The sequence below is a fragment of the Cyanistes caeruleus genome, chromosome 3 (assembly GCF_971803275.1).
Source record: "Cyanistes caeruleus chromosome 3, bCyaCae1.hap1.1, whole genome shotgun sequence".
Taxonomy (NCBI): domain Eukaryota; kingdom Metazoa; phylum Chordata; class Aves; order Passeriformes; family Paridae; genus Cyanistes; species Cyanistes caeruleus.
Window position 1 is genome coordinate 26,606,714 of NC_141703.1, and position 529,466 is coordinate 27,136,179.

The 529,466-nt window shown below is 41.2% G+C and overlaps 8 protein-coding genes and 5 long non-coding RNA genes across 29 annotated transcripts; 7 read left to right on the forward strand and 6 right to left on the reverse strand.

The window, feature by feature from the left end:
• Nucleotides 1-7,284: 7,284 nt before the first annotated feature.
• LOC147654026 (uncharacterized) lies at nt 7,285-14,713 on the reverse strand. The gene is made up of 2 exons (XM_086880278.1): nt 12,522-14,713; nt 7,285-8,291 (listed from the first exon to the last, which is right to left on the reverse strand). The coding sequence occupies exons 1-2, from the start codon at nt 13,218-13,220 to the stop codon at nt 7,998-8,000; spliced, it is 993 nt and encodes a 330-aa protein (XP_086736404.1). The 5' UTR covers nt 13,221-14,713; the 3' UTR covers nt 7,285-7,997.
• Nucleotides 14,714-14,936: 223 nt separating this feature from the next.
• Nucleotides 14,937-37,004, forward strand: CDC16 (cell division cycle 16). Its single transcript, XM_023918244.2, has 18 exons — nt 14,937-15,036; nt 17,944-17,998; nt 18,860-18,957; nt 19,450-19,488; nt 20,299-20,439; nt 21,815-21,974; nt 22,601-22,695; nt 23,308-23,441; nt 24,470-24,549; nt 26,121-26,170; nt 26,849-26,922; nt 28,841-28,966; nt 29,699-29,851; nt 30,462-30,525; nt 30,986-31,047; nt 33,120-33,255; nt 33,814-33,904; nt 34,987-37,004. The coding sequence occupies exons 1-18, from the start codon at nt 14,989-14,991 to the stop codon at nt 35,250-35,252; spliced, it is 1,872 nt and encodes a 623-aa protein (XP_023774012.1). The 5' UTR covers nt 14,937-14,988; the 3' UTR covers nt 35,253-37,004.
• A 2,049-nt stretch (nt 37,005-39,053) lies between these two features.
• UPF3A (UPF3A regulator of nonsense mediated mRNA decay) lies at nt 39,054-65,169 on the forward strand. 5 transcript variants are annotated; one of them, XM_086880280.1, is made up of 11 exons: nt 39,054-39,285; nt 39,426-39,546; nt 41,549-41,655; nt 49,859-49,965; nt 51,864-51,962; nt 52,049-52,159; nt 55,545-55,600; nt 55,693-55,851; nt 57,718-57,878; nt 60,953-61,247; nt 64,205-65,169. In XM_086880280.1, the coding sequence occupies exons 2-11, from the start codon at nt 39,427-39,429 to the stop codon at nt 64,376-64,378; spliced, it is 1,389 nt and encodes a 462-aa protein (XP_086736406.1). In that variant the 5' UTR covers nt 39,054-39,285; nt 39,426; the 3' UTR covers nt 64,379-65,169. The 5 variants fall into 5 exon arrangements, with proteins under 5 accessions (XP_086736406.1, XP_086736410.1, XP_086736405.1 ...); XM_086880284.1 differs by having other exon boundaries at nt 39,105-39,285; nt 60,953-61,027; XM_086880279.1 differs by lacking the exon at nt 39,426-39,546 and having other exon boundaries at nt 39,118-39,285.
• On the reverse strand, nt 63,951-70,784 carry LOC147654027 (uncharacterized). The gene is made up of 4 exons (XR_015284276.1): nt 70,419-70,784; nt 69,956-70,091; nt 69,165-69,346; nt 63,951-67,893 (listed from the first exon to the last, which is right to left on the reverse strand). It is a non-coding gene; the product is annotated as an uncharacterized LOC147654027 (long non-coding RNA).
• Nucleotides 70,785-70,824: 40 nt separating this feature from the next.
• CHAMP1 (chromosome alignment maintaining phosphoprotein 1) lies at nt 70,825-82,033 on the forward strand. 6 transcript variants are annotated; one of them, XM_086880289.1, is made up of 4 exons: nt 70,963-71,069; nt 71,279-71,418; nt 75,622-75,731; nt 78,337-82,033. In XM_086880289.1, exon 4 carries the CDS (start codon nt 78,397-78,399, stop codon nt 81,232-81,234), a length of 2,838 nt encoding a protein of 945 aa, XP_086736415.1. In that variant the 5' UTR covers nt 70,963-71,069; nt 71,279-71,418; nt 75,622-75,731; nt 78,337-78,396; the 3' UTR covers nt 81,235-82,033. The 6 variants fall into 6 exon arrangements, with proteins under 6 accessions (XP_086736411.1, XP_086736412.1, XP_086736415.1 ...); XM_086880288.1 differs by lacking the exon at nt 70,963-71,069 and adding an exon at nt 73,504-73,617 and having other exon boundaries at nt 71,279-71,447; XM_086880286.1 differs by lacking the exon at nt 75,622-75,731 and having other exon boundaries at nt 70,932-71,069; nt 71,279-71,447.
• Nucleotides 82,034-121,695: 39,662 nt separating this feature from the next.
• SOWAHC (sosondowah ankyrin repeat domain family member C) lies at nt 121,696-126,718 on the reverse strand. The gene has a single exon (XM_023947412.2). The coding sequence runs from the start codon at nt 126,598-126,600 to the stop codon at nt 125,095-125,097; it is 1,506 nt and encodes a 501-aa protein (XP_023803180.2). The 5' UTR covers nt 126,601-126,718; the 3' UTR covers nt 121,696-125,094.
• SEPTIN10 (septin 10) lies at nt 126,056-149,741 on the forward strand. The gene is given in 11 exon segments (XM_086880295.1): nt 126,056-126,970; nt 130,389-130,506; nt 131,200-131,395; nt 132,850-133,036; nt 136,970-137,131; nt 138,613-138,709; nt 139,292-139,454; nt 146,445-146,577; nt 148,998-149,186; nt 149,413-149,511; nt 149,514-149,741. Coding segments are annotated over 11 exon segments (1,620 nt in total). The 5' UTR covers nt 126,056-126,730; the 3' UTR covers nt 149,550-149,741.
• On the reverse strand, nt 139,461-415,216 carry SH3RF3 (SH3 domain containing ring finger 3). Of its 3 annotated transcripts, none has more exons than XM_086880293.1 (10): nt 414,778-415,216; nt 262,699-262,974; nt 255,913-256,008; nt 233,087-233,455; nt 218,241-218,341; nt 213,990-214,160; nt 210,544-210,794; nt 206,145-206,449; nt 183,781-184,118; nt 139,461-139,546 (listed from the first exon to the last, which is right to left on the reverse strand). In XM_086880293.1, exons 1-10 carry the CDS (start codon nt 415,171-415,173, stop codon nt 139,471-139,473), a joined length of 2,379 nt encoding a protein of 792 aa, XP_086736419.1. In that variant the 5' UTR covers nt 415,174-415,216; the 3' UTR covers nt 139,461-139,470. The 3 variants fall into 3 exon arrangements, with proteins under 3 accessions (XP_086736419.1, XP_086736420.1, XP_086736417.1); XM_086880294.1 differs by lacking the exon at nt 139,461-139,546 and adding an exon at nt 170,805-175,005; XM_086880291.1 differs by lacking the exon at nt 139,461-139,546 and adding an exon at nt 170,805-174,060 and having other exon boundaries at nt 414,778-415,212.
• LOC111922698 (uncharacterized) lies at nt 188,301-194,909 on the reverse strand. Its single transcript, XR_015284280.1, has 4 exons — nt 194,701-194,909; nt 193,527-193,613; nt 191,880-192,049; nt 188,301-188,398 (listed from the first exon to the last, which is right to left on the reverse strand). It is a non-coding gene; the product is annotated as an uncharacterized LOC111922698 (long non-coding RNA).
• LOC111922697 (uncharacterized) lies at nt 194,983-212,946 on the forward strand. Of its 3 annotated transcripts, XR_015284278.1 has the most exons (8): nt 194,983-195,281; nt 195,406-195,471; nt 196,723-196,790; nt 201,167-201,247; nt 201,983-202,187; nt 206,180-206,277; nt 206,887-209,623; nt 212,259-212,946. It is a non-coding gene; the product is annotated as an uncharacterized LOC111922697 (long non-coding RNA). The 3 variants fall into 3 exon arrangements; XR_015284277.1 differs by lacking the exon at nt 212,259-212,946 and having other exon boundaries at nt 206,887-210,371; XR_015284279.1 differs by lacking the exons at nt 196,723-196,790; nt 212,259-212,946 and having other exon boundaries at nt 194,993-195,281; nt 206,887-210,371.
• Nucleotides 229,466-230,372, forward strand: LOC147654029 (uncharacterized). The gene is made up of 2 exons (XR_015284281.1): nt 229,466-229,571; nt 229,912-230,372. It is a non-coding gene; the product is annotated as an uncharacterized LOC147654029 (long non-coding RNA).
• A 35,582-nt stretch (nt 415,217-450,798) lies between the features above and the next one.
• Nucleotides 450,799-524,064, forward strand: EDAR (ectodysplasin A receptor). Of its 4 annotated transcripts, none has more exons than XM_086880303.1 (13): nt 450,818-451,418; nt 452,822-452,997; nt 497,139-497,207; nt 497,900-498,022; nt 499,120-499,301; nt 504,139-504,224; nt 514,534-514,620; nt 515,743-515,871; nt 515,960-516,034; nt 516,339-516,411; nt 517,137-517,296; nt 520,038-520,098; nt 521,495-524,064. In XM_086880303.1, exons 3-13 carry the CDS (start codon nt 497,157-497,159, stop codon nt 521,812-521,814), a joined length of 1,347 nt encoding a protein of 448 aa, XP_086736429.1. In that variant the 5' UTR covers nt 450,818-451,418; nt 452,822-452,997; nt 497,139-497,156; the 3' UTR covers nt 521,815-524,064. The 4 variants fall into 4 exon arrangements, with proteins under 4 accessions (XP_086736430.1, XP_086736429.1, XP_086736428.1 ...); XM_086880305.1 differs by having other exon boundaries at nt 450,886-451,418; nt 515,746-515,871; XM_086880304.1 differs by lacking the exon at nt 452,822-452,997 and having other exon boundaries at nt 450,799-451,418; nt 515,746-515,871.
• Nucleotides 451,668-456,826, reverse strand: LOC147654030 (uncharacterized). The gene is made up of 2 exons (XR_015284282.1): nt 456,671-456,826; nt 451,668-455,763 (listed from the first exon to the last, which is right to left on the reverse strand). It is a non-coding gene; the product is annotated as an uncharacterized LOC147654030 (long non-coding RNA).
• Nucleotides 524,065-529,466: the final 5,402 nt, after the last annotated feature.

A 529,466-nucleotide genomic window follows, 5' to 3' on the forward strand; every position in this document is an offset into this window, starting at 1 on the left:
CTCTTGGGAAAAACAAAGGTAAATGTGATCTTGGTTATTTTGATACAATCAATGGGATTCACTCACCACTGAAATGAATAAAAACCTGCTGCAGAGAACAAATACTAAGATTCTTTGCTTTACAGCAATAGGTTTGCATCACCTAAATAACTGCAGGACAAAGAACGTTCTATGAGCAGCAAACCCACAAAGGCTAGTTCCTTTATCAACTACTTATCATGTGGCCCCCAAATTATTTGCCAAGCTCCAGCTTCTCTTTCTCCATATTAACTCTAGTCCCTGTCCTCCCATGTCCTTGAAACCTTCTGACACAATATCCATTTGCAATCCTGAGCCATACACATCCTCACTGGACTGCCAAAAGGAGAAGGTAACTTCTTAGCTGGAGCTCTGGCCTTCCTTGAGGGAAAGGGGGCACTAGTCTGTCCACATCTCTCTAATCTTGACACCAACTTCCACAAAACTTGCAGAAACTAACTCTGCTTTTGGAGACCTGTCAAACTTGCCTGACAGTGACTAATAGGATGAAAGATGTTTGGAAGAGGCAGGCTTGATTTACAGCAGTTGTGTAAGCCAAGATAAAATAAGAAGGAGGAAATTTAAATACAGGCCTCACTTTAATTGCAGATTGTGTTTTTGACAGCTCACATAGTTCATCATGAGCAATCAAATAATAGAAAATCAGGTACAGAAATGTCACACTAATAAGCCTAGAAGTAGAAGAGATGACACAATTTCTGTATGAAAAGGCACGAATTCTGTAAGATAATTAAAGAACACTGGTAGGAGACAAGATAAATCCAACTGCTTTCCTTTCCATTCTTCTCCCCTTCCATGCATGCCACAGGTGTCCTCAGTTTATCAAGTTCAGTCCATTTCCCAAATCACCTTTTTTAGACACATTGAAAATCAAAATAAAACCTTTTTCCAAATTTAGCCATGCTGCAGGCAGCTGAGGGAGAGTCACACCCCATAGGAGCAATTCAGATATTCTGCCTCTGTAAAGTGGGGATTGCCAAGGGCTGCCCCTTGGTTGGTCTGCAGTACTTATACACAACATTGGGAACAGGAGCCCACATGGGTTTGGGGTTGCAGGGATGAAGAAGAAAATCTTCAGAATGAGGATAGTAGAAGGTCATGCACTTTTTCCACTTACCTGAGCAAAACTGCTGAATTAGAGGCCACCTCTGAAACCTTCCCAGAAAGACTGACACCTGCTTCTGAGCTTCAGAGAGAACTTCTACCTCAATACACCTCCATTTCAGAGGCCTCACTTCAGTTACAATACTCAAGCAAGAAAGAAGGACACTTTAAAATATCAAAGAAGACTTTTCCATGTACAAATTGAAAGCGAACACGCTCACTTTTACTGGATCAAGTGTACCTGGTCTGGTAGAAGGTGACCCTGCCTATGGCAGGGAGGTTGAAACGAGATGATCTTGAAAGTATTCTCCAATCTGAATTGTTCTGTGATTCTATGAAATGTGCAAGCACCAAACTGACTCAGAAGCAGTAATTTAAAAGCAGCAGAAAGAAGCTATGTGATAGCACCAGCACATATCATGTCTATAGGTGTTTTTAGAAAAAAAGAAAGAAGATATCTAAAATTAGATAAAAATAAAGGAACTTCCACAAAATGAGAAAGTCTTACTATGACTTGCACTGGAGCCCTTCACTTCCTCTCAAGATTTAAGATACTTGAGTGCAAATTTGGAAATCAATTTAACTGACTCTCCATACCCACTGTTAAAAGTATTATTAAGCAAAGCAGTAGGTATATCAACACCTCTTAACCATTACAGTACTTTTGCTGTCTACTGGCTTTGAATCTGAATGACAAACTTACATATTATTTGAAACTACGTAACATTCAAAATTTCCCCTGTTCACACCTAAAATAATTTTTAAGCCTCAAACACCAGTTCACAAAGATCTTGCTGTTCACATGATGTGTCAGCCAGATCTATTTGCCCACATGCCTGTGTAACTCCTAGTGAAAGAGCAAAACTATGGAGTCTGTCCATGTGGGTGCTTTCTTTGAATGACCAGCTACTTCATGACAGCTGATGTCAGACCTGCTTCCTGTTGAAGAAACAGGACTGGAGCCCACCTGAGCAGAGCCCCTGGAGCCACACTGCTTTAGCCCCCCAGCATAGCTTAAGCAACCATTCCTCTGAGCTCTAGCCCCAGAAACATCTCACTGAGATGAGCTAAATTTTCAGGAAAACATGAAAAAGCAGCACATAACACATGTTAAGGAGCAACATGAGATGATGTACTCTGCTTTGACAATGTTAGAACCAGATAGATGCTAACAGAGATATAACACTCTCTGTGTGCATTTCTGTACCTGTTTCCCCACGTTCATAGAGCGTTCCCTGGACCACTCCAAGATCCTACAGATGAGAGGTCTTCTCTGTGCTTCAGAGCAGCTCCTGGTGACCACGGCTGTTCTTAACTGTCACCCATCCCCAACAAGAGCATTTTCATCTCTTCCAACCCCCACACTTCCTGTGCATCTTTTTTTTCTTCCCCAGCCAAGATTTCTATCTTAGTGGTTAGCACCAACTCCTAATTTTCATATTTTATTTCATTTTTTTGTTCTGCATTTCATGAAGTTTCAAACTCAGTTTCTCTACTGAGATATTTAAACTAAAAGAGGGTAGATTCGGACTAGATACAAGGAAGAAACATTTTATGATGAGGGTGTGAAGCACTGGAATGGGTTGCCCAGAGAAACTGTGAATGCTCTGTTCCTGGAGACATTCAAGCTCAGGTTGGATGGGGCTTTGAGAAACCTGGTCTAGTGGAAAGTACCCCTGCCCTTCACAGGGGGATTAAAACTTGACAATTTTTGGAGGTCCTTTCCAACCCAAACCATTCTATGATTCTATGATTTTTAAATTTATCTTGTTCTCTCTGAATTATTGCAGTTTGCTACCCTGATGTCTCACACTGAACAGAATCCACTGATCTCTGGGGATTTATTGTTACACCTAGTCTAAGAGGGAAACGTGCCACATAGGACAAATCACGGGCTCCACCACTCAGCAGTTTCTAAATGTTATCAAAATCCCACTCAAACATCTTTTTTTGTACACAGAAAGGCCAACAAGCTGATGAATACATATGCTGTTATTTCTGTACTGATTTTGAAGAGCATTTTAAACAAACAAATGCAATGAGTGGAATGGTAGTACTTGTTACAAGCCACGAGTTTCTGAGAATTGTAGGTACAAAAGCTTGATTGTATCCTGCCATGGAAGCGATTTGGACACCCAGAAGTTGTCTTTAGGGAAGTTGAACATGATAACCCTCACTAGATAGGACTGTTGGATCCAAAGAAACTATCACAGGGATTAGTTTCTTCATAATGTGATCTAATGGAAAGATGAACAAGGATTTTGCTTTCCCCAGGATGTTGGTTTCCAAAATATGAAAAAGTAGCAGACCTACAAATGCAGTTGAGTGAAAAAAAAAAACCAAAAACCAAACCCAGAATAAATTTATGCTTTACAGCAGGCACAAGTATCTGCCGTCTGCAGCACACACATTCAATGGCACCAGAGAAGATTTGGCCCCCAAAAGATGACACAGCGTGAGGTGAAAAGCTGGCCTAACTAATAAATGGAGCAAATCACTGAAATCAAACAGTTTTACATCAAAGTGCAGCTATTGCAAATAATTCAAGAGAGGGCATATGAATCCATTTTCCTCAAATGGAGACTATTTACTTGTGACCACCTGCCACCTTTGTGGCTTTCTCCACACTGTAACCCTGACACAAGTCTTCTTTCTCCATTGAAGCAAACACAGGCCATTCTTCTTCTTGTTCCATACATACCTGCTCCGAGATGTATTGGCCAAATTACTTCAAATCAGACATTTTAATGGTTCACACTACTTGGGTTTCAGTAGTAAAAGCTGACATGTTTCAGCAGTGTCCTAGTAAATGATTCCCCAATCTGTGCGACACCAAAAATGCCTGGGAGATTCAAGACTCATAGAAAAACTCCTCATAGACACACCATCCACCATCCCAGCAAAGTCCTGAGGGAACATTTTCACCACAAGGCTGCAGCAGCCGAAGGGAGCTCTCAGGGCAGATCTCCATAGGAATCACGGAATCACAGAATGCTGAGCCAGAGGGGACCCACAAGGATCACCCAAGGAGCCCAACCCCCGGCCCTGCACAGCACCATCCCCAAAAGTCACACCATGTGCCTCAGAGTGCTGTCCTAAAGCTTCTGTAACTCAGTCAGGCTTGGTGCCGTGACCACTTCCCTGGGGAGCCTGTTCCAGTGCCCAGCCACCCTCTGGGGGAAGAACCTCTCCCTGATATCCAACTGAAACCTCTCCTGGCACAGCTTCAGGCCATTCCCTCGGGCCAAATCCTACGGACAGTCTTTCACTTCGAAACGGTTGTCATAAACGCAAAGGCAAATTTATGATAGAAATGAGAAATAGATTTATTAATAAACAACAAAGAGAGAAACAACGATAAAAATCCACAATAAAAAGATCAGCGCAGCGCTGGGTGGACAGGGTCTACACCAAAAGGTATAGGTTTCCCAAATCCACGTCTGAGGGTCCCCAAGCCTCGGTTTTTATAGAGGTTTTGTGTCCTTAGGCTAAAATTCCAGGCCGGTTTCATTCACTAAGTGTCTCTGATTGTTCAGTGAATGAATTTCCTGCCGTAGAATGATGACATTAACTTGTGTCCGGCCAGAATCTCCTCATATGTAAAGGAGATTCTGTATGTATTTCAATTTGTGTTGTCCTGGCAGGGCGGGGGAATTCGGGCTGGTGCCGATGGATATCTTGACTGCGCCTTCCTCTTTGTTCCTCCTGATCGCTTTCTCAACACCAGGAACAGCCCTGGTCTGGCAAGGCTCAGTTTTTCGGAGCCTGTCTTTTCACTATTGATCAGATTGTTTCCACAGAAGTCTGCAGGGCGTTGCTCAGGTCCGGAGGCCGACGATCTCCCTGAGCCAGCTCCATTGTAGGTTTGACGAGCCTCGTCCTGCTTTTTGTTCGTGTTGATGGGCCTTGCCAAAGTTCGTTATCAAGGTGTCGTTTTGCAATCAGTTTCTCCCCAAAGGAGATTTCGGCCAGCCCCAAGAAGGGGTTTTTCTGTACATTTTATATTTTATATCCTTGCAAACACATTTGTCACATTTATACAATTTTCGAATTTTTAATACATATGGTAATTTATTACAGTCCCCCACCTAATAATTTATCACATTAAAAATTCGTGCAAACTGAAATAGTTTAACCTTTTGAAAAGAGGAATATTTGTATTCCTTTTTACCTTTTTTCTTTTAGTGTCTTTCTCTATCTGTTTCTAAATCATCATTTTCAATTGACAACATGTGTTTGCTCTCAAAGTCTTTTAAAGCTTGTACTGCTTCTTCACTTTCTTTCTCTTCTTCTAATAATAATAATTTTGAGAGAAGAGCTGTTTTATTTTGTGCTTTTTCTGGTTCTACTGGGAGGGCGGCAATCTGCATCCCTTGAACCACGGAGTGAATTAATCTAATCAGGCATGGAATTAAACAGGGCAGGAAGATGACTCCGGCCGCGGAACACCCTATAAAGAATACTAGCTTTTTCCACCAAGCCCCTTGTCCAAAAATTTGGTCCCACCATGAGGCTTGCAAGATAGAATTCCATTTTTGGACAGGGACATGCGCTACCTTTTTAATTTCCGCAGCTAGACCCTTTATAGTTTCCCCGTAGTCATCTATCTCCATGCAACACTCGGATTCGTTATACCTTCCACACACTCCTCCCTCCTCGGCTAGCAAATAATCGAGAGCTAGTCTGTTCTGGTACACAAAAGCTCTCATCTGCGAATGTTGTTTTGCTAGGAGTTCCAGGGCTTCTGAAGTGTGGTTTGAGACTACTTCTACCACTGCCTGCAGTCTGATGAGTCGATTGAGGAGGTAGATGGGGGTTCTATAACCCCAACTGCCATCATTAGCCCAGGTGGCCGGACCATAATATTGTATGATCCTTTCCGCGGGCCATTCCTCCTCCTTCCACTTTTGACTGCCTCCTGCCATTGGTAGTCCCTTTTTTAAATCCCTTTTTTGTCGGGCCAGAGTTTCAAAGAGGGGAGCACCTAAAGACTTACTTTCATCTTTAGGTAGAGTAAAGAAAAATGGTCGAATGATTCCGAGTGTGCATGACCCTTTCCATTTCCGTGGTAATTCACTGTATGCTTTTTTCCCGCATACCCAGTAAATCCCATCGGGTGCTTCCCAATTTCTGCTAATTCTTGCCGGATCCTCCCAGTAGTCCCTCAGGCCTATGAATGAATGAAAGGGATTGGCCCCCAGCTTTTTGTTCCAGCAAAGCCCAATATCTTCTATCCATTCACAGTCATTTTCCCGATAGGAGTTCCAATATCCTTCGGGTGGCTCTGGTTGCCAGATTTTTGTCTTTTTGTCTGAATTTACTGCGAGAGTATTTACACAAGGGGTATACCCTACTAGGTCAGTAAATTCTTTTCCTTCCCGGCTGATACAAAATGTTCCGATTATTCTCTTGTCAATCACCCACCCTTCTGGTCTCTGGGTTGTTTTGGATAATATTAAACCTGTCCATTTTAATAATTGTTCTGGGGTCAATGCCTCTCCCTTCCAAGGCCACCTTTCGGCTGATTTCAAACCACCACATATCCAACAATTGGATAAACTCAATTCGGTGGCTATCTCTTGCATTAGATCTGCGAATAGATTTTGATTTGGATTTGGCAATTTCCAATTGTCATATTGTTTTTCCAATTGTTCATAATGTTCACTGAGAGAGTTTAACCTCTCTTGTTCTAACCTCTTTCTTTTGTTTTCCATTTCTCGTCGTTTTATTTCTAATGTTAGCTGTTTTATTTTATTTTCCGGATCTAACCCTTCCCCGTCCTTCGAAAAACAAAACACCGGGTCAAACTGGAGACATACCCTTTCATCATTTGGTTCCAATAGGTCTAAAACTATTGGTTCGTTATTGAATGCCATTTTCTTTTCATGTTTCAAATTTTTCCCTTCCCAGTACAATTTATCACCCATTAAACACGGTTTTAAGTTTGCTTTGTTGTAGCAAACAGGGTTAACTCGGTGGTATGCTAAAAAGGTTGATTGTTCTCTCCCTCCGATCCAGACAGTTTTGTTACACTGTCCGCAGACCGAGATCGGGGGAATCCCCTTTATCTCTCTTTTACTCCGTAAGTGGGTCATCATAACCCCTAGTTCTTCCGAGGTCCGAATTGGTCTTTTTCTAATACTCGCTCCAGGGTTAGAACACCAGATTTTTTCTTCCAATTTGCACATTTTGAATTGCGTGTCGTTTAACCAGCATTCTCCCGAGTGTAATTCAGGTGGGCAGACAGTCAGTCCTTCGATTCTCGTGGCAATTTTACATTGCTCACACTTCCCCAGGGGACCCTCCCCTGGGGACACCTCGGACCCCATTCCTTTGGTCGAGTACGTGGCTAGGCTCAGGAGCATCAGGATTCCCCACAATTGCATCCCTCTGCCATTCCCTCCGCCCGTATAATAGCATACGGCGGGGATAACCATCTTCTCGGCAGCAAGGACTGTCTTCAGGGGCCCTTGATGTCCTGATGGCGAACCTTCGCTTGAAGGTCGCCCACCGAGAAGCCTTGACTGTATCAAACCGGCACGGTACTTGCACGGTTCTACGACACTCTATTTTCAGGGGCTCTGCCTTACAATCAAGTTGACCCCTTATTCCTTTTCGGTAAAACAGGAACCACTCCGGAGAGTCGAGTTCCAAAAGGCCCGCCCGGGTAGCGAGTATTAGAAACTTATTGGTCTGTTCTAATTCCCTTTCGTAGCACCTAGTGCACAGTCCCCTTGGCCTATACCCCCTTAAGCAATGAGTTACCCAAGTCTGCTTACAATAAGCACACTTAAAATGTACAAAGGGAAAACAATAGCAATCGCGGATTTCGCAACTTATCCTTTCGTTATTGTTCATTTGCGATGTCTCCGTAGTTTGATCTTCAGCTCTCCCGGCGGGGTGGTGACTTTCCACTCAGTGGCGCTGCAGTCCGGAACTTTCTTTGCTCGAGAGTGATGTGTCCACCCTTTCTCGGCTGTCCGTACTGCAGTATCGGTTGTCAGAAGAACGAGATAAGGGCCTTCCCAATGTGGGCCGAGGGGTAGCTCTTTCCAGACCTTGATTAATACTTTATCTCCCGGTTGAATTTTGTGGATTGGAAATCCCAAGGTGACACTTTGGGGAATCAATCCTCTCTTCCTGAGCTCCTGTAAATTTTTATTTACAGAGATGAGATATGGTTGTAATTGTGCATCCTCTGCTTGAGGATGTGACACGGGCATCCCGTGCTGATATGGCATTCCATACAGCATCTCAAAAGGGGACAAACCCGTTTCTGAATGGGGCATGGTCCGAATGTTTAACAACGCCAGAGGGAGACACCGAACCCAGGTTAATTTTGTCTCTATTATTAATTTAGATAATTGTGATTTTAGTGTTTGGTTCATCCTTTCCACTTGCCCAGAGCTTTGAGGGTGCCAAGGGGTGTGATATTGCCACCGGATTCCTAATGCTTCTGATAATTGTTTGATGATTTTCGATGTGAAGTGCGTGCCTTGATCTGAATCGATATGGTCCACTATCCCATATCTCGGAATTATCTCCTCTAACAGAATTTTGGATACGGTCTGGGCTGTGGCTTTTGCTCTAGGAAAAGCCTCCACCCAATGTGTTAATTTGTCTACTATTACTAGCAGATACTTGTTTCTTCCAATTTTTGGTAGTTCAGTGAAATCTACCTGAATTCTTTCGAAAGGTCGATATGAAAGTGGCCGACCCCCCAATTTTGTTTGTTTCGAATTTGATCGGTTGACTTTCTGGCATACCACGCACCCTTGTACCTCTTGCTTGGCAAGTTCGAAGATTCCCTTACACCCAAAAAATTTCAAAAATTGTTCTGCCAATGCTCTGGTTCCCCAATGTGTTTGTTCATGCAGTCTCCGGAGTATTCCCCTTGCTATGCTTTTGGGAACTAGTTCCCTCCCATCAGGTAACCACCATTTTTTGTCTTTAAATTGCCCCCCTACCTTTTTGAAGTCTTCCAGCTCCTTCTCCGATGGGAGCGCGGACACCTCTGGTGATTCCTTGTGACTAACTTCGGGAATACTTACCGTTAACAATGCCGCTCGTTTTGCCTCCTTGTCTGCCCAATTGTTTCCTCTGGTTTGAAATTGCCACCCAGTTTGGTGTCCCCTTACATGGACAACCGACACCTCCAGTGGCTCCCTGACTGCTTCTAAAATTTGCTTAATGATCTCTCCGTGTATTAATCCTTTTCCTTTCGTATTTATTAGTCCTCGTTCTTCCCATATTTTTCCGAAAGTATGCACTACCCCAAATGCGTACTTTGAGTCTGTGTAAATGGTTCCCCTTTTTCCTTTCAAGCCTTTGAGGGCTTTTAGGAGAGCAAATAGCTCACAGGCCTGGGCCGACCAGTTTGCTTGCAGGGGACCTGATTCTATGATTTGTCCCGTCATACCATTTATGATGGCATAACCCGATTTTCTTTTACCTTCTACCATTTTCGATGATCCATCAATGAACCATTTTTCTCCACCTTCTAACTCCTGGTCTTCCAAGTCCGGTCTTATCTTAGTTTGCAGCTCTACTGCTTCGATGCAATTATGGAGTAGCTCGCCTGTTGGTTCCCCGAATAAAAACTGCGCTGGATTTTGGGCAGTGGTTGTTCTCAGCTCGAGACCCGGCGAACTGATTAACATCGCTTCATATTTCAGAAGCCTCGAATCAGTCAGCCATTTCTCGGCTTTTTGTTGTAAGACATTTCTTACATCATGTGGGGTATATACTGTTAAAGGGGCTCCAAAGGTTATCCTTTTTGCTTCCCCGACCAACAGAGCTACCGCAACAATTGCCTGCAAGCAAGTAGGCCAACCTCGGCTGACCGGATCTAGGATTTTCGATAGAAATCCTATTGGTTTTTTCTTTTCTGCCCACTCCTGGGTCAGAACTCCTTGGGCTGTTTGTCCACTGACGTCGACAAACAATTGGAACTCTTTATTCGTGTCAGGTAAAGTTAGAACCGGAGCAGTAATAAGTGCATTTTTCAGCTCCTGGAACTTACTTTCATCCTGCGCTGTCCATTTTAGTCGGTCCGTGTTTAATCTTTCATACAAAAATTTTACCTTTTCGCTAAATCCTTCAATCCACTGCCGGCAGTATCCCAAAAGTCCTAAAAACTGTCTTATTTGTCTTTTCGTTTTTGGGGCAGGAAGTATGAGAATTCCTGCTACCCTGTCAGGATCTAACTTCTTTTTACCCTGTGATATCCAATGCCCTAGATACTTTACCTCGGGCTCTGTGAACTGCAGCTTAGATTTGGACACCTTCAAGCCCTTCTGTCCTAGGAAATTTAACAACGAAATTGTGCTCCTTTTAACTTGTTCCTCAGTCGTCCCAGCAATTAATAAATCATCTACGTATTGTAATAGTTTTGTCCCTTCCTCCGGATGAAATTGTGTGAGTAGTTGTTCCAATGCTTGTCCGAACAAGTTTGGTGATTCCACGAAGCCTTGTGGGAGGACAGTCCACCTTAACTGTTGATTTCTGTTCGTGTCAGGATCCTCCCATTGAAATGCAAAGAAATTTCTACTCCCTTCATCCAAAGGACAGGTCCAGAATGCATCCTTTAAGTCAATCACACTGTACCAAACATCCTCAGGCGAGAGTCTGTTTAGTAAAGTATAGGGGTTGGCTACGACTGGGAACCTGGTTCGGGTCCGAGCATTTACTGCTCTCAGATCCTGAACCAGTCGGAAACTCCCATCTGCTTTCTTTACGGCCAGGATGGGGGTGTTATGTTGGGACATGCACGGCTCGAGAGTTCCTCCTTTGAGGAGGTCGTCAATTACTAGTTTTAAACCCCTTCTCCCTTCTATAGGGATGGGATATTGCTTGATCCTGATTGGATCATCCGGGTTTTCTATCTCAATTTTGATGGGGGGAATATTCAATTTCCCCACCTCTCCCTTGGAATGCCACACCTGAGGATCAATTTCTTTCTCATCTTTTGGCGTTAAATGGAATATTTTTATTACTAATTCGGAATCTTTCACCACAATGTTTATCCCTAATGCAATAATCATATCTCTCCCTAATAAATTATAATCCGCTTCCTCTACTAACAACAAATTTCCTAAACAAACTTTATTTTCAGATTCAATTTTTACATCTTTTATTACAGAGACCTTAAAAGGGTCTCCCTTTGCGCCAATTACAACCACCTTTTCTTTGCTTGTGAGGCATCCCTTGGGTAATTTCTGTAGGGTGCTTCTTTCAGCTCCCGTGTCGACTAAAAATTCAATTTCCTGGCGATGGGGACCTACTTTAAGTTTTATCAAGGGCTCCGTTGCTGTTAATGTCCCCATCTGAAAGAGCCCAAGACCTCCCTAGTCTTCTTGAAATATTTTCTCATCTTTTTGTTTCTGCCGGCAATCCCGTTGGAAGTGCCCTACCTTTTTGCAATAAAAACATTCTGGAGGATTTTTTCGGGGAGCCGGGTTGTCCTTTTGCGACCCCTGTGGCTTTTTCGGTAATGTCTTACCTTGTTTCTGTTCTTGTTTTTGAACTTCTTTTACTGCGGCCACTAGGATTTTGGCCTGCAGTTTCTGTTTTTCGTCTTCCCTTCGCATATATACTTTTTGAGCTTCTCTTAGAAGCTCTTGTAAACTTTTCTCTTGCCACCCATCAACCTTCTCTAATTTCCTTCTTATGTCCTCCCATGATTTTGCTACGAACTGTGTTTTTAGCAAAACCTCTCCCACTGGAGAGCTGGGGTCCGTTCCAGAATATATCTGTAAACTTCGCCTCAGTCTTTCTAACCACTCTGTGGGAGATTCTTCCTTTCCTTGGCATTCCCCGAATACTTTACTGATATTTTGTCCTCGGGGAACCGCTTCCCTTATTCCTTGTACAATCATGTTTCTTAAATCAATCATGTTCCTTCTTCCTTCTTCTGTTTGGGCACTCCAACTCGGGTTTACGCCGGGCCATTTTTGGCTTCCTGGCGTCCCCTGCGGGTTTCGCCGCTCCCAGTCTCTGATACCTGCCTGTTTGATCATTTCCCTTTCCTCCTGGCTGAACAACGATCTCAATATAGACATGAGATCCTCATAAGTGTAAATACTACTTCCTAGAAATTCGTCTAACTTCTCCGCCACCCCAAACGGGTCGTCTAACAATCGCCCCATCTCCTTTTTGAATGCCCGCACGTCCCCTGAATTAAGGGGTACATTTACAAATCCAATAACTCCTGGGGCGGTAGGCACTTCTCTGAGGGGAAACATTCGATGCCTACTTTCGTTTTCTCCCCAATCCTCATGCATCGATCTCGCTTTGTAGCGAGTTCGACTTGAGGGAGGGGAACTAAGATTCTCAAACATTGGTTCTCTTATTGTTTGCGGATATTCCGCTGTACCCACCTTATCAAATGGGGTACTTTCTGTTGTTTTTGAGGGTCCCGGCAGTGGTGGTTGGACTGGCAACGGGGGATAAGGTGTTTTCCAGCCTTGCATTCCCCTGGCCCCTGAGAGGGCTGTGGTTGCCGTGGTTTCAGTTGGCGGGGACATCGGGGGAGCCGCCGGAGCCGTTACCGGCGCCGTTTCCCTTATCTGTGGGGTGTGTCCACCAGCCGGTTGTCCAGGGGAACCCGTGGGTGCTGATGGCACCACTTGATCTGCCGCAGGAAGCCCCGCTGGCCCGTTGTATGGTGGGGGCAGGTGATCCAGGGGTTCCCAACTTTCTGTTTTTATTTCATTTTTCTGTTTCACTGGGAACAGCCCGACCTTGGGAGCTAACCAAAGTCGGGCGTATTCTTTTTCCTCGGAGTCCGAGGAGGCTTTACGCTCCACGTGAGAGATTAACTCGTTACATGTCCACTTCTCAAATGTACCTAGTACTGGCCAGATGAGGTAATTTCGCAACTCTTGCCCACCCCAAACCTCAGCACAGTAATAGATCATCTTTGCCTTGGACTTCCTTTTTCTTTCGGGACACTTTTCCCAATTTCTCAACATCCACCCCAAAGGACTTTCTGGGGGAATGTCTAACAATTCCTTCGTTCTTTCAGAAGGGTCCTTTTCCTTAATTTCTTTTTGTACCTTACTTTTTCTCTGCCCCATAGTGAAGAGAGAAAATTCTTACCTGTTCTCTGCGTTGTGTTCTTTCGGTTATACTTGGGAAGTCAAAAAGACTGCCAATACTCACCTTCGCGGTTTGCTGCACCGGGGTTTTTCTTGGCGCTCTGACCTTTCCCTCGGAACCCTCCCTGGGTTCTCTTTTGGGTTGAAAGAGTTTACTAATTCCCGAGCTCGATGGGACGTCCTCTTCCCCTTTCAACCCCCTTTGCGATCGGTCCTCCGGGACTCCCTTTAGCCCCGGGATTGACAAATGTGGCAGAGAGTCTCACACGGAATCGCTTCCTTCGCGGCCGGCCAATTCCCTCGCGGGAGGATGGAAACGCGGCCTTGAAGTCCACACTCGCTCCGTGATCAGATCACGTCTCACACACACTTGCCCAATCGCCCGCTCAACCTCACAATACTTACAGCAACTTTTCTTGCAAGGATGTCTTTGTGCACTTCAGACTTTTTACAAGCTACCAAGCCTCGGCTTTTCTTGAAGGCCCCGTGCCTTCCCGAGCTCTCTGGATCCGTTTCTTTTTATTGTGGTTTTTACCTTTCCCAAATTTGGTTCGGATGTTGGGGTGGGCTGCGGAGGTTCTCGACTTCCCAGGCCGCCGAAATCGGCGGGGGTACCCCCCTGGACAGCGAGATTCTCCCACAGCTGTTCCCAATCCGAGTCACGGCACCAATCTGTTATAAACGCAAAGGCAAATTTATGATAGAAATGAGAAATAGATTTATTAATAAACAACAAAGAGAGAAACAACGATAAAAATCCACAATAAAAAGATCAGCGCAGCGCTGGGTGGACAGGGTCTACACCAAAAGGTATAGGTTTCCCAAATCCACGTCTGAGGGTCCCCAAGCCTCGGTTTTTATAGAGGTTTTGTGTCCTTAGGCTAAAATTCCAGGCCGGTTTCATTCACTAAGTGTCTCTGATTGTTCAGTGAATGAATTTCCTGCCGTAGAATGATGACATTAACTTGTGTCCGGCCAGAATCTCCTCATATGTAAAGGAGATTCTGTATGTATTTCAATTTGTGTTGTCCTGGCAGGGCGGGGGAATTCGGGCTGGTGCCGATGGATATCTTGACTGCGCCTTCCTCTTTGTTCCTCCTGATCGCTTTCTCAACACCAGGAACAGCCCTGGTCTGGCAAGGCTCAGTTTTTCGGAGCCTGTCTTTTCACTATTGATCAGATTGTTTCCACAGAAGTCTGCAGGGCGTTGCTCAGGTCCGGAGGCCGACGATCTCCCTGAGCCAGCTCCATTGTAGGTTTGACGAGCCTCGTCCTGCTTTTTGTTCGTGTTGATGGGCCTTGCCAAAGTTCGTTATCAAGGTGTCGTTTTGCAATCAGTTTCTCCCCAAAGGAGATTTCGGCCAGCCCCAAGAAGGGGTTTTTCTGTACATTTTATATTTTATATCCTTGCAAACACATTTGTCACATTTATACAATTTTCGAATTTTTAATACATATGGTAATTTATTACACGGTGAAGAACCACTTCACCACAAATTTCTCTTTCTCTACAGTATGGACTGTAGCGAAAAGTCCCAGGACATGTTTATTTAGGGGTGTGTGGGGGCGCGGGCCCGCGGAGGGGGATGTCCCCGGCGGCCCAAGCGCTCCCGGAACGCCGCGCTCGGGGCGCTGTTTCCGGGAGGGAGGGAGAGAAGGCGGGGGGCGGGTTTGGGCGCTGCACCGGCGGGCGGCCCGTGGTCCCTCGGCGGCTCCGGCATCCAGGGCGGCGCGGGAGGGAGGGAGGATGAACCTGGAGCGGCTCAGGAAGCGAGTGCGCCACTACATCGACCAGGTGAGCGCCCAGCGGGGGCCGCTGAGGAAGGGTCGGCAGCCCCCCGGCTTTTCCCCGAGGAAAAGCCGCTCTCGGAGTGGCTCCCGCAGAGAAGGAGGCCGGGGCGGGGCGGGAAGCGGTGCCGGCCTCTGCAACGGCGGAGAGGGCGTAATTTTGTAATTATGTCCCGTTTTCCCTGGAAGGGGAAGGAGCGGCGGTCAGAGAGGGGTGCGGCGGGCCGGAAGCGCCGCCTGTGCGGTCTCCAGCGGGAGCCGGGGCCTCCCGGAGGGTTTTCCTGGTTTCTCCCTCGTGCGGAGATGGAGGGGAGCCGCCGTGGGGCTGCTGTGTAGCGAAGGCGTATTTGCAGGATCCCGCCCTCGCGGGTTGCGCAAGCTGGGCCGTACTTACCTGAGGCAGGGGGAAATGACCTCTGTGGCACCAGGGCAGGTTCAGGTTGGACATCAGAAAAAAAAAAATCTTCTTGGTGAAATGGTGGTTAGGCATTGGAACTGACTTCCCAGGGCAGTGGCGGAGTCACCCTTCTTGGAAGTGGACATGGTGCTGGGTGACGTGGTTTAATGAATATGGTGGGTTCTGGCAAAGGTTGGACTTCCTTATCTTGGATGTCTTTTCCAACCTTAATGATTCTATGATTGTTTCAAGGGGGAATGGATTCAAACTTAGAGAAGTTAGGTTTAGATTAGATATTAGGGAGAAATTCTTTGAAGGTGGCGAAGGTGGAACTTGAAACAGGACGCCCAGAGAAGCTGTGGATGCCCCATCCTTGGAAGTGTTCAAGGCCTGGTTGGATGAGGTTTTGAGCAGCCTGGTCTGGTGGAAGGTGTAGCTGCCCATGGCAGGTTGGAACTAGACAATCTTTAAGGTCTCTTCTGACCCAGACCATTCTGTGATTCTCTACCTGGTGATTAAGCTGCCCATTACACTCTTGAAATGCCGCAGACGGCTCTTACAAGGGCAGGGTTGTTTTCATTTGCTGATGGATTCAGGATTCAGCAATTATGTTGCTGCAGGGCAAAAAAGAAAAAAAAATACACAAGAGGGAAAATGCATATATAAATTAAGTTAAATGTAGCATCAAACTGTTCTGCTCTCCTTCCAGTTCAGACTTGGTGCGGGCATCACTGCGGAGAAAAGCACAACCCTTAAATTCAGCAAAGGCGTTTCTCTGTGTGGCCAGCAAGTCTGACTGAAAGGCTGATTAGGGACTTAAGCTAATTTGGTGGGTTTGATTGGTTTAGTTTGTTGTTTGTTGTTCACATTTGTGTTGAAATGTTTCACCAAGCTGCTTTGCCACACGGCTGTAAAGGCAGCTGTGTACTTCTGAAGAAGGAGCATCAGGAGGAACAAGAAGTTGCTTTTTTGTGTAATAATGTGTCATCCTTTAATGCTGTAAAACTGCTCAACAGAGCATTGCCTTGTAAGCCTGGATTATACCTTTATTTTGTGGTGTTGAGATAATACTTTAAATGTCTTTTCTTGTAGACAGCTATTAAATGTGTGTGGGGTTGGTTTGTGTGTTTTTGTGGATTTTTTTTCCCCTTGGGAGTGCAGATTGAAAACAAACTATTCTTTTGACAAATTTGCTGGGTATTATTAACCCCTATCAAGTAGGAAATGTCAGAACACATGATAAAAGAGACCACTTCGGTGATGGAGTGTAGTGCTTTATGAGGACTGGGGTACCATCAGTGTGTGCATTTCAGAGGAGACTGCCAGACCTGTACTCCAGAAGCATAAAACAGTCCCTAAGGTTCTGAACAAACTCCACAACTGCAATGGTGCAGGAGAGGAGAGATGCAATCAAGGCTTTCTTAGTCTTCAGAGAATCAGAGTGGTTTGGGTTGAAAGGGACCATAAAGATCATCTAGTTCCAACCCCTTTCCAGGGGCAGGGACCAGGCTGCTCATAGGCTCATCCAACCTGGCCTTGAACACTTCCAGGGATGGGACATCCACAGTTTATCTGGGCAACCTGTGCCAGTGTCTCACCACCCTCACAGCAAAGAACTTCCTCCTAACATCTAATCTAAACCTACTATCTTTTTCAGTTTTAATCCATTCCCCCTTGTCCTCTTGCTGCACTCTCTTGTAAAGTCTTACCCTGCCATTGCAAGGATGTGTATCTGTTAAGTGTCCAGCATATCCTGGGGATCACATTAGACTTCTTTGCGTGGAGAGGGATAAAAAGGAACAGCAAGAGTGTCTGGTGATCTTCGCAGGAGATAATCCCAGCCAGTTCTGTGAGATTTTGCCTGGCACCCCAAATCTGGTGGCAACTTTAGCTGGGTTAGTGGGATATACCTTCAAATTCTGCTTCTGTCTGATCTCTGGTTGCCACCACTCTTACCTGTTTCACTCCTGCCAAGCTGGAGTCTCAGGAGTGAAAATGTGTATCCATGAATAAGGGGAAGTGCATGCAGGCACTATGGATTTATGTGAAGCTGAAGCACCTTGACTGGAGAATGAACATTTCTTGATTAGAGATGGTGCTGCTGAAGTTACCTGAAGTAATTTTGGTGCCCTTTTTTTATATTTTGTATTCTCTTTCTTCTAAAAAGTAGTATTTTTTTTTGTCTGGAGATGGGGATTCTTGCCACTTTTTCAGTGATGACAATTCAACTAACAACCTATTGCCATACTTACACAGCACATAACTTTTGGTCAAACATACCTGGATTTTATTGAAGATAAATGAACAAGTCCAAATTACTTTTGGATATTCCTTAGAGGTTACAGTATTGGCCCTTTTAAACTATTTTTTTAAGTTACAAAGACCTGAAATATGAATCACCATTCATTAAAGACTATATGCAAGATACTAAATCTGACTGATGTACAGTGTATTTCAAAATTGTCCAGAAAAGCTAACCCCAAAGGAATACTAATTATTTCTATCATGCTTTTACAGCAACAGTATCAAAGTGCCCTGTTTTGGGCTGACAAAGTAGCTTCACTCTCTCATGGTAAGTGGTTGGTTTTTACATTGTATTTTATGAACTTCTTTCTGATACTGTTCTGTTTTGCTGGGGTTTTAGTGCTGTTTGGCCAAATGCTGATGTTTTGAGTTTGGTTTAAGTGCATTTTTGTGATCTTTGGAATGCCGTTCTCTTAAACAGAGCAGAGCTTATTTTCCTTCCCTTTTGAACTTTGTGTTAAAATTCATGTAAAAACAAAAACCTAAGAGATCATGGTGGTTTCCCAGAGGACTCAGGGCTGCCCTGGGTGACAAGTACAACATGGGTTTACATTGGGAAGGTGTTGATGCTGTCCAAAGCCACAAGCACTTACACTCCTTAAAGTCATTCCAGGGATTTGATCCCACAAAGGATTTTGTTGGGATCAAACCAAACCAGTAAGGAAGGAGGGTACCAAGCTGCACTTCTGAAATTGCAACTCCAAGCTATGCAAGTCTAGTGCTTTCACTGTTGTTAGGTTCCCACTGGTCTTTTAATTGAGAGACATTTATGGGTTGTTCTTTTCTGCCCTATGTCCAAGAGTTACCTGCAATTCCTGCTGTTTTTTAGTCTGTATCATTGTTGTCTCCTTCTTATGACACATCTCTGTTATGACATTCTTTGTATTCACTGTCCCATGCAATATCTGAGGTCTTTATAGTTAAAATCTGATTATCTTTTCATTTTACTCTCTCACTGATAGATACTGTAATTACTTTATACATATTTATAAATAAAATTTTGTAACTCTGTAGGATGTTAGAGTAGTGGGAAGATACTTCTCTAGTGAAGCAAAAATGAACATTCTGTATTAAAATGTTTGAAGCTATATTTTAAAGCAGTGGATAATAATTTGTTCTTTCACTTTAGAGGAGCCACAGGATATCTACTGGTTGGCCCAGTGTCTTTACCTAACAGCTCAGTATCACAGGGCAGCACACGCCCTTCGATCACGGAAGTTGGATAAGGTAAGTCATTTTAGTCAAAGGCATGCCACTGTTACCCCTCTTTTAACGCTCTGCTGCTCACCACAGTGACTTCTCCACCATCACAGACTTATGTTTATACGAAAAGTAATTAAGAAAGCTGTATTTCGTTTTTAAGGCCTTGTGTTCAATTGGTCAGGTTTAAAACATTGTTCTCAGATAGGGTCACAGAAAAGAGAAGGGGTCCGGGAATGTAACTGCAGCAGGTATGGGAAGGTGGATTGTCACTTCAGATGTAGATGTTTCAATTTTCCTTCCACTCTGATAATGAGTGGTAAACACAAGAGTCAAGCAAGTGTCCTTTGAGAATTTAGTAGAAGGGAAAGTGTTACAGGCTTGGTCAGGAAGGACTTTTGGTGGTGAAAGGGGTGAGGAAGCCATATAACTGAAAAAGGAGAGAGCAAAAGGGACTCCGGGAGTGTAAGCAAACACATTCTCTCTTTATAACTGATGTGTGTGAAACTTCTCTTTCAGTTGTATGAGGCATGTCGCTACCTTGCAGCTAGATGTCATGTGAGTACACATTTTAACCCCTACTGGAAACAAAAAAAACTAAATAAAAGATACATCTTGGGAAGATTAGGTACCTGATCAGCAGTGTGGATAGATGTATTCAGGTTTAAATTTTCTGACAGTTGATTTTATTCTTTAACTTTCAGTTGGGTCACTGGAGTATCCATTGTGGCACTTACCTGAAGAAATTCAACTGACCTTTTTTGCCAGGAAATAGTCCCTTAATATTTTGTGGGCAAAGAATGTGAACCATTTTGGTCTCACATCTTATGTTTACACTTTTATTTGGCTGGTTGTAATCTGAGCAGAGGAGATGTGACTTATGGTTGTATGACTATAGTTAGCAGCTTTATACTTCTTTATAAAGTGTCATACATAAAAGGTAAAGTGCAGTGCTTTCAGAAACACAACTGAATCAATTGATAGATTAAATACAAAAATTTGAAATAGAATAATGTGCTGCTTATAGAATAAGATGATGGTATTTTATTAAAAGTTGTGTTAACTATTTTTAGAACTATACCCGTCTCTCTGACTGCACAATGCTGAATAATATATTTTTCTGTACGTACTTTAGTTTATGATTTTTGCATATTATTTTATCATTTTGCATATTATAGATGACCAGTAAAAGAGATGACTGGAATTATAAAATGACAACTAGCCAAATAAGAAAATGCATGCATGAAAAACCTGCTGGTAAACACTAGTTGATAAAACCTATGCCTTTGAAACATGATGCTGTGTTTATTGATGCTTTATGTACAAATTTTTCAAAACCTTGTTTTTTACATGCATGTGTTTGGTTAGTATGCTGCAAAAGAGCATCAACAGGCCTTGGATATTCTTGATATGGAGGAGCCAATCAACAAACGACTTTTTGAAAAGTACTTGAAGGATGAAAGTGGGTTGAAAGATTCTGCCACAGACTGGGAGATGTCACAGTCCTCAGTAAGTGACATTATTTTAAGAAATATTTTTGTAGGAAGAAAATCTGTGAAGTCAGAAAGTGATTTCACAGCTCTATGAATCTGAAACTGCATTAAGCTTTCTTTTTCAGATAACATAATTTTCAGAAATGCTGAATCGTTTTTCTTTCACTCACATGTTTTGTGGTAGCTGTATGAAAATAACTCTGTATGCAAAAATAAACAGTGTTTTTCAACAGCTTCTTATAAATTATTTGCAGACACTTTACAGGAACTTCATGATCTAGCATTGGTTTTTACAGTCTTTTAGCTCTTTCTTGATAATATATTCTAACATTGCTTTCAATTTGGCTGCAGGTTCTGGGATAACAAAGCAAATTTTTCTTCTTCTCCAGTTATTTTTAATGAAATACTTCATAATCACTCAAGTGTTCTTCTCAGTGGGATATTCTTTGATCACATTTGTGAAAATTATGTGAGGTGAAGGTGAAAGTTTTGAAGCTCAGTGAAAAATTTCTGTGTAGACACACAGTTTAAAGAGATTGGTATAATGTGTATGCTGAAGGGCCTGTGAAGAGCTGTTAGTTTCAAAGGTACCAATTAAAATTTATTAGCTGAAATTACAGTGTAGGTGATTGACAGACAGCATTTTCCCTTTAAGACTGAAGTAGCAAAATGGTTTACACAGCTGATGTGAACTGATTTTGAAAGCTGGTATAATGGGATTAAAGGACTGTTATGTCTGATGATAGAGTTGGGTAATGTGTTAACTTTCTCTTTTCCTGACACTTTTGTGGCCTTCTGACTGAACTGAATACCTATCAAGGAAATTTGGAAAACATGTTAGTTAATAAACATTGTAGAACAACTGGTAATTATGGGTTTTCGCTGTTTTCTTTTCTGGAATTTCTCTGTTTTGGATTGAAAACAAGGATATATTTTCCTGTTCCACACAACTGAGTCCACTGATTTGGCCCTTTTTTCTCTCTACTGTGGTCATTCTTGTTCTGCATGAAATATGTGGCTTAATGGTCAGCAAAGTGTATTGCCTTTGGAAGTGACAATTTCTCTGTGTTGGATATGAAGGGAATTTAGTATAATTAAGTTACAACTCAGTTTCAGAGAGCTGGATGCCAGCATTAGGAAAGATGAACTCTGTCCTCCTGTTTTTATTTTGAGCATCTGTTTGTTCTGCAGTAGGTAACCTGACAGAGCATTCTTTGGATTTTTCTTTGAGATAGTAGAGACAACTTTTTATTTAAAGACAGCACTAGAAAATCAGGTTCTATCATACATGAAATACTTTTTACTTTCCAGGGAGCATATTTGATTTGTGCTGAAAACTAAATTGCAAACACTGATTCAGTCTTTGACCTCCAGTCCTGCTTTTCCACCAGATCAAGAGCTCTATATGCCTTTTACGAGGGAAGATCTATGATGCTTTGGATAATAGAACACTGGCAACTTACAGCTACAAAGAGGCCTTGAAGCTTGATGTTTACTGCTTTGAAGCATTCGATCTTTTAACATCACACCATATGCTGACAGCACAAGAAGGTCTGGAGAGAAGTATTTCTCAAATACAAGTAAAAATTACCTGCTTTCTCATGATGTGTTTTCCTAGAAAAAAATTAAGGCAATACAAAAAGTAGCAAACTTCAAAATTATAAGAATAGAAGATGTATGAAATGAGTGACTATTATGATTTGCACAAATTTGCATTTGAAATTTTATTTTTCAGTCCTGCAGTGCTAAGAGTTGAAAGAAACATGGTAAGACAACTGTCCTGCTTGTTAGCTCCTGAAGCTCGTCTGCTCTGCCCAGCCCAAACAAAGTTTTGTCCTGTATTCTCAATTTCACAGGCTTTGAACCAATGAAACCCTCCTGGGGTTTGTTTAGATATTAGTTAATAGAGCATTCTAAGTGATAACATTTGACGTGTGGAGTAGATAAAAAAAAAAGTCATCCTTATTACATTTTATTTTAAAGTGTAGAAGGAATAACTAATCAATCCTTAATTTCCAAAATTAGTAGTACTATCTATTTCAGTGTATCTGTGCTGTTACAGTCCTTGCAGTTGGGATGACCATCATAAAATCCTTTATATCTCTAAGTTCTTGAAAAGTTGGATCTTGGTGTTTCTTCTGTAATATGACCACTTCAATGTCTTTTAATTCATATAGAAAAAGAACTCCTTGAATCTCTTCCTCTTAATAGACAGTGTACGGAAGAAGAACAGGAATTGCTTCACTTTTTATTTGAGAATAAATTGAAAAAGGTAAGTCCCAAAAATCTGGAGAATTGATTGGAAGTCTTGACTTTGGGTGTAAATTTTCTTGGATCCTATTTATTCTGAACAATGAAATAAATATGGACTTTGTAATTTTCAAAATTTTTTATGCAGTACATCTCACTTTATGCAGTAATGTAACAGTTTTGGGTTGTTTTCTGCTATGGTGACAACTTGAAATTCTGATTATGTTTTTGAAAATGTATTTATTGAGAAACTTCTAGGTGGGGAAAAGAAGTGTTAATAATGTAGACAGAACATCATTTACCTGAAAATATTAGGCATCATTCCAGACTATTCTTATCCAAAGATAAAGTGATAAGGAGCCAAAAAAATATATATTGTTCAGTTTTAATTTCTACAGCCTACACAAAACGTATTGACCATGGAAAGCATCTTTCATGTTCTAAATGAGCTTTTAAATACATTTTAAAGAAGCATTTTACCAAATACAGGTTTTATGGACTTTCAGTTTAAAAATAAAAATTTTAAGAACTTTAAAGCTTCTTAAATAACCTTTTAGGACTAAAAATATTAATACTTATACCATCTGATTTTAGTTTAGTTTTTGTTTCAAATGTTGTTTCTTTTGTCTTTCAGTATAATAAACCCAGTGAAACACTGATTCCTGAATCAGTAGATGGTCTTCAGGAAAACCTGGATGTGGTAGTATCCTTAGCTGAAAGGCATTATTACAACTGTGACTTCAAAATGTGTTACAAGCTTACTTCAGTGTAAGTGTACAAAGCAACTTTCAGATTTTTTTCTCATATGGTGAAGTGTAATAATTATGCCTGGACTTACAGCAAATATTGTTGTTCAATGGGAAAACATACATAACAATTTGATGTGTATTGTAATATACATGTCATGTATTAAAATGTGTAGTTTGTGTCTGACAAGACATGGTATTTTTATAATACATATCAGAAGTATCCAAGGTAAAACTCAATCAGCGCTGTGCTGAACTTCCCTTCATCCATCCTCTTCCTTATTCTGATACCTTCAATTTCATGTGCTCTCTACCTACTTCTTGTTTGGCCTTCAGAATGAACTGGTTTGAATCAGATGGTTAGTTAGGAAGTTTGATTTCTCTGGCCAATTAACAGTTACAATCTTATTGATAATGATCAAAAGATATTATTAATTTTAAAGCTAGTTTGAAAGCATGTTATTTCTAATTTTGATGGCCAAGTATTGTGTATGGGTTGTTACACACTCCGAATATGCACTGCTGCTCTGCTCAGAGGGGTCAGAACACTACCATGGTTTGCTTCTCAGCTGCTGTAGGTCTGGACTCATGGATGTGTTTCTGAATACCACAGGAAACAAAATTTTACAACTGAGCTAAATGTGACTCTGAAGGCATACTGCCTGTTGTTAACCTCAGGAAGTTGAGGACTATTGTTTGAAAGTTACTGTCAAATGTATGGAAATGAACAGAAATGTTTTTGTTTTCTGTCTGCTGGTTAAATATGAAGTGACCTGCAAAACAAAAGAGCGTTTTATTATGATTTTCTAATTGTATATTCAGCTTGAAAAATTTTGTTATTCCCTTTTGTTAAGCTAAATTAACTGTTATATTTCTGGTCTGAAGAGAGCCTTTATTATGCTGTTAATAGTTGTCTTTAAGTCACAAATAGTTTTCTAATGCCTAAAGTGGTAATTTACTCAAACATTACATGCTATACAAGCAGTTTTCTTTTACACATTAAAGTTTTTGAAATGTGCATTACAGTTTTTTTAAATTTTTTTTTTTTAGAGTGATGGAAAAAGATCCCTTCCATGCAAATTGTTTACCTGTACATATAGGGACACTTGTGGAGCTTAACAAAGCAAATGGTAAGGAACACAGCGTTTTATACAACACAACAGAAGGCTGTAAAGTCCCAATTTTAGTAAAGAATTAAAGATGCCAGGAAACCCCCTTATATACCGTTTGAAAAATTACATATATTTTTCCTCCTACCTGCCACTTCAAGAAAACAGTGGTAACTGGTAAAGAAGGGAATTTCAGAGCTGACAGCCGGATTGAAGGTTAGGGGAAAGTAGATATGCAAAGAGTTCATGGTCATTAGTGTTGATATCTTTTGACCACTGGATTGTGTAGCCAGGAGGCCCATGAGCTACACTGCTTCATCCCTGTCATTGTGATTTCTGTTTCTGGGTGATCTTTGTACAGTATCTGGCTTACTTTTTCTGGTCAACAATAAACATAATAAATTAAACTAGACAGAACTGTTCAGCACTTGTGTACGCTTAGGTAGACATGTTTATTCTGTGACAGAAAAAATTCTAGACTTTTCTTGCCTTTGCTGTTGTGGAGGCCTCTGGTCAGTTCAAGCAAATTAATAATCATGCAACACCTTCATTGGAATTACAGGAATAGCTTACTATAGCTGGGGTGGCGTTATCTCATTCCAAACTGCATATAAATCAAGTGAACAGCTTGAGTGTCGTTAAAATCAATTGGAAAATAGAACAAGGATCATATATTGCAGTCCCTTGGGAACGGTGCATTGTATGTACGCAGATAGATCGTTAGGTGTATTGGAACTTCTTGGTGATTAGTGATGGTACCTCCTAGTTATTTTACGGCTAAGTACATCTGAAAATGGGGCCAGTACTCTGATTCTTCTAAAGCTGCCTTGACAAGCATTATGTACATAAGTTAATATTTTGTAAGCCAGTTGTATGATTTTTTTTCTGGAGCTGAGAGTTGATACAAAAGTGCTCCAGGACAATCTCTTTGGTTGAAGAGCACTGTGGTCTGAAGAAATAGAAACTTTATGTGCCATAATGCTATTTCCTTTGAAATTACATGGGCAATAGAATGGTTATCCTGTAGCTCATTACTGCTGCTATTATTAGAAAATCTGTAGTAAGTTATTCCAGTAACTAGAATTATTATTTTTACTAAAGAAGTAATCACTTGGAATTATTCCAAATAATATAATAATTTATTTGCTTTTGTCCTATTTTCAGCATATTAATGCACAGGACTCTACTTTGAAATGGATCTAGCCAGTATGTTATACCTTTTAGATGTAGGAAGTTGAATAGTGTTTTACCTTGACAAGGTACATTCAAGTGTAATACTACTGGCATTTATTTTAATCTATGTTAATGACCTAAGTTGTTGCAGAATTCTTAAAGGGTGGGAAGTAGAGCTGCTTATTTGTGTTCTGTGAAGACTTGTGGGTTGTTTTGGTTGGGTTTTCTTTAGCTAATTGCAAAACTGAATCTATTTTGAGGCAGCTTGAAGCATTACCATTAAAAGAAAATTTTTTTTTTTAATTTATGGATTAATAATCTTAGATGTTCTGTATATTTATGGAAAGCTAAAAGACTTGAAACATCTAAATGTTTTAGCATGTTTTAATTTTCTTTTCTTGTTTCTTCCCACTATGTAGAGCTTTTCTATCTTTCTCACAAACTGGTGGATTTGTACCCAAATAATCCTGTAAGTTGTTCTAAGTTTCTGTTGTCAGGTAGTTTCTTTTTTAGGTGAAAGCACATAAAAGTTGTAATGTATTAGTTTGAGCTACAGAATTTAAAATCTGTTTCTGGATGAAGCTTGTAGAAACAGATTGCTCTTTATTTTCTCTGCATTGTAATTTCCTTATGCCAAAGTTCTTTTTATAAAATTAAGTACCTGTGAAAGGTACTCAGTGTGAGTTATTTACTTTGATTAATAATTTAAAACAAATGCTACAGTAATAAATGTCTACATGTCCCTGAGCAACCTTTTCCAGTGTTTGATCACCTTCACAGTAAAAATTGTTTTTCTTTGAGTTGATCTTAATTTTCTGCGTTGCACCTTGTACCCATTGCTTCCTGTGATGTCAATGCACCACTGAAAAGAATCTGGCTCTGCCTTGTATTCTCTACCATTAAATAATTTAGGACAGCAATAAGCTTTCCACTTACCTCTCTTCATGAGGCTGAGTAAGCCCCAGTTAGAAAGGGACATGCCAGCAGCTCTGGCTTGTCTGTAGCACCAAATAATTTGAAGAGCTGACTGTGATTTCAGTGAAAATGTTCCTAACTTCTGTAATTATTATGTCTCCCTCTCTTTTGGTGCTTCACTAAAATGAGCGTGATGCATCTAATAATATTCTATTTTGACTTTAATGTGTAGGTGTCATGGTTTGCAGTAGGATGCTATTATCTCATGGTTGGCCACAAAAATGAACACGCTAGAAGATATCTCAGGTAATTTTTTTTTTTCTGTTTTCTTTAGTGAATCTGTTGCTCACTTGCTAAATAAACATTTAATGTTCACGATTGTTCGTAAGCTCATAAAGAGAAGCCTCAATAAACTGGGTACTACTTAAATACATTTGTTGCCACCCTTTTTTTTTTGTATAGCAATTTAGACCTGGTCCATAGAGATACTTTAAAAATGAGGAAGACTTATGTTGTATCTCTCTAGGCAGTCCCCTTTCCTGTTCTGGGCAGGCGTAGTCCTGCAGTCACTCATGCTGCTGAGCTAACTACAGGTGTAGGTGATCAGGCCTCAGTTCTCAGCTGAGGGACCCTCAGACATTCTCCCCGGTTCAGGTTTCATATCCGAAAGGGAAGAATTATATGGAAAATTCTGACATGTGGCTGTCAAGTTCTTTCTGTGCACAAGCAGTGGTAGGCTTTTCAGGTTTGTTTAATGCTGTTTCCTGTAGGTCTTCTGTATGTGTAGTGAATATCAGCACAGGGACCTTTGTGAAGTAGGACATTTGTTCTGGTGCTGTAAGCTTAAACTGAGAAGGTATAAATCAACCTGTAAGACTGATTTTTCCTGAGACCTTTACAGGCAATATATGTAAAGATGGGTTAGTCATTTAGATTTTTCAAATGCCTGGTTATTATGAGTAAAATATTTACATTCCTTATAAGCAGCATGGTGAATTTCTTCAACTAGCTGTCCTAAATGATATATTTGGTTTGGTGCTGAATTGAAAACCATCTTGAAGTGTACAAGCATCTCTAGACAGCAAGAAAGGATCTGTAGATATATTGAAAAGAAAAACAAACCAAAAAACAACAAACATCAAAATTCAGAGTAGTTCTGGCAAAAGGGAAAAGAGGTCTGCCAGAAGTGAAATAGTAACAAGATGCTTAAATTTCTTGGAGAAGAATGATATTATAAAGCTAACAAGGCTGGGGACTACTATGGGCTACACAGTGGTTTCCAAAAAAGAAACTTGAAAACACAGTCAAATACCCACATACCTTTCACTGCTGTCACGGGTAGCAAGATAGAAATGTTTGAATATGTAAAGTTTTGTCTCAGAAGACAGAGAACAAACTGTTCTCTATGATCTGTGATGAGAAATAATGAGTTTAACTGTGACAGATAAAATTTAGATTTTATGTTAGAAAAAAAGTAAGTTTTTAAGGATAGTTAAGCAATATGCTAGAATTCTTATGGAACATGTATTCATGTCAGAAGCTTTTAAGAAAAGACTGGGCACACTTGTTATGAGCTGTTTAGTTATGAAAGCCTTTGCCTTCAGGTTCAGAAAATAATCTACATAGCTTCCTAATGTTCCTGTCAAGTCCTCCTTTCTGTAAAGTCTCGACATTGATGACTTGATGATCAGGTTGCAGTTCTCAGCTCAAGACTTGAGTGATATTTTGTATACTTCTGTGATGCACAGCCTATGAAGTGACAAATGCTCATCTTCTTCAAGGCTAGTGCAATTAGATGGAAAAATTTCAACCTAAGTGTTCATTTGGTATTTTCATATCCCACTTCTTAAGCTTGGATTTGATAGAATATATTTATTTTAAAATGTATAGCTAGGATTTTGCAATGAGTTTTGAGTCACTAGTAATGTTTTTGATATTTTACTCAATTCACCTACTAAATAATTATGCTCAGTAATGTAAAATAATTCCTCCTGTCTGTTAACGATAGCAGAAATAATAAAACCAATTCACAAGAATGTGTGCTGCTTCTAAGTGCTAAATAATTTGAACTTTTAAAATGAACTTTGTTTTCCACTAGTTGTTACAGACAATTGTCTTAATAGATACCTAACCATGTGGCATAGCATTGCTATGTAAGTAGTCATCTGAAGCAGGTGAAATTTAATTTCAGATGTGTTTGCTTGTGACTTGCCCTTGTTTTTAGCAAAGCTACTACACTGGAGCGAACCTATGGCCCTGCATGGATAGCATATGGACATTCATTCGCAGTGGAGAGTGAGCATGACCAAGCAATGGCTGCGTACTTCACAGCTGCACAGCTCATGAAAGGGTGTGTACAAACATCATATTCAGAGAAATTCAAAGGAATCCATAAGTGTAGAATATTGACTTACATCCCTTTAAGCAGTAGCAATGCATTTGCAACAATTACCTGGTAGAGAACAAGGGAGAAAAAAAACCCCGAATAATTTAACTGTCTGCATTTAACTGCATTATTTGTGATTATTATTCTGATTTTATAAGTTCTAAAGACAAGTTTTATATATAGGTAATCAAAATTCTACCTGAACATCTTCTGAAATTTGTGAATCATGGCTGTCATACTAGCTCATCAACTGCTGTATAATAATAGCTCGAACAGCTCTTTCATGTGGGAGGGGATTGTAAATGAGTCGTGAACTAATTGTGTCATATTGCATATAAAACTATTGTATTTGATTGTGGTTACTGGTAAATGTAATTCTTTTATTGATTACTTCTTCTATATTCTATTTGTAAATTAAATGTATGAATGAAATTAAGGGAAAAATCATCAGAACTAAACTTGAGTGCTGAGAAAATACATGTTATTGCAGAGCAAGTTACAATTACCTTTTGGAGTTCAGTCTCTTGTTAAACAGAGATGGAAAGTCTTTTAAACTTCCCCTTAGGTTGGCAGTCCATTCAAATCAGCTTTTACTTGGATGTACATAAACATATGCAAAGAGTTGGCATGTCTTTATAGTTTGTGACTCCATTCTTGACAACCACACAAACATGCACTTTGTTTTACGGTTTTTAGGTGTCATTTGCCGATGCTCTATATTGGACTGGAATATGGTTTGACCAACAATTCCAAGTTGGCTGAACGGTTTTTCAGCCAAGCTTTAAGCATTGCGCCTGAAGATCCTTTTGTTATGCATGAAGTTGGAGTGGTAGCATTTCAAAATGGAGAGTAAGCTTGTAAAATACAATCAAATACTATCTTAAATGTGGATTACTCTGAATTGTAATGTGCCAGTATCTCCCCTAAAGTACTTATATTGGACTGTAGTGTCTTTTGGTTATAGTTTAGATGGTGTTCACCTTAAATCCTTGCTTTCTACATTGTTCTTCCTTATTTAAGATTGAACAAGAACAGAATTTAATGCTTGAGGAACATCCAGAGATTGATGCTATCTTCCATGTGCCTGTCATTGTGTAGTTGAATGCATGAAAAGGCATCTGCACACATACTATAAAATTTTGTACAGCAAAACATTTTGTCAGCTCAGGAGTTCCAAATACATTCTAGGGAAAAAACCTAACCTATATAAGAAGTGTTTAGTCAATATTTTTAGTTTGATTCGGATTTTTTTTGTTTGTTTGTTTGTTTTTAGTTTTGTCTTGGTAGCTCTTAGGACCACAATGCAAAATATAGCCAAGTGTAAATTACTGGGTTTTATATCTAATTTCACTCATATGATGAAATAATGTCATAGAAATCTTTTTTGAATACAGTTTTCTCATACTGCTAATGAAAACTCTTCATTAATTTACTTCCCCTGCCCCCCTTCAATCCTTAGCTGGAAAACTGCAGAAAAGTGGTTCCTTGATGCACTGGAAAAAATCAAAGCTATTGGAAATGAGGTATTTATTCTAATAATGTGCAAGGTCCTAAATCCATAAAACTCCTGCGAATTCTGTAATTCACTTGTGACAAAACATGTCGTGGTTATTTTAAGATAAAAGTAATACAGTATAAATTATATTTTAAAGCTGTGTCTTCGGTGCTCCTAGGTGGAGACTTGACTTTTTCTAGTTAAGCGGAAAACAAGTTTTGTTTGGTTTGCATCAAGTTTTAATATCACAGACTCTTTAAAGAAATACTATTATCTTTGGGGAATGTGAAAAATAGAAAAATGAGTTATTGAATACATGTTTTGAGCTTGTGTGTTTTGTTAGGAGTTTAAAATGCTTGTGATATTTTTCTTGTTCATAAACAAAATTCTCTATTTATTTGTATGTTGGTTTTGTTTTCTTAAAGTAGACAAAATTTAGTTAAAGTCTAGGAAGCTGCAGTTATTTGAATTGTTGCATTATTTTGCAGGTAACAGTTGATAAGTGGGAGCCTTTATTGAACAACTTGGGACATGTCTGCAGAAAACTCAAGTAAGCAGAGAGTAATGGAGCTCCATTTCTCTGTAATGCTGCACAAATGTGTTTTCTCTCTCCTTTATGTCAAGACTGTGTACCACATGAGAGCAGTGTAGACTGAACCTGTAAGAACTAGATTCTCTAAATCAGCTTGTGAACATAGCTACATTAATCACCCTTATATTGTGTTTATTACACAGAAGTTAAAGTACTTAATATAAAAGCCTTTCTTTAACTATTGATTCTTATTAGGGAATTAGTTGTAGCCTTTTAGATGCTTGTATGAGTGTGAATTTTAACTCTCCACTGTCCCAGTCCTCACATACTGAAATATGTGCACTGATTTAATTAGCATAAAGGTGAGTTTGTGCCAATTAATTGCTTGGATTAGCACTTGCTTTTCTTTACTGAAGTGAAATATTCACTGGCATTATAACACAGCAAGAGTGTCTTAATCTATGTTTTTCAGAAGAAAACTAATATTTCATTTCATGTTTCCATTCCATGAATAGGAAAAGTGCAAAGTACATATACAAGCTTTAACAGTTTTAACATAGAAACGTTTTCTCGTTAATTACCTTAATCTGACTTTAGCCAGTGTTTTCTTTTGTTCAATCAATGCATTTTTTAAAAAATATTTTTAGTGGTTTTAATTGCTCAATTGGTGTACACTGTAATTTTTGTTTCAAAGCTGCTAATGAGAATGTGATTATGGTAGATGAAAGCTGTACTTCTGCTTTGGCTTTGGTAGTAATTGCTTTGTGCTTGAATTTCCAATTAGTCTTTATTTTCATTATGAAATAAGGACGTATAACAGTTACTCCTTGTGCCAAGATCTAACAAAAGGCATGCTTCTGAAATCTGTTCATGAGTATAATTGCAGGGTTTTTTCAAATACTTGTTTTGTTTATAATTACTTTTGTCTTTTTTTTAATTTCTACAGTAAGTTACTAACTGCTTTGTACAACTTCTAATATTTGCTCAGGTTCAGAAATCAAAGCTAAAATATTTTTACATACTTGTAAACCATCTTCCAAGAAAATCAATTTGAGAATTTAGGCAGCTGTACATAAGCTTTGACATTCTAAAAAACTCTGTAATAACTAATTTAGTAGTGTCTGTAATACATAATATGGCTATTATGAATTTATTGGATAGATATCTACTCACTAGTATTATGTGGTTGAAATGAAAGCAACATATTCAAATACAGTAGTAGTCAATTGGACGTGTAAATACTATGAGTGGAAATGAAATTGAAATCATGTGAAAGGTTTGTGCAGCAATCAAATAATTGCATAATTTTTCTTCCTCAATTACTTGATGCCCTCTAACAACTTCATGTCTGGCTCATTGCATAATTTCATTATCACTTTGGATGTTAAAATTTCTTGTGAACATGTGATATCTATCTTTATTTTTAACAATGTGGAACTAGGATGTCAAATGTGACAATTTAATTTCTCAGAGTAAAGTTGCAGTGTACATTTAATCCTTATTTTATAAAATAACAAATGCAATAATCAGTGTAATTAATAGGTAATTTTTAAAGACAGGTTGGTATTTGATAGATATCATGGATATGTGTAAACCTCCTCTTCTCATAGAGTGTCATAAAATGATGAAGGTACCAGTGTACACAACACTTAAGGGTTATGAGATTTCTACCCAGAGAGCTTTTCTCAGTTTGAATCATGTGTGATTTAGTCTTGTATTGCTCCTTCTCTCCCTCAGGAAGACAAATGAAAGCTACAGAAAGAAAGCCTGTGCTACAATGAACAGCATTAAACATCTAAAGCAATTTACCATATCAAATAGCTAAGATCTCTAAATGGGACCTAGCTGTAGGCTGGGCTGTTTTGCTACATAAGGAGAACAGTGATTTCTCAATTATACTGAGGAAGAAAATTGTTGATATTCATGAGTCTTTTGTAAATTCTATTATTATGTTCAGAGTGTGAAGCAATAATTTTAAAGTTCTGGTGCAATTGTGTTCCACTTTGCTAAGGAAAATACCCACAGGGTATTGTAAAAACACCTTTCACCATGAAACTTACTAATAGATCTCCTGCACTTAACCCTAACAGGAAGTATGAAGAAGCACTGGAATACCATCGCCAGGCTTTGGTATTAATCCCTCAGAATGCTTCTACTTACTCTGCCATTGGCTACATACACAGCCTCATGGGCAATTTTGAAAGCGCCATTGACTATTTCCACACGGTATGTAACTGGCTTCAGCTGAAGGGCTAGTCATAGATTCTGTTGTTTACTGTTTCACTCTGGTTTGGGTTTAGAGCAGCCTTTTTTCCAGCCTCCAAGCAAGTGCTTATTTTATAATCCATTTTTTTTTTTTTTTTCCTTAAATCTTCTATACTTCATTGATTAGGTAAAAAATGGCCTCTTTGGCTAACTTTGAATTGTAATTTACATTTTATGTACATAAGCTTCTCATGCATGAAATAATTTTAACTACTTCCAACCTAGACATTTTACAGTAAGTAAACAGCAGAACATGTTATATCTCATGATATGTAAATTATTTCCTGTCTGTATATATGTTCTTTTATGGTTTGGTTTTCATACTTTCCTTGCTTACTACTTCAGCCAGTTCATATGATGGTGTTATTTTGGTTGTGCAATGTTTTGCAGTGAAGACTATGCTCAGATAATATTGTGGACAACATACCAATAAACTAAACCATTGCAGACTTAAGATGTAAATGTTTTTATTTGCTGCTAAATACTTTCTACTGTTTGTTGGTTTTTTTTTTTTAATAGGCCCTTGGTCTCAGACGGGATGACACATTTTCGGTCACAATGCTTGGACACTGCATAGAAATGTACATTGGTGATTCTGAAGCCTATATTGGTAAATATCTAACTTATGTGTCTCTTAAGTCATTGAATCCTTTGAGAGGAGTGTTATTCTTATGTCAAAAAGGACTGCCTACCACTACCTAATTAACTCACAAAGTAGAGGATGTTTTTGTTTGGTTTTTTTAATGTCTGTGTAAGAACTTAGCAGCAATTGCAGATGACCACTGGTTTTTGTGAGCATCATGACAGTAAACTCTCATTAGCATAAAGAAAGGAAACACTTTCTCATTAAAGGTGTTAATGGTTTATTTTATAGAAAATACTGATTTGTGGCATATTAGATTGCAAAGGGAATGGGGAAAAAAATAAACAGGGGTATGGAGTTAGGAAATCAGAGCTAATGCTAATGCTGTTGTAGAGTAAGGTATTTTCACCTTGTCAGAAGTTGTCTCTGTGGAGACAGGATAGGTTCTTCTGACTCCAAAAACACAGCATTATATATGGTAAAAAAGGTGCTTCATAACAGTAATACATTATATTGCCATAGGTTTAAATTTTCTATGAAAGTTTTTTCTCTGAAAAAAACCTATATTTTTTATAAATATATGCTTCATTGAACTTAACGATTTATCTGTAAGGAACACAGTTGATGTACTGTCAAAGATGTTAAGAAGGCTGAAGCATTAAAAGTAAAAGTCATCTGTGTGCTTTAGAGCTTTTCCTGCAGATTTTTCACACAATTGAAACAGATGTTTCTTCTCAATATTGTCTTGCTCCATATGTAGTCATTTAACACATCTGGAAGAACTGTGCAGCCATGTGATATGCATTAATGCAAACCAAGCTGTGTGTAACTTAAACAAGAAAAAAAGCCCCTTGGAGAATTGGGAAGGGAATTGGCAATTACTTCTCAAAACAGACTTTTGAGTCTGAATTGTGCTTCTTGTATTGTGCTTTTTTGAGAAAGGAGGCTGCTGGATTTTTTCAGAACTTATTCAGCTTCAGTCATTAAGCAGCAGCAGCTCCTTGATGGTCTGAAAGCAGAGAATTACAGTAGTTGCTGAATGATAGTTTGAGATTACAGTTTAGAGAGTATTAATTTGAAATGAATGAATTGTTTGTCTGTTTTCCTAGGAACAGAGATCAAAGACAAATTAAGATGTTATGACTTCGATGTACACACAGTGAAGACTTTAAAGAACATAATTTCACCTCCCTGGGATTTCAGAGAATTCGACATAGAAAGACAAACTCTGGATGAAAGTGGCATAGTAACATTAGAGACATCAAATCAAAGGAAAAGTACAGATACCAGTCGCCCATTGGAAGAAACATTTGAAATTGAAATGAATGAAAGTGATATGATGTTAGAAACATCAATGTCAGACCACAGTACGTGACCATAAATACTGGTAGAGAGCTCATTTTGTCTAAGTGTAGTATGTTTGTTTTAGCATTTTTGTTATGGTGTTGTACTTTCATGAATTTGCTATTTTTTATATGAATTCAAACTACTATGTACTTAACACCAGGAGTTTTGTAGTTCCTACTTTATAAATATTCCTTTCCTGATAGCACTCTCATGAATCCCCATCTGAATCAAGAAGACCTTATTGCATTGATGCAGGCCATATACATAGCTTGACTCCAGAGTATTCTGAACATGTCTGTGCATTACTGAACATCAATTCAAGTTTTAGACACAACTGCACTTTGGAATTCAAGGGTATCAAGAGAGGAAAAGCTTGGGGAGGAGTCTGTATTTTATCAGCAATTGCACACACTCTCACTGTGGAAATCTGTTGGGTCAAGGTGATCCTATTGCTTTCTTGTGAGGACCAGCACAGTAATGAAGTCTGGTTCTGTCACAGTGACAATGGGAATTGTGCTGTGGCTCCACAAAGGGAACTGGAGATGCCCAAATTTCCCTTCCATATGTTAGAAAATATGGATTGGACTTTGCGTTGAGTGCAGAATTAAAGATCAATCCCATATATTTTTAAACATGAAAAAATAAGAGGAATAAAAATGTTTTACTTCCTAGTCCTAAAACAATTCACCCAAAGTTACACATTCTCCTGAAAAACATAGTATGAGCCATGAGTCTTAAATGAAAAAGTATCCAAGCAGAGTGTTGGAAAAATTAATCATTTAGGAAGCATATGCATCTCCTGGGCAGAGTCAGGTCTCTCTTCTTCAGCATGGCTTGCAAAAACAGTCCATAAAAAGGGCTTTCTTTTCTTTTGGAAACTGGTAACTGGGGCGTGGACCAGGTGACTTCTTTGAAGTAAACTGGGGATTTTTCCTGGGCACTATGGAAGAATCTATAATGAGTGTCTCAACAGCTACTCTATTAGGCAGGTCTCTTCCTTTAAAGGATCTTCTGATAGTTATTTTTACATCTGTGCTTATGTATCTGGAATGATTGTAACCAAGACTATCTCATGGATAATATGACAGCAAAGGCTTGTTGCTGCACACAGGATATTGCAAATAGATTCTCAAAGATTCTCAAGGAACCAAGCTCCTTTTTCTTCATATCATTAATTTTTAATCCAGCATATGTAAATCTAGTTTTCTAGTAAGACATCATGTTTCTAAATGGAAGGTGGCAAAACAGTCTTCTAGAGAATCAGGCCTTTTGACTACTGACAGATGGATATAAATCTTGCATTGTTTTCCTCTGTTACTGATTTTTTTTCATTGGCAAAATGGTTTTAAATATTGATAAAAGTTCATCTTTCTTCCTGCACTCCCCAGTTACAATCTGATGCTGTGTCGGCTGTGATGGCAACATTGGTTTATGTTATTCCTGCCTGTAGCAATCTACTGTTCTACTTTCTCAGCCATGATATTACAAATCCTTATGTGGTTACAGTGTAAACAAAAGCAAGGAACTGGAACAGCATTTTAAAATAGTTTCTAGATCTGATCAATTCTCAGGTTCAAGGAGAGCAAGCCACTGCTGTGTTACTTGTCATCAGTGGGGCAAGATGGTTGGAGTGGGAGGAAACAGATGGAATAGCAAGAATGGGCACTGCTGTAATGGCAGCCTATCGTGATACTGTGCCTTGGCAAGTATCTGTTGGAGGTTTTTTGACTGGCTATTGCTAACCTTCATTTATTGGTATTAAAAATTTCCTAGAAAGAAATGTATGCAAAGTGTCCTAAATTGTGAAGGACTCTTTTGGATTTCAGAGGAATTCCTAATATGGCTTGGCTTGGCTCCAAGCCTTTTAGGCAGCTACAGTTGGGTTAGAACTTGTGAACTGGTTCATGATGTATGTCTCAGGCAGGACTTTAGGAAAAGCTTTTCTCTCCTCATTTATCTTCTGTAAAATGTTTTGACCGGCTCTTGTTCTGTCTTAATCCTTGCCTTTGTACAGACAGCACCTCCTTGCCCTGGTCTTCTGCACCTCCCATCACCTGTCCTGCTCCAGTCCTGCTCTTCCTAGAGAGTGCTTGGTGCCCTTCTGGGTTATGATGACATTCATCCTGGCTCTAGTTAAACTGAGTATTTTCCTTGTCCTCATGAGGACTTTGATTATTAGTTCCAGCCTGACTTGACCTCAGATTCTTGATTCCTGCTGCAAGCCATTGCCATTGCCTCGCTTGGCTTTGGTAGCTGGGTACAAGGGTCCAGGACTGTCAGGTTGGTTGACTTATAAATATGCCCCCAAAAGAGACATTTTTACTCTGTCTCATAACTTCATCTTACTCTTCCAAAGATTAGTTTTGTCCCAGAGGCAGATTTTGTCGTTCTTCCCCCCAGAGTGGGGAGATCTGACTGTTATCTTAAGGGTTCTCATAACAGATATGAAAACCCACAAGATAATTGTACTGCGAATGGCTCCAAAAGTTTCATCATTGGTGCTGCTGCCTAAAAGATTTGAAAATTAGTAACATGTTAGCTCAACTCATCAGAGCCTGGTGCTAATAAATGTCAGTGTTACAAGCTTATACCCCATGCAGGCCATTCACTTAAGAGTTGACTTGATGGTCCTTGTGGGTGCCTTCCAACTCAGAATATTCTGTGATTTCAGTTTTCTCAGCCAATGCCACCTACTTTTATTATTCCACATCAGATCATGTATTTCCTTCATGCTGTGGACAGCTGTTTGAGGACTATCAGTGCAGCAGGATCTGAAGATTTGCAATGACCTCATGTATTCTGATTAAATGGCAGGTACTTCTGCTCCTTCTGTCTAGTTTTCATAGCTCCAGTCAAGTCTGTCCTTAAATGTGTGACATGTCCTTGCTTTGGAGCTTGCTGTACCTCTGCCACCAGTTCTAGATGTAGTCCAAGATATTTCAACTCACACAAGAATTTTAAAAAACTTTTTGGATCTAGGTATTGCAAAATTTGTTGATTGCAATCTAGGACTAAAAAGGTCTGATTGATGGGTCAGTACTTGGAATAATCAATCATGAAATCATAGAATGGTGTGGGTTGGAAAGGACCTTAAAGATCCTGTAGTCCCAACCCTGCTGCCATGGGCAGGGACACCTTCCTGCCAGGTTCCTTCAGGCCCTGTCCAACACGGCTTTGACCAGGGCCAGCGATGGGCATCCACAATCTCCCTGGGCAACCCATTCCAGTGCCTCAGCATCCTCACAGTAAGCTTCTTGCTAACATCTAGCCTAAATTTCCCCTCTCTCAGTTTGTACCCACTCTCCCTTGGCCTATCACCACAGTTCCTGACGAAGCCAGGCAGAAAGGCCCGGAGGCATCGTTTGGAAGAGCTCTTGCCTGCTGCGTGGCCTCAGGGGCTGGGGCGCATTGCCGAAGTGCAGGCACTGCTTCTTAATTATCACAGAACCTCCCTGCAGGCATAAAAGTCCTGGCCTCACCCAAGTAACGACTAATGGCCTTTTTTCTTTTTGCTCACTACATTCTTCCCAGAATACTCTTCAGACCCTGCATCCGAAGACTGTAAATAACACAACCCCCGCGCTGTCTGTGCCCTTCCCGCCCTACGAGCCGCTCTGAGGCCGGGGTGCCAAGGCACCCGCGAGCTTATGGCGAGGCCGTGAGAGGAGGGAAATGGGCACTTTTCAGTGTCTTCTCCTCGCACCGGCACGGTGGGAGCCCTGCGCAGTTCCACGAGGGACGAGGACCGGGACGGAGCCGCCGCTCCTCGGCAGGGCTGGCGCGCGGAGCCTCGCGAGATCCCGCCGGCCCTGCGGCCGTTCTCGCGAGGTTTCCGCCCGGCTGCGGGGGCGGCGGCTGCATGCGCTCGGAGCGGGAGGCAGGGCCGGGGCCGGGCCGGGCCGGGGCCCATGGACGCCCCGCTGCCGCAGGAGTCGCCGCGCCGCGACACGGACGCTCCGCCGAAACAGCCGCCGCCGCCTTCCCCGCCTTCCCCGCTGCCGCCGCCGCTTCACCCGGCGCCGGGGAAACAGCGGGAGGAGAAGAAAACGGCGCTGAGCAAAGTGAGGGGGCGCGGGGATCGGGGCGGGGGCGGCTCCGGTGGGAGATGGGAGAGGATGGGAGGGAGGCTGCAGTGAGGAGACAGACCGAGCCTGATCTCGGGAGCTTCGTGTGTTTATAACGGGTATTTCTTCATCTGCAGAATGAGGGTGTTCATTCCCTGGAGTATTGGGAGACCCCCAGCGTCAGCGCTGGAAGTCATTTCACCTTTAATTGTGAAGTCGAGGATGGCTATTGCTGTGGCTGAGCACCTTCTGTCAAGGGCAAGAGCACATCTCTCTCTAATCCGTCTTTATTCGAGCACTTTTCAAATAATACTTGCCGACTATAACAGGTTGTGCAGGGATTTCACGGTGTCTGCCTGGCTGGAGATGTTCAGAACCCACCTGGACATGTCCCTGTGGCACCTGCTCTAGGTGACACTGCCTTGGCAGGGGGGTTGGACCAGAGATCTCTTCCAACCCTGACAATGCTGTGAGTCCTTGAGTACTGTGAGATTTTATTTATTCCCGGGGTTTTTTTACTTGGAAAGCTGAATCACTGAAAATTACTGTAACTCAGAGCTCAGTGAAGTTAAATTCAGATATTAGACTATTCAGAAATTAAAACAGATTGCCTAAAGCTTGATGGCCATTTTACTGCTTTGTGTGCTGGCATCATTCAGCCAGAGGTGTTTCTACAGCTTCCTGGCCTTTATTATTGGGTAGTTTAGCTGGGTGTGGTGGGTTGACTCCGGGTAGCCGACCTCCAGCCATGCACACATGCTCATGCACTCCTCCCTCAGCAAGACCCAGGAATAAGGTATGATGGAAAAAACAAAGTGTCATCACAGGAAAAGCTGACACAGCTGAGGAAGGACTTCATAGCAGCTTCTTACAGCTTTCTCACAAAGGAAGATGGAGTGGCAGGCACTGATGCTTTCTCTCTGGTGGCCAGTGACAGGATGTAAAGGAATGTCATGAAAATGCATCTGGGGAGGTTTAGGTTGCATATAGAAAAAGGTTCTTCACCCAGAGGGCAGTTCAGCACTGGAACAGCTTCCCTGGGAAAATGGTCAGCACTAAGCCTGGCACTAATCATTTGGCCAATGCTCTCAGGCACAGGGTGTGATTCTTGGGGCAGGGCCAGGAGCAGGACTTAAATGCTCCTTGTTGGGTCCCTTCTAACTCAGGATACAGTACGGTTCTAACATGGATAGAATTTACTTACTTCATGGCTAATTAAAAATTTGAGAAGACTGTTGAGAAAAAAAGATTGCAACTAAAAAACCTTTCCACCTCCCCTCTTCCTTCCCAGGCTCAACCTCCTCTACCTGGAAGCACTGCAGAAGGGTGAGGAATGGGAGTTGCAGACAGGATGTAACAGCTCCTCTCTGCTGCTCCTTCTTCCTCACACTCCTTCTCCTCTCTGGCATGGGGGACCTGACAAGAGACACAACGGGATAGAGTCCTTCATGAAGTGCTGCAGAAGTGTCCTTCCCACGTGCTCTAGTTGTTCATGACCTGCTTCAGCATGAGTCTCCTTCATGGGCTGCAGGCCTTCAGGATAAGCCTGACCCAGTGTGGACTCCTCTGCACAGGCTGTAGGAGCTATCAGGGCATCTCCACTTGCTGTGTCATGGGGTCCCCCATTATCTGCAGGTTGATGTCTGCTCCACTGTAGTCCTTCATGGCATATGGGGGAGCAGTGTGCCCCTCACCATGATCTCTTTCAAGGGACTCTGCTTTGGCACTTGGAGGACTTCCTCCCCTCCTTCTCCTTTCTTTTTTGTCTGTAGGTCGGTGTCTTTGACATTTTTTTGCCACCCTTACTCCTCTGTCTCACCCACTGCTGTGCTGCCTTTCCTGTCCATTCTAAAGTACCTGAGCTTAAAGGGCTCAGCTGTGCCCTGGGGTGGATCCACTGGAATTTGCTGTACTTAACACTGGGCAGCCCCAGCATCCTCTCAGAAGCTACCCTGAAACCCCTGGCAGGAGCAACTGGACACAGAGACCTGTTACACTAAAATACTGCTGAAACAAGACTTAAAAGCTAGTTTAAATCAGTTTTCAGACATACTTTAAAATTTTTGTGTAATCAATATCTATTTTTTATGTTTTTGATGATGAAATTGCAATGGTTCTCAGGCTGTTCATCAGAATATGTCACTTATCCTACAATTTTAAAACAATTGCAGAAACTGAATCTGGGAATTTATGCCATCTGTTTCTACAGTATTTAGATCAATTGTAAATCTCCATTTTTTTTTTTTTTTAATATATGCAGGTGGTTATTCGAAGGCTTCCTCCTTGTCTAACCAAGGAGCAACTGGAGGAGCAGCTGCATCCTCTACCTGCCCATGATTATTTTGAGTTTTGCACTGCTGATCCCAGGTGAGGATGAACTGTTTCTGTAGGTTTTCAAGTGCTGAAAACCTAAACAAGGTATTTGGGACATTCCAAATCACATGTTTTTCCTCTTCTTATTATTTTTGTTGAGTTACTGTTATGGCCTGCCTCAGAAAGTGGGTATAATCCAGGTTCTTGTTACTAAATCCCTGGGAGCACATTAGTGTGAAACAATGCTGAATGATCACTATTTGTAAATAAACAATGTAGGGTTTATTATAGAACAATGTGGCTGCAAAGGAAAGCAGGTATGGAGCTGTTTTGGTGGTTATTACCTATAGAAGTACAACATGAAAGCGTTGCAGTGTAAAAGTGCAACAACATTACACAGGGACACACAAGGGGAAAGGAAAGGAAAAAGGAAAGGAAAGAGAAAAGAAAGAAAAACAGAGTACAAGAGTGTGAGGGATCTCACCACCCATAGGTTCTGCAATAAAACTTGGTTGCTGTGCAGTCTTGGATTCAGATCTGGCACGAGGAGTGGGGAGGAAGTCCTGAATAAGTGGTGGGGAGAAGACGGAACATACCATCTCTTTGGTCTATATTCACTCAGGCTCAGGCGAATATAAATCAGGTATCTCCTCACGAGCAGGGAACTCAATGTAAAAATGTGGATCAGAGGTGCCTTCAGGTGAACACTGCTGCCCATCCTAGCAGCCCGTTTGAGTCAGTTGTGCCTCATTATGTCCATCAGCAGAGATGAACATGCTCAGGTCACACATGAATTCCTTGGCATTTCTCAGGAGAAGGGGGAAGAATAGGGAGCCCCACAACCCAGGGGTTTGTGTAAGGAGGCACAAAGTAGCATGACAAAGAGCACAATCCCCTCCACAAGATCCAGCTCCTATCTCACTCACAGCCTGAACTCGTCATTCACCCGGTGCCTTACCATATCTGAAGTTCAGCCATTACACACCTGAAAGTTCACCTGCTCCATCTCAACCAAGCACCCTGGCATCTCCACAAAGGAGGAATGTTTTGAGTCATTGTCCCTTAAAAGTTCAGTCTACTTCAAAAATATTTCTGAAGGATGGCTGTATATGCAGAGACAATGGCATTCCTGCCCTTTTCCTTTACACCTGAGATTTTAAAACAGATTTATTTTTTTTTATATGAGTAGGGCATAATGTAGTTTGAAACCCTGATGTTTCTTTTACCGTCATTGGTAAGTTTTAACAGCCTGCTTAATTTGCTGTGAGGAAGATTCAGTCTGGGATAAACAATCACAGAATGTTTTCAGAAGTTCCATTTGAGTTACTTTCTTTACCTGCATGAGTTTTTTTGTGTTTCAAAGAAATCTTTTTAAAATTTTCTTTTATTTATTTTTGTCTCATGCAAAAGTGAAAAAGAAGAAATACTGCTTGATTTAAATTAAATCAGAATTGCTGGTGTAGTTATATAATTTCCTCAGTATCACAGTTGTAAAATGCAATCCCCTTTTGAATGAATCAGTTTCCAGAAGAGAAACAAAACACCATGTATGCTCAATCTTCATGTGTTCTGAAAAACTGAAGTATGAGATCCATCTTGTCATATCTTAGTGTGTGATGAATCACCCCTCCACTGACTCAAGATTCTTTCCACTGGCTACAGAAGGATCCTGGCTCTTTACTGTGCGCCAAATTTTGAAGTTAGGGCTTCTCTCAGAGTCAGTTTCACAGTCAAGAAGAAATATGATGATGAGAAAGAGAAATGATGACAGTTTCTGACTTAGTGGCATATAAGTGCAGCAACTGAATAGTAGGTGCTTCAGCTTTTTTGTTAAAACCACAAAGGATATTAAGGGAGGAAAGATGAGAACATACTCTGATTGGAAGTGTTTGTAGTACCTTACATTGCTCTTCTGAACTCTCTCACATCTGTTTCCAAATGGGCTTCTTCAAGGTTTCTGTCCCAGCTGTTCATTTGGTAAGGGGAAAATACCAAAGGCAAACCAAAAATTCCCTGAAGAACAGTGTCAGTTCTCACTGTGCTTAGATGCACAAATGCCAATTAACAGCTTAAAAAATTCCAACTTTAATTTTCCAGAAAAGTTTGCATAAGAATTTAGGGAGTTTGCCTCTTTAGAAAAGAGAAATCACTGTCAACAGTTGCATATATCAAGTTCCATTTTCTCTTCTATGTGATGAAATTTGGATTACCCAAAAATCTTGCTTTTCATTCATTTAATTGCGTCTGTGACATGTTCCCAGTGAAAGATACTGTTTTTTCTCTCACACAGTTAGTTGTCATGCTATTCTCTTCTGCTTTCACAAATCTAAACTCAGTTAAAAAAAATTCATTTAAGTTTGAATTTTTCAGCATGAAATGTTTTGTACTCGCTCCTTTTTTCTTTATCCTGCTTTTCAAAAAATGTGTTTTCAGACAAGAGATGTTCAAAGTGGGTTTATCTTTAACAGGTTTGTATGGCTACACCTTCTTCCAGCAAACTACACAGTGTACATGGGCATTTCACTGCCATTCTGCAGTGTTGGCTTGGCTGATAATTTGTCTTTTGACTGGCTCAAGATCACCTTGCCTCTTTCGTCCCCTTTGTTCAAATGCTTACCCATGTATATCTTTTTATGAGTCATCTCTTTATATTACCCACTCAGGAATATACAATAAACTTTCAGAAAGTAAAAGTTATCAAGTTAATCAAGGTTAATCTCAGTCTTCACTTACCCAGCAGAGAGCACTTTTTGAGTATAAAGCATTATATCGCCATAGTCTGTCATGTTATGGACAGTTCACGAGATTTCAGCAAACTCTGTGCATGTGTCTTCGTGTCATTCCAGCTACAGGACAAGGTGGGCATGTTTTCTCTGTCTTTCACTGAATAGATTTTTTCTAGATCCTGTACCATGTGCATAGGGGCAAGCAGTCCAGAGAATTTAGTGAAACAAAAACATGTGAAGATGAAAAGGAATGTCACATCACCCAATGAGAAGGAGTTGAAGCTACTCAGTGAAGAGGATCTGTTTGTTGGAAAGGGAAAGAGGCATAGAGATGCTTTGATGGAGAAGCAGACAAGTTTCCTTAAGAGCTGTAACATCTCAGTTTAACCACATCCTGTGTAACTTCACAGAAGTTTAAGCTCATTCAGATTTTAGAATTTACTAGAAATTCCTGTCACGATTGATGGATGTTGGAATGGGTGAGGAACAGTTAGACAAATACTTATTTAGACAAATATTTATCTATGAAAACCTATTGAACACAACACGTTTGGTATTATGAAGTTCCTAGGCTGCAGATACTGCAATTAAGAACTGGGTTAAGTATTTGTACATTTTCCTCTTTTTAATAAACTTTATCTTGGCATTCTCTGTTAGCTGTTGTTGGTAAGGGCACTAGAGAGGTCTAACTAGCTGTTTCTACATTTTTATTTCCAAGATAATTCATTCTAGAGGACAAAACAAAAAAAGATGCATATCAACTCCAGTTTCTCTTTTTTTGTAATCTTTATAATATTCTTGTGTTATCTTTAAGTCTACAATGTCCTATTATAGGCAAGCTGTGAAACTTTTTCAAATTTCATGTAATTAATGTCATTCTCAGTTTTTCAGTTACATCCATTTCAGTAAAATAATTTCAGAAAGTGACTTGTGTTTTGTTCATTTTTCAGATTCATCTGATTCACTGCATTATATTTATTTTCTCTTGAATATTGACATCAAAATGCAAACCAAACACTTTATAGATGATAATAAAAACTCTGCCTTATTGACAGACTGTTGTGTACTCAGACTTCAAATATTAACTATTTTTTCCAGATACTGTTTCTTTTTTGTCTGCTTGTAAAGGTTTCTGAGCCTATTCTAAAGATGTGACTAATGACTAGTCAAGTGATTGATCTGTGGCCTTTCAGGGTTTGGGTCATCTCTCTGGACTGGTGCTGAGTGCCAGGAATTGTTGATAGTGTTGTGAAGTTATGAAAGGAATGTGAACACAAGCTTTGCTCACATGAAAACAGTTTAGTCAGTGCCATGCCATGTATCACAGACAGTGATAAAGCTCTTCCAGAGAGCACTCCTCTTCCCTCCATAACTTCTTCCCAATGTTGTGCTCAGGATTATTGTAGGTAAACATCATTTTATAGGATATAGGATTGCACCCAGGAGCTGCAGCCCTGAAAGGGCAGCACCTTTAGTGCTTCAAGGGAACCACTACTGTGTTCTGGATGAAATCATTGATAGGCTTTGATTGACACAACTCTAGTGTTTCTGCTTTCTCTGCCAGGCAAACTGCTCATTTATAGCTGTAAAAAGGAAAGACTTAATTTATTTGAAATTGTGCCAGTTCCACCCATTATGTGAATGACCACAGAAGATGACCAGGATGAAGGCCAGGGGATTTTAGCTTGACATGACAATGTCAATGATGAGTTATCAATTACTGTATGAATGGGTGGAGGAGTTATTTGACTCCAAAATTTAGTTGTAGAGCTCTGTATACCTGTAAGTACATATTTTATAAATTCCCACCATGATTCATTAGTTGATAAGTATTTTACTAAGATGAGATTGCTGTTTTTATAGCTTATATGTTCCTGTTTAGACTGTGAATAGTTATTCAAAATTGCATTCCTGTATATCAATCTTTTTGCACAGTTTTGTTAAAAGATACTTTGTAGGAGAAGTAAACATTTAGAATGTGTTTGTTATTTAAGTTGCTAGAAAAATAAGAACTTAAAGAGATGATAGACTACAGGAATAAATGCACCCTGGAAGATTGAATACCCTTGAATGCAGAGCAGAAAAAAAACAAAAGAAACAGTGTGTTGGAATGAATAAATGTGTATACTCAGACTCGTCTGGGTTTTTTCCATAGAGATTGCTCCAAGTGTCGACATGTGCAGTGCATCTGTCCAAAACACTGTATGTGTGGAAAAGCAGCATTATAGACAGCAAACATATGGCAAAATGGAACCAGCTCTGATGATAAAACTGAATTTCAGATCCTGAATGAAATCTGTGGTGGTAGATACTCGAAAAAGAGAGACACAGAGTTCACTGGCCCTTCTGTAAGACTCAGCTGGAAGACAAAATCCTGAGGAGTAAAGTATTTTAGCCAGTAACTGCTAAATACTAAGTACAAAAGTCAAGCAAGAGTGCTTCTTCCTAGGAGGGGTTGTTGGCCTCAGAGTGCCTTTAGCCCAGTGAAGCCCTGTGCATTCTTTCCTGCATGACCATGCTGTTGAGTTCTGAACGGATAGGTCAAGACATAATCCAGGGTAGGGAGTATCTGCTGGAAGTCAGGTGTCTGAAACCTAGAATAAAAGTGATACATATGCAGGCCAGTGCTAGTATTTCAAATTTGCTAGGTTTAGTTTGCTTCCCACCTAGAATGTTAATCTTACGCGCTTTTTTAGGCACACTGCACACTTTGCTGGGTGAGAAGCCTAAGACAAGGGTTTGAAACACTTGGGTGAGCTTTGTGCACTAAGCACACTGATAGTTAACTCAGGCATATGAGAACCAACTCTTCTGTAGTGGTGGCTCCATTGGAGAAGGAACTTGCAATGGCTAAGCATTGTCACAGCTCTGTTTGTGCAGCCTTCTACCCTGACACATAGCAACAGTAATGGACAGACAGTGCTATGTCATTGTGCCATCATCATTTTGACATCATCATTGTGACATCATTTATTGTGTCATCAATAGCCTGCTGTGCTCAACCATGCTTCTATATTGTTGTATATTTCTGCTGATGCATGTGAAGTTCTTAATTAAAAGTTGAAGATGTTAATAATGTATAGCAGCAACACTAGATCCCTTACTTGTAAGGTGAATTCTAAATTTGTTTTCCTGAGTCCTGTTTATACAGACTCAGTTCTTTCTTACTTATAAGTGTTTAATAACCATATGAAATGTTCCTCAGTTTGAAAGATACTCTGTTTAAGCTGAAAAAACTAGAGAAATATTATGTTGTGTACTAGGAAAAGATTATGTTGCCAAAGCAGGTGAAAGAGATGGCATTGATATACCAGCTAAAGGAAATAAGGAAGGAGCAAGCCTTTGCATTTTCAGTTCTTTCACATTATGTCCGACCATAAGGTTCTAAGTTCCTACAGGAAAAATAAAATCCAACTGTATGATGAACTGCTTGCTGTGCACTGAGGCAGCCACAGCAATGTTGGAATGGACCCTTGTCGAATTAGCAGTCTTTAATCTACAGAAAGTTTTAATATTTTACAAAAGCTGAAGATGGAAAGAACAGTGAGGTAGCTGTTTAGACTTGGGACTAAAACTCAGTTCTTCAATCTTAGGGAATAATAACTGGAATAAAAAACAGTGCCCCCTCAAGATTCCTGGTTTTGTTTGATGAATGTTTAGCACTTCAAATGTACAATCATATCAGTCTAATGTCAGGCCTCATTTAATTTAAACCTCAAAGCACATGAAACATAAGAATAGTGCTGTTGATAATGAAAGAGAAGGCAGTTTCCTTCTTCATGGGAGCCTCAGTTATCTGAGACTTTTTTTACTGCTGTAGCCATTAGGCAGCATAGAGACATTGGTTCCAGTGCAGCTTTAGATTGCAAAAATAAAATTCCCTCCTTTACTTACACATTTAAAATACATCTGTTAACTCTGTATAATTATGAAAAGTGTTTAATTTTGTCTTCTTTGAAATGAATGAGTAGAATATGTCTTTTTATATCTGCTTTGCATCCTGGTGGTAGCTACAACCATGCTATAGCATCTTTCTGCCCTGGCCATGCCCTAGCAGGCATTTTTGCACTTGCCCACTTAGAGTTCATGTAATGCTCTTCCCATCTTAGAATGTCAAAATATACTGGGTATATATGGGTATAAAATGTGTCTTCCTCTCTTCCTTGGATATAGTTTATCCTCTTCAAGCTGTAGAAACACTTCATAGGTGGTATTTGCAAAGCATCTAAGTGACAAAAGCCCTCTAGGTTGTTTTGGTTTTGTTTTTTCTTCTGGCTAACTGATCAAACACAAAATTGGTGGGTGCATAAAACCATTGGTGATTGACAGCACTGCTCTTTATGGTCTAACAATGAAAGTGGAATCCATATGGATGCATATTTTAAACAGAAAAAGTTACTTGGGAGTAGTGTTGCTTTGAGCTGCCACGTGCATGGATCCTGTGATCCAATCCATATTTTTGCTTTTTCTCACTCATTGTGAAATCTGATTTTGAAGGAGCTATGGGATTGAAATACAATTGTAGCTGTGTGTATTTATTGTCTCCTGATGCCAGTGGTGAGTTGGTCTGAAGACAGGCCATTGGTGACAATGAAATTATGAACATAAGTATTTTAAAGATATGGGCATGTGTTAAAATTTGTTCTAAAACTTGATGTAATATGTAGTCCTCATTAAGTTAGTTTAAGACAAATTGACTTATATATTAACAGTTGCAGGAGTTTAAAGCATGTACATACCATGGCTCAGAATAACTTAGTTGATGGGTTGCAATTCATTAAATTACCTCAGTTTCATCATGGTTGTGGTGTGCCAGCCCTGAGGTTTTTATCAGGCACATTAAACATTTACCCATTGAGTGGGATCTATGCCAAAGAATTCTTGAAGAATCAGAATTTTTTTAAGTACCTGTTTCTTTTGCTAGAAATCCTTTAGATTTTCACAGCAACTGTTGGTCACAACTAGACATTGCATGTACATTGATAACACATGAATGTCCAATGGAGTTTATTTATTTGTGTATAATTCAATGGATTATATTGTCAACTATTAGGTTTTTTATTCTTTCTTAAAGATAGAAATCTATTTAAATACAGTGACAATCTGGAAACTTCCCTTCACTGCAGTCTTTTACTTAACCTTTTCTGTTTCAGTGGCACAAGACTTTTCATAGTACGCCTGAGAAGTTCCTCTAAAGCACTGCTGTTACTCATATCTCTTGAATTGGGAAATATTAAAGTTTTGATCCTGCACAACTGGAAATGTATGCTCTGCAATTTAGGGGGACAAAATAAGCTGGAAATATTTGTGTCAGTTCAGAATAAATTTCACAGTTGCATAGAGAACTCTGATGTTCTGTTACTTTTTGTCATATATATAATTAGATATGTAAATGTCTAAAATAAAAAAGACTGCTTAAGGTAGCAGTTTCTCAGATATGAGGATTACAATATGATCCTTCTGGTTTTATGTTTTCCCAAGCCCTGAAAAGAATAATAAGTAACAGAAAATGAAATTGTTTCTTGTTGCAGCCTTTATCCTCATCTCTACTCAAGAGCATACATTAACTTTAGAAATCCCGAGGACATCCTTCTTTTTAGAGATCGCTTTGATGGCTATGTCTTCATTGATAATAAAGGTTGGATTACTTGTAAGATATTAAGTGTGTATGTGGACATATACCATTTTAGAGCATCAACTTGCTTCCTTTTTGCTAGTTATGCCATTGTTTCCTCACCGTGCAGTAATTACATAAAAATATGTTAACATTTATCGCTTAAAACATAATAAAGTGCAAAATATATTTGTCCATGCAGTTGTGCTTCTCTGTGGTGTGCATGTTTTATGTGCTTTAGGCAATGCACTGTCAAGATCATACTAAGAAAATTACCTTATGCAGGCTTCAATTCATTACAGTAGTAACTGAACACATTGTGAGCATGTGTTTCTTCAGTGTTTCTGAGATAAAATTCTGCAAGAATTTTAAAAAGCAAGAGGAAGCCTTCAACATTTTGCTTGCCCACATTTAAGACATGTAGAGATTGAATTTTTAGGGCCTTTGCAGACATCTTGAGTTGAGTTCTGAGAACAAGAATGGCAAAATTGATTTCCAGTTTTAAAATGTTCAGTCCGCAAATGTTTGCCCAAGAGTGAAGAAAAAGTCTGTAATGTTGGTGTGGATAAATCCAGGTTTCCTGCAGGAGTATGAAGCTGCCATCAATACAAGTGGTTTAGCGGAACTTTAGCAGTTCCTTGCCTCGTTCAGGCATACCTTCTGTAAACAATTCCACAGGTTATGTAAAATAAACATAGATTTGTGGCTCTCTTGTACAGACATTTTTTTATTCTGTACACTCAGTGTTGCAGAGGTCCTGTGAAAAGTAGTCCTGCCTACTCTTACTAGAAACTGATCTCTAAAGAAGCTGTCAAATTAATGAATTCCTCTTCAGCATTTCCTACCTAAGATATTTTATTTGCTTCTAATATCCCTCAGATTTGGATGATTTTTGTAGAGATGAAGAACAACACATTCCTAGCAGTGTGCATTTCCCAGATTTAAAATTCCGATTAAAAGCTAGAAAGAAGTTATTTTTATGATTCAGCTAAGATTTTACTTTGGCTAAATTCAGAACATTCTTCAATATTATGCTGGACTGAAGCCAGAATACACTGCAAGACTGAGCTTGGACACAGTTGGCTAGTTTGACATGATTGCTTGTACAATTAAAGAGCACAGGGTGCAATCAGAAGTGCTCTCTGGTGAGGCTTGTGGCAGCATTGCATTATGAGGCCAAAACTGAAACAAGGATTAGCAAGTTCAGTAAGGTTAACAAATGTTCTAGCAGACTGAAGACAAGTTTTCTGTGAACTTGAGCAAAGTGTAATCTTGAACCTGCTGCAAGTGAAAACCCAGTGAAATTCAAAATCCACATGGTTCTGGCTTCAGTCCAAAGAAGAAGCCAGCATTTAAGGCACAACTCAAAGCAAAGAATCACTCCAGTAAACACAGGCAGGAGTTGCACAGTCCATCGTAAACAGAGGAGTTTCACACAATTCTACATGTTGTGTTTTACAGTTGTGGTTCTGAAAGGAGATGCTTTGTTGTTTTACAGCATATTACCTGACATTTATTTATTTTTTAGGCAACAAAACCTTAGAAAAGCAACTCAACAGTTTCAGATTAATTTCCCGATAGTACTTAATCACTTGTCAGATTGAGATTTGGTGATATATTTTTCTAATCAATGTCTGTGAATAATTAAAAGGGAACTATAAATAATAATGCAAGAATTATTTTGCAACAGTAGTCATCCTCGTTTTCACAGTCTTATCAGCATATCCAAATAAAAGATAATTTTATTTTTTTTTTAAATACCTCTACACGTAACTTTTAATTTGAAGTTTAGGAGTGAATTGTAGAAACATTTAGTTTTGTTTTCATATAAGACTTCCCAACATGTGTTCAAGAGTTTTGAAAATCTTGAAGATAGGGAATGTTTCTCCCCCTCAAAAAATTAAGGATTGATTTCTTTTAAGGTTTGGAATATCCTGCAGTGGTTGAGTTTGCTCCATTCCAGAAGATTTCAAAAAAAAAGCTGAAGAAGAAAGATGCCAAAGCTGGGAGCATTGAAGATGGTAAACATCTTTTCTTGACATCAAAGTGGAAAATTTCTGTTATGCATTGCAAAGTGTTAACCTAATTCAAAATTTTTTCTTTACAGATCCAGAATATAGGAAATTTTTAGACAATTATTGTGCTGATGAAGAGAAGATCTGTGCCAATCCTGAGATTCTTTTGGGAGAGATTGAGGCCAAAACAAGGGAACTCATTGGTCTGTTTTCTTGATTTTTCTTATTATTGAGAATATTCAATATCTTACTTTTATGTTTTTATGATATTGCCTGCAAGAGCTGACCTGTTCAGTCTAACAGATTTATATTACCACAGTTAAATATTTGCTTTCAAGGCAAGTAGTAGCAGTAAATCTAAGTCTCTATGCATGAAATCACTTGGCTTCACTTGAACTTTTGCATGTACACGCACTGGCTACAGAAATAGGCCCTTAGTAATTCTGAATACTTTCAGATGTATTAGTAGATGGAAGATTTATTTTTAAAATACAAAAGAGCTGAATATTTAACCACTGATCCGTGATATTAGCTGTTTTTATTAAGAAACATGAAATGATCTCTCTCTGTTCTCATGGTCAAGATTCTGGAAAAGCTCTGAAAGTAAGGCAACACCTTGTTTTCTGTATGCATGAAGCATGACTTCCACAGTCCTGGGGGGAATTTTAAATAAGGTGAGCACTGAAATCTTCAGTGCTAGTATGCGGTTTTCAGGATGACATAGAATTTTGATGTATCTTCAAGTGGTAACATGCAGAACATTTAGTGTTTCCCTAGGTGTGACATTTGAGTAGGAAAAAAAAATTGACCTTTGCTGTTAATTTCTTTACAGTGAAAAACTGGCCACCTCTTTTGATTAGAATCGCAGAACCATTTAGGTTGGAAACTTGCTGTTCAAGGACATCAAGTACAACCATTAGCTCTAACCATTAACTCCAGCAGTGCCAAGTCCACCTCTAAACCATGCCCCCAGATGCTACGACTACATGTCTTTTAAATACCTCCAGGGACAGCGACTCCACCATTTCCCTGGGCAGCCAGTTCCAGTGCTTGACAGTCTTTTGTGCAGAAATTTTTCTTAGTATTCAATATAAACCTGTTCAGTTGCATCTTGAGGCTATTTCCCCTTTCCTGTCACTTGTTACTGCTGTTTTAGAGTTGACTGGAGAGATTTGTAACTAATAATTTAGAGGAAATGGAAATGGACATTTCAATAATTTTGTTATTAATAAAACTTGTTTGTTGCTGTTTTAGATGGGGAAGTCACCCAATAATTTTTATTTACCCCAAATCTTCCATGGTATCTGACAGTAAAGACAGTAAAAAAAAATTTAATAAGATTGCAATTTACAAATAGCTTACAATTTCAAGAAGATTTATTAACTTAAAAATATTCTATACGTGAAGATGATTAATCTTGAGAGTTGCAGATTTCTGAATAACAATATTAACTGAAGGCAGCTTTACATTAAGACTTTGAGTGTTTCATTCTGTTAAATCAGAGGAAAGCAAAATAGTTGCTTTATTTATCCTGTCATTCAAAGCTGTACCCATTGCTATCAATACAAAACCAAAGATTTCTTCAGCAGGTAGCATGTTTATAGCAAAATTATGTAAGGGTTTAGCTGTGTGTCCGGTTTCAAAGGTGTTACTCCTACTGATGTCAATGAAGGATGTGCCCAAGACTTTGCTGGCAGAATTGAGCCTTACATGCTCAGCATTTCTCCATGTAAAGTTGCTGCAAACCAACATGTTTTATGCATCATGCCGGATGCATTGGCTGATCAGTTTCTGTGTGACAGAGACATATGAAAGAGATAAGCTGTTTTTTCTGGTTTGTGTGTAGACAGCAAGATGAAATGTAAAGTTTTGCTGACACAGCTCTTCATTTAGTAATTTATTTTCTTTTAAAGATTCTTAAACATTTTAAGAAAATGCTCTTAGGTTTGTATTTGTAGTAAGGCCCATAAAGAAGATGGGTAAGATTCAAGTTTGATAACACTGTTTTTTTCTCCCTCTTTTGCTGGTATTCATCAGTCTGCCTCTCTCCCTTGAACTTCAAGTTATAATTTCTCATTAAACCTCTTGCACTATAGTCTTAGTCATGACTAGGTTCTGAACTCTCAGTGCAGCTTATCTTTTCCCCAGACCTTCTAGTTACAATTTGTGATCTCTTTCAGCACGTAAAGGTGCCCAGAGACAGCCACTGCTCAGGCAGGGGAACTTAGAGAGGAGGACAGAGAGGCAAAACTCACATCAGAGGGACTGGAAGGGGGCTCTGAGGACCTAAAATTTGTCAAAAATGATGGCCAGGTGGGGAGGATGGGGAGGCATGGAAAATCTAGGGATAGAAGGAAGAAAATATCAAAGCAAGCTTCATTGGTTGTTGATTCCTACCACTGATATTTGCTAAAAAGAAACAGTGAATCCTATCAGCCATCCTATTTGTAACTGTGTAATAAAGTTTTGTTATTAATGAATGGGTTGCCCCCAGCATAATCTGACTTTCAATGCAAAAAGATGTAAATGTTTTGGGGATATGAATTGTGTCTAGATTTTTGGGCATGACATTTAAAATTTGTGGATTTTTTTTTAAATTCAGTTCTTTTTTTTCTTTCAAATTTTGTCATGCATTTCAATAGGGAAATTTTTTCTATGATTTGTGGGTGAATCCCAATACATAACTGGAAAGCAATTTCAAGTAGTAAACATTTTCTATTCTGGGACATCTAAAACTGACAATTTGTTGTAACTACTCACACCTGTAAGTATAGGCTGAATTGAAGTCTGAGTTCAATACTGACAGTCATGAATAAAGAATTTGATAAGGAACATGTTAAAGAATTTGATGGTGTTCTCCAAGTTTTTGTAGAATTTGGGGATGGTTCAAGCAGGTGACTTGATTTCAGAGCATGGAGACAGCTCTGTAATAGAAGAATGGCTGTGTGATCCAGTAGATGAGACCTTTAATCAGCAGTTTGGGAAGCCAGAGTTTTTTATAAGATCTGCTGATAACTTTGCTGCATAACCTGGGACAAACTGCTTATCTCTTATTCCTCCTGTTTTCCCATGGAAAGGTATTAGTATTCACTAAATGTCAGGTAAATGAAAATGTTACATGAGATTGAAAATGCTTCCTTCATGATGTACTTTGAAAACTGGGATTGAAAAGTGCTATGTGAGATTACAGTAATGTGGGCTGTATATGAAAAACAATATAGCTAGGTTTTCATGTACAAAAGTAAAAAGTAGGATTATGAGCACATTTCTTTATTTTTTTTGTGAAATAACCATTCAATGAGCAAGAGAGAAAAGCCATTCTCTTGATCTGAGAGGATATGATCTTTAATTAAACATCAAGTAATCGTGCAATGTCCTTCTGTTGCTTCTAATGCTAATAGCAAAAAAGCAATGAAGTGTTTCTAAAGCAGAGTGATGGGAATGCCTTCAAAAATACATGAAGCAAATAGGTTTATCAATGATTAACTCCCTTTCAGATAAAGCTAGAAAAAGGGGGTTAATACTAAAGTAAAAAAATGAGTACATTTTAGGAGTTGAACACTATATCACAAATTTTTTGTGTTTTAGCTAGAAGAACAACACCCCTTTTGGAATATATTAAAAATAGAAAATTAGAAAAGCAGGTACGTTCAGACTTTTGCCTGAAGTTCCACATTTATGTTTCATATGGTTTTCTGTTGGACAATTTACAATTAATCATTATTGAACTCTTCAGAGAATACGAGAAGAGAAAAGAGAAGAACGAAGGCGGAGAGAATTGGAGAAGAAGCGTTTGCGGGAGGAAGAGAAAAGGAAGCGCAGAGAAGAAGAAAGACGTAAAAGAAAAGAAGTGGAGAAGCAAAAGAAGATTTCTGAAAAAGAAATAAGGATCAAGGTAACTGAGATCAATGAAAAAAAAATTATTCTTCTTTTGAAGTTATCCAGAAGTTCTTTGGTATCTCAATATTTATTTAGTGTACAGCAACACAGTGTGGAGACACTAAATCAGTTTTGACTGGAAGGGAGAGCTGTGTAGGGCTTTGACCAAGTGTTGTTTGAAAGTGTGACTGATGGCCTTACCTTACTGTGATGTCCTGGTGCAATTACAGCAAGGAGCTCAGATATCTTCATACAACTCTGCTGCATTGCATGCTAGCATTATCTGACAGAACCAAATTGTTCTGTGCCAGCCTGTTGGAAGATTATTGTGGGTTTGATCCCCATATGGTCCATTCACTTAAGAGCTGGACTTAATGATCCTTATGGGTCTCTTCTAACTCAGAACATTCTGTGATTCTGTGTTTCTGTGAAACACTTTCTATAATGCAAATCTTCATTTGGCCATTGTGCAGAAATACATATTTACATTTATGCTCAGAACTGATGTATTTTAGTTGCATGCTTTATCCAAATTATAGCAAAGTCTTGCTGATTTCAGGTTGCACTGCCTTTCAACAATCTGAACGTATTTTAATGACATCACTTAGGAGGGTGTATCTTGTGCTATGAAGTCAGACCACATAAAACCATCTTATGACATAGATAAAACTGTTCATCTAAACAAAATTTCCTGTTACTGGAAAGGCTTTATAGGCTGTTTTGAAGAGGGAATTTGGTATAAGAATCTGTAGCATAAAGCAAGAACACACAAACTTGACTCAGATTTAGTGGTGGTGAGAAGACACAGAATTGTGGACATCATTCCTCATTTCTTCTTGAAAAATAGTTTCCTTCACCTTAAAGTATAAAAATAGTAAATTCTAAAGCTGAATTACATGTTTTTTATATTTGGGCATAAAAAAATACTCTAGAAGTTCATAAGAAAAGGGACTTAATCTTTAAAACATAATACCTAAAATTGCTTGCCCAAAAAGCCCTAGTATTTATGACATATCTGTGGTGATATGACCCTGAAAGCTATTTCTGTCTCTGAAAGAAAATGAAAATGCTACATGAGAGAAACATTATAGAAGTTTTAAATATTGAAAAAGAATAACCTGTGCTCATTTCAGAAATGAAATGCTGGAATGGAGACTGAAATGTTCTTCCTAGAATTCATATGTTAGGGTAATAATTTGAGACAGTTGGTCCTTTTATGAAGATTATGCCTGTAATACTGTACACTGCTGAAACCCTGTGTAGGTTGCTATGAAAGGAGCAGACTTCTTGAAAATTCTAATCTTCAAGGTGAAAATGTAATGACTTCTCTTCTGCTAATATCACATTTTTCCTCATCTGTATTTGTGTCAGGATTTACTAAGCACCTACTTCTACATGCCATGTCTATCCTAAGTGATTCATGTGACACCCATTTTATATATAATATTTCAAGGAGTAAAGTATTAATCCTGCTCTCTTTGTAGTATTGTAGCGGTTCTGCTTCTTATTTTATGGGCAATGACATTGAGCTCTGTTACATGATTTCTAAGAAACCATAGACCATAATAATGTCTTTATATTTAAAACTCAGGAGAGAAGAGTAGGTAAGTGCTTGCAGAAGAATAGGTAAGTGCTTTCTTCAGTATTTTCAACATATTTGAAAGTGTACAGTTGAATGCCTGTTAATGACTGTCACTCCTTAACAAATGTAAACCACCCTTTTAAAATTACTTTGCATTTCATACTTTGTAAAATACATTCCTAGCATGTAAATAAAGTATCTCCAATCTTAGCAGGTTACTGATATATTTAGTACTTGTTAAAATGTCTGTACAATAGAGGAGAATAATTTTGCATCATAATATAAACAAATATCTCTTAGCTTCTCAAGAAGCCTGAAAAAGGAGATGAACTGGCCAGTGAAAAGCACAAAGAAAAAGGTGAAGAAGCTGACACTGAGGAAAACAAATGGGATAAGTCACCTGGATCTGGGAGTATAAAATGCAAATCTTTGGAGAGTTCACTAAAAGAACTTAAGGAAAAGTAAGTAAAATTTATCTTTTAGTCTTTAATTTAGATGTTAAATGCTTTCATTGCAAGGCTTAAATGTAAGTGGTGTTTTGATGAGATATTCTGTCACCAAAGAACCAATTTCATTCTGTGTGTGAGTAAATCTCTTCCGGTTGTTTTGGTAGAAGGTGTTTCGTAACAATTTACAAACCTGGTGGCAATATTAGTGGATGCAATTTGTTATTAGTGAAATGCTATGAAATCCCAGATTTAAAGGATTTCTGCATGAAAATTCAAGTCATCCAAGTAATTTTGTTGTTGTTTTACCTGTTCTCCATCAAAAGCTCGAGTAAGGCTCTCCTTCCATTACTCATGTCAAAGACTAAATTGCCATACTTTTCCTTCACACATGGGCTGGCTGCAATAAACATAAAAATGTATTAGGTAAGTGGGACAATGGCAAAAAAAATGAGTAAAAGCCTTATGATAGATACATGCAGTAGGCTGTCTCTGTCTGCCACTACCTTTTTTGTGTTACATTTGCAGTGGTAGGAGCAAGAGGCATAGCTCAGTTCTATTACTGCTGTAGCCTAGAAATGACTCATCTTAGAAGTGTTTTCAGCAGTTGTTTCTCTTTCTTGTCCTTTGGCATGTAAGTCTCATCACTAGCAGGATTTACTCCTAAGATATGTAAGATAAATAACTAAGAAAAATATGTATGTTCTGAATGTTCCTGAAAACTTCCATGTCCCATTGAAACTGAAAATATTCAGCAACTTCTTTGTTGATGTCTTCAAGAAAGGAAACAGAACAGGCTCAACAGAAACACTTGCAGGGGCAAAATCAGTTGTTTGCTACTCATAGAATCTTTCAGGTTGGAATGGACCTTTAAGATCATCGAGTCCTAACCCAGCACTGCCAAACTGCCCTTATAAACTATGTCCTTAATTGCCATGTCTACATGTCTTTTAAATACTTCTGGGGATGCTGAACCCACTGCTTCCCTGGCTTTCTATGGATTAAACTTTTGGTGCTGCCATGTAACATTGTTTGCTATTGATCCTGTAAGTTTAATAAGGTATTATTGTAGATTCTGCTCATGTAAAACAGAATCCATTTGGCTGCAAACAGTACAGTAAGCATTACCTTGTGTTTCCATGTGCTGATTTCATCTTGATTTTTGGTTGGTAGAGATAGCAAGCTATGAGCTATTTCAGCTGGATTGAGATTTAAAGTTGAAACTACTTTGTCACTGACTCAGAAATGGGTAATTAGCTGGAGCTGCAAAGTCTACCTGCAGGAGACTGAATTGCCTGTTTGAAACTATGTCAAAGGTTTGGTAGCAGTAGCTTTCTACCACAAATCAAAATCTCAGTAGGTGCGTAAGTTACCTGGTCAAATGCAGGTTTGAAACTATACCAAAGAGAAGTGTGCTCCCATTCCCTTTACTTCCATTCATTTCTGGTTTCTCTGACTGTGTAACTTTGTCTTCTACTTATACACTGAAATTGCTTACCCTGCCATTTGCACTCTTGTCTGCCTGTTCACTGTGGCAGAATCTTAGGAATCTACTTTAACCACTCTTTGAACAGGAGTTTGTATCCCTGTCACCTGCCTGCCTTCAGACACAGCACTTCCTCCGCAGCAGTAGCAGACAAGGGAAGAGACAAGTACCAGGCAATACTACAGCAACAAATTGAGGGAGTCTTCTTGGCTCTTTGGAAGGTCATGCCCCAAGCCTTGCTAGGACTTGGAATTAGGTTCTGGAATAGCATATTAAACATGATCCCTGCATGATCCAAGCAACTTACAGCCACATACTCCTTGGGAGATAACATAGTATTTTATATAGATGTATCCATGCTACAGGTACAGGATCTGTGTAATTGTGGTTGGTTCAGGTGTCTGTGACAGCTGGGATGTTGCTTCCACTTGGTGAATGTGTTGTGCTGACACAACTTTAGTCTGGCAAAATGCTAAATAACTTACGTCTTATTCAAGTTCTGCTCTGACTTTCAGCTCTTCCTGAGATGGGGCCTCTTTGGCAGCCCCACTAATACCCAAGTTCATAACAGATATTAACAATTTTCCCATTTTGTATGAAAAAAAAAGTTATATATATAGATACACTTTTATTTGTATGAAATAATTCTAAATGAGAATCATATCACTATTTGATCACTACACCATTAAAAAGTCTCCATCCTCTCTGATTCTATCTGCAGTTTCCCAGAATATGAGGAGACTGTCAAAAGTAACTTGCTGTTTCAATTTTAAGTATTTATACATATGTAATAAAAAACACCCTGCCTGTATTTGTTCCTTTCGAAGTTCAATATATTTTGTAATCTTTCTTCATTATTTGCAGTTTGGCCATATGAGAGAAACACCTATTTACTGAACTGGAACAATGAAGTGAATAAGAGAGCTGAGTATTTTATCAGGCAGGCAGCAAAATATTGCCAATAGTCTTTATAATATAAACCATTTACAGCATAGCAGAAATTAAGTATCAGGTTGTGGTAAAGTAGTGGTCTTTGCCAAAATAAAATATGCAAAGGCAGGCTAGATTACTTTGAGACACAATAAACAAAATCCTGGAACGTAAGAATTTATTTTCACAAATGTCTTCTGCAAGTTATGATGTCAGTAAATAATTTTTGTTATACAGAGACATAAAATTGATAGATGATACCTGCACAGTCCCTTCAGATCCTGAATGTTCCTGTTTCAGGGAATACTTACTTGCATGACTCATCTCAACACCAGGCTACAAGATCTAATAATGCAGCTTGTGTTAATGTGGGGAACTATTGATAGGATTTCAGAGAGGGATGGAAGGTGAAGAATGGGTCTTCCACAACAGTCACACAAAATCTTGGTAAAGCTTTGTCTGCTATTCTGAACTGAATGCATGGTCAATGGCTGGACATGCATGGGTGACACATTCAGCACATAAACCCTTCGTAATGAGAAGAAAACCTTGCCATATGGCTTACCTACACACTACTGAAGTCAAAGGAAGGGTTCAACTTGTATCTTTTTTGTATCTGCTCCATTTTACTGTTAATTGCTTGGATTTTCTTTCTTTTTATACATACTCATAGGTCACAAAATGATAGTGACAAAGAGCAAAGAGATTTGGAGAGAAGATTTCGAGAAAAAGAACCTGAAAGACAAAGGTATCGATTGGATGATGGCAGAAAGCATAGAACTCACTATGAGTTTGACAAGTTTATGAGGAGGAGTGAAGAAGAGCTGAAATGGGGGAAAGGATACAACCAAGACAAAGGAAAGAAAGGGAACTACAACTACAGCTTCACTGTGGAGGCAGTAGACAAACTGGGTAAAGAGGACAAGTGTGATGACATGGCATCCAAAAAGGAGCGCATAAGAAATAAGGTTCTTTTATTCATTTAGGATAATCTTTCATTAGCTAAATATGGTTCAAGATCACAGGTTTTAGCTTCTGCAAATTCAGCATAAAGAGACTTTATCTCTTTTTCTTTGAATATCTTTTTCAAAATAATTCTTTATCTCATTTTCAGTAAAACCCAGATTTTTTCTGGGTTGTTGTCAAATGACAATAGCAGTTAAAATAAGTTAAAGTTACAGGTTCATTTATATTCACAATGTATAGAAGACTTTCTGTCGTCATTTCAACCCTGTCATTTTGAGTATACTATTCTTGGAAGCCTTACATTTTGTAAGTGTATTAAAAAATTGTTACACTTCTGATCTGTAATGAAATTTAAAAACTGTGGTGTGTTAGTCTTTTAAAAATGTACTTCCATTACTCTTATAAAATAATTATATTATGGATTTGCCAGGCATTGCTTGGTAGAGCAACAATAAGGACTTCAATAAATAGCTAATTCAGAGAGCATGAATGTATGGATTCTTCAGTATTGCGTACCTGCCAGTATGAAAGTGCCATCATTTCATCAGGATAAATCTATCCTCATAGCTGTTGTCAGGGGAAGAGCAGATGCAAAACCAGTGTGAGCAGGGCCTGTATCAGGGTGTGTAGTAGAGCTGTCCCTTATTGTCTTCCAGAGATATGGGTATCGTTTTTCTCAGGCTGGCTGATTTCACGGATGTGCCAGAGTCTTTTCAGGATGTGGCTCTCTTTGTCAGCCCCATTCTCTCTCTCTCTCTCGTGATCCTAGATTTTCCACAAAAGATGACCAAAACACTGTTAGCATAGAAATTTATGCTGCATGTGAAACTCTTCTTTTCAAAGCAAGTGACTAATCTGTACTATGGGCTAGGGCTGACAAGAGTAAACTGGTCCCATGCAGCATGAGTCTGCATGGAGTGTGTAGGTAGCAAGTTCTGGTGGACTCACTGTGCACGTCAAGGAAGTCATCTTGAGCAAACACAGAAAGCTTGGTGTGCTCTGGGGTTTATTTTATGCAGAGGTCAGCTGGGCAGGATGGCTAAGATTTATCTGCATTTACACATTAGCCACTTTCCTCATCAGTGGCTCTACATTCTTCTGCAGAACAGTCAGAAAAATGGCTAGTTCAGAAATGGGAAGATGGAAAAAATATTTTTTGATTCTTGCTGTGCTCTTCTTGAAATCTGTCAAATCGATCTCCAACCTTGGAACTGCATGGTGGGTCTTGGGGGACTTTTGGCAAGTGTTAAGAAGCTGCCTGCTTTTTATTTTTTTGCATCACGCTTCTGGTAGCTTGCTGAGTCTCTGGATTAGACCACATTTAGGACTAAAATGCTAGATTTGTTCCCTAAAACAATAAGCACCATCAGTAAGGTATTTTGCAGTGTGGTGACTTTTTTCTTTAGAGTACTTATCACATAGGTGAGATTAGGGGCTGAGTTTTACAACTTAGGTATAGCACTGACAATGGCAACACAAATTTTTAGTCAGAGATGGAATCCTTTTCTGAAGTTTATAGGAATTAATTAGAAAATGGGAAAATTTCAGTGTAAGTAACGTGATAGTTTTTATGCAAACTGCAGGCTACAGGGATGTGGTAGGGAAAAGTCATTTGGACCTTTTGTTGTAAACTTTCTAATGGGCACTGCTTTTCAGAGGATCTGCTTTTATGCAGCTGTTTGGAATATACAAGTGTTTTAAATGCATTTCTTACCACATCGCAAAGCACTAACTAGAATAATCTTGTTGTAAGGCTCAGTAGTGAATCTTGACATCTGGTCTAAAGAGAAGGAGAAAAAAGGTGAATGTAAATAAGACAAGTGGGTCAAAAAAGATGAAAGAAAAAAAAAGAGGAGATGCATATTTGGAATAAGAAAAAAGAATGAAAGAACAAAAATCCAGAATTACTTCACATTATGAAGGCAATTGAAAATTGGTCTAGTTTCATGTAGGACAATTTCAGTGCCCTGTCACTGTCTTTAAGTAGGCTGCTGTCTGTTAGCTAAACTTAACACAGGACTGATCAGAAAGCTCAGGTACTGGTGAGCTTTTGTTGCTTCATAGCATTGTGTGCAAGTAAAATATCCTTTCCAGGAAAAGGCTTCTTAAGCAGGGTTTCTAACTGGTGTGTTTTACTAATGACATTTAAAAAATAAAGAGTGCTCTGAAGAGCTACAGAGCGTCACCATTTACAGGTTTGAGGTCCCTTTTGCATGTAAACTGGCTCCTTCTTCCATTTTCTCAGGATCAGAGCAGCATGTGTATGATTGGGTCACTCACAGAGCCTGCACATGCTCAAATTGTACTTTGTTTATTATCAGTGCATAAATTCCCCTGCTCTCATACCCAGTATGGAAGGCAAGATGAAGTGGAGCAATAACTGCAATTTTATTTTGATATATATAATTCAAATGTGCATTGCATGTTTAAATTCTGGTAATGATTGGGTAATGATTGATGATCAGTTGAGGATAATTTTCTAGCTGCTACCTGCTGAGCTGTTCTCTGGTCTGTCTTGGATTTTTATGCTTTTATGTAATATTTGACATTCATCTGCAGAGTTGCAAATGTACAGGCTATTGTTCTTCTCAGTTGATGTTAGTGAATGTAGCAAGATTTCTCTTTTTTTACTTGTAAATATCATGTTTGATAATTGTCTACAGTATTTCTCCTTGTTTATGTCAAAAGTATCACAGGATCTTTAATCTTTACAGCATTTTTCATTTATTCAAAATGTTTGGCTCCCAAGAATAGTGTTATGAACAACAGATAGTGAATGCTAGATATTGAATACCCAGTCAACTTTCATTACATTCCATTTTTTGTCCTGGTTCTTGTGAAATGTAAAGTAATTTAACACAAAATCTACTTTCTTCATAAAAATTCAAATCCTCAAAATTCCACATATCTGTCCCACACGGGTTTCTCAGAGTATTAACCATTATCTTCTTCCTTCTAGGATCGTCCAGCCATGCAGTTGTACCAGCCAGGAGCTCGCATCCGAACACATGTGGGACCTACAAGTAAAACCTATGACTGCAGTGGGAAATCCTTTGAAGATGCTTTTGATAAAAAGTGTGAGGCAGATAATTCAGCCGGAGGTAGTTCTGAAAAGGTTGAAGAAGCAGAATAAAACAGTCTGGGGGAAAAGGCTTGTGAAAAGGAATGAATTTAAGATTCAGCATCATTACAAAAAATCCATTGGGCTGTTTCAGAACTCCACAGGCAATTGAAACAACAAAATAATAATAGCTCTGCCTCTTACTTTCTGTAAAATAAAGGGAAGAGTGACTGGAGATATATAAAATATCTTACAGCAAAGGAATATTGCTGCTTTTTTACAAAAAGCAGCTCAAGTACTCTCTGCCTAATTTAAGAGCAGTTCAAGTATTTTACTAGATTTACATTGAAATAGAAGACTCGAACAATTTTAAGGGAGTATTTATATAAGACTTTACAGAAGCTATATCATCTTTTTGAGTCTAAAGGAATGAAATGTAAAATTGCATCAGTTGGAAATCTGAGGCACTTTACACATACTGGTGCATGACATAAGGGCCCACAGGACCCCTTCCTGCAAATGGCAGGGGTGGGGGTTGCTGCAGGGTGTTGCAGTCAGACTCGGTGGGACCTGCCCTGCCCTGGGACGAAGCTCTGGAGGCAGTGGTGTTTGCAGGATGAGGCCCACAGTTTGCACAGTCGTGAGGAGTGTCCAGTGGTATCTGTGCCTCATGGTGTTTACGTTGGTTTTCAATTAACCATAGTGTCAGATAAGTGTTAGTAAAGCTACAAGTATGTTGTTGGGGAGTTTGTCATTTTCTGAGCCACTTTTGCCTTTTATGTTTTAATAGATTCCTTGTGCTTAAAACAGAAGACAACTAATGCAAACATCAGCACATTAATAATAAATCTGGTTTTAATTAATTACCTGGTTTTTGTTGTTCTGACACTGACTTTTGGACAAAAAAAACAGTGGTTGTACAGTGATGACTTTTTATATGCTAATGTTTCATATAAGTTGCAGTAACGGGATTTGGAAAATGTAAGATACATGAAAATTCTGCAGTTTTATTTGTTAAAAAATTAAACTCACATGAATGTCAATTGCAAACTACCATTTTGTAAGATCTAGGCCAAATTCTGCCCTCTAAGGCAGGCGTGTGTGTGTGTGTGTGTGTGTGTGTGTGTGTGTGTGTGTGTGTCTTCTGTTGGTTTCAATGATAGATGTGTGTTTGTGAAAGGGCAGGATATGTTCATTTATCTTTCATGGCTGAAAATTTCTCAGTTGTCTAGAACTGAGACCTGCTTTGTCACTGAAGCTAAATAATAGGATATTAATTTATTTTTACATCCTCTCTGAACATTTTATTATTAACATAACATCTAATTGTCCTAAACTGAAAATTATTTATTGTATTTTACCAGATATTAAGCATTAAATAGAAAAAATGCAAAAAAGATTTTGACTATGATTTTGAGATGTGATACTGTGCTATTTTTTCATCTATTACTCCAGAAAAAAATAAGTAAGATGCTACTATGCTGCTTTGCATGCTTCAGAAGCAGATAAAAATACAGTTGAGAAGAATTTTAGTATCAGGCTATATAACTCAGCTGCCAACTAAAATTATTTCAAGATTAACTGCTGCTAGAGAATCATCTGGGTTTAGCTCCATCTAAAGTTTATCTCATTTGCCAATTTTATCCTGACTGCGGGAGAAAGGATTTTGTTTTGGTGTCCTGGCTGAGCACTGGGAGGGAAGGCTTTCCTCTCAATGAAAAATCCTGGCTTGATCCAAGGAAACTAGTCAGGGAAATTCTGCAGGAGAGCTGGGCAGAGCTGGGATCTTCACCAGATGAGGGTCTGCTCAGAAGCATTTCCCACCTTTTTGGATGTCCTGTGGTGCCTGGGGCAGGGGGTGTGTTTCACCTGTGAGAGGGACCAGCAGGACACAGAGGAGCTGTGGTCTTGTACATTCTCACAACTTGAGTTTGGTATCTTGTGGCTTTTGGGCTTCTCCTCCACCTGCACCCAAGTTCCTTGGTTGTGAGCACCTCTTAATAGTATTATAGAGAACTAACTAAACACAGTGATTTTGCAGTATTTTTCCATTTGGGACTCCTCATTCAAACCTCATCTCAGTAAAAACTGTCACAGCTTAAACACTTGTGTCCATCAGATCAAGCTGGAGATTCAGGTCAAGACAGAAATTTCTGCAGCCTTTTGACAAATTGTTGTGTTCTTGTAAATGCAGTCCACCTGCCCAGAGGGGCAGAGAGCCTGTCCTTTGACTTAGGTATTCATATGGAAGGAATATTCAGGACATTCAAATTTGGATGTGGAGAGTGCAGTAGTCAGCATCTGTGTACGCAGCTGCAGGCTGAGCTGCATCCCAAGGAGCCCCAGCTGCCTGATGTCTTGGAAGTGCCACTCAAGGAACCCTTAGGACAGCTTCTCTTATGCAGCAGGTACTGACACCTATTCTTCCCACATCTGAGAGGGACATTAGGAAGTACCAGCCACCACCAGCAGGATCTGAGCTTTGCTACACCTGCCACAAGTAGCTCAGGAGAGACAGGAGCAGCAAGGCAGCCCCAGGAATACCAGGAATACCAGGGTGCATGGGAGTGCTGCCTGCAGGCTCTCTGCTACAGTGTGACCCCTGTTCAACAGAGAAAACACCACTGCTGAGCTTCCCCTCTCTGCTCTCATGGTCATCTTGGGCAGTGCCAGCAGGACAGCCTGTGCCTGTGGAAACAGGAATCAGGTTTGGGATGGGAGCTTGTGCAGCCATATCTGCAGGGAAGACTGCCCGCTGGAATGGAGCATGTACCTCATGGGAATGCTGCAAAGTACAGTGGCTAAAGCAGCAGAATACATTTTCAAGTCCGTGCTCCAATGTCTCCTGCACAGGAGTGCAGCAGGGCCTGAGCTTGCTTCCCTTGCTGGGGCAGCCAGGCAGGAGGAGCTGCCACCTGCTCTGTGCTCACTTGTTCTTTTATGCTTCTCCCGATGACATCAAATAAATGCAGGCTTGCTGCCTGCCTTTGTGCAAACTCATCGTGGCGTGAGAGCTTCATTGCCACAATAGTAACTTTGTTTTGCAAATTCAGCTTAGCTGAAAGTAGAGACAGCACCCCACGGAATGGGAATTGTGTCTGGTTACATCACAGCTGACTTCAGTACCATCTGTTTTCTTGCTTTTAAAATATAATGTTCTACATTTAATAAAAAGCCTTCACCCACTTGATAGCTTCACCAAATTTCTGTTGCCCTGCTTCTTATTGAATTCCAAGGTCATTGACATTTAGGAAGATGGAAATCACTCTGTCTGTCAAATGGAGATTGGAGATCTGTTGTGAGCTACTGTGTTACAGGAAACTGATGTGGAATTTAAATATTCAGTAAAAAATCCCTGCATTTGTGCTCGTTGCAGCTTTAAAGAGAAGCTTATTCAGATCCAAACATTGTACTGGCAATTTCACATTCAGTTTTTAAATATATTCAGTTCCTTCTTTTAATTTCAAACCAAATGGTTGAAAGTTGTTTTTGGAGAGTCTTTGGAGGTCCATCTGTGGTTAAGCCAACACTATTGCTCTTCATGCTGAAGGCAGTTTCTTTGCTGGCATTTATTTGCAGTATTAGTCCTGAACAGACCAAACAAAAGCCTGAAGTACAAACATGACAAAACCCACTCATTGGGCACAAAATAATATTGAACATCAGAATAAAATATGCCTAAAAAAGAAAATTGAGTAGTACTTCCCTCCCCAAACCTGATGGAATGTTGAAAATCAGGGGAAAATCACTTGTGAGTTGGTGGTGCTGTTAGAGTCTTATATGATGAGAGGAGTGACTTGAAATTCTCTAGTTACTTATTTATAACTGTTTCATTAGAAAGAAAAAATATCTCAAACAAGTGGGAAACCAGAATGGTATCTGATAATTTCAAAGTGACTTAAAGGCATTCACTCTGTCTTCTGTGCCTCCACTTGAGCTTTTCACTGAAGTTCGTGAAGACTGAAAATGTCATCTTACCAAGTGCTGGTTTCCTCTTAGCAGTTAATCCCTCTCCCAAACTTCTTCATTGTTGCATAATTAAAAATAAGTATATTCCAGATATATTTGTGATTTGCACTTCTTTTGGCCACACCTGATCTCCTGAATATGCCCCATTTGCATATCCCATCTAGAATTACATAAATACTATCAGGTGCTCATACTGTCACATAAATATTACAGTATTTTGATTCAAATTGACACAAACACACAAGACATTGGACTGCAGTGTTCTTTGCTCAATTCTAGTTAACAGCCTGGATTGTTTAAAAAAAAAATTAATTCTCTAACACGCTCCAAAAGGGTAAAGATAAGCAAAAAATGCCAAATAGACTTATGGTGCATGCAAGATCCATAAATGGCTCCCAGAATGTGCTGAAGGCAGGAGATACAAAACCATGCAAAAAAGGAGATTCTTTTTTCCCCCCTTCTCTTTAAAAATGTTGATATAGTCTAAAATAAAACATGAAGATTCTGCATAAAAATTCATTGGGGGGAGGGGGGGGGGGGGGGGAGAGGCTGTGGGGAGGGGAAGGGGGGCTGGGTCTTCTAGGGTATAGGTGTTTTGGGTTTTTTCTTCCTCCAGGATCTCAGTTGCCAACTCTTGTGAACAGATTGAAAAGTAATTGTGGAAGGCTCCAGCTGGCAAGACAGGGGGTTTGGCTTTAGATTGTCCACAGCATGGAGGGCTTGGTCTGTAACTACTGATCTGTGCCCAGGTATGTGTGTGTGGTGCTGCTCCCTATATCTGGCTATGCAGAACTGCAGATGGTTCTGCTGGATCAACCTGAAGGGAAGTTCTACCTCACCTTCTTTCTTAACAATGAACTTGAATATGGGCACCAATATATGACATTACCTGCTGGAAGTTCTTGCATAGTTTTGACAGCTGTTGAAGATCATCAGCATCCAGAAACAACAGTATGTGTACAGTTATGTTCTCAGGCATTCAGTCAAGAAAATGGGGATATCAAAGCAAAAATGGAAATACTTCCAGGGCTGAATAGGCTCAGTCTTGCTTCCTTAACGTTTAACAACATCCTGAAATACAAAGATTAAAGTTGATTCTGTATTGGCAACTTTTAAGTTTTTTTAATTAAGGATCAAACAGCAAGGAGGAAAACACTTGGTAATATGTTACATAAGGTTAAAATTGTATTCAGGGGTATTTAAAAGTATCTCCAACGAATTGTGAGCTCTCCGTAGCTACAGTGTTAGGTAACAGATTTGTTGCTAGTTACTACAAGATAATAAGAAGGAAAAGGCCATTTCAGAAAGTAATTTTGAGGCCTAAGCCTCAAAGGAATTTAACGAAGAAAAATAGCTGTCTTGGTTGATTAAACTCGATGCTTTCAAAAGTCTGCAGGCATTTTTACTGAGAGGCTTCACAGATGAGTATGGTAATTTTTACATTTGGCTTATGAATAAAAAAAGAAAAAGGTTATCTAGAACTGCAAACTATCTTCAAGTGTTTTTCACAATAATATTAACTGAAAGGGGGAGACTTATGAAATTTTGGCATGATTTAATAAATCAAGTGAAATTCCTAGGTGTAAAAGAAAAAAGTTCTTAAGTTAGAAAATTTAACCATACAGTAAAAAAAGTCTATTAAAAAAAAGTTATTCACTGCAGTTGAGATGTGTTCTTTACCTATTCTCTTTTCTAGTGCAATTCTTTCTCTGAAATTGCTAGTCCAGCAAAAAAAATCTCTGTGGGATTTCTTTACCTCCTTTGAGAAAACTTCTTGGCTAGGTTGACAGGAAATCCTCCAAGTACTCCAAATCACCTGCAGATAACAATAGCATGGAAAAAGAAGTTTGCTTAGTCCAAGAAGAAACCTAATAAATGGGGTACACCTCATTTATCTGTAATTTAATTGATTGATTCCATCCTCAATGGAAATTATTCTACTAACTACAGAAGCTAGAATTTAATTCAAAACCTGTAAGATGAGTGAAAGCACTGGCAAACCAGAAAGAGATGAAAAGCTCAGGATCAAGTGAGAGCAACAGGATATTAGCTGGCCTTGGGTTGACTTTACATCCTATTTCCATGAATGAACAAAGCAGGAGTCAGCATTTTGAGTAATAAAAACCAGATAAAATGCAAGTACCAGGGGACACAGTCTTAAAGTGCATCAAGAGATTTTTAGGTTAGATATTAGGAAGAATTTCTTCATTCAGAGAGTGACTGGTTACTGGAAGGGGCTGCCCAGGGAGGTGGTGGAGTCACAGTCCCTGGAGGTGCTTAAGGAAGACTAGACATGGCACCGAGGGCCATGGTCTTGTTGGCACAGCGGTATTTGGTCATAGTCGAGGTTCTCAGAGGTCTTTTGCAGCCTAGTTTGTGGCCCTGCGACGCTGTGTTTCTGGGACTCTGGAATCCTCTCCGCCCTGGACAAGCACTCTGTGGGCTCCCAGACAAGGCCGGGCCCCCCTGTGCGGCAGCGCCCCCTGCCGGCGCGCGCCAAGGGCGCCGCGCCGCGGCCCCGCCCCCGTCCCCGCCGCCGCGGCCGCGGCACGTGACCCGGCCCCGCCTCCCGCCGCCGCCGCCGCCGCCATTGGCGGGGGGAGCCCGGCCCGGCCCCCCCGGCCCCGCGCCCGCCGTCCCGGAGGTGCCGAACGGTGAGTGTGGGCACCGCGTCCCGCTCGCCCCCCGCTCCCGCCGGCCGGGCCCGGCGCGCTCCCCTCACTCCCTCTGGGCATCGGGCCTGGGCCTTCCCCTTGTCCAGCCCCCGCCGCGCGGGGGGCGGCGGCGCCTGCCGGTGCCGACGCGGGGGGAACAAAACCGGCGGGGCCGCGCACGGGAAGGGAGAGGGAGAGGGGAGGCGGCGAGGGAGAGCGCCAGGAGGGGAGGGATGAATGGGCGGGCGGCGTGGCCCCCCGGCCCCGGGGGTGCGGCCCCGGGAGGGCCGGGCAGCGGGGAGCCGGCGGCCCCGGGAAAGCCGAGCCCGCAGGCACCCCCTCCCCGCAGGAAAGTTCAAGTGATGCCGGCGGAGCGAGGAGCAGGAGGACGCTGCCCGTCTGCTGTCCTGGGATAGCGACTTCGGCACGGGACGTGTCCCCGCCGGGACCGGGCCCTTCCCCGGTGACAGAAATAGCTGCCGGGAGCGGGTGCGTCGCACGTGGGAGCAGAGAAGCAGGTGCAGAACAAGGCTCAGAACAGTTCTGGAGAGCATGTCCTGTGAGGAGCGGCTGAGGGAGCTGGGCTTGTTTAGCCTGGAGGACAGAAGGCTCGGGGGGACTTTACCACTCTCTAGAACCACCTGAAAGGAGGCTGTAGCCAGGTGGGGGTCGGCCTCTCCTCCCAGGCAACAAGTGACAAGATGAGAGGGCATAATCTTAAATTGCGGACGTTAAACCAACGGACATTTAGATTGCACATTAGGAAGAATTTCTTCACTGTGAAAGTGATTAGACATTGGAATGGACTGTCCAGGGTGGTGTTGGAGTCACTGTCCCTGGGGATGTTTTAAGGAAGGGCTGGATGTGGCACTTAGTGCCATGGTCTACTTGACAAGGTGGTGTTCAGTCATAGGCTGGTGCCTGATGATCTCAGAGGTCTTTTTTGACCTTAATGATTCTATGAATTTTTTGCAAGTAAGGAATATAGAAACTTTGTGTTTCATATTTCTCTTCCATAATCTTCCCTTGAACCCCATGTTCTTTCAGAGTAGTGTAAATGGAATTCTTAGCCTGTTAACACCAAGTTTTACAACCATAATTCAGTTCTTGACTAAATTGTAATGCTCTAGTGGGTCTAGTGGCACTTCATTAGCTTAGGTATAGCACTGCAGCAGTAAGGTTTTTGGGGCTGTTTTCGGAAGCCAACTAAATGGAATTGTCAACTTGGAGTTAGAAAGCTGTGTCAGAAGTACATAGAATTAATTTCTTCTATCTTGAATCTGTCAAAGGTACATTGATTTTACTCTGCAATTTAGACTGTTGTTATTTCTTGTATTGAGAACTGATGTTGTGTAGACTTCTCGTAACAAAGATTGAAATATTGCAAAATTGCTGCAGTTCTGGATGCTCTGTGTTTCTTAAGTCATATGCATGTGCATGAAGTATTGTCACTTTGTAGACCTCCCCTGACTTGATCCTTTCCTGGAAACATGGAACTTCATAATACAGCATTTCCTGCCTGGATCTGGTGCCTCCCATGTTCCTAGCATATCTTACTGCTTCTGTGGCTGGTTGGGTCAGAGTGTTTGCGCCTTGTGTAGCTGTGTAATTTTAAAGACATAGTTCAGCAATTGTTGCAGATGGCACTTAGCCTGAATAGACGGGCTGGTAGCTGTGAGTTAAGATGTGAGGTTGTAGTCAGATCCTGTGGACACTTCTGGACTAGCAGGAGCATAGGGCTTCCTGTCTTGTTCATGGTGCCTTAGAAGTGATGCCCTTACCTGCTTAGTGCATTGTGAAGTGCCTGCTCTGCCCCACTGTGGGGTGTTTGTGTTCAGCTTCCTCTGGGAGCTGAACTTCTCTTTGTCAGTCACAACATAGGGATGTAGCTTCAAGAGAAGCATCATGCTGCCACCAGACTGCCATTTACTTTTTGGCACTGCAAGAACAGCAAAAACCCAGCAAAAGTCTGGATCTGTTCCTGCTAACAAAGGCAATGATGCTGCTGTATCTCGCTTACCTAGCTTTCTTTTGCTGGGAACAAATTTACCATTGACCCTCCTCACTGGCAGAGGTTATGACTGAACTGTTGGCCTGCAAGAAACTTCCAAGGCTTATGAAAATAAACAGTGATCCTTCCTGTGCAGTGACTGGTATAGGGAATTCTATGTGTGCTTGTAGGACATTGGAGAAAATCACAGGGCTTTCTTCTAGATCATTTTCCCATCTGTGTTGGTGTCATTAAAGTAGGTTGCATGTCCTCTATCTGCTTGTGTTTTGCCAGGCTTGATTGTTTATTGAGAGGAAAAGAGTTATGAATTCTTCTGCCACTGAGAACCAAGACAGTCTGATTTAGAACAGTGATGTGGCAGACTACTTGTTACTGTGCTCTGTATTTCTTCATGTAATGTTAAAAGAAATCTTAATTTTCTGTGCTCACAGACAGTCTAGATTTTTCTCTCTGAGCCCTTTGTTGCTTCCCTCAGACAGTCACAGCTTATCTAGAGGAAAAATGCAGTTATATATTAAATGTCGCAATGCTAAGTGTAGAATGTGTTTATTAAAAATTACCAGGAATGATTGGAAGACTTGTAGCGATGAAATTGGAATGGAGTTAAGAAGTAGAGACATCTTGTTTGCTGCCAGAGTCAGGTTGTGCCACCCCCATGCATGGATTCCTTCTTATATGTAGGTATCTCCTCTGCATTTTTCCACTTTTCTTCCACTAGGAAGTTTTTGACAGGCTGTAGGAAGTATGGCTCAATCTTAAGTGGGATCCCCATGGAAGATGGGATGCAGAATTCAGGAACCATCTCTGACATGGCTGGATGTGTTGGCTGGGAAGACATCAGGAGGTCTCTCCTCTCTGTGCATTAGATTAGGATGTTCCTATTGCTCAGTTTAACATGAGCTTAACAGAAACTTCTGATGTTTGACTCCACTCTGTGGCTGCCTTGCAATACTCATAACCAAGTTTTGGTTGAATTTGCCTCTCACTGGCTCTGACTTCCTGGATACTTCTTTCTGCAAAAGCATGACTTTAGCCTCTTAGCTGCTAAGAACAAATCAAGAAAAGATGCAATGGTTGTTTCTCAGATAGATACATGCCCTTTTTACCAATCTTTTTCCTATGCTGGTTTTCTGTTCTTCCTCTGGTGGAGGAGATTATGGCAAATCTGCATTGTAGGGGACAGGAGGTGGTGTAAGGATCTTCAACATCTCAGTGGAGAGAGGAGAGAGTTGGTGGTAGGAACCTCTGTATGTAGGTTCTAAACATTCATGAAAGAAGAGGGGTTGGGAGAGGTGGCTGATGGAGCAGCAGTAGGGACTGGGTGGTTCCACTGCAGAGGTTTGTGTCTCTTCAGGCAGCTTTAAAACTGAGTGATGGACATTGATCTGTGTCACTTCAAGTCAGCTAAGAGCTGAGTTAGTGCTGATGCTGTTACTGTGCTTGATATCTGAGGATATAGTGAGCTTTTAGCCAGAAGCGCTTACCTGTTCAGGTAGATTTCAGTGGGAAATGTCATGTCTTAGGAAGACTCTGAATTAATCTTGGCTGCCTTAAGTTAAAATTTAGTATTGAAAGCTTCAGAATCTTAGCTGTATCATAGTATTTTGTCTTGAAAGCAGGATGTGGATGCAGGACAGGCATAAATTCTGGGCTTCAGGCTTCTGATTCAGTTGTAGTGTGTTCTCAGAACAGATAATTAGTTCTATTTGGCTGCATCTGTATTTGTTTTCTCAGGTTGCAGCCATGGAAAGTGAGAAAAGTAGGAGGGAATTCAGAAAGAGCAATTAAGGAATGTGTTGTGCTTTGTAGTGTTACAGTGGCATGAAGCACAGCCTCAGTTATAGCCACTGTTGCACTGCACATTCTGTTAACTGAGAGTTCAAATAGGGGAATGCTCAGGTGTCTTTTTTACAAAACACTTATGGCCTGGCAGAGTGTTCAATAAAGTGGCCTGGGGCCTGCACAGAAGTTATTTGTACTTGCAGAGGTGGCAGCTTCTTTGTCCTCGTAGAAGTATTCAAGAAGTCTTGAGAGACACTCCAGTGACCATCTGTCTTCTGCTTTGTTTCATGGAGAAGCTGTTGCTCATGACAGTGCTCTTCCTTGCACTTTCACCCAGCTAGGCAAGGCAGGATCCAGTGTAGAACAAGTTCTGATGCTGGAGGTGATGGCAAAGAACAGGGTGAAGCAGAGTCATCTGTGTGATAAACTTGAAAACAGAGGAGGGCAGCAACAAAAACCATGTAGAGACATTGGACCTTAATATTGAGAAGGAGTCTGGAGGGCTTGACAGGAAAATCTTTCAGACTAGTTATTTAGAGCTGTGCTAAATGAACCAGCAACATCTGAGAGTTTATTCTTTCAGAACTGTTTCAACAAATTTAAATTGACATGAGTTAGTAGGGGCTCAGCACTGTTTGTTACTGATCTCAGTAACCATTTTAAAACTAGATTTGCTATTCATTGGACTTGCAGCCTAAGGTTTAACCAAGAGTTGCCTTGATCAGTAGGATGCCTCAATTAAGTAGATATTTCAGCAGAAGAGGCAGTTACTTCAGTGACTGCCAGATACAGTGGGTTGAGTTACAAAACTAGAAAATGGTGAGTGATGGCAATCACATTAAAAAAAACAAAAACATTAAAGTGCCCTCAGCTCTATAATGTTATTTCTTATGCAAAAGGCTCGACTGTCAAGACTTCTGGATGTCTGGAGTGTGCCTGTAACTTCTTTGGCTCCAAAATAATTTCATGGTGAAAAAAGCTTAGCAGCAATTTGGACAATTTGTGGAAGGTAATCCCTGACTTCTTCTAACAGTTGTATTTGGAAAGAAAGTGGGGATTTTCATAATAAAGTAAAGTAGAACTGAATAAAAGAAGAGGTTGGGAGGTGTGGTGAAGTGTATTTCAGTGAATAACAAAAAACTGCAGCAAGGGCAACAGGTGACCTGTGAAGTGCAGGGAAATTTTGAAGAGAGCAGAAAATATTGTCTAGTAAACTTTGTTATAAACTGTGATAAATTCAAATTGCAAAAGCCCTTTTTTGGTTTTCTAGTAAAAATGGTTAATTTTCACTTAATTAATAATCTTAATTCAGGATTGCAACCAATTTTGGAATTGACAAATTTTCTTTCAAGTCTAAAAATGTGATTACCACATATGTCTTTATTGTCCTAATTATGTTCTGCTGTGATTTGATTAAAAACACCCAAAACCTTTTTATTTAGCTCATATCAGAAATTGTTGCTTTCAAATTTAAATCTTCCTTTCCTCCCATTGTCCTGAGTTCTGCAAACAAAACATAAACTGTAATTCATAATGACTTGAAGGTCTTTTGGAGTACTAAGACATGATGTGCTGTGGATTTTTAATTGGCAAGTTATTTTCTGTTGCAGAGATACAGCCCACTGAGCACTGCTGTCAAGTTTCTGTTTTGCTTTCATCTTTTACAGACATAAAAAATTGTTATAAGATGTTGGGAAGTGTTTTGGGTCCACACTGAATGTGGTGTAGGCTACAATTTGGGGTGTCTTTTGTATGGCTGCCAGCAGTGCTGGGAAACTCCGCCTTATACCCCAAAGGTCCTTCCACTTCAGTGTTTGCAGAGCAGAGTAATTACTTCTCATTTGTAGCTAGGCTGTGGTTGGATGCTGTTCATTTGTCTCATGGTTGTAAAGCAGGATCCTTCTTAAAGCTCCATTTGTGGTTCCACCATGCTTCACAGGAAATCTACCTGTTCCTGTGACTTAATGTGAAGTGTGTACACACAGTGCACGCAAAGGAGTTGTTCCATAAGCAGCTGAGCTAGTGAACCTCTATTTCTTAAGGATTTGTGCTCTCTTGTTCCTCAGCCAATCCTTCTTTCCTGTTTTTTTGCTGTATCCATCTCATCCTTTAGCAGCACTGCTAATTTGCTTTTATTCTGTCTGTGCCCCAAGCCCAAAGCAGCTCACTGCTGTAGTATTTTTAATTTCTTCCCTTTTTCCTTAATTACAAGCTGAATCAGACACTGCTTGCTCTGAATGTTTCAAGACTATTTGTGTAGAGGCTAAACAGAAGAAGTCGCTGCTAAGTGACATATTCTGCCTCAGTGGAGGCATTGCTTGCATTCTCTAGTTCCCGATTTTCATGAAAGGTGTAGAAATGCAAAGTAAGGCTGGATTGCTTTGTCCAGTTTGATTGGCATTGACTGTAGGGCAATGTGTTTGTGTAAGCCTCATTTCCATAAGAAACCAGGGGAAAAATGCTTTAGGAATAAATTAAGAAAACTTGCTTTGAATGCATATTTTTAGACTTCTTAGTCTAATATATATTTAGACAGGTAAATTAATGTTAAAATACAACAACAATTTTGAGTGTTTTGAAGCAGTGTGTTTTATATGACTCCCCAAAATTAGATTCATAGCTTAGCATGATTAATCAAGTAATAAGTGTTTAATTTCAAACTAGAAGAAGAAAGTGTGTGCATTTCACTTAAATGTCCTTTTTACCTTCCACTTTTATGTTGATGTAACTTACAGAATATGGCTAGACTTGGTTTTCTGTTTATTGTAGTAGCTAATCTGGTTAAATTCTGTTGGAAACAGAGGAATCTAGCAAAATCATTAAAAGCTATTTGTGCTTGGGGGTTTTTTGTTTGGGTTTTGGGGTTTTTTTTTGTTTGTTTGTTTTGTTTTTATATTGAGCTTTTTAATGTCTTGCAAAAACCATTAATTTTGAGAAATTTCCATCTTTGGGAAAAGTTGTTTTCATAATACATGAAGTCTTTATGATCAGCATTATTTTTTTTCATGTAGTTAGTTAAAGGAAGTCAGTATTTGACAGATGAAAAGAGCTTAGGCTTTAGGCTGCTGTTTTCTTGAATTTTGTTTGGTCTTTGTCAAAAACTGCTGATTTGTTTGGAGATTTAATGATGGAGATGCATTTTTTAAATGGCCTTATCTCGGTGGCAGTGTTTCAAGTACTTTCCAAAGTACTTTTTGTTTTCAGTTTACATGTATAATGTAAATAATACAATGTCAATAAGAGCACATCAAATATGGGAAGAGAAGAAAATGGAGAAAACAAGTCACATTTACCAAATGAAATTCAAACTTTGCTCTTCATCACCTGGGTTCTTTTTTTATCAATTGCTTCCAGTTTTTTTTTACATAGGTAGGAAGGCCCATTGCTAAGTATAAGCTTTGTTTTTTCAAGTTTTACTGATGCAAAATGTCTTTCAGGAGTTGGTGACACCTATGTTTGGACTTCTTTATGTAGTAGTCAGTATCTCTGCAAAATTTATGCTTTCTAAAAAGGGAGGGGACTGATTAGGGAAAAGCTCATGTGGTTATTTAGGAGTGACAGAGTTGAAATTAACATGGACAGAAAACTATACAGATATTTTTCCTTTCTTGCAGGAACAGAAAATTCCTCTTTAAAAGGTGCAGTGCTGTGGAAACGTTGCTGCCTACAGAAAAATGGACATGTTGCAGATACTACGGAAAACCACAGAGCGCTTGGAGTGTGACTACTGCAATTTCAGAGGAACTGACTATGAAAACATACAAATTCATATGGGTACCGTTCACCCAGAGTATTGTGATGAAATGGATGCTGCTGGTTTAGGTAAACTTATATTTTATCAAAAAAGTGCAAAACTGTTTCACTGCCATAAATGTTTCTTTACCAGCAAGATGTATTGCAACGTATATTATCACATCAAAGCACAGCATGGACCACCTGAGAAGTGGAACAAGGAGCAGAAAGAGCAACAGGTAGAAGGAGATTCAGATTCATCCAAAAAAAGTGTCACGTTGGAGCCACAGAAACCTTCCCTTTCTCCCGAGTTACGCAAACCTGCTCTTTCTCCTGAACTCCCCAAATCTGAACCTGTTGTTTCTCCCAAGCTTCAGAAATCTTCTGTGTCTCCAGAGCCCCAGAAGTCTGCTCAGGTGACTTCCTCAGAGCCAGAGAAGTCAGTCCAGACTGTGTCTCCAGATCCAGAAAAGTCAGCCCAGGCCACATCTCCTGATCCAGAGAAGTTAGCCTCATCTGTGTCCCCTGACCCACAGAAGCCATCTCCTGCTGTGTCTCCTGACCCACAGAAGCCATCTCCTGTCATGTCTCCTGACCCACAGAAGCCATCTCCTGCCGTGTCCCCCGACCCACAGAAGCCGGCCCCAGCCGTGTCTCCGGAGCCCCGTCGGCACTCCCCAGCGACGTCTCCAGAGCCCCGCCGGCATTCCCCTGCCATATCACCAGAGCCCCGGCGCCATTCTCCTGCTGTGTCTCCAGAACCCCGCAGATATTCCCCAGCTGTGTCACCAGAGCCAAAGAAACCTCCTCCAGCCGTGTCCCCTGAACCACGGAGGTATGCCCCAGCTGGGTCTCCTGAACCACGGAGGCATCCCTCTCAAATGCGTAGGCCCACTTCCGCTTCTTCTCCTGAAACCCGGAGGCCTGCTTCTGCAGTTTCGCCAGAGTCATGGAGACCTGGTCCAACTGTTTCCCCTGAGCCCTGGAGGTCTGCACCTCATGAAGTGCAGAAGTCTCCCACAGTTTCTCCCTGGGCTTCAAAGCCTGCCATGTCAGTGTCCGTAGAATCCCGGAGGTCTGCCCCTGAGTCCCGAAGGCCTGGTTCGGTTGTGTTGCCAGAACCTAGGAGGCTTGTTTCTGATTCATGTAAGTCTACGTCCTTTTCTGAATCCCAGAAGTCTACTCTTGTCTCTTCTGAGCCCTGGAAACCCATCTCATCTGTTTACCCTGAAGGCTGGAAACCTGTTCTGTCCCCTGACACATGGAAGCATTCTCCCCCTGTTTCTCCTGAGATTCGAAAGTCTAGTCACACTGTTTCCTCTGACTCCTGGAAGCCTTCTTTCTTTCCTGAGGTCCGTAAGCCTGGTGTTTCAGTATCTCCCGAATCTTGGAAACTCTCTGAGTCACGGAAATCTATGTATTTTCCTGAAACTCAGAAATCCACCTCTGCTGCTTCATCTGAGATTCAGAAACGGGCTCATTTCCCTGAACCTCGGAAAAGAGTGTTGTTCCCAGACACTCGTAAATCTAATCCTACTGCTTCTACTGATGTCCAGAAACGTGCTGTCTTTTCTGAGCCCCAGAATCAGACATCTACTTCTGCTGTTTCTACTGAAGGTCAAAAACAAGCTCTGTGTTCTGAAGCCCAAAAATCTGCTCTTCTTTCTTCTGAAGTCCAGAAGCATGCCCTGTTTTCTGAAGCCCAAAAACTCACTTCCATTTCCTCTGAAGTTCAGGAGTCTACTTCCTTTCTAGAGTCTCAGAAATCCACATCTCCTGAAGTTCAGAAACATGGCCTCTTTACTGAGTCCCAGAAACCTACTCCTGTTTCTCCTGAGGCACTCAAGCAAGCTGTTTTCACAGACTGCCAGAAATCTGCTGTTTCTCCTGATGTTCAAAAGCATGCTGTATTTTCTGAGATGCAGAAGCCTGCTGCTGCTCTATCCTCTGATGTCCAGAGACATGCTGAAACTACTGTACCTTCTGAAATCCAGAAGAACATCCTGTTTTCCGAGCCTCACAAGTCTGCTTCGGGCTTTTTCTCCGAGCCCCAAACACCTAGTGAGTCTGGTGAGAGTGACTTTCTCGCTCACAGTTTAGATGATCAAAAACCACTGGATGATTTATTCTCACAGGATGAACAATCAATATTAGCCAAAGAATCACCTGAACACATGTTATATTCATGCCCAGCAAAGAAGCCCAAGAAGGAAAACCAGGAGAACTCAGATTCTGAACTAAATAGCAGTGAGTGTGGAAAGACAGCAGTGGACTCGATGGAGATAAAGGAACAAGAATCCAACAGTGACCAAGAGCAGTATGATATGGAGTCATCAGATTACAGCAAAGAGAGCAAAATGGATGTGACTACTCCTACGCAGCCACAGTGTGTGCTTCAGTTTACTGAAGAGAAAGAGGCTTTCATCTCTGAGGAAGAAATAGCAAAATACATGAAGCGTGGCAAGGGAAAGTATTACTGCAAAATTTGTTGCTGTCGTGCAATGAAAAAAGGTGCTGTCTTGCACCATTTAGTTAACAAGCATAACGTTCAAAGCCCATACAAATGTAAAATATGTGGTAAAGCTTTTCTCTTGGAGTCTCTTCTTAAAAATCATGTTGCTGCTCATGGTCAAAGTTTGTTGAAGTGTCCCCGTTGTAATTTTGAATCAAATTTTCCCCGAGGCTTTAAGAAACATTTAACCCATTGCCAAAGCCGTCATAGTGATGATACACCTAAAAAACACTTGGACAGCCTTGAACCACTTGAAGAACAAATTTAATCTGTTTTTTTTTTTTTTTCCTTGTGCTAGAAAAGATGAATTTACAAAGTGTTCAAAAGTGTTACTGTATGTTAACCGAGTAGTTTAGCTGATCTGACAAGTCAGAAGATGCATGGTTTATTGTACTATGTTTAACTTGTCTTATAGCTGTATTACTGAAAAGATTTACTTTTTAAAGTAATTTTAAATGCGTGTTCATGTCTTTGTATTACCCATCAGTAGAGTCATATTTTATTTTTCAGATGTACTATGTTTTTGAAACCAAAATGGATACAAATTAGTTTTGTAAAGATTTGTAAAACATATAGGCAATTAAGGACTGGAGTGGCAAGCAATCCATATTTTCCTGTGAAGACAACTTCTTTTTTCACATTTGTTAAACGTTGTATTTTTAAAAATGTTTTTATCAAGTTCTCAAATCAAAATTCTCACTAAATTGAATGTGAATGAGCCAGAATGAGATGAACTACCAATATTCCTGGAATGATTCTGCCCTGAGGTTGTAATTGAGTGTATAGACATTTGCTGGAAATTTATTGCACTCAGTTCTCTGACTTGTCTCAGATTTAGAAGCATCAAGGTACTTATTTTGTGGTTCTGTATTTCGGCCATGTTTTAATCATGTACTAATAAACTTTAAATTGATAGATTAACGTCAGACTATGTATAGCTCAACATTTTCTCTTGATGATCCCAATATTTGTAATGTCAGACAACCCCTGAATTTCCTGTATTTGGTGAAATGTTATGCTTTAATGTTTTAACAATAAAAAGAGACCCAACCTGGTGTTGGCCATAATTTGTTTGGTTTTTTTTTTTTTTTTGTTCAAGTCAACAATTAAACCTTTGTGTTCAATGTAGTATCTTTGGCAACAAGAGGTACATAATTACCCAGGAGGTCTGCTTTCAAAACTTCCACTTCCCAGTCATCACTAAGCAAGGTTAGTCTAAATTTCCCATCTCTTTCAGAAGAACATGTCAGATGTAATAGAAGGAAAACAAGAATTTTTGCATTGTTATTTAGGATGCTGGCCTCTGTGTGATTTGTGTATTATTTGTTAAAAACACGTAAATACTTTATAATTCAGCAGGAATGTAGATTTTAAGTGGAGGCAGCACAAAGAAGAAGGAATTCCTCTCCAGCTGAATTATGCCTGGACAAGCTGTTTTAAATATAGGTTTAGGATATGAAGGTGTTAGTGTTAAAATAATAATATAAAAGTCTCCAAATACAAGGTCCAACCAAAGAGCTTCAGATTGGTTTGACTGAAGCTTGTACTTTTACCTGTTGTCATTCAAGAGGATTTCTGTATGGAAAGGCAAAGGTATTTAAAGTTCTACACTCAGGTGACTCCTCAGTGTTGTTTATTTAACATGGAAGAGTTGCCTTCCTACCATGTCTATATGAATAATTCAAATGCATTCTGTGACTTACCATGTATGTCGTGTGGCTGCAGTTCAGTGTACAAAGAGTGGTAACTAAAAGCCAGTAAAAGTGACTCATTCAGGACAGCACAGACTCATACAGTCATTCTTTACTTCCCAAGTGTTAGAAAATATTATTTCTTGCAGTGACAGATATTATTTAATAATGAAAGCATAGTGAAATAATTTCTTGACTTTGCAGCATGTCTTCAATATATACTTGGGTGTAACTCACAATATTCAGCTTTCATGTTCTCTAACTTTTTAAAGCTTGTTACATTAATAGATCATATATATGATTGAGAAAAAGCTTCTGTATGAGCTTTTAGGCAGTTCCTTTCACATGATCCCTATCCTTGGAGAGAAATCTCTTCTGTGTGCTCTTGGAAGGACGCTGGTTTCAATCCTTTTCCTGAAGAATGCTCAAAGGAAAGTACAAAATGGAAACAGTAATGAAACATCAGAGGACATTGTTATAGAAGGATGTTAGCTGTGACCGTATGAGCAATACAAACTTACCTTCGTCTTTTTATGGCAAAAAGTGGTTAGTTGTATGGAATGCTCTGTTTCAAAAGTGCATTTTCACCACCATACATTCAATCAAACTAAAAGTAGTCTTCTCAGATAACTTGGAGGTGTTTGTCAGAAAAGGCCATTTTTGTCTCAGGTTGCAACTTCATTCCATTTGATATTTGGGGATCAATTCTTGCAAGAATTATTAGTTTCAGTAATATTTTATCTTCAGCATAGCTAAGAGTGTCTAAGTAGCTGTCTTGGTATATCAGAATGTTGCTTATTGTTTGATCAGAGAAATCATGTGGAATGTAACCATAAGAATATGAACACATATAACATTACTGATTGGTCTTACATTAATGTGAGTAAATTATTTGTGTTGAAAAACCCCTGAAGACCATTTAGGATTCAGTGTTTTAAAGTAAGAATTCCATGCTTCACAATTGTCTATTCTAAGAAAGATTCTATAAAAAAAGTATTAAATTTTAGTTCATTTAGAATTCAAGTCAAAGGAATTCTTGCTAATTTGTATTGTCTGGCATACTTGACCATGTATTTCTTTTGAGCTGTACAATCAAATGAGTAGGCATTCTGTCTGTCTGTCTGTCTGCCTTTCTGACAGTGAGTTCAGATGGGCTTACGGTAACTGGAACTGCACCCTCACTCACAGACATGCTGGCTAAGTTGCTTATCGATGATGTCTTGACAACTGTTTTATTATTTCCTCACATCTGTCTCTTATCTGTCAGATATGCTGGGTTGGCTTTTTCTTGCACTGCCTCTCTACCTTTTTAGTCTGTCTTTGCTCAGGCAAGATTTTTCTTGTGCCTCATGAAAGAGTGCCCAAGCCACAGGTGCTAACCCCCATCGAAATGGATAAACTGTTTGTGTGCTTAGTGTTTCATTAGCTGAGCTAAGCCTTGGGGTTATAGTTGAGGCTTGCTATTCTGTTGAAGCTGCAGGGTAGCCCTCATTGTACCTAGACACTCCATGACTGCAACAGAGGTTTGTGCAGGTATTAAAACCAGATGTTCTGATTCTCTGTCTCAAATGCTTATACTAATATTGACTCATCAAAGTGTACAACCTTCTGAAACCCAAAACCGCAAACTCCAAAGTTTAAGTGAAACTCAGTGGAAAAACAGGCATTTATTCCCAGAGGCTTCCTCCAGTGCTGCAAGAGAAAAAAATTAAAAACAGTTGTTCTGCTTTTTGTACACTCAGTGTTTAGTTTTATTTCATATTCTTCCTCCATGCACAGCCCTAAAACTTGAAACATATTGAGGAAAAACAATTTTTAAGTAACTCCCAAACCTCCTTATTTTTATAAAAATAAAAATAAAAATAAATCTTTAAACCTAATGGGGAAAATTAAATGCTTTCATTAAGAAAAAGGTCCCTAGCATAGGTATATGTCATCCTGACTTTGCAGAAGACTAAAAGTTTTATCAGTTAAGTTTAGCATCCATGCTATGTACTTCTCATTAGGAGCAGTCAGATGATCACAGACACAAGAGGGTGAAGTTTCTGGCAGCTTCTCACAGAAGACCCCCCACTACCCAAGCCTGGCCATGCAAAGCCAATACTTACTGCTGAATTAGTGGAAAAAACCTGAGCAAGGAAAACGCAGGACTTGTAACCAAGTGGGGTGGGGTGGCTTGGTGGCTGCAGGCACACGGAAATCTGATGTATCCAGTGCCACCTTTGTCTTTTCCTCACTAGCAAGGTTTCCCATGCCTCTCTGTTTAGTCAAAGGGTGGAAGTAGTGGAAGAGCCACCATCAGAGAGGGTTGGGTCAGGAGTGACTCGAGAACTCCACTCATGCACATCCGTGGTGCTCTAGGGGTGGTGTCCAGGGTGCTGTGAGAATTGGCTGATGTCCACTGCTATTGTATATCATCTTTGATGGAGTTTGGGAAAAGTTTCCTTTCACTGGGGAAGAACAAATGCTGGACCCATGTTCAAAAAAATACAGGAAGATGGTCCAGATTTCTCTCCTGGCAAATATTTAATTTCTATAGTTCTGATAAAAAATGATGAAAACATGTTAAAGGTGCATACTTTGATTATTACTGGTGTTCAAACCCTTAAACAAATGTTAATATTAATAGACTGACTCTAAGGACAGAATCTTTCTGAAAATTAAAGGAAAGTGGGGGACATGCATTGAAGAAATCTTTGGTACTTCTGTTTTCCTTCATTCTGCAGTTTGCAAATATGTAACATTATAAGGACTCATCAATGCAATTGCTACAGACCTGAAAACGGCTCAGTGATACCCTGTGCTGTTTTATTTTGGAGAAGTGGGGAGCTGGTAATGACCAAATAAAGAGTTTGGAGAAAAACATCTATGCAGTTGAAATGATGTCGCAGCATGTCATTAACAGATACTGGTAGAGCAACCTCACAGATGGGACAGAAGGTTTTTACATGAGGACCATATGTGCACTAAAGAGATAATGTAATCACCTTTCTGCTGTGGCTTTGGCTTAAGGGGTTACTGCTCTCAGCTGCCTGACTCCTTTTGTCTGTGCTCTGTTCCTTAGCCCCTTTTGGTTGAACTGTTCACCTGTGTGATTTCTAAAGCAGAAATTAGTCTCTTAAAATGTCTTGACTATAAATACTTTTTTGTTGTTGTTGTTTTTTTGTTTCAAAACCAGAATGATTTCTAACTGACTACATTTATGGTTAAATGAAGCATCCCACTATGGTGCAAATGGGGTGTTAACATCCAAAAGGGGCAAAAAAAGTCATGTGAGGGTGAATGGTAGGTAGTAACTACATATTTTTTAGAAAAAGACCATGCACAGTAGGAAAAATTTCTTTACCAAAAGGACTGTCAAGCCAGACAGGCTAGAGCAGGCAGCTCTGGGAGTCACCAGAGGTCTGGAGGTATCTGAAGACACATAGATGTGGCATTTGGGGACGTGGTTTAGTGGTAGAGCTTGCAGTGCTACTTTAACAGTTGGACTTGATGAATTAAGAGATCTTTCCAACCCAAAGAGTTCTATGATTTTGTGATTCTACATGAAGCCTATGTGGACCAAAATATTCCTATTTGAATGATTCCTTTGCTACATGTCACTTCAGGTTCCTTTCAAGGCCCTGCCACTCTGGGACTTGTATCAGCTGAGCCACAGACCTCCCTGCTAAATGAAATACTTTCTACCTCACTGTGAGGCAAATCAATGTGTATTAGAATGTTAAACGGTTTTCTTAACGTATTTTGCTGCATAAATCAATCATTTATGTGGGAATCACACAATGAACTGTGAAATATTGTTTTCTTCTAGTTTACAGATGCTGCTCTGTAACCAACCTATTGTCCATTAAGACTCTTCCTCTGTACTCTGAAACAAATGTCTTTGTTTCAAAGTCAGCATTAAAGTAAATGACAGTATGGAGTATTAATTTCTCCTAAAATAAAATAAAAATTGCTGTAGCTAAAGGCAGGTTGGAGTTGACTCAAACAAGCCCTTAAACAAACTAAATGTTCCTGATATGCACATGGCAGAAGGGTTGTAACTAGAAGATTTTTAAAGCCTCTTCCAACCCAAACCATCCAGTATGATTCTGTGCTACATCAAGAGCACAGGAGTTTTATTGTTCTCTGCCTCCCGGAGCCCAGTTTTGGTAAAGTTGTCGTTAGAGGGAGCTGCAGAGCAATTTATGAGCAGATCAGCTTTAAAGATGCTGAATACACACTCTATTGTGTATATTAATATTATTAATAATAATAATATACCAACGATTGGCTCAGAAGTGGCTCTGAGCTTTTGTCCTTGCTCTGGAGAATTAATTTTGGCCCTCCTATGAGGGATTTCCTTGCCACTGTATCCCGAGTCTTTTGTTTTAAAGCAGTTGTTTGTTTTCTTTGACACCCCTCCCTGCTGTGCAGTATTCCCATTCCTTCAGCACATACATTATTTACAAAGGTGCTCAAAATATTTATGTACTCACCAAAGAAATGACCTCTCTTTTGTTCTTTAGGCCACTACTCCTCTCATCTTGGCAAGAAAAGTCTCCAAGGGAGTTTCAGAGGAGGTCTGCCCATCTCATGGGGGCATTGGGGTGCTGGGCTGTGCTCGAGGCCCCCGGTGCCAGTCTCCTGTGCCGAGGACCCGTGCTGGGCATAAGCTCTGGATGTGCAAAGAGGATTTCAGTACAGTCCACAGCAGCTGGTGCACACAGGAGAGAGACAGCCTGTGGCTGACAAGGGGGTTTCAAAATATCAGACCTGTTGACTTCCAGAGGACAAGGGGATGAAGCATGGCCACAAGCACTCCCAAGTCTTGCTCACAGCAGTTGCAGCTCTCACTGCTTTTGTGGAAGACCCCAGCACAGTTTCTCACCCAAAGCTTACACTGACAAGGACGCAAATCCCACAGTGATTCAGTCACACAGAAATGCACTGGAGGGAACTAGTGAGATAGAAAAGAGAAGAAATGTGAGAAATCACATTTAGATCCAGGTTAAACTCAGGTTTGAGCAGAGAGAGGACAATCTCCAAGTAAGAAATCTGAACATACAAGTCCCAGTGCAGCTGGTGGTGTCATAGGAAGTTTGCCTGCAAGGCACTCTCTGGGTTTAGCATGTTTCCACTTCCAGCACTGACAGCACTTATTTGTTACTGATGCACAGCAACACAGTGACTGTCTTGCTGTCACTATGTTGGAGATATATTTATTTATTTTTCTATATCTTACCTAATATTAAATTAGATATTAAAAAGAAGTACTTTACTATGAGGTTGCCCAGAAAATTTCTGGATGCCTCATCCCTGGAATTGTTCCAGGCCAGGTTGGATGGATCTTTGAGCAGCCTGGTCTAATGGAAGGTGTCCATGGCAGGGGGGGTGGTACAAGATCATCTTTGAGGTCCTTTACAACCCAAACCATTCTATGATTCTCTGTTACATCTGTGCTCTGAGACATTGCCTTCAGATGCAGCCTGCCCATCTGCAGTCATATTTCTCCTTAAAATCTAGGGAATTTTGCCCAAGTGAAGCTGTGCACAACTTGACTTACAGAGGCAAAAGCAGTTCGTGGATACAAAATACAAACAAGCCCTGAAATGTCTGTCCTTCACCATTTTGCATTGACTTGCTGTAGTCTGGGCCATCTCCAGCATTTTTCTCTCTGCTCTCATTACTCCAGGCAATAATGAAACTGAATAAGTGAAATGATGAACTTGGCCTTGACATGGTCAAAATGTTGTTGAAATGGAGGAAAATATAAATATACTGCCTTGGCCATGGGAGCCTTCCCGTCTCATTTACAGTAAAAAAAGTATCAGAAATCCTTAATTCCTTCATTTTCATAGTCAATTCCAGACCTCTCTGGCACACATGCACTCTCAGGTGTTGAAAAAAGCATCAGAGACAAAACAAATCAGAAGACTTCAATAATTTGATCTTTCCATCAAATTATAGTAAGAAATGTTTTGAGTTTTAACTTCCTACTAAAGCAACAAAAGTAAAGTTGTAGCGATGTCTTAATTGTGTTGAAATTATCACCAGGAATGGTCATATCACTTGGAAGCAAATGCTCCTTTTTAATAATGTTCTCCTGCTGCAAGATGAACAGACAAGATAAATGGTCTTAGGCAGGATTGCTGGCATAGTCTTCACTGTGGTTTTGAAGCAGCAAGGAAAGATTCAAATACCTATGTGTTTACAACAGAATCAGAGCTATTTATCTAAACTGGTTTATGTCGGCACATTTATGTGTGAATAGCTGAAGATTCCAGTTTTGCTGATAAATAACAGAAAATTAACCCACCGCCCCTGGCTTGCACAGCATAGTTCACATTGTTTTGCAGCAGCTGCAGGATGGGTTTTTACATTTTGTGTAAACAAACAGATATGATCCCAGCACAGGGCAGGGCTCCTGCCAGGCTCTGGTGCAGCAGCTCCGTGACCTCCCAGCCAAGAGAAAGCAGGCACTGGAGCCTTTGATGGCTGCTGGCCTGGGCTGTGTCCTATCCAGATTCCTTAAAACTGGCTCTTTTATTGTTTGGCTATAAACTCATTGCTGATTAGATGGAAGTGGGTTTGTTTAATTAAAAAAAAGAAAAAAAAGGACAACTAATTGAGTTAAAACTATGTGGTTTACAGCAGAAAATGCCAAAGTTAATTATGGTTGCCATCTGTTTCATCAGAACTCCTATTTGCTTTGGATACCTACCTCTATTTTCAGGTCAGGGCTGGTTTTAATATCTTTCTCAGATTTATTCCAGTGACGAGGCACTTTAAAATTAAATTACCTTATTCTCCATAACCCTGAGCAGAGTGGTGATGTCTGCAGTGACCTTATGGTGCTATTTCTTGTAAAGAAAATATTGCTGTGGCTTTAATCACTGCAAGCTCAGCTCTGCAAGCAGGGAACTTGCATGGCTTTTTCCAGGGATTTATTAAAGGAGATCTGTGTGAGGCATAGTGGAAACATGAATGGCATTCTTTTCCCCAATATCTCCTTTCCACTACCTGACCATGATTTAATTTCTGATACATCATTTCTCAAAAAACCCACAAGGAATTCACCTCTCCCCACGGTACTTCTGCGCACACCTCGTTGCTAAGAGCTGTGCCACAATATATGAGTCAGCTACCTCGGGAGTCTTGCAATACACTTGCATGGCAGAGTCTGGAGGAGCTGAGTGACTGGACATTGCATGAGCTTCTCCCCCATGAACTTGATTGCAACACAAGGCCATTTATAGCAGGCTCCTGCTGTTCTGCTGTGCTGCCTGCATTCCCTAGGGGATGCTAGCATGTACACCACTTCTTGCCAGGTTTCCAGGAAGCTCGTGAGGTGTTTGAAATGGATGTTATGTATTACTATCAGCAAATAGGAGAGCCCAGACTATTGCTTAGGTGATAGAAGGAAGGTGCCCGTGAAGCTGGCATCAGAAAAATGGCAAAGTACAATAACTTCTTTTAACAGCACATCTGTCTTATATACACATTCCCCAGAACATTAATTTCTCTGACAAAGGTATCACTGACCAAATGTTTGTCATTTCCAAGGCTCTAAGAAACACATGGACTCATGTGCACTAAATCCTATGAATTCAAGGAAAATTCAATGGAGATTTGATCTGCTTCTGGAAGGAAAAATTCTTTACCCTGCTTCCTTCAAAGAGAAACAAAAACATCCTTTATTATTCTTAGTGAGAGGACTGTGCTGCTGCTACCACTCTACATAGTAGTGAAATGACAACTCCTTGAAAATCTTGCTGCTCTTACGTCTTAAATAAATACTAACCTAATGGGAGTGATAGAGAATTAGGCAATAAGATTAGAAAGAGAGATTGTTCCTGAATCAGTCTATTAGGATTAACCAGGCTTTGTTCCATGGCAACTTAGCTAAGAATAATCATGATTGCAAATAGTGCTGTTCCAGTTTCTTGGGTGGAGCGCAGAGTAAAATTGCTGGTCTCCATGCAATTGTTCATGTGTTTGGCGGTTCTTAAATGTCACTTCAGCAATTCAGTTGGAATTGGTTTTGCCATCACATGTGATGCATAAGGAATTCAACCCCCTGCAGGCAAGCTGGGTTCATAAGGTCCTTGTATTTTCAGATTATTTCTGGTGGGACATGATTTCTGGCATTAACAGTTGAGGTTGACAGCATTCACTCTGCCAAGAGTCACTGGTTGTACATGAGGTAAGAAAGGAGTGGGTGAGAGATGTGGGTTGGGGCAGTCAGGCTGGCACATTGGTGGGTCCTGATGATAAACCAGTTCTCAAGAATGTGGATCTCAGGTGGAGGAGAAATTCAAAACACCTCTGTTCATCCATGCTGCAGGACACACATAAGCCAAGCCCTGTTGTGGGAGCAGCAGAGCTGAACCCAAGGAAAGGCAGTGTCACCAGTGAGCAGTTTGATTACACTGATTGTTTTCAGGAAGAATCTTGAGAATCTTTTAAGAATTGTAATTATTGAATTTCTTTTTATTACTTGTTTTTATTTTTGCCTACCTCACATTGCAACATATTTTTATTTTAAATGCATCTACCTGTCTCTTTTGTGCTTGGAAACTATGGTGCTTTCTTAATACACCAATTTAAATTGGCATGAATCATTGCTACACATTTGATTATGGTGTCACAATCATTTAAACAAAGATGATGAGAGTGAATTTAATCACTTCACTGCAGGCAACACCAAACTTACTCAGGGTTCAGGTAGCATTTATTTGTGTACTCGAAACCACTGCAAAATACCCTGGTAGGAAAAAAACCACCATATTGGCTTGTGCTTTAATGTGCTTGTGGTTTAATGTAACAGACACTTATTTCTCCTAAAACCAGCCAAGGCCCTAGAAGAAGGTGTATCCAGGGATATGCCTGCTTCACAAGTGCATCTCTTTAGGGGTACTCCCTGGGGTAAATCTGTGCCTTTGGGGCACTCTCCAGCCTCTCCTGCCCACAGCCATTACCAGGTCTGTTAATCCAACAGTCTCAGCTCTTCTGGGCACCCTACAGCCTCTGTCTACAGCAAGTCTGGCTGATGCCAAGAGCAGATGACATCTCATTTAGCTTTAATTGTCTGGCCTGAGCCTGCTGTCCAGGTTCCTCCACAGGCTGGTGGCATGTGGTAGGTACCACCAGAGAATGGCTCAGGGGCTCTTGTGCAGCCTTGGGGATGGAGGAGCTGCCTCCCACCACAGACTCTAACTCCCCTCCCCTGGCTGCAGACAGGACACAGGTGTTCAGCCAAGTCCTGACACAAATGTGCAAGAAAGAGAGGGAGATGATTGACAGTCAAGTAATGCAAACACAAATTCACTGAAATAAAACACTGTTTATTCCTCTGAAGGGAAAGCGAAGGCCATGCATACATTTCCCCATTAACTGTAGGTTTTGGTTTGGCTACTCTCATTCTTGAGTTCAAAGTTGCCCTTTTTTATGTGTGTTTCACCCAGGTGGTGTTGCAGTTCCCTTTGCACACATACACACACACACACACACACACACACACACACACACACAAATAGATGCACACACCCTCCTCTACCCAGCTTCTTTATCAGATTAGTACCTTTCAACTTTTGGTGTTGTCTTTTGTCCTAGCTCCAGATCTCAGCCACACACTCATCAGGGCATTCCCCATCTCAATGCTGTTTTGTAATGGGCTTATGGTATTGGCTGAACCCCACCTTGCCTTGCCATCATTGCCTTTCCCAATTTTACCCCCTCCAATTACCTACTTCTGATTTAACTCCTTACAACAAAGTGAATAATGGCAAACTCATAAAAATTACAGCATCTTTACAATATGATATTCATCTCTGTCACATTTATCACATGATGCTCAAACTCTTCATCATATTGTTTAATTGAAGGTACTTCTGGAGTCTGCTTACTTTTAAAATAGACACAAGAAATGTGCATATGATTTTGTGGTTATGTACAGTCCTGCGTGCCTTTGGTAGAAAATACCTGCAAATCTTGTGGAGACACGACAGATAGACTTTCTGGGATATATAATTTAGAAACTCATACACAAGATTGCAGAAAACCCATCCCAGTGATGGCAGACTTCAGACTACAGGAAATTATCCATGCAATGCATCGGGCACAGTTTAAAACAAAGGGCCCATCCCATGTGAGCCATGTCATGGGCAGTGTGGTTTGCTAAAAGAGTTGTGCGTGTGTGGTCACAATACTAAAATTCCCATCTGCCATCCAGTTTTGTCCTGGTAGAAGCCTCGTTGTGTGCCATACTTCTGCCATGAGGAGGAGTACACATTGCTTACCAGCTGTGTTTTGATTCCACTTTTTGCCCCTACTCAGTGCCCTTGGGTATGTACACCTCTTAGTTTGTCTGCCAAATCACTCAGTTGAGGCCGAAATACTCTTCAAGATACTGGGTTAGGAAATATTTATGCAGGAACAACAAACAAGAAAATGTGGCCTCAGTGTTGTCCTTTGGCTTGGAGCTAAAATTAAGTCTGTCAGCAGGAGAAGGGAGCAGATGCTCTGCAGGCCAGGGCTGGTGCACAGGCTTCAGGGTCAGCTGAAGCCAGGGGAGGGCTGTGCCTCCAACACACAGCCCTGGGCAGCTCACACTCACACACCAGGGTAAAGGTGCAGTGTGCGTGACAAGGGACCCTCCATGCCCTTCATCTCCCCTGAGCAGGAGGTAGGACAGGCCTTGTGCCACTTACCGAGTGAGTTTTCTGATCTTCAATTTCATTTAAAAAGAGAAAAAACTAGGGAAAAATAACATCCCCCCTTTCCCTAAACTACAAGAGTTTATTCAATGCTTTGTGCTTTCTTGCCAAGTTCATAGAGAGCACCTACTTTTTAACACTTTGCAGGAAAATGCTAATCTGCTTTCCAGAACTGATTTCATAAATTACATATTGTTGTTTAATGTCCTGTGGATGTTTGGCTAAATTCTAGTAAAGCAGCCAGAGTGTGCCATCATGGGAATTCTATTAAAATCCTCCCAAGGAAAATCATATTCATCCCAAGGGATGTGTCATAGGTCAAACAAAAGCTTTCATACCTCCTCCTTATTTTCAAAGCGCCCATCCTCTCAACTTTTATTTGCAACCAGTATAAAAAAGCTTTTGGTCAGCAATTTGTCTTTTTATTTATATGCTGGTGTGCTAACTAATTATTACAATTCCATACTGTGCTAATCCTGCCATAATGGTATTTCTAGTATGACAACTTTCATCTGCTGACTAAGCAAGCACAGTCTTGCCTTTTCTCAGCATGGTCATGAGTCAAAAACAAGTCATTGGGAGCTGAGGATCTTAGGGCTCGCCTGCACATGGTTTTTCCATGTGTGCAATTAGACAAGTTCAAGTCAAAACAATGCATTCCCCCAAGTATGGGTGAAACTGCATTTCTGTTAAATTCAGCACAGCTTATTTGAATCAGTTCAGTGTAAAAAAGCAGTCCATGTTAGAATAACTGCTCTGGGGTACATGACTGACTATCCTGGCTGAGACATTACAGTGCCAGTATTCCCAGAAAGTTTTTTTCTGACAATATAAGCATGAAATTTTGGAAAGAGTTCTTAGGATAAGAAATTGGACATTCATGCTGTTCACCAAAAGCATGAGATTTTTTCCCTCTGCCTCCTTTCAGATCTGGGAATTAAGAGCCTGGACTCTGAAGATGCAAATTGCTATAGGGAACAACATAACACAGGGAACTTCTGTTAATTTCACACCAAATGACTGGGTGCAGGAAAAACACCCTTTGCCACTTACCCCAGGGCATCAAAATGTTCTTCAGACACAGAAGCTCATGCAGAGGGCTTACAGTGCAGAAACCTTACCACAGGACCAAACTGAGGGTAGTTGTCCTTTACCACATGTTGCACTGTGCATGACACATCTTCTGTATCATGAGAGATTTCTTTGTTCCTTTTTTATTTTTTTCTTTTCTTTCTTATTTTAAAGCCTGACTACCATGTGCTGATGGTGCAGGTACACAATGTGTTTGCTTTGGCAGTGAAAGCAGCTGAATAATCTCCCACTTCTTCCCCCAGCCCAGCTGTTCACCCTGTTCCTCTTGGTTGTGCTGACTGTTTGCATAGGGGTAGGACAAGCCAGGACAGAGAAATAACAGTGTTAAAAAGTAACTTTCAAAAAAAACCCCCAGCATTCACAGTTGCAAGGAGGACTGGCTTGTGATTGAGACAGGAGTGCACTGCAGAGGACAAACAATTTAAATACAGCATTACAAAAGTAGCTGGTACAGGAGTCTGCTAAAGAAGTAGGAAGCAGCTTGTGTTAGGGACAAGGATGTTAAAGCTACAAAACATGTGAAAAACAAGTGTTGAAATAAATAGACTAAACAACTAAGATGACATTTAGAATTACACAAGTCTGTTGTCATCTACTGTGAGCATCACGTGTACTTCTTCAATCTGTCTAATCTAATATAAACATAGAACAGCAGGTATATCTAAAAAAAGCCTCTTTGAAAACACCACAGATACCCATCTTGCCTGGGGAGATGATAAGGAAGACAGCAAACCAGGTATGACAGCACCTGGAGGCATCATTTAACGTGTGGTTAGAAGGCATTCACATTCCACTCTGATGAGAGGAGCAAACATGAGGAGAGGAGAGGAGAGGAGAAGAGAGGAGAGGAGAGGAGAGGAGAGGAGAGGAGAGGAGAGGAGAGGAGAGGAGAGGAGAGGAGAGGAGAGGAGAGGAGAGGAGAGGAGAGGAGAGGAGAGGAGAGGAGAGGAGAGGAGAGGAGAGGAGAGGAGAGGAGAGGAGAGGAGAGGAGAGGAGAGGAGAGGAGAGGAGAGGAGAGGAGAGGAGAGGAGAGGAGAGGAGAGGAGAGGAGAGGAGAGGAGAGGAGAGGAGAGGAGAGGAGAGGAGAGGAGAGGAGAGGAGAGGAGAGGAGAGGAGAGGAGAGGAGAGGAGAGGAGAGGAGAGGAGAGGAGAGGAGAGGAGAGGAGAGGAGAGGAGAGGAGAGGAGAGGAGAGGAGAGGAGAGGAGAGGAGAGGAGAAGGACTATGCAAGTTCAGCATAAAAAAAAAAAAAAGATAGCCTTAAAGATTCTTTTTTTGGATGCTAAATTTACTGGAGCAAATGGAATGTTTTTATTGCCAGTGACATATTCAAAACCAAGTTTTCCCTCAATATGGTTTTTTTCTTTTTTGTCTTAGAGCAAACTGCTATGATTAAAAAAAACCCACCTGTTTCCAAACACACAGCACTGGGACAAAAGAGTCCGTTCATGAATTCTGTCTTGTAGGAGTAACTTTGACTCAAATTGAACATCTTTTGGGACACTCCTAGAGCTTGTGTTTTGTAGAACTTCTTCTGAACTTCACTGATTACAGAATTTTTTCTTGACTGGTAATTGATGAACCTACATGGGTTTGTCCTTCCACCCTAATGTATTATTGGCAAGTAAAGTGAATTGTCAAGATTTGATTTTGCAGTAAGGATAGGAATGAAACTGCCATTTGATTTTAATGGTGACTTTCTGGGCCCTGTTTTGCCCACAGATGACCTTGCTCAAGAAAGAGGAGAGAACTTCAGTTTCTGCAGATGAGAAAACTTCCTTCTGAGAGTAGAAACAACACTGCCTGATATGTGACCCTTGAATGTCTTTTCACTCTGATTTTAAATTAAGCTAACAGATATTTATTAAAACTTCTGCCATATTTTGAGTGTTGTTTGGATGTAATCTGTACAGTAACAACTTCAAAAATGTCCTCACTCTAAACAGGAGAGGATTTAATATGCATTTTTATCTCATGCTAAGAAAAGGTTTCAGAGCAGGATTAGTCGAGGAGACAGTGTTTGCATTTGAATCACTTTTCTCTCTTAAATTTAAATTTTTCTATAATAACACTGTCTTTCCAAAAAATCTTTTTGGTGTAATTTTCCCCGACAATGCTGGAAATCCCATTAAATCACTGGTGATCATATTTCATTGGTTTGTGGGTGAAAATTTGAAGGAGTTCCTGAGATTTTTTGGTTGTGCATAGTCAGAATTGGAAAATTGTTCCTTCTTTCTTTGGTTTTGATGCAGAACAACTCCTACCTTAGTGATACAGTGTTTGTTCCTGTCCATGGTGTTCTGGCAGGAACACCTGCACCAGCTGTTTCCTTCTCTTGCTGCTCTTCCCCCTCACTGTTGCACTGCTCAGATTCTCTTCCACCTGCAGAGCTGGGCTTTTAGTGCCCAACACGCTGTTCCCTTAAAATGTTCTCTGTCGATGCTTCAATCTGTCTTAGCAACTTTTGTCTGTGGCCTGGAGGGAAATGCTTTAAAACCCAACAAAGAACAGATTTCAGCTGTTGACCTCAGCATTTCTTGCAGCTACATCATTTCCCTGATGCTTGCGATCCGGTAACTGGAGAGGACGCAAGCTGGTTGGCTTTTGGCCAGGGAGCCGGTTGCTCTGCACATTTCTGCCATCACTCCAGTCCATTGCCACAAACAACACAGGGAGTTTAAAAAAAAAAAGAAACCCAAAGATGTGTTACAGATGCCTCAGTCTTTGCAACTGTATATGAAAGAGAAGCCAACAGCCTGTCGCTGCTTTGGGGATTTACAGTACTGGGATGTGAACAAGACCATTCTCTTGTATTCATTTCTGCACGGGCATTGTTGAAAACAGTGGTAAAGCAGTGATTTTTTTCTTGAACTTCAGATCAAGCCCATATTCCTGGGAGGGCCCCATTCTTCCCCCGTCAAGCAGGTTGGAACTTACCTCAAGTGATGGTCACAGAGAGGGAAAATTTCGGTAGAATGAGATACCAGCTTGCCTAGGCAGGAGACCAGCTTGCCCTGGCCATTTGAATGATGGGTATTTTTGTGGATCCTTTGTTCTCTTCTTCTTGTGTGTTTACTCACAGAACAAACAATATATTTGCTCATATTTCAACCACGTATACGCCAACACCTTTCTTTTACAATGCATCTCCCCAGTACATTTCAGATAGATCTTTACACTGAATTCCAGCTATTGCAGCACAATTAGTACTAAATAGCTAGTCTTGTTGCTTCTGATGTTTTGGGGGTTAGTTTGGGTGCTTTCTCTTTGTTCTGTTTTGTTTTGGGACAAGCAGTAATAAATTCAGGCTCCTTCCCCACTGCAGTGGTAGGCACTGGAATCATTTGGGATCTGTCATGGCTGTAAGACAGGAGTATATCCAAGGGAATGTCATCTCTGCAAGGTGCCTGATTGTCTTGTAACCATCACTCTCAAAGGTCACCCCTGGGACAGTCAGACCAGCTCCTGCTGCAGAGAAGGCAGAAACAGGTAAGGGGGCACACCCAGGCATGGTGCACAAGAGGCTGACACTTCCTAAGGCTGTAACTTAAAACTACCAAAGCAAATGGTACTTAGACCCTTTGAAAATTTTATCACCACTTCCTAGTCCAATATTTTGGATACTGGGCTTGGATTACTTGGATTTTTTTTTTTTTTTTTGGTGTTGTTCGGTACTTTCTCAAATCAAAAGCCAGTAACCCAAGGCAAACCCAATGGAAAGGGTTCCTTCTCAAATTCCCTCTGGGACTGAATACACAGAAGAGAAAGGATTCCTGTTTTTTATATATATTTTCTAAAAATTTTAATTTTTTTTTTACAGAAAGAGTGATAAAGTATTGGAATTTTCTGCCCAGGGAGGTGGTGGAGTCACCATCCCTGGATGTGTTTAAAAAAAGATAGGATGTGGCACTCAGTGCTGTGGTTTAGTTGAGGTGTTAGGGCATGGGTTGGACTCGATGATCTTGAAGGTCTCTTCCAACCTTGTGATTCTGTGATTCTGTGACTCCCAGTCTCAGCTCCTCTGTCTAGCCCCAGAACAGTCAAGAGAGTAGAGAAACTGCATAAAAAGAGAAGGCCTATGCAACTCTAAACTTGACCATGCTTTCAGAAAATAAATGTAAAAGTTGTTACCTTGTCTCTACTGATCATACTAATTTTTTTTTTGACATCTGTAACCTAGAAATAGGAAAAAGCACATTTCATGCCAAACTGCAATTTTTTCCTTACAAGGATGGTGATATTGCAACCTTTACATGATTTTCTGTGTGAAAAAACCCACTTTGGTGTTATTCTGCAGTGCCTTATCTCCCTCAGCTGACATGGAAAGAAACAAGCTTCCCCCTGCCCAAAGCCCTTGATTAAATCAAACTGAAGTCAGAGAATGGAAACTTTCAGACCATATGTTCAAAGTTATAAACAATTGTAATCAAGGTAATTTTCAAGCCAGAACTATCAACCATGTCTACAATGATTAGTTCTAATTATGTTTCTTTAAACCATGTTCCTTTTTATCCCCATACAAATACATTTGTGATCTAGAGCTCCAAACACACTGGAAAAAGAAAAACAAACAAACACAGAAATCCTCTTCCTGAGAAGATGAACAGAAACAAAATATAATTCAAGTCAGAAACAAGGATACTGCTCACAGAGAAAAAAATTAAAGAAGCCATGTCTTCATGTGCTTACAGAAATGGCTTACACTCAGATGGTGTGTGGGTTTGTTGCCACCCTTGGCAGCAAATACTTTCATCCCCTATCCATAGCTCTTTGACATGACCATCCACGGCTTTATCATGGTTTCAGATGAGTTAACAGCACACAGTCTCCAAACTTTCCTAAGGGGAAAAAGAGTTAGCATTTTTAATCTTTTGCATTTTTCACATTTTTGACATATTTGTGGCTACTGCTGCATAGCAGGTAACCTGCAGAGGAGTATGTACATTTAAATGCTTCTGTCACTATCTACTGGCAGCTTCACCCTCAGCAGTCAGCAACCTCAAAACCCATTTCCATTTGAGAAAATCTGCCAGGGTGAGGATGATTCCCTAATTAGCCACATCCTCTGTGTTACACCATTAGATAACACAAGGAAATGTGTTCACGGCTTGCTGCTTCATCAAGCTGCTGTAGTGATTCATTCCACATCAACTGGCACTGGGATAGCAGAAAAGCCCAGGCTGACAGGGATGTGAAGGAGAGCACCATTCCTGCTCATGACTTCAGACAGTATCTCTCCCATTGTTTTTTCACAGATGAAATTTTGCCCTGTGCTGCCCCAAGGGCCTTGCCCTCCATTTACCTCCCAGAGTAGATGTTTTTGGTTGGGTCAGTTCAAAACATGTGTGTCAAAATGTGTGTTTTTTGAATGTGTTTTTTATAGGGATATCAGCTGATTGCCAGTATCTCTCCAGAGCAGTAAAATACTCAGTTCCCATGAAATCCTGCTCCTGGAGACAGGACATCTCTTGATGACATTCACAGGACTATTTGCCTACAAGAAGAAAAGGGGCATGATGCCCTGCTCTGGGCACTGCACACACAACACAATTAATCATCCTGTGTGGGATCCCCCATTCAGCTGTGCCTGGCTGAGCACTGGTGCATCCTTCCAGAGCAGGGCCTGGACTCCTTCTGTGGCCAGGGAACAACAGCCACATGAATGCATCTCCAGCAGGTGTGTCATCTGCCTTGGTTCAGACACTCAGGAAACCTAAGCAACCATTTTTTAGATCAAGCTCTTAGAATGCTGTACTTCAGCAAGATGCACGCAGCCCTCTATCTGTAGTAATAGGGCATGTCTACATTTTCACTTGATTCCATCTGTCCCAGCAGCATTCCTTGTCACCCACATGTAACCTGCCTATGCCTATGATTCCATACTCTGTGTATGTGTAGTCTCAGGGTCTGTCATCAGCCTGCTAAGAAATGTGATGTGTGCAGGAATTACTGAATGTACAGCCTGGTGCTCTGAGTTATTCCAGGGCCTCAGAGTTATTTTTGAAGGATGCACTGTATTTTATATTACATGTCTACAACACTGTTACTTACAACTGCAGAAAGTCATCAGCTTTTATTGCAAAGAATAGTCTCTTCCAGGCATCTCCACTGGGCCTGTCATGTCTGCAAGCACAAACCCAAAAGGGTTGAACACTCAAATGTATCATGAACTTGATGACTACCCTCACAGGACTTAGGCCAGTCTGAAGGACTAGACTCAGTTCATGGAATAGTGCTGGGAGTTTCCCTCAGGAAGAAAGTCTGGTTCAATGAAGGTTAGCATTCATCCCAGCAAGAAATACGGTTTCATGGTTTAGCCCTGGTAGCAGTACACCAGTTAAGTCCTTATTAAAACATGGCTCAAGTGTACTTTGTCAGTGCTTGTGGCCAAAGGGCAAAGCCCTATGCTGACCTGCATCAAGGGAAATACCGTGCTTTGATCTCCAGACGGGCTAGCCCACGCTCCTCCCAAGCTTTTCACCCCCAGCCTCTTTATCTACCATTGAGCAGACTGATCAGCTGGGCATTTGAATTCTCAGTCCTGCTTTGTCTGTCCTCATTTACCTTGCTGAAAGGCTTCCTTTCCCTCCAAGAGGTGACTCCTCTCATGCATTGGCATTGCAGCCCAATCTGCTCCAGAAACCTGCCTGAAGATGATTGATACCTTTTAAGCAAACAAAATGTTTAATGAAATTCTAAGTGCTTTGATACCATGTGCACAATGTAGGGAAGGAGGGTTTTGGTTTTTTTGGTCCTTCCTGTTTGCCTGTGGGCTCATGGTGAAAAGACTAATGGTTGGGTTTCAATTTTTGTACGTGGAAGTGAGAGGAATTAAAGCAAGAACTTGAGTCTCTGTCCTGCAGCCATGTCCAAAGTAAAATGCCCAGGTGTTTCTGCATATGAAGCTTTTCATATGTCAGTGCTGGAATCTCTAAAACGTGCACATATCTTAAAAAAGGAGAGACATATTTTTTCATCATGTCTGGTTAGTAATTTCATTATTTTTGTAGCTTCGAAATATTGTGGAAGTTCCTTACTTTACATCAGCTTCTCAAGCAGGGCATTTGTCTAGTGTCAAAGTAGTCTGGCATGCCAGCCTGACTTTTAAGAGGACAATGTCCTCATTATTAGTTGTATCTCTCTTGGGGTGCCTTTTTTTTATTTACTTAAGAATAAGATAAGTCAGTTAAATAATGTTTGTGATCAAACTTTCCATTCTTAGGAAAGGAGGGGCCCTTTTCCTCTTTAAGGGTGTTTGTTCTACTTCTGCTTCTTAGGATTACTCATTTCCAGTACACTGGCAGGTAGCATAGAGAGCGGCGTTTAGCAACAGATTTTCTATACCTGAGTCACAGGATGTACTATGGAAAGAATATAATGTTATTTAGAAGGAATTACAGTCTCCAATGTAGGGCATATACAATGTAAAAACTAGCAAAGTAATGAAGTAGTGATGTCTCATCATTTTCTTCCCAAAGAAAATGTGGCCAAACCCACATCAATCTTATAAGAAAACATATGAAGCCACTAACATATTTCATTACATCTCCTTTTCACACTGATAGCGATCTGTTTTGAAACAGTACCCCCTAATTTCTTAATCCTATTCTTTTTAATGCAAAGCAGTAAATAACCTGAGATGTAGTTCCTTGCTGCACAATTACTTGGAACAGAAAACTACCATGAGCAGGGATTCGTTGGAACTATCACTGCCTAAACATCTTTCTGTGTAAAAAGCCTGTCTTTACAAAGATTTCTGTCTTGGCCTGCTGCTGTGCCAGTTGCTTATGGAGGTTCTCACCCCTTGGCTGCCATCAGATCAAGCAGAACTCCTCAGAACATGTCACCTTCCTGCTCTTCACCATCCCCATGCTCTGTTCCTGTTGGCAGCAGCCCAGGCTGGCTGCCAGCTGCTCATGCTCTTGCTTGGGTAACAGGTCAACAACTATTTGAAGTACAATTGATTTGAAGTACAGTTGGCCACACTTTCAGCAACAAATTAGGTAAAATCAGTGTTCTGCAGTCCGTGATTGCTCCATGAAACATGGCAATGTGATCCAGGAAAAGACTGCAAAATGGTATTTGTAAATAATTTCCCACACAGTCACTCACTGATTTGACTGAAGAACAACAAAAAGAAGTAGTGGTGAGAGACAAAGCTTCAAACTTGGGCCCTTTTTCATGGTTGTAAGTGCAGATCTCTGTGACACTGCTGTACAAATAGTCTCATGTCCTTCTTCAACAAAAGATGTTGAGGAACACTGGAATTGATATCTCTCAGCTTCTACGATTTTCTCCTATGCAAAGGGTAACTTAAATACCTTTTCAAAAAGGCAGTCATGTCTCTTGCACTGCAAATGTGACCCCCTTTAGCAGCAAAAATGTAGTGAACAAGACAGGTTGCTTGAAGCCCCTGCCTGAGTAGCCCTGTTCATGAAGCAACTTTAAGAGGAGCACTGAGACTTTTCCCATTTCAGTGAAATACCCATTCCCCACAGGCACTGTTGAAGTGATCATCTGATCCTCCTTACAACCCCTCCTCAAAATCCTTCTTTGACGTTCCACCAAACCTCACAGATACCCACCAGCAAGCAGTGGGCCAACTATTACAAATCGCATGGCCTTGCTTTGCCTCAGTGCTTGATTACTCTCTTGTCTTGTACTGCAATCAAACTGTAAAATCTGGGGTGATGACTATCTCCTCCTTTTCTCTGGACCTCTTAGCCCAACAGGATCAGGTCCATGATAAGGATATCGAGAAGCTAAAGCAAAAGTAGTAAAAAAAATATTGCAAATTGTTAAAATAATGAAGAGTTAAACAAATTAAGTAATAAGTACACGTATTTAGCACATTGTACATATTTTTAAACGGTTAGTAATGGAAAAGATCACCATAGGAATAATAATTGTTACTATTTTTGTCTTGTGTAGATCTTTTAATCTGTGACTCTCTGAGCGTACTAATTAAAGACTGCACATATCCAAGTACAAATAATTCCCATCTGGAAGGGATGGGATGTGAGAGTGAAGCAATTTAATGCCAATAATATCCTCATATGACATGATCATTGTAGATCTGTGGTTGAGCTTCCATTTTTAATTAGCTAGCAATCTAAATGTGGCATAGATGGAATAAGTACATCCTCACCTACTGTTTGGTACATGGGCCAGTAGTCACCATCAGATTATGGATGTTTGCAATGGGCAGGTAGCAGCAAATCTCTGACCTCTGAAGTGAATCTGATATTGGCCAGAAACACTTGTGTGCAGCTGTAAAACTGGGACACAGCTTCAGACCTGAAGGTGGCAACTTCCTTTTCATTTCACCACTCATTATGTGTGGTAAAATAATTCCTTCCTCCCATTTCTTACTGATGGCACTAAAAATTCAGCTTTTCCTTTGTGGGATGGCAACCACCTCTTTTCTGCAGTAAACAGCTGAGGTAGGTGTCAGTATCAGCCACAGACTTTTTACTTGCCAGGCAGCTACAGCCCCAGAAGACAGTCTGCTCAGTAGAAAGCAGAGAGTTTTTAAACCTTCAGCATACCCCTATTTATTAAAACTTCTGCAGGTGGTTACACAACTTTTCACTTTGCTCTGTGCCCACGGGGAGGGATAAAGGAAATCAAGGAAATCACTTTCTCCCCTAGCTTCCCTGTTTGACACCAAGGTGATTCCCATCTCTGTTTTAGAGGTCAGCTACCCATTTGCAAAACTTGCGGGGTCCAACTCTCTTTGCCTTTCACAAACTAACAAATGCCCAGTATTTCTCGGAGCAGCTCTGAGTCAGGTTTGGGTAGGTGCCACAAACCCGTCACAAGGCAGCCAAGTAGGCAAAAGGCACTGCAGTCACATTTAACAGTATCCTTCAGTAGCTGTTTCAGCTGTAATTCCTCTGTTGTTCAGCCTGGAGCAGATGGTGAATCAAAGCACATTTGGGCAGGTGGAAAATCTTCCAGCAGCAATGTCTGGAGCTCTGAACTCGACTCCTTGCTTGTCCCCCCCGACTGCCTGCCTTGCTGGTCCATGGTGCTGTGTCTGCTCAGATGGCTCCAGACAGAGAAGTGGGCTGGGGAGGAAAAGTGGCAGATGGCAGCTGAAGCTGGATTAAAGCAGGAGGCCTCACCTCCATAAAAGCACTGATAGCTGGAAATTTTTTCCAGCTGTGTTTCAGGCGGCTATATTTAAAAAAAAAAAAAAAAAGTGCCCTTTACAGAGAATTTTGGTTTTCAAAGTTCACAACCTTTTGCTGTTTTCCCCATCTCACCCTGCCTGTGGGCATGAAGGGACAGATACAGACCTAAATTGAAGTAAGTGTGAAGCTCAGGTGGAAGGACCTCATGGCTCTGTGCTGACCAGATGTAATGCTTCAGCTGCAGGGAATTTTTTTCAAGGGGTGATCCATCTTTATTGCCATGATTGCTCTGTGAACATGTCTGTGCAAGATGTGTAATAGAAGTGAGGTAGCTTTTCCTATGGCCTTCCTGAGTTAACAGAAAGCTGGCAAAGCTTTCATAGCCCTTCCCAGGTGCCTTTCTTGTGACCATGCCAACATGTTTTGCAAACACTGAATTGGCCAAAATTACTGCTTTCACATAACCTAAAATTTGTCCACATAAAGTGCTGGGAGGGGATGAGTAAGAGTGGTGAGCAGGCCTGTAGGAACTGGTATGTGCCCCTGCAGTGCTTTTCTCTGTGCAGCTCAGGATACAATAATGCTCTTGTGCAAGTCCGGCAGGATTTAGCAGAGGTGCTTGGTACCTGCTGCTCTTTCTTTTCACTCCTTCTGCTTTGACAAAAAAAGGGATGGATTCTGATAGCAGAATGATGCCAAGTCCTTGAATAAAGCAAGTATCACATATTTATAATTTTGCAACCTCACGATATGGAAAATCTAAAGAGAGACCAACACATGATAGGAAAACTTGCTAGCAGGACAAGAAAATGTGCCAGAGTGCTCTAAGACTTAGGTCTTCACTACTCACATTGATTAGGCAGCACTGCTGAGATCCATAAGCCTGTGTTTGCTGCTCCACCAGAAGTGCTGATGCCAGTAACTGTAGTCTTGCCATAGGACAGAAGTGTCCCAACTACTCTGTCATGACATCCCTGAAGAAAAAGAGATCTAGCTATGAAGTTGGTCAGTCTGGGGGAACTGAAACCCAAGCTAATCTGAATTACAGAATCACAGAACAATTTAGACTGGAAAAGACCCTTGAAGTTGAGTCCAACCATTAGCCCAGCTCTGCCAAGTCCACCACTAAACCAGGTCCTTCAAGTGCCACATCTACATGTCTTTTAAATACCTCCAGGCATGGTGACCCACCACTTCCCTGGGCAGCCTGATCCAATGCTTGACAACACTTCAGCGAAGAAATGTTTCCTAGAATCCAATCTAAACCTCCCCTGGCATAACTTGAGGCCATTAATTATGTTAATAGTAGACATGGGACAATCTGTTTTTCCTGGCTTTCATCCTGATGATTAGGACCACTTCAAGCATTTCCTATCTTGTCAATCTATTTTTATCTGGAGGAGGTCTCACAGAACATGCAGTATCTCAAAGAGAACAATACTCCAGTAAATTGAACTGTGTGACTTATTCCAAGCAGGAAGTGGTCTTGACAAGCTTTCCTAGTTCTCTGTTTACAGCTTCAGAAGCAAATTGCCAACCTAGGAGTCACCTTGTTAGATGACCTAGGAGAAGATGTGCTGGCAAGGGTCCCTAGTCCATCAGCAGGAGGCTAGGCTGGAGCAAATGGGCTCTACTTGCAAATTGTAAGCAGCATTGTACTGCAGCATTGCATGGTTTGTAAAGGGTTATCCTCTGTGTCTTTCTTTTGAGCTGGAGCTCCATCCCATCATCACCTGTAGATGGAAGAAGTTACAGGGAATCCCCTGCCTGATTGCATGAGATGTGACCTGCTTCCATGGAGGTAACTCTGCATTGCATCAGGTACCCTTTAAAATAATCTCAAAGAAAGGTGCTTTGGTCTATTTTAATATCTGAACTAACTGCTTTTGTAATTTCATGAGGTGAAATGACAAAGATTCTAGCAGAAATTGTGGGACATTGTCATACCTGTAAATGAGAAGGAAAACATCTGGATTTCTCAATGCAGTTTTGCAGGAAAAAGCCATGGATCTGCCAAAAGTTTGCTAAAATTTAAAATATTAACTAAGACTCAGAAAAATGTTTAAGGTGGTACTTCCACAACCGCAGTTTTGAGTGAAGACCAAGGAGGACAGCAACACCCCCTCAAGACAGATTCCTTGCAGAGGGGAAAAGTGGGCAGGGGAAGGGGACCCCAAACAAGCCCTATAGATTGGCAGGGGGTCAGCTTGCAGCACCCAGCTCTGGTGTGTTGGTGAAGGAGTCCATGGGCTGCATGGCTGCCCATGTACTCTTTAGAGTACTAAAGAGGGATAACACCCTTTAAAAGTGCTTCTGGAAAACCTAGCAGTGCCCAGTGGATTTGCTGTAGTTCTGAAAGGCAGTTGTGTTAGTTCCCTTTTTGTCGGGGTATCAAACTGGCTGCCAGATTCTCCACCTTATTTGCAGAAATGGAAAAGCCAGAAATAATCTCCAAAAAAAGCTGTCTTCCAGCATGTAGATCTACTGTATAGGCTCTTGCATCACCATGGAAATTAAGAAATCTCTGACAGCTTAAATCTCACTGAGAAGGAAATAAAATAGTAAAATGTCACAACATGGCAGGATGAAATCTGTCCTTCCTGGATACCTAGTGAAATAAATAGTTCTGGACCAGGGTCAGACAGAGCAACTGAACTGTTATAGGCTCCTGTCAGAGGGCTCCACTGTCAGAGAGGAGTATTGTTTTGAGTAGTTAAAGTGCATTGAAAATTTCTACCCTGCCCCTTGGAAAAACACATTAGTTAAACATTAATGGGGTTCCTTTGCCAGTAGCACAGGTCACAGAACGGGGACAAGCACAGACAAATGACCACAAACTTGTTTCTCTCACCTTTCACAGATCCAGTGTTATATCCTGGTTTTAGGCTTCATAGGTCATATTTACTTTATAAATGACATAGTGACTTTAGGAAATAGTGTTGCTGATTAGCCAGCATAGACTGAAGCCTGCTGAAGAAAGTGCTGCTGTGCCAGTGCCACCACTGCCTTCTTTCTCAGTCTCTCAAATATTTCCTACTGCCATGTCATCTGGCTGGACACTGGTGCTCCTCTGACCCTTCTCTGAGTCAAGTTATTCCATTAAGAAGGCAAATAACTAAGGAAAACTGAATCCCTGCTGGGTCTTTAGTAGGGAACTAGATCCATTCACTAAAGGGTCAGATAGCTGGCAAGGAAGGAGTTATATATTGGGGAAGAGCAGGGTTTGGGAAGGCAAGGGGCAGGCCTCCCTCCTTGGGAATCAAGGAGCTGAGGGAGCAGGGAGGTTGTCTTGTCTAATTGCATCCATATTGCTCACGATGCAATAGTACCCTGGCAGCAGGGCTGGCCTTGGCCCCTGTTCCATCCTCCAGCGAGGAGGGCAATGACACAGGCTGCAGGAGCCACTGCAAGATGGATTTCACTGGAGCTCTGACCTGGGGGAAGCTATGTGGCAGTCTAGCACAGGGAAGATATGAAATATATGGCCAAGGGAAGGGAAAACAGAGAAGGAGGCTTTTCCTGGCTCCAGCTGCAGTAGTCCCACATCCTGTTTTGGTTACTGCATTCCCTCACCTATGCTGATTTGCTCCAAAACCTTCCAGGGAAGTGAAAGAATAACCAGAACAACACATTTGCTACTGAAAGGTGCTCAGCCTTGAGCTGTACACGTGCAGCAGAAAACAGGGTGTCAGAACCTGGCGCTGAAGGTGACAGGCCAGAGATAACATGGATCAGGCAAAGACACAAGGTCCCAGCCCCACGGGGTCAGGAAGTGTGTGACACAGGACTAGTGCCATCCCTAGGCTGGCCCCAGGAGATGATGGGCGATCCAGCATAAAGCTCGAGCAGCACAAACAGATGATACTAAAGCTCCTATTAAAACCCCAACCCTGCCAGCACAACAGATTAATGGTGAATACTTGACTCAGCAGCAAGGGTTTGGTGTAAGTCAGCACTTTGTGTGGCTGCAGTGATTTTGACCTCAGATCCCTAATGCTGGATTTATTGCACTGTGAAATCATGGGCACAGTAAGGGCAAATCAACAAGTGAGGCCAAAGCACCCAGCACCCCAGGGATAGCAGCTGGTAGGACTAAGCCTGCAAAAAAACTAGATCTGCTAGGTCTGGCAGTGTTCAGAGCTCTCAGCTCTACTGTAAGCACTCATCAGAGCAGATAAAGAACTTGCCAAGTCCAGTGTCTATATGAAAAGTTGGGAAGAAGGAATACGATAAATTATCTTCCCATATCCTGATTGCATCTAATTTGGTAACTGACCATCTGTCTACTTTTTTTTAGCCTCTTTTTACATCTGTGACGTGTGCTTGTTTTCAAAATAACTTCCAGATATAAAATTCTTTTAGGTAGCAATTCCTTTTTAATTTTCACATTAGATATTTGGGTGTAATGGGTATTGGTGAAATGATGTTTTTACCATTGCCTTGTTCATAAACTCTGCTTTTTAAAGTGTGCCATATTCCAGAATAAGAATGCTCTGCCAGTCCTCTCATGCAAGTATCCCCAGTGCCTACAATATACACACTGACATCCAAAGTTGCAGTTCTACAAACTCCTCTGCACAAAATAAAGGTCCTTTAAACTAGCAGAGAACCAACTCAGCTCCTGGGGAAGTGTGCTTGAAGTGAAGTCTGTAGAAAGGAACTTCATGAGAGAAAGGAACCATGTGAGAAGGAGATTGGTAGTGTCTCTGATTAACAGATTTTTGTTTAATAGCTGGAAGGACTGGAGTATCAGACGTGCACAGTGACAAGAACTGAGTTCATAGAAAAATTAAATAACCTAAACATTAAATCCGCATGGAATGCCATGAATTTTAATGCCTAAAAATTTGTCTCCTAAGGATTTCTGAAAGACAAATTCCAATACTCTTTAACAGACAGTGAAAATGCTCTGAAGCCAGGTCTGAAATGAATGCATTTCTCAAGATGCATCATCTCCTCTCATGTCCTTTTACTTTCTGCCTCAGCTTCAGATAACATGTAGGAGGAGGCATAGTTTCTACAGAACTTATCACAGGTAGTATATTCTGGCTATTATTAAGAATGAGGGATCTTAAATATTTTCATTTCTTTTACTAGAAAGTTAAGAATTTCTACAAAAAATTATCAATAAGGAAAATATCTTTCTCTGAAAACAGATCCTCGTTATTCATGTTAACTGGAAATAGGATAATGAAGATAATGGATATTTTGAATCACAGGTAGTTCAGAAAAGTGACAGGGAAAAATAACTTTGAGTTGCATAAAAATGGAAACCTTTCAGAAATGGCTGTTGAAATTAAAAGGTTTGAGAAAAATAACTTCAGGATAAATGAAGTACTTGATTTGACTAAAATGCATTATTCTTTCTCCTTTGAGCATTGCCATACATAAGAAACATAGTAGAAGTAAATTTCAAGGAACTACCAAGTCAGAAAGGTCAAAAGAAATCCATTTCATTTTGAAAAAAAGCAGAAGTGAAACAAACAATTTTCTTAAAAGTAATTTTATTTTTTTCTCTTAATAGAAAATTATAGCCCAGCATCAAATCACAAAAGCTCACAGCGTTACTGAAATTTCTCTGAGAAATAATCCCACACTTGTGCATGTAAATTGCTTTCCAGGTGAGAAGAGGAGAGAAGAGGAGGGGGATGCAAACAGCCATAGGGAGACAGGACTTGCAGGCCCTGCTGCCCATCTCCTCTGGTGAATGTCCTGAGGGGCCCCAGTCCTGGTTTGCTGGCAGGACTCAGAGCAAATGAATCCACCTGGGACTCCCAGCCTACACTGTGCACAGATGGAGATGTCTTGAGCCAATGGAAGAAAATCAAAACCTCTTGCTGTGAAATGACTTTAATCTGTTGAGAGAGAGACCTCCATATGGATGCTAAAATAAGCAGAAATTCTTACTGACAGCGTAACCCATTTAGATTTCCTGTATATATGGATTTAAGGAAGACACTGGAACACTGATTTTTGTGACCCCCTTCCCTGTCTGTGCATGGCACCTGAGATGCCACCCTGACTCAAAGGAAATTCTAGAGGGAGGAGCCCTCCCTTCTTTCTCCCTCCGGGTCAGCTGTTGATGCACCAGCCTCTTGCTTCTAAGAGCAAAGGGGCTGAGCACCTTGAGTTCATGCTTTGAGTGATTTTGCTGGGAAAAACATGAGTGTTGCCTTGGTATTGGTAGCTCAGGTGCAGCTCTGTTCTTTACCTTTCAATTTCACCCCAAATTTTCAAATCACTTTCTGTTTGATTTTCAATTTATGCTTCAGGTTACATCTTCTTTTTGATCTTCCGAAAAGTTGTATTTGCTGTATTTGCAAAGCCATTATCAATCAGCTGCTAATACAGAGAAGGGAAAAAACATTTCTGGCAAAAACCATGAGATTCCTACTCCTAAGGGCAGCATGTCTCAGTTCTAAAACCTTATCTGCACATGAACTGTACTGCCTTGTAATGGCTTAACCATCTTGAGGTGGAAGTGCTTATTTCTAGGAAGAAGAATCCATCTGCAGAGGCATATTTATGTTAATCTGATGGAAGATGGGACTGTAAGGTGTGTGAGGCATAAGTGAACCCGTAAGGATAAAGCCTCATCTTCATATATAACTGAGTGGAAACTTTCCAATTGGAATATTTTGGCAGTGTGTCATTATTTGAAATGACAAATTATTATTTGAAAGGACGTATTGCTGCAATGCATTGTTTGCTTGCTTTCTGCATACACTATGTACTCCATGGATTAAAAAAAAAAGAAAAAAAAAAAGTATTTTGGCATAGGACAAAGCAAAGCCACGAAAACTATAAAACACAGCACAGAAACTCTGATGGCAATCACCCTGCACAGCAGGGGGCTCCTATTCAGCTAAACCAGTCTTCTGGTACAGCAGGTTCTGGCTAGTCAGACTCCATTGTCATTTACAAGCAAACATATTTAAGTGGTTAGGATATCTTCATTCCATTTTGTTCTGATTTGGCTGGTCTCCTTGTACTCATTCTCTCTGAGCGCACTAAAGGGACCAACCCCTTCATTTGCATATTCAGTTGCACAATAATTTTTTCATCAGGTCACTCTTCTGTGAGTTGCCATTTGCCAAGTACTGCATTTGGAAGCATTTGCTGGTCTCAGGAGAGGTGATGCTTCAATTTTCTTGGAAAGAAGACGGAAGTCCTCACAGGCAAGAAAAGCTGGGCTAGATGAAAAATCCATTAGCATAAGATAAAAATTTAAGGCGCAGAAATTGTAATTGCAAAATACATCTGTATGAATTCTGGCATTAAGGGAACCCTGGAAACCACAAAGAAAATAACTGCCATTAGCCTGGGAATGACAGTAAAACAGGTTTAAACTAAACTACATTATGTGGTGTTCAGGATGCACTGAGGACATGTGCAGTCATTGGGGTGTACAGTACAGCAGATCTGAGGGGTGCCAGCAGTTTGCCACTGCCAGAAGGGGCAGCCTGGCCATTCTCCACTGGACTTAGCTTTACCCCATCTCTGTCCCTCAGATGAGAACCTGTGAACCAATTCTCACCTGGCTCACCTTTTATTTTTGGTAGGTTTATTTTTGGTCAAGACAAGCAGCTTCGGTTGGTGCTTCATTCCAGTACTTGCAAGAGATCAAGGTCTCTCACCCAGTGTGAGCAGGACAGAGCTCAGTTTGCAGCACCTGGGAGCTCATGTACTTTAACTGTACTCTGGTCGTATAATTTTAAGGAGTCTGTTCCTGGGCTATAAGAGGCCATCACTTTCCTCCAGGATTCATAATGCTGCAATATCTTTTTCTCTGTGTAGAGCTTCTGAGTTTAGATAAAAAACTGGCTTGTTTGGGGACATGGAGTATGTACCCATTACATGAAGAAGCAGAGGCTTTGAGTAGTTGGTAGACAACAGTGCCAGAGAAAGCTGTGGCTTTGGACTGAGGATTGCTTGAAGTTTGTCTTTTTTTCTCCCCTCCCAGTTCCTGTGAATTTATAGCTCATTGCTTCTCTTCAGATCAACAAACCAGCTTCAAATACCCAGGGTTTGTCCCTACCAAGAAAGTCCAAAAAGATAAATGATGTGAAGACAGCTGAAAGTGTCATTCAGATGCAGCCATGTCAGTACAGGTTACTGCTGGCATAATTCCTTTTGTGCTGTGTAAGTCTGCTGGTTTTGAGTTGGTTTCAGTACACAGCCTATTCCTAAGAACACTACAACACCAGCTGCAGTTCCTGCCTCTTGTGCTGCTATCCCAACTTGACAGTCACTGCTGCTAAACGGCAGCAGAACTGAAATGCTGAGGAATGTGGATGGGAAGGGACTTTCTGGAGTTCAAGCAAAGCTTGTAAGGAGAACAGCTTAAGCTGCAAATGTATTTGGGAGGTCAAGATTCTGTAGAACAGATTGAAACTTTCAGAACAGGAAAGGATATTTAGCTACATATCTTTCATTAAACAGTATGAGGAAATCCCCATGTCCAGCTTGGAAAATTTTGATATAGATTATTTAATTGCAGAATGACTGTCTTCCTGAGCAGTACTAGCTCCAGCTCTGACTCTTCCTAAGTACCAAACTTATAGAATATGACACAGAACAAACACAGAAAAAACTGTTACACATATAAAAGTGCTGAAAAATTGAATACTTTGATTAAAATAAATAATAAAAACAATCAAGTTCTTAAACTTAAGTTGGCATTTAGGGGCTACAGCAATCTAGAAAACTTGGCAGGAAAAGGAGCATTGACCTAAGGTTATTGTTATTATTCTTTTTCTGGTAAAGCAGGAGCCAGTTGTGCTACAGTTTATCCCACTTATTTTAAAGGGAGCTGTTATTATGTTGTTCTCTTAAACTTCTGACAACTTCTGGTTTCATTTGTTTTTTGTCAAACCCACAAAAATTTGTTAAGGAGGACTTGGTTAATTCAGTGCAAATTTCCATTGCTTGCCTTCTGGCCACTGTTTCTTTTAAATCTTACATGAGCAGAGGTAGCTTGATGGGTTTGGAGCTTAAGTTCCCATTCTTTGACAATCCAAGCATGGGAGAACTGTAGTTTTATATGCTCAGAGTGAAAACTAGGGAGATGTTAGGTTTCTTAAGTCATCTCTTCTGTTTGTCAATGTTCCTTTCCCCACCCCCATCAATGACTGCTGAAGAGTTTGCAAAGAATGCTGCAGATGACCAGTCTTGTGTACTGCAAAGTGCTATATTCCTCTGTCCCTGGAAGCTCCCTGGTGTGAGCACCTTTACCTGCTTGTACAGAGAGCCTAACAGGTTGAACTCTAAGGTGAGGAAACAAATCTGTAGAACTCTCAGAAGAGCAAAAAGGAATAGAACTGAAAAGAGATCCAATGAGAATTATTGCAGAAAATTAATTTAGCTAGTGAAACAAGATATATCAGCCTGTTGCCCCCCATGAAAGAACAGACTTTTATCCTTGCCTGAGACCTTCCCAATATCTTTTGAGGAAAAGACTACGAACCAAGTCCCTTTGAGAAAACAAGTAAGAACCAACTCCCTTTGTAGCTTCTGGGTTTGAAATATTTCCCACTGTCCAAATAAAAAAGTCCTTTCACAGAATCCTTGTTCAGCTGGTTTTGACCCTGAGCAGGAACTAAATTCCCCAATCACCACAGTCCTCAGGGAGACCATAATTCATTCCAAGGGCAATGGCAGCTCAGCTTTCAGTTGTGGTAGCAGGCTAAAGGACTTCCCCCTCCACGGTCCCTTGTCAGAGGCTGTGTGTGCATATATCTGGGAGTGGGATGGGGATGGAACAGGGCAATCAATGTCTTTCCTGTGTAAGCCCAGGTGGCCCTACATAGGCATAACATCAAACCACAGGATAGGATCAAGGATTGCGCATAAAGTCACCTCCAGGTGCTGGTTTGCTACTTCAGAACTTTTCTGATGGCCAGGATTTCAAAACACCCAACTTGCTTGTTGACTATTTTAGTGTTTCCAAAACAAGGAAACACTTTCTACTCAGGACCAGTTTTTAAGCTTTGAGGCACAGAGCATTCTGTGGCAGAGCTCGGAGAAGTAGCTGGTTATTCACGCAGTGGTACAGGGCTTGTACACTAATGTGGCTCTTTTGAAGCTAATTACCAGAACATAATGAAAGAAATAAAAGTTGGATGGAGTAACTTCTTGAATTTACTCTCTAATCTGTGGACTAACAATTGGTCTACAATGCCATAATTTGCTGTGACATAGTTTGTGGTATGCAAATCATGGAGAACTCCGTCTCTCTATTGCATAATTACCATAACAATTTATGCTGGTTTAAAAGTACTTATCCTCAGAAAGCCTTGTTCCCTCCTTTAGCTTTAGAAAGATTAAAAAGAGTAACTGACACAGTAATTTAACTTCTTGATGACCATATCAGTTCTGTAGATCCTGCTCAATCAAGATGCTGATACTGCTGCTGATAAAATACAAGTTTTCTGATAGACACCTGCCCAAAATTTATTCCTGCAGTTGATATGAGGTCAAACATAAAGACTGGAAATTCTAGTTAATCATAGTTCTGGAGTGAAGTAGAAGCAATGCACGTAAGTTAGTGTAATACAGAGTGATTCTCAGGAAAAAAAAACACCCTAAAATTTTATTATTATCTCCCAGTGAGACTGCAGTTTGCACTATAATTCCATCAGCTGTCTTTTCTGCTTCTGTGCATAATCAGATATAACATCACATGTCATTAAAGAAACAATTATTCTAACAACAGACTAATAAATGCCTTCTGTTAGATGCCGGATTTAGCCAGCAAACATAAATAGACCTTTTGCATCAATACCAGTGAGGATTAACAGTGACATTTTTATGTCACCCACTCATTTGTGAATTGCCACATTGTCACTACAAGCCACAGGGTGGAGGGGAAAAAAAGGAGAAAACCAGCAAATGCAAAGTTATCATTTGTGGGAGTGAAGAAACTGTGACTATTCAAAGATGTAAGTCAAAAACTCTAAAATTAGGAAATATTTCAATCCCACATAAATTCCATATTTAAGATTGTAGGATTGAACATTTAATGAAAATTTGACAAAATAGATATTTTTTTTTGGGTACAGTACTTCTTATTCATAGTCTTCCTGTGATAACTTGGACAACTCATACAGTATTTGTATGCCACATATTTCTTCAGGCTTTTAATTTTTGGGTTATATTTTAGTCTGTATTTCCCATTCTTACTGGAAGCAGTTTAGTAGTGTCTGCACAGAATCTACAGATGCTCTGTGTGGGTACAGAAATTCTGCTGTTCTGATGAAGCATAGGAACCTGAAGATCCTGTAATAACAATTGGCTTCTTTTCCTTCACACTCCACAAATCAAAAAAAACCAAACAGATTACAGGGAGCAGCAGGGTTAATTTGATTCTTAAGTGGTGGATAGTTAAAATTACACTGCAATATTAGACAAAATTTCAAAACCAAACTTTTCAACAGAGGTATCTTTTTCAGCAATTAGTTTCTTAGACACACACAGTAGGTTTTCTGTAGCACTCATCATTATAGCAGTTAGCTATCCATGCCAGGATATAAATGCAAGTTGTCAGCTAAAGCCTTGCAGCCAGTCTTGCAGTCACACAGTGATTTCCACATACATCCATTGACTAGGTTGGGCTTAAGTTCCTTCCTAAAATAAGAATATTTTATCAGTTAAGCCTGAATGCAATTGTGTCCTTTAAACTGAATTTCAAGGATAAAGAGTTGAAGATTTAATGATATCCCTTTAGTGTTACTTGAAATTTCATGTATGTCAAATGCTCTACAAGATTCTGAAATGAGCTGACTGGCTTCCAGGAAAGCAGTGTGAGGGAAAAGTAGGAAAACATCCAGCCAAAAGCTTTATGCCTTTTCTATTCTGTGTCTTCATTATTTGATCTATTTTGCAGGCATGATCCCTGCCTGGCTGCCACCATTTAAGCAGGCTACAAAGATTCTAAGGACTGTAGGTGAGGAGCTACATCCTTTCCTGTATTAGTACAACATCCAATATTATGGGATACTGACTGTGCAATGTCACCAGGACAAGTTTTGACGGCTTAATGCATTTCCTTTTCTCCCAACCAGTCAACTTCTACTTCTTCAGTATCATTTCCCTTTTGTTTCATTCAATCTCAAGTCAAACAAGCAGGCAAAACTTTCATAAGCCTGCAAAGGACCATCAAAAAAAAGCCACACTGGCAACATTGGCAGAAAGAACTCCACAGCTTGTGGCAACAATTCCTTTCCAAAAAGAGCACTGGTGAAAAAGCAGTATTCTGAGAATAGGTAATTCTTCATTACTGACCCACTACTGTAACAGGTCAGAGGGATTTAAACCAGAAAAGGCGCCCTGAAGAGCTCTAGTGTGGAATGTGGAATATTAAAATCATTCAACAGTTACAAAGGCAGGAGCTGTTTTCCTGTACTGCCTTCTTACTGTGTGTACTGGCAAGTTTGAGATGGGTTGCTTTTTTTTTCCATTGTCTTTACAAAAGGCATTTCAGTTTGAAGGGTGTGTAGGAAAGTGAACTTTCAAAATGTTAGTCATCTGTAAAGTTACAGTATTCTACTTTCAACAGGACGTGAGGCAAAGTTTTCCAGAATTTAGATTCAAAAGGGGCTCATCTATAAGAGGATGACGTGGACATTCCAGTTATCCAGAAATCCTGATAAGGACCCATTGTAAAATATACTGCTTTGACATAGTTAATGAAATAATCACTGTAAATCCTGTGTAATTTGTGCAGTGTTTCTTATTCAAAGCAGAGTATGATTTACAGCGTTGACTTTAAGGTACACAACACTAAAACCTGAAGGAGGAAGTGTGGTCTTTTTCTACATTTGCCCACCAGCTTTAAGTTTTGCCTGTTATAATTAAAATCACATATGTTGAGACCTTTATCTCAAAACAATTTTTGTTCTTTCTACTCTTAAAATTTCAAGTGGAAAAATGAAGCTTATGTTTATTTTTTCCATTTGATTCTTAATAGACTTCTTTATTTGAAGCATCCCCATTTTCTGAGCTCAATAGCTCTATTAATCAATATAGAATCAAGCCACTTAAAAATAGTGAGAGAGAGGAAAAAAAAGGGACATATGGGAAGTAGCTAGGAAAGAAGAAGATAAGTATACAAGGGATGAAGATGCACAGCACTGTGCTCCCAAGAGCTCTATGCTTTGCCAAGCACCATCAGCAGATTTTTTCATAGCAGGACTTTGCTACCTAGTGGAAAACCAGTTGCTTTGTTTTCAGCCAAAGTTCCAGTCTAGAAGGAATCACACTTTAATTTAGAATTCTCTGATTTGTTATCTGTTCTGACCTTAATTGTAAGCTTTGCAATGATGTAAAACATAACAATTGCTATTTTGTACAACAGATATATCAGAGAGAAAAAAGCAGTCCCTCAGTGCATACAGCAGAAGTCTCTGCTCAATGTTTGCCTGTTTGCAAACATTGCTTCAGATAAATTTACTCCAGATCTGGGAAAAGGTTTGGGTTCTCATTTTGTTTAAGCCCCATAAATGTAAATACTGGATAAAGGCCACTACCATATTTCTCTTGCATACACAAGTTCAAGAACTGCCCAGCATTTTAGTTATGCCAGAAGCAAAAATTTGGCTAAAAGGAAGTTGAGATTACTGCAGGAACTTGAAGCAGAGTGTCAAAGCTGAGAACATTTCAAGTCAATACCCAAAAACCTAATATTGCCTAACATGATGACAGCTGTCAGTGACCTACTATACAGCTCTTAAAAGACATACTGGGGGATGTAGTACTGCAAGCTCTTACCCAAGACACAACTAGCTCATTTTGCAAAGAAAAATCATCCTTAATGAGATATCTTTAAGAACAATGATATATCTTATGATCAGATACGATAATCTTGCAACAACTCTTTAGTTTCCTGTAGCTACTGTTCAGCGTTGATCCAACTGATTTCTGTCAGTAGCTAGAGATTAATAACAGACTGTTAATTAGCTATGTCAGCTGTATGAGGTACTTGGCACCATTTAACACCAAAAGTCTTCTCAGCCCTCCAGTTTCACCCATAGTTCAGTTCACATCATTTATTCACATGTGAAAGCGTAATACCTGTGTAAATGTCGCAGGCAGATGAAATGATGTAGCATCTCTGTTTCCACCCCCATTCAAGGAAGAGCTGACAGCAACTTCAAAAGGCCTCAGACTTACTAGTGTTGGAACCCACACTGTGCAGCTGTAGACTGCAGGGATGGCAGCTATGACACCCACAGTCTGTTCCACCCAGCCCAGCTGCAACAGAAGGGGATGTTTCAAGATGCAGAAGTGTGAGGTTGGTAGCTAATGGTCCTGCTGTGGGAAGCAGCTGAACCAGCAGGACTTGCCTGCATTTCTTTAAGTATATTGCCTCAAACTGTCACAGTCATCTCCATAAGATGAGATACATAGATGTATCTATAGTAAGATACTATGCCACAGGTAACAAGGAAAGAACTAGCAAATATAGATATCATTATATATTCAAGTGTTACAAACATGTTTTCTGGTACTTAGATGCTTTATATCATGCAAGTGTATGTCCAGTGAACAGAGACATCTTTATAGTCTGCACAGTTAATTTTGTCTTTCTGTATTTAAAGCAGTAAAAGGGACAGCACCTCTTCAGTACGAAATGTCCCAAGGTATTTCTGTGCCTCAACATATACTGCAGACATGCTTTACTTCTTTTTAAAAAGGAATCCCCCACCACTTCCAGGATAGTCAACTGCTCCACCCAAACAACCACCACCCCCCACCCCACCCAGCTTTTAAATGAGACATCTGTTACTTATGCCCACCCTACTACCAGTTTCACAGGCACTCTTAAGGAACTGTATAGTGAAATAACTGGGGGAGCTCAACAGCCAGCCAGAAAAAGTGAAAGGCTTCTGGCTTCAGCAGAGGAGTACTGAGGAAATGCCCAGATACAGCCCACATGACTGAATTATTCTGGTAGCTAGTAGCATTTGAGATTAGGTTTACAAAATCTCTTTTCATGGACAAGGGTTGATGCAAGGATACATTCTACATGCTTTCTGCTTCAGACTCATAGCAGTCAGCTTCATTCATTTACCTGCGGATGCAGAGCCGTGCATGAACACAGATCTGCTCAATTCCATCACTCTTGCCAGTCCCAATCCCGGTTTGCCAAATGCCTCTTAATGAAACAAAGGCAGGTTAAAACTACTTAATGTCACTTGGAATGGGAGGAGACTGTTTACAACTGTCTATGCAGAAGGGCAGGTGCACCTAAATTCACTACAGTGGTTCATTTGGCATGGCTGGTCTAGCTGAAAGAACACAAAATGCTTTTGAACCTTGACCTGAGTATTACCTGCTCTAAGGGCATCTCATGTGCCACTAGCAGCTTCACTCCTTGTAAAAGTCTCAGAACATAGTTTCTTCAAAGTTTTACTACAGGAGATAAACTACCTAACTTGCAACACAGTTTTATTAAAAGCAGACACAAAACCTGGTAGGTTGACTCAGTTTTTTCCAATAATGAATGCACATTAGAACACAACAATACTAAATTTGGTTAAACTGCAAAAAATCACAAGATAAATTGTGGAACAGCTGTAAAATGATTATGTGATATACGATGTTTCATTATAACAAAACTAGGAAATCAAAATCATGTTTCATTTTTTCTGTCAAATTGTTCAGAGTTTAGCATAAACTAAAAAACTAGCCCCTCTCCTAATCCCTTCTATTAATCTTGGACTTCTTCCTCCTTTGTACACTCAGAAGAGGACATGGAAAAATGAGAGTATGTACTTTTTTTTTTTTTTTTTTCCTTCAATGCCAACAAGGAAACAAAATGCATAACTCAACTACTTTTTTTCTGGATGAAGTCTCTGAAGTTTAGCTTATTGCCTCCAGGTTCATATGCATTCCATATAACTCAAGGTGCATTAAGTCAGGACTCTAATCTCCTCTACTCTCCTTTCTAGCTAATGGAAAAATAAGTTAGCAATGCAATGCTGAATAGCTTCTCTTCCAGTGAGAAACCTGAAGTTAAGCTGGGTTATTCGGATGTACCAGGACTGTGCTGCAACAGCTGTAGCTACAAAACAACACAAGAGTTGTTTGTGCTTTTGCAAACAGTACTAGTCACACAATGAAATGTTGGTAAGAGGGCCAACTAAAATACTTAGCATCAGACATTAATTTATGTTAAGAGCTCTCAGCAAGCCAATTCTGTCAACTATTACTCTGTAGGAGAAGGGATGTATGTTTAGATACAATTTCTATAAATTAATACAAATTTCTGAAGAACTAGTCAAGCCATTGTATGATCAGCAAGTCTCACAGAGGCTGCTCTTCTACCAAGTCCTCCACTTCCCCCATAACCTCAGCTGCTTTCACATGCCTCCCTTCTCTCCTAAGTTTCCAAGAACACTTCCTCCTCCCCTTCTCTCACTTGCGTCACCATACTACTGATTTTGGGTTGCTTGGCTTGGAGCTGCATGCATCCTGATCCACCAGCATGGTTAACAGCTGAGACTTTACTCAGTTCAAGCATCAATCTGGATGTCTGTTAGGAGCTACTGGCCACATGAGGTTTTAATATATCTTCCGGTAAGGCAACAGCTTCAAAGAATTTTTAGATACACCAAAATCCCACAGTCTAGCTTGGTGATGAAACTTCCCTTTACAGTAGCCACCAGCTGTAGTTAAGACACATTACAAAATACCTTAATCCTAAACCCTTTTTAATTAGGTGTTGACCTTTACACAGTGACTAAAACTAGTATTAGTCTTTCCAGAGTCAGAGATATTAATCTGCATAGGAGTAAGGATGCTATTTTAAGTTAAGCAAAGCCACTCTCCCAGGCCCTTATTTAGACATATTTGTCTACACCAAAAATTGTTGTGTCTTCATTTACTTTGAAATGAGTTACTAGAAAGTAGCTGTCAAAGAAAAATGTTACTGGCTTGCAAACAACTGTAGCGTATTTTTCCATGTCTTACTGCTTGAGTGCTAGACAGCATGAAACATCCTAAAAATTAAATAGTAGATATTTAAATAATAGATTATTAAAAAAACCTAACACAAACCAGTAGATAGTTTTAACAGCCAATATGCACCTAAGTATGTAGCATACAGGAGCCAATTCAGAGCATTCATGGGCTCTTTTTATTTCATAAAACTAAAGCTTACAGATTCTCAACTCATAACCATTCAGAGAGACAACCACAAAAAGTGTATTAATAAAACTCAACAGGCTTCCAGGCCTCTAAAATTTTTCAAACAAAGTACAAAAAAAAAATACCACGTTACATTACAGTCTTGCTGCCTTACACACCATCATAAAAAGTGAACAAAGACATTCAGCAACTTCAGGCGTACCATTAAAAAGATACCAGTAAGTGCTCCAGTTTTCTGTACCATACAACTTTATTTCAGTCACATCTTTGTAGGCAACGTATCCAAAATATTTGACTCAAGCATACCTTTAGACTGCAAATATACTGAAATAGGGCATCATGTCTCTCCTACCTCAAAAAAAAACCCCATTAAGTTTTAGCTCCTGTTATAAAAAGTAACCATGTGGAATGTGACAAGTAGTAATGTGAAATCAAAGTGCTTTATTCCCATAGCACAGACAGACACGAGTGGTTATGCAGCCATTCTTCAGTATATCTCAAACACCAAAAGAGATAATTGTCCTTTTGCACCTCACCTTGCAAAGACCTTTGAATCATTATGGTGAAATTCTATTAACTGACAGCTAAACAGTATCAGTGGACCTGCAATTTCACTTTGATACTTCAAATAATAAGTTATAAATGAGGCAACTTTTCATCATTTTTCAAGTTCCCTTAATAATTTGAAAAGTTCTACTGTATTATGTAACATTATATTCCAGTTAGTCTCTTAAAATCCAAGGTATGCTCTATTTGAAACCCTCAAATTATTTCCCTAGAGCCCAATAGCTGTCTAAGATTCAGTATTTTTGTGCAATTCTTTGCTACTTGCATGTGAAGAGAGAAACACTTCACCCAAGCCTGTATGAAAGAACTATAAGCTCTCAATGCAGAAACCAACTTTAATAAGGTTTGGACATTAGTAGTTGCATGGAATATGTGCTAAATTCAGATGTGCCCATGCTGAAGAATGCTCATATTTTAAGTGTTCAGTCAGAAAACTTCCTTCCTACAGAAGTCTAAAAACCTATTTGTCTTGCAGAGAGAAGTTTAAGACTTAAGCATTTAATTATCTTTTCTTATTCTTCAACAGAATTAGCTCTACATCATAACGTGCATGATTAATGCCCCCTGTTTCAGACCCCCCACTGTACAGGTGTACAGTTTAAACAGGAAGGACTGAGGGAAAATTTCTAGTTCCGTCCCACAGACATAAAGACAAAGCGCTTTGCAAGACTGATTTTATCCACTGCATTTATGTCAACCAAACCAAAATGAAGGCACGTGAAATCTGTAACATTATAGCTTATAAATTGTAAACTAAAGCTGAACCTCTCTAATTTCTAGTCCTTTTGCACAGAAGTAATGACCAGCACCTATGCAGAGGTTCTATATTACTTTTTAATGCAGCTTTTTCCAGAAATAGTTAAGTGTCACTTGCATGCCTGTGCAAACACTGTAATTTATTAGGTTTTGACATGAAGTGCAGAAACTGGTTGTTTATCTGCATGGAAAGTCTGATGCCAATGCATCAGTAGCACTTCCTTCCCGTCGCTACAAGAAATCTAAGTCACTAGCAACAGCCACAGATGAGCTGTTACCTCAAAAGTGCACACTCTTAGCAGCAGATTTCCTGTGAAGTGTTCTACAGTTTGTGGCATGTATTTAATCAGTGTCTCCAATTTGGATTTTAACATGTCAAAACCTATCTATTTTTGGTTAGTTACAGGCCAGGCATGCACATACATCTTAAGGAAGCCAACTCCAAACATGCTTTGACAGATGCTGCATTGAAATTGGCCACACTTTAACAACTAAACGCAGATGAGCTGCTACACTGAGTAGCATTCAGGATCCAGGGTCAGCTCAATACCTCAGCTCTTAAGGAAAGCTGAATATGGATTTAAATCTGCCTCCTAGATTTCACTGTAACTGCTACCTTTAAAGCAGAGAAACAAGATTCAAGGTTTCCGAAAGCTTTAGCAGACGGATAGGCTCGTCAATCAGATTAAGACTTAGTAGGCTGTCAAACAACGGTTCAAAGCCTTGGCTATCACTTCTCTAGAAACATAGGTTAAAAGAATGCAAACACCACTGCCACCACTTAACTAGAATATGTAATTATGCTACTTCATTCATTATGATAAACAGGGAGAGAGTTTTGGAGTTCTAGTTTTTCACCCTTGCATGAATGCGCACACCTTCCTTTTTTTTCCTTCCCCTCTGTTTGATTTTTTCTCTATTTCCACACAGTGTCAGCTGAAGGGACTGGCACACAAGTTACTAGCAAACACTGTAGGTATCACATTACAGAACCATATTAGAGTTTCATGAAGATTTCATGCAATGGTGTCTGTGCTCTTTTATTCTAAAAGAGAACGACTTTCATAGGTGACACATACAACACTATTTTCTGATTTTAAATGCAGTGAGTTACACAAACAACATTAACAAGACTTGACCAGACTTAATAACTGGAACTGCACTAGGTCTGGCACTTGAGAACTCACAGTGATTAAAATAAAATGCTTTGCCTAAGACAAAACATAAGATACCAAATATATATAAAAACTCTTTGCTTCTATTATCTTGTATTAGTATTCCAACAGCGATAAGCAAGCTCAGTAGTACCTCAGACAGCAAAGACTTCTGCATATTGTTAACTTTATACATTGCTTGCAGTGCAACAGATTCTTTTTTTCTTAATAACAATATATTCATGATGTCAAATTAAGCAGTTTTCAATGCATAAAGTCAACACAGGCTCAAGTCTTTGATGGCTTGAAGCTTGGATTCTGACAGGAAACCATTCTCTACCATCTCATTTTGTGTCCCAAACTCCACACCGTGCCAGGTGGTATTGCTGTTAAAGAGAAACTTAAGGTATACCTAGATATTACTGGATATTAAGAGGTGCTCTTCTGACATAGCAAGTTGTTTGCTGATAGTTAATAGTACCAGTTGATAATGTAAGAGTAAAGCATTTGCACTTTTCTTTCCCCCACTCACTTCGCTAATCCTAGTAGATCCACTAACACAGGTTTACAATCCCAAAGCCTGCCTTTAGAGAGAAAGGAGCACAGCTTTTAAACACCCCAGAGTTTCTCAACCCACCCCCACTGCCTCCCATTTCAGCACTGAGGGCCTGGCTGAAGCAGCTGCTCTCAGGAGCTGTGAGCTCCCAGAGCCCTGTTGATCTGCTGGGCTCACACCGAACCAGGAGATAAAGCAAGTTACTCAGGACCCTTCTGGCCAGAGTCCACGAGTGTAGATGAGCACCCACTCGTACCTGCCTCACCTTCTCTGCTACACCTGAGGGCACTTTGGTCCGTGCATCCACCTCCCAGACCTCCTGCTCCCCGGCCTTATCCAAACACATTGGACTTCGGCCTGAGCTTGAATGATGATTTCAGGGATTTCTCCTCATGCTCTTCCTCCTCAGTGTCACCACGAAAGGAGGGCGTGTTGTGGATGATCTGAGTCCTGAAGCGGATCTTATTAAGCCGAGGCTTCATCCGTCCGCTGCCAGAAGCTTTCCTGGTCATCTCCTTGCCTTTGCCTGGCACCGCTGCCCCATCTGTACCTTCAGCTTCCTCCCCAGTACCGTGATGGTGGTGGGAGAGCCGGTAGTTCATGAGATTAGATGGCAACACCTTGGAGAGTCTCCAGCGCCCGCTCCCGTTGCCAGCATTCCCTTCCTCCTCCTCCTCCTCCTCCAAGGCCCCCACGAGGCTCCGCATGTCCCCCGAGGTGCCCTGGTGCAGGTACTGCGCGGCCTTGCGCCCGCTGTAGTCGCGGATGTCCACGTCGGCGTCGTAGGCTCCCACCAGCAGCTTCACGACCTCGGCGTGGCCGTGCATGGCGGCGATGTGCAGCGCCGTGTGCCCGCCGCTCGTCCGGGCGTTGATGTCCACGGGCAGCCCGTGCCGCTGGGCGAAGTTGACCAGCCTGGCCAGCAGCTCCTGCCGCCCGTGCTTGGCGGCCCAGTGCAGCACTGTGAAGCCGGTGATGAAGTCCCGCTTGCAGAGCAGCGCCGGCTCGCAGCTTAGCAGCCCCTCCAGGCTCTCCCACCGCCCGTCCGAGGCCGACAGCATCCAGGCGTGCTCCAGGGGGTCCAATGCCACGGAGCCGGTGGTGCTCCCCTCCTCCTCGGCGGAGGACGAGGCCACCGAGGCGCTGTCCGAGTCGCGGCCGCGGCCCCCGCCGGGGAGGGCGCCGCGCTTCAGCTGGGGGGAGCTGCCCCGCGCCGCGTCCCTCAGGCTCCGGCGGCCACCGCCCTGCGCCGCCGCCCCGGGGGCTCCCTCCGCCGCCCCCGCCTCGTCCGCCGCCGGGGGCCGCCCCGGGCCCGCGGCTATCGCGGTCTCCTCGCTGCCGCTGCTTTCGCCGCGCCCGGGCGGCGGCCCCCGCCGGGAGCCCCTCCGTTGGCCTCCAGCCACCGCCGGGCTCGGCCGGGGCGGCTCGCCCCGCTGCCCCGGGGGCTGAGGGCGGCTGCCGGCATCCTCGCCTGTTGCCGGCGGCGTCTGCTCAGAGCCTGCCCGTGGGGAGGGCGGCGGGCTCGGCTGCTTCGCGTTGTTCTCCGCCGCCGGCTCCTGCTCCCCGGGGGCGAGGGGGACGGTGACGGGGGGCTCAGGGGCGCAGTACCGGCGGCGGAGGTGCACGTACTTGACGCCGGTGCCGGGCTCCTGGCGCACGGTGGCCACTGCATTGACCAGCTCCTTGAAGCGTTGCCGGGCGGCGGCGCGGCGGGAGGGCTCCGCGGGGTTCAGCCAGTCCCGGAAATGCTCCAGCAGCTCCGCGTTGCGCGCCCGCCCGCCCCGCGCCGCCAGGAACCGCACCACTGATTCCTGCTGCAGCTCCGCCGGCTCCGCCATCGCCGCCGTTACCCCATCGCGCCGCCGGCGCTCCTCCTGCTGCTACCGCCGCTTCTGGCGATGGTGGTGGCAGTGGTGGTGCGGACGCGGTGGAGCCGCCGCTACCCGAGCCCCTCCTCCCGGCGGCAGCATGCCCGGCAATCACTGCCGCGGCGGCGGCACCGCGCCGCCCTCCGGTCGGGAGGCGCCCGCCAACAGCGCCCGCCCCGGCGGCGGAGCCGTGGCCGCTTCCCCTCCCCGCGCTCCTCCCCGCCGCGTGCCTCTCCCCTTCGGCGGCAGTTTTGGCCGCGTCTTTCCCTCCCCGCTCTCCTCCCTCCTTCTCTGTCTCGCCTGGCGGGCTATGGCCGCTTCCGATGCCGGTCGGTATCTGGTAAGTCCCCTCCGCGGTGCGGGGAACGCCGGGGATGAGCCAGGCGCGGCTGAGGGGACGGAGGGGCTCGGCTGTGCCGGCACGAGGAGGGGAAGGGAGGGTGGCGGTCGCACCGTGCGAAGAGGTGGAAGTGCCGCCTGTGCCTCGCTGCCTTCGCTGGCGGGCACCGGGCGCTGCCCCGGGTCCGTGACCGGCGCTGGTGAGGGCCGCCTCAGGGTGAGGGCCGGGTTAGGGGGGAGATGAAGGCTCCTTCCTCACGCCGTCTAGTTCCCCGAGCTGCCAGGCTTTTAGAGCACTTGTTAAAGGAACTTGTTTTCGGCTGTCACTCTTAGGGCTCCCGTGGCGTACCGAATATTTCAAGTAATAAGTTGAATCTTATCTACTGAAGAATTACTTCTGTGTATCAGCTCTGTGTTCTGAAGATATTGAACCCATCCCCACGGCAGTGCTGGAGCGTTAGTTCCCCCGGAGCGTGGTCCCTGTGCCTGCTGTTAGTAGTGGAAAACTCGGGGCTCAGGAAGAGTCAGATTTGGGGTGCCCATGGGCACATTACTGGGGGATGTCCCAAATTTCAGTCACGTCTACAAACCCAGTAGTGAGCTAGTTTCTTGCTTGGACTGCTAGTCTGGTTCTGCAGAGGCTTATGCAGAGTGATGCATGTAGTCTGAGACCTAGCTTTTGCTTTGGTACAGCATGGTGTTGTGCAGTTTTAGTCAGACATATGTGCAAATTTTAAAGATAACTATTTTTTTTAGTTTCTTTCTTAAAGAAAAAAAATTAAATGTTACACCGTCTCAGGCTATGTATTTTTATGCTGTTTTTAATGGGCAACTTTATATAAACCAAAATATTTGATTAAATCATAGAATGGCTTGGGTTGGAATGGATCTCAAAAAGATCATCTGATTCCAACCCTCCATCTCTGGGGACAGTTTTCACTAGTCCCATCCAATGTAATGAATCTGGAGAAATCCAGACGCATTAGTTATGCTACCAACCTTTAAAAATGGGTTTGAGGGAACGAATGAGATGTGATTTAGGTGATAACAATTAGGTGATCAACTAGGTGATATTTCTTTTGGAAGTAGTAAGAATGCAGATATCATGTGGTCAGTTTTGTGGATTTGATTTCTCTGCCTGTTAGACAATAGCAGAGGGACAAATTCCCAATGTCCTTGGAAAATTTCAGAAGGAAAAACATGAGCTACTGCTTTTCTATTAAGAGAATGCTTCAGTTGCTGTCAGGTGGAATAGATTTACACAGTGATTCTTCTGTAAGGAAAAGAGGTGTTCTGAATGAGGGCTCACTGCTTGATAGGCAGCAGCAGTTTACACACTGAGACAAGCTACTTCTATTTCTTTATTCTAGTTTGTGCAAAGTAGGGTGCTAGGTGATAACGCACAAAATGCTAGCTGCCCAGTCATCAAAACTACATTTATACATTTTAGCAAACAAGGAAATCAAGGGTCATTTGCTACCAGTTGCAGTTTTCTTAATTAGTGTTCTACCTTCTGTTGGTTGGTGATTCTCTCTTGTCATGCTAATTAGTCCACATTCTCAGTCTTTCTCTTGGATTGGTGGGTTTCTTGAGTTGGTGGTCGATGAGTCGGTGGTCACAATCTCCTCCTGCCAAAATTGCCTTGGAGCTGAGTCAGTTGGAGGTGATTTCAGCATAGTTGCTGAGTTGGCTTGGTTAGTTTCTTCCTATATTGGGAGTTCTGCCAAATGTCCTTGTGGCCCGTGAATTCTGCATTCTTTGTGTCCGCTTTCATTAGCACATCCTTCTCCCCAAGCTTTGCTAACCTCCTCCAGGTCTGAGATCATCGAGGCATGTCAAGTCCTAAATCTTAACAAGGCAATTCTACTGACAAAGTAATTTATCTTTCTAACACCTGGACATCAGAAGGTGTTAGATTTTTTGTTGGAGAGTTACAAATGGCAACGCGGAGGTTTTGAGGGTAGTCCAGCATGGTTGGGATTTAGGCTGGTGACATGAAGGTGAAAAGCCTCCCTTTCTCCAGTCACACTGTGCTTCTTGGACTGGCTTTTGGTGTGGAGGCTGAATGGTTTGTGTTAGAGGAACTGTCTTAGCCTAGTGGCAGTAGAGGTGCTTTGAGTATCAGGCTGAGCATCAGCTAGAGTTCTTAGATGTGCAGCCACTCTGTCTCAGATACACGTGTCTTTAAATAGACAGAAACCTGACAGTTCTCAGTGTTTCTCAGGACTTTTTAATAGTAATTTTCTTCTAGTAGAATGCCTTGAGAAATTTTGTTTTCTGACATGCTTTGAATGTACATTTTTTAATAGCCCAAAGATGTCATATTTTCTATTTAAATTGTTCACTTTGCATATACATTTTCCCTCATGTTAGTCTAAAATGGAATTATCTAATTACAGAAATCTAAAATGAGAGTTCGTGCAGTTAGTGCAGTGTGGTCTGTAAGCTCATACAAGGAAGTCCTCTGCAAATAAAGAAGAGATGAGTATATGCTGTGAGGAATACCCATATCCTCCTAGCTACCGGAATTCCGAGACTTGTTATGCATAACTATTAGAAAAAGTGTCACTTTAATGGGCTTTTAAGTTTTAAATTAAAAAATTTCCTACTGTTGACCATATGCATGTTCACAGGAAACAGTAATGGTTTCCCATTCCATGTGGATTGGAAATACAAGAGAAAGAATATCATGGACCTGTCACCATTTCTACTTCTGACATGTAATTTTTTTAAAAAAATATGGTTCATTTGTATGAATCAAGATATTTCCTTTTAGCCTTATGCATTTTAGAATCCTCACTGCCTTGATGTTGTGGTTCTAGATTGCTGTCTGATGTCTGAAAAGGAATGTGCGCCTTTAGATAGTTCTAATGAAATAGATGTAATTCTGTCTCAGAGTTCTGGTCCATATGATGAGTGTAGATAATATTTTAGTTTACATAAATAGCAATTTCAGGTCCAGCTTTTCAGAATGAATTCTGTTTGATAATGTACCCCTTCTTCTGATTATGCTCTCTATTTTGAATTCTGATGCTTAGATTGGTTTTAGTACTTTTTTCCTAATTTCTAAAAGCAAACCAACTGTGATCTATTTTCTCCCTACAGTTTACATTTTCAGTTGGACTTGTCTACTTTATTTCATTCACATTTCATAAGATTGTTTGGCTTGGGGTTTTTTTTGTTTGTTTGTTTTCAAAACCTGGACTTTATTTTAAGCCTACAAATAGTCCTGTAAAGTAAATTTAAATGATTTCTCAAATCACGGAATAAAGCTGATTTGGCAGGTCTTTTTTTTTTTTTTTTTCCCAGACTTTGGCTTTTCTTCATTGCATGTGAAATAATAAGGAATGAATTCTAGCTTTTTAGTAGAATTAATTTATTGCCATTGTAACTGATATTTTAAAATTATTTTTCTGTAGCAAAATGTTGGCTGTCGAACTTTGTCCTTGTCTGCACATGTTGGGTTTGATAGCTTACCTGACCAGCTGATTAGGAAATCCATCAAGCATGGCTTCTGCTTCAACATTCTTTGCATTGGTGAGTAGTACCTGGTGCTTTAAGGCTTTAGTGGTATACCCATCTTAGGAAGTGACTGAGATTTAAATCCAGCTGTGTTGTTAAACAGTTTCTTTAATGTTAAGCATGAACTGTAATTCTACCCCTTCTCCCAGCTTTGTTTATTTGGGTTTGTATGCAGCATTTTCATAAATAATGTGAAGACCAAAAAAATGTTGAAAATGGATGCCAGTTATTTATTAATTTATCAGCAGCCTTTTTGATGTTTTTTTAGTAAACTGCATTTATGCTTTTAATAAAAAACTTCAGATTAAAAAATCCTAAAATTCCAGAGTGGTATTACTGAAGTGTTTCTATACTTATCAAATGTTTTGCTCTAATATTTTACTCTTATTCTTAAAAACCATCTGTTGACTCTCTGGTTTCACAGCTAGATGCTTAACCTTTTAAAATCTATAGGAAGATGGTTTTACACTTTTAAAGAAACCAAAGTGTCAAGTCACTGTTCTGCTCATTACTCATTAGCTGGTAATTTACTGTTATATGTAGGATGAAAACAATAAAAGAAAATGTATTTAGTGTTCACTAAAAGAATGTAGAAATACATTTTGCTCAGAGAAATCGGTTGACAAGTTTTCGTGTACGCTTTCTGTGATTATTATGTGTTTATTTAATGTGCAAAATGTCTTCTCCAACCCTTCTGTTTAACCTTAGGGGAAACTGGAATTGGGAAATCAGCCTTGATGAGCAGTTTGTTTAACATCAACTTTGAGGACTCTCCATCAACACATTTTCTGTCAAGTGTGCGACTTAGAGCCCGGACTTATGAACTCCAGGAAAGTAATGTGCTTTTGAAGCTGACTGTTGTAAAAACAGTGGGATTTGGTGACCAGGTGAACAAAGCAGATAGGTAAGTGCCCTCTTGTCACTATATTACGCTGAAGTTTTGGTCTTAATTGCAAGTTGATTTTTCTTTGGGCTTTGTAGTAAGTGTTTGTCTTACATGTATTCTGAATAGATGGTTAACTGTTTTCCTTGTGTGCCAAAGTAAACACATTGTTCTTCTCATGTAAGAAATCATTTTATAATTCAGATGAACTCTGCTCCTTTCTTTATGATATAATCTTTTATAAATTTGTGTATACAGAGTAGTTTTTTTGCGGGCTGAAGAAAAGCAGGGAGTTTGATGGGAGGCTTTTTAAACAGCTGAGATTATAAAGTACTGTAGATTAAATAGATTAGATCTACAGGGTTGTTAACAATTCAATTGTAACTTGTTGAAGACCTTAAACTGGAAGTAACATCATGTGGATCACTGAAGATCTTTGTTTTTTGTCAGTCAGTTTAGACAGAAGATGTAGAGGCAGCACACTGGTGTCTTTCAGAACTTTTTTTGAGTCACTGCTTGTGTGAATTTTTTACAGGACTGAACTGTCTCAGCAGATTTTGTTTCTTTCAGCTTAATTGTAAAGAATTTATGCTGTGTGAGCACCTCAGTGGTGGTACGCGTATAATAAGAGGTTAGAGAGTCACATTAAGAATATCATGACAGCTGTGGCTTATGGTATGACTGCATAATAGCTACTGCTGGTGAATTGGATGAAGGAGATGCAAGTGGATATTAGTATAGCTATTAGAGGTTTTGATGTGTGGTATAGGAGGTGCCTTTTTGTTCTTTTGATTTTGTGTGTAATACCTGCTTCTGGATTTCGATAGCAATTGATCTGGTTTGTAAACTTATGTTCTGTGTAACAGAAGTGTAAGGGTGCACTGCTTCTACATCTAGCAAATCTTTCTTTTTGAAAGCAGATTAATATCTGGTTTTAAGTAGGATAAAGTATACTTAAACTGTACTTACTGTAAATCATATTTTTATTCTCTAATATTTCTCATTTTAGTTTTTGTCTATTGTTTAAGAGCTCTCTCATGTACAGTGCTTCAGAAGATAAAGCCTATCCTGTTTCTTGGTACTATTAATTGCATATTCTTTCTGTTCTTGTATTGTACCTAAGAGGTTGTTGTGTCTTCCTTATATTGAAGAGTTCTGCATTTGCACAACTTAATTGCAGAAATTTAAAAACATCACTTGGGAAGTTAAGTTATAATCGTAATTAACTCTATGTAGCTTTTTTCCACTAATGGTAGCTAGGAAATATTTTGTTTTATTAGAGGCACAATTATTTTTTGAGTAGCTTTTCAGAAATTAGGATTAGTCTGTTTTTTACACATAATTTTCTGCCCTACTTGAGTAGTTTTTTGACATGTAAAGCAAAAATCTCCAGAACAATATAAGAGAATTCCTTTCTTAGTCTGTCTCTGTTTAGGAGTAGCTAATATCTGGTTGTTAAATTTTATTTCCTACAGCTATCAGCCAATAGTGGATTATATAGATGCACAATTTGAAGCCTATCTCGAGGAGGAACTGAAAGTTATACGTTCTTTATTTAGCTACCATGATACTCGCATCCATGTCTGCCTCTATTTCATTTCACCTACAGGCCGTTCTCTAAAAACCATAGATTTGTTAACTATGAGAAGCCTAGACAGTAAGGTAAGACTTGGAAACAGTTCCAAGAATTTGTCTTTCTACAGCATCTTTTAGCTTTTAGGTCCATTACCATATTTCAATTCTATATCAATGCATTTGGTTTTGCAATTTTTTTTGGTACTGTACTATAAGTTCAGAATAAATGGGCTCTGCAAGTAGCTTGCAGTTCATCACTTGTTTATTTACAAATCCAAAGGGGAGAGACATGTAGCAAGAACACTGAAAAAAGAAGCATAGCAAAGTTAAAAAAAGTAGAATCACACCAACTTTACTTTTATTAAACTACAAACAGCACAGTGGGATTGGATAGGGTACCTTCCATAGGTGCTGCAGTATTTCTGATTAAGCTTGTTTCTAGTTTTGTGACTGCTGGAAAGTTGGCATATAAAAAGCTGTGCAGCACTCTGAAGATCTTCATTATAGATAACTGAAGATGCATGAAGAGCCATGAACAGAACACCCTGCCAACATGGCTTTTTCTGTGATAGGCTGCAGTAGTGTTTTAACATCTTGATTTGTTTAGAAAGGTTTAAAATAGCAGTTTCTAATTAAATTACTTGCATTTTCTAAATCCTTAACTTTTTTCCTGTAATGAAACATTTAGCTGTGTAAAGTTAAATGTTTAACCTATTTTAATAAACCTTATATTATTTGGATTTAATTTGTTGAAATGTTAAAAAAGTTGAAAACTTAAATGCATTTGCTGTGCCTTTCACCTTTTCCTTTGTGCTTTACTAGAGCCCCTTCTCCTAAATTCCTGCATTTTCTTGTTCGTGAGAAGTTTTTTCCAAGATAACAGGGATAAATCAGCTGTCTAGACCACATTTGTGGTTGATAAGCACATGTGGGATTTTTGTTGCTTTGTTTGTGGCTGTATTTTGCATTCTGAACCTTTCAATAGCAGAGAGCAAGAAGAGGGAAGGTGTGGTGGTACAAAGGTAGAGGAGAGCAGAGTCATTTCTGTGTGCTGTGTTGTTGGTTTCTAGGTTGTGCCCTCTCTTTACCAGACTTCATTTAAAACCCTTAAAACCCTTTAAAACAGTGTTTCTCTCAGAAGAAAAGGATACAGATCTTTGAGTCCCAGCATCCTAAGAAAACATCCACAGGATAAACCAAAAGCTTTGGGGAATTTTGGCTTCTACTGCAAATATTTTTGGTTGTGCTTTGGCACAGAGAGAGCCTGAACCACATGTAACTTGTTTAATCCCTTTACAATGGATTCTTTCTGATCTTACTACAAAATTATCCATGTACACACAGAAAGAGTTCTATGCTTTAACTGTAGTTTTGTTTCCATCTTGTTGTGGAGCATGTTTGTGGTGCTTTTAGTACTGCATTCTTTAATGGCAGTTAAGAACTCGGAGTTTCCCAGGATGTAGGAGTCCCTGGGTGGATTCACTGAGTACAAGATTCCATAAAGAGAAGATGGTACAGCCACATGCATCTACCAAACATGTAAATCTATGTCAAAAGCTGTCTTGAGTTTCTTCTTAAATCCACTACAGTGTACACTGTGTGCTTTTGTTACGGTCTGCTGCTACAAAACAATAGCAGATTACACAGTTTAGAGGTAGAGAGGGTTCTTGGAATGGATTAGGTTCGTCCTGTACTCAGCAGTCCTTGAAGAAAAAAACAGAGTATCTATGGTCAAATTATTTTTCTCTATTATGAATTGGATGACTAGCTAGGAATTTGGACTCTAGCATTTAGACATTGGAAAACCCTGTAGTTTTGCTTAGGATGGCATCACTACAGGCCAGGCAGGGTTCATTCACAGACAAAAGGAATATTTTCCTGTAGACTTTCTTGATGGAAAGAGTGATTATTCAGCTAAGAGCTCTGCAGTTCTAATTTATTCTCTCAGAATTATATGCAGGTTATGATCAAGTCAGTAAAGTATTGTGGGGATTTAGTTTGGGTTTTTTTCTCTTCAGAAAGAATCTTCAGAAATTTTTATATTGATTCATAGGGGTACAATTAAATCAGCCTGCTCTTGCAACCAACAGTAATTTTAAATACATGTATTTCTTTTCCATCTTTGTTGCTTTTCTAAAACCAGAGTAAATTTTATGCTTTTCAATATTTTATACAATTGTGGTGATTTAATGTCAATGTTGATAGCTGTAATCACAGTTTCTGATGATTTTCACAGAATCATTAGGTTGGAAGAGACCTCCAAGATCCTCGAGTCCAGCCCAGTCCTAACAACTAAACTATGGCATTGAGTGCCATACCCAGTCTTTTTTTAAACACATCCAGGGATGGTGACTCCACCACCTCCCTGGGCAGACAATTCCAATACTTTAACACCCTTTCTGTAAAAGTCTTTTTCCTAATATCCAACCTGTATTTCCCTTGATGCAGCTTTAGACTGTGGCTTCTTGTTCTGCCAGTTGCTGCCTGGAGAAAGAGACCAACCCCACCTGACTACAGCCACCTTTCAGGGAGTTGTACAGAGTGAAAAGGTCACCTGAGTCTCCTTTTCTCCAGGCTAAACAACCCCAGCTCCTTCAGTTGTTCTTCACAGGGTTTGTGTTCCAAACCCCTCACCAGCTTTGTTGCTCTCCTCTATCCTTGGTAGACTTTCTCTGCTATTTGTTTTCTAAGTAATTCTCTCCTAATTCGTGAGCGCTTGAAAAACGTTCACGTTGAAAAGACAACTTTCATGTTGAAAAAGAGTAGAGGTTAATTTAATTCTGAGGACTCTGTGTTCCATCAGTTTTTAGACCTATATTGGAGAAAACCTAACTTGATGTCCGTCTGCTAATTTGATTGAAGGTGTGAATTACTCCTAGCTGTAACAGATTGTTTATACAATTCTGAATTAGTTCAGTTATTTTAAAATATATTCCATAATTTTATTTGATTTTAGATATTTTACCCCATCTATGCTTAGATCATGTGTGCTACACAGTTATGGACTCTTAACAGGTAATCTTGAAGTCATATTGAGACCTGGCTTGCTTCTTTTTCTTGGGGACATTTTGGTTAAGACAGAAGGCTTATTTGAAAAATAACCATTTTGAATCTGTTCTTGACATTTAGGCATTTCCATTCAGACGGAATATTCAGAAGAATAGGAAGTGTGTATTTTTCTTTCTTTTCATCTCCTTTTTCATCTGTGATCAAGGAACTCTGTAAAACTCTTCATCTTCTGAAATCTGAAAGTTATTTATGTTGTTTTTTCAAAATATTTGGATATTGGCATTCATTAATTCCATTTAGTTCTGAAAAATATGTATTTTTGGAGTGGCAATAGTATTTACAAGAAATAAATCGGCATCTACTGCCTTCCAAGTTAGTGCCATAACTATTTTAGGAAATAGGGCAGTTTAATAGCACAGAATTCTGTGTTCTGAATAATGAGTGTAAAGTCTATTAAGCAAGAAGCTCTGGCCTTTTTCATTCCTCTGCGCATACTGGAGAATACTGGAGAAGCTGTGCTGCAGTGGTGTGGTGAAGGAAATGTAGCTGAAAGGAACCCAAGGAGGAGGCTTGGGGGTAGGCAGGGTTTGGTAGCCAGGTTCTTTTTCTTTCTGTATTTAGACTGTTAGCTTTCATTTAACACTTGAGCCATGTCCTCTGCTGCTGTGCACTAAACAAGCTATTTTTTTTTAAACAGATATATAAATACTTAATGGCATTTAGTTAATAAGTAGGCAGTGCTTTCATTTGACTTCCCTCTATGAGACCTCTGTCCTTGTTCTTAGAATCAATTACTTTTAAGGGAGTATATTAAATAATTGGTTGCTAGTTAGTTAAATAATGCCCATGAGAATGCTTTTCATTGTTTGTAAAAATTTGATATCAATGGATAGAAAGGTTTGGACTGCGGAGGAAGTTTTAAACAGCTAATTAGAAAACAATTCTGTTTACAAATGTTGCCACCTCAAAACTGAAGTCTCACACATTTAATATAATTTATGTCATTCATAGGTCAACATTATACCAGTTATAGGCAAAGCAGACAGCATTTCTAAAACTGATCTACAAGAGTTCAAGAAGAAAATAATGAGTGAATTAGTTAGTAATGGCATCCAGATATACCAGTTTCCTACTGACGATGAAACTGTTTCTGAGATTAATACCATCACAAATGTAAGTAAATGATAAAAATACTGATATTTCAGTACTAAAGGATCATTCTCTAATGCTGATTAATGTCACTACTTTCACCATTGTCTTTAAGCTTGTAAGTTTGCATGTCACAAGCTTGTTTGTTTATTCTTCTCCTTAAAAAGTTCTTATGTGTTGGGTTTTTTTTCCCTACTTGCAAATCTTCCTGCCCCTCTACTGTTGATACCTGTAACAGAAAAGAGGTTCTCATGCATACATAGTTTTTCTAATATCTAGTTAATTAATATATAATTATTATTACAGATGGACAGATTGACTTTGCTCTTTTCCTCAATAGATTCAATTTTACACCTGGTAGAGAAGATATTTAGGTGCTTCATGTTGACAACTTTCTACAATAGCAAGTCTTCCACCTGCTTCTTTTTCTTTTATTTAGTACTTTCTTTTGAAATTAGGGCAGATTTTCTCTGGGGATGTAAAGGTCAGATGTAACTCTGGGTTATTTTCTGTTGTCCTTTCCAATTGTCCCAGGGGTAGTTGCCAGCTTTCAAGTGAGGCTGTGAAGCTAGATGGCTTTGCCTTGAGCGCTCTGTATCTGCTGCTCTTGTGCATGTGTTTGTAGGTACACATGACCATGTTTGTGTGTACCGGAGTTTGAAAGTAGGGCAAAGGAGCCAGGATGCCAGAGCCCATGGTTGTACATTCCTCACCTCTGTTACCCAGCCAGGGAGTGAGAATGTGCAGCTGTCAATCAATAACAGGTCCTTTTCCTGTGGTGAAACCTGGTGGCCTGTTTCTTATCCACTTCCATGCTCTGCTAGTGATTTATTTTCCAGGTCATGGTGTTGCTTTATTTGGTCAGCTGTTGTGGGTCAGCATGCAGGCAGTAAGTGCCTAGCCTTTGTGCCAAGCCCACAACAGTAACTAGACCACAAGTTCCAACATGTGATTGTCATGTGAGTATTACTGGCATATGAGCTTTGATTGAATGTGAGTCATATGTTCTAGGGCAGTTTTCTGTTTGGGGTTGACATTTCCTAGTGCAGCTCAGGATGTAGTTGGCTGCCTTTGCCATTGAGACGGACATCCTGAATGAGGAACAACCTGCTTTTCACCAGGTAGTCTTATTCTGCCAAATGCCTTTCCAGACATTTGGCCCCCAGCATGGGCTTATTCCTCCTGACACACAGGACTTAGCATTGCTCTCATTTTCACTTCCTGACGTGCCTGTTGGCCCATTTCTCCAGCCTGTTGAGGTTCCCCTGAGTTGTCAACACACACATCTGTATCTATCAGCTTCTCCTTCTGTTTCTGTTGCAGTTTGAGTTTTTTATCAGTGGATCCTGACTAGCTACTGATCCCCTAGGGCTGGTTTCGGGTTTCAAACTGCCTGTTGGCTTTTCCTGAAAAGGTGTTTTCCTTACAAATTTATTTCTGAAGTGTTTTTATGTTTTAGCATAAGAATGCTGACAGATAAGACTTTATTGGTATGACTCCTACAGGGTTATTTGCCATTTGCCGTGGTAGGAAGTATGGAGAAGGTGAAAATTGGAAACAAAATGGTGAGAGCTCGTCAATACCCTTGGGGCATTGTAAAAGGTATAGGAATTCTTAAAAGTATTTTTATGAGATTTTTGCTGTTGTTGAAGTATAAATAAATATATGAAGTATAAAATTCAATTCCAATAATACAAAGGGCTGTTTCACTGATGCCAGGCTGATTGTATTTTGGATCAACAGTATAAGGAATTTAGCAATTAATACTTGAGGCATGCACTGATTTAATACTTGATTCACACTGATGCATCCTTAGAATCAAGGAATGAGATGGTGTGTGTAGTACTTGGGTAGGTTAGGATAGTGATGGTACCTCTAGCACTACTAGATTTCAAACATTTGGTTATTGTCAGTAAAGAGGGTTAAAAAAGAGAGAAATGTGTTCAGCTCAAAAAGGATATCGGGACAGGTTGAAATATGTTCACCAGTACTTACAGGTCTTCAGTGCTTCAATGTGTATATTAGAAATTATAAGAAAGTGTAAGAGGTATAATAAACAAGATAACCTTTCCCTAGAAGTATATTTAGTAAACAAAGTAAGTGATGCTGTTTAAAATGTATTTTATTATGTATGACTATTTTGCTACTTCTGTATAATAATAAAATCTTCTTTTTACTGATTAGTGGAAAATGAGAGCCACTGTGACACTATAAAGCTTCGCAGAATGCTTTGCACAAATATGGAAGACTTGAAAGAGAAGACTCGTGCATATTATGAGTTGTACAGACGCTGCAGACTGGAAAAGTTGGGTTGCAGAGACATTAGCCCTGAGAACAAACCGGTCAGGTAAAAGACTTAATCTTCAGCACTTGATTTCAGCATCCATTTGCTTCACATCAACCCAATGCAGATCAGTGTTCCGACATAAAATAAGTTTTCTGAGAAGGAAAGAATATATTTTTTTTAGTTGGAGGATGTAGCTGTTCATTCAGTTACCTTCATGAAGAAGTATATGGGTTTAAACGAGCATTCTTTTTAAAAACATGAAAGCCAGTTGTGTTTCTGAAATCTTTCTCTTCTATAATAAACCTGAGGATTTTAATTTTATCAGGAAGCATGTCTGTTTTCCTTAGGTACCTGTGCTTTATGAACTTTTAAATTATTTTCATTATATATTAGTATTATGTTTTACTTTCTCTTTTAAGAAAGTCTGATACTGAATAATGGTTTGGTTGAACTCCAGGCTCAGAAGGAACTGAAACAAAAACTTTTACAAAATAAGTGGTTACACTGTTGACTTCCCACATTATCTGCGATAATAACAAATGTCTTAGCATTTTCAGGTCAAGAAATCTCTTGCTGAACTGTAGGAAGTTAAAAGAGGATTCCAAAGGAAAGTTAAGCAAAAGGTTATAGGCACTCAGTTATTTCATGTAGTAAAGCTGCTTTGTGCAGGAAGCATTTAAAATTTCTATATCCAGTTTGTTTAATCTTTTATTTTGAGTTCTCTCATTTCCCTCTTCCAGCTTCCTTTGTTTTTTCTTTATGCATGGGGCTGTACTTTTAACTGGTCAGAATCCTGCTGGGGAGGAGCTGAAGCTTTGTGAATTGTTCAAGCCTTCATAGTTTAGCGAAGCACCGTTACTGCATAGTCATGGTGGGAAATACTGACTTTAACCAGGCATGAAAACAACAAAACTTAGCATTAAAAATAGTTTCTCATTGTTTGAACTGAGGCACTTTTGCAGATTAATTCATTTAGATGATCTTGAGCTGACCATGAATCAGTGGTCTTTTGACATTTTTCTTGATTTTAACAAGAATGTAATACATCCTTTTCACAGAAAGAGAACCAAAGGTGAAAGGGGTTTAAAACCAGCTGAAATTAACCATATAATTTACATTTGGTTTAGGTTTAAATTTAAGAACCTGTGTTAACAGCTGATGCCTTGTTATCCTTGTCTAGGGAAGACTTTTTTTAGAGATTTGCTCACGGCCATACTGACTCCAGTACCTTTGGCTTTTCTGAAGCTGGATTTCATGGTGTACAGCTGTCTCAGGATAAGAGTTGAATTATAAAAACCATCATCCATAGATGTATTTTCTTTCACAAGCAAAAGAATTATCTGTGTGAAACCCCTACAGTTTGCATTTTGTTAGCAGCCTGAAGTGGCAGGTTCACATCAGAACGTCCCAGTATTTTACACTTCAGATCTCATTAGAAATTGTCTGCTTCTTGGATATACAGAAGAGCTGAGTTCTCTCTGGTGTGTAGAATTTACATAGGGCCCACTAGATGTCAATTTTATTGAGAGAGTTTTGTCAAGAAAGTACACTTAGGAATTGGTTTTGGTAAATCAGATGTATTGAAAATGTCATTGTTTTGGAAGGATGAGAATAGATATCCCATAAGACTCTAGGAAAATGAACTTTTTCCCAGATTTACTGCAACAGGAAGAGAAAAGTAAGACTAGGATGGATGTGGTTGTTCCTCAGTCATCAGTGAATGATGCTGAGGTCTGAAAGAGAAGGTGTTTGGTACTTTGGGAGAGACATTTTATGATACCATAAAAAAGGAAGAGAATTTAGAGGATGTGTATGCAGTGTAATTAGCATAGTAATGCAGCCTTACCCATAAGGTGTTTTATCAAGTTACTGAGGAAACAAAAAGTGTCATCCTCAGCAATGTGATAGAAAATGTCTTTTTACATAGAGGAAGTTCATTGCTTCCCAGTTTGTTTGACATTTAAGTAACTTTTAGAATAGGGACTATCCAGTTATTTTAGGTTAAAATGTGTTATTAAATTGTCATCCTCTTTGCCCTAAAGATGTTTACAATATATACATGTGTATTCTAAGAGCTGTAGTTTTAGAGTATTATTAATATTGCATAGCAATATATGCCTGAAGATTAAAATTTCATGCTAGTTGTGTAAATAATGATCAAAATGCATGTTGAGAATTCATATTTTGTGCCTGTGATGTAGCTGTCTGCATATTAAATTTGATAATAATTTAAGTTTAGAAAACCTTTGCTAGACTTGAGTAATTGGCTGTTTGTAGCATTTGAACACTGACACTTGAGTAGCGAATGTTCCCTGCCTTTTGGCATATTGGGAAGAAGCTGCCTGTGAAGTTCCTGTACTAGTTTTTTTGGATTTAGAAGTAGGACAGTAGTTTATTCATCCAAAATTGTATGCCACTGCAAAGCAAAACCAGTAATTCTTGGATGTCCAGCTACCTTGTGAGCAGACATCTGTAGAGACTTTCACTCTTACATGGGAAAAAACATGTTGGCAAGTTTCACTTTTTTATGGGAGATGGGGAAAGAGATAGTTTCAGCACACAACACCAAAATAGATTTGCACCTTTATTATTAGGTGTGAGAAGGAAAAATAAAGGTAATCTGTAGTGACTGTCTTGTGCACACATACCTATTATACACTTACACACTATACCTATTCCCTAACCCTGTATTTTTGGTGAAGCTATTTCGTAATAACTTTTTAATTTGTTAGTTTGCAGTTGCATTCTAAAATGATGTAATGAAGTCAATGGATAGCAGAGTATTTAGGGTGTGGTTTATGCACTTTATGCAGTATCTGTTGGATATAAAATTCAGGAAGTGGATTTTTAATAATTTTATAATTTTTTGCTACTTAAAATTTGCATTTGCATTTTTTATTGCTGAAAAGTAAAGATAAGCTTTTTTGTGTGTGTGCAGATGGTCTGGTACTGCCTTTTCAATGTTCCAATTATGTCCATTAGGAACATGAATTCCTAGTTTCAGATCACTCTCAGCAAGAGATAATTGCTTAGATGTTTTGAATGGTAAAGTTTGGAATAGTTGAAAACAGAAATCTAGACATGAAGAGTGCTTCCAGGAAAAACTTCTAAATATACACACACACACCTAGTTAGCCTAGGTGTTTGCAAGGGAGAAGAGGATCACTAGTGTTTTGAAGTTGGACATTTTGTTAAGTCCATTTTTCAATTTAAGTTGTTGCCTATGGGCACATTTTTGTTCTGAAAGAAGAAAGCTGATAGACCAGGGTCTGTTGAAAGAAGCTGAAGATTGACATTCAGGCTGTATGCTTGTGTGTTTAGATTTGCTGATGTTAATAATTCTCTGGGTTAACTAACTTTTCTGTCATCATAATTACAATTTGTTCTCCATTCTAACTGCAATTAAACATAATTGTAACATAAGCATCTTGGTTTCTCAGTATGTGGGGAATCATTCTATGCTTTTTTCCTCCCTGAAACTGGGATATTCAGACCTTGCAATTCTTGAACTTGTTTATTTTTCAGTCTCTTTTGAAGATGATGACAGAACACCAGGAAGGATTCAATGATATGAATAATTTTATATGTAGAGGAAGTTTGACATGACTCTTGTCCTGTCTAAGAGATGAAACCTAACATTTTAAAGGCTATTAGACCTTTTCCTTAAGAAGTCTTTGGCAATGGAGTTCATCTGACCAGCTGCAGACCTTTTCATTTGAACTCAATATTTCAGCCATTTTAGAATGAGATTGGACCACACCCAAAATACCTGTTTTTTGTGCCTCTACTGGAAAATTGATAATTCTTTAGGTCTACCACATCCTTATTATTGCTCAGTATCAACTGAGATAGTTGACTTGAGTTGAAGGACTGTGCTAGAGATACCTGCCACTAGTTAATATTTTTTTTTTACTTTTTCTTAAATACTTTGATAGCCAAATGTTATGCAGAAAGTTACAAGTGTTACTTTCAAATTTGAAAGCTTTTAAAAGTGTAATTGAATGAACTTTAAATACCTGTATTGTTCAAACCTATTTGCACATTGTGTTCCACTGAGAGTTGAATTCACTTTAGAGTCTTTATTTATGAACATAATGTGTCTGATTTTCAGTTTTAGGCTTCCATGCTTTCAGTCTCATGCAGACAGAAAAAGCTGTATGTCACAGCTATGCTTCTGTAGAAAGACAGGTGGTAGTGCTGGTATGTATGATTAGTTTAGACTGTCTTCACAATCCCTTTCTCCAAAACCTCAGTAAGAATGCATTATTTAAATAATTAGTTATAACATGTAAATTTTGCAGGTGTCTTTGTACAGAGTGTAACAGTCTGACTGTCTAAGCCAGAAGAATGAGAGAATCTGTGAACTTGATTTTCATAATGTGCTAAATGAAAAGCAGTGAAACCTGTCTTCAGATAAACCAGAAACTATTTTACTGTGAGCAGTGGATGAAGTAATGTTGAAAGGATTGACTTAAGATTTAGTGAACTGTCTTTCCTTCCTCCCCAAATCTCCTAACACCAAAGAGTGTTTGGGTTATTGTGTTGTTGGTCTGCCACAGGCAGAAAAGGAAATTGGTTTAGTTCTGTCTCAGTGATTTCCAGAACAATCAGTCCAGGGGGAGGGGGTATTTCACGGAGTCATAGAATGGTTGGGATTGAAAGAGACCTCAAAGACTGTCTAGTTCCAACCCACCTGCTGTGGACAGGAACACGTTCACCAGCCCAGGTAGCTCAAAGTCCCATCCAGCCTGGCCTTGAACATTTCCACATGAACACTTACTAGCATTCACAACCATCTGCATAGTAAATTTTAAAAATACACTTTTATTTCTCCTCTTCTTTCTATGTGTAATATGATTAGTTACTGAGTGTCTTCAAAGTTAATATTTTACTAATTTCAACACAAAATTGCTTTTACCTGATAAAGTAACCTAGTCTGGGTCTAAGGATGTCTACATAAAGAAAGGAAGGTGTGATTGCAGCATGTCAACTTAGTCTAGCATTTTCTCTAGCAGTTTTATTGTTCCCAAAGTCGGCGTTTTATCTATCAGAACTGACTGTGTGCAGAAATGTGTATAGTGTGAGACTGCTAGCACTTGAAAAACCTGTGCTGTAGCATTATTGTCTAAACTTAGAGATAGTGTGAATTAATATGTGTGAAAACCATGCCTCTTTTCATGTGGATTTTAGGGATTTAGAATTTCAGGGTGACCTAAGTTACTTCACAGCTGATTAAAAGCCCCCAAAAGAAACCCAAACACAAGTGGGTAATTGTTCTGAATTCATTTTGTTGCCATGTAGTACTTGAATAAGAGTAGGAGGAGTGCTCTGGCCTTCTTATCTCACGAACATTGTCTGCATGTGCAATTTCAAGATGTTTCTTCTCTCTTAACATGATATTTTGAATACAAATAAGAAACTTTGGGGTTGAGAAACTGCCCAGTCACCCTAAATTTAAAGATAGAGCTGTTTAAGCTTAGTGGTGCTCCAAATAATTAACTCTTTAGACTTTTAGACTTTTTTTTTTGGTAAATTTTTCCATTTATAAATGATTTTAATAGAAACAGTAAAAGGACAAAAACACAAGTGTGTGTATATATTAAAAGTATAAATCAAAATGAAATACTTAATACATGTACCTGTTTATTTAACATGAGGGTGGAAGGCATCAGTTACCTGGCAAAGGACAGTAACTCATGTTAGCTGTGAAGGGCTGACCAGTCAGCACTCAGCAAGCGTTAGAAGAGATGGAAGGTGTAAAGAGGAGCCCCAGAGAAAAGCTAGACCATTATCCATGGTTTAATCTGTTCTTAAGCCCAGTGTCATAGAAGACAATGCCTTTGAGTTTCCAATAACCATTAACATAGCTGTGGTCCACCAATTCTGCTTTCTGGAATCATGTGGCTTACAGAAGTTTATGGTAAATATTTTCATGGAAGATCTTGTGTTGTTAAGCGGGTTTGCTTTTCAGAGGAAGTTCGGTGTATGAGGTACATCTGTGTACAAGCTACATTCATGTTTCTTGTAAAGCATATTTCCCTCCAGCACTGCCTGGCAGTGGTAGTATAGACCCTGAAAATGTCAAACCTCTAGTAGTTTATTCATATGAATAAATTACTAGCATCTTTTAATTTGCCATGATATGCTTTGACATGAAAGAAGTATCTCAATCTCAAATACCTGTTGTTTGGAAGGAAAAAAAAAAAATGTATCTTGTGTCCTGAAAAGAGAAGGGAGGCATAGATTTAAAAGTAAACAAATGTTTGAATTACTTGCTGACTTGTTGTTTTTTTTTTTTGCCAGGGATTTGCTCAATGATCTGAACTAATTTATTCCTCCTATGTAGTTCCAAATATAAGTATAGTATGTATGCAGTTTATTTGCTTCTGGAAGAGAGGGTTCAGAAAAAAACAAGCAGTCTTGAGGTTTTGGCTGTTGCATGTTGGAAAGTAACCCTGTATTTTGGGTATTGAGCAAGTTACGAAATTGAATTCATTCTATATTGCTGTAATTGTGCCCTATTTAAATTTTGACATTACAAAAAGAGTGTTATATGTTTTGAAGATCCTGTTATTTTCTTCCATTTTCATATAGGAACGTTTTTTTTGTTAAATTAATGCTCCAGATTGTTTTTGTATGGTCGTACTTGAAGACTGAGGTTTCACAATAATGAAATTTTGGGAGAATTCTCCAGCAATTTCAGTGTCTTAGTACTGAGCAACTTAAAAAGTTGTGCCTGTTGGAGTCAGAAAGGTATAAATCAAGTCTGTAGAACATGAGATGCCTAAAGTGTATTTACTTCAAAATGTAAATTGCCCAGGAGCTCTTAGCATACATAAGTAATTTTACTCAGGGTTGTTTATGTAAATAAAAAATAGGAAGATAAGATGCTTGCTTCTGTTTAGGTTTCTTTATGATTTTTTATGTAGGAAGCTGTAGAAATTAATATTTCAGATGAGTATTAATTGTTTAAATAATTTTCTAGATTGTTGGTTTTCCACACTGAATAGAAGAGCGTGCTGGAGAGTTGCTTACATTTTTGAACTTCAGTCTGCAGGAGGTCATTGAGGCAAAGAGGCTCGAGTTCTGCCTTGAAATGGAAAGAAAAGAAGAGGAGATTGAGCAACGATTTGTGCAGAAAGTGAACGAGAAAGCAGCAATGTTGGAAGAGGCAGAGCAACAGGCAAGCGTGCCTGTCTGTCTTGAGTTTGTTTTCTGAGATTTGGAACAGCTAAGTTCTTAACAAAATCAGTGGTTGATATTTGTAATTTCCTAATATTTTGAGGACAGCAATGCTTTAAATCAAAAGCAGTTTGGCTACACAGATTGATTTGATTAGCAGATGGATTAGACACCAGCAAAGAAGACAATATGTTTTACGAGGAGTAGCTGAGGGAGCTGTGGTTGTTTAGGCTGAAGAAGTCTCAGAGGACACTTTATTGCTCTCTACAACTACCTGAAAGGAGAAATGTAGTGAGTTTGGGGTTTGTCTTTTCTCCCAAGTGCTAAGTGACAATATGAGAGGAAATGGACTTAAAGCTGTGTCATGGGAGGTTTAGAATGGATTTTAGGAAAAACATCTTCACTGAAAGGGTTGTTAAGCTTGGAGAACAGGCTGCCCAGGGAAGTGGTGAGTCATCAAGCCTGGAGGTATTTAAAATATGTGCAGATGTGGCACTTGGGGACATGGTTTAGTGGTGGGCTTGGCAGTGCTGGGTTCATGCTTGGACTTGATGATCTTAAAGGTCTTTCCCAGCGTACGTGATTCTGTGATTCTATAAATGGCACTCTTGCTACAGGAAGGCAGGAGCTCATGTTCTAAAGGCTTTGGTGGATAGCTGGTATGCATCTATAGAAGAGTGGGACTTGGTATGGTGAAGTAAGAGTGATGAATATAGTGGTTGTGTTTCTTTGTCTTCTCCCACAGTGTGGTGAGAAACATTGGTATGCCACAACAACACAGTAGGTGCTTTTCGTGCATAGATTGCCCTGTAAAAACCAAGATTTTAGGAAAAAATCTTTTCAGAGGCTTTTCAGAGTGGGCCATGTGTGTTTGCCTGACTTCCAGACTCAGTTATTTAATCTAAGCTCAACACTCATGCTGAGAGGTTTGAAAGTGTGTATGTATGTCTGGTATTCTGTTGGTTTGTTTCAGTTCTGGTTTCAAAATCTCATCTCATCCCAGCTGCTTTAAGACTATTTGAAGATGTGGTATATTTCTTGGCTCTGTTTTTGAAGATTTAGTCCTGTCAAGCTGGACTAGCAAAATAGGATCTTCTCATCTACCTTCTGCCAGACTCTTATCGTGGTCATGCGTATTTGTATTCAAACATTGGTTTAATTGAAATTGGAAACCTGTGTATTTTTATTAATTTCTTTTCTGTAGCAGTAGCTGTAGCAATTTTTTTTTTTAAGTGTTCAGGTGCATGTTTTAAATAAGAAGGCGGCTTAATATTTTTTTCCTAAATCTGTTAAGACCCCCATGCTACTTGTGGAGAAAAAAAGTCAGATTCAGTTGTTCTCAGTATGAGGCAGTCCAACTGAAAGAATGCTTAGCCATGTTCAGAGCAGGTTTAGCAAGGTCTTACACAGTATCTGTGCTAACCCTTTGATATTATCCTTGTATGATTTATGCCGAGTTGTTTGTGAACTCTGCATATTGCAGAATTATGGATATTAGTTTTCCAAGTTTCTGATGTGGGAAAGTGATCATGCAATCACTCCTAAACAACATTTGTTATGTACTCTTGCTGCTGTATTTTGTATCTGGAAACCAAAGAAAGCCAAGAATTTCTGTTGTACTTCAGATTTCTTTCACATCCTTCATTTAGAGAAAACTTGTAGGTGCACCTACATAATTTTTCAGCTCTGCTATGTACAACAAGCATCCTGTTACATTTATAGTCTTAGTTTCTTCTTTGTAAAAGCAGGATTCTAGGAGAATTTGTGTGGCGGGAAATGGGAGATGAGAAAGGATTAAGTACCCCTTTTGTTGGCACACACAACTTCATAGTGGGTTTAAACTGGTTGAAATACGTCTGGAAACTAAAATGCATTAATATTTAAAAAAACCCCAATCAAAGAACAATTACTGTAGAAAAGTAGGTAGTTACTTGCAGCCCACATGTAACTCCCCAACCAGATTAACACTGTGTTCTTACTAATATTTAAATCTGATCAATATACACTTCCCCACTTGATTTTAGGGAACTATATTCTTCTTGAGATGTATTGATTTACTGTGTTGATAATTGGTTCATCTCTAAAGGCCTCTTTATTTTGATACAATAAAGATACAATAAAATGTGGTAGGAAATCTAGTATTCACTTAGTGCCTTCCCTGTTTTCCTGTACTTTGAGTATATAATAATATAATAATAATATAATAGCCTGGATCCTGAGAACAGTCTGATAAAAGTTAATATTTTTCTGTATTGCTGTTTTTTAGTCTTAACAGTTTGGGGAAATAACTGCAATTTCTAACAGCTATTAACACAAGTTGAGATGGGTTTTACTGTTAATTTGCAGAGGGTTTTTATATTGTGATATCACCACCTTGTGTTGCCATTTGGAAATGTTATTTCTTGTGCTTTCTTTAAATAGGTACTGACTAAATTTGAACGTCTTACGCTAATGCATCAAGAAGAGGAGTTGAAATTAGGGGAAAAGAAAAAACTCCTAGAAGATGAAATAGCTCAGTTTATTGAAAAGAAAGCTATCACTGTATCGATTCAGTCACAAGTGCCTGTCTCTACCCCTGTTGTTAGTTCGAAGACACAAGGACTGCAAAAAGTAAGTGCTGATGCTAGTCATCAGAGGCAGCAATAAAAAAATTCTTCACATTCACTTTTATAACTCAAATTTCAGTAATCTTTTAGAAAAGACAGAAACATGCTCCTATTCTGTGATAAGAAGACTGGTGTGTGTAAAATACCCTCATGCTTGGATTTACTTTTGGAGTAATTGCTGTTTGTTCTATGAGCATTGTTTTGTCTTTCTTTTCTTTTTTCCATGAAAGAACCAAGATTTTCAACTTGAAGTCCAATGCTTTCATGTCAGAGATGAAGGAACTATGAATGTTGGAGAGCAGAGCAAGAGGGAGAGTGAGAAGGAGGAGTTAGAGAGAGAAATTCACCCAGGGAATTTCAGGAATAGTATTTGATTGCAGCACTCAGGTTTTGAACGTAGGATATATTATTAGTTTTATGAAGCAGTCTAACTACTGTTGGCCCATATTAGATGTGTCTTCCTAGTACAGATTTTTAAGAGAAGAGATTGATAAAATTTGCTGTAAAAACACAAAGTGTAGAATATGACCCAATAAAGATTTCACTTTCTTCCCACCCACCCACTTCTTTCTTTCACCACTCTCAAAGTTGAGTTGAATAAATTGTGAAGATTCAGAAATACTTTAAAAAGTAGTGTTCAGAATAACATGCCAAATTGATTTATATAAAAAACATTGAATTAAATATTCATATAATAAATTAAATCGACTTAAATGTTTTTCCCCTCCCAAACCAGAACTGAATTAACTTACTCATTTTTTTCTCCTGATAGCTTACAAATTTACTGCAGATAACATTTTGTTAATTAATAACTTCCTGCAGCTGAAAACAGATTTCTTGGTTCTGAATTTATTTATAACTGCTAGATTCTGAAGAACTTTAGAAGCTACTTTGGTACACTTATTTCCACAGATATCATCAAGCTTTGACATTTTTGGGGTGTATGCTAGAAGCCTAATTTGGCCAAAATTTATTGCACTTCAACTGCTGTTACCGAATCCCTTTTCTTAGATTCCTTTGATTCTGGATTTACATATGAAAGTGGAATTCTTGGTAACAAAAGTCATTATCTGCACTACTATGAGTAACTGTTCTTGTTTAGTTTTATTTCTTCAGAGTATATTAAGTTTATATGCTTGCTGTGGTTTTTCAGTTCCAGCTTTATGTAATACTGATGACAGAAGACACAGTAATGATAATTTCTCATGAGAAAGCAGTGGTTCATGGTGTGCTCTTGAAGGTATAAGAGTTCCAATTTCTTACTAAAATGTTTGGCTAATAGGTCTTGTTGCTGCATTCTGCAAAAGCATAATTTTTAAGCATGATCTGTACACACATAATGTGGTAGTTACTGTAATTATCATCACAGGCTTTCTGGTAAAGCTCTGCCTTGATATGTGTTTGCCTTAAACATCACACCACAAGTGTGGTCAGCTTGGTTTAATTTTAAATGTATTGTGCCAAAGAACATGTTCCTTCCATAAAGAGTTCCATTCAGACTATGAAGAGTGTACTGCAAAAGTATTCAGTGAATATATCCACTACAAGCTTCCTAAAGAGTTCTTTTCAAATGGTATTGTTCATTAGTCCACTGTTATTTAATACAACTACTGACATATTTGAACCATTTACTCATTTTGCTGACAGATTTTTGTTTATAGGCTTTTATGCACAAGCAGTGTTCTAAATTTCAGATAAACTGTCTTTTTAGTAAAAATTTAGAGATGTTTTTGCAATCCTGTACTGTTGCAGGATGGTTCATTTGATATTACTAACTCAGTATGGAAAGTACCTGTATGTGAGGTTTTTGAGTGTGGTAATCAGTTACAGTTGAAGATTTACAAAAATTCCAGGTTGGTTAAAACAAGTTCTAAATGCTTTGTATGTTTTCAGTAGTCATGATAACTAATGGGAAACCTTAAGAGGTACAGTTCTCTGGAGTTGTGTTGTTGGACTGTTTAAAAATGAAATACTAACTGACAGAAATAAAATAGATTTGTTTTGCTTAAGTGTTACTCTTGTTCTGCTTCCTATCCCTCATGTATTACTAAAAAGGAGTAAGATTTCACATTTAACTGAAAAATATAAAGGTTTTGCATCTGTTTTAAATATCTCACATCATTTATTGATTGGAAAAAATAGGTGATTTGTATGAACTGTACCAGAAGGGCAGTGTGATACACTTGTCATGTACCACTGTACTTAGCATATAGTCATGGAATATCTCAAGTTGGAAGAAAACTCTAAGGAGTTGGAAGAGACCCTTAAGGTTCCTTGACTCCAGCTCTCTGCTCCTTGCAGGACTACCATAAAATCCAAACTGTGACAAAGAACATTGTCAGACACTCCTTGAACTCTTGACAGACTTGGTGTCATGCATTACCACTGCCCTGGGGAGCTTTCAGTCACCAACCTCACCTTCTATTTTACCCACACAGTGATACTTATCATACAGTTTTGAATGAGTGGAATGGACCTTAAATATCATCTAGTCCCAAGCCCCTGACATGGACATGAACACCTCCCACGACACCAGGCTGCTCAATGCTTCACCCAACCTGGCTTTGAACACTGCTAGGGATGGGACATCCACAACCTCCCAAGGGGCAACCTGTTCCAGTCCTCACCACCCTCACAGAAAAGAATTTCTTCCTACTATCTAACCTAAATTTCCCCTCTTTTAATTTGTACCCATTGCTCCTTGTCCTGTCGCTACAGTTTCTGACAGAGTCTCTCTCTGGCTTCCCTCCAGGCCTCCTCCAAATACCAGAAGGTTTGTTCCACACAACCTTCTCTTCTCTGGACTGACCGGCCCCAAATTTCTCAACCTGTTGTTGTAGGGTAGGTGTTCTGGTCCCCTTATTAACTTTGTAGCCCTCCTCTGGATTTGGTCCATTAATTCCATGTTCCATCCAGAGCTGGGTGCAGGACTCCAGGTGGGGTCTCACCTGAGCAGAGTGGAGGGGCAGAGTCCCCTCCCTCCCCCTGCTTGGGATGCAGCCCATGGTTGGATTTCTGAACACTAAGCGCACATTGCCTGCTCATGTTGAGTTTTCCATGAACCATCATCCCCAGGTCTTGTGCAGGGCTGTAGCAGTGAGAGGGAATATATAATGAGACATAAAACCCGTCATTGACCAGGAAAGGGTCAAGCTGCTAATTCAGTCATCTCTACAGACAGAACAGGCTGTAACATAGGAGGAAAGGGTTAAGAGGAGACTCTCATTTAGCCCACACACTTGGACAACATACGATTTTGTTCAAGAGAAGAAAATGGGGCAGGGCCATGCCCTGTGATTGCTCCTTCCTGACCAAAATGTAGCTTGGTGAAAGACTATTTTTGGTTTGACTTTGTACCATTGAATGGGCCATTTGCAGTTGTTGCATTAGAAAGAAGGGATGTGCCTTTGTTAAAGCAGGTAACAGTCAAATGAAAAGAAAAAGATATTTTTTAAAGTGATTTGGAAGTGTTATCAAGTGGTCTTGAACAGAATATAATAATAATTGAATGATGTGTATTGTCAGCGCTCAGTTATCTCCCAGTGTGCTATTCCAGCTGCTGATGTTAGTTAGCTCAAGCACAGCTCAGACACTTCATGAGTGTTATAAAACTGCATCAAAAGACAGATTTAGCTGTCTGTAGTCTGGCCACTTTGCTGAGGACAAAGACTGAGAATAGTTAAGTACTGTTTGACCTAAATAGCTCTGTGCCTGGCCAGTGCTAGAGGATGTCCTGTGCTTTGACAGCTGGGAACCATGAACAGGGGCATGTGCTACCACATGTCTTGGTCAGATGGGTTTCTGTGCACTTGCACGTGCTAGCCCTGCAGGACTCAGCAGCAAAACAAACCTGGTGCAGGCAACTGTGCAGGTCTTTGGAACAGGTGACAGTCAAAGGAGGGTTGTTCAGTTGTAGCACAAAAACAACATAGCACAAAGTGAGAGAGCTGGTGGGTTTTCCTTTTCATTTCCTTATATTCATTTAAGTAGTGGAGATCATCTGTAAGTGTGGAAAATTCCACTATTATTTTGTTTAAGTTTGCCCAAAGATGAGATACCAGGTAAGAGCACAAGTGCACAGCCTGACAGTCAAATTCAATTCAAAGAATTATAAAGGACCAACTAACTAATATTGTCCAGAAGTGGAGAATTAATAGTGGTGGTAAATAAAAACATATATGTCTCCTTGTGGTTTATCTTAGCTGTGTGTTATTCAGCTGGACACTTCAGAGAGGTTTATCCTGCATGTGAAATGGTTTCAGAACCACTTATTAAGGTCTCTTTATTGTTATGGTACCTTCTGCAAGTGGCTTCTGCAAGATTATTTACACTCTTTACAAATCTGAAGGCTTTGTTCATTTGAATCCTTTTCTTAAGGTTATTTTCCATATATATTTTGTATATTTATTCACAAAAATCTTTAGTTAAAGTTACTAGACACAGTAAGGAGTTTTATCTTAAATCTGGCTGACAGATTGGGCTCAAGGGGTTGCAGTAAATGGGGTTACATCAAGTTGGCAGTCAGTCACCCCAAGGCTCACTTTTAGGGTAAGTGCTCTTTAATGTTTTTATAAATGAACTGTCCATAGGAGTTAAATGTACATTAAGGAACTTTACTGATGATACTAAATTAGGGAAGTTGTGGACTCCCTCTAGGATAGAGAGGCCTTACAGAGACATCTGGATAGGCTACAGAGTTGTGCAGTCCCCAGCTGCTGGAAATTAACAGCAGCAAGTGCCAGAAAGTCAGAGAAGGTTCAGATTGAATTTTAGGAAAAGACTTTTCACTGGGAGGATGGTTAGAACAGGCTCCCCAGGACAGTGGTTACAGCACCAAGCCTGTCAGAGTTCAAGAAGCATCTGGAATATGCTCTTAGTCATATGGTTTAATTTTAGATAGTCCTGCAAGGAGCAGAGACTTGGGCTCACTCCTCATGGGTCCCTTTCAACTTGAGATATTCTGTGATTCTATGAGTTTGACTTATGGAAACACGAGCCTCTTGTAACAGCAGCAACATAATATTTATATAGAAAGAAAAATACTTAAAAGAAAGATGAATAATTTTTCAAGACCTTTGTGAAGACTTCTGTAATTCACATTCAGTGAATCATTGCAAAAATAATTGAGTGTAATTCATGGATGGGTAAAATACCCAACTGAATTTTTATGAAGTACTGAGGCATCTATGTACCCGCGTTTTCTTTAATAAACGTATTTTTTAAAATCCAGACCCTAGCATCAAGGCAGCAAAGCGCTGATAGTTAAACATAGAAACTTGCAGGATTTAGAACTAGACAAAAAAAGCTTCAGCAGGATGATCGGCAGGGTGCGCTCGAAGCACGTGGCTTTTGCTTTTGGGGACAGGACTGTGGCACTGAGCAGCTGTGCCCTGACCCCAACCCCGTCTCGTTAAACCTGCTTTTGTCGGGGGTTTGGAGTAGGTGGGCCCCAGATGCCCCTTCCAACATCAGCAGTTCCGTAGTGCTGTAGCTCATTTGTCATGAACAATTTTTTTTTCCCTTTCAAATATTAAGAAAATATTAACTTATTTTCTTTAGAAAGAAAGTTGTAAGCGCAGAAGGCAACATAAAAGTAAGTGCTGTGAGAGCTCTAAGGTGATGTGGTGGATGCATTAAAATGCTGGAATCAGGCTCTATAGTTTGAAAACCTTAGAGTACAATTGCTCCTCATTCTGAGACAGAATCTTTTAAAATTACTTCCTAGAAAGGTGTGAGAAAATAGCATATTTTTCTTTTTGAGAACTACAAGTGAGATGTGTCAGGATGATTTTGGGTGACCATCCTGTGAGCTTTAGACTTTTGGAAAAAGAGTGTTTATGGAGCTACACAAATGTCTTTTGGTAACAGATCTGTAAGTATCTCTTTATTTTGGGGGTACCTGTACTTGCAATCATTAAGGAATAATCTCTCTGGGTACTTCAGTGTATCACAGTTTTTAAGTGCTGTTTTCATAAATGAGGAGCCAACATAACCAATGATTTAAAAATTAAATTCTTGCTTCCTGCAGAAATTTGCCTTTCTCTGAGTTTCATGTCCAAGCGTGAAGGATTGTGGTATATTCTTATTCATATATACAAATCCATACTTTTTTGTAATTTACATAGAGAGATGTATCTCACACCTGCTGGTGTCTGTGGATATACAGACCACTCACAGCAAGTGACAGAGGTTAGCTAAGCGTGGTCCTTGGGCTGTTTGATTCCTGATCAGTTCAAGGACTATTTTAGTGCTTCACACTTGGTCTGGATGCCTGTCTGCAGTTTCTGCATTCCCTTGTGCTGGGAGATGGAAATCTTTACTACCCTGTTAGTCCACATACTTTTGCGGGGCTGATCGTTCCCACTGAGAAGAGACAACAGGGCAGAGCTCTCTGCAGATTTTACACCTCTGTCCTCACAGAGTGGAAATGTGGACCTGTTCCTTCTTCTGGAAGATATTACTCCTTCACCCTTAGGTGAAGGCTTAGAAGAAGCAGACTGGTAGTCGTCACCCCTTTGGAGAGAAGAGGATAACTGGCATGTTTAGAAAGACAATGAGAAGGTGCTGGTGTCTGCACAGCTGTTTTTCATGGCTTCTACTTCAGTTTCATTGGTAAGTCTGGGGAAAGGCAGGGATTGAGTTCCATTCCCACTCGTGCTGGCAGTATGAAGATGGTCAGTCTTTTGAGCTTCTGGTGAAACAACAGTCCCCAGTGCCTTTTGGCCTATCCAGCTGACAAGGTGTGTGAGCAGCCAGGCAGATGGGACACACAGAACTCTGTTACAGCCTTTCCTCAAATGTTTGTTACCCCCATCACATCAGAGGGCGTGACAGGACTCATTTGATTTGCAGGCTCTGGTGAAAAAGGCAGACCAGGTTAAAACACAGCAGGTAGTACTGATGCACTGTGCAGAGGAATGCAAAATACCAGTGCTGGTTTATGGCTGTGTTCACAGCAGATGAATGACATCCAAGCTTTGCCCCAAGGTCAAATCAATATATACCCCTAATAATTTAAAATGTATAAATGTGCAGTGTGAATACCTACATGTGGGAAATAATTCCATTGCCTGTCCTGGTGGGGTTTGAGATTGGCACGTGTATTTTGTCTCCAAAGTTACAGGATTTCTTTTTGCCTATACTAACTTCTCAAGGAAAAAAATCTCTTGGGCAAGTCAGAGTATCTTCTGACTGCTTCTCAATCTTCACTGTATTTATTCTCACAAAATGCACTAAGAAGTTAAAAGATACTGCATTGGAAAATGAGATCCACAGTGGGTAGGGCTCAGATTTTCAAGATTTTAAATAAAATAAAAAAATATTTAAATAAAATAAAAATATTTGGATTTCTTTTTTTGAATTTGCACCCACTCAGTGAAAATGAGCCATGGAAGTAAATAAATTGTAGGTTTTAATGTGTAGTTACAGTCCTGCAGGAAATCTGTGATGGACTAGGTACTTGGGCTAACATCCTTTTCTGGTAAAAAGCACAGGCTTCTACTCCCCAAACTTGTACATGGATCTCAATCCTAGTGTTGTTCTGACTGATAAATAAAACAGAAGTGCTTTTATGGAAAGTGATTTATGTAAGGAAGAGAACGTATTTTGAATTCTGACTACTTAGGGTTAGGTTTATATGAGACCTTGGTTTCCCTTAATACAAAATTTCAATGCTTTATGCTGCAGCATCTCGATTTCCCAGCCACTTGGATTTTATAGAGGAACTCACATACATGTTTAACCACAAACCACGACCATACTGGGTTTCCTGAAGGAATATGTCCGTGGTGTGGACCTGAAGTGTCTGAGTGTGTCCTCATCAGAGGAGAGGCTTCCCTGGTAAGTAATTTATCCTTGGTTGTTAATCCATCTTATTGGCCTTCTCCAGCTTTACTGAGATGGTAAGGTATGCATGGATTGTGAAAGAAAAAAATATTTCCAAGTTTAAGTTCATGTCAGATTTTTCTCATTGCTCCAGTATGAACAGAGTTTCTCAAAAATTCCTTAGCCTGGTGGACAAGTTCATTGTCTGGAATGTGAGAAAGCTCATTTCAAATCCCTTCTCCAAGTTTGGCAGAGTAAGGGGCTGGGTTTAAAACTCTTCACACTCTGAAATAATTTGTGAATATACTTCCTGTTGTTTCCTACAGGGCAGGGCTTTCTGTGGTTGCTGAGTGACAGTAATCTTTGGGAAGGCAGTTGTTTTATATGTGGCTTCTTGGAGGCTCTGGAGTCATCAGAAGTTAAAAAAAAAAAATAGAAAAAACACTTCTACCAAGCTCCACCCCAAACTTCTGTTTCTGGGAAGGCAGCACTCTGGCCCTGGGAGCTGGTGCTTGCCAGAAGGCCCTTTGTAACCTCCTGTCTCGATCAGGCCTCAGGCTCATCCCTGACCTCACTAGTCTGGCTTTGGTGGGGCTAGAAATAGTTCAGTTTATGAATCCAGACATTGCAAATATGATCACAGAAACTAAAGATCACAATAACCTGAGGGCACTGCTGGTGATATTCTTGCTAAGTGTAATGTAATTATGGTGGGTGGCACAGCAGATTGCTCCAGTAAGGACTTGCATGTTGGTTGTGTGTTTTAAACGTGCTGTTCTGTGCCTGTGAGGTCAGGAGTGTTCCTTGAGGGTTTTATGGGATGATATAATGGAGTTTGTATATTGGCAGAACTTAATAGATCAATAAGTAAAGCTACTGCAGTGCATGCTGTGAATTAACAATTGCTGCAAACAGTTGGCTGAGTAGGCTAAGTAGGCAAATAAAGGAATTGCAGCCTAATATGCCTATTGCTAAATTTCTTGCTTGGAAATTTGCCTGGATAGGATGTTTAAAAAAAGCCCATACAACCCCTATGTGCTTCTAAAAGATTATTTACAGCTTTAAAATTTTTATAAGGTGTAATAATACAGATGTCATATCTCAGAATGTAATACCTGAAACAATAATTTCCCTGCCCTCTTAACAGAAAGACAAAACCCCCATGCAGAAGTTCCTGGGCCCTGCCTTGTGCAGTCTGGGAGGTTGCAGGTGCATTGCTGAGTTTAACTGGATAGGAAAAAAGAAAGTATTTCCTGTTTGATATGAAATGAAGTTGAAATGTAGAAATGTAAAATGGCAAGCAGCCCATCCATAACTGCAGAAGAATTTACAGATGTATGTGATTTCAAATAAATTAATTTAACTCTGGCCAGCATTCAGTCAAGACTGCACAAAGACTACAAAATTATCCCTAATCTTTTAACGATGGCAAATGTAAAAGACACACCAACTGAAGTATCCTCTGGATGTGTATTCTTGTATCACCCTTAGTCTGCTCACCTTTGATAGCTGGAACTCAGTTAATGACTTACTAAAAGGATTCTTCAAATAAAATGTTTTCGTGTAGTTTCACAGAAAAAAAATGGATATGAATCTCAGCACTTCTGTTTTTTCAGAAAACAGATCTGTTTGTAGGAAAGACTGTTTTTAAAAAATCTTACAATGGTCTTGGAAATGTAATTTCTTTGAAATTAGGAGGGAAAGGTATGTTGTGGTTGTTGTCAGTCTGGGTTTCTCTACCTTTTGTTTGGTACATTTTGGTGTTTAGTTCTTCTCTTTGTATTTTAAAGGTCCTTCCCGGAGGCTGCCAGTGAGGGGTGCTATGTGATCACCCCAGAGAGGATGGAGCTCCTGAATCTGTGTCCTGCTGCCAGCCAAAAATTATGTTTAAGCATAAAAACAAACCCCCAAGCAAAGGAAAGCTGTGAAAGTCACACTTTATAAGGCGAACATTAAAGGATTGTCAGGATTTTACTCCTCAGGAACAGCCAGAATGGAAATCCTCAGGCAGTTTGTACTCCATGAGAGTGGAGTGGCAGGAAGGGTTCAACAGCATGGGATGTAAAACGGTGTCTGGAAGGGATGAGGTTTTCAGCATGAGCAACCTGGGGGCAGAGAGGAGAGCGGCTGGGGTCGGCACAGCATGATAGTCAGGAAAATCCTGACCTTCCCAAGGTGGGGAGTTTGATACAGTATGCTCTAATGCTTGGATGTTGAAGACTCCTGAGATTTTTTGTCTCATCTTAGTTTTCAAATGCACAAGACATTATTTTGATTTAAACCAGTTTAACAGTGTATTTTATCATTGCAGATTTTTATTTTCTTTTAATTCTAGACATAACAGCATATCCTTCCTCTTTCATCTTAGCTGCTTGCTCACTAAATATGGTGAAGGTTCTCAGCCTTAAAGCTGAAAATGTGCATTACCTAGGTTCAAAAGAATGCTCTTTGGTAATATACTCAGTGGTTTAGATCCAAGAAATACCCTTCAAAGTAAAAACTGCGCAGCTGATGTCCCTGTCCTGCTGTGTTGACACTGGAGCTGGAAGGCACCTTGGCTCTGTCAGGCACTGTGCAGATGCTCACTGCTTCCTGTGGTGTCTGAGGATGGGCTTGGAAGTAGATCAAAGCAGAGAGTGAAAGTGCAGCTATAAGCAGGTAAGACAACAGGAAACTCCCTATTTAAAAGAAAGAACTTCCATCTGGGGTTTCTGATACGACTTCTTTTGCTGTTGGAGTGGGTGATGTCTGATCCTGTTAAGAAGGGGTAGTAGGACAGGAGGAGTTCTGTTGCAGCGAATGTTAGAGATGATGGAAGCTTCACCAGCTGAGATTGAGCAGTGGCAGGAGTAGTATTTTTCTGTCAAAGGCAAGACTTGAGTCCTGACTCGTACGGAACCCTGAAGAGAAAGCTTTTTCTTCTCCTTTCTCAACAAAACCCAATGAAATAAAAACAGTAATTTCATTTCATTCTGCACAAACAGTTCCTCTGGACACCATGAAACATTTTGTTCTCTGGCATGAGAGGGCAGCCTCAGCCTTGCTTGGTGTCTGGTCTTGGGAACATTTTTAGAGTCTGATGGAACTGGTCTGTCTTCACTCAGAAAGAAATGAGGGCTGTCACTACCTCTTTGCCCTTCAGATAAATGCCCCAATTGCTCAGCTGGTGATAGCAGAGAACGGGCTGATTTTCAAATGTGGTGATGTTTTTACTTTGGGGCTGATTTTTAAAGAATTCGGGGATTAAACCTGAGCCTTTTAGCAAAGAGAAAAATAATGTCTCTTTCTCTGTTGGTTACCATTCCAGCACCAGCTTGCTTTTTCTTTCCATGCTTCTCTGTGATTTCATTTGTAGGTCATAAGGGTCTTATCCCCTTGCCTTAGTGTCTGCAGCCTGCCAGGGAACTTCTGGCAGCAGGGCTGATGCAGCTGTGCGATCTGCCCTGGAGGGATGGGACTCTTCCCTGGGAATGCAGTGCAGGCTCACGATGATTAACTGCAAGCTTTTTGGCTCATGTAATGCAAATGCAGCATGGACAAGGAGTAACATTTGCCATGCTTTTGCAAAAGTTTTGAACATAAGAGCTTGGTTAATCCTGCTTGGGAGGGCTTGCTCATTATTTATCAAATAACCAGTTTTTTTATGCACTGCTGTACAGTCTGTCACGTCTGCAGCACAGGACTGTGTGTCATGGCACCCGAATGAAAGCAGCAGGAGAGAGAAAACACTGCAGTGCTGGTGGAACCTTTCTGGGGACATGTGGCTGTGATGAAGCTGCCTGTGGCCCCCTGCACCATGGTTCTTAGCAAGGCAGAGGCTCTTGCCCAGGGGCAAGGAGAGATTTCTGCATCCTTCTCTGTAGACAATGCTATTGCAGGATCGACTGCGGAAATTAAATACGGCTCTCAATGTCCTTAAAACTGCAATATGACCCCATGCTTTTAGTGCTGTGTAATTCCTACCGAAAAAAAGTCTTCCAGGCTTCTGTTTGGTCTCTTTCTGGAGACTGTGCACATGCTCATTCTTCATCTCTTGCTTTATAGGCATATATCAGTCCTTGCTTTCTGAGTGCCTCTTCCATTAAATGCGTCTCAGTTTGATTATTTGCCTTGGGAACATTGGCTTGCACCTTCTCCAGAAGCTTGTCTGTGCAGGATTTGCAAACTTTTCAGGCCCCCTTGTATCATTTCTCTGTGCTCACTTGTGACTGCAGCACCTCCTGGCTCCATATTGGCTCCAAATGCAGCATGCTATTTCCTACAAACGCTAATGAGAAGACATCAGCTTGACATCAACTCGGATATGTGCCAGGACACGTGCTCCCCACTAGACTGCTCCTCTGCTGTGCCCTGGAGGAATGAAGCAGTGACTTGTCTGACAGCCAGGGGTGTGAGGTTGTGCCTTGAGCTCCTGCTGGTGAGCATGGCACAGCTGGCTCAGCTCTGAGCGGCTGGCTGGGCGTTCAGGCTGGGCCATCTGCACACCACTGGTGGGAAATGCTGGATTGGTCCTGATGGACCCCTGAGGAGTGGGGGCTCTCCAACCCCTCCTGGCCCAGCCTGAAACCCTGATGGAATGGGTAGACAGCTCTACTGGAAGTGTTGATACCAGAGAGAACTTTTAGCCTTTGCTGGTGCTTGGAGATTCCAAACTATCTGTATGGCAGTGTATTTATTTAGTGGCATGGCAGCAGCCTGGCCAGGGACACTTAGTAAGAAGCCTCAGTATTTAAAGTGGAAGAAGTTGTATGGAGAGAGACGGTATGAACTTGAGATTTAAGCCTTCTTCCCTGCTGAGGGGAGACCTCATAGCTTCCTGCAGCTTGTTCACAAGGGGAAGCAGAGGGGCAGGCATTGATCTTTTCTCTCTGGTGACCAGTGACAGGACATGAGGGAATAGGCTGAAATTGTGTTAGGGAAGGTTTAGGTTAGGTATTAGAAAAAAGTTCTTCTCTCACAGATGGTTGGGGACTGGAACAAGCTCCCCAGGGAAGTGATCACAGCACCAAGCCTGACAGAGTTCAAGAAGCATTTGGACAACACTTTCAAGCTCCTGGTGTCATTTTTGGGCTGTCCTGTGTGAGGCTAGGAGATGGATTTGATGATTCGTATTGGTCTCTTCCATCTCAGGGTATTTTATGATTTTGTGATCCACATGGGCCCTGGGATCTCTGTTCATGTTTTGCTCTGAAACAAGGAGATTTGCCTGTGGCCAAGAGCGCTAGAAAATAATCTTTCTGGGCCTAATGTAAGCACCTATCAAAGATTCAATTTCTGTCATTTTGTACGACATGGGATAAGTATGGTAATTGCTGTCTCAGGGCTGGAGCTCCCTTTAGGCTTGCACAAAAATTGAGTAGGTGATAAGAACCAGAGCTGTGGGCAATTTTACATGGGTGAGTCTGTGCATACATATCCATTACTTCAGCGGTAAAACCCTTTGCACTGGATGCATAAAATATGGTAATTCCTCAAAAGGCAGATTAGAGCAGGAAAAGCACTTATTTAATGTTTTTTTGGCCTTATGTTTTCACAAGACCTGGATAAAAGACATTAGAAGCCTGGAGGTCTTTTTTGCTTTATGCTGGTGGATATGCTAGTCTGCTTTGTGTCTGTACAGGTTTCACAGGTCCCATGGTCTTGGACAAGGGGTGGAGTTGCAGTAGCTTTGGGACCACAAGGGATGGAGGACAGAAATGGGCTGAACACAGAGGGAAGGAAAAAGCCAGTGGTGCAGAAGCAGAAGACAGCAGGACCCACCAGCAGATGAGGGATAACCATGGGTTTATTTGCAGACATTGTTGGGGCCCTGGGTCTGTGGGTGCCCTCCACACTGCCCCACTGCTGGCACTCACAGGTCTGTGGTTGCTGCTGTGTTGGCCGTGGCAGCCCCATAGCCCTTGGGCCAGAGCTGCACCCTCGCTGGGTATCCCCCTGGGGCTGGAACAGCCCTGCCAGCCAATCCACTTCCCCCTGTGTGCCTCAGCCCCTGCTGAGCCCAGACCAAACCCGAGAGCAGCGTGCAAAAGCATGGGGTGGCCTCAGCCGGGGTCAGGTGTGGCAGTGGCAGAGGCTGCTCTGAGCTCACATCTCTCTCCCTGTGTTGAAAAGACTTTATAAACATTTAGAAAAAGGAAAACAGAAGGAAAATATATGAATTTGACACATATAAAAAACTAAACTATATAGAACCAGGTTGCAAAATGTATTCATTTAAAAACATAAGAAATATTTTAATAAACACAAACCAATGTAGTAACTGATTAGCTTCTGAAAACCTGAGGTAAGAACTGAGTTATACTTACTAGGGTATTATGGAGGTTTAAGTGAGACACAAGAGATGTGTTCTGACTAATATATTGGATTTGATGTAGTTTTATTAAGTCTGGGGCATGCCTGGCACCATGCCTTCCTTCACTTTACTGCTGCATCATATGAGCACTTGATGCTGTCAGCAGAGAGAAAGGAGCAGGCACCAAGAGTGGATTTTCAAATGCATATTATCACAGTTTGGCCCATGGAAAAGTGATGGCTTAAAGGAGCTAAAATCAAGCCCAAAGCCCATTTTTCTATAAAGGTCTGTGCTGCAGTCCTCTTAAAAACACCAGTTTAGGGTTTCCTTGTCTCACTTCTGGTTGTGCTCAACCCACTAGAAAAGCCCGTACTGCCATTCTACCTTCCCTATGATGACAGAGGGACTCGCTGAGAAAACAAAGAAAAAACTGTAATCAGCGCCAAGCCGTAATGAAACTAAATTTTGCCTTAACTGTGTTCAGTTCTGCTGCTGTTGCTGCCACATGCCAGAGGCTTTTGTTCCTAATTGAAAATGATAGCTCCCCGGGTGCTGGGGAGGCATGTGGCAGCCTTTTATTGCCGTGTGGATTATGTGCCCGCTATATTTCACACACTGCCTGGAGAAACGTGGCAGATTTTATTGATATGAGGGACTGTCCCTCATCATGTTTTTTTCTCTCTCCCTTGCATTCTTGGTGCAGCTCATTTCCAATTTTATTAACATCTGGGATGTGGTAGGAAGGCTTCAATACAAAAATTAGCAGAGGCCTCAGGAAAAAAAAAATCCCCAGTGCTTGGATTACAGAGATGCACACAAATATAATTCTGATATTTCTGTAAAATGTAACTGAGGGGAAAAAGTTCCCCTGAATTTGTTTGACCACAAAAAAATGGTAAAGAAATTTAATTTGTCCTCAAAAAGGTTAATTTAGTCTACCAAACCAAGGAGATTAATGGAAGTGCAAAAATGAGTACAGTTTAGGAACTAACTCAGCTTTAGAAAGCAAGATAAGGCTCATGACAAAATAAATCCATTTATAAACATCTACCAAGAGTGGTTCCTGACTACTGAGGTACTGGTCCCTTTCTGAGCTGTGGTCCTGCAGCAGCTCCCTTGTCCCAGCATCACCCAGTGAGTTTGCATCCTTGCATCCCACTAGGGCTGTGCTGCATGGGGGATGCAGTGCTGGGCAGCTGCAGGCTGCAGGGCTGTGAGACCAGCCTGCACTGCTGCAGGACCAGTCTGCACTGCTGCCAGCCTCCCTAGCACTGAAATCAGCAGGACACTTCAGTAGAGGGGTTCCAGAGTGCAGTTTCCTCTCCTCACTGCTGAGAAGAGCAGCACAATAAAAGCTTCTCTGCATCTGTGTGAACCTGAAGTAGTCAGTGAGAAAACTGGCTGAGCTGCGGAGCTCCTTCTCGGGCTACAGCCATGCTGGCAGCAGCCCCTACCCAAACCCCGTCCTACAGCCCGGAGCAGGTTTGGATATGCACATTTAGCAGTCCTGATTTTGGACTGAGCCCCCCAGGGATCAGGTGGTTCATTAGCAGTGATGGCGGTGCCTGCTGGGTGCCTGCAGGTTGGTGTCTGACCCAGCTCTGCCCAGGGGTCTCAAACACTGGCCTGGCCTGATCTGCACCCTCCTGCTGCCTGAGTTGGCACAGGAGATGACAGGGAAGGGGCTGTATTATTGGTGGATGAGTTCCATCCCAGCACTTCTGGGGCTGGGCCAAAGTGCTGTGGGCTGCTCCATCCCTTCCTGCTTGTGCTGAACCTCAGGAGTTGCCTGGCAGTGCAGAAGGGGTGGTGGGAGATGCTGCCCCACCAGTTGCTGGAGTACCAGTCATGTCTAAGGTGGCTTTGCTTCAGGCATCAGCCAGTATTGAGGCAGTGGTGTGATTCTCCATGTCCTTGGGACAACCTCCTGAGCTGCTGGCTCCCTGTCCAGCACAGTGTCTGACTCCCAGCATGGGGAATGTGGAGGCTGGAAGGTGCCTTGAGGAACTCACCAGATCTCTGCTTCATATAAATAACCAGATGCTGCCAGACCCAATCCTCCACAGCCCAATCACTCTCCCTGGCTTTCTTGTGCTCCCCTCTCTCAGGTATGAGTATTTATTTAGACAAAGCAAAGCAGTTCTTTTAACAAACTGTCTTGGGAAAAATCCAGCATTAATTTGGTATGAGTTTCCAGAGCAATTTACTGTCCTATGGTCAGGGTAACTGGATGGAGGATATTGTAATATTGTAATATGTCAACTGTTTTTCATATTAAACCACAGGAAATGCTCGAGAATGCATTTTACTGCCTTTAAATCTGAATGAGTGCTGCTCTATTTGATTAAAGGCTCTTCTGTGAGGACTAGAGAATTGAAGGAAGGAGGACTTCATCTTTGCTTCAGTTTCCTTTTAAAGTACTTGTTTCAGAGTTCTCTCTGACATTAATAGAAAGTTTGAGCATTGGATGATTTCTTAAATGGATCCTATTGCTGCATCTCCAAACTAGTGGGAGGTCATCAGAGGAAATTCAGAAACTGCCAGAATGGCCATGCCCTTCAGACAAGGGAATCACAGCTCAGACCCCAGGGTGGTTTTTCTCAACTTCCTGGTGTTGCTTTACAGCTGAAATCTGAAACTCTTACAATGCACCCTGTGCTCTGGTTGCAAACACAGGTAGGCCTGGATCAGCTTAAATGACATCAACCAATCAATTAACCAGTCATATCATCAATCAAACTGTCTCTTTTCTGTTACTAAAGGAGTGATGGTGATATGCATAAAGAGATGTGTATGTAAATGCACATTTACATGTGTGTGGTTTATGTGTTATATATATGTATTTATCACAGTAGTGAAGGCAAAGTCCATCACAGAATGTTCACAGAATAAGCTCAGTTGGAAGGGACCCATAAGGCTCATCGAGTCCAACCCCAGGCTCTGCACAGGACACCCCAAGAGTCACACCCTGTGTTCAGCTTGTGGAGCAATAATCACTGTCTGTCCCTCAGCTGCTCCCAAGAGCTGCAGGCTGTCAGCCATGTCATCAAAGCCTTTGGAAAATCACCTGCTGTGTTTTCTAACAGCAGTGAATTAAGCAGGTGTTCTAAAATTGGTCGAATTTGCAAAACTGCCCATTTGCAAAACCTTCTTCTCCGTGGTTTAGTGAGTCCCTTTCAAGGGATGCCCTGGCTGGTCCCTAAAGGTCTCTGTCACAGAGGCAGTGGGTGTACCCAAAATCCTGGCTACCCCTTCCTAAACGGGGCTACAATCACTACTCACTGATTTCTTTCTCTACAAATCCAGACTATCATGGTCCTTCTTGTTGTATCCACTTACATTCAAATGTCCTTCTATTTGTAGATTTGTGTGAGTTATTTGGCTGGTCTACACCAAGTAGTCTACAGGCCCAACAATTTATAGACACACACAGCTTTTACAGATCTGTTGCTTTTTTCCTGCCTTGCAAAGATTCATGCTCATTTTTCTGTATGAGACATATTTAAATGGGAAAATAAAAATGACACATTAATCCTTTCCTTCCTTTGCCTCCCAGATGAGCAAAACTCTTGGAGTAAACTCAAGCTTGCTTCTTAATTTATGGAGAAATGCAGAAGTCTAAATCAAGCTCTGAGATTAGATTACAAATTTGGAGTGGAAAAACTTCAAGGAAACCAGTTCTGCAAGGTGCTGAAAGCTTCGAGTTATTGAATGCCCCAAGCTGCCATGGACACCTCTTCCTTCCCAGGACAAGACTAAAGAAAACTATTTCCCTGTGGAGAATGCCACAGGGCACAGATGGCAGCACGGGCACCGCTGCAGATGCTGGCCCGGCGCGCGTGGCGCGGTGCCCCGGTAAGTGCGGAGCGTTGTGCAGGAGCGCTGTGCTGAGCAGGCCTGGAAGTTCTGACTTTTGCAGTGACTGGCACTAAAGCTGCTGCACATCCAGCACGGGGCATCCAGCATGAGAAGTAACCCGAGCACATGGTGATGTCTCAGGAAGCAGCTGGTCACAGTTGCCTTTCACATTTTCAGCTTGTCCTGTAACCATTCCTGTGTGAGAGCGCTGGGGATACCTGAGCAGTGCTGGTGTGTATAAACCTGGTGATCTAACAAGAGAAACAGGCCACGGGTGCAACAAATGTTTTCCTGCCTCTTTGAGGCACAGCAGTGTGTTTCATCAGAGGAGAACAAGCTGGGAGCAATAGACATAACAGGATTAAAGTGACGGCTGCTCTGTCATTTTCCACGCTAACCTGGGTGCCTGAGAATTGCTGAAATATGGTTGAAATGCTGCCGTGATGCATCTTGTTTAAAAAAGTGATTTGTTAAAAGAAAATCCACGCCAAGTAACTGAATCTGCTCCATTAAAATAAAATGTAAACACTGGCCTCACAGTTTAACCATCACACTTTTTGATAGCCTTTAGGAATTGAAAGGCAATTCTCTCCCCCCTCTGCATTATTATATAACCTCATCAGAAGATAAACAGCCTCCTTACCCCCAAACACTTTGCAATTTGCATTTAGATTGTTTGGTGCCAATGTTCAGGATAAGATACTTCCTAGCTCTGTCAAACAAAACCTGATTGTCATTTAGCAGAGTGGCAGTCAATTTATGTTTCCATTAATGCAGATCCCAGACAATTATCTGGGGAGGGGAGAGGAAAAAACCTTAACAAATTGCCCTTCTGTCTTCAAGGCTGATTTTTCCGTTGGGCAGCTGTAGGGCACATCTGACATACCCATGAGGAGGAGAAAGGGAATTCCTTTCTGCTCTTGCTGGGGAGAAAGGTGTGGGGGCAGCTCCCAGATCCCTTGATTGTGCAGCAACACACATGAGAGCCCAGTGCCTCATGGAGGCAGCAGTGATGTGGGGCAGGGTCACCACCCCTGGGCCAGGGATGTGTCAGACTTTGACTCCCAGCCTGATTCAGTGGCACAGCCAGGGATCCCAGTGGGTTTCACTGGGCATGAGTCCACTCAGCAGCTGGAGATGTGCTGTCAGACACAGAGTCACCTGGGCTGTGCCAGTGCCATCCCTAGGGTCCCTGGCCCTTAAGCACTCATTGTGGTCCTCCTTCACCAGGTGGCATAGCAGAGGGCATGGCCTCCTGGTGATGGGATTGACCTCCATTCCTGCCCCACACACCCCACAGCTGCACTCCTGGGGCCTGTGGGGGGTTGCACACACTGAAATGACTGACTGCAGCTCTACCATGCCCTTGTGCAGATGCAGAACACAAGTATAATACACTTTCCTTCTCTGACAGTAAGTTAAAGACTCTTCTCCCTTCCCTCCTGTCTTAATGACTTAATTTTTCCTCTGCCCTCTTACTTATCTGTGCCCCCATCATTCCTGTGCTCCCCACAAGGATTCCATGCATGACAGCAACCCCTCCACCAAAGCCAGCTCCCCCACTACTCACCCCTGTTGTTTGCTGGAGTGCAGCACTGATGGCATTGACCAACCCAAGGTTTCCCCAGGCAAGGCATTTCCCCCAAGGATGCTTGCCCTTAATGGAGAAGCCAGTCCTGTCCTTTCCAGTGCCCTCTCTGAGAGGGGTGGGCAGGTGGCACTGGTGCAGCCCCACTCCCCAGCAGCACTCCTTGCTCGTGGGCTTTTCACGTGTGTGTCACACAGGACGTCACAAAGCTCATAATCCTGTGTGCAAGACCGCTCCTGTTGCCTTTGCAAAAATACAGCATTACATCTTGGCTGGTGCAAAAGAGCCATTTGTGTTGGAAACAGCTTTCTGTGACTCCCTGGCCAAGTCAGCAGGATACTGGCTGTCCTTCCCTGGGGCTGCTGGGGTCTCCTTAGGGAGCAAAGAAGAGACCCAAGTAGAGGTAGGCTCACCTGCAACTGAGCCATGCTGTGAGCGTGGGGGGCTCACAGAGGCTGGCTGGCACGTGCTGCAAGGGGACCACCTTGGTATGAGCCCTTCGGTGTTCTGGCTCGTGGCCTCTTTGCGGCACTGTGGGGCAGGTGGTGCAGCTTGGTGACTGAGAAAAATCAAGTGGTTCTCTGAAGGGAGGGTAGACACCCATGCCCCAGTAATTGGAAATACATCTGTGACCCCTTAGAAAGTTATTTTTGCTACATGAAAGGCTGGGGCGTGAAAACGGGGCCTTCTCCAGACTGTAGCACCTCTTGGCTTTCCTTCCAGTACAGCTCATTTATTTGGTTTGGCACCAACTAACCAATCTGTGTAGCTGCCAGGTTCACCATGTATGAGGAGCTGTTGATGTCAGGAAGAGCTTTTGGCTGCAGGAAAGCCCTGCAGATGTTGTCCAGGTGGTTTTGCTCTCCGTAAGCATTTAGGAACAGTAAAATCATGTAACAATTTTAGAATGATTATTTTTCTTTCAAAATGACGTAAATTTCTATCAGGCACTGCAGCAGAAGCACAGGGTGACATGTAGTATAAAGGCTGGGTGAGGTGTGTGGTATGTGCTGGCAGCAGGGGACAGAGGAATGCCAGAGGAACAGGACCTGGCAAAGCGTGGAGAGGACTGGCACGTCAGACCAGCTTGGAAGTAGCTGGCAGGCTCCTCTGTGCAGCGTTTTGCACCACACTGCTTGTCAGACAGCCAGCAAGGCCTAGCAGAGGGAGAGGTATTGCCTGCCCATATTTAAATTCTAGTGATTCCCACATTTCAGAATTTTGACTCGGGATCCAGCTGGGGCAAAAAGAGACTCATGTCACCTCCCATGCAGATAACCTGGTGAGTTAACTGTGCCTCGCTCATCCCTGCCCTATGTGCTTCCTAACTGTGCGAAGAATCACCACCTGTGGGTGCCTCTTCCAGAGGCATCTCCCAGCCAAATCAAGGCAAACACATCCAGACCCACTCATGGACTCATGTTCCCCTTCCAGATGATCTGCACTGTGCTGCTGAATGGGAATCTCAGGGCTTGTCCAAAATGGGCTTACACCCCTCACCCAAGTTAAGGGGCATTCAGTTGCCCAGGGTACAACCTGCTCCTTCCCTCTCTTCCAGTTCCTGGGCTGTACATTGCCTAGAGGACACTGCTGACACCATGCCCAAGCCTATCCAGGGCAGGAGGAAAGGGGTCTTCCTCTGCCTACAAACCTGCTCAACCCACCAGGTGACCTCAGAGCACCATTAACACTCTTAAAGGCTGCTCTTTTCCTTGTCAATTTTTTGCTTCCACATCCCCTCCTAGCCTCTCTGCCACAGCCTTACCCGTGCCATCTCACTGTCTCTTCCTGGCCAGTACACACTCTCTTTCTCTGGACCTAAACACCTCTTCTCCACAGGTAAGCTGTTAACTTCTCAAGATTTTGAAGAAATCCCAGATGTGCCAAAAGAAGAACCACAGATTCTGAATCCTGTTCAGGCATCTCTTACTCCTAACAGGTTTTTATTTATGTGGGAATTACTACAGGGTTTGCAGATTTCTATTTTCTTTGCAAACCTCAGAGTCACTTACACTGCTTGTTCACCATGTTGTCTAATTGAGAGAGAAACTTCAGTCAAGTTGCCTTAATACTTATTTTATTTAAAGAATCAGAAACACAGTCATTGTAGTTCATTTGTACTCATATCTGCCAACATTTCCTAAACCACGTTAACATTCATGTATAACAAAAACATTTTCTGAGCTGTGCAAAGTTCAAAGGAATTGTTCAACTACTTGAACCCATTTCTAGAAGAACAAACCTGGCATTTTACAAACTGAGGCCACCAGAAGGAATCTTTTCTTGTCCTCGCCCTGTTTTGCGGGAGATGGAGATGCCCCCTCCTCCCTCTTTTCCTGGCGTGACAGGTAAAAACTAGACCACAGTATGAGTCAAACTTCTCTCACTCCAGGACTTTCTGAATGGCACTGGGTCATGTTTTTGTATCACTGGGCTGTATTAAGTTCACCTTAATACTTGTGCTCCTGGCATGGAAGTGATTTGTTCAAGAAGATTACTCACTAACCTGAACTGTGATAAGCAATAAAGAGGGCCCAGAAACAGCTGCTATCAAAATAGAACACCTCCTTCCCCCTCCCCCCTATATTTTTCCTAGAAGAAGGTATGACTGGAAGAGTTGTCGACCATTCAAAAAACCATTATCCTCCTTGCAAAATATATTTCAAAGCACTGATTTAATGATATGACATCTGCATGTTTTCCTTGATCCTCTCACACACCAACTTTTGTCCTCTTAGAGTTAAGCATAAAACAGTGGAAATCTGGAACCATTTTAGGTCTGGCTAAACAGAAGAGGCAGCATGCAAGCTGTCGTCCTGTTTAGTTTTTCTGACTGTAGTAAATACACCAGGGAACAGAATTTTAAGAGTGTTTTAACCACTGTAAGTTGTCAGAAAAAATCTCATCTCTGACAGATCTAACCCAGAATTTTTACTGGAATCAATAACACACATTTTGGCATTGCTGACTGCCTAACTGTGCAGTTTACTGTTTGAGGTGCTGTGACACCAGTTCTGACCTGGACCAAATAAGTGGAACAGATATGGCTCTAATCTCAAGCAAGTCTTTCCAGAAGACGTTTCTTCAGTCTCTTATTGTTTATAAAAAGGCAATTTCCTCTGAACAGTAACTAAATTTTTAGTGACTGACTCATTACAATCTGGAATATCAACAAATGCGGCAACATCAAGTATAAAAAGAAACACCCTGAAAGTGATGCCTCCCGGTTTGAAGGTGCTATACTTGGCCATGAACTGTGTTTCTGGAATTGGTTTGTTAACATGTGACAGCAAGAAGAACTTATTTTACAGAGAACAAAGTCACAGAGCTGAACTTAAACAGGAATGCTCACTTACATGGGTTTTGATATGTACTAGTACACACGGCTTGAATGAAAACAAAACTTACACCTTCGCATATGAAATACTGGTAACGCAGTGATGATGCTCACCCACAGGGCCTCTTTGTTTTAATAAGATCATCTCCAGGTTACAGTGCCTCTGACATGCTTTTAAACACCCACCACATGTGGGCTTTGGCAAACAGCCAGCTCCTGTCAGAGGCAAGGTATGGATACAGCTACGAAAGGCCTTTCAACACGATTCACTCCTCAAGAGCTGATGTCTTTTTAAATACTCTCAACAATTGCATTATGACTTTTTTTCTCATTCTTTTTCACACAAATTACTGGCTAAACTCACCTTACATTTATTGCACCTTTAAGTCCCTGGTAGATGGAAGCTTATATTGCCTGATACAGTTTGTATTGTAGCTTGACGACGTTAAGAAATCCAACAGTCTCCAGAACTGTACATTTCTACAGTAAGAAATCACATTTCCATAACACTAATTACTGGTGTCGCAGATCAGCTCTCATCTCCGTCATGCAACGACAGAGGAAAACTCCACGGTCCCTGCGCGTGCTAGAACCTGCAGTGTTCTTCTTATTGCCATGAAAAAGTCAATTAAAATGACTCCTCTGGGAATTACTTCCAATTCTGGAGTCATTATCACCCTCCAGACAGAACGCTGTGCTTCAGCATGGGTCTTCAGCCACTCTAAATATGTAGGAGAGAGCAAGCATGTGTATGTTGCACAGGCAGCTCCCCCTGGTACATTTATCGGTGACCATGCAGCTTTTTCTTTTTTCCTCTCTGATGCAAGAACAAGCAGTCTGATCTCAATCTTCAGGTACGTTTCTAATTTCATATGTTGAATGCAAATCTTGTTGCAGCCTCTCTGTTTAACCAAATCTTTTAACAATTAAAAAAAATAGCACCAGATGTATGAAAAAGAGGAAATGTCTGATCTAGTAGGAATATATATAAAGTAGAGCAATTCTTACAGTAAAAAGGTACGTCGTACAAAAAAGCAATGGAAAGTGATACCGAAGGACAAAAATCCATGCTGCATATAATACGGGCAGAAGACAGGCAAAAGGGATTCTGCTCAAATAACCACGGTTTAATGGTGGAGCTGTACTTCCTCCAGGACCTCCCTGGCAGCAGTGCCAGGACAAGGGGTGGTGTAGCACTCTGAGCACTTAACACCGACACGCACCGACAAACCTGCGCAGCATATCTTTGAGGTATATAGAAAGCATGACATTAACGTTTTTGACTCCTCATTCTTACTTGCACAATGATGCACTGATCTTTAGCTGGGGTTTTCTCCACCCTCCCCTCTTCTTCCCTTGGTAAAAACAAAATCCCTGTTTAAGAGCTTCCTAGCACACCTTCTTGAACTCAAATCCATCTTGCATAGGCCAGTAATAAGAACACTGCAGCTCTGACAAATAAGTTACAGCAATATAACAGCTTTCCTCTTAATTTTTTTTAAAGATATCTTCTCTATAATTTACACAAAAGGTTAACAGCCAGAGTTTAGGTTACTATAGTCCAGATGGGCGTCCTTTCAGTCTGTGATTCCAGGTGGAAGGCACTACTTCAACATACCACTGTATGCACTGCACACGGTCTCGGGAGCACAGCGGGGCACTGTGTCTCCGGAGCTGCAGACTGAAGGGCCTGGGGGAAGTCTTTGGAAATAAAAATGGCAGTGGTTATCAGTCCAGTTTCTCTTTGCTGTATCTTGTGCTATGCAGTTTCCCCTGAAAGCTCCTCAGTTGAGAGAGCGGCGATTCGTCCTCAGAAGCTCTCGACAAAGCTCCCGGGGAAGAGGCCCGTCCTGCCGTTCCTCTGCAACGTCCCTTTGTACCAGCCGTCCTCCCGTTTCTTGTGCACAAACACAATGTCACCTTCCTTCAGTTCGATCTCCGCCTCGCTCTGCGGTGGGTATGGGACCACAACGCGGTACCTTTGGAGAAAAAAATGTGCAAAGACTTGGTTAATCTGCACTTGATGGGAGCAGCTGGGCACCAGTACCAGAGATCTTGGGGAAAAGACTTTTGGAAATATCAGCAAGTTACATTTTCACACACTGGTTGTATGCGATGCAATTTTCTACTAAAACTGAGCAAGATGGAAATTTCTGGCCAGCTTGGCTGGACAACTGACCAGGACGTACACTGGAGCCAGTCCATGAAAGCGGGAACGTGTTGTCAAATGGATGGAGCATTCATGGTGTCCCTGTCTCCAGCTGTGCGCTGAGCCTGTGCCAGGACTTGGCTGCCTAATCCTAGTGCTGCATCTCTGCTGTAACATGTCTTACTCAGCTCTGCATTTGCTCCATCCAAAACTGATAGCATCATAGAATGATCGAACAATTTGGCTGGAAGGGACTTTAAAGGTCATCTAGTTCAACCCCTCTGCCAGAGGCAGGGACATTTTCAACTCAAGCAGGTTGCTCAGAGCCCATGTCAACTGCATAAATCAGCTTGGTGTCATCTGCCAACTTCCTCAGGGTGCCCTCAATTCCACCTTCTCTGTTACTGAAGATATTGAACAGCACTGGTCCCAGTGTGGACCCCTGAGAGACACCACTCATCACCAGTGTCCATTAAAACATTAAGCCATTGACCACAACCCTCCTGATGTGACCGTCCAACCAATTCCTGAGCCACCAAACAGTCCATCCTTCTCTAGTTTAGAGAGACATGTTGTGAGGGACCATGTCAAAGACCTTACAGAAGTCCAGATATATGATACGCTCTCTTCCCTTGTCCACTGATGATGAAAAATGGGGTTTGCAGTGCTCCCACTGCCTGTGACACCAGCAGATGTTAGCTAAAGCAGATCACATTTTTCTTCTTATAATGTTCCTTGAGAATGTACTTTGGGTGCCTCAAACCTGGAAGGGAAACTAAAATGGAGAGGTATCAAGTGACTTTCAAAGCACTCTCCAAACCAACAGGGAGCCCCAGTCTTGAACCATTCAGAGCTCTCTCTGGGAACTTCGTTTTCAAGTGTCACTTCATTTCAATGAAGTAATGATGTGTCTGAGCCTGATACAGCTATTCTGCACTCAGAGCTTATCAGCAGGCGTCCTTCTGAGAGCACAGACCAGGCCATTTTATATCAATGCACTTGTGTGCAGAGCAGGGAATATTTATCTACTGCACGGTTGGTTTTTTTATTCCTTCAGCACTTCTGCAGTCATCTGGCATTTGGTTAACAGTCAATAACTGTCTTACTAATTGCAAAGTAATGAATATAGTAAGATAGTTAAAAGTTGCCAATTGATTACCTAAAGCCCATCTCCTGAGAATTAATATCTTCACAACTGCTGCCTGGCCACCAATGCCTGAGTCCTGTTTGTAACAAGATAAGTACTTAATTAAGATAATATACTGTCCCTGGGGACTTTAACATGCCCTGGAGGCTGTGGACCGTGCCCCAAGGCCATCCCCAATGAGACAGTACCAAAGCAAGGCGCTCTCCAGTGGCAGTCACACACTTCCTTTTGCAGACTTTGCTCAGGTGACTTCCACTTTGGAATGACACAGGAAATACCAGCTTTGACTCTGGACATCTCCACAACCAAACAACCTATTAAACTCCAGGCTTCTGTCCTAATACCTGATTATGGCTTTTTTATCTTGACAGAGCAACACAGTTGTGGAAATTGTATGTGTTCAAGTGCCATCAAAATTTGCCGATCCTCTCTGTACCTTGGTTAATAAATCTAGTTGTCACTTCCTTCCTCTGTGGAAAAGCAAATAACAGGGGTTGAAACGTGTGCAGGAAAATGGTCTATCAAGCTATCATCTGTGGAACTGCTACACTTATAATATGAAGCTTTGCCAATTACACTCATTATGCAAATGAATGCACACATTATTTCAAACACTCTGCTGCAGTGTTGATTAATTAAATTATCAGAGTGGAACAATTTCAGCTAAGATGATGCCAAGTTTCAGATCTCACTACTCTTATGCACAATCACAGCACATTGGAGCTCTGCATCAGGAACTCAGGAGGCCTTGAGAAAGAAAAGAGGTGGGACCTCAACATTAGTTGAGCGCTATGGAGGTACTCACAGACCATTCTGGCAAGTCAGGAAACAGAAACTCAGAAAAAGGTGGTGTCTTGGGCAGGGTCACTCTGAAGACCCAGATGGTCTCATGTTATACCAAAGGCACAGCGATATCCTTTTAAAGCAAAACTACATCCTCAGAGTGATGAACTGCTAGTCCCTGATGGTTCACATGAGGAGACAGGTGACCACACTCAACAGGAATGCACCCATTGTCATAAAAAGAGTTCTAAACAGCATCTTCTTAGCAACGTAGAGAAATAAATCTCTCACTGCATTATAAAATGAGGTACTTTTTCCTATTTGGGAGACCCTAAATGCTATGGTTAAATTTAATTGACTACAGTACCACACAATATAGTACCAAAGATGCTTTTGATATAATAACAATACTAGCTAGGAAAGACCTTGCAATCAGTTAAGAACTCTTCTGTGAGAGATGGAAAAGATGCGATGCCTTTTCCCACGAGAGGTTTGAAGCAGAGACTGGGAAAGTCAGCCCGGTGGGGGCTGCAGGGGCAGCATCCCGGCACTGTGCGGGCACAGGGAGCTGTGCCGCCCCTCCACACCTCCAGGTGGCACCTCAGCCCCGCTTATCCTCTGGAACGGAATTGCAAGGACAGCTATTAGCCATCATTTTTTTGGCAGAAAAGGTCTCTTCTCCCAGACATCCTCCCTCACTCCCAAAAAGGCAGTCCGGGATACTTCTATTTATATCTCCCCTTTTTATTTCCCCTTTTGTCCTTTGAGAAGATGCTATAAAATTGTAGGTTTTCCTATACCAAACTGTCGCTCGGCATTTTAGATGGATCTCAGTGCTCTAAATTTTGTCTGTGTCACATTCCACCTCTAAATTACCAACTTTCAAAAATGCTAATTATGAGCAACAATTATGATGACAAATGTGGCAACCACCTCTGACTACAATTAACAATTTTTCGTATTTTCTGTTGTAAATTGTGTAAATCTGTCTTATATAGTTACAATTCTGCCAAATGTTAATAATTTTGGTCCAAATTCTCCACAGCAGTTGTCTGTATCAGGCAACATGCAGCCCAATGGCCACATCATTTCCAAGAATAAAATGAGGGGTTTTGCAGCACCAGCAGGACCCATATGAGCACTTCCACAAACTGCTCTGAGGTCCTGTATTTGGAAGCAAAAACCTGTCCTGTGGTCCCACTGGTCTGTCAGGGATGGTGTTCCTTCAGAAAATCACCCACTCTCAGCCAGGTTAAAAACATTCAAACTACTCCAAAATGGCATATATTTTGGCTTGTATGAGCACTGAAAGTAAAATCTCTGTTGATTCATGCTCTAAGCTGTCCTAGCTCTGTGGGACCTCAGAAGCTGCATTTCTCTTCCTTTCTTAGCACTGGACCCCTCTTGTATTTTTCTCTTAGGGGACAGACTTGATGTTGGACATCCTCACTGCTGGCTGCTGTGGCATCCTTGGATTGGGCACTTCATCCCTGGAGGCTACTGTCCAGAATGGACAGGCAGTGGCCTGGGAAGGGTCCTTGGTGCACAAGAGATGAGGAGAGGCTGCAAGTAGTATCAGCAAGGACTGGGGATGAGTTTTGCCTGGGCAGGGAAACCCCTGGAGATGGAGACTGGGGTAAAGCAAGGGATGAGGTGGAGGAAGAGGGAGGCTGACGGGAGAAAAACTGGGAGCAGAGGAAGAAGTGTGACTGTGATGAAAACTGGAAGCCCTGATAGAAGGTGTGGGTATGGCTGCTGAGGGGGGAAGCTCTGTTGAGCTGAGTCTCGGAGAGCAACAAGCCTTGGTGGGAGGGAGCCTGGGGCAGGGACATGGCATCCCAAGAAGCAGGAGACTGCATCAATAGAGGCTGGCACTGGAGCTGAGGGTGGTATGGGCACCCTGGCAGCAGTTATCTCACTGAGCTGGGAATAGGTCTATCCTCTGCTGTCAGCAAAGACCTTGCAATCCCCCTGTCCCCTGTCTTCATAGCACTTGTTTTCACAGCCAAAAGAAACACCTCTCCCGCCCAGCCCTCCCTTTACTACTCCTACTGAAATCTGGAAGGTGCAAATAAGACTCCTAACCTCAAACAGATGTCACATGATGAAAGTTATGGCTTTGTTTCTTTTAAAGAAGCAAAATGATTAAAAATATTATGTGTGTTGATACATAAAGACATCTTACAACCTTAAAAGAACACGAGTGTTTCACACCCATGCATCTGAGAGGAAGAAAAATGCAAATAAAATTGTCCATGACTTTATTTTTGCTGTCTTGCAAAATAATCTTTCATTGTAAGACTGCATACTATTTTTCCATTAGGATGCCTGCTTCATTTAGTGCACAAGATGCTGCTCTGGATGTGAGTCAAGGCTCTGACATGGGAGCCACCCCACCTTTTGCAGAGGTTGGAATATCTCTAGCAAGTGACCATGATGAAGTGCACTGAGTGGTGCAGATGTGGGGAAAGTGGCTTCTCTGACTCCTTCAGCTGTAAAACCTTGTGCCACACTTTCCACAGAGAGAGACTCATCTCATGCACACTGGCTGTGTAGGAGTCCTGTCTGGTCTGAATGACTCATACAGGCCCTCTGTCAGTGTGCAGGCAAGCACTGAACAGTATTGATCAGAACTGATCAGTAATAAATGGCTGAACTCAGCCATGGACACTCTCAAACAACCCTAAAATACTCATTGAGTAAATATGTGTATCCAGGACACTGATGGAACAAGAGCAACTTAAGAAAATGTGCAATGAGGCAAATTAGGTCTGTGGGGCTAATCTCCAGTCTGATCCCATTTAGCGTGCTTGAATTTGGATGCTTAATGCAAGTTCCTGTTTCTCAAAGTATCATGCACTAAGGACAGGTTGCATGAGTGCAGTCCTGTGACTCCAACAGGTCTCTTATACATTAGGGATACACAGTTAGTTTTGGAGGCAATGGATAATCAGTGCAAATGAAGCATCTAGCCCAGTTAACCATTGCTCTTGTTTACCAGAGGATCTCTGTTTTTTTATCCTTTCACTGGCAAATTGCAGAGACCTGCAAGGCAGCTCTGCAGACTACAAGCCAAAACCTGCTCCTCCAAAGTATGGTGACTTTGAATAGAATTCTTTTGAAAGAATATTCTATGTATTATTCTATGTATTATCAGTAGCCTTAGAAGAAAAAGTCTCAGTTGGGTCTTTTACCTTTCTGCTGGAAATAACTCAGGATTCAATTTCTGAGATGGTTGATGGTTCGTTCCTAGTCCTAAGGCAAGTATCCCTACACAGAGAAGCACTTAACCATGTGAATACATGTCACTGTTCAGTCAGAAATTACTCCTTGGGTCATTTCTCTAGTATCACTTTCCAGGAATTAAAAGAACCATTCTTCTGCTTTCCTTTTTGGCAAAGAAGACATATGAGCACAGCAAAATTGAAGTCAATGGGTGTTAAGCACATGCTTGAATGCTTCCTTGAATTGGGAACTCAGTTTCTAATGTGGCAGTGATTTGTGGAAAGATACATAGAAACATGGAGGGATCTATTTTAAAGGTCAAACTTTCTGCTCCCATCTTATTGTGCAGCATGTTGTGGCTATAATTTGGTTGAAGGCTGCAGGAAAACCATAGAAATGCAGCACAGATATGCCAGTTGTGACAATAAGTCTGGCCACAGCTGCTTTATCACAATATAACACGGCAGAGTTAGTGCCAGTTACTATAAAAGAGTCAACAATGCGTGACATGTTTTACTCAGGTTGGCCTCTGGGAACAGTGCCAGACAGCGAGGGGAACATGACTCACGCACACACTCAACTCTCCTGTTTTGCTTAATGTACAGTCACATTTTCTTGAAGGGGGTGGCAAGGGAAGTATTTTGTTTTGGTGCTGCCAGGCACACAGCACACCCCTCCTGTGAGCTGACAGCATCGGTGGGATGTGGGCAAGGCTCTGGCACAGCGCCTGCCTCACCAGAGTGCTTCCCTGTACCATTCCTGCTCCTCGCACCAGCAGAAACTGGATGGAGCAGTAGGTGGAAAAGAGTGTGTGGGGCACATACAGCCTGATGGGGTATTCACTTGGCAGTCAATCACTGCCACATGAAGTGACAAGGGCACCACCTGGGAAATTTCTCTGCTCTGCTGCTTAGATTGCTTGGATGCTTTATGGCAGAGAGCATGTGAAGGAATGTGGTTTTATAAACTGGCAGTGGAAACTACACCCAAAAGGCAGAGATGGGCTCTGACTACCCCAGCAAACCAGACAAATATGAAAGCTAAATGACAGGAGAGCTAGGAGCAATTTTCTTCCTAATCTAGTCATCCACAGCCATGCTTTGGAATATCAAGAAAAAGAAGACAAAAATTGTTTCCCTCTCTATGTACAAAAAAAAAAAAAAAAGAAAAAGACTGAGAGTATAAACATTTACAGCATCTCCAAGAGGGTGAAGCATGCTTCATCTTTCTGTCTACCTGGCTGCAACCCTCAGAAAGGTCTGCACTGTCAGGCAGCAGAATAGGCAACTCATCCCTTAAACAGTGAGTGAGCTGCAAGCAGTCAGAGCCCTTTAATGCACCTCTTGGTGCACTGGGTTTGATCAGTAACCTGGATGTGGCGAGTGCTGGAGCTGCAAGCCAACCTCTATAGAAAAAGTAGCAGTGCTCTGCTGCCTGCATGAGCCTCATTTTGAATGCCGTAAATATTAAGGAATGTGCTACTTCTTCCAACCTTTCAGTGCTCTGTTTCTGTGTGCACAGATGGGCGTTGGGAGACAGAAAGCCAAGTACAGCTAAGTGTACTGAAATGCTTTGCAGCTTTTTAAAATTTCTTCCAGCATCTGAATCTGTTTATCTAACCCTTTTTTCCCTCTCCTCCCTTTTCTTTCTCAGAGAATTGCTCCTACTGTGCAGATGAAATGCACCAAAATGCAAACAAGCAAAATATGGAGCTGAGTGACGTTTAATGCAAGTTGCTCCATTGCCAGATGTGAAAAGAACAAGTGGTTTGAAAATCATAATTTGTTTTAAAAAAAATATAATTTGGTACTTCTGAGAAATTTGATGATTTAATGAGCACAGATGGATGTGGGATGAATTTCTAGCAGACAAGTGTTTAATGTATCTGCTCAGATTATTCCAGGACTAAGCATTATCCTTCCTAGTGCATGAAGGTAATTAATATTTCCCATTATGGACATGAAAAAACCCATATGATCAGTTAAGGAATGCAGATACACCAATGATATGGAAGTTAATTCATAAATCAATTAAAGAATCTTGCCTGCTTTGTATAATTATGGTTACTTCAATTATAGCTTATTTTCAGATTTAAGACTCAGGAATCAAAATACGTAAAATCAGAGTAAGTTCCTTATCACCATATACTGCAGCTGGAAGCATTTACTCAGTTTTAGCACTCTAAATCTATTTGCTCCTGATTCTAGCACAGCTAAGAGAATGCAGGTAGCCTTTGTCTCTCTGGTTCTATTCTGCCACTTAAAATAGTTATCAGTTAAATGTTTCCCTACCTGGACCACTCTGAGGTGGACTGAGCAATTTGTAGGGTATGGGACTACCCCTGGAATATTAAATAATGTGTCTGGAGATCTCTATAGTAAAGCTTTGAGAACAGCAGCTCTGGAGACATCAGGGACTGTACTCCTCAGCTTCTCTTCATGGCTACATTTAACTAAAGGTGCAGCAGCCCACTGATTTAGTTACATTCGTGCTAAACCTGGTTTATATTGATTTAACTTTTCTTATAGCATTAATCTGAACTGATGTAGACCAAATTAAGTGTGCCTAAATAGGGATTGGTTTTTCACTCCTTTTACTAAATTACTTTTTCATGGATTTTAAGGACAAGAGACTACTGCAATAGTCTGTTCTCCCTGCCTTCATTACAATGCTGAAGGACTTGACTGTATTTATTTCTGCTTCAAGTCTAACAGCTGTACCTGAACAAAAGCATCTCTTTCAGAAAAAATGCCAAATCTAGTGTAAAAATATTCCCATGTCTGTCCTGACTGCAGTCTCTTACAGACTGTTATGTTACCATGCCATCCCTACGCTCTTTACCAAGTGTACCACTCTGTACCAAGCCAGAGCTCCCCGTGTCTCTCATTGCAAGTATATATTTTTAAATCTTCCGTTTTTCTTATGATACTTCTCTGAGTCCACTTCACTTTGCATCAAATTTTCCTCTTCTGAAATATACTGTTACTCTGTGTTCACCTGAGCGGGAGCTGAATTAGCTCTGTACCAACAGATCAGCCCTACCTATCACCCACCTCACACTTCAGTCCTCATTCTACAACAGCAAAGGTTTTTATGTTGACAGTTCATGTTCAGGACCTCACTCTTGTTGGGCTGCACTACATCCATTAATAACCACGTTCTAGTGATTTCTGATGTAGAGTTTGATTTGATGCCAGTGACTCAATTTTCAATCCACTTAGTATCTGCTGGGTCGGTTGTGTACAGTTTACTCAGCAAGAAGTTTTATGGTAACAAACCAGTTGCCTTAGAAAAGTTTGTTATGGTGTCACTGTCATCTTCTCAACCAAATTCCGATTTGTAAAATACTGCATAAGGTATGGATGGTCCTGTAATGTCCTTTATTATGTATCATCTGCTTCATGATCCCCACAGGATTCAGGGTCAGGTGCCTTGCCCAGTCCATTCCCTTCAGCCTTTTCCATACACTGCAACAAAATTAGTTTCTTTCCAATTTCTGTAATTTTAATATTATTTCAAAATTGTTTTAAATACCAATTCAAGAGTGTTCCCTGAACAGCTTTCTGAAAATTCTTCAATGCTTTTGTAAAAAACATGCTTTCCTCCACCACCTTTTGAGTGGAAAGCATTTTAATAGCACTGTAGCTGTGAATTATCTATTACCTTTCCAGTCCTCAAGCTGCAGTCTTATGGAAAACATTTACCTGAAGCCAGTGTCACTCTGCACATGGAGACCTATCTCTTTTCTGCAACCCCCTAGCTCCTTTCTGGTCAGTTATCTCTCTCTCCACCTGCTTTTGTATTTTGGTATTCCTATTATTTATTTTTTTTTTCCGGTTTGTGAAGTCATTTACTCTGAGGTACTCAGGTGGAAAGCAGGCTGCTGAAATGAACTCCAGAATCACTGGTACATCCCTGTCTAGAAACAAGCTACAATTTTGGTAACAGGTCACTGAAGATGGCCGTATCTCTAAGTATTCTAAACAAGAAGAATTTGAAACAGTCTTTGGTACTCAGAATGGGACATGTCTAGATGGGACATAGTATGTCAAGTCCTTAAGTAAAAATACTGGAATCCCATTTAAAATGTGGCATTTGCCAACAGCATTTACACCATTTGGGCTGAGAAAGCACTGCTGTCCTCCACGTTTAGACGAGAGCTGTGGAGTGTCATGGACAGGTGCTCTTAAGCACTTCTTTAAACCTGCACAGTGTACCAAATGATTTTCAATGGGCAGATGCATGTAAGCCCTGTCTTCCTAAAAGACAGCTGAACCACGTACAGTCAATCAACAGAACACCAGAACTGCAACAACTCTTGAGCAAGTTAAAATTCCACCCCTCCTCCAATTGCTCCCTGTGGATGCAGGCAACCTTGGGAGAAGCACAACTTACCTTTCCCGGGGCAAAGGCTTGGGCTCTGGCCGAATAGCTGCCATGGAAGAGAGGGGTGGCCTGACAGGTGAAGGGATGGAAAAATTCAAATCCAAGGAGCCTGTTTTTCTGTGCAGAGGCTCCAGCCCCATGGCTCCTTGCATTTCACTCTCAATAGGGCATGAGCCAGCTCTGCCGTGACTGGAGAGGGAGGATAGCTCAGGCCCCACTGCCCCTTGCAGAACTCCTTCAATGGCAGTCTGGGGGTCATGCGTGGGGGACACAGATGGTGGGGAGCGTGACTTCTTTTTTGTTGATGCTCCTGCTAGAAGTTTCAACAGCCCACTCTTCTTCTCCTTCTGCAAAGGAACCAAACAAAACATGAGCAGTGAGCAGATATACCACCACCCTTTGCTTTTGTTTTGGAAAACCTCAATGTGTGCGGCAGGAAACCTCTCAAAACTGCCATAAAGGTGGATCCATGCAGAATTTGAACTTTCTATAATAAAGATCCTATGAAAATCCCTCCCCATTGAAAAGGGCTTCAACTACCTCAGTAGAGTAAGGACCAAACATACTGCAAAGGTTATCCCATTTTCAAATCTATCCAGGCAGTGATCATGTGCCTTTTGAAAGAAAGTGCAACTACACTGGTACAGCAAAAATACAAATTTCCCATGCAGAGAAGACAGCAAGCAGAGTGCTGCCCTCTCTCTTCAAGGAGAATCTTGTCCCTCAATAGAGATACATCCCACAAGTAAGAAATCAGGACCCATGGCTAAAAACTCTGCTGGGAAGCACAATGGGCTGAGGAGAGATTTGGGATCCCAGCTCACTGCAAGACAAGCATTCATCATTACTGCCTCTTTTACTATCTGATGCGGATTTACAGTAGGGAGAACAGAGGCATGAAAGTCTGGTTCAACAGCTCTCTCCAGAACATGCTCCCCTGCACATCCTGCAACACACAGCAATACCTATTCGTGTCTCCCTCCCAGAAGTGGGTCACTTCCCCTCATGTGTTAAGGTAAAGGTATCACCTTGATGTTTGAAGACAGACCACAAAATTCACAATTGGCAATTGCAGTGGCAGTGCATGGGAGGTTTCAAAGTTCTAGAAGGGTTTCTGACACAGAGAAATGAAAAGGTGATAAGAGCACCCTTTCAATTAATGGGGAAAAAAAAGACTAGCCTGCATTCCTAAGGAAACACATCTGACCTTTTGGATTTTGTAACAGCACAAGAAATCCTGCTGCACATTTACCTCAAACACACACAAATACCATGTCCTTCATCTTGAAAGATTTTTGGCTAGAGGTTTGTATGTAGAAACTGGACATCCTCTGCTACATACTCCATAATGCTAGGTTAGAGTTGCAACCAGAAATGCTGTGCAGTAAATTTTTCCATTTTTAAAAAACGATACATGAAGTTTTGAAAAGGTCTATTAGATTTCTTCCTCTTTTTTCAGAAGTGCAAGCCATTACCAAAACTATCTTCAGAGGCTCAGGGCTGTGAAGTTTAGCTGTATTTGATAATTTGTTCAATAATAGGATCCCAGGGGATAAAATCAAACCCAGAAACGGCAAGACTTATGGAACAGAAATTCTCTCTATATATTCAAGTAGGAACACTCACTGGAAATACGAGGCAGCAATTTATTTATTCTCTGTAGACAAAACGTCCCATGCAAGCTTTAGAATTATGCTCTTTTATATTCTGACTGCTTTAGTATTTTCTCAAAGCAGATTTAAAGAACAGAAAAGCTACAATAAAATAAATACAAGTTTTTAGAAGATGCTTGGATTTACTACAGTAAATGCACTTGGAGTATCTGGTATCTCTGCTTCCAAAGTTCTTGTTTGCACTCTTTAACCATCATGGACTGGTAAGAAAACAAGAATACCTTAGATGTCAAAATACAGAAGAGATAAAGCACGGTTGTTGTCACAGAGCCAAAGTCCACTGATTTTTGAAGAGCAGAGTCTGAACTGTGTAGCCAGATCCTCGTCTCCTGCATACCACTGGTTATGTCTTAAAAGAATGTTTTGCACTTACAGGATGAAAGGATCCATCCTGTCAAGATGTTCACCCAGGCAGAATCCATGGAAGCTAAGGAAGGCTGGCCATATGGCACCACCAGGTCAAAAAAATGAAATCAATTCCTCTGCAAACAATAGGAAAGTGGACAAAATGTCCCAGATTAATATCTTCTTTCCCTGATGGGAAGGGACTGTATGGAAAGTGGGCATTCTGGAATTCACCTGAAACACCAGAAAAAATTATTCAATTTTTCTCTCGCTGTCTAATTAAAAAATACCATTGCTGTGATCATTATATAAAATTTTAAAACTCTTCATGAAGTTGCAAAACTCTTCCTGTGGCACACTGAAACAATAGCTCTAATGATCCCAGCATCCTGTGTCAATAAGCATTTGAAGGTGTCCAAAGGTCAGTGGCAGAATACAATAGACATTGTGGGGCTCTGGAGAAATGGCTATTGTGCAGCAGTGAGAACTTTGAGCCTCTCTAATTGGCAGTCTTGCAAATGCAAAGTAACTACGTGAACTAAAGCCCTGTATAACGAACAATTAATATTCCTGTGTGGTAGCAGCTTCTCTAATTTTTGCTTCTAATTTAAATACCTTGGCAAATTTTCATTAGAAAAACCGTGCACAACTTAAACCATTTAAGGCAGAGAAGCAAACATATTTGGAATGAAGGAGGTGCATATACTCATACCCATCTACACATTAAAAAGCAGATGAGTCTGATAGTCATTCAGTTTTGTTTACAAGAACAGCTTCCTTGTTAGCCCTGGCATAAATTTATACTCTTAAGCTACTATCCCTTAGAAAACAGAAAGCTATAATGACCTTGCTGATCTATCCTTTGTTCTACTTTAATAAAAGGAAAAATAAAGAATTGAGTTTTAGCCCCTGCTGAGCATTTTAGTAAACTTTTGAAACTAAGATCTGTGGTCTTGGAAGAGAGAAGATGACTTAATTCAATTGCTAAGCCTAGTCAAAACCTGAGCCGTACCATCCTTCAAGCTGTGGCCTTTGGCAAGGTATTTAAAGGTGACCTGATACCAACCACTTTGTGTGCATGGAGATTAGACAGTATGTCCAGCTCTTTCTCCCTTTGAGTCTGGCTCTCAGCCTTCTGCTATCACATGGCCAGATCCTCTGCTGACGCTGCTCAGAGCATTACAAGCAAAAGAAGGACTGTCAGGAACCGATAATTTACTGTGATATCTCTCATGAGAAACAGACTGGGTCTGAGCCTTCTGTGATCAGCAGTTCAACCTAAACCACTACCTGCCTCCCTCTATCTGTAAAATGGGACTAAGCTGAAACTCCTCCTTGTGCTGTGGGAATTCATTAATGATTCTAGTGTTACAAAGCTTTCTTTGGGAGCAACCAGCTCTTTTCCATGGCTTTAATATTACAAAAAAAAGGAATGGGATGTTAGTATGCAGTCCCAGTAGTGATTTATTGCAAATGTCCAAGTATTATGAATTCATTTAATATTTAGTTTAATAGCAGCCATCTTTCATAAGTAATTAATATTTATATGTCTATTCAAGACAGTCCTTCAGCAGTTTCACTGTATATCAATGAAGCATGAATGGGCATAAATGCCGTAGAGAAATCTACACCGATTGGTTTCAGACTCTGTCACTTTTCAAAACAGATAAGAAGTTTACAGGGGACATATCTAATGACTTTCAGAATTGTTTTTGAATTAAAAAAGACAGTTTACTTTTTTTTTCCATTCACAGATGGTTGTTTTATTGTTTTCTAGGAAATCTGTAATCTTCTGAAACAGCTGTGTAATTATTGAGTTTTCTTTGTCTAGTAGCTACATTTCCAATTGACTGCAAACTGTGTTTGACATCCCTACCCCCTGAATCTGCCAAGGTCAGACCTTCACATCTGTGTTGATGGATGGATTCACAGTGTGGACAGCACTTCTCCCATCTCCTGGTTACTGCCTGCATGTTTATATGAATTTAAATCATCACCTTTGTGTTGCACAGGTTATATTCTAGGCTGTTGAGAGTCAAAACTTCCAAACCATTAATTTCAAAAGAATTCAAAGGAAAGCAAAAGAACAAAATTAGCCCTTACAAATAAATTTCAGGCTGTTTCTAGTTAAGAAAAAAAAAACCAAAACAGTCTAGGAACACAGACTGTATAGACAACTCAGAATTTTTTTCTCTGGCACAGCTGACAGTGGAGGCTCTGTTCCTATGGTGCAGCATGAAGGAATCTCAGAGGAAATCAGTCTCTAGCAGCACAAGGACGGGATGGGCAGCACTTCTGTGACCCTGCAGCATACCCTGAGGGAAGCCAGCACTTGGACAGGCGGAAGTTCCTCTCAATATCCCACTGTGAGAATGTTTGGAAAAGTGAATACTGTCTGAGGTTAAAAACTCATGAAGGATTAGATCAAAATTAAAGTCTGAGATATGTAAATGTTGAAATATTTTGCTTCACAGTAATTGGGGATGATTTTTCCCCTCATTAATAACTCACTTGAAGATAATAACTAGCTCTTCTTTCAGCTTCAGAGATGAGATGAGCACAGAATGCAGCTACTTCATTGATGACTGAGTGATAACGGAGTCCCTTGTCTGCAAAGCAATAATCATGCCATAATCTAAATACCAATTACATGTCCTGACTATATTAATACAGATATATTTTTTTAAACCACCCAAATACACAGAACATTCTGGTTTAGTTTTCTTCCTCTGCAGCTCCTAATACTTAATTTTCTACCTATCCAGGTTCATTAAACAAATGAGGAAACCTTACTGCAGCTGATAGAAAAGCTGTCTCCAGTCACTGAAATGAGGTAATTTCTCATGCAACACCAGTTACATCAATAGATAAGAGAGCTAGAGGGGGAAGAGGTTTCATTTAAAAATGAAGAAAAAAGAAACAAGCACTTAAATGTTTCCCTGAGCCCTATGAGGGCTCAAATGCCCTCACAAATCAGGAACTCATCTATCAGTCAGTACCCCCAAAATACCACTTTTATTGCTTGTTTAACTTGGTCAGTGCCTGTTTGAGTAAATGTAAGTTAGTGGCTGGAGAACAGTGCATTTTTATTCTGATTCCAACATGGCTTCTGGTGATTGATGCTTGCATTGAAACAGTAGGTCATATTTTGAATTATGTCTGTGAGGAAAATAGCTATCTGAGTTTTTCAAATCTGTAAAATTATTTGATCTGAGATTTTGATAACCATTCTAAAAGCTCTGCCAAGACCCCTAAACCAATATAATCTCAAAGGGAAGCTTCAGGTCTGGAATATCTCTGGATATGTATTTATCATGTGCAATTTGCCACTATTTCTCATGAGGCGCTGATGACATACTGAACAAGACAACGGCAATTACTTACTACACAGCTTCTTCTGATTTTAAGGAAAGACTAGTCTGGTATCAGTATGGAATAGTATGGAAATACTTTGCCAAAGATTTTTAGTTTTTAATGGAGACAGCTGCTCCTGGCCACAAGTCTATTATTATAATCTCAGTATGCATGTTACATGCCAAGAAACATAAAGGATTTTAGGATCATAATATCTTTAGCTTTTAAATTCCAGTGACAGTAACGTGTATACACATGTGCACAAAATATTTTATTTATTTATTATTAATTTGAAGAAAGATACTATTAAAAATAGGGGAAAATAAGTAAAATGTCTTGCTAGACCTGACTGGGAATTTTAAATGTTTTGAAAACAAAACTGAGAATAAGAAATCAGTGTTCAGGTCCCAATACTGCAAAGCACATAGGCACTTCATCATGTGCTTTTGTTGAACTGAGGCGGATGCAAGACTCTAGAGACTACAGACAGAGATAAAGAGGGAATCTAAAAATATATTTCAATATTCAATTTAGATGGAATATTAGATCTTTCAAGCATTGGAGCAAAGTTAAAGGATAGCTCAAAGGGGAAAAATCCAAAACAAAAACCAACTGAAGAGGAAGCAGAGACTCTCAGCTATGATTAAGCTTCCTGGAGGCTGCTGAATTCAGAAGAGGTAGAAGGTAAAAGAGCCTCTAACAGGGTTAATGGTGAAGGAGGGACGGATGACCTGCTCCACTGGTACTGTAGCAGTTTTAATGCTCCTTTTTTGAGGGAACAGCTCAAACATGGCACAGGGAGTGGAAAACTACTACTGCGATGAAGTAACTCAAAATTGTACAGATAAAGAACTCAAAATTGTACAGATAAAGTGAAATGCAAGAACACCACCGAAGAAGTAATGAAACCATGGTTCTCAAGAAGACTGACATTTCCACTTACTTCCAAGCAGCCACCCTCTCCAGAACTAAGGTCAGATGGATGTGTTTTAGTCCTAATTTTAGTCTACCTCTTCCTTTGAAGCACAAGCAATCTCTTTGGTAAACAAAAGAAGGGAATAGCCCTGATATCCTTGTACATTTGACATTCAGCTTCTTTCTTTGTTCACCAATCCACTGGATTTCAATTATCCTACAACAAGTAAGGGAAGTTCAGCTGAAAGCACTGAAACCTCCCCTCTCTGGTCCAGTCTCCTGCCCACCACACTGCCAACATACAGAGGCATAAAGTATATACACTTTGGGCATGCTTGGAAAGCAGAAAACTGACAGGAAATACTGACCTACAAAATCCCTTCCTGTGGAGATGGTACTTGGGAAATGGATTGGGTTTTTCCCACAGTACAGGAATTAGGGGGAACCTAAATGAGATTATTAGGCAAATGGTTGAAACTAAAAAATAGGAAGCACTTTTTCACACAACACATAATTAAATGGATACTTCATGCACATAGTATTGTGGAAGCCAAAAGTATGAAGAGGTTCAAAGGGGATTAGACAAATTAATGGAGAACAGACCTAGCAAGGGCTATTAAAACAGTGGTATGAATCCAAATTCTGCTTCAGTAAATCCCAACAGGTAAATGAAACAGTACTTAAGAGCATATACGGGGTAACTCCACCTCGCCATAAAGAGATCGTAAAAACAATAACATTCTCAGAATTATTGCTATGGTAAAAAAATTAGGTATTTTGGCAAAAGCTTAGGAAACAGGACAAAACCAGGACTGAGCCCTCCCCTGTGCCCTCTCAGCTTTGGGAAATCAGTTGTTCAGAGACTTCCTCAGCTGCAAAAGGGTCTGAGAGAGGGCAAAAGGCAGCCATCAGGATGTAGTGTCAGCCAAGGAAGAGACACAAAGGGTTGGGAACCACAACCCCAGAGAGCTTTCACAGCCCTGCAACTGCTATTTGGATTCCTCAGCTCCATTTCTGCTGTGCAAACCACAGATCAAGGGCTGCTGCACTCACACTGCACCAAGGAGCCACAAAAGCACAGGTGACAGGGCTGAGAAGACCCTATTCCTTCCTGGATCCCAGTTTTCTTCCTAACATGACATTGCCCTGCCTCTGTGCAAGGGCTTCCTTGCATCTACCATGGGGGTTTCCTACACCATGATACAACTGTGTCTTGAGGACCTAACCTAATCTGAAGCCTAGAAATGTTACACCTTTGTTTTAATACAAATCAAGGTGCCTAAATCATTTCAGTAAATATGGTAGGCTAACTGTACTTTCTAGAGAATTGAAGCAAAACAGCTGGACAGACCATGAGCATTCTTGTAAAGCTTTAGGTTCATTTATTCAAACTAGAGGATAATCTATCAAAGCTTGACTGACAGCATAGGATTCTGAAATGAGAAAAAGATGTACAAATAAACTAACTGCTAGACTAACTACTTAAAATTAATGTTTCTAAATAAGATGATTTAGACTGACTGCTTAGCTTGCTGCTCCTTGTCTCTCATAAGGAAGTGAAAACAATTTATTGGTCCTGGGAAGCACTGGGAGCAACACTGACATTTTGCAGAAAGCCAGAGCAACCTCACTCACTGAACACCTGAATGAGAGAGAATCAACGACATAAATCACAATGTGCTTTGACTTACTTTAGTCGTACACGTAGCTGGCTCTGGCTCTACCCATTCATGAGGGATAGATTTTGTTTCAGAAGCAAACAGTTAAAATTCCTTGGCCTTCCTTTGCAATCTTGTTAAATGACAGGCAAGTGACACTTACACTTTTATGGAAAGCAGAAACATGAAGGTAAGTGGTTTGGATTAGTGGAGGCCATCTTGTGCTTTATCCCTGATGCATCTATTCCCGCTTGGCTGATCTTGTTCTAGCAGCTGTGCCACCTCAGGCTGTAATTTCAGCACTTCCAACAAACTACACGGTATTGGGCTAGCCTGCACTTCAAGAGAAGATTGCTTGTTGAAAAATCAGGTATCACAGGAGGTATACTGTCCTCTCAAGATCAATTCCCCATGGAAGAAAAAAAAGGTCTGCCAGTGCACAGTTCAAAATTGCCAGAATTTGTGTGTATACTCATTACAGTGAAATAATTTCTTCCAAGGATTAAACAGCTCCTAAAAGATGCATTTAGCTGGAGACAGAGGAGTCAGCTGAGACTGACAGAATACATCACACTTGCACGGACTGTGGCCCAGAGGGTATCAAAGAAGAACCTTGTGTTTTGAAAGAGAGGAGCTTCCTTACTTGTATTTCTGAAAATTATCTGGGCTTTCCACTGCTGCTGGGGCAGCCAGGACTGAGTGAGAGACTGGAATGAGAGGGGCCCTGACGGTCCTCAGATGGTGTGACATTTTAGAAGCAAGTTCCTGACACCATCACCATCACCATGAAAATTTTGCTCTCTCTGAAGGCTGACTTCCAGTTTTGGCAGCTATCACAGTATCAAATCTGAGCATTCCTCAAAAAATTTCTGATTTATTTCATGCACTAAAAACATCAGGCTTGTCCTTACTCCCTCCTACCATCATGACAGTGTACCTCAAACAAACCATGTGACACCAATAACATGCTCAAGCTGATGGTTTCTTTTCTGGGTGTAAGAGAAGCTCAGCCTCTGAACACAAAGCGGTGTGCAGGGAGTCACAGGTGCTATTTTTCCATGGGCATCACAGGGTGTGGATGTGGGATGTCTCTTGCACAGGGACAGAACTGTTGTCCTGCATACTGATGTGTGATCAATTACTGAAGTGTATAAGCTTTGCAGGCAAAGCAGCTGAGGTTTCTGTAACCTCCCCTGTCAGCTGTGCTACAGGCATTTGCAGTCCTCCTGTATTTCCAAGCAGTCCTGTGAATTACTCCTAAGACGCACTAGATAGCTGAAGTAGTTTTCTCTCAAGAAGATCAATTGATCAAGTATACTCTTCAAAGAAAAGAAGAAAGAAACCCAGAATAATTTTGAAGTATTACAAAGAAAGTGGCTGTCAGTGTCAGAGGAATGACCAAGCATGTAAATGACATTTTTTTTGGTAAAGTCAGCAAGGAACTGTCACTTTCCAAACGCCACAACACTGGGATTGTAATTACTACAGAGCTTTGCCATAGCAAAAAGCTTGCTTTCTCAAGTCTTGGCAGCACATGTCATAAGAGCATCCTCTCTTCAGCAAAAACTAATATTTCATCTTTTTTTCCTAGTTTCATCTTTTTTCTGCTTAAAAAAATTTGCTTAAAATACCCTATACTAAAGACACGTCTTTAGGAATATAAAATTCCTCTTTGTTAAATTAAAGTGCAGAGCAAAAGGGATCAACAGTGAGAAACAGAGCTAGCCGAAGGGAAAAACTAGGGCATAAGCAGTAAGCTTAAGAAGGGGAGCCAACAGCACTGTGACTTTTTTTTCACTTTTGTACTAACCCTGGTTTTACGTTGCTATCCTGTCCCTCCATTCTACCTTTCCTTCATTTGTCTGTTTAGTCCTCTTCTTTTTCACTGCCACATGACCTGCAGATAAGACCATGTAATGAAATGCAACTGAGTTACACTGATTTACCTAATTACTGCTTGTCAGGTGTGCTACCCAAGCCAATGTTCTCCATGGCCTCATTCTGTCCCAACTGTGAGACAAAACACGTCAGGTTTCAAGTGATTTGGGTAACTCAAGATGTGAGAGGATATGCTTTTATGCCAGTGCTGACAGTAGGGTAATATCAGTGATGCAGCCAGTGAGAAGCATCTCACATAGGCTACACACAGACGCACATCTGTAACCTCAAGGGCTCTGTGAACACAAATTTGGTGCATGTCTGCATTGTGCTATGCAATCAGGCAGTGACATCTGGTTGGTGCTTTCGTTTGCAACTACTGCAGAAATAATTACCGATGACAGCACATATACAGCATATTCCTCTTCATTCTGCCAACTAGCTGACTGATGCAGAAGAGGCCAGTGTGACCTGAAATAAATGGTGAATCCTGCCAACCAACAGAAGGAAACGGTCAATTTTAACACATAACTTAAAAATGGTTCTGTGAAGATGTTGGGCAAATATATCTCACATCTGAAAAAGATGGAAACTATATAAAGATAAAATCACTGCTGCACTGGAGCAGAAATGACAACTTTGTCATTCCATCTCTGAGCCTGCCTACCACAGATGAAGATGAAAAACCCTTTACACAAGTCAGATAATGGTACAAAACTGAAGGGGTTGATCGACAGACTGGCAGGCTTTCTTATTTTCATTTTAGCAAAACAGGGTGGGCAAACATTAACTTAGAATTGTCCCATCCTCAGTTTGATCCTGGTTGATTGGAATGTCTCTGCCTATAAAGATAACAGAATTAGTAGCCCATTAGTTAAGTAATTACAACTTCTAGTCAAGGTCCTGTACTATGATTACTTTGCCATATCTGACAAGCTTCCCAGAGCAGAGTAGGAAATATGATGAATATCTTGCACAGGTTTTTTCTTTCAACTTCTTCCTGACAGAACAGCAGTGTGCTTTTTTGAGGAGCCCCTTCGTTTCCCTCTTTTTAACCCAGCAGTATGCATGCAAGAATTCCAACTATACAGATAACCAGATGCTACCAGTTGATTTGCAGTGTTTTCCAGTTAATGATTTTCTGTCAAATCATGAGGACATTTCAAGTATGTACCATCAGGGCTTCTCTCAGTCCCAGTCCTAGTCAATCTTTCCATTAATTACATGCTGTGTGAGCTACTGAGTGTACTCCAAAACCAGCAGTGGCTACTGAGTTGATTGAGTCCACAAGCAGTGTCCTGGTTTTACCTGGGACAGAGTTAATTTTCCTCATAGTAGCTTGTATGGTGCTATATTTTGCATTTGTGACCACACAATGGTAATAACACACCCTGTTTCAGTTAGCAAGCAGCCTTTGCACATTGTTAAGGCCTTTTCTGCCTCTCACCACTCACCCTACCAAGAAGGGGGCTAGGGGTAGGGTGTGCAAGGGCACAAGGAGTTGGGAAGGGACACAGCACACACAGCTGACCCTAAGTGACCAAAGGGATATACCAGACCGTAAGGTGTCATGCTCAGCAATTGAAAGCCTGGGGAAGAGGTAGGAAGTGGAGCACATTCAGGTGCTTGTCATCTCAAGTCACCATTACTGTAACAGAGCTGCAGATCTGCTTGTTGGTGGGAAATGGTGAGTGAATGCCTTGTTTTGCTTTACTTGTGTGCACCGTTTTTGCTTTACCTATTGAAGTGTCTATCTCATTCTGTGAGTTTTCTCACTTTTACTGACTCTTTCCCCCTTCCCACTGTGGCAGGGAGTGAGTGGCTGTGTAAATCTAAGCTGCCTGCCAGGATTAATCCACAACAGTAGGATTAACAGGGTAAGAATTCAAAACAGTTTCCCTAAAATTGAGAAATTATCCCAAATCACCATAATGAAATTTGCAAAGATAAGCATGATATGCAACTGTTAGGAATGAGAAATAATGCACAGCTGCAATATGAGGAGTTGACTGGCCAGCCAGCAGCTCTGCAAAGGGACATAGAAGTTACACTGAGTCACAAACTGGGAGTGAATCAAGATGCTGTTGTGAAAAAAGGAAGCTTTATCTGTAAACAGTATATATATAAGTAATGGAAAGTGCTTATACCACCCTAATTTGCACTAACAAGATGTCAGCACAACTCCACTCTGGGACACCACTCTTTAAGACTTCAGCAAGCTGAAGACTGCCCAGAGGAGAAATGAAAGTGTAATCAGAGGTCTAGAAGATATTACTGTGAAGGAAGGTTAGGAACAGGGCTCAGTGAGGTTGAAAGAAGAGAATTCTCAAGGACTAAACACATTATTAGTTCTCTAACATGTGAAAGGCTGTCAAGAGAAAGCTGATCAGCAGTTCCATCTGGAGCAAGACATGAAGAAGGAAGACTGAGTTATAACCATAAAAGATTCGTGAGGGATAATAGGGAAGTTTCTGACTTAGAGAATATGAAAGGATGGGAACGGATTCTTCAGGGAAGTTGTGGAATTGTCTCAATGGAACAATTTCAAGAAAAGCTAGACTATCTGTGGTGGGTAGTTGGCATCCACCTGACTTTCTCACAGCAGATGAATGGAAATCCATTCCAGGCTTTGGGGACACCATCCTTACTACCTCGCCTATGCCACTGTCTCTGCTGGCCAGTTGTATTTGGCCAGGTTCACTCTAAGCCTGTGTGATAGATTGGCAACAATCAGGTATCTAAGATGGCTTAGATATAAAACCTGTCCAGAAAAATTTTCAAAGTTGGAAAATCAGCTCTTTCTTTTATGTCCTGGTTGAAGCCTAGCTTATACATTTCCCTGGCCTCAGCAGGCACCATTGTGCTGATAGAATCTGGTTGCCTGACCTCCTCCCTTTTCTGTCTTGAAACTTAGGATATGAAAAATAACATGATGTTGTGCAGGAGGCAGTAGAGATCTCTGAGGTAAAAAAAAAAAAAAAGCAAAAAAGCCACATACTTCCATTAAAAAATATACTAGCTCTGGACTGATCATGAATTGGGACAAAAAACTACAACACTGGAAATCTACTTTACTGCAAAATTAGTTGTCCATGGACTCACATTAAATTACTTCTTCCCTCCCTGAGGCATCTGGTGACAAAGCCCAAAGCCAGTCTGCTTCTGCTGTGCTGAATATAGTGGTCAAGGGCTGAAGGTTAGTATTACAGCTTCTGTAGTCTTTAACTTAGAGAAGCATATCAGTGAATATGAACTGAACAAAATATATGCAAAAAAAGGCAAAGCAACAGGTTGAGTTTTGCCTTTATAATAAATAAAGGTTGACTGCTTGACACACTATATTAATTGATTACAGGCAGCCCGCAGATGTAGTGTCAGAAAAGTGACTTTTGCATGGTGTACTTTTTGAATTCCTGAGACTGATTTTTTCTCCAGAGGGAAGAACAGTAACATTTTTTTCAGTCCTTCAGAGGCAAGCACTGACTCCATGTCTTCACTTGGTCTGAAGAGAATTACTAGATGCTTGAGACATTCAGTTGAAAAAAAATAACAACCCAGACTGACTCTAAAGTTGCTTTACCATTTGGCAAAGAAAGGCAAGGGCTTTTAAGTTTTTATGCTGCTTCTGCAATATGAATAATAAACAAAAGTGTACAAAATAAGATAAATATGCCTTTGCTATAACTTGGTTATGCCCTCGAGTTACATAACAAAAATAGAAACATGCCACAGATATTTGTTGACTGTTTTAACATGCTATTCCTACAGTATTGATGTTTTTGTCAGAAACTGTAATTTCTTTCAGTTTATATAATTCTTCTAGCAGAGCTTGCTGGAAGATTTCTGCATTGATTGTAGATATTTTAATCGACCTAGGAAAAAGAAACATGGGGACTGAGAAGTTGATTAGAGACAATTTTCACAGGAAAGTTCAGGCTTTGTCTCCATAAAAAAACTGCATTGGCACTTTAAATTCTTGTAGCTCAGTGACTAATCTCTGTTACCTCTTGGTGGTTTAAGATTTGCTGGCTTGTGAATTCACAGTTGGAAAATCACTGAAGAAAACAAATGAGTCCTGAATGTGTGGGATGCCAAGATGCCACCAACTCTGACACGCTGCAAGTTGTTTAATTATTTTCAAGGCATGCAGCTTCCTACTCTGTTTTTCTGCTGGAATGGTTTCATCCTGCATATCTTCCTTCCTGGGAGAGGTGGGGTAGTGTCAGTTCATGCCAGCTCTGTGTATTACTGCTTCAGGCAGAAAGGAGAACCACAGGGACAGGGAGAGCAGTAACACCCTGGGTTTTTTAATCCATGCATGGGGACTGGATGTTTGATGTCATGAGGGAATGAGAGATCAAGACATGTTCTTTGGGAACAGGGCAGGGAGAGGGCAGAAGCCATGAGGGGATGTTCAGCTGCAGAGCTGTGTGGTCTGGGGTGGGGACTGGCCCCTACGATCCCGCAACAGGCGAAATGTGTCAATGTCTTCCACTGATAGCACAAGAGCACTTACATTTCACCCGACTAATCCAAGGACGTACTTGCCATCCCCACCCACAGCCTGGCCCCATCCAGCCATCTGGTCCTGCATGATTTCTTCTGCAGGCAGGGGAATGCCATGGGAACGCCAGTGCTGGGATGCTCACACGCAGACACACACTCGCGCACACATACGCCTCCAGCCTTCTGCTTCCAGTGCTCCCTTGCATGCTCTTTCTTTTGTCAGTTCTACTTTCTTCCTCAAGCTGTGCTAAGGATTTAGAAAAAGCTCGTGGGTCCTCTGTGCTATAAAATTAGGTCTCTACAGGTGCCAGGAGAATTCTGTGCCTTGGCATCCAAACAGCTTCATCTCCAGTTAGCAGATAAACCGAATTTCCTCTTGAAGTTAAAGCACTCTCCATCTTCTCTTCCCTGGGATCTGCTTCCCCTTAAGGCCGTAGAATGCAGCACAGAACCACTCAAAAGAGTGTTAGAGAAATCCACTGTGGACACTTGAGAAATCCTGTGACAGCACTGTGAGGCAGATAAGCAGAGGCGGGGGGAGAGGAGAGAAAAAAGCAATAGCTTTTGGAGACTGCTTGGCAGCAAAGTCAGCGCTTGAAATATCTGTGAGGAGTCTGAAAGCATTTCCTAACATCAAAAATGTGAAGAAGAAAAAGAAATTTTGATCAATGACTTATTGCCCTTGATCTAAGCAAAAGAATCCCAGCCAGTCAGAAATAACAGAAATCTGTTTTATTGTAAAGCTTAAGTTTTCTATGTTTTGACAGCTGGGGCTCATGCTTTTGGCTGGGTAATTTGCCAGCCTTAAAATATTCATCACTGAGTTGCCAGGTTTATGTCCTTTCAAACTGAGCTCTAACGATGAAGGAGAAGGTGCTGGAGAGATTTTAAGCATGAATTTTCTGCCCTAAAACAGAACTTTGTGGCCTGAGTTCACATGACCAGAAAAAGAGGTTTCCACTCCCTGGCCAAGTTTCTGGTGAATCACTTGCTGGTCACTGAGCCAAGATTCACTTTCTGGAGCATGGGAAGCAGTGGCTCATTTGTGACAAAGACAGCCCCCTTGCCTTTGTTGAGAGGAAATGGATTAACAGTATGTATTCTGTGCACAAATCTTGAGAGAACTGAACTAAAATATTCCAGAATAAAGCATCCTTACCAAGAAACAAACTGGAACACATTACACTGAAAAGTTACAGCTGGTTCTGAAAATGATCAGTGAAATGTTAGTGTTGGTGGCTCCTGGATCAACTCTGATGTCTTACAGAGTACTCAGGAAAATTAGTGTTACAGAATTTATTCTTTTTGATGCAAACCTTTAGATTACTATTCCAACATTTCTCCCTCTTAATGCAACCTACCACTTACTCTAATAATTCAAGCCAGGCTCTTCTGGTCTTGTGCAACTTTTTTATTGTTATGTCTTGCACTGTTCATTTAATGACTTGGTTGTTATTGTTCCATTTCACACCTGTGCAACTTAGTGAGCTTTCTTAGTTGAACATAAGGGAAATATTTTTCACAAATTGAAAAATGTTACATAATTTCATATCTGCTAGGAAGACTGAATTCCTCCTCCAGAAATTCGGGGTCAGCCTTATTGACTTATCTGAAAAACCTGCTTGCATCAACTCTGTCCTTAGCTTCCTCTACTCATCACAGGTGACCACTATTTTTGTCACATCATTTTGTATCTACAAAGTCCTTGCAAGTGCTCAATTCTTCAATTTTGAGACTGATCTTTCATTTTCTGGATAAGGAATGAAAATTTCTTTGGGGATATGAAGTGATAGTAAATCCCTTTCACTCAGGGACAAGTTAATATGAGAAGAATTTGCAATGCAGAGGCTAACACTAAGTAAAAACGGAAAGTGCATAACTGTGTAGGACCTGGTTCTTCAGGCAGTTTCAGGCTGACCATCTGATAGCTTAATTGGACAGCTTTAATAATTAAGGGCAAAGAGCATCTCAAGAGTTTATGAAGCCAAATTTCTAAAGGGCCTTTGATCTAGTCTCCAACTCTACATAAGGCCAGCGTGGGCAACTATGTGTGCAGACAGGAGGCCAGCACTGAGGGATGCTGCCAGGTCGAACTGGGCACTGGGCTGCATTTTAGTAGAAGGAAGAGAAAGGCACAGGAAGGTGGAGTGGTGAAGAGGGAAGTCTCTCTGGTCATGTCTATTCTGGCATAAAAGACAAGATCAAAATTTAGCAACAAACCTATGTCTGCACCCATTAACTTTTGTGGGTTTGGCTTATATCAACTTCCTGCTCTACCCTGCACTGGTGCAGCCTCACCTCAAGTCCTGTGTGCAGTTTTGGGTCCAAAATATAAAATATAAAGCTATGAGAGAGCATCCAAAGTAGAGCTATGGAGATGGTGAAGAGCCTTGAGGGCAAGTCATGTGAGGAGCTTCTGGGGTAACTTATCTCATCCTGGAGAATGAGAGGAAACCTACAGAAACCTACAACTTCCTCATGAGGGGAAGTGCCAGGGCAGGCACTGATCTCTCCTCTCTGGTGCCCAGTGACAGGACCCCAGGCAATGGCCTGAAGCTGTTCCAGGAGAGGTCTAGGTTGGATATCAGGAAAAGGGTCTTCACCCAGAGGGTGGCTGGGCACTGGAACAGGCTCCCCAGGGAAGTGGTCACGGCACCAAGCCTGACAGAGTTCAAGAAGCATTTGGACAATGTTACTGAGTACAGGGTGTGCTTCCTGGGGTTGTCCTGTGCAGGGCCAGGAGCTGAACTTGATAATCCTTGTGGGTCTGTGGTCCCTTCCAGCTCAGGATATTTTATGATTCTGTGAACAAGCACTCTCCCAGGACAACACAGGAGTATGGTCTGTGCCACACCACTTACCAGGACTGCTCTGGATGAGCAGTCGGGATGTAGCCACCCTATTGTGGGTAGGAAAAAAAGCTTAGAAGCATGGATACAAGTCATGCAGGGACATTTGCAGGGCCAGAAAACAGGCCTTGGCTTATCCTGCTTTGCAATGTAGTTCTTACACCATCATCATGCCAAACATACGCTATCATTTGAGGAATGCATTTTTTTTGAGCAGGACTGATACTTGAAAAAGTGAGTGACACTGGTGAAAACAGACAGATGTTTATTGATTCAGCCTTCACATGCAAAACTGTTGGTATGTGTTCAAAGCAATTTTCTGAAGATGTATCTCTTCTTATCTTAACATCAGGAAACAGCAGCCTAGTGTATCTTCCCATTTTTGTGACTTGTTAATCTAGATCCTCTATATAGTCCAGAGACACAGTTCCTAAATTTAAAGCTGCAAACAGACTTGTTCTCTCAGCATACTTGTAAGAAATGTTTAATTTTACATTGCCAATTTTCAAATATTTCAATATACTCTGGCTAGGTAAAACAGTAAGGAATTGCTGTAACACAGTGATGAATTAATGACTTGCTTGATCGTGCAAGCTCTTATTTTTCTCTCTGTCAGCTCTTGGGCCAGACATTTTGGAAGAGTTTAATCAAAACCCTCATCAAAAGCCAAATGAGTGGATTTTAAAGAAAGTTTAATTACAGTGGTCAAACCACCCAGCATGATTTGCTTGATTTGATTAACATAATGAGGAGCTCATTTAATGAGAAATGCATTAATTCATTCAAACAAGTGGTTTTATCAGTGGTATTAAGCATCAACCCAGATTAGGTAAAGCAGAAACTATTATAGCAAAAATTGAGCAAGGTCAAAGCAGTAGTCATACCATAATCACAAGCTCTCAGCTGTAATCTACCAGTTGAACTTGGGTAGTATTGACCCTGCTGAAAAAGCAGGATCCCTATTTTTAAAAGCCCCTAAACCATACAGTTTTGCTCCAGTTCCACAGCTAGGATCTCTGTCTCTTTCTTTCAGATGTTCAGAAGATTTGGAACTGGGACTGAATTTTTTGACTTTCATATGGCTACACATGCAGATACTACTAGCAAATGACAAAGAGCTCAAAGGAACCCTGCTACCACTCCACACCCTTAAAGGAAATGGATGCTGTCCATTTGGTCTTTGTTTTGTCTTCTGGCCCTGTGACGTCTTAGGGATGCTATCCCTAATCTGCCATAGAGTGAGTCTGGGGAAAAATGAATATTTTACTTCTGGGGAAAGAAACTTCCTTTTTGGAAAAAGAAAAAAAAACAACCCTCAAGTGGGAAGTATTTGAGAAAAAGAAGAAAGAGTCTCCTTCACACTTTCCTCTCTTCCACTGCCTTTAGATACATTTCACACCCTATATTTCAACTTCCCTGTTTCAGGACCCCTTCCTGTGGGCTTTGCACAGCACCCTTCACCTGGACCCTGCACTGGCACCCCTTCTCTGGTGCTCCCTGCTCTGTCTCTCAGCAGCTGCCAATGCTCTTCTCCCTTCTAAGCTGCCTTGACCACCGTTACCTCTTCAACTTCTGCTGTGCTCCCTCACCTCCACTCAGGCCACTTGTTATTCCTGCAGTGTCTGTGCTGCCCCTGCGGGAGCTGCCTTTCCTGCTGCTTCCCACTGTGCCCATACAGCACTGAAACTTCTTTGATTTTCAAGTGCTCTACTTCTCAGCCTGCTTGGTTGGCAGAGTACTTTCCAAGTACTGTTGCACAGTGGACTTAAGCACTGTCTATGGCACAATTTTTCGTCAGCTACTATCAGCAGCTGGTAAAGGAGACCAGGCTCAAAACTGTTCCCTAAGCAGACAGGCAAGGAGCTGAGATGTGGAGCACAAACCCAGTTGCAGATGGGATCCTCCAGGATTAGATGCATACCAACAAGTGAAGACTGGTGTGGAGGTAGAATTTTACCACCTGGTTAAGTAGCAGGAATATGACAGTAAAACACTATTATTAGGGTACCTAAATAAATATAAGTACCAAGGTTCACCTGCAGCTTTGAAAATTTGGATCAAGATCCCCAAGAAATAGGCTGAAGCAGAGAACTAGAGATGTCAAAAAATAGACCTAAGGATTTATTTGCTACATTAATAGAAAATGAGCAAGGAAATCATTCATGCTGATCTGAAAAACGTAATCCTTAGGATTATTTCTGCCAGTTGCCTTTAGCTCACAAGGAAATTAGTAAAAATAGGAATTGGAGTCCCTCAATTTTAGAGAAATCTTGGGATTTGCCTATATGTGACTTCTGCACACCAACAGGAACCCGTGATATTGGCATATAAACACGTGCACCGAAGAAAGCATTAACAGTGATGACTACACCATACACTCAAACAAGGCTATTCCCGAGGGGAAGCTGATTCCATCTTGGAACATGCAACACAAGCAGCATACATGGACTCACTGCAGAAACTGCCCCTTGGTGTCACTTTTAGTATCTCTGAGTGGAATTGCTGTGGGAAATCATAAAACATAAATTTTTAGAAGATCATATCTTAAAACACTTTTCCTCACTATCTCCCAGCCCAGCTTTCAAGCAGACAATCAACATTACTAAAGTTATAATCTGAAGAAAATTCCCCAAGGACCAATATATCTCATCATACTGGAGTGATAAATGCAAAAATTGCAATTTATCTCCACAGCCCTCAAAAGAACCATGAAAAACAATGGATCCTTGTCATGTCCATTCCTGAATGCAAACTACTTCTTACGTACTATGTGCCCTCTGTACCACAGTGAACCCACACTGACAATTCCTACATAAAAGAAAACCATGGTTAATAACAAGAAAATGTCTCCTAAACCACTTATTCTCTGATCATTCAGCCTTTTTCCTTGATGGTATCCTACAAAAGACACTGGAAAGACTAAGACAGGATTAAAGTTAACAACTTCAGAGCACACCAAAAATTGTTGATTCTAACAACAACACTAATTTTATGGCACATTACAATTTACATCACATATGACTTGCTAATCTCAGTTTCTCAGGAGATAATTACCTGTGCATTTCTTCCATCCTGTGTTCAATAGAGCTGAAGACCTTATTACCTCTCCTCTTACTAACTTCCCCTGTTCTTTTCATCTCAAAATACCTGACTGATTAATATAATGAAACTGAACTCAGAAAAATTGCTTCTGATCTTTGCTTATCTGGCAGCTTACTAGCTATGTCCCTCCTGTTTTTTGCTCCTTAATCTTGTCTGATTTTTTCCTATTACGTGTACTGATAACAGATACTGTCTTTCTCCACTGATACTCCCTCTGAGTGTTGTGACACTTTCCTATTCACCAAAAAACCTGCCCAATCAGCCTTCACTTTGAAAATATCAAGTGCTGTTATAGATATGGTTCCAGTTCTGACTCACAGATGCTTTTCTGAATAGTTGTATGGCTTTCATTCTGGCATTATCCAAGCTCTCAATTGCTTCAAAGAAATATTTGGGCTTAGCAAAGAGCAATAACACAACTTACCTGGCCAAACATCAGTCATTATTTCTAAAAGGAAAGGAAACATTGCTAATGCAGATCTTTCTAAAATGAAAGTGAACTATAACATGGACAAGATTCAGGAATATGCTGTCCAGCCAGGGCAGTTATGTATTACCCAATTGAGTCAGAAATTACAATTTTTACTGTCACTTCTCTCTGATACTTCCCAGATAGTGAACTGGTCTTTGGCAACACCCATTGCAATGATGTTGTATATTATTTCCTTCTCCCCTTCATGCATGGAGTTCAAAAACCTCTTAACTTTACTTTTCTGCATCCCAATTCAGTAACTTTAAGCTGTAGCAGCTTGGGAGAGATTAACCAGTATCTTAGGACTGTGCTTGAAATAATTTTGCCTACAGACTTTGTGTGCAGTATCACATGAATTAAAATATATGGACCTATCAGTTAACACGTTTTAGAAAGTAATAAATAAGCCAGTACACAATGCTCTGAGGCAATGTGCAACTCTACCACCTCCTGCCAAATGCTATTCCTTTCCTTGGATTTGCAGAAGTAGCAGATGTTGTTCTGCTTCCACCACATGCAGTCCTTGATGGACACCTGAGAGTTGTTCTTTGAAAGCAAGTACCTAAATGTCACGTTCAGGGTAGAATTTCTACACCCTTCTTCTTTCACCAATATGCATTCAGAGAAAATTCAAGGCAGGATAAAGGAAAGCATTTTAAAACTTTTATTCCTAATTTTGTGCAGCTAGGGGTTATCTGCATCTCTGAGGACATGAGACCTGCCACATCAGTACTACCATGTTCAAAGAAACTGTTTACTCTGTATGTGACTACCACCATGGGAAAGCTCAGGGAACATATGGAAAGAATTTTTTTCAGGTTCAAAGGAAAAGCAGGCCCCCACATCTCTTCCTCCTACTCAGATAAAAACCAGGATCTTGCTCTGCTAACCAGCAGAGAGATAATCTTCAGCATTGATATATGGGAACTGCTGACACAATGTAAACAATTGGTAAAAGCAAAATATTTGCCAACAACCTAAAAGGCTGCTTAAAGTGGCTCTCCTCACTGGCTTTCCTTAGCAAGGTGTGCCAGGGAACATGTACCCAGCTATCGGTCCCACTGCTGGCTCCCAAGAGATTGACTCAACAGTACACTGTACCTACATCCCATCGAGCAGTATCCGATTACCTTCTTTTTGGGCTGTGCCATGAATTAATTTCTGCAATGAAAATTTCTTGAAGAAATCGAGATGCTTCTGGAAGAGCAAAACAGCTCCTAGCACTCACGAAACAATGTTTTACTGTGCCTGAGGCACCTGCTGCGGGGCTGGTGCTACCACCAACGAAGGGAGGCAGGCGGATTCTGACTTAGCCATGCGGTTCTGATGGCCAAGAGCCCGCTGCAACATCTCGCTGCACCGCTGCAGATTTGCAGCTCTCGGGGCTGATCACTGGGAGAAACGCACCAATTCAGCCTTGTTTCCCATCCGCGAGCAGGTGACGCGAGAGCAGTGTTGAGGATGGCGGTGGGGGAAAGATGAGGTGTGGGAATGGTGTGAGATGAGGATGCCCAAGCCGTCTGGCGATGGAAACCAGCTTTCGCAAGGTGCCTCCTCAACAGCCGTGTGGGAGGGCTATGAGGCAGGAGCACGAGGCACGGCAGAGGCACGGCGGCCTTACCTTCTCATTCTTCCTCTCCTCGGCTTTGCCGGCAGGCCCGGGCGCGGCGGGGCCGCCCAGGGGCCCGCCGCCCACGTCCCCGTTGAGGTGCGCGGCGCTGACGTTGGGCGGGGTGATGGCGGCGGCGGCGGAGGTGAGCGGGATGAGGGGCCGGGCCCCCGGGGCGGGCGGCTGGTGGCCGTGCTGCGGGGACACGGCGGGGTGAGGCCGAATGGCCGCGGCGGGCAGGCGGGAGGGCGAGCTGGGCGTCCGCAGAGGCGAGACCGTGGCCGTGGGTCGCTCCGGGGCCGGCACTGCCGGGTGCGCTGCGGGAGGAGCACAGAGCGCGGTTAAATTCCCCTCGCACTGCCTTGACGGGCCCTTCCGTGGCCCATCGCTCGCTTGGTCAGAACACAGTGTCAACAACACCGTGGATTCGATCCCCTCAGAGACCATTCACTTGAAGAGTTGGCGTCGATGATCCTTGTGGGTCCCTTCCAGCTCAGAATGTACTGTGATGCTGTCTGTGAAGGTGCCAAGGGCCCAATGGGGACATAAGCTCTGGGCCTTTGCCCAGGATATCTCACCCTGCAAAGTGTTTTTGGCTAATTCCCCTTCTGGCTGCAAAGCCCTGTCCAAAGTCACCAAAATTGGCTTGTTCCCCCCAGTGATGCCACTGGGGAATGGCATTCACTATCCTTGCCCATGCCTAGAAATAAATACCTAACCTTCTTCCTTTTAAAAATACATTATCTTGTTCCAGCTGAGCTGTTTTTTGCACCCCCCAAGCCCCCCTCCTAAAGTGATCGGTTTTGGAGCAATGCAACACGGAACCTAAGGGGTTATGCCAGATGATCCACGCTGACCCTTCAGACAGCAATTACAAAAGGAGGCCTCTTGTTTCAGCCCTAACAAAATGATCAACATCACATCACTGTGCTGCATGGGATAAATTAAGCAGAAATCCACCAGAGGATTTCTAAGCTCAGCCTCCTCTCTGCCAGCAAAGTCCCTAAGGGACTGCGCAGTGCCTTTTAGTCTGGCTGCTCCTGCTAAGCAAACCCTGCCTGCAAGCACTGGGAACCAGGAATTAGAGCTCGCCCATTTAACGTGACTGTGACACACTGATGAGGTCAGCTCCTCAGGGATTCCAGAGAGTGTTGCATGCTTCAGGATGCAAAAAATGTGACAAAGCTCTGGGTCCATTTCCACAATGATGTTGTCTATGACTTCCAGCTTGTTTAGGTGTTACCTAAATACAGCTCCACTTCAAGTACGTGCAGCCTAGAAGCTGAGTCCATACTCAGACATTCCCTCACGTAAATGATTCAATAATAGGACTGGCTGGAAAGTGCCTATTTCATAAATGATTTCAAGGTTTCATAATCTTGTTTAGTTCTGTCTCAGTGCAAAATTTGAACCTCCGGACATTTTTCTGAGCACAACATGCTCACTTACCCCACAATAGCCTCTATTTTGGTCAGGTTATTCACCTGGGATGTGAAAACATAGAATGTGATCATTGCACTGTTCTCTTATGTGGAGAACAGCTCTGGAAAACCATCAATTCCCTTAGCAACATGAGCCAGTACAGCTTCATGGTTGGTCTGGTTGAACTACATCCATTCCTGACAAAAAACTTTGAATCCAGCAAAGCAGCTTTTCTTTGACCAAGATGCATTTTACTGGAAAATTTCTGACCCCTTTGATCTGTCATTTTCTGACAAATTCATCTGAAGGACAAACTTTTATGAAGCTGGAATTCACTCAATCTATAACTGAACAACAATGCTAGAACAACTCAAACCACTAGTTTATATTCCTGTGATTATCAGTGGCCCCCATTAGCAGGGATTAGATTGATAGAGTGCCATTAATCATACTCACTACACCAGCTGAGCACTTCTGCCAGGAGGGAATTTCATCTCCCAGCCTTCCACCCTATTATCTGATGTGATACTGAACATGATGGGCCAGTCATCATCAGATTAGCACCTCCCAAGTTTATATGATTCTCCCTCACAGTAGTTCCTTGAGTCTAAGACATCTTTTTTTACTAATGTTTATAGCAAATCATCTACACTATCTTTAGCCAGTCTGTAACTTGATACCACTTTACCATGTTGCATGAGGAAGGTCCAAAATGTTTTTATTACAGACACCTTCAAAACTATTTTTACTATTAGTTATCATCTTCCCCTCCCAAGACTACCAAAAACATGCACTGAAAGTGCAGTTCACTTCCAGGCAAGATATCCACTAGTTATCTGGAACCTGATTTTTCCATTTGAACCCTGGGTGATGAACAATGTTGCTATGAGAAATCTAATTTTTTGGGATGGTTAAGCTTGTAGGATCTAGGTTTTGAATTACTGTGTGTAGGGAGCAATGGCTTTCCCAAATTTAGAGAGAAAGCATACTAATGGAATTTCTCTGCATGTACCTGGATGCAGAACATTGATTTGATAATCATATTAGGTACATCACCTCTTTCATGTAGGACTTGGTCTTTCCAGACACAAAGGAAACATAAAACATGAGAAGCAATAAAAGAAATGGCCTGAGAAAAATCCACTCTGGGAAGAGCTCTCACATTTTATTCTGCAGTTTCATCTGCTTACTGTTACAATGTATGCTTTTGCTCTGGGATCTCTGGATCTGGACTGTGCTGCATCAAACATGCTATTAATTAGCAATGCTCACTGAAGGCTATTTTTGTTCTACACCACTCATATTTTGTTTTGGTTGTATTCCTACATTAGTGGCCTTGTAGAAAATTGATTTGTTACTCATGTATATTGCAAGCCAACAGAAACATGATTTAAATACTGTGCCAGCTTGCTTATCTTGGAAAGCTTTTCCAAAAGTCAGTGCATTGACCTGTCCTGCAAGGGCTCTGGTCTACAGGATGCTGGTGAGGACAGCCATTATGGACACAATTACTGATAATCATGAAAACTTTCTTTATTTATCCTGGCAAAGGTTTATTTAATTAAAACAACAATCTCATGAAGCTTCTGGAAAGGCTGGAAGACTCTCTGCTTAGGAGGTTTTGGAACAGCTCTGTGGTCCCTGGATCACTCTGCCTGCCAACGCTTTGGCACTTTAGAGATGTCAGAGTGACTTAGAGGAGCAGTCTTAAATCAGGGAAGCTGCTGGAGGTGTGGAAAGAAGGTGTGGAGCATGCCAGGCCTGTGGGGCAGAGCAATCTGTCACTTTGGTTTCAGGGGAGTCACCTGCCTGTTGACATGGGCACAGGAGGCACCAGGAGCTCCTGAACACTTCCTGAGCACTTCACCCAAAAGGGGGCATTTTTGCCATTGCACTGTGGGAGCAGGAGACCTTTTAGAAGGGTGTGATTGAGAGGAAAGCAGCACTTTCTGAAGTAGACAAAAAGCGGATAAAATCAATTAGTCCCCATTGTGATATGGATACCATGTAAAGCCCTCCACTGTTTGTTGAACAGAGGAGTCTCCACTGTTCGAGACAGAGATTCTCAGGTATTTGATTATGTTTTCTTCCCTTTGGTCTGGACTGTGTAGGAGCTGAGATTAGATGGTCATAAACATGCCTTCTGGCTTCAAAAGGTATGAATTCATGACTTACTCTGCAGGGTATTTCTCATTTGTGTTTGCTCTATTTTGTATCTAAGACCTCAGTTTTCAGCAGTCACAGTCATTACTGATCTGCCTTTGTAAATACAATGGCTCACATCCCTATAAAATATCAGAAACAAAATGTTTTAAATTTTGCTATAAAGTTCCACCACAGGATTTACTTTTACTTTATTCAACATCAGAAGCTGTTTAACATCAGGGAAAGGGGAATAAATTGTACTCTAGAAAATTGTGCTGTACATCAGAAAGGGAACTTAGAAAGAACAGAGGCCCCCTGGTGCAAGAAGCTCTTATTTTCACTTCAAAAAGGTGGCAGCATTTTTCAGATCTTTTGCTTTACCACTGACATGGGGTCCTGTTCTGCCTAATAAATACCTTTCATCCCTGAAGCCCAATGAAATGCTTCTTAATTTTAAGGCATGTACTACTCGTTCTGCAATGAGGGCAGTATTTTTTTTATCAGCAAGCCAACCGGACTCAGAACTGTTAATCTCCTCAGTATACAGAGTGCTTGCTTTCACTCAGATAAATTGTATAAATATTTGTAAACACTACAATCTATTTCAGCTGTAGCAGCAGAACAATCTGATAAACACAAAGTGGTTCCCAGAGATCAATAGAAACCCATAAATATTACAAGCAAAGAAAACGTACTCAAAGAAAACATCACCAATGGACAAACTCCACATTGACTGAGCTAAAGCAAGAAGGAAAGCTGTGGGGATGAGCACATTCTAGAGGCTTGTCCTCGAGGGGTGCCACATCAATCCTGCCAGTGCAGGAGGCATGGGGAGAGCACTTACCCATCTGCATGGCGCTGCGAGGCTGGCTGGCTGGCTGCTGAGCCGAGTACCTCAGGCAGTTATTCAGCTGCGGAGAGGCCGCCTGCAGCTGGGGATGTGTCTGGGGAGCAGTGATGGGAACAACTGGTCTGACAGCCGTGGTGGCATTGCTGTGACCAGCCACAATGGGGTGGATGGCTCCTGGGGCTACTTTTGTTGTTGGAACTCCTCCAGCTCCGCTGTTTCTGGGCTGCCCAGCTCCCACTGGCACCCTGCATGGAGACAAGTGCACAGTGTAAGAATGCTGCAGAGACCCCAATACCCAACCACAGTGCTGATAAATACCTCCAGTTGCTTAGGGGATTTAGCATGATACCCTATCAATTGTTAAAGTAAACTGAGGTATTGATATATACTTATCTTTATAGGACCCATTTATAAGCATGCTGGGGGATATTTTTACCCCTTTATTCTACAGGAAGAAGTGCAGGGTAAAAATAGAAAAGATAATTTTTCTCATCATGTCTTTTATTACCCTTCATTTCTCTCTGAATAGTTTCTAGTAAAATCAGAAATCTTAATTCAGAGGAAATGGATATCTCCCAGATGTCATTTCGTGTGCCAGAGGCTATTTCACATGGAGTGATAATTAGATTCAGACATCTTTCCTTTGGACCAAACCTGCATACAGCCCTACAGGGAGAAGCAAAGATGCATAACACCAAATCTGTGTGTGGCTATGGAAGGGGACTGAGCTCCAGACTTGACTGGGCTTGGCTTGGCTGAACATTCACCCTATTGGTGTGACCAGCCCTAGCTTATACTTGCTAAGGGAATGCAACAGGGACAAGAATGCAGCTCACCTGAATGAAAAAGAATTCCAAGCAGTCATTGACATGTCTCTCATTCCTCACTTTCAACTGCATGCATAATTTGTATTTCACCTGAGCGGCCACATAGACCTCAGAGGGAAGGGACAAGGCTTTTCCTTGCTATGAATTGAGTTCAGACCACAGCATATCTTGATCCTCCTACCACTGAGGTAAAAACTCTGACTAGGACAGAAGGCCACAATGAAGACAGGACATCAATGGACCAACTCAGCAGCTGCTGACCAGCTCTTTCCCTGTGTTTCTTATGCAAGTTCCTGAATAATTTCCTTCCCTAGCTGTAGATGCCATGAAACAGATGGATCATTTTGTGCTGGGCTGCTTCTTGTGCCAAGGTCCTCTAACAGGAAAGGACAGCACAAGGGATATGAGGCAGAACAAAGTAAGGTGGAGGAAAAGGAAATGAGTCAGTGCAAGGGTTTTGCAAGAGAGGAGAGAATAACAGATAAAGTTTAAGTCAACTATGGGGTATGGAATTTGGAGAAACTCTGGGTCCCCAAGATTTCATGGGAAGACAGAGAGGAGAAGAGCCGAAAGGAGTATGTTGAGCAGTCTGGTGTGGTTCAGAGGACATGGGTGACAAAAGAAATAACCACAAGAAAGTTGAAAGCCAAAAGAGTGGAATTCTGGTGGAAAAAGACCAAGGCACAGGCTGGAGGATATGGTCCAAAAGGGCAAAAGATAGCTATGCCTTCTGCCCAATCCTCACTCCCCCTAAAGTCACAAGAGGAAAGACAACACTGTGGTGTCATTGACTTGACTCATCTCATGGTGCAAGGTTTGCCTGGATTACATTTTGCTAACTAAATCTGATTTTTTATTTTCTTCAATTTTTTTTTTGATAAGTCTCCAGTAAAAAAGCTGGGAAAAGCTGGGAATCCCACCAGATGGAAATCTTGACTGTCTGTCATCTGCTGTGAAGAGCTGGCAGGGTGGAAGGAAGGTTCAGCTGGAGCTGGCTTGGCCATCTGCACTAGACTGAGTTTGCCAGGAAAGCACATCTAACAGTCCACTGAGAGCTGTGTTCAGGCAAACATGCACACCAACAAGTACAGAAACTACCTGTGACTTCAACAGAGATGGATAGATGTTGGATGTGGTAAATTTTCTCTGCTGCCCTGTGCCTGTCTGTCCATCTAAAGAGTTTTGTTCTTTTTCTGTAATACTCCACTCACACATGTTTTGGCAGCATATAAATCTAGTTTAGTGTTATTAAATTCACAACTTCTTTTCCTTGGGTTTTGTAGGGAGTGGCAGAAAAACATGCATGAATCTAATCCTCTGCTTTTCTGTCAAAGGGGAACAAAGTATGTTGAAAGTAGTGCAAATAGGAGATTTTGTTGCTATCAGATTTTTATTGCTGTTCTCACTGAGGGTGATTTATACAAGAACTTAATTAGCCCACAGGATCATAAATATAATCATAATGCTGCTTTCAGGTTTTGTGGAAAGCACTTTTGCCCTTTAGCACTTTTCTGTCTTGTTCTAGCTGTGACATGCTGCATTTAATAAAGTCTTGCTGATTCAGATAACCGACCCTTCAGCACAAACTTCCTTACTAATTAAGAGCTGAAGAGGTAAGGAGTGAAGGCAGCCAAGGGGCTCTATAAAATAAGGTAAATACATTTAGGTTGATGAACAGTGAAGAAACAGTGAATTAATATTTGGGGTTTCCTTATTGAAATGCAATTTCAATTTCAAGGATTGTCATCAGGCTCAGTTATTGCCTTCTGATCTGTTCATAACTTTCAGTGTTACTCAGAGCACACGCTACAGACTTGACTTAAACTTTAGATGGAAAACAAAGCTGGATCAATTTTTCAAGATCAACAGTGTCTGAGTTGTGAGGTGCCTTCTCTGGAGAGGGGTGAAAGATTGACAGAGTGTGCATGTGGGAGGAGGGACTGAGAGCACATGAAAAGGAATGAGTTCAGTCTGCAAATCCACAGTTGCTCTAAAGGAGATAGGGGCATACATATGCCAGCATTCACCTGCAAGGAACATGTAGGACAAACAGTCTAGGACACAGAGATGGACTTTTTTCTCAGCCTCTCAGCCTTGATTTGGTATTGTCCAATACTGAAATCTGACAAATGGCATTCCTCCCCCCAAAATGCCATTCTTTCCTTTTCTCATCTGCTGAAACTGAGGCGGGGGGAGGTAAAATCAGACAATTTACTTAACTCTTCTACCACTTTGGAATTTTAACTGTTAAACTTTAGTCTAGATCCAAACCATCCCAGATCTTTGCTTTAAGAAGAACAAAATCGACATGAGGAGCTACTAAAAAACAAGACACAAACATTTACTATTTTGTTACATATCCAATAGTTTTATAGCAACAAAATCATTAGCCAAAGATTTTTACAATAGTAAAACCTGGGCCTATCAGCAGTTGTAAATGCCATCATCTAATACACCTAGTGCAATCTCCTGAGGACATGGATAATTCAAATGCAACAACCAGCAAGTCTCATTACTGAGGTCCACAGTGCCAGTGATTTAAAAGCAGCGCTACATTGTTTTCATTGCCATCCAGAACCCCTCTCAGCCCCAGCAGAGGCCAGTGGTGCTCACCTTGAAACAGGTGTCACGTAGTTGCCTGGGAAGACACCGGACATGCCACTCCTCAGAGACGTGCCCTTGAACCAGCCGTCCTGGCACTTCTCAATGACCCGGTACATCTCCCCTTTGCGCAGCTCCAGCTCGTCGTTCTTCTGAGGCTTGTAGGCATACAGGGCTAGGTAGCTGTGGGGAGAGGTCACACAGGGAGAAGGAACACAGATGACATCAACCACCACCTGTCCTGTTCCAACTCCAGCCCCACAGAGCAGAAAGTGACCAGATGCACTGTTTAGAAGTTGTAGTTAAAAAGGGATATTGTTACAGGCTGCTTCACAAACAAGGAAGGACAGAGACTGGATTCAAACAAGGAAGGGCAGAGACTGGATTCTAAGAAAATAAGGGAATAACTAATCAGACTAAAAGGTAATTTAGAAGTTGATGAGACATACTTCTCACTCAGGGCACAACCAAAGCAAAACAGTGCCACAAGGCAGCACGGAAGTTAAGGACTTAGCAACAGTTTCAGAAAAACACAACAATTACAGTGACAGCTTGAGTAAAAAGGGCTCAAGTAAGAGGCCTTTGCAAATCCTGACATCTGGAAGAAGTATGCATTCATATGCTTCAGAGTGGGATCCACCTCTGTTGTGGAGTTTAAGAAGAAAATTTTCGTACAGGTAGGCTATTTCAAAAGCTTTTCTTGCAGCTTTCTCGGTGCTGTTTATACTGGCCAAGTTTAGAAACAACCAAGCTGTTCTGATCTGGTACGGTAATTCTTGTATTATGTTGGTAAAACAAGAAGTGAGAAAGTGCCACATTCTGCAAGGGTTTTTTTACTTAAGTGAAGTGGTAGAATTTGATTTTGGGTGTTTTGTATACAAGTATTCTGTTAATCTTTAATATAGGATCCAGTATGTAGAACTTTTTATTTATTTAATTACAGCTTTTATTTATCCCCTTTGTTTGGAATCTTTCTATTTATCTCTCTTTTGTTCTTTTGTTACTACTTCAGGGATGTGTCTAGTGCTGTGAAATGACTACAGCTTAAAATCCCTACAGATACTCTCTCTCTGTTTAGAGAGATTCTTGTTAAAAATTAAGAATGATTGCTTGCACTTTGGGAAATAATGGAAAGTCAGGATAGAATAGCAAGAGTGCACACACAGAATGACACTTTCTTTGCAAATACCAGATTTTTTTGTACTGTCGCTTTTCTACAGATCCAAAAAGGGATTTCTGGTAATTCTTGATCAAGGTTGTGCCTTCTTGAGATTTTTTTTTATTTATTTGTGATTTACAGGCAGTAAAGATAGATTAAGAGAAATGGGAAAACAGAGAAATTGCATTTACACTACAAAGTGCAGCAGAATGCTCTTAGGCTCGGGTGGGTGAGAAGAGGCTTGCTGCTCACCTTGTAGCAGTGAACCAGAGAAAAAATAAAAAGTATAACAGTTGTGATTGTAGATTTTCAGCCAATAAAAATGATAGATGACTTTTTACTTCTGCTCTCCAGGAAATATAATTGAGGAATAAATCCTGTTATTTTTCTTGATTCTACTTCTTTATTGTACCATAGATTTATTTATTTTTGTTCTGAAGGTAGTAAATAAACAGTGGTAATGAGCAGAATATGAAATATTTGGTAAAAACCTCCTTGGGGAATCTTAGGCTGATGTGCCTGGCTCTGTTTACCACGTGCATGGAGTACAAAGACCTAATCAGAAACTGTATTTCTTTAGTCAACAGATGGGAGAAACCACCTTGCGCATCCTTTTTTTAGCCTATGTAATCAGGTGGTATTGAGAAGATCTGTTGCTGTTCACCTGATGGAAAACATGAGGCTACATATGATCTGAAGAACATTAAAATTCATCATCCTGACAAGAAATAAGGTTGCATACTTCTGTGCTAATCCTTCAGCACTGTGCTCTGCAAGGACATAACAGAAAGTGCCAGACTGCACTCACTCAAGTGAGCAGAAAGTGTGGCTTTGACTGTCCCTTTTGAAATTGCTGCTTACATAGGGCTCAGATTCAGAAGCTATGGGTAAAGCAGGGGGTCAGGGATAGAGCTTTTTAGATAGCCTTTTCCCCCAAGGGACTACATGTAATAATGTAATTTACAGGTGAAGATTCTGGAAGAAGGTGCAAGGAAAATAACCCTTAAGTGGATCATAGGCTGTTGTGCCTTGCAGCTATCTCCAGATCTCCTATTAGTTTTTGTTCTCTCCTACTAGCTTCACCCAGCAGATTCCCCCAAATCAGCTACCAGTAGTAAGTCTGAACATCCAATATCACAATGAGCCTAAACATCCTCTGGATAGATTATTGAAAGCCTTGCAGAGACTAAAAGAAGGTGTACAGCAGCCCAGCACAGACACCACACCATAACAGACCAATCTCTGTATGTCTAAATGATGAAAGCTTGTATGTGGCGACCATATAGGGTGACCATGGGACAACACAAGTGATCAGCACTTTCTTTGTGGACCAGCAATCCCACCTCCTGTGTGGGGGGGTAGTGAGAATGCCCATCCCTGGGAGAGGGGGGTCTCCAGTTGCAGAGGAGCAGGGTTCTCCAAACGCAGTGACAGGCCCAGCCTGTGTCTGCAGCCCACCCTGTGGGCCAGCATAAACTCCATTCCTGGCAGGGAGGCAGCTGTGGGAGAACTGGGGAGATGCCTGCTCTCATCCATGGCTGAAAACAATTTGATTGCAGGCAGATTCCATCCCCAGAATTTGTTTCTGTGTTTTCCCTCTGGCAGGAAATCAGGTCTAGTGGTTCAATTTGCTGAGGATGGTTTTGCCTTAAGCCAAAGTCTTTGGATTTGGACACATTTCACTGTTCTTTAGATTTTAGGTGTGAAACTTCATCAGCTAACTCTGTACAGCCTAGAAGAAAGTGTTAAAACAACAATCTGAAATCTTGCAAAATGTAGTATCAGATTATTCTGGGCTATGTGAAACAGTGAGGGTAAGGGTTGGGAGTGGGACCTAGAAGAACCTAAAATGTTTATTAGAAGTTCACCGAAAAAAGGTGTAAGTGAGAAGTGTTCTTGGCTTTGGGTAGTTGCCTGTGACTCCGCTTATAACACAGAAGCCCCAGGGCTTTGTCTAGAGTTGCACCTCCCTACTGCTTGAGCTTTCAAATAATGCATCCTCTTTGACTGGAACTTGGCTCACAAGTGCAGAATGACAGAATGGATTACAAGGCTGCTTCACAAGGGAGATGACAGGAGAAGCATGGGAGGGAGAAGGGGAGGCTTGCTGAGGCATGGAGTCAGGGACATTGCCAGAGAACTGGAAAATGTCCTGATTCAGCAACTAGGTACTTCAAATATTGCCAGTTACCACTTCCTAGTCAGGGCAAAGCTTGAAATAAACATGTGCCCTACTGTGTGCCACACAGGCCACGCAGGATGATGATGAGACCTCACTGGGGCGTTCCATGTGGGGCATCCCTCAGGTATAAAGATCTCAAATAAATAGCTAAAAAGATAGCTGTTGTTTGGTTCTGATCCAACACCCCTATTGTTCTTAAATAAGATCTCCTCTATTATTTTTAGGATTTTGTGAATTCAGACCATGTTTTAGCCGTATCATAAACTCCAAAAATATGGATGTGCATACGTGTGTGTATGTGTGTGTGTGTGTGTAGTTGTCCTGCTTTTATGAGGTATATGTGTTGAGAGGAAAGGATTCAGTAGTTAATTAGACAAGTATCAGATAAACCAACCAGGCTAGAAGAGACTGGCTATTATGAAGTCTACTCTTTTTGTTCTGTGAACCTTCTGTTATCCTTTGCACTATTCAACAAGACCATATGCCAAAAATATGAAATTCCTTCACTGCCTTTATTCATTCATTGTTGATGGCACCAAAAAAGTGCCACTGGGCCATTTTTTCTGGTTAATCATGAATATATCAGGTGTTTGATTGTGTGGGACTACACCTTTTTAAGAGTATTTCATTTTTAAATGAAAGAAGATTTTCTGTAGCTCAGAGGTACTCAGTTTGCTTCACAGTGATCCATACAGCTATAATAATTAAAGTCTAAAAGGGCTCACACAGAAAGGGGGAAGTCTTGTCCTTCACTATTAATTTTTCAATTTCAGCAGGGGCTGCCTCAATTTTGAAATTGCAATCTCTCTCTTCTCAGAATGAAACTGAGGTGAGATTTGGGCATTCAGGTTTCAAGCACACACATGCACACACACATATGATGGAAACAAAGAGTACACAGTGACTGAGATGAGCTGCTTACATATTGAGGGGGAGCTGGACCTTCGGTGGTGTTCCCTGATCTCCAATTATTGCACTTGTCCTGGGACCAGCCACTGTAGCTGTTCCAATCAAAGAGGAATCCTGAAAATACACAAAGAAGAACATACAAGGATTTAAGATGAAGCCCATCATTTCCTGAATTGCCGTGGGGTGAAGGCATAGAAGAATAAATCACATATTTTATTAATTCCTAGGTTTTTCTAACTTCATGATATTGCATTAAAAACGCATATTCTAGCCTTACAATTTCAAAAAATACATTTCTGACACAAAGGATTAGCAGGATTTCCATGTACCTGTCAGAGAAATTTTAGTTGTATGGTGTATGCACATTTTAAAAGTTTTACAATGTAAAACTACTTAACTGCTTTGTAAAGTCAGCTCAGCATGTGCATCTCTGCAATGGTAATGGTCTCTGATAAAAGTAACTTTTTCCCCTCAAAAACTTGTTTTTAAATTGGTACTCTTTTGGTTAATGGTTATGGATCTCTGGAAAAGAAGATACTATTCAATTGCCAAAATACAGTCTCATTTCTATGTAGTCTTTTTATCATCAGGAATATTCCTCTCCTTCAAAAAAAGGTGACTGCCCAACCCAAAGCTTTCTCTGAATGAAGAAAGTAGTTTGCTCCACTTTTACCCCAGAAAATAAATCTCCACTCTCTTATAGACAACTGGACAGATCTTCTCCAGCTATTAATATGAAAGGCAATTCTAAATGTAATAATTCATTTCTCAAAGCCTAATGCTCATCCAAATTATGCAGGGCAATCTCTTCTTGAGTTGTCTCACCAAAGTCCTCATTCATCTATGTCAAAAATGAATCCTGACTGGAAACATCTCCTGAATTAATTCCAAGGCTTGTAGCAACAGATCTTTATTGCAGACAGGGCAGAGCTGGGCTGATGGGACTTGTAGTGGTTTACTTGAGCAAAAAGTTTATTTAGTAAGCCTAACCATATGTTGTACGCACGTCCATATGCAGAATGGCTCTACAAAATGGGAACCAATACCCACAAACCGCAAGTTCAGGCAGAGTGTGTTATACAGAGAAAAGATTCTGAGAAGTTCACAGGCCTCCACTACAGATTTTCTGTTCTATCTAGCAAACAGTAAATATTGGTTTTTGGGAGACAAACATAGGGACAATTTTTGCACTTAAAAATGACGCTGAATTAAACCAAGACAGAGTTAAGCCAAGACACACATTGCTACTTAATTACTGGATTTCAAGGTTACCTCATTCCAAAGAAACCACATAATTATTAGTGTTCTGTCTTGACAGTGCATTGCTGATCTATATTGCTTTGCTGTGTATGAACACAGTATCATCAGGAAATCGTGCAGCAAAACATGGAAACACTGCACTGTGATTCCATAGCTTTTGGCAAAAAGCAGCAAGATGTCTCATCTCTCACCAACATCTACACTCAATCATGAAATTGTATTGACAAGTACATCTCCTTTTTCTCATTATTTCATCTAACTATCTGGCTGCTTTCTCAAACAAAGAAGGATCCAGGCAGCTCTTGGTCCTATGTGTAAAAAGCATTCTTTCCAGCGCTGTGACTGAGACTTTATTAACAATGCTTGTCATGTCAGTGAGCTAGTATCAACTTACAGAAAAAACACACCACCCCACTAAGAAATTTAGGGATAGCTGGAGAATGATCCCTCATTTGTTATGCTGAGCTGGTTAATTGGGTTAGGGATTGCAGAACATGTTGGGCTGAGACACCTGGCAGCTGCCTCTTCCAAGAGGTAAGTGAGAAATTAAGAAGTTCACACTTCATATTGTTCTACCACTGTATATGCCTGCTCTGGACTAGAGAAACTGTCTCTTAAGAAAACAGAAAATGCATCAGTCCCCACCCTTCCTTGCTAGAGAAAAAAAAAAATTAGATTTTACCCCATGAAAAAACCAGATCTGAATGAACAGCCTCAGGGTGCAACTGTAAAGGCAGAGAAGATCACAGAAGGAAAGGATAGAATAGGACAGAATGGAATACAGCAGAATAGAATATTTATATTGGAAGTGACCTGCAACAACTGTCTAACTGCTTGACCACTTCAGGATTGACCAGCTAAGGACATTGTCCAAATGCCTCTTAAACACTGACAGGTTTGGGGCATCAGCCTTTTTTCTAGGAAGCCTGTTCCAGAGTTTGACCACCCTCTCAGTAAAGAAATGCTTCCTACTGTCCAGTCTGACTGTCCTGTGAGGCATTCCCACAGGACCACTCCCATGCATCCTGTCAGTGGACACCATAGAGAAGAGCTGAGCACTTCCCTCTCCATTTCCCCTCCTCAGGAAGCTGTAGAAAATGATGAGGTCACCCCTCAGTCTCCTTATCTCCAGACTAGACGAGCACAGTGTCCTCAGTTGCTCCTCTTAGGATGTTCCTTGCAGTTCTTTCACAAGATTTGTTGTCCTCCCCTGGATGCATTCAGGGACCTTCATATCTTCCTTCCACAGTGGGGCCCAGAACTGCACAGTGCCCCAGGTGAGGCCTGTGAGGCCTGAGACCATTCAACACTGAATACAGCAGGATAATTTTGAGTGGCTGGTGATGCTCTCTTTGATGCACCCCAGGACAGGGTTTGCCCTCTGGGCTGCCAGAGCTCTCTGCTGACTCACACTGAGCCTGCTGCCCACCAGCACCCCCAGATCCCCTTCTGCAGGGCTGCTCTTCAGCCACTCCTCTCTAGTCCATGCTTGTGACTGGCATTACCCCATCCTAGGTGGATCAGAATACAGCATTTTGAATGGTTAAATAATTTCCTCCTATTAATCATCACCTAATGCTCCAATGTGTATCTACATCCCTCTGCAAGGCATCTTGTCCCGCAAAGAAAGAAAGTCAAAAGCACCTCCCACTTCGGTATCATCAGCAAACTTGCTAGTGGTGCATTCAACTCCTGCATCCTGATCACTGATATATATATATATATATATATATATATATATATATATATATATATATATATATATCAGCTATATATATCAGCTATATATGTCAACAGCCAGCTGTAGCCCCATTCACTGCAATCCTTTGAGATCTGGCCTTTCGCCAGCTCTCACCCAGTGCACCACAAGTCCACTCATTCCATGGCTGAGCAACTTTTCCAGAAAGATGCTGAGGTACAGTATCAAAACCCTACTAAAATCCAGAAAAAAACTGTGTCTATTGCTTTCCCTTCATCCACTAGGCAGGTTACCCTATTACAGAAGGATATCAAACCAGTTTTCCAGAAACTGAGTCTAACTTAACAGGTCTTCTCTCATGCCTTTTTTTTCAGACTAGAGTAACACTGTCAAGCTTCCAGTCAGCCGGACCTCCCTAAACCTCCAAGATCTTTGACAGATGATTGAGAGGGGTCCTGCCATAACATTCACTGGCTCCTTCAGAACACTTGGATGAAGCCATGAGGCCCCATGAACATTCAGCTGATACAGCTGGTCCCTTACAATTCCAGTGCCCACAAATAGAAAGTCACTGTTCCCACATTTGTGGTCCTCCAACTCAGGGGACTGGGAAGCTGAAGGTCTACTGAAGACTGGGACAAAAAGTGCATAGAATGCATCTGCTTTTTCTTCCTTCCTGTTAGTCAGATTGACCAAGTATTATCAAATATTCACCACCTTCACCAAGTATCAGCCCAATATTTTCTTTAGACCTCATCTGAAGAAAGTGTTGTTTGAAACAACACTGGCCAGTTTCAACTCTAATTGAGCTTCAGCCTTTCATGTCTTCTGCCTGTGTAAATGAACCACAGCTCTGTACTCTGGTTCCTGAGAAGTCTAACCTTGTTTCCAGAGGTCATACAGTTTATTTTCCTCCTGACCTACACAAGGAGTTCCTTGTTCAGACAAGCTGGTTTTTCTGCTCTGCTTGCTTGACTCACAGCATGGTGAAGTTGTCTGCTCATGTGCTTTTCAAAGGTGAATCTTAAAGACTGACCAGCACATGTGGACTCCAAAGTCCTTAAAAGCAGATTCCCAGGGCACTCTGCTAAGTAATGCCCTGAATAGTATAAAGTTTGCTCTGACAAAGTCCAGAGAAGCAACTCTGCCATTCTTTTTTGTCTTTACAGTAAAAATTCTAAACTCAGCCATTTCATGAACACTGTAGCCAAGACAGCCACCTACTGTCACATCCCTCATAAGTCATTCTCTATTCCCAAATAACAAGTCCAGGAGGGCATCTTTCCTAGTTGGCTCACTAAGTATGAATGACAAGCAGTTTTCTCCTCTAAGCCTCAAGAATTTCCAAGACTTGTCACAGAAGTATGATATTTCCAGTTGATGTCTAGGAAGTTGAAATCTCCCATAAGGACAAGGGCTACTGATCCAGAGAGTTCTCCTAATTGCCTATAGAATACTCACTGGTGCTTACATCTCGACTGGGCAATTAGTAGGAACACCCTCTACAACATCTGCTTTGTTTTCCTTCCCCCCAGTCTTCACTCAGAGGCTCTTCACCACATCATCACTAACTCTAAGAGCTGTGCAATCAAACCTCTCCCTTACTTACAGTGCCACACGTCCCTCTCACTTGTCCTGCCTACTCCTGAAGCCTGTAGCCCTCGGTGCCAGCACTCCAATCACAGGACTCATTCCACTAGTAGCAATGATATCCAGCTCTGGGAGCTGACCAGTGCTTCATCTTTCTTGTAAGACACATGCTAACCCTTCTTTAGCTCCTATGGTCCTCCCTCTGCACACTGCAGCAAAGTCAGTTTGCAGAGGTACAGCCAGGCAGCCTGGACTGGCCACTGCAGGCACCCTGGGCTGACCTTGACTGATTCTGCAGAGTGATGACTTCAGGCAAAGAGAACAGAGCAGCATTCAAAGCATCATCTTTGTGATCAGCATCACTGCCTGTTTGCACTGACAGTGGGGCCTTCTGTGTCTTCTGTATGATCTCAAGTCCTTTCTATTATGTTCTTCCTAACATATAGTCCAAGGGATTAAGAAATCATGTAACTGCCATTCACTGTTGCTGGGTGACAATTTTGCTTTCTTCCCTTGAATAATCCCAAAGATGTCTCCACAGTTATATATATATATCTATCAACCTGACATTCAGTTTCTTGCCTATATCTGGTTTCTCCAATATTACTGCATCTGGTGCCAACCTGGCACCTATAAACCATTCATTTTTGCCACTTTGTACAGCCTAGTATCCTATACATCCAAACTCTAAATCAGTGCCTGCTTCCTGATTGTGCTCTGGTTTTTCTTTAGCTGCTCTCCCTACAGGCTTTGACATGATTGTGTACTTTACAGCCTGTCTATGACCCTGCTTTTCATCATCAAGTTTTACTCCACAGGACCTGCTGGCCTTGCACACATTGAATTCAGCTCCTCTGTTCACATCTTGATGTTTACTGTCACAGAAGTATTCTGCTCTGCAGCTTCATGTGTCTCTGTGCTCCTTGCTATATTCTCTTGGTGGCTGCTTAATTGCTAGTATGCATGTGAATGTTCACCAGCTTTGCATTTAAACTGCAGTCCCTGACACAGTTGGTGAACGTTTTCTAAACTGACTCTTTCAAGGTCCTGTTGTCTCCTGTACATATCCCTAATTAGCTCATATTATAAAATACAATATTGCTAGATTATTTTGCAAGATAGTATTTACAATTAGATTTTGAAGAGACTGATTTTTGCAAAAGAATAATCTCCTATTTCTTTATACTTCTGATTACCTGTGTTGGAAGTTTATCTTTCTACTCTTCATACAATTTTATGTGCATCTCTCTGGTTACCAGTAATACCAATAATCCTCCTGGAGAACACAGCAGGCCTTTCTCCATCACAGCTGGTAGTAGGACTTAGTTTGTTTTCCTTCTTTATTTAGCCCTGGAGCCAGGTTGTACTTTTGCTACTGTGATCTAAGGAACAAGGTACTAAACATGTCCTCCTTTCCTCTTCATCTGCTCAGGGGAATGGGAATCCAAGACAATGCTCTGATTTTCTTGTTCTCTGCTTTGATACCTTTTAGGAAGTCTGTGTGTCACATCTGAGCTTTCTGATGGCATGTCTCTACGTGATCCATCTTCCTTGTGTGGCACCAGACACACAAATAGAGACATGCACAGATATTACACAGGGAGGGCTCAAACACTGCAGCATTTGTGTCTTAATCCTTCTTCAATCTCTGCTACTCGACACTGCTAAAGCCTTACGGGTAAGAGATGTCTCTGACAGCCAGGATTTTAAGAGGCACGTAGGCACTTACTGATAAAAACAGGCACCTTGCAGAGTTTTCTCAGGGTGGCATTAAGTACTTCACTGCCTGATTCCCAAAGATTTTATTGCAATATAAGTAATAGGAGTCACTTCAGAAAATACCATTTGGTGTTCCTCTCTATCCTTATAAGCCTTTAATGTCTTTAAACATTTGGCCATTGAATTTCCAGAGGTGACCTGGGTGATCACATGTGCACCCTCTCAGGGTGACATGCAGTTTTCTGAACCAGACACTGGCAACTCTCATCCCATTTACTTAGGCCAATGAACAGCCAAATCTGACTTCATGCTCCCACTCCAATCTGGCTTCCTCCAAACACCACTTACCACTGTTTCAGCTCAACAGCACCATCTCTTTTCCTCTGGACACTACAGACCCAGATGTCAGCCAGCAGGGAAAAGCAGCTGCACAAATGTGTGCTCAAAACCACCTCCAGATCCTTCTGCACTAACTTCTCCTTCTTTGTGCCCATTGGTAGCACAGCAGCACCACCTGTACTGTGCAAGGCAAAATCTTCAGTAAAACCTCCAGACTATACACACAGGCACAACAGTGCTGCATGACAAGTATTTCACTCCCAGCTCATGCTGTGCCCTCTGTTTTTATCACCAGCTACTCTGCTGTAGTAGGTGATTGTGTACTCATGGGCTGGAGAGTAATATTAAAAGGACTTTTTGCTTTTTCTTCCGTAAACACAACAGCTTCCTTGTGACCAGTGAAACACAACTTCACCCCAAATATAACTGACAAGCCCAGAGAAATTAAAGGTGACAACTACTCATCTGGGCTGAAACATCTTCTCAAATTCATTCACTTTCTCTTTTCCCATCCACACTTTTATGGGAGCATAAGAATTACTGGCTTGGACTTCCAGCATAAATTATATTTTTCTTTCCCTTGAAGATTTACTTTAGATTTTCACCAGTACTTTAAGACCACATTTGTGGTTTAATTTGAAAAGACATGGTGCCTGTAGGGATTAGTGAAGTGCCTTGCAGAAGCAAGGGACTCAGTCTTCGATGGGAATAGAAGTCAAAAAGACAGTGATAAAGCTAGGAACAGAGTACAGTGATATTGCAGGTTGCAGTAGCCTTCACTGAAAAGTAATTGTTGCTATCAGATGAATGTTCTTATCAGCTAGAAAATCACCAACCAGAATTCTCAGTTTGACTTCAAAGAAAATCCAGTACTCTCACCACGGGGCACTTATCACATTCATTAAGTCTCAGGAAAAATTCTTTTAATGTCTTGAATGCATATTTACAGCTTACTTTATATTTCTCTTTAATATTACTTTAAAATAAGAGAAAAACACCCATTCAACTCACATAAGTTGACCTACCATCCTCTGGAAATATCATAAAAACAGGCTAATGGTCTTTAAGATTCCTGTGACTCGTTTCTCTAATTTGCTGACTCCATAAAACAATGACTGTGGCGATCATTCTGAACCTTAATGTTCCTAGAAATAATTATTAATAATATAATAATTAATAATAAGTATTAGCACTTAATGCATGATAGTGACACCAAGTATTGATGAAAAGTGTTACATGCAAGATCAAGTAGCCTCATCAAATGCTAATTATCAAAGTGGGGGCTGAAATGGACTTATCAATTCTACAGGAAGAATTTTTTTTTTCTATAATGGTGTGTGTGAAAAACAAACAAATGTGCAGGATAACAGCTGCAGCTGCATAAATAGCTGCATAAATACTGAGTTCCTTCCTGCAAAAACTGGAGCTAAATTTATATGATTTACTGAGGGGTTCTTACAACCTGCAAGTATCTGTGGCTGTGGATGAAGGTGAGGCAGAGTATTATGCCAGCTTGTTCTAGGACCAGGTTGGCCCTGGTTAATTTTGGTTTGCAATAGACCAAAAACTCTGGACCATGTCTTCTCTTGGTAGCTCACAGAGCTATGCAGAGAGCTGGGTAAGTCAAGTAAACTAATTTCCTGAGCTTCCATTTCCCCTATCCTGCAATCTAATGATGCCTGAAAGTTAAAAGGAAAAAAAAAACCAAACATTTTTGTCATTTTCTTCTGAAGATTTGTCTGGCATTACCATCCATAAAAGCGCTGATTATTCTGGCTCACAGCTTCTCAGCTCCCCCAAATGAGGACTAATTAAGCATCATGTGATGAGCATCATGAGAATTATATTTTGTTCAGCCTGTTTCTCTCAGACTATACTCAGGGTATAGCTCTCCACCACAAGGTTTTAAATAGGTTTGTAGTAAATAGTGTCTTGAAATTCTGGGATCAAAGAACACAAAAAATCAGAGACACAGGAAGGCTTCAAGTGAAAGCTTGACCTGTAAAAGATGTTAATTTAATCCCACACTCATAATTGTCCTTCTGATAACTACAACATACTCATCAGGATCCTGTGCAATGCCTCCTGTAGGAAGTCCCCCTCCAGGGAGAAAATAGCGGTAAACAAATAAACAAACCCTCCAAGTGAAAAAAAAGAGGAAAATATACACTTTAGTAATTTCTGCTCAAATGTCATACATGTAAACATAGCATGTGCCAGATGAACAGGATTTTACAGTATGGGGTAAATACCAAGACAGTGTCTCACTTGCTCTTGAGACTTCCAAACCAGAAATTGACTGGCAGGTACTGTAAAGCCTCAAGATTAACTATGTGCAAAAATTATTTCAGTGGCAAAATGTTTTCTGTTTACTACCCTGAGGAGCATCTGGAAAAAAAAAATATCATTTTTCTTTTACAGGCAATGGGATTTCATGCAGAGTTCAATAACCCTTCTAAAGCACAACTTTCTCTTCCTAGCTCCTGTAAAAAATTAGGTTTTGTGTGGTTCTTGAAAAATCTTTCAAAATATATTTGTGACAGGATAAAGAGAAGACATGGTCTCTAACCTGGTAGTTCCCTAAAGACAATTTTGTTTTGACCTGGATTCCTGGTACCTTATGTAATCAGTCCATAGACTGAGTCAGCTCATGAGCTTCATTTGCAACAGTTTTGACAAATAATGTGATATATCCCAATATGCACAGAGTATATTCAGAGACCTATTGGTAGCAAAAAAATAAAAATTAAAAAGCAAAAAAAGCAAAAAACCCCCAACTTTCTGTTTAAGAGGAGTTAACTCCTTCCCGCCTAAAACCTGCTCTCCCACCCCGAAAGATACACTTACTTAGAACAGGCAATGTCTGGAATCAATTATAAATAGCTATAAATAGAACTGGAAATGTACAAAGAAAAATAATTAGCTTATGTTAGACCTTAGCAAAAACTCTTATGCATTTTTCATTACATATTTTGATCTAAATTACAAAAAGACAGATTGGACCAATATTTCTTCTTTTTTGCCATTTTGACTGGTGCTGCCTCCTGAAATAGTTGCCCTTGGTTTCACCTGTCTTGCTCTTGTATTCAGTCAGTTGTCATTCACAGTCAGCAGCAGAGCAAGTTGGATAAAATTTGGACTCCAAGCCAAAGCTGAAAAATACCTGAATTTGACTTATTTTCTTGGAGCTTGTTGTGCACTTCAAAATTCAAGGTTCATTTTTAGTGTCTGGATTTTAGGTATAATCTGTATGCCTCTCATGGTCAGCACATTTAGGTTATCAGCCAAGGCTCAACCAGAGTTCTGCTATTACATTTTCTCAGCTAAAATTCAGCACTTCTAAATAACTGATAAGGACACACTTCCAAATGATTTATATAGCAAGACACCTCAAGGAACATTTTTCATTTCAAATACTGTCAGTCTTTGGGATTGGGAGCGTGCAAGACATTGTTCTCAGCTTTTCCTGAACATGTGTCCTCTGGTTAGGAGCTTGTACTAATACTTGCAGATACAAATTGACTTCTTGTGCATGGTGATGAGTTGTTCAAAACACACACAGAAGTTCACAGGGAGGGTCCTTTCTCCCTCACTCAGCTGTTACCCTGGTGTGCACAAAGCCATGCTTCATTATTCATGAGATGCTTTTTCCGTCAAAATCCAGGGGATTTGGAGCAGTACTGACCCATGACCTTTTCAACTGGCAGGGACTAATAATTCATAAGGGGTGAAAATGGAAGCAAGACAAGCCATCTGAGGCCTGGGCATGATTACTGTCCAAGGGGACCTTCTCCACTCCCCAAGGAATCTCAGTTACGAACCACTCCTCTGCACCCGCAACCTAATTCAGCTTCAGCTCCATCACAGACCTGCAGCACTACTTACATCTTCAATAAAAATTCCTTTTGCCAGTATGATAGGACATTCTGCATGATGGACAGACACTATTACCTTTCAGCTGGACATCTTATATTTAATGAGTGATGCTCAGCATGCAGCAGAAAGCATACAAGCAAATTTAGTTGCAGGTAAAACTAGGATTCCAGCATTGCCTCTTTTAAATGAAATGCTTTATATCTGGGCTGTTGTGGAATTCCAGTCACTATTTTATCCAGCTGGGGTGACTTCAAGTTGATTCTTCTACCTTTCAAGCATCCCAAAGTTTGTAGTCAGTGAGGATGTTTCTAAGACCATCATTGATTTCAAAATACATCTTGGCTTTTGGAAAACAGCTGAGTTGGTTCTGCTTAAAGAACAATGAACACATTATGGAAGGCCAGCAGTCGTCCATTATTAAATTAATGATATGCAGAACTGCTTTCAAAACATGATTTCATAGTCTGGTCTGCATGTCAGTGCACAATATGCAGAAATTTGTGCCCTCCTGGAGGCTTATAATAGTCTAACGACTCATAAAAACAAAAAAACATGTCAGCTCAGTGTGGAAGTCTGGTTTCAATTCACAAGAATTGACAAAAGCCACAAGAATAAAGCACTACACATGAAATAAGTTCTAAGGGGTGGAATATGTGCTACATTTACTGAAACATGTAAAATTTGCACCTAAATTTTAAGTTCCTGCAATAACTTAGGCAGTAAGCTCTAGGTGTCTCTGTTTCTTCTCATGTCAGCAGAGAGAAAGCAGGTGCTCCAGATGCAGGTGCCTCAGGTCTACAGGGAAAACTGATGATTGTTTTGAGGAGGCTGTTTCACTGGGCACCAGCCGGTTGCCTTGAGGTAGGGGACTGGATGCCATTCAAGAACTCCTGTAATTGAATTCTGCTTGTTCAAAGGACAGGCTATAAGACTGTGTTGAACTTTTTCACAATGTAGAATCCTCCTGCAAGCTAAATGCTAATCCTGATACATTCCAGAGAAATTCATACCTACTAAACTGAAAAAAATTACTTTATTTCTTTTTATGAAGAGATTTATTAAATAAGCAATGAAAAAGTGCCTGGAAATTTCAAGGATAGGATGTAACAACACAATAAAACAAATTTACATTCTAGTTAAAAAAAAAAAGCAAAAATTTGCTAGATACTGAAACTGTAAATTTGTTGTTTCCCATTATAAGAAATAAGCTTCAGCTGAATTTGCTGTTGCAAACCAGCAAGGGCATGAGATGGTTACAGAGAGAACCACTCAACGGCTGTGACAATGACATGCAGGACAGAGAGGTTCATCTACAAGTGAGGAAAGAAAAGGTGAGACATTTTACTGCAGCAGAGCTCACTGGTGAGTTTGGCAGCTACATGCACAGCCTTCCTAACCTGCCCATGCTCTCAGCAATGCCCCTGAACACTTATGAAGCAGTAGTAGAATCAGTTTGCAGATTTGTCAAGATGTCAAACCCTGAACAAGACATACAGGGAATTTACCTTAGAAATGGCAAATGCATTTTAGAGCAAAAAATCTGAAGACAAGATTCTGATTGCCCTGAATACCTTGATGTAAGAGCTCACAGGGCCCATTGTTTATGCTACTCTGGCTGGCGTTCAACCTTGTGAATAAAAGAAAAGTGCTGAACTGATATTCTGTCTGAGGCTGAAGCATCATTAATTACTTCAGAGCTATGTCAAGTCTTAGCAAATGGCAGAGAAGAGACTGAATTTCTGACGTTTTAAATTAAAATGTAACCCCTATTATTATGGGATTAATAGTTACATAAGTATAGCTTATGTAATTTTAATGTACATTTGGTAAGAGCTAAATTCTGTATTTTTTGTAGACCTAACTAAGAAGGCTTAAAAAGCAGGTAAATTCATATTTGTAGCTCTTGTGATTTTATTGCTAATCTTACAAGCATTTTTCTGAAGGCTGCTCCTACAATCAAGAGAACATAGTGAAAACTTCAGCCCCACTTTTTTCCCCCTATAGATCCACATTCATTGTAAAGTTTTCAAAGGAAAAAGTTTAAATCTCTCAAATTAGAAAGCAAGGTTCCCAAAAGCAGAGATATATGTAAATGCCACACTTGGGGTGTCTCTTGGGGTGACACTTTTTGACAGAAGGAAGCTTCTTTTCACTAAGGTTGATCTGAGCCACCAAGACTCTTCTTCCCTGTCTGGATTTTGGCCAAGACAATTTTGACCAACAGTGATAGAGGCATGTGCTCAGCTGCCTTGTCTGCAAACTGGCTCGACACCCTGAGGCAGAACCACTCCCCAAATCCGCTCCCACCATGGGCTTCATTACACCCCAGCCTTAGATGAACTTTTGACCATGGCAATGATTATATGTTTTCCCATTTGCTGCAAAAAACCCAACCAAGCTTCCTGTGGGCTGGATTTTGATAATCATAGCTTGTCACCAGGAACATCAGGCCCTTCTTGTCCTCTATCACTTGTGTGCAAGTGCCAAATTATTTGAGAAATGACTGGGGTTTCACAAACCAGTTGTTCTGTTAAAACAGGGGAGAATAATCAAGGTACTTTTTGTTTCATGGTATAACTTTTGTGGTTTACTAGTTCAGAATGAGTCTTCAGTATGACTCTAACAAAAAAGGGTGTGTGTTGTGTTTCTCTTGACTAGCACAGGAACAGAAAAGCCACTGTCTAACATGTCTCTATAAAGTCCAAATGTGTCACTCTTGGTGCCAAAAACCTGGGTGCCATTTAATTGACAAGTTTGGGACACTCCCTCATGTGTAGTGCTTGACAGATGTCCCAGTACATCTTGACACTGATGCCGCCTTTTGTGGGGTCTATATCCTCACTTTCACCCTCCTTCTGAGGGCTGAAAGTCAGGGAAGACCTTACACCAAAGAAACCCTTCCTGGAAAAGGCATGTGGAAGAAAATGAGTGCTATTACAGTTGGACAAAGCTGTCTCTTTGGCTCCTACGTGTGGATGGGCAGTGGAGGGAGGTGAGCAGCTGAGGCAGAAGCAGAGAGTATTGCTTCACTGTGGCAGTGTCCTCTCAGTACAGTTTTGGCTGTTTGTGGTGTGCATGCAGGCACCCTGCCTCCCCCAGTGTTCTTGCAAATCTGTGCTGCAGGGGCCTGGGGCTCATGTCATGGGTCACAGCAGGGCACAGGTATCAGGAGTGACCCCATGGTCTGGTGCACCACACTGGCCTCACAGGGGAGACCCACCAGCACTAGAGATAGACATAAACAGGCATTTCTGCCCAAAGCAGCTCCTACAGTTTGCTGCTTGTCCCTCTCCCAGCCATCTACAGACATACCAGCATGGACAGTGGCTGTGACATGGATTGCTTCCTACTATGGGCCACCACAGGGCTGGCTAGTGACCCATGTTTGTCCCTGCATGAGGACATGGATGTCCAGGGAGAATAAAAGGGCAAGGATGGCTTTTTTCAGTAGAGATATGATGTGTGGGAAGACCCTGTCATACTGAGGTTATCTTGGCACTAGAAGCAGCACAGACTATGAGAAACTATAAACCACCTGTGGGGGCTAATCTGTACACACACTGTGTAGATGACTGGGCAGGAAGACTGAGGCAGAGGAGCTTTGGGACTGTGACTATCCTCCCTTCTCTTCTACACCTTCAAGCTGCAAGTCGCCAGTTGGATTTCCTTATCCATAGTAACAGCAGGCAATTGCAATGGGTTTCAGTGCACTCCCGGTGAGTTTGGATCCTGTTTTTGCCAGGACCCCAGAAGCAGCCTCTTGGAAGCTCCTTTTGGGACCTGTGGGGATGTCTGGGGGGACGCTCTTCTGCATCCTCCTTTGAGAGAGGGAAGGATGGAGAGGGCTGCACTCTCAGCATGTGTGATGGTTTAAAAATCCCTTGGGTTTTTCTGAACAGCAGTTACTTGCTGGGTACAACACTTGTCAAAGTACAGCACATTTGCTCATCCTCCAGTGATCTGTACAGAAATAATTATTCCAAAAATCTTTTTTTATCTCCAGTGTGTGAATTTCATACTGACATTGCTACCCTGCAGAGTAACAGATACGTTCAGAGTAATGGGATCACTCAAAATTACTCCTTTCTACAACAGATCCTGGTGCAACAGTTGCATTACTTTTAACAAATTGTAGGATTGCTTTTTGTTTTTTAAAGTGTTGCACTATTGTGAATCCAATTTGGCCTTATCCTCTGGCTCCTCATGACTGCCCACTGATTAATGCAAGGATAGGAATGGCAGATGACAAGTACTGCCACACCAGGATGACAGCACCATGTGACAGGTTCAAGTGAGGGTGAGCCATTTTGGAAGAGGTGACACAAGGGTGTGCCACCTGCTAAGGATGCCCAAATCCCACCTGCACCCCACCTTACCTGGGCCGGGGCACTGGAGGAGAGGTGGGTCAGGTCCCCAATCCTGGCAGCTGCCCGTGGGTCGCTGGAGCTGATAAGGACAGGGGCACTGATCTCCATGGAGTGCCGGTTGCTGGCAGCCTGGGAGGACTTGTGTGTCATGCTGAGGGCCGTGAAGGAGTGGCGTTTCTTGGCGTTCTTCTTGCCTTCCACCTGCCGCTGGGCCGCTCCGGCAGCCCCCGCGCCGGCCAGCGTGGAGCACGGTGCCAGACCCACCGCCGCTGCCGCTGCCACTGCCACTGTCTCCGTCGCCAGCGGCACGTCACAACCCGAGGCGGCAGCCGAGCACGTCTTGTCCATCTCCATGAGCTGCTTGGCAGATTCATTCAGCTGTGTGGGGATGAAAAGGGAAAGATAAAAAAGGAGTTGTAGAGAGTGATAAGGTTCCCTTCAGTGCAGGAAAGGAGGCTCAGGGGGACCTTATCTTTCTCTACAAAAACCTGAAAGGAGGTTGTAGCATGGTGAGGGTTGGCCTCTTTCCCCAGGTAACAACTGACAGGACAAGAGGAAATGGCCTCGTTTTGTGCCAGGGGAGGTTTAGAATAGGATTTCAGGAAAAATTTCTTCATTGAAAGGGCTGGCAAGCACTGGAACAGGCTGCCCAGGAAAGTGGTAGAATCACTGTCCCTGAAGGTATTTCAAAGACTTAAAAGACATGACACTTCAAAACCATGGTTTAGGGGTAAGCTTGGCAGTGCTGAATTAACAGTTAGACTGGATGGCCTTAGAGGTCTTTTTCAACCTAAATGATTTTATGAGTCTATTAATTTATTTGATTCATGGGGCCAGGTGAATTATATCCATCCACTTGTTAATGCCAGAAAGATCAAAAGAGGCAAAGCAAGCATCCAGAAGAGTTAAACTAGAATCAGGCACCATAAATTTGTCCACATCAAGCTACACCATTTAAAAAAATGCCATTCCCCAAAACAGCTTGTCCCAGGCTGCTGAGTCGGAGCCCAGGGAAGGAGGCAGGAGCCTCTTGATCAAGGTTTGCTATTCGCAGTTCCATCACAAGCCTGTGCTTGGTGTTTGCCACACATCGTTTTGGTCAAGAGTACAGCTACCAAATCTTCCCAGTTTCATCTCCCTGCCTCCCACCTAACATAGGTTATCCAAATGCAGGTGCAAACTGATGGCATTTTCCCTAACTGTATTACCTAACTTTGGAAGAGTTTGGTGGCCACTAGAAGACTTGCTCAGGTTCAGCTTGAAAAAGGGGTCTCATCAGTTCTCTTGAAGGGTTTAACACTTGACCGACAGCTCACAAACACTGCACTAGGAGGTTCAGGACAGCCTTCAGCCCACTGTTCCTCATCCAATCCACACTCACAGATGACCTTATGTCTATGCAGGCCAGAGGCATGTCATCTCCTTCACTGCCACTGAAGTCTCGTACCTCCCATCCTTCATAACTCATCCAGGGAAGCTGCACTGTACACACCTGGAGAGATTTTAGGTGCACAGGGGTGCTACCGTCACTACTGACACAAGAAGTGCACTCTGAAGTCAGCAGTGCTTTCTGCACAGCACTCATTGCCAATATATCTTCCCTCAAGGGATGTTAACAGCTGATGGAAAATGCCACGTTTTGCCAACAGACCTTTATATTAAACTAGGATGCACCACAATATGTTTGCATTTAATGAATAAAAACAACATATGAAAAAGGGAGCCACAGCTAATGCACACATGCTTTTGCATTCACTGCTATTCTGAGACCCACATAAACCAAAGGTGTATGTAATACTATTCTGAACCAAAACTAGGCCATTTTTTTTCTATAACTACTTTTATGAATTATGGCAGCATCCAAAAAACAGTTGAGGACAAGGTCTTCCAAGGCTTTAAATGAAAAAAAAAAAAAAAAAAAAAAAAAAAGAAGAATTTCTGCTCCAAGACAGTTTTGAAGCCTAACACAAGTGAAAATAAAAGGGAAAAAGAGAGGGAAGGGAAAGATAACAGAAGAAATGTGCAGTTAAACAAATATGTAATTGCATATCTTTTATAACTCCCAACCACTGTTACCACACTGTAAATAAAAGAATAGGTGTTGCTAGCCTTAGGCCAGTCATCCGGAGTTTGAAAGCACTTCTGACTCCACGAGGACTCATTCAGTGTAACAGGCAAAAACCACACTAACACCTAGAAAGTAAACCTCAACTTGCAGGATCCTTCTTTCTGTGACAGCTTCCACTAAGTCAACCAAGATCCTCCAATTAATGATGCTCCACTACTTTCATGGCTGCTGGGAGTCCTGCAACCATTCAATTAACAAGTCATTTTCCCAGCTGCACTCTCCAACTTGAGACCACGCTTACAGCCAGCATAGTGCACTGCACCTGCCAATTTTCACCGATAACAGCTGATCCTATTTCAGATTCTTCAGAAATGTCCATTATTTCCCACTTCATCATGCTCTAAATTGGTACAACCTAATATTTGCCAGCAGGCTCCAAGTTGCAAGGAAACCAGATGGCTCCCCTCCCTTAAGTAGGTGTTACAGCTCCGCTTACCCCATTGATGAAGATAGTCTAGCTGAATTACTTGAAATATTAAGGAGAAAAGGATAAAGCTATCAAATATGCATGAGTCTTTGACAGCAGAGAGTGAGGAAATTTTTGCTAATCAACAGTAAGAGGAAAAAGAATATATTTTAACTCTTTGAGATAGGAAAAAGCAGAGTTTAAAAAAAAAGAATTTAAAACTTCTTTTTTTACAACGTGTTACATGTGTACAATAAAGTGCTCCAGCTCTTGATATCAAGCTCTGAATCTCTTGTAAGAATTAGATTATAAATTCCACTGTCTGGAATCCAATTTAACACTGAATCTGTTCTTTTTAAAACAACAAAATCCCTTACTTTTTTGTTCAAAGCAGCATCTAGTTGAAATGTCAATAACAGAGCAAGCATCTAAACATGAAGTGATAAAAAATATAAACAAAAGTAAATCTCAGTAGAAAAGTAAATCTTCTATTGGTAGAAGATTAAAGACAGAAAGAAAACTCCTCCCCAAACAGTCAAGCTAATGTACTTCTGAGAATGTCAGAGGCTTCCTGAAATACTGGGAAAAAATTATTTGGGTCTGCCAAGATAAAAAATGCTTTATAGCTTTATGACTTTATTTTTGTAGAGGACTGTTTTTAAACAGCTTTGCCCACAAATTCTGGAAAGTACTTCCCAAATAGGCTATGAATACCAGAGAAAAGTCTGCTTACCACTTTGTAAAAGCAAACAGTTCTTCCTCCTCACAAAAAACTTTTAGAAACCTTTTTAAACATAAACATGATTGCAATTTTCTTATTTTGAACTCTGAATATGTAAACAAACATTGCTTTCTGGTGTCTGTCATCTGATCTTCAGGCATATTTGCTTCCAGATGAGAAACTTAATGGAAAGTTCTGACCCACAGTCAGTGTCAGGAATTTGACATTTCTGGAAGGCTGTAGCTCTTATGACAATCTCTAATACCAGAACTCAACTTTCTCACTCAGTTTTGATCCCTTCTCTAGAAAGATCCTATATTTGAATTTCTGGTCCCGCTAAGCCCAAAGTGGCTTGAGACTTATGCCCTTGAGACTACAGAGAGACTGATTTTACCCCAAATCCATTCTTTATAGAGGGGATGTCCTAGAAAACTTGACATAGGATTTAGAGGGATAAGGCTTGGATTTGAGTGCCAAACCAGTCAAACATTCCCAGCAGCCCTGCAATCCTGTCTAGAAATGCAAAATCTTGCAACAGCAAGCCTTATATTATCTGAGGGACTTTATCATGCAGGAGATGTGATGAGACGGTGCAGTAAAACTTTTCACAGGGTCTCAGTAATTACTGGCTCTGAGTCCTGCATGCTGAGATAAGGATGCACCAGTCTCAGTTCATGGAGCTACTGTGCCTATTTTTCAGGAAGACCTTCCCCAGCTGTGAGTAATCGTACCTGAGACAGTTCCAGCTCATCTGGTTTTGGGAGTGAAGAAGGGTGGGAGTGGATACCTCTGTGCACAGAGCCTTGTTCACTGCCAAACAACCTTTTCCTACAATGGGAGCAGTAAACAAGCGCTGTTCATTAAAAATTTGGTGGCCTTGATCAGGAAGCCATACCCTCCACCCTGACACAATGCAAGCCGTCATGACTTTAGCATCCAGGCAGAGAGCCCATGCGATATGAACTAAGGGAGAGGTTTTTTTCCTTCTTCTGGCTTTTAGATATGACTGTCTTAGATACTTGTGACTTTACCACATAGGTGACAAATATTAAGCTACATCACTCAGGACTTGTCCACTGCCAAAATTATTTTTTATTAGTCTCCACATAAATCTCTTTTTTTTTTTTACTGCAGAATTTATTATGGTGAGTTTGTCTCAGTCTGTGTTGCATCGGCTTGCACACATAGATATGCACGCACACTTCTGATTTCTAATACATGTTGTTTTAAAAGGGACCACTTGTAAATGGTTTCAACATATTTCTCTTTAAAAGGATGAGCAGATACAGGAGAGAAACTGTCATCTATACTGATGGTCCCATGTGGGATCAAATATGTTCTTTATATCCCGATATGACTTAATGAACTACAGTTTCAATAGGCAACATTATGCACCTATTTACATAACGCAGATGGAATGAAGAGTAAGGAAAATCTACTTTTTGTCCAGTGTGGGTGACAATTAACTCTAGGTTTAGCTCAAATAGAAAATTATTATTTTGGAATTTATTTTTTTTATTATTACAGAACAAGAAAGAAACATGGGAAATGTAGATCAGATTTAAATAATTAATCCTTACTACATCTCCCTTGACAAATATGCCAGTGCATTTACTAATCCATGTTAGTGGCAAAATTATTCTATCCCAGGTTAGACTTCAAAGGGACACTTTGATACACTGTGGTCACAACAGCAGCTCCTGGGTTGTGGCGTTTCACTGATAGTGCTGTCTTCTGTAAGAAGGACAATTTTGTTATTGAATACTCTTACTTTCTAGTCATTGATTCCCTGGGTAAAGGATTAATTTTTGACTGACATATGCCCTGCCAAAGAGAGGACTTCACTGTGTGGCTTACAAATATACTTCAGCATGCACTTGATACTGTGCAGACCAAAGTGTTACTAATGTATGACTAAAATGTCATTCTTTTCTAAATAAGAAAAGATTGCTTAAATTCTCAGTTTTACACATCTGATTCAGTATTTTGATAAATTGGAGCCAATTTGGACCAAAAAGTACACTATATTAAGACTTCCATTTGCTACAAAATCTTTTTTTCTGTCTGTATGGAAACTATTAGCTAAAGAATGGTGCTGCTCAAATACAGGTATAAGATCAGAACATATAGAAAAGAAATACAGGTATAAGACTCAAACCTGTTTTAAAAGAAAAAAGTTGCAAATCCCCTCAAATCTCTACATACCTAATACAAAAGAACAAATTGGAAAGAAAAAATATCATGCTCAAGTTTTTAGAAAGGAACCACTGAGCAGAGCAGAAAACAAAATTAAAATTATTAATAAAACATCTTCACAATGTCCCCCTGAAAGACTGAAAATATTTTCATCCAGGGACTGCTGATTTTTATACTTCACAGTTCATAAATATTGAGAAGATCATGTACATCCCTACTTTATGCCTTGCGGAGACTTTGGCAACTTGCAGTTCCATATCCGATTTTGTGATTAAAATAAACAGTCTGAATTTATTACTGCATTTTCACTTCAAAGTAGGTACTTTCAGGAAATATTAAGTTCATATGCCCTCATTAAACTAGTTTGCTACTATTATAATTTATGTTCTGAAGCACAGTGAGATTATTAAGTAACTAAGGGCATAACTATACAAGATTCTTCTGTCTCTGCTGGGTTCCTGAGAGGACTGTGTCTGTAAAAGCATTTTCAGACCCAAAAAGTAGTCTTTCAGAAAGCTAAAACAGCTTTTCCTCACTATTATCCCTACCAATAAATGCAGGATTACAATCTTTCTTCTGCTGTAGCCAAATAACAAAACAGCCTTTGATTCAAATGGACATTAGGAGAAAGTACATAATACTTTACCTAATATTTTACATGTTCTTTGGTAAGTTAGTGCAGAGGACACACAGCAATTCCAAGAGTTTACCAGTGGGATATTAGCAAACAAATTTGTGCTAAAGGTTCTTCAACCAAGTCATATTGAATGTATCTATAATTTTAATTTTTTACATGTTTTGGTAATTCAGATTAAACAGTGTCTAGAGAAAGCCTCCAAAGTACTCCATGGACAATTTAAATTCATTTGGCAAAACCTACAAAATCTTGCCTCAATTATTCATTTAGATGCCATTTTATAAAGAGTAATTAGTAAGGCACAGTTAAAGAGAAAATACTAAAACATTATTTAATGGTTTTGTATTAATCTCTAACAATCCACTATTGCCTTTTCTAATTTATTGCCAGGGAGGAACAAGAAAATGTGGAACAGACTTTCTGCAAGTGGTTTATCCATCATGGAAGATAGATTTCTGAAACCCACACAGTGATTGAGAGCAGAGTTATTCCATGCACCCAGAAAATATAAGAAGCGCAGTACATGCGCTTGCTTGAGCAGATTCAGACAAAATGATAGCTGCAGAAATACTTTCCTATGACACATCTTAAACTTCAAGTGTTCTGTTCCTCCACTCATAGGTTAAGGCATATGTCTCATTCTCTTTTCCAAAAGCCTGCTAGATATTGTCAGCATGTTCTCAAGGAATGAAGTTCCTAAAACCCTACAGCAGATAGCCTTCCTAACCAGGGTCATCCACATACACAACAATGTATAGTCAGGAAAAAGCAAGCCAATAATTTTTGTCTACAACATGGGTCTTTGAAAGGCAGCAGTACTTAGCAATCTATTTGCCTGAAACACAAGATCTTTCTCATTTAGCAGCGATGTCACTTCTAACGCACTGAGGGGCTGAAGGAATGTAGCATATTAGAACAGCATGTGCTTGGAAGAGCGTGTCATCATGATCTTGCAGAATCAAAATAAATGATGCGTGCAGCAGAAGTAAACACTAAGCCCTGGGTGGTGAACTGGGAATTTTTTTTCTTTTCCCATTTTTAGTTTTAAGAAGGAAAATGGTTTGCAGTGCTGGAGAACAAGTTTGGTGTATCCCAGAGAAATGTGTAGTCTGCTGCAAAGTCTGTTCAGGAGTTAAGCATGGCAACAAACCTTATGGAAACTAATGTCTAAAGAACTGAGAAGAAAGAAAATAAAACTAAATGCAACATCATTAAAAATAGATGAACTCACCAAAAAGAAGTATGATTTCTAGATCCCCCTCCACTTCCTGAAACAATGCTAGCTATTTAGCCTTCAGCTCCAAGTATGAGGACTCTCTTGCTCTCATCTGTCATCTCTGAATCTCTGATCTGCTGTGTGCCTTCGATATGCCTAAGGATTTCCTTTTTCTTTCTATCTGTCCCCTATGGACACCCTTTTCCATAATGAGACACTCATGACTACACCAAAGCTCCTTTGAAAGCAAAAAATATAACCAAACACAGCTTTACTCAACATCAGAAATAGTGGGAGAGTACAGCCTATTTTTACTTATAAATTATTCAGAAAGCTAAGTAAAAAGTGCAGTCATGAATTCATGGGCTTGATCCTAATTCCTTTGAAGTCAGTGGCAAAACTCCAGCTGCCTTCAACAGTGGAAGGACTAGTGCCCATCTGGCACCAATTTCAGTACCAGAAGAGTCCCTGTTGAAGCTTGTGTAGATTTTACTGACAAACTATTTTTTCATCAAAAAATGAAACTCATTGGAACTTAAGTACTTCCCAGGAACTTGCTTGTTTTGACAAGATGTCCATCAGGAAACTGTTTCACAGAAGATGCTTCTCAGCTAAGACAAGAAATTACCAAAGCCAAGGTGGTTTAGGAGTTCAACAGGGTACTTGGACTCCTGGCTGAAAGTCCCTGTGTGGGGAATGGCCATGGGAGACCTTAAACAACACTAACACTTTCTGAATAGAAAGCCACCAGCTTTCTGGCTATGCTGAGTATCCTTCACTCTTGTTCTCGTATATTGGAAAATCTTTGTGACTCCCCTCCTGAGTCCAGGTGTCCACCTGCACCATGAGGGAAGAGGTCGGTGCTAGCAGAAGTGTGAGTAGTCTTACGCTGGGCAGCAACCTTGGCTGGGGACCCGGATGAATCAGGAGGCTTTCAGAAGCAGTTCAGATCATGTCCTCATGCCTCGCCAAAACCTGGCAGCTGTATGGAGCCCTGTGTTGTTACAGCCAGTTAGTGCAAGGATGGGAGCCCTCTGAAGCAACCTTGTGCTGCATCTAGAAAGCCCTTCACTTGTGAAAACTTTCACTAGTAGCCAACTGTACCTAAAACTTCAGCACAGGCTAGGAAGGATTGTTTAGATCCTGGAGCAGAGCTGTAAGGATCACACGTAAACTCTATGCAATATCTTTAGAAAGAGCCAAGTTTTGTGTTTTCAGAGTTTGCAGGCAACTTTCTACCTCCTTCCTTCCTTAATGTTTCACAAGGTTCCTGGTGCTATTGCTTCCTCAAGTGATCAACAATACCCTTAAAATTATGAATTAACAGAAAATTGACAGGCTCAATACCATCAGCTAAGGGAGTTAAGTACCACAAACTAAGGGCAGAGGATGTCTTCAGAGTTAATGCATACACCAGGCCTGGGAGTCTTAAAGCAAATGGCTTCCAAATTATGTTGTGTGACCCCAAGTAATTATAAATGGGATTGTGAATGAGGAACATCATGCTCATGTTGTTGCTGAGACCCTTCTCTTCCTGATAGCTGCACTGTGCACACATGCTACCAGACATGACTTTTGCTCATACTCTCATATTTGTTCCTGGAAATAGTTCTTGAAAATGCTGGTTTTGGAATTATCAGGGTTGTGTGAAAGAAGCAACAATGCAACATTTTTTTAAGGAAAACACTTGCTTCCAGCTTAATGAGACAAAACATAAAGGATAAAAGAAAAAACCCATATATTTGCTGAAGTCCTTTATAAATTTGATAAGAAAAGTGTTCTGGTGGGTAATGAGAAGAAGACCTACACTATCACCTCACACCATCAATGTTACCTGCAGAAAGCATGAATCTTTGGAGGTCTTGGAGGCTCTTGGAATGGCAACACAAGGAGCACATGGCAAAGCCAAAGTAATTTTTCAAGTAATGCAAGGCTTTGCCTACACTGAGCAAGCAAGGAGTCTTTGTTGCAGAGATTTACAACTTTGCATAGAATAAGAAATCTTGTGCAATCGGGGAAAATTAAGTTTTATGCCCTGCAACTGAAGATTACCTGTGGGGGATCACATACAAATAAATGCACTGTACTCTCTATCTCTGGTAAAGCAGAAATGAAGAATGAAAGCAAATGCCAAGAAAATGTTTTGGTTCAATTGATTGTAAAAGGAGCCAAGGTATATACAATTCAAGCAGATATTAGTACTAAAAGGTTGTGATAAACAGCCTTTGCTCTGTGTGTACTATATTTAGAGACATTTTTTACTACATCGTCTTCTGGCTTCTGCTTCTCAAATACAAGACAGAAAAGGACTGCTGGATGTGGTACAGGGCATTTACAGTAGTGTGACATCCCATGAGGCTATATACAGCTGGCTATAAAGCAGGGTTGCTGGTTGTGGTGGAAGGTTCCTGCATCAGCTCCAGGGTCACTCTGCATGTTTCTCTGGAAGCAGCCAACACAAATAGATGTCAGCTGTCTGTCACAAAACTGCTGTGTCTTTGGAGAGATGCATCCAGTCTTTGGGTTTACTATCTGCCAGTTGGGTGAAAGTATGAGTCAGGACATACTGTGCTGCTGTTTCACCAAACCATCAGATGACTCCCTGGAGGGAGAGTTCTGAGATGTTTCTCTGAAATGGGAGATGAACTATGTGTGTTTGAAATGGGCAAATGTACCAGGATACATTAATTGTTTGTGTGACAGGAAGACTGGTCTTCTTAACTCTGCAAACAGATGAAAAAAGCAATTGTGCTGAGAGAAACATGGCTTGACAGCTCGAGTTTGTGTCTCCTGTGGTTATTACAGAGCAAACTCTACTTTGAATTGCCTGCACATTTAAAGCATCTTCTTCCCACATAGATGTGCTGACGCCTGGTACAGCAGCATGGCTCTTTTTCCTCAGTGGGAGCATTAATTTGCATCCTTTTTTGCTCCATGCAGTGACCAGTTATTTTAAAACGATTTTTACATAACCCTGTCTTACCTTGGAGACCTCTATACTTCTGTTATACTGCTAAAAGGCAGACAATGGATTGGGATGGCATTATGGGGCTTGGGCTGTGGCTATTTCACACTTCATAATAGACACTTCTCAGTTTTTTTGGAACCTTGACCAGTAACTGAAAGCCAGTCTGCAAGATATGAAAATAAGTTTTCTGTGCTATACAATGATGCAATTGGGTTCACAACTCTCCCCCCTCACATTGTGGAAGAAAAATCTGACAAGGGTGAACTGTGATAAATTCCCTAAATTCTGAAATTCTGAAAATTCTTGACTGAAAATGGCAGCACTCAGTGTCACACTCATGGCATGAATCACTGCCCCTCACCTCAAAGAACTATTTATAGACCTCTTTGGAGAATCCAAGATGTTAAAATATGATTGGGGGCAAGGTTGAGTTCAGAGTGAGAGGTCTCTTCACTGACTTGCAACAGCTGCAGTCAAAAGTACATTGAACCCCCTGGCTATCAAAGTAGAAATGTTACTTGTTCTTAATTAAACTTTTTGAGTTTAATTTCTGGTTTAGGGTAAAGGACACATACCCAGTGCAGTGAATACCCAGCTAGTGCCCTTGCCTCTTGTGCACTCATCTGGAGCTGGATCAATGTTCTGGTTTCTGTCCAAGCCTGCACTGCCACAGGTGTCACTGCTAGATAAGAGGTGTGCCATTTCTTCAAGCCCCAATGAGCTTGGAGCAGATCGTTTAGGATGCTCAGGCACATGTGTCACATTACTGCAATAAAGTGTGATGATTGCCAGCATTAGTCATTTTTATGACATCCATATGCAAATGCTGTTTATGCTAGTATGCTACAAGTGGAAGGAATTTGGAAAACCACTGCTCTAGGCCATGCTGTTTGAACTCTGAGATGGCAAAAGGAATGGGCTAGCAAAAAATCTGCACAGTAGGAAATCTTTCTGAAACTGCAGAACACTGGGGGTATTTTTCCTGTCTGTGGAATTACTCAAGCTCAAATATTTTCCTAACACATTCCTTTCTGAAAACAGACTGCCCTGCATTGCACCTGCATTCTGTAGGCAGAGAGACAAGTTGTCCCAAGGAAACTGAAATTCTGCAAACTGTGACCACATCATGTGATGCAGTCACACAGAGACATTTATTCATATTTTTATTATTTTTGCCATTAAATTCTGAAAAGCTCCCACCACACATCAGAATTTCATTGTGAGAAGCATTATGTAAACACAGAACAACAAGACAGCTCTTGGCCCGAAGAAAGCATGATTTAGGATGGAGACAAGAGACAATGTATAGTTATAGACAAAATATATAATGCAAGAGTCTTATCAGCAAGACAAACAGAGGATTTTGCACAACATACATCTTCTCTAGCCATCACAGCCAAGAACAATTTTAGAGAAGAATCCAGAGGAGCAATGCTGATGCAGATGTTTGGAGCATTCATCACAACAGTGAAAAACAGAGCACCATGGAAGAAAATTTGGATTAAAAAAACCTGACAGATTGCCATAGCTGAAATTCAGTAATAAATAAAAGACAATAGGCAGAGAGAGTAATGAGTAAGCAAAGGCTTGCAAGTAAGGGCAAGTTTTATGGGCTCTAGAGAACAGAAAAAGGCTCCAGAGAGAAAGAAAGAAAGGAGTAGCAGCAGATGACCATATAAGACTGTCAATAATGAGGCACATCTGTATTTGCTAAGGATGCAAAAAGGATGTAGCCATAATCAGGGTATGACCTGATAAGAGTTTGATCTTTGCAAAAGCTCAGCAATCAGGTTGGACAAAGACTGGTAGAACTGCCAGCCACATGAATGAGTGAAACCATTCATGAGGATATGATTCTCACTGGTAATGTCTTTATTAGTTGCCATGAAAGTACATTTTCCCTCTTTAACCAGTGGTCAAAGTAACACACTTAACTGTGTACTGCACAGAAAATTCGGGTATGTGCTTAGTGAGAGTTCCTCCATGCAAAAGCAGACCTATATGTCACTGGAATGGTGTGGAGCTGCCCTTGACCTTAAACTCAGCCTCAAGAGTGCTTTTGTGCCTTCAAGGACCACCATATGACAAAACCTTGTGCTTGAGACAGAGCATGACCCTAAGCAGTAACCAGCCAGGGTTAAACAATGATAGCCCTCCAGGTGCTATAAGGCAGAGAAGCTCAGTGCCAATATCAAGAGCTCCCAGATCTCATCTGGCCTGGGACATTTCCAAGAATTCAGTATTAATCATCTCCATAGTTCTTCTTCCACTCCCATAATTCATATATTGAGGGACAGTAAAACCTCGCATCCACCAAATCAATATAACCACACACATCTCTATCCTGAGTGATGCACCTATGGAATTGAAAGGCTTCGGCTGGGAACAGGCAAGTCTAAGCAATAGACTGGAGCAAGGAGGGAAGATGCTGAGGAAATTATTTATCAAAGGTTAAAGTCATAGTCCTTCCTCCTGGGCTAAGAAAAGAAAAAGGATACAAGAGGAAGTTATGACTGTAAATTCCTTACTATGTTGTTGAGACTGAAGCAGATCAGAGAAAGGGGATAAGGGAGATGACCATCAGGGAGTGCTCTCCCTCCTTCTGCATGGTTGTTTTCTTGAGAAACAGAGCTGCCTCTTCACTCAGTGCCATCCCTTTAGCCATGTGGTAAGAGGAAAATATCTCCAGCATGAGTCTATCACTGTCTGAATGCTCTGGCACCTCTCCTGCTTTGTCCCAAGGTTTCCAGAAAAATTCTGTTACAGAAAAATACTATTATAGAAAGCTTTCTCATGAAATTTCCTGTCAATTTGACTCAGTTGTGTGTAAACAGATCGGAAGACTTCAAAGCAAGATTTAGAGCAGGACACTCCCTCCAGCCTCACTTAAGCAAAGACTAATATTATTAACCTGGTTTATGGAGTATCTAGTATACTTTGTCATAAAATTATAACTTAATAAAATAATTAGGTAAGTCAAGGGACAACTAGGAGGTGGAAGAGGTTGCTTGCACAAAGTCCCACATTCCTCTCTTCACCGTTTCGGTATGATGGCTCAGAGCACGGTGCAACGGCAGCAATTGCTGCAGGATAACTGTGGGTGGGAGCTGCTGCCCTCACAGACATGCTTTTCTGCAGTGTGAGATACCACATGGCCTCCTTTCCTATCCTCCCTCCTTCTGCCCTGCATCAGCATGGATGTTCATTACTATGCAGGAAATGGCATGATGAAACAGGTATGACTGGAAACTAACAGCTCCAACTTAAATGAATAGCTTTCAACAGGGCGTCTTCCCTGATTCATCTCAGTACACAGATATATCTGGTGGTCCTGGAACATGGAGGGCAGAAGGAAAGAATTGTCACACATGAGGTAAAAGCAGGACAATCCCTTTGGCAGCACCCTTGCTTTTATCAGATTAAAAGAATGCCAGTATTACATTCAAAAACGATGCAACAGGAGATAAAATAAACAATGGCTGGTCTACTCTGTAAAGGAATAAAGTAAGCAAAACCAATGCAATTGCTTCTACAGGATAGACTAAACACGAAAGGGTCAGCCCTCAGGAGTCCTGTGTGTTCTAGAGAAAATCTGGAAAAGATAGAGATTCCTAAATTAATTCCAACTATCTTCCCCTGTTTCTGATTTTTGTTTTTAATTTGCAGATTCTTCCTCTAGTCTTTTGAATTTGGTTTTTTCAATGTTCAGCTCTAACACCTAACAAAATGTCAGAGGATTTCAGACTTAAACATCTGGTTTTGGCACAGCTAATAACATTTTTAGGCAAAAAACCAACTTCATCTGTTACTTTTATTATTTGAAGCATGCATTCAGCATACACACACACTCCCAGATCTCTTTGTGGCTAGAATAAAAACAGTATGACCATTTCAGCATCTGCGACAATAAGAAGTAAAGAAAGAGGTAAAAACCTGATTCATTGCTACATCCTATCAGGAAACTTGTCATTCTTTAAAAGTTCAAAAGGTCAAGCTCAGAGACGTTTGTGACAATTTACCATGGTAGAATAAGCATAAAATCATGGAATGGTTTGGGTTAGAAAGGACCTTAAAGATCATCTAGTTCCAGCCCTGTCACAGGAGAGCGCTCTAGCCTTCTGATCAACTTTGTAGCCCTTCTCTGGACTTGTTCTGACACATTGACATCTTCCTTATGTTGGGATCCCTAGAGCTGGATACAGCACTGCAGGTGGGGTCTCATGAGAGCAGAGAATCATCTTCCTTGCCCCACTGGCAATGCTGCTTTGGATGAAGCCTAGGATGTGGCTGGATTTCTGGGCTGTGACTGTACACTCCTGAGTAATTTTGAGTTTCTCACCCACCAGCACCTCCAAGATGTTATTTTAACGGCTGCTATCAATCCATTCTCCATGCAATCTGTTCTTGTGCTTGGGATTGCCCTGACCCAGGTGAAGGATCTTGCACTTGGCCTTGTTGAACTTCGTGAGGTTAACATGATCCCACCTCTCAGGCCTGTCCAGGTCTCTCTGGATGCCATCCCTTCCCTCCAGTGTGTTGACCACACCACAGAGCTTGGTGTCATCAGAAAACCTCAAGTGTACTTGATCCTACTTTCCATATCACCAACAAAAGTTTAAAACAGCACTGGTCCCAATACTGACCCCCAAGGAATGCCACTCATCACTGCTCTCCACTTGGACATCAAGATGTTGACTGCCACTCTTTGAATGTGACCACCCAGACCATTCCTTATCCACTGAATGCTTCATCTGTCAAATCCATGTCTCTCCATCATACTTATGCAACATGCTGTCTTCTGAAAACAGAGATCCAAGGGTGCTCTAACAGGCACTCCTTGGCAATTCCTTTTTGGTGTCACTCTCATCAACTGTCCCTCCTGTCCCTCTGGTGGAGACCATCTTATCCACCACTGGCACAGCAAAAGATAACATATGCTTCCACCTCTGCCAGGTCCTTTCACACTCTGAGGTTTAATATTGGACTCACTTTTCTTCATTTTCAGCATCAGTGCTGTGGCAGACACATGGAAACATTTTGCTCTTTGCTCATGGGGCTGTGGCCACTGAAAAAGGGGCAGATAAGGCAGCCCGTTTGCCAGGGTTGTCTGCCCAAACCCTCCTGCCCACCTCCCATGTCTACACTTGGATCTAAGATCCCCACTCAGAGTTTTAAGTCATCAGGAAAGCTCCCCAAGAAGGAAGTTAATTAAGATGTGCAACATGCACTAACAAGGACACTAGGAAACAAGATGAAGAATGCTGGTGTGAGAAATAATGAAATACTCTAGGATTTTAGGTTTAATTAACTGCTAGACAGTGTATCTGTTGACATATAGCTTCTTAATATACATTCATGCATTAGCTCTAGGTGAGACTGAAATATACTTTCTTTTCAAAAGGAAAAAGATCCCAGGAAGTCATCAGTGCTGAAACAATGTTTAGAAGCTGTCAGAGGTGATCAATGGCTGGAAAAGCCGAAAGATCTCTTCAGTAGCTTCTCTAGAGAGCATGGACTATTGATGATATCCTCTAGACTCCACTCAGAGCCCTGGGATAGTGGGTATGCTCAATCGGGAATGCTAATTTCTAGTGCTTGGAAACTGCATTGCTGGAGTTTGTCACCGCAATGGTTGTGTGCAGAGACTCCATCTTCTCAGAGGCTTCTGAGCAGCACTGGCAAATCCAACACATTTGTTGCACAGGCAGAAGTTATCTCGAAGAGCTGTGCTATTTACTTCCTCCTTCTGAGATCATCACTAGTGCTTGTTTTGCAAAACAAGCAACACTGCAACCATAACAGAAGAGCAAAATCTTTGGGGCAGAACCCAAAACTCAGTGTAGAAATAACAGAAATGAGACAGAATTGCACCCAGGACCAGAAAACATATCTTAAAGCACAAGCATGGTTCAGGTGATCTGGAGGTGAGGGGAAGGGCTGATGTGCTGAGAGCACAGGGAAATGGCAGCAGATGTAGGTCAGATCTCAGTCAATTTGCACCAAGCAGATGACAGACTGGATTTTGCAGGGGAAGTGCTGGAAATCCTTCAGTGGATTGTGGCTATAGACCGAAGTCTTGTTATCAGATCAGCTTAGATACCTAGGAACCTAATTTTTGGCATCTAGGAAGCAGCACTTCAAAAATGCCCTGTACAGACACAGAATTGATAGATATAACTTTGAAAGACTCAGGAAATGGGCTTATTTGCAAAGGTTGTGTGCTTAAGCTGGTTGTGCTGGAAACCTTTTTTGCTATAAATTGCTCCAGAGAGTTATTTTTACAAAACACAGTCTAGGAAATTCACATGTTACTCATAATTAGCAGGGGTGGATGGGAAAGATATTTTTGGATATGACAGCTGGCAAGTTTCTGGTTTAACAGGCCCTGAAACAATAAGAGGTGATAACAACTTGGATCTGGTTTTGATGAACAGAAATATTGGTCATAACATATAAATCTGAATAATTTTGAGTTCATTCAAATGAAAGTAGGCAAGAGTAAAATCAAGAGAAGACCTGTAACTAAAACTGTCAGCTCTCAAAAGGCAAATTTTCACAACCTACAGCTGTGTCTAAATTTACATGCTGGCTCTCACCATGGCTCACACAGATCTCATCATTGTCTGGGCTGCAGGATGACTCAAGTATGACAGTACTCCAACCTATCCTTGTATGCAGGCTTCCCCTCTATGGCACCCACCTGAGATGAACTTTCAGTGTAAACATGGTGTTCCCTGACAAAGAAACCAGAAAGCAGCCCTGCTTTGACTTGTCCAGACACAGCCTGAGAGGAGTGAGTAACTCAAAAAAGGTCTACAGAGCTGAGGTGCTCAGCTAGTCCAGGGGAAACCTGACATTTAAGTCAAAAGGTGACAGTGCGGCTCAGTTTTGTATCCTGAAGAGGGAGGAAAGTGTTAGAGAATCTGTATGAACGATCATTTTATGAAGGGTACTAGAAACCAACACAGAACTTAAAAGAAACTAGTAAAATTAAAAAACCTCCAAATTTTCTGCCCAAAGTCATGCTAATTTACATTTTACATAGGAAATTAAATCAAAGAGCACAAGGTTCTTTATTTATAGAAGCAAAAGGGAACATAAGAAATCAAGCTGTTATGCAGAAAAGATGGGCCACAGATTAAAAATAATGTAAATATATAATATATACATAATAGACAAATATATATTTATATATTTATATATTGTAATATGTTGTATACTTAATCTTCTTTTCACCTCTTACAGCTAATATTTTTAGTTTTCCTGACTAACAAAATCTTTATTTGAACTTCCATAAGTTATTTGACTTTGTATGCATGTAAGGTTACTTTAAATCAATGAGTTTTATTCATGGATTGATGTGAAAATAGAGATCCCACTTTCAGCCTACAACACAAATTCTGCACGTTTTAGTTTGAATGTGAAACATGAGAACTGTATTTTGTACTCCATTCACACAGGAATCTGATACCACAAAGTATCTTGGAATATTCTATAGTATTCTCTATAGGATAAAATCAAGTGGGGCCAATTTTTTAGAAGCTATGAAGGTGCAGGAATGAAATTCTTTAAACAAGAATATGTACAAAACTTCAAAATGCATATCAATAAAGTTTTTCAGCAGAAATTGGCTGAACATCTCTTCGAGCTTACGTTATTGTCAGCTTTACAAGGTTCTTATTCCATTTTTATCTGACATACAAAAGGAGAGAGAACAGAAAAAAATCAATTGTGATGTTAATGGGTATAATTCTTAACTCATTAGTGTTACACCTACTTACTACTGGGATTAATTTGCTCCTCTGAGATTTAGTAAGTCAGCTTTTCTAAAATCATCTACATTAGCTCCCATCTACCCACCTTTCAAAAGCTTCCATTTTTATTCACATCAAATGATACTTGCGAGGCTAAAATGAACCATTTTGTCAGTCCTTAAAAACAGAGATTGCACGTTCTTTTTGAAAAAGGCACCAAACAAATGTTACTATTTAATGAACATCTAATTCTGCAGGTTTTTTGGAAGGCTTTCATAAAAGATACTTGGAAAGATTCCAGAGTGTGCTACCACCAAGACCACACAAAAATAAATGATGGGTCAGACATCAAGGTTAAATTAATTATTATGAGAGTCCCATAGGGACCCATCTGTCCTGCAGCTGAAAGGAGAAACCAAACAGACTGGGGAGAGAAAAAACATAGAAAAGAAGTAGACAGGGCAACAATGATTTGTTGAAAATGGTCAAAATAGCTATTAGAACTAGAAATACAGATGCAGACACATCTGAGTTTTCAATAATATAGCTGTGATGACTGCCCCTGAGAACACCAGCATAATGGGAGATGGCTGATGAGAATCTGCATAAAGAGAAAAAAAGGACAAAATCTGCCATCCAGCCTGAAAGTGTAAATCATCTGCATTCATTTGCAAGCTAACTAAAGGCTACCCTCAGCAAAGTTATACAGCTAAGGACCTTCTGCTGCTGGGAAGATGGATCTCCGTGACACTGCTCAACAACCTCAGCTGGGATCCTGGTAAATGTGCTCACATTTCCCTGTGTGGGTTATGCTGGTTTAGGATGACTGCTAGATCCTGTAGTACAGCACAAAACTTAAATGGATGGTCTGCTCTGCAAAGATAATTTTGGAATGAAAAATCATTATTTTCTTTAAGAAGTACATTTGCCTTTGGATTTTGTTTTATTTTCACTTCTGGTTTAACTCTTTTTAAACACTGACTTGCAAGAATTGTTTTCCCTGAGGAGTCTTCTGGACCTATGCTGCAGGGCACTGAAACCATCGGCTCTGCCCATTCTCCTCCTCCCTCTTTCTCCTAGACCTCCTTTCTACTTTTTTCTTTCTTTTTTTGACTGTGAAGAACAGGAGAAGATCCTCATAACTCTGCTTCGCTGCTCTGTAAAAAGAATTTTAAAGCTCCTAATATTACTTAATCACAGCTTTCAGTGCTCGTGCTGCCATAAAACATTATAACAATGGGTTGGCACTTCATCAGTTGTAATTTGCTGGTATTACAGTCACAGTGCCCAATATAATTGCCTTGCTCTACCACTGACTCATAAGGCTTCTTGATCTTGGTCAATCTTCTTTGCTCTGAGGGTTGCAGGCAGAAACTCTGCTCTAACAGCTCAGATTTTTGAATTTCCAGTTCCTGCCCATCTGAGCAGGATGCATCCCTCCAAATACTTGGCAATACCATTGCCCTCAAATTTCACTTCAAGATACTTAAATCTATTAGGACACATTTTATTCTTCATTATTCTTGATTTTACACATAGCAGCAGAACACAACTTTCAAACAGAGATAATAACAGCAGTTATTAAGAATGAAGGAGCTAGCTTGAAATAAAAGAAAAAATTTAAATAAAATAAATTTTTTCAGGGCTTTGAAGGTCCAAAAGTCCTCCTAATAAGAGTATGACTTCAAACCATACAGATAGCTTATTTCAGGACAGAAGCCACATTGAGGATCAATTTCATCATGTTGTGGGTTTTTTTCTGTAGACAAATTAAAACAAATTATCAGCCCAAATGACTTCTACTGAAGATGAGGGACAACAATAAAGTAAGAAGAAACAATAGCCCAAACTCTCCTTGACAGAACATATTGTTTGTGACTCATGTTGTAAAAGTAATCATTGTGAGCTGTGAGTATTTGTTCCTTATCCACTTGTAGCTTCTCTGAAGCTGGGACAGAGATGATACTACAGAGGCAGGAAAAACCCTCTCTGCAGACACGCAAGCATGCTTGCTAAACACTTGTAAGGAATAAAGAATAAGATCCATGCCATGTTACACACATGTGGCTGTAAAGATAACCAAATATAATGCTGAGATAGAGACTTTCTAAAACACTGCAGGGGCAAGGTATATTTCAATGTCTGCTGGCTTTTTGTGCCTCTTTCTGCCACCACGGTCTTGCTCTAAAAGCTGTCTTTCTGGGCTTCCTTTACAGAAATGGTGATCCTGGTGAGGAATTTGCTAACCACCCCTCCTCACCACCCATTGCAAAAGCTTTGTAAGCAACTGCAAAAGTCTTTTGTGCAAGCACCTGTGTGAAGGATATGGCAGCACATTGCCAGGACAAAGTGTTACAACAGGGGGCCACAACAAGGATTATATCCACTGTTTGTAGCCTTGGCATGCTAAACCCTGAGATTCTCAAAGTGACCGGCTTGTTTTCTAATGCTCTGGCTTGCACAGCAAGGGTAAGAGCTCTTGTCTGGGCCGTGGGAGCAACTGGGGACATCAGAGGCTGCCAAGCTGGAATTCACTCTATCCGGAGTGCAGGGCTTAGGATGCCATGTGAAATCCCACACACTTCAGCCAATCAACTGACACAAGTGGAAGGCTACTGTGAGAATTAAACTTTGCTTATTCTACACATTTTGCCAAGATTTTGAAAACCACTTAATGGACTTGGACAGACTTGAGGAGTGTTTTTACATTCAAGTACTACTTGTTTAATGGATTTATTTTATAAATATCAGCACTGAGATTTTCAAAACTTCTTTGGGACTTGACCTGCTGATTCCTTTTAATTTTTAATGCAAAATAACATCTGAAGCTGACAACAGTAACATAATTGTATAACTTGAATACTTGCATAAGCTCATATTCGGAACAAAGCCTTCATCCACTATGTGGATGAAATAGGTGGCCTGGAGGATCACTTCCCTTTGGTTTTACAAAACACTGCACAAATATGGCCATGGCACCCAAGTATCTCATTTGAATAGGCCTTTCGAGTATCCAGATTTCAAATTTAAACAGATAAAATACACGTGTGTGTATACACATGAGGGTATACAATTGTATACACTGTATATATACATACATATATATATACACATATAATATATACATATATACATACATATAATGTTTGTGTGTCTGGTATGAATGTATATGCATGCAGACGTTCCTACATGTGTTCTTGGCCCCTGGTGCTGGCTGCCTGCCTGTTTGCATCTCTTCAGAATCTGCAAGCATCAGTGTTCTGACTCTGCACAACTCCTGCTCCTCCATGGCCACCCAGGATGTGCTAGTGCTTGGAGAACTTCAGCAAGACATTGCACATGTTCCCTACAGGCTGTTCTGAGGTTATGAGCCCTTCACCCTTCAAGAGCAGCAATTATGGAGAACAGATACCTAGGAGCGGGAGATGCTGCACAGTGCATAGGCAATGCCAGCCTACAGATGAAACTAGAGCTGGGGAAAGGTGGTGAGGTGCAATGGTGGCTGGCCGTGCAGAAATCCCCAGTTCACTTCTTCTCCAGAAAAATTCAGGACAGTAACATTGCACTTTCCCAGGATGAGAAAAAGAAGGGGAAAAGGATGAAATCTGGGAGAAACCCAGCTTTCTCATTTAATCACAACAAACTTAACATGTCTTAAACATTCAGGATAGAAGAAAACTAGTCATTAACTTATGCAAGGCAGCTGGTTTCCCAATAACAGTTCCTACACATTCTGGTTTTAATATTATTGTTCTTGTCAACTGTGGGAATGCAATGTATATTAATGATGGTTTATTCCAAATTGGTCATTGTCGGAGTTAATAATTAGGTAGTCAGGCACTAATTATCTCTATTTTGTCTCCAATCACTAACTAAGAAATCTGGAGAAGTAATTTCAGAGGCAGGCACCAGAGCCACACACAGTACAGCAGGCTCTGCTGTGGGCACTAGAGATTCTTCACTACAGAGAGGCACCAGACAATGTCTGCAAGCAGAGTCAGGGTGATACTGCTCTGAGTACTGGGTGCAGAGTGGCAGCAGCTCAGAAAAATATACATGCATGTGGTGCCCATCTGGTCTTTGCACCCCTAGTTGACCCATGAGGGAGGAAAGCTCCTCAAAGACACCACCTGGCACCTGGACAACAGAGCTGCACCGGCAGGGCAACCACTGCTGGCTGCAGCCCTGGTCCCAGGTATCTGGCTGGAAGGGTATCACCAGCAGGAGGACAGGCAGCAGTGGGAACAGGTGGAACCACAGGCCTGCACAAAGAGAAGTCTCAGCCTTTACTCTGAAGTAAGAATCCTGTGAAAATTACAACAGGAAAGAGCTCAGGTTAAAGATGGGTCTGGCACACATGGAATGAGAGCCCTTGGGCACATGGGTGGAGGTGCCTGAGCCCCTGCTGAGGCAGAGGACATCCTCAGCACCCTTCTGAAGGTCTGTGCATTCAGACCACGGCTGAACCTGCACTGCTGCTCTCCACCAGCCCAGAACTCACATCTCTCCTCAAATGTGTACAAGGTATCCCAACTGCAGTCATCCTGCCCTATTTTCCCTGTGCACTGTGGAGATTACACCAAAGGAGAAGCCTTTAGAAGGAGTTCATGGAACATATTTTGCTGACCGCTTTAAATTGAATTGCGTGTACCCCATAGTGCCCTAGCAAACAGCAACCAAAAATTCCCTTTTCAGTAATTCTGTTTTAGTTTATCCTTCTCATATATTTGAGGTTATCCTGCCCTTGTAGGCACAAAACTCCCACAAGATTTCAAGACCAGCATCCACCACCATGTGTTTTAAACTTACCTCAACATAGAGGATAGGGAAAATGCCAATCTTGTCACCCAGCATTCCTTCTGCCCAGTTGTCATCCACTCTCCTGATGACTGTCAAAATTTCATCCTAAAATCAGAGATACATACAAAATACATAATCAGATATTTTCAGTAGAAAGATCCAATTTTTAGTTACCCACATGATAGCTTAGAGAGTGAGTACACAGAGGAGGTCATAAGCCAGGTAAAAGTGTTTCCTGAATCCTGGGCTAGCAGCATCCCTGGCCCAGCATCTTATCCCAGGCATCCCACTTAAAGTGCACTGAAGTACACTGCAGACCAGTGCAGCTCATGCTGGCTGTCAGTGTCTCCAAGGGTCTGGGCACAGCAGGTGAAAACAGAAAACTCCTGGCTTCATTATGGTTAAAGAAGAATGTCTGACCCAAGAGGTCACCTGTAAATCATAGGTGAAAACTCCTCAGCATGAAGTTGCCCCCATGCACCCAAGGGTCTGTTGTGATCCTTATCTGCTCTGGAACACAATTCAAAGGGAAGCACCAGTACAGCACAGGTAGTCCTGGAAACACAATGAGGACTAGTATAAGGTGCTCAGCAACAAGCCTACACTTCTGACACTCTGAATGTCAGTTTTTCTTTAAAATAAAATTATAAGGTAAAATTGCAAAGCAGATAAAAAGCCAAAGATAACACAGCAAAAAAACCAAATTGCATTCACCTGTTGGATCACCTTCAGTTTAAATAAAAGTTAAATTCCTAAAACCAATGGCATTTTAATATTATATTTAATCTAGGGAACCTTCTAAGAATTTTAGCAGATTATGAACTTCTTTGTGATTATAAAACAAGAGATAAAACAAAGTACAAACCAAATAATTCAATCCCAGAATGTACAAGTCATTAGGAAAACTCAAATGACTAGAACAAAACCCTGACTTTTCCCAGTTTGAACTACTCAGTTTGTCAATGGATTTCTGCTACCATCCCTATCTTCTGGGGTCATCATACTAAACCCAGGCATAAACCAGCACCGTTTTCTACAACAGCTGTGGAAGGCAGCCCTCTCAATGGGGCTCTGCCTGTATGCTCAGATCTCCTACTAGAAAAGGAAGGAGTAGGCCGAGAGAAGCTGGGAAGTCAGCTTTGTTCCCTCATGGCATCCAATATTCCTCTGCTCCTGTGCAAAAATTTACAAAAAAAAAAAGAAAAAAAAATAAAATCTCTTCCTCCAGAAAGCTTCGACAGAGTTCCCTGCCGATCTCACTTTTTTCCACTACTCTGTGAAAATAAGAGCTACATATGGTCTACCACGCTCCTTGTAACAAGATACTGATGTCAAATGGCCAGACAAGGACAGCTGGTTTTTTTTGCAGATACTTCTCACATAGAAAAAAACCCCACAAATTCCTGATCCAGGATGTTCAGACTATGGACTTGCATTGATAAAAAAATGACCAGAACAAGGATGTGATGTGATGTACTTTGTAGTTTTTGAACATGTGCATTTTGAACACGTGCACTCTGAAATAGTTTAAATGTTTCCTTTGAATTATTCATCTGAATGATCCATTAGGGGAAAGCTCATAGAAATGGCTACAAACTGAGTCCTTCAGCTATTTATTACAGCTGGAAGGATGCAAAAAGAATTTGTGCATTTAATTTCCTGAAGAAACAGATAGCATTCCCTTCCAAAGCCCTGTCTGCACAGACCATTTTTGATCTGTTTAAAGAACTGACAGTAATGCATCTCTGCAAAGCTTCCACATGTTCTTACAAAAGACCGATCAGCATAAATTTAGAATCTAGGTAAAGGGTGTAAACGAGAAAAAGAAACCATTGCATCACTTCAGGGACCTGCTATGAGTGTTCCTACTTTTTATATTTGCTCAGCTGTTTCCCTAAAAGAGTTTTTTAAAAACACAAAATGTGATGAAGTCTACTCTGCATGCCCATATATAATCTTACATGTGTGTAAGTGCATACATTTGGGTATGAATAGAATCATGGATTGTTCCGGTTACAAAGGATCTCTTCAGGTTACAAAGGATCATTGAGTCCAACCATTAACCCAGTGCTGCATAAAAATGTATATATATTTGCATCTATTTGCACATGTAAGAAACTGTAGAATCCCAGAAGCTTTCTACCAGATTTTGCTAGAGGCACTGTGCAATCCCATCCCTGGAGCAGGCTGTACAGACACCTGGCAGGAAAGATTTATCCTGTGTTGACTTTGCTCAGGGATGGGGTGGGGAATGGCTGACCTTTGAAGATCCCTTTCAGCTTTACCTCCCATGGATGTATGAAATCTGGAAGCATTTTCACACACTGAACACACTGGTTCAGCCAAGTCTGGCTGTTGAATATGATCATATATGAGAAATGCATCCTGAGATATGCTGACATTCAAAATGAGCATCTTTGTGGGAGAGCAAAGTGCAAAATCTTGAGAATTCCATTAGATAATTAGTTTTAAGAAGGGTGTTGAAAATCTCCAGAATTACAGCAAATCCCAAAAAATCTTTTGTATTTTTTTTTATTTCTAGAAAGTTTCTTTGAATTTGCAGCCAACGACATCATTCTATACAGTGACCTGGTGAAAACTTCAGCATGAACTATTTTAGAACCTTATATTAGTTGGATAGCTGTGCTACTTATAAATTCCTAGAAAGGTTCCCAAAAGGATCATGAATAGCAAAACGCCACAGATCTCTTGGCATACCACTTCAGCTTTCTGAACTTCACTATTTCACATTGACTAAATTGATTTCCAGGCAGCATAAAGGAATCCAAGCCTCAAATCTTATTTCAAAAGCCAATGGTATCCACTGTAGTTTGGACAAAGATATGTCGTGCTCCTTTTATGCTTGTTGCTAGAGCCTTTAATTATTTGCTCTCTCCTTCTTGCTCGAGTTTCCCTCTATTCATCAGGGCTGGATCAGCCTTGTGACAGGCATGTGGGACCTGCAGTTACAGTTTATAATCATTATCAGAAAAGAAGTCAAAGATAAATCACTTAAAAAGCAATCTGATTGACAGAGAAATGAATCCTTTTGCTGAGAAAACAGCACAAAATTGTGTCCAATAACAGTCATGATTCACAGCCTGATTTTATTCTAGTCATTAATGGCCATTAATGAAGCAATACAGAGCAGCTGTGCCTGCTATTCTACAGAGATAACTACTCCATCTAGAGCACTGGGGAGATCTCAGCGGTGGCAGGATGGCACCACGTGGCACTCGGTGAGGCCAGTGACAGCGCTTGCCAGCTGGCACGAGAATCCCTGTCACCAGCTATTGCTGGGATGGTCCCTCTGTGAACAGCATATCCTGCTGGAACTGAATGCTAAGGGGCTGCTCCAGAGCCAGGAACAAGTATGGGATGTGATGGTTCTAAGATTGGCATGGCTCTTATGAGATACCACTGCGGGCTGGGAACGGAAGTGTTGGAAAATGACGGAAACAGTTGATGTTATTAAGAATGTGATGAGCAATGAAGCATGGTGAACAGCTGATGCTACTATGACAGGTTTGAGACTCATCCACCAGCGTTGCTCAGCCTTCTGATGGCCATGTGAAGGCCATGCATGTAAAGGGTGGTTGAACACCAAAACAAACGTGTGGGCTGAAACTGGATTCAGTGTAAGGCTGGAGCAACTACATGGACAGTCATGGAACTACTTCAGATTTGCACTGCTACACCTGAGAGCAGAATCCTTCTGTACATGGTTTGTACCAGTGTCCACAGCCCAGAGGAGGACAGATTATTTTTTAAAACAGAGACAGCAGGATGCCATGTCCATACTGTGGTACCACGTTCGGAGAGATTAGAAAGCTGAGCCAATAAGTATATCCCAAGAGCATGCAATTAGGCTCTGCAGGCCACAGCATGATCACAACTGCACTAGGGAACATCAGGAGTAAACCTTCTGAAACTACTGGCATTAAATTGGTGCAAAGTTGACACAAGGCTGGAATCATTTGTTACACAGGAAAAATAATTGCCTGGCTTGGCTAACCACTGCCAAACAGTGAGAGAAAACATATTAAGTAGGAAATCTAGGCTGTTCTATCATCTTACAGACAGGGCAGAGGAGAGAACAGAGGTGAGGTCCTATGCCTGTATGTATGGCTTCTCTGGGAAGAGAACTTGAGGGAGAAGTCCAAATGGTGTAAAATAATGACATGTGGGAGCTTTTTTTTTTGCACTGGATACTCATGACAGTTATTTGTCTGCTGCTCCTGATTTTATTCTTACACATAAAAATTTTTAAATTTACATCTTTGGCCTTTTATTTGGAGAGTGTTTTATCTACAGGAGATGAAAATAGGCAAATGGCAGAAGCACCCTGCAGCACTCCTCATGAAGATCTGTGTAAAGTAGACTTCATTTCCTTGCAACACACCTCTGGAACAATAGAACATTTTCATTTTGAAAACTGTAGCAAAACATATTAGTAAGAGGAAACACCAAATATCCTTCCTTTGTTTTCTTTTACTGTACCAGTAGATATTCTGAGTGCATAGCAACAAGGGGGATGGGAAAAAGCAAAGTCCAGCAAAAGAACAACAAAACAACATGATACAGAAGATCCCTATGTTTGTGTTTCCTTCTTGTAGCTTCTCTTTAGAGGAAAACTCTTCTTTATTACATGTTTATAAGTAAAATCCAGTCACAAGTGTCTGGTAGCTTTGAATGAGTTGTAGTACACAAATAGGTTATATTAGTTGTATAACTGTTATGCCAATGTAACCCCTCCACCAGAGGAAGGAACTAGTGCAAATGAAACTGAGATATGGTCCAGCATCTTCAGATACAAACTGAGACATTCAAGTGATGCATGTTGCTCAAAGTGACAAATCACATCTACAGCACTGCAGTGCTCAGGACTCTGTGCAAAGGAACTGACTGCATCAGCAGATGATCTATAATCTGGGCTAAACAGGAACCTTCATCAGCACAGGTGACAGCTAAAATTAGCATTGAGAAAATTGATGAAAACATGATGGTGAAGTCCCAAGATGAAAAATAGATTATTCACTGTCAGGGAGAACAATAGGCAGGACATAAAAACTGTTACAAGGTAACAGTGTGTGTAGTGGAAGGAGCTAAAGAAGAAAACAGCAGCAGAAAAGAAACCAAACCCCCCTGGGGAAAACACAGTCATCAGGGATAAAAGGATGCCAGCAGTAACACGAGGGGTGAAAACAAGGAGAACTGAGAGATTGAGAGTAGAGCTATACAGCAGGAAGAAATGCTCCATGTGAGAATGACATTGGACAGCCGAGAAAATGAGAACTACCACTATACAAAGGCAGTTATTGTAAAGGAGGTTTTCTAATATATGGCACCAAATATATCAAATACAAAAGTGTCTAGGAAAGAACCTGCTCTAACAAAAAAGACCACAACTGCCTGGCATACCTATTAAATTTCTTAAGACTTTAAGAGAAAGCAAGGAATACTTTAAGCAGACAAGAAAGATTGCATCTCAGAGAAGTCACCAGTGTACCTCTGGGCAGGCAGTGAGAAAAACAACACACCAGAAAATATATATTTACTGATAAGGTCTCAGAGGTAACTTCTGGCTAACTTTCTGTTAGTGCATGGCTGTTACTTCTCACTAAGCAGCCCACTTTCTCACAGAGATTCACAGCTCCAGGGAGGCTGGCTAGTAGCAGGGTTTGCAGTGTTTGCAATCAAACACTTCACTTGCTATGGAACAAAAGTGCTTACAAATCCTTTGTTAAATAAATATGAGAAAGTATACAGTCTAGGAAATTGCATTCTGCTGAGGAGCACTGCATGAGTGAAAAAGATGTTACATTCGGTGAGAAAATTATATGCTGCAAATAATTCATTCAGCTATAATAAGTAGCTTCAAAAGAGGAGGTCAGTAAAATCCTGGTGAAGGATATTTTTACCATCTATTTCATATTCATTTTCAGCATAACTGTTATTACTTTATGTGATACTATAACAGCCGCAGACAGCTGAAATAAAACAGAAAATGACAATGAACAGGTTCTTCATGGCATTCACTGCCATAAATTACCAATAGGGGATATGATTTATTTTACAGTGGGTTTCTTGATATCCATGAAACCCATCTAAGGTCAACACAAATTGCTAGGGAGGGGAGTGGGAGGCAAAAAGCAGGTGGGGAGGTGGCAGTGAAAGGGAAAACGTGACATTTTAAACCCAAAGGAAATTACAATATCTCCGTTTTCTCTCATTCCAATGGGAATTTATTAAACATTTTGGTTTAAAAAAACTGAAAGAATGTTTTTTAAATGTTTGCTTTTTACTGTTTTTACATTCTTAAAATAGGAAATACTATTATGATGATAGTGTATTTCAACTGCTAATTGGTATATGGTATGATGCAATATACATTTTGAAGCTGAATGTAATTTTAAAACACTGGAACATCTGATCCAATAAGGAACATTAAAAGACACACTTCCAGTAGATTTTTTTTTTTCTGAAATTTGAGTTATTTTTGGGGAACATTTCAATGCAGATGAGATGCATGCTCTTTAGAGGGAAAAAAATGTTCTCAGAAAGTGTAGCCAGTTCTACTTGTTGAGCTTCCCTGGCTTTATACCAGCCTTGCTATTCATGGCAAAGGCTATCTCACAGAGTGCAGGGTAGGTCAGGGAGGCCAGGAAGACCAGGAAGGTGTCCCACCTACCTCAGCACCCCTGTGCTCCTGAGCCAGCTGCCAGCACCACATGTGCCCCATCACTCCCTACCAAAGCAGATTTCTGAAGGATTTTTAAAAATCTATTCCCCTACCTTGGTGAAGGTCAGGCAATCCTTGTCTTGATCTTTATCCTTTATTTCAAAGTCATAAAGTGCTTTGCCCTGAGGTGGAGCTTGTGGGAGGGGCTTGATGCACTGGATGTAGCTGGCGGGGAAGAAGCCGTGGTTCCCATTGAGCTCCCCGTGGTACCAATTCTCGTCCACCTTGCGCCGCAGGATGATGATGTCCCCCTTGTTAAACCTGAGGTCACCAGGCTCTTTTCCCTCATATGTGTAAAGGGCTTTGCCATAGGGAAGCTGAGAAACACTCTGGGGAAACAAAACAAACACCTTTAAGCAATCTCCAGCCAGCACCAATATCTTTCTAAGAGTCATTATTTAGCTAGAAGCAAAGTGATCAGCCATGATCATTTACCAAATTACCCCAATGACTGCAGCAGACTGCCCCATAATGCTGTACTCTGGATCTCAGGAAAACTAGGATGTATATGATGGTAAGCCTGAGAAGGTAGGTGTGTTAGATCAGAAAAGACACTGTCCATCTCGTGTAGCTCAGCTGAAAACTGCAGTACCTCTTACCCCACCAAGCAGCATCCCTTAATTTGAAAAATATGCAATGTAAGCAGAACTATGTGTTTAAACAACTAAACTTGGACATGTCTAAAGGTAAAATATTAGACACTTTGACCTTCAGGGTTGCTTTGGTTTCTGAAGCTCAGAAGAGAAACAAAACAATACAAGCTTGATGATTCACAGGGTTACAAAAGCTGGCAAATTGGTAATTTTTCATTGCATTTGTTTGAGCAACTCTAAACATGTTTGAATTTGAAGCTTTTTGTTTAGCTTTCGATTCTGTAACCAAATACTCTTATTTCTTTCAAAATCCCCAAGTCTTATGCTACTCACTGAGGGCTACTGTAAACAGTTATAATATCCTTTATTGCTTATGTCCTTGTGGAAAAGTGGAATAGGCAGAATGCCTCAAATCTTTCTTTTAGAACTAAAACGAGCTCTGAAGCTTTCACTGTCATTAAAAGAATTAAACAAACTTACTAAAAAATCATGGCCCGTTAAAAAAAAAAAAAAGCCTAAAAAATTCATTGTTTGGTATGATGAAAGAGTGAAACCTATTTGATGGAAGCCACTTGAGTGTGAAGAATTCTTCCCAGAGCTCATCTTGTCCCAGTGAAAGATATATTATTTCACTCAGGTTGTGACTGCATGGACAACATTTTGGTGGAAGTAGCAGCTTATGAAGCCCCTGTTCTCCCTGTCTACTTGCTCCTCTTCTTGCTGAGCCCCACCAAGCAGGGGGTAACAGTGTTGGATACAGCTTCCTGCTGCTTTGGTCCTACAGCAGTTCTTTAACCCATACCAGAGAAGGAAAGGTGAATTTCTGTATTATTCTCTACCATTTTTCATTTTATTTAATTTGAACTAAGAGTCAGCTTGCGAATATATAGCAGAACATAACACAAGGGATGTTAGAGGGGTCCTGTAAAATCAACCTTCTGTAAGCATCTATTTTTTTCAGAGTTGTATTTACAAAAATGACACTGTTTTCTTTGCATACACATGCAATTGAGTACTCTGTTCCCTGCTGTGCATCATGCTTGTCAATGGGGTGTCCTATAGGGACAATGAAAAAGTAAAGCTATATTTAATAAAACACCCTGGTATTTCCCTAAGTGTCTCTTATGCCTGTACTTCTGGATGACATTCCTGTGCCTAAAATAACACTCAGATGCTTTCCCCAGGGGGAAGGTGGAGTGGCCTGACAGAAACACTGCATTTCCAGAAAATGAGACGCTGGGATGACTTTTCACTGTATTTGTTAAAGCCACAAGCAGAGGCATTTTTCAATTCCGATGGGTGCATTAAACAGACCTGCTTTGGCGGGGTGGGTTTTATGCTCTTACACCTGCATCTTTCATCAGGAGGAGAAGCACAGCCCGCTGCTGGGCGCCAGATGGCCACTGCGGCCGGCGGACACCACACTGATCAAAGAGTAACTTTCTTCAATGCACCTTCACACACAGGCGCTAACTTGCTCGTTTTCATTAGGAAAGGCTTTACTACCTGTGCAGGTCTTGGAAAGCTGTTTGACAGATCTTTTTACCTACAGCCAGCAGTGAGGGAGAGAGGCAAACAGGCACAGCTCTTCAGAGCACTAACCATGTTGTCTGGAGGGGGATTTAATTTCATTCAGATGTGTCCCCAGTTCTAATTTTTCTCGTTAGAAATTTGCAGTTCCTCTGTTTGCTCTGTATTCTTCTGGATTTTGCTGTATCTGAAGGGAGCTACCCATTTAAAGACCAATTATTTTGGAAGCTCCTTCAAACATAACTAAAAAAAGCATAAAATCAACAGCCAGCTAACAAAGCATCAAACAGTCTCTGCCAAATCAGTGGCAGTATCCTACTGATATTTTTCTCTCTGCCAGGATGGTTATTTCCCTTGAAAGCAAAGCTCTTCCTCCCTACGCAGCATTTTAAAGATTAAGCATACAATACCATCAAACTCCTTAGGTAAAGCATAGATTGCATTACTCATTCAAAACTAGAAAAAAAAAACAAAAAACAACCCACAATAAGCTGAAAGACTACAGAGCCTTGTAGTAATTCAGAAATAAAAGAATCATTCCTTTTATTCATGCTGAGAGAAGACAATTTATCAAAGTGAGACTTCTGCCAGGTGCACACTGCTGATCCAGACACATGCCTGGCAAACACACCCTGTATCACTTACCCAAGACAGGACCTTCCTATTCCCAAGAGCTTTGTAGCAATTCAAGGTCAGACCACTCTTTACATTTTAGCTGCTTTCTCTTCCCAAGCCTTATTTTTACTATGTAAAAAGGCAACAGCCCCCAGTGCTACAGAGAAGAAAGTGGATTTTACTCCATTGCACACTTCATCAATGAAATTCTTATGCAACACATGCTGGGCTTTCATTGATAATGAATAGATCTGGCTAGAAGATGATTCAGGTCCCTGTTTTTACCTTCACCTGATGCAAATGAGGACATTTAAGAAAAACAAACCAACTGCCAGACATAAATTTGAAATCTGGCATTGTTTTTTTCAAAGATTTATTCCCCTTAATGTGTGAATTTGCAATTTAGCTGCTTGTGTTCCTCTTCTCTTTCATGGGTTTATTTGTGGACCATGTCATCTAGGAACTGTCCTACACAGAGAAGGTCTGGGCAAATGACAGTGGGAAGGACTTCCAAAACAAACTGTTCCAATTCTTTTGGAACTGAATTCAAACAGCTTTTCTAATTCTGAATCACAGCTTTTCAATTACCTCTGTAGAGGAATTTTTTAAGTTGAACATGTTATTTAGTGGAAAAGATACCATCCTACTGAAAAATTGAGACATTTCCCAGCCTTTCTGTAAGGCTCTATGTACCCATTTTGATTTGAGCATCCCACATAAACCTTGCATTTACTGCAGCCCAGGTACCAGTGTCCTTTAATCCTTTGCAAATAAAGCTACTTGTTCTGTTCTAAAGCTTTAAGTATCTGCTCAAACCAACCAGAGAGAGAAATTTAATATCACAATTACAAAAAAAAGAAACCCACAAAAAACCCCAAAAAACACAAACCAACCAACCAACCCGAAACACCCAAGATAAACTCTTGAAGCTTCTCTGATGATATATCCTGGCTGAAAGATCTAGCTTGCAGTGGACTTCTCATGGTCACATTATTTTAATGGTTCCTAAGAAGCACATTTTTGGAAATCTCCCTTTATTATTCCTATTTTTGGTTAATTCATAAGTGAGAAGCAGATCAGATTCAGAAAGTTCCTCTGAACTACATCTGAAAGGAGGGAGCTTTAAGTATCTTTCAGAAATAGAATAAAAACAATCTCTGCTGCTGTTTGCTAGCTGTAGTGTGGTTCTTGGAAAACTTCATCTGATCCTGTTTATCTTCCTCATCGGCAATCTGGCCTATCCACCCTCCCCTTCTTCACTTGACTTCCCCAGCTCAGAGGAAAAGCAGTCTGTCTGGACTGATCTCTGACTGTCGTGCAAACTCCCCAAGCCCTGCTGGTAAGCACATCCTTCCCATTTTATGTTCAAAATCCTGGCTCACGCCCTGTCCTATTTCCCCTCAGGTCTTTGTTCCATGCAACAGCATTTCAGTCAGAAATCATCACCTTCAGAATGCTCAGGTGGTCCTTCCTACAAAACCTTCCAATCTGAAACAGGATATAAAATATCACCTAAGAGATTGGACTAAACCAAAGCAGAGACAGTCAATGTTCAGGCCAGGCAAAGCACACAGAGGTGTTTATCCAGCAGCTGCAGGAGGCTCACACCTTCCTCTTGCTCCCTGCTTCATCAGGGTAAAACCTTCTTACTCTTCTGTGCCCATTCCATGCATGAGCACTGCCACAGCAGCTGCTGGTGGACAACACTGAGCCACTGCTCTACACCCTCGCCATGCACTTCACCCCCTGCTCCACCACCCAAGCCCCTGCTCATCCATGGGGCCCCATCTTGGCTTCTTCTGCCTCACTATGTCCAGGGAGGGGCACTCCCTTTCCAAGCCTGGCCCCAGCAGCATCATGCTGCTCCTCTCCCCATGCCACCCAGCTTCACAATGGCCACTCCTGTATCCAAGGACCAATGTGGTGGCAGCCTGGCTGTCCTGTGAGGAGCTCAGCAGAAAACACCACCCCACTGCCTTCCTCCAAGTCAGCTCTTGACCTGTGCTTCACTGTGAGGAGCCCCTGCCATCACCCCCCTGCCCAGCTGCCACCAAATCTGGTTGGGCATAATGCAGGTGGCTGCAAAATTAAGCAGCCTCAACATCTGACTGCATCAAGTAGTTGATTTGCCCTGCTGGTTTATTGTAAGGGTAGCTGGCATTTGGCTATGATGTGTATTAATTTTCAAAACTCTGCGTGGGTGTGTATAGAAATAAAAAAAAATTAAGAAAGGAAGAAAGGAAGAATGAAGTCACAATCAATGGCAACAGCCAGTTTCTTTTTCCTGCCTCTAAATCCATGCTGGCACGATGCTGAATACTGCCAAAGGTTTCTTTTCTATTTCAGCAATCAATACTGACATGAAAGCCTGAAGCGTTAATATGCTGAAAATCCCCCTTGCAGAAGACTCAATGATATGTTGGCAACTCAATCATTCTGCATTTGTGTTTCAGCAATGTCAAATGGCAGCAGTTAAGCAGAAACCTGCTGGCAAATTGACAAACAACAGCCATGAAGCAATTAACTGGCAAAGCTGGAGCATTCTTCATTATGTATCCTGAAGAACAAAAGGAATGGGAAAAAACCCAAACATGCTTGCTTCCAATAAATTCTCCCAGGAGAAAGCTTAGTAGAATGTGACCAGCACAGATAGAGTAGGTCTTCAGTTTTTCAAAAGTTACAGAAAATAAACACTTTCCCAATGTGCTCAAAAGCAACGCAGGCTCCAACAGGGGTCAGAGCCTGTCAACTTCTGCATGCAGGACTTGACGGAGGAGGTCACTACTTAAAAGAAAAGGTCTAATGCTTGCCCAAAGTACCATGCAGGTGCCTATAAAACAAGAAATCAAAAATAAAATAAATAGGGCAAGGCATCTAGCTACATCCAGACAGAAATGCTATGATCCAACCCTTCTCTCAAACTAAGACTACAGCAACAACTCCTCTCTACAATAGCAAAGCAGAGGATTGTTTTTCTGTAGTGTGAAAGCCATGTTAATACCGAAGGGTAATTTCTCTTGCCCAAGGTCTTGCCTTGTGCAGCTCAAGCTGTCTAAAGAGTGGAAACCTCAACCTGTCTGTTCCAAGACCTTCCCTTGCACATGGGAATCCCCAAGAGGCAGTTGTGATGCTGCCTGCCCCATGGGGCAGCAGTGTCACCTGACCCCTATGTCAAGAGGATGAAAGAATCAAAGAATTGGAGAAATGCAAAAGGTGGGGAAGTATTTAACTTCTCTTTCCCTTTGATTATCATCTGAGCTAGATGTGAAGCAGGAGGGGATAAAGTCAAACAACTTCAAAATGCACTGCTGGAACAGCCTAATAAGAACACTGCTAGGGACAAACATTTTTTATTTTTTAAAGCCTGTAATAAGTCACTTTAGCAAAACACACTGGCATGTCGCTTGTTGCAGTCCTTCAAAATTCTCCAATATCTAACTCCGTATCATCCATATTCCAAATATATTTCTGAAGAGTCTGTTCCTCTGCATGAATGTACGTACATTTATTTCTTTCATCAATCACTATCAAGTGTAAACATCCAAAATAAATTAAAAGTTGATAGAGAAGAAAAGAAAAAAGTAATGAAAAGTAATTAAACGCGTGCACATCTCAGTAGTAAAATACAGTTAAACATGAGTTATTACTATAGAGCATAAATAATAATTAAAATACACACTGATAATTTTTTGCTCCATTACTCTGAAGCATCACACATTACTCTGAATTTCCCAGTCTACAAAAGCAAAGATTCAGGGGTGACGGTTTGACTGAATTTACATTTTCCAACTGGTAGGAAACTCCCCACAAGCAGGCTGGGTAGCACTTCAGCATATGGTTTCCTGACACCCATAAGAGCTCTGCAGAAATCCCAGCAGCTGCACTGGAGAGGACAGGGGTTGTGTGATGGAGCATCCATCAGCAGGACTGCTGAGGAGGAGACGGGCTACTCCCTATAACTACCCTATTACTGGGATCTTGGCATCCAAAACCCCCATCCAAATCAGCTGAGAGCAATTTAAATCATGAGCCTGCATGGCTCCCTTTAGGACAGAAAAGTGGAAGGCAGTCTGGCACAACAAGTAACTGCGTTGTGGTGGCAATGACAGCCATGTCTGCCGCACTTGGCGGGGGCAGCAGGGCTCCGCTTGCTCCTCGCCATCCTGCCTGCTGCACTCACTCTCAGCTTAACACCTTTCCTGAGCAACACCTTTCACCTAAATTAAAACACATTGCTCAGTCAGCCCTAGGAAGCAGGAGAGAGCACTTGTACCTGCAGCAAGCTGAAGAAACAAGGGGTTGAGGCAAACTTTAGCCAGTGCAGGTAAAACAAAAAATGTATACTACCAGCAGATCTGTGACCTGCAGAGTTTTTAGTGGATTTTGTCCTCAAAAGGAACTTTCAGGATGACAGATCATAAATCATCATCATCATTATCATCATATCTCACAGCAAAAACTCTCAAAAGTGCTTTGTCTTCCGTGTAAGGTGGTTTGTCTTACGTGCAGTGATTCAGAAGCACAGGTCACCTGTCCAACATATCTCAACAGTGACACTGCAGCATTTGCTTTCACAGAAAGCTAATTACAGGAAAATTAATCAAAGAGAATCTAAATTTGCACAAAGAAGCAAAGACAAAACCTGGTTATATGCTATTAGTCAGCTCTGCATGACAGATCAGTAAAAGCCTGAAAAATCATACTTTGCATGCACAACCTTTTGGAAATCAACTTTAAGAACAAAAGTATTTAAGATGACAATAGAAACAGCACTGTGGAGAATGAAAACTGAATGTAATTGTCTATATACTCTGGAAAGGGGCATGTTTATTGATAGTGCCATATAGGTATTAATTAATCACAATAAAAATAAAACTTCTTAACTAAAGCCTTACTGTTTTATTTGACTAAATGGTTAACTAATATTTAGGCCCTGGACCTTGCTGATGGTGCTGCAGATGGGCTGCAGTCCTTGTGACATCTGAAGATGCTTGCAGACAACACATGCTTGAGGTGTGCATAGCTTCCCACCTGGAGTAGAAGGTAAAATGCTTTTCCAAAACTAAAAGGTCTTGGGAACATCTCTACACATTTGCAAGAGGTAGACTTTATACATGGAGAGGAAGTGTCCAAACAGATTAGGAGCCTATCTGCCATTTCCAGAAATGACTTCTGCAATTAGCATGAAGATACCAGGGGAATTGCTCAACAGATGGAGCACGAAGGCGGCAGGTACAGCATCATTCTAGCACATCGACATTGCTCTCCAGTGAACAGGGAACAACAGTGCTCACCACCCCAGAACAGCACAGGATGGTGTTCATCCTCTTCAGAAATGGGCCAGTGGAGCAAAAAACTGATCTTCCAAGAGAATAGCATCTGCCGAGGTTATTTTGTAGTTTATCTGGTAAACAGGCACAACTTGCATTTTACCTTATAAGGTCCATATTTGTACCCAGCAAGATTAAAGAATGTTTCAAAATTTCTCTTAGCAAATGCAGTTGCTGAATGCAGCACAACTGAGAAAAAACCAGCAGGTTTTCCACTGCACAGCCTGTCACATGGGTCTGTCCAGGATTCTCTGCTTTACTGATATCAGAGCTGAGTTGGTTTTACAGTCCAACGCCATTTCTCTCAGAAAGATTCACAACTTGAATGCAAGAGCACATCTGAGCTCATAATCGCTGCTAATAGCTTCACATCCTCTGCACATCTCACATTGCTCCAGCCCTCACTCACTATCTATCAACATTCACACATTCAAAGACCTCTCTTTCTTAGTAACCCATTGTTTAAGTGAAGTATCTTCAAACTACATGCTCCACTATTAAGCAACACGTGATATTCAGGGTCAGGTTGGATTTCCAACAGGGAATTCACAGCTATGGCTGCCCAGAGAATCAGTGGGTAACACCAGCCAGCTGTTTAACCATGCCAGCACAAAGTCCCTCACATTCTGCTAAACCCAAATGCTTCCAAACTCCCTACTCTTTAATAAGTGGTACTGTGAACACACTACTGGCCTTGTAGGTCAGTTTCTGGTTTCAGTTGAACCATTTTAATTCCATTGATCCTGATGAAGCGGTGTGGATGTATAGAAAATTCCTACCTGGCATAAAGCTTTATCTTACAAATTATCTTCTCTGAAACAATGCTGAATGTCTGGCAGCCTCTACCAAGGAGAATATTTAGTGATGTCTTGTGCTGGCCATAGCCTTTGCAAAAGCTAGGTATATTCTAAGAATCTGTCCTTCACTTTTCAGGCAGAAAACATTCCCTGGATCCTAAGCACCAAGTTTGAGTCTTCTAATCTTATGCAGGGATCTCAGTGAAAGGAGTGGCTGCTGTGCACAGACACTTCAGAGCAGAAGCCGGTCTACAAAACATCCCAACCAACAGCTGAGACAGCTTCTAACCCAAGTATGCCGTGCGGCTTCCTGAGAAACCATCAGACAAAATGTGCCTCAGCTGACTGCCTCACAAGGGCAAGAGCCACCAAACACTTCCTGAGCTTCAGGAACTGGTGTTGGTTAACACAGGAAAAAACACAAATAACAGAAAAAAACATTTTCCAGTGCAACTCGACTAAGCAAAGTGACGGTCATGTGCTATTTGAGCAGTTCAAAGTGGAAAGACAGCACAGTTGGCTGCATTTAGCCTGCCAGAGCCACCAATAGAGACAAATCAAATAGGAGCTCCCTTGAAGCTGCAGAGAAACACAAAAAAACCCTTATATTCAAGGCACTATAACATTACATATTTAAGGTTGCCTTGTGTTCTCAATTCAAAGTGCCTTAAAACCTTTAAATAAACATGAAATCTCTCATTGATTACTCCCCAGATGACACCACTTTGGTCAGAACCATGACCCAGTTTTCCCAGCCACCTGACAGAAACACTCCTTGCTTGCCTTTTAATAAAAGGGATGAGTTAAAAGTCAGTTCCCTGTGCAATTTTGAGAGCCTTAAGCTTTTTTCAGGCTTCTTCACTTCCACAATGGCAGCATTTACAGCTCTGGAATTTTCCACAATTCCTTATGCTGTAGGCCACAGCAAGAAAAGAAAAGAACACTTTGGGGAAAATACAAAAGTATTGCATAAAAGCCCATAACATGAATGTCTGCTGTGACTGCTCCATTTGATCTTTCCTGGTGGAAGCTGACGAAGCACGGGATAGCTTACGTTTTCCAGCAGTGTCTTTGTATCTCTGCTATCCAGCCCAATACTTCTGGTTTACTTTCCAGCCTTCCCAGATCTTTCTTTTTGGCTCCTTGCCTTGTGACTCAAGTGTTTCCTAAGCAGAAACCCTCCCAATTCCAACCCAGAAAGGACTTTATGATCCAGTCCTGCTACAACTCATTGGATGTTGTTTGTTGTCACGGTTTCCTTCTGACAGAGACCAAGCAGGTCACAGCTCAGACGTCCTACTCCCAGACCCTGCTTTTTTTTGACTTTTCTATTGCCATTTTTTCTCTCTCAGTTGGACCATAGGGAGAGGAGCGGGGTAAGGAAGGGCCTGGACATGAAGCTGCCCCAAAAATGGAGTGGGCAGCTGTATTTTCCATCTGGCAAAGCTCCCAGAGCTCAACAGAGGGAGCCCCACTCCGGTGAATCTTGCTGGGATTGCTACCAGTAGAGAAGATACTTCATTATTTCTTTTAATTTTTTTTTCCTTTCTTTTTTTTTAACATAAATAAATTCACACCAGGAAAATCTTTCTCCTCTCTTTCTCCCTCCCTTCACACAAACGTTAACTTAAAGGTTACACAAAAGCTTCTTCCATCATTTCAATCACTGGGAATCAAGAAAATTGACATCTGAAACAACACAAGCAACTTTGGCAGCCTCAGCTTACAGACTGCAGCACCCAAAGAAAACAATCTAGAAAAATTTAAAAATTAAGGATTTTTAAAAATTAGTCTTTCTGAGGTGACACAGGTGGGAATCATTTCTCCATACTGATGCCTGAATTTACTGAGGAGCTGAGGTGTCTCTGAGGCTGTCAGAGTACTGCAAGGTCTGAAGAGTGAAACAGGGATGTTTTGTACAGGGGATTGAGCAGGGTCACTGCCAGGGTTTCCAAGGAGTATGGGAGAGGCAGTATAAGACAAAGGATCATGAAAACCCTCTGATATGGGAATGGGATGAACAAGTGCCCACCCAAAGAACCTGTCTGTGCTGTCAGGGTGGCCTGTAAACTGAAATGGATAAATGGGTGAAGGATGAGAAGCCAGCCTTGATTTTTGTTTCTGATGAAGGGGAGGATCTGAAATTCCTATTTAAACCCCAAACTTCTGCAAAAAATCACATTTGATTTATTTATGCAGCTTTTACTTTGTGCCTTATGATAAATAAATGTGGTTCCTAGGAAGCACCTGTTTCTGTTGAATCTTTTTCACTGCATGTGACCACAGAGCAGGTTCCTGCACTATAAAACTGCAGATATATCCTCTGCTTTCCACTTGTCCAAAGTTTTCATAAGGCAGCTTTAAAAAATGTACTCTAAGAGAACTTTCTGAGGTGGTATTCACAGTTTCATAAATACTGTATTACCTGAACTGTGCCTTCCCTGAACTGACAGGGCGTTTGATAAATGCACCGTGGACTGCATACACAGTGGAGCTAAAGAACATGTTTCCTTGGTAGCTCAGTTGTAAACTTCAATAGGTGGATAAATTCCCATGTCACTAGAGAATATTTACTACTGAACCTTATTTATCAGCAGTGTGCCCTTACCAACAGCCCACACAAATCCTGTTATACAAAAACAGCTATGGCTCTTTTCTCATAGTTACATGAAAATCACAGAGGTTTCTTTTGCACCAGGACAGGTTTTACAGCCAGTGAGAAGTAACTGCACTAGGAGATGCTAATGTTGAAATATTCTTGGCTCAAAATGTCAGTGTGAGAGGAGCCAGCTCATCCACATCATCGCTGTGTGAGCAGCCTCCTTGTCCCTTTGCTGTTGGAGACTGTCTCAAGTGAGAGCCCATCTGGAGTGTCCATCCTCACACTGTCTGAGAAAATGCACGTGCTGACCCACTTGCCAGGAATTTAGAGACATTATTTCCCCTCTGTTTGCTGTGATTAGCAACATGAAAATATCTGCTATCCAGTAAAAATGAAAAGTTTGTGCTTTTTAATCACAGCAGTTCAACCCTGTTTCTCAGAAGTATCCCTGTGGTTGTTATTCTCCTTCAAAGAGGACCTTATTTTTCAGAATCCCTGCCCACTCCTTGGTGGGACTGCAGGCTCCCTGTCATCCCACACCCTGCCTCCACTTAGTTCTCCTATCCAGATCCTGTGCCCTGAAATGATTCATCAGCTGCAATTGACTGACACACGCTTTCTTCATGCAGGTGATTAGGAATTGCTCTCAGGCCTCAGCCCTGCTGACAGAACAGGCTGGCACCTTCCTGCACGTCAGCCAGCTGACTGCCAGGAGGGCTCTAATCAACTCTGACTCTGACGTGTGCTGGCCACTCTGGACAGGGCTGCCCCACTGTGCTGAAGAAGTCAGAGAGCATCTTGGACTCCAGTGTTGCCAGTCCTCATCTCCTCTGGGGTGGAAAAGGCCCCTCCACAGCTGTGCTGGGCTCCTGTAAGGAATGGTTCATCTTCCCTGCGTGGAGCAAACCTCCGTGCGGTTTGATGTTCGGAAGCAATAGTAGCTGGAGCAGACAAGGAAAACATCAAGGAAGATACAAGGCTTCATAATGCAAATCATGCTTTTATATCATTCTCCCAAATCCCCTTTGGGGAGAGGAAAGTTGATTATCTACAGAATATGGGTCAAATTTATGCCTTAAGGATCTTTCAGTGCTTTGGCTGCTTGCTGACAGAGTATGGGGCTCCTCGCTGCCTTTTCAGGTTAGTGCTTTCAAAGTGCTGTCCCTGGGCATCATCACCATCATCAATTTCATAATATTACTAAAAAAATTAATTTCCTGCACCCACTCCCAGGAGTTTCTCTCATGCTGAACTTAATTGATGCTTCCTCCTGCACTCTGTGGAATGATTAAAATGAATGCTGCACATGTTAGGAAGCACCTTGGATTTCAAACTCTGCATGGTTTCTAATTAAAGAGACACACACAGGATGCTTGTGCTACATTTCACTCCTCTCTAAGGCTATTATTATTACATACATTTCAGCAGTAGTCAAAAGAGTCTCCTCTACCTCACATAATAGGATCCTGATTTAGACTGGATAATCACCAGTCGTTGATCTGGGTGAAAAATGTCTCCAGGAAAGGGAAAAGAAAAGACTTGTACTGTAACCAGCCCTCTGGCAGAGAGATTGGTATTAATGACAGAAGTGTTTGAATTTCTGGGTAACCTGGAGCATACAGTATCCAATGTTAAGCACTGGTGCTAATGAGGTACAATAAATAAAAAAGAAAAACCAGCTAGAAAATCCCCATCATAATCAGGGGTGCCTGATGCTCAGAGATTTTGGAGGAAAAGGCACAGGTATGTGCCTGCACTACTGCACTGTGCTGACACACAGGTAGTGTCAGCACTACTCTCACACCTCTCTGCCCACCATCTCCCTCCCAGTTTTCTGGTCTCTCTGTGTCTTGGTGATAAATACTTGATTCCTGGAAAAAAATGCTTGAATTCAGGTATAATTTTTGAGATGGTGGTCACCTTTACCTACCACACAAAATCTCATGACCCAAGTGGCCAGGGGGGAAACAGCTAGCACTGAAATCTCACCCCAGTTAGTTAGACATCTGCATCATCAGCACCTGCATTTGACATCAACAGAGCTGCACAACAAAGCTAATACCCCTGCTTTTCTGTGAGAAAATATGGGGCTGTAAACCTCAGAGGGGAAAATATTTCACATAGATGTGATATTAATACAAAGTCAGCTCATAAACCCTATCTTGCCATGCAGTGCAGTCATTTTGAAAGCTGCAGTTACACCTTGCTAGATGCAATGACCTTACCGTTTTCCAAGGCTAACTTGTGACTTTGTTTACATGAATGTAAATAAATCAAGTGGTCTCCCACTGCCCATAATGACAGTATTCCTGATTGTCACTGTTGTGTGGCAGCACATTCAGGTTCCCTGGCAAATGACACCAGGGGAAATGCTATGATAGTAATCCTATACTGCATTGTGTGCATCTTTTACCACCAAGTAATACTTAAAATATGGGATCCATTTGCTTTTCCAATGTCTTGTGAAATACTACAGGTTATAAATAATTTAAACCAATAATAACAGGATGTCTGGGCATTTCTTTTTCAGGTGTAAGAAGGTAACTGTCTTAACTGTCTAACTTGGTGAAGTAAACTGCTTTTACTGAAATTGTTTTCTCTGCTGATAAAGAAATGATTTTCAATTAAACACACTGCACATTAGAAATGGAAAAAGACTTAACTAACTAAACAACTAAGCAAAATAGTGCTGGTGTATACATTTTCATTACTTATTCATCTCTGTATGGTTTCAAATCCCTTCAGAATAGAATTGAACCCCCGTGCCTCTACCTTGGGTTAATGCTGCAATCACGGGGATATTGTATAAAAGAGGCTGCTTCTCTGTCCATGTTACAAAATTGAAAAGTATTTTGCTTTTCAAAGACAGATTTTAGACACAGCTTTAGGAAAGGATTAGGACATATCTCACAAAAGGAAGAAGAGACTTTGGCCCCTGAGAGGGGCAGAAGTAAGACACGATCCTCAACACTTCCCTAGCAGCTAAATCAGCAAACTAGCTTTACCTCTCCCCTCTGCCAGCTAGCACCCCAGGCTCCCAGCCTGCCCTACCTCTTCTCACTGGGATTAGGTCCTTATTTCAGGACAGTGACTTTGGTATGGAAGCAAGACATCTGCAAAACACAGGTAAAGTATGGAGTTCAGTGTTGCTTGGAATAAATATAAAGATACTCTGAAAAAGATTACATCTTGTATTTCCATGACATCAAAACCAATTCAGCTTTGTTTCTCTGCTCGTTATGCTTAATTATCCCTTCAAAAAGCTATTCATCTGTGACCTCAGCACATCTAAAGACCAAGGGTCTGCAAGTGCATTTTCTAAAATAGCCATGAGTTGTCATGTCTCTCTGAGCTGCTGGAGAAAGCTGCAACTCCATGGGCTCTCTCAGCAGTGGGACCTAGAAGAAAGACTTTGAGAAAGAAGTGGCCAAGGGTGCAATTTTATGATACGTGAGCACATCTTCAGGCAAATCTTTGCTGGTTAATGTGTCTGTGGGTTTAGCTCCTCGAGCTGCCCCCTCGGGGTGTGGGGTAAGGATAATGTGCTTCACAAGAATGAATGGGATTTCATCAAACGGGAGGGCTCAGAAGGGAACCAGAACCTTCTTTTAGAGCAGCAGTCCCCAAATGGGATCCATAGGATCATCACTTCCCTAAACACACAGTTTCAGTATGACAGTAAGTGATAGCTCCAAGTCTGAGAAAGTGAACTGGATCTTTCACCTGAGCATATGGGAATTACTGTGCTATATTTCAAAGGATAGGAATTTAATTTCCATATCATGCTAGTTCTTTCTTTTCACCACCTTATCCCCCTGCCTGCCAGAATCTCAACTAAGGAGTTGTCCATATCCTTGTTTGAATGTTTCTATGGATTTAGAACTTGAAAGATTACATCTGTGCTCAGAAATTATGCATAAGTCCATTACAGCACAACAATAATTCATCTGTAATTGCCTACCAGTGCAGGCTGAAACAAAGCAAGTATGAGCAAATCCAGAGTCTAAGCAAGTCAAGAAATAATGGACAGAGACCCCTTTGAGACTGCTGGGCTCCCACATGGCCTCTGAGTCTAGTCCTCTGCAATCAACAAGAAATGTTGCAGCAGATTTATTTCTCTGGTTCTCAGCTATTTTTTTCTACATGCTGCACTTCACCACAGGCACTGAAACACCTTCAAATCCCTCTCATGAACTTAACACCAAGCAGGAATGACCAGAACCTGCAACTTTCACATGGTAAACAAAGAGCAGGAGACAGCAGGAACAATGTCGATGTTGTGCTCCTGATAAAGAAGGGAGCTCAGTGAATTTTGGTAAGAGAGCTGGTTCACCATGAGATGATAAGTACCAAGAAGAACTGAAAAACACATCACCTGGGTATCTTGTGAGCTGAGTGGAAGAGAAAGCTTCTTTCTGACAACACATGAAAAGAATGATGCAGGCCTGAGCAGATACTTGGTATGACTCTGTGCCCCAGTGCTCCCTGACCTGCGTCCTGGCTCCGGATATGGCCAACCCCAATTAAGCTTTTTCACACAGCCTGCAAAAGCTCTGCAGCATGAGATGAAGGCAATGTAAGCATGATGCAGTGTGACAGCAGCTTTAAAAGCCCTTTGGGCATATCAGTGTAGCAAATACTCTAGTGATTCATACTTCTAGAACACTAAACATGCCATTACTTCTGCAAGAACCTGATAAATGTAAAAATCCCCAGACATATAGAAGGACTGTTCAGCCAGTGAGATCCTGCAGCTACTAGATCAATGTCTTCTCACACAGATACAAACTGAGAAATTATGTGTTCAATAGTTCAAAGACACAAATTTCTCTGTAGAATGAAAAGGGGGGGACAAGCAAACCCAGTTCCAAAATATTGTACTGAGAAGCTGTCATCCCCACAATTTGGTCTCTATTATAATAATTGCTGGCTATTTTAACACAAAAAATTGCACAAAACTTTGCAAACTTGCTGTCCCACAGGGCTATTTCAGTAGAACTTGAAAAGTGCTGATGCCAGTGGAAATATCCTGCAGACTGAATTCTAGAGCATAATTCATCTGCACTAACAATGTCCAGCAGAAGTGACAGAAAATGCTGCTTAAGGGAGATCACACCCATTTTACCTTTGAGTAGATACTACATGAAAGGACAACAAAAGTTTAAGATTTTCCCTTCCATATTTGCCAGTATCGACCTTGCTCAGGCAAATTATCAGTCTGCATCTCCTCTGAACTTCCATCATAATGAGTGCACACACTCCCTCAATGTCTGATGTGCATACATTATCTACATGAATTAAACCAATTTGCATTTGTACGCTGAGCAGCTGGTCTGAAATTTACTCCAGAATATTTTTTTTTAAAGTCCAAAAACCATATATGCAGCTGGGATTGCTTATGAGTGAAAAAATGTGGTATCTTTATAGCCAACAGCATATGTATTCAGTATGCAGATCTACAAATATTGGATTCACTGCCAAAAATCATTGTTAAGCAAACTGGCTGACTCGCTGCATTTTCCTGATGAACCAGAAGGAACTCGCTGAAGAGAGGTAGAGTACTTGCAAAATTTTCAGATCATGGATTTATAGTGTGCACAGTGCAGTGTGATCCAGCTAGTTCCAGATGAGCGGGTATGTCCCTGCAGCAGAGCACATTTCTGACTGGGATCTGAGTGTGGATCCTGGGGAAGTGTCAGCAACATTCTGATGAGCCCTGATGGTGTGGCTGTTTGTTGCAAACTAACCTGTCTGGAGCAAGGCCAGGGGCCTCTGCACATAGCTGAGGTGAGTGCTGTGGACCCACCCAACAGCATCCACAAGTGACACTGGATGAAGATCTTGTTTTCAAAGGGGTTTAGTGGCCTCTTGAGCTGCAGAAGATGCCACATGCAACAACCTCTCCCTTTGCAACACTTAACCAGAACAGCTATTGCTTAGTCTGCAAAAATAAAAGTAAATAATTAAAAAAAATCAGTCTTCATTTATGTCTCTCTTCAGAACATTAACAAACGCTTAATTCCCCCCTACTTATTTCAGATAATGGAATCTACATAATGAGAATCATTTTTAATAGACCTTCTCTGTGTTCCTACCATGGGCATATTTTAACCTACTGTGTGGAGCTGACTTTGCACATATTCATTCTGCTATTTTAGCAGTAGGAGACTAGGTTAACACACCAGTCATTCACTCCTGGAGATCTGGATTCGGTTCCTGGCCTACATGACAAGTGATAATGAGTTTGGTTATTGAATCTCCAGGGGATATTTGTTCGCATTTCTAAGCAACCGCATAATTTGGCAAGATGTGTTAAGTATGTGCTAAGGATAAGACCAGGGGCCAATTGCTCAGATGACTGACACAATGCAGCCTCCCGCACATCACTGCACCAAGCCCCTCCTTTTTGCAGTTCTGCTGGAGGTCAGGAGAAGCGTGCAGGTTTTTCAGCCTGTCCATTTTACTGTCTGTACCGACACAGCCCAGTGCACAGCCATGCAGGTGCGATCTGAACCTGCAGATACACCAAGAAACACAACCAATGTCCCTGCTATCAAACCCAGCAGATAATTCAAGGTTACTTTAATCAGTTAAGCATACTTTGTCAGCACTTGCTGTACCCAAGAAATAATAATTAAAGCTGGGGGGGAAAAAAGGGATGTAAAAAATAATTATATAGTAGTAATTTTTGTTTATCTATTGACATGGAACTCTGCAGGGTTGGCATTGCTAGGTCTTTATCTGCAAACACAATGCTTACAAAGGTTCATTTACACAAAATGAGAACTGAAACTTGTATGTTCACAAAACTCCATTAAAAAAAGTATGTTTGCCATTGCAAGTACCACTTACACTCCTATGTCACACTGACTATGAATTTCAGGCTTGAACTTCTTTGCAATGGGCAGATTTGGCAAAAATAGTCACTTATCCTAAGGCTACTTCCAGTCAATCTTCTTTTGACCCTAGTCTAGCTGACTGTGCCTCAGATTCAACAGGAGACACAGACAAGATTTTATAGATGTCCTCTAGACTCGTGGCACAACCTCCCGGAGAGCAGAGGAGCACAGGCCTTTCACAGATGATACCTGTGGGTGGGTATTTAATCACTATAATATTTTTAACAACTCTGGCAATCTACTTTCTCTGGGCCTCTGTCTAATACATCTGTGAGCTCTGAACATAATGTCCATCCCAGGATTTGGGAAGAGAAAAGCAGACTTTGCCTTGTCTCTGCATTAGAATAGCACATGTGTGGGTGCTACATATACACCCAGAGCCCAGGCAGGCAGGATTGTCTGTGTGCTCCTGCACCTATGGATCTTGGAAACTTTGGGGCCAAACACTGAGGTGCATCAGGAGATCTAGATACTTAAGGACAAATGGTGTTCTTCATTATTTTGTAGTCTGTGATATCTGCATAATTTAGGTAAGGGATAGAAAGCATTCTGGATCCTTTCCTTGACATACTTCAGTAGAAATAAACCTCATTCATGTGCCATAGCCATCTGCTAGAGATTAAGGTTCAAAAGGGGTTAACACTTCCAGAAAATAGGAAATCCAGATGTCACATCATCACCCAGTTGTATGACAAAAGTCAGAATTCATTGATAGCTTTTGCAGGAATTAAGGTTCAGCACCTGACAGGTTTAAACCTGTAGAACAGAAAAAAAAAAAAAAAAAAATCACAAAAGGAATGACTCTGCTGCCATTCCAACAGGAACACTTCTCATTGTAGGGGTGACTGGTAGCTGAGTAAATCTGGAACGACTGCAAATCAGGAAATTACTTGTCAGCCAATTCCAAGTCTTTTTTTGGCACACAAGCCTCTTGGGGGGGATAGTGGCAGGAGTGAGGCATTTCTGTGTGATCATTTGGGAATTTTATGAATAAAAAGATAAAGTTCACTTGCTATGAATCACAGAAAACCAGAAAACTCCCTGCCACAACCAAGAAATGGTTATGAATAAAACTTCATTGAAGAGAAGCCATGGTGGAGCGTGATGTTACTCATAAACAAACGCCAGTCAGCTTATGTTCACCATGCCCCCAGGACATGCAGCCAACAATTAAAGAGCTCCCATTTACTTTGGAAGTAATGCAATGGCACTGTTCCAGCTTTCAGGAAAGGTCTGGACCGTGACAACATGGAAGGTGGATGTGAGAGTGATGTTTCTTCTCATGCTGGTGAGAACACAGGGCTCCCCCCACGCCGCCCCCACCTTCTGGCAGCGCCTCTGAAACACGGGCAATCACCACACTAGCAGGAACCTCAAGTACAGCACTGTGGGTGAGAAAGATGGTTACAGCCCACCTGATTTTCCAGCCCACCCAAGAAAGCATTGAGTCGTGTCAGAAACGACAGATAAAACATTTGCTTTGATTTAGAGTGCCTGCCTTCTATTTAGGGGATTCCAGAGACTCCCAAAGTGTGAGCAAGCAGCAAAGAGAGGATGGCATCTAATCTAGTGCTTGAATTTACTTTATATTTATTTTTCTCTCTTCTCTCATAACACTCCACCTTCCCCAGATTTCCTCTAAATCAAGCTCTGCTCCAGTCTGATGCAGTTCTTCATAGTTGTATAAACCTGTCTGCTCAAATGTTCCACCTGCAGAAAAGCTGTGCCAGCTCTAACTTCATCAAACCAGCCATAAATCCCACATGTGCCAGAAAGTGCTGCTGAAATGCCAAGGCAAGCCACACTTTCCAGGTCTCCTGCTGGGAAAATGAAGTGCCTTTAACCCCAAATGAAGAATTGTAAAAATCAAGGAAAACTACAATTGCTTTTGCTAATTGGAAAACCATTAATATAAATACCACTTTCCTCATGTATAAAGCTGTCCTCCCTCCTGCCAGATCCTAAGGATAGTATCTGCATTTATTAGAGCATTAAAGTGCATTCATCTCCTGCCAAAAAGCCCAAAACAATAATGATGGGAGAAATGTGAATATTCATCTGAGCTGGGGGAGGCTGTGACGCCACATTGGCCAGTATCTTCTGTGAGTAAGGTGTCACAGAAAGAATCCTTCAGCCATGCCAGAGCCTCAGGCAAGTGTCCCCAGAATAAGCATGTTGGTCACTACAGTGTTGACCACAGACACTTGACCAAGAACAGAGCTGGCAAGTGTCTCCAAAAATAACAGTGCCCTGAGAGTCCCGGGTAGATGGGCCTTGTGATCCACTGACATTACTGTAAATCCAGGTTAAGCCATTGCTGAAAAGGCAGCTCAGAGGAAATAAGTGTCAAGAGCCACTTTACTTTTGGCACATCAGATACTGAGAAGTGCAGGAATGTCTTAACAAAGGGCCTCTTGACTCAAAAATCTGCCTCTGTGTCATGCGAAACATGAGCCGTGGCAAATTCAGATAATTAGGGCCTGATCTTATTTATGGCATGATTTGGTGTAATGTTGGTGGTGTCATAAGAGCTGGGCAATTCACACCAGCAGAGAAAGTCCCTCTGTGTTGAATAGACCATGCCTGGCCATCTCTGACTCCTGGAAGATGCTGAGACAGCATCTGCTGCAGGTCAGCTTTCAGCTGGAGGGATTAAGCAGCTCAGGAGCTTGGTAACAGGATATGGGCACTTCCATCCCCACTCCTGGCTGCAGGTTTGCACTGATCTTTGTGAACAAATGGCTGTGCCAAGAGTGGGACACAGTGATGTGCTCTCCTTGTGCTCCCAGCAGATGTGCCTCTGCACCATGGAATCAAAGCCCAGCACAGCTTGGCTGTCCTACCAGGGAGAAGCTGTTGGGAACGCAGTCAAATGGTCTCATCTGTACCCCAGAATGAGGTCAAGGAATACTGGTGGGACAGGCATGGGGTTCTTCTAACTAGGCAAGGCTGTAGAGGTTATTTATGAATATTGCTTGTTCAGCGTATTCCACCCAAATGAAAGCTGGCATTTTCAAGCAGTTCTTGAGAAAGAGAAATCTTCAGAAATATTTTTTCTGACAGTAAAATTAATTTTGTTCAAACAACATTTTAGCTCTTCTAAGCTCCAGATTTCCAAAGTAAAAGCCTGTTTATACTGTCTGAATGTCAAAATAGCCTGGTTCACCAACAGAAAAAGCAAAGGCAATCCCCTAACTTTCACTCCAAAATCAAGAAAAAATCATCAGGAAAAATTATCAGGAAAACATACGAAACATCAGGGATCAGCAGGCTGCTTTGGGTGCAGGTTGTCTCACTGCATCAGCAGTGACAGGTTAATGGGCCCAGGTCCCCCCATGAACCCACTGAGAGCCAAGGACCAGCTGTGTCCCCAGGGCTCCCCCTCCCTGTAGGGTTTCCACAGGTGCTGAAGAGTGGCTGTAGCCCTGCTGCTGCCCCCATGACCCTGACTTTGCTGCTGTTTGAGGAACAGCTCCCTCGTCCTGTGGGCTGTGCAGGCTCCCAGGGCAGCTGGAGCCTCCCAGGGCAGCTGGCAGGGACCCTCTGCAGCTGCAGAAGCAGGACTTGCCCCAGCAGGGTGAGGTAATGACACAGTTGTGGTCTGTTGAGTTGTGTAGCTGGAACAGGAATTTCTCTGGAACCACTTGCTGCTTATAAATGTAAAAAAGTAGTGTGCTTATACAATGCCGAGACTGAAGGCTTGAGCAGTGGGACAGATAATATAATACTCCTTCTGTGGCAGTGTCATTAAATAGAACTTTGCATAGAAGCCAAAGCACAGCACTACAAATCTCTTTCCCTGGCAAAATCCTCACTGCCTGCATTTTTCTGTATTGCTCATTACCACCAGGAGAATGATTTATTTTGAAATAGGAGGGAGAGGAGACACTTGGCACTGCAGCTTTGAAGAGTTCCAGTCTTCTATTCTGCAAAAAGTATTCCAGCAAAAATACCATTAAGGAAAAAAGAGAAAGGACTGCACATTGAAAGGAAGCAAAATGAAAGATTTTGATCATTCCTAGATGATTCACATCCTCTCTCCTCTTCCTCAACATACATCCTTACAGCAGTGTGACATTTGCAGAGTCTTCCCTTGATGGGAAAATTCTCCAAGGAAGGTCAGCACAAGGTGTTTATGCAAAACAAAAGCTCCCCCATCTCTGCTGTTAATAGTGCTAATGGGAATGACTGGTAATAGGAGGCAGCAAATAACAATGGCCTGTCACATGGCTAAAGGATGGAGGCAACTCAATGAGATGGCAAATGTTGATATAAATTCTGAGTACATGACACATATGACATCTGCAGAGGGGAGGGCATGAGACAGCTGGATACCCTGTGTTTGAGAAATGAGAAACTCTAATTAATTAAGCTGTGGTGACCCTTTGACATAGCAGAAAATACCCTACCTTCTTGCAATGTCTTGTCTCCATTTTAATGCAGTCCCCCAAGGGGATTTTAAGCACATGGGGCACCTATCAGTCCCCCAGCCTTTTTAAAAAAAGGTTCAAAGTAATTATAATTCTTTGGCTGGCCCAACACAGTAATGATTTTTTCCTCCAAAAAAAAAATAAATACATAACAATGTTAAAACTCCCCTCTGCATTTAATTTTAATTTATCGTGAATTCCTTCAGAATGAGGGGAAATGGTCTCAAGTTGTGCCAAGGGAGGTTTAGACTAGATATTAGGAAAAATTTCTTCACTGAAAGGGTAGTCAAATATTGGAATTAGCTGCCCAGGGAAACACTACACCTGGAAATGTTCAAAAGTAAATGGATGTGGCACTGGGGGAATATAGTTTAGGGGTGAACATGGTAGTATTACAAAAATGGTTGGATTTAATGATCTTAGAGGACTTTTCCCACCTGAATGATTCTGTGATTTTGTCATCATCTAGTCATAAACCAGAGGTGCCTCTGACACCAAACTCCCTAAAAATTCAGTAACTCAGGGTAACCTACTTTGGATTCCTGATGGCTACTAAATTATTCCCAATCTCTATAGCTACAGTTTCACCTTCCCTCTTTTTTAAATGTCCAAGGAAGCCAAATCTGGAAGATAATTTGAAAAGTGCATTGGAGATGCTGAGGACGAGCAAGTTTTTGTGGCCAATGCTCAGTTATGCAGGAGGCGTTTGCTGTTTCTTGGACTCCCCAACCAATCCCTCATCTCAGCTGCAGAACTCTGCCTACTCCTCCAAGTCAGCATTTCTACCAGCATCAGCTGTACAGGTTTCCACTGAGCTTTTCCCCTGCTATCTGTGTGACAGGCAGTTGTCACTTTGCTGCTGCCCCTTCCATGGCTAAGCAGCTCTGGGAGGCAGCAGAGCTGGGTAAACTGGATAGTGGGGCTGTGCTGACCCCCATTTGTCAGCAATGAATCACTGGTTGCACAGTTCATGGTTTATTAAAGGATGCCATCATCTGATCAGGTACATGTAGGACTGCCAGTTAAATCAGATTGACAACCCATTGCCAGCTCAGAACAAGGGGAAATACCAGTGCTGACAATGTGACAATATGACAGCTTTCAGTCAGGCACCTGTGGGAAGGGGACAATGTGACAGGCTATTAGAGCATGACATGTCACAGCCCCAGAAAACCCCAGAGCAGAGCAGTTTAACTACTACAAACTCTTGTCTTCTACTTGTCTTCTTTCATTAGATCTTGTCTAATCTCATTAAGCTAACAATCCAACCAATGGTAATAAACCCCTCCCTCAGCAAACACTGTGTAGCTCTAATTGGCATTAAGAGATACCCTCTGGCCCCTCTGTGTGTCAGAAAGGTGCTGTCCTCCAGCCCTGGTTCCTTTGTGGCAGCCAGCACTGCCCATACCTGCTACCTTCAAGGACCAGGCAGCTCCCACCTTCTCCAGGAGCAAAGCCAGAGGGAGAGGTACTCGTGCAAACAACAGCTCTTCCACAGGACTGGGAAAGGGAATTTAGGGACAGTTTTCCTATGCCCTGCTAATACTGAATGCTAATAAGGTTCTCCAGCAGCCCAGTGTAGACCATTGCATGCCCTGTGAGACTCTGCCTGGAGGGCTGGCACTGTCAAGGATGCTCCTACAACTGGGAGAGCACTGGCTCTCTTGTACAGAGTTTTTTACATTCTTTAAATATTGCACAAAATTATATTTTCACATCCAAGTATGATAAAACTTGGCAATACACAGCAGATTTACTCACACAGATTTATTCTTGTATCAGCAGCAGCGAAAATCTGCCTCCTTAGTTTACTCCATGTAGTTCCACTTGTGGAATTATTCATTAGCACTTCATTTATAAATCAGACTTTAGAAAAATTATTGGCAGTATCTCCCACTTTCAAATTCCAAACTTTAATAAAAATAGATTTCCTTTTCAGTGTTCTTTGTACACAGTATCTAGCAATAATTTTTTAATAATGTTCGTAAAATTTGGTCATAAATTTTTATCTTTTGTTTATGCCTTGGGTGTGCCATTGAGCACAAGTTTTATTTAAAAGGGAAGATGCACAGAGGACAAGTGCTTTTAATCCCCCATTGTTTCCCTAAGTTGTCACCCCAAGGAAGAAGGACTATTTTGCTTCATCTTTCATAACTGGTTAGAAACCAGCTTTCTGACTTCAGAAAATTTCCTGTTCTTGGCTCCTTGAGGTACAGCTATAGGACTGGACCAGGTCCTGCTGGGGGCTGGTGCTGAAGAGTTTTGGGGTTGGTGAAGCCTCCCTGGTCCTCCCTGCTAGCTCCCAGTCATGGGGTTAAGACTCCACTTGACATCTCAAGGAAGGGCAATCACTTGCTGAGATGATGTGATTTGACCACATGCCAAGCCCCCATGCCTCCTTATCCACTTAGAAACAGATTAGCACATTGTGCATTTTGCTCAGAAACATCTGAAAAGATTAATAAATGATGAGATTGATAGTGCAAGCTATTCCTCACATGAATGCTACCCTCCTCCCAGCTAGTGCCAAGACTCATAAATCCATCAGGAGTCTCCAGGTTTTCAACTTCCATAAAAGACTAAGCTCTTGGAGGCCAGTGCAGCCTTCTGGTGAAGAGGAAAATCCATTGGAGGCCATGACATAGGCATGTCCATCAGCCATTTCCTCTCCACAGGGACAAGCAGAAGCAAATTCCCTCTTTAATCAAATTTGGTGTTGCAAGTGTATTTTTTAAAATACAAACATAGTTTTTACAAATCAAGAAGGTTTTAACTCACATCTGCTTGTCTGCTTTAGTGGTGAAATGCCACCAGGTGATTTCCTGTCTAAAAAGGAGAAGATAAATTTTGCTGAAAAACAAATTGTCTCACAGTGCATGCATTAATTGTAAAAAATTATTTGTTTAACAGAAATAGTTAAAAAACCCAGCTACTCTTCTTATGCTCTAATCAAGAACATACAATTGCCTGGGAGATAAATATTGCTGTTTACTATTTATAAGTGTTAATAAGTCTCATCCCATGAAGTAAACAATTTTCATTTCTAGTCCAAGAGATTCTCTTTACTGAAAGAAAAAAGCACAATCTGATTTTTCAAAACTCACCAAAACCAGTCAGAATTAGAGAGGTCAGTATTTCCTGATAGAATTTCCTTCTCTTGTGAAAATCCCCAATAATTTCTCACCCTATATGACTCTCCTGCATATTTCAATTTACATAGCACATTTGCTCCGATGATTTATTAAATTAAATGCCAAAAGAGGAGGATGAGGAAGAGAGCCCTTATGTGGGAAGAGAGGCTTAGAATACATCCAAAAGAAAGCACATTGTAAGACAGATGATAATAATAACTGGGGCACTTCTGTAATCTGTTTTTCTAGTAACATGAATTTAAAATTTAGACTTTTTCCCCCTTTGATCTAACTAGCGTGTGGTGATGGGTTTTTATTTGTTTTGGGTGGTTTGTTTTTGTTTTTTGTTATTTTGGGGGGTGTTTGTGTGTGTTTTGGTTTGGTTTTTTTTAAGGAATACTTAAAGTACAACAGCAGTGAGCAAAAATGTGGTGGATGTATGGAGCACTTGATACCAGAGCTTCAGCACTTCACAGAGAGAACACTGAGGGCAGGGTCTGTGGTTTACAGATCAACACCTCCTATCAGTGGTGCTTTTCAGAAAGCCTCTTCATTCTGTAAAAATGGTCTAAAATTATCAGTTTTGGCTCTGCATTTCCTTGAAAGTAAAACAAGATTTTGTACCAAGCGAAGAAATGTTATCCATTTTCTGCTTCCACATCCTGAATGCCCTGTTTTACTATTCATCTGTGGTTGTTTTACCAGCAGGGAGATGGAAAGGAAAAATGTACAAATTCAGAAATGTGTCTGTAGACGAAATGGAGTCATGTACCTATTAGATTACAGACTCTGTTGTCTGCTGTGATAACAAATATGTATGGCAGCAAGAAACCTGAGAAACCCTGCAGCCCCCTGAGCAGATCACCCTGTGCAAGCAATGTGATCGGGCTATTGTTTAAGACCTGTTTTAGGGGATGAAAATATTTCTCTGTCAACGCTGTGAAGGTAAAACCAGCTCAAATTATCTGCTGTGTGAGCACCATTCACATGAATGAAATATGCCCAGGGACTATGAATATTGTGACAGACCTTTTCTAGCTGTATTATCCATAGCACACTCTACATTTTCAGATGGAAACACGTTTTTTTGCTCCTTTTTATGTTTGTTTACCATGGTCTTCTCATTTCTACTTCACATTACTGATATCTGCAAGGCATCTGGCTCTGCTGGGATGATAATAATTTCAGAGCCACACATCCTCGCTCTGAAATGAAAACAGTTTGCCTGTACCGCTCACAAGAAATTCAAGAATTTTCACAAGAAATTTAAGAATTTTGACAAGAAATTCAAGAATTTTGACAAGAAATTCAAATTCAAGAATTTTGACAAGAAATTCAAGTGTGAAGGCTCACCCATGACCATGGTCTGGGAAGCACTGAGGCCAGGCATGTTGGAATTGTCCACTGCAAGGGCTCTCAGAAGAATGCACCTGAGGGGACGTGCTAATGCCCAGCCAGAGCCTTGTGAGATGCCACATGTGACATGGAGAGGCCATGGAGCTTTTTAACAACACTGGCAACGATGCTGTGTTTCCTGTAGCACACATCACCACTTCTCCTGAACACAAGACCAGCAGTGGTGACAAAAAGGAAGAGCTGTGAGATACAAGCAGGAACAATTTAAGAATTTGGTATCCATACAGAGTGGAGAACGTCACAAAACCAAATTAACCACTTTAGAGCCCCCAAATTACATAGAACCGTCTGAAAAATAGTTAAGATGACTACAGCAAACAACACTCTCATCAAAATTCTTTAAATTTAGAATGTAAAGAATTTTAAAATTCCAATTTGTCCAGACTTTTCCCTCTCCTAAAATTAATTTTAATATTTAACCTGATGCATTGAAGGCACTTATAAATAAAGCAGCCATCAATAAGTACTTTTAGCTGCTACTTTGCTCTATGGAGATTTTCTGGCTTACCTTTACATGCAAGCTGAAAGAGTAGGATCATCCCAAGGAGGACAACAGGCTGGCTTCTGCTTTGGCTGCAGCAGGTGCTCCCCAGTCCTGCCAGCCCTGCACTGCCATAGGCACAGCACATCCCATGAGGAGCAGCAAGAAAACTATCCCAAATGCAGCAGAAAAAATACAAATAGCTGAACAAAGGAGCACTCTGCAGTCAAGCAAAAGGAAACTCAAGTCCTCGTTCCTTTCCTAGAAATATTGTTTGTACCAGTCTAAAATTATAGTAGGACATTTTCCCAGGGAATAAAATTATCTTGTTTTTCTGAGGATAACAGTACAAGACTGAAACAAAAAGGGTATGGAGTTACTGTATCCATTCCAAGAATTTAATCTACTGAATACACTTGTGCACAAAACCAACACACTAATATGAAATCAACTTCTCTTTATCCAACTTGTTTTTATGAGTCATATTAAAATAATAGCAAATGTTTTTCAGATTCAAAATCTGAAAAATTTCAAGATATCTCAAAGAATGAACTTCTGAATGGTTCAATGACATACTAAACTAAGCATAGTTCCTTTTATTTCAGTTTAACATCAAATTCCAAACTCTCCTGGCAGATCCTATGTTGAGGATCTTTGCCCTGTTAAGTCTCATTTCTGCTAATCATCTGCTGAAAGCTGAATAAATATGCTTTCAGGGCAGCCAATGTGCTTTGAGGACTTTGGCTGTCTCTTGATACAAAGGATCCAAATTTTCCTCGTTCCTGGTTCTTTTGGTTGTTGTTGTAGTTGAGAAAGATTATGTTAATTCCTTGAAAGTATTCCAACCTTTCTTTTTTTTATTTCAGTAATTATTTCCACATCTTGGAGTGCTTCCAGCTTTAGCAATATTTCCAGGATTCCTCCTGGTGGTCACTTTCCCCGTCACATAAAAGGTGGTAAGCATGCCACATTCATTTTTCAGTAACTGGAAGGCCTATAGCTAGCTGTGGAATAAAATTACTCCAAAGCCAGCCTTGGCTCTGTTTCAGTTTTAAAGTTACTTCTTTCTTCCACACAGCATTAATTTGGGTATACAGCAAACACATTTGTCCTAATTTTGAAATCTGACTCGAGGGTTTTAAGTGTTGTTTTCACTCACACTGCAGTAGATCTCTCCACTTTAAGGAAACATTTACTACATATTTTTAACCAATTTGAGGTTTAAAATCTCCTTAAGGTGATGACCTTCACGATGATCCATTTCCAACACAGCTGAATTAAAAATGGTTCTTTGAGAGTACACTCTACTTAATTTTCTGTGCTGAATGAGACTTGGTTTAGAAAGCCACTCATTTGGACAGGATGGATTTCCAACCTAAGTTTTGAAGCTGACCACAAAAGTTAGAGAAAGGTAGGGAAAATCAAAACAGTAAAGAGACTTTCAGAGTGATGGGCATCCCCTGGCAAAGAGGTGTTGACCTGCTCATCTCAGCAGGGTTGACTTGGCTGTCCTCATCCATGGAAGTAGGCCAAGGCATTTGGAGGGAGCTTTACTGAGGAAGTGAGGTGAAGCTCAGTGTGAGGGTGACAAGAATTAGCTCTTCAGATGGACAAAAAAGCCAATCTCTCTTGCTCAGTCCTCTCCTAAAAGCTGTGCCTTAACCCATGCAACCACATTGCAGTTTTATTTGCATTTCTACTTGGAAGTCTGAAAGACAGGGTGATCTAGGGCTCTGTGATCCTTTAATTGGTTCACTTGGGAGCCACCCAGATTTGAATTCCTGATTTATGTTAATCACAGGCTGAAAATTCTCTTTCTGCCAGAGAAGCCCTTCTTATTCCGCCCTCACTTAACGTCATAGCAGGGAAACATACATGAATGCAATTAACATTTATGTTCTTGACTTGACTTGGACAGAAAAAAAATAGTCTCTGTCAGCTAGTGTAAAATTTACCACTTCTATTTTTATTTTAAGAAGAATTATATAGCTCAAGCTTTTGATAACAGACAAGGGCTATGTACCCATCAATTCTACTTTGTAGTCTCAAATGTTACATGTATAAATTTGGGTGATTAAAAAAAAACCCAACAGGAGAAACCAAAGGGTTTTCAAAAATGCATATCAACTTCCCCATCCCTGGGTTTATAATTCCCTGACTCTTCAAGAAGTTGGAAGGAATGAATTTTCATCCCGTGGAAAAGCAAGATGCAGGCAACTCTGCTGCATGCTCTGAAAGTTCACGGGGGCACTTTGGAAGAGGGAATGTCTGCCTACATCAGCACGTGGCTTGGAGTCACAGAAGTGGATTGCCAGAGTGAAAGAGCTGGTGCTGAGGACCTAAGGACCATGCTGTAGGAGCTTTGTGAGCTTTACCCCACACAAGTCTCCACTCTGCAGCCATGCACAAGATGTCCATTACCAGCTGGGGGGCATGATGTGTGGTAGGCTGCATCTTCCCACTCAGTTTCCTCTGAAAAGGACCAAATTTGTGAGCTTCAAGACCACCCTGTGACAGAGCCAAAGCACAGTCAAGCAGGATGCTTGGATGAAACACTTGAAACACACATTCCTGGTCCAACACATGGACAATGACCAGACAAAGCCAATGAGAGGCATCTCCTTCTGCCCCAGAAAATGTGACAGAACAAAGTGCCATCTCTCTTCAGCCCTATTGCAACCTCCTACCCTCGTGTAGCTGAAGGAGGCTGTCACACCTTTCCCTGATGTTCATCCTTCTGTACTTGCATCAGTTGGCTTAAAAAGAGGCAGTATGGGTCCACTATATGAAAGAACTAGCCACTCACAAAAAACTCTGTGATAGTCTTTAAATTCTGGTAACTTGCACTGGACTTAGGTGAAATCTAATCTTAGGATTGGTAGATTTGGAACAGTGTGAAAGAGGTGTGTTTGAGCCTCCAGCCCAAGCAGCACCAGTGCCCCATTGATGAGAGAGACCTTCTGGAGTTGGCTGGGGTTGCCCCATAGCAAGTCCAGCATTTCCCCCACCAGCACTCATTCTGCTACCCCCACAGCCCTTGTAACATGAGCAGCAGTTCACCAGGCTTTCCTCACCATTTATACTGCCCCATGAAATGTTATAATTACCCTGATGCAGTACAATGTAGAGAAGAACCAGAGGACTGACTCATCTGACTCACTCATCTGACTGCCTTTGACAAAAACAGAGATGAGGAACCTGATCCTTTCTGGAGAGCTGTGGACATTTGGTCACTTCAGGGGAAGCCCCAAACCAAGCTGATTTTTCCTGCAGTGGGAGGCAGAGCTGTTACAAAATGGGGAGGACAGCAATTCCTGAAGCACCTCCTGCCTAGGCAACAGGAGAAGCACTGAAATAAAGTCTCTTCAGACCAGATATCTTCCTCCCATGTGCTTCCTCATCTCTAGCACAATAGCTGTATATATAGCCTCCAGCATAACAACCTCTCTGCCCCAAAATCCTGAGTGAATGAATGAATACACAACCCTCTAGCTTGTTTATCCTTCAGCTGCTTGAGTTGCATTCTCCTATTAACTGCAGTCCACTCAAAGCAGTGCTTTTTCATCAGCCCTTCCTCCTCCTGCTCAGTTTCTCTCCCAAAAAGACTGCTCCAGTTCATCTACATCTTCCAGTTCTGCCAATTTTATGTTTTGGTTTTATCGGTGTCTTTTATTTAATAAATATTTATGTGCTTCTTGTGTCCTAAGGAAATAAGAGAGGGAACTTGAGCTTTAAAAATCCACGTTTTTTATAAAGCCTCATGTTTTGTGTGTTATTCATTTGAGATACTGAAGACCATTTTTCCCCTTAATAAAGTCTCAGGGACCTGGAAAGCCTGGACAGGACAGATGAAGTGGAATTGCTTCATTTCTAATAAACCATAGACATAGTGCAAAGTGCTCCAAGAGTATTTCATTCAGCACTTATTTATTGTTCATAATTCACCTCCTTCTGACAGAGAAGGGCATGATAGAGCTAATTTAATATTTCCATGGTCAGATTCCATTCATATTTGAGTGAAATATCAGTAAATAAAACTGAAGCACCATTTATTAAGCTTCTGAAATTGTCACAGGTTAGGTTATCAAACACTGTGAGCCGACAGCATGAAAATTAACTCACTATACTGCTCACCAGACATGCTCAAAGAATCGCTCAATCCAGGTGACCAATAATTTTGAGAAGACCTGAGTTCTTCCAAAAACATGTCCCAAATAAAAGCTCCAGCTAAGATAAATGAGAAGTGTGTCAATATGGCAATTTATATAGAATTGTTTAATAGAGCTGAGCAAAGCTCTTTGGTTGGGGTGGAGAGAAGAAGGTGTGTTTTGTGTATGGGAATCGTGGAATAGATTTGTGCCAGACCACATGAATTGTTCCACACCACAAAAGATTAAATCTTTCTCATCCCCCAAAGGAAAATGTTCCATTTCAGGACTTATCAACTGAAGCAGAGTTGGGTCTTTTTCTGCTGAATGACTTATCTATTTCAATCAGCATCTAATGCCTGGCCATTGCCAAGTCCCAGTTCTGCTGGGAGAAGCCTGGAGACACCAAGAACATTGTCTTGGATTGGTGTTTGAAAGTCCTTCAGCTTTGCCTTTCAGCAAGTTCCCTCAGATTTTTTTGAGATCCAGAAACTTGAAAGATATAAATAAGGATGTTACACAAAGGTTAGGAAAAATAAAGATTCCTTCAGCCACTGCTAGATTCAAGGTAGATCTGAACTTATTATGAGTTTCAGAAATGTTGAAAGAAGTATTTCCTTTTCTTTTCCCCCAGTACATACCCCAATACATTAATTTTTTTAGCTTACTGCAAGGTAAAAAAAAGGAAAATATAGAAATTGCATAAAAGAAAGCTTGATCTCACAATACTTCCAGCTGCCTTTGGCACCTTAAAGAATATTGCATAGGTTGCTGAACTACTAGTTGTACATCCAGCCTGACCCTTTGAAGTGTGCACATCTTAAGTTCAAAGTGAAACAGAGTTTAATAAAGTGATTTATTGAAATTGCCCATATTTTGAATTCTCAAGGGCAAATGCCTCATTTAATCTGAATGCCATCAATGACCAGCAATATATTGAATGTCTGGAAGAGACCAGAAATCTACTAAGGCTGAAGGCAAGAGCTTACATAACCTAAGAAGAACTACATCAACATTTCCTACATATAACCCCTTACAAAATAAAAGGATTTTTTCAGGCAAGGCAATTAATGTAAAGAAATGTAAGAAAGATCGAAAATATCAGAACTAGTCAATGGGGTGTTTAAGCTAAACTGATACTTCTGGGCTATGATTTATTCTAGTGATGTGCCACTTGTTGGATTGTCATAGTCCACCCACAATCAGTGTTATTTGCCAAATCAAGTCATGCAAAGACCAGGCAGGGAAGGATCACTCACTGTAATACAGTACATCTATCAAAAGGGTTATTTTCATGGACTTGGTCTCTAATCAAGCAGCAAATCATTCTCCACTTTTGCTATCAAGGACCATTACTTTTAGGAAGTGCTTAATCTGAAAAAAAAAGTGTCTATTTGAAACTACAGGGCATCTGGTAAGATATACTGAAGACAGAGGAAATGAAATACGTGCCACAGAATGTACCCTCCCGGCAGCATTTTATGAATAGATTATTTGTGGAAAGAGAGGTGAGTTGCTGGCAAGACAGGAGTTTTAGCTTTCTATTTGTCTCGCTTGCTGAGTTATTGCAAAGGTCACTCCCACGCTTCAATCACCTAAGTACCACTTTTGATGGGGTATTTTCAGATTATATCCCAGGTGCCTCCAATATTTGCAAAAGGCTTCAGGGTATATGTGCCTTTTTAATTTAAGTGCCTAGATAAAATTACTGTTACGTCTGCATGTTAAAGCATTTTCCCATCAAAGTCAGGGTAAAAGCCTGCAGAGAATCAGTGTTGCCCCATCCAAACACAGTTGCTCTCCTGCATGTAAAACATCTCTACCAGGGCATGCTGTGCCACCTGAATGTGCTTCCTGAGTCATTTACTGCATCACTCTGGCCTGCCAAGCATCTCTTGGGAAATTCCAGGGGACTGTATGGTTCTATGTACACATGTAGAATGCACAGGAACAAGCAGCAACACCAAGGTTGACTCCCAAAACAAGTCTGTCCTTTCTTTCACATAACACAGACATTGAAGACCTAATAACTGAAAGAAATCCATTTAGATGAGAGAGGGATACAGAACCCTCTATCAGCTTTCAGAAACCAACAGTGATGGTGGCACAGGGCTTGCACCATATGAAAAATTACTGTTCTTCTGTGAGTTTGCTCTCAAGGACAGATTTTCTCAGTGGTCAAAAAAGGCCAAGGTGCCCCCACACCTGCACCACAGGTCAACTTCCTGATGCCTTCTGTAATATGAAAAAAAGATGAATAGACATAACAGGCCTGATAAAACTTCATGCTGAGACGGTTGAATTCTGCTGGATGTCATTCACCATAATAATTTTCTCCAGGGGTGATCCCACTGAAATTCATAAGGGACCACTATTTTTTGAGCAAGTAAAAAAATGAGATAAAAACAAGCACTAAAAAATAGATGTAAGCAACATAGTTCCTTCTTGTACATATCTTCTTTTCGTGATCACTGCAGATCTCTTCCAGATTTTTAGGGGAAATATTTTATTAAAAATTTTTCTTAACTGCTTTTCACAAAGGAAGAAATTTAGTTGCTGCTTAATGAATCCCACTAGTAGCCATTTTTTGTTATCCACAACACACAGACCATACAGAATTACTTTGTAATGGCCATTCAAAATGTGATCTAGATAATGAAACACATTAGATCAATGTGTCTTGGTGCATCCCCACTGCTGCCACCTACTCACTCTGCCTGCATGTGTCTGCTGATTCCTGACAGCACAAGGAAATGCCTCTACTAAACTGCCATCAGTGAGTACATATATTCAGAAATACCCAGAGGAAACCAGGTTTTGGATCTAGCTCTAAGTACAGATAATCAACAAAGCATATTTTTTCTTTTTCACATATTTGTTTCAATTACAGCTTATTGAATTCTCTCCAGCCGCAGAGAGGGCTCAAGCAATCATCAGTGCTGCTCAGGAGGTAATTCAGGATGCTGTCTGGAATATTTGTCCTTTTTAATCACCTGCCACACATTGCTCTTTTAGGATGTTGTCACTCAGAGACTGAAGAACAAAAAGGAACATTAAAATGAAAGGGTGTCTGTTTGAATGTGGCAATTCCCTGCATAAAAATGAGTCCCATTAACAGGAAAGCCCAACCTATCTCCAGGCAATATTTCAAATCCTTGTCTGCCTGTAACCTCAGAGGAATTTAATTCCTTTATATTGTTCAAATTATACACTAGACAAAGAAATTATGAGATACTGGTAATTTAAAATGCTTCCTTTAAAATATATAATTAAAAAATCTAGCAAACCTACTAACAGCAATTTTATCATGGCAGTCTAAAAAAATATCTGAATTTATGGCATTTACAAAGTGTCATTTTCTCCTACAGCATTTTGTCTGTAAACCAGGATTTAAACAATTTCCCCTAGCAGTCCCATTCAGTAATATCTGATCATGTAAAAACAGTAAATTAAATGATAGTGTACCAAAATAGGTAAAAAGGAGTCGCAAAAGAAGATATATAGTGCTCATACACTCCTTAGTTCAAAACAAACTGTGCTCAATGTTTTCCCTCTTCGTAAAGTAGTTCACTGCATGTTTACTACCTGGTTTGGAAAATCCTGAGGGACTGAGTATTTGGGCCAGACTTTTATCTCAGTTACCTGATTGTAAATCTAAAGAAGTTTGCTGATCTCAAAGGTATTATTCCAGTTTATGGGCTAGGAGAAGTTCTGCCAGTGCAGTGCACGTTAAAAAGAACAGCAACACCCTTTCTAAATTCAGCAGCTGTTCAAACAAGTGAACTGAAAATTAACTGCGCTGTTAGGAACTGTCACAAAAAGGGTAGGACCACAACTGATAATATCCTATTGAACACAGGCTGAAAGAACTGGAGGAAAAAGGCTCCATAGGCACCTTATAATACCTTCCAGTAGCTACAAGGGGGCTACAGGAAATCTGGAGAGGAACTTCTCACAAGGCCATGTAGCGACAGGACAAGGAAGTAATGGCTTTAAACTGAAAGAGGGCAGGTTTAGAATAGATATCAAGAAGAAATTATTTACTGTAAGGGAGGTGAGACACTGGAACAGGTTGCCTAGAAAAGCTGTGGATGCCTCAACCCTCTCAGGGTTTAAGGCCAAGATGGATGAGGCTCTGAGCAACCTGATCTGGTGGAAGGTCTCCCTGCCCATGGCAGAGGAGATGAGTTAGATGGTCTCTAAAGTCCCTTCCAATTCAACCCATTGTTTGATTCTGTGATTCTATCCCTAATAGCTACATATTTGCTGCACCCCTACATTCAATTTTTTTTCAACTGTAGGAAGTGCCTATTTTGAAAGTCTCACGTGAATCACTTCTGAAATCCAAGGCGTGTTCATCAATGTATTAACCATGCACCGTTATAAAACTTGAATGCCATTAATGCTAACATTTAAAAATTTCTTTCTTCTCAGAACAGCAGGGGAAAATGTGTCCTGAAATGGTATATAATAACTATGTAAGAACTTGGTTCAAAAGGATTTTAAAAGGAGGAAAACCCACCACAATCAAGTAGGCTTTTTTGGCTTGCTTATATATATATATGTGCATAAAAAATATTCTTCTCTAAGAGTGAGGCTGTGGAGAAACTCCAGCAAGTACAAGTACCATTTTAGGTTCAAATATGTAGCTTGTAATTTTATTTGTGGCATACTTAAGCAAAAGGCCATATTAAGGGGGGAAATTGGGCATCACTTCCAGAATGAAAAGAGATGGAGGGTTAATTTGCTTCAGAGCAGAACATGTGTTTGAAAATCAGATGATCCAAGTTCACATCTCCCCTGTCTCTGGATAGCTGTGAGCACACAGGAGGTGGATGCTATTTATTTATTTGCTTATGTACTGAAACAGTTCCACTTTTCTATGAAGCACATGCTTGCTGGAGCAGGAATCCACATTGCTCCCTTCCCAGCTCTACTACTGGCAGGATGAATACTCTTTCTGCTCTGGTGAATATATTTAGGACTTCATAAAAAACACCTTCAGGACTATTGGATGAGAGCAACCATGGTGCTGCTTAAAGCATATCCCTAGTTGGTGTGTAAACTTGCCTTGAATTGGGCAGACATGGATGTCTCCCTGTTCCTGCTATCATGGCTCTTGGTTCTCCACTGGGCTGGCAAACAGTCCTTAAGTCCATAAAGCACCCACTCTCAGGAAGAAAAATCCAAACATGAACTATTCCAAATATTTGCCCAACCCAATTTGGTGTTTTTTTCCCCAGTTTTTAGCCTGGTTTTCTAAGATTATGTGATGCTACAAGCTGTGTGCCTCTCTAGCTGCCCTAGGGACTTGGAGCCTGCTGGGCACTTTCAGCCAAACCTGAGGCAGCAGAACAGAGTTCCAAGGTAACACGATGGCCAAGCAGGGGAGATGGTGATGAATCCACACCAGCCAGGAGAGCCAGGAAGAAGAAGGAAAAGAGAGCAAAAGTCTTTCTGAGTTCTTGAGGAGTGGAAAAGCTTCAGCTGGACCATGTATTTCTAAACAACAGAGCAACCTCACAGGGGAGCAACTTTGGCTGGAGAGCCTACTAAGGGATGCACACAGATTGCAGCTGCAGCTTAATTCAGTTAAAAGTCAATCAACCAAGAGACAGGCATCCATTGGAAAGCAGGCATTGTTAGTCTGGCTGCTCATGGAGCGATTTGCTTATTAGCTGAGACAGCACCTCTCTCGATGGTACGCTGAGGGAAAAATTAATCCAGCTTGAAAAAGAATATGGGGGCACTTAGGGTTAGTAGGAAAGCATAACCTGAAAAGCAAATATAATGAGTAGAACACTACAAATTTAGTATGTATTTTCCACAATTAAAACTGAAATGAAACAATAGTGGAAAGAGTTGACTTCACAAGCCAAAAATTGAACTCATCTAGTTCACTGTGCCAGGAAAAAAAAAAAGAAAAAAAAGAAAAAAAAAAGGCATCTCCACCTTTCTTTTCAATGCAAAAAAAAGTTTTTTTTCTGTTTTGTAGGACTCTAAATACCATTTGATTTCTGAAAAAAAAAACTATTATAAACTTAATTTAATGTCTCAGTGGTTAAGTTATGGGGTTCTGTATGCCAATGCTCTATAATACAGTGTTAAAGGCCTCTTTAGGATTTCTTAAAAATAAATAAAACATTTTCTGTTCTGCTTCTAATACTGATGCACAGGCAATTGCAGGAGTTATGTGAACTGAACTGGATTTGAATTGCTCACTTTAAAGATATTATGTTGATTTATGTTTAAAAAATCTTTTTTTTATCCAAGGGAAATCTATACTCCAGCAGCTCATTTTCTCTAACCTTTCTGTGTTCTATGGTTCACAGACAGACCATGCTTCTGGTGAACGTTTTGCTGAAGTTAACTTCAGTCCTTTACATTTTCAAACTTCTTAGCAGAAATAAAGACCTCTTAAAATTTGAAAAGAATAGGGATCTGATAATTTCAGATTAAAAATTGATAGAGTACTCTCTGCACAAATATGCATGCAGGAAAGTATTTTAAGAAGGTAATATCTACCCTAAAAATCAATGGGGGAGATGTCCTTAAACATTAGATAAAGAAATTAGCACAACTGTGAGAAACACGGGAGATCTGTTTCCAGAAATAAATCACAACTTTATTAAAGTCTGAAAGCATCAACAAATATTATGAGGGAACCTAAATATACACAGCAACACTTTCTGTGTAGGTAACTGTGTTCCTCAGTGCAACCATAAACATGCCTCTTTCTTTCCCCAGCTTTGTTCTCCAAGAGTGCAGCAAAAGCTCATGATAAAACACTAATGTTTTCCCTGGAGCACACTGTATGCCTTGCACTCTCCAACTCCTTTGACTCACCAAAGTTTCTAACTTAGAAATTACAGAGGTTTAGCCTAAGAAACCCAGATATTCAGCTATACATTGTTGAGGGAAATCTCCTTTCCTCTTGGCAAAATATGATGTGCATATATGCAAGCATGTAGCATGTATTGTAAATCTGAATTTCTCATACTTCAGGAATCTGAAATCATCAAGACCAAGCTGCACTTTGCATTGTGACAGAAAAACTCATGCACAAGTTCATGTCTAGCTGAGACATTAGTTTGGTTTTCACATTACTGATCTTAAAACCCCTGTAAATGGAGAGAAAAAAAAATAAAAAAGAAGCCAGAATGATAGAAACATTTTGGGAGGTAAAAACCTGAAAGCAAGTTAAAAAAAAAAAAAAAAAAAAAAGCACCTTTTTTATTCCTAGCACTACCAACCACAGCTGATGAAATTGGAATGACTCTGAAGGAAGGTCCCACATGCCTCTCAGTTATGAGTGGTTAAGTCTCAAGTACTGCCTTGGGCTCTACTTGGATGGAGCACCAAAAGGGTAAATGTTTATTTAAGTCTATGTCAAACACTTTAAATTTTTTCAGTATACAAAGCTGAGCTAGAATGTCATGAGTCAGTGAATACTGGGACATTATGGTATTTCCTCCTCTGCTGTAAAGGTATTTCATCTTAGAAACATGAGTTTGGTTCTGATTAAATTTGGGCACAAATTCAGGCCAGTGCTTTATTTATGAATATGGATATTTCCATTCCCTGAAATTAATTCCCAGACCTTTAAAAAAACACCTTCCACCAGACCAGGTTTCTCAGAGCCCCATCCCGCCTGGCCTTGAACACTTCCAGGGATGGGGCACCCACAGCTTCTCTGGGCGCCCTGCTCCAGTGCCTCACCACCCTCACAGCAAAGAATTTCTTCCTAGATGCAACAGTCCAGGTGTGGTCTCATGAGGGTGGAGTAGAGGGGGAGAATCACCCCCTTCAAACTGCTGGTCAGGCTATGTCTCACTGTTGTGGCCAGGCACAGATCCCTTCCTCCCCATCTCTACCTCTCCTTTAACCCTTGCTTCCTCTGTACCCACCTTAGCATGGAACTGGGAGCTTGAATCCCAGTGGAAATCTGTCTTTGCTTTGGGTGAGTGTTCCAGCTGAGTGCACTAGCTCAGCTGTGTATGTAAGCACAGCCCAGAGGGGAGCAGCAAACCAAGTCTGGCGTCAGCAGAGTGAAAGGTCCAGCTGGAGGGAGAGTGGCACTCTAAGGTGATAGCCCTCCAGGTCAGTGGTGCTGCAAAGCCCTGTGTCCTTCCTAGGAGCAGGGGAACACAGCTCCCGAGCACCAGGAGATTCAGATGGACAGAAAGAACAACCCCAAGTTTACTGTCTTCTTCCCACAGGAAAACCTGCTAGCCTGGACAACATGACCAAGCAGAGAGAAGCATTTCCATATGACAGAGGACAAGGAAAGAACATTCAGTGTAAGACCATCAGGCGAGGTAAATAAAGGTCTGCCAGCCAACTAACACACCAAATAAAATCCCAGACACCTTTTCAAAAACCCCTTAAGGGTGACCAGTGGCAGATGACCACAAAAAATGATAAGGCTAGGACAAGCCTGGACATCATAACTTTCTGTTCATCCTCCCAGTTGTGTCCCTCTTGTTTATCACACAGGACAGAGGCTGATTGTGTCCACTCTCCAAATCCCTCAGAAGCTACATTGATGCAGTGTTAAACAGGACTGGTAGTGCTGAGCTCCCAGAGTGCTTGCAGGGACAGCAATGAAACACTCCAGCAGAAACTAACACTGAGGGTGGGGGGAAAGGAGAGACAATGATTGTTTCTAGGAAGTTCTTTTCTCAATCTGTGAAGACAAGACAAGAGCAGTGCGCCATCTGTGTCGGCTCAGAGTGCATTTGCTGGGTATGGCCTCTCAGTGATACTGAATGGACTCAATAACTTTAGTTTTCACATTTCCAATTTTTACAATGGTTCAGAAAATCCCCCACCGCCTTATGAAAGTTATTTTGCTGCAAAGCAATCTAACAGGAATTCAATGAGCTTTCCATGAGCCAGGATGGCATTGACACAAACAATAACACTGCCATTTGCCAGTCAGAATAATTTTCTTTATGCTCCTGGTAAGTCCACGGCAAGTTCATCAATGTATCCAAAGACAACAATTAGAGGCAAAAATGCCATACCCCAAGGTTTGCATTCAGAAGTGCCAGTCACTTTTACAGTGCCACCATCTGTTTTGCCATGTTCAGGCATTACAGCTTCCAGAAGCCCAGTAAAGCACTAAGCCATTAAACTTCCTTACGGCCTTGTTGTACCATCTGCTTCTTCATCCCAAAGGTTTCTCCACCTACCCACCAACCCACCTACCTTATATATTGTTTACCTAAGCTATGGACCAGAAGAAAAAAACCCAAAACTTCCTGAGTAAAGACTGGGCATCTTCCAGCACATACTGGTTCAATGGTGCAGTTCCAACAGCCTAAAAAATTATCTTGGACAAATTGTGTTTAAATTCCACATTTTCACAACTACACATAAGGGTAACTTGATGCTTCCAGGAATGCATGCAAAGGCTCAAAACAGAATTATAATGAATTCCCAGGGAATTTATCAACAAAGACTTTTTCTCTTATTCTTTCCTTTAGCAATGATCTATCTTAAAGGATAGCATAAGAATATGTAGAGCTCATGGCATCTAGACAGAAAACAGATATTTGTTTGTATACTTTCTAATATAATTTAGATCCCTAGAGATAAATATCTTTTGGATTATCCCTTTTTATGCCTGAGTACACTGCACTTTCCCACTGAGAAAATATTCTGTCAATCAACCTGGGTCCTGCTTCCTCTTTGTCGTATGCCAGTTTTCCTCCACGGTGCCAAACCCAGAACTGACAACTTACAGCAGGCAGAGCAGATGGGAACACAACTGCCCTGAGCTACAGAGATGCTGCAAACTACTTTTAACAAATACCAAAAAAATTATGAATGGCTTATAAGCAGCCTCATCTAAAAGGTGAAGCAGTCACCACAGCATCTTCCAACCATACAATCTATGCCTGCAGTTAAGAAGGGAACCTTCAGGGTAAGCTCAGTTTAACTTATAGTTAAATATAACAAAAGAGTTGTTTATTGGTGCCCTGCCAAGTGCCCAAAAGGGCCGCACACAAAAAAACCTGCAGGATCTTGGGACTCTGCACACATCAGTCACGGAGCCTCCCTCCTGGCCTGCAGCACCATCACCACCACAGCCCTGTCCCACCTCCCTGCTTACAGAGGAGCCTGGACTTTTTTAAATCCCTTGCTACATTCTCATGACAGCTTGGCTGGAGGGGCAGAGGCCTCGAGGAGATGTGGTTAGACAATGCCTATCACAAGAACAGCTCAGTTTTGCTCCAGCAGACATCAGCCCTGAAACAGCTGACCCAAGTGTTGGCTCTGTGCGTGCACTGGTTTACTTTTCAAGCTTTGGATGTTGTATATATAAGTTGGTATGACATGCATTTTTATTTCCAGTACTTGTTTTTTAATGTCATCTTAGCCTTCTGAAACCACAGAGTTTCCCCACTTAATAAATGGTGTAACCTGAAAATAAGAATCATTTGCTACCAACACAAAAGTCAAACAGTTGGGAAGGGGAAAACAAAGAAATAGAAAACAAATTAAATGTATTCCTGAGAACAAATGCCAGGCAACCAATGGTATAAGTAAGATGATAGCAAGAAAAGATCTAACTACTCTCTGGGAAGTCAGATTTTCAGTATACCACCTGAAGATACTCATAATCACTGCCTGTGTAAATCAGAGTAGGGAAAATGGTGTCCCTGTCTAGGCAGCCAGTGCATTAAGAAATAGATAAGACTTTATGGTAAAATTTGAAAGCTTCTCCAAATTTCTCATCAGTATGGCATAAAGGTAATTAAAACTGGTGACAGTTTTTATATATGCTCATTGGCTTCCAGCTTCCCAATACCGTTTTGCTTTATATTGCTAGGCCATTTCTTTTTCTTGTGCTAGACATATATCAAGTCCTTTAAAAAAGAAAGGCTAAGAAAGGCAATTCAATACTCGAGATAAGTCGTTTAACACATGCTTTGTTTAATTGATTGGAAAACCCTGATGTCTGTACTGTTTATTGTAGTGAGACAGAAGAAGGGATAGGAGCCACTGGAGAATACAGAATACTGCCCCTTTGGGGCAGTGCTGGCTGCAGAAGCTCACTCTGCTGACCCACAACCACCCTTGCCCTCTTGCATTGTCAATTGCTGCCCCTCCAGGTTTTGCAGAGCTGCCAAGCTGCACTGACCACCCAAGAAATCAAACCTGGAAACAGCCATCAAAAAGTGCACCATAAAAATGCAGAGGATTGCAGCCATCTTTCTGCACACCTGCTCCCTCCTGGGAATGGTCCCACAGGCAGAGCAGAGGACCAGGCACAGGAAGCTGGTGCCAGCTGGGCAGACCTGGTGCACCTGCCCAGGTTCATGCTCGCCAAAAGCCATCTATGTCTGTGCTGCTGCCAGAGGAGATGGCCCCACTTCCTAATGGACCCTCTTTCTTTCCTCCAGCCTTACACACACACACACACACACACACACAATATTCTGAGTTGGAATGGACCCACAAGGATCATCGAGTCCAACTCTTAAGTGAATGTCCCATATGGGGACACAAGTGCAATCAGTCCATTTGAGGGCTTAGGTGGACTGAAAACATAACCCTTTTTCCCCTTTCAGTTTTGTTTTGTTGCAATGGTTAACCTGATCATCACAGGGATGTCTGAGTGCAAGTGCCTCACAGGCATGTGATAACCCAGGTGCTTATTCTCCTTGTAAGAATAAGTAGCATGAGCAAATAAATGCAAAACATTATTCACTGTTGCAGACAAGAAACTGTTTCCTCTAGATACATCAGAACAGGAAGTGCTTCCATCTGCAAATGTGTTAGCATTTTTGCTTGTTTTAACTAATGTGATTTTAAGCCTGACTTAACATTAAATATGGACAAGCCACGGGCTTCCCCAGTGATCTAACCACAGCCAACATACATGTTTTTAAATAAAACTTGCCATCACTTGTATCCTACACTCCTAGAGTTTTCCTGACACATTTAAATTTAACTGATGGCTTGAGCATACAAACCCAGTGATCATGTTAGGAGGATGCACAAGTGGAAGGTTCCCAAATACTTTGTGGATCCTACACCGTATGTCTCACAGAGAGTAGAGGCATAATTTTATGGGGACCATGATAGAATTTTTCAAACATCTGGAACTAGATGTGTGGGAAACTGGGGAAAATGTGTGCCTCCTTCCTGTTCCTCAGTCTTTCAGTGTGTCCTGCCTTCCTGCTTTGACCTCCCCAATGCAGTATCACTTCTAGAGAGGACACAACAGGAGCCGAATTACTGGAAGTTGTGTTCATATCCCCTGCATTGAGTGTAGCCTCCAAAATTTCTTCAGGAGTTCAAGCAGCCTCAGCACTCTGCCACAGCTGTCACTTAGAGGCAGAACTCTCCACAACTCCTCTTGCAAACCCTTTTTTCCCCAAGAGAATGAAACACCTATTTTCAAAATGTCAGCTGCTGAGCAAAGGCAAGATTTTATCTTATTTTTGATATACATTATTTTTCAAGCAAGGTAAAAATTGGTGAGTTCTTCCTTCACCAGGGGACCCTTCAGAACCTATTTCCTCAGCCACTGGAGTTCCTTCAACCCTCTGGGGCATCCTAAAGTACCACTGACATTTAGGCACACTTTGCCTTTGCCTTTGAGGGCTAAGATTTGAGTACTGGGGCTAAGCCTTGGACACTTTTGCTGTACCAGGCCCTCTGACTGAGACCCCAGAACTTCTAGTGAGGCTGCCACCTTAGAATTGATAATCTGGGTTTAGTTAGTGAGGCATCTCCAAAGCCAGGGGAGCAAGAAGCATCTGCTACAAGGCTGAGATCTCAAGTTGCTGCATTTCTTACACTGTTGCAACAGGCAATGTCTCTGGTAGTGTGAAAAAAGGACAAGAAAGGGTCCTGCACTCAGTGGTAGGCAGCTCCACACAGGGAATATGCATCAGGCAATACATCCCTATGTAGGAGAGCTCAGCCCAGTTTCCCCACTGCCAGCTGGAAATCCATACCTCATTTCAGAAGTGAGGCCTGAGTCTGTCACCTTGGGCAGGCTGCAGACACAAAGGTCTGTCACCTAAGAGTAAGGAGACATGCCTTTTAATCTCCAGAATTTAACCAGGTGTGTCTTTTTCACAACAGACAAATGTTGCATGACAAATCTAGTAACGAAACTTTCATAAATTCTAACGTTCTTCTGTAAAGCACAGTTCTGAGAGGCTGCAGAGAAAGGCTACGAGAGCTCCAGTCCCCATTCATGCAGCATGATAACATTCTCTGCGAATAAAAAATGTCTTTATCACCCTTCTCCTCCTCCATGAAAATGAAACCCTGTGACCTACTACTCCAGCTGATTATAGCTTTACATTTCTAAGGGAAAAAGAAAAAGCAAGCCACACAAATGAAACTTCGAAGACTATCAGCTGCATGTGCTTTAATTCCAAAGAATGCATTTGTGTGCCTGTCTTCCACAGATGTGATGTGGAACCCAAAAACTGTTTAATACATCTACTAACCCTTTATTTTAGCCACCCTCACATAAGACTCAATTTGCACTGGATAGCAAGGTATGACATGGGAAATTTGCATCCACGTTTTAGAGACGTCATCAGTCCCCAGGAGGACCAAAAGGCATGCCAAGTCCAGAAGGCATTGCTCCATGTATTTCCACGCTTTTCTATCCCTCCCCCCAGCTCAGACTTTGTCCATCAGTGGATAGGAGTTACTTGTGTGCCTTGCTCCAATTATGGGATGAGTGAATTCTGACTCTATTTTGATGCCACTTGTAAAGTCCAAGAACAATATGCACTGAGACTTGTAGCTGTTTTCTGTATTGTGCTTATTTTTAATACTGTAAAGCCAGAATTCCCAGGGTATTAAAGCAGCCAGAAGTGAAAACAAAAAGACCAAAGCCATGGCTGCAATGCAATTTATTAGAAACCACAGAAGCATGTGCTTCATACTGAGGTTTACTCCTCAGTACACAGAACGATGTGGCAGACATATTCAAACTGTCCTCAAAACCAAGTAGCATTACATTCATGAAGAACATGTTAAATTTGGCACAGACACTCTTCTTGTGTAATCATTTTAGCATGGAGAAAAGGTGCTCCAATTACTTCAATACTATCTGGCACTCTCTACAGATTCTACTTTAATTACATTAGGTATTAAATCTGCCCTCCAACCATAACCTAAAGTTTCCATATAATTAAGTATTCCACCTCTGCTATGAACAAATAATATTTCCTCTTTCTGTGTATGACTGTGCATATAGAAACAGAAACAGCATGTAATATGTTAACAGTGCCTCTTCTCCCCCTCCTGAAAATATTCTTTGCTACTTATAAATTTTGTATGTGTGTATGTTCTCCCATTCATTTTCTGAAAATGCTTCACAAAAAAAGTTGAAGCCTATCAGCAAAAAGAAATGTGAGGAGGATCCCCAAGGAAAAATCAACAGCAACAAGGGTGTACTGCATCACTCTTCCTATCCTTTAGAGTCCCTTTCATGTTTTCTGTGACATTGAACACAGTGCCATCCCTCTGAACTGGAGCCCAAAGATAGTTCAAAGGTTAGAACATCCCATTTAACTCCCACACAAAGGCTTCAACATAAAACCCTACCCTGATTATTTATAGCATAAATCAAGACACTGTCCAAAAAGAGTTAGGCAGCCAAGCCTGCCTCAACCAGACTTATCAATAGGTTGTTGTTTTGCCTTATGCCAGGTTTATATTTGCTGCAATAATCATGCAAATTGAGGGCAAGTCATGCATATATATTTGCAATTTATGTGCTCAGTGTTTACCCGGCCCCTTTGGTGAAACTGTGGTGGAAGAACTCTAGCATAGCAGGAGCAAATCAAAGGACATACACAGTGAAACTGCAGAAAAAGCTGTAAAGAAACACTCTCAGAAGCAGACTTTAAAAATACTCAGTTATCAGTAAAATGGATTAAGTTTTATGACATGCCCCATCATTCCAATTATTTATTTCACCCAGTTTTGTAATTTTAATCTTTTACAATGAGTTAAGGTATCTTACTCTACATTTTAACAGCAAATCTATATTTTTATGAAGAAAGATACGTATTTGTCATTTTTATTAGTTTCTGTAACAGACTCTATTCAGGTTTTAAAATATCTGAGAGAAGAACCTGGTGTTATTAAAGGGTTGGCTGGACAACATGATGCAATGCTTAAGCTGCACATAGTTTTTAACTGTAAGCTACTTATTGAAATAAAATGAAGACTCATCATCACATAAATATTTCATGAATTCATATCAAATTTGCTGAATTGTTAGCTTCAGACAAAAGAAATCAGTGAAAAATGGAAAGGCTTCATTTTGACATTTTGAAAATGAAAGGTTTTGATTTTCTCATTTGTAGTTTCTTCCATATACAAATTTTCCTTATTTCATAGAATATTTGAATTTGTTTGAAACCAAAATAAAATCTTTCATTCCACGTCAAACAAAATGTTTCACTCAACTCAAAGCATTTTGTAGTCTGTGGGGTACAGTGGTTATTAGCTCTCAATTCACCAAAATTTTCATCTAATTCACTCTCACTCTGACATGAAACCATCCTTTTTTCCTCACAGGCCCTTTGAAACAGAAATGCCTGTTGTTCTCCATCCTCTGTTCAGTGGGCATTTTTCATATTCAGCACTGTGTTCTACAAAATGTTTTCAATATTAGGAGGGTGTACTCAGTACTTCAAATGCTTTTTTACAGATAAGTAAAAAACTCCAGTGTAATAGCAACAGAAATACCCAGAAGTTGATTAATCATGTTTTCTTTCAATTTAGAAAAGCTTCCTTAGAAACCCCTACTCTAAGGCCTAGGAACTCAACCCTTATGTGTTAATTCATGAATAACAATGGCCTTCAACAAGCCTTTAAGATCACCTAAATTCACAGTTGTAGCAGCTGTGGGACCATCACACAAGGTGACTTTTCAGCATAATGCAGATTCTGAAGGCCAGATGTATCTCATCCACCCCGAAAAGTAGGCATCTGGCTTTCCTGGCAGTGTAGGGGCTTCCACACTAGGCAATGGAGAGAAACAGGCAGTTCAATTAAGTATTTCATCATATTCTGGGAGAGGTGTCTCAAACAAGGTGGAGCACATACCTCTGGAAGTTCTACCACCAGCAAGTGACTATAAGGGAGTGTTTGCTGACAGCATTTCAGGGTAGATGTTTAATTTTAGAATCAGTCTGGCCCTGGCAGTCAGCACAGACCAGAAACTCTCGTAGCCTTTAACTGGGAAATGCTGGCCATATCTGCAGTCTACCTTGCCAGCTCTGTGCATCATCCTCAGGTCCCCATGGAGAAACAGCTCCCATTTCATGGCCAAGTGAGCATCACCATGGAAATGCTGATTTGTTATAGCTCCTCATCCTTGTCTCCATCATCAACACCAGAAGCACTCAGACAAGGAAAACTGCATTTATTCCTGTGTATCTGAGTCCAAATGCCTGGAACCTGTTCCCAGCTGAAGCTCTACAAAAGGAGCAGGTATCGAGCTCTCTGTGCTTCACCTCCAGGTTTCTACCTCAGGAGCAGGTGTTCCTGCAGCTATTGTTTGTTTATCTTAGTTACCTTTCACAGAGCATTTAAAGGCTGTGCAATGAACTCTGCTAATCTGTATAGGAGAGTTTGCCTGCCCCACACCCTCCACATTCACAATATGCTCCTTCTGAACAGCCACCTTTCCTCCCCTCCCAAAACCTGAGCTCAGTAAACCTCCTCATCACCACTGTCTTTAAGCAGAAGCAACAAGAGAGAGGATACTTGTGTTTTCCTGCAAGGACACCCCTCCCAAGGGTGCCGGCCACTGCTGATGCCCATGGGGCAAGCCTGCCTGCCTGCTGCCCTGCCTGCTTGCACCAAAAAGCAGCAAAAGGTCTTGCACCTGCCTTACAGTGCCCATGGGTACCCATGCTTGCCCTTGGCTACCCACCTGAGTGTCTGCTGATGGTTAGAATCCCTTCCATTCCACAGAAACAAAACACTACCAGAGATACCTGGAACCAGGCAAGGAGGTGCCATATTCCCAGATACTGACGTGTTCTCTACTGTCGCCTCGAGGACAGTTTTCTTAATAAATTATTACTGCTGAGATTTTTTTTTTCTGTTGGCTTATCTTCAGACATTCCAGTGATTTAAACCTTGGCAAAAGGCAGAACAGTATCATCCAGCATGACTGCAGTACACTTTAGATAAAAAAAAATAAAAATGCATATATTGCCTAGTGCTTTCTCACGGAGAGTGTGTCTGGGCACAATTCCATTTACTAAAAGAAATATAGAGAAAACTGTTTTTCTAGAGCCAAAGATGAGCAACAAATACATTCTTCTGTAAATAAAAATCATCCTAATATGTCACTTAGAGGAGATTCTTAGTCTGTGGAAAATTCAAACAAAAAGACCATTACTGTGAGGCAAAATACATTTGCTGTTTTTATTTTAATTTTAGTAGTATTATTGTGGATTATTTGTGTCTAATTGTTATTTCTTCTGTATTTTTACTTTAACCCAGAGTACACTCAGAATTCTACACAGAATTGCATTGGATCCAGAGCCTTCCAAGGAAACTGTGCTGTCACCCAACCAGTACAATGACTTCTCTGTAAGCTGAAGCAAGAAAAATAACCAAAATGAAGGCACTGGGAAGGATCTCATCTAAGTGCTGTCTTCTACTAGTAAACATATATCCTGTGTTATTTAAACATGGTATATTCTAGAAGTTTTTTATGATGTTTGAATTTCCTTTTAGGAAAGTACACTGAAATGCAGGGTTCTATTTTATTGAACAGATGTACAATTTGCTGAGAAAAGTCAAATCATTCTATGTTCTGCATTTTACACATATTCTGAGGAGTGTGTCAAAGAGGAGGAGCTGCAGAAATCAGAATCTTTTTTCCCAAAAGCCTCTTTTGGGACTAATTGTTAGGTAGCAGAACTCCGATGATTATTACAGAAACTATTCTCCTTACTTATGTGTCTAAGTAAGAATCACATCTAAAATGTTAGTTGCTAATTTAGTCTGAATCCCTCTTCTGTCTGCTGATGTTATGGGTGATTTACCAGATTTTAGATACACTTGCCAGATAATTAATGCACTGGCAGAGCTTTAGTGCCTTTCTCAAGCTCTGTTAATTTTCCACATGTTTGTATCCCAGGCATAAAATCACCTTTTAGTGGAGTTCACAATGTAATATGAAAGAATGAAAAAAAAAAAAAAGAAAACCCAGAAGATTTATAATTTGTGTCTAACTGTAAATGCATGGGCATGAAATTAGCAGGAGCACAAGCAGAGTCATTCTGATTTGACAATCGATAGGTAATGCTTGTCTTATTTCAGATCAAAGGTATTATTAGCACTATGCTCATTTTTTCTGCAGATGCTGTACATGCTGCAAAGGGCTGGCATGTGCCTGTCCAGCCTCCTCTGAGTCACCCACAGCTGTCACACTGGCATTTCATGACTGCCCTCATTACTATCACCATATGACGTGCAAATCAGAGAGCTCCACGTGAAAGTCTATCAGTTTCTGACATCTTGAGACTCATCAAGACTACAGACATTTTGAAGGGATATAAAATGTTTTGGAAATGCATAAAAAGAAAACCCATGTGGATGGAAATTACTGCAATAACATGTCAATATGGGAAATAATCTTCCAGACCACCCATTTGTACAATTTGAAAATCACTCATTCACTGGTAAGATACACTCGATTGTGAAGACATAAAAGGTAGCAATCCTTTTCATAATTACTTTAGCAATACATATGTAAATGGCACTACAATTGAATCTTGCTCAGAAAATCCTTCTGTGTATTGGCAGAATATGGATTTATACAAGAAATGTCTACAAAAAGGAGAATGAAAATAACAGAAAAGGAAGCCAAGTTAAGGGAAAAGCCCCAACAATTTAAGCTACATGTAGTTATAATGTGGGGTTTAAGGTTAATGAGAGCTACCTGAAATAATAATTTCATTTTAATTGCCTCCTTTATATGTAATAAACAGCAGTTATGGATAGAGAATCATAAATTAATTTTTAGAAGCTGTCACTGAATGACAGAGCTTCAGAATGTGTTATAATTGCACACTAATACCCCAGAACAAGAAGACCAAAAAACCCCAGATTGGAAGACTTTACAGCATCTCTTACCATGATGGTGGTCTTGACTCAAGAAATCACAAGTCAACCTGAGTTCCAAAGGGTGGGGTTAGCAAAAGCACAAGCCCTGTGAGTGCAGTGGCCCTCTGGAAATAAGGCTCTGCTGGAAACAGGCTCAGAGGAGAAAGCCATAAGGTCTTGGTGGCTGCAAAGCCGTATCAGAGAGAAGGAAGAGCTGGGGAGCCAATGTTAGCTCTTTGTGGTTTGCTGCAGGATATGAAAACACCCAGCAAAAGAATGATTTTCTTCTCACAAAATAATTCTTCTAACATGGAACCCCCAGGAAGGTCATAAACTATAAGCATTGCTAGCTGTTGATTTACCTCAGCTGTTAACAGTGTTTTTATTTTTGTCCTGACATTATTTAATATGAAACACAACAAAGGCAGCTGAGTTTTTTGTGTCACTTTCACAACCAGGAGAGAGAATTTCCCTCTGTGCTATGACATCAATAGCTCTGTGGTGAAGTACAGATGATTATGAGAAAGTTGAAGAGATCTATCACTGAAAAGGGATTGTTGCCAGTAGTTTTCATCTCTGTTACTACTATTTCACCTTCCTAAATGTTATCAAAACAAGAGCACTGGTACTGATCAGGTGATGCAATATACTATATTCACTGTTGAAACCATTGTTCATATGAAAACCAATGAGCAAAAAAGACAAAAACTGAGATCTTCTGAAAATGCCACCTCAGATTTTTATGTCATTTTATTCTTCACATAAGAAGAATAAAACACACTTTTCACTTCACAGTGAAAACACAGTGAAACACACTTCACACACTTCTCAGTATAATCTGGTCCCTTAACTATTCTGATATGGCCATGTGTACATCTCCCACACCCAGAACAAAGCCCTTTCCACTTCCATTCACATAACTCAACCAAGGTAAGGCTGTCAGAGACTGTGCTTCTCCAGTCTGGTCCTCACTCACAGCATGTCCACTTCCCTTTTCTCTTACAACGCATAAAGGACACCTTCAAGAAGATACAAACACACTAAGAACCGAGTATGGAGTCTGGAAGTCAGTCCTTTCCTAAATGTCTTGTGATCCAATAACTATGACCTCCTACCCCATCTAAAATAACATTAATACTCTAAAACTCCACCCATATACAGAGATAAATCCTCTGTTTGTTACTTAATTTACATAGTTTCTTTGAATTAGGAGGCATTCCTAACGAATGGGCCAGTTCAGCAAGTCATAGTAATTGCTTTGTAAGTCTGTCCTAACCAAGAAGGCAATTTATGTCCTTTTTTGTCATTACTGAGCTGTAAAGTACTTTACCATCATCACCTGTTGCATACACATAACCTTGCTTTTTTTGCAGAAAAAATACAGAACATTAATGTTTATTGATGAACTCTCTTTTCTGCATCATTAACAATTTTGCCATCTCCATCAAATAATGCCTTATACTGCTGCAAGGTTATCTTTTTTTCTAACATACTTAAATAATCTTTACTGTCCCCAGCTCTGCTAACCATTGATTTTTCCCTGATGCCTTTAGCTCCCATCATCAATTATCTACACTTTGTAACTTCTAACTTCTATTGATTATCATCTCCTAAGCTTTTTTTTTTATTTAGCTATAATATTGCTTCTTTATTTCTAATTACTGCCTTTTTCATAATCCTGAAACAGAATGGGCTTTTAGACAAAAATTGTCGCACTCTGTAAGAGAATCTATATCTCCTCATCCAATAAAATCCATTTTAAAAACTCTTTTCATTTTTGTAGAAAAGATTTTTCCCACAGTTTATTTTACTACTAGTTTTCCTCAGCTTTGTGTATTGATCCTTCTGAGGAGCAAAGCAGATATATTACTTGTTCTTTAATGCCAGGAACCTTTATGCCCATATTGAATATAACCAGGCTGTGATCACAGGGTCCTCACCATTCACTCAGGTAAAATTTCTTTATCATTGTAAGAAAATTTTAGAAAGCAGTTGCCTCCTGAGGTAGGATATTCTCATCCATCTTTTATTCAAACTTTAATAACATGTTAGCATTGTCTTCAGGAGGCAGCACGTCTCCCACTGTGATGCCCTACATCCCTGCCATTCTTCCTTCCACCCATCACAGACAGAAATGTAAGCAGCACCTTACAGATTTTAGCCTTTCTGTTAACCTTGTGAGTGATCTGAGGACATCCACCACCACACTGTTCACTGAGGCTCTGCTGATTAATATTGACCCACATGCTTTCAAGTTCCCAACGCTATCCATATTCATACAACAGGCAGCACTGGCTTTGTGCAGACTGTACTGTAGATTCTCCCCACTCTCTGCCCAACCTTCTTGCCCTCTCTGTCTTTCATAAGCAAGATAGAAACCAATGACCTTAATATTTCAGTATTAGAAACCAACCTATTAGTTTTTAGAAATGGCATTTGTACCATAATTGTATCTTTTCTTCACGGACAATGTTTCATTCCTACAGCTTGTCTGAAGTATTAATGCAATTCCTAAGCATTAAGATTATCTCTTTATCTGACATTCTATATCACATTGACTCATTTTATTTTGAAAAAAAAAAAAATAAAAAAATCTAAGTTTGAACTCTGTTGCTCTCTCTTTTGTTTTATGTCTCCTTTGATGAATTATCTAGTTCTTTTTCCTTGCACTTTGTATGTTTAGGATTCTATGATCTGGGTGTGGTGTGATGAATAATTTTCCACAGAATCTTAACTTCCAGTTTCACCTCAGAAGGGCAGTCATCTATCCAAACTCTGGGTCTCCTAATTTCTGTGGTTTTCCCCTCATTCACTTGAAATGATACCTAAGAAAATAAAACTGGCTTTTCTCCATGTCCTTGCCCAAAGTCTTCTATAATTTGCATAATTCTACATTTACCCAAATAATTTCCTCTATTGTTAGTAACCACTGGTGGAAACGTGCCAATCTTACAGTTTCATTCAATTTTATTTATTTTTTTTAATCTAGGGAGACAGCTGACAGATTTCTTGCTGAATTCTCTATTCATTCACCTAAACATAGCACTGCCTGTGTTACTTGAATTTTAGGATGGCTGAAGAACCTCATAGCAGCAGATTAAATCCTCAATTCCACAAGCTGTAACCTCTCAAGTATCTCTCCAGTGGCTCTCTCTTCTGGTCTACAAGAGGAAGTTTCTCCCATAATTTTTTTTCACTGGGTATCTGAAAAAGGGCTGGTATTTCTATCAGACTGCACGTCTTCTGGTTTGCTTCCAGCATCTCATCATATTTCTTAAATTTCTAATTTTTCCTTTTCTCCTTTTCACACATTCCTCCCTTTAGTATTTCAACAACAGCTGGTTGTCCATGTGTGCTTCTTTCAAATACTGCTCATTGTCAGGACCCAGGCTTGTAAAATAATGTAGGTTCTTATTCACTGATGATTAGCTTGCACTCATACACTGGAAATCTCATTTTTTATCAAGAAAAGTCAGTCCAAAGTAACTCCAAACTCTGGGTCTCACCAGAGGGCCACTGAACCTGTCACTGAAAAAACATTCAGATGTCTTCAAGAAGCTCAAAAGAACCTTGTTTTACCAAGAGAGAACAGCGAGCCCTGTCCAATAGAGACAACTGAACAAAGAACAGGAAAAAGACACAAATGCTTTGGCAAAACACCAGACAGACCTTTTCACCTCTTCACTCAGAAGCAGCCTGCAATTCCTGCCTTGCCCAGGTGAACTCTCCTTAGCAGAACCACTGCCATGCCCCTATCTATATTTTATGTAGTATTTGACTGTTCTCATTTTATAAACTAAATCACCCTCTGAGACCATGGCTAGTTCATTTAGGAGTTCTGGAGAATAAATGATACTTCATTTAGGTTATTATCTGAAGATTTATGCAGATTAGCAGAGATATGTCATTGTAAACTGTCTGGATTCACAACTTCAGCAGTCAAAAAGGAAAAAAACACAAGGGTCAAGCTACAGTTATGCACATGTGCTTAGCATCATCCCTCCTGACTCCAGAAACCTACTTGAGGCTCCCAAACTGAAAGCGCAGTCACCTTCACCTCCATATTCAATGGAGGATGCAATGAAGGATGATAGATGATTGAGTTTCTTTGGAAAAGAGAGGGAAATCAAACTGCCTTCCAGAAACTGATTATTCCTCTCCTGTCACTGCACAGAGGGGGCCTCTGCAACAAGAGTTAGGTGCACTAGTCCCTTACAAAGGTCAACAGCTAGCAAATACCAGAGAAAACTGACATTTGCTTCATTTGAATTACAGTATTTTCCCAAAATAGACTGGTCATCTTCCTTCCAAAGAGCTATTTTAGTTGTGAATTTTTCTAACAGGCAGCTTTTGTGTTCCTGTTCAGACACAATCAGTGATTTGACGCATTAATAACATCTCAGTACTGAGGTAACTTAAGACTACAAAATGTTGAGGATGTGTGGTGTTCCAGTCTTAATGTGCTTTCCCCGAGGAGTGCTGCAATGAGGCCAGTTTTTAAGTGTCATTATGACACACTCCTGGGCTTTCACTTTGACTTCTTTTCACATCTTGTTGAGCTTTCCAATGTCTGAAAAGGTTATTTTGATATGTGGAGGTCACATGTTAAAAACCTGAAAGCAAGGTCCCTTGCTAATGGTGAACTGAAAGCAATTGTTTGGCAGCTCATCACATAAATTGCTCTATACATTTTTGGGAATTGTAAAAGGAAAAAATTGTACTTTGTCCTCTGATGAGGGGATGTAAAGATTATGTCCAAGAGATATTGTTCAGCCACTGAGAGCTGGAATGGGGATTAGAATAAGTGGGTGGGGAGAGAAAAAGCCACTCTTGTCAGTGAGCAGCCACAAGAGTACTGGCAGGTGAGAGGAGGTAAGAAGGAATTCTGGGGAGTTATAAATAACAACAGGAAGAGATAATATTATAGAGACAGGCAAGTTTACAAAGTTGACATCTACAAGGCTAACATCAGACTTTTGTTACACAGACAAGTTAGAATATCTGTATTTAATACAGATTTTCATAACTTTCATTTAAAATTTGTGCTAATTCCTTTTTGGAAATGTGTATTTTGTTTTAAGGGTAGTTTTTTTCCAGTTTAGGTGGAATAAAGTGCTCAGAAATTTTAATGAGGCAAAGTAATGTTAATTAAAACCAATGAAGGAGACCTCCCACAGCCTGCTCTGGCACTTGAGGCACTCTGTCTTAAACAGTAAGTAAACAGATGCAATTTATCTTTCTGACCTGTCAGGAAAATATTTTTTTCAAATTCTTCCGTGTTGAGAACAACATATAAGGCTGGATTGCAGGTGGTGGATTGCCTTGGTGGATTGCAGGAAGGAAGAGCTTTGGTCATTATAAAAAAAAAAAAAAAAAAAATCACGTCAATACATGAAATTCTGCCTCAGGTTCTTTTCTTCCCAAACTGAAACAGGACCTGGAGAAACAATCCACAGAAGTTTCCTTCTGCCCCATATTCACAGAGACAGCATGCCATCAGTTCTTCCAGGAGCAATACTCCTTTGGGACATAATGAGGGTGTGACAAGGTTATTTGCAAGTTCTGAATCAGACCATCACACTCTTGCAATAGGTTTGGCTCTGCTAGCAGGACTCATCCCACCAAAATGGGCTGGACTACTCAAGGGAGCAGCAACACAGGTGGAACCTAAAACACTGGGATCTGAACCAGGTATTACTATTTGATCATAATAATACTTACAGTACTTAACTATAGTGTAGTCCTTCCTTAGCACTCAGATATCAAGAATCATAAAAGATAAAATTACACAATTGCCTAGCAACATGCTATACAAATACTGGCCAGCAAGGCTGGAGGGAAAAATAAAAGGGTTAAACAAAAAGATTGTCTGGACTTCAAGAGCTCAGATGTGTTGGAGCTTAAAAGGAAACCATGAAAAAAGTTGCACCAAAATTTACAGGGGAAGCACAAACAGTTCCATTTGTTTGTTTTTAGGGTGATCATAGGCAAAATAGAAATGCTAGCAGAAGTAAGAGAGGAGTTTTTGGGAAGCAGTTGTGTTGTTCTGCTTTGTTTCTAGATTTTCATCTTTATTTTATCTGCTAACACTGCAGATTCAGGCTTGCAGAGAGGCTAGGATGGAGAGAGACCAGATATTTTAATATATGAACCTGACTTGGTAAAAGTATGTTTACTGTTCTCCAGTCAAGTGTTGCCACTGACAGCAGAACGGATTGTGAAAAAAATGAGAAGCACTGTGAAGGATTTCCAAGACCAGCAACTTGATGAGCAAAATCTCAGTAATGCCATGACCTCTGACACTGGGTGTGTACTGTAGTCTTCCCTTAATTAGCATCTCAGTAGAGAACAAGTGCCGCTAAATGACGGTATGAATTATTTTCATACACGTGGCTATTGATACCGTGCGCCAATTGTAAAATATTTTAATATTCTGTGCAGTTGGTGATGACATCAGACCTTCTGAAATACATACTAAAGCTCTGGATCACAATTCAAAGTGTATATTCTGCCTGGTCTGCTGAGGACATAACGGCACAAAACTAGGATGCCTTTAATGAATAAAACACTAGTGACTGATACCATGTGCATTATACATACTTTCCACTTCACTGGCAAAGCAGTTACAGCTTTCACTGCCTGGAGCCATCCTACATTGGGCTGTGACTGTATCACATCTGAGAACATAAGCACATTGAGGCGGTGCGCTCTTTGAACAGGAAACGTTGAAATGAAACCAAACGTGCTGCCTGGAATGTTCCTGGCACCTCTGCCTCTGAGTCAGCAGCAAACCCACACCTCAGTCTGTTCCTGGGGTCACCGTGCAGCTCTGCCCAAAGGACCAAACCACATGTTTTCCTCTGCTCAGAAGAGCTGCCGCTCAGCTTCTGGTTGTTCGGCCAGATTTCCGTGCAAACAGTCAGACCCTGTCTACTACCTCTACTTCTACAGCAGTTTCAACAGAGTATTGTAACTTCATTATTTTTCTGCCCTAAACTATCATTTTAGGTCCCTACACACTGCTAAAGCAACTACCATAATCCATGCTAAAAGCATAAGGCAGCAATTCTCAGCACCACATTAAGGCTTTAACCTAAGCTTGTGTTCAGCAGGGGGAATTTAAAGTCCCTCAGCAGTAATTGCACAAAAAGATCCCAGCACCAGGATCCTACCTGGTTTGAAGCTGGCAAAGAGTGTGCCTTTGCTAATCCAGAAATGCCAAAGAAATTCAAGCTGGAAATACATGAGAAACTGGCCCAATTCTGTCAACTATAAAAGAATAATGCTTCATCAATATATGCATTGATTTAACCATATTTAGTCCAAATTGGTTTTAGGACAAATTTAATGCAATCTGGAAGTTGCTTATTTTTGTGCAATGTCATAAGAGAGAGTGCTGGATAGTGTTTGGATTTTTCTTCAGCAGCCAGCTACAACAAAACAAATGGCTCCCCCAGGAAAATAGGAATATTAATGGAAAGACCCATGATGACCATAAATAAATCATTGTCTTAACCTGGCATTCAAGTCTCACAGCTTCCTTCAGGCATGGCATCAAGTCCCTTCTGATGATGAGTGTCTGCATGTCCAGTACATGGGACAATGTACGGGTATTGGTCTGACAATGTAATGGGTACTGGCATGAGCCAAGAGGAGCAGGGGTACACTAAATGATGGGGCTCTAGGGACCCTGCCATTGTCCCCCTCTGCCCAAAACCTCAGTGCAGGGTGCACCTTGCCAGCAGATCACAGCTCCAAACAGTCAGCAACAGCCAGACACCACAGGAGAGGGTGAGAGCTGCAAAATGTCCATTTTCTGTGGAGTCTCCTAGTCCACTCACAAATAGTGCAAAAGCTGCATGCTGGATTTAGTGTAAATTCACAGAGCTTTTCTCAATTCCACACACTCTCATGGCAAACTGAGAAAGACCATAAACAACTTTTGCATTGAAGTAAGTTGATTAGGTTTGCTTTTTTGCTATTTTTGTCTAAGAGTGCTTGATGTTTGCTCCTATTGTATACTGATCAATATAACAGTCTCTCATGCATCCCCCCCATACCTGGTGGTGAATATATAAAAAGACATAATGTGAGTGGTTCAGCTGTCATTTGCATTTGTGCATATCAGGCCTAACTTCATTAAATAAATGTAATTGCACCAATGAAAACAAAAGTTTAAACACCTTATTTCAAATACTTTTGACAGACTACAGTTAGTGCAAGAAGATTTAAAGTAATGAAAAATTCAATTGTTATGGAAAAAAAAATATGTTGATTTCCTGTTTTCAGTTAAACATTTCTCTTTCTCACCACACCTTTCCAGCAGAGCAAATATTTTTTGATCAGGCCTAGTAACCAGTGTTTTCTAAGAGATCTGTGATGAGGACTATTTCCAAAGCGTTCAGCTTTCCATTTCCTGATTCTGGCATTTCATTCACTTTAGTGTAAACTTATCCAGTCAAGAAAGGCCCTCATTTTTTTTTTTCCCAGAGTCCTCATAATCCAAGTCCTTTTGCCTAGACATAATGCATCCTACTTTACTTAATGTCTAAGGTAGATCTACAAATTCAAAGCAGATTGCTTTTTCCTTTCCTGCTCTCCAGGCTATTCTTAGTAACCCATACTAGTCTCAATACATCCAGAAGAAATTGCCTTTTGCCTTTTGGCTTTGGGAAGTGGGAATTATTTCTGAAGAAATTTATAAATATTTGCTCTGAATGCCTGAACAAATGAGTTATTTCCTGTGACTTGCCTCTTGATACCTTAAATCTGTTAACATTTTGGCATCAGATCCTCGGCTCCCTCAGTGTCTCAGATCACTGATGGCTTATGAAAAAAGGACAAAGTAATCCCTGGAAACACTGAGAACCAAGAAAAAATAATTAAATAAAAATAGAAAGGAAAACAGCTTAGGCTCAACTGGAAGCAGAGGCTGGACTGAGCGAACATTAGCAGTGTCTGGTGGCTCTATTATTCTGGTGCTTTTACTGTTGTCCCTCCTAAATCTCCAAAGGGCAGATTTAAAAGGCTTCATGTCAGTGGGTCCTTCATGGCCCTCAGGCTGCTGCTTAGGATTTATGAGAGACTCTGCAGAGGACTCAGAACACACCCGGGAGGAGAACAAAGAACTTGGTGCATTTACAGCCACTGCTCCCCGCCTCCAGCCAGGGTTTTGCTCACTTTACTCTGGAGAGAAGTAGGACCAGCCAGTGCCTGTTAGCCCACACTTCTAGTTTGACAGGAAAAATATTCTTATCAGACACTGAAAATTTGCTATAGGTGCATTTACTACTCTCAGAAACTGGGCTTGGAAGATGCTACCCTGGGAGTGGGAAGCAAATTGAAAGCATTATCTTCTAATGTCAGGACAGGGCTGGCCTTCAAAAACAGATCCACAGTTGCCAGTAATTCAAGGAAAACTCCAGTTGTGAATCATACGGGCTGGACATCCCTCAGACAACAGGATCACATGCAAATCCTAATTCCTGCATTCTCTGCTCTGAAACAAACTGACTGCCCAGAACAAGATCACTTACAGAGGGGGAATATGTCTGTATCAGCTAGTTTTAGTCTTTCCCAAAATGACTACACTCCAGAAGCACTAACAAAGAAGCAGATGTAAAATTTTCTATGACTTATCTCCAAGGCAATTATTTATAAATCTCCTTGATTCATTATGTGCCAAGCCTAAATTAACCCCCTAGTTTAATAACAGGAATGTATATGTAGCCTTGCACATCACAACCAATTGTGCATGCTAGACATTTTGCTTTATAGATTATTTTTGATAGCATGACGCAATTCTTTCCCTTTTGAATAGTTTATGCAGAAAAATAACTTTCTCAAAGAAAAGACCTTGGCTAGAGCCAGTCACTGCTGTGGGATCTTTTATCTAGGTCCTTCTGGAGACTTCTGAAGGGTCAGGGAAAGCTGGCATTGCATATGGTTGAGAACTGCACAGAAAAAGCACATACACAGATGGTCATTTAAACACACACATAAAGTTATGTAGAAAACTTCAAAGTATGGTCTTCATCTCCTCTTCCCATGATAAAATAAAATTAAATGGCATGAGTCCCTAAAGACTAACACTCTCCAGGCTTAGCTATTTTGCTTGTCCAACAGGCATCTTACTCCTGGTGGCTAGAGGCAGTGCAAACCGGGAAGGATGGGGCAGTTGGCATGCTACACACTATGGTGCAGTTCTGCTACTTATGCAGTGTAAAAAGCATTGCAAAGTTCATGTTTGGAGGCTGATTTTATTTTTTTTTTTACTCCTCTCCTCCACCCAAACACCAATTGTTGTTACTTTTTAATGAAAGTCAGCAAAGTATAGGATTTTAATTTAGGCTGTCAGTCAAAAATAATGGAAGAGCGAGAAGGCCTGACACTGCTTCTTTTCTCTGTGCTGACTAAAGCTGTGACAGGGGGTATGTGTTAGCAGGGGTGAGGAAGAAAGGACCAGGGCCAGAATAATTAGTAACCGGGCCTTATCTAGGACAAATATTACAAGGGAATAAAGCCATTAAAAAGCTGCATATTTGCTGATGCTAGAGCAGATGTGGCTTCTTTTCATAAGAATAAAAAATAATCAAAGCAATAGAAATTGTGCTCTGTGTTATTACAGTATCTGGCGGAAACTACTCTTTCATCATGTGCAGGAAAGTTAAACTCAGAACAGGAGCTCTTAAATAAATGTCCACAACCCTACACAGCATGGTGCTGGCCATGTCTGGGAGCCTGACCAACTGAGAGAGGCGATGAAAACCTGTGGGCACTGGTGAGTGGAGGCCAGCCTTGCAAACCACCCGTGTGTCTGCACAGAGGCTGTCACCCATAGCCCCTGGGGCAGTAGGAACTCCCCCCTTGTGTTCCTCAGGGCTCACATCTCCAAACCAGCTCTAGAGGGTGGGTGAAAGTAAGCACAGGTGAAAGTAAGCAAGGCAGATCCATAGCTGTTCCCCTAGGGACACTCCCTGAATATGGGGAGAAGGAGCTGCTGGCTCAGATTGGGGTTGTCCCCAAGTGCAAGGACCCTAATGCAGAGGGGCTTACCTGTGCGCAAAACGGAGGGGAGGCTTCCTCATGCCTCTTCTGATCCTCACCACACTAATCTACATAGAATCATTTGATTTGGAAAGAACTTTTCAGACCATCAAGCCTAACCATTAACCTGTCACTGCCAAGTCCAACACTAAACCATGTCGTCATGTCCACACATCTTTTGAATACCTCAAGCATGGTGACTTCTCTGGGCAGCCTGTCCAAATGCTTTCAGTGAAGAAATTTTTCCTAATATCCAATCTAAACCTCCTACAGTGCAACTTGAGGCCATCTCCTCTTGTCCTATGTCCTGTCACTTGGGAGAAGAGACTGATACTCACCTGGACACAACCTCCTTTAAGACAGCTGTAAGAGAGCCCTAATGTCCCCACTGAGCCTGCTTTTCTCCAGGCTAAACAACCTCAGCTCCCTCAGCCAGTCCTCATCAGGCTTGTGCTCCAGACTCTTCCCCATCTCTGCTGCCCTTTTCTGGACACTCTCCTGCCCCTCAATGTCTTGTAATGAGGGGCCCAGAACTGAGCACAGGATTTGAGGTGTCCCCAGTGCTGAGTACAGTGGGCAATCACTGCCCTGGTCCTGCTGGCCACACTATTGCTGATACAGGCCAGGTGCCATTGGCCTTCTTGGGCACCTGGGCACTGCTGGCTCATGTTCAGCCACTGTCAAACCAGCACCCCCAGGTCCTTTTCCACCAGGCAGCTTTCCAGCCACTCTGCTCCCTGCCTGAAGCAATGCTTGGGGTTATTGTGATCTAAAGGCAGCACCCAGCACTTTGCCTTGATGGTCCTCATGCAATTGGCTTTGTCCCATCAATCCAGCCAGTCCAGATCCCTGAGCAGAGCCTTCCTGCCCTCCAGCAGACCAATGCTCCTGCCCAGCCTGGTGTCATCTGACTGAGAGTGGGATTGATCCCCTCATCCAAATAATTGGTAAATTTATTAATCCAGACTGGCCCCAGTACTGAGCCACTACTGACTGCCCACCAGCTGGATGCAACTGCATTCACCCCTGTTCTCTGGGCCTGGCTACCCAGCCAGTTTTTACCCAGTGAACAGTGTATTTGTCCAACCCATGCTCCACTCTCTAGTGCTTTTTACTCCCACCTCTCCCTCCTCTCATTATTTCAAGAGAAGTGGTGCCTGGTTTTGTTAACTGTTTTGACATTAATCTCCTATATGGCGTAGGAGGATAACATTTATAAAAATCTATCCATCATCTATCTATCTATCTGTCTATCTATCTATCTATCTAATCTATCCATCCATCCATCTCACACAAATGAAGAAATAACTCAGCCCTAAATGAGATGCAACTACTGATTAAATTGCTATATTAGTTATATTTGACATGCTATAACCTTGAATACTAAAAAACTAGGGAAAAAAAATAAAGCTATATGAAAAGAGAAGGATGATATTTATGTACCAGACAGAGTTAGGCTTCAATCATTTTGGTTGAGATGCTCAGTTTTACTCCTTCAGTTGCTTTGTAAAAGGGCTACAAGTCCAACTCCCCTTTTACTTCCAGCATTCTGGGACTCATTATTTGCCATTCACAATGTTATTAATTCTGGCTGCCTGAACATTTTCATTATCAGAGGAAAAGGAGGTAACCAAAGATAACTTGGCGGGCATTATTCCCATTTAGGTGCTCCTCTGAGATTTCCTTTTGACTGCAATGTATTTCATTAATTCGGAGGACATTCTGGCATGGATGTCTAATTAGATCTGCTTAATGGATTTCATGTCACAGAGGCATGTAAATCTTGCCATGAAAGACAAGGTTTGTATTGAGAGATAATATCTTTTATTAGACTCCCAGATAGAACTGAAAGGGATGGACATAATTTTCACTCTTTTAAAAAAAATGTTTTCCTATAGACTTTTTTACCTCCTTTCTTACCTCTTCAGAGAGCCAGAGCTACAAAGACCTGACTGAGGCAGTCTCTTCACGGCTTATTTTAACAATCACTTGCTTTTCAACAACCTTTTGCCATATCTGTATTTTTCTTATTTCTTCCAGAAGTTTAGTCTTCTGACAATCATCTGTTTTACCACCCATTGCATGTAATACGCTATGACTGTTTATTCAATTTTACTTATTCAGAGGAGGACGGTATCCCAGATGGGGTTTCCTTCCAGGTTTCTATATCCAAAAATCACCCACTCCCAGAGAGTACAAAATGCTACTGGAGACATTACATTTTTTGTGTTACTGCCCACTTGACTTGATTCAAGTGCATATTCATTGGCTGCATACATTTGTCAGTTTGAATACCCAAGACTACCCTTGAAATATCCATTCATTCATCTTAAGACTTTAAGTAGAATCCTGCAATCTTTAGGGGGAGAGGAGTTTCTGTGCTGAGTTGGTGGGTCCCCTGTTCTTATGAGAGCAGTGTAGGAAGTTCACATGTGGGCCACTTTCATCTTTCAGCTTAAGCTTAAATTTTTGATGCTGGAGGTGTTTAATGTAACTGACAAAGCATATTCTGGCTAATATATTAGACACCACATAAGAATATGTACCTAATTTATGGTGGCTTTTTATGCCTGATACTGCTATATTCTGCAAATCATGCAAAATAGATTACTACAATTTAAAAAACTTTAGTACTTTTAACTAGTTTGGTATTATATTCCTTGAGGTCTTAGGATGCATTTCAACAGGAACTTCAGGTCTGTTCTGGCAGGTACTACAAAAATCCTGGACTTATCTTGCTTGCTTATAAACTTCCAATCTCCTTTTTCATGTTGCTAAATACATGGTTTCAATTATGTCCCATGACAAATTGTGTGGGTTTATTCTTTGTGACACCAATCCTGTATCATAACCCACTGTGTAGGACACCACCTTCAAAACAACCTGTACATATATTTGTAAGTCACCAAAATTGCAGTTTTTAAAAGCACAGTATCATCTTATTTTCTTGGGAAAAAAATGGGCCTTCCGTTGTGAAAAAAAATCTCTTAGGTGTAGAAACTAGAAATTAATTATCTCACATATAGTTTTGGTTTGCAATGAATGGCTGGGGGGATGTATCAACCCCTAGCTCATCAAAATATAGCTTTATTTTTTAATGTATAATCAGTTATGTGTACAAACTGGTTTTTAAAAGCCTCAGTTTTAGGGTATCTCAACGCTGATTTTTAAAGATCAGGCAAGAAGAAACCTCTAGAGATCAGACCATTTAAGATATTTGTAATTTGGCACCTGAAAAGAGAAGTCATAGGAATGTTTTTCATACAAATTAATTTCAGTTTTGATTAGTCGATGCTTATTAACACATAAAATTAGGCACATCTTATATCTAATACAGTTGTACCTTAAAATAATATTGCTTTTCTATTTTCCAAAATTACTTCCTTCCCCAAGTCCAAAGAAGGAAGTAAATTTCCCTAGAGCAGATCAGGTTATGCCCTTTGCAATACTGGTAATATTGCAAATATTAAAATGATCTTTCCTCACAGTCTTCTTCATTGAGCTGAGAGTGGTTTTGGCAAACAGAAGCTCCACCCAGCACGTCTGTAAAAAGCACGCACTTGCTGATAGAGCAAGACCTTTAAATTGGGCAGCCTGGAAACTGGTTACCACCCTTATCCATCATCCCCACACACAGCACCCATAAAGGGTTCAGCTTCAGTCTACATCAGTAACACAAAAGCCATTAGCATAGGTAATTGCTGCTCAGCAGCCTTTAGGGAATGATTGCATGGTCTCAGTTCAGTTCACTCAGCACAGGTGGCCACATCACAGAAACCACTGAGTGCTTCATGGGCAGGAAGACCCAGCTGCCCCCTTCTCCCTGGAAGGCCCTTCCTCCTGAGCACATCTGGGCTGTACCCAGCAAGGGGAGAGACAGACACTTTCCACCATCAATTAGCTGCTTCTCTCAAACAAGAGCCTCACTTCTAGGAGGGAGGAAAAAAAAAAGTCTGTAGCCTCATGATAAGCCTAGGGTATTAATAAAAGCAGTTTGGTTTACAGGATAAAGTAGAGCCTTTATCATCTGCAGTTCAATCTATCAACTTAAAAATATGTGAAATCACAGGACTGGCTTCAACACCACAGGAAATAAAAAGCTTAAATAAAGACTGTTTGGGGAAGTAATTCTAAAAGATAAAGAAAGAAGGGTATCCAAGACTGAAGGTCATACTAGACATTTCTCCTACCCTGTAAAGCTTAAAGGACAGAATATAGAGTTGTGGTAACATAGGGCATAATAGCTGTCAAGAGAGTTTCTTTAAGTACATAGATGAGGAGGGGGACAGGTCCAGGAGAGAATCTCAGATTCACAGAAGTGAAAGGAGTTTCAAATAATAATAAGCTTTCAAATTGTGTTTTTTTGCCTGCTGCTTTAGCCACTTTATTTTTTTTCCTAAAACTTAAACCTCCATCTAAGCTTCTGGTTTCTTCAAGGTGCAATTTAACACAGTCCTATTTCATTTTGAAATGCACTAAAGCATCAAGGCGAAAAGGGAAGATGAAGTCCATTTAATCCCTCTGTTGCACTGCACTAAAAGCAAGCAAACAGGGAGTTGTAAGTTTATGAGTAAGGCAGAAGAAGAAATAGTAATGGAGTAATATCATTGCAACTGGGTTTGGAGATCCTTAAAAAAGCAGTCATAAGCTTCCAGTGCTCAACTATTTGATTGTAGAGCAGAAAAGCACTTTCAGCCTCGAGTTGACATCATTTGGCATCTCCTTAGCTAGCGGGGCAAAGAACACACTGCTATTTTACATGGCTATGAAGTACATGCCACAAGAGATTTTAGCTACAGCGAGGGCCAAGTAGAGACATCAAAGGCTGGCATTTGGATGCAAAGAAGTGAGAAACACACTTTATTTCTCATAATGAGAAATGCGACTTATGCTTTATCAACCCCGAACTTCTAATAGGAGTTATGTAACACAAAGCTCTGTTTCTCTCTGCTGACTGCCAAATAGCTATCAAATATTAAAGAGATGAGCACAGGCTCTGAAAGGGGGCTGTATGATCACAGTGCAGCAGCCTTAATGTGCACGTGTGCGTGCATGTGCCTCTGTGTACGTGAGGAAGAGACTCCTCACAGCAGGGTGCATCCTGAAGGTCAGTAAATAAACCCATAAACCTCCTCTCTGTGTTACATTCCCACTATTCCCAATTGCCCCAGTAGTAAGGAGCCCTAAGCAGGAAGGGAAAGAATTGGGTCAAGCGATGTTTGCAACCACTCTGCTGATGAAGTTAATGAACTGTCAGGGATGGGCTGTTGATCAGAGAATGAAAGAATTATTTGTGTTTGGAAGGGACTTCAAAGACCATCTAGTTCCAATGCTATGGGCAGGGACATCTGCCACCAGCCCAGGTAGCTCAAAGCCACATCTGATCCAGCCTTCAACACTTCAAGGGACAGGACATCCACAACCTTTTGAGCAACATTTTCCAGTGCCTTGCCAACCTCACAGTAAAAAATTTCTTCCTAATATCTAATCTAAATCTACCCTCTTTCAGTTTAAAGCCATTTCTATCACTACAAGCCCTTGCAAAAAGTCCCTCTCCATCTCTTCTCTAGGCCTCGTTTTGGTACTAAAAGGTCTCAATGAGGTCTCCCTGGAATCTTCTCCAGGCTGGACAACCCCAGCTCTCCCAGCCTGTCCTCATAGGAGAGATGTTCCATCCCTCTGATGGAACCTTTATGACCCTCCTCTGGACTTACTCCAGAAGGAGTCCAAGCCCCTAAGTCCCACAAGCAGTGTGACATGTTAGAGATAGCAGTGGTACCAACCCTCCCAACTCTGGAGATTTTTTTGAGATCCAGTAATTAAATAACATTAGTTGCTTGCTGACCTCTGTCATTTAAGTAAATCTTCTAGGTTTTTCTAGAGAGGAGGAAGGGAAAAGGAAGTTGCCTCTTGGATTCACAAGACTTGAAATTGGCAATATTAAGACTGTGACTAGAAGAACCAAATCAAGCACTGGAAAGAAGGGAAAATTCTATTGGGCATTTTCAATATTAACCTTCAGTTTAAATATACTTTCTTGTAGTGCTGAGTATGCAGGGAGGTAAGCCCTCCTGACAGTGGATGAGGCTTTTCAAGTGCATCAAAGACCTGGAAGGCAAAGAGGAGTGGGATGTCTCCATTGGCTTCCAGGTGGTTTTCTAATAAGATGAAGTATAATTTGATTCCTTTTGTACTCTCTGCTGACATAGTCATTTTCACAGAGGGAATAAAAACAACTTCAGGACTTGTGGGGAGCAAGACAGAACTGCTGACTGCTCGATTCCAAGTAGTTCACCAATCTGTATAGCCTAGTCAAAAAGCATGCTGGACAGGTATGTAAAGAAATGCACTAAAATCTACTGTACTTTTGAATTTTTGATCCAGAAGGAAAATAAAATAAATAAAAGTGGGATGTGGGGGGGAGGTGGGAGAAGAGGGGAAGTGAAACTGAAGAGTAGAAAAAATGTTACTCTGATCCAAGTACGTTGGATCAAAAAAAAATTTTTTGGAGAGTGTCCCAATCAATGAAAATTAAATTCAAATGTGAACTTAACAATGTTACTGTCAGGTAAACTGAGATCTGAGTGTGAAACATGTTGCTATAGGCTTTATCTATAATGCACTCATCCCAGTGAATTCAGGCTACTTACATTGCAAGGTTATTGTTCTGTCAGTGGAATTAAGAAAAGCAGAGAAAACTTATCGCAAAAATTGTTTAAATTGTACCTGCTTTGACAAAATATAGACATGTATTGTATAACCAAGGATGTGATACATGTTTTATAAAGATTGCTAACATTATTGTGATGATTTTTTTTTTTATGTGTTTTGAGGTATCCTGTGTGTGAAGTTTCTTAATTTATCTGGAAGCCTTTGTGACAAGCAAATTTCTTGTGAAAGTGAATTTCTGAAACTTTGCCTAATAAAAAGATTTTCCATTATGAAGAAAAGAAAGTAAGAAATGAATCAATTAGTGGTTAACATCACCAACAATTTAGTGGGGAGAACTTCATGAACAAGAAAAATTAAGTAGTCCCATATTCACACTTTAAAGATAACTGAAAATCAGAAAAACCCTTTTCTAAAAGATAAATGCTTAAGCCAGTAAGAAAAAGTATGTGCGTGTGTCCTACTTTAGAAGGTAATTAATCAGAAAACCAAAACCCAGCTCATCAAAGACTGCAGTGTTTCTGGTAACAGGTGAAATTATCCCATCAGTCTCCCCAACATGCCTAGCAATATCTTTCAGAGGTCTTTGCTATCCATTTAAGTTTTAACTGCCCATTTTTGCCCTATTGCCTAAAACCTAAGAGCAGGCACTGAAAATTGTCCATCCTATGGTCTGCCTTCGAAGCAACCAGGTCACAAAATACAGTGTCCTTCCCTAAAAATGAGTTTCTTCCCATTTTTTTTCTTTTTGCCACACCCATACACCATGACCTACCAAAGGTTCCTCAATGCAGGCTTCTGGAACAAGGAGACCCAGCCCTAGAGAAGACATGAAGCAGCGCATGGCCCAGGACCAAGGTATGCTGGACATGGCTCCTACCTCCACAGGCTGCTCCCTACAGACCCACAGCTCACCCCAGACAATGCCCAGCACCCGCCTGGGCAAACTAGACAGATCATGCAGCAACATGTGAATTTATGAACTCACCTCCTCTGTGTATTAGTTAAACTTACATTAATCTGATACTCCAAAGACAGAAGTTCAAGGATTAATGCCATGTAAACAATGACAAGCCTTTTGCAGTAAATGAAAGCCCACCAACCTACAGCTGAGTTTAAATTGGCAGTGCCTGCCATAAATAAATGCACTTTAATGCTAACTGCTGGCATCACAGCTACACTCACTTGGTTTTATGATTCAGCTGATGTGAGTCCTTTCATGAAGCAGTTCAGTATACTAAAGCCTTTTTTTTCTCCCCCCAAAAAGATCATCTGTGCCTTTGGGATTTCTTTGGGTTCATTTTCAGTTCGAATCTGTCATACTATGAATGGGGTATTAAAGAACAGACTGGTGGCAGACTGAACTCTCCCTTTTAGGTTTATGGTCAACAGGCACCAATAAAAAAAGTACAAAGGAAAGTGGGTTTTTTTTAACTGCCACTTAAAAGTACCAGCTATTCCCTGAAGCTCAGGTACTAGAATTAAATGAGTCAAATAAAAAGAAAACTCAAATGATAACAGTGTGCTGATCGACAGCAGGCAACTCCACATCAGGCAACATACTGGAACCCTGATTTCTGCAAAGGTCTGCAGAGGATTCCCACATTGCTTTGCCCTTCTTGTGTTTGAGGGTGCCCTGTTCAACAGGAAGAGGCACTGTTGCTGTGGTTTCTCATGCCTCCCTGGAATATGATCAAAGACCCAACAAGTAATTTTTGTAGTCCCACACAGTCAGTCTGAATATCAACTTTTCTTTCAAGCACTACTGTTTATACTTGATTGTTTTCAACAGTGCATTAAAAACCAGCTGGAGCAGGAAAGAAGGATAGTGCAGAGGATATACATATTTTTTACTCCAGACACATTAAACCCACAGCCTTATTATCTTTGTACTTCAGAGACATTAAGTAAGCCTTTGATGAACATCTATCTTAAAAACTGTCAGTTATGCTTCTGTTGTACTACCCCTCTTTAGTTCCATGTGGTAAGGTATGTCTTTTACTGTAATAATGATACAAAAAATTAACAGACTCCCTAATTACTCAGCATGGCTGCAGGGCAGAGATCACTGTTCAGGCTGCAGCACTGGCAGTCACCATCCAATTGCTCTCCTGACATCCATGCTCTCACTTCAACTGTGTCCATTCCTTCTCTCTCCTTTTTGCTTTATTTTTCTTTATTTTTCTATATTTCTTTTAACTCATTGCTTCTCCTTTACCCACACACAGCTATTGTGTGAACTTGGGCAGATAACTGGGTTTAATTAACCATACTTGTATAATGTAGCAATACAATTTCAATATGACTGCTATGTTAGGAATAGTGGACTAATATAATGGTCTACTGAAGCGCAGCATTGCCCGTTAAATTGAAGGTGCAGCTTCTTCTAAGACACAGCAAGCAAAGCCACCCACATGCTTCATGTACTATTAAAACACCTTTATTCAAATTCATTATCAAATAGACTTCTGAGAAGAAAAACTGTATCTTGTAAAATCATAGAGTGGCCTGAAACTAAATGCATATTGGTTTATGATGAAAAAATGCCCCTGTCACCTGCTGGAAACATTATCCACACAGCACTGAAAATGTACTGGGAGAAAGGACTGCAACAAGGAAATCCATGTCATGAGCTTGATGTGAAAAATTTTGCAGTTCATGTACATGGTCACTTTTTGCTTGATGCCTCTAGATCCTTTCTCATTTTGTTTGTTTTCATGATCTCTAATGTTCTGTGCACACACACACAAAAAATCACTGTGGAGGTCTCAACTGTTCCATGCTGATCAACATATTTCAAAACATTTCTCTGTCCCATCCAAGGACACAGGTAACATTTTTGCTGCCATAGCCAAGAGAAAAGTCATACTGCTAAGGCTGCATGTGTAGATGAAGTCAGGATGACGAAGGAGGGATTATGTTTAGGCAAATTTTGTTTACACATAGTTAGGGATGTTTAAAATCTTCAGGGATTTGAGTGCTGGAGCCAACTTGGAGGCAAATATTCCCACCCTTGCCCACAGTAAGATCAGCAGAGTGCTGTTGGGAAAACTCTGCCTCTTTAGGAAAGCAGGCAGCATCTACCTTTCCACTCATCCTGTTTTAAAGCAAAACTTAGGGGCTTGATGTTTTCCACCAGTCAGGGTGTTAAATCAGATCAGGAACAGCCAGGTATAGTTGCCTGCTCTGATTAATTCAGCCCAGGCATTTGAGTATCAATCTCTCAGGTCTGAGGGAAGGGTCCTAAACATAATCTCTTGCCAGCAATTTTCCAAACTTGTTCTTACTGAACTGTTTGGTGTTCTATAAAACCTGATACTGGCTGTGCTAAGGTGGGTCCAGCATTACATCATGGAGATAGGACCAACACAGGACCCTGGGAGATCATGGCTCATGGTTCAGTTCAGGAGAATATAATACTTACAAAGATGTGAAGAGCTGCAGCAGGGAGACATCTGAACTAAAAAGACACTAAAACTGACACTAAAGAGACATCTGAAGAGGAGCTGTATGTTAATCATGGGGAGTGGGGGACAAAGTATGAATCAACACACATCTCCTGATTATGATAATCCTATATGATTTGCCAATCCCTTAACCATTTCCCCATAGCAGCCAAATATGCAGTCTCCTTTAACCATGCTGTTACATCACATCTCAGGACCCACCTGTCTGTATCATCCAGCACTGGTCATTACAGGCAGGCAGGTGGTACCCTGTCCCACAAACCAGTGCTGATGGGGACTTTCAGCACTCCAGACCACGCTGAAGGGTTCTGATAGTGTGCAGTCTGGATGCCAACTGAAGGAGATCTAGACAGATGGATTAAGGAATGAAGGCCTTAAAAAAAGGGTGAAAAGTCAGGTCTTTCTATCTAATTCATCAGACTGTGGCATGTTGTTTCTGCCTACCAACAGGTGGGTCTGGACATTGTCGCCGTTCTTCACAAATTCTCCCTTAGCATCATTTCTGTGACTCTGTTTGTAGTAAGATGTTTTGGTGACTGGCAGAACTTTTCCAGATGCAGGATTTCAGACTGGGAAAATTAGAGTTTGCTGGCCATTCTAGACATGGCCAGGGTGCACAGCAGGGTCTCCCAGTATTCACCTTCTATGTCATTCACAAGCAGAACATGCCAGTCTGAGTGAAATCTTAAAGAAAAGTTTGGTGCAACACTGGGTGCTGGGAGAAAAATGTTCTGCTTTCCCCTTGCTGATCACAGATCATGTGATAATGGATATACACACAGATAATGGATATACAATATACAGGATACATACAATATTTAACCACTTTGATCAAATGGTTGCATGGATTACAGAATACCCCTGAAAGCACCTGGCTGGCACGGGCCCAGGTGCTCCAACACAGATCACAAAGCACTTTGTGAAGTGCTTAACAAGGAGCGGGGCTGAGGTGCAGCTGGGCTGACACTTGCCTTTCAAACATCAAGGAAACCATAAATGGCCTTTGATTTTGTATCCAAAGCATTTAAATTCAGGGATGCCTGGGCTTGTTGCAGTTTTTTCATGGCCCTTCAGCAGGTGTAACACAAACTCCTGTATGACATAGTCTGTGACCAAGAGCCCGCACTGGCAAGGCACATCCTTTGTAAAGATGGGGCATCTTCCAGTGCAAGGGGGACATACAGCATCATGCATAGAGGACACAAACGTAGTGATGACACAGTACAGCCAACAAAAAGCACTTAATAATGCCTAAGAGCCATCTAAGTTCAACCAGCTGCAGTTTCATACCTAAACGTTGTTTAAAGGCAGAACTTCTCCCATTACAGGACTCCCCACGTCGTAAATGAACCTCCAATTAGTTCCATTAGTGCAGCTCACAGCCAGAATGGGACTTGCCAAGCCACAAACCCTGTAGCTGGCAGTGCAGCTTTATCTGTTTAGGAAATAGGCACCTTTGCTCAGAGATGCTGCCAAAACATAATGGAGGAGCAAAATCCAGTGTGGCAATGCCTCTGAACTGTTGAAACTGGAAAACTGTGCCTGCAAACCAGTTTATTTATTTTTTTTCCCCCCAGCACAGGTGCTGGGAAGGTTTTAGAAGGATATAGGCAAAGTCTTTTCTGATTTGAGGTTTTGTTTGTCAAGCTCTGTTCCTCTATTCTACTTCTCCACAAGTTATTACATACTAGCCTTTATTGTAGATAAGAGGCTGGACCATGACTAGGCTTGAGTCAGTACAGAGTGGATTAATTCTGCTCCAGCAAATGAGGTTTGCCCGGATTTAGAGGGAAGCAGGAGAAGAGATTCCTGCCTGTTTCTGCTGTTCCACTGAGGGAATTAGATAGGGAAGCACGATCATTTTGTGCCTGAGAAAAAAATGTATGTTAGCACCCCATTCAGAAATAGTGATCATCCTTGCAATATGGCTCAATAAAAGAGTAATTTGAATTGAAATTTTGTATTTTGTGGACAATAAGACCCAGTTTGCACTTAATAATTTATGGGTTTGTTTCAAGGTATTCAGTGTTAGTTCTACAGCCAAGCTAAACATGATTTGTACTATTCTGGGAGCCCAGAAAGTAGACAACTGGGAATTCTTTTAACACCAGGAAATTCTCATTTGGCATAGAACCAAAATGGCCAGCTGTACACAGTGTATGGGACCTGTCGGGGACACTGCTGACAAAAAATAGCATGACAAAACTGCAAATTACAATAACCAAGTTGTTGTTTTTAACATTCCTGCCTCCACCTCAAGTATCTGGGTGTTGCACTTGCCAGTGTTGGTGATGTCTAGTACAGCTGCCTTGAAAGGGCAATATGATCAAGGAGGCCAGAACAGCCTATGATTTGATGTGATAAATTGAATATGACAGATCATGGTCCCTGCAGTGCTGAGTGGAAGGCTGGATGTAGAATGCACTGCTCTCCCAAACTAAGAACCTTCTCCCCCAGAGGCATTGGGGCCAATCTGCCTTAGTGCCAGGCAAGCTTCCTCCAACAGCACGTTTGGCAGTGTTGCTGTGCCCTCTCCAGCCAGCTATAAATTGTACCTTATCATGGCTCAGCTCAACAAGGTTATGCTGGCACCAAGTCCCAGGGTGGACTGGGCCAAACCTTGTTAATGAGTTGTGCTATTAGACCGTACTTGGGTGCTTAAAAGCACTAAAACTTGTGAATTGACTGGACTGCAGACTGAGAGCACCAAAACATACCTCACACCATCATTATCAGCTGGTATTCAAAAGAAGTCTTGTCCTTGAAAGAAGTGTAATCCTGCACCTCTTAAGAGTTGTTGTACCTCTTGGGAAATACAGCCCTGCTAGGAATACAGCTCACCAAGGGGTTGGGAACATGAAGCACCCAAATGCTCTGCAGCATTGCAGGACAGCTTTGGAGCAACTGGCTCCAATTTTCAAGTTTTTCTCACTTCATTTTCTTGTGAAAGCAGATGTTTTCCTCATAAATTCCATTGTTTACATGAAAGTCATTCTGAAGGCACTTTTTCTGCCTTTTTCATTAAGTGCACACATTCACCTTGCAATACAACATTAAAGTGATACCCAGCTGTCAACCATGTGATTCTTTACATTTGAGGTCACTTTGACCAGAGATAAAAGAACTAGCCTCATTAGCTCAGCAATTTTGACCAGACATGTTGATAGAAGAAACTTAAATTAATTTAACCTGTCACACATTTACTCAAACCTTTCTACTACCTGAACATGCAGATGTCAAACACCCTCTGCTCCTTGCACTCTCCTGCTTCCCTCTTTGTAGAGAGTAGAACTTCTGTATGTTTGCTATGCTGTCATTCAGAACTGCTTAACTACTTTTAAAGAAAATCAGGCCAGGGAGTGAGGTCAAGAGCTGGCTCCTGATGGCTCACTCCTTTTTGCTGCCTGCTGTTTTGGCCTCCTCAGGACAGTCTCTGGACATGGTCCTGGGGTGTGCTGCTCCATCCCCCAAGGCTGACATGATGAAGACTACCCCACATCTGTCTGTGTCTTCCTTACATCATCCCCCCTCTAACATTATATCAGCACATCATCATGGTGCTCTCATGCAGGAGCTGCATGTGCTTTCCTCACATGGTCCCAAGGTCCTGATCACTTCCTCCATTTCACGTTAGCAAAGCACCGGGCCGATGCTTCCAGAAACCCAGAACTAAAAAAATGCACAGCAAACAGTAATTGTGTCTCAGGACCACCACTGACTATTTGGGGCTCACAGGAGATTTCGGGCTGGGGGCTGTGTGCTGTGGATGTGGCCAGTCTGCTCCTAAAGGACCCCTCAGGTTTGGGGGACAGGGACAGAGGGAGCAAGCACTGTCTAAACGGAAGGCGTTTGACTCCTGCAGATGTTGCCATTGGTCCGTAAAGCTGCGAGTCCCCACGCCACTGACCCAGAACTGCCTTGCCTGGCTTGACACTTGCAGAAACCCGCATGTCTGGCAGTATTTTTGTGAAAGGAGATGGCTCTCCTGCGAGCAGAGACATCATAGTCCAAGAACACACCTTGGCTGTCTGTAAATCCTTCGGAAAACCCTTCGTATACATGCTTTTCCAAGCATGGATTTGTAAACATAGTAAAGAGTACCTTACTATTAGAAACTACACATGAAAGGAGCATGCTTCATGCTTCAAGAACAAATAATTACATGTTCTAAAACTTTTGTCAACTTTAATTCAGAAAGGTTCTGTAGATAATCATGTGCTTTCAACAAATCAAATTCAGAGAAAAAAGACTTCATTAAGTAATTGAAGAAGAATTACTCTACAGGAAATGTACGGTTAGATTCTGCCATCTCCTAATTCTATTTTCAAAACAGCCTTCTTTTTTATGTTGAAAATATGTTGAATCTTGATCTTTGGTTGTTAGTGTTGTCTGATACCCCACAGCAATAAAAAACAATTGCAACTAGTGCATGTGTGTGTTAAAAATAACCAACTACTTCAGCAAGTTATTCTTGTTTTTAAAATGTCTCCATTAAGGCCCATTAAGATATCAACAAACTCAAACAGTTTGACATGGTCAAGAAATGTTCTTAAAATTAAATTTCTTATTGATCTCCAATTTAATTTTAAAAAGCTCTGTATTAATGTGTGACAGCTTAAAAGACTATTTAATACTCATATTTCTGTGTTTTTGTGCATGACTGAGGAATAGTGGAAACAACAAAGAATCAATATTTTTCTCTTTGAAACTAAAAATAATCTGCATTAGATAACCTTAACATTTTGTCAAACTAGGAGATTCAACTATTCAAAATCAACAGTTCATCTAAAGGGCTGACAAAATATAGTTTTTTGAATAGATATATTTTTAAGTTGATGCTTTCTTAAAGCATTTGATAGGAGGGGATTAAGAAACTTTAAGCAGTCAAATTAATGCACTATTTTAAAAACCTATCCAGCTTCAGTATGGATACTGGGACACACATGAATTTTTGAAGTCTTGCAATAAACTTATCATATTTACAGCATATCCAACTTCATGCTTTATTAGTGTGACCTCAGTTTTCATAAAGTGTGAAAATGGACCTCCAAGATGAAATCTCTTTGGCATTTCAGCTGCAATGCTACTGCAGAACGCAGAATGTAAATTGCTTCCCCGCTTTCATTCTCCTAATGAAGTACTTATAGCTTATTATTAATACCCATTTGAACTAATGTTTTTAAATATGCATAAATACCATAATGTATTACTGGTTTTTTTTTTCTCCACCATGCAGAGGCTGTTTGAATTCATCTGCTGCAACTCAGATTCAAAATGCTTTCATGGATGAGGATCCACACACAGACCATGCCTGAAGAAAACACTTCTATCAGCCCTTACAGTTCTGTGAAAGAAGTTAAATAAAATGACATCAGAAGAACAAAAGTGAAGGTCCATAGTTCTGGGAACCAAGTGCCAAAATTTTTTGGAGGAGTGAGACAAGGAGCTGTGGATGTTTGTGCTTAAGAGGAGGCAGCAAGGAGTGAAGGATCTGGGCTCCTGGCATGACTCAAAGCCATGGGAACTTCACTGACTTCAGATGGCTGCAAACCAGCTCCTCATGAGGAAGTAGGAAGGACTGGCAGGGCAGTGTTGAAAGAAAGGCAACCTGTTTTTATGAAAGGCAACTGTCATTGAAAAAGGGTCACATTCAGCAGGCAGAGCTGTGCTAAGGCATCATATGAAGCACTGTCCTCTCCCTCCTGGCAAAAAAAGCATCCATCCAAGTGAGTTTCAAGCACAAAGTTCCCCCAGAAAACAGTTTTAATTGTGTGCATTCAGATAAGCTATTATACTGAAGGCTATTATGCCAGTTACCCCAAAACAATATAAATAGTCATCTAGCTGACAGATAAAACACACGGTGCCAAAATCCTTATAACAACAGGACAGGCTATTAATCCCATTCAGTTTTGATGATATAATGCAATGGAATATATTTCTGCCCACATTACTGACAATTAATGCAGCTTGCATGCTGAGAGGAGAAGCTTTGTGTTCAAGGGGAGTAAAATTTCCATGTAAATGTGGAACAAAGGTACCAAATGGATGGCAAGCCTGAAAAGGAAAGATTTACTACTCAATGTGCATTTTGCCAAAGAGATTTTTTTTTTTAATAGTAGTAATAGCAGAGAAATGTCCTGCCTGTTAACTAATTGGATTTGTGCAATTCAGGCACACTAATTTATACTGAAATGGCTTGCTTTCCTTCCCTCTTTTCAGCCTGGCAGATGGACTAGGCAAAAATGTGAATTTCACTCAGTCATTGCTACTCATAGCCCACTTAATTCACAGGCCTTTGTCAAAACTTCTTTAGTTGAGATTAAAAGAGAGGGTACCATATCTATCATAACCATCTGGACTGAAATCTGCCAATCTGGACCGATTGGACAGAAGCCTAAACGGTACTAAAGAGCAAAACCCTGTTGGGGCTCAGTGGAAAGAATTCAAGCACAATGGAGAGGAGGTGCTCCAGGAGCTGAGCACATTGAGCCCTGATCTCCACTCCTCAGCTCCTCTGCTGTTCATGCCACTAGAGATAGGTCAGTGAAAAATGCTAATCAAGGCATTAGCATTTTATATCTTTCTGGTTTTCTTTTTTTCTTTTTTTTTTTTGTTGACAACTGGCAGTATTTATACAAAGTGGGAAGCAAATAAGAACATAGCCTGCATGCTTTACTTTGAAAAATGAGAAATTGATTAGGTGATGTGCTGTCAAAGCATCACACTTTTGTCTAAGAAAGCTCTTTCTAATGAAAACACAGTGCTGGTGGCTGAGCACAGTTAGTGTATTGACTATGTATTTAGGATTTATCAAAGCTCCAAAGTGCTCAAACTGCCCCTGGCACAGGGTAGAGGAGCCAGTCTGAAGAGATGAAGGGCAGGACCTCAGTCTGGGTTGGCCAGTGGGTAGGTTCAGCTCTGATTCCATCTGCTGACAACCAGGAGTCTCCACAGATCCTCAGATTCCTCATAAAAATGAGCAGCAACCATTCAGAGGCTATTTGTTCACATCTGTAATTGCAAAAAGCAGCTAAGGCTTTTTAAATCTACCTTTCCTTGGCTATCCCCTGCTTTTTCACCTCCAGAGTGAATTATCATGGAAATCTCCACAAAGCTGTTAGAACACTAACTTTTGGTTGGTTTGTTTTGATTTTTGGGGGGTTTTTGGGGTTTTTTTTGGGGGGGGTGTTGTTGCTATTTGTTTTTGTGATTTTTTTTTTTTTTAAAGTGTCCTACCTGCAGCCAAGTATCAGGAACAGCAATAGACCTTTTCTCATTTCTTAGAGAGTGAAATGCTTTCAGGTGTGACAGGTCCAGGTTTGTCTCAGTGCCACCCTTCAGTGTCAAACCAAGTACTACATGTAAAGGTCTTTGGCTGTGCAAGAGCCAGGCTATGAGAAGTGAGCAGTATGGGGGTGACAAAGCATAGGAGTAGGTATTACCTCTTTGAAGGTTGCATTTATTAAAAATACACTCTACCAGTAAATAAATTTTATTACAAAACATTATTTGCACTGCACACACACTTCAAATATACATGCTTGTGAAAATTTGGGCTGTATATCTTATCAGATATTCAGGGTCAAATCAGTAGGTGGCTCCATTGACTTGAATAAATTGACTTCAGTTTCCAAAGATGCTAAATCTGATCTTGATATATTTTATTTTAAATACAGCTGAGAGCAGGGTGACTCTATTAAACAAAAATGGTTTTCTTCACAGAGAAGATCTGCTAATTATTATATGAGCTGATGCATTTAGCTTACATTCATCTGACTTGATTCCAGTATCAAGCTTACTTTAAAAGCATCATTGTATATAGTATGGATTGCATTAGACTAGATTTTTGCTTCTGTACCAGGTTTTTGGTTTTATGGTTTCAAAGGAAGAGAAAGAAGCTCTATATGTAAACAATACTTTTTCCCCCTGCAAAATACTTTGCAATAGTTATTTTTTTAACATCACCAAGACAGCAATGATAAATCAGAGGATAGAACACCTGGAAGTATACATAATACTGATAGTATTATAAGAAACAGAAACAGTCCCATGATATTTGCATGTAAATAATGGAAGTTACATTATTTATACTAGCAAAACTGCTTATGAACTTTGTTAATGCTTTGACTTTATCTAAAAATTTCACTAGCAGCCATTGTTATTTCCAGAGGGATTACAGATTGTGTGTAAACACAAAGCTAAGAAAAAACTCTCCATGTTAAGTACTCAGAATAGAAAACCCATTAGAAAATATTTTTACTGATGTAACATCTGGAACTCCAAAGGAAGCACTGAGTTCCTCTTAGCTACAGAATCGGAGCAAGAAGCAAGATTAAAATATGTCAAGGAAAGCAGCAGGCAAATGGACAGAGATGAGGATAATGATATGGTGAGACAAGGTATCCATATAGAACTGCAGTCCCTGGAGCCACAATGACCACCTGTCCAGAGAGAGAAGCCAGCAGTAATAATCTGCAGGTCTCACTCCCATAAAAGACTTACAAAGTAACAACATGCTATCTTTCACTGTTTTTTTCCCCCCATGCAAAAGGGACTGTATAGATGGAAAGGGTTGTGTATTCATGGGTAAGAAGAGAAGACATTATTAAGAGCAGTGCAAAGATAAGGTTAGACTTGGATGATATATTGTGCTGATAAAGCTGGGAGAGATGTTTCCTACCCAGTGTTTTAAAGCCCTCGACCACTGTTGCAATACTAACCAGTTAATTAGGGACGTGCAGCAGTTTACTGAGTAATGAAGTTTCAAGGTGCCTTCTGTAGAAGGACAAAAAAACTCAGTGTTTTCACAGCACCGTATCCAGAATGCTTTGATGTTCAGATACTTTTAATAAAAACAAAGACAGCAAAGACACAGATTCCTGAAATGCCATGGGAAAATGCCAGAGGAGGAAATGCACTTTCTGAACAAGAGCTGGGTTTCTCAGCAGCAATGGCCAATTTTGTGCCTTTGAGCAAGACTTGGTCAGGACCTGCCATCCCCCAGCTGAAGACCCTATGGCCTGGCAGCACCAGCCTGTGCAGGGAGCAGACCTCAGCCTCCATCTGCTGAGCCTGCAGCACGTCACTGAAGCACAGCTGCCCCTCTTGACAGGAAATAGGTGAATACATCACCACCACTCTTGCAGCATCCTTTGACATTAATATGGTTGTGTGTTACAGACCCCAGATTTTCTTGGACAGAATAGAGAAGTCTGTGGGCACAGGGAAGCGCTGTCCCTCCAGTGCCCAGAGTGGGACAGCTTTGGGGTCTGGGTGATGCTGCAGCCCCCATGCAATAGTGGTGGCTCTTTGGCAGCAGCTGTTGAGCCAAGGACCACAGGCTCCCTGAGCACCTCTCTACTTCCACCTCTGCTGCAGAGAGCTTGCTTTTTTCCTCATTTAATGAATATTTAAGTAAGCTGTGCGAAGTGGGAACACCATTGGCAAAGCAAAAAGGGTACTCTGGGATCAGCCGCTCCCATTCACGTTTATAGGAACTGTTCCTGCAAATGGGTTCAAGTTCCCCCAGGCAGAAAAGGGAATTGAACCTCTCAAGTCTCGGGTTAGTGGTATAATTATCTTCAACTGAGTAAAAAGGCAATAGGTTCACCCTTCCTCTTTGGTTTTCTAACCCAGGCTTTTATCTCATTTGCTTTTATTTCAGAGCTTGAAGATGAAATGTGACACAGAGAAAGAGAAAACACTGCAACAAGATGCATGGGGTTTTTTCTTTCTTTTGGGGCAAGAAAGAATTTCTTTGTCTTGATTGAAACCATTTTTTTTCACAACTGATTGCTCTTTGTCAGAGAACTAAAGAATGAATAAATGTGCTATTAATCGCAGTTTGGGATTTTATATCAAGCTCTCTTTGGGGTTTTTTTCACTTCTAAACAAGCAATGCACACACACAAAATTTTAGTACATTAACAAATAAATGTCACATAAAATAATTAGGTTCGATTAAAAGCACAAGTTAAAAAATGCTAAATATCTTCTTTTTAATGACACTGTTTTTAATAGAGAAATCATATATCCATATATCTGTGTATCCACAGACCACAGTTAGTTCAAGTGGTGTTTAAGGATATTACAATTCTTTTGGGGAACAAGAAAAGAGTTGTAGTTGACCTTAAGTTGTTTTTGAAAGTCCTATAAGTTAGCACAAAGGGAAAAAAATCCCCAGAAAGAGGAATATCTGCTTTTCCTTGGGCACCTTTCTCTCTTTAAAATTAGTATTTAGCAGATGTCATTAAAGAGAGTTAATACGGCCTTATCTGTCTCAGCAAGACCTGGCAATCTTCACGAACAGAAAGTTGAAAGCACTGCTTCTAATTTGTCCTTGTATTCCAGTCACATTGCTGGGCTTGGCAAGTTACACGGGACTATTAAAATAAAGTAGCAAATAGGAAAAAGAAGAAAAAAAAAAAAAAAAAAAAAGAGGTGGAAAAGAGAGCAGAGGACAGGGTCAGATGCAGCACCCACCTGACAAGCAAAAAGAGACTTAAGTGGCTGTACAGCCCCTCAGCCACCTGCAAAAGTCAAATCATCCTTCAGTCTTCAGGAAATTGATCCCTGAGAAAAAGGGGACTAAAACAATCAGCAGACAGAAAAATTGGCAACTGACATCTTCACTATCCAGTTGTCCAAACACTGAAATGGTATGGTGGTGGTTAAATGTGTTACAAATGAGCAGCTCTGTGGTGTGTTTGACCCAGATGAACAGTCTCCATCTTCACAGATGTGAAGGTGAAACCATGGCTGTGTCAGGACAGCGACTGCAGGGTAAAGGTTTCTACAGACAGAGCCTGAGTGAGCTGGGAAGGAGGAAGATACCCTGCACACAGATGGAGTTTGACCAAAGACATATTATTCCAAAATCTCCAGGTTTCACTTTCTCTCCCACAACTGATATGTGAATGAAGGATGTTCATCGAGGTCTAATATAGATCTTTCCCCTAACTCCTTCACTCTGGGGCTGACAACAACAGCATGCAAAAACATTGGCAGGAAAACATGTTTGCCTTGAGAATTAATAGCCATATCTTGCCTTACTCTTACCAGGATTCCAAAATGTGTAAATTCACCGAACTTCCCATCTTGTTAATTAAATTTGTCATAGGAAAATGCAACTGTATGTCACAGGTCAGGCTATTGTCATTCTTCCTATAAAAGAACTGTTCCCATACAGTGATGGCTGGAATGTCACAAGAGGGACAGAATGTACCAGTCTACATTGCACTGTGTGGATTTTAACTCCCTTGCCCATCTCAGCATTATATAAAAAAAAACAAACAAACCATGGCTGTGATTTCTTCAAAACTGCTATGCAAAAATGTCTGGGAATTTCTTACTTTTTAAAACAGTGGTCATTTCACAGAGTGTTTATGATTTTTGTGGGACACAAATTAGAGAATCATTTTGTCATTAAGGTTGGAAAAGACCTCTAAAAGCCATAAATTCCAGCCATTAATCTAACAGTGCCAGGTCCAGCAGTACACCATGTCCCTAGTTCTGCTAATGCCATCTACATGCTTTTTGAACACTTCCAGGGACAGTGATTCCATCACTTCCCTGCGCAACCTGTTCCCTGCTCCAATGCCTGATCACCCCTTGCACAACTCTGTAAAGGAAGCATTTAATGCATTCTGCAGAGGGGTAAATCTTGGAACAGAAATGCCCACATCAGACAGTAAATCGCTGGCAAAAATTCTTGATCTTTCTGTACGAGCAGTTAACCATAAAGGCAAGGTACTGATGCTGTAGCACATTTTCACAGGTTCAAAGATTTTCTGCTAACTCCTTTTGTATGCCCTGTTCAATATCCTAAACTTAATCTGTTTAGGTGACAGAGGAACTCCATCAGGAGACTCAGCAAGATATCTTGAAAGACTTTTTTTTTTTTTTTCCCTTATTTTACAGTCCTAGCATTTAACTCCGTGTTGTCATGGAAATCCTCTCTTCCCTAAGATGTTTAAAGCAAACAGCCATCTCTCTGCCTTTCTTCAGTTTTCATAAATGACAGCTTAACTACCACAGCCACCACTTATCCACAGGTGGTTTTGGCCATTTAGGAGGTATTTCTCATATTTTTTCACTTAAGTCTGAAATAGAGGTCAAGGCATTCCTCTCTAATCGCTGACCTTTCTTCCCCTCAATTTCTTTTCTCTGCCAGCTGCTGGGGAAAAAAACACAATGCTATCCATTCATTGATATCCATAGATGAAAAGGTATCAGTTCCAAATACCCCACCTTTTTTATGTGAAAGTTTGTATTTAAAAACACCCAGGCAGTACTTCATATACTTCTTCTGGTAAAGGGGAGGTGAAGAAAGGAGAGTCAACTGTGCATAAATTACTATTATCAGCTTCTTCCTTCATCAAGAATGGTATTAACAACATTGTATTTGCAAAAAACATGAAAAACACTGAACTCACCGTGTTACTATGTGGAAGCAACTATCCTTAACACAAAGATCTTCTCTTCAGGGTGTCCACTAAGAGACAGCAATGCAAATAACACTGATCTCTTCTTCGGGCACACCTCTGTCAGTATTGTTCAACACAAAATACCTTGAAACTCCAGTTTTAGTGGACTAGATACATTGTTTTAAGGGAATCATATTTTTTCTGTGCTCTTAACATTTTTAAAAGGAGATATGCTCAGGAGAATCTCATATTGACACAAATATACCTAATGTTGTCCTTTTAGAATGAGAGCAAAAAATTTAGAAACTAGTGTCACCATACCTCTTTTGTAGTAGCAGGGAAGAAACCGGACACGTAAACTAGTCAGCACTGCACACTCAGATAAACTCTTTCCCACTTTTCTGTGCTATCTGTGCATTACCACCATACTGACAACCAGGGGTGTCCCTAAGGTACCACAAAATGCTTCCAGCAAGCATCGGCAGGCAGGATGCTGCTGCAGGGAGGAAGGCTTTTCAACAGGGCATGAAGCCACGTGCACAGCAAAACAAAACTGTAAAGCTCAGCAGGGAAAGATGTGGAGCTGGCAGAAATACTTCTGTACTGCTGAAATGAGTGCTGCTCCCACTCATACCAGGGCTACATTTGCCACATCACAGGACTCTTCCCTCTGTTTCAGCGTTGCATTAAGAAATGAGGGAGACAGGACAAATTTGCACGGAGACTGAGTCATAACAGCACTGCCTGTAGGAAAATGCTGGTGCCTTGCTGTTGCTCACCTTCATCAGTTCTGGGACAAGCCATGCTGCCCAAATACATCCTCCCCAGTCCCTTGCCTTAAGCAGAACTTTAAAGTGAACTCACTCAATATGAGCATATAGACCCCAAAAAAATCTGCTTTAAGGTAGTTTTGCACTGCAAAGTGACCTTCCCATTTCTCTTCTCTCTGAAAACTAAATCACGGGGCTCCTGTCCCAGACTGGTAGGAGTATTCTGCTACTGTAAGTTTAACAAAAATGTACAATTATTTAATTGCTTCAATATTGAGATTCTTTATTGCCACCTGAATTTGAGTCATCTGAGACTTCGCTACTAAACATCACTGACTGACACTGTCAGTGTACTCAAGACTGTACAGTGCATTTCCCACAACAGACCCTGTAAACTTAGGGAGAGAAGGGGGGGGCTGCCATTTCAATGTGTCCACAGCTTTCTTTGTCAAGTCTTCTTCAGATGCTGGGAACACAAGCTTAGAACACTTAAAATATAAAACTTGGTTGTTCTTTTTGCTGTGTTTTACTGTCAACCCAAGTCACAAAGCATACCACTCAATGACCAAAACACCATTTCAGCCTGCAGCAACATCTCTGACTGATTTTAGCTCAGGGAGTTACTCCTTCAGGTTGAAATACATGCCACTGGACTGAATAAAGCACAGAAAATACAACTGTTTAAGTATTTTCTATGGTAAAAATAGATATGAAGAATTATCTGACATGAGTGTGATGTAAGTTGGCTAATGACACAGGAGAGGGCTGTTCTCCCCACAGAGCTCCCCTGTGCTAGGTCACAGACTTGGATAAGTAAGGCAAAAGCAAAGGTAATGAAGCACTTTCATTTGCTTCTGGGTCCCATATCTATCCTATCTGTCCCTGATTTTCACTTGTGCTAGGAAAATAACTTCTCCTCCATCCATGAGGAGTGTCAGGAAAGTTCTTCCAGATCAGTGCATGGAAAGTGCCACAACAATGCACTTTGTTAGCGTTTTAAACAGAAAATATCTTTGGTAATCATAAAACTAGGAAAGAAATAGAAATAATAAATGTCTCAATCAATAAAATGAAAGTCTGGAGCAGTATCAAATCCAGAGTTATCATCACCACGTAAATTTTTGTCTCATTCAAGGTTTAATACAGCATAAACAAGGTAACAAAAATAAAAATTGTAGGGAATGGAATGGCATCTTCAAGTGTTTATGAATTATAACACTGAGCAAAAAGAGGAAGAACAGAAAAAAACAAGCATGTTGGAAAACAACTGTTGAGTTCGCTATACATCAAACCCAATTTTACTTCTGGGTTCTCAGAATGGAGCGTTTCAATTTTCACACTCTGAAACAAACCATATGAGAGCTTTAAATGATCCAGATGGGATGCCTTTTGTTAAAGCTTTTGAAATCAGCACTATAGTTCTGTTTCATGGATGAATTTTGGTTGGTGTGTTATTGCAATCAGTAATGCTAAAACAGTCTGTCAAGCTCTCAAGTAGAGAGATGACAGAAGAGAGAACTAAGGGGAGCGAACACACACAAACACCCTTTTAAAACCCGTAACGTGTCATGACTTTTTTTTTTTGGAGGACATGAATCAAGAAATAAAGAAAAGACAAACACTCAGGAATGGCCTGGCTGGTAAATCACAGCTCATCATTTCACACACTCTTGAATTTATGGATGAAGGCCTGTGAGAAACAAATAAACCGTATTTCCTATATATAATAAACTGCAGCCTGGACTCAGGATCCTAAGCATTTTGTAAAACAAATGAAACATTACTTTCTAAATACAGAAGTCCAAGTTATACACTTAATGAAAAGATGTTAGCATAATTAATTAACCCTAATCAACATGGTTTTACAGGAAACAGGTCTAGTGAAGCAAACTTGCTGCTGTCTTCTGACAGAACAATGGGCAGAAGCGATCTACAATCCAGGACAGACTTCTGTGCAGCACCCAGACACATGCATAACTAGCAGCTCTGACTGTTTTTAAAAGCACTTACACAAAATCAATGCAGCTGATGCCAAATCGATTAAAGAGCAGCTGACAATGAGTTCATACACATGAATGAAACCCCTCTAATCATAAATGGGCTTCATCATCTGAGAGTAGCTTTTTTAATGGGGCCTACAGGGATCTGGTTACAAAACTGCTTCGTGTCTTCATGAATGATCCAAAAGAAAATACCAATCAATTTTCAGTAACAGCTGGAGAAGAGTCAAAATCCAAGGGTGGAGGGGGGAGCAAGCAGCAGATAAACACAACAGTGGATGTGCCAATTATTTAAGTCTTGAGTTGCCTGACAAGGAGGCTTCTTCTGAACTACTACAGGTAAACCCCTGCAGCCCTAGGAAAAAATCACAGGTATACTGGCAAGGATTAAGGAATAAAGAATGAGAATCTGTGGCAGCAGTGAAGTCCTTAGGCAAGTGCCATACCCTGTCCCAAAAGCTGCCTATCCATCAGGGGGAAACATTGACAGATAAGATAGGGCTTGGATTCAGGAAAAAAAATGATACAAAATGATGATTTTGATGATACAAAATTTCTCTGAGATTGAGGAAATGAAACAACGCCGAAAGATTTTCTTTAACAACGTTTAGGTTGTTACTGAGGAAAGAAGTTTTCTCACAAAGTGTGCTTTCACCTAGGGGGAAAAGACATAGAAATATCTAATGGCAAATCTAGATTCAGACTAAAATGCTGTATTTAATATCTCAAGACCTTTTCCTTGGTAAAATAATTTCCCATGTGCTTTGCTGCTCTCAACAAAAGTGGGGGGGCTGCACCAATGCAGGGGGCACATATCTGTTAGACATGAAAACAACTGACATTAAAATTAAAAATAAATCAAACCCCTTTCTATAGACATAAAAAGTTCTTTGAGGCTTCACCAAAGAGACGATGCTGACTAAACCATCCAGCTGAAAGATCGATTTCCTAAGAAAAGGCAAACACCTTATAATAAGGCCTTGAAGGGGTACAGCAGAGATAAACAAGGCATGCAGGGGGATGTCCTGCAGCCCTCAGCTACTGCTTCTGCAAAACCTCATCAGTTGTAACACAAGACTTGCAGGTAGAAAAGGTGCTTATTGTCTTATCTTTTTGAGTGGTAACAATTCTGTTGTAATCATGACCGTCTAAGGATGTGGTAGAGACTGGTAGAGAGATGCACATTTGGGAAAAAAGCATGCACGCTTTTGGGCACACATAACTCCTTTTACAGGTGCAAGGTAAGCTATGGAGTAGAACAGGATGAAAGCCAGAGGAATAATGAGGAAAAAGAAGGTGGTGGTGGTGAAAAAGAGATGGATGCTGGAGATTGGTCCTCACTGGCCTTGGTACAGCTTGCCCTTGCCCCACAGCAGCCCCTGCAACCCCAGCACCAGCTGCCCCTGCCCCACTGCCTCCTGAGGCCAGCAGCAGGGCTCCCTGCAATGTCAGCACTGTGCAGCTGCTTTAATAAGTCACTGCGCTTAATTCATTAACTCTCCAAGATTAGCAGAAGACGCACGCTGCAGCCAAGACCAACAGAGCCAAATAAATTCAGAGTTTTCACGCCAAGTCAGAGTTATACCAAGCCAACAGAATTTTTTTAAATGAGGAAAACATTCACTAGGTACTTTTCATTCTTCAGACCTTTGCAAAATCCTCTGTACAATTTGCTTCAAACAAGGCTTCTCCCAGAGAAAGTGCCAACAGAAAACGTGATGAAGACATTTTATTTTAATGACATTATTTTTAATTGCATAAAAAAGCGGATTCTCAGCAAAAAGTCAGTTTCAAATTCATCTGTGAATAAAAGCAGTAAAGAGCTGCCAGACTAGTGAAAAACTTCCAGGGTGGATGTGGGTGGAAAGGAGATTCTTCAAGAAAATCCTGATACCAACTGCCCTGGTTGGAGGGACCAGCCCTGCCTGCATGTGGCATAGCATGTACCCAAAAATGCCTCTCCACTAAGCACTTGCAACCTCTTTACATCCATTAATATTATGGTCACTGCAAGAGAGTTCTGTTATACTGCAATTCCAAACAAATGCCATCTTGTGTTAATGATTTCATGCTCGCTTAACTTCACTGCCAGGCACCAGGCAGGTCAAGAGCCCTCTGCGTTCCCATGCATGCACTTTGCATTAATGAACTGCTGGCCAGGAAATAATAAGTTAGAGACCTTCCGTGAAACCAGTCTGGCTTTAAGATATGTATGTACACAAACCCATGAGGAGATACTACACACAGATTGTAGGAGCACTTATAAAGAGACACCGTCCATTAGAAGCAACAGGAGGTGGCCAACATGGTCCCTTCTCCTGGGGGTCCTCCTTCCACTCCAGCCCTGCCCACCAAGTAGCTACACAAGCTTATCCCAGCTCCCTGCCCCACCAGCCACTGAATAAACCCATCCCCAGCTCAGTGGGCACTGGGATCTCAGAGAGCCCTCTGCTGTCCCCCATTGCCCCAAGGTGATCATTCACCAGTCCTGGGGCTGGCAACCAGTCAAAACTGAAGAGTGCTCTGGGGCAGACCCCACATCCCAGAGTGCTGAGCACAGCACCTGAGCACGTCACATCCCTGGTGCTGAAACAAAACACCCTGCACTTTTGACAGGAATAAAAATAGCAAGCTAATCCCAAGAACTCATTATAGCTGTTCCTTAAGAAACTCCCCCAAAGTCTGTCCTTTGCAAGTGGTAAATGTATTATTTACCTAAAGAAATTGTATTACGATTACATATCCAATATATGCTAACATAAGCTTTGTACAAAATTTGTATGAATGCATTCCTCTACCTGAGCTTAGACATTAAGATGCCAGTAGTTTCTTCAAGTAAAAAGGTAGAGGTATAAAGGCTGACAGCAAGTTCATCTTTTAAATACTCAGAAAGTCCCCAGGGAATTATAAAACTCAAGAACTACAGTGCATTGTTTCACAAAAAATATAAGGAAAAAGTAGATTTTCTTACAAAAGGTGACACACAGTAAAGTGCAATTCACACAGTATAAGAACATAAAACCATGAATAATAACCTAGTATTAAGTACATATAGAAGTTATTATTAGGGGAAATCACAGATTTTCTTTTTATTATGGATTTGGAAAATTCTGAAAAGAACTTGAGAAGTGACAGGACCTTATTAAGAGAAGTTTTTCCCAAGTGCAGCTCCTTTTAAAAAGCCTCGAAAGTAAGAATTTATCTGTACCTTCCATGACTCAAAAAACCAGAAATCAGTGAAAACTGGGAAGGAAGGTGATCATGGCAATCCTTGGAGAGCTGGGCTAGGACAGTGCCAGCCTTCTGTGAGTGGCTGCAGTCTCTGTGTTTTGGCTATTCCAGTCCTTGGTGCAACACCCTGGTGACAAACCCCTCTCCTGAGGTAGCTCTGTCTAATGTGACAGAGGAGCACAAAGCCCCAGTGTAAACCAGTGCTGCTGCTGGAGAGGATGCTCTGGCCTTCATCACCACCTGCAGCTGCTCTTTCCTCTCCCGTCTGCTCCTGCCAGCATGAATATTTGGATGTTGTGCAGTGAGCTGGGTCAGGGAACTAACCCATAAGAAAATTAACCCAGGATGAAGTATAATTAATTTCCCTTTGGTTTTGCTCCCTCATGCAGCTGGGCAAACCCCAGAAGCAGCAGGAGAGGGAAAGGAGAAGGAGAAAAAACACTGGGAGCAATACAAGGGGTAAGGAGATCAGGATCCCCTGCCTAGAAGCAGTCTGTCAGGACAAGCATAAAAAAAGTTTAAACCAGAGGCAAAAAAAAAACCTTCAGGTCCTATGTCTCTAAATCCTTAGACAGACATACTTCAGATGGGAAGTTTATATTTTACATCACTGCCCCAAACTCAGTGGAAGCAAATTTCTGAGAGGTGGCAGGAGAAGGGAGGCCAGAGGTGAGTGGGACTAGACCAGCCATCTCTGTGGATCCAAATAAATCCTGTTGGCGCAGAGGACACAGCACCACACCACCACAGCACTTGGGAGAGCCCATGGCATGAGTCAACACTCAGGGGGACCCTAGAAGTTCAAGTGTTGTTTGATCCCAAATGCTCAGCCCACCTCTGCTCCACCTTGCTTGGGTGGTGCTGCATTCACTGCAAGACAACCCGTCCTATAACAAGGACTGTCAAAACCGTAAAACTGGGATGGAAGTATCCCAGTATACTGCAGGTAAAGCTTTTTTCTTCTCTCTCCTTTGCTTTTCAGTCACTTTTCACCACGCAGTTTTCCCAGCCATATCCCTTGTGTGACAACATGATGTTTTAGTTTGTCAGCTTTTTTTGACACTTTGGCAAACAAGCCACTCCTGATAAACATGACTTCCCTGCAGAAATTAAAACTCTGCACCCTGTGCCATTTATGGCTGTCATATGACTCTGAGAGCAAACTTTACAGTAAACCTTGTAAATCAAATCCTTCCATTTACTAGCTTTAGGACTATTATCCTAGCTATCTGTTTCTTTCTTTTCTTGCTCTAAACCATTATTCCTTCCTTCTTAAAACCTCTGCATAAAAACTCTCCAATGTTTTTAACTCATTATCCATAAAGAAAGGGTACATTTCAAAACACCATTACATTTGGGATAGAATTAGAAGTGGATTTTCATAGCCAACTTCCATATGGCAGAGAATTTAACTCCCTGACTTTGTGTCTGCCATTGAGGTAGGCCAGATGCTGTCAGGTGTGCAGACTGATGAGGATCACAGTATGGAAATGGAAGCTTGTTATAAACATACTAATTAGTACCATGAAGGTGGCAAATGCAGAACTTCTGACAATGTGAGTACTAGGTCACAAAAGACAAAAAGCTGTTACTTTAGAGTCCATAATTAATAACATTGCTTATGATGGCCAAACCAGTGAAGTAGAAAAAAGATTAATTTTTTTCACTGGATCACTGAACGCTTGCTGGAAAGATGGCACTAAAATCCAGGCAGTTAAGTTTTCTAATTCATAGCTAAGAAGTTTGACCCTAGTTCATAAGCCAATAAAATACCAGCATTATATCAAATAGGCTATTTCATATTCAAGAAGCACTTTCACTAACAGGAGTATTTTACCAAAACTCACCAACTGCTTTTCCCTCTTTCCACAGTAATTTAGAGTCACTCTAATGAGAGAAAGTTGTGATTCAAACCAGAAAACTCCACATCTTAAGGACTGGCCAAAATCCATTGAGTATCTACATTAAGCCAGAAATATTTTCTAATAAGTCTAATATTTTCTAACAATTCTAGCATGTGAAGAAACCTTTTGTACATTTGCTCTCCTACAGAGATGGCAAAAAGGAAGAAATTAAAGAGCTGGGCAATAGAGGTTCAAATTTTGTATGAGGTACTATATAATCTCTCAGTTTGCAGACCATAAAATTGCACAAAAATCAGTCTTCGTATTTTTAAGCTGCAGAGTTTACATAAAATTGAAAAATGCTTCACATCAACACCAAAACGCAAAATAAGATTATGTCTAATGGATCTACAAAGCAAGAAAATTGCTCTTTAATCTTTCAGTTCAGTCTACAATGCAATACAGAAAAAGAATAGTAAGAATTTATGCAGAACCTGCTATGCAAATAGGGAGTCAAAATCTCATCTGAACCCAAGGTGAAATTCACAGAATTGAGAATATTTTCTACTTGCAGCTACAGCTAGCTGTTCTAACTTCACACTGACAACTGTGGAGAATTTGACCTATATTTTCTAAGAGAAATTTCCGCTGTTAATAAAACACGTATTTTTAGATTTCATTCACTCTCTTTGAGCAGCCTAATAGTTTTAAAATAAAAATACTATAAAGGAACCCCCCTGTACCCATATCAATGAACAGCCCTCAGGGAACGCCAGAGCATTAACCTGCCCGATAACCGCATTAACCTTTCCCCGAAGGACATTTTCTCTGAAACTGTGAAAATCTGCCAGTGTGTGTCTTCCACCATATCACCCCATGCCCTTCTGTTGTGAAAGGGCAGCAATTACTGTAAAACAACAGTTTAAGGCAGAGAGAACAGCACTGATGATTTAATCAGGGAATTTCCTCATAGGCTCTCCCAGTAGGAAGGACTTACAAACACTGCTATCCAGAGTCTTTTCAAAGTCAGGAATAACAAATATTAATTATCTTCCATGGACTACCTTCATGGCTGTGTCTGTAAACTGACATTCAGGAACCGTGAGGATTAATTACAAGTAATGAAGCTCACTTCTGCATCGCACAGTTAAACACAGCTCCCTGCAAATGAGTTTGACCTTTCCAGCACCACATGCTCTGGAATTGCTTGCTCAGAAGGGGATTACCTGCAGCCAGCATCTTCACATGGGAACCAGGATCACATCTGAGACAGGCTAGGAATCTGGCCCTATATTCAGGCTTTAAAAAAAAGCAAAATAGATATTTGACTGGAGGCCATCTTTTAGTAGATGACACCATGTGAGCCACTGACAACTTAACAGGCTTCCTGTGGAAAATTCTTGATAACCCTTGTGCAGATCTGTGCATACATGTGAAAGGTGTGACTGCACTAACACACAGCTCACCATAGAGAGGCCTGGGCTGGGAAGCTTGAAGCTACCCCAATATCAGAACACAACAAGATTAAGATCACTGCCAGACTGAACTAAAGAGTGGATATATTATTGACAAACTATTCAGTCCTAGCAGCACACTGAGAAACATTCCCATATACTCAAATGATTCATTAAACAAGTAACAGGATGAAATTTTATCATGCGTTCCATGGTGGTATTTTGGAAAAGAAGCAAGGTCATAGGATTATACAGCAGTATTTTGAAAAATGAACATGAAAAATTTTATCTAATGTAATTATTAGTTTGTAGACACGTGACTTTTGTAAGTCAGTCATGTCAAAACACACCTTCTGCATTTTTGCTTGTATCAGAGATGCTGCAGCCTAGAGTTTATGGACACACAGAATATAAAAGAAAGCATTCATCAAAATATCTCTTTGATTTAAAACATATTATTTGGTGTCACCATTTGAAAAAAGAAATGTGCTATGAAAGTAGTATGAAACTAGAAAAAACTTAATGCTTTAAAGTTTTTCCACAGACATGCTGATTCAAAAAATCATGTCTTAAAGGTCACATTTGACATCAGAATTTAATGACCCTGATAAACTTAATCCTCACAAGCAGAGAGAGCTACTTCCTTGCCCTGGAGAATGTGGACTGCCTTCTCCTTTAATGTGCTCACATCTAAGGCTGGGAACTGCCTGGTTGCTGACGAGTATTTGCAGGTCAGTTTGCATTTTCGTAGACTTTAGTTGCTGCCTTAAGTCATCACTCCCAGCAGAGAAGAAACAGTTTTAAATGCCACAAAATTGACAATTTCCACTCTATACAGAGGAAAGCCACTAAATCTGACATCACTTCTCATCACCTATGCTTTATAGGTCAGATGTGTCCAACTGCAAGTTAAGATTAAAAGTGGCTTGCTACTAATCTTAGCACAGACATTAGTGCTGCTCTAATACACTGTCTGTGCAGCAGGGTGGGAGATGAAATAATCAGCTATCTGGCTGGCCTCTGACCTTGGCTTGGAAGTGTGTGGGGATGGGAGCAGCATTAAAAACATATTTAATGATCTCTGCCCATTTGAGTCAAGTTCAGTAATAATTGTAACAAAAAATACAACTAGTCTGACTTCAAGATCCTTCAGAAGATGCTGACAACTCCGACTTATGTTATTCTTAGTCAAATAAATACCATTTATACAATACCTCTCAAAACTGGCATGTCTCCCACTTTGTCTTGCAGCTGCTAGCATGACTTGGGATTCAATGCTCACAGCAGCCTTAAAAATTTTTAATGAATAATTACACCAGACAGTTTTCCCTATCACGTTAACTTCATTGATATTATTACCTTTGGAGATATTAATGTAGACATCCCACTGCAGCATTTCAAGAAAGTCCAAGGATAACATACTTGGATCTATAAATTTAACGTGGAACTGTTTCTGGTGATTTCCCTAAGGATCTGTTCCCTGCGTGCATAATTTTATTTTTTTTTTAACGAAAACAGAGATCCATCACAAATAAAGAAGCAAGATGAAATTGTCTTTTTCCTTCTGTGCATCTAAATGAATGCAGATGTCTGCAAATTATTAAGATTTCTTAGAAAATCACTGAGCATAACAAAAACCTTTTGCACCCCTTGATGAGCAAAAAAACCATTGCTGGGTTGTGAACCAAATTTATAGAGCAGAAATACTTGTCAACTGCATTTGGAGGAAAGGGTCTGAGGTGTAAGAAAAGCCCAAAGATAATGATTTGCATCATATGGAACCCCTCAGTCCCATTCTCTTTTAATTACCTTCATCACTACAACGACAATGGGCTTTTTGTTTCATTCTTTCAACTTCTTGGACTGAGTCCTGATGCCCTATTAAGCACAGCACTGCAAATAACAGTGAAGGGATAACTAGCCTTATTAAGAATTAGCTCATTTCACCATTTCTCTGCTCAAAGCATGGAATCTGAACTATCCTGCCAAACCACCCGCTGATAACAAACACGGGAAGGCCATGGTAGCGGTAAAAATGAAAGGTCTGACGTATTTCCACCATCCCAAACAACCACGGCAGAGCCGCTGGCCGCTCCTTGCTGCTGCTGAACGGGGAAATGCTGCTGGGAGTCGGATGAAGGTCGGCTGCTGCTGCTGCTGCTGCTGCTTCTTAGAATGCAGAGCTAGTTTAAGCACAGATGCTATTTGAAAAACCTGCACAGATGGTTTTTGCCAGTGACTCTTCAATAAGTTACATTTATATTCACTTAAGCTTGGTGTAAAACAGCAACATTATCGTTAAAATTAATGAATTCATGCTTTGATTTCCTGTAATACTTTTTTTGCTGTTGACTGACTTACCTACTTCTGTACTGTCTATTAGACAACAGAAGGCAAATTTCCACCATCCAGAGAATTCTCAGCTATCTAAAATTCTTCACTAAATAGGAATGTTTATTACCATGAAAGAGTTGTGGTTAAAATAAAACAAACACAGATTTCCTGGGAGAAAGATGGCCAAAGTTTGAAGTGCAAGTACAGACATAATCCTAATAAGGTTATGTTTGGTTCAAACCAGTGACTCTATCCTACACATGAACAAAACAGCCTAATCCCATGCTTGATGCCAATGTAGGCTTGGCAATAAAAATAATTTAGATATTCAGTTTTAGGTAACTCAGACCTCAGTTCAGCATGGAAACTGTGACTAGTTCCTGCCTTAAGTCATCCATCTAAAGAAAAAGGATCATTTTCTCAAGAGAAGGACGCTGAAGGTATCCACGTGCCATTTGTTTTCCATTTCCCTGAACTGCCAGGTGACAAAGAAATCAGTGTAGTCTTATGGGACTTTTCCTGGTCTCCAGGCCTGGCTGGCTGGGAACACCACCTTGCACCCATCAGCACCCCTGTAAATTGTTGGGGAGACCTCAGCCCAGAATGCCTCTCGAACTTCTTTCCCCTCCTCTGTTAAATCACACTGACAGTTCACCAAAAAGGCCAGGGCAGCATTCATCACTCCAAATAACACCAGCCACAATGCACAACCCTGCAGCTGCCCCTTGCCCTAATCTCACCTCACTGCCTTACATTTGGACTATAACCATGCCTGAACATGTAACCTTCATGTAGCTAGGTTATCTAGGGATTGTTCCTTCAACATTTCTTGAATATTTTATTCCGTGAGCACCGTTCACAGTAATTGAATAATCCAATAATTCTCAGCAGTGACATACAGCTTAGTTTCTTTCTAATTTGAGCATGATGATGCCTCATGAATGAACTGGGGCAAGCCAAAAGTAAAGGCATTTCAGGCAGTAATGAAATCTAAAATGCTCTCTTGCATCTATTTATTAATGTCACTGCAGAGCAAAAAAGCAATAGAGCATCAAAATGAAACGCTGCATCTGCGGCTCGCCTATCGCCTGTCACACACACGCACACGCACACAGTGTTAATTAAAGGCTGTAGTACAGGTTTCTCTTTATTGAACCTTTCTGCATTGTTTTATGTCTAACCCAGACTAAGATGCTCTGATAAAAGCTCAGCAGAAAAATGTCCGAGCAGCCTGCCAAGAACCACATAGACTTGGCCTGTGGACAAAACACAAACCCACAACTGTGGAAAGGAAAACAAAAATGAGGACAGAAAGCCAACTACTCTTTCATTTTGTGATATGGAAAATAGAAGCACGTTTTTCAGCAGCTGATTGCCTACATGAAATGTTCAAAACTTGCAGTACAACCAATTGCTGTTCAGAATCAGAACCGTGTTGGAGATCACTGGGCTCCTGACTGTGAACATCACTTGAGCAGAGAAAGGCTTTACAAGGACCTCTGAAACACCGTTCATCCCCGCAAGAGTAACTACCAACCTTTGGGGAGCAAAACATTTCCTAGGAGTAAAGCCTCCAAGAGATTGTCACAGGCTTGTGTTACACCTGTTTGAGTTTCTATTATGAAAGAGCAGGAAGGTATGTTGACACTGAGCCAGATTTTTGAGAAGAACACGTATGAAGTACCTCTCTCTCCAGCAAAATACCTTCTCTCTGTATCTCAGGGCTAGCCATTTGTTAACAACTTTTTTTTGTGATAACGTCCGGATCAGACAGCTTCAGTCTAACACAGTGTCCCTCCTCTAGTTTGCACAGTCCTGAAGAATTTTTATGTTTTTTTACAACACTACAGCACTCCAGTGTTACAGTACAGTGTTTTCCAGGAATTCATATACATTTACTTTTAGCTAGATTTATAGAACAAAATTTCATGTTGATCAGCTGACAGTACTATACATGCAAAGCAACAGAATGTCTAAATTTTGACGTTAGTATGATTTGAGAAATGCTATTTCAAGTGAGAAAGAAAAGTCAGAAGACAGGCAGAAAGAATGACATCATGAGCCCTTCCCTGAACAACAACAAACTGCCATAAAACTGATGGATCTGGGTGCTACGTTTGTAATACATTTGTGGACACTGGTGTTTCCAGGTAGACAGATTACCCAGCCTTCTCCTGAAAGGGAGAATATCTTGGGGGAAAACGAAACCAAAACAGCTCAACAGAGCTTTACTGTCTTCTTCTTTTCTGACTGAACCTTCCCCAGCCAAACATGCAAACCACACCAAACTAAAAGAAACAAACAAAAAACCCCAACCAACCAACAAAAAATTTTCCATTCAAGTCCTTCATTCGAATTAAAAAATTGATTCAATTTACTTTCTTTTTTATATTTTTACCTCTTTGTATCATTTAGTTTATATCAACATAAACAGTTTTGAAAACACTGAACCAATTCTGTAGCTCCATTTTACCTTGAGCCACAGCTTTTGATAAATAATGAACTAAACCAATTTACTTTAGCTTCATGTCTTAATTGTTGGATGGCCATTGCAAACTAGACCCATTTCAAAAATCCCCTGGAGTAAAAAGGCTAGCTGCCCTCTTTCCTGGCATTTATCTCTCCTGTCTCCTTTAAAGGCACTTTTTCACCAACCCTCTTCTCTCTGGTATGTTGTTGCCGTTTCTTCCCAGAGAACACAGCAGCCTGAGGAGCTCTAATTCCATCTGTTCACAGATGTAATTCAGCTTCTTCTGTTTCCTAATTGAAGGTACAAAATTCATCACAGAACAAGAACACAAAATAATTACACCATACCTTACTGCACACAGGGTTCATGCACATAATATCACAATGACCCAAGAAGCATTTATCCTATCGTTGAAGGTCATTAAAATACACCAACTAAAGAGGCGATGAATAGCAAAAAACTTTGACAATTTCAAATTAAATGACAGTAAATAAGTAACTTTCCTATGCCTTATTATGGTAACACCTGACATGGCCTGTGAAAAGCCAGAAACATCGGTCAAGAACCAGGAACCAGGAAACACAAGAAAATTTGACTTTCTATTGTTCACTGCTAAAAAAACCCTCAAATATCAAATATCAAAAAAAACCCCAAACAAACAAAACGCCCCCACAAAACAAAAAACAAACAAAAAACCCAAAACAAAACAAAAAACCACAACAACAACAACAACAACAAAAACCCACTCACCAAAACAAAACCGACAAAAAAAGTAGTTCTGTCTTATGAAGTCAGCAAGGATGAATTACACAGCTGTTTAGACAATTAGTAGGCACTTTACCAGTTGATCATCTCCTATTCCTGAAGTGGAATTACAAAGGTGGTGGGTCACATTTTCTTAGTCTCCAAAGCCCTTGGAAAAGGGTCAAATAGGAAGACAGAAACAACTTTGAAAATCATTGCCAGCCCAAAAGCTATTACTGGCCCATGGTAAATACAATAATAAGCATTAAGGCATGTGTCCTGAAATTCACTTATCTGGAGTCAAAAGTTCAGAAAAAGAACAAGCAAAAGCACAAGCTTTCTTCACAACTCTACAACACATAAGGGCTGGAGTACTGAGTATATCAACTTTAATAAAAGGTCTGAAGCAGAAGCTCAGAGTTAATGGCCCTACTTAATGGCAAAAAAGCACACAAACTGTATCAGTGCCATTCCTGTTTAAAAGACATACTGCTCAAAAGACAAGGTCCACTTTGCCCTTCTTGTTATCAAGAGGATTAAAAAAATACAGAGAACATCTTACAGCCAGAACAGACCTTTACATGTTTGATGTAAAGGTTGTGCTTGTCATGCACAACATGTTGCATCTCCCCCACCATGTGACAAACACAGATCTGCTGACATGAACCTTCCAGAGGTCCAGGAGAGAGGGAGGATTTTGCAAATTTAAATGCAAAATGACTAGGCCAATTCTTCTGCCTCTCCATCTTTTTTCTTTTCTTTCATATTAATTCCCTTACATGAACTGCCCCTGTTTTGTAAGCCTCATCCCACTATTCCATATTCCAGCCAAAATTAGGATTCTTCTTTTTTCATACACTTTTGTACCATTACTGCTATATTTGTGATCTCCCTATTTAGCGCCTTGTTTCAGAGTAAGAATGTGTGGTCTGCTTTCAGATGGCTTCTATGTCTTATGCCAAAACATCCCAGATATCAAACTTTGCTGGAATCCTTCCCTTTGCTGTTCTCTTCTCTTACAGCCACTTCTGCTGTTTTAGTAAGTTTTCTACCCACGTAATAATGGCCATGCATCTCTGATGCAAATATCTTTTCATGCAAAGATTTCAGGATATATGATGTCAGATGTCCAGCCACTTAAGCAGCTGATTATCTGTTATTTGAAAAGAGCGAATTAGTAATGAAGTGAAAAAGAACTTCCAGTGATATAAATATCTATGCAAAGTGACCAGCCATCTTTACTGCAACAGCTGCTGAGAAAACACAGGATTTCCTTGATTTACAAAAATTGAAGTGATTCCATCAGGTGGAAAACAATTTCTGAAAGAGCTCTGTATTTTGCTCTGTTCCACTGCATTAACCCTAATAAAGTGAACAGAACCAGGAAATGTTTTTCCTTTTTAATTTCTTTGACTCTTGTAAATAAAAACCCAACCCATTCCTCCTGGCCACAGAGTCATTTCATTCACCACAATTCTCCATTCCTATCCAAACAGCATCAGGGCAATGGCACGCCTTATGAAAACAGACCTTCAGCAGCATGCTGCCACCACTCTCATGAGCCTTGCCAGGCTCAGAAAAACCTGGGGAGCTGCTGAGACCAAACAACCCAACCCTGCTGCTCACAAATCACCCTAAGGTTCTGAAAGCACCTCTGCATCCTGTGAGAGAAAAAATCAGCACAGACAAAGTATTGTAAATACAGCATTCCAAGTGATTTATCAAAGTGTAATCTACAAGCAACTAGGTGCTTGTAAACTATGAATTTTCCTTTTCATTTCCAGGTATTAGAATGAAAAAAAAAAAAAAAAGCTACTTTTTTTCCAGGACTTTTTTCCCATGTTAGAGGGACATCTCTCAGGGCTGCCCTAACTATTAACATGAAATCAGAAGTAACACCTGAGATTGTCACTTGGCACTCCCTGTGACGTCCTGTGATCTCACATGGAGTCCCATAAAAGTACTCCACAGTATGCTCCTTCCCTGGCCAGTCCTGCGCCAGCACCAGCACATCCAAGTTTGTAAACAGCAAATCTCAAAGCCTCACCAGGAAAGACAGTGGTCTAGTGCAGCTGAGGTTCACCTTGCAAGGACTTCTTCCAGAGATATTCTGAAGGAAGGAAAATAAACTTGCTTTATTTCATCCTATTGTATTTTATCCCTGGGCTGGTCTGATTACCCACCCACTCAAGAACCAGGAAGTTAGACCAGTGTTCTTGCCTGTTTCCATCCTCATTGCTCATTCAAGGCTCAAGGCTTGTGAGTGCTTCAGAGAATCCCTTAAGCACAGTACAACTTTTGCCTGCCTAGAATGAACATGGTGCAGATTCTGCATTTTGTTTGTTTTCTGATGCTACAAAAGGGAAAAAAAACCAACCTTTGAACTGTTTATGAGTCTGCAAGGACACAGGGATCTCCCCACTGTGTGGCCACAGCTCAATATTCGTGTTATTGTTTATTAGCGGTGTAATCTCTTTCACAGACAGGTGATAAAGTAACACTAAAGCTCAATGACACATGGTGAAAATATGTTAAATTAAGCAAACAATGGATTCCAGGCGAAGAAACATGCAATACAGAGTAAGTTACCCATCAGCTTTTTTATCCTAGAATTGTCTGGGTTGGAAGGCATCTTGAAGACCATCTATTCCTATACCACCTTTTATACCTAATGGCTTGCTCTAACTCATGATTTTGTAATTCACTGGCCACACAATGAACACTGAAGAAATGTTTCAGAAACTATTTCTACAGTATCATTTATTATCCTTCTTAACTTGCTGTTTCAAACTGCATATACATGGATAAACATGCTTCCTCTGACTTGACTTAAAAATGCAATCTAAGCATTGCACAATTCAAAATAATTGCTTGGTTCCATTAATTCCTACATGGTGACTCAGAGTTTACTGAGCTTCCAAGCAATGACAGGTCACAGAGGAATGAGAAAAGGGCTGAGAAGGACAGGCTGGGGCTTGGAAAGCCTTCCACACAAGAAGACACAGAACAGACTCAGCCTGGGCAGCACAAGTATTCAGAGTTTCTTACTGCACAAAAATTGTTCAGTGAAAAATTGTCAGTCAGCAGGCCTGAAATAAATCAGAGTATTATCTTTTTACTGAAAGCATAATTATAACTGAATCTGAATGCTACAGGATGTGGTAATAGCCAAAAATTGCACGTGAAAAGTAAAAAAAAAAAAAAAAAAAAAGAAGAAATAAAAGGTTTCTCAGAGCATTTCAGAGAGAAATCCATTACTGACCTCCAAACTACACACAACACCCAGCTTGGGAAACTCCCAAGTTCTGGCTGCCAGCAGCAGGCAGAATATACCATTGAGAAAGATTGCTTTAAAAACATCCTCCATTTTAGACTCATTCCCTGAGCACCCCACACAGGTCACCGTTAGAAGCACGCTACTCAGTGAAATGCATTTCTTTCCTGGTTTTGCATCTCACTCAAAAACTGAACTGCTCTCAAGGCAATGGTGCCAGAAGAAAAGCAGCAGCAGCAGTGCCTGGTGTATACATGTATAACACATTTGCATTTTAAAAGCAGTATGTTTGCCACAGCTGAAATATTCTTACTTCCCTCAAGTAATCCAGCATTGCCTTTGAGAAAAAGTGGCAGGCAAAGAAGTGAAAGACGAAACCAATCCCAACATATGGGTATATTGGTAAGGTCTAGGTGGCAGAGGCTTCCTCCCTAGCCTCTCCTAATAATGCAAAATCAGTCCTGTTCAGGCTATTGGCCAGAATTTGTACTCCCCCAGTTCCTGCACCAAGCATCTCATGGACTGCATGAAGGACATGGCCTTTGGGCACTGAGAGAGAGACACTCACACCCCAGCCTTCCCCTAGAAACACTTCCTTCCCTCCATCCCCTGTCTGACCAGTCAGTTCAGATACCCTCTGATAGGAAGGATAACATTTCCACTGAGGAAAACATCTTTTGCTTTCTTATCTGCAAAATACAGTGTGGAGAGGAGAGTTACACCTGCTTCCCTCCAGACTGGGAAAAACCATGCCCAGATCATCCTGCTTAAGGGCAGCTCTCTGGGTGCTACTGGCACCTTTAGTTACGATGAAGTGCCAATCCTGAACAGGGAAACACCAACTTTGTTCCTGCCAGGGAGTGCGTAGGTGTCAGTGCCAAATCCACAAGTTAATTAAAAACTGTATTTTCTATGGGAAACAACACGGCCAACATAATAGAGCTATAATTATAGCCAGGTTTCCACTGGCAACTTGTTAATTGATTCTTATTCTGTTTCTTAAAGGAGAGCAGGGCTGCTGTCACGCCCTCTTTCGTTCCCGCTGCTGTAATTTCTCCAGCAATATTCCCAGCAAAATGTCAATACATTTGTGTCTCTGCTCTAAAAGGGGATCAGCATGGTGTTGCATGATATGCAGTATCCTAAAAAGAAGTTGCTCTGCTGCATGGCAAATCAGTACATGTGTAATTACCTACATAATTTTATATGGCGCATCAAAAATGAAAATATGATAAGTCTCATCTCTCCTCAGCCCTGCTCTGTTGTCATGGCAACTGGACACTTTCTCTCTCCCCCCCCATCCTTTTTCCCAAGGGACAAAGAAAACCACCGGAGACTTCACAAATCAGCATACATTAAGCACAAATAGTTTGCCAAATGCACTTGTTCACTGACATCTCTTACTTCAGTAATTGTGTGCATTGTGCTCACTAAAGTGAGCTGCTGCAAACACGGCTGCCTGCTTTCCTCCCAGCACCATCCCTGCGAAACAACCGCCCTGTCCTCTCCTCCACCTCCACTTCCCTACACATGCTGCTCAAGCAAACTCAGTCAAGCCAAGCTGGGTGGGATTTTTTGTTCCATTTAGCCATTATTGTCCTGTTTACATGTGCACAGATGAATGGAGATGAGCTCAGTTTGAGTCCACCTCTACTGCTGAGTCCTAAATTTCACTGGTGAGCAACAGGTTGAAGTAAATACCTGTGTCCTGTAGGCAGCCTTTCACATGTGGCACACTGCAGGGACGAGAAGCAAGGCCTGGGGTTCGTGACCCAGGTAAGTGGAAACTTTCACAGCAGTGCTTGTCTTGCAATCACCTCGGCTGCAGGAGGGCTGTGGACCGGGTCTGGCACAAGTTCTTCCTGGGAAAAGAAGTCGGGTGCTGCCTCCCACCCTCCCTCAGCTGCTTAGTGCTTTGCCAAATTTAAACTGACTGGCTTTCAGTGTCCCTGCCAGGTGTTTGGCAACATATAGCAAGGGAACACTTTGCTTTGGTTTTGCTGGATGTGTTAAAATGATTCTTCTATTCCTGAAAACAAGGCTGGGTAAAATACAATTTTTGTGGCTACTAAACCCAAGATCTTCATAATTTTTCTTTGTTTCAGAGTTGAAAACAGGAGGAGAGGGGCAAATGTGTTTGTATGAGTAAGATGTACCTCTTTCTGTTCCTGTGAATTTTTCCTCTGAGTCTGAGTATTCAAATCCCTCCAAGCCCCCACCACCCACGTGAAATGAAGACCATCACCCATACCGCTGGATGCTAACACCTCCACCACATCCGTGACACTGGAATGAAGACCCGGGGAAAGGGGTCCCACCAGCCCACTGCACACATCCCTATCAATGCTAGATGTTCTCTGGCCTCATGCCTGCTGAAGACAGCTAATGAGCTGCTGGCCACAAGCATGGCAAACAAGACCCTGGTCCCACAGGCAGCACGTGGGCAACAACCAGCCGCCCGTGAAAATGCCCTCCTCGGAAATAATGAGGCTTCTCAGTGCTTTCAATACAAATGAAGACAAAGTGCTGCAAAGACGATGATGACCTCCTGTGCCAGCTGTCAGGAGGCAATGTGGGACGTGACATCCAGGATAAAGACTAGCTGGCACCCTGCACCAGCTATGTCCACTTGCGCCAGCAGTCACCAGGCATTGTTCTCGCAGATGTACCAGGCGCTCTCCCATTTCGGGTCATAATGAGCTGCAGATGTGACAGGCATTTCAGATTCTGGATCTGCAGCAATGAGACACTCCACATAGATGCTCCTGCCTCATTTTTACTTGCTAATTTTTAATAATGACAATTTAACTTCATTGTGCGTGTCATGGTCTGTAACGGCCAATTCAGAAATCATCCTAAAGGGCTCTGATTGCTGAAGAAATCTTGCAAATAGCTTTCCATTTTTTTTTTTTTTATAAAGTGTGTATTCCAAAAATTCGGAATTTCAGATTTTCAGAATATCACTTTGATAGTTCTCTAGAGGGAAGTAATAAATAATTAGGAGACACGATACTTTGGAGATACAGAGCCAATGCCTCAATTAGAGACATCCCCATCTCACTTTTAAAGGACTTCAAAATCAGCATGAAAAAAAGCTGATGTTATACAGAATATATTTATGCACATCAAAGAGTAAGTCACAAGTGAAAGCTTAATTAAACTGAAATTTGGGTTGATCAATTAATTCATGCATTTCAGAAGGGAAAACACCTTATATAACTCCAAGAAACTCTGATAAATGTTGGAAAGATTAGACTTTCCACAATGAGGCAAAAATCAAATCCCTTCAAAGTTTCCGGTTTTACTCCATCTCCAACCTTTATGCTTTTCCTGTAACCCTTTCACATGATGATGCAATTAGCTCAAATTTTCTGGTTACTTTTGACACCGAGCTAAAGCCATGTACATGATCCAGTGGTATAAGCTCCCGCTGTGGTTAAGGGTACAGTGAATGGTATATTAGAAACAACCTGAAGCTTCCTACAGAGTTACAACTCCTCCATATCAAACTCCAGAGCTCACTCTAAAAGCTGCTTTCCAGCACTGTTTATTTAACATTAACCATGGCAATGTTAAATGTCTCCTCATTTCAGGGAGGGGCTGCAATAATGTAAGTTTGCAGATGCCTGCAATACACAGAGCAAGATTCTTGCAAATTATGTCTGGATACCACTGCCTCTCAGCACACACGAAGGCAGATTATTTTCCAAAGCATGTGTTAAAATGCTGCAGAGAAACACTTTTTTTGTCTGCAAACCCAAGAAGTTCAATTAAATGAAACTGACTTCTATCTTATTCTGCTCTAACTGCAACCCAATTTTACCTAGTTTTACCAGTTTGTTTACTAGTTAAAGTAATAACCCTGAGGAAAGGATTGCAGTAACACCCTTCATGCAACAAAGATAACAGATCTTTAACAGATATACACATCATATTCATAAAGGGAAAATGTATACACTTTTTTTGGTTTCATTCTTACACTTCACATATTCCTGTCTTAAACACATAGCAACAGAATGCAAGTTTGGCAAGTGCATGGAAATGGCTTTTGCTTACTAGAAATATCTGGGGGCAAGATTTATGGATTTCTAAACAAATGTGAATCTGTACTTTATATAAAAAACTTACACAAATGTTCCTGAAAAACAGTCTTTTTCACTTTTTAAAGTATTTCTTCCCATTCTATGTGATTTGTCCACTTGTTACAGAAAATAATAATTCTGTATTACAAAAGGTTATGGTGTGTGAAGTCTCATCTCAATTAGTTAATTTTGGTGTCTCTAAAAAGACAGAAGGGTAAACACTGAGAAAACACACACAGTGAAGAAAATGGGTTTTGACTTCAGATTTGGAAGGACAAGCATTCCTCTGTAGCTCAGATCATCGCAGCAGGTTTCCAGGAATAAGTAAAACAAACCCAAACCAAAGCAGGAGGGGGAGTAAATCCTAAAATCTAGGTCAGAGGAAGAAACCAGAGAACTACAAAGCACCATTTTTCATGAGCCTCACAACTGATTGTGTGAAGGTCCCATCTCCTGCCACACTCGGGCATATGTGACACTAATTGTGGACAGGAGCCACAGGAATGTTCCACAAAGGGGCTCGAGTGGCATCTTTGGCAAATCACAGGAGATCACATGGGGGTAATAACAACCTGGCTGTACTGAAGAGAGGTCACCTCGGGGAGAATTCACCCACAGTGCAGCCTCCAAAAACCTTATTTTTCTGGATAAAAAGAAGGGCCAAAGAGCAAAAGGGAATCCTGGGAATATCTTTTCTCAAGGTAAAGCCTACAAATATAGAAGCTCTTTACTTCATTTTTTCATAAACGATCAGACATATATGTGGTTCTTACAACCCAAATTTTTATGGTCCTGTATTTGCGATCTTCATTCTGCTGCTCAGCCACCTGGTTTTACATTTACAGATGGCTTTGAGATCACAGTTTGTTATCTTATTCAAATATAATTAACAAACACATTTCATCCTCTTGCATCAACAGGGATATGACTTTTCATGATAGAACAACAAAAATGGAAAACTTCAGCAGATGCATTGCTTTCTGTCATCCACTTAAGAGACATCTTTAATACCTCCTCCTATTCTTGCTGTCTTCCAAATAAGCCCTTTCCTATTGTAACAGGGATACAACTCCTACTTAAAGTCACTGTAATTTTTCTTGTCTTTGAATAGAAAAGCCAATTAACTGATGAATGCATCTGTTATTTTCTTATCTTTTGTGTTCAATTAACCACTACCATTCTGAGTAACAAAAACTGTCTCTTACCATCTGCCCACTAGAAATCTGCTTTAAGGCTGTTTATAATTTATCAATCCATTTTATTTTTGTTTTTTTTGTTTTTTGGGGGTTTTTTTAATTCTTAAAGTAGTGAATTTGCTTTCCTTCTGGTTTTTGCTTTTCTCTTAGCTCTGCCATAAGCTCACAGCACTGTGACTTGGACACTGTACTTTCTCATTGTATTGCAACCATACCAAACCAGGGCAAGAATAAATTTAAGAGCTGCAGACAAATGCACAATGATGCCTGATGGCATTCCATCAGACATTTTGTTTCTAGTATCTTGCAACCTCTTAATCCTCAAAACCTGACTTGGGCACTGCGAAGAAGGCAGAGAGTCCAGTTGGCTGTGCTGGCCCCACAGCCACTTGCCTGCCTAGAGCAGCAGTGTTTGCCAAGTTGTTGGGAAGCAGCCCACAGAGATAATTCATGTCAGGCACCCAACAGCCATTCCTAGAAATTCCCCTTCCCAAAGCAGGTAGAAATGCAGGCCAAGGGTAAGACTGGGTGGTGAAGGCACGTTCTTTCCTGATCATGTACGCTTGACTGTTTAAAATCTATTCCCCCTTTTCCTGGCTAAACTGAGAGTGAAGTCAGTCATGAGAGCCTTGATCATCCCCAGTGCTTACTTTTTGCTCTGTCTGGTTCTGGCTTTGTTTGCTTCAGTCAGCTCTTCCTGAGCCAGTGCCTCAGCAGCCTCCAGGGAATAACTCACTCTGGAGGGGGCTCCCCCAAAGCATGGAGAAGACAACAGGTACAGCTGTCTGTGCACCATGCAGCTTTGTAATGTTATCCCAACAGGTTTTTTGTGCTCAATTTGGGTCTAACAGCCTCATGCCATACCCCAGGTCATGCAACATGCATCTTCAGCTTCAGGAAATAAAATCATCACTCCAACAGAAAAGGAAAAACTCCAAATAGAAAAGAAAAAACATAAATCCCACCATGCTTATACCTCAGGGCTACTGGAACACCACATAGTGCCCCAAGGAGATTCACGGTCAAGTTCTATGTGGGCTGGATGGATGCACCAGGTATGCTCTGGATAGAGCTCACCATAAGCAATACGGGTGCAAACCAATCTGTGACTTGGCCTCAGGGCTAGAGGTTAGTCCCTTGCTTTCTTCTGTGTTAGACCAGTGGGTCTGAGAGATAAAAGACTCCTTCATTTAGTCTGCCAACAACACAGACATTCAGTATTTCAAAGCACATTGTCCAGCTACGAACTCCTAGCATCCTTTTTCGTACTATGTGGAAAGCATTGTTCCTTGCTGCTTATCAGGAGTCCTGTAACAACTCCAGACTGCATTGCCTTTCTTATCTGACCTCTTCTAGTGCTTCTTTGTCACTAACACTGAACTTTTAACAATACCAGCCCTTACAAAGCAATTGTAAAATACTTTTCTCTGTGGAGAATGCATTGGTTAGCACAGCAGGCCAACTTTCAGGTTTTGTGAAAGCCTGTGTGTGCCTCAGTTCATTAGGTATGAAAGTGAAAAAAAAATCCTAAACAACTATTCTCTTAATATACTCCATTACTCACAAAGATGTTGAGGATGAAAACATTTGCATCCCTTTCCTTTTTATACATTATGATGAGAACACATTTGGCACCTGATCAAAACTGGATACAGCTTTGTGAGCCTGACTTTATACACCCCTAGAACTGTCACCGTGTAATCCAACGTCAACATGTCTGCACTCCCCAGTTCTTCCAACTGCAAAGTGGATAATCCTAAGCCCACAGCTGTGAGGGAAGAATTACAGGTGGTAAAAGAGCTCAGTAGCCCTGAGTGAGAATGAGAAGTCTGTGCCAGAACAGTGAGGAACCATTAGTAACTGGAGTTTTATTACTTCCTTCAATGATGTCTTCACTAGCCTCTGCAGGATTTGTATTCAAATTATATAAGAAAACAGTTCTTCACTATTTCTACAGAAAATAAACCTCCTATAGAAGAATAATTAAGAACCTTTCATGTCCATGATGTGTCTGTATTCTTTGTTTTCAAATAAGCTCTTCTTATCTGTGAAGAGACTTTGTCATCTACTTTCTCAAACTGCAAGAGATTTACAGTAGCTAGGGATTACAGTAAGGTTGGGTTGTTTTTCATTTATTTTTAACAATCTCAGTGTCTTTTGCAAAATCCTTAAATCTTGTCCTTCTGTAGATGAAAATTATCAGCTATTATTTTTTATTATTGCTTTTCCTATTTTATTTGCCCTGTGCATCCTGACATTCATTCTTTTAATAAAAATCTATAAAAGGATAAAATATGTGGAAGAGAGATAACTATACAATACATTCCAGAAAAGATTTATCTATATTTACTAAGTTCATTTCAAAATCACAGCATTTGTATCTGTTTTGTTTCCATCTCCTATAGCAGCCCCCATCAAAATATGACTTCCTTCTTGCAATGGAAAGCTGTTACCATGGTATTCCCATTATTCCTAACACAGAGACTGGGGGAAAATTGGTTAAGCTCCTTAGAAAATTTTCTTAATTCCAAGGCAAAGGTTTTCTGGGGTAGTTGCAACAGAACTTTTACCTGTTTTGCAGGCTGAGGGCAAAGGGAGACTGGTTGGTGGCTGGCAGCAATGGCTGGAGAGACTCCTGCACTCAGTACAGGTCCCACCTGTTTCCTTGAATTACGATTGTGTTTGGACAAATACCACAAAAATTTTAGTGTGATGTGGCATAAAAAAAGCTTTCCCATATCATGTCTGCTTGCATATGAATTCTAAATGCTCTTACTACTCAAAAATGGACATTTTTGAGTGATAACAGCTACATTTTTTGACTCCCTTCTTGTGCTGTGGTCTGGCTGAAACCACTATGGAAAAGCAAGGAGAAGAATCTGCAGAAAGAATGACATTAGGGAAAGATGATGGGCTTCTAAACACATGATTAATGGATATGATCACATCTGCACAGAGTGATCCTGCTCCCTGGGAAAGGTAGGAGTACTCAGGGACAGGGCTTAGGAGGCTGGTGGATTTATTTCCAACACTGAATGCTGCAGCAGCAGCAGGGCTACAATAAGATACAGGGAAAAGAAGCTGCAAAGAATGCTGGAAGACACTGTCAGATGCAGCTCCCTGCTGCCCAGTCTGGCTCCAGGGAAAGAAGGGCACTTTTAAGTCAGAAGTTCTCCTGAGGGCACCTTTTGTGGTGAAACCTCTTCAAACCTTTTCCTCTTGAGCAGCTGGGTGACACCACCACTACAGAGGCATGTCCAGGTTGTCTGGGCACTCTCAACTCCCTTTGTATAAGGATGCTGGCTGAAAACACAAGCTCTGGTCCAGCTGCTGGCTCAGGGCTTGTTTGACCCTTCCCCAGGACTCACAAATGACCCCTGCCCCACCTGTCCACAGCGACAAGGAGCAGTTGTGGCAACGGCAGCATCACCACACCAGGGAGGGACACACTGCCATCAGATACCAAGACAATAATAACCCTTCAGATCCCCCAGGGGATCAAGCCAGGGGCCAGGGATGGGTATCTTCCAGTTACAGAAATTTATCTGGGGGGGTTGACTTTGCTTCACTTTAAACTCACATGAGTTCAACTGGAACGGCATTTTCAAAATAAGAATTTAACTTGATCTTGTTTTAAAAATGTCAAAAGGATATGTTTCAATCAATGCAAATTTATTACTTTTGTTTTATATTTAGCCAAAATGGTTCAGCAAGCAGATTCAGATGCCCTAAGACTGTACTTCTGGAGAACAACAAGCCGGTAAGACAGGAAATTTTGCAGAGCTCTAGCCTGGATTTGGTTTTGTGCAGTTCTGTCCTTGCTGAACACTTGAACTATCTTCACTTCTGCTCCCCTCTCAAACTGAGCTGCCACTTTAGAAAACAGCAGAGTGCAAGCATCAGGATTAGTGAGTGGGATGATTTTGTTAGCAGTGCAAACATGCCACAGTGCTAACAAGATGGTCAAGTGAAGTTTTTGGATGAAGGGTTTATTTGTCAAACACGCAGTTTCAGAATCATTAGAAGGATTCACAACTTCCACTTGAATTTAAAAAATAATCTGGTAAATATTTGGTATGTGTTAACAGTGCAAAATATTTTAGAGAACTCCAACTGCTCTGTTTCACCACTTTTTTAAAAAATAAAACCCCAAAGGTTTCTCATCTTTCATTTTGATGCATCCCTCACAAGCTCTTGCCAAATGTCTCAAAATATCATTTTCCATCAATATTGACAAAATCACCATCCACTGCCTGTTCAGTTGGACAACCAGAACAAGTCTCACAGTCAGAGACAGTTATCTGGTGTTGGCTACAGGATACAAGCATGACCTCCTGCCTGATGGGTGGCATCCCTGGTGTCACAGCCCTCCCTGTGGTGACAAGGGATCAATGGCTGCTGTCCTTAAGCTAGTTTTTCTCTTCCTGACCTGGAGGGTAACTGAGCAGCCTCAGCACTTCTGGGGGTAGGAAAAGATAGATGTATCTGGCACAGCTCCACCATGAGCCATTTACTCACTAGACAGCAAAGCAGACGTTTTGTTTTCTGGCTCTCCCCAGTCTAACTCACCTCTGAAGGCTGTAGCAGCAGATGAGACAAATGTGTGACAACAAACTGTTAGTGGTAATTTTGAAGCCTGGAAGTATTTCTGTGTCAGAGAAAGCTGGCTGAGCTGCTGGCCTCTGCTGAGGCAGCAAGGAGAGGAAACCCCAAGGGATGGCTGATCTGATGCTGCTGGTCTCCAGTGACCTCTTGGAGTTGCCACAAGCTGCAATACCCATCACTGCAGAGACACCATGAAAAATTAACTGGGAATTCCTCTGCAATGTCTATTGTAAATCATATTTTGGTGAGTCACCATTGCAATCCCCTTCTGTACTAGATATTCAACATTTACTCCAACATAATGTTAAAAAATAACTGATTGACTTCCAACAAGCAGATGGCTCCCAGATCCTTCTCAATTTTTCTGCACCCCATAAAACTTGAAAAGTATATATTTCTTCAATATATATTCACTGTGCTATTAAGACATTGAAAGTATTGAAAATACAGCAGTTAAAATCCTGATGTAATTAAATATACCCTTTGAAGAAAAGCTCCAAATAGTCACTGAAACCAGCAGAGCTGTTACTGCAACATCAACGTCCCAGCACTGTGCAGAAATTAAACAGGCGAGTAAAACTAAAACTAAAACTTCTTTCAGGCTCCTTCTGCATAGCAAGTAGTCAGATGGATAAACCTTTGGGTTTCATCCAGCTGACTGGATGCTGCATTTCATCCTCCCAACACCAGTTCCTCCACAGGAGGCTCCAAAATCACAGTAATGTCTACTTTTCCCCTGCTGCATTTACCAGGAAAGTCAGCAAGGCTCAGCCTGGACCTGGGCTCACGGCAGGATTCAAGGGCTGCAGGGAAAGGTGATGGCACAGCACAGACAGGAGGGAGCCTGACCCCATGTGTACAGCTGCCAGCAGGCAACAGCCTTGGGGGCCTGTACCCAGGCCATGCTTAAACTCCTTTCTCAAAGGAAGCCATCTGGGTCAGTCAGGCAGCTTGGAAGAAGAACAGTACATATGGAGCAGCCACTATCTGTCTAGAGACAGAACTCAGAAGCAGTCTAGGGAGATAAGCTATGAGACAGTACAGGTTCACCCATTTGCTCTATGGACCTAATAAATTCTGCTTTTCTTGTGGGGAAAAAATCACAACCCCCCAGCTTATTTGTGTATCAACTTGTGTCTCTAAGAAGAGCTTTTCAATCATCTTTAGGCATTAACCAGTATTGAGAAATCCCTGAGAACAACCTTATTTATTAAGATTGGGCTGTGTATTTGCTTTTTGACTTGCTAAACACTTGCTAAGGAAAACAGGGGACAAGTGCTCATCTCCAGTTGGATCCTGAATTAATAGCTTGCAGCCCATCACCTGGCTAAATGGTGAAGACACCAGACTGCTGCTTTCCCTCACAGCACCATATCCAGGCTCCCACACAGGTCTCTCACCAACAGGAAATAAGCATAAAGTTCTTTGAAATCAACGGGAGACTCTATTTATAAAGCTGACTGTGTGACACTGCCCTTCGTCTTTGCTTCAGCATCAAGGACATCAAGGCCTTTAAGCCATGTACAAGGTAAGCATGCCTGTCCCCAATCCCTTGCAGGCTGAGAAACTAATGGTGAATTCAGATATATCATCCTAAGTGACAATTAATTGACCTCAAAGTTGCAGCAGCTCCAGAGGCACCGTCGCTGGCTCTATTGTTCTTTAATATGTCATTCAGAGAAGGTCAGCAGGCTCCTGCAAGAGACATTTGAAGGACTTGCTGAAGCAGATTGCTATCTCAAGAGAAGATTAAATTATGATTCCTTAGACTCCATTTTTATCTTTGGATGGGTGATTTGTGTGCAGGGTACAAAAGAAAGAAACAGACATATAAACGTTTCTCTAAAGCTTTTAGTTTTCAAGGGACTTACAACAGACATCATAAACTTTGGAACACGAGAGCAGCAGGTACAAAGATAGCTGCCAGATAGCTTTGCTACACCCTATTGATGTATTAATGTCACTGAAAAAATCAGCTGTAAATCAGAAATGTAGGTCTTGTAGCATAAGCAAACACTGTTAAAGACCTTCTGAGTTTGGAAATGAGAAGTCCTACACTAATCAAAATTTAAAGAAATTCACTCCAAAAATGGAGGTAAAAAAGGAGATGCCCTTTTCCAATATCCAAATCTTCAAACTCACTTCTAGAGTGCCTTAAAAAAACCAAATATTTGTTTTGTGTCATAGCATTAAAACCCACAACCACCCTGTGCTGGATTTTGGTGGAGATAGAGTTAATTTTTTTGATTTGTGCTGGAAACAATGTTGATAGCAATGTTGGAATGTTTTAGATATTGATGAGCATGGCTTATGCAGAGTCAAGACTTGTTCTGCCTCTCACCCCACCCTGCCAGTGAGGGGGCTGGGGGTCCACAAGGAGTTGGGAGGAGACACAGCCAGGACAGATGACCCCAACTGACCGGAGGAATATTCCAGACCATACAAAGCTGCAGGAAGAAAGAGGAAGGGAAAAGTGGGGGGCTTCTTTTTTTATTTTTCCTAGGCATTTTAGCAGCCTTGAAACCTAAACCTGCAACCCACACAGCTACTTGGAAGTACAGAAGCTACAGGGCAAGGGTGGGTGTCCGGGTTAGAGGGTTGTACCAGTGTGCAGTATTGGTCATCACTCCAACTCCAGTGTCCCTGGAAGTGCCACCACCCAGCTGCTGGTGGGAACTGGAATGGTCACCAGCTCCAGACCCATGTTGACTGCCCTGGTTACTTTCTTTGGACATTTTGCAATCAGCCTTCATAACTTTTAAGCATCATCTTCTTAATTAATTTATGGCAGTGGTGAAACTTCAGGATCCTACCCCCTTCCAAAGTTATCACTTCTTTCAGGCTTTAACAGCTTCTTTTAGATTTAGCATTGGAAGTTCCTATCTCCCTTTTTTCCCCACACATACATCTGTAAATGAGATGCTATCTGTAAATGAGCTACATGAGCTCAGAAAAGGTGTTTCAAGAAAAGCAATGACAGAAGAGGAAAACCAGCAATTTCAGTTAATGAGGGATGCTACGTAGTTTGATGCAGAAGAAATAGGACCTGACATTTTTCTCTGAGTTCTGTGCACATTTATGTGTGGATGTGGGTATAAACCCCATTTTTTAATAATTTCTTTTACTACAACATACCAGTCTAGGGTGGTCAAAGTACAACACTGGTGTATGCAGTCAAGACAAACAGGAATTTTGAATTTCATTTAACAAACAGAAATTCTGAGTAACTTCCGTAAAGGCTGAAAATAGCTTAATTCAACTGCTATTGTGTTAAGATGGAAAATATTAAACATTTTTTCTTTGGGTATGCAGGCTTCCTCAAAAAGCTATTATCAGCTTTTTTAACAAGGAACATAAAGGGGCTATTTCAGAAAACGGCAAATTAAAATTGTCATCAAAGTGTTCAGACATAGGCAAGCAGATGTGATTTTCACACTCATGCCTGTTTCTGAGAGAGGACAAGACTTTCTAGTACACTTTGGGTAACATGAAGAATGACGAGAAAATTCCTGATACTTTCAGAGAACGAGGCAGTAGCTGTAAAGCATTTGTAAAACTGAATAGTGGAGCTGGAATCTGAAGCACAAGCATTGACATGACAGAAACAAAACCCCCACTGACTTTTGTGGTCCTTTATAATGGGGCTTCGCTATCCCACACATTATATATATGTGAGGTTGAAATGTACGTAAGAAACTCGGTTAAAGCCCCCAGGGCAGGAAGGCAAAAGGTGTCCTATGGGGTCTGAATCACTCTTTTATATATTCCTGCTCCTTTTGCTCTCTCTGGGCTCACTCTGGCTGGGGAGTCACCTTACCTCCAGTGCAGCACTGAGGGGGGACCTGCCCAGATGAAGGGCAGGGAGATTCCCTCACTTGCCCAGTAGAGTCTGCTCCAAGCCAGACACCTTGTTACTTTTTATAAAAATGTATTTTTAAAAAAGTGATGTAAGTTTCTGCACTTGGGCACAAAATCCAAAATGAAAAAGACAGCATAGGAGTCAATCTGTATATTGGCTAGTTGGATGACTACATCAAAGGGAAAACTATTCCAGAAATACAAAACCTTATTATAAATTAGTGATGAAAACATATTTACTACATCTGATTAAACAAAAGAAATCAAGTTTCTTGGTTAGTACACCAGATCCTTGTTTGTTTTGGTTTATTAATAAATTGTGATAATTACCTTCCATTGCTTTGCTTGTAAGAACTTAGCATCAATATTGTATTTGTTTCCATTAAAATAGTGATTTATAGGCTATCTCTTACACTAAAACCATTAGAGAAAGATCAATTTATCAGTAAACTTTAATGGACAAATAAACTGGAGACAACATGTTCAGTTCAAATCAGATTTAGCCTATTATTGGGTTTCAGGCTAAGGACACAGAGAATTGGACCTTTGTATATTAAACAATAATGTAAGCAAAAGCAGTTTGCATCTTCGTTTGTTAGCTGGATTTCCAAAAGCAACCATAGCCTTCTTCCCTGTTAACCCTTTATTTTGTGTTCAATTTGAAGCAGAAATACAGGAATGTGACATGACAGGCCTATTTTTGTATCATTTCCATTTCACCCACAGGAAAAGGAATCCAGTAGTATTCTGCAATGAATTAACAAAAAGGTTTTCTTGAAGTTTGACCACTCCAGGAGATCTGCCCATGCATCCCTGAGGCTGCAGGCAGGACAGCAGGCAGGTTTCCAAGGCAGGACAGAAGGAAGGGCAGCTTAGTGACTGGCTCCAGGGTAGGCACTACCATTTTGTGGATATAAGTCAAAGCAAGTGCTGTCCTCCCTGGGATGGACTCTGGGAATGATGCTGGGATGACAAGAGGTCCAGCCCCAGATGAGTTGTCCCAGTCCCTCACATGGAAGAGCACAGTGACCCAGGTTACTGCTGTAGCAGCCTCACAGAAAGGACACTCAGATCATTCAATGTGTAGGAACAGGAATTTCCTCTCAAATCCTCTCTGATGTACAAATGGTGCTCAGCAAGTCAGAAGCCACCAGAGACCAACCATGCTGCAAACCTGGTCTGCAGTGAGGGGACTTGGCCACTGGCAGCAAGTGCAACCATGCAGCTCCTCTGCACCATGCTCCTCAAGATCTAGCAAGAGCCAGTGCTAGCTGCAGGAAGTACCTGTCTATGTTTATGCAAGTCTGTACATACTATGCCTTTAAATGCATCTATTTTCCTTTTCCCTAATTGTGCTTAAGGGCAAACAGAAGTACCTGTCAAACTCTTGGCTTTTCTTTTCATTATTTTTGAAGACACTGCAGATATTTGAAATGAATTAATTTACTTATTTGGTCTGAGAGATTATTACATGTCCTTTATGGAATAAGTACTGAAAAATTTCACCATAAATACACAGGTACAGAATCTGGTTAGATGAAAAGCTTTGGTTCTCACTGAAAATACTTTGTGTTTTCCTCTATGCTGATATATGATCTGCATGTTAGTAACAACATGCAGCTAACCGAGTGTTTTGTCACATAAAGTAAGCAAATGTGAAAAGTATTTAATCAGCTATAACCATGCAATGTCTATTTGTGCATCAAAATTATTAATTATTAATCAATGCATTACCAACACCAATTTTTGCAAAAATTCACTTGCTCTCACTGCACCAGCCTTCAAGCAATTCACTTTTTTACTGCTTATTTCTAACTGGTCTAAATAGGACACTGGCAATAATGAACCAATTTCAGTCCAAGACAATTGAGACATCTGCCATGGCCCTGGGGCTGGGAGCTCGCATCCTGCCCAGAATGTGTTCCATACTGACAAAGTTGTACATCCAAATGAACACTCCCTCAGGCAAGGCATAGCGCTGATCACCACAGCACACTGCTGACAGGCACGATGGCTAAGCAAAATCTGGACAACTACAGAAATTATTTTTAAAATTAAAATAGCAAAAAAAAAAAAAAAGAGAAAAAAGAGAAAAACGGAGTGAGTAATATGGTCTCTCTGCAAGTAGCACACTTAAAGGAAAAGCGTGGTTAAGAAATTTAACTACAATGTAGGCTTTTATGGCTATTTTAGATATGAAATAAATACCTTACCTGCATACAAGAAAAATCTATCCTAAAGAGAGCAAGGAAGACTTAGGTGATAGCTGGTCTGTGTTCTACCATGAATTCAAAATCATGGCAATGTCTTTGGTATTCTGTGTATCTGATCCACACATGTACAACAGCTCTGCCATGCATTGCAGATATCAGATTTATCATGTGGCTCAGGAGCAATTCGTCCTGCAGATGCAGGGAGCATGATGTGTCTGGAACCTCTTGGATTGGCAGCAAGTGCCCAGCAGCTGTTGGCTCTGGGTTGTTGGATTTCTGGTTTTCCAGTCTGAGATACTGCTCACCCTACTTACTGGGCATTCAGAATTCTGGCAAATTACAAAAAAACAAAACACGGCAAAAAACAAAACAAAAAAGGCACAGCTATGTGTAAAGCAATGGTCTATCAAGAGTACAAGAAGAAGTGGAGCTGGCACACATGTGTCTCTTTTGCCTACACCTTTTTACTAGTCAGACGCAATTGAAATAAAACCTGTGATATGAAAAATGCCAAAAAGCAAGAAAGAAGAAACTGGTCAAATTCTATTAATAAGAGTGCAAATTAAATGCCTAGCTGCTGTACATGCCTTTGAAAATCTCTGACCTAAATTGAGAGAGAAATATCCTTTGCAGAACACACAGAATGCCAAATACAGATTTTGGATTCATCTATGAAAATAAAACAGATTATGTTACTATCAGAGAGAGTACAGTGAAGCACCAGCCCTCCCTTAAACCTAGTTACATACATACATACATAAATAAATCCCTGACCTGCCAAATTTCCTTAACCGATGTAAACTGTTTTTAAAGATATTTCTATTACATGAATAAACATCACTTCCTATATTTTTGTCAACTGAGTGTAAGGATTTAAAGAAGACAGATCAAGTTTATTTTAGATTCCCTGAGGAAAAACAAACCCATCTGTCCTCACTCCTTCCCTGCTGTTTTACAGTGTTCACTATTAGTTATTTCCGTAGCACACCTACATTTATCCTTATCTGAAGGAGGAACATTTATCTCAGAAATATTCCTGTCAAATGGTTCTAAAGTGCCAGCAGTTAAAAAAAAAAAAAAAAAGTGAATCCCCATAGAAATGAGATTTATAACATAGGAAAGGAGCTAAGGTGAGCTCTAACCAGGTGAGTCTAAAGCTGACGTCGTGACATCTCTCACGCAGTGTGACACGGGAACGGACAGAAGAAGTTGAGAAACAAGTATGCTGGGCCAAAGAGAAGTGTGATACCTGCTTTACTACATAATGGTGGACTTGTTATCATAATGGTGCTTCTTTAATAGCTTTCTGGTTGAAGACATCACAGTTGCTTGCTCTTTTCTTTCCCTCCTTGCAGGTGGCATATATAAAAGTTGAAGCCTGGCACTAACAAAGGTGCAGTCCCCATACAGAAAGTCCCCAGCACTGAAAGGTTTGTCTTCATTGTCACCAGTGCACCACAAGATCACAGTCTATGTTCCTTTCTGCAAGAAAATGCTCCTCTAAATTTGGAGAAACCTTAAAATACTGTATTATTAAATCACAATTACTTAAGCAAGCAGAACTGATGGAAAGCCATGTTTACTGACCTTCAAAATACACCTGTAGGGGATGATGCTCTGCAGAGCTCCATGGCAGCAAGACTTCAGCTTTCTGTAACTGCCATGCAGCTCAAAAGATCACTTGTGCACATGGAAGTGCTTCTAAGCTCTTTGCTATTTAAGCAGGGACTCAACCCAACATTTACAAATGACCCTGTATCATGAACTTCTATTGACAAAGTAACATAGTGCATTGTCATAAAAATTACTTTACACAGTTATTTCCAGGACAACAGCAGTTTACAACACAATTTCTGTTGTGCTTTTGCTTTCTATGTCCAGACTTCAGTTTCACTCCCTCTCATCTCCGCTGGCAGAGCTGCTGTTCTCATCCAAGCTGAGATGTGAGTGTGGCATGTTGCCATACTGGTAAGAAAGTTAGGACTGCAGCAACTAAGCTGGAAATTTTATTTCTCAAAAGCTGCTTACTGCATGTCTCACCTCTGCAGCAAGCCTCTGAGGCATGTCTCTCTTAACACACATTTCCATGTCAATGGATTTGGTGAGTATCTCAAGACAGTTTTGTTTAATGTAGCTCTGAGCTGTGCTGTTTCATTAGTCTCAATGGCAACATCTCAACTTACCTGAGCTGCAGGTTTATGTTTCTCTGCACTGACAGTTTGAACACAATTTAGCTTGTGCTCCAGATAATCACAAATCCCATCTGTTTTTGCTTTGGGAAAGACAGAGATCCTTCTGGGCAGGATCCTGAGCTGTTCTGTCTGCTGTAAGTCAAGTCTTGTGGTACCCATTTAAGGTGGATGGAATAGAAGGAGACAGCTGGAGCAGGCAAAGAGCCCCACACTCTGGCTACATCACTCACAGTGTTCCCACCAGTGCCCTCCCATGGAACAGCAACATAAACAAGGGTGGCTCCGGGCCCCTTTCCAAGGCTGCTCACACACAGCAGTGCAGACACAACTGCAGACCTCAAGCTGTTCCCCATGTCTTTCTGGTAAATAATCTGTCTGGTCAAGGCAGCTTCGGCATGACATAGCTGGGAGGTTGTCAATGGTGATCCCTACAAGAATGGTGTGAATGTGTTGGCACAGTGTGTGCTGGGAAGAGAAACCCCCAGCACACAAGTCAAGGGTGGTGAAGAGAAGAAAAGCATCCTATCCTGTAAAGGATGTTGAAACATAAAGACTATGTAGGAAAAGTCGAGGCTTTTTAAATAGCCTTAAGGAGACCAAGCTATAGCAAGAGCTATTCTCATTACTTCTAACAGCCTGCCTCCAAGAGATGTTGGACAGATGAGGTATGTTTAGATTATGCTTCTGTGATTTTTATTTTTTTTAATTCTGTCTGAAGAAAAAGCATTTCAATGAGGTTTGACTGTATCATAAATTTCATGATAAGTACTCCTTCTGTTACAATGCCTACTGTAGCTGGAAAAGATTAGTTTAACTGAAGCTGAATGTACATTTGCTTTCTATATGGCTTTGTTCTAAAATCACAGTAGTCTTTGTAAAACCAGTTCCAAACACAAAGACATAAACTGTTTACTTTTTTTTTTCTTTTATTTGCTTTGATTTATTTAAAAACAAAAACATTCTCACCATAAGCAAACACAAACAGCTTGCTTCAAACTTGAATTAAGTCCTATTTAAAGCACACCACAAGACTAATTTCTAGTCCTGGCAGCACAGTGATACTGATAACCACATTATGATACAGAGCCCAACTGTGGCTTCCAGAGAAAACAGAGCAGTTGAGGAAAAGTGCATCTCCTTCTAAACAGAAATATTCCCCCTATTCCTCAGGCTTATTTAAAAAGGATCACAGTACATGGGTTAGTGAGTATACATGTTGTTGGCATCAACATTATTCTTTCTACAGAAATTCCATCTTTACTTCTGGAAACATGAATGGCACAACAATTCACCTTACACTAAAAATGCCTTCTACACCAAACACACAAGAAGCATATCAAATTTCATTTGCTTTACTGCTTTCTTCCATAATTCTTGCAGCCTTCAAGACCACAGGACAATTTTATCTAACCCTAAAAGTATTTTCCACCATCATGTAACATTACAAGGTAATGAGTAACCTTTGAGCAATCTTCTGCAATTTAATCCAGTCTGCAGAGCACAAAATCCTGGCCAGCCTGTCCTGTAAGTCAGCAATACAACTTTCCACGACCAAAAGAACACTGCAAATGTTTGCTCCTACTAACAGAGCAATCACTTAGACACGCCATTCCCAGACTGTAATTGCTTGAAGTGGTTTGAATGAACCATTCATTACGGATCTTACTGCTTCAGGTTTCAACAATGTGGTTTGAAATGGAAGGTACCTCAATGTACCCTTGCAAGGCTTGAGGTCCCCAGCAGCAGCAGACCAGATGGTCACCAAAATAAAAGTAACAGCTGAGTGACTTCCACATACGGTAGCACAGTGGTTCCAATTCCCAATGACAACACGAAAAAACCCCTCCTGCACCTCTGATCTGGAATTAAAATCATGGCTTCATTAACCTTGATCAGTAAAATGAGTGGTCACACAGAAGTTCAACACCAGGCTGGATGAATCTCTGAGAAACCTGGTCTAATGGGAGATGTCCCTGGCAACCATGGCAGGGAAGCTGGAACTAGATGATTTTTAAGTCCCCTTCCAAGGTCTACACCAAATGATTCTGTGATTCTATTATCTCTCTCCGGATATACCACTTCCATGTTTAAAACATCTGTTGAAATTGTTGACATATAGTCATTATATAGCCATATACTTTTTTTCTGTTGAAACGTCACCTCAGGATTAACAAAGGCCATGACACAAAATAAAAACCATGGTCCTTACCAGGGTTTGCTGCAGAACAGAAAACAAAACCCATGTCTTCTAACACTGGAAAGTAGCAGTTTCTAGTACGTGGCTCAAGTGCTGTTGTCACTGCCCTAAGCTGTCACTGCCCAGGCAGGAGGGGACATACTGTTGAATCAAACAATCATTAAGACAGGACAAGATGTTTAAGGTCATTAAGTCCAATTGTCAGCCTAGAACCACCACCATGTTCACCATTTATTCGTGTCCTCAAGCGCCACATCCACATGTTCTTTGAACACTTCCAGGAAGGGTGACTCCACTGCTTCCCTGGTTACAATGCCTGGCAACTGTTTCAGTGAAGGTGTTCTTCCTAATATCTAAAATAAACCTTCCCTGGCACAACTTGAAGCTGTTTCTTCTTTTCAGTTGTCACTTGGGAGAAAAGCCCGACCTCCACCTCACTACACCTCCTTTCAAGTGCTTGTAGAGACTGATAGGTCTCCTCTGAGCTTCCTTTTCTCCAGGCTAAACAATCCCAGCTCCCTCATCTGCTCCTCAGCAGCCTCGTGCTTCAGACCCTTCCCCAGCTTCATTGACCTTCTCTGGACACTCTCCAGCACCTCAGTGTTTTTCTTGTAGTGAAGGGCCCTAAACTGAGCCTGGTATTTGAGGTGTGGCCTCATCAGTGCAGAGTACAGGGGACCAACCACTTCTGTTGTCCTGCTGGCCACACTACATCTGACACAAGCCAGGATGCCACCGGCCTTCTTGGCTACCTGACAATTCAGTGCTAAGGAACTAAAAGCCAGGTCCTGGGAACCTGAAAACCTTTTCCTGCATGTCTCTAATCATGGCATGCCCACTCCCACCACAGGAGGTTGTGGGAATGCTGGACCCCAGCAGAGGTGTGCTGCAGTCAGGTCATACCCACAAAGGCTGTGGCACCCCCGAACCCAACAGTGCACCTTTCTGTGGTGACACACATGGAACCTGTTGATTCTGACTACAGCCTGCAAGTGTGCTGAGCGCTGAGCTCCCCTGTACAGCTAATTTAAACACACCATGTTCCTTGAGTGTTAGCAACAGCATGTGTTTTCCACAGGCGATGAAGGGATTTAGCTCCAGGTTAACTGCAGCATACCCACAAGTCCCTACAAGTACCTATAGGAGTAGTGTTCCCATCATTAAACTGCTGAGCATTTACAGTAGACAGTAAAAAACTATTCACCTTTAAAGCTCTAATTCAAGCTCCACCACTTCCCAGATTCATAGGTACCAGAAATTAAGAGCTGTGTTAAAGTATCATAGAAAATGAACAGGTTAGAGAGCAAGCTGGAAAACAACTGTAGGACTGGGCAGTATTCAGTACACTTCCACTTCTCATATTCTATTCAAGACCTTAGGAACTCAACAGTATGTCATGGCTGGAAGAATAAAATCTCATCTTGCAAACCTAAGAGTAAGCATTTGAAAAATCGTATTTTCTATCTCCTGTTGTAATCCTGTTGATGTAGCCTTGCTAAACACCTTATTCCTTAACCCCCAGCACACCTGAAGCACATCTTGTGCTTGTGCAAGAGTGATTCCATTAGCCTTACCCAAAGTGTCATCAGTTAGCTGCAAAACTCTGGCTGCTGAAGTGCTCTGTGCACTGCAACCACAGCAGGCAGGCCTGCTCCCTCGAGACTGTATGAACACCCGTCTGCGTATTTTCAACACTATACCTAACTGAACACCTGAATTGGTATCAGTTCCCAGGGAATCCTATGAGCCTGTAGAAAATAAACATGGCAAAAGAATGGAGATCTGAAGTCCTTACTGCTTCCTAAAAACATCCTCTGACAGGTTTCTGGAAAGCAGTGGTTACATAAATAAAAGGAAAAAACCCCATCATCCCCATGTCTGCTGTTTTCCTGCTTTTTAAGCCAATTTCTGAACAACAAATTTACCTAGAGAAAAACCCCTACACCACTAAAAAACCCAAATAAACAAACAAAAACAAAGCAAACAAACAAAAAACAAAAAAAAACCCCAAACACTATTGCAGGAAAAGCTCTTTTAGAGCCATATGCCCATTTTTTTTTTTACAGCCTTCTCAAAAAGACCAACACACAAGTAGCCATACCATAGAAAAGTGTTACATGTAAAGTTGCAAACAGGAAGGAATCGTCAAAGAATCTCCTCTTGATAAGAAAGTAAAGTAACATTAACTTCACAGCCAGAGAAACTGAGGTAAGAGGAGCTTCTCTGAATGACCTGGCAGCACTGGAAAACGGCAATACCGCACTACAACTAGTTGTTGTTATTAGTAATACTTTATTGCAAACAGCCTTCTAACAGGGGACTTTGTAGGTTAAATCAGTAACCTGGCTTTCAGGAGCTTATGGTCTAAATTGCAAGAAAAAATGGTGTGTGTCCTGTAAACACTGGAAAGCTGATGAGCAGAGCCCTCAGTACAGCCAGCAAAGGACACACTGTGTTCTGGTTCTGGAGAACCATCACTAGGTATTATATTTCTTAATCATTCAAATGGACCAGTTTTAACCTTTTTCTCAGAAATACACTTCACATAATTGAAATGTTCTTCATTTGGGTTTCTGCAAGAGCCCAAATAAGGCAGCTAAAGTGAACTTTTAGAAGCAGCACAGAAGGATTTTGCCTGAGGATGCTGTATGAAGATGTTCAGAGAAAACAGAAGGTATTTGAGGAGCTCTAATTAATAAACATTCAGCTAGGGTTCTCAAAGCTGAAGTTAGGCTGTTGATCTCTCATTTTTCCCAGCCCAACCAGAAGTTGTAGACGGGAAACAACAGAAGGTAGTTGCACCAAGCAGCTTTGGGGTCTCACTCCTCCCTTTCCCTCAGATAACCTGCTCAATTCTTGTGTTAAATTCTGCCTCTGTCTGAAGCTGTAGGCATCCACTTTCAATTCACATTCTGAAGGGGAGAGAAGCAAACAGAGATGGCAGGGGTCCCAGGAACAGGTATGGCCACAGCCCCGTGTGATGGACAACGTGGTCCACCTTGCATCCTTACCCACCCACTGAGACCATGCACCCTAAGCAATGATCAGAGACAGACATTTGCCACACAACTTTCCATGTTTTCTTTTTCCTGTTGGGTACATGTGAAATGTGAAAGTAAATTCATAAAAGAACTGTTAATAAAACCTAATATATTATTCAAATCCAATGACCTCTCTGGCTTTATAGAGTGAAAATTGTACAGAAGCTAACTGAAAGTTCCTGTAAACACCACAGACAGATCAGTGTCAGCGTATTTTCATTAAGTTTTGTTAAGCTAACTGAAGCACTCTTATCTTATATGTGCATACATAAAAAATGAAACTCTGCCATTAAAAGCTGCTGTTGTCAAGGTACATGTATTTAGAAATAAAATCATTCAGTCAGTGCTTACTAGCCCTCAGGCTAGTAAGATCTGGTACAGTATTAGTTAAACATACAAATTTAAAAAAATTTGTTAAGAGGCTTTCACCTCATTTAGTTCTATAGATATAGGGTCCACTATGAGCCTAATTAAAAGAGCCTACCACAAAATACTGGAGGGGTTTACATAGGATTTAAAAAATGTTTCAAAACAGTTGATTACTGTTTTAATTCAAACAGAAATTTGTAAATAAATGGTTTGTAAGGTACTTACAATGGAGTTCCATGGTTTGCAGCCATCCTGTTAATGTGAACTGTATGACAAATAAGAATGCATTTCTCTTCTACACATTAATATAATGAACATAAGCTTTCTAGTATTCACCATATTCACCATTCTTCCTCTGTTACTGACTTAAGACTACATTCTGAACAGAATTAAACCTAGAGCTTTTATACAAATTAATTTGAAACCCAAGAATGGAATTTGCTTTTGCTATTCATTAGCATGTTTCTGTTACACATGAAAAATACTCTCCAAATATCCATTAAGAAACCTGAGAATTTATTCTCCAAGCAGGGACTGAAATGTAGCACACCTATAACTGCAGACAAGTGGAAGCCCATTAGCAGTTACTGTCATCATCCATGAGATCAGCTGTGGGGAGACCTCAAGAGAGCAGGGAGAAAAGCCACACAAAGGAGAAAAATATAATAATTTGTACAATATTCCCTTTTATGTCATACTATGCCCACTAAATAATTAATTACAAATACATCAGTTGCAGTTAAAAGGGAAATAAAAAAAAAAAGAAAAAGAAGGGGGGTGGAAATCAATGAAAAGCTCTCAAATGTAGCTAATAAAAAAAGGTACAAGAAGCACTGGTGTTCCAAACCGCCCAGGTTAAATGCTGAAGAAAGCACTGCCAGCAGCAATTGCCTGCAGGCATCCCGTGCGTGATTAGTGACTTGATGCCACAGAAAACGCTCTGTTGAAGAAACCCTCTGACCTGAGGATCTTGACACCAGAAGCCAAATGCAAACTGTGTAATCACCCATTCCAGGTGGCTCTGAAAGTGTAAAGCCACACTGCTTGTGCCCGGTTTTCCACAGCAAGAGCACCACAGAGGTCAGAAGGAGTCTGTATTAATTACTCCCCATCGTTGGCATCACCTAAAATTACAATTCATTTTTGGATTTAATCTGTAAATAAAAATTTCCATTAAAATGCCTCAGAGGAAACACATTCCCATGAGTTAAAGATGTGAATCACAGATAAATACCCTGCCTGTTACCATGATTTTATGTGAATATAAAATGAGGCTTTCAAAAACTACTGCACATTAAGCATGAATGTCTTTATTCTGGGAGTAAAAATCATTGCTGTCGAAGAGTCTCCCTCCTTCACTCCCTCCCTAGCTATAGCAGAGACAGACAATACATGTTTTTGAGATTTTACATTGCCACAGATTCATTTCTTTCACATTACAGGCGAGACAGCTGATAACTTGCTACCTGAAAGGCAACAGTACGGGTAGAAAACCACCCAAAAAAGGGAAACAGCTCAGACAAGAGAGTTCACAGTGGTTAACCTCCTGGAACACATTAGCTACACCAACTCCCAGTTGCCCAGACTAAACAACCCTGAAAACCTCTTGATTTTATTCACTAACAGGAAATGATTCAGATACAGTTCTGCAAAGGGAGTCAACAAGAAGAGGTAAATTACACATACTTGCTGTACTACATTTTACTGTGAAACAATTGAGTATAAAAATTATTCAGCTCTGATGTAATTTTTTCTTCCTTCCTTCTTTTTAATGTTTTTCCCCTTGGTTGACAGATCTAAAATATAACATGTGATGCTTTTACTGTAAAATTTCAATACATGTAATTTTTTAAAACACACATATCCTACAGACTCCTGACAGCGTAATGTGTTGCCAGGTGTAAGAGAAACTGGGATCTCTTACAGAGAATGGTGCCTGCAGATAAGTAATAACAAAAGCCAAAGTGCTGTCAGGTCTGAGGCTGCAAACAGACAGACCTTATCCTTTAAAGCTGGCTTTTCATGAAAGAGATTTACTTATTAACATAAATGTTAAACACTCACCACTGAAAAAGCATATAGGAGGATCACAATCTTTTCTGGCTGCACAACTCATCCCAACTCCTCTATGAAACACAGCTATGGTCACAAAATTAAACACCCTTTATCCCATGTCAAACTACCTGCTACCAACAACAGCATAGCATCCCATTTACCTGAAAATGGGCAAATGGGTAAACTCAAAAAATATCAGCCTCCCACTTCTTAAATGTATCTGTACAAATGAAACAGCCAGACTCCAGAACTTTCATGGTTAAGTCAGAGAACTCGTACTTTTTTAAAAGATTTTAACTATATTGTCCCTATATATGCCATATACACTTAAAGCCACATAAAGCAGGCAGAAGAATGGTATTTGGGATAAACCATTAGGATTCCTTCACATTTTGCTGATCAGACAACACCTAGTATGTTGGCTGCTCCATTACCAGATGCCTGGAGCACTGCTGAGATCAAGGACAAATTAGGGATCCAGCAGCTTGTCCCTATCATCTGTTCCAGACTTTTTTCCTGCAGACTACTGGCAATTACTTCCTATTGTCCTTGTTATAAAAAATAAAAATAAAAATCCCAAGAGGCCTAGTAAAAAGCCCTTATGGTCCATCATGATTCAGGCTTTAATTAAGAGCTGTAACCAAGTGCTTAAATCCCATGCAGCCAGGCAGGACCCATGCTCAGGATTGCTCTTTTCCTGAGACTACTTCAGCAGCTCTTCATTCCAGCAAGGACTTACCTAAAATGAGGCCTTGGGGAGGTCCAGGAGGAAGTGTCTGGTTGGGCAAATTGACCTCATACAGAACTCCAAGGGCTGCAAATGGGTAAGAAAGCAGTAATTTGCCTGGTCACATCCTGAGGCTTGCTGGGAATCAGCCGCTCTTCCAAGTCATGGGAAGAGGCAGCTCTCAAAATGCCAGCTTGTGACAATTTGAAAATACGGGTTTTGCAGTGTCCAGATGTCCACAGCTGGAGCGATGGTGCTGGGCAGGGCACAGCTCAGCACACCCTGGCAATAAAACCCCTCACATGTTGGGCTGACATACTCTGTCCCCATGCTCATGTCAAATGGAGTCCCAGCTGGGGGAGATGTTTTCCCAGATATCTGGGTATATTGTACTGGCTTTTTCCATTCTGTCTTAGGGATCTAGAAGCACTAGCATGGCTCTTCCTGCTCCTACTGTTTCCTTTGAGTTTTGATCTTACATTTAATAAAAACATGCTGATAAGTGACTTGCAGCTTTTGCTGAATCAGGCCATCAGGAGACAGGTGGTTTGTGGATCTTTCCAGAATGACTTTTTTCTTGCAGTTGTCTCCCATAAAAAAAGGCTGAAGGCAATGACTACGTGTTTCCATTCATATATATAGTATTGGCAAGCATAGACCAAGAGTGCTCTACTGCCTTACCCCACTTTTAGGAGGGTCATGTGAATTAGTAGGAGGCACCAGAAGTGATCAGAGTCCTTCTGGGTCACGGTGTATCACCCCTGAGGAAGGAGTGGTCTCTAAGACCATCCAAAGCTTCATGTGCACCAAGGTAGCCACTGGGAAGACAACAGCAGCCATCAGGTAGAATTAATAAACACTGGGCATCCTGCAAGTAAATTTCCAAGCAAGTCATCTGGTTAAAGCAACTCAAGTTTGGGATCTCTTCCGAAAAATGACCATGAATTGGCACGAAATACCATACAAGATGGTCAAATGAGGCTTGGTATGACTGCAGCTAAATGTGTCTGTGAATAAGGCACCTGCAGTGAACAGCATAACTGAGCAGACAGGGAGGAAGCACTGCAGGGTCACATATAGCTGAGCCAGTGTCAGGGACAGAGAAACACATTAGCAACCTGCAGAGACAGCAGGGGACAGGGCAGTCCTGGTTCAAGCAAATGCTGCCATGTCTGAACAGCCAGTGTGCAGGGCAGGCTGGTAGTGCAGAGGTTGTTCGCCGGTTGCATAAGAGATGAGAAACAAAATTCAGTGAAAGGCACCCCCCAGAGATGGGGGGACTAGGACGACGTTGCACTTGTTTGGTTCACCCTTCCTCCCCTTCCAGCACAGATGTGTGACCAGCAGTGAGGGCTGGGAGTGGGACACACACCGAGCCAGTGGCAGTCTTGAGTGTGCAGAAATGACTGATGACCGCCTGTAGGGGGTTACTTCTGGGCCACACTTAAATGAGTTATGTTGTTAAAACAGCAGCACCTTCAAGTCCCATAATCTGCATCTTGCACATCCAGAACACAGTCCTTCTGTTCATCCTCCTCCACCTGTTGCCAGCTGTAAAAGTTTAGTGTTCCTATTTCTAACACAATCCTAATGCAAGCACAGGCAGTAAAAAACCAAAGTGCTAAAACCAGTTCTTCTGTTTTTACATTTGTTTCAGACTGGAATTCGCACAACTTGCTAACCATATGGTTTATGGAGCTCACCAGTCCTGCAGGGCTCACAGGACTCATCAGACCTAAAACTGAAGAGTGTACTTGCTTCTGAATTCTGTAATGCTTATGTTGTCCTATAAATCACTGTCTTCACTCCCTGGCTCCTCATCAGGAGCCAGGATTTTTTCACACCTGAAGCGCTTAGGACTTTCAGACACATCTACACCAATCATTATTGTGGGATGGCAAGGAGGACATGGGTGAAAGAAGCTGCATGGGTGAAAGAATGGCTTTGACATTTTTTTTCCAGCAATTCAGTTATTTTGCTAGATGGAGAACCTGGCAGGGGAAATCACCTTGTTCATATTTAAGAATAACCTTTATACCTTCCAACCAAGAACTGTCACTTCATATCTCCGTTTCTTATGAATATTTCAGAAAGTAAGCCATATATAATTAAAGATGCCTATGACACTTGCAATGCTCATTGTCCCTGCAACAGCTGACAAAGAGCAGTAACCCCAAAACTACATTTTATAGTCTTGCTTTTTGCATAGTTCATCCAGCTCCTCTCTTATGAATTAATCAAGTGGAAGATTTCAGCTGTTTTCTTAAATAGTTCCTGATAGGAGGATGTAAGTCACCGCCTTGCCTTGCGCTAAATACATGCAGACAGGTACAGCCTGAACAGAGTAGCTACTTAGAGGAAATTATCTCTAACCTCAAGTCAGCCCTTTATTTCTGCAGAGGACACATCAGAAACATGTTCAATCGAGAACACACTGCTAGAGTTAACCACAGACAAAAGTGTAGTAACAGAGATTACACAAGCATGCTTTTATAGCCTCTGTTGAACTAGGGCCTTAAGTGTATACCTCACTTGGGAATGGGGAATTATCATCAGAATACCTGCATCTCTAACAGACCACTGGGAACTCCTTTCAAAATTGCTTCTGAAATACTCTTGTTTTCAACATCCTATTACCAACTCCACTTGGGAAGCAATGGAATTAATTTAGAGAAATGGTTCAGAAAAACAGATGGGTTGCATGTCATGTCTCAGCTCCTTCAAAACCTGTTTCCTTCCTGTATTTTCAGAAAACTCACCAGTACCAAAGGGAACAGTAGTTATGAACCCCATATGTTTTGAATACATAAAACACCTATTTTCTTGTCCTAAGGCTGTTTGGCAAGCCCTTCTCTTTCTTAGGAAAAGTAGGCTATAAGACTTGATGACCTCTTTGTTTATAATATTCATCCATTCAATACTACTGACAGAGTGACTGCTTGCTTTGATGGCTTGTGATGAGCCTTGCCAAGTTAAACAAAGGACTCCCTGCTATTAATCTGCTCTGCTGATTTCTCTCTTATTAGGCTGAACCTCTTTGTCAAACAACTGTAATAGCTATAAATACTTCAGATTAACTCACAGTAGCCACCAAAGCAAAGACAAGCTATAAATTTTCAGGACAGGTAACACTTTCTAAAGTCTGAAGGAAAGACTCTCACATCTAAGTGATTGAAATGGCTGCACCTTCCAGCTCTTCTTCCAATTGCTGATAGCACAGATATGAACATTAAAACACACACCCAATCAAGAAATTAGCCAAAAGCATCCTTTAAAGATTAACAAAGAGGGAGCCTAACAGTGCACGAACAAGTTTACAGTTTTAAGGACTGCTTACTTCTAAATCCACTATCTTCACTGCCATGACCTGGCACAGTCTCTATTGTATTCATGTGCTGTTCAGTGCCTCTTTTCATGTTCCTCAGGGAACATGAAAAGCTGGGGAGTTGGATTAGATTCCCTCCAGAGGTCGCTGCCAAACACTCTCTGACTTTGTGATCTACCAGCAATGTGCAGGGACACACTCCTCATATTCAGACCCAGACCATTCTACATAGCCCATGAGGCACATCAGCCCCGTTTCAGTACTTCTTAAAGACCCTTTGGGCTGTTTTCATCCTACCAGGTGTGCTTGTTCCTCAATGCACCCAGGAGTCCTGGTACCCTGGCCCACAGCCTGGGCTAAAAACCCAGGGCATGTTGTTTCCACCTGGTAAGAAGTATTGAATGTGGATAACCTTATCATTTATTCAGAACTAATTTGGAAGGCTTTAGTGCATTAAGTAAGTTAATAGTAGAAGATAGGTTTAGAAATTTTATTAATATGCATTGCAGCTTAGCAGAGGTATGTGTAGAAGTCTGGGTATGCCCAAATCAACTTTACTCACTTCAGTAGGAAATGAGACAATCAAGATATGATTCACTAGAAAGAAATGAGCCAGGGCCTTTCCACTGGCAAACAGCAGAAAAACAGATTGATCACAAACACCCAAGAGAAAGATGTCTGTGTGTTGTCCAGGAGCAACAGTGTCCCTACTAGCTACAGATGAATGTTTGTCTTAGCCGACCATTTTCTATCAGTAACATTTCTTATTTTAAAGTAAAATTAGCAACATTTATATTGAAATAAAATAACCAAACAAAAGTTCATTGAGCCAGTGAGTTGAAGTGGAACCAAGGTTTCCTTCTTAATAGAACCCATTGCTATCAACCTTCAAAGGAAAATACAACTCCTAAATCAAAACATTTCTATTCTTCTTTATTTGCTTTTCTTGTTGTAGGAGCTGCTTTGCCCAGATGGTGGTTAGCAGATGAGAAGTTTCCAGTGACGTGGCTCCTCTGACCTGTATTGCTGATGTAGATGATATTTAAAGGCTACTGGTTCAGCAAATAACATCTGTGTGGCAAATCCTAACTCTTTCAGAAGGACAGGTGACAACCCCGTCAAGAGCACCACCAAAGGAAACTTGTGACAGCTGCAGCAGCAGAGGCACTTACTCCCTCCTGACTTTTCTGGGAGAATTCCAACAGGAGAGGGCGGTGCAGGCACAAGTGAACCCCAGTGAATGATCACAGCTTCTTGATCACAGGTTTCAAGGAGATACCTTGGTGTCCCTTCTGGGCTCTCTGGAGGGCTGTTGTTCTCCATGGCTGGAGCTTACTCTGGACAAGTACTGATTTACAGCAGTTGTATTTTTATTAGAACTGCTTTATAAACAACATCTGTTAAGAGGAAAATAATGGATTTTTTTTTTTTTTTTTTTTTTAGGGTTTCTCCTTTTCCATTCAAATTCATATAAGTTTTCAGAAAAACTTGTAGGAACCTACAGGAAATAGACAGCTTTGACACAAACTCTTACCTTGCCTCTCCCCACCCTGCCCCCTCTGTCCCATGTTATTCATCAATTCTCACTGACACTGGCAACAATCTCCTATACCATGGCTAAATTAAATGTACCAACTGATTAATGTTTTTCAAATTTAGTGAACATATCCTATCTTTCCATGGAGTATGTATCTAAGAGCATCAGTTTCCCAGTGTCTAGATGTACAGACAAACATTAGGAGAACTTCCCATATTTTATTTGTTGCAGTAGGCATGAAAAATAAGGATCAAATTCTCAGACCTTCCTCAGAAAAACAGTTGTTTTTATTTCAAGCTTTTCAGGAGGTCTGGGAGAGAAATAGTTAAAAATAAAATTATATTAAGGTCAGCAGAGGCAGCATCATGATTTCCATGTTTTCCATCTTCTCCAGATATGGAATGATTTCTTCTAACAATACAGAACAAAATACTGTTTAGAAAGAGAAGTAAATTGAGGCTGTGTTTCATCTTCTTCCTTTGCCAACACAATGGCACTGTCAGCAATACAACCTTGAATGTCTTCATTTTCATACATTAACCCTTTGAGCCCTTAAATTTAAGCAGTCTTTTTGACTCACAAAGAAAAAAGTGCATTTTAAACTCCTGAAACAATGGAGAACAGAAATTTTAATTAAAGTTCTCCTTGTACACATGCACATATAAACCCTCCCTTTAGCAATGAAAAACCCTTTAAAAATTAAAGTTATCATGCTGAAATAATTAACATAACTCCTGGGAAAAATGCATAATCTTTGCATACCAAATGCCAAAATGTCTAAATTAACTGTGTTTAATAAATATTACATTTCTCTTTGAGTACATACACTCAGTTAATCATGCATTGATAGGCAGAAAATATCTTTAAAGCTTTAGGTATTGTAACTTAAGCATTTTAAATTTGATTGGTGTCCTGGTCTTTCAGGTCCCTGAAGGGCTCAAATCTTCAGTCCTCAGGACGTGAGCCAGCTGGAATAACTTCGAGAAGACCAAGAACATCACATCAACAGTGCTTTTCCACAGCTGCCAATCTGGATGTCATCCTGCTGCTCTCGGGTGAATCGCTGAGCACCCGCGGGTGCAGCCCCGGCACAGCGGCTCCGCAGCTGGGGCTATGGACTGCTCTCCTCTTTGGGGCAGGGGCAGCAGCCTTGGTGTGCTCTGTCTTCATGCTTCATGAGTCCCACCAAACTAATTATTTGGTACTTGTTTTGCCCCCAGATCTTGGCACAAGGCCGATTCCTTATTTTGGGGTATCAATGTTTTGGTGTGCAGAGAGTGAATTTATAGGAGGAAATATTGGAAATGATAGACCCTACCTCTGTACTTTTGAGGCACCCCTTTTCAAGCCTGTCTGTTTATAATGCTCACTTAAAATCAAATTTCAGTCTCTCAAGACCCAAAAAAGGGTGCAGCAAAAAATTAACATCATTATTTGTTTTGTGTGCTTAGCAAGATTTAAATGTGACTCAAAAAAAACCAAACCCCAACCTTGACTGCAAAGTTACAGGGGTGTATGAGTCTTCATAGGTAAAGGGAAGACCCAAATGTATGAGCAACAGAATTTCATTCAGTCTCCTGTATTTATTACCACTCCTCGACCCTGGAATCGACTATATCCAACCCTTGGTTTACAATTTACATAATCACAGCCAGAGGATGATTCAGTCCAGGTAAGGTATGTGTTGATCCACAACATCTGCTCATTCCTAGCCTCTCCTTCCAAAATTCAAGGTGCACTTGCAGCCCAGCAGCAATGGTCCTCAGCCATAACTGTAGACCCTCTACAACATCTTTTAAATTGAGAAACCAGTCCTGGCCAAGCCAGTCGCTTTAATAGACATATGTAGTCTTTAGAATCATAAGAAGAAATGCAAGTTATAAGCATTGTTGTATCATTCAGAAGCTAAGTACATAGCAGCTGTATTTAAAAGTAGCCACTATCAGCCAGTGAAAGCAAATTAATTATTTAGATATATTTATTGGATTTATAGGTCAAATGAAGCTACAGCTCATTAATTGAAATCCTGATAACAGATTGAAGCCTGTGCTAGATCCTATACTGTGAAATGCAAAGTCTTTTATTTAATAAAGGCATTAAGAAGGATGATAATCCCTATGGCCTTAGATATGAATAAGGTGCAATGTAAATAATAAAAGGCAAAAATCCAATTTTCATGCAGTGAACTTTCAAATACTCCGCTGTTTCCATTAAATTACCTTTTATTCAACATATTGTAATGGCACTGAGGGCACATCAGCTTCCTTGTAATACAGTTATTGTTCAGCATAAAAACTGGTTTTTAACTTGAAACAGAAAAGTGAAATATTTTATTTGGCTTCTCTCATATGTCAAATGACATGAAAATTGAGAACAAAAGCTTCACAGATGCAATAGAAGAGAAAATAAAGGAAAAATAAACATATGCAAACAAAAAAAAAAAAACCAGAATGTGAAGACAAAAGAAAGAAACAGGGTACATAATGGTAGTTTTCCAGTTAATTTTACAGCAATTTAATAGTAGGAAATAGAACAGGAAAACAATTTCAGCAACTAAAGTAACTAAAGTTGGCTATAAGCCAAAGAGAGCTGTAGCACATAGCAAAGGAGGTGGAACTAGTGTGAAATGTCTGTCACGCTCCTTCCAAACATGAGGATGATGACAAGAGCTTGAGTGCATCGAGTGCCACAACAGCACAGTGCTCAAGTCTGGAGGCGTGTGATCACTCCCTGGTTCTGCTGTGCTGGTAGTGGGTGGGTCCCTTTGGTTGTGGTTTAACTTCTCACCCACAAAGGAAGCACTGATATTTACTGTTTTCTGTGAAGGATTCTATGGAGCTAAGAAACATCAACTAGAGATTCATGCATTTACTGAAGAACTGAAAATTGTATCATAAGGTCAGGAATTTATTATTATTGTTCAGAAAAAGAACACCCATTGCAAAATATAAACAATCCATTAAAGATGAGACTATATTTGTTATGAATGTCAAATGATTTTTCCACTAAGAATTTTTCTGCAAATCAAAGGAATTCCTCCAGCAAAGCTGTGATAGAATAAAGATAAGAGAATAACTCCATTTTTATTCAATTCTGTATTCAATTTGGAAGCATTATACCCAAAGAAACCTTTCAGCACAAAAATACAATTCTCCTTGTAGCATCTTCATACTGCATCAAGATGTTTAAAGAATCAGCAGTGGAGATGTGAACTACTGTAACCTCATGAAACACATACACATGCATTTTACAATATTTACTTTTCATTGTCTGTAGCTGTGTCTGCCACATCCTATTTTCTGTGCTCATTCTCTAGTCATGGAGTCACAGAATCAAAGAATAGCTTGGGATGGAAAAGACCTTAAAGATCATGTAGTTCCCAACCCCCTATCAGCGGCAGGGACACCTTCTACTGACCAGATTGCTCCAGACCCCATCCAACCTGGCCTTGAACACTTCCAGGGATGGGGCATCCAGAGTTTCTCAGAGAAACCTGTTCCAGTGCCTCATCAGCCCTCACGGTAAAGAATTTGTTCCTTATATCTAATCTAAATCTACCCTCTTCCACTTAAAAGCTATTACTCCTTGTTCTGTAACTGCAGGCATGGGTGAAAAAAATCTCAATACATTCTTCTTATTAGCCCCTTTTAGGTACTGGAGGGCTGCAATAAGGTCTCCCTGGAGCGTTCTGTTCTCCAGGCTGAACAAACCCAAGTCTCTCAGCCTGCCTTGATAAGAGAAATGCTTCAGCCTTCTTCTGGGCCCACTCTAACAGGTCCACATCTGTCTTGTGTGGGGCACCCCAGAGCTGGAGTACTCAAGCTGTGGTGTCATGAGAATGAAGTAAGGTAGAATTGCCTCCCTCAATCTGCTGGCCATTGTGCTTTGGATGCAGGCCAGGACACGTCTGAACTTCCAGGCTGCGAGTGCACATTGTCAGCTCATGCCCAGCTTTCCATGCAGCAGTATCCTGAAGTCCTTGTAGGCAGAGTGGTTCTCAGTCCATTTGTAACCCAGTCTGTAGAGATAGTGGTGCTTGCCAGAGGTGCAGAACCTTGCACATGGCCTGGCTGAACTTGATGAGGTTCACATGGACCCACTCCATGACTGGTTCCTCTGGATGGCACACCTTCTCTGAAGCGTTTCAATTGCACCACTTGACATGTGTCGTCAGCACATCTGCTGAGGGTGCACTCAATCCCACTGTCTCTATTACTAACAAAGATAATATAGACAGTAGTAACAAAGATACTGAACAGTACTGGTCGCAGTAAATAACCTAAGGAACCCCACATGGTGGCCACATCTCCGTTTGGACATCAGCCATTCATGTTGTCCATCCCTGCTCCAATGCTGCTCACATGCAAAATGAATAGGGAGTGTCAAAGCTCAGAAACAGCTCTGCTCCACAGGCTGGCTGCTGCCTCCCCCAGAGAGGATCCTGGGACAAAGGGGTGATGGCAATGGGGCAGAGACAATGTCAAAGGGACATTGTCAATGGGGACACTGCCCAGGCAGCTGTGAGCAGCAAGGGGCATGAGCAGCACGGGACACCACAGGGGCACAGAGTGGGCCATGGGGCTTTCCTGAGCTGTCACTTCCCATCAAGGCTGAGTGAAAACACATCCTCCCACACACCAACAGGAACAAACCCCTCCACGCCCTGAACCCATGGGGAACATGGTGACCAGGACACAGCCTCCATGTGAGACCATTATTCCTGGCAAAATTGTTTCCTTTCGCTTCTTGCAAGTGCAAAGAAAGCAAATACGTGAAATAAGAGGGAAAAAGCAAATCTATTCATAGCATGCAGAGCCGAAAATAGTAATACCTGACAGATCTACAGTGAAGTAATACAGCAACTCCATCTGTGCAAACCATTATCTTGAATAATATTTTCACCAGGTCAATGAAACAAAGCTATTTGAATTATATTTCTCAAGCTTTTCTTCCTAGGAAGGACACTATTGCATGCCAGCAACACTCTCCAAAATGGTTCTACTGAGGTGCTACGATATTGCTACTTACTATGGTAGTGATTTCTCACACCTCCCACCAAACAGTCAGAGTCCTAAAGAGCAGATCTGCCAAGTAGCAGATTACTCACATTCCTTCATTAATTACTGAAAAAAGCCACAAAAACCAGAAGAGTGTATATTTGAAGCTCACTCAGACAAAGCTACTAAACAGCTAGGATACTAAACATTACAAGAATCAGGATCTCCTCATACTATTACTTTCTTGGGTCTGCAGCTACATATCAAAAAATGAAATATTGCTACAGAGGCATCATTTAATGCTCTTTTAAACCCTTCAGGGGAGGGAAAAAACCCACGAAAAAAAACCCAGAGTAACCTTTACTGTTTTTCCTGAGATTCATTCTGATCTTCATCTGCTCACTGCCAATTGCTCTGAATTTACACACTAATGAGACAACTTCAGGCTGACCACAGCCTGTACTCAGTGTTTAGATTCTATTTATTTCACTAGCATTGAACAGGAATCACTGACCTGGGGAACTGGCATCACTATCCAAAACTCCTGAGCTGACTCAATCAAAGAAGCACATATTCATCAAAAGCATCAGACCAGCTGAGGAACCTCAAATCTATCCTATTTCCTGCTATCTCTTATTTCTACTGTGAGCTCAGACTCTCTTCACCCCAGCCCCTGCATCAACAAAAAGTCTCCCTGACGATAGCTATGGAGAGTATTAAAGGAAATACGCATCTCCTACATCCAAGATCCTAAAAAACCACCCCTCTTTCACCACAATTTTCATAACAAGATGAATTAATTCTCAAGTGATCAACTTGAATAGGAAAAGCCCTCTCTGGCAGGGCAGCATTCTAGTGTAGAAAGTATTCACTACATGAGGGGTATTGCTGAGGGAATCACAGAATCATCAAGGATTATCCACCCAGCAGAACCATAATCACCCCTAAACTATATCCCCAAGTGACACACTCAGAAGCCTCTTGAGCACTTCCAGAGATGGTGACTCCATTCACTCCAAAGCCTAACCACTCTTTCAATGTATTTTTTTTTCCTAATATCTAATCTGAACCTCTCCTAGTGCAACTTAAGGTCATTTCCTTGCATCTCTTCACTTGAGAATGGAAGTATTTAAACTTCTGTTTTGTATAAAATCTAACAAAAAGCTAAAACACATGAAGGAGGCTGGAACAAATGGAATACCTCCTGGAATTTTTAAGCCTCATTTGATGAATAACAGCATTCATCAACAGAATTCTACAAAGAATTGAAGAACATCAGCCATTGGGAACATCCCTTCTCCTCAGCACTCTGCTCCTTTTATTGTCACCTCTGTGCACCCTGAATTCTCCTCCCATGTTCACTGCCCAGAGACAGCTGCCCCTGCCTCTGTTTTCTAAGTAGGTGGCGACCTATGTGAAGAGCGGTCAAAGCAGGCTGAGTCTAGGGAGTGTTAATTCAATGACAAATAAGCCCTGGCACAAGCCCACTAACTCCTTTATTGCTCTAGCAATGAGGAAAATGCTCATCAGCAACAGCTGATCATGTTTCTGGTGCAGCAGAGATTTCTGAGCTCAGAGAACAGGGTTCAAAGACTTAGAAAGTTCAGCGTGGTCTCCAAATCTGATCAGCATTACTATTGGCTGCACTTGAATACCAACCTACAATGCTGTCAGGGAAAATTCTCCCTAAATACTCCCCTCATATTTTTAAGATTAGTCTATCACACAAGCCCTCCTCCCACAGGAAACCAAACATCGAAAATGATCCCCTCTCATTTTCTGCCCAGCCCTGTGCTGCCTTTCAATATGACTCTACACGGTACAGTCATCCTGTCATTAGCTACCGCCAAGCATTCCCCTCTCCCAGGGTCCCTGACCACTAGCATCACCAGTGACTCATGAAGCACTTAATCATCCACATGGAAGGAGCTCATCTTCTGGTCCTTCTTTGAGCTCATTACACAGAAACAATGGTGATGATCCTGAAAGCTGTGTTCTGCAATATAAGCTAGAGAGGATGTGCTAATTTGGGAGGTTAAACATTCAATTAGAAGGAGTGAAGGCACAGGCAGGTGCCCTAGCCCATTGAAAAGTGAGGATACATGTGGAGATAGAAAAAGGCCAGGAGAACCAGAGTCCAGCCCCTGGATCTTCTGTTAACACTACCAACACAGCACTTTGCTTCTGGTATTCCTATTTTTTGTATCTTTTTTAAAGGTGGGTGAAACATTTGGGACTGATCTCCTGATGCATTGAACAGCACAACTCTCCTGACAATCACAGTGACCTGAGGCATCAAATCTATTTCCTGCTCTCATTTGTGGTGTGAGACAGGGCTTGTCTCTCAGCTCTACACACTGCACAAGGCAGCAAATTCAGTGCTGAATCTTGCTGCTTTTGGTCTTGTTCATTTAACACAACAGGCAAAACCAATTCTTAGCAACAGCGATTTTAACTTGTATAAAATTATTTTTATGTATAAAGCTCACACAAAATGAACATCAAAAGTGCAGAAAATGGAAAGAAATGTGGCACTTGGACACCTTGTGGCTCTGTACTTCTCATAGTGTGCTGCTGACAAGACAAAGGGAGGAAGACACCAACCTTCCCTTTAGCTACTTGCTTACTGGTTTTAGAAGCCAGGGATGAGGGGGAGATGGCCATTCAACCCTGGCCATTGAGGTCTTGTTTTTTAGGAAGCACAAAATGACCTCTCCCTCAATGAACAATATTATTACAGATCATGAAACCTCCACAGTCCCTTCTTAAAAATGCACTGAATTATTTTTAACAGTAGCAGCCATCATGGAAGCTTACACTCAGAAGTGAGACTAACTGCACATAAAATGAAGTCCTGTGTTTATCAAAAGAACAGATAAAACTCTAACTAGGAAAAAATGAATTTTCCGTTCTGCAATATAGATCAAAGTTAACAAGCCTTCCTTTTACAGAAAATGTACTAATTGTTAAAAAGGTGTAATTGGTTCAGATTTTACATTGCTGCATGACTGTGAAATAATAAATCAAATAATCAGAAGTTTCCCACCAAGATCTAACACCATAATTACCTACACAGCAGAAGAGAATAAGCAAAAAATTTCATCTCATGGTTGTCAACTATTATTTTACTGTATTTTATGACGTGTGTGTATGTGACTCTATTCTCCCAGGAGGGTTTATGATTTGTTTTAGAAAGAGCATATGCAAAAGAATGAGGCTCTCCACATAAAAACTCTTGGCTGAAATGCAAGATGCTCTGGACTGAACACAAAGACGTCCTCGCCTGCCTCTTCCACAGTGCTGCACCCTCCCTACATAGAGCTGGCCAAGCAGCAGCAGCCCCAGCACTGATGCATGGTGCCCACTCAACATGCTGCAGATCACACTTCTGCCAGGAAAGTCCGTGCTATTTCTGTGTCTCATCTCATGACATTTCAGCAAGAAATCACAAGGAGGCTCAGCAAGGAGCATCAGAAGAGCCCGTCACGATACGTCCCAGCATCCTCGAGGAACAGGCGCCTTGCAGCACACCAGGACCCATTCACCCCGTCCTCCCCAGCCAGCCCCTCGTTGGACATCCCTTCTCCCTGTGTGACAGCACAGCTCTGTGGTTTTGGGGAGCAAGAGGAGGCTGTGTGTGTGCACTCCTACGATCCCTCAAGGACACGTGCTCTGCAACAGGGCTTCCCCGTGGGCACACAACCAGAGGTGAGGCAGGACCAGCCACTGTGCTGTGACACAACACACACCCATGTCTGACAATAACGCACAGCTTACGAGATACGGACACGAGAATCCATGGAAAAGGCCCATCTGACAAAAAAATACATTCAGGGAAATAGATACATATACAGATATAGATATATAAAATACATACCCATATTTGTGTGTATGGTGTTTACAGACAACTAAATGTAAGCTGAAGTCAATCAAAACACAATCAAAATGAAATCTTCCTTCTACTTCCTTCTCCTTCACTGCATTAAAATAATTACAAATTCATAAATTATTGCTATTATTGGAAATGAAAACATATTGATTTGCTTATAAGGATGACAATACTGTAAACCTGGTACAAGCTGAAATAAAAGCATTTCAAAACACATATGAAGGCAGCCAGTAAAGAGGCAGCCTGCTAAAAGCTGTTAAAGCTGTTTCAAAATTAATTTAGAAATGAAAAAGTAAATTTATAAAACCATGTCTTTTTATAGTAAGTCACTGAGGAGTTTTTTTATTGGAATTGGCCTGAAAGTAATCCACAAATAAACATGTTCAGTAATATTTACTGAAATGATCATTTAGGAAAGTAAATATGATAGTGCCTGTGTTTGGCTGACTTCTTGGCTGTTGCAGGGAAGGCAATCAGTAGGCAGCAAACCAAACACAGCAGCGTCCCCTTCATTTGGTTAGGGCCATAATATCTTAACCCAAAGATCTATCCATTACTGCACAGTCAACATTTTAGATCTCTCCCTCTACTCATCTTGCACCTAAACCCACTTTAATGGTACATCAACTGCAGCAATTAATGAACCTTTGTCCAGAAGGGGAAAGACTGTAACAGCTTAATGAGACAGTAATACATATTAAAATCAATATTATTCAGATTATGTATCTATTCTAGTCCTCCCTCTGAAAATAACTGTGACTGTAGGAGAAATGATCATTAGCATTTTGATAACAATCTTGCCAGCCTTCTGTTAAAACACTTTCTCTTTAAAGTAAAACTGGGATTTGTTATCTTATACAAGCAGACCACTCTAAAATTAGCAATGGCAAATTCATATTGCTTGCATCAGATTTTCAAAAAACTTGGAAAAAAATTAATGCTAACTTGCCTGAATAATCAGACTCTTGTGCTTGTTGCTGTAGCAGTGGAAAGACACTCTAAGCATTGACTAAGAAGCAATCTCTTCCCACAAATACCATTTTTGTGCACAGAAAGGCACTCCTTAACCATATACAGCATTGGTTTCACTTGTCTGGTAAATCATATTCCTGTTGACAGCCAACGTGAGGGACAAATTCCTCCCTACCACAAATCCTTAAGGTATCTTAAAAAAAAATAAGAGGCTGAATGCTGCAAAGCAGGAAAGGGTTTTGCACCTTTGTCCCATTGCCACAGCAAGCAGACAAAAATTCCTCAGCATTCCTGAGTCAAATTATGTTATGCAAACACCATGGTGAAAGAAAACAGTTCCATCGCTCCCTTTTTTAAATTAGTGAATCCCACAGCCTTCCTTCTCCTCCTGGCATCCAGAGCTGTGAACCAGATAGCTAAGCCCTCCCGTTTCCAAAATGGGACAAGATGGAGTCCTGCTGTAGAAACAGCTCTAAAGTGTTCATGAGGATCTGCATCTCCCAGAAACCCCTGCCCTCGGTGTCGGTCAACCACATGCAAACAGATCAGCTGCCCCAAAAATCCCAACCACTCTGACAGGACAAGATCCCAAACTTCAGCAGGAGCCAACCCATGCTTTCAGAGTGCCAGAAACCAGTTATAAGACAAACTCAAGCAAGGTTTTCAATATTTAACCCCTCAAGAGCTGGCCTGCAGATGTGAAAGTCTGAGCCCCGTACCAGGTAACAAATTCTTCTGCTGACACTCTGAAGAGCTCCATCAGCTCCTTTGGGCAGATCTTCAGCTGCCCATCACCTGAGTTCACAGGTCACCCCAGCTAACAGCAATCAGAGAGCAGCAAGTTCTATGGAACCAATGGAAGCTATGCTCAAAAGACTGAGCAGAAAGTATTCTTGATTCCAGATGTTTTACATTTTTCTCTCTGCTTTTGAAAACAAAATGTCTTTTTAATACCAAAAGTAATGCTCTCTCCTGTTCTTCCCCTAAGAGCCATCTCATGTACATGTATCATTAAATTAATGTTTGTTCTTTCTAACGGAATAAAAACGTTCAAATTACATACAAAGACAATTAGATTAAATTATTAGGCACATGGTTTTTCTTTTTAAAGCTATTCAAACAATTTTAAAGGTTTTTCAGCAATCCTCTAGCAACATAAGCAAAACTTCCCACAAAGAGGAGGTAACAAGTTTAGCATTACTGCTGAGGAAGAGGGCAATGGAGCCAAGTGAGTAAAACTAGCAAATCAGCAACCCCCCTGCCACCCCATAGAGTCAGGAAAAGGCATGGCTCAAGCTGTCAGAGGAATCCAAACCATTAAAAGAAAGAGGATATGGGGATATATGGGGAGAACCTAATCCCAGGCCCATTTGCATCATGCACTAGAAGGAAATTTTTCTCATTGTTTAACTATCTTTTTTTCTTTTTTTTAGTGATGGTCAGATCAGTAACTTTCCAGCCAAATTACCAGGCTGCTCCAAGCTAGAGGCTTTGGTCATTTGGATCAGTTTGGTTTGGTGCAAGACTAGGGATAAATAGGTAACTTTTAAGCTGGCACTGTATTTCTCCATCACTCCCTCCCCAGCTGCAGAAGCACAGCTGCTGTGGGAGATGGGCAACACCAAGGTCATGCAACTTTCTCAAATCCTGTAGTTTATCTTTGTTCAGGCTCTCATGTCCTATCAGAACTAATCTTGAGTTCTTCCCACGACAGCTCACGGCAGATTAGGAAAACCTATTGTAAAATACCACATTTTAACAGGACTGCATTGAACATGCTTGCAAAAATTTAGCTTGATACGTGATGAGTGAATGCAGGAAAGGTGAAACCGTGTGCACCCCCAGCAGTTTTGGCCTGTAGAAGTCACCAAGTCCGTGAACACTGAATGAATCCAGAGCTCTAGAGGTCATCAATTACAAGGTTGCAATGCTTAAAGACATTAATCAGAGTGAAGTATTAGTTATAATGCCTTCTGAAGCTTAAGGATAGGCTTCTAAGAAAGAATGATCAACAACTTTGAAAACAAATGTCATCTCACAACTGAAGATATTTCAGGTGGGTCAATGAAATGTGAGAAAAAACTATTGTTTTTATCTGAAATTTAAGCAGTGTTTCCTAAGAGAAACAGCATGAAATATTGAACAGAATAGTGAAATTAGAGGGGACAGTATAAAAACAACAGTGCAAAACTCTAGAACTACCCAGCCTTTTCAAGCTGAAATCATAATGGGATTATTAAACTAAAACTACTCTACAGTATAAAGAAGTATCTTCTCAGAGAAAGAAATCCTCCATGACATAAACATTGTTGTAGCACTTTATGTGGCAGCTTATTGATCGTATGGACACAGCTTCATCTAGAAAGAGCATGCGTAGCCTCCCCCTGACCTGCAAGTACAGGCACCCAGCATTACCAGCCAGTGCCTGCAGCCTGTCTGACCTGTTGGGCACCCAGCCAGAACCAGGAGTCTGCCTGAACATGAACTGATAAGATTAGAAACAAGGAATACAGTGTACTACTACAGTCCATGGGCAGCATACATCGCTGCATCCCTGTGCCGACACTCCCCGCAAACAAAGTGCAGCATCTCTGCCAAACCCCACACAACAACAGATAACAACCATCGTAGCTTCAGTGTACACAGCCAGCACTTTTCAATTTTCCCAAAACCCAGCTTCTCTAGCAGTAACTCTGTTTTTGTAGGGCAGCTTCCTTTCGAAGCCTGAGAAGCACATGAGGGTGGGCTAGGAGAGGTTTTCAGCTGGGAAATGTAAAGCCCAGAAAGGTCATGCAGCTCACTAGACATCAATGACCATGGTCGGTATGTGCTTTGAAACCACAGCAGAGCTTTAGGGCAGCTGGGCAAAAATTGCCAGGATTGAAACATGCACAAGATTTTTAGGGCTGAGTTGAGCAAGCCTATCCATCTGCCTTTGAGTAACCGGCTACCGAACATGGAACCCTGTCATATGCTAAACGTTACCAGCATTCCTCATGAATCATTCAGAAGGATGACGTGCAGGAATTAAACTTAGCATTTGCATTTGACATCAAGAGGAGTCCTACAGAGGCATGTCACACTAACACAAACTAATTGGGAGGGTTTGGGGCTAATGGAACAAAGCTGTCCCACAAATTTTAGGTGCAACTGAGCCACTGCTGGCCACCCCAATTCAGAAGAAAAAGTCCACTGTCAGCACTGGCACCCTTTGGTCACACCAGGTCCATCACACATTTTCCTAGCTTGCAAGAAAGATAATACCATCACACAGAAAAAATCTTGAGTAAAAATACTGTTTCTGGAAAACATAATGGACATGAAGATGACACCTGCAAATGTCATATTTTCTGGAAAGTGTAAGTGCTCAGTGAATGATGAATTTTTCTGACACAGCCCCTCAGCAATCCCCTCTACTATGTTCACTCATTTCTGTGAAGACAGCTTCAGCTGCTGGGGTTTTAAATACTTCTGGCTCTATTTTTCACAATACCCTTTAGTATGGTAGTTAATCTCCTGTGTCAAAATACATTTTTAGCCATCTGCCAGACAAAAAGAAAATCCTCAAGATCAGAACCTTTGACACGTGGAACATCACTCCTTTTTGGATGGCTTTATGACAAAGTTCAAGTGCTGATCAGTGAAAGTACAGCATCAGAAGGAAATAAATCGAAGAGAATGAACAAAAGCAAGGTAAGTCCCTGGATTTATGTACATGGCACACTGCTGAACAGCACTCCAGTATGTGCAAGTCTGACCATTAAAAAGGCAAGCTGAAGACTACCCTCTGCCCAAGACAAAGCATGTCCCCTACACAATCCTCTCCTGCTGTAATATATATAAATGCATATAAATGCCAGATTCCACCTGCTTTCTCTTATGTAACACCGAGTGGGATCTTCACCTGATAGACAATGTAACCAAAAAGGAAAGAAACACCTGAGCAGAGAAATACTCTGAGGTCTACTCCTTTAATCCACTGTGCCCACTCTAGGATGAAGCAGAACGCTTACAGAAGTTACAGAATGTCTCTTCTGAAGAATTTCTACACAGTAGCTGAACAGCTTATCAAATTAAGGCTGTTCCCTCTGCTTGCAAAACTTGTGGGAAGCCAAGGGCTAGTAAATGGCAGCCTCCCTTCCAAAACAATGAAATAGCTCTGCAAAGCTGATACACGAGATCCATCCTGTGCAACACAGGACTGCAGCCCATCCGTCACTTTGCTCAGGCACGCTGACACATCATTTTCCTTACATGCACATCTTACTCTCCACTGGTACCCACAACCCCATCTGGGTAACACACCACATCCCTATCCATCACCTCGGCCATGTTCTTTCTTCTGGGAAAAAGGAGAGACATGTTTTGTTTTACTAGGTTGTTTCTTTTTCATGCAAATGTTGTTCTCAGTTTGTATTATGAGCAAACAAGCAATAAGCCTTGCACCTGGAGTGGAAGACGCCTGGTTTGGGAGGAAATTACTAAAGACTTGCATGCACTTAGCTGGCTATTAGATGTTAGGAATGCCTGAAAAAAAAAAAAAAAAGTGATAAACTGCAGTAATTGTTAAAAAAAAACCCCAAACCCCACACTCAGTAAAGGCAGATTTACCATAATGCCTCAACAATCTAAGGGAGCCATTTACTTTGACAGAACCTGAATTCCCCAAGCAATTTGACAGTGGTAATGGAAACAGAGGAGCCAATAAATTATAACCTTGTGAGTAATGCGCCTACCATTATAAACCACTCTTAGCCTCCTGTATATTCCCTAGGGGGGCTGCACAGTTGTTGGATTTCCTTTCCTTCATTCTTCCAGTTTGCTCTTTCAGCAGTTGGACCCTTTTATAACGTCTAATACCATGCTCTGCATTTACACAGCTGTAATGTGAACATCTTAAAATATGCAATATCATTTAGAACAAGACTGTTGGTTTTTTACAGGCTGAAACAGAGGCATTGGTTACACCATTAATTACTGACAGAATCCCAAATATTGTATATATGCTAAATATGTTAGTAGGCACGTGACCCTTCTAGATCTCTCATACTGAAGATGTGTACCACGTATCTCAAAACACCTACAGTATTTCAGAAGTGTTTCTGAAGAATGGTCTTGGACAACTTTAGAAACAACACCAGTTCTGGGTTCACCCCCAGATCAGTCCCTCTTACAATAGCTTTCAGCAGTTTGTGACAAACTATGGGAAAAGAAAGGCCAGAGACCCAATAAAGAAATACAAATCCCACAAAGTTTAGCCCAAGTGATAAACAAGGTGTTGATCTCAGAAAACAGCATCTACACGAAGAAGACTTCTCCGAAGTATAAGGTGCAGAAAAAAAATACAGGCATGACAGCAACACAGAGGCTGACCCTGCTCTGTCTTCTAAGGTTAATTAAAACTCTCAAAGAAACAGATCCCTGGTGTGATTCTAATGTATCAGTCCAAGGATCTGGGCAAGATTGAAGTCTGATAGAAGTGACCTTGGCTCTCTGCCACTACACTTCACAATCAGCAGTTTCCTTCCTAACCAAAAATCCCACAATGATATGTCCTATTTTATGTACTGCATTATCTAAAATGAAAGGTAATAATTAGTAAAATGGTGTAATTTGCATTTAAGCCCCAGGCAGCAAATCTACAGCAATTTCTAAAATATATATGTATCACAAAGAATCACTTCTGCTTTCTTCAAGGTAGCTGAGCTGTCAAAGACCAACATAAGAGAGAAAGGGATGTAAGTCTGCTCTTCCGTATCAGCCTCAAAAAGCTTGATTCTAGCCTCGATTGTACCATCTATTGTTTAGTACAGAGAGAGGTTCTGCACTCTTGTCTTCAGGACTGCTCAGCAATCAGCTGTATCAGCAGCTCCAAGGAGGATTATTCTCCCCTGCTGCTTTTTTTAAAAGCAGATTAGTTCAGACTTTCTTTCACTGTAATGAACCTTGTAAGGATCAAGCACATTGCATTGATTTCCAGGATAAAATTGTGTCATCAGTCAAAAGGCCAAGCAAACACTTTCACAGACCCACTCTGTCCCAGCAGATCCACTGCCCCCGAATTACCCATTAACCCCAGCAAAGGGAAAAGGACCACAGTTGTTAACCAAATAGCCAAATAATAGCCAAAATGTGATTCTCAAGTTGTGTAACTTTGCTTTTCTGTCAAATTCAGATGGGTAACAAACCTCACAGAAATGGACAACAGAACTGCCAACACTCACCAAACTGCTATGCAAAGACAGAAAATGATAAAATGCAATGTGGTTTTATTTGCTATATGCTATCTGCAATAATGGCTAGGGAAGCAACTTTTTAAAAGCCTGACAATTTACAGTAAAATAATGAAAATTCATTTTCCCTAAAATTTTGCAAATAGCTTTCCCCATCAAGCATTTTCTTACATGTGCACACAACTGTAATATGCAAGCTTGACTAGGACTTAAAAGATTTGATAACCAGAGACTGTCTTCTTGTTGGATGGTCACAAAAGCCTAGAGAGAGTGCAAGACCCTGCCCCTCCAACACAAACACTGCAGGTATAACCAGCAGACCCTGCCTCCCACAAGAGACACCTGCCTGGACTTCAAACCAGACCATGGGATACTGTACTTTACCTAATGAATGCAAACTTCCCTTTCTATAATGCTGAAGCTAAGAAGACAGGAGTTGTCTGCTGTGACAAAGCTAGAGCACTAAGCTTAGTCGAAAAACAAGCAAAAAAAACCCCCAGAAGGCAGAATTCCACTGCCTTTCTTCTTAAATTGGACAAGTCATTATTAAATACCTGAAGCTCATCAAGACTACAGCCCAATATTAAAGGATCTACCCTTCCAGAAATACTACCTAGCATATTTCAATTCCAACTCCAGGACTGAATTTTATGGAACAATGTATGGCATTTGCCATCATTTCCTGTAGGGAAAACTTTAAAACACCAGTACACGTCTATTCCTTTTTAAAAGAACAGGGAAAAAAAAGAAAAAAGTAGGAAATTAATTAATTGAAATTATAACAATACAACTTCACAAGGAATCTCTATACTGACCTTTTCAAATCAAAAGCCTGTACACTAAACTACAGCTCAAGTGGATTTCCTGAAAGACCAAAGACAATTAAACGTATCCAGTATATACATGACATTAAAAGTGAGATTAAGTTCACAGTTTTAAGACTGTCTCCATTCCCAAGTCTCCTGAAGAGGTCCAAGAGTGAATTTTATCAGATCGCATGGAAGAGCAGTACAGAACAGTGGAACTCATCCCCTCCGAGCCAGTGAAACCCTTGGACTTTATCTTGCACCTTTAAAGTCATGGACTTTAAAGGGCGCAAGATGGGGCACTCGAATGAAGAGTTCAATAAATAAATGCACACGTTGCAGTTCTCGCCTTCTATAAATCACACACCTTATACATAAAAATGAAATTACGTTCCCTTGAGAGGGGAAGCTTCAGCTTCAAACCCCGCTCCGTTCCGGCTGTCAGGAGGGCTCTGTGTGGTTGTAACCGCACGGGCAGCGCCCGGAGAGCGGAGGGGGAAACTGCGGTTTTGGAGGAACACGCCGGGCTCGGGACCGGCCGAGCGCTCCCAGAGACTTCACCCCGCAGGCAGCGCCAGGGTGGGAGCCGGCTCCTGCCCGGCCCTGGCAGGCACCTGGCGCAGCCCGACACTCGGGACAGAAGCGCTTTCGAGGCACTCCGTAGTTTATAACACCGGCTGTGCTACACCGGGGGCGGCCCCGGGGCCCGTCGCTGCAGTAGCTGCCCCACAGCCGGTATAAACCCACCCAAAGGGGGGTGTCCCTGGGCGGTCCCGGCCGCTCCCGTGGCCGCCTAGAGTACTTTGAGGACATCCCGGTCCGAGCCTCCCATCGTTAGACCGGGGGGGCGACCACGACAGCCGGCCACAAGTGCGGGGCAGGCGCTCGCCGGTGCCCGCGGGCAGACACCCTCCGCCGCCCGCGGGACGTCCCGCCGGCAAACCGGGGCCGCCCGGCGCTCCGCGGGGACGCGCTCCCGGCCCGCCCGCCCCCGGCCCCGGCCCGGCACCCACCTTTCCCAGCAGGGCGCTGCGGCTGGCGGCCGCCAGCTCCCGCAGGCTGGCGGCGGCCGAGGCGGCGGCGGCGGCGACGGCGCTGGGGGCGGCGGCGGGCTGGGGGTACGTGGGGGCCGCGGCGCTGGGGCTGCCGCTGGCGCCCCCGGCGGCGCGGGGCCGCTGCCGGATGCCGTCCAGGAGGCGGACGAGGAGGATGTTGGCGGGCAGCTCGTCCACGCCGCAGCCCACCAGGATGCGGCACTCGGGGCAGCGCAGCTCGTGGCGGGAGCTGACGATGCTCTCCAGGCAGCGGCGGCAGAAGGTGTGCTGGCACGGCAGCACCTTGGCCGTGGTGTCCAGACGCTCCAGGCACACGGAGCACTCCAGAAGATCCAGCAGCGACGACTCGTCCATCGCCGCCGCCGGCTCCCGCTCCGCCGGCGTTCCGCCGCCGCTCCGCCGCCCCCTCGCCTCCGCCTCCGCCCCCGCCCCGCCGCCGCCGCCGCCTCCGCCTCCCCTCCGCGGGGCAGCGCAGGGCCCCGACGCCCCTAGGGCCGCCGCGGCCGGCGGCGGCGAGGGAGGGGCGGCGGCGGGGCGGCGGGGGCCATCGGGGCGGCGGGGCTGCCCCCGGCGGCGGGCGGCGGCGACCTCGGGGGCTGCCTGGGCGACGCTGCCCAGCGCCGCGCGGCGCGGCGGCGATGCCAGCGGCGGGGAGCGCAGCGGTTCGGGAGGAGGGCACCTGTCTGCCCGCGCCTCCTCCCGCCGCCCGGCGCGGCTCGGCAGCTACGGCGGGGCCCGGCGAGGCGCCCGCCGCGCCTCCGCGCGGGGCGGGGAGCGGCGGGGAGCCCCGGGGGGGCGCCCGCAGCACGGCGGCCGCCCCGCAGGCGGTCCCCGCCCGCCTCGCCGCCGCTCCGTGGCTCCCTGTAACCCGACCCAGCAGGGCTCGCCGCCCGCTTGCCGCTGCCGCCGCCGCTACTCCCTCCTCCTTCTCCTCCCGGCGAAGGCTCCCGGACAGGCGGGGGCAGGCGGAGGAGATCCTTCGGGGAAGCCAAGGGCACGCAGGCGGGGCGGAGGGGAGCCCCTGCGGGCCCGGCGCCCCGCGGAGAGCGGTGTCGGTGGTGGCGGGCAGGGCCGGCGGGCGCGGGGAGCAGCGCTCGGCCGCGGGCCGGGAGCGGCGCCGGGGCCCCTCAGGCGCCACATCCCTGGCGGCGCGGCGCCCCCTGGCGGGCGCGGCTGCAGGCGGCGCGGGGCTCAGCCCCGCTGCCCCGGGGCGGCCCCAAATAACCGCAATTTAACTGTTAACCTGTCGGACCCAGCAACTGAGGGGCCGAAAGGCAAGAGCGAGGGTCGCGCCTCCTCTTTCTGCCACGTGTCCTGTGTTCCAGCCAGCTGCCCGCCCGGGTGCCGTCCCGGCTGTCACGGTACCCGCATCCCGAAGGCTGCAGCGGGATGTGCCCGGGTCCTGTGTGAGCTGGTGGTCAGTCCCTGCCGTAAGGGGAGAAACCCTGTCATTTTGGAGTTGCACATCCGTGGTCTTTGTTAACCGCAGCAAGTTTTAAAATATGACATACACTCACTTGCACGTGTGGACTATGCGCAGAGCTTCTAAGAGAAGCCCTATTCTTCATATAAATATTTCATTTGACAAGTCCCTTTTTGTCTAACTTTCGACTATTAATACGATTTAGGGCCCTGCTTAACCCAGAAACTACAACTGAAATATCTTGTAATCTTGCCAAAGAGATTCTTCATTTGTGGTCCAACCCCTAACCCAGTCTGTACCTGTGCTTCAACAGAGCACTTCTGGAATTGAGGATTGCAATCCAAAGGTTTGCAGAAGCCGTCCTATCCTTCTCTTAAGCGACACTTTTATAATTGGGTTTTTCTGAGAGCCATGTCATGATGGCTGCACAAAATCTTTCTGTCAGCTTCATGACTACAGTAAAGTTCCAATGCACACAGGAAGTTGAACCTGTTGTGATAAGGGTAATCTAGATACTGTATAATAAAATGTACTAAATTTCAGTGTGTGAAAAGCCATGAATCTCTTGCTGCTCTTTTGCTACTCTAGAAGGAATAAGTGTAAAGCCAAATGAAAGTTCCCAGTGCTGAGCTCAGATCATTATTTGTTGGTGACTAATGTCCACTAAGGTTACAACCTATGTCCTTGCAGATAGAAATACCAAGCACAACTGTTTAAAACTATAAATAACACTGATGCCTGCAGAAATGTGGAATAAAGTATCAAGGACTTAGACTTTCTCTGGAGTAAAACTGTTAATTTAAGAAAAAGAAGTAGTGGAGAACCTTTAATGATAAAAGGCATTGTTTCAGCAAGGAAAGAGAAATACTGAAAAATCTGCAATGAAATGCGTAATTGTTTCGGCACCTCATATTGCTTCCTTTAGAGGGGAAAACTTAAATATCACTGTCAAAAACTAAAAGCCAGAAGTACTGTGTTACACACCAGAATACCTCCAGTGAGTAGAGGGGCACTTTTCATCCCTCCCTCCTTCTGGTTGCTCCAGAGTTTACAACCAAATTACCCTGTCACCAGAATTGCCCAGTTACACAGCCCCAGAGCAGGCAAAGCACTCTGGAGAGCCAGCACCCAAAGGTGATAAAAGGGTGCCTTGATACTTGGACAGCTTAAAAGAGGTGCAGATGTGCAAAGCATTTATTATTCAGTAGAAGAAATTGCTGACACACAATGAGAATCTGCTGTAATCCACCTGGAAAGTACCCTCTTAAAGAGGAGCTGGTTGCCATCACAGAAGCAAAAGCAAAGCTACATCAGATCCCTGCAAGGGAGAGGAGCTCAGGGAGCTCCCCAACCACCCCAGAGGACTGCAAGTGAGGGAAGGAGTTGCTGAGGGACACTGAGCAGGATGGAGAAATGGGGAACCAGAGAAGGAGAGAGAAAAGGGGACATGAGATGAAAAGGAGGTAAGGAAAAAGGAAGGGAGACAAAGATTAGAAGAGCGAAAGGTTTATACAGAAATGGCACAATGGACTAGACACAATAAAAAACACATTTTTATGAAAGGAGGGAGAGACTTGCAAGTTTGGCTCCAACTAGAAAAAACAACTTCTAATTCTTTGATGTCAAGAGAAGCATTTTCAGACTTAGAAGTTCAGTGTGTGGTTGTGCACTTCCCTGTACCTGGGACTTAATGAAAGTTAGGCCAGGCCAGGCCTAAAGGAAAGGAAAGAAGAAAATATCATCACACATACTTTTTTTCTTCTTGCCAAAGAGACCATGGGAAAAATCACATTAGATATTAAGAAATTAAATACTCAGCATATTTAGTTTGGAAATAGAAAAAAGATTAAACTCTCAGAAGCCTGAGATGAAACATGGAAAAAAAGGAAAGAGACAAAGAAGATGTAACAGGTTTACTTCAAACAAATGTGGATTTTATTAATTTCCCTTTCTCAGCTGCCAAAACATCTAGCTACAGATTATAAGTGTGAAGTGATTATTTGTGAACTAATTAAGTAATGTGATTAACATGGTTCTCAAGCAGAGGTGCTGCTTTACACACAGGGATGTAGCTGCACATTTTGCCACACATTCCTTGGTGAATGTGTTTGACAAGGCAGCTGATAAGCAACTTCTGTTTCAGGCTGTGAAGTGGCTTCACTTCCACAGTGGATGTAAAGAATGACGAGTACCCAGAGACAAGAAGAAATTCAAAAAAGCAAAATGTTGCTTCAGGAGAGTAGAGTGATGCTGAAACATTCCAAGACTTCATTTGTAGTTATCCTTAAAATACAACAATGTACTAGGTATTACTTAAATTAAATTAATTAAAAATAAAAAAAAAGGTGTTCTTCTTTCCTGGTTCTTTTCCCAGACTTTGCTGTCTGCAGCTCTATCTATGTTGGTTTTGGAGGCATTTTCTTGGGACAGTATATGAACATTGCAGCTTCAGCATTGCCTTCATGCATTTGCATGCTGCTCTTGAAAATGCCCAACTCTTTTGCAGTCTTCTGCCAAATGGGATTTGATTATAGAGAAATATAATCAATTCTTGTTTGTATGCTTGCTCTGCTTTTAAATGTCTATGGCACAATAACTATTCCATTTGCATAGTGAGGGAACATTTGCCTACTAAATAACAATGAGTTGTTCTATTTATATGGTTCTTCCCAAACCTGAAAAACATCATAAGAATGATAGGCATTACTATTTAAGAATGATCCAGTGTAATTATACTTACGGTGGAATGCACAACAGTTCATTTCTACTACTGCGTTTTCACTGTAAGCTTAAATGATCATTCAGTTATACTTACATTACTTACTTTATTTATATTTCAGTTCAAAAAATTAAAGCATTCTTGGATTTCTGAAGTGAGTTATATTAATACTAAGCAGGGGGAAAGAGGGAGACTTGTCAGCTCTGCCTTTTCTCCCTTTTATTTGACCTAAAATATCAGGTATATCTAACAAAAAATGCCAAATTTTTGACCACGTTAATACTTCTGAAAAATAGACAAGTTTGATTACAGGATATTCTCTCTGTTCCTTTGACTGAAGATAAGATTTTTGATCAAGATCAGCTGATCTTTCCATCCGTCCATCCGTCCATCCATCCATCCATCCATCCATTCATCCTTTCACCCATCCTTCCATCCATGTACATATATATCTACATCCCCCTCCACTGTAGAAGCAACAAACTCCATATTGACTTTTTTCTTATACGTGGAGAGGGTAACCTGGCAAAACCAAGACTTTTCAGAACTGGTGGCTGAAAATGCTTACAGAAACTACAGCATGACCACCACCCCAAAGTACACTGGCTGTTCCAATCCCTGTCCTGGCAGCATGTGTGTGACAGCCTGCCCTCACATCAAGGTCTGGAGAGGGTATCTGAGATTCCCCCATATAAGACAGTCCTAGAAAATCCATTTGTTTCGCCTCTGGATTATTTTCAATGCCAACTTAAAAGACTTGCTAAGGAGGATGTGTTACTTTAATTACAATTGACAGTATTTTAATACTGAGGGGAAAATGGTTGCTTGTCTTGTGTTTAACCACTACACTGATATCAGGAAAGAGAATGACATCCACGTACCTCTGCTGTCTCCTTACATGAATGTTGGTCATGTAGGCCACAGGTCAGAAAGATGTGTGTGTGACAGTGCAGTGGAATGGCAGCAGATGTTCAAACAGACACTTCAGCTGTCCTGCCTTACCTTCCCCAACTCTTCTGTCCCCTCCCTTGCACCTTGCCTGTATAATCAGTATGTCTTTATGAAACTCCTAAAGCCAAAAAATAATCCAGAAAAAAAAATCAATCAATTTTGACCATGAAAATGACAGGTAAATGTTAAAAATCTAGACATTAGGAAAATCACTGCATTATACTGTGGTTTTGTTTCAATGAACTTATGAATTAAAATGGCATGTCCTCTGAGAATACTTGATGTCCATTGCCAGTCTCAGTATGACAGCCTATCAAATCACTGCAGTTTTCTGACAAGTTTTATCTCATTCCTGGTAGTTCAGGACTTTTTTAAGACATAGATAGAGGCAGAATCTGTTGTGTAGCCCTTACAATACATCCAGACCTTCTGGAAGGCACTGCCCTTCCAATATGATTGTACAACCTTTCTTGAGCATGGCTTTCAAGATGCACCTTGGGCTGTTTATAAAATGTAAACTTCAGCTTTTTCTGCAACTTTTTTTAGGGCCTCGAGCATTTATGAGACTACCTTCTTTGCAGTGGATTTGACATGAATGCTGCAAGGAGCTTTTAATCTTTGTGGAAATGAGCTTGATGGCATCAAAGGCTGAAGAAGAAAATTATCCTACTCCTGATGAACTTTTTCTGGTCATGAACATAGTGAGCTATAGTTCCTTGCCCTCTCTAGGAGTCAGTTACAGTTCTGTAAGATGATAAAACCCCACGTTCTGTTTCTTTTGCCTTTGTCAATCATGATTGAATTTTCTTCCTGTAGCAAAACAGATTTATTTTTTTTAAGTGAAAGATACTTCAGTTGGTGATTAATTAGTTTACCCCATTTATCAAAATACTTTTTCCAGTTAGTTGATTTCTTCCCACATGTAAAACTAGCAGCAGCTTTGAGGATATCTGACAAAGTCTCTGTATTGGGCTTGCATGGCCAGGATTTGGTAGCAGAGGAGCTACAGGGGTGGTTCCTGTGAGAGACTGCTAGAAGGCTCCTCTGTCTCATGAAGTCAATGCCAGTGGGCTTCAAGATGGACCCACTGCTGCCAAGGCAAGGGTGGTAGAGCCTTTGGGATAAAATTTAAGAACGGGGACAGGGACACCCTGGGCCGCTGCAGCTGGAGGGGGGAATGAGGATATGTGAGAGGAGCAGCCCTGCAGACACCAAGGTCAGTGGACAAGAAGGGGGAGAAGGTGCTTCACATGCCAGAGCTGAAATTCCCCTGGAGAAGACCTTGGAGAGACAGGCTGGACCCCTGCAGCTGATGCTGGTCCACAGTGGAGAAGTTATCCACTTATAGATAGAAGCTATCCCTGGAGCAATCCACGTCAGAGCAGGTGGATGCCTGAAGGAGTCTGTGACCCCATGGGAAGCCCACACTGGAGCAGGCTCCTGGCAGGCCCTGTGGACATGTGGAGAGAGGAGCTCACACTGGAGCAGGTTTGCTGGCAGGATTTGTGAACCCACAGTAGACCCATGCTGCAACAGCCTGTTCCTGAAGGACTGTGCCCTGTGGAAGAGACTGGAGCAGGGAAGAGTGTGAGGAGACATCTCCCTGAGGAGAGAGTGGCAGAGACAATGTGTGATGAAGTGACCGCACACCCCATTCCCTGTCCTCCTGCATCACTTGAAGGGGAAAAGTAGAAAACTGGGGATGAAGTTAAAGCCAGAAAGAAGGGAGGGGTGAGGGGAAGATGTTTTTAAGATTTGACTTTATTTCTCATTATCTTACTCTGATTTGATTGGTAAGAAATTTAATTAATTTTGCCAAGTCAGGTCTGTTTTGTCCCTGATGGTAACTGGTGAGTGATGTCTTTCTGTCCTTATCTCAGCTCATGAGAGTTTTGTTGTATTTTCTCCCTGCTATCCAGCTGAGGAGGGGAGTGACAGACTGGCTTTGGTGTGAACCCATCACAGTCCTACTTGTGGCACTTCACTGTGGATGCAGCACAGCTGTGAGGAGGACACGCCTCAGCTGGCAAAGCTGCATGGCTGCCCAGGTACAACATCGTGGTTAATCATCTGTTAAGATTTACTTGTCACAACCATGAGAGGATAGACTATTTCATTACTGTCCTGCCGCAAATGAGACACCTTTACAGTTGCTTTAGAGAAATCCATTGCAAGGAGTAAGAAGGGATTGCTGTGGTTAACCTATACATTTCAAATTGCCAGGTTTTTAACCGTTCAAAATCAGCTGTTTAATCTTCTTGCACTGTAGTTGCTTTGAAAGGCCAAGTTGCGGTAAACTTGCACTTGACACCTGAATTCCTTGAATTTGTGTGCCCTCATGGGGACTGGGCTGTGTTCAGCTGGGGATGGTTAATACTTCCAATTTTAGTCAAACACTACTCCATGAATATTTAATCAATATTACTCCACTTGCAGCAACCAGCCAAGAAAACTTACTTGCCAGGAGCCCAGTTTTTTTCTGGAGGCCCATTGGCCTATCTGCCCTGTGCTGTGTAGGCACAGCAGTTGTATTCGTGTCCTCGGGTGGCTGGTTCTCAGCTCTGCAAATGAAAAACCCAGGTCTCCCCTCCCCAGCTGGAACTGAACCACTGTGTTGTCAGTGTTTTCCTTAAACTTTAACCAGCACATCCAGCCAGCAGAAGCTGCTGCTTCACCATCAGCTAATCAATGCATGATCGACCTAACAAACCATCTGCAGTTAACGCATGAAACAATACTGTGCACTGTAAAATTATTCCTTTCTCTATCACACTTTTGACTTAATAATTTTATGGTTTTTTGAAGGAAAATTAACTTTTCTTGCATGTGGTTTAGGAATAACTTTGACTTTTATTTGTAAAAGTTTGGAAGAATAAGGATTAATTACCATATGTGAGAGAGGACACGTGTTCTTTCAATCAGCATTGACTTCTTTACATTGAAGAGGGGAAACAGCAACCAACAATGCTGCCAAAATAAATGTTTAATGCAGCACAAGGCTGTAATTTTCTCTATAGTGAGGAATGCCATCTCTAGGGATGAAATGGGTCCCATCTCCACAGACAGGCGTGTACTTAGAAACATAAAGATGTAATATACAGAGAATTCTTCACAGTTTAAAACTACAGACAATACAGGCATGGAATAGCTCAATAGACTTTATTAATATTCAAACAAGCAGCTGTCAACACTTCATCCCAGAACACATTGAAGCTCCTTACATAGTTTTTACTGCTGTAATAGTTGGGTTCATTGGCAGTAGATTGGAAAACATGCAAGACTAATGAACCCTTCCTATTTTTCCTGGTCTGGAATTTAATCCATCCTAAAGCAAAAAACATTTACAACATATGCAACACCACGCTCACAAGAGGCTTCAGGTTCAAAAGAGATGTTTCAATTTTGTTTCTTAGCAACATGCATCCAGTAACAGTGAAACACCATACAAACTGTAATATGTTTGTGTTGTTTTAATCTATAATGCAGTACTTTGCCAGTGCCAAGGAAGTATGCTGCCACAGGATCTTTTCAATGTCACTTATAATTAGGCGTACACATTTTTGTTTTCCCATACTACATTACCTGCTGCCGAATATATTTCTGAAGACGCTATAATGTACTCATGAATAATAAATAACGAGGTAAATTCTGCTGTAATAAGGGCACACTTGTCAGGATTACACTGTGGTCTGTTACACAGGGAGACATCTTTTGATGTTTCTTTCACAGGAGGCGTTTGGACACCTTGTGAGGACTTGATTTCTAGAATGAGTATCAACCAGCCTTCAATACAGGGCTTAAAGGATTTGTGTAGCACTTACTTCTTGGAAGGACAGTAGTCACGGCTTAATATTTTCTTCTCCCCAGTACAATGTCTGATTTGATGTGACCAAAACTAGTTTTGTGGTGTCTTGACTTTAATGTCACATCAAGGAAGAGAAGGATGTCCAAAGGCACATTATGTCCTACAGAGGAGCTTTCAAAATTTCACTCACTGCAGCTATAGCTCTTCCCCTCTGTCATTTAGCATAACTGCTTTCCCAGTGCCAGAAAAGACGAATAAGAGACATGGTATTTAGCTTCTTCCTATGCTTTTTATCCTTCTCCTGTATATATTTATCTTTAAAAGTCTGATTCATCTCTCTAGAAAAGCTGTGGTATTTGCATTGTCTAAGTGCCTGGTAATAACAGTTCCAGCACATCAACACTGAGTTTGCAAAAGGCAAATATTGAAAAGTTGGAAAAGAAAAAAGTCAGTGTATAAAGAAGTGCTGTTATCTTATTTCATGCATGATACAAAATTTTAAAAAATAGCATAAATAGTACTCTTCATTTTGGAAATACCAAGAAATGTCTCAAGAAATGCAGCAATATTTCCAGTTCACACTGGGATTCACTTTCCCAGGGAACCTTGTACCCTAATCCTCTTAATGCCTATCTTATACATCATGCTCCAATGTTAGGCATTTCTACAGACTAACTCATATTTTCTAGCTGTGTAGACTGAAAAAATCAGTCTGAAATATTCTGAGAAAACTGGTCTGAGGGGACACCTGTAAGTGTCTAGCACCATAGATACGAATTATTTAACATTGAGAGTAGCTAAGGAAAACAATACCACACAGGAACACCAGGTGGAACTAGGAGGAGAGGAAAGAAAGAAAGAGAGAAAAAAATAATCTTATCAGTTCTCAGAGTTTCCTGAAGAAACTCTTTTTCTAAATTCAGTCTAGGTAGAAAATTAGTTATTAACTTATACTTCACTAACTCTCAGCTTCTCTGGATGCATACAAAATTAAACAGGCTGATTGGCTCTCTAAAGCAAAGCAGCAAAGATTCTACTCAGAAATAATAACATAACCTGATATGATAACCCAGTTTGACACATCCCATTGCATGCAAAATTTGGTGGCAAGACAATCTCTCCTCATACTGTGCTCTAATTACCTGCTTTGTATTCTTCTTTAGAAAATCTTAGTAGTTTCTGACCACTTAGTAGTTTCTGCTGGGGTCAACTGCAAGTTGTGGTCATTGCCTGTTTTGGTAAATGAGGTCGTAAAAGTCAACAAACCCCATCAAAATAGCGGAGGAAATGAATCACATGGTGAAAGGGCACAGTCTCTCCTGAGGAAATAGTAAATTCAACTGACTTGAGCCATCTCAGTAACGTGGAAGGAGGAGGTTTTTTCCCCCTAGCAGAGACCACTCCGATGCAATTCCCTGTAGATCAATACCTATCCCCTAATACACACTTAGGCCATGAACAGAAAGTCACCCTCAGAGATGCTGCCTACACATTCTGCAGAAGGCAAGGAGCCAAAAATGATCCTGAGGTTCAGTTTAGGTGCAGCCTCTTCTTCTTGCTTCATGAGTAGCTGCCAGAGGAGGAGGTGCTTTGTTGTGGCAGCTCTGAATCACCTCTGGCCTCAGTAAATAGGAGGGGTGCCCTTCTGCCTCTGTATGGAAAAAATGTATTAGGAAGCATTTCAGATTTTGTATCTTTAGCTTTTGCTTCTACAGGAAACACAATTGCAGATTCTGAGATTTGTAGGATTCAACAAGCAATAAAATTTCCCACTTCTGTTCATGTGACCAGTGCTTATTTTTATAACTTTAAATTAGTTTTGATACCAATTTAGATATCATGGTTAAGCTTCAAGTGACTTCCCAAGTTGAAATATTGCAATTTTTCACCATTAAATAATTCAGGATACATTTGAAGATTTTGGGGTTTTGTCAGAGCAGTGCATTCCCAAAGGCACTAATAGCAAAATCTTAAATATGCCATTTCCTTATCATCAGAAATATTAGCTGGAGAAATTATGTAAAAAATGCATTTCCTGGAAAACAGTAATTAATCAATTATTCAGTGCCCAGCATTCAGGATGATATTCCTGTGGGCAATGTTTATGTGGAGACATTCATATATTCTAGACAGAGAAGACTGATCATCCATACAGGGTTTTCTGTGTGAGCACCCCTCCACAAATCAGCTTGCACTCTTCACACACTTCTCTGGGATTTACCTTCATCATGAACATTACAGAGTGCTTATTTGCTATACCCCTTATGGAAAGGAAACACAAAAGGTCTTGAATATAATCAAAGCACATTTTCTTTTATTTGCAGAAATGTATGTGCCCAGCTTCCTATTTACAAAAAAAAAAAAAAAAAAAAGAAAGAAATACAAAAATTAAATTAAAAAAAAATCAAATTAAAAAAAAATTTCTCCTGTGCTAATTTTCCTCTCTTTATTTCCCAGCTGAGAAACCAAATTATAATAGCCTATAACTGGAAGGCCAGCTCATAGTGTCTCAGCCCTTCTGTAATAATTCACTCTTGTGCAAAAATCATTAATGTGGCCCAGCAGAATAGCATTTATAACTCATTTGCAGAGCATAAATTATATAGTCCAGAGTATTGCACATTAGGTTTTTCACCCCATAATTTAAAACTGAACATAATCAATAGAATTGCAGACTCTATGGTGTTGCCCTTCCAGACTGTATTTGCATGATGTCAGGGCTATTGTGTATTGTAAAAATCTGCACACAGAAGAACTGCTGATGCAAATAAATTTGAGATGAGATCTTCTTTTCCCCAGACAAAACATATCATAAACTCTATTCTCAGAAAAATTTGTCCAGGAACTCACCTATCCTGGGCTAATGCAGGACAAAATAGAGGTTTTTCTAACCAAACACTAGTTTACAGTGGCCACAAGTAATAGCAACTAATAAATATTAACAGAAAATGATACATTTTGGCCGAAAGCTGGGTGGGTATTAAGAAGCAATATTACAACATGCTTTTTTAGGAAGTCACACAACAAAAAAGTTGGAAAGGCAATGTAATGTGACCTCCATGACAATGGAACCAAGATTGATTTGATCATTTCCTGTTTGTGCAAATGGATCACCAAGCCCTGTCATATTAATAACATGGGCCAAACTAATATAATTATTTCTGAAAAAATGAGCTGGAAAAAGATAAAAAGCTTTCCACTTCTTGCTTTTACTTTGCCTTCAACATGCTAACAAATGTTAATATGCCAAAATGCAGGTCTTGAAATATATTCTATCAGCTCTCTAATAGACAAAAGGGCAGTTTTCTATTGAAGACTGTGACACTTGAAGATGCACTGTCCACTTACATATGTATATTGAGATACTGATGATCTCCAGGCCTGTGAGAGAAAATGCAAGGAGGCTTGGATGGGGCTTTGAGCAACCTGGTCTAGTAGAAGCTATCCCTGCCCATGGCAGTAGAGTTGGAACTAGGTGATCTTTAAGGTCCCTTCCAAACCAAACAATTCTGTGAGGCTATGAACTGCATCCTTCACCACTGCAGAGTTTGGAGGCAGGAGGCAGTAGCTAAAACAGACCTCAGGAGCTACTTTCACAAACCTTTGAAGTACAAATGAAAAGGAGACATTTCAAGCAAGCAGCTATTCCAGCCTGTTTATGCTCACACAGAAATCAGTATATGTCTCTGAAATGCTGACTGGGCACAGCAGCGAGGCATTTCTGCCATAGCAGGCACACAAACATGAATTCTCAGTTGTGGAGAGGTGTTGAATAACAGCATGGACTAACACTGCCACCAATACATCACAAGTGTCTGAAGTAGAGACAAATCAGCTTCCACCTGTCTTTGAAAAAGAGGTCTAAACAGTTGAATTTCTTTCCTGGCAAAGGCAGAACAAGGTCTAGTGCCTCCAGGGAAGGCTTTCTATGACAAGTGGGGTTCAATTTGTGTTCTTCTGTTTCCTATTTTAATTTCAGATACCTGGCGGCTTCAAATTTGAAGAAAGCACTGGTATCTACTTTCACAGAAACAGATCTGTGTTGCTGGGGTTTTTTTAACTGTCTTTTGTGGCAATATGTAATAGAGAAAACATATTAAGAGGAATTGGATGCCAAGAAAAATCAAAGAGAACTAAGGCCTGCAGCATTTCAATCTACTTTGGCTAAATCAACAGCTTAAGCAGCATGGTCTGATGCTCCTTTGGAAGCATATCCCTGCCAAAGATGCTATGGACGCCTATGTAACCTGTTCACACAACCGTGAGAAAGAGGGATGTTTTCCAACATGTACAACAAGAACAACTTGAATAAATGCCCTGCTGTCGAGGAGGTGGTCCATCATTCAGCATGTTTGTATATCCCTGTGAGCAGCTGGTACAGGCAGAAGTCTAGTATTTTTTTCTTAATCAGAATCAAGTGCATTCTGCCTTAAAAACCAACTATAGGACTTTTGAAGGCTTGTAAGAGCTGTCTTTTGCTTACTGAAAGAGACATGAGTAAGGTTTTGTGGTAACTACCCTGTACAAAAAGAGAAGTGAAGGTTATTTTAAAAAATTGCATAAGAAGGAACCACCATCACATGGAGAGACTGAAGCAGCTTTATTATTTGACTCCTCAAAGCTAAATTTGCCACATTTTATAAATGGCAGACAAAAGGAGAGGAGCATCTGCCAGGGAGGAGAAGAGCAGAAATCAGCCCAAGTGGGCTTCTTTTCATAGCCCAGAGAAAAGAGGCTGGGGCATGGTTGGAGATACCACTTTGTCAAAATCAATTTTGTATTAGCAGATCTCAGTGCAAATGGGGAGGTAGGATCTCAGCAGTACCACAGCCCAGGGAAACACAGGATGCAACCACCAGTGCAAAAACCAGCAGGTGACAAAGCTGTGATGTCTTAGGTGTGCTGTGTTGACCTGGGTTCCAGGGCTGTCAGGGGAATTAGGTACATTTGTCAGCACACCACAGGGCTAAATACAGGCAGGGTGATATGGCTGCTGGCAATCTCCCATATGGTAAGGAATAAGGTCCCAGGGAGGATAAAAGTTTCCTTAAAGAACAGGTTAGACAAATATATGCCAGCAAAAACATGAGTACAGATCATCCTGCCTCAGGCAGAGTGATTGAGTAAATAACCTCCCAAGGCCTAGTCTGGTCTTGTTTTCTGTGTTAATACCCAGCTAAATAATGAAATGGTAGAATTTGGAAAGTTTATAATATCCACAGGGCTGTGGAGAATAAAAGGAAAATAGATGGAGGTTTTTGCAAGGAATATTTCCTAGAAAATGCTAAGGAAGCAAGAGTGGGTTTGCACTACGAGAAACAGAGGCAAATAGAGAGAAGGGAACAAGGTTCTGCACTGCATTGAAGAGATTTGTTTATCACACCAGTAACTGGACAGGATGGTCTACTCTAGATGGGAGCTGGTTTGTAGTCAGACTGGAGAGTACCCACTGCAGGACAGGCAAGATGCAACTATTGGATGAAAACCAAGAATTTTGGAAAGAAATCACCACAGATCCACGTCTGAGGGGCAGACCCATACATGCATGCTGCAAAAGTTGTGGGAGGAACTGAAAGATGTAAAATTATCCTTGGTTGCCATCACAAGTTGTTGGAAATGGCCCATTTTCAATTCCCCGACTTGCAAGACTGGTTTGCAAAGGGAGATGGAGCCTGCCAGGCTGGACATACCCCAGTTCAAGTGGTGTCAGAGCCAGAGCCAGCAGGCTCTGGGGCAGGGGTGTACTTGGGGAAAACTAGGTGGGATGGCTGGCTTCTGAGCCAGCTGTGCACCTCCAGGATATACCTCAGGGTATACCAGGGGCTCACAGGGACATCCCATAGCTGATTGGCACGTTCATAGGTGAAAGTGATTTGAGGGACATCTAATGTAATTTCTATCCTACAAATTTAGGTAACTACAGAAGGACTTAGAAAGTTTCGTTATATTATCACTTAAGATTCATCAATGCATTTTGTTGTGTTGCATAAAAATACAACTGTGCTTTGATGGAGAAATAAGGGTTTTTTTAAAGAAGAGATAAATTAAGTCATTACAATTGATGGAGACAGGGCTCTGTTTTCCACTTCCAAAAAGTGTGGGGGGAAAGCCATTTCATAACACTAGCTGGTGTTACTTGCTATATGCAGCATTGTGTCAGGGAAGCTAAATTCCAGAAGTATCTTTTCTGGGTAAAAAAATCTCTTTCTGATGTATTATATGGTGCTGGTGAAAATCATGAGGCTGAAGACAGTCATTTTCCCTCGAGTTGCAACCCAGCAGCATTGAGTCAGAGTGGCATTTTTTTAAGACTCTCAGACAAAATTAGTGGAAATTAAGGAGCTACCAACTCTGCAATTGTGATACCTTTAATGCCCCAAACACTTAGGAGATGGACACAGATTGTGTCTCAAGATCAGCTTCCTTACAATGCCAGCAAAGCAGAGTTCATGTCAGCAGTGGCTACTTCCTAAGATAGCTGAAGACCACCACACAAAGTAATTTGTGAAAAAGGGTATTGAATTAATTGGGAATCCAGCACTCTGCATTGACATTAGTTCTTGATCTACATTCCAAGATTGTTTTCATCCAGTCTTCTCTAACATTTGTTCAGGTGCAGGTGGAGAAGAACAGGGCTGGATGGGATCTGCAGGGTCACTGAATCCAGTTGCCATTGACTTCAACGGAGGCTTCAATCAAAGTGCCATTTCTCCTGCCATGGAAAGACCAACTGTGATACCTTTAATGCAACAGAGGGAAAATCATGAAAAAGTGAAAACATTTTTTTTCACCACAATATAAAAAAGATACTAAAGGTATTAGAGAGAGTCCAAAGGAGGGCAACAAAGATGCTGAGGAGCCGTGATGGGAAGCCATATGAGGAGTGACTGAGGTCATTTGGTCTGTTCAGCATGGAGAAGAGGCTGAGGGGAGACCTCACTGCAGTCTATAACTTCCTCATGAGGGGAAAAGAGAAGCAGACACTGGTCTCTGCTCTGTGGTGTGACAAGACCAGAGGGAGTGGCCTGAAGTTGTGTCAGGGGAAGTTTGGGCTGCATATTAGAAAAGGCTTTTTCTTCCCAGAGAAGTGGTCACAGCACCAGCCTGACAGAGCTCAAGGAGCATTTGGACAATGGTCTTGGGCACAGGGTGTGATTCTTGGCAATGGTGCTGTGCAGAGCCAGGTGTTGGACCTTATGATCCTCATGGGCTCTTTTCAACTCAGCATATTCTGTGATTCTGTGATTTCCAACTCCCACAGGATATCCCATGGCTGATCACTGTATTGTGAATGAGGGTCACACTCTGCTCCTGCTTGCCAACCCATCCAGCAGGATAACACCTTTCTGACTGCAGATCACAAACTGCCTTTCAGTATGTGAACTGGACAGACTATGTCTACCTTAACAAGTAAGAAATTCAATAAATATGGATTTCTAGAGAAAAAGAACTGATGTTGGAAACCTGCCATTGACATGACACAGTTTAGGGGTGATAATAGCTAGTCTGATCCCCAGGACCACATTGGGGCATGTTGGGTGTGCAGCTGAGACACATCTGGTTTAATCTCTTTCAGGGAGCCCCATTCACACACCCAGTAGAATTGCTGTGACATAACCCAAACTGCAGTGAGTGGGAACCACCAAGACCACCACTTCAAAACTACAGTCTGGGTTAATATGATGGTGTGGATGTTCCTGCTAATGTCTTACTTGAGGAAGTTACACTATCAAGAGCACCTGCCTGTGCCCTCTCTCCCAGTGACTCAGAGAAAAGTGTGTGTAGGGAACAGCTGGTGACAAATTAGGCATTTAGATTATATAAAGGAGTTTCTCCTTATGTTGTACAGGTGATCAGTGAACACACAGAAGGGAATAATATTAGGTGAAGTGATGGTGCAGAGAAGCAGCAGAAAAGCATCAGCTCCTGCTCAGCTATCAATGTATCACAGACCTGTCTCCAGTAATTCTCCCTTTCTTTTTGCAGTTCTTGCTATGAGAACTGGATAGGAGGGATGTGGAGCTCTTTGATGAAGAACAAAACTGAGAGCTCAGAGTAGTTCAAAAAGCTCTCAATGCTTGTAATAGCTGAGCCTTGACAAACCCCACTCCTTTCAGACTCAGAGGACTCCATCAGATGCCAGACTTCAGGGAAATGAACCTGTGCAAATCTCCTCCATTTCATTTTGAGAGAAGAGAAATTTGCCCTGCATCTTTCAGAGATGTGATTTAGGCTGAAGTAACCCACACCCAGTTTTCATGGTCTGGAACCTGTAAATTGCAAAGCCCTCTATACACATGGCTTTTAGACAGGAAAAAAATAAATTCCTGTCACATTTGATATGCCAAACAATAGAAAGTAATTTAATGTTTCTTCTCCTCTTAAGTTGGAGACAGTGCTTAGATTATTCCTTATATATAAAAATATATCCTCCAGTGGGATTAAACAGCATCTGCAAGTGCAGACACAGAGTACACTATTGGTGAAAAGAGTCCCTGAGTTTGCATGAGAGACCTGTGTTTGCCAGGAGACTTCAGACTTTCACATGTTCAAGGAGCTAACATCTAAGAAAGAAAAAGAACACCAAATTTGGTCCCAAAATTCAAAAGGAATATAGACATAAAAGTTTTAGTGCTGTTCTTACACCCAGTACTAGAAACCTTGCTTTATCCACTCATTTAATCAGCATCCATTTATCACCATAGCTGACTGAAATGATCCTAATGATAAATCTCTTGTTACACAAAAAGCGATTGCAAGAGAATTAGTGACATTAAGAATTTTTCATAATTTAAATTATAATAAGTCTTCTTTCCTCTACAGTTATTTCTTTCAGTAATCCATTCTGACTTTAGTGTCTCCTGAACTAGAATTAGTGGCATTAATACATTTTTTACAATTCAAATTATGGTCTACCTTTTCCCCATAGCTGGGTATTTCATTTAGTAAAGGAGACTAAATTAACATCCTTCGAAGAAGATTATTTAATTTAACAAGAAATCTTTCCATGGTTGGATGAGGTAATAAAAAAGCTTTATTATTGAAAGTTATTGATATAGTTTTAAAAAAAAAAAGTTGATGAAAAGTATGCCTTTTATGAGAATCTCTAGAAGTTTTTCTACTTTGCTCTTTAAAACCCTGACACTCTCCTTTTCATACAAATTTGATATTCTAAAAATCTTAGAGTTCATTGGAAAAAGAACAATCATAACATCATCTGAAGAACGTAGAATTTGTACATCTAATTTCTTATTTTATCATTCACAGGCTCATACATGACAAATTAATAAATATATCAACCTCTTTCTGAAAAAAACTAATGGTTTCAGAAGACTTGTATCTACTAGAATTATGGGAGACAATGAAGATTTATTGAAGTAACCTAATTAAATCTTGTTATCCATAGTAAGTGCCTTTCCAGCTAATATTGTAAGAGTAAGAATTGCAAGGTAAAAAAATGTAATCACAGAAGGAACAGACTTCTGAGTGGCAGCCGTTGTGTACAGCTGATGCTGTGCAGGCAGGGCTCTCTGGAGAGAGGGACAGCAAATTCTTACTGAGGGCACTTGTAGCAAATTATATTGCAGTTTATCTCTCCATATCTGATATGTAATGCTGGCTTTACAGGAAATGTAATAAGACTTGTAATATAGTTCATCTGCCTTTAATAACTCTGTGCTCAGGAGAAAATCATTATGAAAGGTAAAATCATTATTACAAGTGGTTTCCATAGGCTAAACCTGAAATGCAGTAATCTAGGTAATACAGATATTTATTTAAGCAAAATCAACCTAAATGGTTAACCTGGAGAAAATGTACTTTCAGGGCCTAATCCTAGAAATTTTTTTCATCCTGCATGGAATCTGCTGAAGTCAAGCTATTAATGATTTATAGAAATAGGTTGTTAGGTAGTATTTTAGTCAAATATCACAAAACCAACCTAAATACTATTAAAGAAATTGGCTTGTTTGTTTTCACAGCCATCTCTTGCATTGAAATTCAACAAATGACAGTAAACCCATTTTCCTCTCTAAAGAGATACTGAAAAGGGATCATGAGAAACTGGTATGGGCCAAAATCCTGCACTCCAGCATGACCCAGAAATAGAGTTCATCCCAGGCAGTCCATGAGTGCCATCAATGAACTTTGCAATAGCACATTTAGAATATGCACATGTTCCTTAGAATATGTTTAGAAACATAGAAATGTTTAGTTGGCCACCAAGGTGGTTGGCATTTTATTAGTAAAGGGTAAAACACAATACTGTTGCCTTCTCCCAGAACAGCTCTTTATTTCATTTGATTAAAGAGCTATGGCCTGAATCGAAAGTATGAAAGCTACAGCACTAATCATCTTTCCCATCACTCAGGGCACTGGATTTGGCAGAGCAGTTTCAGCCCATCTCCACACCTATGGAACGAGTTTTCACAAAAAGTAATCCATGAAACTGGAAATCACATTACTGTACCACAGTATTATGGTGTGTTCTTGTTAAAAGTAACAGCTAAAAGGCCACTGGAAATGCCCCAAAGAGTGAGGGAAGAAGTTGCATCTGAGCACCAGCCACACCTCACCTTCCCAAATTGCCTTCTGAGCGTGGAAGTGTCTTGAAAATAGCAGGAGAAGTATAACTCATGTCGTGCTTGTTTGACCCTTTGCACACAGGACAACTTCTCATGGCATGAGGCTCAGAGAAATGGCACAGCATCCACAGTGAGTATCCATACTGTTTTCTCCTGGAGCAGTTCCTGCCCCAGAACCACCTAAATCAGAGTTTTAGACAGCTGGTCCAACCAAAAGCCTGCCCTTTATCCTGCCCCACACTTCTGCCCTTCCTGCAGGCACTGTGATGACATGTAGGGGCAGAGACCTACAAGGAGTCACCTAGTGTGGGTGCCACAGAACTTGTCACTGGTTAACACAATGCATACCCACACACCCAACACTGCAGTCCTATTTCTTCGTATTAATACAAGCCTTAGGCCACATGAGCACATTATTCTCTGATTCTTCATTTCTAAGCCCGCTAAATTTTCAGATCTACATCTTAACAAGACGCAAACCTAAAGCGCACAAAATGCTTATTTTATACTGCCAGAATCCTTAGCCTCTGGAAGGTATCAACAGACCAATTAAAACCAAACCAACCAAAATCAAAAGCCAGACTACTGAAGCCCATTATCTAACACATTAACTTCTCTTGATTTGTCTTGGATAAAAGGCCAAGAAAATGAATATAGATTACAGTGCTGGCTTACTTGTAATAGAAAAGTAGAATGAACTGGCTTAGAAATAGTTATTTAATTTGATTTCTGGTTTGAAGATTGATTATGCAACCTTCATCAATGCTTTATTTATTTATTTAAAGTTCTTAATCAGTCATTATAGTACCAGAGGCAAAGGCAGTTCTCCTGCAAACTCCAATGCAATGTAGGACTCACTGAAATATTTATGGAATGAGGTATTTGCTTCATTTCTGGAACATGTAGAAATTTGCTTTTCATGGTGGAAAACCAGCAGGTACTCCAAGTGCCTGATTTCATCAAATGTACAGAACATTTACTGAAGTCATACAGATTGGCATAGTGTATATGGTTACAGTTACAATAAATAGGTCTGAATACTTAGAGATATCACCAACTGTTTAGGATGAGAATAAAGTGAAAACATGGCTTCTTTAAAAATTGCTTAGAATTATAATGACACACCATGTGCATTTTTGGCCTGTATTTACTGCTTTTGCAAATAAACTTGCCATGCCCTTTCTGGTTTTCTTTGCCAACTGCCGTTTCCCAATCTAGACATAACCATGCTTTGCTCAGATCAAAAATAGCTTTTCTTCTCAGAAGAAGGATCTTTTCTTTCAAACACAGAGGTGACAAAGACTTCTGTGTTTTGCATTTTAACGACAAAAAAGGGAAGAGGAGGTCTGAGGAAAAGTAGCCTGCAGAGGATCAGAGGTGTCCAAAAGAGTGCAAAAATGGTATTGTTTTTAATAGACAAATTGTTTTTTCCCCCAACGTTGTTGTTGTGCTATTGTGGTTCTGTATAAAGCAGAAAATTTATAGAAAGTGACAGATTTTAATATCATTATTTGTCTTGACAGCTCCAGAAGAAAAGAAAAATCGGAAAGGCAGCAAGAGGAGGACTCCTTACTTTACTTTTACACACTTAAGAATTGTTGCAAATTATTTCAACCAGATCCAGATTTAAAGGTTTTATTGCACAGTTCAGCCACTCTTCATGAGAGAGGAGAGATAAGGGAGCAGACTAACGTGCAGCCAGACAGCTCTTGAGCATGTATAGGAATTCAGGGGGCCACTGGATATTGATTTGACATGGACAGGTACAAAAGAGACTCTGTGGAACAACAGCACCAGGGTACAACAGTGCAAGTAAAAGTCCAATATCCCACAGTATTAAGCAACTGTTCTCCTTTTGTTTTATTCTATAGAGATCTGTTGTGCTCTATATCAGAAGTAAATGGATTTTAGCAGAGAGTCTTGAAAGTAAATAGTGTGGGAAATGCCACAGCCCTGGCATTTCTCACTGCTGGGAAATGCCACAGCCCTGGCAGTCCCTTGAGGATTTCACGCAGAGGGAAGGAGGGAGAGTTTGTGCCTTCAAATGATTTCACTGCATAGGAGACGATAATGAGTAACATACATTTGCTCCAGTAAAAGAATCCTACTGGGGCAATTTCTTCCTATCATAAAAAGTCATTTTATAAATACACTTGGACTGTTTTTCTTGAATGTGGAGAGGTAAGAAGAAACCCAGCATAGCTGGAGACAAGAGAGAAGATGGGATCTGCAGTCATTGTCCAGATAAATCTATGTAACTTGACATCCCAGCAGGAAAATTGCCATGTACTCGCTGTTACTGAAAGCCATTATTGGAGTGAGAAAGTGATTTGGCTGCACCTTTTGAGGTGAACTCCAGTCAACTGGGCTCTTGAAGCTGGCTTTCTAAAAACCATATTGGTACTCCCTCTTCATCATTTTGTCTAAACTTAACAAAATACATGAACAAGTACATTGAGATGAAAAGAGAGGGAGCTGCAGCAACCTGTTGCAGGGCACCAAATTCAAATATCGCTATGATCTTCCTCAAAGTCAGTAGAGATGTGCCAAAACTGAAAGTCTATTACAGGCTGTCCCAAAACCTCTGATATGTTCCAAGTTCAGTAGATATGTCTTAAGTTACTTCACAGAGATGCACCTGAGCTAAGCTATGCCAGGAGAGGGTTGCCCTGTGGAAGTCAGCCCTCCCTGGCATTGAACAGCAATTAAGGTGTGCAAAATTAAGGGTGTGCTGGTACCAGTCTCTCTTGCCTGGCATATGTAAAGTAGCAGAAAACTTCCTGAGCCCATCATGCACAAAATGCAGTCACTATTTGGTCTCTGATGGGAAAATGTTAGCATAAGCAAAGAGCTCTAGGCCAGGGAAGACTGATAACACTTTCTCCAGTCTCCCCACCTTCATAATTAAAAGGAGGAATGAAAAAAGGATTTAGATTGTATTGAAAGAAAAGGCACCAGGGAGCAGATTCAATTTTTGAGTCACCACAGAAATTCTCTAAAATTCAATTACAGTGATGTGGATCTGACATAGGATGTATCATTAGAGTACCCTAGAGAAGGTCAATAAAGCATATTGTAAAGTTTCTGCAAGATTTCATCAGGACTATAATGTAGATAAGTCTCATTGTTTCACATATTTTGCAGCTGCTCTAACTTAATTTTTAGGGGTGCCATCAAGTAATTATCAAAGATGATTAAGTTTTATGCCCCCAGATCTTGCAGGTTAATTCTGCAGGGAAGGAGTTCAAACTTATTATAGAAAAGTGAAGATGTAATTAGGATCTGGAGAGTGAATAAATAAATCACACCAAGCAAAAAAGGGCAACCTATCTACCAACAGACTGGCATATTTACAGATTAAGTTAATGCCATATGATGAAATACCAATTTAAAGTACTGGAAATTAGCAGGTATTTCACAGAACCTTGACTTTTAGCCGTTCACCAGTAAAACACCTGCATTTCTTTAGATATGAAATCTGTCCACACTGACTACTGTTTTCATCTTTACAAATAGAGATGGGTCACAGTGTCATAATATTGTATGTATGGCCCAGACTTTGCCTCCAGCACTCCCCACAGAATTGCAAGTCTATGAAATGTATCTATTTTTAAATTTACCACAAGTTTGCAAGGAAATAATGAGACAGATTGTGGTTTATCTGGTCTAACAATAGGCAGATTACTGCCATTTGACATGCAGTCAACATACATCTCAGTATCTGGGGCTTCTGAGTGGGGCTGGCAGGGATGACACAAGACTTGTGGAGAGGTCTGCTGCTCCATGGAATAGCAGCTGAAGGCAGGAGGCATAGCAGGGCCTTGAAATAACTCTAGATCATTTAGGATTTAGTGATTTTTTTCCCCAAGGGGTTATTGAGCTGCACAGTTTGATCCAGTGTCCACTAAAGGACCCAGGTGTTTTGGTCACTGGGAGAGGTCCCAAGGGAGTTTTAACAATCAACCTATGTGGGTCAGGAACTTAATGCGGGACTGTCTATTTATCAGTCTATACCTTTAGCGTGGTAAGGGAAAAAAATTAAGAGTTGCTGATTGTGATAATTTCACCTTGAAATAATGTGGTGGAAAGAGTGGTTAAGAGATGGTAAGAACAAGTAGGACTTCACAGAGGCTAAGAAGACTGACCCACCAGTGACCAGAGATCAAGAAACATGGGTAATGCTTGCTGTCCTTTCTGCCTGTGGGAAGAGTCTAGCTGATGTCAGTGAACATTATGTACTGAAAACTGAGAAAAATGCCTTGTGTTTGAAAATTTCATGCCATAATATCAAGTTCTTTAAGCCATGTCTAAAGCACCAAGTATCTACTACTTGTCAGGCAGAAGTCTCCTCACAGCTCCAAGTGGCTATACTTGTATGTCAAAACCTTACCACGCAGAAGCCGATTTACTGCCAGAGTGTAGGGTCTGTCATCCCCCTTTTGACTGCCTGGCACAGCCCCGAGGTGTCAGGGCACTTTCATAGTTACACAGCCTGACCCAGGCCCTTGGCAGCCCCAGCAGCTGCTCCATACCAGTCTTGCTTTCACCAAATTCACTTTCCTGGACAATCCTCTGATGGTTCGTGAATTTCACTGGTGTAGCTGTCTGCTGCATTTGTGGTGTGAGGCAAGGGAGGATATTTAGAGCTTTGAGGAGAAATTCAGGGAGCTTTATGGAAAAAGCAGATTTTTTAAGGAAGAGTAGATTCCTTTGTGCATTTAATGAGAATACAGCTCGTGCTGTTTGAATGAGGCACTTCTGAGAAAATTACTAATTAATCACTGCTACCTAGATCTAGACTGTTTACATTTCAGCTTGTTGTACTACAGTATAACTCTGATAAAATAGAGATGTTAAGGGCGGTTCAAATCGTTCACAATAATAATTAGGACTTCTGGGGATTTTGTTATGTGTTGTAATGCCATTTTCGCTTCTGGTAATATGTAGATAAAACCTGTGTAGCAAAACCTATTCTGCTGTAATCTCCACTGATACTGGGCCAGCATTACAGCTCCCCTCAGTGCAACCTCAGTTCTCCTTTTGGTATTGTCTGCAGTCATTGTCTGAATGACTTCATTGCATTCTTCAGCACAGCCCTCTGCACCACTTCCCAAGCCCATGCACCTCTCTAGGCCCCCACCACCTCTCACCACAGTGAGTACCTGCACCCAGTGTCTTGCCCCTGTGTCCCCTCCACTACAATCTTGTTCAGTTTTCACCTTTCTTCACAACTTCCATTCCCAGTCTTGCTATCCAGCTCCCAGTCCCAGTTATTCTCTTCCTCCTCAGACTCCAAGATTTCCTCAGAAGGTTTTTCTCCTAATCTGCTTGGCATGCCTACCTCTCGCCCACTCTGAATTCAAATAATTCATTTCCCAAGCACTGGGAAAGTTGTTGGAATTGCTGAGTATGGTCTTCCAGTGCCGGAATGCTCTTATTCTTATTACCCACCTGGAGAACAGGATTTGAAGTGTGTTGCCCGGGAGGGGATGGAAAGGCCTACTTTAGTCTAAAGAAAGAGAGTAAAAAATGTGCAGGAAGATCAAAAAACCCAAGACAAAAGAAGGTTCCTAAGATTTTAAGAAAATTAACAGACTGGGAGGGATTTGTAACTGTATTTAAAGAAGGAGCAGTGTTCAGAATATTCCTAGGAATCAAGAATCTCAAAATATACCAGTCAATAACGAAGCCTAACCGCACTGCTGGAAGGAAAGCACAGACTCCATCAAATCAGCTCACAAGCTGCAGAGGTAGGTGCAGAAGCCAAAGTTCGCATTTCACAGCGTATTCTAAAGGACTAGCTCAGAAATATTACATACAGTATTTAGTATTTTTATTCATGTGAAAGAGCATAGAAAACTGCCTGCAGTGTTTACCTGGGTGCTTTTCTTTTTTTTTTTTTGCTTGCTCCCTTAGTGTGAATATAATATATAGAAATGTTTAAATTAAATTATGTATTTGTGCATGCAAATCATGTTTCTTACACGTAGGCAGAAGTCTCCTCAGATGTTGTATGTACAATTTAAGAAGCAGCTTTGAACATTTGGTCCTGTATTTGCCTGAAGGAAAGGAATTCAGTGCATTAAGATTACATTCTTCTGTGCCCAACCTTAGCAGTTCATTGAGCATGTTGGGTCACTGACTCTCTAAGCATTTAAATTAATTTTTCTTAACAATTACAGTAATTAAGTCTATTCTAAATTACAAATTAAGATCATCTGGATGCATTATAGAAGCAAAAGTGGTATTAGCAGGGGGGAGAGAAGAAAAGTTTATAAAGTCTTCAATTATTTGTAATTTTAGAGACAAGTTTGTGTTTTTATAGACCAGGCTGTGCTGTTGCTGTGGGTGTGTTGGGTGAGGCACCTCTGCAGCATATCCTGGTCACTGTCTCTGTTCCTGATGCTCTCCCTGCCCTCTGCATAGTCTCTTCAGCTCTCTGAGGGTCTTTGTTAGGTACACCAAAGTGCTGTGTGAGTTTGCTGTGGCAAATGGATCTTCAATATGAATGTACCTTCAAAGTCAATTCAACTAGTTTGGCTCCCATATCTTTCTCTGAAGGCACGGGATCTTAAAATATCCATGCAAACTGCCAGAACAGAGATGCTTTCCACTGCTGTTGAACAGGAGCAGCTCCAACAGTGGCTCTTTGACTTCACAGACAATCTTTGAATGCTCACTGATATTACTGAGGAGTCTTGCCTGGAGCAATAAATACCCTGGGCCAGAGAACGCACAGGAAAATGCATCAGTTTAAAACAAAATCTTTGTTGGCTGCCAACAGCTGGATCCATATTTCACTGTCTTCTCCCTTTAGTTTAAAAGAAAAAACAAAGAAGATAAAAGTCTTTAACCAGCAAGCAGTGAAGATTCTTGATAGAGGTCTCAGCATAAGCTCCCAGTTTAATTCAGGCCCAATGTACCAGGGGAGTACTTTGACTACTGGGTTGCTAGCTGTGCTGGAAAGAGAAACAAACACACATGCCTCTCACACACCTACATATGCCTTCTACCCTGAGGGTATTTTCCCAGGAGTTAGAACGTTAAAATTATCTTGAAAAAGGTAAAGGCTTTGAAATTCTTTTGGGAAAGGATCCCAACCAGTTCAGCTGATATACTGTAGGAACTGAGGGCAAGGTAGAGAAGGTGTGTTCTGGTCTGAGAAAGGTTATGAAATACTTCAGCACAAACAGAACTGGGATTCTACCTCTGAGCAACCACATGGCCTTACAGTTCACCTCTAAAATGGAAATAAGAACATTTGGAGAACAGCCCACCAGTAGGCAGTAGATGATATAGATGATGGTGTCACCCATGTCTCCTGACTACCTGCTAACCTTGAGTCACCTGCACTAGGATGGATGTATTACTGCAAGGCTGGGTTTGATCTGTTTAACCAGCTGACACTTTCAATTTATTATGTATTTTGAAGTTTAGTAATACACCACAGTCATATATTTTAGGTGATACAATACCATATTAAAATATTAATGTGCAAACCATCTGCATTCATGAAGGGAAGTAACCTGCCAAGGAAGAAGTTATAAACAAAATGGGAATTCATTGCACTGTGTTTGAAAAATGTGCTACTGGCATGTATTTGAAAAGCACCCTGAATAATTCCTCTTAATACAAGCTTCCTGGATTAAAGATTAATTACATATATTAAGGGTAATAAAAGTGTAATTGACCTTTAGGGATGTGAATTTAAACTCTCTTGTCGCTCTGGAGAAAGAGCTGACTGGTAGTGAATGTAATGGTTTATTCTACTAGACACAGAAATTTGTTTTGGTCAGATTCATGACCTTTTTGATTTTTTCCACTACTTAAGTTACAAAATGTGACATCACTGTGGTTATTTCTACTCATAATTTTATTATCCAAATTTCAATTAGATTTTGGTTTGAACCAAAGCTAAAATAACTGCCAATTTAGAAACCTTGTTTTACAAGATGTTTATCAATTCAATAATTTCATGCCCTGTTTATACTCTCTTATTAAGTTGAAGTGATGATCATGTATTTTGTATACAAAAATTTAAGATGATCAACATTAAAACAAATGTTTAAAACACTGCTCTAGTTACCCTTTCTAAGTGATTCCTACAAGAATACTCCAGGGTTCTATACAATGTTTACACACAACAGAGAAAAACAGACTCCAAGCTGAAAGCCTCCAGTTCTATGCTAAAAGCAAGGTGTTTACAGGCTCAGGACATGCTTGAAAAATCTACAAATAATTCTTGCAAGTTAATTCACTTTTTAGATGGCTAAACAGCTTTAGTATCCTGTAGATATTTGAAGATGAATAATTTCTACCTAAAGAATTCTCTCGCCTATATACCCTTGACTCTAACAGTGAAATATATGCTTTAATATGCTGGGGACTACTGCTCTTGCCAGGTGACAAGGCTTGCTGTGGTCAAGTTTCAAATAACTTCTGAGGGTTGGAGCTGATCCATGAGAAGTGATTTGTGTGCAAACCAGGGATAGGGAGTCACCAGTCGAATACAACAGGGCTGGAGACTAGCTTTGCCTGACTGGCAGAGGTTATACAAACATAAAGCAGGATTAGGCGTCTGAGACTGAATTTAAAGACTTACTCAAATTACTTTGCAAATACAAACTACCATGTGTTGATTTTGGTAGAGGGGCGGGGGGGGGCACAGGGGGTAGCTTCTGTGAGAAGCTGCTAGAAGCTTCCAGCATGTCCTACAGAGCCAATCTCTAATGGCTCTGAAGATGGACATGTTTCTGGCCCAGTTAGAGAGGTTGGTAACGCCTCAGTAATGACATATTTAAGAAGAAAATGGAAACAGCTCGTGGGTAGTTTTTTCCAAGGGCGGTGAGATGCCGAGGCCGCTGCCATCCTGGTCTGTGGCAATGTGCCACCGTGGCCACTGTCATCTCTGCCCAGCCAGCAGTGAGCTGTGCCTGCCTGGCCACCCCTAGCCAGCCTCACCACGGGCAGAAGGGCAAGGACAGCTTCTCCCTCCCGGCACCCTGCATGAGGAGAGCGCTGTGGCAGCTGCCACTGACGCGGTGGCAGCAGGGCCGCGTGGCAACCAGTGCAAACATGGCGATTTCCTGACTTGGAACCTAGACAAAATCAACCTCTTGGGGCTGCAGGATCCTGCAGGAATCTTTGAATTAGTGGAACTTGTTGGCAATGATACCTACGAGCAGGAGTTTTTCTTCTGGTCAGAGAAGAGGAGGAAGTGAGGACATGTGAGGGAAAACAACATGGTGGCACCAAGGTCACTGGAAAAAAAAAGAAGGGGAGGAGGTGCTCCAAGCATCAGAAATGAGATTCCCCTGCAGGCCGTGGTGAGGACTGTGGTGAAACAAAATGTGCCCCTGTAATGCATGAAATCCACAGGGGATGCAGAGATCCACTTGCAGCCCATGTGAAAAGTGCTCACAGCAGAGCAGGAGGATGCCGGAGAAAGCTGTGAACCAGTGGGAGACTTGGATAGAGAGTCCCTGCCTCTAGAGACAGAAAAAGAGGGGCCTTGCTTCCAAACTAGAGCAGCCTATGCTTATAGGACTGCACCCTGTGGATAAGTGACCCACACCACAACAGTTTTGGGATGATTGTTTGCCTGTGGGACAGACCCCATGGCATAGCAGAGGAAAGACACCTCTCCCTGAGTGAACAGAAGAAGATCTCAAGTGATGAACTGACCAAAACCCCCACACCCTGTCTCCCTGTGGTGTTGGTGGGAAGGAGGGAGGGGCTGGGTGAAAAAATTTTAATTTCTCATTATCCTCCTCTGACTTTGTTAATAATAAATTTATCTTATACCTTTGAATTTGAATGTGTTTTGCCCTTAGAGTGTTTTTCTCCCAGTCCTTAACTCGTGAGCCCTTCATAATTTTTTTTTCCTCTCCTCTACCCAACTATAGGAGAAGAAAGTGAGCAAATGACTTTCATGGGTGCCTGGAATTTGGCCAGTATCAAATCAGGACATACTGTATTCTGTTTGGTTACATGCTGTGCTGTGCTGTTCTTTTTACTAGACTTCGCTTCCTCTGCTGCAGCATCTAAACAAAAGTAAAGGCAAAGAGATGCAGGAGAAGAAGGAACATTTGAGCACTTCAGGCAGCCAATGCTGCCCTGGAAACTCTGAGGCTCCCTGCCTTATTACCCTGCTCCCCTAGAGATGCACAATACAGGCCTGACAGAGGGATTCAATTTCTGACTGCTACCAAAGCCACTGCAAGCCCCAACCCAGAATATATCAAGTGCTATATATTGTAATACAGCCTGAAATATCACTCCTGAAGCATTTGAAATCAAACATCTGAAATTATTTGGCATATTTGGTTATCATTACTCCTATGCTTTCCCCCTTTTCTATTACATCAGGTTAACACCACCTGTTTTAGAGAGAAGTTGTACTGATTAATACAATCAATATTGATCCTAAAGCTCTGGAATACTGGGTGTTTTACAAGAGACATCCATAGTACTTGGCAACTTCCATAAGAAAGATAATATATGTGTAGCAGGGTTTGCTATTGTGTCATTAATAATGTTCCTGCTTGCACTTTGCATGAGGAAGAAAAAAAGGCTGTTCTAAGTGCTACCTGTTCAATGTATATTGGCTGGGGCAGGTGCACATCCAGTGCCTGGGGACTGAGATTGCAGAGACAAGGCAGTGTGGGCATACTGTGAATTCAGGCTTTGCCATGTTAGTTCTGGTCTCCTTCTGAGTCCCCTCCTCCCTTTACAGCCATAAGTGTGGGTACGTCCAGCCATGGATATACATATGGATGCAAAGAAGCTTGCAAATTTGAATTTTAGACGTCAAAAGAAAAGAAAAAAAAACCCAACAAAACACTGAAAAAGTAAAAATCACCCTTTAAAATTATACTTATCTTTGGTCATTCCCAGTGTTCCTCCTCTCTCGCTCTGTAAGTTTTCCCTCAGCTTGTTCTTCTTGCTAATCTTCTTAAATTTCTTCTCCTTTTATGCTAGTGTTTCCATCCTTCTCACCTTCATTGTCCCATTCTCTTCTTTATTCTCTCAAACCTAATCATTGTCCTATGTTTTCCTTGCTTCCTTTCCTTCTTTTTTCGTCTTCTCCCTCCTCTCACATTCTGTTTCTTCCCAGCTCTTGCATTTTTCCTGTACACAGGGATGAGTCCATTACAGGCATAGGAGATTTCTCTTCCTTGCAGATCAGCACTACAGTTCCAGTAACACTAACAAGAAATAATTTCAAGGGAAAAAGTTGGTTCAACTTTCACAGTGTTTGAGAACGTTCACTGTAAAAAGAAAGTTTGGATAATTTAAAAATTCACTTTTCATTGTAAAAATGCAAATAGCAATACTCAGAGATTCATAACTCTCTCAGATCAGTGTGATTAGTAGCAAAAAGGAAACTACAAATTTTACTTTCTCCAAAATTTAAATCCTTAAGTCAAAATCTGTGTTATGATGAGGTTTCCTAATGGAAGCCGTTGGTAAATATTAGCATAGGCAAAATTTATCCCTTTCTTCTGTGACTGAGAAACTCATGGTCTGACTTTCCAGTACTGTTATTGCCTCCAAAAATTTGATATCAAAGACAGACACAGATAAAATGGGACTGTTGTCAAAAGATAGAGGAAATACAAGGTACAAGGTCAGCTTGGAACAGAGCATTAACATGTGTGTAAGTATGCATAATTTACATTGAATATACACATATGTTAAGGGCTCCCCTAAAGTTTAGGGTTATAAAAAAACTTCCTGACATTGGCATCTTCTGGCAGGATGATTTCAGCAGAGAAAATCAGAAATAAAATAAGATAGGCAAGAACACTGAAGATGGAAGAAATCTCTCCTAGTAAACAAAAGTTTGGAGTAAAAAATTACAAATGCAGAAGATATTAATGTTCTTTAATACTCATAGTTCTCTCTCGTCTCCAGGTAATGAAACCTCACAAAATGTGACCTAGTTTTAGAAATTAGAATAGGGTAAGAAAAAGAAACCAGCAGTTTGACAAATGCCTTATCTGGAGAGTATATATCAAGAAATAAAACTATGTGAAACTATATGGAAAGATGTTGGTAAAGCAAGTGATTTTACAACAGTAAGTACAGAAATGTCAATGAAGAGAGAAGGTCAGCTTATATACAAAAGTGAAAAATTACAATGCAAAGCAATACATGCTAACAAAAATGCTGCAGAAAATGAAGGTACAAATGCAGATTAAAATATAGTGTAACACAGTAAATATCCACTGATCACTGGTTTAAAATGCTGTGTCCAAAGTCTATACCAAGAGTTTGAGCTACTGAGTGTCTTAGCATGCAGGATTTTCATTAAATCAATAGCAAAACTCCAGGAGATATTTGTGATGAATGAAGAGCCCTCTTAAGAATACTTTTGATACCACAGTGTATCTCAAGCATCCTGTGTTCCATTTGTTCCTGGCCCTTCAGTTTAATTCTTTCCTAGCTTCCTCTCTTCCCTTGGCTTTTCAGATATTTGAGAAAGGATTGTGCTTGGATCCATCCTCCTGTGTTCTCCAAAGGTTTCCTGAGTTTTTGAAAGACTGGGAAGAAAATACTATATAACAAATAAAATGTTCTTTCTCGGCAGCAAGGGAAGACGTATTTTCATTTGGTTTTAACTACTTCTGCAGTAGTTGGCATGAGTTCTTCCTTTTAGGAAAGGAATCATGATTAATTTATTTGTTAATTATATGCATTCTAGAAGGCACAGAAATAACACTGTTAATTATTTGAAATATTTATTGCAAACTCAAGGGCATGGTTACTGTGGGTGTATGAGCTGAGCTAATTGCTTTGCAATTTTCAGAACTAGGTTCTTGCAAACTAGAAACTAGGTGCTTATGAAAGATATAATTCTGAAAATCAGAAATATATTTAAATGGGCTAGCCTGAAACAGTCCACATGAAGATTTGGAATTAGTTCTCCAAATGTTATGTAGTGTTTTGTAACTCAGTAAGCAGTTTCAGTTCCCAGATTTCTGTGAGACTGGGGGCTTGTAATGAGTCAGCTGGAGAAGTAATTCTTCGGTTAAACCTGAAGAATTGCTAAAAGATATTGTTTGAAATAAACCAAACTTTTCTGGCTGTAAGAAACCTTTATCAGACTGGTCTCTACATAAAGCAGCATCCATGTGTGTTTTCTCTGGCCTAATAAAAAGTGTGGCATCTGAAAGCAGTGCCATGGGTCTTGGACAGATAGAACCAGTAAAGGGCAACCCCATGGACATAGAAAGTGTTGAGGAGAAAGGCTGAGGGTAGTGGTAGGTGTTGCAATAAATCTGACTAAGGCAACTGGGAGGGTTATGAAGTAAAAAAAAAGGGTTAAAAGCCCTGGATGAGTATGCTCATGTGTAGTCATCAGTCTCATCACTCACATCAGTGAGTCCAGCTTTTGAAGTAGGCGGGATGCTAACAGGAGCCCTTTGCAAGTGTGTGCTTGTAATTTTGTATTTTCAGAAACAAATGTAAGCTCTGGGAAAGGGGCCCTTTATCAAGCACACCTCCAGAAGGGTTGGCTTTTCATTCCTAGGAGATTCTGCTCAATTATTTAATTTTCCTTCTTACAGTATCTTTCTCAGCTCTTAGTGTTGCAATAAAAGGAATGTCACATCTTCTGAGAGACCATGGAGGTCTTTAGACAGCTCAACTTTAGTTATAATCCAGACGATTTTCCACCAGAAAAGGCAAAAGTATCTCCAAGCACTATAATCCTCTCTCCTTCTCCATCACCACCTCTGGATGCCAGTGTCTTGTGCCACAGTGGAGCACGGGGATACCAGCCCCTGCAGAAAAGTGAGACAGAAAATGGAAAAGGGAGAGTCGCAGCAGCTTTACTTAGCTGATGACAACAGCAAGAACACACACCAGGCAAACTTGCTGTCTGTTTTAGGCATGTAGTACAGGCACTTCTCATGTCATTCTACCTCTCCATGACTTGAGGGAAAACACAGGCTCTTTGGACAAGCTTAAGAAATATTGTAGTGACATGCTCTGCCCTTGGGCTGCCTCTGGTGGGACCGAAGGTAGGGTGGAAGGATGATTATGTGACAACAGGTATTTATGTGCCATATAGACCTTCATTCTGATAGAAAAGGTAAGCAGTAAGAAGCCTCACAAGTCCAGAGCTCATCAGTTCATCATGGTTCATTCCTCCTTTCCTCTCTAGTGGCTGCATACTCTTGTTTTGTCACTGATACCTGCATATCCCCTCATTCCAGCTGGATGCTCAAAGCAGGAATTTCACATGTCAGAAGGGGTGGGTAGACATATGCATGTCATAGGGACTGAAAGGGGTAGTTAATCCTTTCAGCCTGTTACCTGATGCCAGGAATCAATGTGGCAGCTTAAAAAACACACTGTCATTTTGGTGGCTCTTTGACAAAGGTACCTCTTCTTCTTCTTTCAGATTTACTTTTCCACTGTGGCTGGGTCAGCAAAATATGTGTTTCACTTTTTCACACAGTGTCTTTGCAGAGCAGATTCTCTGGGCCAGATGTCAGCCCTGATAGGATGTGGACTTCAAGACAAACCATGAGGAGCTCACTCAGAGGCAGGACCTTGGGCACCCATATTGCATTGTGATTTTTCCCTTGGTGCAGCCTAGCTGTCTTGAAGACTGGGAGAAACAGAAGAATGAAAATTAACTTAATTTGGCCCAAAGACATAAAAAATAAAATTATTCAGTGCCTCTCAGACCCACAATGATAAACCAAGCTCAGAAAAACATCTTGCTCCAGAAGTACTGGAGCTAATGAATCCTGATTTCCTACAGATTTGTGTTCTGTGGGTTGACTGACTTGTGTGGTCTAAGAAGATGTATGCTTTTTGGGTGGCTGGAGAATGTGTGAGGTCTCTCTCTGCATGGATTTGTTGCTTTCTCATAAGGTGTACTCACAGTGTGCTTTCTCCAAATCTGGGCAATAAACTGGGGATGACTGTCTTTAGCCAGCTGCTTATTGTTAGAAGCTTCTGAGAATGTATCTTTATTGGCCGTTGGATTCAATGCTATTAGGAGGGAACACAAACATTGTATAAGCCTTGCTTCCACAGGCAATGGAGATAAACAACTATTGTTCTCCCTCTGCCCTCTTCTCCATGCTATCTTCTGTCTTTCATGGTCCTGCTGCCTTTGTCTTCTCAGGAATGGATGCACCCTGTGGGTGAGAGGGAAGCAACCACTTTCCAGGTTTATTCCATTGTTTCCAGTGAACCTGCCCTGATACTATCACCTTCATCCTTGTCTCTCTCATAACTTTGTTTCAGAAAGGAGCTGGGTTCTGGAACAATTCACCTGCTGCTAAGAGAAGCAGTCCTCATGGAAGGTCATACAGGCTTAGCCATGTTTTGTCTGTTGTAGTAACACCACCCGTAATCTTTTCTTCTCTGCAGGTAAAAAGGAATCAACTTGCTGTGTAGTCCAGGATCAGCTTTTGACAACTGGAACCATTCTACTGAATATGTTTCTTAATAAAATTTAAAAATTCCCAAATATATTTTAATGTTGATTCATACTATCGAGTTTGGTGGGTGTTAGATAAGAACCAAAGCACCCCTGCTTTCAGTGCATGCCTTGGTGACTATAAGGTCAGCTGCAGAATGGCAAGAACAGCACACCAGAGTACACACTTAAGAATCTTTTATCCAACAAGACTGAAAGGTCTCATTTGAAAAAATCTTTTCCACCGATCAAGCACTTTCAGTTTTTCATACTACATATTGCATGCCCTAAAAAGGAGGTGTAGTGTTGATATGCTTCTCCTTTATGACCTCCAAGTTAAGTGCTCTAGCTGCTCCAAGCCATTTGCAGGTGAGCTGCGTGGTTTTTATTTATTTTTTTTTTTTTCACTTCAGTGATAAATAATTCTATCTGGGTAGCTTATTTCACATTTTCTGATTTTAAGGAACACTGTCTTTGCAGAAATACTGGCAATTCCCTTACACAAAGCTAGTTGGCAACAGGAATTTGCAACCTTTAGAAAGCCCAACTATATAAGAATATCTCAATTTTTCTTGGGAAGAAAAGAATCAATAGTTCAGAAAGGTAGCTATGACATTTTCCATTTGAAAAACATCTATGTTATTCTTTAGAATTTTCTAGAAGCAGCAGGGAGCTGTGTGTGCTCCTGGGGAACCAGTGATTCCTGATATCTCCCATGCTGTCCCTCCCTGGTAAGAGTCCTGTGGGAAGTCCAGAAGGTCTCAAAACTGCGATTGAAAAATAGGAAACTGATGTGGGCTTCAGAGGAGCCACCCCAAATGATCTGAAAATCAGGTACTTCTGCAGGATAGTTTGGTTTTGCCATAGCAACATTCACTAAATTGAACCAGTTCAGTCATCAAACTTCCCCCTCAGTTCTGCTCTCAGGAGCATTCCCCTGGCTCCCCTTCTCTCAGCCAAACCAGATCAAACCTTCTGTTCCCCAGCCAAACCCGAGCTCGGCGGTAGCGGGCATGGACGCGGGACTCCTCCTCATCCTGCGGGGCTCCTCTAGGTGGGGCAGGCGAGTTTTCTCAGAGCAGAGCCCGCTCCGGCACCCGCGGCTCTGCCGAACTTTTCAGCGGAGAGCGAGGGGAAGAAGAAGTTGCGAGGGGACCGCGGGGCCGTGGGCTGACGGCTCCGAGGTGTTTGTGCTCACCGGGACCCAGCTGGGGACATTCATGACAAACTCTGCGGGCGGAGGAGACGCGCGCTGGCACCTGTGAGAGTCCGAGCGAGCGGGACCCCGCTCCCCGTGTCCTCCGGAGCGGATCCGGCCATCCCGCTCCCTCTGCCCTCCGGAGCGGATCCGGCCATCCCGCTCCCTCTGCCCTCCGGAGCGGATCCCGCCATCCCGCTCCCTCTGCCCTCCGGAGCGGATCCGGCCATCCCGCTCCCTCTGCCCTCCGGAGCGGATCCCGCCATCCCGCTCCCTCTGCCCTCCGGAGCGGATCCGGCCATCCCGCTCCCTCTGCCCTCCGGAGCGGATCCCGCCATCCCGCTCCCTCTGCCCTCCGGAGCGGATCCGGCCATCCCGCTCCCCGTGCCCGCCGGAGCGGATCCGGCCATCCCGCTCCCCGTGCCCGCCGGAGCGGCCCTTCTCCGGGCTTCGGAGGCCGTGAGCCCGTCTGTGCAAGGTAGGCTCCCGTTTCCCTGCAAGGTAGGCTCCCGTCGAGTACGTCGGCTGCCTCTCCCCAGAGCCAGCATGCCTCGGGTACGGGATCCACTCTGTTACAGGGATGTCACTGAAGGCTGTGGCTGGAAATCGTGTTGGGTTTAGGCTTCGTTTGAAAGAAGTCTACCATCCTGCGAGTTTCTCTACTCTTAGCATAAGACTAAAGAACTGCTTTTTTTCTGTGAATGCTAGAAAGTAGCTACAGTTCCTCGTAGTACCTTTGGCTAGAAGTTAGTTTCTTCACACAGTGTGTGGTAGACTTTTTTATTATCAGAAGTACTGATGTTCTGAATGGTTTCTAAACCCTAGAGGATCCAGTGGGTTCTTTATTTCAATAGAAGTATAAATTTCTCCAGAGGCTAGCGGAGCTGCTCTTTCAGGTTTTGTGTTAACATTGCAAACTAATTTGCCTGTACTTTTTGCACTGCTACAATACTTTTGAAATCCCAACCACTACTTGTAAAATATCACAGTATTGATAGTGTTGTGGCTGACTGCATACACATGTGAATACATGTTCATAGCGTGCCGATTTTCATTTTCCTTGCTTCCACAATCTCTCTCTAAAAGGGTACTGTGAGGCTGAGGTCCAGAGAGGAAAGCAGGCTGCTGCCTACATGGGCAGAGTGGTGTTGCATACCTGCTCCAAGCACAGGACTCTGTAGCCATATGTAGAGGCAAAGTAGCTTTAAAATGCCCAGCTGTACCTGGGGGAGCAGAGAGCTCTGCTGGGACTAGAACCTGTTCCAGTGGTGAAGTGGCCTCTCTGAACCTTGCACAACTATCAAGGATTGTCATTTGTACTGAGCTGGGTGGTTTTAGCTGCTGCTGCTGCTGCAGCTACAGTGCTGATACTTCTGTATTAGAAAAAGTGCAGCTAGACACTGGTATGTCTAAGAGAAAGGTGTTTTCATTTTTACAAACGGTGAAGCTTTAGATATTATATGAAAGGGCAATGGATGGCACTGAGGATCAGCCCCCATGGGGTGAGATCCTCATCAATAGTACAGCAATTCCAAAGAGCTTGGTGACCACCTCCTTGGAGTGCCACTCCCAAACCTCTCTACATGCCTCAAACTACAAGGAAATCTTTCACACTTTTGGCTGCTATTCATTTGAGTAGACAAGGCCAATGGCCATGCTGCCCCTCCTCTACAGCAGAGGTGGGAGTTGGTGTTGTATGCTGCAGTTTAGAATGATAGGTCTTGAAAGGTTTTGGGCAAGTGATGGAAATCTCTGGCAGCTCTATGGGAAAAATCATGGGAGATTGCAAACTTTAAAAGGAAATTAATGCAACTGTGCAAAGTAGGGTCAAACCCCATGACTATTATCAGGATTATTCAGATCTTTGTTCTTCTCTCTCAGAAACGTCTAAGTTGTACAAAGTTAAAAGAAAGAAAGCTTGGATGTCCTCTATTGAAGACCAGTACTGATAAGAAATTGAGAGATTAAAAAAGACAAGAATTGACAAACAAAGGAAATATATTCAGCATCAGCAAGTTTGGCTCCACACCACTCAGTGGGAGCAATTCCACTTTCAGGTAACCTCCTTTGAACCCATTTTCACTGGACATCATTGACAATGGTGAAACTGTTACCAGATCTTAGCCCAGTTCTTTTGGTTGGTAGGGCACAGCGTAGCTGAGTTCTGTTTGCAATAATGTAGTCTGGCCACAAGAAAGAGCTCAGATGAGACTGTGCCCAGAAAAAAGCCAGCAGGATTTTTTGTTGTTTTTTTTTTTTTAAGTACATAGATAGCTTTTGCAGAAAACCACTGGCATAAATAGACTGATTTTTCTCTATTGCAGCTAGATGAAAAACATGTGATATTTTAATTTTTCACATAGGATTGTGAGATGGTCATTTTTAAGGCATCGTACTGAATTGTGTGGCATGGAAATCATCTCACTGAAAATGTTGTGCTGATTGCAGTTTTAACATAGGGTTGTTAAGAATTCCTCTAAAAATTACTTCACGTGGGACATTTCAACTTTACGTGTTAAGGTGTCATTTCTTGGAAAACTGAAATATTTTAAGAGTCTAAAGTTTCTAACTGATCCCATATAGTTGTGCTAGATAAATGATCCAAGACTCAGTTTTCAAAAAATAGCAGCATAAGCTTCTGAAGATAAGATTAATATTAAGATAATGTTTTTCTCATGTTGTCATCAATGGAGGAATTCCCCTCTAATATCCTCAACAGACTTGTTTCCTTTAACCATGCTAGGATGGAACTGGGTCTCAGATCATATCTATGCTACTTCTCTTTTCAGCTAAAAGGTAGATAAATTGCAACGTGAGTTACTGCCTATAGCAGAATAACCAGAGAGGTGCCAGCATGGCCCCACCCTACATGAGTCATTGGTGTGAAGCTGACTGTAGACCAGCCTTCCCATTCACTCTGTAAAAATCTCATTTCTACCTCTGATTGTTCGGAAACCAGGCCTTTACTGCCTTTTGGTGCCCACCTGGTCCTCAAGGCCCAGTATATATTTAATGACGCAATAGAAGGTAATGGGTACCCCTTTTAACTCAACAGGTCCTGAAACAGCAGCTCTTGGTGCAGAAAACCCTTCTTTCATAACCTGTAGAAAAGTTCTGGCTGGTGTGTCAGTAGGTCAGGGAGGTATTTGCAAAAACAGAGACACTTTCTTGCCATGTATATTCCAAGAAGATAAGTCCCTGTAAAGAATTAGATATTACTGAACAAGGATGGAATTGTGGTATATAAAACTGTCCACCAGGTATAACTGACCTCTGCCAATGGTCATTTTATGGACAAAGTGTTTGACGGTACTTGTCTCAGAAAACTAAGAACCTTCATACAGCAAAAACTAGAACATACAAATATTATTTGGAAGCCAAGTAACTTGCTGTTCCTTTGTTTGATTTATCACTCATCCACTTCTATTACAAATGGATAAGATTCTGGGCCCTTGCAGTCAATGGCAGAACTCCCACAAGGGTGGTTTGCTTAGCTCTTGCTTGCTCTTTGGCAACATTCAGTGATCAAACACTGTTTCCTGAATCATTTTAACTTTGCACACATTTCTTCTGACTTGACGTAGATCAGCTTCTTCAGTTTCTTTCCACTGGGGAATTCAGAACAAAAGTAGAGAGGACATTGTTTTCAAATTCAGAAGGAGTCCATTAGAAACAAAAGAATAAAAGATAAACAACAACTACTTAAAAAGCATTATCTGCCATTGTCTTATGAAATAGTTAAAGCTTTGCCAGTGGATTTTCAAATCTCTGTGGAGATGGAGTCAGGGCCACATCCTCCTGATCTGACGCAAGCGAGTGCTAGTTTTGAAATGTCAGAAGTGTCATTCTGTGAAGTTAAGCCACAATGCTTGAACTGAATCACCCACCATGAATCTAGCAACAGGTTTGACACTGCCACATTACCATAATGTCTGACCATCTGCAGTGCAAAATCAATAGCTAAGTCCCTGGTGGATTTCACAGAGTTTCTGGCATTCTTTTCCAGACTCTGTTCTGCAGAGCTGAGATTTTTTAATATTTTTTTTGGTGCCTTAAATTCTTCCTGCTTGCTCTTTGGGAGGAGATGGCTGGTACGAGTTTATGTGGCAGAAGGGACTACCAGAGCTGTGTAAGTTTTATCGCAGCAATAATTTTTGAGGAGGTTGATGTTGTCCCATTCCCTGTCCCACAAGGAACCTCTCCAGCAGTTGGTGGTATCTCAGCTGATCCTTGCTTCACTTGCTGTGTATAGGAAGAAGCTAAGAACCTGACTATCCAGGGTCCTGCTCTGTTAATAAACATGTACAGTATACTGTGTTTTGAGAATGTAACTTTGATACAGTCAATGGCTACGGGGGAACTGGGGAGAAAAAGCATCAGAGTTCAGAAAACTTTATTTGACTATACTTGCAGCATCCTGGATGTTGATGGACCTGAGACTCTTTTGATCTTAAAGATTAAGATCAATCTAGCTGCTACCCTTCAGCATCCAGCTCTTCCCAACCAATCTTCAGTGTTTCACTTGCTCCCTACTGGAGCCTGGCATATAAAGATATATGAGTTCCAGTTTCTTGCCATCTTTGTCTCTGCTGTGCAGCTGCTGATGAATGTACATGCCCTGAAGATCATGTTAATGAGTCTCTGGTTCTTTGGGCTTTACAGCCTGGAAGGATATGGTGCTGCAAAACTTAGCTGCATCCAAGTCCAAGATAGCTCTTTGGTAAGAAGGAACCCAGGAAACAGTCACTCTTTTTCCTACCTCCCCTGGAGGTTGTGTTGTATATGAAGACTAGGCTTTATCCTCTGTACAGCAATGTAGCAGGCTGGGAACCAAAGCAGAAACATATGCACAAATAATGAGAGAGCTTTAATTCAGTGCATCCATCTCTTCCTTTGGATATATCACAAGCAAAAACTACTGAAGTGCCAGTTAAGCAGCATACAATTGTTTTCAGACTGAGTGTCAGAATTTTACATTTTATTTGAAGCAAGAACCATTTTATTAGTTCAGGATTATGTATTTGTAATTATCTAGGTTAGAAGGATGCATTCCTAAGACGTGCCCATTTTTCTTTTGGAACTCTATACACAATCTACTTTGTGGAAGAAGGATCAGGGAGGGAAAAATATGTACAGTACAGAATAGCTGATAAATTGAGGCTTTCTAGAACTTAGCTGCTGTCACTGAAAAGAAGACTAAAAGACCCTGTACATCTATATCACACATCTTGGAAGAGAAACACTGGGACTGCAAAAATATGAGGAACAGATGATATCAAAGGCTAAAATAGGCAGAGTCTGTTAAAGTACCTGGTGCTGTTTTATAGCCTGCTCTAGTTAGGAACTATGAAACAGACGGCAACCTCAGACACGAGAGACTTCAATCTACCTCTTATAGCAAAGCAAAACTTAAAATTACCATCCTTAAGAAACATTTGTCTTCCTGCTAGAGTCCACAAAAAAACGAAAAGGCTGGGGACATGTTCTCTTTTTGTCACCTGGGAATTTGCCATTTCTTCTCTCAGTGGGTAGCTGGTGACAATGTGTGCCCTGAGTTAGACACATTTGTATTTACAAAAATAGGAAAGAACGATCTGTGGGCTGCCACCCATACAGTGGTATGTGACAGGGGGGCAAGCAAAGCAGCAGCACCTTCAACTGGCCACCCCCTTTTTTTCAGAGTGTTTACCACCTGCACAGCAGGCATGTCTCAATGGCTTGTGGGCTCACCTCCAAGCCACAGGAGTTTATGGGCTGGCGGATCCGCATAAGCCGAGGCTGGCGTGAAGTCTGGCAGTCTGAAGCTGGTTTCACGAAGCATCCAGTTTTGCCAGCTGCAGGAGGGTAATAATTTCCAAGAGAGGGACAGAGCACACAGCTGTGGGCAGTAACTATCTCAGCTGTCACCATTTATTCCATCACCAAGTCTGAGTGTCAACACCCTCCAAGAGAGACAAAAGTAAAGCTGAGCATCCAGGCATTGTGGGGCACAGATTTATTTCATTAAATTGAAATACTTCCCCGTGATGAGTCTTGTCTCTTTAAATTTTCCATACAGAAAAAGCATGTGCTAATATATTGCCAGTTGGAGGGGTATATGTTCTGTGCATGTGTAGATCCAGTTGGTTTCTTTGGGACATAAAATACAAAGGAAAAAGCCATTGTTCTTGTCTTGCTCTCAATTTTCAAAAATTGTTCAAAAAAAGTTCTTATAAGCAGACCAAAACAGATAACAGATGGCACTGGCTAGCAACAAGGAAACCTAGATGCAAATATTGTATGGTATATGAAGAACGTCTCTGATGTGGCAGGGTTATGTTTTCTATCATGGTTTCTAACCAGTTATGAGAAAAATCCAGTACTAGCACTTTGTGGTATTCAACTGGATGTGAAAGGTGCAAATAATTCAGCTGGTGACCAAATGATAAAATTGGTAATAAATAAAAAAAAAACCAACCAAAATCCCCAACCTGATAAAACTAATATAAATGGGCTCAATATACTTCCAGTAAAGCCAACAGGAGACTGTCCAGTCATGTCAGAAGATATCCAACCTGCCTGTCAATTTCTGATTTTTTTCCATGATCCCATGCACACAGGCTACACTGCAAAGGAGAAATAAAGGATGCTTGTCTGTGAATGTTTTTCTGGCCCCAGAAAAGAAGTGATCAGTCAGTGGTTTTCACAGATATCAAAATCAGGCACCAAGCAGGGTTTCTCAGAGAAAGCAGCAGGTCCAGCACGTCAGCCTCACAGGTGTCCTGCACCCTGCTCTCCCAGACCTGGATATCTTCACAATGAACCAGGAGCCACAGCTGGGCTGAACTATAGGAATGTGCCCAGTATGGTGCAGGTCTCCCAGAGCTTGCATAAGGCTGTTTCTAATTTAGCTTTGGTGGAAGTCAGACTAAACAAACAAATTACTATCTCTGCTGCAAATATCTGTGCATGGGGAAACACCAGGAGCAACTTTGAGGAGGCAGTGAGTGGTGCCTTTGGGGGTACAGCACATGGGAGAGGCACGTCCACATGTAGATGAGACATCTGGTTGCAGCTTGATGAGTGTACATACTTTCCACTCACTCCTGCCCACAATGTCACCTCTACCTCCACTTTTAAACTGCAGCTTCCACAGCAGGGTTAAAAAAAATAAAATCCCACCAACTTCTCTTTCCAACCAAGAGTGAAACTCCTCTTGTAGCAAATGAGTATCAGATCCAAACCCTAGAATGAATAGTAGGGGTCTGAGCAGCTGGAAAGTTGAGGTCCAATGTCTTGGTTGGGTGAGATTACAATTAAATGCCTTTTTTCCTGCAGAAATGGGTGCTTGCCAAATCTCCAGTGTAATACAGAGCACTTGCTTCTTGTGCTGAAGAACTCTAGGATATCAGACCTTCTATGTACTGCAGAAGACAAATACACTCAAAATGACAGAGCCATTTCTCATATTTACTCTCTTTACCCCCAGTGCCTGTAGAGGCAGATCCACAGCAGTGAGCACAGTCTTACCTTGTTGTTAGAAGGATGTGGTTAAATGCTCCCTGATTTCTTTTTACTAGAAAATGAGTCTGTTGATGTGATGCCAGTCAAATACTAACAGAAATTTGAGAGAGCTGCGAAGCTCACTTGTTCATTGATGCTCTACTTTTATGTGCCTTAGTAAGTTACTTTTCTGGTAAAATACCTTTTTCCTTGCCCTTTGCCCATTTAATACTGAATCTATGCCTACAGAGAGCATCAGAGCATCAAGAATTTTCTTCATAATATGTATAAAATTCAATTTTTCTTTGCAGTGTTTCTTAATACTCTTTTTGTGTCCAAATAAAGCTGTCACTGAGTTCACTGAGGTTTGCCAATGCAATGAGCAAAGGCTCTGTCCCCTTGGGGTTACACAAGGCATTTTCTAGTAATTTTTCTGATAAGGTGACAGATTTCCTTATTATAGCACTGAAAACAGGAACTTCACTGTCTTCTAGCACAAATGGCTTTACGTATTTTATGAAACTGAGCCAAAGGCAGTGCTCTTGTCAGCTGGAGTTGGTGGCTGTTTGGTTGGTCTGGACATGAGAATTATCTACTTCCCCTTCCTCTTTTTTTGTTTTTGTTAATGAAGGCTTTATACCTGACTAAAATACATAGCTGTGTTTTTCCCTTCAGGTCATGGTATCGGAAGCTTTGAGTTGGGGGTGGGAGTAAAGAAGTTCACTTACTAAGTAAGATTAAAGAAATTAAAGGCTAAGGCTCATATTTAATTTTCCCTTGTAGATGTAATTTTTCATGCAGTGACAGCATCAGAACCTTTTCAAGTTTTATAGTGATTTCACATTTGGCAGAAACAACAGGAAACCATCTGTAGCAAAGCAGGATTGTTGTAAGTATAATATTCAGTAATGAAAAAAAAGATTAAAAGAAAACACTGTTATCTTTAAGTGATAGCTTTGAAGGTGCCAAGAGCAGGATGCTTGCATTTGCTACTAACTTTATAAAAATCTTCTAGATGAGTCAGCCATGGAAAAAAAAAAAATTAAATGATTATTTCAGCAGAAGGAATAAATCCAATAAGAAATTTGACTTTTGGTTTCTTGTTGAGATTTCCATGATGACTGTAAAGATGCTTGTGGTGAGGAAACCTTATATGACTGTTTTCTGTAAATCATAACTTACAGTGGTGGAGCTTATAAGTACACACACAACTTCAAATAGTCACATTGTCCCACAAAAGGCAAGTTAGCTACTCCTGTTCTTAAGCTTTAACTCCAGGCCTGAAAGCCTTTTCTAGGCCAGGGTAATAAAAATAAATTGTGGAGATTTAGATGGCTTGTACTGCTCTCTGTTCCCATATGACAGGATGTGTTTGTTCTTGCTTTGCTGTGTTTTCTGTGCTGGAAAGGAGACTTCCAGACTGAAAAAGCGTATACTCGTTGCTTGTAGGTAAAAAATACTTTTTGCTGAAACTTGTTTTGTTAATTGGGGTGTCACACCCCTAGGCTGCAGTCTTAGGGCTGCTCATGGCAGCCACTAAATACCTCTGAAGAACATGGTCAATCCTGTAAAGCTGTTACATTGCAAATATCCTTGTCAGAACGTCCATTTAGGAAAGGGAAAGAACCGTTTTGTCAGGTGTGTTCTAAAATTTAGCCTGGGCTAATCCTGTCTGTAATTTCTTTGTCACTGACCGTGTTTCACATTTGAATAATCAGACCTAGTTTTAAGATAGCATTTCACCGTGCAAAAGTCAAAATGTGTCAGGGAACTGCAGTATCTTCTTGTTATTAATGTCTTAAATTATAGCTAGACACCCTGTTTTTCCAGTTTTCGAGGCAAGTTATGAAGGCTTTTTTTTTTTTTTAGTGCTGAGCTGATGAGACATTAAAGGTTTCTTTTTCAAATAGTTTGGCTGTTGGGTTGCTCCTTTCACTCACACCTGCCCCTTGACTTAGAAATCGTCTCCGCCTCTTCTGCATCAAACACTGAATTTACATAGGCACAAAGAAAGTGCGGAAGGCCAACAGCTCGCACCATCATTAAGATGAGAGTGCAAGAAGAACAAAGCAGCACAATGGTAAGAGAAATCTAACAATACCTTGCCTTGCTGCGAGTGTGACTAACCAGGGCTTTCCCACAGGAGGGAATGGTGCTGAGGATACCGCAGGATTAGCAGATGCATGCAGGGCTGCTGGCAGTGACTAAGGCAGCAACAGAGTGAGTCGAAGTTCTAGACATGAGTCAGGTTTTGAACTTGTTGTGGTTTGTAGCAGCTCAAAAGGCTTTGTATGGCATCACTGCAAGAGTCTGCAACTGCGAAGTGATGGGCTTACAGCTGGTAGAGCCACTGGCTGCTTTGGGAGGGAGTGCTTGCTTTCAACAAAACACTGTAGTTGAGCTCAACATCCAGCACAACTTTGGCATTGTTTTAATGCCTTTACCAAAGTGCTCTGGCTTCTTAATACAGTAAGATCTTGCTAATTATGCAAGGCTCCCTGGAGAATTTGAGAGATGCTCGTAAGAAGCATCATAAAATTATTTCTTAAAATATATGTGACAAAAATAAGACAAAAGCAGTGGAATGATACATGCGTCTAGCAGCTAAAGTAAAAAAAAAAAAATTCTCTGCATGCATGCCTTTTCTTCTGGAATTCTAAAACACAGAAGGAAAGAAAATGAGAGGAAAGCATGATGTCTGGATTTGTTTTGTTTCTTCAGAACTTTCTGTTCGTGCCTTTTTAAACAATTTGGCACAAAGATTTGAGTGGGAAGACTTGAGATGCTCCCTCAGCCCTGATGTTGTGGGTGTTTTTACCATTTATTTAACAAACTGTTGATGTACTTTCATCTGCTATTGCCTGTGCCTGAGATGGACTAAAACTTAAAGAAAAGGTGCAATTGCTGCACAAGCTGCTGAAAGTGTGTGAGTTTAATCAAAATAAGTGAAAGACATCTGCTTTTCCCCTTGCAAAGCCAAGTGCAAAGACAGTGCTAACAGCACAAGTTTCCCAGAAATAAATACAGAAGCTGCTGTCTGTGGTATTTCCCCTACCATTACTAATTCTAGATGGATTGATTTAACAAGAGATGCACACAGACCTTTGCTTAGCTTCATAGGAATGTCTACTTCTGCAGAACAGATGCAAACGCAACCAATTCTCCTTAACTCTGCAGTATTTTTCATCTGGAGTTTTTGTGCTTTTTTGTATATATAGATGAAACACTTTTCCTTAATCACAGAAGAGCAATTAGTGCTGGGTGTGTGAAAAGTGCATAGAATAACAGGCACTCTCTGAGTCTTTGATTTGGCAGTCCTCTGAGGTGAGAAGCAGATACTTTCTGTTAGATCATCTTCAAGGACTTAATCCCAAGGAGGAACGAGGATGCCTAGAAGACGAGTCACTTCACATGCTAAGTCTGAACCTTAGATACTAAGAAATCTTGCTTGCCTCCTCTTCACCGCAGAGGTGCCTACATACCTCAACACCCACGTTTGTATCCAGTGAGTTCTTTGCATGCCTGAACGTGTGCTTCTGGACATGCTTTACCTGGCTTGGCCTGTGCTGGATGAGCAGAGCCACATGCCACACATCAGGTCCTCCCACTGAGAATGGTCACACTGCTACTTGCTCAGGGAGCTCACGTGGGCGATCTGCACTCAACGTGTTCCTCAGCCTGTGGAGATTGAATTCAGCTGTTTTACTCATAACAGTGACCCCAGCCCCAGCTCTTGTGTGTTCCAAAAGAGGTGTCTGTCTGTCTATCCCTTTTGTTTTTTAACTGTTACATTTTCCTAGGCATAAGTGGCAATTTGGAGAGCAAAAGAAAAATAATGCTGCCACATGTTGGCTGAGGTGTCCATACACACAAAGTGTGAGGAGATGCAGGCTCTGGGTGATAATGTAAGATACCTAAATATATCTCAGAGTAAGAACTGGAACCCGGTTTCCAAACCCTGACCCAGGTGGTGCCACAGTCACTAGGTTTGGGAGTCATGTGTCTGAGTGAAAAAGAGACAAAAACTGTCTCATGCAAAACAGAAAAGCTGCAAGAGGAGGGAGCTGGACAAACCTGAGAGAGGCTGTATAGCCATGCTGCCTGGCCAGGGGCTCTGAACAGCTCCCTCTCTATGGAGCTCAGCCAGCCAGCCCCCAGCCATTTAGAGGGAAGATTTCCAAAACTGTGTTCAAACAAAGGAGGATCCTGGCAGGTGGAGGCATTTGGCCTTATGCTGTCCTGTAGATGATGGGGGTATTAAGTGCGAAGATATGGAGCAGTGGTAGGAAGGGTTCCATAGGCTGGAATTTCAGGGGTGTCTAGAGGACTGTATGGCAAAGTCTTGTCAGGTTTCTGAGCCCTGCCAGGGTCATGGCCAAGGCATTTTGAAGATTTCTGTTTTGAGGTGTCTCTTCCCAGACTCTGGCTGTAGCAAGGATGCTGCCACCTTCTGTATCAGTTGTGGAGCACTGAGTCCATTATGGCACTGTTCCTGTTGTGAATCTGGCCTGATCCCCAGTGAAGTAGGAAACTTTCCTGGGAAAAATGCTGGACACTAGTCCAGGCTAGTTAAAGTCAAAGATGGCTAAGAGGCAAATACCCCCAGGAATACTAGCATGCATGAAGGATGATTTCTGATGGACCAGTGTCTTGTGGCCAGTAGCCAGCTCCAGCTGAAGCTCTTCCCACTGAGACATTTGCAAAGACTTTGCTGCCATGTGCATTTGTCAGTGACTCAGAAGGTACCCTTATCACATGCTGTAGTGCCCCATGAAACCTCTGGGGTGTGCAGGGGAAGGGGGCTAGTGGTGCAGAATTAAGCTGTGGAAGTGTGTGGGAAATTACTTAATGGCCACACAAAGCCCATTTGCTTTGGAATCCACTTAAAATTTGGGTAAATACAGCCAGTTTAATAAAAAACAAAACCACAAAGTAGCCCTCCTGCAAATATCCAATAACCCCATGGCTTTGGCACTCTCTTGAGATGCAGGTGTTAGAAATTCAGCTCCCTGTTCCAAATTAAATAGAGGGAGTATTTGATGTTGTCCCATTTTACTCAAAGTGTGTTATACACCTGCACCAATAAATTGATCTGTGAAAACCATATACTCCTCTGAAATGTGCTAAACATATCCTGTAATCAAGCCTTTAGTCCTTTAGTACTAAAGTTAACAGCAATACATTTAAAATCTGTTAAAGAACAATTATTCAGAGTGCAAGCAGAGAACACAGCAGAGATTTAGGAGAAAGATGTTACAGGGCAAACTGGAGTGAAAGGAAAACAAGTGGTATCAATGTGGTCATCTTAGGTTTTTATTTCCAGGCTTTTGAGCAGCTTTGAAGTTTAAATGTTCTACAGTAACTATAGTATTTTCTGAACACTGACATTTGTATTGTAAACTAATTGGTTTTTGGTTGAGAAACTGCTGACTGAACTAATATACCTTTCTGTTAGTAGACATGCTGACTTCAGCTGCTGAAGCCACTTTGGGAATGGGAACAGCACAATTTGATCTTTATGTTTTAAAGACTGAAGTTACTCCCTTTTGGAGAAGTTTTCTTTATAGGGCACATAAATTAGGGAGAGCCACTTTGTATCTCTGTATACAGCTTTGACTTTTTCCTACAAGAATAATACACGTGTGAGAAATAAACAGGACATCAAAGATTCAAGTGAGGAGCTTTATATATGTAACAGTCTGGGCAAGAAAAATGCACAGAACTGATTCCATGCAGACAGGCAAACTCAGTCATTGTTTCCTCAAGGCTTTAAACTTATGTCAACATGAGGTGCCAAGAGATGGGGCGGTCGTTTTTACAGATTTGTATATCTAGTATGTCATGACACAACAACAAAGATGAAAGGGTTTTAATTGGCATATAATTTATGTGGGTTTGGGTCACTTTTAATTACATGTGAATAGTGCAGAAGAAAAATAGCAAGCACAGATTATTAGTAAGAAAGAAAAAATGCTACCCTTTCTGCTGCACACTTGTGGGCTGAGATTTGACATAATTAAGCTCAATGTAAAAATAACTCATCTATCAGTACCCATCATTTATCATGAAAGGATGAGCTCTCTGTAATGCATGGTTTGAATTAACTGTCGCTTGCTGCCGAAGTGACTGAGATGCTGTGTACACATTTGGCACTTACACACATACATGAGTTTTTGTAGATGTCTTTTTTGAGGCAGAGCCAAGAGAGACAAAAAAACAGACTCTGAAAGCAACCTGAGCACACATGTGAACACAAGCACTTGCTATGCACAGAAAGCTTTGTCCTTTAAACAAGTTTCCTGTTTGCCTTTTTTGGAGAAGAATTAGCTTTCGTTGTTCACTGTTTTAAAGCTCTTCACTTTAACATGCCCTCAGGTCCCTGCAAGGTGACACTTTAGACAAGCTGTAAAAGAAATGTAGTTCCTCAGCTGCTGTTGTGCACTTGATAGTTTTATCTTCTAGAAATTATGTTTCTATAACCCTTTCTTTATTTCAAGCAAATAGTCATGTAAATAAATAATTTTCTATTACAGGGTTTTGCTATAGAATACATCGCTAACACTACAAATACGACTTTTCCACTGCTTACACAGAGCAACACATTTAGTCAGACTAAGCCAGCTTCTCAGAGCTGCCCCAGACCAGGGCCTGGGGGACTCCAAGGGTCTCTGAACCAGGCAGGCTGTCCTCAATTCCTGGAGAGAAACAGGTGTGTCAGGAGGCAGGAAGGGGCTCTTCTCACACCCCTCTCAAGTCATAAACATGACTGCTGCTGTATTTCAATTTGCAAGATGATCTTGACATTGACCACCCCTTTGAGGCAGAGGCTGATGACACATGGTGCCACATTGCCCTGGTAGCAATAGGCTCGAGGCAGGCAAGAGTGAGCTGCCTGGGGTTTCTGTCCAGCCACCTTCTTTCCATGGGGAATTGAACGGCTGCAGAGAACAGGTGCATGAAGGGAGCAGTAGAACAGAGGGACGGGGTTGCAGCAAATATGAGGGTTGTAGGAAAGGATGCTCAGAACCTGTCTGGGCTCCCAAGTGTATGAAGAGCAGCAGCACATGAGCAGTGGCTGTGGGAACAGCGCAGGGTGCTGGCAGGGGAAAGGAGTACCTGCTGCTTTCCACTGAGGTGCTGCTCCAGGTAGAGTGGAGTGGGGAATGGCAGCCAGAGGAGACACACAGCATTAAAAAGGAGTCATTGCCCCCACAGAGCATGTGTGGTGAGGGAGAAACTGAGTTAATAAGAGAAGGACTGAATGGGGACAAAAACCAGCAAATGACTGGAGGACAGGGAGAAAGATGGCATCTCTCTGGGGTGGAGAAGGAATTGCTGGTGATTCCTGGGCATTTGCTGTCTAATTCACTGCCAGTGCTCTCATTCTTGAATAACATAACAAGCACCAAACTTCGAAGTTCCACTTTCAGAACAGTAAAATTATTAGATCAGAAACACAAAGGAGGGAGAAAGTACAAACAAAATTTCATATGCTGCAGAAAAACTATCTTGAGCCTAAAACTTGTCTATGGATCTGCCATGGAGCCCTGCATACATATGTGCATATCACATATAAATAGGTTCTCACGTTTTTCATTGGCTCAGAAGTAATTTTTAAAGTTCCAGTGATTACTGGTATACAGAAGTTCCCTGGAACCTTCTTAGCTATTGCAGAAAGAGCTATTCAACACCAGCAAAAGATGCACATTGTGTACAAATACAAAATACATTTATACCCTGGCCAGTCACAAATAATTATGTGAACAATCTCAGTTAATGTACAAGTTTGTCATCTATATTCATATTTTCATCTTCTAATGGTCTTTTATCACTGCTTGTTGCAACTTGTTTTGGGAGATGCTGAAGATCCTTTTGGGAAAAGAACACAATGATTCTGTGTGGTTGTGGACTTGGCAGTGCTGGGTTAATAGCTGAACTCGATGATCTTAAAGTTCTTTTTTGACCTAAATGGTTTTGTGATTCTGTGTTTAGGCCAGAAGGCCCTGATAGTGCCTGTAACTGCTTCTTTAAAATTCTGTTATTTTTAATAGGCAGGCAGCAGTGAAGAGGCTGCTTAGAGCCAGGTGTTTATGTTTCCCATCCCTGTGGCTCCCTGTGATGGCAATCTGAACTGGCCTTGCTCATGTTTTTGGATTTGGTTTTTTTTTTTTTGGCAAAGCTGTGCACCGTTTATTGCATTTGACTTTATGTTCAGGCAGCATTCTGTACTGCTGTCAAGATCTGAAATGTCAGAATGAAATACTGAATGCTATTTCCTCAGAAGCCTGGTGTCACAAATTATGGAGGCTCCAGGCTAAGTGTCCACAGCATTTCCCGTGATTGTTGCACTGGAACCACGCTCCATTTTTCAATACATTGGTCACGGGTTGATAAAACTGATTTCTCTGAGAATCTTTTGCTGGCACCAGATAGAAGACATCATCCCCCAAGAGAGAAAAAAGAATAAAACAAAACTACAAAACAGCCCACAGGGAAAAAAAACCCCAAAACTTAAAAATCATTACAAATGCTAAGTATTTCAATTGCAAGAACAGGATACCTGTGGCTGAGCTGAGGTTGATGCTGCAGCTTCACATGCAGTTGTGTCAGTTCAGTGCTAGTGTAGATGTTTTTCCTCCCACCCGAGTTGGCAAATGTTGAATGTGTTGTTCAAGCTCTCTTCCCGCCCTCCCTTTTGCCCTATTTTAATTGTGCTGCAAACTTAGCCTGCTTTTTTCAGATTTGTAATAGCATGAGGCTTATGTGCTAGCTGGAACATGCAAGTACCTGGAGTCCTAGAAATGCTCATAATTTGCATTCTTAATGAAATATAATTTAAAATCCTAAATATAGAAAGTGCTCTATAACTGAAATGGATTAAACCAGCTCCTTTTTCCCAGATATCAAACATCTCTGTCAGCCCAGAAGTTTTGGAAGAAGCCCTGTAAAGCCCTGAGTCTTAACTGCTTGACAAAGGAGAACCAGAAAACCAAATAAAGGTCTTTCTGTTGGGTTAAATCCAGAACATGCTGGTGGGTCCTGCCCAATAGAAGGTCAAACCTGTGTTGATAGAACAGTCCTTAGGAACCTCAGTTTTTTTGCTAATCCCAAGTTGCTTTCTGTCTCTGGATCCAAGATAGGCATTATGAAATGCTTCAGAGTGGCAGGTTTTTTTCTAACTTTAATGTTTTGCATTAACTACCTATGCTGTCATTTTTCTGCCTTCTTTTCTCTATCAGTTTAATTTCAGAATATCTCCTCAGAACCATTTTTGAATGCCCAGGATTAACGGGGCACTATTCCAAATGCCACGGTAATTCTTCACCCTGGAAAATGCTCCTTAGCTGGTTCTACACCACAAATTGCATCCTTACACCCCAACTTTCATTGGGCCTTTGAGCAATAGTATGATATAGGCAATAAGTACCTCTGCCAATTGCCAGGTGTTATTCTCTCATTATGACAGATGTTTTCTGCCTGCATCACTTCAAAGCCTTCAATAATTAACCCAGCTCCTGCTAATGCTAGAGTTTCAGCAGCCTGAGCTCTAGGATGTTCAGGTGTGTTTCTCTACATCCTGACACTATCCTGAGCACACTCTTCTGTCTCTCCTATTGTTTGCTTCACCTATCTCAGTACCCTATGGTTTTGCCTCAGTAAAAGATGGATTCAGTATAAAATTAAGTCCTTACTGCCAAGGATTTTCCTCCAGAGAAATTGAAGAAGCTGAATGAAAGTAACTAACCACAGCTTCCTTAGGGACAGGATCCTAAAATGAAGAAATCAGGCTTGCCTCAGAAAACTTGGGAATGACATGAATTGATGGCACAGTCCTTCTCATTGTCTCCCACCAAGTCAGAAAGCTCCTTTCAGTCCTTCACAAGCACCTGAGTTACCGCTTCCCTGGCACCGGGGTGGCTTAAGGATCCTGCCCAACGCCCAGTCCCACAGCCTGGCTGCCAAAGGCAAGGAGAGGCTGGGCCAAAACACAGGTGCCCACACAGGTAGCCAGACCCATTTCATCCTTGCGCCCCATGCCGCAGGCTGGCGGCTGTCCCTGGTCACACCCTTACGCACGCCTTCATGCCCGTCTGTCTTTTCCTCCACCCACTACCTGCATCAGAGGCTTGATTTCTCCCCCCCTCCCCCCCGATTTTTTTTTTTTCACCTCAAAGTGATAGCAATTCCTGGTGCATTTATCTTAGATGATGTGGTTGTTGTAAGATGAAGTACCTGCAGCAGCCAGTCTGCGGTTTATTTGAACGCAGGCGAGTCTCAACAATGAGCTTAAAGGAGGGTGTCAGGTATAAATCTTGTCTTCAAACAGCCAGGGTGCATTCCAGACTTCAGAGACACCTCTTTGTGTGGAAGGTTGGTTAGGTTTTTTTTGCCTCCTTTTTCTTTTTCTTGGACCTGGAAGAGGATGAAAGTGGCGGGGTGTGTGCGTTCGTTTAGGCTGATAATGAGAGTGGGGCTCACGGGCATGGTAATTTGGCAGCCTCTTCACTTCCTGTAACAGTTAAAAAAAAAAAAAATCATTCAAGGGCTGCTTAAAGACAAACATTTTTTGTTTAACTACTGGTGGCTCATTTTCTGAACACCCATGCAATTAATCTTATTTGTATTAAAGAGGCAGGCTGCTTTTTGTAAGGTTTTCTGAGCTATAATTAATGAAGATCAAAAATGTTACAGAGACGTAATATTTAGCTTTTCATAGGTGCAACTGCACAACATCTGCAGCAATTAGAGAAGCAAAAGTAAAAGGCATTGTGTTGGGGTTTTTCCCTTCAAAGTGTCTTTGTTAAGCCTCTTCAGTATTCTAGCTGGGAATGCAATTTTTGGTGAGGAGACTAATCGATACTAAAGCCACAGATCTCTTTTTTTAATTGCATTGAATGTCAAATACATAGTTCAAAATATTATCAGCCATGTCAGACTTGTGAGAACCGAGCCCATAAAGTTAAGTGAAGAGCTACCTGTATTGCACCTTGAAGAATCAGACCCAAACAAGAGTGTTTACTGCTTGCATAGTAGTTTTCAAGCAAATGCATGAGTGTGTTAAAACTTCAAAAGCATCATAGCAGTTTCATGATTTTACATGTAAAAATCCTGGATGTTTTGCCACTAGGAATTCTGTAACACATTATCTTTTAACTGTGCTGCTTAAAACATAATTAGTTTTTAATAAGTAGTAGCTTATTTATCTCTTGATGATTAAATGAAGAACTCTGGAATGCATCACTTGAAGACATATGACAAGAAACATGCATAGTTCTACCTTGGCACTAGCTGCCTCCTACTCCACCAACCTTTCAGCAACTCTAGCTGAGTTTGCTTTTCTAGCAAAAAGAAAATCTGGTTTTCACTGGCTTGAAATCAAAATGTGGATGGCTCCAAGTGTGTCACTTGGATTTGCAAGGCAACGTCAACCTTTGCCTTCACAACAGACACACAACATCCTTATGCCAGGGATTGCCTGTTTCATATGCATGTGGCATCTTGCTAGCACTTTCTTAGATTTTAAAAAAGAAAAAGCTGCAGCTTCATCATTCCTTTTACTATCTGAAGTCTTCTGACACTGCTAAAGCAAAATCATCTCTGTCATCTCTGTGATCTGCAGTTTGATCTCAAAAATTGTTTGAGGAGCAAGCTATCCTGGTGTGATCCCAAAAAGCAAGAGGCACTATCTGATGTGTACTAAACCACATTAAGAATGAAAGAAGAATTAATCTTTGTCTTTTCATTGTGGATGCAATTGTCACATGAAAGGTGACATATGAAGAAGTTAGAACCCATGGATATCTACCACACCATAGCTGTACCATAAAAAGTGCTACCTGATGACAAGTCCCTCCATCTCCAGTAACAAAAAACTGGATGTCTAGAAACCTGGAGGTAGCTATGAGCAAGGGTTCTGGGCAGTGCTGAGCCTACACCCCAGCTACTCCTTCCCAAGGAGAGAGCAGCTCAGTACCCTTGTGTCTGGGGGTCCTTATGTTTAACCCGTGCTTGATGCCTGAAGACAGATAGGTTTAGTTTGAAGAAATGTTTGCGAAATTGAATCGTGGAATTGTACATGCTGATTGCATCACATCTATTTCTGTTTACTTTGTGACTCAGAACTTTCCTAAGTATATGCAAGCAAAAAAAGGCTAAAAATTTCTTGTATTTAAATGTAAAGTTATCCGTCATATACAAGAGACATCTGGTCTCCGAATCCAACCCCTCCCAAGGTCAAAGCCCAAGCAGGGCCAGTGGTTTGAACAAGAGCATTGGGTTTCCCGCAGAGGACAACTGTAGCAGAACGGCTTGGGGGCGTCAGAATTAGCAGCAACATGCTACACCAGTCCTAGCAAAAGCAGGCACAAGAAAATGTCAACAGTTTCAGCTTTTTTCTTAATTACAAAACTGTTACACATAAAAAAAATGCACACTTCCAGGACTAAAATCTGTACGTTCTTTGAATGATATCCAGGTTTTTACATTTTAACTGAGGTGAACCCCTCCCACAGTCCCCCTGGTTACTCATCTTTCCATGCACTCTTTCATCTCTTATCTTTCAGACTGTAAGATCTCTGAGAAAGAGACAGTCTTTATTTGTGTATGTACAGCACCCGCATATTTAGCACTAAGCTCAAATGTTTGCCTACACTGTAAAATAATTGCCAAACAGTGTGGTTTAAGACTGTGTCAAGGGTATTAATTTCTAACAATTAAGAAGGGAGTGAGAAACAGTGTGAATAAGCTGTAGTTTTTGTTCAAAACAAAGTGATTGAGTATAGAACTCCCTGAAGATTTCAATCAGAGAATCCCAAATGCAAAGTTGGTCAGTACACAGCTGAGGTTGTCTGTGCAGTGACATTTCTGCACCTTAGCTTCTTTCTGCCTCATGCTACTTGTATGCTAATCACAGCCACCATCATGAAAAAGTTTTGATAAGGATGTTCTCAGGAGGAGCTGGAGAGCTCTGGGAAGCTACAGTCACTGTACTCATGCTTAACAGGCTCTGTTTGTTCAGGAAAATGAGGTGTTTGGGGATTTTTCTCTACCTCTTCAGCCTGTCCCCTTTTATCCAACAGATCTACTGTGTGAGGCCCCAGATTTTTGATCCTGTCCTCAAAACGCAGGCGTCCTTTAAAAACAGAGGAACAGTGCCTTTGATGGCTTTTACTTATTATACTATATAGCCCCTACACATGTATGTTCAGTTTATAGGTAAAAACACGGCTGGTTTGACTCTGTATGGCAATTTTCACATTACATGATTCTTTTTTCTGGTGACCTGCAAGAGTATGAAGAAAAAACAGTATTTTCACCCTCAGTTCATGTAGAAATAAATAATTGCATGGGTACCAGCCACTGGAAGTTTGTACCTGTTTTCATTCCTGACTACTTTAATAACCTGAAATCAGAAAATCACTCTGCATCTTTCTTTTATGTGGTCTTAAAGATGAGATCTCTTAGTGTTGTTGATCTTTTAGTGTTGTTTTTTTCTGCCTGTGATTTTAAACGAGTAATAGATCCTCTGAAGAGCTGTACCCATTTGCCTGCCTTTATGTGGCTACTGCCATTTAAGCTGTGCTATGTAAGATGTCCATGTGAGTTTGGCAAGTCTGATACAGGACCTTGAGGGGATTCACTGCCTTTTGAAGCAGCACACTGGGGTCAGGCAGAGTCCACAGGACATGACAGGTGCCAGCATCCCACTGTACACAGGTAGTTGTGTTGAGCCTTCGTTGAGGCCAGCAACGAGAAGAATTGCTAAATTAACAGACCCAGAAAGCTCCTAATCCACTTCCTGGTCATTAGACAGCTTCCTTTTCCCCAAGAATATCATATGTTTCCTGTTCCTTGCTCTCATGGGTGTTCCCAGTTATCCAAGTGAATACAACTTTTACATTGGCTGCTGCATATAGGGGATTCCTACCTTGAATGTCAATATGATCACTTTGCAACACCCTAGTAGGGTTTCAAAATTGTGTAGGTAATTTATTATCACAAATATGCACTGATTTTTAATGCCTAACAGACTATGAAAATCACAAAACAGAACATAAAAAAATGGGCTACAATATAAGATCAAAGTAGGAGTTTCTTGAGTGAGATCCAATAACATTGTATGTCCAAAAAGTAAGATCACTCTATTTTTAAAAACTTATAAATTTCCTATGTGTATAAATTTCCTATGAAAATTACCCTTATGTTTCTAAAGATCAGGATGGAAGAAGATCAGGCCTTGACATTACTGAATGAGACACACTTCAACATTGCTAGATAAAGAAATGGCACCTATCTGGTTTATGTTACCAGATAGGTGCCATTTTTCAAGTCTGATCTATTGCAGTGTCAACAGATTGCCACTAACATTTTGTTCAAACCTTCAACTTAGAGTTGTCATGAAAAAGAAGATCATCTGGATATTCAGAAAAGCTGGACCTCTTCTTTAAGTCAAACCTCACTTCTCTCTGGATCCATTTCTTTATTAAAGAAACATGACAAAGTGAAGTTAAAGTCTATCTACGCCTGAGGCAGGTCACGGGTTTGTTTCTCACAGTGGTAGTAGGCTGCTGAGGATCACTGTACAATATTGCTTGTGAAGAGTAATCACATTTTAAAATCTAGCAGAGAACTAGCCCTTCATGATCTTGAGTCCAGATTTTTGGTACTTCAGGGAAACCATCTTTGTGCCCATTATACTGAATCCATGAAAGGAAATTTGAGTGTGTGATGGCATTGAGCTGTAGTGATGACGTGCTTGGGAAAAACATTGTTTGCTTTACTTTCCACACAGTGCTAGAAAGCATAACCCAAGAGCTGCCATGAAACTGTGTTCCCAGTGCTGCTGAGCCTTGGAGAGCCCATCTTCTTGGCAATCACCATCAGAAGTCAGAGTGGAGCTATCACTCTAGGAATTCAATGTGTTTTCTAAATATAAGCTTAGGATGGCTGGTAGTTCAGAGGAAGCCCTATGAGGGATGAAGTATGTCACATCTGAGGACTGTCAGTACATTGGTCTCAGTACATTAAATATGCAAAGATGAAGACTCGTTTCCTCAGCCCTGTGTCCACCACCAGAGTTCTCCAGGCCACTTTTGCAGAGGTGTTTGCATTAATGTTAATAAAGATTACACATAGAAAAGAGTTTTTCAGCTAGTCATTTCTTCACATACACACACTCAAACCCTGCTAGCATGTTTCTAAGTAACTTAAACAATTTATAAATTCTAATTCGAAGTTCTAATTCAGAAAGAGTTTTAGACAGTAATACTGGGAAACGGCTTTGGAAAATACAAAGCAATTCAAATGTAGGATTTGCTAAGTGCAGTTTACATGTTTAAAGTACTTGACTTGATAAAATTACTTATTTATTTTAAGGGGAGAAAAAATCTTTCCCAAAACCACAGGGAAACACCATTGGCCAGGTCTTCTTTGTATGCACCATTTCATCCAGTCTGAACTCAGTCCTCAATTTGGCCAGTAAAATATCCTGGAAGTATGTATGCCCTTATGCCCTCCAGTCATGCCAAGAAAGCATTTTCTGCCTGGAAGCACAGACTACTAGATTTGTAGCAGCACCACCAAAGCCATCTCCATCTCCAAAGCAACCATTTTTGGTCCAAAGGCTGAGGAAAGGAAAGTGCTTGCCTTAGTGTTTTCCCATCCTTTCTAACCAGAAAGCTGCTATCTTTGTTCACCCCAAAGCAAAAAGGAAGTGGGAGAGCAGCTGAAATCACTCCACCATGGCATTAGGAGCTAGACTGCAGCAATCCTAGTGTTCACAGTGTGAGACCCAGTACCTGAGAGCACTGAGGTGCCCACGGGTTGTCCCTGCTGAAGAACCTGGCAAAGGGGCACCTGGGAGGGTCTCCCTGAGCTGCCTGCATTGAGAAGGAGTGTGAACCCCAGAGTACTCCCAACCCACTCTCTAGCATGTCTGTATAGGGTGCTTGGGGGAAAAATATGGGCTTCCTCAGGATCACTGCTCAATGCCATAATGGCTAATTATAGGTCTTACAGTGAAAGAAGCAGCTCCTAAGAACAGAGATCTTAAGCTACTAGACTTTCAGTAGAGATGTTATTTCTGGGATATTATTCCCACAGGCCAAAGTACAATTACAGTGTTGGTTTATGTTTCCTTAAAAAAAAAAAAGTTAAATGAGTAAAGTGTACAGTTTTAAATTAATCCTGTTATCAAAGACTCACTTAGACAGTTTCACCTTTTGCTTCCTCTTTGTAATGTCAGTGATATCTGGGAAAGTCTCTGGTTTGAATCTTTGCATGGCACAGGGTAAAGGGCCTGGGCAGCTACAGGGTGGCAGTTTTGGTCCTGCAAGGTTGGATACTTTGAAATCATCAGGAAACCTGATCCTGTATAATAAATGAACAAAGAATGCAGCCCTTTGCTATGCAGTACTCCTCCAAAACAACAAACAGAAATTAATGTTTTTCCCTCTACACACAGAAGAGCAAGTTCTTGAAGCAAGTAGGGGTCTACTTCATTCATACTGGGAGCCTTGAAATACTGTTATTTGCACCTGACCACTCTAAGGGGAGTTATTGCAGTATGACTCTTTGCATGCATAATAATTTCCTAGAAAAATATTCACACAAGTTGTCCATAATTAAACTTTCCCCAAAAGGTAAACATCTAAGGAAAAGATTGGAAAAAAATAGCTCTGATTTCCAAGTACTGAGAAACCAGTTTGCCCTCTCTAAAGTGTCACTTCCTTGGGCAAAGTGACAGAAAGACAGATGCAGTTTAAAAGCTTTGAGCTGTCATGGAGGTGGTCTTTTCTAGGGCACACATTTCCTACTTGAAAATAAAATTGGGCAGAGTTTGATGGAGTTGGGAACGGTTTGCAAGCTGTGTCTTGGGAAGAGGCAGTGGAAAAGAGAAAAAACTGAAAAAACTATCAGAACTAAAGACTGTGCATGTCTGCCAGGGATAAATTCAAAATCAGGGCACTGTTTCAAGGGTCCTTTGAGTTCATTCAGGATGTCATTGAAGTGCAAAAGCCCAAAGTTTGTATGTGTCCAACACTTTGTGCTGTGCTACTGAGAAACAGCATGCAGCAGGATGGTGAGAAGTAATTTAAAATAAGGAATATACTAGATAGGACCATATTTTTCAGTCTTATTCATATAACTTCAATCCCAAAATACGTGGGAGGATTTTATGAAAGGATATACAAATTGTATGTAATGGCTTTTCACAGCAGCATGCCACTGCCTTTTAAACACACAGTAGAAAACACAGCACTGTTGTGCTCAGAAGTACTTTATATTTCCATTTAGAGTGTGTGGGTTTGGAGCATGTGGCTGGAGGGGTAATGCTTTAGGTTTAACAAAAATGGGCTCTGGACAGTGCCTCATGGAGGAAGCTCAGAGATTTTATATAGAAAGAGCAGCAAGGCTTTGGTTGCTTGGCCACTCTTCAGGGACCGGGGTGGTCCTTTGTGGGCCTGCATTCCCAGGACTTGAGCTTGATAACATTCCCTTTCCCAAGCACCAAACGTGGTTTAAATAGGATGTCTGTTTTCTGATCTTAAACAGCACTGTCAGCAGCTCGATACTTCAAAGACCACGCTAGGCTGCTGGCTGGGTGCCAGTTCTCTGAAGGAAGGGTGCCCACATCACTTGGCACAGCAGCTGGTGTTTGTCTTGTCTCCAGTCACCTGTGCCAAACCTGCCCCTTTGGTAAAGGCCAGGATCTCATCTGAGGCCGTGCCCACTAACCACAGGCCACATATATAGTAGCCTTTGCAAACACCATTAATTGTCTCTGAGATGTACAAGCAGCCTGGGGAGTAGCTCAAGCTCTAGCAGAGAAAACCTGTTCCCTGAGATGCAGGTATATGGGAGCAAACAAGAGTGGAGGTGGGCGCTTTAATTACAAACCCAGGTTGTCTGTAGCAGAAGTATCCCAACCTCCAGTTCTCTGAACACATTTAAAGGATGAAAGTGAGTGATTCATGTGTAAAAGAGGCACTAGTCATCACTGAATATTGCAGTCCTAGAGTAAGCTGAGTATTGTTTTTAAAGCCTGTTGCTTTCCCAAGATGTCAATTTGCATGACAGGATGCTAGCTGTATTGTCCAAATGCTCAGTCAAATCTATCACAGTGACAAGGAAAGACTGTGCTTTCCTCCTTGCCTCTGAAATTCCTTGAATACCTGGTGCCAGCAGTTCAGCTGATAATGCAAAGAGGGATGAAAGCAGACGGCCTTGTTTAGGAGAAGCAACTTTTCAAATGGGCTTTGACAGGCTCCCTTCATCTTTCTGTATCATGTCATTTCAATGCAAGCAACAGACTACAAATAAACCCTTTGGTACAGCAAAGGCTACAGCACTTCTCATTTGTTCTGTAACTGAACTGTTACTTAATTGTTAATGTACTAGTGATTATTCCATTACTAGGGATATAGAGTGTTGTATCTCAGTCTCTGAGCTCAGATTTAGCTATTTTCAAAATACTTTTCAGGTTTCTGATCAAACTGCTAAGTACAGGTTTATGTTAGTGTAGGTCTTTGGTGCTTATAGTGGTATTGTTTTGATAAGGAAATTATACTGCTTCCTTTGAGTGCATTGAACACCCACCAGTCTTATCTATGTGATTCTCTTTTATTAACTCTGTCAACTGCTGTGCAGAATGCGCTCTTTGTGTCTCATGGCTCAAATCCAGATGCCGCCAGCATCGCTGAGAACTTCACTGCAGACTTCAGGGGGGTTTCACCTGCACAGCTGTGCCTGATGCTTCACCTCAGGGAGGAAGCAATCTTGTTCATCCTGAACTGCCAGGCTGTACTTTTGAAATGGGGTTGTTCAGACAACCCACATCCTCTCAAGTGTCTCAGCCCTTCTTAGTCTAGGGACAGTGGTGTCCATCCCTCACAGGTCTGAAGTCAGGCACGTCAGTATACACCCTACCTCACCAGATGGAAGTGAGTGCCATCACACAGGGATCATGGGACTGTTCACAGAGACACAGCTGTGTCCCTCTGTGCCTTCCAGTAAACAATGCTGGAGACAACAGGTTTTAAATCCCTAATACAAGAGAAAAATCTCTAAAGGGCAGGGGGGAAAAGCCTACCTAGAAAATAAGGCTGGGCTGACTATTGTCTGTTTTACTTAGGGCAGAAAAGTACCATGCAAAGTGTGACCAGGTGCCTGCACACCAGGGTTTGCATAGCAGAAGAAATATCCATGTGGCAACAAGGGCCTCAGCACTGAGGTATGCCTTGGTTTTTGCCTCTCTTGGCTTAGTCCCAAAATATATTAAAGTAGCCTGGAAGCTGCTTTGATTTGTATCCAGCTCTAAGGGCTCCAGTGGACCATGGAGGCATACAAGGCAGGGTGTAGTAATGGTAGTTACAGGTTTTCTAAGTTATCTGAATCATCTATGGCAACTTGTCAGACTGATCCATAGGAAGATAACTGAAGTCTACTCAGCTGCACATGAGCTCACCCTCTTAAGACAGGTCCAAGGCTTTAGAGAAGAAAAAGCATGTTTATATAAGAGAGAAAATGTTTCCCATATTTGCTGCTTCCAGACCTATCTACAGTGGTCAATCATGGGAATTTTCCTTCTGTGCTTCAACCCCTCCCTTTAAAGCAAGATCCTGCTATGCAACACAACAAACAAATTCTGCTAGTCAACTTACCTGTACAGGTCATGCTTCAGCCTCCATGACTGCAGTTCACTTCCAGGATGGCCTCCCTTCCCTGCAGGATAACCTTCAGTAATGTGAGGCCAAGAACAAGAGCAGCACTACACAATGGCCAACGGCATGCTGCGTTTGAGCCACCTAAAGAATATTCATCGGGGTCTGCCTGGATCTCCTGTGGGTTGGAAAGGCAGCATTAGTCCTTTTGCACATTGTAGAGCAGTTTCTCATATATATAGATATACATATTATATATGTGTATGTGTGTATTTATACATACAGGAAGAGCTTGTCTTTCCCTGTGAGACGAGACTCCCCTTTCCCAGCTGCAGCATGGTCAGGGAGTTTCATACAGATACATCTCAGATAAAATTGCAGCTAGAAGGGCTGCCAACATGCAGGACTTAAGCACAGGATGTCAGCAGCAACTATGTGAAGCATGGGAGAACAATTACACATGTGGCCTTTGGTGCTTTCGTAGCTTCACAGTGATATGAGTCTCGCGCTGTTCCAGATTTCTTCATACTGGATGTTAAATTAATTAAGTAAGCAGATTGAAAATGCTCTAGCAGCCACTTTCAAAAGAAGCCTTGGGGGTTTAATGTGCTTTAACTTCATGGGTTTAGTTCATATTACCAGTTCAGGTCCTCTCCTAGAATCCCCCCCATGCTTACAAGTCTTTAGTGCTATTTTAGCTTCTCACTCATGCATTCATCATAATATGTGAAAATAAGAGTTGACACAATGACAAAAGTTGTCACATTGAATACATTGTTTACTTGGCTTGAACAGATATTTTTATCATTTCTCCAGAGAAGGTTTCTTACTCAAATTTGCCAAAGATACTCAACAAGTTTAACTAGAAACTTGGCATTTCTTCATCCAAAAGTTCTTCAAATAATATTTTCCAGGAAGAGACTAATTGACAGCATCTTGCTTCACGTAGGCACACATCCTCCTGCGTTAGATTTCCTCGACCTGCTAACACTTGGAGTTGGTGGAGGTGGTCAGCTGTTGGGCACTGCATTGAACAGCCAGTAGATGGCTCACCTAGCAGGCACACTGATCAATCCCCCAAATTCAATTTTGTGTAAATGAGGGATAAAATTCCTGCCAGCTCGTGACAAGAGTGATTCTTCATGTCCAGACTGAGATTTTTCTAGTGTTCTGCGCTGTATATTTTACATAGCGAATCTCTCACCATTTTAATTTTCCCCAAGGCTTTCATGCTGTTCTAAGGGAAACTGCTCTTTTTCAAACCAGTGGGACGAGACAGCGTGTTTGACAGGAAAGGCCTAAAATTTATGTTTCTCTTGCTTCATGCTTAGACTTGAATTTACCAAAACAGCTTCTCCAAGAGGTAATAGCTCCTTGTTATTTATATTCACTGAACATCGCAGTCACCTGTGTGTCCAGAACCGTATGTGTCTGGGTTATATACATATTGATACCTGCAGACATTTTAACCTGGAGGAAGGGCAGAATTACTTCAAATTTTATTGGTGACCAGTAAGGAATAACCATCTTGCTGCTATTTTTAGCTTAGAAACACTACCTCCCAAAAATTTGGGCTAGGAGAGTTCACCAGTACCCTAAAATACTTTATGATTTATGTCTTTGGACTCCAGAAACCATGGACCTGTTTGCAAGAGCTCTGCAGCAATCACTATTAGTTGCCTATGGGGCTGCAAAACAAAGCTTCTAGGCATAAAAAAATTGTTAATATTAGTGTGACTTTCAATCTACTGTGTGGTGGCGGTGGAAGAACATGAGGAGACATGGTAATCCAGCAGCCATGATTTCAGGTGGTCAAGGTACCTTGAAGAAAGAGCTGAGTTCTGCATCCTATAAACATGTTTATTAAAATTAAGTTTAATTTAACATGAGATTACTACCAACATCTGTTCCAGCTCTACAGGAAACAAAAGAAATGGCTAGAGAGAGTTAAAGTCTGGCTGTCCTAACAGCCACCAGGGAGGAAAGCTGTTTATAAAAGGAAAAAAAAAACCACTCAAAATTTCTCATTCTACGAAGTCTCATCCATTCTGTTTCCAAACTGTATAACATGTTAGGCTTTAAGGAGTAAACAATGTTTCTCTGCTTCTGGCTCTTCAAAGCTATTTGATTTGCTGTTCTCAGCTCTAAGACAGTGGGTTCACTGCATGTCCTGCCTTGCCTCCTGTCTCCTCCTGCTGCATGGACACCGAGCTCATTGCAAGCAGCAGCACCAGCTCCTCAAGCCCACATGGAGCCCAGGAGCACGCAGCATTAATCCTTTTTGGGCTGGTTATTTTGCTAAACCACATGTGCCCTATCTGTGCCACCCTTCTCCAGTCCCCACTGCTGTGACTGTCCCATCATAGATCACAGATCAGATGTGCAGGCATCACTTTGCATAAGGTGCATAAGGTTTTTTTCCCACTTGCCCTGCAGAAACAACATACACGTTTTTAACATAAAATGTAACTAATTAAAATATATCCCACTGATTTGGGAGGTAGCTCTCAAAAATCTGTCCTGTTCAGGAGGGGATATTACTACACCAACTGACTCTATCCAGCACCTCAAGGTGCTCCAGAAAGTACTGAAGGAGGTATTACCACTATGACCTTGTTGTGAGCTGATTCAAAGAGAAGGCTTCCTCCATTCCTCCAGCTGGCTTTGATGTACATACAAGCCTTTTACTCAACATAAACTCTAAACAATATGGTCCCATCCCAAGAGCTAGAATTGAGAATAGCTGGCAGATGAGATACAGTCTTCCCCCTTCCTGTGCTCCTCCAGAAACATTCAGTTAGCACTGGCCTGCTTATGTGATATTGTAAGCAGGCTTTTGACCTGTTTGACTCTTTCAAAGCAGACACTTGACTCCAGCAACTGTTTTCTCTGTATGTAAAGTCAGGCAAGCAATAATATACCTGCACAGCATTCCAGTATATTTCCAACTCACTGTCTTTTTGGGAGACTGGGAAAAAAAAAAAAAAAAGAAAAGAAAAAAGAAAAAAAAAGCTAAAAACTTATCTTTTCAACATCTGTCTCTTTTGTCCTTGGGGCTTGATTTTACTGCAGCCTGTAAGAAGGGGTCCTTTGGATCTTCACCCACTGCATGGAAATTTCCCTCTGATTGCCCTAACTTTGGTTTAGTAGGGGCCACATAGCGTTAATGATGGGAAAATCTTAGGATTTGTATGCAATCAAAGCTTCCCATATTTCTTCTAAGTTGTTGATCTTCAAAGTACAGAGGTGTTGTCTCTGGAGGAGCAGTCACTGCTTTATACCAAAGAAAGCTTCTGAGAAGTTCAGTGTCTCCATGTGAAAGCCTTCAGTCTTCCACACAGAAAAAAATGTAGCCAACACTAAGCCATTGCCAATGTACCCCAAAAAGACAAGATATAAGCTTCACTATAACATTTCCTAGGCTCCACTCATTACATATCACTCTGCTTTGCTTCTACTCTCAGGATGGCAATTAAATGCAATTAGTGACCCCATTTCTCTCAGGTCACTTAAGGAGTTAACCAAATTTTAACACAGTTGTTTAAAGAGCAGTTAAATATCTGCAATAAATATTTGCAGACATCGAGAGTTTTGTGTTGTTTTGTTAAAATAGATGTTATCTATTAGGGCATCCTCCAGTAGTTTGATCTCAGAGTTGGCCAACAAGTGACACAGGAGATACTTGGAGAAGTTAATGGACAAAAGGAAGCAATTTCCCAGCTCTGTTTAAAGCAGAAGTGTTCTTGCCAGCCCTCACAACTGTATTCTCTCCTGACCATACAAGTGTGCTGCATGTAAAACATTCAGTCGTCAAAAAAGAGACACTAGAATTTGAGGATGAAAGATTTCTGTAGTGGAAATATTGCAAAGATAATCTGCCAGAAAAATCTTTTTCAGCAACTTGAGCATCCAACTCAAAATAGCAGCTCATGTTGCTGGAGTCACTGCTTTCATCCAGCATCACAATGAAAAGATGTGAGCTGGCGTGGCTCGGCAGTCTGCAGGAAAGACGATGACAGCTTTCTGAGGGTGCAGATTGCTTTTGTTCTCCAGATGAAAACACTCTTACCATAGCAGGCTCAACATCCCCTTTACCAGCCTGGCAAAGCAAGGAGCATGAAGAATGGGAATGTGTTGCTATGGCATCACTGGCAGAACAGAAAATTCAGTAGAGTTTACTCCAGCAGAATGAAAAGCCCAGGACAGTTGTTAGGCACAACTGGAATGTATTTGCTGGGGTATAAATAGAAATGCTGTAAAACTGATATATGTCTAAAAAATGCAAGATATTTTTTCTCGTCTTGGTAGTAATGCCAAATATTTTATGGGGAAGAAAGGAGAAGAGCAAGTTGAAAACTTACCAGCTTCAAACATGTAGCAGCTTAATAGATGAGATTTTAGTCTCCAGCAGATCCCTAGCTGACTTCAGGACCTTTATTCTCTCACAACCTCATTTGGGAATGTGTGAAAAGAGAACTTGTAAACTTTTTGATGCAGTGCTCTATCCAGGGTGGCCAAGGCTTTCATAAAATTACTCTGTTCAGATTTAGACATTCATTTCAAAAAAGATGAGGTCACGGTGGAGAAAATCCAGGTAGAAGCACAAGCAGAGAGTGCTCTAGAAATAATGGGTAATGGTGCAAGACTGGATAAATCAGAACTGTTTTACATAAAATATGACCAAGCTGAGGTCACAAATACCTAGGAGACTATTGCAGAGCAGAAGGAAATAATCCTTCATGTCTGTGGTGGATAAGAAAAACAGCAGCAGCTCCAAGAGAGTGAAGAAAGATATAGATGAGACATGCAGAGAAGAGGCCTAACAGCAGGAATGGCAAAGCAGTGGAATAGAGATGAGGGAAAACTCTGTAATCTCTGTCACTGGAGGTTCTCAAGATTCAGTCAGACAAAAGTTTGTTGGTGTGGCAGAGAATGAGTCTCTTAGTATGAGTCAGAAAGGTAATTTCTCTGGCTGTGAATCAGAAGATGACTTCTTGAGGTCCCATCTTGTCCTGGTGTTTTTTTGACAACTGAATTATTTGATAAATAAACACTTACCACAGAAACACCTATTTTCTTTTTCTGACAGGATGCACTTTACTGTACTGATACAATGAATTATCAAAGGTCTCTATAATTCTCTGTAGAATCTGATGGCTTTATAATCTGGTCTTTTTGGGTGCGTCTTGGAGGTACATAGAACTTTAAAGAAAGTACAGCCGAGAAGATGCAAGAATCTTGTTTTAATTAGGTTAATTTGTTGTAGTTCTGAGATTTGTTTCAGTGTAAACTTTATTCTGTTAATAATCATTGAATTGATCATTAATTAATAATTCATCATCAAAACTGCTGAAAAAAGTGGGAGATGAAGTATAGGAAAAGTATCCATTCTGGTCTTGCAAAAGGAATTTTTATGTTAAAATACTTGGCCACAAATATCACACACATAGACACAAACTACAAAGCTGTCAGATGTGATAGAAATGAAATATAGGGAGAATTAATTTCTTCCATGTTTAGTAATAAACTACATGAAGGCCATAAGATGGAGTGGAATATCCACACCAGGAAGTATCTGTGGTCCAAGTTTTCCAATAAAGATCCGTAAGAACTGAAGAAGTGTTTGCAGTATCATCTGAATTGCAGGCAACTGTAATCCAATGGGACCCTTCAGCCTCTCTTTGCTGCAATTACAGTGAATTCTTAAGTGCCAAGGCAGTAAAAAAAAGCACTTAAATTTACAGCTGTAAGCTATTCTTCTTTCTTATAATCCTGATAAATATGAATTATCCATTAATTGCCAAAATTATTTTTAATCTTCTTAGAATTATCTTAGCTAGCTGTAGCCAGCTCTGCTTTCCGCCTTGCACTGCTCTTCTGTGCAGAAGCTGAGTGGAGTGACATGTCTCCAGCCAGACATGTAGGATTTCTCCTCTGCCTGCTAGCATTCCTGCCTACTGCTCTGCTCTCCAGCAGCCCATCTCTCCCACCCAGAGCCCGGCACATCCAACTTCACCCCTCATCCTGCTGTAGCTGTACTGCAGCTTAGCAGCTGTGTGGGTCCTACTCAGGCCATTTCTCATTTCTCTGAGTGCCTCCTCAGCCCCTCCTCTCTTGCTTTTGATCCAAATATGATCCACTAGCCTGTGGCAAGGTAAATCTGTGTTCTTGGCTGCAAGGCTCTCAGACAAAGCCCTTCATGGCATGTCCAGCCCTGAAAAAAACAAACAACAAAGCAAAGCAAAACAAACCAAAACTCAACTCACAAAGCCCAGTGAGAACCTCCTCCTCCACAAGCTCCAAAATCCAGGGACTGATGAGTAAGCACAAACTTCCAGCAAGTTCTGCCTCTTCCTACCCTAGAGGGATCCTAAATAGCTCTAACACTTCTGCTCTGTTCTGAAACCTGTTCAAATATACCCAAAGGGGAATGAGGACAGTGACAGGCATTAGTGCAAGTTGTTCAACACAAGGTATAGTCCTGGTGCAGGTATCAGAATCTTTAAAGTTGAAAATACCTCTAGGGTCATCGAGCCCAACCATTAACCCAGCACTGCTGAGTCCACCACTAAATCATGTTCCCAGCTGCTATATCCACATGGCTTTTAACACTTCAAGGGATGGTGACTTCCCTGGACAGCCTGTTTGAATGCTTGACCACCCTTTAAGTGAATAAATTACTCATAATATACAATCTAAATTTCCCTGCATGCAACTTGAGATTTCTTCTTCTCTTGCTTATCACATGGGTGAAGAGACAGACCTCCAAATGTCTACAGTCTCCTTCCAGGTGATTGTAGAGTGATGAGGTCCCTTCTGAGCCCTTCTTCTCCAGGCAAAATATGCTCAGCTCCCTCAGCTGTTCCTCCTCAGACTTGTGCTCCAGATCCTTTACCAGCTTCATTGCCCTTCTTTGGACACACTTCAGCACCTCAACGTGCTTTTGTGTAGTGTGGGGTGGATATGTTACATTTCTCTACAGTTTGAAACAAGACACAGGGAAACACCCATCTTCCCTCATGTGTGTAATTGCAAAACCACTATGAGGGCCTCAGTGAGAGCACATTAAGACCCCAACAAGAAGGAGATTGAGTTATAGAAAACGCTTGTCTCTCCCAGGAACATGTCCTGGGCAGTCCCAGTCTGTCTGCCAGCTCAGGCTCCCCTGAGCTAACCGGTTCCTCCACGTGCACTGCTCAGGGCAAGGGCTTCGCTTGGAAAGGCAGGACTTGACCAAGCACCTTCTCTCCTGCCATGCAATTCCTATGGTAGCTGCTCTGTGTATATGTATCCCTCAATTTCCAATTTGTTCAGGCTAGAATACCTACAAGTCTTCCTTTGGGCTGGTGTGTAACTGAGTTTTGTCCTACTAATTCTTCGCTCTAATTCTGGTCACCATCCCATGGCACTTGGCACAGCACAGCAGAGCTCTGCTGGGGAAATGTGAGCAGGTCTCTCTGCTCTGCCATGGGGCACACATCCCTGCTTTCTGTCAAGCTGACTTTTCCCATGCCTGCGAGTAAGAGCTTGAGCCTCATCACGAGGCTGGTTTAAGGCTCATCCTTTTCCCCTCCCACTGCTCAGCACAGGATGACTCCAGTTCTGCTTTGTGAAGCCTCAACAATCCAGTCCATTCCATCGCCCTGTGCTTGCTTCCAAGCCTGGGGGCGCAGTGCACTCCAGACCTGGAGGCCCCATTCCGTTTTCTGGAATTGTGTAACCCAGACTCCAGCAGGCAGCTGGCTCTGGAGCAGCCAGCAGGCAGGACCTCACCAAAGGGGCACTGCAGCCTGTGCCTGGCTCTGCTGCCTTCCACTTATGTCACATTTCACATTCCTGTTTCCACCCTTGGTGCCCTCTCTCCAGTGCAGGCTCCTGGACTGGACAAGAGCATTTCATGCCTACGCCTTTTGCCCTGGTTTCTGCTTCTGCCCAGCTTCATCCCTCCTCCCCAGCTGCCCTCCAGTCTTTATTTCTCTTCTAACCAGAGAGCACGGAGCACCGTCCCACCCAAACCCTGGTATAGAGGTGTGGCAGCACCCTGTGGGGCTTAACTCCTAGGCAGACCTCGGAATAATTAAGGGGCCAGATGGATTCCTCCCACAGTTTGGCGGCCCTGGGAGAGCTGGGATGTGCATACATTACCCCTACAATCCTGCACACGGTGTTCTGACACCGCACAGCTCCTGTTTTCTTGCCATTCCAGGCAGCCTTAGCGTGCAGACAGGACCTTTGCCATGTCAGAATGCCTCCAAGCAGCAACCACCCATGTTGGCAGGCTAATAGGTTTCTATGGAATTTTGACAAGTCTTCAGATGAACATCAAACCATCTCAAATCTCCTGAGGGGCTAAGAATTAAAAAAAAAAAAATAAATCCCACACCACACTGATTTCACATTTCAGGATTCCCTGCAGCTTTGTAGCTAATTTAGAATCTGTTGATCCTGGTGCCAATAAATAGTTTAAACTATCTCTGTACTCAGACTTGGTTTCATCCTCAGGTTAGCATAGGTTGTTTAGCTAGCAAGTAATCCAACAGTACATATAGGAGAGATATTTGTACATATTTTTTCCATTGAGCAGAATGTTTCACAGTAGCTAAACATTTCTCTGGAAATCTTGCTTTCTCTGAAGCAGGTGAGTGCATTATTAATATATGTGCTAATGCACTGCCCCCCAGTGGAGTCAGAATCCTGTTCAGGAGATTGAGCTTTGCCAACCTTCACTTGTGAGGTGTGTAAAAAGAACACTCACATATGGTAAATCAAAACCTTCAAGTAACCACTGATGGGGCAGTATTAAATCTATTCAAATGTTTTTCATGGGGAGGATGATTCACATCCGATTTTAAATTTGCAGTACAATTAGTGCTGCCCCAGTATATCTCCTCTCTCAGCAAGCATTGCAGTTAGAGGGAACAGAAGGTCTTCAGCTGTTTGTGGGTGATGCTTCACATTCCCAAGATTCTAGGAGGAGCTATAGGAAGTTCTCATTTTTAGAGAATAGCCAAGTCTAAAATGTCTTAAGGCCAATGAGGTATTACACATAACTATTAAAGCAGATGTCAGGACTTGTATTTATTCACTACAACATCCCTCGTCATCTGGTAGGAAAACGTGTCCCTTCTGTTAGGTAATAGAAAAGATTGTATTTATTTGATCATACTGGATGTTTCTGGAGATAACTTTAAATATTCTGGAGATACTTAAAATAATGGCTCTTTGTCTTCTGTACGTCTTAGGATTGTCATTGCTTCACTATCATCATTTAGTTTTTCCTACAGCAACACAGAATATTATAAAACCTGAGGTTAGGTTCACGTTTATAGTCAGACTGATGGCATGTCCAAAGACTCTTATCAAAATGCAGTCTTACAAGACTACATAATTTTAAGCATGCAACTAAACATGGTAAATCAATGATGGTAAAAATCAAAGCCGTAAGACTGTGACACTCACTGTTGTGTTACTTATTCTCTGGTGTCATGTTCCTGATTTTTTCCATAGTGCTCTGCCATATTTCCATCACATCATCTCTGTGTCAGGACAGGATAGTGCTTCTGAAACTGCACCTCCAGGTTTTCTTGTGCCTGTGTCACTGGCATGGGATGAGGCAGTAGATGTGCTTATGAGTGATAAAAATACCTTTTCTTCTCAGCAGCTTAGTTGGATTGTAGCACCGTAAAAGGCTTCTGAATCAGCTAAATGACCAATTAATAGAGTGGGGAGAAGAAATATAAAGCTGATTTGAAAAACAGTATATTTGAAGAGAACATGGCTGGGGTCAGCAGCTGACCCTGGTAGTGCACAGGGGAAAAGCACCACCTGGCATAGCACTAGCAGCAGGAATATGCTTCCTTTCTGCAGATATATTTTCTGAACACCACATGAGCTTGCCTTCCAGGTCATTAGTTTGCCAGCTAGAACTCCCCACTTTGCCTGTGCTTTCTGGAGTGGATACCTTAGTATGTAGTACTTGGCTCCTAAGCTCCCCTTGACAGAAGGCTTTAATTCCTAATAAAGAGGGTAGCAATGGAATCCTTGGACTTCAATTTGACAATATGGACAAACATTTGACACTCATATGCATAAAGAACATGGGACAGGTCCTACAGGTCACACCAAAAGAGCAACCGCTGAATTGAAGACTCCTGCCTGGTCTCTCAAAACCAGTCTTATTTAAGTGAGTGTCTTGGGCTGCAAGTTGCAAGGACAAGTGGGTGAGCTGGAAAGCTCAAAGACAAGTGCCATGCTGGAAAGCAGTAGCTGTTCCCAAACAGGCAGGGTGCAGTCACAAGGCTGCTGCTCCATGGGAAGGAGGTCAAATGGTTACTTCCACAAGGTGACACCTTGTGTGGCAAGGAGGTGGCGTCTCAGTTTTCCTGAGTCATGTGATGATGGTGTTGGGAGAATAGGCATGGAGAGATAGGTCAGGTCTTTTTTAGACCAACTGACAGACCTAGAAAAAATAAACATCACAAGCCTAGTTCATTCATCAGGTCCAGAAAGCACCAGTAAAATCTATGCTAACTGCAAGGCAGAAGCAAGAGCTCTTGGATCAATCTTGTTATGCTAACAAATCCCTCCACATGAGAGAAAAAGGTGGTAAACACCTGTGGAGCATGGCGGGGGTGTTGCCTGGGAACAAAGTGACAGGCTGTAAGCTCCTGCAGAGAGGAGAAAAAAGGAGAAGGCAAGGAGAAAACAAAAAAAAGTCATTAGCACCTGTGTTGTATTTTAAAATATATTATTACATTTCTGGTATTTTGTAATTAACCCAAGTTAATTGTGAGCTCTTGGTTTGCATATTTCAGCCCAGAGGATAACCAGTTTTTAAAGCTAGCTTGCTACCTTGAAAGGCTCAGCTTGACATAGCCTACTAATGGGTTTATCAGATAAGGTACCACTAGGCTTAAAGCACTCCTTAATTAGGAATGTAAACACCTTCATTAAAAAAGAAATGAGGGCCTCAGAGAAATTATGAAGAGATTTTATGATTATCAACTCGAAAGAGAAAGTCTTCCAACAGAGAAACCCATTTCTCCCTCCTCTAGGACTGGAAGCAGCATACTTTGTAATTGCAATCCTCCCAAGCACGTTGACAATAGAGATTCCACTGCACTAGAACATTCCCAGAGTTTTGGGACATCCTGGCTGAACAGAGATGTGAAGACAGTCAGCCTCTCTGAAGGCATGTGTGTGTAAATAGACGTGTTTGTGTACACACTCGTGCCTGCAAACACGCGATTCCTGTAGGATGGGCTGCAGCTTCAGCTCTCCCTAGCCAAAGTGGTGGTTGTTCCTTCTCTTGCCTGTACACGTGGTGGTTGGCATAAATAGCAGCCTCAGCAGGCCATAGCTCGCCAGTACCCACAGATAATGGGGGATTTGGTTGCTTAGGCGTGTTCCTCTGCCCAGCACTGGGTCTGGGAGCTGTGTTTTGGCCTCTGTGCCCCATGCCCTCACTGAAGCCCCAGGGAGGCCCATGCCCATGAGATGGGTGGGTGGATGGGGCACATGGCAGGCTGCTCCCATGGACCATGCCCCAATCCCCTGCTCAGGGCCCTGAGGGCCACAAGCCCTGGCTGGTGCTCCAGGCCCTGTGCCGGGCCCTGCAGCCGCCTCTCCCCCTGGGCACCCCGGCACGGCGCCTGCTCGCTGTGTGGCCCCTGTTCCCAGCGGAGAGCTTCCCCTCCCTCTGCTCTCTCTCCCTGCTCTTCCCAACAATGGTGGCCCGGGCAGCTTGGGATGCAGTTTTGAATTTAAGTGCAGCCAGCCTTTAGTTTACAAAAATAATAAGTCCCCTTCAAACACAGTTATGTAAAAAGTAGAATAATAAAAAACTTAATGTTTGTTGGCAGCATACGTATCCCTTTGTAAGACAGAGGCCCATTGACAAACAAGAGGCTTTTCTGGGACTCTAACATCAAATACCAAAGTATACACGGCCACGACATAATACTGCCTCCATTACCTTTGCCAAACAGTGAAAATGCCTTTGCCAAAAAATGAAATTCTTTAATGCACTTGTACAAGGAAGGAGAATTTGTGTCCAGGACACTCCTGATAGCATCCTGTCCATGCAGAGACCTGCTCTGCAGTACCTCCAGAGGCACCACCATGCTCTGCTGCATCTCCCTCCCACTGCACCCCAGCTGCTGTTCTCTGTGCCAGTCAGATGCAGTAATTCAGATGTTTTTGTGTAAACCATGGAAAAACCGGAACTGTGTGTTGACCTCTGCAACAATATTTGGCTTTTAGTTAAGAAATGCAAATGTACTGTAGAGCTAAGAACAGGCATTATTTGTTCAATGGTCACCATGGGACTTTTATTCCATTTACAATTTCAATAAATTCTGTCAATGGCCACTGCAGGATTTCACCTCAGTTCCTTCCTGTAAAGTATTTCTAAATTTCAACCATTATTGTATTTAAAGAATGACAGTGTCTGCACTGTGCTAAAAATCATCTGCTTCTCAAATATTATGATCTTCAAAGGTAATCAGCTGCTTGCAGGAACAGACCCTGAGGAATGGAAGCAAAGTGTGAACTCAAATCCTTATTGGTCCTAATAACGAAAAACAAGCCTCAAACTGTTCTTACTATGTTACTTGTCAGCTAGAAAAGTAAAGCACAGCTAAAAGGAAAAAGTGTTAGAAAAGCACCATCATTGCTTTGGTAGTTTGTATTTTCCTAATAAGCTTTTAATTTTCTGTTCCAAATGGAAAGCAATACTTGTCTGAGGAAAGCTTTTGAATCAAAATTGTTTCCATATCAGCAGTTTTACCTTGGCCCTCGAAGCAAAATTCCAAAAGCAAGTTTCCTGTCCCTTGGGTAGGAGTAGATGGGGAAACTTCATAGGAAATGGTGACAGAGAAAGCACTGAACATATGTGGCACTGAGACAACACATCAGACAGTGAATGACTGTGTTGCTGCTCATTAATTCTCACCTTAGTAATATTAGTCTGGGAAGTCTAGGATGTTCACTTGCAATTTTTCATGGTGATGTAAGATCCGTCTTCCCACTATTTCCATGGAAAACTCAGATGCCCTCTGGCAGCCGTGAGCTGGCAGCAGGGTGAGCTCACCTGGGCGGTGGAGCAGGAGATCTGCTGGGGAGGATGGGGTGCAGCCCTAATGTGCCCCCAGCAGCACCACCACCACCACCTTTGCCAGTGCTTCTCAAAAGAAAAGCCCAAGCCCTCCGAAAAAAAATACCTAAGCAAGGAAACCAGAAGGAGTAATAGGACTGTTGTTGCACTTTCTGGCAGACATTAGGAGGAGCTGAAAATAATCAGAAAGTCTTCATGGAAATCACCTTAGGAAAACAAGCAGAGGTGGAAAGCAAGCCTGTACCATTGAGGAGAATCCTTCTGGGGACTGGCCAAAACATTCAAGATTTTTTCTCAATTTTTTGTATATATATATAGATATATGTATGTATATGTATATGTATATGTATATGTGCATATATATATGTATACAGATATCAGAAATAAAAAGTTTCTGGGGTTTTTTACTTAATTATGTAGCAGGGAACATCACAGATTGATTGATTGATTGATTGATTGAGATTATTTATTTATTTATAGTAAAACACCAATAAGAGAGTAAAAGAGCTTATGTAACTTCTACAGATCAGGGCAGCCTTTTGACTGGGAGAGATGCAAATCTGCTCACATTTTTGCCCTAATATTTTCTTGTTTGTATAAAGCAGCACCAGCTGCAGTAGCCTTCATGGCAGGAGGTCATGAGTGCCTTTTCCCTACTGTATGACTTCCCCACCCAAACACCAGTCTATCTAGCATTAACATCACTGATGTGGATGTGTTGTGGTGCCAGGTTGTGAAATTAATTAATTACCATTTTCCTGCCCCAAAAATCCATCCTATGCTCGCTCCCCTCTCACCTCCACAGGTGTCTTGGGGCAGCACGGAGAGGAGTTGTCTGTGAGCCATGTGCCCTGAGAGGACATTGGAGCGGGAATGGAGACCACAGTGGCTCTCCAGCAGTCCCAGCCTGGCAGAATTAGGTTTTGGAGGGATGCTGCTGTCAGATAAAACCAATGTCATCCCAGGGGAGAGGCTGAATCAGGCCCATGCCAGCAGCAAGGGGGCTGGGGCACAGTTGGCTCAGTACCAGCCAGCAGCGGGTGCACTATGGGAGCCCCAGGGTCCTCTCAGTCCCTATTAGTGCCCCCTTTTTGCGGAAGTGTGTGTCAGTCCTGCAAAGTGTGTTAGAAAAGCCTTTCTTTCTTGCCTGCTTTTGCTTTGTTCCGGCATGGTAGCCTCTTTTTCCCCAAAAGACCTTTTCATAAAGTTAATGACCTGCCTACCCGAGAGCTGATCCTCTTTATGTGAAATTTGTATATCAACTTCCAGAGTAGTTTCCAAATAAGCAAATCTGTAGGAGATGGATGGCTTCTCATTAGGTTTGATTGTCCCCAGGTCCTCAACACACAGTACCCCTATTAACAAATTAAAGAATCTTTTGTCTCCTCTTGTCAATACTGTTCCCACTGGAAAAAGTCTTGTGTCTGTGCCAGATAAATCAATTATTTTTCTGACAGGGTTGCCAGATCACAGGGCAATTAAAGTTTTATGTGTAGTTTGGGCCGTTCTCCCTGCCTTTTGATGTTTCAGGTACAAAGGGAGAATAGAGTTGTATCATTTTAGCACTTTTTACATCTCTCTGAAGAAATTCTTAAGGTATTTGCAAGGTCAGAGTGATAAAGAAACAGTAGGAAACAGTATAGTTGATGTTGTCCTACAAATGTAATAATGTTCCGTACAATATTTTTTCACAACAATGCAAACTGTAATTAAGGCTGCAAAATAGCTTTCTTCCATCATCTCTGTGTTTCCATTTACTTTTAATTCACTGAGTTTATTCTGTCCCTGAGCATGCAGTGCCATCATTGTCATTCAGTGATGGGCTTCCCTCCTGAAAGCAAAACTCAGACTGACAACTTTTTTCAGAAGTCTGGAGCCAGACTGAACTCTGCTACTGAACTCTGAAGCCTGTGAGGCCCTGCAGTGAGGATTATATGCTTATCTCAGTTAAGAAGGATTTAGCACCATCAGGAGCATACAGAGATTATCTACTGAGCTCATGCAAAAAACTGTGATAATCTATGGAAAAGGTGGTTTGTGAGGTTCCTCCCATAAACCCTGGGAACTAAGGGCAAGTGCTGGGTTTGCTGGTGGCCCTGTGAAAGACTCGAAATGTTCCCACCTTTATTGATATGAAAGCCTTTGTCCTGCATTCTGCTGTTGTTAGCTGGGGTCTTGGATGTAGATTAATGACTGATACCAATTTACCAGCTACTTTGGGATTACATTCCTAGCCACAGACCTGATAACCAAACTGCTGCTTAGGAAACCCCAGAAAAGAAATGTGCATAGGCCTATCGGAACTGGCAAAGTTATTTGAGACAGTGGTTGTGCCTTTCCCTGTCACAAGGTTTTCTGTCCTTGAAGTATATCTACATCAATGATGAAACTAAAGAAATACAGAGAGACCAAAAAAAACCCCATTTGTCTGTATGAGAAACATGTCTGTGCTTCAATCCACGTGTTTGTTTTCCTCCTTTTTTCAACTGTACTTCAAAAACCAAAAAAGTCTATTATAGGAAATTATTTTTCCTCTGTATTACTTACTGAAGCCAGAGAATTAAAAGAACATGTAAGGTCATCCAATGAAAGCTGTGAGCTTTAGCTTAGTCCACCAGCTGTGGTAACCTCATTGTTTGCACATTTCACATATTTACTCTGATTATAATCATGGAAGCTGTAAATAAATTATGGCAGTGCTACCTAATAATCTAAGTAAATTATCAAATTCAAAGGCTAACTACAATGAACAATGCTTTTTCTTGTTTAGACAGCACAAACTAAGCATTTTCTACCTGTTGGTTTATTTATTTGATTACTTATTTACTTATGTATTTGTACCTACCAGTTCTTGATAGGAGCCCACAAAGACTGTATGGAAAGATTTTTAGCCTGAAAGAAGTATTTGAGTAATAGAGTCCCAGTCATCTCTTTTTTCTGTTCCCCAACTTTCTGCCTTGCATCTACAGGAAAGTAGCTGAGACAGGGAGTCTCGAGCATTTCTTGCTGTGGTTGCCACTGGGGAAATAGTCTTCCTTTTCCTGTCATCTTACGTGTATATTCTCACCAGCTATTAACGAATATGCCCAAAAGACAAATATAGCTGTAATTAGCAACCCCCGCTAGTCATGACGAGACTTGCTGTGTGTTGCACACCTGATCCACAAAGACACCGTCTGTGTTTTACACCTCCTCTCTGGAGACACCCACACGTCCCAAACAAAAACACAAATCAGGATCTCTGGAGGGCTTGGCAGACAAGCAACCAGAGATCCCAAATTCCTTAGGAGTGATACCAGAGTCCCAGCAAAAATTACACCTCCAGCTCCTTCCTGCTCACTGCTTCATGCCATCCCACAGCAGAAAGTCATTTACTTCAGCTGAAGGAGACTAATTCATTAAGAACTAATTTATTTTAATGATTAGGGGCCATAATGTCTGGTCACTCTTGTTCCTCCTTCTTGGCAGAAGCTGGCTGGTTGAAGATGTCTTCATAGGTGTCAGCTAGAAACAAAAGCGATCTTGGCACCAGAAGACCCCTTGTTGTGTGGATGGGATTAATGAGTGACAGGTAGCATGGTGCACATATAACTTACCATGCCTGAAAACTGACAGCAAGCCCTAGAGCAGCCTGGCATATCTTGGTAGGCACCTTCAGGTACCACCCCAGCTGAGAAAAAACCTGTGGCCCTATTGCAAGAAACCTCCTTCATCTCCCTCCCCCCACTCCCAGGTTCACTCCTGTGTTATAAGTGTTTTAACACCAAAGGAAGAAAAACCCCAACCAAGTAAACAAATAAAACCAACAGAAATAAGACAGCCAATTTATGGGCAGTGTACTTGAATAGGATGATGAATACCAAAATTTAACTTTTTTGATATTGCAATTAGTGGGAAAGGTCTCCCTTGGAGTTATAATCTAGCACTTTGAAATTACTTTCTCCAGTTAAAAGAAGTATTTCCCATATGCTTGACATATTGCTGCAAAAAATGAAGGAATGCAGGGGAAAAAAAGTACGTTTACATACAAAACATACCCCACATGCATATTTATATTAAGAGACAGAAAAATGAGTTATTTATGTATGTATAACTTGACACTTTCCACATTTTATGTAAATAAATGCCAAATGAAGAAGATTATATTGAACATTAGTGGGCTATACTCCGTTTCCATTTTTCAAATCTGGCTATGATTGCACACAAGTACCTCAATCAGTGAACATCTGGGTGGCTTGAGAGCAACTGAAGCGTGGTTTTGCTCTAAGATATACTCTTACTGTAAAGTTACAGAATCAAGATTTACTGGTGAAAATTTTGGTTCTCAGCAGCCTCAGACCTGATTTATAATAAATGTGATCATTTAGCAGTATCGGTGGGGCCTTGATAATACTAATATCTAAGGTCTGACAAACTCTTTTATAATTAGTGTACAGTTTAACATACATATGCATTATGACAATATCCTTGGAACTTTTCCAGGCAACTGCGCTGCCACAGACAAACCCTTCATCCACCTTCATGTCTGACACTTTATACAATGGAATTACTATTTTCCATCTCTTACCTCCAGATTTAGGACAATTTATTTCTGGCTCTCTTTTGTTTCTAGGTTTCAAAGTGCAATTTCCTGCACAAACGAATATACTCATAATTCAGGTTGTCCACCCACCCACCCAGTTACCTGTCTCAGCTAGCCCAATTGCTGGAAGGAACATATAAAGCAAGTTCACAGTTTGATGCTGGAGTGATATAATCTTTGCTTAATCTACTTAGTGTTTAAAAATGTAAATGTTTGCAGCTATCTCAAATACTAGAGCGCTGCTCTCATGTAAATTGTATGCTCGAAAGCGGCACAAAGCAGTAATTGTATTCTTCTGGGAGGCTAAAAGTCTCCCAGCGTCTGAGACACGGAAAATTGAAAGAGTAGCTTACATCTGCTAGGACCAGAATGTTGCAACTGTATCTCAAACACTTGCAATCTGAAGCTCTAAAAGCCCCAGGGCATATTATGTGCTGTAACAATATAATTAAATAGTTTGTATCAAGCTAAAAAAGAAAAAAACCAAATTGTGCCTCCTTTTCCTGTCTTTTTCACCTTAGAAAGAAATCCAGCATTTGAATATGGAACATTAGCTCTTATTCAAAATTAATCATTTTAAGAAATAAATAATAATAAATAAATATAAAAATAATGAATGAATAAATAAATAACATTTAAATGTGTTTGTGACATTGATTCTAGCCTTTATTTTTCCCAACTGTTTTAATAGCCTTTCTAATACAAGGTTTGGCTCCTCCCTTCGGTTTAACTTCTTAAATCTGCAGTTTGCTTATCAAGAACAAAAAGCAGCTGATGCTTGCTAAAGAAGGGGAAGCAGCTCTGGGCTTTCTCAGGGCATCCACAGGAGCCAGCAAGCAAAGTGCACCCCTGGTGTTCTGACTGCCCACACTGCTTGCCTTTGGCTCACTCCCTGGCTCTGCTTTGGCTGCTCCGTGCGGATCTTCCCCAGACAAACCTGAGGTGGTGTGGTCAAGCACCAACTGGTGTGGACACAAGCCAGGCTACTGACCCCCAGCCCTCATTCAGTGGTCAAGACACAGGCCTCCATTCCTCCTGGGAGGATTTCTCAGCAAGCCAAGAGGTGCCAGAATTCAGACTGGGTTCCTCATCTTTCACAGATTTTTGTAAATATGGCAAGACTGGATTCCCTCCTGCCATTACCTTCTCAAAGAGAGGAAAGAGGTGTGTGGTAAGGGTGTGTGGTGCCTGTGTGTATGCACGACTGCACGTGCACATCTCCCCCTCTCTTTGTTTAGACCTCTGGGCATTGCTCCCATGTAACCTTTGTTCTGCTTATGAGCCCTTCTGTTCTTATTTTGGCAACACACACAAATATTTACTCATGTTCATAAACAATCACCAATTCTATCTTTTCAGGTAAAGTATCAAGAGAGCATGGCTCACCTGGGTGAACGTAAATGGACTCACGTGTTCCCTTTCCTGATGGTAGGTATTTCTGTGTGTACGTGTCCTTCTAGTGTGCAAAAATAACAGGGTTCTGCTTGGGGGTATTCATAACCTCCTGTGAATTGTGGCAGAGCTACACATGACCTAGGGACTGAACCTCAATCCAGTGATCATTTCCATTCCATAAAACACCTGGGAATGTGCTGTTTAAACCCTGGCTGCTAGGGAGGAGGGGGAAGGAGAAGTACCCAGGATGGAGCAGAGACAGAAGGTGCTAGAAGAGCACATTAGCCTGGGTGTCACATGAAGCACGGCCCTACTGTGGTTGAGGCCCGAGGCAGTGCATTATCTCTGGCTATTATAGTTGTCCCTTGCAGTCACATTTATGAAGGCTCATTAGAGCTGGGAGTGATGAGGGTGTGAGCTCTGGCATTTGCTTGTGCAGGAGAGCATGTCAGGTAACAGGCCAGGAACCGTGGCCTTCAGTGTTTTAAGGAGTGGCAGTGCCAACAAGCATGAATGTCAGTCTCTGAGAAACTCTTGGAAGTACCTGGTTGCTGAAACCTGCATCTGCTTCCATTTAGTGTCACCACTTCTGCTGCTGAGCTTTCACAGTGCAGTGCTGGCCCTGCTGCCTGTAGAGTCACAGCAGCTGTTTAAGGGGAGGGGGTGAGGCATGGAGGACGGTGGCAGTGGAAGTGACAGTGCTCTGGAATGCTCTCTGGTGACAGGTCTCCCTGGTGTACTCCGCCAGTGCCGAATACTCCAACTGCGGTGAGAATGAGTACTACAACCAGACCACTGGCATGTGCCATGACTGCCCCAAGTGCGAGCCGGGTGAAGAGCCTTACATGGTAATTCCAGCTTCTGCTGCTGCTGGGGGGAACACATCAAGCACCAAATGCAAAAAACCCAAATGCTTTGTTATGTGGAAGCAATGGGTAGGAAAGCAAATGGGGAAGGCTATAAGGAGTGCTCCTGAGCAGGTACACTCACACCTCCAAGTGTGCTGTGGGAGCAAGGCATCCTGCATGCATGCCAGCAATCCACATCCCAGGAACAGCCTGTTACAAGGGATACTGTAAAAATTGAAAGGTAGAAGTTCCATACACAGTCTCTGCCAGCCTGTTCTCATCTCAGCAGTTACTTAGAAACTGGTGCTGGCATTCCAACACAGAGTGATAAATCGGTCAGTCTGGTCTGCTTGCTGGCCTCTCACACTGACAAGTTAATTTTGCTCTCCCACTAAGATATTTTGGCACTAAAGGAACTTGGATGTTTCTGCAATATTTTAAATTATGGTTCCTAAGTAACTTTCTGATTTACAGCAGATAATTGTTGCTTATTAAAAAAAATAAATTACTGAAATCCTGTTTGGTTTTAATGGGATAAACATCCTGTTCAAGCATTTCACACAGTTGGTAGTCCCAAACAATTATGTTTGAATAATAACCAGTTTGGTTTAGTTTTATTTATTCTAAACTTAATGTTCAGCTGGGACATGTGAGTTCAGAGGTTACAAAATCTCATCCGAACATTGCCTTTTGGACTGTTCCCTCTGGGGTCTTCTAGCCTGAAACTGCTGATAGCCCTGCTGCAGCTGTGTTTCTCCTGTAGGAGTCTTCTCTACTCTTCCATTTTTAGTTCACTTTCTATCCAAGCAGCAGCTGAAATTCACTTCCACAGTTTGCTGGACTATGATAGAAGTAGTATGGAGGGCTGCTTACAAGCAGTATGATTGATGCTCCAGTTCCCCTTCTCCCTCACCAGCACACAGTGTGCTGCATCCTTATGTCCCTGCATGTTCTCTTTGGGATAGACACTACCAGGCCAAACGACAGACTCCTCTCCCTTGTGCTGCAGGGCCAAGGGGAAGGCTGGGAACATTCTCTTTAGCTAGAAGTTGGTGTGCAGCACAAGGCTGCTTTTGAGTGACTGTGTGTTGTTGCAGACATGTGGATATGGCACCAAAGATGAGGACTATGGCTGCATCCCCTGCCCTTCAGAGAAGTTTTCCAAAGGAGGTTACCAGATATGCAGACGGCACAAGGACTGCGAGGGTTTTTTCCGAGCCACAGTCATGACACCTGGGGATCAGGAGAATGATGCAGAGTGTGGTCCTTGTCTCCCAGGGTAAGGACTTATCCATGGATCTTTGCTCTACCCAAGGCACTGGGAAGTACTTTTCTAATATCAAAATTTCTGACAGCCTCTCCATGTCAAAACTGACTGTAGGTACAATACTGGTAAATTATGCTTTTTCATCTCTGCTAAAACAATACATTTAAATGTTTCAAAAGCATTGGTAAGTTTAATAAACACAGAGTCATAAAATGGGCCTGGAAGGGACCCTAAAGATGTTCTTAATCTTGCTGAAGTCTCACTGAAGAAATAGCTGTTTGGAAGAACTAGAAACCCTATTCTCTTACTAGAAATGGAAAGGGAACGAGCACAGGTGTGTAGTGCCATTATAAACACTCAGAGAAATCCAGCTTGGCCTCCAGCTGTAGCTTCAGAGGGCCACCTTCTCAGTCCTGCCTCCTACATATGAGCTGCATGACAGCACCTGAAATACCCTGTAGGGTCTATGCTGGCACTACAGATTGTTTAGGGGTATAAAATATCTCCTCTCCAGATGTGAACAGCAGGCACATTTGTCAGTAGTTGACAGCATTAACTAACATAGCTGTTCAGTGAGATTTACCAAGGCATTTTAGTCTCTGGGGTCCTTTCTACACAACAGAAGGGAGTCTAAGGAGCTGTTAATGTAGTGTGTGTAGTGTTTGTTCAGAGCCAAAACAAGTTTCAGGGCTGGCTGAAGGGGCTTAAAATTGGTGTTGTTTATTAAGTCCACCTTTGTAATGTTCTCTTATACTCAGTATAATTCTAATAATAATGGCAAGAAATAAATTGCTACATTAGATATGTATATCCTTGATAATATTACATCTGAAAGTCTGCAAACCCAAGCATATATTTACAGTCAAATTTTTTTTTTTTTGTAGGGTAAGTACCTCAAAATACAACTTCACCTTACTTACCTACATTACTTACCTTTTCAGTTTCTGCCACTATTTCTCTTTGATTTAGAGACATTTGGCTTTTGTTCAGTTTGCAGATGCTGTATAACCCACACTGCCTATAGCACAGGAAGCCCTCTTAAAGAGGCCCTGCTTCCAGGTTTATTTTATCAGTAAGTCTGTGAAATTTTCACAGTTTACAAATAAAATGAAGGACTTGTCTAGCTGCCAGCCAAACAGACTGATGATGTGACTTAAAAAAAGCTCCCTCTTGACTACCCTCCACATATCATAAAGAGCAAGAAACTTAAATAGTGGTCACAGTTGCTGTTTTGCAATTTTTGTCAGGACTAATGAGGTTACCCAGGTGGGAGCAGGGTGCTGGCTGAAAATAATCAGCTTGCACAGCTGGTGCTTGGGGAGAAATCTCAAAACATCGTGTTTGCACAGGTGTAGCCTGTAGCAGAAACTGGTCTGCCGGAATCTGGCTGTGTGCCGCTCCTCCTGTAACGCTCAGGTCCTGGGATTGTTTGGCAAAGCCAGCAGTTAAGGAGAAACACCCTCTCAGCCCAAGACTGAATAGATGGAATTCTCAAGATAAACTAAATATGAGCTAAAACAAGCTCTGAAGCTGCCCTGGCTCTTCATGCTACTTAGAGTCCCCAGAGTTTGCTCCTGTGTCTTGGTGGGGGAAATGCAGAGCCTGTGTGTCAGAGCAGAGAGCTGGTGAGTAGCTGATTGTCCTTATTGTCCCCTGTGCCACACGGACAGCCAGGTACCAGGGGGAGTGGCAGCTGGCAGGGAGCTCCCTTGCCTGGGCAGTAAATCTCAGAGAGCCCCTGAGTGGATGTGAGGGATAAAAACAAGGTTTCAATTTTCAGAGGACTGCTTCCATAGCACACTGCAGACCTGCCCAAGGTAACAGCCCACATACTGCTGTTTGTACTTATGGACATCTCATCCCTTTGCTTTTTCACCACCTCAGTAAAGGAGCCTGAGGAAAAGATGAGCATATGGCTCCTTCTGTACAAAAGTTTTCAGACAAAGTACCACTGAACTGGCAGCCTTTTCCAGTGCTTACAAGAGCCATCCTCTGTAATTTATCTTAATATAAGCACTGGAAAATTATATACTTTTATTTTCTTTTTTTCACTATTACTGATGACCAATTCTAGGGAAGAAAGATACCTTTGGTACAAGAGGAGAGGTCACCTACTTCTTCTTTGTGTTCCCTCTCATATAAAATAAAAATAACATTGTCATGCTCACAAGAAGTGTGCAAGACAGAGAAGATATTAAAGGCTTAGTTCCAAAGCTGTGATCCTGAAAACCAAAGTCCAGTGAACTCTAGAGGTACCTAGACTGAAACCTCCTGAGAGACTGCAGGCTTTGTCCTCTGCTCCTGCCCAGAAGCTCTTCTATCATGTCAAATAGGACAGGTTAAGAACGTGGAAATTAGGTGTGACTCAGACTGTTTCCCTCAGTGGGGTGATCCATTAGGTGTTCCTGGAGTGTGACTGAGATCACAACTGACTACAAGCCTCAGTGGCAGGTCAGAGCAAGAGTCCTTCCAGCCTGGTCGTCTGTCTTCATTCAGTAGCAGCCATGAGGAGCAAGAAAAGGTCAAGTATAAACAATACATGTCCCTTATGCTGTCCCAGCACCTATTTTCAGCTTGGGGTAAGCTTCCAGTCCCCTCAGAAGATAGAATTGCAGTGGGATCATTTTCTCTTTAAATGCAGACAGAAATGCCTCTGCTACTGGCTCTTCTCCATTTCTTGTGTTTGTCCCTGGCTACAGCAAATGCGGGATCAGTTCTCTGAGAGGTTCTAAGGCAAGGAGTGAATGCTCCTCTGGTTTCTGCATGGAAAAGTTTAGCCAGTGAATTTCTAATGAAACTGAGTCCCACCCTTGCTGTTGTGGATAAGGCAAGAGATGCCTCCACCAAGGATGCTCCTCTTTGCTGCCTCTCTGCAGATTATCTCCTGCTGAGAACAGCACCCACCCCTCTCCACCTCCTGTCCCAGGCTCCCTGTTCCCGTGGGAGGGAAGGCCTAAACCCGGGTCCAAGTCCCTGAATCTGGAATGACACCACCAAGGTTAGCCCAAGATAAGCCACTACAGTGTTAAGCAGGAAAAGAAGTCCATTTTTCAGTCTAGCCTCAATTCTTGGATTTTGCCTTTAGCCCCTCCAAACCTGAGCCTGGCAGGTGCCAAGGAAAGAAAGGATAAATATCATAGTGGAAGAGTAATACTGTGAAAATTTGTTTTGTCATTAGTGGGTCATTTCTCCATAGTTGGTGGTATAAAGGTATCACATATTTCCAACATTACCTTTAATATCTGGTGCATAGGAAAGTGGCCAGAAGCACAAATCTGTTGCCAGTACTTTGTGTGGGTGAGTCACTAATGCATCTGCAGTTTCCTGCTCATGTGGATGAATGATTGCCTGCCATGAGCATCTTCTTCAGTTTCCTTTATATGTCCTCCACCATTCTGCATGGTGGTGAAAACCAAGAATTATTCCACCAGCTTGATTTAGTAAGTGTCAGGAGGATTGTTTGTCTTTCCTAAACCAACACAGCTATTAGACTGTGGATCCTAACTGTCCTGTATTTTTCTTCATAGATTTATATGTATCTTTGGGCTTCCACTCTTTTGTTTTGTGGTTTGGCAGCCTTTTCCTGTGTATTTGTTAACTGCTTTGCAACCTAAAATTATGTAGGCCCCCATAAGAGAGGAAAGATGAAGTTTTGCTCCTGAGAGTTAGGTAGAGTGGCATATGGGGCACAAGAGATTTTTGAAGGAGGAAGCAAGGATCAATCTTTTAAAACCATCAAGAAAGAAATGAGGAAACATGAGTAGTTCCCCGGCTCCCTGAGTTTCCTCCAGTCCCTGTCTTCCCTTTGCTGCATCATTGTGTATTCCATCTCCTGGACCTATATCTCTTATTTGCCATTCATTAATACACCAAATGATTTGGGTGGACGGTTTCAGCAGTGATTTCCTAACAATGCATATATTTTCCAAAAAAAACCCATACTTTACATGCATAGGCAGGTACATACGAGCAGAAAACAGATCCACAATTGCATAAAATGTTTGTAGTGTTGAGTTCCTGTCTACACAGAATAGATTATGAATTTATTCATCTCTTCATTAAAATATGTAGTGATTTACAAGTGATTTATAAAGACATATCCATAACATCAACAGTATGATGTTACATCAACATATGTATGATTCTGATGTAATTACTCATTAGGGTGCATATGGATCTAACTCTTAAGTAGCCAATTATCTTATTTCAACACTAGCTTTATTAGCAGCCCAAAAGTTCAAATTATGAAAACCTTTCTGACACACTGTAATTCCACTATCAAGGACTAATTTATAAACAATACAGCAAGGAAATTAAAAAAAACCCCAAACAAACCAGTAAAACATAATCTGCCTTGCCCTGTGAGGGTGGTGTTTCCCTGTATTTTTTATTATGATCTGGCTCAGATTTGGTTCTAAGATTACAGAGATTATTCTTACAGTGTTTGTGAGTAAAATTAGCCAGCCATATCCAACTGGTGGTCTTGCTTGAAAGATTACTGCTTCAAAAAACTGCATTCTCTTATTTTGAAAAATCTTATTTCAGGGCATGCTGTAAACTGCAGCTTGGACTCAGCAGGGAGACTAATGTTGTTTTAGGCAATATTACCACTTCTTGTCATGTCTAGAGGTTTGATTAATTACATATTAAGAGGAAAGGAAGAAGAGAAACACAGTCTCTATTCAGGCAATTTGAAAAAAAGAAAAAAAAAAGAATAATCTTTGCCTCAAATTGCTTATAAAAGTTTTTTTAAATGATTTTATCTCCATATAATTGGTTGCTGCTGAACCATGTTCAGTCATATCATATTAATTTGCACTGTTTTGCCTCTTCTTGCCCTTCACTGCAGTTACTACATGCTGGAAAACAGACCTCGGAACATCTACGGGATGGTTTGCTACTCGTGCTTGCTGGCACCTCCCAACACCAAGGAATGTAAGTGTTCTGATATTTCTATTCATTTCATCTGGTTTTGACTTAAAATCATCTGGAAGCTCGATGTGAAGTCTTTCGGTGATGATAATTATGTTCAAACAATAATCCTAGCTCCAGTTAAACAATTTCTGCTTCCAACTAGTTTTGCCAACAAAGGGAGGGAATGCTTATCATTTGAGGAAAAATCAGAATCTTTGATTTTAGGATCTACTACTGCTCATCTGTTAAGATACACCATGCAAGACTTATTAGGATTACTTAACCAGTAAGTCCAGGAAATCCCATGTCTGTGTATTTTTTTTTAACTGAGTTTCAGTTCACCTGGAAGGAAAACATGGGACAATTTGTAGATTCGTAATTTGTAGGAGTAAAAGGGCATCAGACCTTTTCATATCCTTTGGCTGCTAAGTGATTCAAGGGTTGACATTGATGTCTGGTGGTCAGCACTGGTAAGAGAATTAGTTCTGTAGATTTCATTGACAAAAGGGTCTGTAGTTTGCTAATTGAAGAAATCATGTATGAATGTGTGTGTGGCACCCTAGAGGTACCCGTTTGTTTGCATACCATGTACGTGCAGTGCCTTATCCATCCTCATGCCATGGGGAGGAGGGACAGCTCACACCAGCCCTGTCCTGCAGAAGCAACCCCCCAGAAACTGCTGTCTCCTTTAGGGGGCAGAGGAAGTGAGGAAAAGAAAAGGAAAAATGAGGCTCTCTCTGAATGACCAAATTACTTTGACACTCCCTCGGATAATCTGGAGAAGATCAGCACAAAAAGCTTTAAAACAAAATGACAACAAAAACCCGAACAAAGAGAAAAAATGAGCAGTTCCCCAGCAAAACTTGATGCATCTAAAACAAAAATCCTATCCATGTTCTCTTCTTTCAGACATCTTTGTAGTGAAAAGGAATTGCAATATTTTGTCTGCTTGATTTGAAGGCAGGGGTTGAAAGTCCCAGAACATTTATTTATGTCCATAAATAGGAATTGCTTCATTCAGATGCTGCAGAACTGTGTATCACTGGAGCTCTGGGAAGCACTTTAAAGGAGGATAGGACACGAACATCTACTACCTTTCCTACAGTTTAAGAGCTCAGAGGAGCAAGGGGTTGGTCACCACCTCACATGGCTCCTGGTGAGCAGTAGCAGTCCAGAAGGAAGCATCTCCCCTGAGCTGTCTGCATGCCAAGGGGCTGGTGTGTTGTACAGCTGCTCATCCCACTTGGCTGCAGAAACCCAGCCAGCCCTGAGATTGCCCTTCTGCCTGAGACAGTGGGAGTGGATGAAGGGCAGGGTGAGCGTGGTTTTGGTGAGATAACATCTGTTTAGGAGGTGAGGTAAGGGTGTTAGGGGGGACCCAGATGTGAGATGCAGGAAGAAGGTGCAGAGGTAGGGTAGTACTACAAGGGTAGGAAGGTTGTGGTTTAACCCCAGCTGACAGTCCAGCCCCAGGCAGCCAGCCACTTACTTCCCCCCACCCCAGGGAAGAGAAAGGTAAAAAGTGAGATAACTCAATGATTGAGATAAAGACAGTTAAACAGGTAAAGGAAACACTACACACATTAGTGCAGAGCAAGGAATCCGTTCTCTGCTTCCCATGGGCAGTTCAGTATTCAGCCATCCCCAGGAAAGCTGAGCTACATCACATGTAATGTGACTTGGGAGCACAAACACCATCACTCTGAATGCGCTCCATTTCCTCCTTCTTCCCCACACGGTGGGATATCCCTGGGCTCAGCTGTCCTGGCTGTGTCCCCTCCCAATTCCTTGTGCAGCCCCACCCCCCTCACTGATGGGGTGGGTTGAAAGGCACAAAAGGCGCTGTGTAATCACTGCTCAGCAATATTGAAAATATCTCTGAATTATCAACCCCTTTTGGTCACAAATCCAAACCTTAGCCCCATAGTAGCTTTTGTTAATAACATTACCTGTACCCCAGCCACACCCAGCACAGAGAGCCGTGGTGGGACATGGGGGGATAAGGTAAGAGGGTGCAGATACACCTGGTTGCCCCACTGGTGGGAACAGAACCATGCGGGCTGCTAATCCATAGCTGGAAATTAATCCCTCCCTCAGCTCTGATGGTCTGTCTCAAACATGCTGAAATGGGTTGTTAGTATTATCAGGCATGTTATAACTCATTTGGGAAGAAACTACCAGATCCTCTGGTTATTAGTCACCTAAAAGAAAATAAATCTTTGTCTTTTTGTGGGATATCTGGCAGATACAACAGGTAATGTGTTTCTATAAAGAAAGTATGATTGGCAAAACTGATCAACTACATGCAATTTTTAGCTTGATAAACACAAGAATAAGTATGTATTATCTTTGTGAGGAATTTAGGCAGGTGTGTAAACCATCAATTTGATTCTGTACTAAAATAAAACATTAGTCCTAAAAGGACTAAGTATTTCTATTTTAATCAAGTCCATGAAATCAACCATTTGATTACAAGTGTTCAAAAAGCAAGAAAGGGTCTCAAAATCCAAGTCTCTCAAACCAATAAGCTCAGGTAATTTGGTTTATGATATCTAAGTCTCCAGACCCCATTTGGCCTGGCAGTGCCCCAATTCATAGGCATTAATTTGTACTCCAATTGGAAAATCAGCCTTGCTGCAGGAACCCTTGAAATGCTCCCTGTTGCTGTGGAAGGCAGTGTAAAATCTGGTATTAGCAGATGATCTTTTTCACACATTTCACTGTCATCAGATTACACCAGTCAGAGCGAAGAAGAGGTGACATGTTAGTGTTGCACAACTGTGGAATTTTTTGAGGTTTGCAAATTCCAAACTCATCTAAGTGCTCCAAGCCCATAACCTTAACAAGAGGTTTCTTAACTGTTTCTGTCACAGGAAGGATAATACCAGTATTTTGGTGGGATGGTTTCTTTGTGCAGATCAACCTCTGCTTATTAACTGGCTGTTAGAATGGAGAACCCAGTACAAAAACTCCCAGTGGTCCCAGGAATCTTCTGTTCCTCTGCTGAGACTTCAAAATAGCAATGAACAGCATTTAGGAGCCTAAACCCCACACTACAGTGTTGCTTCTCCCCCAGAGCTCCTAATTGCTCAAACTCTCCTGGATACAGCACACCACCAGAGAAGGGTGACCCAGCAGGTCACAAGGAAATGAGAATCGCGAATTACCTAAAAGTAGGAAGCTTGGGGTGACAAGCTCCGAGTTTACAACCCTATACAGAAAAATGAGAGCAGATAAATCCCGTTTCAGGCCTTCATTAGAGCTGAGACAGGATGGGAGAGCAGTGGCGCTCTCCTTAGCTGTAAGCATTCCCTGCTGGGGAAGTGCCTGGACTATGTGTTTGTTACAGAAGGCCAGGTCCAGGGGTATGTGCCCCTGCATGGGAACTTGCTCAGGGAATTTATCTGATGACACATTTCATCTGACAGAAAAGTATTTAGGTTTGATCAAAGGGTAAGCAAATATCTTTCAGCTCAAATGCAGTCAATAAAACTTGAAATGGCCAAGGACACAAGATGAACACCCCACAACCCAACATCTGGAAATATTAGTGTAAAAAGGACTGGAAGTGAGAAATTCCTTGATGGGCCTGTGCCACCTTGTTGGGTGTTTTTTTTCCCTCTCAAAGGACTTGAGACATAAATAGCACAAAATAACATGGAAAAGAGGGGGAGGAAAGGGAGATAATTTGCAGAGGCCAGAGGTTTAATTGAGGCAAGCATGTCACCAGTTTATGGTGTTGAAAATCTCACTGGTTTGAAGGATCTGATACCTCTGTGATAAATAAGAGCACTGCAAAAGGTAGGGGAGGCAGGTTTTCCATGTGAATCAAACCATTAAGGCAATGAATACCAAACCACTCTAAGATGTGGCTTCCCACAGTTAATGGTGCTGGATTTTCTGTCAACATCTCTGGAATTGGAGTTACTTCAGTCCTCTGACTATGTAGGGTGTTTTTGTTGTTTTCTTTTTCTTTTACCCAGTGTAAAAGTAGATGCAAAAGACAGATGATTTAGCCATATATGGAGTTTCTCTGGCAGAGAGGTAGAGTTACTGCTAGAAGAGACTTTGTCTTTTAGCAGCTGAAACTCTCAATTAGTTTATGTATATTAACTCTCTCTTTCTCCTCAAACTTTGATATTTGCCACTCCAATTGAAAAATGTTGGAGAAAAACAAAATCAAACCCTGCTACAATAACTTTAGGAACACCTACTTTGAAGTTGAATTTACACAATTACATAAATATGCAAATCCTTTTCCACTCACAGATTATTTTTCTAGAAAACTTCAGCAAGTGATTGAGGGTTTTCTTTTTAATCCACTATATATATTCATAAGTGTATATGTGCATAAAATACTTAATGTTATTTTATTTCACCTTTTTTTGCTGGATTTATATATGAAAACAGATACAATAACCAACCTGTGTAAGTTTTTAGGTCTTGCACCTACCAATGACAGCTTGGGAAAATAAAAAAAACTAATAAAAGTATTGATAAAGGAAAATATTTGTGGTCAGGCTATTTTTTTTAAATACCAGAGAGCAAATGACATCTAGAAATAGAAAAGATAATTTTTATTATTTTTTAATTAGAATTTCAAAAAGAACTAAACAGATGAGATAGAACAATTGACTAAAAATTTATGATTTTGTGTGACTAGCTGTAATCAGGGGGACACATCCAAACTGAAGACTCAGAACTCAGCCTCCTTAATTGAAGGGCTTAACACAAACAAGCCTAATGCCAAACCCACTGCATTAGTTAAAATAATTATTTCAGAGATTTTTGTTTTAACTTTCCATTCTTTGTAATATCATTCATTTCCATTCCTTGCCAGTTTTATCCTTTTGTAATACAATCAACATCAGGACCTTTTGTCCTTCTGTTTTAAATTATGCCTGCAAACGAATAGGCTTGTTATCTGGAACCAACAAAGTTTTTTTCTTTTTTTTTGAGTTGTTTGATCTCTGAACACCCATTTCCTCTTCACATGTGTACTGGGAGAAATGTTGAAGGCCATGCTTTATTATTTGCTGATGGTATGGCCTGATTCTCCTCCCTGATTTGTCCATATTAGGAAAGGAACCTAACCTTAGGATAAAATTGGCCAGCTTCAGCTATCAGCCTTCAAGGGAAGGGATCTGAGATGAAAATGTGGGCTTTGCTGTCTTCAGCTGCTGGGAAAGCTGAGCTCAGGTATCCCTTAGGAAGTTATGTGGTCCTGGTGCACTTCTTCCCAATAAAACCACTCCAATGACTTTGATGCTTTCACTGGTGCTGGAGCTGCAGCTCCCACAGTGAGCACCACCAGCCCGTGGGAGATGCTGCAGGTCTCTGCAGGATTGCTCTGACTGGGCTCAGGAGCTGAAAAACCTGCAGAGCTTGCAGCCTTGTACCACCCATTCCACCAGGCTGGCCACCAGGACACCAGAGAAATGGGAGACCAGCTCCAGGCAGGTCACTTCTCTTCCTTATGATGCTCTAAAGTCATGGTAGCAAAGTTTGAATAGCAATTATTGCCCTCATGTTGTGCAGAGAAAGGGGTGACAACACTGAATTCTTGGACAGATGCTTAGTTCATGGAGTGTTTGTCTATGACTTTCCAGTGCTGTGCAATGATTACAGCTCCCAGTGAGTTCTAAACAAAACTTCAACAGATGCAAATAAATTGTCAGACTAAGGCCATGTGGCCTATAATCATCATTACTTCTCTATCCTGACAAAATAAAAGGAGAGAGAAATAAAATAGTTATAGACATTATAGAAAGCACAGCAGCAAAAAACTATTTCCTTTTATGTGACGTGATTACTTACAGAGAGATTGACCAGACTGAAAGCAAAAGTCAGAAGGAATTTTCCTATCATCATTTTCAGAAGTTTAATTCTCAGGAATTAATTTACATCATGTTCTTCCTGGTGTAATAGCTACCTACACTAACTGAAGTATCTACCTGTGACTCCAGAAAATATCAGAGTTACTTATAGTATTCTGTAAAATAAAGATCCCTCATGCAATCCTCCATTGCCTAGAATATGTTCTGTTATCAGTGATTTGCGATATTTTCAGAGTTGGTTTATGTTTGGTTACTGAAGTTGTATGTAGGCAACTCAGAAAGAAGGTTGGCTTTGACAGCTGCTTTAGCTTCCATGACTTTCCAAGTGCACAGACATTCCATCTGAAGTGTTGTTTCCCTAAGTTTTAAAGCAAACCTGTCATGTAAGTACCTGAATACAGATTTACATTATTTAAAAGTTCTGACCCCTGCTCTCTACATATCTAGGTCTTTATTTATGACTAGATTTAGTTACAATCCAGATTTAATTTTGTCAGCCATAAACTGTCTACTTATATTGAATTTCAACTCAGTATAATTCATTTTTCATCTCATATTTCAGGCTGATAGTTACTTATTTGCATGTGTGCTTTATCCTACTTCAGCCCATAAGAGTCTCAGTGATGGTAATCCCAGCTCATCTGTGCCATTCATAGTTGGACTATGCTTGGGAGAGGAGGGATGCATCAGGAGAAAGCAAGCTTTCAACAGCAAGAAATAGATACACACACAGACACCATTTTTTCTGTTAATGTGTCTTATTTTATGGTCACTCTGATAGTCTGTTGTGTACACATTTTGAGGATTTTTATAACATGTTATAAGTATTAAATAGACTAAAAAAAAATAAATCTGTTGCTAGTTGTGAGCAGCAGTCCTTTGAATGGACCAGGAAGCTGATACCCACAGCAATGAATGTCGGGGGCACATATGGTGTCCTACTGCAGCAGATTTTATTCACTCACAAACACTTGCAAGGGGGTATGGTGGTAAAACCTCCCTTCCCTGTGCCCTTCCCCTCCTCCTCTCACAAATCTGGTAGTTTTGTTTGCCACTTCTTATTGTAAGCTCCGTCTCAAGGTACAAGAACAACTGGAATAATCTGTTACATAAAGCAGAAAGGTTTATTGAAACAACAGCAACAAAGGATTTTATTGCCCAGCATTTGTTTCCTGAAAGAACAAAAGGCAGCTGCATGGTAATTTAAGTTAAAGCTATCTTTTGAGTTAAAATCCCTAAACATTCAAAAGTAAATACAGATTCAATTGTTCTTTTAAACAATAAGTATGGAGCAGTTTTTTTAATTGAAACTCTATTTAGACTCCAAGAAAGTTACAACTAAATCACAGGGTTTTTTCTTATAAAAACATTTATAATGCAAAAGTTGACCAAGCATCAGTGATAAAGTTCTTTCCTAATTTCTTTATCACATTCCTACAGTATTGCATACAGGTGTCTAGGAATATAAACCAGTCTTTTCCACAGCTATATTACAGCCATCAGTCTTTATTTTAAAAAGAGAGTTGTTTCCATATGGTGTGCTATAACACCTTAGGATGTCTCTGCCTGAGCTATATCTAAGTCTTTATAGATTATGTGTCATTGATATTGGAAGCAGAATTAATAATGTGATTGGGATGCGAATCTGGATGTGAACAGGAATAACTGATATTAGTGTGATGTGGTGCTGACTGGGATAAAGCAGCAGCTATGAGTTGTTTCTTTTTGCTCATGTAAAGGAATATAAACTGAAATTCCACAGAAGGTGTCACTTTGGTTCCTCTTGTAGTGCAGGTGCATGAATTGGCACTTTCTTCTAAGCCACATCTAAAGAAAAATCTTGGCTCATAATGGATATGCCAAATTATTAAATTTGACAGTAGACTTAAAATATGTGTAATGACTAACTCCCACCCAGGCGTGTGTAAAAGGCCCCCACATTCTAGTGCCAGCTGTGATTTTGCCATGCCAGCACTGCAGAACAAACGAGGTGGCTGTGTTCCCATGCAGAGGACATTCTGCACATAGGCTCTGGGGCTGAAGGCTCTCACTGGTGTGCACAGGAGGGGGTGTGATATCCATGTGTGTGCGTGGTGTGGGCAGCATGCCTGCCCTGCTGTGGGGGAGCTGGGTGAAGTGTGATAATGATGCTGAATGAAGAGTGGTGACCTTCCTCCTTCCCTTCCTGTGCTACTTGCTGCTGCCCGACTCCCCAATTTGAAAGGCTCTACTTCCTTTCACAGATGGGTGAAAAACATGAAGTTAACAATACCAAGAGACTGAAAGATTATTAGGCAGAAATACTTCAATGACTTCATGCTTCAAGTGAAGGAAAAGAGAGGCAAGTTTGCTAAAACCCATTTGTGGAGATGGGCTGAAGCTTGTTAGCGGAACTCTAGGCAGACAAAGCAGCACAGCTTGCCTGTGTTCACTGAGAGGCAGTGTCAGAGAAGCTATTGTTGGCTTGTTGCAGCTTGCAAGGACTGTGCAGAATTCCAGTTGGCTGTAACTGGATTTGCCAGGGGGGCTGCAAGAATAGGCGTAAGCCTGGCGGCTGTGCAGGAACATGAAGGAAAGTATCAGGCTACATTACTGGCCATTTGCTAAATTTCCTCTCTTGTCCAGCCATGATGAGTAAACACAGAGGTCATGACCAAGGATGCTTCACTTTGGTTTTGTGAAGAATTGCTTAAAATTCTACAAATTACCTGTCTTTAATGCCCACTACATGCAGATGACAGCTTCATTTATATCATCCCTAGATAGTCTTACTGCACTGCAGTGTCTGGAGCTCATAACTCATTCTTCTTAGAAGGAAATCTGTCACAGAGAAATGACCAGAGGCAAGACTTATGTAATCTAGCCTTCATTTGCAAAATATGAAATGCATCTGAATTAATAAATTTGTATATTTAAAACCTTATGAAAACCCTTATTCAGTTTGAAAAAATACCAATTATAATGAATTAATCCATTTTCTTCCAACAAATGATGTTTGAAAGAAGTTTTACGATTGTTACAGAAAATTTCTTTTGAAGACAACCACAACTCTTACTTTGCAGCCTCTTTAGGTGTACATTTCTTATTCAGTACATGCAGACAGGTTTTACTTTATATAGTACTTTTTTTTCTTTTTAAAAAAACATTTCTCTTCATTTGAAGAATGTGCATATTGCTTTGTTCTTAACCATAGAGCATTTCTCAGACCACTCCAGACAACTTGATTTTTTGTGTAGTTTACCTGGTGATTTGATTTCTTTGAATATTTACTTGGTCAAAAGGACACAGTGAGCTCTCATTTATTTTGGTCACCAAACCAACTTGTGGAGCCATGTGCTGTGCACACTAGATGACTGGGGCAGCTTTTTGCCTTCAGGTCTGCTGAATTTAATTATCACTGGGCTTTTTCCACAGACAGCTGATACAAAGCAGGAGGAATTTCATACCTCCTCCAAGATAGAAAATGATTCTCAGTGTCTGTTGATAGTAGCTGTTTGCATTATATGCTTACCAATGGCATTAAAGTTCATTTGAGAAGGAAGGTAATGTTTACTCCCAACCCTAATACTTTTGTTCTGTTTTGGAATGCTGTGCAAACACCCTCCTATATAAAAGCATTCTCACAAACAGCTTTATTCTAAATAATATGCACTATTGTTTACTATTGTCAAAATATGTCATGACTTGGTTTAATGCTTTGAAGACTTGGTGCATGACACCAGGACTAAATTTAACCTTGACTGTAGAATTTAGACCTGGAAACCCCTACTGGACAATCTCACCCCTCTGACGGGATGAAGTTTTCCTATAACTTCTTCATTTATTGGTTCCGTGAATTTTCACTCTCCCCAGAATATAGATTTGCACTGACAGGAAATCATAGGAAACATACTGCCAAGTTACATTACAGGAAATCCTAAAATTCCCTTTTATGACAATACAGCTCCATGGAACAGAAAAGCAATCTTTATACCATTACCTGTCACTTTCCCTAGGTTTTCCTGTGGAGTCATGAGGGTTTGCATAGCATCACAGCTTTACAGTGATGCTGCTAGTGAAGGTTGCTTTTGAGATGCACTAGTTGGAGGAATCTACCAGCTAAGTCTCAGTCTGCAGTTGCAAATACTGGAGTGGTAAACTGGGTAATCTCATCTGGACCCTGGAAAACTTTCTGCTACCCAGGACAGATCCAAAATATGGGAATCTATGTGTAACAGGTTGGCTTTTTCTTCTGAGTTCTTATCTGTTTGGCAGTTTGGCTTTCACTCCCTCTGGACAGTGTGCAAAAACAGGGTCTGTAGCCCAGCTTTCAGTGTACCAGTAACATGTTTTGGGATTAGGGACATTTCAAAGAGCGAGTAGCTCTTGGCTCCTTTGTGAATAAATGGGAATGCAACCAAGCTAACTAAAGGCTCTCTTTCCTTGAGCCAACCTATTCCTTTGACTGGACAAATTAACCATTGAATTTTATGGCATTTTTGTTTACATTGCAGGTGCAGGCACTAACTCTGGCATTTCAGCCATTTTCCCAAGCACCTCTGGCACAAGCACTTTCTCACCTTACCAGCATGCTCACAAAGGTAAGAATGTACTCACAGGGTTAATTTAGCAGCTCTTTATTTTGAAAAGGGCACCAACAATGTACAACCAAACTGAAAATATCTGTTGCTGTTTCCATTGTAGCTATTTCCAGATTTCTAAAACTGCTATTAGAAGTGAATTATTATAATGTTTCTCAGTTAATCAAAACTGCTGTTTGTCAGCTGAACGTAAAAAGGATTTGAGCTGTACCCAGTGATGCCAGCAATAAATTTAGCTCATTATTTGTAGCTTTACAGAAATAGCACTCTGCCTCAGCAAACTTAGCTTAGAATGGTGAAAACAACTTCATGCACAAATATGGTCAGTTTCTTACTGAGCTAACATAACCAGTTCTCCAGCACAATCATTAGGCTTTTAAAATTTTTGAACCTGAAAGACAGAATAGGAAAGGTGCAGTTAATGAGATACTGACAATGCTGTTCCTCTTTGTATTGTCTGAAAACATGACTGTTAGGATCACATTTTCAGAGAAACTAAAGCTTTCAACCCTTTTAGCGTATCTATAATTTTCTGCATCCTTTCATGCCTTTTCAGTTCTTTCGCATCCAAGTTTTCTTTCTGAATATCTTTTCACATAGTTTATTTTAAATTCACCTTCAAGCCATGCTGCTTTTTAAGTATCTGCTAGAAAAAAATCCGTTATTCTATGTGTGCATTGTGTCCTCCTTTTAACTTAGAGCTTTTGAGGCAGCCACAGTTATCAACAGTCATTTTAGCTCTTATTCCATTTGTGTATTTACTGGGTTTTGTTTTGTCAATGATGATTCCCAGAATGCAATCCTACAAAAGCTTCTACTCTTGCATATGTACAGCTTCCCATATTAAAATACAATTTCCTGCATCTTTGTATCTGATGGATCATACCATCAAATATTCTTAATGAATACTACTAACTGGTTTATGCACAAATATCAAAATTTTGAGAAATTTTTAATTAACTCACCTTTGAGATGCAACACTGAGTTTTTCAATGCTTAACAAGCAACCAAGACTCAAATCAACTAAAGGATTAGGCAAACTATCTGTAGAGCAGACTGCAAACTGCTAACTATTCTCTGATCCTAAGGGTTGCTCCTTCATTTATTTTTTTTTTATTCCAGCAGATCTTTCAGGACAAGGACATCTGGCTACAGCTCTTATAATTGCTATGTCTACTATCTTCATAATGGCTATTGCCATTGTCCTTATCATCATGTTTTACATTGTAAAAACAAAGCCATCTGCTCAAGGTAATTGTTCAGCAGGTAAAATTATAGTTGCAAATGCTATTCTTAGGAAGTTTCTGAGAATAATTAGTGTTATATTTGTGTATTCTAGCCTGTTGCAAGAGCCACTCAGTAAAAAACGTCGAAGCTCAGGCTAACACACAAGAAGAAAAGAAAGAAGTGCAAGGTACAAGTTGTTTTAGTTTTGCTTTTTCTATCCAAGACAACACTGGGCTTAAATATTCTTAATACTTTTCTCTTAATTACAGTTTCTCCTTTGGAGTATATAAAACCCTCACCAGTTTACTAAAGAATTGTCTATACTAGCTTTTTGTACTTCCAGAATGTCACTTAATCCTCTGATAGCAATTAAATATACAGCAGAGAGATTTATTTTGTCAGTAGGGTTGCCAGCAGAACTAGCTCCTGACACAAAGCACTGATTTGGAAACTTATTGCCAATTTAAACTTCTCTAATTGTTGTTCTACAGATAATGTTGTGATATTCTCTGAGAAAGAGGAGTTTGAAAAACTTACAGCAACTCCAGCTAAGGCTGTCAAGAGGTGGGTAAAAAGAAACATATTGCCAGTTTCATTGTAATGGGGGAGGCACATGGTCATCATTCATCCTGGTACAGTGGAAGACATAAATTTGATGGGTATGCTGGCAAGTAGCTGCAGCAGGGCAAAGACCAGCCTTAATAGGCTTTCTCTACTCTGGTTTCTAGGAGATGGTAACAGACATTTTCAAGAGACACCTGGGTCCTCCCTATTCCCTCTGTGACCAGTTCATCAGCTCTTGGGAATCCATCTCCTCTTTTGAGAGGTTAATTTCTGGGACCTGCGTGCAGCTCTCACTCACATGGCCTTACTGAGGTTCCTCTTCCATTCTAAATAGGAAGTACAAAAATAGCTGCTACAGGCTTTAAGGAAATCCCTTGTCCCTAGCATCATCTGGATGGCATGGTGTGGTAGTTTTCCTCATCTTATCTCTGCCCAGCAGCCAAACCTGCCTGGGTAACATGATTAAGGTGGGCTAAACACTGTCCTCATTTGGAAAATCCCTCTATTTTTGATTCTTGCAAGCTACCTGTGACTGTGTGGCTTGGTGGGCATTGCACATACACACTGGGGTGGCGAAGGCCCTTACATTCACAGGATTTCAGAGGAAAGGCATTTTAAAAAATGGAAAACACTTTTATTCCATTACTCTCAGATAGCAAAAAGAAGATGACTGGAGTCAACCCATGAGAGTCTTCACTAAGATAACCATATCCTTCATTTTTCAGTGAAAACGATGCATCTTCTGAGAATGAACGACTTTTAAGCCGGAGTATGGATAGTGATGAAGAAGCTGCAGTTGACAAGCAAGGGACTCCAGAGAGATGCTTATTATCTTTAGTGCATTTGGCCAGAGATAAATCTTCAACAAGCAATAAATCAACTGGGGTAAGGCTACCTCAAGATTTAAAAATTGAGAACATTTCTCTACTTTCTTTAAAGGAAAAAAATATATAAACTATCAACCCCCCACAATGCATTGTAGGGTAAATCAGATTGATTTACAAGAGCTTCTCCAGCCAAATTTGTTATAGCATCTCCTTTGCATAATGACATATGCATATGTATAGTGTTCAGAGATAAAAATCAAATTTTCTACAAGACTAATTAATTTGCTTTTTTTGAGTATTATGTTTTATAGTTTCAAGAAAGAAAAAACCCTGCCATAGCTAATCCTAAAACAGTAAAACAATGAAGCAGGCTGGATTTGGCTGACAGCAGAACATCTGAGTACCTTGAGCCAGCTGCATTGGTATTTCCATGGACAGATTTCTCAATAATATCAGGTGTTGTGCTTGGTTTGCATGTGGAATTTTAAAAAACACACACATGGTTTGAAGGTAATTCCTGTGTTCTGAAGGACACTCAGTCCTTCAGACACCTCTGTTTTGCTGTGCAAGGCCTTTGCTTCTTCCTGCTGAGTGTGTACCGCTCAGGGCTTTTTATCTCACTTGGAGTATTTTAAGGCACGGTTAAGGCCACACCTCACCCAACAAACCTTTCAGTTTGTGTTAACAACAAACTACTCTTAAAAAGAAGGTGTCTGCTCAGATTTGTTTAGTATTTCAAATTTATTTTTAAGTGGCTATAGCTAGGTCCAAATTACATCATTAATATCAAAAATCAGATATTGTTTAAGAAAAAAAAAGGTTTGAAAAATTCATCTTTTCATATTTGCATGTTTTAAATTGCTGGGAGGATCAGCTCAAAATTCCCAAAACACACCACTTTTCAGCTGAGATCAGACACACATAATCTCAACACAAGTTAAATGGTTTTGTAGTTGTAGACATTAATGACCATCTGAAAATAATTTACTATTCCAGTGCTCACACTTTGAAGTTCAGGTTTTTGAGGTCTCTCTAAATATCCAAATTCATGATACTTTTGTAAGCACTGGCTTGAAATAGGATAATACACCTTGGATAGTCATGAAATCAGAATATTTCATAAGAAGCAGGTTACCTTCGAAAGACCATGTATCACAGATACATTCTCCAGAGTCATTTAGATAGATAGCTCCTAAGAGCACCTAAAGCATGAACTATTTCTTCCAGACCTGTTCTAACACACATCCTCATGGACTAAAGACTGCTGACAAGGCTGAAGACAGACATTTCAATGAAAGTACAGATTACATCAAGATTCTCCACTCCATGACTGGGACGTCACAATTAAGCCAATTGCCAGAAGTTAGAAAAGCAGTAATTTTCTTCAAGTTGGGAATTAAGTAGCATTACTAGCACAGGAAAGAATATTCAGAGTAGTTGGCTTGCTATTAACCAACTTCTTCCTAGTTATAACAAAACCCATTTGCAATGAGCTGCCACACAGAGGATCATCAGGCTAAACATTTCCTGTTTGGTTTCAGCTTAAGCTTTAAAAATCCCCCATCATCTGGCTCTGGTAAAAAGAGCATCTTGCATAATTCCATGGAATTACTTAACCTGCTTGTTTACCCTAAAAGTGAGAGGAGAACAGAAATAAGCATCCAATAGTTTTCTTAGGAGGACTTCTAGTAAACCCCATTAAAAGAAAATTTCCTGTTTTCAAGGTTCTAAAACAGCTAATCCCAACCTGCAATAGCAACAGGACAGACTAAGCACACATGAATTATAGGAGGAAGCTGTAAACAGCACTCAGTGTCTGCACTGCGTTGCCCTGCAGTGCACCTGCCAGACACGCTTCAGGTGCAGCAGCCACTTTGTGCTCTCCAGCTGCAAATCCATTAATCCACGTCATTCATGTGCCTTGTCCTTCATAGTCCAAATAAAATGAGGAAAATCTTTCCACAAAACAAAGTACTGAAAGCAGAGCTTTTATTCAAGCCTCGTTTGCAGTGAAAAGTGACAAATTTGTGGAGATAATGCTAGAGTCCTGTCAAAAAGGCAGCTTTTCAGAAAGCTCAGTCCTAATGAGAGCTGGCACAGGGAAGAAAATTTCAGTCCCTTAGAGCTCATGACATTTTGACATTTGTTTTCACTCCACATTGAATCCAAAGCCAAAACTTGAGAATATTTTGCTAAATGAAACTATATAAAAGAGTCCATTTTTAGCTTGAAAAATGTCAGGTTTTCAGTCCTGTTTCTTTCTTGTCAAAAATTACTACATCCCACTGGATCTCAGATTTTTCCTCTCCAAAATTTTGCTGACTTCTTTTTTTTTAAATCTAAAATATTTCAGGTAATTAGTAATGGACTAAGCAGGTCTATGTCAAGAGACAGAAAGGAAGATCCCCTCCTCTACAGTCCTCTTAGATTATTGGAAGAAGGCAATTTCAGTCTGAATTTAATTCCCTGTATCCAGTCCTGATCTGGTTCACCTAGACATCCCTACATTAATCATTGCATATACGGTACTGGATTTGTCCTCATTCTCAAGAGCTTGCTTCAGTCTGAAAGAGAAATAAAATAAACACTTGGAGCAGAAATGTACTTGCTCTCAAAAAAAATCTAGAAGTTGAAATGAAAGATCTCTAGCAGGGGCAAGTGAAATCAGAAATATGTTTGTGCTTCATACTGTGTGATAACCCCATGAAATGGAGATGCCTCACAGACTTTTCACTGCTGTCTTCTAATTGTTTAATCTTGTAAATGAAAAATTAATTTAATAAAACTCTTCTCATTTAGATTCAAAGTCGAAGGAAAAAGATACTTGATGTGTACGCTAACGTATGTGATGTTGCAGAAGGTGAGTGTACAATTTCCATTTACGTTAAAAGCATGAAATTAGATCACAAGCATTTGTTGTAGAGTAAGAAAGGCCTTTCTAGGGAAAATAGTCCCAAACCAGAGAAGACACTCTGTAGGCAGATTTGTATTCACTTACCAGGAACCCTGTGGTGCCCTGACCACAGAACTGTCCAGGCTGGGCTTGGGCTGGAGCAGGCCAGGGCTTCTCTCCGGGCACATGCATGAGCTTCATTCCTGTGGAGAGCAGGAGCTGTGGTGGGCTGTGTTGGGACACAAACAGACCAAGATACAGAGAAGCAGTTTTGTATTTCCCATCTAGAGGAAACCTGTTGAAATAAGACCTGTTGGTCTTATTTCTTAAGTTAACAGATAAAAAATAGTTCCAAATATGAAAGTGTGATTTGGGGAGGGTCAGAATTGAGGGTAAGACACAAGGCTCAACCTACTCTGCTTCTCTAAATTGTCTCACATCTCAGAACAAAATATGTAGTTTCCAGGCTGTAAGTGTTTTGACCCTGTTTAGCACCTGACCTGTTTTAGCAGGAGACAAGAATTAAGTTCCCTGCAGAACAGGAGATGTGACTGCATTCACTTCCCATCACACACACACACACACACACACACACACACACACTCTGTGTGCACATGTATGAGTATTCTATAATTCAGGGAGCTCTGTCTCCCATCAAATTAGTGCTGGTGAGTAAGAAGTAGGAAAACTACAGAAGCAAAAGTCTGGTTTGGGAAAAATGCCATAGCTGGTTCTCTCCTCTGTTTTCTGAACATGAATACATAGAAAATATGTCCAGGAGAAAACAGCCTTTTCCCCACAGGCTGAGTGTTAAATCCTCCCTAGAGATTCTCAATAGTAATGACAGTTAAGCAGTTGCAGAGACTTTTATGCTTGCATCTGGCAGCATCATTGCTTCACCTCACTTCTCACTTTCCTACAAGGGCAACTTTCAATTACAGATATGTTTCAGCAGCTGTTGGTGACAGTCTCAGGGAAGGGTGAAAGCTGTCTCTGGAGCTCAAACACTGAGCCTGATGTGCAGAGGTATATTAATGGGGCTGCTCACTAGGGACACAGTTGTACTGTACTTTTTCTAACAGCTAGTAAATTGTTGAAGGAAACAGCAGAGCCACGGGAATTCATACAACTCATCTATTACTTCTTTTCCAGGCAACTTTTTACCCTAATTATGGTACCCTACTGTCATTATGAAGAATTCATTTGGTAATATGCAGTAGTACCTTTGGACCTAGACATTTATCATGAACTATCACTTAAAGATTTCAGCTGTATTCATTGCTAACAGTGTAATCTTTTGTACTTTAATAAATGCCAAGACTTGTACCCAGAGCCACCTGACAATCCACCCCTCCCTTTGCAGGCCTGAGCCCTACGGAGCTGCCATTTGACTGCCTGGAGAAGACCAGCCGAATGCTCAGCTCGACCTACAACACAGAGAAAGCCATAGTGAAAACGTGGCGTCACCTTGCCGAGAGCTTTGGGCTGAAGAGGGATGAGATTGGCGGCATGACAGATGGCATGCAGCTGTTTGACCGCATCAGCACAGCAGGCTACAGCATCCCAGAACTGCTCACCAAACTGGTGCAAATCGAGCGACTGGATGCTGTCGAATCCTTGTGTGCAGACATTCTGGAGTGGGCACAAGCAATGCCGGCTCCTGAACCAGCAGGGGCATCCTGACATGCCTGCCTGGGGCCTGCACTTCCCCATCAGAAGTGGGATTCCAGTAAGCACTGCATCAAAGACTTTGGACTAAAGACCATTGATGCTTCTTCTACATAATTGCTCACAATAACCAATGGGAAGCTCTTCTCTTTGACTTAGAATTCTAAGAGTGAAGTAACACATGTACCAAAACCAGAGCAAAAATTTCCCAAGCTTGGCATGAAACATGTCATTAAACAAAATCATCATGTTAAAAAGTTGCTGATAATAAGCAGAGACACAAACATCCATTTTGTGGTCTGTGTATGATTAGAAGGGCAAATAACCCTTCTGACACCGTTCCTGCCTGGCCTTCAGGAAAGGCATTGAATAGCTCTCTGAAAATATTTGTGTCTCTTAGGACTTGGTTCAGTGGTTTAACAGTTATAGTCAGAAGCAGTACCACGGCTACAGTATCAATTAATACACATTAGGCACTTACATTTCTATCTGCTCCAACCAGTTTCATTTTCTACACTTATTATGGGTTTGTTGAATCTAGAAGCATGTGCATTATATGCATAGGTGTATATGCACAATCCTCAGACTGACTAATTATGCTGCATGGAAAAAGAGGCAACATAATTTACAGATTGAAGTGCTCCAAAACAATCTGTATAATGCATGTAAATGCACTCTTGGTCCACACTGACATTTCAGAAATTATAAATTCAAACTGCTGACTTGCTGAGGACAAGCTGTTTAGAAAGTGGGCAGTTACTCCTTGCAAGTTAAGAGCAAAATCTGTTCTTTACTGTTAAGAAAAAAGCAAAACCAAAACCAGATTGTCCACTACCATTAAAAAATACTTTTCCAACAGTGACATCTATATATCAAATTATATTCCAACCAGAGGAATTCCAGACAACAGTGGTGCACAGGTGACACAAAGAGCAATAAGAGTAGATTTCTTTAGAAACACTTGAAATGCAAAGGAAAAAGTGTTTTGAATGCTATACTCTTAGCAAGAGTATAGCATTAGTAAGTCTGGACCATGAGCACAGAATCCACCAGTGACATTAAACTCATGTGGAAGCTAATGCATTATTGTGAGTTTGTGAAGTACAAAAATTGACCTAATTTGGTTTTCTTTTAACTGATTTTCTGACTGTCTGATTTTCACAGTTAAAATTTATCTAAAACTTATTCAGACCACAGGTCAGTGTCTGTTACCAAACCTGTTTGCCTTATAGCTAAAATAGTGATGATGGATTTCACCAAGTGCAATCACTAAATTAAGAGACGTATCAATTACAAAGCAGTACTTCTTAAATTCAAAATGCATGACTAAACAAAATGCTATTAAAAATATTTACCATTACCCAGAATTTAACAACCATTATTCTAGCACTTAGTAACAAAATTTTATCTATGATAGTACCTTAATTGTGCAAAACATTTAGCATCACCCTGTAACATCTATATTTGTATCATTTCAGCACTTGATTTGTATATCAGGGGAAGTACATGCTGCAATATAAAACCTATCCCTTTCATTATTCTTTTTCCACCCTTTCTTTCACAACATACTCTTCGTTAATCTGCATATATGCCAAATTTTATAAGATTTTAACTCTTCTTTCAATGATGCAGCAAGCTGCATTTATTAGAAATTTAACCAGCTGATTGATGTTGAATTTAGGCATGAAATTCTTGCTGTCTTGAAATCAATGACAAATTCACACAGATTTCAACAGGCTTCAATAAGATCTCTAAATCTGTGTACAGCTCAGCAATCTTCATAGATTTTCAAGACCATGAATTTGCAGGTTTTACTACTGCTACTATAATAAAAAAAAACAAAAGGGAAAGAAAGAAAGGAAAAAAAAAGCATCAAGGTTCAATTTTTCTTGTGCCAGTGTGTAACTACAGTGTTATTCAGTGGACTGCCTCCTATATTTTATGTGCCATTTAAAACTACACATCACATATTTGTTAAAAAGAAGATAAAGAAGATACAGGAATCTTCTTTTTATGTTTATTGGGCCATGAAAAGTTAAGGTTTTGAAACTGATGGTGCCAATGAGAACACAGACTATTTAACATTATTTTATTTAGTATACAGTATTTTTATTGTTATACAAAAGACATATGGGATCGAAAAAAGAATCCTGTAGGTCTTGCCAAAGCTTACTTTCTAATAACTTTGTTTAATGCTGTATATATAACTTATTATATTGTAAAATATGAACATAAAATATGCTAATAAAAGAAAGAGGTCAAACATAGTTGTATTAGCCATTTCTTTGATTAAATAGCAAATTGCCCTATAAATCTGTAAATAAATAGGTTAGCCAAGGGCTGGTAGGCACATTCCTGTGGTATGGGAGTATCCTGGTAATATATATGGAGCAATCTGTGCATTCCTGTAGGATACTGTTTCTCTGCATCACTTAGGAAACTTGAAGCAGAAACCATTTTGTCAAGGTATTTCACCTTGAAGGTAATGTGAAAATGCCAATCCCCTTGCAATTCCGCAGAGAATCTGTAAGTTTTTATCTGTGCACTGAGAACTTTGCAGACTGTGAGACTGGTGAGTAATGTCACGGTAACAGTACTCTCATTAGTATGTCTTCATTCTGCATTTCTAAATTAGCAGTACTTCACAACACTACCAGAAATCTTAAATGGAAGCTTTCACTTCATGACAGGATAACTGTGTTCAGGTAGTCTTAGGCTGCACAGGTGGGACCACCAGAAGAACTGCTAGCTTCTGTAAAAAAAACTCAGAGCACCAACTTGGATTGCCCTCAGACCAAACTACTCACTATCTTGTAAGACTTTCCTCACCTAATCCCAGCTTCCGAGCCTAACCAATATTGTCCCAGTTTTCTCCTTAGAGAAACTTGCTGGACTTAGCAGACTTCCTTGGATTTCAGGTTGTGATCAGGGATGGTCCTCTATATAGTGTTCAGTATCTGATGGTCCTGGACTGATGAGATAAATAAAGAGAGGTAAGCTGGGCTGAAAAGGGTAGGTGCCAGCTTTGCAGTATAAAGCAACAAGAGTGGAATGCCTCTGTATTCTATAATTTGGGATAATTAATAATATCCACATTATTCGTGAACAAATAATAATGTGCATAAATTCCCAGCATTATGGGTTGGAGGATGAGCTGAAAAGGCACTCCAGTTCCATTTCTCCCTGTCAAACTCTAGGCTTTAGGCAGTTCAGCAGTCCTGCTTTGTTTTAAGGAAGGTGTAAATAAGAGAAAAATTCTTACTGTTGCAGTAAAGTTGTTGTTGAAAATAATGACCCAGAGGTACAACAGGATACTCCTGTATGCAGGAGCCACTCTTCTGCAAGCATGCTCTATACTTGTCTTGATAATGAAAAGAAAATTGAGCCCATGCCCTCATTATGTATGGGATAGGCTTCCCAGTGCACATTTCACTAAATATATTAATATAAACAGGGCAAGAATGGACTGTCTCAGGCTATATCTAGTTCTAGATGCATAATATTGCATATATATTCTATCCCTGCATCCAAATAAGCTTTTGATTATTTATTGTGATATGATTTATAATGCACAGCATGTGTTACCTCAGGTATTAATTTATCACTATCAACTACTCTTCAAGGACAGAAAAATGTTGATTCCTTTTTCCCACTGTTCTGTGAAACTAGACTGTCTGAATACTTAGGGAAGAATGGTAAGAAGCCTTTGTATGCATGGCTGCAAAAGACAGTGAACAGCTGTTACACAGGGCACACAGAGGCATCTCATTTGTCCATCTGCTTTAATAAAAAAAGAGATTTTATTTTTATATATATAATTGTGGCTGCTATAAAAACAAGCTTATATTAGGATTCAAGTTAATATAGCAAGACAATTCAGGAATTATTTTCCAATTTAATCTACTACATAGAAGTAAACAAAATATCAGGAGGAGGTAGTGCTGAAGACTGATTAATAGAAAGACAACTGACTCTGGAAGGAAACAAAGTTCAGCATCTGCTTCTGAAATTCTGAAATTTAGCCTTGGTATACAAGACTGCTGTGAAAAAAAATCCCCTTCACATTTCCTCACACCTCAGTGGGAAAGAGGACAAATCAAGCAGCCATTCAACTGCTACTTTGTGGCTTTAAAAGATCATGAATTGAGAAATTATGTTTAATTGCATTTATATGTTATTTTGCATTTATTATGCATATATGTTTGCATTTATTTGTTATTTATATTTATAAATAACTCTTGATTCTACACTAGAATATTGCTTCTTCTGAAGCAAAAAAACAGTCTGGCAACACTAGTTATCTCCAACCTTCTTCAGAAGCCTACTACTTTTCCAAAAAGCTGATGTGTGGGTGGGATATTATACTCCTGTTTGAAACTCTACCGTATACTTTTTTTCCCCCTGAGGCTGGATAGATTATTTTTACTTACTTTTCTCCATAATTAACTGTATTAAGGATGCCATTTTATGGACCTGAGGATGATCTTAAAGTAAACTTATTAGTAGGAATGGGGTTTTTTTGTGCTGAACTTTCAACTACTGTTAGCTCTATCCTGGGCACTGAATTTGCAGCCCTAGCTTGAGTACACTTATCAGAGCAATTACTTACCATTAAGCTGCAGTGATCAGAGAGATGTGCTATATTCAGAAAAATAATCCTTAGGTGCAGTTCCAAATATGCTTGAGTAATGGGCACAAAGAGAACTGGTTTCTGGGGAAAAAATATATATGGCTTCTCAGATCTCTTTTCCTCAGTTAATTTTCTCATTTTGACTTGAGAGATCGGAACGTCTTGTTACGTCATGTAATTTCAACTCTGGGACATTCAAAAAAAAAACACCTACAAGCAAGTAAACAGAAAGTGATTTTGTTCAAAGTTATCTCTTCTAGCAGTAATAAGGTAGTCACAGATACACTTGCTTTCAAACTTAGGTAAAAAACAAAGTCTAAAAAACAAGGATATTCCTAACCATTGTCAGAAGATGGCATTCAAGGGTTTCATCAGCCCAAAAGACAAGATGGATAGCGGTTGTATTTGACACAACACACTCCAAAGAGTCAGTATAACACATAAAGGTGCCTTTGCCCATCACTGTACTTCAGAGGTGTGTAAAAGGCAGGATCTCAATGCTCCACAGCACTACTAATTTCACAGTAATTTCTGTGAGTTTTAAAAACATGTGAGCATTACATCATTCAGAGGAACACAAGGGGTCACAGCTCTGCCACTGTAGTCCCTTTAACCATCTGGAAAGTGGAAGATTACCAAATTGTTTCATAGATCAAAATTTCCAAATTTCTCTACTACATTTAAATACATTATCCTGAAGATAAATGCTTTTTATCAGATCATCAATCTCCAAAGCCATGTAAGTTTTAGGTGAAAAATTCAGTATATAATTAAAGGATCCAGTGTAACAGCTCTAAATTATGAGCTCTACTTACAGCTCCTTTTAAATCTGGTCTGGTAAGTTAAATCATGTATTTTAGACATTGATGCTGATCATGAATAGAAGTTCTTCTAAATATGTTGCCTTCGGCATACCTTCACCTTCCATGTAAATTTATCTGCTACAAGAAATCTTTCTCTATTACATATATCAAATTCATCTATATAACATTTGAAAGAGATGCAAGCCAGTCATGCTCACGAGAATGGGAAGAAAACTGTGAAATTCCACTTTCAGACCTTTTATCAGCTGGTAAAAGTCACAAATATGAAGAGAGAGAGCACAACTGTGCAGGCTGGGTAACGTTAGCCTACTTTAGCTGTGCCAAGCTTCTCCAAATACAACTGTCTTCTGCCCAGAGAACAATCTTTCTTACAGATTTGCTAAATCCAGGCTTTGTAGATGAGGTCTGAAAGACTGATCAATAAGAAACCTTTGATAAACAGCAAGGGTGATTACAATTCTACAGTAGATGGGCTTGTAAGAAAAAAAAGGGAAATTAGGTAGTCTTTTCTGGTACAAAAACTGTCTCAATATGAGGAGATGCAATATTCTTGTTGACTTTCTTTTCAACAAGAGGACTTTCACAGCTTTTCAAAAAAACCAGCAAGACAGAATTCTGTCCTGTGTGTTAATTCTTTATCTTTCCTTAAAGTAGTAGGTTGTGACTACAAGCAATTTTGTTTCATGCCACTGATCGTAGTTGATCACTTCTGGAGATCTGCACACAAGCTAGACAAGGCAGACTGTAGCCAGTTTGAAGCTCTGTGTTTTGACTGATCAGCTCACAGAAAGTGTGAAGAGTCCTTGCCTTTCTTTTAAGGGCAAGTGGTCATATGTCTCTCACTTCCCCTCAAATTCTCTCACCAAAAAATGGTTTAAAAATTATATTCTCTGGATGAATAATAATTTACCTCTTGACAGAGGTGTTTGGCATATCTAAAATAGCATATTCCTCTGCAGGAAACCAGAAAACTGAGTTCACACACACCATGTTTCCTTAAGGAACAAGGAGTTGCAGAAAATAGCTAAAGGTACAGTTAACTTTTTCAAATGTTTCTTCTTGCAGAGAGATTTCTGGAAGAAAGGTGAAGTAGAAGACATTTTGATACTCACAGTATCTAAATGCCAGAAAAGCAGAAAAACACCCAGAAAATGCTAGATTCCATCTGCAAGGGAAAGACAATACAAAGAAATACCCAAAATGTGGCCAACTTGACAGAAATCTATCATTTCCAAAAGCCAAAACAAATCCACAAATGGCAGGAAAGAATGTAACTGGCTTCCTCTATCCCCCTTGCCCACAGAGACTGCCAAGGTCATTCAGGGGAATGGTAACAGGATGAGGATGTTTGAGCAAGGCCATGAAAAGGGCTGGTGTGGACAACTGGGGTGGGCTGGCTCAAAGGGCAGATGTTCAAGGCAGGGACACCTCTCACTAGACCAGATGTCTCAATGCCCCATCTAACCTGGCCTTGAAAAATTTGTGTAATATCAAAAAAATTAATCTAATCCTTAGGTCATCAATACAGTGCATCAATATTTAACAGATTGGAAAACCCTTTTATTTTACATCTTAACAGAAACCTAACATTTAGCTCCAAAAACTTGAAATTAGCTGTGATTCAACTTTCCAGAGTCTAAACAATACTGTATATAAGCTACAAGGGACCAATTTTAAAAGCTACACTGCACTCTATGTGTCTCTTTTAAATGCATTACCTTTGCCATTATTAGATGACCACACTGTGTTACATTGGGATGTCAAGGAAGATTAGTAGATTAAAAAACTACAGCAATGAAGGCTGAAAACTAAGAGCACAATCAACATTCTTGTGGAGATTAGAAAGAAAGCAACTTTCTACAGTTTGGTTATTGATTTTGTTGTATTTTTAAATGGTAATAGAGGGAGAAGCAGATGAGGACTGGATACTCTTCCTAAATAATGGGATTTTGTCTCCAGCCAAAGGTATATGCAAGCTTTTGCATTGCTGGTAAATTTGACAGAAACCCAAAACTACTGATGAAGAAATACTTATTTCAAAATGTAATTGACTGTCAGAAAATGTTTTTAGCTGTGATTACTGTTATAAAAAATTACCTAGAATTGTTTTCCTGCCCAGAGAGTGCACAGTGCTTGCTCTCTCTCTTCTAGATATACTTGGTGCCAAATTGGGTGTAGATTCTTTTCATAGAAAAGCTTGTAAGAAATGTTAA

What these genes read in the sequence shown, in the direction of transcription:
- UPF3A (XM_086880279.1), top strand. Translation starts at nt 39,133, where the DNA reads ATGGACGCCCCGCTGCCGCAGGAGTCGCCGCGCCGCGACACGGACGCT. An exon ending in TGTCTTCATTGATAATAAAG is followed by an intron (nt 49,966 to 51,863) that starts GTTGGATTACTT and finishes ATTTCTTTTAAG; the next exon opens with GTTTGGAATATCCTGCAGTG. An exon ending in CTAAAAGAACTTAAGGAAAA is followed by an intron (nt 57,879 to 60,952) that starts GTAAGTAAAATT and finishes ACATACTCATAG; the next exon opens with GTCACAAAATGATAGTGACA.
- CHAMP1 (XM_086880285.1), top strand. Translation starts at nt 78,397, where the DNA reads ATGGACATGTTGCAGATACTACGGAAAACCACAGAGCGCTTGGAGTGT.
- CDC16 (XM_023918244.2), top strand. Translation starts at nt 14,989, where the DNA reads ATGAACCTGGAGCGGCTCAGGAAGCGAGTGCGCCACTACATCGACCAG. An exon ending in AGTAGCTTCACTCTCTCATG is followed by an intron (nt 17,999 to 18,859) that starts GTAAGTGGTTGG and finishes CTTTCACTTTAG; the next exon opens with AGGAGCCACAGGATATCTAC. An exon ending in GGAGCTTAACAAAGCAAATG is followed by an intron (nt 24,550 to 26,120) that starts GTAAGGAACACA and finishes CCCACTATGTAG; the next exon opens with AGCTTTTCTATCTTTCTCAC.
- LOC147654026 (XM_086880278.1), bottom strand. Translation starts at nt 13,220, where the DNA reads ATGGGGCAGAGAAAAAGTAAGGTACAAAAAGAAATTAAGGAAAAGGAC. An exon ending in AAAGTACCCCATTTGATAAG is followed by an intron (nt 8,292 to 12,521) that starts GTGGGTACAGCG and finishes AAAAATTTACAG; the next exon opens with GAGCTCAGGAAGAGAGGATT.
- SH3RF3 (XM_086880291.1), bottom strand. Translation starts at nt 415,173, where the DNA reads ATGGACGAGTCGTCGCTGCTGGATCTTCTGGAGTGCTCCGTGTGCCTG. An exon ending in ATTGCCTGACCTTCACCAAG is followed by an intron (nt 256,009 to 262,698) that starts GTAGGGGAATAG and finishes CTCTGATTTTAG; the next exon opens with GATGAAATTTTGACAGTCAT. An exon ending in AGGAGAGGAAGAATGAGAAG is followed by an intron (nt 184,119 to 206,144) that starts GTAAGGCCGCCG and finishes GTTCCTTTGCAG; the next exon opens with AAGGAGAAGAAGAGTGGGCT.
- EDAR (XM_086880303.1), top strand. Translation starts at nt 497,157, where the DNA reads ATGGCTCACCTGGGTGAACGTAAATGGACTCACGTGTTCCCTTTCCTG. An exon ending in ACCTCCCAACACCAAGGAAT is followed by an intron (nt 504,225 to 514,533) that starts GTAAGTGTTCTG and finishes TTTACATTGCAG; the next exon opens with GTGCAGGCACTAACTCTGGC. An exon ending in AACAAAGCCATCTGCTCAAG is followed by an intron (nt 515,872 to 515,959) that starts GTAATTGTTCAG and finishes TGTGTATTCTAG; the next exon opens with CCTGTTGCAAGAGCCACTCA.
- SOWAHC (XM_023947412.2), bottom strand. Translation starts at nt 126,600, where the DNA reads ATGGCGGAGCCGGCGGAGCTGCAGCAGGAATCAGTGGTGCGGTTCCTG.